The sequence below is a fragment of the Pungitius pungitius genome, chromosome 9 (genome assembly GCF_949316345.1).
Source record: "Pungitius pungitius chromosome 9, fPunPun2.1, whole genome shotgun sequence".
Lineage (NCBI taxonomy): Eukaryota > Metazoa > Chordata > Actinopteri > Perciformes > Gasterosteidae > Pungitius > Pungitius pungitius.
This window is the reverse complement of record NC_084908.1, coordinates 1,661,185-2,117,384: the sequence shown is the minus strand read 5'-3', so window position 1 is coordinate 2,117,384 and position 456,200 is coordinate 1,661,185. Positions and strand designations below refer to the sequence as shown.

The 456,200-nt window shown below is 43.3% G+C and overlaps 20 protein-coding genes and 2 non-coding genes across 29 annotated transcripts in view; 10 read left to right on the top strand and 12 right to left on the bottom strand.

Moving 5' to 3' along the window:
• Positions 1-7,976: 7,976 nt before the first annotated feature.
• LOC119217552 (E3 ubiquitin-protein ligase SMURF2-like) lies at positions 7,977-45,071 on the bottom strand. 2 transcript variants are annotated; one of them, XM_037471285.2, is made up of 20 exons: positions 44,653-45,071; positions 30,009-30,047; positions 28,082-28,190; positions 24,020-24,153; positions 21,711-21,776; positions 21,076-21,160; positions 20,638-20,721; positions 19,535-19,746; positions 17,854-17,938; positions 16,939-17,097; positions 16,748-16,801; positions 12,205-12,421; positions 10,873-10,976; positions 10,661-10,775; positions 10,057-10,235; positions 9,437-9,574; positions 9,140-9,260; positions 8,835-9,036; positions 8,327-8,402; positions 7,977-8,240 (listed from the first exon to the last, which is right to left on the bottom strand). In XM_037471285.2, the coding sequence occupies exons 1-20, from the start codon at positions 44,702-44,704 to the stop codon at positions 8,141-8,143; spliced, it is 2,331 nt and encodes a 776-aa protein (XP_037327182.1). In that variant the 5' UTR covers positions 44,705-45,071; the 3' UTR covers positions 7,977-8,140. The 2 variants fall into 2 exon arrangements, with proteins under 2 accessions (XP_037327182.1, XP_037327183.1); XM_037471286.2 differs by having other exon boundaries at positions 12,205-12,418.
• Positions 45,072-45,775: 704 nt separating this feature from the next.
• Positions 45,776-52,106, bottom strand: LOC119217554 (importin subunit alpha-1-like). 2 transcript variants are annotated; one of them, XM_037471288.2, is made up of 11 exons: positions 52,027-52,106; positions 51,608-51,721; positions 51,398-51,529; positions 50,822-50,901; positions 50,086-50,354; positions 49,674-49,768; positions 49,117-49,380; positions 48,297-48,530; positions 47,449-47,631; positions 46,479-46,628; positions 45,776-46,056 (listed from the first exon to the last, which is right to left on the bottom strand). In XM_037471288.2, exons 2-11 carry the CDS (start codon positions 51,671-51,673, stop codon positions 45,967-45,969), a joined length of 1,563 nt encoding a protein of 520 aa, XP_037327185.2. In that variant the 5' UTR covers positions 51,674-51,721; positions 52,027-52,106; the 3' UTR covers positions 45,776-45,966. The 2 variants fall into 2 exon arrangements, with proteins under 2 accessions (XP_037327185.2, XP_037327186.2); XM_037471289.2 differs by lacking the exon at positions 52,027-52,106 and having other exon boundaries at positions 51,608-52,004.
• Positions 52,107-52,382: 276 nt separating this feature from the next.
• Positions 52,383-52,455, top strand: trnar-ccg (transfer RNA arginine (anticodon CCG)). The gene has a single exon. It is a non-coding gene; the product is annotated as a tRNA-Arg (tRNA).
• A 1,278-nt stretch (positions 52,456-53,733) lies between these two features.
• Positions 53,734-57,346, top strand: LOC119217555 (UPF0450 protein C17orf58 homolog). The gene is made up of 5 exons (XM_037471290.2): positions 53,734-53,818; positions 54,478-55,143; positions 55,811-55,897; positions 56,153-56,344; positions 56,441-57,346. Exons 1-5 carry the CDS (start codon positions 53,746-53,748, stop codon positions 56,626-56,628), a joined length of 1,206 nt encoding a protein of 401 aa, XP_037327187.2. The 5' UTR covers positions 53,734-53,745; the 3' UTR covers positions 56,629-57,346.
• A 3,481-nt stretch (positions 57,347-60,827) lies between these two features.
• LOC119217551 (nucleosome-remodeling factor subunit BPTF-like) lies at positions 60,828-94,280 on the bottom strand. 4 transcript variants are annotated; one of them, XM_037471280.2, is made up of 36 exons: positions 93,485-94,280; positions 90,360-91,182; positions 86,759-86,810; positions 86,445-86,613; positions 85,039-85,257; positions 84,267-84,464; positions 83,218-83,403; positions 82,867-83,012; positions 82,490-82,666; positions 82,166-82,347; positions 81,829-81,960; positions 81,190-81,319; positions 80,329-80,464; positions 79,694-79,957; positions 77,457-79,488; positions 76,056-76,180; positions 75,468-75,596; positions 75,229-75,379; positions 74,601-74,640; positions 74,175-74,400; positions 73,865-74,008; positions 71,406-71,536; positions 71,030-71,144; positions 70,702-70,919; positions 70,213-70,453; positions 69,832-70,106; positions 69,578-69,691; positions 69,236-69,397; positions 68,791-68,873; positions 67,153-67,378; positions 66,592-66,908; positions 65,629-65,802; positions 65,184-65,376; positions 64,554-64,638; positions 63,095-63,281; positions 60,828-61,148 (listed from the first exon to the last, which is right to left on the bottom strand). In XM_037471280.2, the coding sequence occupies exons 1-36, from the start codon at positions 94,062-94,064 to the stop codon at positions 61,112-61,114; spliced, it is 8,799 nt and encodes a 2,932-aa protein (XP_037327177.2). In that variant the 5' UTR covers positions 94,065-94,280; the 3' UTR covers positions 60,828-61,111. The 4 variants fall into 4 exon arrangements, with proteins under 4 accessions (XP_037327177.2, XP_037327178.2, XP_037327180.2 ...); XM_037471281.2 differs by having other exon boundaries at positions 69,838-70,106; XM_037471282.2 differs by lacking the exon at positions 60,828-61,148 and adding an exon at positions 61,175-62,068.
• A 1,046-nt stretch (positions 94,281-95,326) lies between these two features.
• Positions 95,327-95,408, top strand: trnas-aga (transfer RNA serine (anticodon AGA)). Its single transcript has one exon. It is a non-coding gene; the product is annotated as a tRNA-Ser (tRNA).
• A 510-nt stretch (positions 95,409-95,918) lies between these two features.
• On the bottom strand, positions 95,919-102,461 carry nol11 (nucleolar protein 11). Its single transcript, XM_037471287.2, has 18 exons — positions 102,270-102,461; positions 101,763-101,876; positions 101,230-101,286; positions 100,817-100,965; positions 100,616-100,673; positions 100,299-100,440; positions 99,680-99,886; positions 99,320-99,396; positions 98,958-99,081; positions 98,705-98,796; positions 98,211-98,276; positions 97,926-98,110; positions 97,624-97,749; positions 97,268-97,498; positions 96,973-97,051; positions 96,776-96,868; positions 96,530-96,637; positions 95,919-96,157 (listed from the first exon to the last, which is right to left on the bottom strand). Exons 1-18 carry the CDS (start codon positions 102,414-102,416, stop codon positions 96,044-96,046), a joined length of 2,169 nt encoding a protein of 722 aa, XP_037327184.2. The 5' UTR covers positions 102,417-102,461; the 3' UTR covers positions 95,919-96,043.
• Positions 102,462-102,987: 526 nt separating this feature from the next.
• On the bottom strand, positions 102,988-107,017 carry LOC119217557 (beta-2-glycoprotein 1-like). Its single transcript, XM_037471293.2, has 8 exons — positions 106,413-107,017; positions 105,591-105,764; positions 105,256-105,352; positions 104,548-104,624; positions 104,110-104,298; positions 103,666-103,845; positions 103,244-103,441; positions 102,988-103,104 (listed from the first exon to the last, which is right to left on the bottom strand). The coding sequence occupies exons 1-8, from the start codon at positions 106,480-106,482 to the stop codon at positions 103,040-103,042; spliced, it is 1,050 nt and encodes a 349-aa protein (XP_037327190.2). The 5' UTR covers positions 106,483-107,017; the 3' UTR covers positions 102,988-103,039.
• Positions 107,018-107,133: 116 nt separating this feature from the next.
• On the bottom strand, positions 107,134-109,665 carry LOC119217556 (beta-2-glycoprotein 1-like). The gene is made up of 8 exons (XM_037471291.2): positions 109,510-109,665; positions 109,185-109,364; positions 108,624-108,720; positions 108,457-108,533; positions 108,074-108,259; positions 107,806-107,985; positions 107,481-107,678; positions 107,134-107,348 (listed from the first exon to the last, which is right to left on the bottom strand). The coding sequence occupies exons 1-8, from the start codon at positions 109,577-109,579 to the stop codon at positions 107,257-107,259; spliced, it is 1,080 nt and encodes a 359-aa protein (XP_037327188.2). The 5' UTR covers positions 109,580-109,665; the 3' UTR covers positions 107,134-107,256.
• A 2,750-nt stretch (positions 109,666-112,415) lies between these two features.
• prkcaa (protein kinase C, alpha, a) lies at positions 112,416-198,391 on the top strand. 2 transcript variants are annotated; one of them, XM_037473167.2, is made up of 18 exons: positions 112,416-112,834; positions 114,158-114,189; positions 147,954-148,036; positions 163,687-163,798; positions 164,986-165,114; positions 172,225-172,381; positions 172,910-173,044; positions 173,601-173,694; positions 178,015-178,158; positions 178,280-178,453; positions 180,367-180,458; positions 180,688-180,750; positions 181,040-181,178; positions 187,136-187,216; positions 187,814-187,921; positions 189,821-189,961; positions 192,535-192,555; positions 196,241-198,391. In XM_037473167.2, exons 1-18 carry the CDS (start codon positions 112,668-112,670, stop codon positions 196,403-196,405), a joined length of 2,037 nt encoding a protein of 678 aa, XP_037329064.1. In that variant the 5' UTR covers positions 112,416-112,667; the 3' UTR covers positions 196,406-198,391. The 2 variants fall into 2 exon arrangements, with proteins under 2 accessions (XP_037329064.1, XP_037329065.1); XM_037473168.2 differs by lacking the exon at positions 192,535-192,555.
• On the top strand, positions 190,143-345,881 carry tppp2 (tubulin polymerization-promoting protein family member 2). Its single transcript, XM_037472989.2, has 5 exons — positions 190,143-190,153; positions 342,768-342,832; positions 343,826-344,017; positions 344,279-344,432; positions 344,680-345,881. Exons 3-5 carry the CDS (start codon positions 343,827-343,829, stop codon positions 344,869-344,871), a joined length of 537 nt encoding a protein of 178 aa, XP_037328886.1. The 5' UTR covers positions 190,143-190,153; positions 342,768-342,832; position 343,826; the 3' UTR covers positions 344,872-345,881.
• LOC119218437 (voltage-dependent calcium channel gamma-5 subunit) lies at positions 204,872-217,857 on the top strand. 2 transcript variants are annotated; one of them, XM_037472872.2, is made up of 6 exons: positions 204,872-205,138; positions 211,456-211,650; positions 214,090-214,176; positions 214,757-214,897; positions 215,035-215,180; positions 215,553-217,857. In XM_037472872.2, the coding sequence occupies exons 2-6, from the start codon at positions 211,512-211,514 to the stop codon at positions 215,814-215,816; spliced, it is 777 nt and encodes a 258-aa protein (XP_037328769.2). In that variant the 5' UTR covers positions 204,872-205,138; positions 211,456-211,511; the 3' UTR covers positions 215,817-217,857. The 2 variants fall into 2 exon arrangements, with proteins under 2 accessions (XP_037328769.2, XP_037328767.2); XM_037472870.2 differs by having other exon boundaries at positions 211,456-211,699.
• LOC119218617 (voltage-dependent calcium channel gamma-4 subunit-like) lies at positions 221,829-228,313 on the top strand. The gene is made up of 4 exons (XM_037473184.2): positions 221,829-222,514; positions 225,326-225,409; positions 226,328-226,468; positions 226,773-228,313. Exons 1-4 carry the CDS (start codon positions 222,292-222,294, stop codon positions 227,324-227,326), a joined length of 1,002 nt encoding a protein of 333 aa, XP_037329081.2. The 5' UTR covers positions 221,829-222,291; the 3' UTR covers positions 227,327-228,313.
• LOC119217484 (voltage-dependent calcium channel gamma-1 subunit-like) lies at positions 232,880-240,150 on the top strand. The gene is made up of 4 exons (XM_037471159.2): positions 232,880-233,312; positions 237,222-237,296; positions 238,568-238,714; positions 238,840-240,150. The coding sequence occupies exons 1-4, from the start codon at positions 233,075-233,077 to the stop codon at positions 239,070-239,072; spliced, it is 693 nt and encodes a 230-aa protein (XP_037327056.2). The 5' UTR covers positions 232,880-233,074; the 3' UTR covers positions 239,073-240,150.
• helz (helicase with zinc finger) lies at positions 243,193-273,145 on the bottom strand. The gene is made up of 33 exons (XM_037471157.2): positions 273,074-273,145; positions 268,610-268,855; positions 268,133-268,169; positions 267,859-267,983; positions 266,241-266,297; positions 265,940-265,988; positions 265,625-265,700; positions 264,805-265,003; positions 264,210-264,317; positions 263,901-264,042; positions 263,615-263,764; positions 263,124-263,394; positions 261,445-261,571; positions 261,093-261,305; positions 260,449-260,579; positions 259,033-259,212; positions 257,455-257,556; positions 257,017-257,195; positions 255,463-255,581; positions 254,485-254,630; positions 253,782-253,929; positions 252,531-252,714; positions 251,999-252,227; positions 251,123-251,447; positions 249,336-249,381; positions 248,507-248,694; positions 247,836-248,040; positions 247,653-247,735; positions 247,036-247,540; positions 246,261-246,516; positions 245,373-246,063; positions 244,679-244,955; positions 243,193-244,281 (listed from the first exon to the last, which is right to left on the bottom strand). Exons 2-33 carry the CDS (start codon positions 268,835-268,837, stop codon positions 243,824-243,826), a joined length of 6,234 nt encoding a protein of 2,077 aa, XP_037327054.2. The 5' UTR covers positions 268,838-268,855; positions 273,074-273,145; the 3' UTR covers positions 243,193-243,823.
• Positions 274,704-279,580, bottom strand: psmd12 (proteasome 26S subunit, non-ATPase 12). The gene is made up of 11 exons (XM_037471186.2): positions 279,334-279,580; positions 278,889-278,948; positions 278,395-278,523; positions 277,997-278,104; positions 277,479-277,583; positions 277,093-277,242; positions 276,790-276,924; positions 276,396-276,508; positions 275,957-276,131; positions 275,237-275,314; positions 274,704-275,007 (listed from the first exon to the last, which is right to left on the bottom strand). The coding sequence occupies exons 1-11, from the start codon at positions 279,439-279,441 to the stop codon at positions 274,798-274,800; spliced, it is 1,371 nt and encodes a 456-aa protein (XP_037327083.1). The 5' UTR covers positions 279,442-279,580; the 3' UTR covers positions 274,704-274,797.
• On the top strand, positions 284,209-321,847 carry LOC119217506 (cytoplasmic phosphatidylinositol transfer protein 1-like). The gene is made up of 9 exons (XM_037471187.2): positions 284,209-284,534; positions 309,775-309,923; positions 311,359-311,447; positions 312,554-312,561; positions 313,968-314,039; positions 316,569-316,664; positions 316,893-317,048; positions 317,186-317,249; positions 318,529-321,847. The coding sequence occupies exons 1-9, from the start codon at positions 284,487-284,489 to the stop codon at positions 318,879-318,881; spliced, it is 1,035 nt and encodes a 344-aa protein (XP_037327084.1). The 5' UTR covers positions 284,209-284,486; the 3' UTR covers positions 318,882-321,847.
• Positions 322,093-328,930, bottom strand: vwa10.2 (von Willebrand factor A domain containing 10, tandem duplicate 2). Its single transcript, XM_062564240.1, has 18 exons — positions 328,796-328,930; positions 328,124-328,518; positions 327,785-327,992; positions 327,587-327,672; positions 327,383-327,476; positions 326,954-327,070; positions 326,658-326,844; positions 326,351-326,520; positions 325,998-326,110; positions 325,733-325,849; positions 325,415-325,612; positions 325,192-325,327; positions 324,898-325,050; positions 324,711-324,803; positions 324,412-324,521; positions 323,981-324,145; positions 323,233-323,547; positions 322,093-323,028 (listed from the first exon to the last, which is right to left on the bottom strand). The coding sequence occupies exons 2-18, from the start codon at positions 328,310-328,312 to the stop codon at positions 322,534-322,536; spliced, it is 2,946 nt and encodes a 981-aa protein (XP_062420224.1). The 5' UTR covers positions 328,313-328,518; positions 328,796-328,930; the 3' UTR covers positions 322,093-322,533.
• On the bottom strand, positions 336,544-339,923 carry ftr84 (finTRIM family, member 84). The gene is made up of 7 exons (XM_037471185.2): positions 339,240-339,923; positions 339,039-339,134; positions 338,695-338,928; positions 338,222-338,378; positions 338,078-338,134; positions 337,826-337,879; positions 336,544-337,440 (listed from the first exon to the last, which is right to left on the bottom strand). Exons 1-7 carry the CDS (start codon positions 339,810-339,812, stop codon positions 336,899-336,901), a joined length of 1,713 nt encoding a protein of 570 aa, XP_037327082.2. The 5' UTR covers positions 339,813-339,923; the 3' UTR covers positions 336,544-336,898.
• Positions 345,882-345,992: 111 nt separating the features above from the next.
• LOC119218496 (erythroblast NAD(P)(+)--arginine ADP-ribosyltransferase-like) lies at positions 345,993-348,956 on the bottom strand. The gene is made up of 3 exons (XM_037472988.2): positions 348,903-348,956; positions 348,714-348,811; positions 345,993-348,251 (listed from the first exon to the last, which is right to left on the bottom strand). The coding sequence occupies exons 2-3, from the start codon at positions 348,786-348,788 to the stop codon at positions 347,439-347,441; spliced, it is 888 nt and encodes a 295-aa protein (XP_037328885.2). The 5' UTR covers positions 348,789-348,811; positions 348,903-348,956; the 3' UTR covers positions 345,993-347,438.
• A 46,539-nt stretch (positions 348,957-395,495) lies between these two features.
• On the bottom strand, positions 395,496-440,161 carry tusc3 (tumor suppressor candidate 3). The gene is made up of 10 exons (XM_037472698.2): positions 440,015-440,161; positions 424,523-424,692; positions 420,161-420,278; positions 417,762-417,902; positions 415,527-415,667; positions 415,060-415,149; positions 405,500-405,563; positions 403,185-403,259; positions 397,799-397,889; positions 395,496-395,726 (listed from the first exon to the last, which is right to left on the bottom strand). The coding sequence occupies exons 1-10, from the start codon at positions 440,117-440,119 to the stop codon at positions 395,711-395,713; spliced, it is 1,011 nt and encodes a 336-aa protein (XP_037328595.1). The 5' UTR covers positions 440,120-440,161; the 3' UTR covers positions 395,496-395,710.
• Positions 440,162-443,557: 3,396 nt separating this feature from the next.
• LOC119218307 (zeta-sarcoglycan) overlaps positions 443,558-456,200 on the top strand; it is a 217,066-nt gene continuing 204,423 nt past the window's right edge. Inside the window, exon 1 of the mRNA XM_037472630.2 lies at positions 443,558-444,212. Within this exon, the coding sequence (XP_037328527.2) occupies positions 444,174-444,212 (39 nt within the window). The 5' untranslated portion in view covers positions 443,558-444,173. The remainder of the gene's footprint in view (positions 444,213-456,200) is intronic.

The window sequence follows — 456,200 nt, the reverse complement described above, 5'->3', positions numbered from 1 at the left end:
CCACGATGAACTCCGACGAGCTGAGGCGAGAAGATAAGAGGAATAAGTAGCTGCAAGCAGACCAACTGAAGAAATTCTTAGTATGTAGGTTACGTGTGAATTATAAAACAAATACCTACAATTGAATTGTCGACATTGGTATTAATCACAATGGCATACCTCCCCAAATCCACCAGGTAGCGTCCATCGCCCACACTTAGCGAGGTGATGAATTCTTCTTGAATATCTGGTCGTGGATCCATTTGGAACGATTATTATTTTACATGTTAACAATTTGCATGCGAAGTGAAGGTTGACTCACTGCTGTTTGTTGTCTTCCCCTCAGCTGGACTCTTTGGTTTCTGACAAGCAGCATCTTCAATTCCCGACTCCTTGAAAATATGAGAAACAACACGTCAGCACAACCCAAAAACGGAAAGCATATTCAAACTAAAGGTGCCCTGTGTCAAACGTGTTTATTTCTTCTGGGATTTATTCTCCACTCAGCTGAGGAGGACCCTCAGACTGGTTTAGCTCCATAGGGGAGTCGGTATGGATCCTCTCAATTCACACGCGGGCATCAGCACACATGTCGAAAAAAGTGAAATAAGGATCACAGCATAAAAGTAGTGAAATCAACTAGGGCTTTATTAGAAATGCCATTAAATGACTTTACTTGACCTGCAATTCTATTATAACGGTATGGAACGGTTGTGGATTCCAGCCTGAGAATCTATGAGAATTGAGGTTGGATTCAAAAGCATCAACAGGTGTGTGGTGGAACAGTGCAGGGAGATAGCAGGAAGGCTGAAGTGTGGAGGATCCTCAGTTCAAACCTGCTCTCTCAGAAGGAGGGTTGGGTTGCAATCAGGGCTTCAAACTGTAAACTTTGAAAGAGTTTTGAGGTTTAGTAAACAATCCCAAGGTCTAATATGAGAAACGGACACAATGAGGCATGTGCTTGAATAGCACAAGGGAACAACTGAAGGGCTGCAGGCTCCAACCTGCCGTCTGACGTTGTGGGTTCAAGCACCTTCATGCAGACATCACTTCTGCTTTGAAAGAGTTTTGAGGTTTGAGTAGCAGTCTCAAGGTTAAATACAACAAACAAAGGATTGGTTAATGTGTGGTGAATTAGCACAGTGGAAGAGCTGCTGCCACAAGCCTGCACTGCATTTCAAGGTTGTGGGTTCAAGCCCGGTCTTGGGTTTGAGCCTTTGACTTTACTTCAGGTTTGAGTAGCAATCTCAAGGTTAAATACAACAAGAAAAGGGCTGGTTAGTGTGTGGTGAATTAGCACAGTGGAAGAACTGCTGCCACAAGCCCGCACTGCATTTGAAGGTTGTGGGTTCAAGCCCAGTCTTGTGTTTGAGCCGTTTGGCTTTACTTCAGGTTTGAGTAGCAATCTCAAGGTTAAATACAACAAAAAAAGGGCTGGTTAGTGTGTGGTGAAGTAGCACAGTGGAAGAGCTGCTGACATAAGCCCCTGCACTGCACTTGAAGGTTGTGGGTTCAAGCCCAGATGTGGAAATAGCAATTAATAGAGTTTTAAAGTTTAACTCAAATGCTCAAGGTTAAATAGGAGAATCAAAGTTGCCAAAATGTGACCAGGACTGGTAGTGTAGGGGTGAGTGCAGGGTGCCAAAAGCCTCTGTGCGCACCGCCAGTGGGTTCAAATCCCACCCGCCAAGTCTTGAGCACACTACCGCGGAGGTAGTAGTGGGGGCATTGTCCCCACTGGTTGTTTCAGAGAAGTGAACCCTAGGGGTTATGCAGAAACACAAGGCGCGTTCACTTGAGTTATGATGGCATTGTCAAGAATGATGAAGAATCTTTTGAATGATGAATTGAATTTGATGTTAATTGCTTTAGCCTTTTAGCACTTATTAGCCATGCTACGTAGCCTATAGGGTTCCACCTTTTTGACGGGAGAGAAGGCCAGATGAGCAGATGTGTCTCATTCAGTGGTCACACTGACATGAAACTTATTACAGCCTCTGAGGGCATTTTTCAAGACAATCACATGTTTGTCTACTTCAGGGCATCCTGTGGACAACCTTAAACTGACAGTCTGGCACAGGGTGTAGATTTGTTTACCCCTTTTAGTGCATCCACCCTCCAATTCTCTGTTACATTGAATGTCAGTTACCCAAAACTAAAAAAGGATTTAGGAAGAGCCACCATGTGGTTGAACCCAGATAAGGTTTAAAGTACAGAAATGTGGGGCAAAATATTGTGAAAAAAGTCAAAATATGTAGGGTCAAAAAAGAAAAGATTTTTTTTAAATAATAGGTAAAAAATTATTATAAAAAAATATATGTAAGGTCAATATATATAATATATATATTATTAGTGCCGGGACTCGATTAAAAATATTAATCTAATTAATTAGAGGCTTTGTAATTAATTAATCACATTTTAATTGCATAAATATTTGACCTGAGAACAGTGAGAAGTAATTTTTTTCACATGGATTTTTATTTTTGTTCAACCAATTCCAGCAGACAAGTGTAGAAATAGCATATTTAGAAATATAGTACTTTCAGAAATTCAGGTAGCCTATAGGTAAGTAGACCTTCTGTAAACTGTTTTTTTAAGTAGACCAATACTTTCAAGTACATTTAGAACATACTGATACTTGAGGCTCGATGTGAATTCCTTGTTGCACAGCTTGCACACAACCACGCTCTTATCGACGCTTCCATCCGTGTGTTTATTATAATAAAATTTCCCATTCACGGGGCCACCCGACACGGTCTCGTCAGCTTCTTCGTTCATGTTCACTGTGGTTTGTTGTTCCGCGGTGCAAAAAATAAGTGTAAAAATGCGTAAAAAATGTTTAATGTGTTATTTTTTGTGTAATTAATAATCTTAATTCACATTGTAATTAATTAATCGTAATTAATGCGCTAAAGTCACGGCCCTAATTCAAACACTACAGCATTACAAGTTCTGATGTTTGACTTTTACATTTTTTTTATTACAGCACATCATGAATGAATATTACTGTTCAATGTAAATGTGCTTTAGGTTTTTTTGGAGACGTAGTGTAGTTGCAGACTGGAAACAGAAATAAATTAAATCAGCAACATCATGTGACACTGTGCTACAAAATATTCATGTTCGGGGGTTCACGATGATCCATAATGATAAAAAAAAAACAATGTATTAATGTGTATGTATGGCAAAAAAAACACTTATCTGGTGTGTAAAGGCTTATTTGGGACCTGCAGTAAAGATTTAAGTACAAAAAAAGCTCAAACCATAGATAGTAGGCACAGGGGCGTGGTAGTGGGGGGGGAAGTGGACCCGACTATGCAGGGCCCGGTCTAGGGAGAGGGCCCTTTGGTAACCCGCATCATACAATGGCATGTGTAGGGGGGCCACTGACATTGAGAGTATACAGGGCCCAGAATTTGGTGCTACGCCGCTGAGTTGGCATTCATCTCAGACAGACTGTTAGTGAGTAGGACACGTGCGAGTTACATTTACCTTTCCATTCTCAAAGGACTGGACAGAAGGATCCATCCGCCCAACGTGATCCGGTGAACTCATCTCAACGGACCTGTTTTCACCAAACAGACTCCAAATCAGCACGAGGATGCATTCAGTTCAACTTCCACCTTCATTTATTTCAGCAGGTTTGTGCAGGTGTTACACCGAAATCTGTGAACCATCACAAACTGTGACCGCAGAGGGCGCTGTTTCACATCTGTCTGCTCGTGCGTGCTAGACAATGGAGGGCGAAGAAGAGCGCCTACGCAAACGTAAACGTTAATACATCACGTCCACGGATGAAAACATCATATGGACCAGCACATTGGCTAAGTTGTCAGAATGTGTGACCCCACTGTAACTGCTTAATAAAGGAGTTAAACTTCAAAATATTGTTTGGGGTTGTTATTTCATCTCGTCACGTTACTCTGGACACATATTTTCTTATTTGGAGTCTTCACAGAGATGTCACCATATCTGACAAGTAGCAGCCGTCAGAATGTGTGACCACGAGGCTAAATGCGAGCAAGGTTACCTCCCCTAAATATGTAGGTCTTTCTTTTACGCCGTTTGCGTAGGCGCTCTTCTTCGCCCCCCATTGTCTAGCACGCACGAGCAGACGATGTGAAACAGCGCCCTCTGCGGTCACAGTTCCTGATGGGTCACAGATTTCGGTGTAACACATGTTGTACTGATGCTCATCGTGACGTTGTGGTCCAAAGTGACCAATTGACCAATCAATTATTGTAGAAATACTTTGCTACAAGAAAGTCCTGCATTCAAAAATGTGCTTTGGTACTGAGCATACTATAAAGTATGCTATATATACTATAAAGTATGCTCAGCGTGCAGAATCATTTATTTAACTAGTGACATGTTGTCAAATGAATGTAACGTTAATTCAATTACAGTATGAGTCACAAGAGTAAAGTAGCAAAAACAGTAAATGTGTGGGGATTGGTGCTACGGGTGAAAGCACGTGTGCAAATCCACAGCTCCTCTCACCAGCTTTAGGAGCTCCTCTCGAGGCCCGACAGGTCGATGACTGCGGCAGTTAGCTTGTAACGGGAAACGACACCGATCGCACGTTTACGTTGATAATAATTCACATTACAGTCCGTCACAGACCTGCGCTACACGTCCGGTAGGATAGAAGTCGGTTTTAATCCCGCGTTGTTTTCTTAACTTGTTGCCACTCCCTCACTTTCCTTCTCTTAAAGGAATAGTTCACGTGGGCTTTGGCCGACGGTCACTAGTTTGTATTTTATTTACCGCGACGTCACTTCCGGTGCTACAGGAACAACACGTCACCTGCAAACGGTCCTGTCTATTTTTTTCATAACATACGATGATTTTTCCTCAGAAAAAATAAAGCTTTTGAATTCTAGGTCTACATAAAATTGTTATAAATACCTCTAACACAACATTACCCAAAATAAAAGGCTAACTTTCTCATCATGCAGGACGGCACAATATTTTATGTTTATTTGTAGATTATAAAATGATTATATGGTGCTTGTCATTGAAACTGAAATTATGCAATGCAATTATGCAAATGTGTAAGATCACAAACCTTCATGTTTCTGATGAGATGAATCCATCAGGTTCTGTAGAATTCCTCCTCCCAGACGCAGAACCAAAAGTGGCATCCATCAGTCCAAACTGCATTATCTGCGTTTAGTCTTTAAGTTTTCAGTACAAAAAAAAACAGCACAGTACACTTGGTTCTATAAAACATAATGCTGTGAGGTCCAAACAGCATTGTTTTATTGCTCAGCTTTCTGCAACAGTACAAGAAGTTTATTACTTTGCTTCTTTATTGTACTTATGCACAGGTGTCAGTTACACGCTCACAGAGCAGCTGATGTGAAAAACTATGAACGAATACAGTATACTGTAATAATAAATAGAAAAACGGATAGGAAATCAAAAGAATTAAAACATGGTGCAGTTTTTTAAAAAAAAGTAATGTTTTATTGTTTTGTACTGAATTTAAGTCGCTCACCTGCAGACGCTTTGTACTAACTGTGTGGATAGTTCAACATTATACAGCTTATTTTGGTTTTTACTAATCAATCCAGCATCCAACTTAATGTGATTTAACGGGCTCTAATCAGCCTAGAAACAAATCTTTTCATATCTCTATCTTTCCACTTTTTGATAATTATGACCAATTTGTCTGCTTTACTGGGAAAAAGTGAGATTTCCCAAAAACGTTTGCACTGAAGACTGAACCAGCCAGAAAACGTGGTGCCCTAAAAAAGTTACAAAGAGCAGTGGACTGTGAGCTTGAGAACATACAAGTGTGCATATGAAGAAAACGTGTGTGTAAATATATATATATATATATGGGTGTGTATGTGTTTTTTTTAATCTTCATATAAAAAAAAATAAAAAAACTTGTATCATCCCATTAACTATTCAGTAAATAGAAGGAAGTGTCTGATTATAACTTGGAGCCCAGGTATGCATAATGTATGCAAGAAAAAAAAGTTTAATGCACTTCTTTTTTTTGCCTCCGAGTCAAACAATTAAAAGGTGAAATGAAACAAATCCTATTTAACTGTACAAACATGACATTGCATGTTGTGTTTCTTCATTTTGTCTCATGACAATAAAATGAAAAAAAATTGCAAGGTTTCAGAATCAGCTAACAAATGGTTACAAATAAATGCAGGCAGAACAAACCAATTTCTCCAATTCAAAACGATTTCAAAGTAACAATATTGCAAATAAATAGGCTTCATCTTTTATAGATAGAGGCTCTGATGATGGAGCTGCCTCTCTGGATTTTGGGGACTTTGGTTGAACATTTTTTTAGCGGCCCTCAAACTCCCAAATTGAGCAGCTCTGAGGGTTTGAAGCTGCCGACAGCAGTCAGTCCTTTACGTTTCTTTGAAAAATCCATGTTGCAACTAGACTGGTCCCGTGCCAATGAAATAGCAATTGTTGTCTGTGCCGTTTGGAATTCAGCCGCGACAGACCTCCAGAGCAGCAAATATGGCCCTCCGCGTTCCCCCATGAAGGTTTGCCGTGTTAAGTGAAAGCGATAGAAAATATTACTTTAAACTGCCAACATTTAAGCTCCATCACGGATTTAAATACACAGCCTCCAAAGTGTATTTTTCATTGCAACCAGATTTCGCCCTCCTCACACCCAATAGCCCAACGAATGTAAAACAGAAAATAAAAACTTCCCCTGAGAATGCTGAGAGGTCTGTGACAGACACCAACATGCTGAATCGAGCAGAAACAAAAAGCCACCATATACTAAAGAGCTATGCATTTGTACATATATACTCAAATTACAGGTTTATAGAAACGTTTTACTCTGTATATTTCCAATAAAGTCACGTAGCAAATTTAATGTTGTATTTCAATCTGACGGGAAGAAAGCACTCCTGCCACCACTGCTCAGTTTGTAAAGTGCTCTAAAAGGGACGAGGGCAAGAGATGGAGATACAAAGCATCTTCTGTTTGGTTGATCTTAAACCTGCACCCTTCTGGACAAATATGCCATTTAACACGATTAGATAAAAAGTAATGCTGGGTTATTTGGAGCTGGATAAAATAAATTAAGAAAAACATGCATACTTCTGTCGGAGAAAAATGTGAGAGGAAACGAAGATGAACCAAGATCAAAAAATGAGGTCCAAACATCTCTTCGGCCTTCAACTATGGGATACTACCTTCCATACATGCGAATGATTAAGCATGCAGGAACACGTTGACAAGCGCTGTGGGCACACTGCAGTGGTTATGGGAAAAAAAAAAAGAATACAATTTACACTTTTTTTTTTTTTTTTTTAACAACCCACAGTTCGACCCAAAACACTACAAAATATCAGACCCCAGATCCAAGACGGTTGGTAAGACAATATCAATATTATGGTTTTGCAGTTACAAAATAACTACCAGTATGAAAATCAGTCTAACCATCAAGCAGTTTTGTAGAAAATAAAAAATATATTTTGAATTTGAATGGAATTATCGATACATACCGTTTTGGAATGAAACCCTTCAACCATAAATTAATTAATTACACAGAGGTAGGATGAATTTGTGGCAGTATTACAAAATGAAGCACACCAACACTGCCGCCATGAGGAGTGGAAGGTGTATTGATTGAGGTCAAGATGGCTAATAAAGGGCAGGATATGGCTACCTGCAATGTTAAAGATTCAGTAGCATGACAAGGATCAATTCAATTGGTTTGAATTGCAACACAATATAGTAACTCATTACTCTCATGCCTAAGGACAGATTGGAAAACATTTATGAAGGATGTTGATCTGTAAGTTGATTAACTACTTCCTGGTTTGACAATATTTCAAGTGAGGGGCGGTGTCGTTTCTTTATCTAAATGCAAACGGAGCTGTCAAAAACAAAATGCTCACGGCTGTGGAAAAGCAACGCAGCGGCCATCACTGTGCTCCTGTTTATCACAGCCAAACAAACCCAAACAATTAAAATAATACAAATCAAGTGACTGGGGGGGGGGGGGGGGGGGGACTCTGTAGCAGTTGTTGAAACAGACATCGATAAGGGAAGAATGTGGCGTGGGGGGGAGATAAGAGGAAGACTGTGTTGCAGTGACAATAATAGTCCATCAGAGTCCTGCACAGACACACACGTTCACACACAAGCACACTCTCCAAAGGGTCTCTTATTCCACTGCGAAGCCACACGTCTCCTCGATCGCGGTCAGCAGCTTGTCGTACAGCTTGTCGTAGCTCTCGTAGGGCGGAATGTCGATTCGGTTAAAGCTGGAGAATAAAAAATAAAAAAAGAGTGAGAATGAGATCACGTGACAAGCTATGGGAGAGTGCCTGCAGGTCTACGGGACACACACCAGGTATGGGCTTTGGGCAGGTTGTTGGCGTTAGCGTCGATCTGATGAATGGTGAAGAGTCTGGGCCCTGCAGCGCCTGCAGTCCAAAAACACAGGGAGGATGCATCAGGTGTAGTTAACGCTGTTCACTTACCCATCAACATTTCAGCTAGCAAAGACCGGACACCTTTTTAATCCTGCAGCATTAGCTGCGGATGGAGCCACACGCTTTTTATTCACAAAAAAAAAGGATGTTTTCTGTGCCAACAACGTATATCATGTAATATTTTACCTTCGTTAAAAGGACAGTCTTCCAGGTTCACCAGCAAGCACAGTAAGAGATACACATTTAAAATATTCAAAGAAAATTTTATGAAGTTTTAGTTTTTCTTAATTATGAAAGAAGCAAAAGCTAAATCAGCAGTTGGGCAGGACCGCAACCTTCTTAAGTTAGGCGTGAAAAAAACAATAAAGACTGGAGATGGCCACTCAGCTGGGAGACCTGTTCCATGCACAGAGAGGTAAGTACCCTGTAGAGCCTTGAAGCCTTGCAGCGGCACTCTGGAGGAGCCAGTAACAAACTGCAGCAGCCTGGCCCTCCTCTCCTCGTCAAACGACTCCACGGCTTTCCAAAACCACTTGACGATGTTGGTGTCGGGGGTGCAGTGCTTCAGACGGGTGTTGGACTTCCAGTCAGCGATGTCAATCTTTCCCAGGCCACACACTATCAGCTGAAGGTAGGGAGCGAGACAGTAACTTGATTAAGCCCAGACAAGACAGTGCGCCTGCGGCAGCCATTCGATTTCAAAGACAATATGTTTTTGATCGGATTACCTCCAGTTCTTTTTCATCAAAGGACTTGAGCAGGTGTTGAGGAATGACCTCATTGAAGCCTTTCTGCAGAGCCAGAAACTGAGCCTCGATGCCATGCAGGAAACGCCAGTTCACATACAACCTGTGGAGGACATGATGGAGGAGTGAGTGCCAGCAAACACAGTCAGTGTGTCCGTTTATTCGATGGACTGCAAATAGAGATTCATCCCTGTGACACTGAATTCATTTTGTGAGTCTGGACAGAAGCAGAAAAACGGTATCAGTGATCTCTTGTGTTGGCTGAGACGAAGCACTTACCTAACGTACTCCTTCTTGGTGTCCTCTGACACTGGCACGCTCTTGCCATTGGGCTTGAGCTCATGTTGGATGATTTCTCCGTAGGCATTGTGCTCTACACAGAAAGTGTGGTCCAGGACGCCAGTGATGTCATTGTCCCTGAAGGAGGAGGAGGGCAGGTTAGGGAGAGAAGGTATGCAACAACATCAGCTCTCAGCTTCTGCAGAAAGGATTTCTCTTTATTGCATTCTTTTATTTGTTTGAATAAATTAGGAAACACATCTGTAATCTGCTACTCTGCCTAGTACACTAGGCCTATATAATGTGTTTTGTTGTGCTTATTCAATACAAAGGAACATACAAACCAGCAATGATGTGTATTTTTGACTTCAGATGTAATTAACTTCCCTGGCAAAGGAGGGCGCCACAGTCAGTGGACGACAGAACGCTCACACCTGTGAATGCATCTTAAGCATATGCCCCTCTGCTTTTGATGTATTTGCTGTTGCTCCTATAACTCGGCCCACTTGCAAACCACTGTTGTTTTAATGAATTTAGATATCGACAAAACATCATCACAGCAGTATCAGTAAATATGCGTTTCCTCCGACTTTGGGTTGGTTGATTCAAAGAAGTCTTACAGGATCCAGACAAGGCTGTTGTGGAGGTCCGGGTCGACGGACTCCATATCGTCCAGCGTGATCGGTTTACCCAACAACTGTTTGTAGAAGGGCAGAGTGAAGCCTCCATCGATGTAGTGGCCGTGAAACACCGCCATGCCCATGATGCGACCCACAAAGTGGAAGTACGAGAGGTGCTCCTGCACATTAAAAACAAGGCTATTGTTATGAAGACTTATCAGTCTTATCACACTATTTTTTATTATTGTACCAGATTCAGATTGTACAGGTTCAGTTTTTTTCATAATGCCAGAACCTAAGATTTACATAAAACATTTGCTCTAAAAAACAAAACAAACAGCTATGAAACTTGAATAATAATAAGAAATCTGTTTGTTGAATCCACGTGAAATTTATAGTGTCCTATTGCACATTAAAGTTGTCTGCCTTTTGCTGCTCTTTGAAGAAGACTAGGCCATTTAAACCATTTAATTTGATTTACTTTTAGTAACATCAAAACTGCTTCCATGGAGAAATAAATGCCCCGTATCTGTCTGTATCTGATGCCTGGACACACAACGTCTTACATAATAACGTCTTACATATGAGACCAAATAATTCCTACCGGGTTGACAGCAGAGTCAGGGTTAATCTGTAGAGTGTAGATGTCATCTCTGGAGTACTGGAAGAGGCCGTAGTAGGGATTCAGCATCTCGTGGGACAGCAGGTATAACCATTCCCTACCACACAAACACGGATTGACTGTAAAGAAATGTACTTCAAACAAGCATTAAAACATTCTTTGTATTAAAAAAAAAAATAAATGTTGGCGAATACCTTGCAACGCCGCCATAGTCCAGTCCCTCTTCTCCTCTGAATTTGATCATCAGTCTTTTCCAGAGATCCTTTGGACGCATTTTCATCACCTGCCGGTACGACTCCTGCATTTTGACATAAAGCAAATTAAATACATCAGAGTAGACAAAACAAGAAAAGTGCCATCTCAAAGCATGACTGCAATATCAATTTGGATTTATATGCATATCGACATGCTGTTTAAAAGTATAGTTACATTTCCATGTGCATGTTTCAGGTTTGGAAAAGATTCAAACCTAAATAAGTATTACTAACAATACATCTTACTACTAGAGGACTGATCCCAGTGCATCCTGGTTATTCCGTCATTGCCTCTCTTCATTGTAAGCCCACCCTCCCCCCGGCTACTTAAATAAATAGTTTTTATTTAGTAGTATTTCATTTTTGCCATTTCTAGGCCTGTCCTCAGGACTCAGAGTTGGGCTTTAAGATGCTTCTAAACACATGAACATTTCCAATAGTCTAAAAGTTCTGCAACATGTTGATGAGAAAAAACCCTTCTATGTGCTTAGTACAAACCATGAAAACAAACCACCATTGAATCCTTGATGGAATGTACACACAGAACAGCTTTTCACTTGTGTTGATTGAATGTAAAGTGTGGCAAAGAAGAAATCAGACTAGAAGCATTTTAAGTACACATTTGCGTGAACACTCTGAACTGCAGCACCGGGTCCTGCATGAAAACCCAAAGTGGATCTGCACGGCTGGTTTTCGCACTTAAATTTCCCTTTCCACAGCTGTCACGTTGAAGGGGGATGAAATCATATTTTTCATTGCTCAACGTGTATGAAGTTATGTCTGGCCTTGAATACTTGCCCCTGCTGCCTTTCCCCCCACCCTCCCCTTCCCCCCCCAACTCCTTAGCTGCTGAAATCATCCAGAAAGAATGCCTTGCTTTGGTAGAACAAATGATTGGAAGAGCAACAAAAAAAAAAAGAAGAGAGGCTGAGTAAGGGGAAAAAAAGTAAGAGATTTTCTTTTGTGCCGTTTTGAAGACCTCTCTGTTCTTATGAGTTGTTATGAGTGGTGGTTCTGTGCTGCCTCGGGGGCCTTTTCTGGCGCACATCGTAAATGGGGTGAAAGCATTCTGCTATTGTTTTTCATGGGCATGTTCAGTTTGCACGTCTGCATGTGATGCTGTTTTGCAAAAGCCAGATGGGAAGTTCTATGAAGCCATAGTCAACGCACCCTTTAAAAAGAATTCAAGGACTATTTAGTTTCCTTTTTTAAGTTGCCTTAATCTACTGTGTGAATATTTCCTCCTTTATTCAAGTGTGCAGTTGTTTTTACCTCAAATATCTCTTCCCGGCAGACCTCGATGCGGCAATGGCCGGCCTGGGGTTGCTGCTGAGAGAGTTCCTGCCTCAGGATCTTCAGCTTCTGCACCAGGTCTCTCTTGTACTTGGGCACAGTCAGGCACTCGGCCTCTTCAGGCAGCTGGGCCGGGGACAGTGCTGGCTGTGGCACGCAGGGACCACTCTGGTCCTTCGGCTGAGGCGGGTGACTGCTGGAAAAGAAGATCGGTTTAAGGGAACAGTCAAGGAGAGAGGGGGGGGGGGGGGGGGGGGGGGGAGATGCTGCCACTTGAGGAAACACGAATCCACGGTAAAGGCGAGAAATGTCCAGTAGGGAAATCCCCAACCTCTCCATCTCCGATGTCCTCTAACCGCAGAACTGGGATGTTTTTTAAGCACGATCCGCTCCAGCCCTCATCCTCCTCACTCCTCTAAACAGAGCCCTGAGCCCCGAGTAAATCGGATCCAGGCCTGTGAACAAGCTGGGCTTTAAAGCAGACGTTTGGTAATTATCCCCACCAGAAAAGACCAAACAAGAGAGGAAAATAAATATACAGGAGAGCGGTGTGAGAGTGGCTGGCCTCTCTGGCTAACTGGTGTTCTCTTCCAGATCAATCAATTGAACAAATCAGACTTTAGTCATTTTAATTTCTCCCTAAAACCATCTATAATGGTCAGGCATAAAAAAGCTGACCGCCAACGTTGATTAGACGTCCCTGCCCACAACTGGAACTTCCATCATCAGACCACTGGAGCTGCCACCCTTCCTCATACTGAGGTTAAGGAACTAAAAGCATTTATGGAAACTTCCAGTCCTGCTCCCGTGGATTAGCACAAACACTGAAGATGCCTTCCTATAATAACACTCTGATAAATATAGATTCCAGCCAGCCGCTGCTCTGAGTTTGTTTGCCTGCCTTGTTGTCATTTTCACAACGGGCCGAAGAACTAAACTCAAGGAACTTGACCTTTAACCCCCCCTTGTTGTCCTGCCGTTCAAGGCGTTTATATTCCAAAACGAATGAGACAACTATAAAATACAATCTTCGCCACAGGGGGCCTCGATCAATGCTCCGGTCTCCTCCAGCACTCATTGTGGTGTTGGCGGTGGGATGCCTGGGTGGGCCTCATAAAAACATAATCCCTCCCTTCAACAGGACAGCAGGCCTCATTTTTCTGTGAGCAGACGCTGAGCCAGCAGAGGATTTCGTTAAAAGAAGGCACAGTCCTCTGCTGGGAGTCGAGTGGCGAGGTTGCCGTTGGCCAAACAAAGACTGAATTGGTGTATAAAAAAGGAAGGAGAGACCTAATGTAGCAGTATATAGTCAACTACTTATTCCGACACTTGTACATTTGAGTTCTCTGGTTCAGTCGGTTGGAAACAGCCTCAACTATTTGGGCTTTCCAAACTAAACGGGTTGCAGTGTTTCGCCAGTCTATCCCTGTATAATCAAGTCTGTTGCTATTTATTTTATTGGCAGGCACTGGGCCTCCTAGCATGTCAAAGAAAGGGTAAGACTGAAACACAGCAGTCCTGAAAACCACTTTAGGAAGGAGGTTTTTAAGAAAATATGGCCTTAAAACAAAATTGAATAAGTTGCTTTTGGCTGGGAGGCTGAAGAACCATATAATAAAGCATAATTTCAGTGCCCTTTTTTCCGCTTCTGAAGGCACAGTGCAATTAAAAAAACGTTTTGACATAGTTGCTCGTCTCTGGTTTCCAAACGGGGCGAGCTGTGCATATTTGAGGGTAAATACAGAAAATACCAGCACAGCAAATCTGCCCCGAGCCAGAAGAGAAAAACGAGTCCTATTGGTTTGACAGCTTGAGTAAAATACTACTTGAGGTGAGATAATATTTGAAAATCAATACTCCAGCCAAAAGGATGTTATAATTGTTATTTCAAGGTGGAAGGAGCAGAAAGAAAAGAAGCTTGAGACAAGAAATGAAGTGAACATTTGCCAGAACTGGGTCAAATACAGAGTCGAGATAGTCCTTCATCCTCTTACTCTATTAGCAGGGGGGCAGACTGGGTGTGTGTGTGTTAGGGGAGGGAGTGCATTGCACAAGAGTGAGTGCATGTGTGTGTAAGAGAAAGTGTACTTCTTGGCCATTGCAGCTTGTACAGGTGGGCTTAAATGAGTGTTGAGTAGGTGTAGCGGCGTTAAAGTCACACCAACACACCCACTCCCACCCAGCCTAGAGAATCAAAGGGCCCTTCATGAGGATCAGCCCATTTGTACACAGAGGTTGGCACAACAGTGTTGCCAACTTTACAGAACATCAAGTCAAAATAATTTAGAATAAGTCATTAGGTTGAATAAATGATCTTGAAGTGACCTTTAAAACATTCTTCCGACATACATCACTTCCACATCGACAACTTCAAATTGGTTAAAAATAACAAATAAATAATACAGGAAGTGCAGGAAGCTAGCAGCAGGCAGACTGCAGTGATGAGACTGGCTTTTGACAAAAATATGTTGCATTTGACAACGATTAAACATTCTGGAAAGTGTCCACATTTCAGAGTCAATCTGCTGTACTTGAAACGCTAGTTAGCGTAAAGCTGTTAGCCTCGACTACACTGCGCAGTAAACTGTGCAAATAAAACATAAGAATATTTCCGTTGGCACGGATGTAAGATTTCAATTAGCCAGACCGAGGCCCTGGACTCCTATAGAGAGCCCTTTAATACAACACATGCAGACAGATTTACCCTGCTATACAAATACACCGTTTAGATTGGAATTTACTTTACCATCAAGTTGCATGTGAGGTTAGAAAAGTACAGATTACAATTTAAACATTTATCTTTCCCAGGTTACATAAAACGCAAACACATAATGTACCATGTATAATATATCATCTCTTCTAAAAACATCAATACATATGTTGATATAAAATCTTCTCAAGATTTATATCTAGGTCGGGAAAATGTCTGCCGATGCCCACTAAATCCAAATCCGGGTGCAACTAAAAATACCTTGTGCAGACACTGACGTAATCTTCCAAACATATACTATGTGCTGGTGCAAGGGCAGAAGCCAAGTATGTGAGACACAGCCGTGTCTGACTGTCTGACAACTGAAGGCCTTCATTGGTTTCAGGTCGGCAACAAGCTCGTCTGAACTGGGAGGATCAGTAGACTGAGGTGCAAACTGCAGCCTCACGATGTTGTAACGTCAAATCTGTTCCACAACGTCCATCCGGGGTTGGGGATTGAGAGACATACAGGAAAATCCCAAAGTGTTACGGTCTGTCCCCACCCGTAAACAACCTGCCTCTTCTGTAACACCGTATGTGTCAACAGGCTGCTGATCTGTCCATGCGGTCAGTGTGATTCTGCCTGCTAATGTTTTAGTTTATGGGCGTGCTCAGTGTGTCAGGTTTGCCAGTAAACAATCCTGCATTATTTCTTTGTTGTTGAGACCATTTAGCAAACCCAATGACATTTCAAAAGGCTTTTAATTGAATTTTTAGACAACAACAGCCCACTAATCCATTCTATGGCTGCTCTGGGGCATATTAGCTGTTTTCATTAGTATTTCTTTTTCTTAAAACGTGTATCATGGAAAACTGGATTACAAATTGGCTTAATTATGCCCTTTTAAAGTTCTTAAACGTTGTCTGGACTCCCTCAAACGTCTCCTAATAAGGACTCAGACAAGCAGTTAATGATGCCGACTGGATAACATAGCTGAGCTTCAACTCACAACCAGAGGGCTGTTCTGACACATATGGATACTATTTGACCAAATGTTGATTTCCCAAACATGTCTGTCGTGCCAGCTGCTGTTATTGAAAGAGGTTTTGACGAAGAATTTGCACTAAATAAGCAAATGGGAAAATCTCCACATATCTTTGCGTTCCTCTGCGCACACTGGCAGGCAAAAAGTACGTGCAGCTCACTGACAGTCACAATACACAAAGAACAATCCTAGAATTCAGTTTTCATCATATCATGGATTTAATTACTCACCTGCTCCTCACATACAAATATCACAACCGTTGTCATTTTGTCTAAACTGCTCAGTAGAAGAGCAAACACACTGGGGAGGTATCTATCCTGTTTGTGTCTGGCAAGGATATGGAAAACTGGTGCTAAGCTAACAACTGCTGTGAGAACATGCGTTTAGTATTACTTTCCAGAGTGGGGTCAGCCTCATCAGGCCTTTCCACCGGCTGAGCTGCCTGCAAGATTATCTTCAGTGGACCAACCGCCTCGAACACAGCCAGCCAGCCTGTGTGTGTGTGTGCTGTACTTGACATCTACATCAATGTCAACACTGAGGAAGGTTATGCATGTGTATATACACAGTACACATTACCCTGAGGAAAAGTATCCCGGTCAGCATATTATCTAAATGTGTGTGTGTTTCAGAGAGAAGCTTTGAGTGACCTGCTGCTGAAACGCTGAAAAGCTGCTTTATACAGACAGTGCATGAAAATGTCCATCAATCTGTGTGCATCAATGCGAACACACGTGTAAGTATGCACCAATACCTGTGCGAGTGAGTGAGTGAGAGAGAGTTACCTTAGGTTAGTGTTTTGGCTGTCCATGGCCACACGGGAACCATTTGGACTTGGGCTGCCAGGGGAAAACAATTTACATTAGTAAACTAATGCTCTATTTAGAAAGACACAGAAACCGTTTGCCGCAGTCAAGGATGTCCTTGAAAATCCTGTCCCGAGCGGCCTTAACGCAGCGATGATTTAAACCCTTACTTGAGCACACGGTGCAGGTTAGCAGATAGTCGCGGGTCCGTGAACTGTGTCGTTCGATTGTTGTGGTCGACAAAGTAGACGCGACCCGTCGCTGTGTTTCTGATCTCCCAGCCTGGAGGCAGCGGACCCAGCTCCTCACAGTTCACGTTGCTCAGGTCCCTGAACAAAGACAATGGAAAACTTTGGAAACAACGATGCACAGGTTTTTACTGACATTCCTGTCAGAAAAAAAACCTAAGGCCTGATCTGGGACGATGCTGTAGCCTGAAGAGGACCTGGGAACGTGTGTTCATGTACAAGTACTTTGTCCTTGGGCGAGGACACATCACTCGGGGACCAAAGCACATGCCTCGCTGCACTCATCACAACATAGCGGGTCATTTGAGCCAAAATGAGCCAACCCTGAGGTTGCTGCTGCTGCGGGCTGGATGTTAAATGCATTTGCCTCATCCCCAAGCAGCAGATTCACCAAGACGGTGCCAAAAATGTAACGCATAGCGGTGCCTGAAGTCTTCAGTGAATTTGCTATTTGCCATTGAGAGTAGCACTGGTGTGATCAGCTCAACCAGTGTCCGAACATTTTTCATCAAAGCCCATGTTGGGTTCAGAGCAATTTAGTTGAGGTGACTGGGACTCGAGCATAAAATATGATTTTGAAAATTATTTTTGAAAACAAGCCTGAGAAATTAAACAACAAATTTGTTGCGATCTAGACCAGTCAAGTTAGTTTTGGCTAGATCGGTCAAGCTTTACAGGATTCAGGATTTAAATACATCAACAACAGGCTGTCAGCATTGGTCATGTGTTTTAAAATGTTGAACAGATTCTAATAACATTCTTGAAAATGTGTGTATATGGTGCTTTACAAAAATGTACAAATCTGATCTATAAACCTGGAAAACAAAAAGGATTTACCTTGGCACCCGAGGGTCATGCCAGGTGCTGACTCCAGTCTGTGTGTGGAGAAAGTAGACTTGACCCTGTTGAGTTGTTCTTTGCTCTAAAACAGAGAGATTATTTGGAATTAAACTTTCAGACAGGCAAAAACAGCACTGTTGGGTCAGTTATGTATGTGGTTGAGTACAAGCATGGACAGCACATTTGTTTGTATTTTGGAGAAGCGGAATTTATAATTGATAATATATTTATAATTGTGGGGACAAATTTCTCACGGTGAGCCCCAATGTGGATCAATAGTTTCCTTTCCAGTAGGCCTCTACTGGGAGCATGGGAAGATAAAACGCAGGGAAAGACTTCCATAAGTGTTTGTCCTTCCACAGAGTTCAGTGACGCATCCTAGTTCCCACTTTTGGCCTTAAAGTGTGATGTGTGCTCCCTTCCAAATACAATCTCCAAAACCAAAGCGAAAAGAAAACGCTTCCACTACTCTGCAAACAAATGGGGGAAGAACCTCTCGTTTTATCCAACTCATGGGTGAATGGCGAGTGAGTGCTGGCACAAAGTGTGAGTGGTGCACAGGCGTGTGTGTGTGTGTGTGTGTGTGTGTGTGTGGAAATGGACCTGCTAATCCATCACTGCCCCTACTTCCTTCTGGCACAACTCATTTCCTCCCCACATCTCCCTCTCTTTCTACCCTCACACGCCCTGTCTCCCTCTCTCACCACACCCAGCCACTGGTTCAGAGGGTTTAAGCTGAAGAAGAAAGCTCATTAGCTGTTGGGCATCAATGACTCACTTTGTCCGACCTTGGCCAACCTCAGCCGACACAACAAGACATTTCAAAGAGGCCATTCAATAGTGCCATTCTAAATCACTGACAAAGTGAACTAATGTTAAAGTAATAATTTATTTTATACACTATTGTGGGCTGCACTCTGACCGCTGAAAGCACACCTGTGCTGCATTCTAATGTTGGAGAACGTAGCTGTGTTGCTTTTGAATTTATTTCCCAATGTGTTTCCTTGCCACGAGTAAAGGAATTGGACATGAAAAACTACAAATAATTTAAAAGGGACTCCTCTGAGCTAAACACAGAGCTATGAATACCCCGCTTCCTGTCTTTCTCCTCACTGTTAAATTATTAGACTGCAAATAGGGCATGCGAGGGTAGGGAAGGAGAGGAGAGAAGAGGGAAAGGAGAGGCACAAAGCAAGCGTAGATTGCAGTTGTCCTAATGTGGTGTTGAGGCTGCTAGAGAGTCTTAGTGAGCCTAAGGACAGCAGTGAGACGAAAAAAGAAACAAAATGATGAAAAGGACAGAAAAAAAGGTTCCCAGTATCACTTGCTCCAGGCTACAAAGAAGACACCACCAAAGGAGCAGCTCGCCGTGGCTTTGATTGCATATTTCTGTGGGTTAGGGCTGGGACTTCATCTCAGCTTTCCTTATTTACATCAGTCACACAGGTAATTCAAAAGTTCACCATGACTACAGAAAACACTAATGTACCAGCTCACTCAAAGCATTCACGTGTCTCTGGTGTATTTCCCTGACCCGTCACCCTGACTAACAGCAGGACGGCCCTTTGCATTGCAACGTTTTGTAATATCATGTAAAAAAAGATACCAAATATGTACAACATTGAATACATGGCGATCGGACAGCGAGGTGAGCGTGTGCTGCGGCTCGGCCTCTCACCATAACCCTCGGGCAGGTCCGGTGGGGTGTGCAGGTGCGTTCGACTCATGTAGTTGCGATGGCGCTGCGATCGAACCCGTCTCTCCTGGATCCGCTGTTCGCCCGGGGGGCAGCTGGCTTCGGCCCCGTTAACGGGCGTCATCACCGGCGTGTTCTCGTCCACCACGCAGCTCAGCGGCCGCCCTGATGGGCTGGAGTATTCCGACGCGGGCCTGAGTGAGAGTAGTGAGTGGGCGTGTTAAAGTAACAGCTGTGTAATGTTGATCTAAATATTTACAGCCGTGTTTTAAATACTGTGCATAATAGGTGTGCTACGGATTAAGTAGCTTTCGCCAGTTTATTTGTACTTGTGATGTCTAGACACACACACAATTATAGTGTAATTATTGGAAAACAGTGCGTGTCATCCTCCCTCAAGAAAATAGATGTCATGGTGACGGTCAAGATTAAAGTGATAAGAAGGCTTATGGGTTGCGTAAAAAGCACACAGTAATTTCTCACAACACTACTTGTGTGCTACTCAACTGCAGGACCTTCTCAGATTTTATATGGAATTTATTGCACCTGCTGCCAAAGGAAGTGTAAAAGAAGGAATCTGTCTGCACTTCTTAACTGTTACTCTTGTGATTACTTAACCTACACCACCATCTCTGTCTCCCCACATGACCAGCCACTGAACCCTCTCTGTCTGTCATACTGCGTTTCGCAATTCTACCTGGTGGCCACATGAGCTGTGTAGTAAGAGGGGGGAGGAGGGTGGTGTTTTTTGTTTGCTTACTCACTAACGGCTCCACTGATATGGGCCGAGTAGGAAGGCTACAGGTTTTTTGCTGGCGGGTATATTTAGATGAATGCATACATTTGTGAGAATGTGTTTTTGTGTGTGCACGTGTAGCGGGGGTTGGGGGGGTTATTCACAGCCATTAACTCATTACCAACATTCTATTATTGTTGTCAGTTAAACTAAGTAGAAGATTTCTCTTTTTTCTTTTTCTGGAATTGCTTGAAATAGACTATTGATGCTTTGTTCTAAAAGGTTACGTTTGTTGCAGTGTGTGTGTGTGTGTGTGTGTGTGTGTGTGTGTGCATGCATACAGATGTACCTGGTAGGTCTCTCCCACTGGGTGGTGCGAGTGATGTGGTTCAGGTACTGGATCCTTCCAGAAGCTGTCCTCCTCTCTTCCCAGCTGTTTCATGACAGAATAATAAAAACGTGTGAGATAAACATTGTACTTTTATTCAAGAAATACATCTTATTTGGCATTAAGAACATGTTAGTCAAACTGCACTGTAAACGATGTATTCTTCATTTCAAAAGCAGAACAAAAAAAAGCGAATCTCCTGAACCTACACAGCAAGGAGTGTACTGGAAAACATTAGAAAGAACATTTCTCCTCAAACCAGATTCAATTATAATTCGTAAATATTATGTTAACAACTAGTGTTAAATATCATTTTTCAGAACCTTTCCCCTCACGCACATATTAATTAAACTTACTAATTACTAGTTTAAATAAGTAATTAGTCTTAAAGATACTGACCCGTCGGGCAAGTCATTGTCGAACAAACGGCTGCAGTCCACCACTGGCCCTCCTGTCCCGATGCGGTCTCTGGACTGAAGACTTACTACAAAGTTAACAAAGACGAGGAAGATAACTGATCAATCTCATTTTTTCATTCATTATCTGAGCAGCATAATAATATAAATTGTGAATTATATAATAAGTAATATTTAGCATTTATCATGCATTAGTTGATGGTATGTGGTTGCCTGCTTCACTGATGCTTTGGTTGTATTTTGTGTTCTTTCTTATTCCTTTTGTCATCTGACATTAAAACAAAGGACATGATAAATAAGAAAATTAAAGGTTTTTTTAAGAAGCAATAAAACGAGTCATAGTATTGAGACAGAGGCTGCAGTCTGGGTCAATTTGTATTTTCTGTCGTTTAAATAATACAATGCACTGGCACATTCTGCTACCTCTTGCAGGACATGTTATACCGCTGAAAAAAACAGTATTATTTTGATTAAAGCGACTGAAATTCAAAGCAAGTGTTATTTAAAGACAAACTGAATGTAAACCAGAGCATCAGGAATAAGCAGTGTAGACAAATAGAAGACTGCATGTGGCTCAACTTCCTCACAATGAAGACTTTGTGTGTATTTGTGTCTTACCAACTATTTGACCTCTCACAGTATCATTGTCATTTGGGCCCAGCTTATTCATGTCCAATCTCTGATCTACAAGGGGGAGAAGAAAAAAAACGCTGAAGCACTTTGTGTGTAAACAGAATGTGTTCGCCAGACAGCACGGAAAAAACCCCGAGGAAGACTCATGAGATCCAGACAAAGATACACTCAGCCCTTACTGCACCACTCAATTTCTCAGATCTACAGAACAAACCACATAAAGCAGTGTTAATATAGGCCTGTTGACAATAATGATCAGTGTTTAATGTCATATAGCTAATGCACATTTGTATCTGTGCATGTCGGTACGTATTTAAAACCATCAACAGTAACACAAGCCAATCAGTAAATATAAAAGAAAGCTGTTAATATTACACACAAAAACATTTGGGTTTAAAATGAGGCTGACTAGCTTGGGTAGTTAGGAGTCATGTGGAACATTTGGTGGTCTGTGTGTATTTACTGAATTTGTGGGTTCAGAAGTAGGACAAAGGACTCAAAAGGTTTGTGTCTGCAATCTTGCAGGAAGTGAAGCTCAGTGACGAGCCAGGCAGACTTTTAATAAACTAGACATTCATGCCTGATTCACTTTTGGTTTGCAATGGTTTGTGTGTGTGTGTGTGTGTGTGTGTGTGTCTGTTCCTGCGCCCGCAAAAGTTGAACATGACTTCTAGGAACCAACATAATTCCAGTAAAGTATTGTTTTGTGTATTTCTATTTTTATTATTGCCTCACTGTGTGTTTGCGTGCGTGTGTGTGGCTCTTGGTCAGACCAGACTGGATGTAGTGTGTGTGTGTGTGTGTGTGTCTCTCTGCACACACGGGACAAAGACGTTTATGTGAGCGCCGGTGTCTTAGATCATAAACTGTCTCCCTGTCCACTTCTTGCGACTATGAAATGCCAGGTTGGCTGTGCAGTAAGTGGCTGGTCTGGAGCCCGACTGGAGCCTATACCGTCTGCTCCTGGAAGCTATGGGTGAATGTAAGGACGAGTCCTTTTTAGCACACAGGAGGGTAAACGCCTGGCCCCAGATGTTTGTGCCAGTCAAAGTCCCTTTTTTTGGGTGGATTATGCTGTAAACATTAAAGTATGTTCCAAGAGTGCCATTTAGGAGTAAACATAATTAATATTATGTATTCTTATGTGAATTATTTCATTTTGGGGATTCGGCAAAGGGGTCTGTTGCATTTGGGCCCAACAAATTAGAAACTGACTACATTCCTCGGAGTCTCCAAATATGCACTTTGGATTAAAAAAAAACATCCAACAAATAGCAATTACATACAGCGAGACAACTCCTTTAGTGGTTGTGGGTTGTGACTCTGTAGAATGGAGAGATGGAAATGAGAAAAATGTAACAGTGTGGTTGTTCTGGTGCATTCCGAATTTTTCTTTTTTTATTAGAACAGAAAAAAATGGAGTAAACTGCAGCAAATACAGTCAAATTAACATTCTTTTGCACATTTAAGTGTATATATGTCAGCATAAGGTTACTGGTACCTGAAGACAGAGCTAACAAGCATGTGGTCACGTGAACTGCACACAGTAAATGGCAAAATTAGTTGGAAATCATGCACAACACACACAAGAGCTTCCGTCTGAAGAAATGCAGACGTTAAAATAAACTGTTTGAGAATCCGCCTGTGCAAATTCCTTGCTGTTCCCTTGTATGCCACCCACACTACCCTTGGGTCAACACTATAGTCACACAATTATCCCGAAACACCATTCTTATTCCTTCTTCGCATTTTGTGCAAAATAGCACTAATAAGTATTTCAGCAGGAATTTGTCTCCAAGAAGAAAAGCGTTTTTCTTGACAGACAGTTGCATTTCTGTAAAAACAAATTGGGGCTGTTGATTTAGTCCCAGGTGCCAGATGTCAACATGAGGCAATATTTCTGATTTGTGTGGCCTAAAGGAGTTGAGTATTGTGTCTATAAATCTCTTCTTAATGAATAGCTCGCCCGAAAGCAGCAGCCGGGCCGCAAGATGAGGCTGGGACCGTTGAAAGAGCTACACATGTAGCAGCAGGATAGCTAGCTCTAGTTCTTGTCTGTGGATGGAGACACTAGGTCTTGCCAACATAATTATCTGACTTAGTCTGCTGAGTGCAGGATGAGAGTCCACAGATTTTTGAAGAGAAGTTAACGCGTCCGTCAACCATTCATCAATTAGTTGTGTCAGACTTGCTCCACGGTAAAGGCCATGGTAAGCATTCAGAGGGAGAATGAAGAGACCAGACAGTGGCATTAGAGTATGCAAACAACAACAACAACAACAACGGGTGCTTACAGCCGGTATCTTTGAGCCTGTTGATGGCGTTGGACAGGAGACGGACACAGCCGAGGAACCCTGCACCCTGCTTTTTGTGGATCTTCTTGTGGTTCCATACACTGATGGTTATTGAGTCTGCCTTTCCGATGTATCTAACAGAGGAAGAGAAGTGAAAGAACACAGTTGGATAAGAAAAAAAAAGAAAAAAAACAGTTAAACCCACCAGGTATGAAAAATAAAATTAACTCGTGAGGTGGAAAACTAGGGCTAATTTCCAAAATGAACAAATGAAGCAAATTTTTTTCTTTATTTATATATTTTAAACTATTTTTTGCGATCTCTTCCTACTAATTCAACCTGACAGGAAGAGAACAATGCACACCATGTATGCGGTGTAGACAGTCAGGCTGTGTAATGAGGCCGATTAGCTGATTTAAAGTTCCTTGTGTGTATGTGCTTGAGTGTTTGTGCAGATTAAGCGCAGCTGAGGCCGCTCTAGCCCTGGAACAGAGGAAGTCCCTGTGATGGGCTGCACCACTGTCTGAGACCCAGACGGCTCCCACAGTAAACACGCAGAGTTTGACACAGTCACATATAATTACAGCTTAGCAGCCAGCACCAATACCACGCTCTATATTATGCTGCGTTTCCCTAACCAGAAGTGGGGTTTCCCTACAAAACACAAGCCAAAACGTATTTTCTTAGTACATAAAGCCAAATCCTGGAATTTGGTTCATTTTGCACTGAAATGAAATTACAAGCCTTGCGAGTGGTGGATTATTTTGTGTATCCAGGGATTGAGTCTGTCGTTGCTATCTTGAATCTGATCAGGATGCGGTAGCAGGAGGTTAGCATCTTGGCACGTTCACCATTTCTCTCTTGGCCGACGCAGATGCGTCTAGGCCTGTGTTTAGATGCTTGTGAAGATCGGGATCTACTAAATGTCTAGTAAATTAAATATTAGAAGATGGTTTTCCACAACTGAACTTTCTATTTTTCTCTCAAACAAAACTAGTTACTTAGGGAATCAAAGGATTCTTTCCCAAGAAATACAGAGCATCTTTAATCTCACTGTTCGCGTCACACAGTGCAGCTGTGAGATTAACAGGTCAATGTGCTGCAAAGGTGTGGTCTGCAAGGCATTTAGGAGCAGAAAAAAAGACTGAACTGAAACAGCCAACTAGACAATGGTTGAATGTCTGAACGAAAGAACAGGTTAAACATGTTCATTCCTCACTAACAATGACTGTGGCAAAAACAGTTGAGATAACTTGTGCTCTAACATAACATTGCAGGTACGGAGAATATTATTGTAACACTGCTATCGACAGCGGATGAATACCAAACAGAGTGGGTTTAAAAGCACAGATTAGTAAATGGTCTGCAAAATACTGGATTGACTGACTCCATGTCTTCTATAGGTTGTTGGTGTTGCTCTGAAAGCCACAGTATACTTGGTATGCAGACTTTACCAAGAATGGGACCAACTGGACCTCATTTCTGAACAGACTAGCTTTCCCAGAGCTATCGTACCAGTTCTCACAGTGTGACTAACATCCCTAATGGCTGTGTCGTCAAGTTTATCACCATTAGTTGCATTCAAATGCAAAAATGTTGTCATAAAATGTCTAGGCTTGGTTTTGGAAAAAGGAATTCCTAATCTTTTTGCATGGAACATAGTAACAGAAGTGTCAACTAAAATATGCCAGCGTGCTCTGAATAATAAAAATCTTTCCAAGTAAAAATAAATAATCCCCCCCGTAGTATGAATATACCCCTGAATATTGAACCTCATGAATTAGAAATGAATAAATAGTGACATCTTCCCCTTGTGAGTGCTGCTCAGGATTCAAACAGAACAGTATGTGCAGGGTGCCTTTGTGTGCTTTTTTCTATTCGTAGTGTTAAATTATTCAATTTTCAACACTAAATCCACTTTGAAAACAACAGCAGGATCCTCTCAGTCGATGCACAACTAAATGCTGCTGGGCGAGCAAAGACAACACTTATTTAACGATCTATATCTCCAGCACTCACGCACGCACTTCATAAGGTAGTTGCAGCAAAAACAAAAAGTAAGGATTAGCCCTCCTAATCCTGCAGACAACAGCAGAGGAGGGGAAAAATTCTTGAGTCAAATCCAGATTAGCTTTCCAGGACATACTAAATCCAGACTTGCACAACTTCCCGCACTTTCTCTTGCCAACATACATTACATTGGGATATCACAGAACATTTATTCTCAGGTCGTATATATATTTCATATCAATGTTGGACAGCCTTCAGTTGTTAACATCTTTGTAAGACAAAAATAAATCAGAGTGGAGATTCTACAGTTCATCCATATCGTGTATCTTGATCTGATTTATGTAAATTGAGTTCACGCCAAAGCATTCTTCCTCGATTCCCTCGTTCCTTGCTGTTACATTGAGCCGACCATCCCATTTCACTTCTACCCCTTTAGGACACACGCTCCCACAGACTTTTCCCGTCTCTCATAACAGAAAACACTTAAGCAATAACGTCACAAAAGAAAAAAAGCTTCTGGCTGCAATTTAGGTATGTCTGGCAGTAGAGCCTCTTGAAGGTGGCTGAACCCTTGCTGTCAGTTCAAGACAGAGAAACCAAAAACCTAATAAATATCCCACAAAAACCGTACCGGTTTCCAAGAACAGAGTAAACAGCTTGCTCTCTTTTAGCATTCTCCTGTGTCAACTCATGCGTTTTACTTTGCCAACTCACAGCAGATAGGAATGAAGTCAAAAGACAAAGTCACGTATTTAGCTACGGTTTAACAAATACTGGATGACTTCGAGGAAGGATGAAATTACTGTCTCAGTGCTTAAAGCCAGATCTATTAGTGGAGACGGACCAGTATTTGTGAAGCCCTGTTGGATGACACAAATAAAGTAGCATAGTATGCACAGCTGAACATGTGCAGAATGTATTATAGAGTGGTAGAAAATAAAGGGACCCTTTTTTGCTGGGTACGATGGTGTAGTGTAGACTGGAGGATCAAAGCTTATGGTAGTATCACGTGACAAAATAGACCCCACCAACTAAAGCGGAAAGCGACTTGGCCGTCGCCCCAATCCCACACTCCCATCTGCTTTCTGTGGCATGTTAGCCATTTCCTGAGGAAGAGGCCAGGGGTCGCTGGAGGGAAACAAGCTCCTCCGAGAGGGTGGGGAGTGAGAGCGGTGGAGGGAATTATGTAAAAGAGGGGATCTGAGGTGAATGTTGACAGTGCACAGGCAGCCTTGTGAGACAGGTGGGAGTGTGTGTTCCTCCAGAAAAGCATGATGCCACAGTTTGTACAGTCCAGGGTTTGCCCTTCCATTATACTTGTTAAAAAAATCTTGATTCTTCATCTGCCAATAGACTGATAAATGAATATTGGCTGCTCTCATTGTCACATTGCTTTAGCTGCCTTTTCCGAAATGATGATATTAACAACTTTGATTACATTATTTTATCTATATCTATTTAACGTGAATGAATATTCTTCATTTTCCATGGCAATCCCCGAGCACAATTCCCTTAATGGCTCTAATTATCTACTGAAAATGTCCAGATCCTTTTCCTTCCATCTCTCCATCTCTTCGGGTTTTTGCCATGGTACTATTCATACACTATTCATGTTGGCTTATGCAAAGAAACATCTGGCTTAGAAAAGTGAACAAGGCAGAAAAATCCAACAATTTCCAAATTACAGCATATATTATTCAGAGTGCTACTAACTAACAAGTTCTATCTTCTATATATTTGACAATCAGAATGTGTGGTGTCCCAAGAAATGTTATAAGCGAATCAAATTTTGCCAGGGTGAGGCCAGAAGTATGAGGTCTATAACTTCAAAATAAAACTGCTCAGAAGCTTTAGAGACGGGTGTTTTCTGCACACAGTGAAGTGACACCTCAATCCGCATTCCTTAAACATACGTAATAGCAGAACACACTAGAGATCAAAAGCAATATGGTGATAACAACGCTTCATGCATACACACAAACACTCATTGTATTTGTCTCCAAACGAGGCACCGGTGTGTACAAAACATGTCAAAATACTGCGTTAACTTACAGATCATAGTGTTGATTCCACTTTGGGTCCAGGGTATTTCTTACAGTATCTGTAGAGTGACACTGTCCCGAGCCATCCACCACCACTTTGGCAAAAGGATCTGGCAACCCTGTAAAAACGTACAGAGGCAAGCAAAACGTTTTTTTCTCACGCAACTATACAAACCTTTTAATGAAGAAACTGTGACAACCTCCCGTTTTACTGATTTATAGGAGACGCAGTCGCATGTTTGCCCCTATTCAGCTGATCGGTAGTACAAATGTCACATTTCAGAGATAAGGCATGAAAATAATTCAGAAATAAAACATGTCTGTAAACATGTGTTGTCCCCACTGATTTTTCCTTGTTTTTCAGGTGCCTAGATGCGGTTTTGTTTCACTGACATCTCATTATCATGAAGGTTGTAAGACGCTTTTCTTAGTCATGTTTGGGCGCAGGATTAAAACCAGCCTCAGAGAACTTCCCCAAATTTCAGTTTTCAGCCACCCCCCCCCCCCCCCCCCGCCCCCTAGCTGCCATGAGAATTCCCTTAAATTATTTATTACGGCTATTTATATCCACCATAAAGCAAAGGATAACAAAGTCACCTAAAAAGTACAGCAGCAGCTAGCAGAGCATGTCCCCTGATGCATCTTTTGTTATGATGGGGGATTTTTATTGATGTTCTGCGAATAAGTCCCTTAGTTTTACAAGTTACCCGCCCTACGAGACAGGGTATTGTGTGCTGGACCTTATGGGACCATTAGGGGAGCCTGGGATTCTTATTGCAAAGCTCCTCTAATCATTATACTGCTCATTAAGTTTGGTCTCACAGACGATTCCAAAGATAGAAGAAGAAACTGAGTGCAAGGACATCCTCTGTTATTGGAGGTAGTTGTACTCCGTGCAGATTTAGATGCAGACTGTATTAGCAGAATTCAATAAAACATGTGTATGCTGTATTGATGGCCATATTAATTTGTAGTTTTATTCTTTTTTTCCATTTACTTAGTATTGAATGCTGGGACGTTGAAGCTACCAAAAGCGGCATCTTATTGAGCTCCCACCGTGTTGTGTTCTCCATGAGGCTGTCAATGAGTATGTGCATACTTTATATGTGGGTTTCGACCTCCGGGCACCAAAACTTCACACAAGTCAAACCTGTTCAGTCACTGTTATGCTTTTTTAGGGACTTTCCTCGTTGTGATAAAAAAATGAACTCGCTATTGTCTATACGCATGACCTCCAGGTTAACCCGAGCACCAAACTACTGGCTTCATACTCCACCTTGCAATTAAGCGCTTTAATCCTGGTCACAACTGGCAATTAAAGATGAGAGTCACTCACAGGTATTCTTTAGTGAGAAATGTCCTATCAGTAGAACTAAATAACACGTCCCTTCATTAAATAATACAGCGACATGTTGGCTGTCTGTCCTGATCACTTACACAGGACGTTGAGGAGACAGCCTGCAGCTAAATGTTAAATAGTAAATTAGAAGCCAGAAAGAAAAACTATCAGGAAACTATCAGCATTTAAATCTTTGGAACACAAGTTGTATCAAACATCTCCCTACAATGCTGCAGCACTGCATGATTTGACTTGTTACGTGACGTTCTTACGACAAATGTCAAAACCAGGGGATGAAATGTCTTAACTACATAGTCCACTTTGGGTTAATTCTCATTTGACTTTTTTTCTGTCCAGTTTAATTAAAGTGTTTTTGAATGAAGACTAAAGGCTCCATTTCAGTGGACCGACAACGTATTGCTAGACGTTTGGCGGGCGGAGGGTCCCGGTGTGTGAAACAGACAGACTGCTCCCGAGGGACTTCTTTTACAGCCGCGGCTTCAAAGGCCAGCGAGCTGCCACTGCTGACAAAGTCCATTTTAATGCACAAGAGGGAATGGGACAAGAATAGCAACAAATAAAAATAGGATCTACTTACGGAAGAAGTCTTTTTTTGCCAAGTTCTTTGCACACAGGACTGGAAGGGAAGAAATACAAAGACGTTAGAGTTAGGTTATAATTTGATGTGGGCAAATTACATGAAAAATAGGAGATAAAAATATATACAGTGTCACAACCTGCCTCTTAGGTTATTGCAAATACAGCACAGACAACAGTTACTTTAAGATACTTTTTATTTGCATTTCAACAAAAGAATAATTACAGCTTGTGGAGCGTGGACGTCAGTGTCAATGTCCGTGTGTATGTGTATGTGTAAGGAAGTGTAGGTGTTATCAGCCAAAAGAAAGGAAGCAAAAAGCAAAATAGCCAGCAGTAGTCAGGAATCATGCCGGGGAGAAACGCCACATCTGGAACCAGGCTGGAGCAGGGCTTTTCTGCCCCTCCCTGTTCTCGGACCAGGTGCTCTGCATCTGGCATTTCATCTTTATATTGAATATGTATTCTAAGATATCATGGTGGACATATTTTACCCAACCAGTTAAATTAAAATCTCAAAAACATTTGCACAAAACTTGACATTCTTTTTTGCAGACATATAAATTTGTCCATTCTCATTGCGCCATTAAAAGCAAGGAGACCAGTACCAAGAATTCCTCCCTGTAAAATATTGATTAAAGGAGCACTTTTTCCTTCATGAAGCCACTCCATGCGGGGGGGGGGGGGGGGGGGGGGGGGGGGTTGCATCACACATCCAATGGCTTTCAAACAGAGGCCGACAAAGTAAGAGAAAGTAAGTTTTGTCTGCAGTTTTTTTCTTTGTGTGTTGGAGGGCCCATGCTTTGTTTGCCCCCCCCCCCCCTTTTCTATATTCACTATGCTACCCAATATGCTCTTCGTTGTAATGGGCAGGACATTTCCACAGTTCAAACACATTCATTTAGGGAATAAGATACATGCACTATAAATACACAATTTTGCTTAAAAGTACAGAACTTATGCAGTTTGAGTGTTTGACCATTTCAGATGATACGAGCAGACCTTTATCCCATTAACACTGCTGTGCATCCTCATGTCCACGGTTTACACAATAGATAATGGTCGAGCATGGGAACCTGCCACGGATAAGAAACAACCACCACTTGGAAGAAAGCTATGGGCCTCAGAAACCAACCTTGCATCAAACCAGTTCCCTGACAGTGACCAGAATGACACAGCGAAGACAAAACCAGACAGAATCGGAACAGACCATCTCGACACAAACCAAATGAAAACTGACTGGGCCACCTGGATGAACCATCAACTTGTCAAGGGGAAATTACACTCCCAAAGCCGACGATATGGGCACAGGCCGCCAGAAAAGCCTCCTGTGGGTCAAAAGGGACAGTGGTGACGGCAGATAAGACAAAAACAGGAGAGACAAAGACCTGAAAGCTTCAAACTAAAAAATATATATTTAAAAAAAATGGCTCATCATGTTAGGCCATAAAGATATGAGCCTATTTTGTTCACTTGTGTTCCTGGATAATAACAGCAGAGAGTTTAGTGACAAATGGCACTTTGATGTTATTTAAAAAAGGGACCTTGTAAACACACACAAGTTATGTTCACATTTAGTGTCCCAAAAATGCAGTGTGTTTATCCATGAGGTCTAACAAGCTTAGAGAGTGAACTTCCCTTCTCGTAAAACATTTGAATTGCTGCCAAGTTTATTCTCAGGCTACTAAACTGCTCCATAAAAGTCTGTTCAGCGATTTGTAAAGTTTAGAGGAGACAATACTTGCAAGACTAAGGGGTTAACCCACACACTGCTCCGGGGTGTGTGTGTGTGTGTGTGTGTGGGGGGGGGGGGGCCTCACTCGTCATCCATGGCCGTTCAGCACTGGCAAAAACTGACTGAATAATGACAGCTGGATGGGGGGGATACGACTTTTACTCCAGGTACATGAATGACTGGTAATAAGTGCAGCAACAGGCCGTCTCACATCAGAAAAGTCAGACTAGGTATCAGCGAGATGCAGAGGAAAACATCTGGAGTTGTGCATGCAATCGTGTTTAAGAGTTCAGTGTCTTTAATGCCGGAGAGCTGCATTATGAACTTTTCATCCCTGCGAAAAAGCCTCTTCTATAAAGGGCTCCGTGGCGCTCTTTGTTCAACCTCAACAGGCAACTCTGCAGCACTGGGTCACTCTGGAAAAAGCATTGCCATCATCCACTACTAGAGCAAAGTACAAACATCAAAAGGCAGACTGAGGACTTACAGGAGTCCCACAAGGATTTAAATAAACGTGCCTAATTATGTTGATAATCTTATCTAGGCCTTTGCAGACTCTAACACTGTGGACCCTGGCATCATTAAGGACTCAAATCTCATTCAGGCGCCCTGCAAGGATCTAGCAGTTGAAAAACTGCCACGTGAGCAGGCAGGCCACGGTGGCTCAGAGCTGGCAGAGGACCAGACTCATTCAGACCCGAACACGGAAAGCTAGGTCAACTAGGATCCAGAAAAACGACCAGGAAGCTAGGGTGAAGTCCGCGGCACATCAAACCCGGCGCTAAACGTTCACTTCACCAGTGAGAGGAGAGGCGTCTGTCCTGTGAACAACCACGCGATGAGAAGACGACCATATTAACGTCACTTGGTACTCTGACACACTCCCAGAGGCCCACTGTGAGCTAAATGGGTTTAGAGTCATTTAGGACCCGTCATATGACAGCCGAGTCACCCCTTGAAGTATCACCCCCTCTCCAGCTTAAACACATTGACAATAGGCATCCTTGTAACTTTAATAAAGCCAGATGAACTGTTCTACCACATATCTGGTGTTGATGTGACATCCAGCTCACACTAAGTTCCAGTAAAGCCAAACATGCACTTTCCCAGTTTTAATCTTTAATCTCTGTTTTGTTAATATAATATACACACACACAATTTTTTAGTTAGTAAAGTTAGTAAATTTGTATTTCAGAACCCTCTTTTCCAAACGGTTTTAAGGTTTCATGACTCAACGCCTAACAAGGGTTTTTTTTTTTTTACAACTGTTTCACTGTGAAATACGCAACAGCACAAAAGCTAAAGAGGCGCCAACTTGAATTTGAATTGTTCACTAAATAATGCAGATTCAGTCATGGACCACCCAGAGTTGCACTCATCTTAAACCAAGCTGTAATAGTCGTTAACGGGTCAAAAAGGGGTTAACTCTGCACCATTGTTAACCCAAAGATTTGAAACAGCTGCTGCTGCTGCTTTGGGGCCATTTGTAGGTGAGCCACCCTATTCCACAATGTGAAACAAGCCATGAATCAAACTGTCACACTAAAACACAAGCCCATCCATCCAAGCAAGCAGCGTGCTGTGATGATGCCTTTACCACTGTCTGGTTGCTAGAGGAGATTGATCCAGACAATACATCCTCCTTTGAGGCTCCAGAGGTCAACCATAGTTTCCCATCCATAAGGGAAGCATTTAAGCCAACACCTCCATTGAGGCTTTGAGCCAGCCTCTGAAGACATTGAAAGTAGAGAAAACTATTCATGACATGTCAGTATAAAAAAAGGTTTGAGGCTTATGACTAATTGTTAAATTACATTTTTTTTAAGATGTTACAATCCGTGGCCATCACGATTACCCGATTGCCTTATTTGAACAAGGCAATATTAAGTGATGGTTGGAATACGCCACCCTCACATAATCACAATCACACCAAGCCCTGTATGGCTGGTAGTCATGACATCGGTGTCTGGGCCTCTCCCACTTTGAAGTGTTAAGAGGACAAGTACGGGCACTAGAGGCCTTGTGTTCGTAGGAGTTAGCCCGACTCCCCAGACACTGTTTATAGTGGTGGACAATCGTCTGAGCCTGATCTTTAAATTGCTTCAGTTCATATGGGCCAACCTTGTATTTTGGGCAGAAGGGAAGCCGCTCTTCCGAGGTCGCCTGTGGCCTGTCCCGTCCCAGTCAGAAGCAGCGCAATGTTGAATATGATTTAATAGCAAGTTTGGAGTATTAAATATCACTATGCAATAGGACATATACACTCCCGCACAACCAATGTAACATTAATATACATAAATAACGTGCATTATGTACAATAATGATATCATGTATTCCAAAGTGTAAAGCCCTTAGCATTCAGTACAACACAAAACATGCACAATGGGCATCAGACCACAAAGGCGAGGCAGTTGGACGGGTGCGGGCTTTGTCCGTCTGAAATACAAAGGTCAGGATAGCGGTTAGCATTAGTTCTGGCTGAGAGGTAAAAGGTCCTAAACAGTCAAAGGAAGGGGTGCCGGCTGTTTCCTCAGGGGAGTCTCCATTTGTAATGGATGCTTCACACCTCGCTCCGTGTGCTGGGAAAGGGAAGCGGTGGGAGGACAAGTCAGTTGTTCAACTCCTTTCAACCTAAAGAGGGAGTGTTCTTTGAAAAGTGCATCAGTTTGACAGATCAGGTCATTGAGCTTGATACTCGGTGCAGCATTACTGTCAAAACAAAACAGTTTAACGTGAACAAATGCGGCTGTGAACGCAAACCCAAAGCACACTTATGAAGACACCCATTTCTGGGCGGTGAGAATCATGGATGTTACTCGCCGTGGTGTTCACCCTGAATAACAGTTGAACGCGGTGAGAAGTGTGAATTTGCAGCGCAGGGGGATGTCGAATTTATATTGTATGATAAATCTTACTGTTTGTATTAATTTCAAAATGTATACTATTGAAGATAAAATGTGCGTGACAACAGTTAATGGTATTAATGCATAAAGGAGAGTAGTTCAAGTGAGGAGAACGCTTCAATCAAATGCCCTGAAGGTCATAGCGCTGTATATCCATCATACTTGAAGAAAAGGGGATGACGAGACAAAAGGACATGGGCTGTATTCAAGTTCACAACAGTGTATGATTTGCACTGGACGGCCAGTATGCCTGTAGCCTCCTACACTGCGCTGACATTATCAAACCACAGAGCCACGCCGCTCTGCCCGACACACCAAAAGGGTTTGCGGTCAGTAGCTCCAGTGGACATCGCGTGATTGCGCACTGATAACTCCACTGTCAAGGCGCCCCATTTTGTGGTCCGTTTGTTCAAGTAATTCTGTGACAGCGCTACGAGGTCGGGGAAGTAAACACGCGCTGCTGCAGCATTCAGTTGGTCTGCTTGGTCACTGATACAGTCATAAAGACAACAGTGCGATTCTATAAGCTTTTCATTTTATCTTTAGTTTAAGATGAATCTGGTTCAAAGTGGTAAGCTTTTCCTTTAAAATGTTAAATGAGATTGAGCAGATGTTTTGCCAAAAAGGATGCATACACACAACCACAGTTAGGTGCAGCTTCTCAATCTAAATAGACCTCACAATATAAACCCTAAGATAAATAAAGTTTTGATCCTGAAATTACATTATGGGATTATTTTATGCTCTGCTGGGCTTTCACCAACACAACATTACTCCATGAAGTGTTACCCAATATTAGCATGGTCGACGGTGTGGGTGCAGGCTGTTCAACACACATTAGTGCGACTTTTGCTGTGAAGGGAGTCTGAAAATGTGAGAATCACAATTAAAACCCCTCAAAAGACACCGTAAGCTTTGAGTTTTGCAGAACTGAATTTTTCTTTTGTAAAGAAAAGAATGGACTCCTCAACAGGAACTGATAATATATAATCTGCTGGAGCTGAATCAGTTATTTAGGATGTGTACTTGAAACGTCAAATGTAATTCAGGACACATATTTTACCGATCAGGTTGGGGTGATCTTTAACTATAGGTCAATAAAAAAAAAAAAAACACTTAAGACATTGAGGATGATCACAGGCATCTCTGTCCAAACTACTAGGGCATACTATTACAGAAAAACAGCCTGTTTATCCACAAGTGGGAAATTATAATAACTATGTTTCTGGCTAGAATTTTGTATTGTACCAAGATGAATTGTTTAATCCAACAGTACAAGAGAAAAATATCAATAGGCAAAACATGAGACCTTCCAGATTTTGAAGTAAAGAAAACCTTAAAGAATAAATAAAACACATGGCACACCCCCTGACTGATTAGTGTCAGTCAACCAGGTTTGAAATGCAAGGCCCACTTCCTAAGCCTTGGCTCCGGGTATGACTCTTGCTGCAGGCCCATGCCGTCTCATTCACAGCATTGTTCAACGGTCAAACAAAACACTTCCCTTTCCCGTCCTCACGCCTCCCTGGCGGGCTCGCTCCCTCACTAGAACATGTTGGAAAAATGTTTCCTACGTGGCTGACCTCATACTACGGCACTGACGTACACACGGGCAAAGGAACGGACTATTATATGACTATTATGTATGAATTAGCCGTAGGTAGGTAGGTAGGTATCCAAAACTGGACAACGTTGCCTAAATGAGGATCTAGTTTAAATTGCACTTCCTCTAGAAAGCCATCACTACATTTCCCAACATCCCGCTTTCAGCCCAGTGAATGCTCAGCATGCCAATTATGTCATTCATTCGAGAGGCCTGCCGTCTACAGCTGACACTCCCCTTCCTCTCTGCTCCCCCAGGAGACGCCAACAATCTGGAGTCTGGAGCTGAACGTAGTCACTACACGGGGGGGGGGTTGGGTTTCGAGAGGGGTGAGAAGGTAAGGACAAAATCTTCATCTGGAGGCATCTACGGTGGAATGGAGGAGGGAAGAATGTGAGGAGGGTGGAGAGGGGTCTATCCAGTGTTACAAATCTGAGGAATGCAGACAGTCGAGGAGGAAGCGAAGGAGGAGGGGGGCTACGGGATAAGAAAGAAGTTTGATGGTGATGACATCGTGGCAACAGTGGAAACACTGAGTGAGGAGTAGCAGGGATGGCGGAAAGAGATATGGGGAGACGAGGAGGGATGCGAGAATGAGCAAAGTAGACAAGACTATAGATAAGTAGAAAAAAAGTCACATTTATAGATATAGATATCTCCGTGGTTGGGTGTCTCAAAGCCTCAAAGGGATTCGTACAAATCTTTTTCAATCCCATGTGTGGTTTTCATGCTTTGCAACGTCTAGAAACATCTCATCCATCAAGATCTATGCCTTTATGAAATATAGGGGAGGCCTTTTGTCTGACTTTAACAAATGCTTCTATTACTATATAAAAAAAAGAAAAGAAATGGAGGTGAACACGGGTAATAAGCTTTCAAAAAGAGTTACGGTGAAGGTAAGCTGCCACATAATTAACAGATGGTGAACTTTGATGGTAGGAAGCAAAAAAAGAATGGTGACATGGAGCAGAGCGAAAAAGGATGGAAAGAGGGATAAGGAAATAAAAGAATTAAGGAGGAAATAAGCCGGAGGGATTCAAGCTCATCTGATGACTGAGTCACAAAGTAAATGAAATATGCATACGGGACTCTGACACTCAATGCAAAGACAGTCAGGCGTAATATGATCATCATCATTTTAAGTTTCTCATGAGGTACGCCAACATGTGGGAGATGTTTGAGCAGTCTTTTAGTCAGAATCAGCTTGGCCTATTGCCTATTGTTGTTATTAGTTTAAATCAGTTAAATACATTAAATGGAGGACAGGATAATCCCCTAAGCATCCGAGAGTCAGTGTGTGAAAGTGGGCTCGGCTCTGGATCAACAACAAAGACAAGGTGTACCTACACTAGTGCGCATTAGGCCTCGAACTGCAAACAACCACCTGCAGCTGGTTGCCTAACAAGTTCATACACTACGTGTGTGTGTGTGTGTGATGTTCAGAGGCCTATGTTGATTCCCACAGGCCGACATTGTAAAAAGATGTCAGTCTCTTGTGTATTTCAGTCCCTGCTAAACACAACACGAAGATCTGCATAAATAATCTATTTTTCAGCATCCCTCGTTTGGTCAGGGACTTCAATACGACTTATTGCCGGCATTTAATGGCGCTTCTTCAAGTTCTTTCAACTGTGAAACCTTTTTTGTTTTTTTTTTTTAAACAAACATTGTACAACCAAGTACTGCACTGTGGTGAGGACCCGCTACGGGAAGTGTGCACATCACAAGTTGAACAGTTGAAGAAAACCAAACAAATATACACCAAACTGGAGCCACACCGGCGGACTCGTCTGTCAGCTGTCTGGTCTAGATCCGGGGGTGAGTTTGGGAGGGAGCGCGAGAGAGAGAGACATGACTGAGAGATGAGAGACATCCTGTTCAAGAGAGAAAAGAGCAAGAGACTAAGAAAAGTACAGGACTCCGTCAGCAGGCAGGATGCAGCAAAGTGCAGGAGAAACACAGCAGAAAAACAAAAACAGAAAAGAAACTCACATTTTAAAACAATGACCTGCCATTTCACTTGGTATGTTCAATTTTATACAACTTGAGTATTTGGCCTCTGATTTTGTTGAGAGGCTGTGAGAGATACAATGCTTTTGTCCCGAAAAGAAAGATATTTCTTCTCCATATTCTGCAGGAAAAACCTCCCAAAGCACTTGGAAAGTTTAATGTATTCTGCATATTGAAGACCACCTTTCCAGTGTCAAGGCTGTTATGCAATAGTGAGGTGTACAGTCTTTCCATTTTCCTTCTCAGAAGTACGCTGATGACAAAGTTCAAACGTAATCTGAAAAGCAGATGAGTCTAAGAAGTTGTCAAATTATTTCTGAAGAAAAGCCACATTCATGGGATATACTATGATGTAGTAAATAGGAAACCAACATACTCCAATAGAAATGCATTCCATATACATATGCAATTGGTATTAAATTGTCTGTTGCGGTAAAGCAATAACTGACGTTTTTTCCTACGCCCAGTTTACAGTCAAATATACGCACAAACGGTTTTATTACAGCATGTAGGCTTCCTGTGTGTCGAGTGGTAAAACGCAGGTCATGAGTGGAGAACAGTAAAGCTGAGTTATGGGGCTGGCAGTGCCCTGCGACATTTCATTACTGAGTCACAACCTCTCCTCACATGCCAAGTTCTGCTGTGTGGAGCGACACAGACGCGTCCTGAGGAATGATACGCCAGATGGACTGCGGCATCTTTAGCGGTAATATTTCAAAACAAGACATATTACGGACCGATCAGATATTGAGTTGTGTCCATCTTGAGTTAAAAAGGAGGGTTGACCGGCTGCACACAGCCGACATATCTGCTCAGAGTGTCAGTGATGCTGTGGTCCTGTTAAATGGTCTAAACCTACTAAGAAAATCAACAAGTCAATGAAAAACAAATTAATCAATGAAACAAAAAGCGTATAGTTCAACCCACCAGAGACACAGGGGTTCCCCCGCTGCATGAAATATAAGCAGGGAGGCGAAACGGAGATGACCGCAAACTCTGCCGAGCTCTGTGTTCCCTTTTCACTCGCATTATGGACCAGTCGCAATGCCAAACGCCCCAAAAATAACAGCTTCATTTCAGAAGGTAATTTGAACAGGGCAAGGGGAGAAGGATTTCATATAGACCGTTTCTGTTGGTCATTTTCACTTTCAGGGTCTTTGATAATTAATTTAAAAAATATATATAGATCCTCCTCAAACCGTACCAGACCATAAATGTAAAGTGGGATTGTGGTACACCGAGATGATTGACTGGCTCATTGTCAGCAGATTATTGCAAGAAAGAAATAACTAAAAGCTGATCTTTACTACTCTGCACCAATGCATTATGTTTTACAAAGTAAAAATCAAAGGTGCCTTAACTACAAACAAACAACCATCCTCTCATTTACCAGCCACATTCCCTGAACCTGAACCCTCGGTACCATATGCAGTAGCATTCATTAGTAAAGCTGGTGAGGCCAAAAAGGTGCTCAGCAGGATGATCTGTAAACATAAAAGCAAGGAAATCAAATTTCGTACCAGTCTGCTGTGCAGATGAAGATATTTTAAGAGAAAATATAAACATTTAAGATTAACAAAGCAAGGAGAATTTTGCATGTCTCCACTACAGAATAGGCACAATGTGCAACATCATTTTGTGTGGTCCGCTGCATCTGAAAATTGTTAACCTGTGTATTTTCCTTTCAGATGTACTGATAACAGAAAGGATAAATACAGCTGCCACCACTGCATGACAACGTGAATATAAACGCTCGCATATGATGAAAAGAGCCACATGAACACTGAAAGAGTGTACAGAACCTGAGTCGTGTGCGTGTGTTTAGTCAATTGAAGAATATGTGAGTGATGCAGACTAAACAGAGCGGGAGGAAGTTTGGGTATAGAGTTGAACTACAAAACCACAACACAGTGACCCCGAACTCGAGGCAGGACCGAGCAGCCATTCAGACACAGACACAAGAGCATCTTCTCGTCCTTCCAAATATTTACACTGCAGCATAATACAGCCAGACGACTCGACCCGGTCATTAACTTGCCTTATTTCTCATCCCGCAGACCAAGCATTGTCACACAGGAGGCATGCATCCATTAAATTAAGAGTAGTTTACACTATATCTAACATTCCCTTCTGTTTGATATGTGCATAGACTAACATCCTTTAGGTATCTAAACATTTAAATGATGGCTATTATAAAACTATCGACAGTGTGATAGCAATTGCCCACCAATTAAGTCAAACACGGCGTGCTACTGTTGTTTTGCTGCTTGATAGAAACGCACATGTTTTAATTCCCTTCCCATTAATTAGTTCACAGGTAGTCCTGATAGTTGGAGTAAGCATCTCCATGATGACGGAAACACCATATCAGTAGTTTATATGTGTGTGTGTATATATATATATATATATATATATATATTCCCCACTTTTAACCCCCATGCTTCCACCCATCTTTAAACTCATTTTGGTCTGCACTCCCAACCTGTAACTAAATCTATGTGGAAGGAATATTGGAGGGGAAAAAGAATACAAGAGGACTTTAAACAAGGAGAGAAAAACATCTTACCAAAGAATACCTGATAAATGAGAATAGTATGAATACAAGATGAGGGCTGAAGTGCTGACAGCAGCATTGAGAACTCGGATAAAAGACAGAAGACATTTCTGCAGGAATAAGTATGTTTGAGTAGATGCTTATCGATTGCCTCAAACTATACTTTCTGCTGGACTCGGGGCATAGCTTGTTCCTAGATTAAGCTAGTGCCAGGGATACATAAAACAGAGCGCAACACCACAAACACATCACAGAATGAGTCACTTCCATTGCACGCGGATGAATCATAATCCCCAACTCTGGTCTCCATTCAAACTGTCAAAACTCTAATAAATTACACCAGCAGCACACGCATAGTCAAAGGCCCTTCCCTAGCAGCGGCTCACAATGGGTTGATTAAATGTGACCATCTATGTAATCAGCTTCCATTCAAATCTAACGGGGAGGCCGGCAGAAATATTATGACCAACTTAATCCATTCGAGGTGAGGATAAAGAAGTGAGTCAGATAGGAGCAGTGAGACAGTTTATTTAAAGGAAAATGTGCCAGATTAAGGCAACAGAGTGCCATTTAAAATATATATATATATATATATATATATATATATATATATATATATATAAGGCTGTATGTCAAGCCATTTTACGATAACAAAAAAGAATAAAAGGGCAGTTCATATTTAACATTTAAGAGGACAATTTCTCCCAGTGTACGTTTAATTAGTGTAGTTTAATTCAACGGGAACAAAAGACCATCCATAATGAACAATTGTTCCACAACTCCTTGTGGAAACTCTTGTCACCATGCATCATTCATTTCTCATTCTGGGAGGCTTAATTTAGCTCAATACCGCATGCTGACCGTACATCCTGTGGACGCTCAACTGTGTGTGTTGGGTCTTCTGTTTTGGGAACACACAACATCACGCTTGACTATACAAACAAGCAGACACGCTCAAGTGTACTTGGTCTTTGATAAGTTCCCTGAAATGCAGTCTGGCCCAACACTGGCCAAAGACAGAGGCTCCATCTCTATCCTGATCACCAGCCTCGTGAGCTGCTTCCAAAATGGTCAAATAAGGGAGAAATGCACACACACAAGGCAAAGAGGACAAATGTACATGTGGGTTTCCTTGCTTGGCTTTGTATCCTGCACTCACTCAACAGGACAAATCCTGGGAGGATTCTTCCAGTTGCTTGCTGCACGCCAACTGAAGGCTTGTGCAGCAGAGGAGCCATATTTGAGAAGGTGGGGGGAGAGGGGGAATCCTCCCCTTATACTTCTCATTTCCTTCACTTTGAGAAGCTCCATATTCCATTGAGTGAGGGAAAACAGAAGAAATACACCCCATTTCTGTATCAATCCAGTAGATCATACACATCAGTGCACCTGGGAATGAGGGGAAAACCAATGGTCGGTTCCCTGCAGTGTTTGGAATAACAGCTTTCGAAATCCAACATTGCTTGGTTTTACTAACTTGGCAGCAAGCTCTGGGGAGACCCGACGACGCACCGCCTACGAGCAAGGCAAGCAATGATGGGTTTTTTCATTATTAATTTAAGTATCAAAGAGTAGCGGTCTCAGATAAATGTTCCAGACACAAGGAGGCGCTGCAAAGACGCCTTTCTGAGAGGTTATACGGTGGCATTCGACTGCAGAGTGGGATGACCAAATTGGGGATGAATTCGGTGAAAACCCTGCGGTGGATGTGTAAACCCACCCTACGCAGATTAGAATCAACCAAAGGGGGTCCCAGTGAGGGTGGCAAGCTGCAAACTGCAGCACACTTTAAACTCGGCCAACTCGTATCTACAAACTTCAGTGAAGGAGAGTTTTCTAGAACAAAGTCAGTCTAACTGCACATCACAGCAAAGAACACTGCAGCATCAAAAATAATATAGGTATAGAAAGCATTTATAAATATGGTACCGCTACATAAATATTAAATACAACTAGGGTACACCTGGGGAAATTGGAAAGAAAATGCAGGAGGCACTATCAGAATGCAAATAAATAATAGTGTTGGGCTTGACTTGCTCCTGCTGGATATTGATTTAATCTTTATTAATGACAGCACGGGGATTAGCCATGGCGGTGTTTCTGGACAGACCTGTGGCTACATGAAGAAATAGAAAAGGTTGGAAAGAATCAATGGGGCTACAAACTGCATTTTTCCGACACATTGAAATTATAATCCCACAAGTCACAAACCAGCACAACGGGTACATACTTTGTATTTAATTAAATTTGAAATTTAAAAAAATGATAATCATATCAGTCTGCGCATTGTTTTCATTCTCAATGCTGAGGGTTGAAGACCGTGCGCCAATATTTAATATTACTTATCAAATAAATTGCCAGGAGCACAAGCCACAAACTCTTAAAAACCCATAAATGAAGCACAACAAGTTAAGAATCTCATCTTCAACCGCTTATCCCCTTAGATTGAACTATTGCTAATACCTTCTGTCTGGCAGAGAAGAAAGGTACATGCAAACTATAAAGGAGACTGCAGAGCAAATTAAGTAAACTGGGCTATACACACACACACACACACACACACACACTTTCCCTTTCTCTCTTGCAAAGGACAGACAGAGGCTGTGTCTATAATGGGGAAAGACTCACATTTCCTCCCTGAGGTTTCACATTCCTGGGATTCCGTCTGAGAACCACTGCAGCCCATTTAAAAACCATTCCCCATGTGGAGGAGAGGGGGGGGGGGGCCCTCGGATGGCAATCGGGGTGGTGTTTTTGAGCTTTGAGAGTTCATTTCTCTTTATGGTATTACTGTACATTTCCAGGGTAATAAACCTCTTCCCCACCATTCACATGATGACACTATCAAAAAAGAATACCCCGATGGAAAACCTGCTATTCAATGCTGAATGTGAATTAAAAATGGTTCTGCACTGTATTAGAGTATTAGAAGAATATAAAAGACTTCCAGTGATCCATGAATAAACAATCTTTGAAATAAGACAACGGGTGCTGGCTTCTGTCTTTTAGTTGAGCAGTTATACCTGGACACTTTGGATGCATCATTTGCCGTGGCTCAACAGAAGGTGATAAGGGGTGGATGCCTGGAAATCTGGCCCCTGCATACATTTATTCATGCACAAAATGCCATCTTGCACCTGGAGGACCACAGCTTCTCCATTCAGCGTGGGCATTGTTCCAAAATATGTGTAGCGAAAATAAGGAGTACGCCACGAAGTATAGCAGTAGATTTATTTTACGAGATTACGTGAATGAGAATGGGATGCGAGATAAGGTGTCGGTATTTTAAAATCATGGTCATTTGTGATTTCACATTCACTAAAGTATGAAGCCAGCTACACACAGTAGTTTTCCTACCACACAGCAGTCTGTCAATGACGATACGGACACAAACAAGTGTTAAATATATCCCTATAAATCACATTGAAGCACTAAAGTGACAGCTAGACCTAATCACAAACTTACGGGTGTCTAGTGTGTACTCGAAGATAACTTTTGAGAGAAAAAACATTAGCAAAGATGCCAAAGAACGTTAACGATTAGTCAGCCAGCTAGTTAAATGCAACATGAATAGCGTTGCTGTCACGGCTAATGTTTGCTAACGAGCCGGGCTCATTGGCTCTTTCAAGGATGGTTAAGCAGCAAATGGCGAGGTAAAGTTACGTTATGGAAGAAAACAAGTAATTAAACGCGATTAATTACCAAAAAGGCGACGAGGTGAATGTGTTGATACCACATAAGACACGTTTGGTAGTACCCTCAGCAGACGTTAGCCTGGTCGGCTAGCAGGCTAACTACCGCTTACCAACCGCGCAGGAGTTTAACGTTATATCTGCTTACCTGTCAACCGCAGCTTCACCGGACCATTTCTCCTAACTCCTTGACTAGACATTCCCCTTTGTGTTCCAGCTTGATGAAAATGTACAAAAAGCGTCTAATTCATGTGTCAGCGTACGGTACTCGAAAAGGTATTTCCAAAAACAATCTCTCTGCTAGCTGGGGCTAGCTTGTAGTATCACCATAGCCAATCACACAGACTGTGTGTGGAACATAATGGTATCATCGTTGCTGCAATACCACTCTTACTTGAGACCCTACTTCTTCAACAAAAAAAGGCAACACACTATTCCTAAATAAGTCATCTATTGTTAAGCCCACGGGTATCGATACAAATCAACTGGGCAGCTTCCCCTCCATCCAGACAGGCGTCTGTCTCTGCGCGCTGCTTTGACTGAAGTTAGTCGCGGTGCTGGTGAAGACCGAGCTAATGCAAGCAAGACGACATCCGGTACAACCTTTAAAAATAAAAGCATTACAAAACCTCTGCTTTGTCTTAATGCTAAATAGGACAAACATAAATACTATTTTATGAATACAATAGAACATACATTAAAATAGTTAATGATTTTTTATATATCTAGTTACTTTGACTTCATCTAAACATTTTACCTTAGACAGTTGCTTAGTTATAATTAGAATATTCAAATATATAAGTAGTTTTGAGTGTTCATAGACTATCCAAATTTCTTAAGATCGGAGTAACTGCTTAACAGGGAATCATTGGTCCACAGTAAAAGAAAATTATGATAAAACGATTTTTTTTTCACAAGGGTCTTCCATATTAAACCAACAACCATAATGTAATTTCTAATGGACGTAGCAACAGTCGATTCAGGTCTATACAGTGAAGAAAGTTACTTTGACTTTTAGTCTTCCAGGTCGGGTTCCCTATATAGCATAGAGTAATATTTTCAGATGGGCTAAAACATCGATTACATTCAAAAGTAATGCGTAATGTACTATAATCACGACATGCAAGATCACAAGTATAACAAATAACCACAGTGTCACCTAGTGGTGACATGGACACAGATTCAACCCTAATTCCTGAGTTCATTTAGGAATTAATGTATGAGATCTCACCCCCTCACAAATCTTGTCAGCGAAAACATTAGAGGCAATACCCTGTGCAAAGGTTGTTTATTTCTGAAACATCTATAAAGAAAAGTAACTTGTGCATGAGTAACATTTATTTACAAATACTCATTTGAAATTGGGGTATTTAGTCTTTGTACTGGGACATACAAGGATAAAATTCCGAAAGAAGAATACAAAAATATTAACAGACCTAGTGTACATAGAGTGCTGGCTATGTTAAAACTTGAAAGTGCTTTGGTCCGTGGGGAGCTGGAAGGTAAAGTTGTCTTCAGTAGCTTCAGGAACTACAGACTCATCAGCTTCATTCTGGAAGACAGGCGGACAAAAGGCATAACAGGATTTACAAAGTCTTAGCATGTTTTTAGAATAATTTAGTCTTCCACTCTTCCACTTTCATGTGAACAGCAAAGAGGAAACAAATGATCATTCTCTTCCAGTGGGGAAGCAACCATTTGTTGTTGGTGATCTTTCAGGCAGATATTGCCTGCAGAGGCAATGTGATAATCAACAACGTATAGTCACGCTTCCTCAGCTGGTCTAAATTATTTCCATTTATGCGTTGAGAGTGGATAGGAGCTCAATTAAAGCCAACGATACAAATCGACTGATATTCCTCGACAGTCTTGGCAAATTCAGCACAGACCACAACAGATCTAGAAGAAAAGTGAGTATAAACTTTAAACTGAAATTCAGCGATGATCTCTAGTTGGCCAAGTGGTAAAACCTACCTTGTCAGAGAAGAATCGGTCTATGATGTTCAGAGAGGACTTGTAGACAGCTTCGTTGTCATGGGACTGAAGTGCCTCGATCTTTTCCAAACCATCCAACTCCTCGATCATTATGCAGAGTTTTTCAGTCTCACCGGTTTTGTGTGCTCTCTGTAGAGAAAAAAAAAATCTTTAAGGCTAATAGTTCCGTTGCTGTGACAATCCATTTTAATCTGTGAATGTCAAGGATCCATCTGCATCATTCAGACTATTATGTGACAGATTAAAATTTTGTAAATCTTCCTGTTTCTTAATCTCAGAGAGCTAGTTTTAATCTCCATTTAAATCAAGAATTAAAGGAAATGTCTGCCGCCAGAAGAATATCTAAGTGTAATTTTAAAAGCATATTTCTCTTTCAGGTCTTTTGATCTTCTTCCTGCAGTTTTAGGCAGTACTCTGCCATCAACTCCTAATTCTCAACCGGCTGGTTTAAATTTTGGTGCATTTTCCTTGACTTGTCAAAACCTTTGCACAATTTGATCTAATTTACTCCGAATAAAGTACTACAGTGTGTCAATGCACATACAATCTGTGAACATGATCATTGTGAAGAACAAACTCCTGAAGATGGATCCAAAATGTGTCTTCTTGAACACCTTATCATGTTAGACATATATTTTTTATTCTAGAGATTTGCTTTTAATAGTTTTATAACGTATGTCTAGGAGTGGTTAACTATAGTTTAGCACCTTTACGGCTTAACTGTTACACAATGATCTAATTGAGAAAAATAAATGGAGATACTGTGTATAATTCTATGCATCACCAATAACTTAATCAAGTATGAATTGAGTGCATGTAACCTTTCAATAACACAGAGATGAATAATGGACAGGCTGGGCAGAGGTCAGAGGTCAGCACTCAGATTTAACTACAAGCCTGCAGTCAGAAACTACTGTGCAAACATGGCAACAGGCTCTAGGTAATATACCTGAAAAATATTGCAGATGGCATCAAGGATGACCAGGATGATTTTGCTGTCTTTGGCGTTGAGCAGGTTGAGCAGAGGCGCCAGCACCTCGCACTGGACCAGGAAGGCCACTTGCTCCACTGTTCCCCCACTGGTGTAATTGGTGACAGCCCACACAGCCTCCTTCTGAGTCTTGTAGTCTCCCTAAAAAAAATCCATCAGATGTTTAACCCGTAAAAAAACCTGAAGATATACTTAATGAAACTACAGGAATACAATTGAAAAAAAAAAACATGCGTAATCCACAGCAGTTTGGAAAGAAGGGTTGGGGAAAAGGCGAATGGGCCGTGCTGGTCAGGTCTCATTAAAGAATACATGCATAGTCTGACGCACTGTTCTGAGAACTGGAGTTGCACTGTGGCTTTCCATTTGTTCAAGGAAGTAATCACACAGGACATGTAAAACCTCCTCGCCCCGACATAAATCAATAAAAAAACAAGTTGATTTATTATTCATCAATAAATCACATGTGAACTATTGTAACAAGCAAGTAACAAGAGTGCATTTGGGTCAGCATATTCTTTAAATGGGCTTCTCTGCTAGATTACTATTGCATCTAGACTGCTAGTGAGTCCGGTTTCTGTATTCTTACCTGCAATTGTGTGAACTAGGTTTATTTTAGTGTTTTGTTTTACTCGGGTGACTTAGACTCAAAGGAGGACAAGTTAGAGTTAAAACGTGCCGTACTTAATGATCATTTGGTTTTATTCTAATTGTATTGGGGACTAAACTCTCTTTTACTCACTACCCTTTGAGGTAAATAGACTGTATATAATCGGCTTTGGCAGATCGCGATCTTGTGTGCTGACCTGATGTAAGATATCCACGAGGATTGGCATCAGGCCAGCATTGACAACCTCTTGGATCTGGGTGTCTTTGCCAGCAGTGATGTTGGACACCGTCCAGGCCGCTTCCTTCTGGATATTGGGCTTGTGGTGACGCAGCAGGCTGGGGAACATCGCCAGAGCCCCTGCATTCAGGACACACTGCGTCTGCTCGTCGGTCCCAGTCACAATGTTGCCAAGAGAGCGCAAGACTGGAGTCTGGGGAGGGCGGGGAGAGCAAGTCTGTAGCGTTCACGATTTCAGAATGATACATAGGAGAAATATTCAACTTTTATTTCCGGACACATAAGTCCATATAAAAAGCAACCAAAGAAAAACAAAAAACACAAGAAAAGACAGACATTTGTTCCAATGTTTACAAAAACAAGAAGAATACCGACGATCGCTGAGTTGGATCCGTTAAGGCCTTCACGATTGCATTCTGGTTACCTTCATTTTTTGAGTGTTAACGTCTCAATTCATATAATGACGCCCGAAAAGATGTCCGCCTTTGAAACATTAATCAGTCCTAAACTCAACAGACTCACCACAGGAGTGAAAACATGCCAGAAAAGTAATGAGAGCAGTTGGAAAACGGTTTTTTTTTTCTTCATCTTCGAGATACGAGTAAAAAATACACAATATACACAAAAAAAGGGGTTTGTGTAGCCTGTGACCAGCTTTTTGAAGAGCGATGGTATTTGTGACCGTAAAATGAGCACTACTGGATCCAACCAACTATGTTTCACGTCTGTCAAACTCCGTCATGAATTTAGAATCTTACTGTAGCAGAACAGCCACATACCACAATGGAGAGCTCCCCACAGGCCAGCAGCTGCACCAGGAGGGGCACCAAGCCGGCTTGCACCACCACTTCGATCCGCTCATTGGACCCGTCGGTCAGGTAGGACACGGCCCAGCAGACGTCCGCCACAATCTCCCCGTCGTTGTGTTGCAGGAGGCGCACCAGGGCCGGGAGCAGCTGCTGCACCGCCACCAGAGGAGGGGCCGGGTTCTTGTTCCGACACAAGTTGGACAGCGTCCAGGTGATGTTGCGCAGGTAGCAAGACTAGGAAAGTGGATTAGTAACAAAGTGTTATTTAACACCACCATGGTTGTGATAGTTGTTGGGGTAACAGGTACTGGGAATACAAGAGTTTATTAAACAACTGCTGTAAAGAGAGCCATTGCCAAATGGGGCGATAATTCAACATGCTCTTTGAAGGTAATCATTGGGTTATGAAATCAGATATCTCAATTTCACAGTGCATGATTTCTTTGTATAAATTGTCAACTGGCACACATGAACTGACATTTATCAGGAAAAAAAAGCCCCTTTAAATCATTTTGAATGAAACTCACAGGGAACATGTTGAGATCGGGGACAGACAGCAAGGATAGGAGTGGATTGAGACCGCCGTGTTTGATCACGAGGTCTCTGAAGTTGGGTCCATCACCTGGATGTGAGCGGGGATAAACCCTAGTGTTACTACAAGAGGGAGTTCAGCATCTGAACAGGTAGTTCTCCAACTACCAGAATTTGTAGAGGCGGTTTTTCATTATGATATGTTAGAAAACAACGACAACGTTATTCTGATAGACCATTGGTTCCTTCTTATCCTATTTGGCACAAACCCATTTACATTCAATTCAAAATCCCACAATATAAAGCAATCAACATCCCCTTTATAAAAAAAAAGAAAATGAATTACAGCTTCACACAATTAGAACAACTGTTACTCACATCACGCCTATCTCTACAAATAAACTGTACCTGCGATGTTACCCAGGGCCCAAATGGCCTGCTCGCTGATGTGCGGGTGGGGTGACGCCACCAGACTGATGAATGCTGGGATGGCCCCACCCTCCACTACGGCGGAGGTCTGGGCTGAGGTACCCGAGGCGATGTTGGTCAGGGCCCAAGCTGCCTCAAATTGGATGGGGGGGAACTCAGACAGAGCCAGAAAACTAACGAACCTCGGGATAAGGTTGGCAGCAATTATGCTGTCAATAGGTGGATGTGATTCTCTTGAGATGAGCCTCCTGTGCACCAGGACAAATGGAGAAGGTGGGGAGTTGACAACGGCAAAGGAACTTCAAGGGAAGGGAAAGGCAACTTTTCCCTTTGTTTAAATGTCAATTATGACTGATGGTTGCCCGTTGAACACGTTTGGGAACAAAGTGAGTTGCAACTCAATACAAACAAGAGAAACAAGCACTTCTAGATTTAGAAGGACTCTGCAAACCAGTCTGTTTGCAGTTCACATCCATATCTGTCAAAAATGACTTCATTTTATCATTTTTTCCTAATCTTTCGTCAGAAAGTGTCACGGTTAGCATTCCACAACATAGGATTGCATGACATTATATCCTTCCAGTACACACACATACAACAAAAAAACCTGTACTAAAACATTTTAAACAATAGAATTGATGCACTGCGTGCAAGCATAAAATACCTTTAATACATTGTCACGAAAAGACTTAGAGGTTCTTTGAAGGGATTTTACCTGGCTGCCTGTGTGGCCTGCAGCTGAACATCTAGGTTCTGGCTGTTTACTCCTCTTACAATCTCTTCCAGAGACCAGTGCTAGGGAGGCCGAAGAAAGAAGCCGCACGTTATCTATTTGCACACCTGGGTTATAAACAACCCGAAACACGCACTACTGGAGCATGCGTGGTACAGGCTTAGGTTACAGGATCAAGACATAGCAGTTCAAAGGTAACAAAGATTATAGACCTAATACTTGCTTGGTGGCGAATTTAAATAGGACAGTGTTGAAATAAAAAAAATGATAGAGGGTGGCTCCTCCTAAATCAACAGGCATGTATTTTGTATTGAGGGTAAAAGCTTTACACCGTCTTCATTGGCAGCCTTTGTGGTTCAAACTAACTTTTTCTCTAAATGCATCATTAGGCATGGAGGCTGCTGCATCTCATTGCACAGTCAAATGTAATAAACGGAAAACACATGGGAAGTTGTGTTGACTTAATTACTGGTGCGACCGGTGTACTCTTCCCAGCCGGGTGCAGTGCCTGGTGAACGAAAGGGGCGGTGGAGCAGAGAAAGGCGGGCTGCGGTCTACCTGCGCGTTCTCTTGGAGAGGAGAGGTGGGCCCATCCAGGAGGCTCTGGACGTTTCTCTTCTTTAGGATCTGATCGTCCTTCTTTGCTTTCCGTAACTCCACATTGGCTTCCGCTCGTCTTCGTCTTAGCTCCTGAAGAAGTCGAAACAACATTATAGTCGAATGCCCGTGATTAATGTAACACGGTCGACTGTTACTTGCGGAACTTACATTGACATCTTTCCCTTTGTTTTTGAACTGGGTGAGACGAGCGCCGTTGTCGTTGCTAGCGGACATCGCTGACCGTTGAAGAGGACGATTGATTCCAATGGAATTTTAAAGACCCTGTTAAACGATAATAACCGTTGAGAAAAGTCAACGTTTGTACCAGAATCAGAAAGGTTTTCGCTCGCCTTCCTCTGTAGTTGGCTAACGTTAGCTAGGCTAGCGTTTAACTGCTTGCGTTGAGGCCAAGCCGGTTACAAGCCATGTGGCCCGTCGCCCACGGAGTCCGCCTGGTGACGTTATAGCCCCCAAAGCCCGCCGATACAACGACAACACACCAAGATTATAAGAAACAGCTGAACGTAAATGCACAGTTAATTAGATAGAAATGAGTATGTGGCCAATAGCATGAGCGACGTCCTTACCTTAGGTTTCGTGTAAATCTTTTTTTTAAACAGACGTGACGTCATTTATATACACCCTGTTTTTCTGCGTTTTGATTGGTCTGACGCTCATAAGCTGTCCACGGTGAAAAAAAAAGACGAGACGCTTCAAACAACAAAGACGTTGTCAAAGGCAACCGCTGTCGGTATCGCGAGACAAAACACATTTGTAAAACATCGTTTTGTATTGTTTTGATTTCATCGCGGCCCATTATAGTCCTCTCCGAAATACAATTTGGACCGTATGTAACATTTACTGCAAATAGCAAAGTATACTTTGTAATCCAGAGACCTAACTGTTTTTTATATTCTTTGTTTCCCACCTCTGGTTACGTGTTGACCCAGTGGCCTAATGGATAAGGCATCAGCCTCCGGAGCTGGGGATTGTGGGTTCGAGTCCCATCTGGGTCGTATTTAACTCCTTTTCAGTGTTTGTGAATATATCCTTGTGTAATGACGAATTAAGTCGTCGTTCATCTATCCTTGTTGAAAATGAGTGACTCTACTTATTCGAACCTATAGTTATTACATTTTCTCTAACGTTTTAACTGATTAAACAAACGACATGGTGGTCTCAGAATAACCTCACTAGAGACTTTTCGTATAAAACAAGGGTGCAGCGGCAAACCGAAACTGATTCTTAATAAGATGCTTCGCATGTGTCTGACTTTCTACTCGGAAATGAATGAGAAGACTGAAAATGTGAAACTGTAGTTACTGCAGGTGAGAATATAACACGAATTCGGCATTTATTCTGGTTCGACGAAAACAATGTTGTGCTACAATCAATATAATAACCACTATAGATAGACCTGTTAAGAAAACATACATTGACAGGGAACCGTGTACTATTCCGGAGCATTTTGGAATACCGTAGTTGATTTATTGCCCCACAGTGGCCACCGCGAGGAACTGCCACCAAAACGTGAAATTCGTCCAAACGGAGTCCAAATGATAGCAAGCACTCCCACTTCCGGTAAATAATTTCGAATTAAAATTAAGATCTGAAACCCTACAGTAACTATAATAAAGGCATTCACGCCAACTTCGTCTCCTTCACAATGTCTTTGGTATTTACCTTTTGTAGGTAGTTTTTATCATTTATTTTTTGCCGTGTCCAACATATGTTCTTTTTCATGCAATAAATATAAACCCTTTACCACTTGAGAACAATGTGACTCATCTAATGGTACTTGGTCATTTTATCTGATTTAAACTTATCTATTGATGGGTCGCGGTTTCCCATTGCAGCCACTAGAGGGCGGTCGAGCCTCGTTTAAAGTTAGTCCTCAGGTGGCCTAAACCTAAGCGCTACGTCGCATCAAAGTGCGCTTAAGTTATGATCAGTCAAATTATCCCAAAGTTGACTGTGTGTCATATTTTCCAGATATTTGTCTAAAAAAAGCGAAGGAAGAAGATGTTCATTATTTGCACAGAGAAACTCAGTTCGCTTTTACATAAATCCTACTTATTGAGCTAAAGAGAGTACCTACACAGAACCGTATTTTCCCTCCCATCTGGTAAACAGCCTTCCAGAATGCATTTATGAATGAAAGGAGTGTCATGTCAACGTGTTTACTTCGGTTTTAGGGACGTCCCACCGTCTCCTTCTCCGTCCCATCGCATGTCATTCCCTAAACCGCTCGTATAAAATCTCAGGAATTCCGTCTCTGCGGCAGAAGTGCACACTGAACATCTAGGATGACGGGGATTATTCTGTTTCTCTTGTTTCTAGGCTTTCCTCTTGACAAGACGGAAGAACATGGTGTCAATGGTGAGTGTACGCACTTTTTCTTTTCTTTTTACCCAGAAATGTGTAGGGTTTTATGTGAGTTACTTTTACCCACTCGTTGTTTACCTTCTAGTGAGGTCTATTTATTCTAATAGGTCTGTTGAGATGTATTTATTTCTGTATTTACTGTTCAACACTGAGGGGATCCTTGGGTTTGGATAATACACAATGTCGCTTACATCGGTATTATTTCGAGAGAAAAAAAGAAAAGAAATGTAAACTACAAAAAATGTTTTGTTCGAATCCAATGAAGAAATCGTACGTTCCAATGCAAATATGTGATTTAGATGAATCACAAAGGGAGTAGGAGCTGGTCGCTGGTCATTACTTTGACGGATTGGGTTTCATTATAAAAACTAATATCTGATCTGTAGATCCTTATCAAGTTAGACATCTACAACGCACTTATGCTCAGATCAATCAGTGTCATACTCCAGAGCCAGTTCTCACGATCAAAGTTCGTACTTTGTACTAACTCCAAACTTGGTCCCACTTTATTAATTCATCTGAATTAATGTCCTAGTAAAATGAACCCATTATCTTATTGTAGAAGCAGCGGCTTTGATGTCACAACAACACACCACATCAAATGGAAGGGAAATGTCTTACTGAAGTACAACTTGTTGTTTGTGTTCACCCAGAGCTGTACACTCTGATAGAAAAGGGTCAACCCATCTTTGTGGATCCAGCTCCAAACAACCAGAGCTGGGGGGTGGTCAAAGAGCCCTCCCTGCCCATCAATGAGCTCCTGGAGAAGAGCAGCAAGACGAGCGAGTCCAAGTTCAGCCTGCATCCTCTTCCTTCTGCCGTCTGGCCGAAGCACAGCGACCTGGCCCCCATCCCTCGCCACCACGGCCTCCACAACAAGAGCAAAAAGGGCCCCAAGAGCGACCGCCTGGTGGAGCACAACAGCGAGAAAACCCGAGGAGAAGTTGCCTGGCTGCTCCCCAAAACCCCGCTGCCCGGAGCCACGGCCGCCGCCCCCAACCGCACCGTGCAGAGGACCAACCAGGAGACCCAGTCCAACAGCAGCCCCCCCCAGCAGGCGGAAACGGACGGACACCCCAGCTCCAGACCCAGGGGTCCGGCCCTGGCGCAGCCTCAGACTCCGCCGCACCAAGCGGCCCCTCCCCCGCGCAGGGAGAACAGCCACAACCGGCGGCTGGACCAAGAGGAGAACCGGCCGGGGAAGTCCAGGCTCTATCAGCCGGGCATCGGCGCCGCGACCCGCAACAACAGCCGCCCACCGGTCGTCCTCAACCGGCGCTCCTCCAGCCTGCTTTACCAGTTCGACATCTTGAAGCGAGGTACGGGGGGGGGTGGGGGGGGGATTCGTTGTGTCCTACTGTGTGGCCCCGCGTGTGGAGCAGCATCACTGATTGTTACTTTGTTGAGCTTGAGCTTTATTTTTCAAACTCCCCCTTTTGAGAATATTTCCAAAGATTGAGTAATCTGAGTAATCTTGAGGGGGCATTGTGCTTAGTTTATGTGCTCAGTAGATTTAGTTTGAGGGGGCACAACATTTATCTTGCCCCTGCCTAGACCCGGCCCTGAATCTGAAACGTTTTCCGTGGGCTCAACACCGATACGCCACATTTGTTGATGCATCCTGGAGGCTCGTGCAGGTTTAACAAGGTGCCCATGTCACGACGATAAGAAACACACGTTTATTTCAGCTTTGCGGGAAAGAGTGAGTCACAGCGCAATGTCATGTACACTGGAGTCCACATCATAGAGTGATGGTTTGAAACCGACCACTGTGGCAAAGCAAGTGCGACGGTCCTGACATTGAGATTGAGAATATGTGTGTCTCACACACACACACACACACACACACACAGGAATGCAATGGCCGGGTTTTGTAATGACCACCTTGTTCTTTTCTAATGACGGCGGAATGAGGTTCTGGCAGCAGACCGTCTCTTTTTATTCTCATCCCTTCATCCTGTCGCCTGCTTGTCTTCTCCTCCGCAGAGTCCGACTTTACACACGAGGCCTTCTGCATGAGCGACTGCAGGAAGGAGAAGGAGGAGAGGGAGTACTACTGCTACAGTGAGTTTGGTACGTACCCAAACAAAGACAAAGATGGTGTTTTGGTTCCAAATGCAGTAATAGCTTAACAAAGTCCATAAAGGTCCAATAATTAACAATAATTACCCCCCCCCCCCCCCCTCTAATCTTCTCATCTCACTCTGGGCATTAAAGCAAAGAATATATATTTTCCAAAGATGTCAAACAAGGCCTACGGACCTGTGCACATTCTGAACGTAGGGCCGATGTTGACGTGTCACGTTTATTTTCATGTTTCTCCAACAGCTGTTAACGGGATTGTTTACGACATCGACGTGTTGCGTAACGGGATACGCCTCATCACGCTGATGGTGAGCACCGACGGCTTCTACAAGATGAGTCGGCTCTATGTGACGCCGGACAGCTATTTCTTCAAGGTCCGCCTCCTGGTCCTGGACACCTTCAAGTGCAGCAAGCCCTGCCCTGACATCAAGCTCGGTGAGCGAATGGAAACGGCGGCACGAGCAAATGTGCACATCTGCATCTCTCGTTTCAATACTGACCCCCCCCCCCCCCCCCCCGTTTGTTCCCAAGGAACCCGATACATCATGATGGGCCAGATCTACCACCGGAGGCGCCACCTTCCCAGCGACCTCCTCAACCTACTGGGGGGCAAACTGAAGCCCGGGGACGGCCTCCTGAGAAGCAACAACTACGTCGAGAGGTTCAACAAGCGGCGGCACCAGAAAGCCCTCGAGGCCACCCGCTCCAAGTGCAGGTGAACCGGAGATAAGACCTCCGCCCCCTGCTGGAGGGGAAGAGACACTGCAGCTCGCCTCGACTGATCCCAACCAACTATTGTGCAAGACGGAAGACACTTTGCAGAAGGCTCGGATCTATTTTTTATTTTTTTTTAAACGGACTGCTATGACCTATCCAAACCCTGGTTTAATATTTTTTTTTACTCCTCTGTAAAGTTCCTGGAGCATGGACTTAGTGCTCTCTTTGAGAGAAAACACAAGCCACTTCAATTAAATGGATTTTGCAGTATGGTATTGTAATGTTTGGGGTTTCAGACAAGGGTAAATAGCAGGTCCTCCCAAAAACTCCTCATTCATTCATGGCTGGTTCATGAACCCCCACATTCAAACATCATCAAATTGACTCACTTTTACAGGGCATTTGGCTCATCTGAAGAACGTTATGCCACACAATTAGTTTGTAGAATATGTGTATTCTGTCATATTGAATCCGAGGTCACATGGGTATGTTCCTGTTTTATTCATGTATACTTAGCATGCCAACTCAGTCTGATCCCGCCTCTGTCATCCTTATCCAATCGTACACACAGTTGAACAGTTGCACAGTGCGTTTTCTGCCCGGAGCCCTGGATCAGATCCCACATTTCGGTCCTGTTGATTCCTTTGATTAAATGATCGTCCTAGATTGCAAAATGAATGCAAAATGTCGTGTAGCACCAAATACTAGTGACACTCGATCCCCTGCATGTTGTCACTGTGGTTGTTGTTGGGGGGGGGGGGGGGGGGGGGGAAGGAAATGCACTATTATTGTAACAAGGACCAAACGAACCACAGAAACAAACCGCAGTGGAGGAGGAAGGGACAGGACGGCTTATTTTTCTAACTTTAATCATTTGCTCATCTGGACTGGAACATGAGAAGGGGCCCTGCTGAATGAGGAAGGGACTGAAGCCATGCGTCTAATCGCAGGAGTCGGATCCTCTCCCCACCTGGACACACGACTCATAGAAGCGCCTCCGCGACAGCTCCCTCTTTGGGACGGCCCCGTGTGGCTCTTGCTCACACACAGACACGTCCTCCTCCAGGGGTCCCTGAACTCTAGTATTTAGACACCATGAGAGAAAAAGAAAGGCAGAAATGAATAAAGGTCATGTAACAGGGAGGGGGACTCAAGCAGGAGAGGGCATGTTGGCTCCGTGTTTCTGAAGGAGTAGCCTGTTTAATCCGAGGTTTCTCGCTTGATCGTAGTTCCGCCCTGAGCTCATGGACGGGGAAACTTGCACTGAACGTTTACACTGCGTCCATGAACCCAATAAAGAGAAAACCTGCCTTCGTTTTGTACTCAACGACCCTGTGGAGAATTTATTTGTCTCGAACCAACCCTCCACTCCCGCTATCACATACATCTGCCCACTGACCCAAACATTGTTCCCCATTATCTTCCCCAGTGATTGCATGGGAAGGAGGCCTCTCTAGTCACTCTAATTAGAGTTCAACAACCATGTTCTCTGTCTGGCCTCCGGGAAGAGAAACCAACCCCCCAGGGGGGGAACTGGGAGGCAGGCAGGGCTAAGCCTTTTCTCCCCCCCCCCCCCCCGTGTGGGTCTGTCAGTCGGTTCCCAGGCCGGAGGAAGCCTCTATCTGGGATCAGCGCCGGGGGGGAACGCATGCAGGCGGCAGGAAACAGGAGCCTGCTTCACATCTTGGCTACTGTCGCAGCGGGAGGACATTACTCCGTGGAGAGGATATAGAGGAGGAGGAGGAGGAGGGAGGTGGGAATCTCTTACTTGCTTCCTGTGTGATAGCCCCCGAGCCACAGGGGGTGGGGGGGAGTTTGGGAGAAAGACGGGGGGGGGTATTGAAACCACATCTGCGGCGCTTGCAGCATCAACACAAGCCTCTGGATTCATTTAGCGGGTTTGGGGAGTTACGAGAGGGAGGTGTGGGGGAGAGAGAGAGAGAGAGAGACAGGCCGACCTGTCACGTGTCACGTTGTTGGCAGTTTCATCACAGGAAGAGTGCGTCAGAGGTCATGACCCGTGTCCAGATAATTGGCACAAGTTAAGAAGGGGATTGGAGGCCCTAAGTGGTGGCCCCTCGGTTGCACTATTGTCGATAGTAATTCATGTATGTCTCAAACAGGCTGTATAACTACACTGTAACTTATACTGTATGTCCACGAGTCAAGGCCATGATCGAGTCATTTTTAGCTGAAGCTGACGAGAAACGGGGGACGCCTCAAAACGTCATTTCATTTTCACCTCACCATTTAATCCACATAACTACTTCAACTTCTTCTACACACAGGGTCCATCTTGAGGGGCGATGATGAGCAGAGGCAGTGAAAGAAAACACAAGTCAAGTTTGGAGAACTGGTGTCAAAAACATTACTTTATTATCTAGGATGAAATGTCCTATCAAGTACAAAAGAGAATCTCTTCAGAGTTGCAACAATCAGTTAAAAACAGAGTATTCTTTACCTGCGGTTATGTTTCCTCAAACTGAAAAATTAACATGATTCATTGATATGAATAAATAATACAAGAAATGCAAATGTCAATATAGAAGTTATGTGGAACTGGTTGGTATCTTACAAAAAAAAAGGAAACTTCGTTACAAGAGTTATCTGTGTCACTCCACCTCATTAGATACCTGTATGCTCACAATATGCAGCAGTTTAAATATGAAGGACAATTTCACCTCAAATGTAGAGTTCACTTCGATTAACGAGAAAAAGTACAGTTGAAATATACAGACGGGCTTAGTTTCTGGTTCAAAGACAGAAAAATAAAAATTCTTTCATTGCAATATATTTGAACAGCCAATAATATACAATAGAGATTAAAGACAGAGGATGAAACACATCTTCATCAGATTATAAAGTAATTTGTGTGAAAGACACAGAAGACCGTAAAGAAGACAGCAGCAGCATCATCATCTCTCAAGTCTGCGAATACACACCGTTTTAAACTGTTCAACTCAAAGACAACTGTGTCTTAGGACTGCGCCCCGGCCTATAAAACTGATAATCACAGATTACAAAAAGTTTCCCCAAATATGATAAAAATGCCGCTATATAAAATGTTCATTACAAACCCCCAACGGTACAAAGACCCCCCCCAGTCTCCACTCAAACGTCAACTCCCCCACTCGGGCCGCAGAACGCAACATAACGGAGTCGACGCCGAGTGGAACAGTCCGTTATCCAATTACTTCACCTGCTCTGAGGGCGAGTTGAGAGACACATGTGAGCCAAGCTGTCAACTTCAAGGAAATGTGCTGGAAGAATTGACTGACAGATGAGGGGAGAGCGACTTACAGAACCACAGAATCAGAGCTTTTGAGTGTGTGTGTGTGTGTGTGAGAGAGAGAATAGAACGAAGGAACGTAGGCCTAAACTTCAAACTTAGAGAACAAAGCTCGTCAACATTCTTCACCTCGTTTCAGAAAAACACAAACTGGTAAATGGTGAGAAGAAAGGCAGGATGTGGTGGGAGGGACGGCCTGTCCCGGGCGTTTCCCTTCGACCACATGGCCGACCCCTTGAATCACTGGAGTGAGTGACGTCTACAGCCGTTAATTCACCTCTTGATTATTCTATTCTTTTTTTAATTTTTTTAATTATTCTCACAGAAATCTAGCTTCTATTAAAATGGAGAATCTCAGCATCAGGACCTGGATGAGACGGTGTTTGGTATGAAGCACAGATGGGAGGACACTGCGCCGGAGATTAGCTGCACAAGGAGTATCTGAAATTGGATTTGCGTCAATGGGGGGGGGGGGGGTTACTTTTACTCTTGTGGTGGACAAAGAGGGACATTTGTTCCAAAAGCAGCAATAAAACGCTGCTTTCAGGCGTAGTCGGTAAATGGGAGATGGAGAAACTCTGAGGTGGCGTACATGCGTGTGTGACGCCACATGCGGAGGACATTTTTATTTTTTGACCTCATGAACATCTCCACGTGCGGCAGGGACTGAGCTTCAAAATGGGATGTTTGTGTCATCAAAGTGGGACAGGATGAAATGAAAGTTGCACCTCAAAGCTGACACGCTATAGGACACAGAAAAATCAAGTCATTTCAGCTACAGATATGAACACAACTCGAGATCAGTTCACTCCCAACCTATCCACTCCATCTGCGTTTCCCATCTGGATCCTTCTTCTCGTGGACTGTGTGTGTGTGTGTGTGTGTGGGGGGGGGGGGGGGGGGGGGGGGGGTGGGGGGCGGGACTTCTCTGCCGTTCTGTCCCCGTGACACTTTGGATGAAAAGGGTCTTTTCTCTCTCTCTCTCTCTCTCTCTCCAAGGAGGGGTTGGATGTTGGGCGCTTTGCCACCAGAGCGAGTTGGTTGGTTTGCAGCACGGCGCGTGCTCTCCTCTCCTGCAGAGAGGGGCTCGCAGGGGGTGTGCAGCCCGACTCGGACCACAGGGCTTATTCATTCGGAGGAAACCTCAAGGCTGGGTTTTTTTTTTTTTTTTGTACACTCGGATTTTAGGGGGAGAGCTAAGAGGCGGCTGATTGTAGTTTGTTGTTATGAGACCTACAGAGACGGGCAAAGAGAGGAGGAAGAAAACAGTTGGAAAACTTCTTGGTGTTTCCTTTTTTTTTTATTAAAAGCTTTACAATATGACAAAAATATGCACTAGGGGAAATACAAAAAAAAAAAAAAAAAACATGAATTGGATGCCAGTGGGTCAGACACTTTGACATAGACCGAGCAGCCATGTTGGTGAGATGTTATGTACGATGTGATGTCAGCCCAACAGTGTATGTACAAGGACAAGGACCTTTCCTTTGAACTGGAGACTGTCAAGCTCGCCATATTTAGAACAGGAAAGCTAAACTATATCTTTCTCCAATCCATCTTTACAGATCCTACCATTATTTCTTTTAGAAAATAAAAAAATAGTCCTTGGCAAAGCGATAATATGCACATAAAATAACATACTTGGGTAGAGCCAATAAAAATAAACTGATAAATGTTGCATGCTTTAAAATTCTTGGGTAAGAATTGAGGTAAAAGTGTCCGGCTGCAGCATGTTATGACCGATACGAATAAACAAAGATTCTGTAGAGTTAGAGATTCCTTATCTGTGTGTTTTTTTGGAAAAATATAAGAAAGAACAACAAACTTCATATTTTGTCTCTGTGTAACTCAACGATACACAAAATATCAGTCCTCTGTTGCAGGAAATGTAAGAAAATAACTTTTTTTTCTTCGAATGTTGTGTGTTACCAACATGGCTGCCATTGCTAAACAGTAGAAATGTATTTTTCATTTCCTTTGCTTGCTAAAATAAAAATGACCACACCTACAGTGTGACTTAATATTTGCCCTTTCTTGCGACGTCCTACAGGCCGTTTTAAACAAGTAAAAACAGCAACGTCCGCGGGTATAGCAAATTATTGTTTAGTCTGTCTTAAGAGTGACCCAGGCACCCAGGAGTTTGACATCACAATCTGCAAGAGAGAGAGAGAGAGAGAGGGGGGGGGGGGGAAGAGGGAATGGATGGTGTAAATACACACGGGTGAAGCACATCACAGTTTCAGGCACACAGCTGGATGAAAACCCAGAGACTCGGTGAACTAATTAGACAGAAGAGGTGAGACGCTCATAGAAACTCGGCGTGGGTCTGGATCTCACTGCCTCCAGTCACCTTCTTCTTGAATATAACCCTTCAGCGAAGCGTGCATCCACCTAACGCAACCACACCGGAGAGCAATCCGGTGAGGTGGGCTTAGAGGCACGACCAGGTTTGTGATTGGCTGCTTCCATTCTACGGGGCAGGAAGAGCGTTGACGCCATGAAGGACAGAGGTCAGATCCAAAAGGTCAAATCCTTTTGACGATCTACAGCTTTGGTCCTTATCCAGAACACGAAAGGCTGGGATTCAGCAGTGAATATACTGTTTTTGGGTTAAAAAAAAAAAAAAAAAAAGAGAGCCGACAGAAGCAGGGAAGAATTGGCTCATGTCGGGAAAATCGTGCGTCAAAAAGTCGGGCTTTGAAAAATAATCCAACATATTGAATGTTAGTGATGAGCCTGGCAGCAGGGTTTACGACACAATCAGAACCAAACCCAACTGCAAGAATGCGCCTTTGTCAAGGACTCAAACCACCAACCTTATTATTATTATTATTAAATTGGTATAATTCATAAAATATGACAGTGTATTGGTGGGAATTTAACCAGGTCAGTGTTTTATGGTTCTGGAGTGGTTCTGGAGACCGAAGAAGCTTTCTGACTGAAGCGTTCAATCATGACACGAAATGAAGAGGGGGGGAAAAAATAAACAAAAACATGATTTGATGTTAAAAAGAAAGATAGTGACCCGGGGAATGAGTCAATGACCTAAGGAAGCAGCTGACGTACATCTCATTTCTCCAAAGAGGTCAGAGGTCAGAGTCGGCTCCCCAGGAGCACAGCTGGAACTATGTATCTTACTTTGGGAAACGTTATTCTGTTATTTTCCGTTTCCATCTTACCTGCTGGCTTTGAACCCTTTGAGCTTCTGGACAAAGAAGGTCTCCAGAACCTCGGCACACTGGTAGAAGGGCGAGTCACTGGGGTTGTAGTAGCGGCAGTTGTCAAAGATTTTGGTCATGTCGGCTACAAACTCGGTCAGCTTGATGTACTCGCGCTTCTGTAACCTCTCCTCCATGGTGGAAAGGTCTAAGCAAAGGGGACACACACACACACACACACACACACACACACAACGGTAATATCACGAATGAACGTAGAAAACCGTACACATTTTAGTTGTAAATGTTTGCCGGAGACAAACATCGAAATTGGCAGCAACAGGAGATGAATATCTTGGCTTTCCTAAGCGCCTTTGTTCCTCAGGTCTTGTGTGGCATGCGTTTGACAGACATTCCAGTGTGTTTTTGTGGAAGCACAATTCATCACTTTAATACGTGACAGCAAACATCCACAAAACGTGGCCAGCTTTAAAATCCATCTAGTCGGCCTTCCAGTCCTGCCGGAGGAGATTATAGGGGTGCCGAATTAACAACCCCCCGTAGGAGGGGGTTCACTCGATCTGCTGTTGCTGCCAGTGTGTGGCTCTGCCGGGCTGCTTCTTAACCCCCCCACCCACCCACCCAGCTTGACCAGGGGCTTACTAACCTCCTGGTCAATATCAAAGACCTCATTCTTCTCGGTCTTCAGATTTCATCTCAAAAGAGTACCAACGGCAAGTTCACTGCCCCCCCCCCCCCCCCCCCCCCCCCTCTGAAAACCAACATGGACTTGGATTTCCAGCACCTGGTCAACGGGAGCAAAGTGTGAGGCCGGCCGACTCGGGGCAGCTCATTACCGGTTTGTTTGTGTGGAAGTTCAAAAAGGCCCCGCTGATGCAAGTGGCCATTTACACGGCCGGTTTGATCTGCGCTGGAGGGCTTCCTCCCCCTTCCTCCCCCTTCCCCGCCTGGCCTCCTGGCGGCTGTGTTTTAATGCTCGAGATAAAGAGACTGGGTGTTGCTTCCAGGAAAGCAATTATGAAATGAAAACAGCACCACTGAGGACATTTTATCGTCCATGGCAACCAACCCCAAGATTTGCTGATTCAAGAATTGCAATTTCAATACTTTCCTACATAACGGACCCACTAAGTGCTACTGATCCACAAAAAAAAAATGTTTTTAAGTTGGTTTTCTTTTGACAGTTACCATTAATATTTCATATATTTTTATATTCATTAGTATAGTATTTAAGGGTGCAACTTAACCAATTATAAGTAAATCTATTATAAACATTTCAGTGAAAATATCAGAAAACGTGAGAAAATGCTTTGCTTGAGCAAAAGTCCAAAATGTTAAGATACTTAAATAATTATGGTTCTTTCATTTGAGAGACTGAAACAGCAACTATTGAAAATTTGACCACGATGATTCTTTTTTTTCTTTTTTTCGTGTGCTTTCACACATCTCCTCCACTCACCCATTGGTTCCTTGATAACCCTGTAGTAGTCCGGGGCGTCGTTTGTGTCCACCGGCTCCAGGAACGGCCACGCCATTTTATGTGCCTGCAGAGGAGGGAGGGGTCGCCGTGGAGACACAGAGAGAAAGACAAAACACTTGAGAAAGCTGAAACTCGAGGAAAGAAAAAACAAACAACGCCTTGAAAATGACAGCGGAGGCAGGTGGGTCAACACAGATGTTCCTTCTTATTTCTTCCACATTTCCACCTCTTTCCCCCCGTTCCCACACACATACAGACGAGTAGAGAGAAGAGGATAAATTTATAGCCGATGGAAAAAAAGAAAGGGAAACAGGAAAAAAAAAAAAAAAAAAAGAACGCTGAGGCCAGGCAGCTGTCCAAGTAGTGCTCTGCAGAGCCAAACCCGTCAGATAAGACGGACAGTGAGGACTTCTGCTTGCTGCTTTTACACCGTAGACACCTACAGCTTACTGCCAAGTGTTCATCGACCCGTAGAGTCCTTTCTCATCGCACCATATTTACTACTTTTTTAAAATTGCATTTGGTCTTTAGAACTAAAACGAACTCAAAATGATTGAGCTGGTTCATGAATAAAACTGATGTGCGCACACACACTGGGCAGACGCTCACCTGTAAGGACCGCAGGATTCTCCGCAGGCCCTCGTAGTCCTTGTCGGTGAGCGGCGTGAAGACCGTCATGGCGTCCTCCGTCGACTGACACTGCGGGCACACGTACTGGTCGATGTGGTTGGCCTCGCTCTGCAGAATGCCCACACAGCGACCGTGGTACCAGTTCTGACAGCGGTCACAGCCGATGTAGAACCTGTGAAGCAAAGAGGAGCTTTTTACGAAACAAGCAGGTTGTGTCGGTTTGTCGATCAGATTAACTCGTAACACAACTTGGTCACAGCTGTTTTTTGAGAGACCTTTTTTGTAGACAGTTCTTTTGGTGTGTTTGGAGAAAAGCTTAAATATCTTTGCCCCCCTCCTCCCCTAAAGTTGTAAACCATGGGCAAACACTGCGATCCCACAGCGAGGCTTGTTTGGAGCGAGAGGGAGGCCCACAAACACTTACTGAGACTCGTCGTACGGCGTCTGACAGATGCAGTACAGCTCCTCCGTGCTGACCTGCTGACCCCGTTTGCATTCCACACAGATGTAGTCGTCCATCTTCTTGGCCTCCTTCTCCGTGATGCCCACACAGTCTCCATGATACCAGTTTGTACACAGGTCACAGCCAATGTAGAACCTTTATGGGGGGGGGGGGGGAAACAAAAGGTGTTGTCACTTACTAACTCGGCCTGAAACTTAAAGTATGTCAATCAATGTACAAAACTATAATGTACTTGAATAAGTCAGATTAAGTGTCTCAGTATCACATCCATGAAGATCACCTGATATAATATTGGTATCAGGGTGGATACGTTTAGCAGATTGTAAAAAGCCAATTTAAAGTAATTTAAGTTAGTAAGTTTTTTAATTGGGGGGGGGGGGGGGGGGGGGTGTCGTGCTTTAGTACATGACCACATTGATAGAACACCAAACAGCTTGGGTGTTGATTCATCATTTGAACTTGTTAGGAAGTCGGCTGCAAAAGTGACGTTGAAACATCAACTATAAACTAAATTCCACCCGTCGTCCTAATATTGACTCGACAGCCAGAGCTCGCTTACTGGGTGGAGGAATGAATGCTCTGCACTTGTTGCTGCAGTCTGGAGGTTCGTGTTTGATCAGTCAGCCAAGGTCAGGGGGTAGGGGGGGGGGGGGGGAAACTCTTGCTTTATAGTTTCTGAACTCTAGGAAATCAAAACGTCACAAGTGGGGACTTTTTGTGAGGCGGAACAAAAACTGAAAGTATACACCCCGACTGAGTTCCTGCAGGAGGAGGATTTTAAAGTGTCACCTGTCGAATGGACCAGTGGTTGTTTTGGGGGTGAATTTTAAACATTGCGTCTCCCTGATCCTCCTACTACCACGCCTACGCCGTGGGTAATGCAGTATTTAAAACTCGGGAGGACTCCAGACGTCATCGTCATACTTAGTCTCGTCGTAGGGCGTCTTGCAGACGCAGTAGAGCTTGATTTCCTTTTTGCTCTCTTTGGCGCTCGTGGTCGAGATCATCTTTTTCTTCTTGGACTTGGCTGACGTAGCGGTCTCCCGCTCCTCCTCCCGTTTCCTCTTGTGTGCGGCGGTCGGGCTCAGGTGGTGTGGGGGGGGGATGCCTTGCTTGTGTGCCGGAGGATGTTGCTGCTGGTTGTGGGCGGCGGCGGCGGCGGCCTGAGCTGCCTGTTGGGCCGCAGCCTGAGCTCTCTCCTTCTCCCTCCGCATCCGCAGCAGGTCCTTCTTTAGCTCCTCCTGCGGAGCGCCACGTCGAGACAGGACGGGGTCAAGTTGGGTGGAGGACACGTCGTTTGATTTGGTTACTCATTTAATTAGAATGTTAAAAGAAATAAAGATGTCTCCAATGCCATAAGTCCCCTCTCTTCATTTCAAACGTCATGCTTACTTTTTATGTGCCATATGGTTTTGAAATAATACACGTTGGAGAAGATTTGAATGGACACATATTTCACGCGCTCCCTCCCGCATGCCTTCATACCTGGGCTTCTAGCTGCAGCTCCTTGTCGAGGAGCGCCCGTTTCTTCAGGATCTCCATCTTGAGACTTTCTTTGTGCCGGTAAAGGAGCGACGAGAGCTTGCTGGCGTTGGCCAACCTCCTTTTTGCCTCCATCACCTCTTCCTTCTTCTTCCTCTTGGTGGCCTGCCTCTCATCCTTGTCTATCCGGTCCAGGATGTACTTCATCACCTGGTTGCATACGATCATCCTGGACAGACACAAGACAGCAATTTATTACTGACTTTTCCCTGACCTTCTAAAAGGTTGGAAGATAATGAACACCCATTGTAAAGAATAGAGAAGTACTTTATTGTGAGGATGGATAAAGTGAAAAATGTAAAACACGACTCAAAGATTAACTCTCTGAATCTGAATGAGGACTCATGTGGAAAAAGGGCTCTGCAAGTTCAAGGTATTTAATAAAAGAAGAAGCATAAAATACACTTCTGCAGAGTATTTAAATGCACGGTATATTTTGGTGCTCTAACGCCCTGCAAAACAAAATACAGGAAACATTATGTAATACTTTAAAAACTAAATAAAATTGTAACGTCAGCTTAACTGTAAATGAAAATAAATGCTGGCGCTCCGTGTTCACTCGTGTTCGCCAACATTCGCAACCAAGATCTAAAAATGTTTGGTTCACGTTTGTGTGAATAATGGACCCCTGAGGTCAAAGACGGGCCAGGGCTCCTGCACCGCGGACACTGAAGTACACACTGCGAATGTAGCACGAGAGTGGTGGACACCAACGACACTCGGTGTTGTTACCCTCTGAGCCGTGTTTTGGGGGGAAAAGCAAAGAGAGAAAACGAGGACGTGAAGAAATGGAAAAAAAAATAGGCTTAAAAAATAAGCAGAGACAGACAACAGACAGAGGTGCTGTGGTGATGTCAGGGTAGTCTGGGGAGGGTATTTCAGGTTTGTGTGAATGGGTACAGTGTTGACACACCGTCTGTGGACATAAACACATGGTTGCCAGGGTCAACTCTAGGTCAGAGTATATTCCATGTAAACCGTAGGACACTGGACTTTCTAAAACATTTATTCTACATTCACTTGTATTTCATAGATTGTGGTTTGACTTTTTGTTGTAACATTACTGTTTGTCCTATCTTTATACCAGTTTCTGATAGTATGATGTACTTAAAAGGGAAGCTGTAAAGGAAAAGAAAAATGAATATGTTGTGTAATGTAACGATTTTGTCAAAGCTAATTAAGTTTTAATACAGACAAGTGTAAACTTGCTATCCCAACTAATTGAAGCAGGGCTGGAAGGGCATTGTGTGGTTTTATTGTGCAACTTCTCCCCTTCATACATGGTTTGTCTCTGTGTTCACTCATGTTGGGTCACAGAAAGTACACGCAGCTGTTGGCGGTTACACACCCAAAAGTTCCCACGCTGTGTAGTATCTCCCAACATGGTGTTTGGACAACAGCAAAATGGAGAGATGATTTGATGGGAGGACTTACGCCCCAAGTGAGATCCATATGATAAGAACATGGACACATATGGAACCATACCACAGGTAATCAACAGGATATCTGTGCTGCTATTGTTTCTATGGAACAGAACCGTGCTTCACATTCATGGAGATTGGCGACAAGCTGCACACAAACCTTTGGTTCTCCTCTCGCTCCACAGGCGTCATGGTTTTCTTCTGCTTCAGATGCTCAATCACAGCGTTTTGTTTCATGACCACCTGAAACAGACGACACAGAAGGATGTCAGAACAAAGAACAAAAAAAGTACATGGGTAACATATTTAAACCCACGTGTGGGGAAAGAAATAATCATTTTGACTTTATGAAAACTCCTTGTCATTTTAGTGATGTCAAGTGAGTACTACAAACATCTTATGGAAACAGATTAAATCATTAAATGAGAGAAAACAAACACGCACACAGGAGTAGTGTCAGCATTGAGCCCGAAACTGTAAAACTAAACCCAGGCTTAGAAGGAGGTTGGAAGATGGGACCTGTTCATGTACTGATGGCAGGAAGACGGCGAGCCTTCAACTGGGATGGGTGACCACACGCACGCACAACGCACACATGCACGCACCTGCTTCTGAATGATGTCGCTTTGGCTGGCTGCGTTGAAGGCTTGCTCTCGCTTGGCTTCGGCGGCTTGTTTCTTCTTCTGCTGCTGCTGTTCTCTGAGCTGCTGAATCCTCTGAAGCTGTTCCTGGACAGAAGCTGCCTGGATGGTCACCACGTTCCCAATCTGTGCAAACAGCATAGTGCGATACGGTACGTCATTGATTATGGTTTGAATGTGTGGACCAGTAGCAAGAAAATATCTAAATTCTTCAGTCTTCCAACTGTACTTGGACCCAAACCCTTTAGCGAGGTCTTATGACGATAATACAAGCTGAGGTCTGGTTCTGCTGGCATGCTGCTCTACCTGTCCTCCCTGAGCTGAGGTGGTCGCAGTCTGTTGTATCTGGATAGGAAGCTGCAGCTTGATGTGCTGTGGAAGAGAGCCTCCACCCTGCTGAGCCTGCAGCTGCGCCAACACCTTCAGTCACGGCACATAAGAAACACAGAAATTGAATAAGCTCAAAACAAAACCAGGGTGGTGGACTTTAAAGTGCCCTACTGCTGGACACCATCCCAAATACAGCAGTTTTGATCATGGTGTCTCCTTGATAATCATACCTGTACCTGCTGCTGCACTCCAGACATGCCGATGATCTGAGGTGTCTGCTGCAGCTGCAGCTGGGTGGTTCCTCCTTGCGTTTTCACCTGCAGCGAGGTGGGGGACTGGATGGGCATGTGGGCCTGCGTCTGAGGGGGTAGCTGTCCCTGTGGGGTGGCCGACGAAGGGGTGCTGGTGGTGGCCAAGGGGGCTGCTCCTGCCTGGACAGGGGCGGCAGCCTGCTGAGCGGGTTGTGCTGGGGTTTTGGTGGAGGTGGAGCTGGGCACGGTGCTGGCTGGAGTGTGTGGGAAAAGCATCATCATAAAAAATAAATTCCCTTTTCAGTTATTCAATAATAACAGAATATCCGTCAAGTAAAGCATTCTCGTTTCTCATCACACCCGTGCTTGATGTGGGTGCAGCAGCGGAGGCCAATGGGGTGAAGAGGAAGCGCTGCATCTGGCCGTTGGGCAGAGCGGCCTGCATGAGCTGCTGACCGGGTCCTGGGATGACGGTGACCCCGTGAGGTATGACCTGCAGCTGACCGGTGGTCTGGCCCTGGCCCTGAACCATCACCGTCAGAGCCGGCTGGGTAGCCCCCACACCAGCCTGCCGATCCACAGCTGAGCCGGCCTGCTGCTTCTGCGAGAGGCGTAGAAGAGAGGGGAAGGTGAGTCACAGCCTACGAACCAGTCTAAACCAATATCAACTGCCTTTGGTGAAACATTGTGGATCTATCCCATACGCCAAAGCGTGAATTCATTTTAGGATTTCTCCACAAAATGTCATACCTCATTTCAAATGTATTACAGCGGATGTATTTGTTGGCTCTTGTAACACCGACAGTCATCTGAAAATCCATTGCTATTTGGTAGGTGGTGATAGCTGACCTGTGTTAGCTGGGTGAGCTGCGCCAGCGTGAGCTTCACCTGGCCTTGCCCCTGTGCCCGTGGGGTCCCAGGGGGTGTTTGGCCTGCCGCTTGCCCTGACAGGGTGGCGTTGGTCGCCCCCTGGCCTGTGACCGTGGCGACGGGGCTGGCGCCAGATAATGCCGTGGAAACCGCCTGGCCGCGAATGATCTGCGTCACCACCTGTTGTCCGCCCTGACCTGGAACAGAAAGGTGGAGAGTTTAACCAGACGTCCACACATGCAGAGGAGAGTTACAGAGAGGGCAGGCAACCGTTGCTTTGAAACCCAAAAAGAAAAGTACACATTACCTTGCTGGACCACGAGCGGCGAGCGGAGTATCGTCTTCCCCATTGGTCCCGTCTGCTGCATCGGTGTGCGGATCACTGTCATTCCTGGGCGGATCTGACCACCAGCAGCCAGAACCTAGGTGGATATTTTACATGAAGTGTTACAAATTGTTTCAAAGGCAGCGTTCTGTACAAAAGGTCAAAAAACAAAGGAGCATATCTGGAGCTGATCTTATTCTGTAAAATAAAATTATGTCACTTTCTTTAAAAAGAACCAGCAGCACAGGCAACAAATTAAGTGGTGAGACAGAGCAGAACAGAAGAAAATTTCGAGTTGTAATTAAAAGGACTCTACGGATACGTCAGAGCACGGGGAACATGGGGAGGGCAGATGTACCTGCTGCTGCGAGCCGGGAGTGTTGGGACTGATGTTGAGTGTGGTGGTGCGGGGCTGGAATGTGGTGTAGGTCTGGGCACCACCTGCCGTGCTGGAGGGGATGATACCCAACACCTTCTGTTGCACCACACCTTCAAAGAGAAACAGAAAGATACCCCAGTGAACGAATGGGAAGAATGACAAGTGAGAATCTCAAAGGAGAGGGGTTGGATGAAGAAAAGGTCTCCCGGAAAGTGACCCGTCGAAATTTAACAAAAACATAAGTGGAAAGATGAGGTACGATATTGTAAGTGATGACAAACGGCACAGGAGGAACAAGAGGTTTTAACAAGGGCAGATCTGGCACATGGTTTGAATATCAAATCGTAACTGTGTTCTTCTTTGTAATATACATGTATTTGTTGAATACCTGTCTTTTACCACATCAAACATCCACAAACATTTCTAAGTCAATTACTGGCGTGAAGCGGCAGATTAAGGAAGCAGTTGTGCAGAGGCCCTGCATTGATGCAACTCAATGCAACTCAATTATTTGTCGACTTCTCTCGCGTTTGATCACAGCAACTGTAAATATTAGTTGAGCAGGTAAACAAAATCTTCAAAAGGCTCACTGGAAAGCTTAGTTGAGTTTTCCCCAACATTCCTGAGACCGACTCCCCCCCCCCTCATAAAATATGCATGAATTGAGATGCTACGTTCTGAACTTCAATCTGACAAAGGGAGCGTTTCATATTTGTTCGCTGGGCTCTGTGCCTCAAGCAGCTCACGTGAATTCTGGTGGTCGAAAGGGTGAAACCATATCAGTGTCGCTCCCTCTCCTCGGGCTCCTGCCGCTGCATTCTCGCTGCGGTTTATTGGAACGCAAAACCGAGCAGGTAAATCTATACATCAAGGGTTTCCCTCTTCAAACACGACGGACGTTAAACCCGTTCGTGCGACCAGGGCAGTGGTTGCTCTGGTCGCACACATCAAACGCGCCTTTCTATGGGCTGGCTGTTCGGAGAGGTCGGGGAGTTGGGACTCCGGAGTTGAGAGGTACACTTTCATCCCAAAAAAAAAAAAAAAAAAAATAGGAAAATGGAATCCTGCTATAGAGGGCTACCTGTCTGGGACACAGACCTCAGGGTAAACTTGTGTTCCTGCCTAACTTCCTTAAGCCCTCCCAAAACAAACAGGGCGGCCAACACTCATGCAGAATAAATACACATGTCCATTAAACGGTTACACTCCACCTGAACTGTGTTTCCCCTTCATGGCGACTTCAAAACGGGTAAAATAAAAATTACTTTCTTTGTATTGCTGGTAGATATTATTCTCTTTATCTGGTGAACACAGGGGTTCTGAAAGAAAGTCTGTGTTTAATGTTGCCTTTATTAATTGTACCCCCTTTAAAAAATAAGATCTCTTCAGTGCTTAACATTTTTTCCTGTTAGTTACCTTGTCAGATAAAAGCGAGCCTAAACATCTCAAATGTAATCTACAAAAACGTTGATACAGCTTAGAAAAATATTTGGTCTCCAGACTAACCTTTCCTATACAACATTTGAGTTTTTTCACGGTTTAGCTTGAAATGTATATGGCATGCAGTCGGGTAATTAATGTGGTGAAAGCAGAATATGACCTATATAACCCGTATGAGTACAATATCCATCATCCAATAATTCGAGAGGACCACAGACAGCTGTGTCAATCCGCGGTGTCAATATTAACATTTAAAAATGTTTTTAAAAAAACCCACCTAACTAAAGATAGTACAATACTAAATCCGCAGTCTGGATCTAGAACTTCAGACTACACAAGTCTACCATTCAACCAAAATAACAGCTTTCAATTAGATCACCATGGCGACGGGCGCAGCCAGACATGATGTTCCACACCAAACCTGAGCAGCTGACTCATGACGTTGGCTCATGAGTTGAGGCAGTCCAGGCTGCCTCGGTAGCACAAAACACAGTGAGCGGCCGACCGCGTCTGAAAGGTCATGCCCTCTAACATTCGCTCAGCTGGAAACGGACGGAACAAAAATCTCGCTTGGAGATCAAGCATCCAGCGACTATTCATTCATTTACGGGTCATTTGTCGAGCAAGTGAGAATGTGAGCCTAAAATCCCAATCCCGGATAAATGCTGCACTTTTAAAGACCAGGAAAACTAAAGAAAAGGGAAAAAGGTTATAAGATACAGCACGTACATATCAGGTAAGGGTCAAGTCATTCTTACTAGTATAGCTAACATTGCCCGCTTTAGGAAGGTCGCTTTGAACAGCTGCTTTGCCAATACAAACTGTTTATTCGCTTAGTTTTAGTTGAAAACACCTGCCTGCTGCGTTCAAAGACACTGCTACAGGAGCTTTGTCAATGAATTCCGAGATCTGAAACGGATGCAATCGAGGACAGAGGAATGTCCAACGTGTCTAATCTGTGGACCTCGATCTGTCTGTGTGAGTGAAGCGGGCCGTACCTCCTTGGGAAGTCGGCACGTTGACTGTGACGATCTTGCTGTTGGCGGGCAGCGGCAGCTTGGTGGTCACTACCTTTCCGCCCACCGAGGTCCCCGTGATCTGGAAGGTGTGTCCACCAGACGTGGCCACGTTGGTCTCCGCTCCTAATAAAACAAACCCAGGAAACGTCATGACAGATCATGTGATTCCAATATCACCCCTACTGCCGAGGAAATTTAGAACTCGAACGACGATGCTGGAGACGCTTGAAACGCAATATCCGTGAAACAGAAAACCCACATGATTTCTAGAAGGCTCAGAGGAACGTACCTTGCGTGCTTTGACCCTGCTTGACCCAGGTGGCAAACGACTGCTGGAAGTTTTTGTTCTGCTGGAATGTGACGGGGGTGCCCATCTTGGCGGACAGTACCACCTTGGTGTTGGGGGTTCCCTGGCCTGACAGTGAGCCGACGATGACTTTGGGCGTGATGATGGGTGTGGCAGGAGTCCCGGTTGGGGTTGCCGTGACCGTCCCCGTTTTCGGGTCCAGGCGTTTCTGAGAAACAGTCGGTTGGTACTCAGACATAGGAACCCATGACAGGCATACGAAAGAAATGCCAACAAGTAGAATATCAGGCGGCCGAGAGGTAAGATAGAAGCCTCAGTTGAGTTGTTAAAAGTTTCTCTTAAAAGGGTGTGTGCCTTTGAAGGAATTGAACATTTAGTGGAAAGACAATTATACTAAAGCACACTCACCTTGGCCTGCTCTGCCGCCTGAGCTTTCTCTTTCTCCACCCTGTAAAACAAATTAATAAAAAAAACAAAAAAAAAAGTTAAAGTGAAAGAATGTGAAGGGGACAAAGCGCGCTCACTTTCAGGTTCATAGTTGTATTTTGGGTTTCAACAACAGCTAAAAAAACAACAACATGATTTTTCTCATACGGTCTGCCGTAAAACATTTTATCGCCCGTCTCTTTCCATCCTCTCAAAGATACGGCGCACCTTTGTCTGGGGACATTCCAATTGGGGGGGGGGGGGGGGGGGGTATTCTAATGAGACTGCATGTGGCTGGAAAGTAAATGGTTAATGGTCTTTTACTTGCAGAGTGCTTTTGTAGGCCTCCAAGCACTCAAAGAGCTTTAACACTACACCCATTCACACACACTGATGGCAGGGGCGAGCATGCACGGTACCACCTGCCCACCGGGACCAACAATCACACACTGTAGACATAGCTTCTACTTGGGAATACACATTTGCATTGACTAGCCGAGGTGGGGGATCGATCCGGTCGAACTGATCAGCATCCTGAATAATATCGGCCTCTCCAGCGTGACGCGCTTTTAAATGTCGGCGTGGCACGTCTGACCCTCGACCCGCTGACCTTTCTGAGAAGGCTCGGATCTCCCAGAGGTCCAGCTCCTCCTCAGCCACCCAGCTCTCAATCACCACTGGGCCCGTCTGCTTTGCCGGCTCGGGCTTCTTGGGGCGCAGAGCACTGGAGCGCAGGCCCTTCCTCTGTGGGGTGTGGGTTTCTGGAATGCCGATGGAGCAATAACAGATCAGAGTTTTAGAAATCATGTTTTCTTTTTTATCTATGTATTGAAAAACGGTGCCTCTTACCTTTGGGAGTCTCAGGCAGTCCCAGGGGGCAGATGATTTTGCGGATGCAGTACTCCGAGCGAATGCCGTGGGATCCCACGTCGCGACGCTTGATGATCTCTGTGGTGGTGATTTCAGTCTCCGAAGTCTCTGTAGCAATGAGTGGGAACAGGGTCGTCACGGAGACGTGGAGGAGAGCCCGAGAAGATGGAGGAGAAACCCTCCGACAGACGCCCACATGAGACTAAGGCCTGTGTTTTTGATCATGTAGGAACGGTCATATTCCATTAGATCGTGTACCTCTGTCAAAAGGGTAATACCTTATTTGTTTTGAATTAATTGCACACTTTAATAGATTTCAGTTTATTACCTTTGTTTAAACTTTTTTTTTTACTCCTTGGCTGGCCACAGTACTACAGTACTAATACTCCAGCTAAATCAATCAACAGCGGTAGGAATAAGAGTTGAAATACAGTTGAATATTCATTCAGGAAATCAGATCGGGGCCCTTTTTCATCTTACCAAGATACGCAAACACATACATACAAACACACAGAAGAGGGTGAGGATGGTGGGGCGGTGGACAGGGGGGGGGGAGCGAGGTCCTACCTGTCCGTATGGTGCCGACAGCAGCGGACGGTTTGACGGCCATGTCGTCCCATCTCAGACAGGCCCACAGTAGCCTCAGCATCAGGCTCACGCCAGCCAAAGACTTCACTGTTTGCAGGCGATACCTGCGACACAACCATGGGTTCAAGTACTTTAGTCACAGCTGTGCACCTGCACATAGCAACCACAAACTGCTGCACTGAAAGAAACACCTGGAAAATGGAAAGGGTGTGATGTGTAAAAGTTGACTTTTAAACAATTAATAGCGTTTCTTTGCCTGCCCCCCGCCCTGTATACAATTCATTAGTGCCCAGGGAATGGCCACAAGTGTGACAGAAAACACATTGGAGCATGATCATGGGTCAGGAACAGGATGACAGAGGTTTTTGGTGGAGTTGCTAGCCCACATGGACTGTTTTGATAGAAGATCAAATGGCTGACATGTTTAATAAATGATGTATATAATATACATTACAGTACAATACATTTTGGGTGTAACATTAGAAACATTCTTTCCGTGCATCGCTATGGCCACGATTGCAGTTATGAAACAGAACGTGGCACTAAAACATCTCCACAAGGCTGTGTCTGGGTTTGCTAGAAAATATCCCAGGGTTGCAGCGCTGGCTCACTGCACAAAATGAACAGCCTGACACTTGTCCGCCTGATGATTCATGACTGCTTCAGATCTCTGAGGTCCGGTTAAAAGAACCCGTGTGACACCAGGCTCAGAGCCACAACATCCTGCAGGGCCAAAGCCACAAAATGCAGACAGGGAGGGAGACAACAAATCAACAGGACAGGGCTCTTTGACTACACCAGGCGGCCTGAACACTAGCAGCCTTCTCCCAACGTACATTCTGAGCTGCTAAAAACGTGTTTAATTATAAGTGTAATAATTATTAGTTAGCATTTTTTTAAACCAAAGTGAAAATATACATGAGGAGAATCCTGCTCATTTAGTTTGTACCACAGCCATATATTTAAGAAAAACCACTCTTCTTGACAAAAACATGACTGAAAAGAACTCCAGGTGCACATTCTCGTTTAGACTTTTAAAAAGAAAAACAAAAGAGGGGTGTCCTCTGAGTTTTTTTCCTAAATATTTTACGTAAGATTTATAAAATAAGAGAATTGTTGAATTTCTCTTAATTAAACGTGAATTTTCAGTACAGATTTTTGGGGAGGCAGTGCACATCATGTCTGACTGTCTCTTTATTTGAGCTTATATTTCTGTTTTGGAAAGTTGGATTCGGCGTCTATGTTAATCATTGGTTTCCCGTTGCGTCTGCCTCTACCCCCTCCGACACACCAAGTGACGCACGTTCGCTATCGGACTGAATACTGCAGCAGTCGCCCTTCGACGAGATGCCCTGGTTAACAAAGCTTCAGCGTGCTTACCTCCAGGTGATGCCAAACGTGGGCCTCGGCGAAGGATAAGGCCAGATGTCCAGCGCAGGCTTCGAGTTGTAGCTGAAGATGGACACCTCGCGGAATCCGCCTCTCCTCGCCAGCACCTTCAGGTCGTCGTGGGGCAGGACGAAAATACTCTTGCGGTTGCTCTTGGTGACGAACTTGCGGTACGAAGGAAGCGCCGTGTCCGAGCGGGTCTTCTTGGTGCGGGAGAACTTGAGGAGGCGGACGCGGCCCTTCGTCGCCTCGAGGCTCACGGCGACCGACGCCGAGAAGTCCCTCGTGGACTTACTGACGCAGGCCGAGAGCGCCGTCTTCTCTTCCCGCGTCACCGTCTCGCCCTGGCTGTCCTCCGACTGAGCGTCGGGCCCGGGGGAACAGATCTTGGTCACGGTGGTTTTGGTCATGGTGGTCAGCGTGGACACCGCGCTGTTCTCCGTCAGCGACGCCTCGGCCTCGGCGACCCCTCCAGATGCGCTCCGCGGCGCTTTGGCCGTCTTCGTCTGCGTGGAAACTACAGTTGTGGTGGTTGTGGAGGTGGTGGTCACTTGGGTGACGATGGTCTTGGCCGCTTCTGTCGCCCCGGTGTTGCCGTTCTCCTCGTCGCTCAGGCTGCAGTCTTCCGCTGGAGGTACGGGAGACGGGGACATCCGGATGATCTTGAGCACAGGAGTGGGTTTCGTCTCTGCCGGCTGCAGACTGCGCTGCGGGGCGCTTTGACTATTCGCTCCGAGGGCTTCCACGTTGTTCTCCAGCCTCCTCATCTTCAGTGGGGGTTTGTAATCCTGGTCTGACATGGTTGTGTGGCTCTTCAGCTCTACCTTAGAAGCCAGGCCCGGTGGCTCGTCCCCGACCTCGCTACGGTCACTGGGAGGGGCCAAATCTCCGTTCACCAAAGGCTTCAGCTGTGGGCCGTCCTTGACGACCGGCCCTCGCTCTTCCAGTTTACCGATGCGGTTCGCCGTGGGTTGTGGACCACTGGGAAGCACACCGTTATTTGAGCTCATCACAGAATTACTCGACAAGCCATCGTTGCCGTTGACCTGAGGGAGAGCAGAAACTGGCTCGGCAGTGCCGTTGGCTTCGGGTCTACCTCGTCCAGCACCGTGCACATTTTCTCGGTTCTCCTGTTGCGCCGTGCCGTTCTCCTCTGTACATGAATGCAATGAACTCACGTGTTCTGGGTTTTGCTGGATACCTTTAGAAGGAGATGTGCTTCGACTGCTTATCTGGTTAAGCAGACACGATGTTCTCAGAGAGTCTGATGTCAAGTCGGGTACCTCAGACCCTGTATTTTCAACATGTGCAGCCGTGGTAACATTTGATGATACACTGGCTGTTTGTGGCTCTAAAGAGCTATGAACCCCCCCTGCTGCTGCAACAGGCAATGTGACACCCGCTTGCCCTGAACAGTCTCTTTTGCTCTGATCAGTTTCGTTTGACCCCATAGTCCTTTCCACCAAGTCTGCCTCCAATACCTGAGGTATGGAGGCAGTTTGGTTTTGTGTTGCCGCGCTGCAACTGTCTTTGTTAGTGGAGTCTGGAACGGGAGAAGGAAGAGGAGAGGCAGCCTCATCTGCAGTTTTAGAGAGTTCAGGCTCAATCTCCCCTTTGACTTCACCTCCGCCGAGTTTTTCTGCCGACGGAGTGTGTGTGGAAGATTTCTCCTCCACTTTCACAGCTTTGCCCAGCGCCAGCTGTGCCTGGGCAAGAGTTCCGGGCTTGAGTGGGGGCCGCGGCCGGACGGGAGTGCTCGCGGCAGGGTTTAAAATGGCCGAAACTGGCGCGAGGGTCTGACATTTGGGGGCAGACACCTGCTGCCTCTGCCTCTCCTCAATGACGTGCTGCTTCACTCGTCGCTCCAGCAGGATGTCCAGCTTGGAGGACTTGACCTTCTTCTTGTAGGCGACGCGGGTGAGGAAGCCTTGGCTGACATCCACTACGTCGTAGTTAAAGGGTCGTGTAGGGCTCCCCGTGGGCTCCTCCTTCACGGAGGCATTTGCTTGCTGAAGACTCGGCCCTGGAGAAAACATTGAGTCGGATTTGAATCTCCATTCGTACACAATTCTCTTTAAAATCGCTGTCAATCAAGTTGAAAGCGCTCGGAAAGGCCACACAATGCTAAACTGTCATTGTAATAGCGGTTTAGTTGATGAAGCACAACTATTGAGCCACGTGCAATTGATTACTGTGTGCTTAGACACCAAGTGGCCCGCTGTACTTACTTTGCATTTCCTCTGTTCGGGAGTCAGTGGGGTCCACCTCCATCTCTGCAGGCTTTTCATCCACCTCTTCTTTCTTTTCCTCTTCCATCTTCTCGTTAGACTCTTCAACAGACATCGGAGGATCCGGTGCAGACTTGGAGAGGCTAGAGAGGTCTTGATCTTTTGCCTCACCGCTTGGCATGGCAGCTTGCTGAGCTCCTGGTGCAGCCACACTGTGATGTCGACTTAAATCCAACAGGGTACATTTCTTGCCAAGTTTGGCATCTTTTGGGGACAAAATGACTGAATTACAAAACAACATCTCTATCACATTAATAACATGTTTTTGACAATGCAGTTAATCTGCTGCTTTGCAGAACAAATAGTTGGTAGCAGCTTAAAGGGTAAACGGATAAACAAGAACATAAATTATAAGTATGAATGATCAAGAATTTAAAACTATTTATGAGCTCTGTGAACCAACTCAATGGCATCCACAGAACCATCAATAGACATGCCTAATTTACAGAATAAAAGACTAAAACAAAAGACCCAAAAACACAAGATTTCTAAAAGAGAGACTAATTCACTCTTACAGTTACAGAGACAATGATAAATTATGTCAAATGATACAAAACCCCAAAAAGTCTCCAGACCTTCCAGTTCTTTGCGGTAGTTCGCGTTGGTGTTGCCGGGCAGCCGGGGGACAAACCGCTGCACGTAGGTCTTACTGATCCAACTCCAGCCGCCATAGCCCGTAACGCGATACTCCTCTCCCTTCTGCTTCCACACCTTCAAATAAGGCCACAAAATACAAGAGGAATGAGTAAAAAAAACAAAAAAAAAACTGAGAGATAAAGAAAGAAAAAGAGATGCCAGATTAAAACAGAGAAAAGTGAATTACGTAAGGCAGGAAAAAAAGGGGAGCGCAAAGGCATAAGGAGAGATTCAAAGTTCAGAGGTGATTCACTAAATTATCACTAATTGCTGCTGGAAATGATTTGCATCGTAACTCAACTGGCTGCATCAAAGAGCCCTCGATGGTCGCTCACACAACATACACCGCGTTATTCCCCAAAACAACGCCTCAGTTTTCCTGGCAGCAAGTTCTAAATCTTCAAGTAGACCAGACGGAAATAGTTTTGCTGTTATCCCAGGTTTCGTGTTGAGTTTGCAGACAACAAAAGTAGAATATTTATTGTGGGCGGTATCTCATCAAATCAACGTTCAAGATTTTGCTTTTCGATGCTCATTTACGGGATTTTTGTGCACAACCATGGTTGTAATGACAAGTAAACGTGACTGTGGCCACTAGTAAGCACAAATGCACAGTGATGGTACATGAATCCGATATATTTAGTATGTAAACATAACAGTCTTGGGTTCAAACCCATCCAAATGCTGGGTCCTTTCTGTGTGGAGTTTGCATGTTAGCCCATGCAGAGAGTAGGTTCATTGCTGGGATCGACTCCCGCACCCCCGCAACCTTCTAAAAGATGAATAAGATGACAACCTACCTGATGCTTGATGGGAAACGTGTACTTGACCCAGGTGGCCTGTTGCATTGTCTCCTCATCTTCCAGCTTCTTCTCCCGCTTCTTCACTTTCTCCTTCTCCTCGCGCTCCATGGAAGTCATGCGATTTAACCTGAAAACATTTGAGAGAATAAAGCTCAGTAACATTGATGTTCACCATTGATTCTACTTCCACAGCATCCCTTCAGCGGTTTGGAAACATATCGCATACGAAAATAAGCATTTCATTTTTTGCGGGAGTAAACAACTGGAAAGCCGGGAAAAAATAACTAAAGCACTGATAAGATATTAACAGTTTCACACGTACACAAAAACCTTGAGAAATCCTGGACAATCGGGGCTTTAAAAAGGGCGTTGCGGTGTTAAAGCAGTAGTAGATGCAGAGGTGGGTGGCAGTCTAAATATTATGCCTCACAGCTAAAGTGGGCCTTTTGATCCGATCTGCTGAACTGACCACACAACCCAAGTGTACATGGTGAACGCAGTTATCTCATTTTTAAATACTGACATCTTTCATTTCAAATCAAAGGGTAGAAGGGTAATATTTAGTTAATGTGCGTTTGATAAATTAGCACATAACAAAAGCACAGATTTATTGTACATACAGCCACGCTGTACTACCTGGTATGGCCCAGTGAGTCCTTCCAGAGAGGCAGCATGGCCACAGGTTTGATGGCACACTCCAGGATGGCCAGAGCCAGTGCAAACTCTCTGGCTTTACTGCACATCTGAACAGCTTTGATCCAATTGGTCCTACAAAACAGGCAAAGAAACATTAAAAAGCAAACACTTTTGGAGTGCTTTAATTCTGACCTTTGCACATGCATAAATAAGTGGATTTAATAAAAAGGGCACCAACGGCAACAAGACTGACAACTTAATGAGCATTTAGTGTGTTTATAATTGTAATAAATGAATCATAATTTGTTTCCCATCTCACAGTAGACCGTGCCAGTACCTGTGTGAGGCCCAGTTAGGGTGCATGAACGGCGAAGGAACGTTGTTCTCCAGCTGGATGATGGTGATTCTCAGTGTGGAGATGGTCAGCAGCTTGGAGCCATGGATAGACCCGTTCCACTTAAACTCCCCTGCTGGTGTCATGCAGAACTTGTGGGAGAGGTGCCGCCTCTTGTCGTGGTCCTGATAAAAACAAAAATCCATGTGACTTTGATGTCTTTATAATAAAGAGGGAAACCCTTGCAAAGATGTGGAGAAACCTATAACCCCAGACCGGGGGTACATCTAAACAGTAGCAAAAACAACAGGTTTTGGTTTCACTTGCCTCTCTGTGCTGGTGTTTGTTGAGGGCCACAGTGTTGGAACTGTACTGGTTATGATAGACACGGTATTTTCCCTCCTGGCCGAGCTTGAAGTATTGGCTGTGAGTCCCCTTCATCATCATCTCTTTGGCCCGTGTTGTCACACGAGTGACGTCACCTTGTGCATTTACTACTAGTACCTGTACAGGCCGGGGAACAGGAGTCATTCAGACTTATGAAAAAGTCTATTCTATTCGCTGTATGAAATGAGCATCCTCAAATTGCTTTAATGGGTAACACGTTAGTTAGGGACAAGGTTTAGAACATTGTCAGCTTTGTGTTTGGCACTATGCAGTTTTTAAAATGTTATCCTCGAAAAGAATTAAGATGCTCTTCTCACCTCTTTGAAACCCTTGTTGGCCACCTGTTGGTTCTTCATCTGGCTGAGCTTACTGTCCGGGTTCCTGAGCCGGGTCACCATGCGAGTGGCAGCAGACTTCCTGCAGCCGAGACCCGCCTCGCCGTTAGTGGAGTCTTTGCCATCTCCTGGAAACCCAATGTGAGAAAAGGCCATTTCTTCGCTTAAAGTCTATTTAAAAGGGTGTATGATGTGCCATGAACCACTGAATGCGAGAACATAAGTAAGAACCAGTGGTTGCGTAACAAATGTAACAGTCTGAATACTTATTGAAAACTCTCATGGAAGATGTTCGTCTTGGTGTACAGACTTAAGTTGTGTTTTGTTTCACACCTGTTTCATCGAGGCTGGCCATGGATGACTGGGAGGATTTGTCGGCCAGGTCTGGAGGTTCAGGTCCTTGGGGAGCGACCCGGGCTGCCGTGCTGCTGTCACTGTTCTCCTCGCTGCTCTGGGGTGGCTGGTTCAGGCTGGGGATGCCATCACCACAGACAGGGACAGAGTCCGACGGAGTGTTTTCTGTCACATAGATAGAGAATCCAAAAGAGTTAGACCGTTACATAAGCAAGATCAGCTTGGCTAGGTTGTGTGTCGTTCTTCATCCGGGTTTGCATGAGTGCTTCGGCTGACATCACTGTTCTAGAATAAGCAGTGAAGGAGGAAAAAGCAGAAACTTTAGTCCTAATGAACTTAGAGACTTTCTTGTGACAGTTCTGCAATAGGTGATGCCATAGCTCCCTCTACTGATAAGTCACAAGTAATACATGAAGCAAATAACCAGCACATTATGGAGGGACTCCAAGGGGCAACCAGTCCAGGCATGGCTCCATCAAGACTCACGCGACTAGACTGAATGTGACAGTGAATAGAGAAGCGCTGTAATTATCAAGGATGAGTATGTGCTTCTTTTTTTTAAAGCCACTACCAAAACAGAGGGATTTAATCGGAAGTATACAAGCAAGCAGCTGAGGAAAACCTTATTCATGAGGATTATTCAGGCCAGGCAATGGCAACGCGGTCCCCAGTGGACCGAGGTTCTAGTCATGCGGAGTGCGGTGACAATGCCTTCTGATTGCATATCCATCGATGCAATCAGCATTACTGCTCTTTAGAGAAACAGAGCACATGGATTTAGGAGTTCGGGAGGCGTTCCGGGGCGGACTCTAGGTCTCAAGGAATAAACATTGGACAATTGAACACAAAAGCCAGCAGATGGAATGAGAGCCACATGCAAAGAAACGGGCTGAGAAATGGCCAGCGGGAAGCCCAAAGCAACAAGTCACTGCAATGGCAATCATTCCGCTCCAGACGCACCAAAGCCAATCTCCTCAGAAGCAAAAGCTCAACGAGGGCAACTTCCCCCGTGAAATGTCCTTGAATACCTTCGGTGTGGTTAGAGACCTTCGCATGGGAACATCCCGCTATCAGAAGAGCCGAGTTCTTTGGAGCCTCGGCGGCCTGGCCATAGCCCGCGGCGGTGGGGAGGGTTTGTGCCGGAGCAGAGCCTGCCGTAAGTGTAGGTCCGTCTGAGATGCTACTGCCACTACTGCCACCTTGGCCAGTGGGCGGAGCTTCAACAGCTACAGGTGAACAGCGGCAACGTTGTGAGTGTTGTGGACATTATGGTATTGTGCATACAAAACGTGGAGACAGTGAAGAGAAGCAGCGATGATTGGGTGTGACGAAAGGAGGAGGCGGAGACCAAAAAATCCTCTTTCAACAATTGAAAGTAACCCCCCCCCCCCATTTTGACACTTTTGGCAGAGCTACTTTATACTACCTTTAGCTTTTTAAGATGAAATCGATGCAGTTGAAGAAAAAAAGCTCACTTATTGCACTGCATAATACATATCCGGCAAAGCAAATATATAAATTAAACTTTGTGTTCTGTGCGTGCCAAACTTGTCACTTGTCTTGAAAAAGAAGACAGCGTTTCTAATCGGTTCTAGAGCCAAATAACCACGTGACCCGTTCTCAATATCAGGTAATTTCCCCATAGTGATGATGTACTTTAAAAAATAAATAAATGAAATGCCGAGTACCGAGACCCAGTGAAACAGATTTCCAGAAGCTACTGTTTTTATGCTAGCATTAGCATTGTTTTGGACTACAGAGTTGTCAGAATACTTTGCGAAGGAGCAACATCACAAATACCTTCACCATCCTTCTTCTCCTCTGTGGCCTCTCCTTTAGTCTCCCCCTCCTCTGTCACATGTTTGATCTGGTCCTCCTGTTGTCCCCCGTCCCTCATCTTGGCCTCTTCGTCTTCCTTCTCCTTCTCCATCCGCGCTTTCTGCGCCTCCTCAGCAGCCCGTCTCTTCACCTCCTCCAGCTCCTCCTCCTTCTTAGCCCGCAACCGATCCAGGATCTCCTCTGGATGACAGAAGCAAACGGACGGAGGAAAGTAGATGGAGAGTGATTATCACAAAATCGTAAATCGAGGGTGTGATGAAGAACAAAGCAAGGATGAAAGTAGATAAAAATAATTATTTGGAATCTTGTAACATTTGTTTGGTGGAAACTAAAACGAAGAAAAGAAAATAAGTTGTTATCTAACAATGATGGGAAGACCACCAAGCACACAATTAAAGACATAGTCAATTGAGGAGATAGGAGTTAAGAAGAAAAGATTTTCTGTATTTGTTGTTTATTTTCATGATAATTCAAATAGAACGTAGCATGTTCCAATGAGGTGCATTAGGTAGGGAAAGTAACAGATTAACCCAAGATTCTCCTCGTTCACATTTCAGATGGTAGCACCAACAGACTGTTTACAGTACTCAAATTAAATGGCTTCATGTACAAACTTTTAAATGGGTAAATTCTTGTGGATGTTTCCCAGCAGTAATTAACATGCTGTAAAACAACAACAACGTGTGGCCAAAGAGTTTCATGCTATGATTACTGAGGTGAGAACATGTGTCGCAGCAGTGAAAGTCACTCTGAGATAAAAAAAACGATGGGTCCATGATAAACAGCAAGACTGTAAAGTCCTTCAGCAGAGAATGACTCATCCGTCGCACCGTTTATGATTCAACAAAAAGCCTCCATCTGCACTGTGCAGGACGGCATAAAGGAAGCTGGAAGACATTGGATACAAACAGACACGCGGTGACACCAGTCGACTGTTGGGCTCTCTCCTGAGCCGCGTGCCATCAATCCAGTGTGCTACGTTATGCATCCTAGCGCTTAGAAAGAAATGTGAAGCATTTTCAAGGACACAGCAGGCCAAAAATCCCCCCCACCTAAGCACAGATTTTGTCTGAAGCGAGGAACAGAGAAGCGACTAAAGGGGAGCTTGAGTGCAGGACATTGGTCAAACTGGGACCAGGGTAAGGTTACATAATAGCTGGGTTCATTCCTGCAGGCCCGGCTATCTATGACTGGAAGTCATTCATAAGCATCGGGGGGGTGGGGGGGGGGGTAAGACGGAGGCAGAAAAGGAAGAAAAGAGATTCTTCTACTACTCCATGATCACACTCCGCTCCACAAAGCATCCCAGATCTTCTGAGAATAAGTTCATGTTTTATAAACCCGAGAAGAGGTGAAGTATGTCTTACCGTTAGCGGCAGTGAGGAAACACTTATTGCTGCCGCGGGCCTTGTTGGTCAGGTCCTCGGTGATGTCCATGTGTGCGTGCACCTCGTCCCTTATCTCCTCAAGCGCTGCATACAGGTCGCCCTCCCAGTACTCCTTATCCAAACAGTTGATGAGCTCGGCCAGCTGGACCTACGAAGTGCGACACAAGATTGGTTCACAGGGGATGCATTTTGTTGATCGGGAGGAGGAGAACTAAAGAGGACTCGGAACTAAAGAAAAGTCAGTCTTTCTAAACAAAGGGATTCAGTGAGAGACAAGGACATGTGGAGTGTACCTTGGTGCTGTAGTACCAGATGGCTTTGTCCTCCTGGTCGCCATCCTCCTCGCTGTGGGGAGAGACCGGAGGGGCAGCATTAGTGTAACATTTGTTAAGGGACGTAAGTTTCGGCGTTATCATACACGCACAGAGATGGCTGCAGTCTTACAGGTCTCTTGGCAACAATTTTCCATTCACAAATTTATTTATTTTAAGAGCCTTTCTAATTACATTTTTTATATGTGTGGACAATCTTTGGCTGTCTATGGTGTTGAAGAGAATTATTGATTCATTCTTAAGCTGTTTGTTGCATTTAGAAGATTAGATAATATACAAAGAATACATTTTTACTATGTTTTTCTTCTTTTTTTATGCACTCCCCTGCAGCAAGCGCTTGCTTTATACTTCTAAATCATCTTGTATGCCTTTAGGTTGTAGAAAGTCCTCTTTATAGATGGATGTTACTTAGAATGGAGTGTTTTCCACAAAATACTTTCCAAAATAGGGTGCAATGATGAAGGGGCAGAAAAGAGGAAAAGAGCCTTGGAGCTACAGTTTAATTACAATAGCAGAAATCACCAGTCAGTCATTGGTAAAATAAACTGGAAGCTGAGCATCAAAATGTGTGCACGTGTAAACAGTAACAAGGGCCTCTAAAGGGTCAGGTTAGCATGTCGGATCACTGGATCGCAGATTATCTGATCGGCATATTACGGATTTACAGTCACAGGGTCAAAGACTTCAGAGGGTCCAACGAAAAACTGCTGCCCAAAAACAAGTTACAAGCTCTTTTGTGGTTCAATGATGACCCAGGGTCACTTCCGTTTCTCTGAACAGCAAAAAATATTTATAAATCAAACTCGGTTGGTTACAGCCGTGGTTTCGCCAAAGCCACATAAACCAGGTTATGACCACGACTTTGAGGGTTGAGAGTTAAAACAGAGACCAGAGGCCGTGTCCTCCTGCATGACAATCCACATTCATAGAAAAAATTCCCATTCCTATTCATTCGGCTCTTATGGTCATATACACTCACCGGCCACTTTATTAGGTACCCCATGCTAGTAACGGGTTGGACCCCCTTTTGCCTTCAGAACTGCCTCAATTCTTCGTGGCATAGATTCAACAAGGTGCTGGAAGCATTCCTCAGGGAGTTTGGACCATATTGACATGATGGCATCACACAGTTGCCGCAGATTTGTCGGCTGCACATCCATGATGCGAATCTCCCGTTCCACCACATCCCAAAGATGCTCTATTGGATTGAGATCTGGTGATTGTGGAGGCCATTTGAGTACAGCGAACTCATTGTCATGTTCAAGAAACCAGTCTGAGATGATTCCAGCTTTATGACATGGCGCATTATCCTGCTGAAAGTAGCCATCAGAAGTTGGGTACATTGTGGTCATAAAGGGATGGACATGGTCAGCAACAGTACTCAGGTAGGCTGTGGCGTTGCAACGATGCTCAATTGGTACCAAGGGGCCCAAAGAGTGCCAAGAAAATATTCCCCACACCATGACACCACCACCACCAGCCTGAACCGTTGATACAAGGCAGGATGGATCCATGCTTTCATGTTGTAGACGCCAAATTCTGACCCTACCATCCGAATGTCGCAGCAGAAATCGAGACTCATCAGACCAGGCAAAGTTTTTCCAATCTTCTATTGTCCAATTTTGATGAGCTTGTGCAAATTGTAGCCTCAGTTTCCTGTTCTTAGCTGAAAGGAGTGGCACCCGGTGTGGTCTTCTGCTGCTGTAGCCCATCTGCCTCAAAGTTCGACGTACTGTGCGTTCAGAGATGCTCTTATGCCCACCTTGGTTGTAACGGGTGGTTTTTTGAGTCACTGTTGCCCTTCTATCAGCTCGAACCAGTCTGGCCATTCTCCTCTGACCTCTGGCATCAACAAGGCATTTCCGCCCACAGAACTGCCGCTCACTGGATGTTTTTTCTTTTTCGGACCATTCTCTGTAAACCCTAGAGATGGTTGTGCGTGAAAATCCCAGTAGATTAGCAGTTTCTGAAATACTCAGACCAGCCCTTCTGGCACCAACAATCATGCCACGTTCAAAGTCACTCAAATCACCTTTCTTCCCCATACTGATGCTCGGTTTGAACTGCAGGAGATTGTCTTGACAATGTCTACATGCCTAAATGCACTGAGTTGCCGCCATGTGATTGGCTGCTTAGAAATTAAGTGTTAACGAGCAGTTGGACAGGTGTACCTAATAAAGTGGCCGGTGAGTGTATATTGTGTGTGTATGATGTGTAATGTGTATCACAGGTCCAAGAGAAATCTCTTCAAATTAAAAGTGATGCTGAACCAGAGACAAGTGCCTAAAGTAGGTGTCGGCGACTTTAGTCCCACCAAAATTATTTAACATGTTGCGCCCACAGATGAATAAGAATGTGGGAACAATAACATTAAATTTAGATAACTGCTAAATTGCATGTGGTCATAATTCAATTCCACTGATCATAAACAAACATAAAAAAGTGCCTGTAAATGATTTGAACAGTAAGAATTTCAATTATCTGTGAAAAGATGTACTGTATGAACTGTACTGGTTGGAACCCAGCCTACGCAAGGCACAGCACAAAAATATATATTTTTAAGATTTACTGTTTAGCACAACATTTGACAGCCTTTATCGCTGCATGGTCACAGTAGAGGCCGTGTAACAGTAGTGTCTACTCAGCACTTACACACACACACACACACACTACTTAAATGCACAAACACAGTCTCTGAAGGCAGAGAGGAGATCGGTATCACAGCACCTGCTGGGGGCCAATTAGGAAAGCAGAAAAAGGAGCCAGAGTGAAATGCGGCGCTGACAAACCAGGGGCCACCTTCCCTTCTAAAATGGTTTAATGTTCAGGTGATCAGCGCTCTTCGGTGGCTTGTGTAGCGGCCCTTCTGCCAGTGGTAACTTAATTAATAATTTACCTGGCACCAGTGCTTTACATTTGAGCCAGTGTATAACTGCAACTCAAGTCTTATTATATTGGTAAATTAGTTTATCAAGTATGGCGCAACACAAACAGACCCAGTAGATGTTATGTGGTCGATGCCGTTCCCTTGTGCTCACCTGGGACGCCGATATTAACCACCTCAGAACAATTGGCTGAGGCAAAGTAAACCGAGCCACAAACAATATGGTTACACTGTATCCGCTACAGCGTCGTACAATAAATATATTACATTAGGTGTGTGAAGAACGGATTAGTGGAAATATCTCTCGTGATCATGCAGATGGTTTGTGACCTTCATGAACACTTTCTATGACCCCGAATCACATGACAGTACGGTTATTACTCGCACCTGATCTTGGGAAAATCGGAAAACAGCGGAAGTTTGAAGTTTATTATAGTTGAGCTACTATTTTGGCGGGAACAGAACAATTTGATCTAAGTGAGCAAACATGTTGCTTAACAAACATGTTTCATACTTTCACACCCTACCCGGCAATTCACATTTCATATTTTTGGTACTTCTCCTGAATCTTTGTTTTAATTTGGTATATTATCCGCAATCAAGACTCTAACAAGATACAAGTCCCCCCCCCCACACTGACACCTGTTGAATCACAACCAAAAGCCTTTGCGGACTTACACGACGATGCGGCGGTTAAGGAACCAGTACTTCCGCTGGTGTCGATCGAAGCCGACTGGCAGCTGTCGGATGAACGGTTTGCTCCGCTGCGCTTCCGGGATGCAGTCGGCCACGCCGGGGACCTTGTGGGCCACGCACACCTCACACTGCCACTCGTCCTCCGGCACCTCCTGCAGAGGCGGCTTCACGCACTCCAGGTGGTAAACGGCCGAACACGTCTCGCAGCACAGCAGGTCGCCGAGGCGGTGGCACACCCTGCAGTGGTCGTCGTAGGCGACCACGCCTTCCGACATCAGCTCCTCGCGGGCGATGTTGGTCGCCAGGAACTGGTCCACCAAAAACTGGAGCACTTTGATTTTGCTCTCGAGCGGCTCGAACGGGTAATCCTCGCACTCCTGCAGAGGCAGAATGTGCCGGTACTCCGGGTCGCTTTCACAGTACGCCCGCACCACCTCCGGCCAGGTCATACCGTCCACAAAATACAAGGTGGAGTTCACAGAGTCCTTCACGTCTGTGGGGCCGAACGTGGTGTTCGAAGTGTCCTCCTCTCTGAGAATAGCTTTGAGCAAGGAGATGTGGGTCTCTGCCAACAGCGTGCACTGCTCCTGGCTGGCCACCGCGGCACAGAAATCCTCGAAGCGGAACGGCGAGAGCCGCAGCACCGAGCCGAAGTTGCGGAGGACCTCGTAGACGGCGGACACGTTGAGGAGCTGTGAGGTAGGAACCTGGAGGTCCTCAGATGACTTGGGAAGCTCCATGGAAGGAATGTCCTTTGCCTCAAAGATAGGAGACTGCGGTCGCAACGCCCGGCTCTTTCTCCTACCTGCAAGATGCGTGGGAGTGGGCGTGTTAGGAGTGAGACAAAGGATGGCGTAACAAAAAGGGGGAAACTTGATTGATTGTTATACTCTTGCTATGCACTAATCAGCAGAATACAATGCCCCTGGTGAGCTAGTCTAGCGCTGTCATTTATGAGACGCAAGATTTGTAGGACAGAGGATGTCACATGCGGTACAGATACATTTTATTGATTTTGATTTGTGATGTTGGGTGATATAAAACAAATTTGACTTGCCTTAACTTATAAGCCTTTTGGCATTTTAAAAGACAAACGTTATTGTAGAAGTTGCTGCATTTATTTTTCTTAAGGAGACCGTCAAGTTCATCCATACTGCATGTTCATTGAAAAGAAAGCAGTAGAGATGAGTAACTGGCGGTTTATACATTTACAAATGTATATCTGTATTAGATGTGGTAGAGGTTGAGCATTAAAGTGTAAATACATAAACAATAAATGGGATTAGGCGACAGAACTGTCACAACCGGTGACAGCTGGGGATTACCCTGTGACAGCAGTCTGGTATAAGTAAAAGTGGTATCTGTAAGGGTGAGCTGTGCATTTTGTTTTAAAAAAATCCCACAGCATATGTCATGTCCTTTCTGGGCTTGTTCTAATACCCTCACAAAATGAAACAGTAGGTCTTAATACATAGTATTAGTACCGAACGCCAAAATAACAAGAGGTCCTTTAGCCATTATCACCCACAATCCTCTGACAGATCAAATTGATTGAGCAAACGTACGGATGGATGACAGCTAGGGGCCAATTTGGAGCGTGAACACGGAGGGATGACAGTTCACTGACAGCAATTACATGTATTGAATAAATAAGTAAGTAAAAAAGTGAGTTAAACGGTTCCAAGTTCACAATGCAATGTTATGAGAAGGTATGTCCCAATTATATGCAACAGTATGAACTGTGCAAGGACAGCAACATACTGAAATGTATTTTAATAAACATTTGTGTTTTTTGGCATGACAGGGAAAGCCCCAGAATATCCAGAGCGGCGATTCCCAAAGAGGGCACCGTGAAAAGCTTTCCAATACATTCATTTAAGATATAATTCCAAATATAAAGGGGTCTTTTGGTTAAAAAAAAAAAGCTAACAAACCTGTGGTCGAGGCGACTAGTATTACGTAAAAGACCCCTGGAAATTGACTGCACAGTGCTGCCATGTTCACATGTCTTCATAAATACCATTGGAAGTGAGAGGTATGCGAGTAATCCCTGAACCACATAAATGTCATCTAAGCCTGGTCAAAGCGCAGAGTTTAATACGGTGAACAAATCAGAAAATACAATCCATGTGCACTTTCAAAAAGAGAATTTTTGTTTCAAAACAACCAATATAAATATGATGTAAACAAAATCCACAAAGCAAACTAGTCGGAATCCACCTCTCACTGTGTTTCTCATCATCGTAGAACGAATTCACGCGCATTACATCACATATAAGTTGTTGTTAATTGATTTTGGCAGGTACCACTCCATTAACACGTTTGTCCAGAAGTGTTGGCTAACCTGATAAACAGTGGGGTAACTATGGTAACGGCTATTCGCGCAATATTGTAACGCGTTGGGTGTTAAGTGCCACTAGTGAGGAAAAAAAGAGCGCCTCGCTTGTAAACAAACGCCTGTCAAACTCATCTAACGGACTTAGAAAACGAGTTGGACGTGGTATTAAAAAAGGTGTGATGATTGTGCAACAAATGCTACCTTTATTGTATTCAACGGGTAACATTTTACATTTTTGAACAAATCTGTAGAAAAAGTAGAACTGATAACTGTTAATCCGAGAGCAGTGGAAAACAATGTGTATAACTACGTCTAATGACGGATCAGTTTGACAGAATAAAGTGCACTTCCTGTTCTGTGCATAACAGTAATAAAGTAGAAATGTTGAATGAATGATAGCTGTACGTATGATAAATACGGTCCTTAAATCCTGTTTCCCCCTCCCCCCGACTACGGAAACACTTTACATATAGCGCGCTCGAATAAAAAAATAAAATAATTAAGTGTAAATTCTGCAATATTAATTGACAACAAAAAATGTGCTGATCCGACAAAAAGTCCAAAACACGAGAGCCGGTTGAAGCGTGGAGCCGATCTGCAAACCAGCGGCAAGCAGAGCACACGGTAAACAAAGGCCCGTTTCTGACTGCAAGCTCCATTTTGAACAATGCGCCTTGGTTTCCTTACTGAGCTAAAATAAAATAAAATGCACACTACAAGTGTTGCAAAGCGGTTGTGCCGAAGTGCGTGCACCTGCAAAAAAACGTACCTGGGGTGCTACCGAGCGTGCTGTGACTCCGAAAACTACTCTCGGTACAGTAGCTGGCATCATCATCATCCGGTAGTTCCTCCAGATAGTCCGATTCGTTTCCCAAGGCCTCCTCCTCTTCGAGATCGGACGAAGGGTTGTCGTTCATTAGTTCATCATCGTCTGACCTGTAGCTTAAATTATCATCCTCCTCGTCGCTGTTGTCGTCGTAGACCACTTTGGTCTGAGGCCGCCTCACTCCGCCTCTACCGCCGCGGCTGCCTCTCGACCCCCTGCCTCTCGATCTGGCTCCTCTGCTCCGCGATGCCGCCGCCGCCGCCGCTGTGGTGGTTGAGGCTCCAACTTTCTTGCGGCCCCGGGTCGAATGAAAGTTCTCTCGACCGGAGATTTCTGTATCCACTTCCGCGGAGCCAGTGCCACAAACGCCGCCACTCGCACCCCTTCCCCGGCCGCGTCCTCTGCCTCTTCCCCGCCCACGCATCCCTCTACTCCTGCTACCCCTGGAGCCGCGGACTGGCCCGGGTGATCCTTCCCGCATCGCGGCTGCTTGTTTGGGCGGCCTTCCTCGTCTCCCCCTCATTGTGGGAGAGAGTCTTTTCTGTTCCGCTTCAATCTCGGAGCTCGAGTAAGCCACGCACTCCAGAGAAAAGCGGGGGAGAAGGAGCCCAACGGATCCGGAGACGGTTCCCGACGAGTCTTCCCCAAGCCCCGGTCTCAATTTAAGGGCGGAAAGCTCAAACTGAATGGCCGGTGTCCCGCTCTGGGTCGCCTGCAGACGCCATTTTTCTTCTTAGCTCTCCCTCCGTTGAAAACACAGCAGGCCCCAGAGCTGCGTCAAGCTAACGGGGGACATCGGTGGTTGTACCGGATGTAGAGCGCATTTTCCCCCAAACTAAAATCCCAGCGAGAGTAACGACACGCATCAGTACGTAGTAGCGAGATGCAAACAGCGAAGCGTGAATATGCGACAAAGTTACAGCCATCATTCGTTTTCTATCCAGCCGTTGCACAATCTAAATATACACGTTGAACGCGTTCTTTTTAAACGTGCTCATTGCGACCGATCGGAAAGTGTGTTTATTATCTCCTAACTTGACACTAGCCAGGTCACGTGACTCACTATTCCACAAGACGCAATTGCCGTGCCAGTTCGTAGAATTAGTTAACCATGCAAACGCTTTAAGCCAATTGAACTTTTTCGCACTGACTGTTTTTGGCGGGCAGTTTTAATCACGGTCGAGCCATAAGTCGAGTGTATTTAGTGAAACAGCATCGTTCATTTTCGGCCATGTCGGTCAGCATCGTCGTCACAGCCAAGTCAGGGGAGAAGATAAGAGTATATCCGACATTTAGCTTTATAACATGAACCTGAATTCATCATCAACGTAAATAGCAGACACATCTTGTTATTTGGAATGGCATCCATATGCTAAAAGGCGGTACATTTTTTTAGACAGATGCATTTCAAATTACTTAAAAAGGACTTCGAAAAATTACCCGGTAATCTGACTCGAGCCCGTTCAGTTGACGTTGTGTTGTGGAAATTACGTTCAAATTTTATTGGAGCGATGCTAAGCTCCTGTTGACCAGACCTCCGCTATAATCATAACAGTGTTACTATTTAGCCAGTATTAACGTTTGGGTCAAAATAAAAATAGTTATACAGCTGCAATTGCATCACACTTTACTTGAGTCAACTGCTTCTGGTTTGAATTTATAAGTTTGCTAAATTAACATTAAGATTGGTTTCCCTTTTCCAATAGAGGCGACTTCAACAACTGCACAGAATGCACGGATCAATAGTTAAAATAAAATTACTGTATTTCGGGGAGGAAGTCATCAGTTGTCGTGGCCGAGTGGTTAAGGCGATGGACTAGAAATCCATTGGGGTCTCCCCGCGCAGGTTCGAATCCTGCCGACAACGTAGCAATTTTTGGTCGCTTTAATGTATTTCAGGAATCGAGCACCTTCTTCCGTGCATTAATCTTTTCTGAAAATGATAATATAATAATGAGCTTTACTAATTGCGACCACTGTACCACTTTAAAGTTCCATTGCATTGTAAGAGCAACTGCAAGCCTTATGACTGTTAATTTTCTTAAACGTTAGTATGCTTCAGTAGGGCTTCTTGAGTTTGCTCCCTTTCTTACAGCTTCTTATAAGACTCTCAGAAGAATCACATGTTTTCCCAATCAGGTGTGTTTTTCCAATAAAAAGTACGACATATGACGTTTGCATTATAAAATACCAGTAAGGGAAATCGTGCAAAGATCATGGCGATCACCTCTAATGTCAATGCATCCCACACAAAGACATTCATTGTGTTTAATGCTAGAGTCATACTATGATTATGACAACTATCTAGTTTGGCAATGAGCAGACAATTTATTTATGCAACTTCTAATTTACACCAAGAATTCATAAACAGCAAAAGTTATGTTTAAGTCTGATGACTAGCATTTATTTCCAAAAAGTACTTTTTACATATTACCATTTGGGACAACAAAGGTTGGAAAGACACAAAATGCTCAAAGATTTATTAAAAAAAGGTTACACGTTCTAAAACAGCTCAATGATTTCAATGGAGTATTGTCCGACGTCCCTCTTCGACGCCATCTTATCGAGCTCTTTGAGGCTGCCCTCGATCTTTCCAAGCTCAGAAACGAATCTCACCTGAGGACACAAGACGTCTTTTTTAGTCTTTCCCAGATATCTTTTCAGAAGTAATGTTTTCTGGTAAAACTGCAGTACTCTGTATGTTGTTGCCATGCTCAACCCAACACCTGATCCCAGGCATTTATAAAATATGACTGGACAGGAATCGCAGCCCTGTGGCACCTCATCATTTTACACACATTTGTGTAGAATTGTCAATTCCTACACATGTCCTCTAGTAACCTTGATCTTTGACCACCAAATTCTAATCAGTTGATCCTTGAGTACAGATTTATGTTTGTGCCAAAATTTTAAACATTATTTTGTAGTAATTTTTTATGTTACATGTAGCCAGTTGCAACGCATAGAACAAGGAAGATCGTTGGTTACCTGAGACTTTACAAATCGGTGGAGGGTAAGCAATAAGGCCTTGGCCTCCGGAGTCATCACCAGCACTGTGAAATGGGCGTCCAACAGCAAGCTCACCCAATCCATGACCTACAATCACACAGTCAGTCATTTCAGACAGGAGTGTCTGCATTGTACCATTCCACCTTTGATCAGCCTTAATCTGTCCGGCTGAGACAGGAGACACGAGTGGTTCTGATATGTCAAGTGTGAGACATTGACACAGACCTGAGTCAGGCTCGGGGATCTCAATCCTTGCGTTTGTGGGAAAGCGTCTTGGGAAAACTTTAGGTAAAGGAACTGAAGATACTGGAGGAAAAGCTGATTGAAAGAGAAAGAGCATTGAACGTTATAGATACGTTTTGTGAAAGCATCCACACATGGTGTTATGAAAATGTGCAATGGGTTAGATGCCGTTTACTCACAACAACGTCCTGGGAGGAGAGATCTTTTAGGTGTGGGAGCAGGAAAGAGTCAAAGTAGGCTGTCTGCAGGACCTCATTTCTATAAAGCTCGAGTTAAGATCTCATTACACAGAAAAAATAAATCCTTGCGGACAAAGTGTCTGTGTTTACGACATTTAACTGTAACCTGAAACTTATTCCTGGTAAACAACACGTGGGTGGGGGTGCCGAGTCACAGCTGGTGTATGATAAATAAACTAAATCAGACAGCATTGTACAAATAGTGGATCTGAGTGAGCGTGCACTGGCAGGATACAGTAGAACCGCTTTGTGTAATCCCACTGGACACATGTGTTCTGCTGTTGAGGCCTTCTCATTGTCTTGTTTTGCTGTGGTGGCACCTTCGGCGAGGTCCGAGCGGCCCTCGTCGGCGGGGCTGAAACCATTCCGCAAGCCGCTCGGCTCGTGCTCTTGAGCAATCAGGGCTTCCATGAAGAAGACACTGTCGGGCTCCAGGTTCACATTCGCTGCATCAACCTCGGACATGCTGAAACACCGTTCATTTTGTGTATTACACAGAGTCAGGCTAAAAACATGTCACTTTAGTAGTCGATAAAAAGGACCCTGTGGAAGATCAGCACGAGGTTGTGCACTTTGGAACAATCGTTTTACCTGATGAAGACTTTAAGGCAAGCACAGGTGACAACTTCCGGAATGTCAGGGAAGAACTGCAAGCAGAGCTGACAAAGGAAGTAGTCCTTCCTCTCCAGGGCCAGGAGCACAAGGTCAGGACACACACTGTTGAATGCAATGATTTTTCCAGCCAACAGAAATAACACTCATCAAGGTAAACCGCCACACACGCCTGCATTCAAAAAAACTATTCAGACTGAATCGTTTTAAAATTCAATTTTTATTCCACGTCTCACTAAAAGAGTGCCATGCCCCCAATTGCATTGCCATCGCTTACTGACCTGTGGCAGAGGTACCGAGTGTGCACCAGCTGAGCCAGGCTGCTGGGGGTGTAGAAGGCTGGATCGTTCAGGCTGCGGGACACCAGGGTGCACGCCAGCTGCCCGACAGAGGTCTGCAGGTCCTGGGTGTCGGTCCGTGACAGGAGGAGCTGCACCTCTCTCTGGACCTCTTCTACTGGGGCGGTCTGCATGAGTAAATTAACACATATTTATTTAGAATTTTGATTATAAAACGACACCGGTGCAGTGTTTTTCCAGAGATGCGTGAATGAATTGTGTTCTCACCTTGATTAACTCCAGGACTTGGTCATTTGTTAAACTCTGTGCAGAGTGGCTTTTACGGGTTGTTCTCTGTATGAAAGAGGATTAAAACCACAGATGATACCATTGACAGGATAATTACTAAACTATTACCAAGAAGAATCAGTGAATAGCTGGCTGATAAAAACAGTGCAAAGTGTTCTTCGGGTTCTAGTGTGCGAGCATGTTTCAGTCCGATAAGACAGACCTCTATAGATAACCCATATAGATACATCTACAAATACATTCAAATTACAGAACGGAAGCACAGTAGTGTTGCAGTAATGCATTTTCCTATTACAACAATACATGCAGCGGCTACATCCGTTTCATACAGGGTTAGTTAGCTAGCTAGCTAGTGGCTTTGAGTGCGAGAAACACTCAAAGCCACATTCAGGGTTACAGAGGGTGGGATGTGGGACGAATGCAGCAGCAGTTTAGCTAGCTGTCGGCTAGTCGGAAGTGTGAGGTCAACAAACCGTCTTCCTGGTCTCCACTGTTCTCGAGGGATGCACTTTCTCCTCATGCAGGAGGGTATTCCAAGATGGTACCGAAGTGGGAGCTTTGGACTCTGTTACAGTGAGAAAAGAACAGTGCACTGAGTGAACATGCAAATCTGAGAGTCCAATTAGTGTCGCTGAGAACACAATTTCGCAGTATTATCTAGTTATTTTCAATGATCGAGTCTGGCATCAAATGTTTTTGTAGAAGTGCATAATTGTTTTAGCTCACCCTCGGTCTTGACCTGCCTCAGTTTTCCCAGTGCAGAGGCCAGAGAAGATTTAGGGCAATCATATGGAATTACAGAGAAGGTTTTTCCATGTGGAATGAATAGCTTGTTCCAAAAACTCCACAGCTAGAAGAAAGACAAAAGAGGGGATACAAACACAAGTGAACAGTGATAATATGAACTAGCACAACGAGTCAAGATTAAGAATGTGGACTGCTTTAAAGTTGTGAGGGGGGACAGTGAGCCCATTCACGGTGGAGAGCAGACACAAGGCTCTACCAAAGTCATACAGTCCTCCATCAGCACCCAGCAGCTGGGAGGACAGGGAACCTTGGCCTGCAGCAATAATGACAGCTTGACCTACCTGGCCGTAGATTTTACCCGCCATCTCTTTTCCTGCCTGAAGGGTCTGGAAATTGGTATTCCAGATACACAGGAAGTCTGAAAAGTCAAAGACAGAAAGCTGCTCGTTTCACACGCTTGTCAGATACTGGAGTCGGTGTAAAGGAAGACTGGTGATAATTGTTGTTATCATTTAATGTCTGCATGAGCCATTACCATTGTGCATGCAAACACAACAAGCACAACTTCCTGAAAGCCTTGAAGTATATCCCAGACGGACTTACTTAAACACCCTACTTTCAGCAGAAAGCAAACCAGCTAGATGCTCATGCATCTCTTCATTTGTCTTCATTTGAGGCAGTGGGATTAAAAACGCATTTACCTTTGCCAGATCCAGCCGAGGGGTGTGGCACCCCGACAACTGCTACATGCGCTTCATCCAACGCCTGAGCCGATGCCGCCTCCAGGAGGCCCTCGCCGACGGGAAGGGCCAGCAGCAGGCTGCGAGGCAGCGGGAGAGCCTGGGCCCCCTCGTCAGGCACCGGGGCCCGCACAGAGACCACGCTCTCGTTTACATGACCGTTGGGGTCTGGATAAAAGGAGAACAATGTGGCAGGAAAGAAATATATATATTATATTATTATTAGTCATGGCGATTTTTGAGTGAAACACTGTAAAGCCAGAGTGGAAAGCATTAACAAAAACAGTACAGTGAATAAACAGACCCTGCATTAATAAGAAGAATCAGTATGCAGCAGGACAAGACTTTGTGTTTTGGAAGCGTTTGTTAGTAAACTGCAAACCTACCGGCTACCGTCTGACAATAAGTGCTTTATTGGCTTGACATTTGCTTTTCAACTGGCTACTCGTGAAACAATCCTGTCGTACACATCACCTCTCGACTCCATTCTTGCATATCAACTGTAAACAATGAGCGGTGCAAAGAAGTCAGCTAAATTAAACACTGACACTGAAACTATTTTCACAGGAAACTCACTCACAGAGATAAAGCAGGCGGATGTGTGCATCCCTGTAGGAGGCAGAGAAGCTGAGCGGGGAAAGACCGGGCTCCTCCCTCTCCAGATGGTACCTCTGTAGGGTGTTGGGACTCAGTCTTTGCAGGTACACGAAGTGATCTCCTTTCTGTGGTAGGGGATTGACAGCCAAGCAAACAGGCCGTTAGACATACCAATAACAGACAGCTGATGAACATGTCAACAAATTACTTATTGGTATAAAAAATATATATATATTAGGAGTGTACAATGAAGTATTGTCGTACAACTGCAACGGTTGCTTAATAGTGAAGAATTCTTACCTGTTCGGTTGTGAAGAGGACAAACTGCTGGGACTCTGTCACCACGTTGGTGCTCCAACTAAAGACAAAAAGGAACAATCATTGACACACTACAGGCTGCCGCACAACTTATTACTAACTGCCAATATACATTAAAATTTAAACATCACTATGAATCCAGACCATAACCCAAAGGGAGCTGTAAGGCAATGTGATACGGACCTAATGGCCTCTTCTTGAGACAGGACTTCCTCGATGGGCTGCTGGGGAGCAGAAAGTAGGGAGTCCAGGAGCCTCACAGCTCCTCTATGGAACAGGACCACAGGGTCCCCTCCGGCCACACAGTGGACCCTCCAGACATCTGACGACACCTAGGGAGAATTTTTAGACATGAGAGGGAATAAGAACCCAGACTGGATCGATGTGGATCAGGTTGAAATTACAGTGACCTCACTGTAGAACAACCGCCATGTCCAAATAGAGCAGATCCAGACGACCACCAACAAGTCATCACCGGCAATTGTACGATTCATCACTAGTCACCCCTCTCTATGACAACATGCCTCCAACATTGGATCAGGTGTCATCACTTCTGCTGTGGTCAAACAACACGTTGTACACACTAGTTTACGTACGGTTGCTTTGAAGGCCTTATCCAAGACGATGTCTTCCTCCTTCCAAATTCTGATCACCTTAATAAAAAAAATTAGAAAAAAACATTATTTTGTGAACGTGTCAGGCAGATATTTGTCAAAGGACATATGACAGGACAGCGACAGCCATAGAGTAAACAAATGACAAGGTGAATAACAATTTGGTTAATTAATCAAGGACCACATGAATTAGTCAGATAAAACCTTTCATTTAGGACCCACTGTAGTGAATAACTAATCATATGGACATTGTCAGCTGAATAAAATCTAATATATTGTACAGCTTGTACAAGTGAAGTTTGAAGTGATAAAGAATGACAATTATAATACCCGTAGTATAAGATAACTGAAAAAGCAACGTTTCATTACATGTGATCTTTTAATACAATAAAGTAACTGCCTTAGAATTGATTCCTTTACCCAGATTTCGATCAACATAGTAAGTGAGCCGTGTTCCTGTACAGACGCTGCTCAAAGCAAACAAAACGACACAACAAGAACGAATCAAAGTCTACCTTTCTGTCTGACACCGCCACATATTCCTGGGTCCGTGAGTTGTACACCGCTGGACCGGTCAGCGTGTGTCCTTGTTTCACCGTCCAGCAGCTGAGTGGCTTCTGGTCGGAAACCTGTCACAATCACGGAAACAGAACGGTTGCATTAACGAGGAGGACCAGCTGAACACGCCAGTGACTCTACACGAGGAGCGGCACGTTGGATAAACACACACTCTCTGAGCCCAGTGACGTAAGCAGTGCGCGAGCGGTGTGCGTCTTGTGGACAGCGACCCGCCAGCCAACATTCGCCCGTTTAAGAACGCCACAGTGCTGTTTGCAACACCCCTGCTCACACGGGTGCACTCGAAAGGAGTCGGTAGTGATCCAGTGAACTACTACAGAACTGTGTGTTTTCTGTTGCTTTAGTTTCCGACGTACTGCCGATGAGCATACCAACACGAGTTGAACGGGTCGCGTCTATCAGCTGGTTAGGGGAGCCCACTCAAAACAAGCGTTACACGTTACCTTGTACAGCGTGACACATCTGGTTGAGTCGGTGACAACGACATGGTCGCTATCTCTCTCCGCTTCGACGCCCTGAATACCTGAATTTGACCGATTTTGAGTTGGGGCAAGTCCGCGCAACGTGTAGCCCGCATAGAGCGCGGCCATGCTGGACGAGAAGAGAGTACAACTCGCCGGATCTCGCGAGAACACACGAACGTCTCTTTTAGAGGCCAGCGACGTTCTTTTTAGTTGCGTATGCACGCCGTGGCACCCGCACGTCGCGGGAGCGCGCACGGCGGAAAACGAAAACTAGAGGACAGCAACTCTGATTTATACCACAGTGATGTTTTAAAACGATATGATGCCATTTGTTGGTTTAATCAATAGCTATAAATTACATGAGCATGGACGATGTATTGCTATTACTAGATGTCTTTATCATAAGAGCAAACTATGTATCTTTGTTTGTAAGTGTACTATTAATCAATGATATTGTGGGAATACATGGACATGCAGGTAGAAAATCAGATAACGGGGAATGTCTAACCATTCTGATTAGAAGATTAGATTAGTAGAATAAAAAAACTATTATTAGCCATTATTTTTGTGGCTACAAGTGTTTTCTCACTGTGGGGGGTCCTAAAATCTGTTTGTGGCTTTTTATTTAAAGCCTGAACAGGCAGCACAAATAACAATAACCTAACAACGTAACAATAACCTCCACACACCAACACACATTAGATATGGAAGTAGTTTAATAATAATCAGAGATGGGAGCTCGCACTGCTTCAGCACTGTTTGATTTCTGATGGAAGTGAACTTGATGAAAACTTATAATCAATGTCGCTGGGCTCTAGAAAACACACACACAGAGAACAGTTTAGAATATACTTGCCATAACAGAGGAAGATATCCGTATCAATCAGAATGTTAAGAAATACAAAATACACAAAATGTGGCTATTGAGTGATATGTCGTGACAAATTTCTTACGTTCAAAGCATTCAGGGATGTTGAGTTTTCCATCGATGCACTGGGTTGATACTGCATGGCCACATTTCCTGACCATGTCCATACAGTAGAATGAGATAATCTCATTGTGTAAGACTCTGTTAGGATTTAGGTCTTCAATCCAGATTTTTTGTTCTTTGTACAATACCCTTGCTCTCTCTATGTCGACATGGCAAGGAGCTGTAAGTGACAAGACAAAAAAAGGCAACAAAAAAACAAAAAAGTGGGCAAAAACATATATCCAAATTCTGGAAGGGTACCTATGCCACCCTTCTCCATACAAATAACTCTCAAAAACAGCAACAAGCAAGGTCGACAGTGCTTCATCATTATCACACAAGAACTTGCTGGCTATACCCATAATTTGTATTGTACGGTAACGGCATTAAAGGTTGCAGCCTTACCTTTGCAGGATGGCTTTTGAGACCAATTCCCATCTTGATTACAAACAATCTGGAAGTTTCCATCGAGAACATAGTCACCAGCGCAGTCATATCTGACCGTTTCCTTGTAGTCGTAGTCTCTCCGTTCGTTGCTCGACATTTTTCCCATGTCAATGTTCTCCGGTGCAGGGCAGGTCACCACTGCAACAGGGGTATGAGAAGGTGTGTACAAACCTTTAACTGGTACCGTACGTTTCATGTTTTTACCAGTTGTCTGCTAATCCTCCCAGTGTGTATTAAGCATTTCCCCTGGGGATGGTGAAGACCAGATGGTGGTGCTATTGCATCGGACTTTATTAACTTCACTATTAGTGTGTTTTTTCTTCCTTAACTTCTCTTGGCTTCACCACGCTTGCTCAAGTGCCCCAATTGGTTCAAAACACATTTTCAGATAAACCTCAGTACCTCGGCATTCGGGTGTTTTGGTCCATTTGCCGCTGACAGTGCACTCTGCTCTAGCGTTGCCAAACAGTGCATACGGTGGCAGACACTTGTACGTCCCTTTCAAGCCGTAATAAGTGGTGTTCCCTCTGACCCTCTTGTCATAGATGATCTTCCCGAACTGTGGGATCGGTGCGAGACCACAGGTCACAGCTACAAAAGAAGAGACAGAAAATGTTCAATTCATATGTGTATAACGCATGCTTGCGTTGTGTTTGTTATGTAGGAATATATAATTATTTATTGTATCTGTTTGCATTTAAAGCAGGGCATATTGAGGGATAGCTTAGAGATACTAAGTCAAAATGTGTTTTCACTGGCCTTGCAAGGTCACAAAAATCTGTTTTTATGCTTTCTTATTTAATTTCCTAGCCTCGCGCAAGGAAGTTATGATTTACATACGCTTGCAGTCTGGCACTGGTGTGCTCCATTCTCCGTTCCAAAGACACGTTGCAGAGCGGTTTCCAGTCAAGGTGTACCTGTGCAGAGCGGTCAGATTATTTACTCAGTTCATACTTGGACTCCAAACGAAAACCGAAAGCACATGGGGGTTGTCTTGAAGGAACCAGTGTGTAGGATTTAGGGCCATCTAGCAGTAAAAAGGAATGATTGAACTCTAAACCAGGCTCAGGTTCTGGGCGACATGGTGGACGGATTCTTACAAAGGACCCGCTGTGTATGTAACTCTGTTTATTGTTTGTGCTGATGCTCAAATGATCAAAACTCTAACCTCAAAAGTACATGAGTTGATGTGTAAGCTTCAGGGCATAAAAGAGATAAATCTGAATTGTGCCCCACAGTGTGCAGACGAACTAAGCTCTTTACTATGTAGACCTGCCAATATTGGTAGAGAATAATTATATGAATACATATAATAACATGCTTGCACTTAAAATGCAAGGAAAACTCTACTTTTTGTTGTCAGAACTTTCAAACCTGGTAACGATTTATTGCGTTTGATCATTTGTTGATTTATCTTCACACTTCACTCGCAGGATGACGCTGGTTGCCTACACTCGCTTTAATATTGTATTTTCTACTGAATAGACCTGTTTGTTTGATTAGAAAAATCTGTTTGCATTGAAATTACACTGCATGTTTTTGTTTTACCCTTCATTACACGTATAGTTGATGTTGCTCTGGAACACAACATCCTCGTAGTACAATTCTCCATTAGGCAAAGAGTCTGGATGGGGACAGCTGTTGGCTGCAGGAAGGAAAAGAGTACAAACACACTGCCTGAAAGGAGGGTAATGCTATTCAGTTAATGATGGAAACATAGAAACACAAATACAACTAATATTACAGTACATTATATAAAATGCTTCAAATGCTTGTTCAAATTTTCCCAGAAATGTAGTAGAGTACTGAATTTTTTCTATGCCAAATCAGATGTCATAGTCAAAATTTGACCAAAAGTTCCCATTAGAATAACGAATACCTACGTAAGCACATTAAATGGATTTTCGTCCATTTTCCAGTGGCGAGGCAGACAATCTTCCGAGGGCCCGAGGGAGAGTATCCCCGTTTACAGGACAGCGCTAACTCCACACCGGGGTTAAAATACCTCTGGAGCCCGTCTGTCTCAATGTTGGCAACCGGCTCAGGCCTGAAACACACTGCAAAAACAAGTGGGTATTATGGTCATTCACACTCTCGTTATACTGGATGGAAGAACATTGCAAAAGATTAAAGTGATTCAGCTCCGAAACACAACAAGCTGATGAGCATCAACACCTCAGGAGTTAAGCATTCAGGCTGATCTTTAAAGCCATGTGTGTGTGTCTCATGCGCTGGGCATGAAATAGAAGGAATGTGTGTGTTTAGTTATATTCTGTACTCAGTTTTGTTGTTATATTATTACGATGTGGTTTTCTGTTCACAAAAAACGTATTCATTAAAGCAAGAGCAACATGGAAGTTTGATTATTCAGATAGTGTAAGTCTCTTGTGGGCTTTACTTGGTCCACTTTCCTGAAAAGTCTACAACACATTTACGTCAACCATTTAAAGAGACAGCATGACTGTTTAAACCAAAAAACTGTTTAAACTACCTTTACATTTGAAACAAACCATTGCCAACAACAGATCAAATGACATAATTGGCTTGTATGCCTCCAAAACTCAACATGTTCAGATTACTACTAAGCAAAGGATTTTACAATCTGTTTCTTCTAAAAATCAGCTAAGGCTAAAACCATGCAAGTACCAATGCGTGCGGTTTGATCCACGTAACGTTTAAGAAAGTAAGAAATAAAAACCAAATACCATTGTCTGATGTAGCGGTGGGAAAATATACGAATGGAAACAAGAGAATCAACGCCAGCGGGCCTTCCATCCTACGAAGAGATGTACAGACGCTCCTCTGTTCTTCTCTGGGGTCTCTGCTCCAAACACTGAGTCTCTGTCCCCGCGTTCACTGCTGTTTGTGCTGCTCTCAAAGTAAACAGATAAGAGCGCCGTTAAGTAACGGCTTGCCGGAATCCTTGTTTTGTCTTCTTTTCCTTTTTTTTGCTTGTTATTTTTTAAACAAAAACAGATGTAGTCCTTGTAAAATTTGCATCCAAAATGGGCGTCCAAATTTAAAAACCGGTTGAAGTAAAGTGATGAGCGTGTATGTATACTTTTTGCAAGCTTGCATCACCAAAGCTTAAGAGCCCTTCATTTCTTTGTGTTACTGAGGTGAGATGTACGAAGCCTCTAAACGCGCATGCGCACAAGCTTTATTTGTCAAAGGTGAGAAGTTAAAATTACCCACAACTTTGATGTATTCATGGCTTCAGCCTTTGTGTCATTTTGTGCCAGGCTCTTCACTTCATCAGTTATCAGATTCAAATTAGATTCATACATTAATAAAATGTTAGTTTGTATCAAACCTCCAGGGAAATAATGTCGACTTATGCACAGATGATATATTTCATTATGATATATTTCATTCTTTCATATACACAGTACTGGGTGATGATCAGTATCATTCAGAGGGTGGAACTCAGACACGACAATTATTTTATTAATAATAACTGGGCAAACAGTGACGTCGGTCTCTATAGCATTGGTCCAGTCGTTCATATTCTCTCAGTGTACATGTGGTTTCGGGTCATCTTGTTTGAAGTTATGCAGGTCTTGCAGATGTGGAGGTGGCACATACTGTGATTTCTGATGGAAGAGATTTGGCTCTCAAGGTGTACTCCACCTTGCCTGGCTCTAAATGCAAGAAAAAGAAAGATGTACGACGGCGATCATTAAGTTCATTGCTGCATGGAGGGATCATGGGCGTCACATGTCACATTGAAACATCAAGAACCTTCAAATCCAATGAAGCAGTCAAGGTCTCACCCTCAAAGCACTCCGGGATGGGAAGGGTCCCGTCGTTACAGGTGCTGGCAACACGGTAGCCACACCTCTCCTCCCTGTTCAGACAATAGAAGCCGACGTGTTCTCCATGGAGGACCCTGTTGGGTTTCAGGTCTGCGATCCAGAGCTTCTTGTCATTGTAGAAGATACGACCTCTTTTGATGCCCACCGCGCAGGGAGCTGGATGGGAAAAGCTTTAACTTTAAGTAACCAAGGGGCTTGGGACCTTCAGCCTATGCATGGATTATTGACTGGAGATTTATAAACCTAAGGTTAGTTTTCAAGGTCTGATTTCCAGGTGACTCACCTCTGCAAACTGGCTTGGCCGACCAGTTTCCTGTGTTTTGGCACCGAATCTCAACCTCTCCATCCATTGTATAATGGTCATTGCAGGCGTACTTAACCGTCTCCTTGTAGCCATGTTGTCTAATCACAGCAAAGGTGATGAAGCCATTCGGTATGCCCGTCGGGGCGCTGCAGCTCACCTCTGAGGCCACCAGAAAGGTGAGAAGGCGTTATTCGGTGGTTAAAAAAACAATGGTTAAGCCTAGAGAGCACTTTCCCGCTGTGCGTACCTCGGCACGCCGGCGGTTCGGTTGTACTCCCATCAGCCCTGCAGGATCCCCTCTCGAAACTCGGTGCCAAACGTGGGTTACACTCGTATGTCCAGCCTTGCCCATACGTGGTGGTGCTTCCAGCCACCGGGCGGTCGTAGGCGATCCTTCCATCTCTGGGTGGCTTGGGCAGAGGACAGTTCACGGCTGTAAGGAGAAAAGCCAATCACGCTGGAGCTCCGCTGTGTTTGTTCTCCCCTGAGCCTTTTTAGGGTGCAACACACGGCGTTTTGTGTTCTGCACACTTCAAAGATTAAAGAAAATACCGTGTGTGTTCTGTTTGCTCTCTGTTGAACAACGCAGAGTGCGCAACCATTTGCGCTGCTTTTGTTTTCCTCCTGTACCTTTGCAGAGAGGCGGTGGATTGCTCCACGTAGCATCATGTAGACACCTGCTCTCGTTGGCTCCCAGCATGACGTACCTGGCAAAGTTCATTCTCACATGTAATTACTGTAAACACGCTGTGAGGTGATCTTTGAATGAACTGCAAATGGGACCTCTTCAGTCTCACCCGTCATCACATGTGTAGTTGAGCACGCTCTTGAATGGAGCTTCTGTCCTCCCCTGTGCTAATGGCTGCAGAGGTCGAGGGATTGGGCACATCTTGGCTGCAGAAGAGAGAGTTTAATACAACTGCAAATGAACACATCATCAAAGCAACAAACACATCACATCAAGTCAGTCAATGGTATATTTTTTAAGGTGAGATAATCAGATTCAATCAGACTTTATTACACTGATATCCCTGTATTTTTCTAATATTTCTGTTTTTTATATTCTGAATAACTGAAAAGAGAATTGACTATCCTTCAAGAAGGATTTTTTTGTGCATTTGAAACCCGTCTTGTGTGGCGGAATCTATGTAGCTCGACATCATGAAGTGAAATGAATCTCCTGATGCGCGTTGGGATTCTTTTATTCTCAGCAATGCCCGACTAGAAAAGTCATCTTTCCTTCCCACCTTGGGACTGTTTGAGAGTTACAGCTGTTCTAGCATTGCACTGCTGCAACGCTCTACACAAGGGGACAAACACTGCATTGTTGCCACAGAGTGCAGTGAAAGTGAACTCACGGGAGCATGCCAGGTCTGACGGTGTCCACCCTCCTGTCGCGGTGCAGGTCATCCTTCGAGGGGTCGCTGTCGAGGGCAAATACCCCCTTTCACAGACGGGGGTCAGCTCCTCTCCGACCTCGTACACACGTTTCAGGGTTGACTCTTCAATGCCATCGGAGAAGAAAGGACGTCCGCATACTGGAAACAGAAACGACATTTAGCAAAACTCTGCACACTTTTGACAGAGGACAGTTATTAAAAGTCAACAGAAACGCTTGCAGCAAGACGAAAAGAGTCGATTTGTGCTCAAAGACAAAAAAAGCGATCGTCCCGTTTCATTCACCGCTCTTGGATGTCACTGTTGTGTGTAACGCCGCTTGGCAGAGGACCAGCAGAGCCAACGCCAGAGCCATCGTGTCGGGAGTGAGGTCTCCTCACTGGGGCCAGCTGGGCTGCCGAGTACACCGGCCCCTGATGGCCCGCTCCATTCTCCAATCAGAGGCACTGTGTGTGCACCTATCGATTGAGCCCAAAGGTCTTACCTCCAGCATGTTTACCCAGCACTGGTCAATAACCTTGATCTGGTCCTAAAAGCCAGCGGAAGGATATTTTAACCCATGTGGGAGAAAGACACTGGACACACACATACACACTCATAAATACCACGACTCATTGATTGATTTCAGTGAACACTATGTAGTAAGCTTATTCTAGATAAGATAGGATAAGATGGGGTTTTTTTTGCATTTGTTTAAATTAGAAACATTCAAGAGTTTAAGAAGTTTAAGAGGGCAAGGTATTCCGCTTAAAAAAGACTGACCTTCAGATCCATAACTGCTGAAATGAAGCAATACCTAAGTAGTACTAGGAAGTAGGTCAGAGGATTTGAGAGTTTAGTTTAGTGTTAGTTAATTTTTCTCATAAGTGGTGGATGTTTTCAACGAACTTGAACTTAATTTGCAAATATTTGTCTTTCGCTTTAGAGGGATTGAGATGGTTGGCTGCTCTGCTGGTCAGTGAACCACAGGGATTGGTAACATGTTAGAGATAGCAAGCAAGGCTCAAGCTCGAGCTGGCAAACTGGGAGAAATTCCTCTTAAGTGGTCGAGAGTTGCATTCCAGCCCAAACACCAACCCCCTTAAGCAGTGTGAGCATAGAATCTGCACACAAAAAAAGCATATAATTAGAGGCAACCACTGTGAGATTAAATGGGAAACTGAAACCCTTTGGTTTTCTACACAGCATTGTTTGTGAACATGTCAAATGCAGGATAAGATTTTGGCCTTAGATGTAAACATCTCTTGGACACTAGGTCTATGGTGGAAAACACCATTAGCGGACATTTTCACACTGTAAAGCAGTGATATTAAATAGGAAGAGGTTTCTAAGGCTGCGCTCCATAAATGCTGCCTTACTTAATGATCCTAGAGTCTTTAAAGGTAGGACGGGAGCCAGCTCCTTTGTTTGTGGAACCAACTTTCACTTTCAGTCCAGGGGGCAGACACGGTCAGCTCATTGAAGATGGAGCTTAAAACTTTTCTCTTTGGTACCGCTAACAGTTAGGGCTGGATCAGGGTAGCCTGGGCCAGCGCTTAGATAAGCTGCTATAGGCCTAGATTTCTTAGGACTCACTGATCTCTCTCTCTCTCTCTCTCTCTCCTGCTCGGCCCTGCACACACCTGCCGCTTCTAACACCATTATTATGAAGATTAATCACGTTACTATTACTGTCATCATAAAGCAACGTGACTCGCTTTGCTTCTTTCCTGAAGTCTTAGTGCTTTCCCACGGTGGTTGTGTCTGATGGTGGTGGTTCCTGCACTTTTCATTTTTTTTTGTGGAGTTTTCCCTGTGCCGATGTGAAGGTTTTGGGACAGACGATGTTCTATGTACAGACTGCAAAGCCCTCAGAGGCAAATATGTAATTTGCTATTTGGGGCTGTACAAAATGAAATGAATTGAATCATGAGAGAGCCCTCACACACACACACATCCAGGCGTAATATTCTGAAAGACATAAACAAAACAAAAAACACGTATTGGATCTATGTATGTCTGTGGCATAACAATAACGAACTGTGAGCTCGATAATACTAGTTTCTCTAGAGCGGTTATACTTATGCAATACGCCGTGTCTCCACATGAGGACGCTCCCCATCCAAAATTCCTAAAGGGAGCCGAGGGGCCCCTTCCCACAGCGGCCCCGCTGTGTTGCATGACATCAACCGGCTTGAAAAGGAGGAAGCGGCAAGGAGTAGCGTCAAGTTACACAAAGAAATTGGCCTACTCGGAAGACGTGAAGGAAGTCAGTCTCAGAAATAAAATGGCTAGCAGTAGGTTTTAAAGAGAGAAATCTGCTCTCTGTGGTGTTTGGATCGAGTGTTTAAAAAGGTATTGCTCCACGGCCTTGGAACTAGGATTATATGCATAAGAAATCTGCTAATTTGGGCAAGAATCAATCAATTTCCATTTCAAGAGAGATTTTATAGAAATGATACGGCAATGGCCAGATTCCTCTTTTTTTTACATGTTGCCAGTTCAATTCCACAAGGAGCTGGACATGTGAAAACAATCTAAATTTTGTGTGTTCTTTCTGTTTCAGGTTGGTGGCCGGAGCTTTCATGTATTGTTTAACTGCAAATTCATCACGCCGCCCTTTGTGAGATTAAAGGCAGCAAAGATAGAGAGCTTCGTTGAGCACACTAAGAGCTGTTTTCTACATTTTATACACTGGATTAGCAGCTTATCTGGTGGCTGATATAAATGCAACCCAAAGCCCTGTGATACCTAATCAAAAGGTTATGCTTTTCAGATGTGTTGTTTTAACTTAATGCTCTGTGCTTTGTGGTACCGTTGTGTCACGTTGCCTAATATGCACACTCAAATATTTATATCTAAACAATTTAGCATTCATTGTTTATTGCTTTTTTATTTTGCTTGATTCCTGGTTTAGACAAATTCCTGAACAAAAAGGCAAGAACGTAATGTTGATTAAGACTAACATGTTTTTGTATTGATCAAATATGTGTGTCAACAGCTGAATTAAGCCTCTGGATTCTAAATATTATGTACCAATATCATAGCTTCTGGCAACTTGGCTGTTACTTTTCAACCAACTGCAGTCATACTCGGAATATACCAGCTAGAAAATAACCGTTTAGCAGGGTTTTTGTAGAAAATTGATAAAAAAAATAAAATAAAATCAAGAGAATCCTTTTATTCTGAAGGTCCGTACCGGATGCGGCGCGTGTCCGCGGTGACAGCGTGCTGAGCTGTCAGCGGAGGCTGCAAGCAGGGAAAGCCCTCACACAGTAAGTACAGTGTCTCCGGTGAAGAGCGACGCCCCGCACTCTGCTGGCTCGACACCGAAGGCAGCGCCTCTAAACGGACTGGACAAACAATAACAACAACAACAACAGCAACAACAACAACAGCAACAGCAACACACTTCCACACAGCTGGACCGAAGCCGCAGCGTCGCTCTGTTCGCGAGGGAGGACATGGCTGATGTCAACTCAAACGATTCGTCCACCGCGGACGTGGCCAACAGGTTCGCCCGAAAAGGTGCTTTGAGGCAAAAAAACGTCCACGAAGTGAAGAACCACAAATTCACAGCCCGGTTCTTCAAGCAGCCGACTTTCTGCAGCCACTGCACCGACTTCATCTGGTAAGCCTCCCGCCTCCCGCGCCCCTCACGCCCGCTGCCGCCTGTTGCTGATCGGGCGCCTCGGTCGAGGGTCGCTCGGCGATGTGACGCAACTTGACGCTAACTTTCCCCTTCTTCATCGTGCGACCTCCTCTTCCCTTAGACCTCAAGTGGCCGGACGTGGCAGACAGAAGGTCGCCAGGGTTCGTCTTTTTTTACTGCAGGATTTACGAGGTTTCTGTGCAAGCGCTGCCATATGGGAGGAGTTATGGTGTGGTTTATGTTATTAATGCTGCACTGGCAAAAATAACTGTTTAAAGTTTTAGAACACTAATCCTCAAAGCAGCCTTTAAAGCAGCCATTTTCATCTTTGTGTGACCAAGTGATTCCCAGACCCCAGCCTCCTTAAACACCCTCCCCCCCAATAATGAACACAAACAACAACGAGCACGTCTCTGCTTAAAGCTCCAATATGTGACAAATGTCAAAGCACTCTTTCTTGTTGTTGTTGTTGTTGTTGTTGTCTTCCTCCACCAAGTTTCTGCTGGCTGTCTGCAGATGCTTCCATCCTCCGTGCCTTTGTTCATTCTTTTTTATTTTTATTTTACTGGGGTGGGAGCTCTCTGGCTGGACATTAAGGAGACGTTCTCCAGGTTTACTGGCACCGAGGGGCCACTTTGGAGAGCAACTCCAACGCCACTCCAGGGGCAGTGCTCAACACACGCACATGTGTCGTCTCCCTTCGTGCTGCAGTTCTTCTCCACTGGTGACACGGTGCATCCGGAGAGCAGGCAGTGTACGCTCCTCTGCTCTCTCGTTCCAGGGGTGTGATGACCTCCGCCCTCACGCGACAACAAACGCTCCACGCACGCACCACTCGAGAGCGGCAACCTGTTGCTTTGCGTTTCCAGATTTCCCAATGGAGCCTCGTTGTTCACGTTGTGCGTTTGATTTGTGATTGGTGCATACTTTAAGCATTTAAGTCTCCTACTTTTGAATGAGTTTGTATTCTTCCCGTCCTGACAATTTGATTAAAATCAAATCTTTCAATAAAATACACTATATGGCTAATAGTATGCATGCTCGGTAAGGCATTAACCGAACTGCGAAAGACCTGGGAGTGTCCGCATAAGTCTGGTGACAAAGTGTCGTTGAGATGAAAATGGTTTCCGAAACATTCATTTTATTGCACAGGTGACGAGAAATTCTCCCGGGAAAAAAAATCTGCAAATTGTTCCTCCCTGTACGTGGTATGAACAAATCACTGTGGGGTTTTCCTGTGTCGGCATGTGAGCGAGAACGAGACAAAACAACCATTTAATTCAGTCTTCTTTCTCTCCGCAGGGGGTTTGGGAAACAAGGATTCCAGTGCCAAGGTAAATGCAAAATTGACACCTGACTCATTCAGGTGTAATGAGACGCTGACCTTGCTTGCTTGCGTGTGTGTGTGTGTGTGTGGTTGAGAGACACGTACACGGTGTTGAGCGTAGGCATGTGGCCGCTTCGCTCACTCCTTCCTGAGATAACTCTGGCCCTATAGTGGCCCTTCGCCGCTCACTGTTGGAATGTCTGCCGCACGAACCGCCCCTGAGCCGCTATGCCGCCGACCCGCGGCGTGCAGCCTCTAGATTTGATTTTTTTCTGCAATCTTATTTGTTTATTGTGGCCACGACGTTTGTAAATCAGGTGCCCCAAAAGGAAATGGTTCTAGAGCAACGTGATTTATTTTTAGTGTTATTCAGTCAGCAGCGTAGAACTGGAGGGGGGGGGGGGTCTGCTGTCTCTCCATAGGGTCTTCTTCTTTTGAGCTTCTGGCTTGGTGCCGGCGTCCATGATAAAATGTTAATTAACACAGTGACGATTGGAATTGAATGTTCTATTTAGCGGTTCATCAATCAACAAAGGGCCTAAGTGAAGCCTTTCCTTAGTGGCAACGAGGTTAATAATGAAAGTGTGTGTGATATAAACGCCGTGACACCTCAATGTGGGATTACGGACCCGTCTGGGTCGCCACGTACCCTGACTTCCCGTCGGCCCGACGCGTCGAGCTCCAGCGTGCATCGACTCTCAGAATTCCTCATCTAATGTGGAAATGTTGGGCCTTGCCAAAGTCCGACTCCTGATGCAGAGCGCCCAGGTAACAGGCCAGACGGTGTGAGGCTGATGGTCCACTCTGAATCTTTTATGTTGTTTAAAAGTTGTTCCAAGCCTTCGGCCGTGGTCGCCTCTGATCTTGAGTTTCAGGCTTTTCCACATCCGGTTCGGACCTAACTGAGAACACACCTCGGCTGACTATACCTGGAATAGGTAGCACTTCATCAGCACTTCCGAAGGAATGCACTTATTGGAAGTCGCTTTGGATGAAAAGCGTGTAAAATGTAAACGTGCGTTTGACCAAAACAAAAGTCACATTCTAGAAACACCCTGGTTTTAATGAAACCCGACTCCCTCTTAGTTGAACATTTGATCCCTCACTTCTCCAACGCGTGGTCTCTGGCTGGCTCGGTTCAGAGAGTTCAGATGCAGTGCTGGCTCAGAAAGTGTGTCTTAAGTGTCACACATTTCCCCCGATTTAGTCAAATTGAAAGCGTCCAGGGAATCACTTGATTGGAAAACCTTTCCGGATGGATTCTTCCGAGCCCACGGTGGAGTCTCTCCCTCTGTAGGAGGCTAAAACACTGCAGGCAGCTCTCTAATATTTGGGAGAAAGCGGTCTTCGTAATGATGTTTTTCACCTTTGCCCTCTTTAACCGCTGCAGCTTTCCCTTCTTCCGCCATAAATAATGTTTAATGACTTATGCGGGCCTTATCAAGATGAAGGTAATTGGTAGTAAAGGTCATTGGTTACACTGTGGCTACTCAAAGAGAGAAAGCCCCCTCGCCCCTTTCCTCCCACACACACACACACACTTTATAATATCTGTGCAGCCATCAATTATTCAACCTAAGCTTCCAGAAAATGGGGGTCGAGGGCTCCAGCGGAGCCTGCGAGCCCCTCAGTCACTACTTGAAGTGACAAAGTAATAAAACCGGAGACTGGCATTTCACTAACAAGAGTGGCATTTCATTTTCAGCCTTGCAAATGTCTCTTTTTGTCAGGGTGGGCGGCACAGTATCAGTATATACACAAACTGGTTCCCATTGAATGAAAAAATGTGTCCAAACTTTTGACTGCTACTATAGAACAATCCCGATTACACAAAAGGAAGTGAGATTTTAGACCGTCATTGACTATAATTAATGATGGTTCATTAATTCCACGTCGAAATGCTCACATTTGAAGAAAAGTAACATCTTTGTGGTTTGGATTGTTCTTTAACAAAAATCTGTCGATTTGATTGTTTGAACGAGTCTTTTGCAGCGGCCCCACCATTCGGGCTTTTTATTGACCAAATAATAATGAATGGGGTAAGTAATGGGCTAATTCACCAATGAGAAAAAGCTGTGTGCTCCTGAATTATTTGTCGGGAGGATATTAGCATTGCACAACACATTAGGTTTATTGTGCTGAAGAGGAGTCCTTCTGATGAAAGCAGGAAATAAATCAAACTCAATCCGCTCCTAAAGTGACACTCGTAATGAAACATTAGAGCAAAGTCTATTTTGAGGAGAGTTAAACGTTGTGGAAACAAACAATCCTCCCAGCTTTTTCGATGCTATCTGCGACGTGGGCCGTGTGTGTGTGTCTTCACGTGGCCACTCTTCCTGTGGCTCCTTTTCTCCGTCCTGCTGCTCCGGGGGGCCGCCTGGCATCTCAAATTAGTTTAGTCGACGTTATAATACAGCCGGGCTACCCGCACGCATTCACTGATAACATCTGGCCGTCTTTTCATATCTCTTCTCTGGTTTTTCCCTCTCACCGGGTCCGGATGTAGCCCGAGGCTGAAGTTAATCCTGGATTTCTGCCACAGGGGTGACTCTTTTCGACACAGTACGCCGTTGGTATCATGAGGACTTTGTGCCCTGCCACCCTCGGGAGTCTTATCCTATATTAGACTTTACTGGCATGGGGTACAAACAATCCGGTGGTGCAGGACAAGGAGCTGCCACAACGTTGAAACATGCACTTTAGTGATGATGCCAGTTTCTGCTCGTGCAAAAGTGTAAAAGTGTCTGAGGTAAATTCCTCTTAGAACACACTTCACAGGCTGTTTTTCATCTTGTTATTTGGAGTGAAATAATATTATAACAGTGCCCACGTTTTAATTTTCTGCCTCATATGCTGCTCTCAACAGATTATTCTTGTCGATCGGCCCGTTTCTTGAGAAACACTTAGAGGAAGCTAATGGGTATTTCCCAGATGTACCCTCAAAGCTGATTTTTTTTTACCCCCGTTGTAGCGTGCAGGCTAAATGCCAGCCGTCCTTTGTCGTGACTCTGTTTCGTAGAGAATCCATGGACAACTAGTTAGTCATGCACAAAGCAGCCCAGGTCCTTTGATAGTTAATGCTCAAAGCCCCACTTTGACACTGATATAGAAATGATAACGATTACAACGGCTTTTGGAATCAGTCTCCTCTGGCCATGTACACAGGAGTTTGAATTATAATATTCCTACATTCCGGTGTGTGGTTGTTGTGGCGTTCGGCGCTCTGTGGGCGCCTACCCGAGGGCAGGAGCTCGCCCCCGGTGGCGTCCGGAGCGTGATGGCTCTGCACTGATGTTTTCCCTCATCCGCCAGATCCCGTCAGTAACACAGTGTCTTTGTTTAACCCGTGCTGTTCAGTGTTTGGACAGTACTGTGAGCATCCTAGTACACATCCGCCACCCTGTCGTCCCGGCAGGGCCCCCGTTGACAGGCAGTGGAAAGGTAAACTCTGCGTGGCCACGGCCTCTTTCTGGAATAAGTGCTTGTTGTTGTTTCATCTTTGCGTGTCGACTGGCTCAAACGGTACACGCGCTCTTTTTTGTCTGTTTCGTTTGAGGGCCGCGACCTGTATGTGAGAGGCCTGGTCGTAGGGTGGGACAGCGTCTTTGGTGGCCAGAAACACCAGGCACATTGTGCACGCTGCTGCTGACCGGTGACGTCGCGTTTTGATGAATGAGGACATTGAGACCTAAGCAGCAGCCGCCATCCGACGGCGCCGCAGCTACAGCTCGGCAGATATGTCGGTCCGACAGACAGTGATACATTGGTCCGCGTTTTTATTTCTCCACGGGGGGGGGGTCACTCAGCGTGTAGTAAATTCTTATAATGAGGGCTTTATTACAAATCGGCCTCAGGTGGCGTGGTTCTGCTTTCACGGTGAAAAAACTGGCATATCTCTGAGGTTTAGTAGCCAAGCAGTCTTCTGTGGATCCCAGGAAGATTAGCGGCCGCTAAGTCGTCAGCAAAAGGGACCCAGCAAATAAACGACGCTGCTTGCATCAGACAATGGAAATAGTCAAATAGGTTGATGTGCCACTCCAGGTTCTGGCCTCGCTGAAAAGGAATTTCTGTCCCACAATTTGAGGCTCTCCCAGAGATAGCTTTTTTGTTTGCACTATATGTGTTATATACATATATTGTTTATTTTCCCACACAACTTTCATTTTTTGTTACAGTTGCCTTGAAAGCCTAAAAAAAACAATTGGCTTGCTGTAATTTTGCCTGCAGGGACTGACAAGAACACATGAAAGCCTCATAAGCCCTCAACTGAAAGACAGGTCACTCTTCTGCATCTGTTGCACCCAAGATACCGACCGGCCTTGCCCTTTGTTGATGCTTTCCTCTCTGATGTAAGGCGGAGGTATAGGTAACAGTGAAACGCACGCTAACAGCTTTGGTGCAAACAGCAGATTTTGTGTTGGCAGATAATCTGCTCTTTACATTCCTCCTTCTTTCCTCTGTCTTTTTCTTGCATGCTTCTCCGTCTTTGTAATTTCTTCGGCTCACAGTAAGAAAACTGCCCTCCGTAGTGGCCTCCTACAATGGCTGGTTTCTCTGTCTTTTCGTACACACGCTCCCACATGTCCAATCCCTCCCACACACCGAGGTCAAGCAGAAGGAAATAGCCAATGTGGAATTGGTTTGATGTTCTTCTTCTTGTATATTCATCAAGATACACATTTCTATTTTGACGGGAGCAGAGAAGAGACGAGGCATCATGGCACATGTGGGGTTCTCGTTGTGTGTGTCTATGAGATGGAGAGGGAAGGGGCCAGAGTTCAACCTAGGCTATATTTAGGGTTGCTCCCCAGGGCCATGAAGAGACACACTGCTATGCATGCAGCAGGTTCTGTTTACGGATGGACACTTGCTCTGTCTTTAGATGTCCAATGTGTGCTAACAAAAGGGCTTTCTGGGGGACTCTTACAGCTGTTGTGATTTTGAGTATTTGGAGGACATAATCCATTATTCCTTTCTCTTACTATGTGCACCCATTACACACTTAACTCAATGATCGCCACTGGCAGCTATTTTTAACTGTGTCTGACGCCTTTGAATCCTGTACGGTGATCGGGACCCCGACTTGCATAGTGCTACCTGGTGCCTGAAGAGAAATGGCTTTTATTACTGAACGCTGCTCCAGCAAATCCCCAGAAGTAAAAGCTTGTGGGCCTAAAGCCTCTCCAGCTGTAAAGTGAGCGCCACCTCGGTCTATCGTAGAAAAACAACTCCCATTACTGTTAGTTCCAGTCCAAACTGCGCTGTTATTGGTGAGCACAAGAGCCTCCTTAACAGCGTCAACATGCTGTCAACGTCTGCTGTGTGCTAACTAACCTCAAGGGTTGTTGTATGTAAGACCAAACAAATAGGTCCTGCCTGTTTGAAACATCTACTGGTTTTGGCCCGTGTCTCAAATATCACCATTTCAATGTAAGGTCACTGGTTTGTGAGCGGCTGAGAGCTTGTTTCTGTCACCTGTGACCATCCTCTGTGTGAAGCCCAGTGCTTTGACACGTGTTTCCATGCCAACATACCACCTTCATCATAAGTATGGGAGGGGAATTCGAGGTGCCAGCCACCCGCTTTGTTCTGACCAGAACCGGCATTGCCGATGTAAACCGTATGACCGCCTTGATTTTCCCTGAAAGCCCTTTGGTCTCTTCCAGGTTTTTGTGGCAATTAATTCAGACCACCTGCATTAAGAGTAGCCTGATCTATCATGGCGGTCTGCATTATTTATCAGCTGAACTCCCACAATGCATTTGGGGGAAATGCCGTCCATGTCCCTGCTGTCATGCTGATGTCACATGGAATTTGAATTGTCAGGTTTTTGATGACAGTAATATGAATCATATTTAAAGTAATGATGATGGCAGCAGCAGGTGTCAGCAGAGCCATGAGCCAGGAGTCAGAACCGGGGTCCGCACGAAACTATGATCCACGGAGACCTGCTAGGCGAGAAAGCACAAAAAACACCCGGAAAGAAGCTTAATTAGTGATGTACATTAATAAAACATGGATGATTGTGGGAGGAGAGAGTGAGAGTGTGAGAGTGAAAGAGGGGCTCGGTGTGTCCTAAGAAGTCCCCCGGCAGTCTAAGCCTAAAGCAGCTTAACTAAGGGCTGGTCCAGGCTAACCTGAGCCAGCCCTAACTATAAGCAGTATCAAAGAGGAACGTTTTAAGCTTTATCTTAAATGAACTGACCGAGTCTGCCCCCCGGACTGAAAGTGGAAGCTGGTTCCACAAAAGAGGAGCTTGATAACTGAAGGCTCTGGCCCCTATCCTACTTTTTAAAACTCTAGGAACCACAAGTAGACCAGCAAGTGCCTTGTAGGTGAGGAGAAGTACCTTAAATTCTATTCTTGATTTAACAGGAAGCCAGTGCAGAGAAGTTAATACAGGAGTTATATGATCCCATTTCTTAGTTCTTGTTAATACACGTGCTGCAGCATTCTGAATCAGTTGGAGAGGTTTAAGCAATTTTCAAGAGCAGCCTGGTAAACAAAGAATTACAGTAAGCCAGTCTAGAAGTAACAAATGCATGAACTAGTTTTTCTGCATCACTTTGATTTTCGATGTATTCCGTAGATGAAAAAAGGCAGTCCTTGAAGTCTTCTTTATATGAGAGTTGAAGGACATATCCTGGTCGAAGAGAACGCCAAGATTTCTGACGGTGCTGTTGGATACCAGAGCAATTCCATCCATAGAGACTGTATCACGTGACAGCTGACTTCGAAGGCGCTCTGGGCCTATCATGATAACTTCCGTTTTTTCCGAGTTTAACATCAGGAAGTTGCAGGTCATCCAAGTTTTGATGTCTCCAAGACAATCCTGAAGTCTAACAAGTTGGTTGGCGTCTTCTGGCTTGAGCGAGAGATACAGTTGAGTATCGTCTGCATAACAATGGAAATTTATGCAGTGTTTTCTGAATAACGTCGCCGAAAGGAAGCATGTACAGGGTAAATAGAATCGGTCCAAGCACAGAACCTTGTGGGACTCCGTGACCAACATTGGTGGTCCTCGATGATTCACCGTTCACAAACACAAACTGGGATCGATCTGATAAATAAGATTTAAACCAGCTGAGTGCAGTTCCTTTGATGCCAATCAAGTGTTCCAGTCTCTGCAGCAGAATACGGTGATCGATGGTGTCAAATGCAGCACTGAGGTCCAGCAATACAAGAAAAGATACAAGTCCTTGGTCCGATGCAAGTAGAAGATCATTTGTAATTTTCACCATGTGTTAGCAACCTTTTCTCTCCATCTCTGAAACACTTGGATTACAATGTGATTACAAACCTATTATGGACTGTTTGCCCAGTGACGCCATCAAAAACAATTGCCTACTCCAGCTTTGATATAATCTTCTACATAGATACTGTATACACATTTTAATGGAAGCTATTTACTTTTTCATCTGTAATGAGTTTGCAACAAACATAAATTAAATAGCTTTTAACATTAATGTTGCATATTATGGAATGTGGTCTTCCATGTTGCTGGCCTTTACCACAAGTGTTTTGATTGTAGTGCTTAAACAGTGTCTATTCAATGACACGTGAATTCTCTATTTGAGGAATACTGTGGATTTCACGTCTTAAAAGAGAAAACTAAAACGCACGTAACTCAATCCATGACTAATAGTGGCTCGGATGTGACTCTGCGTCTAAGCCAGAATGCAACACCAACCTTTTCCTGTTCTCAAAACTAGTGTTTTACCAGCTTTTGTCTTTTCCTAAAGCAGCATCAACACAACTACAAGGTTCATATGAAGCATCCCTTATTTTATTTTCGCATGTGTTAAAATCAATCCCTGCTAATCGCCCAATGCTTAGCCTTGTAAACTAAAATAATAAAAAAAAACTAACTTTTAATGTATATGTGCTTGTGTGCATGTACCGATGAAGAAAGCGTACCCATGTAGAGTCAGGTGCAAGTAAGCGCGTCCTGCCAGCAGCGCAGTGTCTGCTCTGTCTCTGCTCGGGGAGCTTGAGCTCCTGCAGGAGGAAGCGTCTGGCAGCTGGCTCACAACATGTTGAGAGCGTGCAGATACAGCATGGTGAGCCAGAGCGGTGAGTCTCAACTCATTGAGAGTCCCCCTTTAGCTTGTCAGGAATGGTTATAGTTGATATTCATTACGGCTTGCTAGTTTTACAACACTGACACTATTCAGTGCCAGTGGCGCATTTTTCCAAGCAGAATAAACGGCTCACTGTTTTGCAACGTGGTTCAGCAATCACACACGGAGGTATCCTTCACAGGAGAGGCTGAGATACCGCTACTGTGTTGGTGCAGGCTGTACTCAACTGCATAATGCATCATAGACACAAACGCATGCCATCGCTGTGCAGTCGCCTATGGATGCAACATCCCTGTCGAGTCGATCGCGTGTGGTGGAAAGGCCTTCGGGTTGGGATTCAAGCGCAGCCAACATCTGGAGGAGGTACACAATGTTTTATGCTTTAATTGTTGTGAAGCCCATGTTGTTTTCAGAATGCGCCTACTTGTGGTAGTTTATTACTACTTGTGGTAGGTTATTCTGACCTATGAAATAACCCCAGCAGCTGTCGGAATGGTTTTTAATATTATCCTTTTAGATGATTAAAGCCCGTCTACTGTTCCATTGTAAGATCTGCTTTGAGTTGATAATCTTTTTATTTATTTATTTCTTTTGAGTAGTATCATAGTTGGTGCATAATGGGAGCTGAATGGGGCTTTTATTTGAATAAAACCCTTATTGAGTGCCTTTTTGTCTCAATAGGACCACCTGTTGTCGTCTCGTTCTCGCTCGCAGGGATTAACTTTTGGGCTTGATGCTTGCCACAGGAAACAATCCCTCCCTTCTGCCCTCAATAGATGCTGTAACATCGACAAGTCACAAATCCTGTATATGCAAAGTAGGTCTGTGGGCTGGGCGCTGTGTCCCCTAAGCTGGATTGTCCGTCTTGCCATTTAACGTAGACCTGGTTTTGACCTCCGCCGTTGGATTAAACCCTCAGTTTTAGCGCGCCGCTTTTTACGCCGACGCCTGGTGACCTTTGCAGATCCCACGCAGGTCGGCACTACAGGATTAAAACTCCTCGTAATCACGGTTGGTCTTTACCATCATTGAGGATCTGCAGCTGCAGGTTGGGTGGAATCTGCTTTAAATTGATCTTCGGCTTTTAAGCACAGGCGTTACGAAAAGAAAATCAAAGTTGGGACTACCCTCTTTAAAAATAATAACCAGCAATATGATAGGGAGTGGGGGTTTGAACCATATGGAAGAAGGAATTCCTTTCAGGAATGCTTCAGTCAACTCTCGCATACATTTACTGTGTAATAGTGAGCATAGGAACAAACTGTCTTACATTTGTGCTGATTGAATGTCGCAACCTTTTTAATAATGTCAGGTTAAATAGAACCCACATGACTGAGAACCTTGTTTGTTTTTCCCTTCTCTTGTTTGTTTGTTTACGTTGGATCTTGGCAGCTGCGGAAAAATGCAGTGGACTTTTCAACCTCCACCGTTTGGAAACCTGCTGAAATGTTTCAGGTGTATCAACAAGCGGTGTGGAATAGGAAGCTAGTGGATCGGAGCAGATTGAATATGTCACACACCCAGACACAGATTTGTAACAGAAACCTTTATTGCCACAAACCCTCGGCGAATGTGTGAAATGGGATGAACCTGGCAAACAGATGCGCTAACTTTTGATACATAGAAAAAGTGCTAGATCAGCGTCCTGAATAATCTGCTTGACGATACATGTCATGGGGCTCCATCCTCACCATCAGTAGTTATAGCTGCATATTGATTTCCTAAGCCTTTCACTTCTACAAATCCACACTCTCTTTCCAATATGATACAAAAAATCAAGTATTTGAAATTCATGCGGGAACGACTGAAGGAAAACCATCATTCGTCTGTATTTCTAGCCCCAAAAATGTATATTTTGCCTGAAGAGTAAGAATCTGTATCTCTCGTTCTCTCTTTTTCTTTTGTAAAAGAGATTGCGCAAATTTGTATTGCACACGGAAGGCAAGTTTGGCACCGAACTAGACACAAGTTTGCAGGCCGACAGCCCCCCCCATAAACCCACACCACAGTTACCAAGTGTACTTGATTTGAATTAGTCAAAATAAATAAATATTTAAAAAAACAAGCATTTTGGGATTGGGATTTTGATCAGTGCAGAGATTATCATCCTGTCAGGATTCTGTCAAACGTTAGTCCACTGTTGGAAAACTGATTCTGGCATCCCGTTTCTTGACAGAGTCCCAGTTTGAGTGTATTCATCACAATGCCATGTTGTTGGGTGTAGGTGCCACGACCCCGTTGTAACACTTCGGCCTTACGGACGGCGTGCTGCCGCGTGGCAACTGTGTTGAGCCGCTCTTCTACAAGTAGGAAACGTTGCCTGTCCATATGTTTTATGTATCTGTCATTCTGTTTATACACATAATGAGTATCGCTGTGTGTCTCAATGTTACACAAGCACGGGAATGATAACACGGTTCCATGTAGGGCTTCCAAGTGACCATACAAATAACCGTTGTATTTGTCTGTAAGGACACATCTCAAGGCGTAATGACGTCAGTCAAGAGCCAGACACTTTTTGTTATGTTTTGTCGGGGAACAGTGTCTCCATCCAAGTTTTCAAACTGCAGCTGGCACAAAATGTATAAGATGCCCAACTTTTTATAATACAACACACAGACGTCAAACAAAAAAAGTTCATTTCATAAGAGGAATACCAAGTATAGCGACGGAAAGCTCTGGACAATTTCAAGTCAATCATCCCAATCAGAATTTCCGTAACAATGACATGCAATAAAGGCTATCGAAATAATCTATCTAGTGGTTCTTCTTTTAAAAAGAGAAGCCGTGTTTGGCTAAAAGCTTAAAATCTGATTTCTGCTGGCTGCACAGTAGCAGCACATACAAGTAAGACCATTACATAAGCAGTTTGTCAGTCATATTGAGTTGTTGCAGATTGTAATATTGTATAATCTTGGAGGAAGAGGAAACAAAGTATTATTGAAAATTTGAAATTAAGCAAATGCAGCTTTTGTGTAGTGCTTACGTATTTAACATTAAGTGCACGTGCATCGAGTGCACACTGCATCTAGGAGACTGACCTGCAGTGCAATAACAATATAATCATCATATTCTTCGACATGGACAATGACTGGTTATGTGCAGTTTCCGACCAGAAATATCGTTATAATCGTGATCGTGATTAAATGTATTTCAAAAAATAAAATAAATAGGGATGGAAATGTGTTGAACTGAATTGTGCACCACTATAACCGTTGCTCATCCATTTAAGCTCTGCTTTATTCTTTCTGAACCAGAGAAGAGTTTGTGGGAGATTAAAGGCCGCAGCAGATATGTGAAAACATGTCGAAATGTTCATCTAGGGAGGAATGAACTGGTTCAACTCTGAACTGCTTGTCTGAGCGGCACGGATTCAACTTTTATGAAAGGTGTACCTTCCAGAGGTGCCGCCGCTTTGGGCTGTGGATCCGAATGCTTTTAAAACTGAGAGGGTTTGGTTAATCCATGGGGAGGTATAGCAACGGACATTGCCAGGGATTAGAGAGGGATATTACTGTCTGAATGTATTAGAGGTGTATTAGATAGCTCCGTGATGGAGCACAGGCTAATGCACCAGGCTCCGAATTACTGCGTAATCTGCATTTAATTGCCCTGAGTTTTGTTGTAGTAATGGCTTTATGTAATGGACGCGTTGTGGAAGGGTTTGTTCGAACAACAAAGGGATGATTACTCAGGTTTGCGGCCTGGTGAGATGTTTTTTTCTTTCTTTCATTGCAACAGAGATATTTTCAGTCAAAATGTCAAAAAGTGAATATGTTCCTATGGAATATATTTGAATTGTATTTTACCAATGTGGAATTGAAACCATTGTTTTAAGGCCCCTTTCCGTTGATAATGTCACGCCTTCTAGCTGTTGGCAACCCTTCCTGTCTCTCAAGGACACGCTACCAACTAATAACATTTAAAATAATAACATTAACTTGGGATCTCTATCAATAAAAACGGTGCAGACACTGAATTTTTGGTACACATGCAATTGTGGATCCCTCTCTTGGAACAGGGCTCTTGCCCCGGTATAGCAGGATAAAACATTAAATATTGATTTGCCTAGTCCCTGTCCCTTTCCTCTCTGTGTTCAGCCCTCAGCCACTGCTGACTGACATATGCAAATCTGGTCCTTCCACCTCTCTGTGTGAGTCCATGAAAATATGTGATGGATTTTTAAGGAGGTGGTATTTGCTCGGTACAAGGTGGACTGTGTGTTTAACTCACTCCAGGTGGAAAAGAGCAACCCGAATGTCACCGGCTGACGATTTCCTGAAATGCTGAGATTGTTCCAATTTAGCCTGTGACAGATCAATGCAAATATCGCTGGCTGCATTAATGAACTGAAAATATGGTAAACAGAAAATGAACAGTGTCTGCAAGTCTGCAAAAAGCCACGGGTGAACAGACTTGGAATATAACCAGAATAAAATAAAAGCTCAACTTGCACTGCCCAAAATGGCAAATTACCTCGCGCAAACACCCCAAATTAGACCTCTTTAAGCTTCACCTTAATTAAATGGCGTCCAATGTTCAATTAGTCAAGAGTTCAAGCCTGTTCAGAGTTCTGTGTTTGCTTGGTACAGGTCTTTTAGACAGCGAGCAGCATTCAGCGTGTGTCAAAACTTGCCATCTACGACCGGATCCCTCACACTGGTAGAGCAGGGCAAGTGAAATGTTGACTTGGCTGAATGAACTGTTTGTTCCCTCGGTCTCTCTGCAGATGAGGTGGTTTAGACTCACTATAAAGGTCCATCAGTTTTCACTCTACAGTTTTTTTTTAAGAACATGGGTTGGAAAGAATAGTAAATAGTGCAGTACCATACAGTAAATAATTAACACCTAAGTTAATTATCTATGCATTTATGACATTTCCTCCACTCAGGATTGATTCTTCTTACATGCATTTATTGCCAACATCTGATATGGACAATAAATCATTGGTACAAGGATAATAAATTACTTTCAACTGTGTTCCTCCTTTTTCCTCTTCAGCCATTTTGCAGTATTCAGTTGCTTTAAGCAAGTCATAAACGGAAAGGTTCAATATAAATTCCTTCCCATTTTGCGTCATAGAAATAGGTAACCCCCCCTACCCCCCCCCCACAGTTGATAGAAAAAAAACAACAATATTTTTCTAAAACAATCTTTGTTTCTTTTAATAGTAAATGCCTATCTAATCCTGACACAGATTGCAAAGTGGTTTATAATCTATTTGCTCAAAGACAACATGAGATTTAAGTGACCTTAAGCTGATATAATAGTGTATACTGAAAACGTAAGAATGTTGCTGTGTTTAAAAATAAATGTCCTGACCGTTAAAACAAAATCACACAGCAGCTCATCTTGAACTTCAGTAAAAGGGGAGAAAGGGTTTTAGGATTTTTTTCGAAGTTCTGTTCTGCTACTTCAAAAAACTAAAAGTCCAAGAATCTCTCTCTTTTGATTTTTAGCTTACTCAGCGTTTTCTGTTCAGTCCTGTGTGTTCTTTTGTTTTGCCTGCTCTGCATGTGAGGATCTTTTCTTTCTCTTTATCTCCTGTCCTGCATTGTAAAGATGCTTTGCGACATCAATGTTGTCGGGGAGCCTCCTCTTAGTCCATTACTGGCATTGGTCTTGGTCGACTACAGTTTGTTACCCTCACAAAAAGCTTTTCCTGAGCCCATCTCAGGAAACAGCAGTATTGGAAGTTCTGCTCTTTGGAATAATCTCTGTGGATACTCAGATCAATTAGTCGACTAACAATTCCCTCTGTCAAGGAAAGCCCTAAAATGCCCCTCTAATTTACGAAGTAGCTTGTCTAAACCCCAAAACCATTCTTGGTGTTGATAGGCTGTCCATACACCTGGTGGCCATTGGATGGCGGAGAATAATGCAGCATTTGCTGCTGTTTACGTGTTTACAGACTGCCAAAAGAGCCCTAAAGAGAGATGAGAGCACTTGTCGTCTGCATTCTGAGTCAACATTGGATGGTTGGCATTTAGGAATGAGTCACAGATGCTATGTGGCGTGAGGCGTTGGAGCGGTTTATTTGGCTACGAGAGGTGTCCCATGAAATGTGTGTGTTGGTGTATATACAGTATTTGTGTGTGTGTCTCTTGGGTACCTGAACAAAGTGGACCCGGTTGTCGTTGAAGCTGAGCTAACAGATTCTGCCGTCTATGTTTATTGCATTAGACCTGATGGAGTAGGCTGTTGTGTTGTGAACCCACCAGGAATGCAGTGTGTCACTAACACACATTTATTGGTGCGCATCACGGGTTGTGGTACAGCCGAGACTTTTTCTTTATTTATTTCTCTGCATCAGGTTGATAATCTGGGGTTAGGGATGATGATACGGTCCAGTTTGAGATGGTGCCTGTAATCAAAAGCAGTTAAATCCTGCCTTCTTTTACACACCAGAGCATCTGACTAAACGTTTTACTTTAAAACACCCAGACTATGAAGTTACACACCTACGATACTGACTTGTCTTATTTGCTACTGACGAGAGGCTGTGATTTCATATCAAATCACAGCAAGTGTGGTGCAATGTCCCCGATACTAAATACTTTTGTTGTTTTTAGTTTGCCTTTTTAATGTGTAGATTATGTAGTCATTTTTTCTTTCCCTTTTTGTCAAAGACATTTAGACACAGTTAAATTTTACTCGTAACCCTTGAGATTTTACTTTGGTTTGTTGCTCATGTTGGTTGTGTTTTAGCACACAGGTGTTGTGCATTGTTTTTCATGCTGTCTTGTTAAGGTTTGCAGTTCCACTAGTGGCTCTGTTGGGGAGTCGGACAGTTTATTTGTAGATCCACCACTTTGGGTCCAGACTCAAATATCTCTACCTTTGCAGTCCCCGAAAAATAAATCCAACTGATTTGGCTAATGTTTCTTCCATGAGGAGCAAAATTGAGGTTATTTTTCTGTGGGTAAGGACTAATTCCTCATCCAAATAAGAGAGGGAACAGTTTCTCTACTTTTGGATCAGCATCTTTTCAAGCCAACCTAAACATTCCAAGCTGTAGTATTAGTATAGTAGTATAGTACCTCTACTCCTCCCCGCCGCTCTCGTTGTTAGTGTTACCACGAGGAAGGAGCACAGGGAAAATAAAATCTTTAAGCTTCGCTGCTCTAATGAAAAAAAAAAAAACGATTGCAAAACTAGCCAAGCAATCCGTCATGTTTTAAAACTATATCTCACTTTTCTTGGACTTGATCTCCTTTTAGAAATAAGCATTCCTCATTTTATTTTATGGGGCCATTAGTCTGTGAAAAATCCCAGACACCATCCGGTTCCTCGGCCTAAAGGCAACCCAACGTCTACATCTAGAACATGGTCAAAGTATAGCAATGCCGTATCATCTTTGTTTCTTATGTCTTCATATCCTTGCTCTCGCTCCACTGGGGGGGGGGATTGTCACTCTTTTACTATTTAAGCCTCAAGCTTAACTATCCCCAAAGGATTGACCCCTTAAACAGAGTTAAGCTTAGGGTTTTTCTGATGATGGATATGATTCCCTTCCATGTTGTCATCTGTTTCTTGCTGTTCAGTAGGGAGTGACGGGGGGGGGGAAATACTGCTGGGAGCAACGTCGGCTCAGCAACAGGAAGTAATGGGCTGTTACAGGAAATGCCTGAAATTTGAGAAAAAACTGACATTAATAGTGTCACTGTCCCGTTGCGTCAGTGTGCTGTACTTGCACCAACGTGTCGTAATGCTGTTTCGAGTCAGCGTGAAAGGCTTTCATTGGACGGCGAAAGGCCCGGGGCTCGTTAGTGTGCTCCGTTATCGGGTAGGTAAGAAATGACAGACACGGTATCCGGTGCTCTGTCAGAAAAGCAATTGCTGGCTTGCGCGACTGAAACATCCAGGTGATGTGGCCTTTTTGCACGGTTGGAAGGTGAAGCTAAGAACATGGGAGGTCATGGGCCAATCGTATCGGAGGTGGTAATTACTACGGGAAGAGGCCGTTTGCAACACTCCCAGTGTTGAAATGAGGTGTAGATCTAAAGACGCAGCAGAGCTGTCGTCCCGACAAGCCAATCATTTGGGAACTGCAGTGTAACCAACAGATGACTGAGAGGAGTCTCCTTTGGTTGCTGCAAAGTACGGTGTGTATTTCTTCTTAAAAGAGAAACGACAACGAGGATTCATGGTACAAATTGCACGCGCTTCTTTTTTGGGTCATTTCATGCCTTTTATTTGCAAACGGAGAGAGAGACAGGAAATATAAGGAAAGAGACCAGTGGAATGAAACTTTTTGAACGGATTTCACGTCAACCAATTCAAAGCGTGGTGCCGCCCCAACCGGAGTGGTAGCCTGGTGGTCAAACAGTGGCGGCCAGAGTCCGCGGGATTGGAATAGACCTGCTGTACAGCCATCGGCTGGTTAGAGGAGTGCTCTGGGTTTAAGTCCAGGCTGTCAGAATAAGCTTTGCTTCCTCTGCTTTCAATGTAAATCCGTATTTGTTGAATGCAATTATCATTATTTTTTAAATGTAAGAAAAAAGCAAAATAAACTTTTGTCAGCTGCAATGAGAACATTAACTGACAAAGGGTTGCCGCCATGACTTTGTTGACGCTGCAGCAGCATCATGGAGGTTGAGAAGATACAGAATGGTTAGTTTGTGAGGCAGAGAAACAAGAAATTCAAAACCAGGCAAGATGAAATCTTCACGCCACCCATTATTACATCTCAGACAGCCCTAAAGCCCCTCTCGGCGTGCAGCTCACCCCACGTGTCAAAACAAATCTGTGCCTATTATTAGCCAATAGCATTGGTCCAACGCAAAGTTGAACTGCGCGCAGCAATATAAAATGCAAGTTCAGGGCTGGTTGTATTATTGTATTATTAACTCCCTAAAGCCAGAGACGAGCACCGCTCACTGCTCTCCCTCGTTCCCTCGCGCTCCTCTTCTCATCCGTCCATTTGCTCGCAGACGCTCCGACAGCTTGACGTAGCTGCCCTGTCGGCGTTTACTCTTAATGTGAACACAAATCAGACCCGCGCTTCCCCCTCTGCTAATGACCACCGGGTCTCTTTTGTAGGCTGCCTGTGCACACAATCCCGTTCACACATTGCAGGTGCTGTGAAGCCGCTATCCTTCCTGTTCTTGCACCTAAGCGCAGAGATTGAACCTGTATTTTTTTTTTGTATTTTTACTGCCTCGAGGGACAGGGATGAGTGGCACACAATAGAGGAAGGAGCAGGGAAGCAGAAAAAACAAAGTCCTAAAGGAGCTTTGGGCTTCCCAAAGGCGTCTTGGCCCGAAAGGACACCTGCTGCATTGTGAGTTTTTTTTATGGCCCCGTCTCCTTTGCAAAATGAACTTTGCTCAGGGAGGTGGTGGGGCGATAATAGTTTATAGATTGTGTGTCTTTGTGCAGTAGTGGGGGCCCTGTAAAGGTTAATGTACACGGTGACTAATACTACAGGTGGGTTCGGGGATGTTCTTCCTTATTGCCATGTGAGGACAGGACTTTTTATTTATGGGTTGTCGATCTGATTTATTCTTACCAGTTACTTTGTTCAAATGTCCACAGGAAAGCAAGTGTGTAGCCTACTGTCCATTTTTTTCTTCTGTTAATTGTTACAGCGGCCTTATAAATAACGATCTTTCAACTTAAGATGATGCTAATTACCCACAAATAAATCCGATAAAAAGCTACTTAACTGTATGCTGGAGGGATACAACCAGAGGGGGGGAAATTCTAGAAAGGAAAGAAACATAATCTTTCAAACAATAAACCTTTCAGTTCTTTTCTAGCCCGGAATCATCCAAAATGAAAGTTAATATCATCTGTTTTCAGTGTTCATTCGCCGCGTGGACGGTCTCACTCCACATGGCTCAACTCAAACAATTTGCTTTATTTTTGAGCAGGAAATGAAGCTGGAAAAGAGAAAAAACAAAAAGGGGGGAAATAATAAGGAGATAGGAGAAGATATAGACCTTTGCCAGATGAGCTGATTTCTGTGGCAAGGCGAGATGACGGCTCACATGAGGTACTGAGAACTAATTTTAGCATTATTACCCTCATCTGTCTCCTCCTCTTCCCCTTCCCCTGCTGCCCTGCACCGTCACACCTCTCAGCAACCCCGCCGCCGCATGCTTCTCTTTGCGTCAGCCCTGACCGGCTGGTGGTTACGAGGGTGAAACGCTGCACAACAGGAGAGGGAGACACGCACAAAGTGTGTGTGTGTGTGTGTGTGCGCGTGCCTGCCTGCCTTTGCATAGCATGTGCGTGAGGCATGAACGTGGGACTAGAAGGGGCCATCGTGGCTGTTTACACGCTTCACAGCGTTTGCCATGATCTTTTTAGAGAATAGTACGTTGTATCCTCTGCTGTTGTGTGTTTCTCGGCAATCTGTCAGTCGTCTGTGGATGTGAGTGAGTGACATCTTAGTGCTCTGTCGGCGAATGAATGAATCCGTTCCTTAGATGACCTCCTTTCACTCCCTTTCTAAGGTTCTGTGCTAACAGATGGTGGACCGTCTCTGTGCAGCAGCTACTTCAACAACACAGAAATTTCCTGCGGCTTGCAGACACAATTTGTTATAAGTTATAAATCAGTCGTACAAAAAAAAAACTCAATATTTTCCAGTCACAGCTTTTCAAGTTTGAGGATTTACTGACGCCTCTTTTTTCATACCTTGGGTTTAAAAGATAATCCAAACAATATATTAATCAGATTCTGATTCATTATAAACCAATTGGTGATGAAAATTATCTTTTGTTGCAAAGGTCTTGAACATTTTTCTTGATTCAAAAATGATGAGTGAGTATTGATTTTGTCTGTGGCCAAAAATGGAATGATGTACAAATTATTACTAGTCCGGTGTGAAGCCGCTTAATGGTGTCCCACATCGTCGACGTATTCCCCCATTTGATATGCCTTTATGCCAGCCACTTCTCCAGGCAACGTGGCGTTTTTGCAGCTAGCTGTTATGAAGTCAACTGGAACGCGTTACATTTCCTGACGTGTAATCAGTCACCGCTTCCTTGACACCAATTATCTCCTTCCTGCTCTCCCATTATTGGTTGTTATTTTCTACGACAGGAAGTCATAACCCGGTATGGACCGCCTCAACTGTGTGTTCCAGCGGCTTCGGATAACATCCAAACCAGCTGACACACACACACACACACACACACACACACACACACACACACACACACACACACTGCCCGGCTCATCCATCATCTGCTATACACTGACATGTCTCAGACATGCCCCACGTTGGCAGCCCTTGATGCAATCTGTTGGGCACTAAAAGTTTCTAAGTCAACAGTTTTTTTTCTCTTTTGCTTCCCATCTGCCCTCATCTGCTCCCTTTCACGTCCTCGTGATCTACATAAAAAGGGGAATTAAAATTCTGATGACAGGTGAATGTAAGTGGATGGATGCTGTATCTGGTTTCCCCAGCTGTGTTAGATATGATTAAATATTAACCGGGCTTTAAATCTGAAACTGTTACCGTTGTGGCACCTAAAATTCAAAAGCAAACCTGAGTCCGGAGCTGTTTTAACATTCGAGGCACGACCTCTGCGTGAGCTCGTCATTTGCATCGATAGAGGCGCTTTCCTTACTCCACCTCTTGTCTGCGACATGTCAGCGGCTCGCTGCGACGCGGGCCTCCCCGAAGCGGCGCTCCGCTCGCCTCCGCGGGCCAATCGGATTCCTCTAAAACCACAGAGCAACTGTCTGAGCTCCCGCTGCCTTGGCATTGGTGGCGCGCCGGTGCGACTGTCGGATTGAGAGAAGAAAAAAGAAAAGAAAAGACAATAACAAAAAAAAACGACAGAACTCCGAGAGAGTTACGCAAGTGTCAGGAAGCGTAGCGATATCTTGGAGCACTTCCAGCTCCGTGGTTGTGTACCTCCTCACACATTTCCACACGCACGTACACCCACCCACACGGGGGAGAATCATGTCCTCTCTGACTGCAGGCTGCAACAACCACAATAAGCAAGTATCCCTGCCCAGCTGACCGAAGGGACAGAGGATGCACTGTCCCCCATAAGCTGAGGCATTAGGCCAGGGAGCCATGTTCTAAATCCCTCGCTCGGTTCGTAACCCACTTTAACCACAGGGGACATGTTTCGTCCCCCTTCCCATCGGCCGTTGCTGCTTTTATATCGTTGTTTGCCAGTTTCTTTTTCCGTTTCCTTCCTCGAGCTTTGTTTTTCTTTCTTTTCACCTCCCACATACTTTACGATGTTCTCCTTTCCTTTCACAGGTCAAGGAGTGTTGTGCTCGTCCTCTCAGTTTGTTCTTTCTTTGCGCTCATGCTGCCTTTTTGTTCTCCCGCTCACCTTGGATGTTGCAGTTCACCACACCATTTCTCCGCTTCTTTAATCTTTCCAGCCATTTCCTTCCCTCTTATCTTTTATCCTCACATGCTGGCGCGGTTTCAAAGTGGCCTAGGATGCCAAAAAAAAAAACCCTGAAAAAGAAATGTTTCCTATGGGACACTTTAAGTCTGGCATTAATAAAATAACTTGCTCCGTAAATGCAAACTCAAATCGCTCGGTTGATTCGGAATCCATGGAGCTTGTGTTCACACCTGTTGACTCTCTATATCATATCTCACATTTACACTGCTCCATGTCGATCATGCCTCGGCTCCTGATCAGTATCTTGTTAGAACAGCGTAAATGCAATATATTTGATTTGATTCCCTCTGGTTATTGTTCAGGGCTCAAAAAACATCCCTCTTCACTGTAGAATACACAAAGCGCTGAAGCTGGTGTTGCTCCAACTTCCGTTTCACTGCGATTAAAGCTGTACAAATACGTCTGAGGGGATCCATGTGAAAGTCCCTGGTGGAGTCTGCATTTCCCAATAAGTTGTACTCCCTGAAGAAGAAGTACCATTTAATAATAATCCATAATGAATAAATGCTTTTGCTACGTGTTGTTTTGCAACCTGCAGTGTAACAGCGATATTGTCCTGCATAAATAAAGGGAACACGCTGATTAGGATTCGTCTCACTACCTCCCAAAACAGCATTATAGTGGAGTAATTATGGTGCGCAGCTACTGTTGCTTCATTCCTTGAATGAAGCCTATGATCAGTACAGTCATAATTTCCCATCCTTACTGTGTGATAATTACATTTGAACAAAAATGAATCTGTTCCTCCTTGTGTGAAAGATGCTCTTTAACTTTGCGGGGACCTCAGGCTGCTTGCTTCAAAGTAATCACAAAGCTTTTACCTTCATCTGGTCACGTGCAGCCCAATGCACATTGACTGCAGTGTGCAGCCACTGGTAAAGGTTGTGTCACGACTCGGGCTGTCTGCCACCACACCCAGTAATCTCCGATGGTTATTTATAGCCCCTCCGATGCTGGACCTCCTGGGAAGATGCAGAGGTTTTAAACCATTGTGTGACAGTGTGTGTGTGCGTGCATCTGCATCTTTGTGTGTGTGTGTGTGTTTCCTCCTGCGGGTCTGCTCCCATCGCGGCATGGTTTTCGGCATGGTGTGTGCATGCAGATGTCGTACGCTTCTCACGAAACAAAACTATTATTTGTGCGGCACATCGACCGGGGCTGAGCGGCGGGGGGGGGGGGGGAAACGAAACAGGCCTCCCTACGCTCAAGAGGAATCCTCTGTGATGGGAAAGGTTCCACAGCAGAGATGCAGAGTGCAGAGATCTGGCTGTAAAATACCACTTCAATGGGAGAGGTATCACCGTGTGATGGAGCCCCTTTTACATCCACTTCCAATTTTAGATGATGGTACTCATAAATGTGCTTGATCATTAACTCCAAACCCATAGGCTTTGCTTTCACGCCTGTGAATAATTCTGTCCTGGCCTCAGCTGACAGAAATGAAGTGTCTGCAGGAAACCTGGGGGCGTTGGAAGTAACAAAATCCCAAAACACTGCCAAAAAAAAAAAGAAAGAAAAAAACCCCCCAGAGTTTTGAAATGTATTAGTCTGCCCTGTCGTCCAGCGTGATTTATACCAGGAACTGCAGGGACTTTGTCACAGATCGATATATTTGGCTCCATCTGCAGCCATCAATCAGACTGTGAAGATGGAGCGAGGGCAGACGCCTCCACGCTTTGCGTCTCAGGGCTCCGTCGCTCACATCTGAGCCCTTAGATCAATACTGCAGTTACTTTCCATTACGATGCAGTGAGTAAGATGCAACTGGTTCGGTTGCTCAATTTTTACCGGGTTCGCTGTACTTTTTAGCTCATTAAGGTCATTCTTTTTTTTTTTTTAAATCTGTTGCAGTTTGATTTGGAAAACACGGCTCTTGTAAAATATGTTCCTTCAATAATAGGGTATTTTTAAAAACGGCACTCGTAGACGCTCGCATCCCTGTACGGCTCATCCGTCCGTTACTTTGCTCTCCGGTGGTTAGACCTCCGGTGCCGATGCTGAGTTGTAGTTTTCGGGTCACAGAACGTCTGTAGCACCGCATAGATGTCACTTCTCTGCACAGCAGGGCAATTAGCACATCCAGCCTTTCTATTCTCGTTGTTTTAAAAGACTTGAGTCTAATTGGGACCTCTTCTTGTCAAGTTTAATTTGGAAGCTGTGGGTGTTGATGCGATGCTTTTTTGGCTTTTCCGACCTCACAATGCGGACTGTGGTGTCCGATTTCCTCGAGGATAAAGTTTTATGTATTTTTCTAGACTGCTTACTGCTTTTGAGATCGGCCTTTTGTTGTTTTGTTGGCAGAGGAACAAGGCTGTGTTGTCTTTTCCTACCTATGACAGTAAAGTGAGCTTACTATACCGTTCCAACTCTGCTATTATTCACTTTTTACCAACTGAGTAATGAAATCCACATTGTTTTATCAAAAGTTTTTAGTAAATATTATGAACAGCATCAACGTTTAATCCTACAAATTCGGCACAATTGCCATAGCGAAGTATTTGGAAGAGATACTGTGACCACGCTGCCAAGCCCCATCTATCTCTCCCATTAGCTCATTCAAATGGCTCCCTGTCGTTTGTCCAAAAGCAGCCTGGCGGTTGCCTGTTCTTACAGCGCCATTAAGCCCCCCCCGATTAACTTGACGCTTGAATGCCGGCCGTCACTGAAAACTGTTCCTAAGCCGAAAACAAGCAGACTAATTAGATGAGGAGACAAACGAGAGCCCCGGCTCACGTCTTGTTGCTTACATCCCCTCCCCGCCCCGGCGATTTATCAACAGTAACTCCCCGCCAAAAAGTGAACGCGGCGCCTCGGAGGAAAATTCTAAATTAAAAACAGCGTGCTCGAGCACAGCAAAAGCCCGGGCCAGTGTTTTTAGCACTCGATCATATTTCACTCCTCTAGGGTTTTTGAAAAGACAATGCAGTGCGTACATCATGTATAATACACACTGCAGGGATGAAAGGATGGAGTGAATGCATACAACCCAATGAAATGAAATAGTGGTTGAAAATAACTTGTGTCAAAACAGCGTTTAAAAAGTCTCGCTGTCCTCTGCTCCAGCAGCTGAGATGTTAGCCGCAGGGTGCTTTGTCCCTGTGTGCTATTGAAGTCACAGCTTTGGCCTTTATAGGAAAATCATTGAGCGGTTTGGAGAACGAATTTCCTGGGGGTCAACCTCCAGTGCCACCTTAAGGCCGTCTTTATGACACAGAGGCGTCCCCCTGTGTCACCGCGTTAAGGTGTAACCCATTATGGGAGGGTTTAAATGTCATCGCGCAGCGGTGAATTATTGAAAGGGATAAAAATTGATCCTTTCATCATCCAACCAAGAGGAGTCTCCACAGTGGTCAACGGATGGCTGAAATAAGAAATACAGTGAGTCTTTATCTTCACATTCGTGTTTTGTGTTGCCGGGTGTGAGTTGACAAAAATGTTATCTAGAGCGTGTTTTAAAGCCAACGGTGTCCAAAAAAAGTGAAAATTAAAAAGTAAATTAAAGCAGAAATCTGTGTGTAGAAGTCTGCATGCCTGAGTTACATGCTGCCAAGAATTAACTCTCAATTATACATACTTCTTTCTCCAAAATACTACAGCAGAATTGGCTTTTGGTGAATAAACTCCTTGTTTTGTTGTGATCGTAAACACCACTTATTCTCTCCCTGGGGTGTGCTTTTCCTTCCCTGCAGAGAGCTAACTGGCTGAGTTTTCGGATTAGCCCTCCTTCGCTTCTAATCCAATTAAGACGCTACCCCTGGTATCGAAATCTCAGCCAGAGGAAGCTTCCCTCCAAGTTTACGGATTAAAGACGGAACACAGTGCACGCGTCATAGTGCTCTGTAAGCGTGTGAAGGACTGATCTGCTCCCTCCAGTTTAGTTTAGAAATAAATGTTGGTGCTGCAGTTAGTTATGAAATCATGGAAAAAAAAGTTAACAACATCTGTATACGTTTGTTTGTCATTTAAATTAGCAGCAAACAGGTGTCTGCAGCATTCATCAAGCCAGTAGACCCATGGTGAAACATAATAGGGTTGAATGATACGATCAACAGGAAAGAATTTACATATCATCAAGTGTTCTGCCTGATGGCAATAAACATTGTGCAGACCCTGTGATTCCAAAAACAAATGACAATTTGTGAGGAGATGGTTAGCATGGAGGATGTTATGGGACGGCATCATCCACGCGTCACAGCGGGTGGCCGTCAAGTATGCGTGGTGTACAGCGGACTCACCTCTGCACAAAGGTCTCCTTTCAGAGGTCAACAGCGGCCTTGTATTGTAAGGTTAGTTTCTTGATATTCTTCTCAAGAACTTTGGTCAAAACAAAAGCATCTGCATGTTTGGTACGATTTGAAAAAGCTGCCCAGATAACAGCCGTCCACTGCGTCTCCCCTCGTGCCAGCTGGAGGCCTTGAAGCCGACAGGAGGGCCCCTCCCTCTGGGCCTGCTCATATTGTCGCGGTTCACTAGGGTCAGTGTAGTGCTCAGGGTCGAGTTGGGGGTCATGCTGTTGGAGAGGGAGGTGGGAGTTGAGCCCTGTCCGTCACGCGCATGGAGTTATACTCTCCTGAATCATTGAAGGGAAAGGGGTCAGTATTTATTATCCGGATCCATCAGGCCCTTCATTTTTCATACTTTGCTTTTGTTTTTACCAGAAAAGGAAAAATACTGAGTTGAAATAGTAGTTGTAATGTCCCAAGAGCTGCTCGTGGTCCAAATTGCTTGGTGCAGTATGATTTTGCAAATAGCATTTTATTACAGCAATTACACATTGGGGACCTTGCGTTATGGACTACACCAGACATTCCTCCAGAGAAGATCTTCATACCAGTCTGGTTCAGGCCAAGTAAGATGCTGCTGCTCATGGACACACACAATGCAGCCTCTCAGACCGGGGCGCTCAATGCGGCTCTGTGAGGTGGCCTTGGAGACTACCTGATCCTGTTCTCATGCTCCGCTATGTTTAGGACCCGAAGCACTCGTAGTGTTTGTCATAGCTGGTCACTAGCAGAGTCTCCCCAGGCTCCTCTTAGCAGTTCAACCAGAAGACGTGAACTGAATCACAGATATGCTCACTGCATGACTGACTGGCAATTACACAATAACTTTGTTCAAGCAAGTAGAAATGCCAGTTCACATTCCTTCAGGGCTTACCACTTGGACTCCTTTGCTCTACTATTGTCTCTTTCAGCCAAAGCCCGGCAGGACCGTCTCCCTCCAACAACAGCTTGAGATTGCTATGCGTTTTTAGAGCCGTCCCTGAAATGTTGGCCAGGCTCAAAAGGGGTGAATTTTATCCCCTGTGAATATTTTATTAATATGCCGTTCCAGCAAGCATTTCATCATCTTTTTTTTTTTTTTTTGGGAGGCCCTGCATGATTGAGTTGCGGCGTCTCTCGGTCTCCTCTGTGATGTTCGCTGTGCACGATGTCCGTGGCTGCAGGAGCGGAGTAGGTTTTTTTGGAGAGACGCAGTGTGAGCGCTGGCTCGGGGCCAGGCCGGGGCTAATCCGTTGATGTAACTAACTTGGAAGTACTGGGTCGTTGGAGAGGGGAACAGCCTCATCCTTCCACACAGGATGACTAGAGCTGTCTTCAACGGGAGAACAAATGTTCACACGCCGATCTGACAGCTGATTTTAAACGTCTCAGGGTTCAGCGGCATGTGGTCTGTGGATGGATGACACACTTTTACCTGCCATCGTTATTGGTCAACATTGACTATTGGTACAAGCTGACTATTGGTGGTATTTAAGTTAATTTCTCATTCTCAAAGCCATCAATGCGCAGACGTTTCAAAACCTTTATTTCTCCGTGTTCTCTGGATTTAAATATTTAAACGCTTGACCCTTTCATCCCAAACAAACCCAACCAAAGGTGAAGAGAGATCAGTCAGTGGTGTTGTTCTGAGGACCCAAACGGTAAGTGAGCCACTGTCGAGAGGCAGCAACTCTGAACACTCAAGTTAACACTGCGTCAAAATGTTCCCGTCCCATCCAGTGTTTTCCTGGTCATTCGTTCCGTCACTTCATTTTAGAGGCCACTGGAGTTGCATGAATCCCAAACTTGCAGTTTTCTTATTTTTTTAAAGTTACATCCATATTTTAGGGAGAATGAAAACAACAGCCACCTCCAGGTGTTATGTCTAGGTTTCTGTGCACCAGCACAGTTTCCTTCTTTTTTTGTATGTTTTTTTTGCACGGAGGTTGTTTTGTTTGGTCCAAGAAGATCTTCATTATCTGTTAATTTGCTTCTTGGGGAGGCCATTAGTGGCTGTAGAAGCAATTTAATAAAACGCCCGTAGCACCTCGGCTTTTCAAAACAATCCAGTCGTGTGTGGAAAAAGGCTTTCTTCTCCTCAAAGGAGTCAGTCAGGCATTTATGAAGAACCTGTTAGCAGCATCTTAAGTATATACACACACACGCACACACACTCCCAAATGAGTCATAATAAACCCTCAGCATTGCAAATAATCCCACTGCATTTAAGCGTGTCTGTGTCCTCGATGAGGATCAATGAATTTAATCAAGAGGATGGATAATGAATATAAGGCCCACCCTTTGTCTGATTAGATGATTAGATTCTGTCCATCCTAAAATTGAGCAATTTCCGGATGCTCGTGGTTGATAATCATTTGCTCATTCAGAGCATATAAAACACAAACTAAATGTTTTGTTCCCTAAATGTGATCTTTATCTTTTTAATCTGCTGACATTTTGTTTGTTTTTTTAAACCACATTCAGTGCAATGGTTTGTTGCTGCGTGTAGGAGCTGATAGAGCTGATGAGATGATAAATGTGCACAGAGCACCAATCCCCTCAGCGCAGCCCCCTTTACACCTAATGCGCTTCCTGTCACGCAGACGTCTGCCATAAGGGGCCGATTCTAACTGTTGTACCTACGAGGGCTCCCCCTCCAGTGCCCGATGTGTCATTTGCGCAAAGAGCAATCCTCATCTTTCCCGTACATGCCATCCCTCTTGACCGCTCGCCCCCCCCCCCCCCCCACAAGTGGCCATTATGTGTACACAAGACCCCCTCCCACCATCCGCCAATTACCAGCAAAGAAACCGCATAATGTGTTTCTTTGTTGATTTCATTTGTACAATCACCAATCAATGTTTCCCCCTGTTGAAATTTTTTTTTTAAATCCCCGTAGTCTTCACTAAAACCAGGAGCTTTCCATAATGGTTGAAACGTGATTGTTACTTTGTATACAAAACCAACTGGACATTGATGATATATTTATATTGGTGATATATTTATTTGGGATTTGAGTATGCTGACGTTGGTTGTCTTTGGATCCTGTGTGCAAATGTTCAAAAAGAGCACGGGTAATACATGCATGGGGCAGGAAGTGAGTCTTTTTAAACGTCGGTCATAAAGACAACGGAAAAACCACGTTTGAACTTTTCCCACACACTCTTCTGTTCAACTCGGTCTGTGCAAGGTCACAGCCCACAAGCTGCGATTTTAAGATACAGATACAGTCTTAAAGAAATTCCTGTTGAAAGGAAGCCGAGCAGCTTTTGTAGTTGTTGCAAATTCACTTTTTCCCCTTGGACCTTGGTTACATAAATGTCCGTCTGGAGAATGCATTGTACAGTGATGGAAGGAGAGGAAAGGAAATCAGCCTCGGCCGACATTTAGCTCTCTGCCAGCACCGTTAGACGGTAACTTTTAATATTTAATAAGTGTTTATGGCGAGTAACCTTCTGTAATGGTGTCCAAAAGGCCAAAGCGAAACCTGAATGGCTCTCAGGTGAGGTGGTTGGGTTCAGTTTCATTGCACGGTGATTATGAACAGCGTTATTGCCGAATGCACCTCGAGCCCCGTTTCACTGAATGAATGTAGGTATGAAGGAGAACGTGATTGGACAAAGCTAGACATGCTCCCAGGGCACTGTGAAACAGGTCCTACACGTAATCACTAGGTAAGATGGGTTTGAATTTTATTACCGCTCGAGAGGGTGAATATTTCCTTGAATTCATCACCATTTATCAGTGCACATCATTAGTGCACAAACTGTAAATCATCTGACTTCTTATTTACTATTTTCATTTGTTAATAATGGGTCATTACTCAATTAAACGACCTGATTCTGTGTGTATATTTTCCTGTCTGGAAGGCGAGCCTCTTTGACTACACTAGCCTTTGGCTTTTTTTTCTCTTTCTCGCTAAGCAGACTCAGTGATCCCAAATATATTTGTGTTTTCTGATTTGTATTGTGTAACAGGCCATGTTTATGATGAGCCTTTGCCCTTCACACAGCTAAGTGGAAAGTGTGTGCGCCAGTGAGAAACTGGGCAGGTTGTGCCGTACTCAAGTTATCAGTAAACGCTGCGGTATTCAATTATTATAGTATATGACACTCCTTACATCTGCACCTGACAGTGTTATATGGTGGTGCTCACTCTTAAAGGGAGGCAGAGCTGAGGAATTGAAGTCACATGTGCTGACCACAGAACAGTGAGAGTGACGAATGTGCAGAAAAAATTCACCTATAAAAAATATGTGCTTCCATGTTTACGTTTCTCTCCTGGAGTCTTAAACTTAAACTATCCACGATCACTGGTGATTATACAGTATAAAACAACAGCAAACATGAAAAAATCACCTCGGCCTTTTGTTATTTTAGAATTGGCAAAACACAGCTGCTTAGTAGCTTAATTAAAGTGACTTTAATAAACCAAGTCACTTTACTTAATGCACTGCTATACAGACTCTGGAAGCACAGGGTTTATTGATTCATAACATCACTCTTATTTTGTATTAAATGGATATCATTATGAGAGGTTTGAAGCTGAAGTTTATTCAATGTAGAGTAGCCGTTTGTACTCTATGTCTAATAAGTATAATAATGCTTGTATTAACTTTTATTACTTTCTTTTTCTATGGTTGTGTTACGTCAGATGACGAAATGTGATGCAGTTTTGTCAGCTTTAATCTCCATTACCTGGAGTTAAGATGATAGTAAATAGAGAGTCATTATGTCTAGAAAAGGTTTCAAGGTGGTGATGATGGCGTCGCAGGCCGCTCAGAACTTCACATCACTGTAGATGCTGCTGGTTTGATTTGATTAGTTTTTACAGGATGGAGATCCTGCATTGAATTGAAATCTTTGCCGGACAACTGGATCGCCAGCAGCACTTTTAGAAAGGCACCACACAACTAATAGACCACAAAGAAAATTAAATCTATCATCACAGCAGTTTCCACACACCGTTTTTAATGGTGAGATCTACATTTTTTTGTGTTTGATGGGTTTTCTTTGTGTCATTTTTATGAATGTGGAGTTGGTGGAAATGGTTCGAGGCAACGAAGTGGACAAAAGAACCTCAGGAAATAATGAAAGTTGCCCAGTTTGAAGGAGAGGCTTTTGTCCCTGGACCCATTGGCTGCAGGGCCTCTTGATCTAAAAGCCTTCTCCACTACATTTCCTTTCTTTTAGTGAGAAATCGACATGCCTTGCTGCCTGTTGAATTAAATCAACAGGCAGCAAGTTATTTCCTGCCTGTATTCAGGAAATTACTCCTAAGAACGAACTTGTGTGACCTGTAAAAGACTTGGAAGAAATTGTTTTGCCAGAGTGGGGAGTATATGTCGTTTGGGGAAGAAAAGGATTTGTCACTCTGTTGTAGCTGGAAGGCAGCAAGTATTTGACTTGAAAACCCTCATTTTACTTTGCTGATAATTAATCCTACCCAAAGAAGAAGATCATTATTAGGTCTTCGTTCAACAAATCAAATCTGTGGAAAACACCACATCTTCTCTGCTGTTCTTTCCTCGAAGGCAAGTGAGCCGTTGTCCTAAGTCTTAACACCTCACATCAACAAAATCTACCGGATTTAACAATCAGTGCAAGAATTTTACAAGAAGTACAACATTTTCTAACAAATAAATAGACTTAAAAACACTGATTGCTGTTCAAAAAAAATGTTACAATGAAGAGTTTCAACCTCCTTCATCTTCTGTTTCTTTGATTCACTCCACCTCGTCAGCATCCTCTTTTTTTTTCTGTCATACACATAGTACTTACTGTAGTAGTGTTCCCTCATATATCCAGTTCATTCCTTTTCCCCTGCTATCAGGACATTGTAGTTGTATACATGAGCTGTGATGGCTGACACACTGTATTCATGAAAACACGTCCGATTTTAAATCATTGACTTCTTCCACCAATGTTGTTTATCAGCAATAAACTTGAAGGCAGAATAGAGCGAGGCTTCACAGAATACTAGTGTGGATAAATGTAGATGAAAGGACGACTTTGCTTGTGGGACATCACTGTGATTTTTATAGGCACCAAACTCTGGCAGTTCTTTTTATGGGAGGAATGCTGCAAAGGAAGAGCTACTAAAAATGGGCTGTCGACATAAACGCGTTAATCCATACGACAAACAACAAAATATTTTAACGTAGTTAACATACGTTTTGTTTATTTACGGTTTACTGCAGGGACAACCACAACATTCATTAATCTGGATTAATTCAGACTAATGAATGAATCAAAATGCGATTAATTAGTTAATTTTTTTTTATCTATAGACAGTCCTACTAATAAAGGAAGAGCTTGTAGTTTTTACTCCATATGGAGGCGTAAACTCCATCAACCAAGACAAGCGATTGGTTTGTGCAGGGCAGGTGTGTGTTGGTGGGAATCGAAGCTACTCGCAGTCCCATCAGCTTTTTGTCGAATGATTTACAGAGGCGGTGAATCGGTGAGATTTACAACCTGCCTGGTTTGCGGTCATTGGTCGTCCTGAACGATCGCTCCTAAGAGGAATCAGGGTGGAAGGTGTTTGAGTTATGGTGGTGCGATAACGCCTCACTGAGAATTATATTGATTTGCCTTCATACAAGTTCAAATAAATACAGAGGTGTCGGTAACCCTCACTCTTCAAAGCAGTGTTTTTTTCTTCTTGTTGCTGTAGCAGGGGTCGGCAACTATTTTGATTAGTTTTTGTCTCAAAATTCAGTGTGCCAACTCAGTATTTAACTTTGTCACAAAGTCACCATTTAGATCTATCTGACTAAATGCATGCACGGCAAAAATAAGTACATTGTAAATATGTATGAGAGCGCCATACAAAAATGCTGCCATCATTATGAAAACATCCACACATGAGTTCAAATGTTGAATCCTAGCAACCCACACACAGTGTAACAAATCAACTGTATGTCGACATCTTTTGTTTAATTGGATTACCGTATTTTCGCGACTATACGGCGCACTGAATTACAAGGCGCACCTTCAATAAATCGCCAATTTTAGAACTATTTTCATATATAGAGCGCACCGGATCACAAGGCGCATAGAAGTAACTGCAGTAAAACGTTTGACTGGGGCTGCGTTATGCATCCACTAGATCGGGCTGTGCTAAATAAAACGTTATTAAGCGTTCTGAAAACTCTTCACTCCCATGGTAACGTTGTTCAAACGTTAATGTGGATATTAACAATATCTCTGAACCTCCAACTTTCGTTCTTGGTTAATGAAAACATTCTTGGCAAATGCTTTGGTGCATCTTGCACCGAGAGGCAGCGCTGGAACAGACGGTGGCGCCTCGCGGCGGACCGTCAGCGCGATCCCGACATCCAACTACGAGCTTTAATATACTGTAGCGACTCTCGCTAATGAATCTCTGGACAATGTGCTTATCTTCTGGTTTTATTGTGGAGAAACAGGCTACTGTCGGCCGTAGCCTACGCCAAACAAAAACACACCATCGCTCTCCAAAACAACAACAATTCCCGCGTCCCCATAGGTGGCACTAAGATGAGTGACGTCACATTGTGCGCCCTTCACTGAACATCCCAAAACTCTGTAAAGTGCAACGCCGCTCCAGAACATGAAAACACAGTCCGTTACAATACGCTGTTGGAGCTGGAATTACCGCGGCTGCTGGCACCAAACTTTCCCTCCAATGGATCCTCGTTAACCAGTATGGATCAACCAATTGAGCCATATATACGGCGCTCCGGATTACAAGGCGCACGCGCCGTTTTTTTAGAAAAAAAAAGGATTTTAAGTGCGCCTTATAGTCGCGAAAATACGGTACTCGACTACCTTTCTTTATTTATATTGAGGAACAATATAGCAACGAGCAACATTAAAGAACATAGAAAGACAAGCTTTCAGAATTATTCACCAGCAGTTTCCACCTGATGCGCAGAGGCTCAGTATGTAATATAACGTTCAAATATGCATTCACCTGTATGTGCAGACTTGTGATCCAAATGCAATATGTGTGGCTCAGGCTCAGCTACCCTTTTTGTGAGAATGTGCATTTACAAAAAGAAAGAAATGATTCCCTTTTGGAAATAATTTTACCTCTCAATAATGTGTCACATGAACACAATTTATGAGCCACATTTCAGCCACATTTCAGTAAAAAAAATGCATTTAAAATATACACTATAACAATATATAGAACAAATATGCTGTGCTAATACAGTGTCAGAAATATCTGTCCTAATTTGTAATATTGGGGAATGGGCCTGACTCACTATAGGGCCTGCAAAATAATCTCCAGAATCTCAACAGCAACAATGTTCTTATTCCTCAGTTTTGGGTTTGGTGTTTAAACAATAAGTTCTTCTTCTTCTAGTCTGAAGGAGGACAGACACCTAAAGGAAGCGACACACAATGCATGAAAGGAGTATTCGTTTGCTTTATTGCAGACGATAACGTTGACAATCACAGATGGGGTTTGATTCCACTAGAACTTCACTGATGCAACACAAACCACTAATGGCGTGCGCTCGTCCCATACGGCCTGCCCATCAGTCTTGGGGAGGAAGGAAGAAGTGGTCCTTCAAAACAAAAGAGGTGCAGACGCTGCAACGCTCTTCGAACAAATCTCTGGTAAACAAATGAGGTGGAAAGGCAGACATAGAGCAGCGACAACACGTCTGGCCATCTTCCACAATTAAGCCCGGATGTGTTCGTGTGTGCCTTTTTTGAGTGTGAGTGGAGTGTGTGTGGTGCGTCTGCCTGCCTTTTAGCTCCTGTCGTGTCAGGGAGGAGGTGGCGGCATTGTACTGTGCAATAAGAGCAGTCGGCCTGCGGGCAGGAATGGCCATCTGGACACACATGGTGAGGAGCCCGGCCCGGACGTCAGTGGCTGTTCAACCTCTCTCAGCGTGATCAGATCTCCTTATCGTTCCGCTGTCTGTTTGCACATCAATCAACAGTGATGCACTGTTTTCTAGTATTCTCTCCTTTTTGTTGCCTCTGCCTCGTCTCTCTTTCCCTCATATAACGGCTTCCTCTCATCTTGTGTCCCCCCTTGCAGTTTGCTGTTTCGTGGTCCACAAGAGGTGCCATGAATTAGTCACATTCTGCTGCCCCGGGGCAGACAAGGGGCCCGACACGGACGTAAGTAACCAGAGCCCAGCTGTTGCCTGTCACCCGATTGTTTGCGAGTGGGTTTCTGTCCACCGTGCCGGACCCTTTCTTCCTCACTCTCGCTCTCCCTGTTGCAAAAACCTTCTATAGATCGTCTATTGACGTTAAATATTGATCGCGGAAAAAGAAGAGAACATTTCATTGGCAATCAAAGCAAACATTGTCGTTTTGATAGATCCAAAAAGAAGAGCTTTGGTGTTTTCCCCTGGTTGCACCCATGATTGAATCACAGCAGCAGCAGCAGCAGCAGGTGGCTGATTTAATTCATCCAATGTTAATGTTGCAGGCGAGTCACTGTGATTTAAATATTACACTTATGTGAGTCACCACTCGCAAACGCTTAAGAAGAACTTTAGATCATTTTCCACCTGTGATGATGCAACCACAGTTGTTATTCTTTCCTACATTTGGACATGCTTTTGAAAAAGTGAGTGTAATTCTTGGTGATCAGATTACTGTACTGTTTACAACGAGCAGCCAGGTCCCAGAGGCCGATGGGAAATGCAGGACTGGCTGCTAAAGGCAATACATCTCCAACGGTCTTAGCCTAGAGACACAGGTAGAAGGCTTCCAACAGCTAATTACACCCAAAAATTGTCCACAGTACGAATGCAGAATAGAGCTGAGGCATTGAGCAGGGATGATTTTCCTACAACCAAAAACTGATCAATGGGAGTGTACCTTATCCAGTAGCTTTTGAATGTGCTGTCAGCCACTGCTTACCTGCTTACTACTGTCGGTGTGTAAGCCTCAAGTGTCCTGTAACCGGAGATATGTCAGTGTGTCATTCAAGATCATCTACTCAGCCTCTTTAAATAGAGCCCTCCACGGATGACACAGAAGCTGTGACAGCAGAAAGCTCGGGGAAGTCTCGATTTGAGCGAGTACTGGAGTTCAGATTAGTGAGGGTCTGTCATGACCTTTGACTTCTATGCTTTCCCGTGTTTGCCAAGTAATATGCTGCACAGAACGTAGAAGTGTGTCTTTGAGTTCATGTACAAGGTGCTTCTCATTCTTTCCTGCTTGACACGTTAAAAAGGTTGTTTTACCTCCCAAATGGAGATGATTTTGTTGTTTCTAACAGAAACAACGCACAACTTAGTCTTTAACACGTGTCATTGCCACAAACAGAACAATGTTATAGTAGGTATTATTTGGCACTAGACGAGAAACCAATGAAATCCAATCAGACTAGTGCAGACTTCACTTAGCACGCCTGAGGCTTAAATTACTCTCTGCCTTTTGTTCATGGAGGCACTCTTGGTGGTTCTGTGGCACTTAAACAATTCACGTGACCTGATAGCAAACGCAAACAAAACATCTTTTGGATAAATATGTATCTTACCTCTTGCTGTGTTAGAATATGTGAAGCTCACTTCTTGATATACATTCTCAGCCCTGTTGCTAGGGGCAACCACACATATTACATGGCTTGCAGCCTCCCGGGCGAGCGATCCAGGAAGACAATAACTCCCATGGCCAGCAGATACCCTGAAGATATCCAGTATCTAGGCTACCTGCATTTCATGACTCATTTCTGTGTTTTATAACTCTCCTACCGTAAGAAACAAGGATGCCTACAAGAGACTTCAACTCTTTTCGACGGCGAGCTCGCCTTGAGAGGCTGACCTTCGTTTGACGGCATGAGATCAAAAAATATATATCAAAAAATATATTGCTCTTTGGGGCATATAAACACACATTGTCACATGTGCAAGTAGCTCTGCATAGTCGCTCTGGTAGTTTGACACACAGTCACAGTCAGTGGTGCGGGAAGAGACTCTGTTTGAAGGTGGCATCTTTCATCAGAGAACTAACACTTTGTCCATCTCCCGGTTTCGCAGGCAGTGGAGCGGATGTCTGTCTGCTCACAGGCTCGCTGCTCAAACCACTAGATCACTGATAGCCTTACTAATATTCCACTATTGTCGGTAGAAAAGGGGGCATATGAAATTAACGTGTGCAGAATGATGTTTATAGAACTAATCATCTGCTCTGCCTTTCATTTATTAGCATGATAATAGCATGACATTTTGTCTGGCGATCTAGTGATAATGCATAGTTATCTGTAACGGTATCACTTGTAAGCACATCCTATGCGCCAGTCACTTAGTCTGATTAAAGCACTTACTCTAACAAACTGCTTTCGCTCGACTGCCAGGTGTAAAGTTACCTACAGGTCGAGAAAATTCTGAGCTTTACAGCACAAGGCCGTGAATAATGCAGCAGCTCTCCGTTCACTACAGGTGCTCAGCAGATGAAACTAAGAGCTTGCTTTTGTGTGTGGGCGTGTGGCTGATGCATCATTGATGTCCACTTAACCAGTGCAGAACATATGACCCGAGGCATTTTCCAAATCTTTCTGCACTGATTTCCCCTCTGATTTCACACACACACACACACACACACACACAAATCACTCAGTTGAAAGGTCGCTTTCAGAAGGTGATGCATTGAGAAAACCTCCCATACAGCAACACGTGCCGCCCGCTACCCGATCCGACCATCCTGCTCGACCGGTGCTGCACATGCGCAACTCTAAACAGAGATGGGAAAGAAGAGAGGTGGCTCACCTGTTACTACTTCCATCTCATCCTCATCATCAGCCCATATGCAGATTCAGGTATATGGAATCAGAGTTTCAGGGAGAAAGGGAGTAATGCCGAATGCATCAGTAATAATTCAAATGTCAGATACGGTTTTGACTTCAGTGGGTCTGGGAGAAGTAGGTGTTCTGGGGACAAGGCCTGGGACGAACACTGTCTCATTACAAGGGCTCTTCATGGAAATTGAAAACAGGATTACTCTAGAGTGGAGCTGAATTACATCATCTCCGCCACAGGCATCTTGGGTTGTCAAAGGCAATGAGTCCTCACATTTGTATTTTTAGTCCCATTTCCTTCAAGCGAAGGTGTTGGCCATTTCTATTCTGGCACAAAAGTTCTCTATAACACCCTATCATGGTTGCACCAAATAAATGCATATCTTGACATGACAGTGAAGTTGTCCCCACAAGTCAGCCCCTCCGCCCCAAACCCCTGCGCATGCTTTTAGCACACGCCCCTCTGGAAGACTTGGCACAAGAGCTGCTTCCGAAGGGAACGTGGTCACGAGGAAACCCGATGCCACATGCATCTGCTTAGAGCCCTGATTTTATTTTGTTGTGTGAGTGGTGACATATCGTGCAAAGCCCTGCCAGGGTGCACTGTTTCCCCTAACTGAGATCCCTGTAGGCGGACACACACACACACACATAAGATTGCACTATGAAAAGTGCCGGAGAGGCTTTTTTTCTTTCCCTGGAAGTTGTAGCTGCAAAGCGGGCACATGAGAGGACGGACACACACACACACACACACACACACACACACCACAGCTACTCACTTCCTTCAACAGGGAATAAACGTCCTCTACTCTTATGACGGGTGTCTTTCTACAAGCTGTGTTCTTTTAGTGTGTAAAGCTTGTTCCTGGTGGAAGGATGAAGTCTTTTAAAGTAAAAAAAATGTGACCCATTATTTTCATTACAATCTACAGTGAGGATGAACGGGAGACTGGGAGAAGAAGATGTGGCGGGTTGAGGAAGATTGGGGGAAGTGGGAGTGGAGGGAAATGAAAAGGAGATGTGTTTTCCAGATAAAAAAGCAGTTGGGACAACATGGAGCACTGCATGAATGTCCAAAGGCCCGTTGACTGTGACACACCCTGAAACACTCACGGTACTCACGAAAACAGTATTTGCACTGAAACTGCATCTGTTGGATGATTTTGTTTTGGCTACAATATCTGATCGCTAACATATAAGAACCATTTTCCCAGAGTTCAGCTTTTCAAAGCCTGCGTATAGATATGTTAAAGTAACAGAACAGATTGCTGCTTGATGCATACACTTAACGTTTAATTAAAAAAGCAGCTTCAGACAAAAATAGATATTAAGTTAAGATATCAACTTCCCATGCTCTTTGACCCACAAACATTAGAAAGTGATTCCATAAACAGTTAATAAATTGTCTGGCAAGTGTTTATAGAGTCAGACTATGGATCTTTAGAGGTTTCTTGAACTGTCTTCCCCCAGAGATTAAAAGAAAAAAAATACATATTTACATATATACAGCAGTATATGTATTTACATATACTGTTGTATAGCTCAGAGGCATCCCTAGAAACCTGAATCATAACGGGAATGATTAAAGGCCAGTGCCTTTATGTTAATTGCTGCGCAGAGACGATGCATTTCAGCAGCTTAATTCAGTTGGGGTTAGCTGATGAGAGTCACCTTTAAATACTGTATTAATATCATTGGACCCTTTGCAGGCAGCTCACTCAAATGACATTTGAATGGTTGATCTCTAGCAAATTCTCATCTGTGCATAGGATGTACAATCAATGGCTGCCCTCCCTTACTCAGCTGTATGAGGAAAAATCTGTATCTGTAATATCTGAAAAGTACCAGTATGTGCAAAAACAATTGGTTTCCTTTAGTCTACACATAGCAGCCTTAATTCACAGGGGCCTTCAAGAAAATACTGCATGTCTCATCACATCTTTTCTTCAGAAATATATAATTCATCCCATTTATTTTCTTAATTGACCTCTAGTTGAGGGAGAGTCCCCTGGGCTGCAGGGCTGATGATATTTATATACTCTGGGATCCTAATGAACACTAACAGATCTTGAGTCTCTCTTGCTAATGGTCCGTGACATGCCTTTCTGAAATGTGGTTCGATTGAGGCTTTGCTGTGGTAGACGATGCAGAAGGCTGTAAGTGCTTACATATTGTGTGTGTGTGTGTGTGTGTTTGTGTGTGTTGGAGGATAGGGGATGGGCGTGGGCCCTGGGAGCTGCTGTATCACTTACTGGTGAAAAGCTTCCCACTGGAAAAGAGGATGCCTTTTGAAGGAAGAACTCTCCATGACCTAAAACACAATATTGACCTTTTAGGACTCGCGTAGTGCTTTACACGGGCTACCGCTTTGTTTAATCAAATCTTCTCAAAATGGGGTTTCACGACAGTGAAGGTGATCATTCGGAGGATACTGGACGCACAAATCCCTGTTTGACGATTTCATACAGTGCACAGCACAGATTGTCCTCCCGCTGATGTTTTCTTGACCGGAAGGATCCGTTCACAACCTCCCACCTGCTGTGGATCGTCTGACTGCGTGTCAAGGAGTCACCGACCTGCCATTGGTATTCTAGGCAGGCACACGGGTCGCACTGGGCTCCTCAAGACTAAACGGTCATGGTCCACTTTTTGCAGTGTGGTAGGAACCGGTATTACACGCAAAGACACAAAAATATATTACACATATACACACACACAGAGACACGCAGAAAGTTGCAGTGCACTGAAGTCACACACAATTCCGTCTCCCAAGTATAAACACACACACACAAACATTCCATCCGTCCCTCGGAGGTTTGTTTACAGCAAGTATTTTGCAGCTCCAACCAGGCTAAGTATTACTAATGACCCACGCATGGGAGAGTTGGAGCTGCTCTTGACCTCACAGTGACTCGGTGTCACGGTTGAGTTTGCCCCCCTGCAGCGCCTGCCGGCAAGCCGCGGGGGCCCTCTTCATCTCCTCCATGTCTTCATCAGGTCAAAGCCTCCATCGGCCGTCCATCTTTGAGGTTCATCAGTCACTGTGACTTTAGATAAAGTGAATCCAGATAAACCTTCTGGGATCTTACACTGTTCAAGACATTCTGACATTATCTTACCTTATTGTTGTTATTGTTATCATGTGTGTCTATCATGTGACATGTTAGCGTGGGTGGAGTGTGGTTGACACCAATAACTTCAGAGCAAACTAAAGTGTTTGTATCGGTAAGATCCAAGGCCGCGTGCTATAACGCTCAGTGTGCACAAAAGTGCTCGAGACAAAAGCTGGAGAGCATCTGGAGTCTAAACTTGAACTCGAACCTGAAGCAGAACCCCAGAAATGGAGTGATACACGTTACAAACCAGCCACCGAGCTTCTCTCCGACTCCTTCTGTATCTCAAGAGACGTAGCGTTGTCTTGTGTTTGTTATTCATTAACCGGTGTGACTAGTGTTTGACCTGCATTGACACAGGAGGACACGAGGACAAAAAGCTACTACAAAGCAAACGACAGTTGCTCACAACCTGGAAAGGTGTTTCCCAGTTGACTGAAGCAGCTCAGAAGCTCGCGAGTTGCCTGCAGTATCGAGCAAACGTTGTGCTGAAAAGGTTCGAGGAAATTCAGTCCCTCACTTTAATACAGACCAGTGAGGAGGACAACCTTACCTCTGTGATGATTGATCCAACTGATTACTGCAGATTATACCCTCCTCAATCTCATTTTTTTGTTGACCTTTGATGATTTGAAGGAAGACTGACCAACCTCATTATTCTCTAACTAGATCATCAATTACCGTCTAGTGCTTCACGTCTATTTCTGACCAACTGCTACTATTGTCTACATTGTATCTTTAGTTTTATTCTGCAAATAGAAAAAGTAGTGAGTTGGCCTATAGTATTTCTCCACTAGATCGCTGGTTATCTCTGGGGGGGTAGCGCCTCACCTCAGGTTGATATTAAATATAAATATGAGAATTCTTCTCTCTTTCCATGAAGCCGTTTGAACACCAGGCAGTACAGTATGCTCGCTCGAATTCGTGCTCATTCTTGTGTTCAGTGTTATTCCTCCAGTTCAAAATTGAATCCCCAAAAACAGGCATGGACACCAGCTAACTTTTATTGAGTTTTTCTGCAATAAAAACCACAGAGTTGAACAGCCAGGCCAACGCCCCTGTCTGCTGGCTCATTAAGGTGAAAAAGCCTAAGAAAGGCTCAAAGTCAGTTGAATTTATTGAGCATATGGCATCAAGTGTCAGCGTCTAAAAAGCCAATTTATTTATGTGACACAAATCGAATCAATGGCAGTTTTTGAGTAGCAATAGCAGGTTGTGCAGTCATCTTCTAGCCGATGTGACGGCTGTGAAGAACCCCCCCCTGGTGCTCTCCTGACCTTATGGATGTCACTCACAGCACTAATGTGCGTGGCGATGCTAATGAAGCAAATGAACTTGTCTCGTGGCGTATTCCCCTTGCTTGGAGCTCAATTTGCTCCAGCTGTGCAACGCCAAACAGGAGGTTTTGTTCTAAGAGCTTTAAAACAGAGTTCAGCTTTCCTATAAATGGTCCATTTAAGTAAACTACGGCAATGGAACGGAAATAAGCATCTTCTTGAATTCTATTTTTAAGAGCTTCGGGTTGTTGATTATCTTGTGTGTGTGTATGGCTTTCAAATGCTCTGCTGGTGACTGACAAAACTCAAACTCAATCAATCAAAACATTTGGAAATGATCACTCATACTTTAACCATCATCCTCCTCGCTGTATCTTCACATTGGGATGTGTTTGTGTGAGTCTGTATTTGCACAAATGGGTGTGATTTGCTGCGGGGGGGGGGGGGTTCACGAAGGCCGGCTCGCCACAGCGGGGGTTAAGGATGCTGCCATTAAGTGGGGGCAACATACGGAGAGTTTGCATCAGCAGCCAGGCTTACTTTTTTCTCACTTGTTAGTGGCACACTTGCTTGAGTACAACTTCAAAGACAAGAATCCTGTGTTCTTGACATTCCAACAGAGTCCACTATGCAAAATCTACTCACGTGTCATAAAGAACTCAATTGACAGCTTGTATAGATAGAGTAGACCCAGCATAGACCCTTGAGGTTCACCATACTGGATGCCTTAGTTTTACATTAATTTAGTCAGTTCAGTGCAGAAAGGTGCTCAATTAAAATTCCTAAAATAATGACAATACAACATACTGCTCGATGGGTTCATAGCTCTTAAAAACTCAATGACACAAGGTTTTTCTGCATCTGTCAGGCAAGCTCAATGGAACAGCACTTTGATGGATAGAATACATTTATACATCAGCCAAAAGGGAAACTTGGACCCTGACAATTGTAAAAAAAAAAAAAAAAAATGTCAGCTATTATCTCCATCTCGGCTTGCAGACAGATGTGTTAACGGATACAACAGGGCAAGGAAAGCCCCCTGTGAGCTGTGGTGGCAGCCTGGCCTCTCTCCCAGCACTCAGCAGCTTAGTGAAAGGCCAAGAGGAATCAGGGTGGTGATTTGTTCACTAAAAATAGTAACCTTGCCTAGCCCAACACCTCATGTCTGGATAAGTGACTCGCTCCATTTTGTTGTCTTCAAAGCCTCGCCTTACCTTAGCAACCAGAGTCCTGTAGCTGTGGTCTAAAACAAGGATAACCACAAGTAGGCAGCAGCATGATTTGTGTCTGTACCCCGGTGTCAAGGAGGGGATTAAGTGATGGCTAGATGGGGTCATTCCATCTCTATTTTGCACGCCACAATGCTTCACATCCATCAGGGACTGTAATGAGTGAGTGCAAGTTAGCACAGTTAGGTTTGACGGAAGAAGGGAATGTGATTAATATGATGTAAAATATAATTAGAAGTTGACAATTTAACAGCAGTGACGAGATTGGGTGTCACAGTGAAATAGAGGGCATGTCTGGCTCAACATACTGTCAGGGTGTCATTAGTACTTAGTGAAAGGGTTTGCACAATGACTCTTAACTTTACTTATTAACACAATATCTAACACAAGCAATAGATCCTATAAAACTGTCACGGTTTGGGTTCATGTCCCGTTTTATTTTGTAGTTTCATGTCTCTTGTGTCCCTGGGGTAACTTCACTTCCTGCCTTAGCCTGTCTACTCCTGTGATTGTCTATGTCCACGATTGTTCCCACCTGTGTCCAATCACCTGCACCTCCCCTGTGCATTTAAGCCCTGTGTGTCTTGTGCCACTTGTCGCGTCATTGCATGTTGTTGGCGTCATTGTCTGAATGTTGTCTTGAATGCATCTTGCATGAATACCCTGCCTGAGGGTCTTTGGTTTTGCTCCTGGGTGGCTTTTGGTTTTTTGATTTTTGGAGTTATTAAAGGATACCTTTCGTTTTGAAATCTGCATCCGGCCCATGCCTACACCACAGTCCTGACAAAAACAACCCTGGGGAGCATATCCAAGTTGTTGTTTAGCATGTATGTGTCTATGTGCAAAGACACGCACACACACACACACACACACACACACACACACACAGCACGCAGGTTAACCACAAGAGAGGATGAATCCCAAACTGCTACAGTGAGGAGCCATTGCCACCTTCCTTCAAATGTCAGCTCACACTGGGGGATGCTGGGTAACAGTGGGGTGACCCACATGGGAGTTTAGTTTTAGTGATGTCTGATGCTTTATATTAAGGAAATTGTTCACCTTCAAGCGTCACTGGTACAATCCTTCTCTCCGCCCTGTACTGAAGATGGACGTCAAAGAGAGGAAAAAGTTGGAATGATAACATTTCTCTCTCTCTCTGTCAGCCTGTCTCTCTCTGTCTCTCTCTCTCTCTCTCGCTCTGTCTGCTTGCCTGTCTCTCTCTCTCTCTCTCTCTCTCTCTCTCTGTCTCTCTCGCTCTCGCTCTCTCTGTCTGCCTCTCTCTCTCTCTCTCTCTCGCTCTCTCGCTCTCTCTGTCTGTCTCTCTGGCTGCAAATGTCACACCAGGTGGATCTCTTTTGACTCTGCGGGAGCCAGGCTGGTTGTATTAGCGACCAGCCTCTTTGATGATTGCTACACTTGAGTCATTCCATACAATAAAACCTCAAAATAGAGCCGTCACTTTGGTCATTTTTTTTAAGTACACTGTGGCCCTTGTCTTGTTTTTCCAAAGTGAAGTGAGAGCAGCATCTGTTGAAAGACGTCAAAGAGGCCACAGTCTTTCATGCAATTAGGTGTTTCTCCTGCCCAGAGGAAGCCAACCTCTGATCACGTACGTGTAGCTACTGTATTTGCAGGTTTCTAATTGGCTTTTCACACATGTGGTGTGAAAGTGAATCAAAAACACTTCTCATAACAAAACAGTTTCTGTGAAAGGATAGCGGCAAAATATGATGACACAGAGTGTCACGGCCTCATATTAATTCCATGCAAAGTCCCTAGGTAGAAAAGGCTTCCAAAATAAGGGCAGTGATAGATATGCAATCTGATTACTGACATGCTGCATGCTCACAGTTACATGGTAACCAGCTCACTACAGTGCAGACCAAATAGGTTGCTGCGTTACCAGAGTTCTCAGAGTAACCTGGTTTATTGTGTGCTTGTACACCTGCAGCACTAAATACATAACTTTGAAATGTACTCATCCCGAGGTTAGTTCCCGATTGGCTTTCTGGGTAATTGTATGTCATTGTAAGATGAGTGGTTGAGTGGACCAATCAGAGCGAGAACACTTGGACTGTTTTCACCTGCAATGACCCCATGTCCATAGCTCTACTTGCTCTGATCATAGGTTATTTTAAGAGAAGAGCGCAGGCTTTAATTTAAGTGCAGTTTAAGTCCCTCCGGTGACCAGAATGTTTTTCCTATTGTGCACAGGTTTGTTGTTTTTATGTTATGTGTTACACTGCATCAGCGTCACAGCCCTTATGGGACTTCCACTTCCCTACAAAATATACTTGTGAACTTTGTTAACTCAATATATGAATTAATGGTGACAGTTTTTTAGAAACTATTTAAAAAAAGCAAATACTTTAATTTGTGCAGTACTGAAAGTGACCTTTATGTAAAAGAATCTGCACATTAATGTGGTTGCAGTCTAACAATTTCCTGTTTAACTGCCCAACTTTGACCAAAACAACCGACGGCTCAACTTGGAGCCCCCCTAATGCATTCAACAGGACAACGTTGTCACTCTGCTCATCTCACTGCGACTGCAGGATGGAGGGTGCCCGTAGCCATCGTCCACCTCTGCCCTCTCCTCCCTTCTGCTGGGAAGCCCCTGCTCAGCTTCTCGCTGCCAAGCTGGTCATTAGCAAGGGCTTGTTGGCCTCCTGTTAGCTCATTAAACTGGGCTGCAGAGTCTGGCTAATTAGCCGGCATCACTGCGCTGACCCCCCCCGTGCTTCTGTTTTCATCACTATCTCCTGGTTTCCTACAATCTTTTCATCAGCCTTCTGCCTTGTGTTCGTTTTTGATCTGTGGCTACACACACACAAATCATTGTGGGATTTGTATGCAACGAAGGCTAAAATACATTCAGGGATTAGACAAAGTAAAAGCTGCTCTGCAATTATTGAAGGATAAAAGAGAAGTCTGATTAAGAGTGTTATTCATATATTTATTTTGTAATTAATTATTTAAAAGTTTGACTTGCTTGACTCTAAGATTACTGGGTGTATACTACTGTACATCTTGCAGGATGAGGAGACATTTTTCAGGGGAAAACTGCCAGTTTAAGAAAAAGGTAAGCTTAGTTTAGCTGAACAGTGTTGGGGAAATGTCTTCTCCTTCCACATACTGAAGGAAAACGTCTGTGTCCGTTTCCTCTATATTATCCTCATCAAGGTCACAGTCCACATCTATGCATCAAATCAGATTTCCCCATGTTTCTTTGTGGCAGCTGGATACACAGATCATTATTGATAGTATTCTACTCCGTTGAACAACACAATGCTAGATAGTGCCCTGTCTTCTGCATGTTCCATTTGGGCAATTACATCAGCTCTCTAATTGCCCGTAGCTGAAGGGCAGCTTCCTAGCTGCATCATCCAGTCCTCCACATGTTGCAACCGCTGGCTTTGTTTTGCCATTATGGCCTTCTTGTGTTGAGCCTAGTGATTGACGTCATTGTTGCTTCCTGCGGTTCTGCCATGGCAGAGCCGCCCCGGTCTGTCTGCTGAATGTTCCATTAGCACCGCGTTAGGCTGTAATAGGCGATGGAAGCCACGGGGGTAAACCCCCGCCGTCCCACAGCTAGCAGAAAGGACGAAGTTAATGGACAACCCAGTGTGCTCATTGATGTGAGGCACGTTCGTTTAGAGTTTTCGTTTGCCGCACATCCCAGCTTACCCCGGTGAATCTTTTAAATGGCACCTTTTGAAATCAGTCATCATATTTGCACCTGCCAGGCTGGCACCACCTCCCACAAAGTATTTTGTGGTCCGGGGGAGCCTGTAAAACCGTTGATTTTACAGCTTTTGTAATGTAATTCGTATACACCTGATACGCCACACATGCATCCTGGCAAAAATCTCAAGACCATACAGACATGCTGTCATTCAGGAGGCCAACACGGATCAAGCAGCTCAAAGGATTCCTTTTGCAGATCTACCACCATCACCCTGTCTGGCCTGTTCACCTTGCCTCATTGTGAGCGTATTTGCCATTATCTGGGAACATTTAAGTCATGTTTCAGCCATCGAAAGCTGATTAGATAAAAATACATTATCCATCTGGCGCTGAATGTGGCTCCTAGTCGCCATTGTTCATTCATCTAAACAAAGCCTTGAGGGGGGGGGGGGGGGTGGTTGCAAGAAGATAATCCTTCAGGATCAGCTGTGTGTGGGTGGACATGAGTAAGTGCTGCTGGCACAGACCATCTTTCCCTCGCTGTCTGTCCGTCCGTCTGTCCGTCTGTCTACCTGTCTTGTTCTCTCGCGTCCTTGACACACTGGTTGACTGCTGGCCCGCGCTTCACGGCTGCTAATTGGACAAAGTGCACTCAACACAAGAGAATGTGTGTTTTCCCATATCTCTCCGCGAATATGATCAGTTCCCATAATCCTGATCATGGTTTTGGATGTGCATCGTGTTTCTGCAGACCGCCCCGAGCTGGGAGGTTTTACTGCGTACACTGTGTGGTCACACTGTCACATGCGATGGAGGAGTTCAAAGTCACTTCTGATGACGGATATCTCAGACGAGCCGACTATCTGCTTCAAAGTGCAGAACACCATTACATCAGAATGCTTTTGCTTGGCAGTCAGAGAGATGTTGTTGTGAGATTCTTAAGAATAACATTCTCAAGGGAAGAAAACGTCCTCTGAGATCGTGATTTAACATGAAACACACTGAAAGGCATATATTGCTCGATATGCACGGTCACTCACTCTTGGGTCCTGAGTGTCACTTGAGGAAGTTCACATTAACCATCAAGGCCATATTTGCTGACCCCTGCTCCGCTGGCAGATTGCATTCCCGTTCCTTGACATATTTGCTTTGAATATACGGCATTCAAATGCCATATTCAGGTATCATTTAATATCACAACTTGAGGTACCTATCACAAGAAGCAGCGTGAAAGATGGACAAAGGAAGCGTTTCTCTTTGTCCTATGGCGATGTGAACTCACAGGCGGTGAAATGGCAGACTGCAAGCAAGATCCGAGGAGCCAGCTCTGCTGCACTGGAACAGAGGCCAGACTCTCACCGACACGCATGCCGTGCTGCTCCCTTTACTGATGATTCCTTTCTCCCGGGTCAAGCTCTTCTCATTCATTACTGAGTTGACACCGTGTTCAATCAAGATGAAGGAAATGAATGTTCCGTCTGAAGAATGAAACTCTTACAAATAGGTGCAGCGAAAGTAGAAAAGAACGACTACCTGAAATCATTTTTTCAATGCAAATCTACTTTTTACGGATTCCAAATTTGAAGAGGAGAGAGAGATTTTCTGGGCAGCACACTGCGAAAATGAGCAGGACGGCAAATTGTTCAGTCCTCCAGATTTCAGAGGAGAGTGAGATGAATGAATGTGTGCTTGCATGTGCATGTGAATGTAAGCGCTGCCATAGTGTTGTATTTAATGTGTTTTATAACACTTAGCTGACACCGTAATACATTACCAGTCACATTGCCGTACGGGTCCTTTCTCTAGGAGTACATATGTATGGTGCTGTATGTTTGCAGATCCTTCCACTCACACTTTTTTTCATTTTCTGCTCAGTGTACGGCAGACTGAAAACGGGTTTTTGCTTGTTCAATAAATCATATAAAAAATCTTCCCGTTTCACTAAACACCCACAAATATTTACTCTGAGTTTGCTCCTAGTGCCATCTGTTTACTCTGACACTATGCTACTGAATTATAAATGTTCCCTATAGACATACAAGGGGGCAAATAGATGTTTTATATACTATTTAGAAGTGCTAGAGCAGTAAAAACCAGGCTACCGGTGCATGTCAGCTGAGGTGAATACTGTTTCAACTCTCTGCCTGTTTTGACTTCATAAAAATATGACTTCCCCATTATTTGAGTATCCGTGCTATCCAAATTGTGAGTGGATGCTTGCCTGGTGGCCGGTGATGATGAGCAACTGATAAAACAATGGGCTCTGAGATCATTTGAAGGAATGAAGCTTTCCATGCAAATTCCTGGGAAATAACAAAATGCAGACAAACCACCAGAGATGGACTGTTCTCTTTGGGGCTGTAATAGACTGAAGCCCAGTAAACAATACAGTGTCACTATAGCAGTTGTGATTATTTAGGTAATGCTGTGATAGGATGCTGTACTGTAAAAGATGAGACATACCTATACATATGTGGGGTAGCTGACAATTTGATATTTACTCATTACGTCTTGCACATTCATTGGTTGCTACCTGCAACTCCACCATAGTTATAATTATGGTAGAAAGCCATTCAGTTAGCATACTATTGTTAAATAGTGGTTTATGGTCTATGCATTTTTTGGGGATATTGTAACCCTCTCAAATTGCAATGTATATTACACCTGAATAATTGTCATTATCCTTAGAAGAACAAGTGTCCTCAAGTTTAGTAAAATAGGCAAAGTTGACCAATAACTCCACCGCGCTACGTTCTCCTATTTGTGTGATTACTGCCGTGTTGAATGTGTGTTGTTGCTTAATGAATGACCTTCTGACACGTTAATTAACATAGACTTGCTCTCGAGGTTGGCAAAATGGATCTTACATTCTGCCCCACATGATGGAAAACAGGAGTAGCAGAAGACTTCTTATCAGGACAAAGACACGATTCAGCCTCTAACAGTTCCTTTACTACCCAGTGGCACACACACACACACACACACACACACACACACACACACACGCACACAAGTAGTCCACGTTGAATTAAGCCCTAATGCTATTCACACTGATTAATATTGTATTTAATGGGGAGCCTGGAGCAATGGCCTGCGATAATAGGAGGCCAATGATGAATGAAGAGCTTTGATAGTTGTGACTATTTATACCTATGTCCACAAACCATTCTTGAATTCAAAAGCACATCAATCTATTGAATAGGCAGCGCCGCTATTATTTGCTTAATACACAAGTTCTTTCATAACAGTTTCAAGCACTGAAATCAAATCAAGAAGCTAAAGTCTTTTCCACAACACTGGGTTGAGTCAATACAATCATGTAATAATTCAATATCTACTTTTGGTGCTCTTGTGTTTCATGCAAGATAAACCTCAACGCTCACTCACTGGTGTGAGTCAGTGAAGATGGAAAGACAAAACAACTTGTCAATAAAAGGCAGTTACTAGATTGATTGGCTCACGATTTGACTTTTATAAGAAAAGTTAAAGAAGAAGCAGTGATTGCAGTTAGTATTAAAGCGAAGATTTGTCTGCTGACTGACTTTTATTTCTGTGACACCCAATGAGGTGCAGTGCTGCAAGAGGTTTATTTCCTCTTCAATTTTCCTTCAGTGCCATGTGAAATTATGAAGTCAATTGATTAATAAATGATGGTCATTTCATAATTTCACGTTTTTTTGAATAGTTTGTCTTTTGATCTTTTCAGGATCCCAGAACGAAGCACAAGTTCAAGATCCACACTTATGGGAGCCCCACGTTCTGTGACCACTGTGGCTCTCTCCTTTATGGCCTCATCCACCAGGGCATGAAGTGTGACTGTGAGTACTTCATTTAGTATCTGCAAACGGAGCAGTGGAGGATCTATTGTCCTTCTTCCTAAGCGTTAACTTTTGGAGCCTCCACCACTTGTTACGCAAAATAGGCGAAGCGATACTACTTCATGTCGTGTTTGCCTGAGAGGTGGCTCGGCACAACGTATGTTCTGTTTCAAAGGAGTTTCATCAGCCTCATGGAATTGCTGGATCTCACTGAATACCACGTGTGTGTTTCCCCTCCTCCTTGACTTCTGCTCATTAAGATTACGCCTCGTCTGTTTTCAGTGGGCCGCTATGCTCCCCGCACCCAGAAATGGCCGTCTTTATTAATACCACTTCCTCCCTCGTCTTTACTTTAATCTTGTGTTCATGGATTAGTCTGAATGCCTTAATGTGTCCCTAAATACATTATCCTCCACCTGCTACAGACCACCAGATATGCCTAATTATTGCTCCAGGGTGGACATAAATAGAGACGAGGAGCGGTGAATTATTTTGGCAGATCAATCACACCACTAAAAGATGGCACGGTGTTATTCTCAAGCGCTGGTGAGCGGTGTGCCTCACAGAATCACACACACACACACACACACACACACAACAGTTGTCATTAAGAACAAGGCAACAGCGCAGCGAGGCTTTAATCAATCATTTACCTGCTAACTTGGTGGCTCGATGACGTAACCGTTAATGTTCCCCAATCCACGGCGCGGTGCTTTAGCTGGCTGACAGGGCTGAATCTGGGTCATAACCTTGTTATCTCCTCCTTCACACAGCTTTCGAAAAAAAAAAAAAAAACCCTGCTTTGATATTGTGCCCAATATTTATGATACATGGGATGAAAATTGAAATGTTTCCCGATATACAGTAGACAAAGACAGACCTTTTAAAGCAGCTTACTGCCTTTGAACATTAAGCCATACGAGGCTGCACGCACTACGTTCATCATATGATGTTTTAGTGAACACAGATATTTTTAACATTCTGAATCGACATCATAACTGAAAGAGATACGTTGGATGCATGAACACCGTATTTTAAAAAAAGTCATAGGCATGTTCCTTACAACAGCCTCCCTATTTCAGTCAATTGTGAGAAGGCCCCGAGCCTTTACAGTTTACATCAAGCTGTTTATCTGTTTGAGAATCCTCCTCGCTAACGTTTCCCATCTCCTCTCTCCGTCCATTCAGCCTGCGACATGAACGTCCACAATCAGTGTGTCATGAACGTTCCCAGCCTGTGTGGAACGGATTACACCGAACGGAGGGGGCGTCTTTTCCTCAAATGTGAGGTCGCCGTGGACAAGCTGCTGGTCACAGGTAGGCCTCGGTAACCGCCGCCCTCTGGCAGCGCTCACGTTGAACCCGAATGGGGCTTGAAAACAATGTCATTCTATTTACGTGTGTTACATCTGATCCCGTCGTCAAAAGTGAGCTCAACTCCAGTGGCCAGCTCTCAGCATGCTGCAAAGGCTTTTCCCTTTTAGTGCTCAGGTCAATAGGGTGTCCCCTGCTAAACATTATCCTCTGAGAGAAAAAAACAAAAAAAAACACCATTCACACCTACGACCCCCCCCCCCCCCCCCCCCCCCCCCCCAATCCAAATATGTGGTCTCGCCGCGGCGTTTTGGTCTGCTGGGCCTCGTCTTTTTGCCCTCGTTAAACGACCACAACTTGCTCCGCGTTGGGTCGAGTTTCTGATGTAACTCAATTGTCTCGGCAGAAGCCCATTGATAACGTTCATTTTAAGTCTCATCAGGATCACACAAAGACACGATCTGAGCGCTCGCGCTTGTGAGCGGGGTCGTGCTCTACAATCATCGGTCTTCACCATTATTCATCAGAAGGCTTTTTCCGCATGATCCGCGCCAGCCTCTTTAATTGCCAATGCATTCAGTTTCAAAGACACACCTGTCTTTGCCTATTGAGCCGAGAAAAGGATACAATGAGTTACTCTTCATGGCGTTTACTTTATGCGTTGTAATCAATGGTGATGTCATTTAAAATTTTAATTTTAAACCAAAAAGAGATCCTGTGCAATCTGTACGTTTCATGTACAACTCTCTGCTCCTCCCATCCTTTTCTCTCATTATTTTTTACCCATTATCCTATTTCAAAGCATTTAAAAACATGTCGATTTAAGTACTTCAATTTATGATTCACAAATGATTTGACAATTCAGAACAGTTGGCTCTGCAGAGGGTGTTGAATAATCCTCTGAGAGCAAATGACGGCAGACCATGCAGCTGTGGTTAAGAGAGATTGAGATAATGTCATGCATAATCTGTCAAATGCATCTGCTGTGACATTATGAGTCCTGGCCAAAAGTGGCACAAAATATGAACAGCGTCTGTGGGATGCTGCTGTGAGGGCCGAGTTGTCTCTTTTAAACACGCAAGGAGGGCTTCCAGGAACTGTGTGGTGCTCCAATGCTACTACAGCAGGGTGCTGCATTGCTGGTGCAACCCTGTTATGAATAGTGACTTCACTAGTTTATACTATTTTGAAGCAATAGTGCTCAAAGTTTGTGCAGTTTTCACATGAAACAGCAGCAGCAAATACTTGATAATAACAAAATAAAAGTAGTAATAGCTGTAATATGCACAAATTACATATCGTGGTTTTGAATTATTTACGCAAACTGTGTGGTTCATCAGTGTGTTTTTGTACGAGGGCGCACTTGTTTTCTAGGCATGCTGTACAGTAAATCCCCAGGCTGCAGCGGTGCATCAGCTCTTCTGCAGAAACAATGACTGACGGCAAGGAGCTTCAATTCGTTCAATTAGCTGGCAAACGGAGGTCAGAGGATCGCCGGACCCTTGTTCTGGACTCCGCTGACTTATTTACTTATCGAATTATCACCAGAAGGACCATAGTGAAGATGTGGGCCGGGCAGTGGTGCATGAGCAACACAACAAAAACATTAGAAAATTAAAAATAGGTCTAACAGGGGTTGAGAGTTATGTAGCCTCCAAAATGCATTTTATGGCCGCGTTGAAATACCTAAACAGTGATAATAGTTAAAACACAGTTAAAGTGAAGACATATTGAGTAGGTGAAATAATGCACAAATATTTATTGAAGAAGTTAGGCTGAGACCATGTATTTCCCTGCTCCATCTGGTTGTACCTTGCAACATGAATTACTCTCTCAGGCCAGTTATCCGCTTGATTTAAATCAGAGTAGAACAAAAACATTTTCTTAATAAAACACAGGTCCAAGTTTATTCTGAAGCACGCAAAATACATACCGGTGAGAAAGAGAAACTATATTCTGCTGTCAACTCACCTCTTTCCACTTGGATCTGGATAACATGACCATATTAGCACTGACCCTCTTCTCACAGTCACAGGCTGTAAACAGTTTAGTCCAATATTGCTTTCATTTTTAGCTGAACCTCAGACTGCAAACAATTTCAATATGATCTAATTTCTAAAACCAGAGCGTTCACCCCCTGCTGGCTGTTAAAGGAATTTCAGTTTAAGGCACACATCACTTTACAGACGTGGAGGTTGCAGTCTGTTTATCAAGTATTTTGTTTAAGTTTCCTCATCACTGATATTTTCTGATGGACACAAGTAAATCTCTAGTACTCACTCCTCTGTAGAGCCGTCCGAGCCCACTGAAAAACAAATGGCAAAAAAAAGTTTAGGAGCAAAGTGCCAATACCTAACATCTGGTCTTGAAAGTGGTTTCCTTCTTTGAATTATTCTGTACTGTTATTGGCTAATAATGCTGTAAGTACTGACAAACCCAATGTCTTGAATTTCCTGACAATTTTACAGAAGCACGCACATATAACATTTTTCATCCAAATCAGTAACTCTGTTAAGAATGATCTCACTCTGAATGAAACATTGATTCAGTCATTGTTGTAGCCTTTTTAATATGAATTTTATTTTAAAGTAATTGCCAATTAATCCGAGCTAATTTATGATATAACAGGAAATCTGGGCCGTTTTGAAACCCTTGTTATAGGTGATGCAACGTGGTTCTTAAGTAAACGTGGGAAGCTGCAAAATGATCAAACTCATTGACACCTGTCGGTTGTCAATTCACCGATGTCCAGAGCCAATCGTGGAACAGGGAGGGACTTGTCGGGCCACGGGAAGCAGCTGTCCTTTGTACCCATACATGGACCCACACATGAACTGCTCTCAGACCAACCGGCTCTCTGGCAACAACACTGAGGTGGCTCCACGAAATAATGAGTCACACAGAAACATATTTTTGTGAATAAAGGGTTTGCAAAAAAAAACAAGTCCAATTTGTTAAAAAGTGCTGCACACGGTTGAACCATTGAGAGGGCAGACGGAGACATGATCACGCAGAGCATTCAGGAGCAAATTGTAGCAGTGGGGACTATAAATAGGTCTTAATCATTTATTTCTTACATTTTGATTGTAAATGAGACATTTGGTGTCTTATTATTTCCTCGCATTGAGGGAAATAACGTGTGTGTGTGTGTGCGTGCGTGTGTGTTTGTCTTGTGGGAGAGACGTTAGTAATAATTACATTATGGTTGTGTTCCCTCGTTGACTCACCCAGTTCGGGAGAAAAGCCTAATTTAACAAGCCTTCTGCTCCTCGTCTCACCTCAGCTTCAGCCTTCTCCGTCTTCTTTCTCTCCCCTCTCAATAGCCGAAGGTTTTTGTGTGTGTTTCTATGTAGGTGCAGTGTAGGTGTGAGCAGGTCAGATTGGTGCACAGAGTAGATAGGAGATGTAGGTGGATCAGGGAAGCTACATTTTACTTTTGAACCTTCTGGAGGAGTAGTGGCATTTACAGTAAAGGGCTGCTATAAATCCACCCTTCCTCATGATCATTGATGCTCCACGAGGTGAGATCTTGCATGGAGCACCAGATCACTAACTTTTACTTTAACGGTAACTCCTGGTGCTTTAGACTCTCTGGAATACATCTTTGAAAGAGTACATTTACTATGTTTGCTCTTTGGGTTTTTAAACAGCTTTCCGGGAACTGCAGATCAACTGAACAGTTACTTTCTCCCACAAAGAAGCTTAATTAGGTGTTACAACACGTCCTGTGCACAGTATCTTGTGTTGCAACCCTGTACAGTAGTTATAAATGTTTGTCCCCGCCTTCAACCCTTGTATCTCTGGCAATCAACTCACTTTAAGGCTATTTTAGGGTGCTCACTGTGGGCAGAGTATCAGCTGTTAACCGTGGCTCGATCCTCCATCCTCTCCCTCCTTCCAGTTGAGCCAAATATTCTATTCAGAGCTGGTAAATTACAGAAGGTTTGCCAACTTTGTTTAATTCTGTACTTCTTCAAATTATTGTACAACCAATGTCTTTATTTGCTGCTTGCAGATCTGAGCGTGTTACCAGTACATTTCTCATCATCATCATCATCATCATCATCATTCAAACACCAAATGAGATTGCGTCTTTTTTGCTTTCGGCTCCCTGAATCCAAGGAAAGCTCAAGGTTCAGTCTGGAGTTTAGTCGTAGCCTAAGGGTTGCCAATCGATAATTGCTGCCCGATGCTCTGGATGCTGTTGGTTTATTGCCACCGCTTCCTCTCTCCAGCCTTTTCTCACTCATTTCCTGTGCTTTCTCGCTTCTGAGTCATCGCGTGGAAAAGCTAAGAGGTTCTCGCCAAGAGAGAATCTAGTTAAAATCATTTTCCCCATGAATCAGAGTTAAGACAGCACTTGTGTCGGTACGGACACCAGCCTCTTTCAAAAGTGTGTCACGTCCTAATCTTCTGTAGAGAGCTTCCGGTCTAGATAACAGCAACAATAATGCAACAAAATGTGTCTTTTTTTTATATTGTAATGTGATATTTTAATCTGTAAACTCCATCACAGCTCACTTTCAGCAGACAGTATGTTTCCAAGTTAAAGGAATGCATCCCTTTTTGCTGAGGGTATGCCTTCTTGAGGTATGCTTGTCCCTCCACTCGCTTCATGCTGATGTAATACTGCATTGAAAGGGGCCTGCTGTTCAGAAAAGCCTTTTTCCAGGAGTGGGCTGTCAAAGGAGTTTTTCAGGCGGCGTTTACACAGGGAGGTGAAGAACAAATACGGCTCACCTCCTATTTTTTTTTAGATAGGATCATGTGGTGTGAGCTGAAGACAAGGTGTTTGGTTGCGGTTCTTGGTATGACTTTTTGCCTCCATCATAGTGTTCAGGCTCTCCTTCTTTCGGCGTTCCTGTCGCTGTGGGATTTTCGCTGCCAGACACCCCGAAGTCATGTCATTGGTATTCCTGGTCTGTCGCCTCTGCCGCACCAGGGGACCCCTCTTCTCAGCATGCCGCACACTGTCATCAAAGAAATGCCTCCTTGCTTCCTGTGCAATGGTCGACCTGTGGAAATCAACAATGAAATCTCCACAGCCCAGATGTGTGCAACGTGCACGAGAGACGAGGCAGCTCCTTTTCCACAACAAAAAGGTGTACAACTTTATACAGTTTGCAGAATTATAGAGGACCTCTATATCTCGATCAGCCTGGATTCCTTTGTCCTAGAGTTTGTCCGCGTGTGTTTTTGCATACGCGTGTTTCTGAACTCATTTGCACACAGATTAGAGGAATCATCCATTTTCCATTACTAAAACTACAAATTAGTTTTTTCATTGACCAAAGATAATTTGACCTTTTTTACCAGACATTTTCAGCGGCACAGATAACTTTGTGGTTACTGTATGTCTCTGCAGTACATCTGAAATGGATTAGAACTGCACCCACATCTGGGTTGGTTTATAATGCCACACAGTTATATGGAAGGAGAAGCTATGTGCCAGCCGTGCTGAATCAGAGGGTCTAGGATGCCCCCCTTTGGTCATGACTGGAAGTAGTAGACCTCTCACCACTCACTTTGTCGGTCTGTTTGTAGGCTTTTTGGGGCTTTGTGATTTGGGTGCGCCCGGCTTTGCATACAGCATGTAGGAAATATTCAAATCATGACCTTTTACACCGGGTTAAAAGCTGAAGAAGAAATCGTTTGAAGCACAAATAGAATGTTACATGGATCTGCAATTAAATATAACATATTTCACAACACAGTCTTTGTAGATTGTTATTAATGCAGGTCGAAGCCTGTGTGGGTGAGAGCAATCCGTCTGATGGAAGTATTGATCATTAAAAAGCTGAAAGGTGCTCCATGAATCATTTAGTTATTCTTCAGATACACATAGGGGTACACATATAAAGCAGCAGCCAGCTGTTTTTTCAGCAATAGAAAGAATCAACATAATAACTGCAATAATATTCATACATTTAAAACGTTTATGAGAGGCACTCAAGGCCCCTTTAAACGGGTTATAAAAACAAACATTTGATTTAAAGGTTGTTTCTTTAACAGTATTAAAGTAAATGTATTGCATTTCAGTCTAACCTTCTCTGTGGAACAAGCACAAGTAGAGCCAGTTGTTCTTTGGAGCCTGCAGACTGCCTTTGCACTGTTCTATTAGATTTCTCAAGGTAGCCAGCTCCAGTTCGCTCGATACCATCCCACACCTCCAGTTGCTTCTATAAGCTGCTGTCTCAGTGTGTGTGTGTGTGTGTACTTTACTGCAGCTCGCATCGATCTCCGCCGCCACAGGTCCTGGGAATAAAAGCAAACATTGGGGAAGGTATTTGCTCTTGGCTCATTAAATAGCTTTTTGGTGGAGCCACAGAGAGAATAAAACCACTCTGCGTTGTCACGAGGTGTTGCACCTGTGGCTCCAGGAATGTGATAGCATCTTAATATGAATAGCATACTCTACTAGATAAGTTTTTTTGCATCCTAGGAGGGAAATAATGATACCGCGGTGTTGTTCTCTTTAGCCTCTGTAACAGTTCACGCAGTGGTGACAATCCCACATTGACACTGTTCCTAATCCCATCAATACTGCATCTCATTGAGAGGATTCAAGCTAACCCAGTGGGTTAGTGTGTGCGTGTGTGTGTGTGTGTGTGCGCACACTGTGCTGTCGCTCAGGTCAGGCACTTCTCCAGTGCTCGGGGCTAATAGAGAGCTAATGTCCCTGGTGTGCCATGGTTTACGGAACAGCTAAATACCGGAGGGCGAGGAGGAAGCCTTGGCCTACTTAAGCATGTCACAGCCTGCAATTTGGAATCTCCGCTGTCATAACACTTCCTCTGCTTGCTTCCTATGAGGCTCGGAGCCGTAAGCAATCCTCAAAGGCGGGCACTCGCCGTTTGATCTCGAGCACCTGTGATTTGTTCTACTGATGTTCACCTGCTGCTTAAAAGAAAGCGTCCTTTTTTCCGCCCAACAGGCTTTGAATGAAGATAACATGTTCATTGAGCTGTTCATCCAGCAGGTATCAGGACGGCCACCATGTCTGAGTATGAGAGAGGGTGAATACATTAAAACAAGTCTTTAGTTAAAAGGATATAGTTAATCTCTGCCTCTGAAGAATAATACCTTCTTTATCCCCCCCCCCCCTCCCCTCAGTGACTGAGGGCAAAAACCTGATCCCCATGGACCCCAATGGCCTCTCTGATCCATACGTCAAGCTCAAGCTCGTACCAGACCCCAAAAATGAGACCAAGCAGAAGACCAAAACCATTCGCTCCAACCTCAACCCCAAATGGAACGAGACCTTTAACTTGTGAGTAAATTGCCTGTTGTCACCTCTTTCTCTGTGTCACATGGTAAGGCATATTACAACATGGTATATTAAAATAGTGGCTGAAGCAGCTACTTATGCGGAAAAATATTCTTTATGCTACTACAGGAGTTACTACAGAACTACTGTCCAATCCAAATATGCCAAGACTTATTCATCAAGCCTTTTTTATAATAGCGTTTGTTATTCTTTGGCTGTATTTTTCATTTAATTTTAATGCTGTGTCAGTTCTCAAATATTGAAGCTATTACCAGTATTGTTGAGTAACATCTATATATATTATTTTTCCTTTAAAATAATAAAAATAAATAATTTATAGTAATTAATCATCCTACTAGCTCTGACTAGCGCTGTCACGACTGGTTTTCTCTTTCACCACAAATGATAACGTACAACAGTCGAGTGCAGGGTTTTAGATCATCACTTATAAATATACTTGTATATTTGAAATGTAGCCGTTAAACGTGACTCAACATAACAATCACGTGTAACCGCGTCTGTGCTGCACAGCAAGCTGAAGCCGACTGACAAGGACCGCAGGCTGTCGGTGGAGGTGTGGGACTGGGACCGGACCACCAGGAATGACTTCATGGGGGCCCTCTCCTTCGGCGTATCAGAGCTGATGAAGGCCCCAGTCTGTGGCTGGTAACGCTCGCTTCCACCTCGTTTTGAATTACAACGTGTGTTTCAGTTTGAAGCCCCACCATTCCCTGCTATGAAACATATTATTGAACACTTCCAGGCTTCATAGAAGTTTAAACAGTTATTCGCCCCAAAGGTTTGAGTTTCACCTCCTTGGGAATTCCACATTTTTTCAATTATGTCAATACATCATTCAAGTAATTTACAATTGAATGATATATCAAAAATGTAACGTATGACTGTCAGATTTTGGTCGTACCTTCCGTATAAGCAGCAATAGATACACCTGTCAGCAATATTACCTGCACAAGCTTTATAAAGAAACTGATTTAACAGTGAAGGTGTACAGAACCCACCCTGTTTGTGCAGTTCTGTACCAATGGAGAGCCACACCTTCACTCCGTTTGCCCCTAAGTTAAACCTATTTTTTCATTTCAAGTGTAAGCTCCTTTACCATATTTTACCATATTTAAACTGAACTAAGTAATTTATCTTAAAATGTTTTCCTGTATGTGTCACCCATCCCCCCCCCCTCCTTCTGGGCGCCCCTCTCTTTCAGGTATAAACTGTTGTGCCAGGAGGAAGGGGAGTACTACAATGTTCCTATCTCGGAGGAGGATGACGGGAATGAAGAGCTCAGGGAGAAATTTGAGGTGAGGATTGTTTTTTTCGCTTGTTGACTTGAATTTTTTTTTTCTTTTACAACATTAAAACGGTACATCAGCAGGTACATCCGCCGACCTGGTTCAGTGTTGCCCATAATGTGGTAACTCTGTCTTACAGTAGCTACGGCCTCCTATCGTCTTTCCATTAGTCAATTTCACCTTGCCAAATCAAATTCCTTGTCCTCGATTCATTATAAAGCGGTGAGAACGTGGCCGGTCCAGCCATTTTAGGATCTAAAACAAGCACGTGTATGAGAACTTGAAATGAACCAAACGGTCACTCCTCCTACAGCTGTTGGATGTAAATGACATTGTCGCAGCTGCAGCTTTCAAAGACCTCCTCCGCTCTCGGCCTTTTGTGAGTTGTGTGTTTTTTTACTGATAAGGATGGCGCTTTGTTCCTCCATCAGAGAGATTTGTGTTTAGGGTCGAATCATAGCAGCCCACCAACAGCCTAGGATGTTTTTCTCAGCAACAATCTCCAGAGATATTTTCTATTATAAAGACTTATTATTTAATGCCTGAAAGCCCAATATGGTCTGATCCCACCACTTGTTTTTCAATTTTCTTTAAGGAGTTTGCATAAATAGTTAGTTTGTAATTAACCTAATTGCCTGGGCAGCTGTTACAAAGTATTCATCATTATTTTATTCTTTATTTAATAGTAAAGCTTTATTGCAAGCCGTCATATATAAAGATGTGTGTAGTAATTGTCAGAATCTTTAATAAAATGAAACCCACCCACAGTATACATTTATGCCTATATATATATATATATATATATGTATGTATATATACATTTATACGAAGAAATATTCTCTTTTCTAAACACTCGTAAGAAACGTAGATTAAAGTTGCTTTGTAATAATGTAAAGTAGTAATGTACATAAATGACAAATGTAGTACTTCAGATTTAGTATACATGTTAACTGTTTTTTCATCGATATGTGATCAATTCATATTTTTCCATTAATTAGAAGTGTTTCCTCTTAATTAGAAACCGCTCAGTGATGGTCCAACATGACTCATATTAAATTATTGATTGTGATGTTCAGTGATGATCATCATCCTAACAACTTTCAAATAATAATATGAAAGGAAAATTGCAATAACAGCACTTGAGTGTCCATAACTATAAGTAAATCACACATTTGCCTTTGTCAGACACTCTTGCCTTTTCCTCCATTCAACTTTCTGCATTGCTGCGACTGAGGCGGCTCTCTTCTATCTAATCGGAGGCGCTCCTCTGATTGTCTGACTCTCAGGCGTCTGCAAGAGGCCTTTTACACGTCATTAAAGCAGAGTGGAGAGTCGTCAGAAAGAAAGCAGAGTGGCTGAATTACTGAAAGGTCACGGTCATCTGATGGAAACCATCAACGTTGTCAACTGCAGCACTCATTGAGTTAGTTTGGAGTGCAAATTTGCCATTTGTGAGAATGGGGGAACCTTCTATTCCAGCTCACTAACACAAGCAAGTGAGGACTAATGCTAATAGATCTGATCTTCATACTGTACGTGAGAGGTCCATGCAATGACAGAGGAGTACAGTTAAGTTAAGAATAGGCGTGTTGATAATGTCAGGGAAGCGCCGACCTTCTATCACCTCCCTGAATTCGGTTGTCATAGCAACAGATCCACAAATACATAATATTTACCAAATAGGAGGTATCGTGAGTGGTTTGTGTGTCAGAGTTCAACAGCTGCTCTTATAACGTGCTCACACACACTCGTGCGTGTCTTAGGTGTTGCTACAGCAAAGGTCGCTTTTGACTTAAATAAAAATAAAAAATCATCCTTCATGAATTAAAGTTTGAGTAAAAAATACAAATAGTTACGCAAAATTACATATATTCGTTAAGATACCAAGTATGTTATTTTTTACGGTTTTCTCTGGAAAATGTAGACAGTAACAAAGACAAAATCATTACTTAATTACATCAATGGTTTCTTTTGAAAAATCTCTTTCTGGTCATTAGTTATAATTATTTTTCAAGATAACACAGTGTTCTCTTTAAAGCATCTGATGAAAATAGTTATTTGGTTTTTAATGTTGAACTGTTTCATCCAATAGACTTCCTTTTATTCTCTCTGGACTCTGTGGTATTGAGAAGTACCAGTTCCAACTCTCTATTTTTAGATTTACTGGAATTAAGGACTAGAAGAAAATTTCACACCAACATTTGACTTAAAATAAAAAACTCTTGAAACCACTAGATGTCAGTATTGGATTTATAAATAATACCGTGTGTGTTTGTGTTTGTGTGTGTGTGTGGGGGGGTGTGTGTGTGTGTGTGTGTGTGTGTTTGTGTGTGTGTTTGTGTGTGTGTGTGTGTGTGTGGGGGGGGGGGGGGGGTGTTGTGCCTTCATCAGTGTATCGGAAACGAAACATCTCATTTTTTAACATCCCTGAAATTGGGAAGTCATTGACCTGTTGGAGAACAGGTCTTCTTTTAAGGCCATGTTGCTCCGCAGTGTTTCTAAAGTAGTCCAGAAAGGAAAAACCAATCACTGGCTCCACACAGCCATTTATCTTCTAGGTTACCTGAAGGCAGCCATAATTCTCTGACACACTTGTACAGCGAGGGGGAAGAAGGTGTTTAGTTTGATGAATCTGCCGCCTCACAACTTAATTTCACACTGGCCCATTAAATTCTCTTAATTATCACCCACATTTGTAATTTCTCCTTTACCTGTGTACTCTTCATACCATTTCTTTGGCGGAGTATAGGTTTGGTTTTCACTTAGAATAATGCACATGGGGTTGAATAGAATTATCCATTGTTTGTGGTACCGTTGAGCTTGGCATCAGGTTTAATTTCTAAGCTTCAAATGTCTGCTACAATTGTATCAAATAATTATTCTAGCTTCTCCTGATACAGATTTCTGCATTCATAGAAGTTAACAAAAACCTCAAATGGGCCCACTTGGACTTGTGAAGGAAAATTATAGCAGAAACACAAACTCAGGAAATACTGAGTTACGTTGTAATATAGTTTAAATCGACCTTTGACTCTTTTGAAAATGGTCGAGCGCCTTTTGTGTTTAAATATGATCACCGCATCTTTGTATATCTGTGTGTTTGATCAGCCCTCAACTATCAGCGTGCAAAAAACACCCAAACTCAGTGAGTCGGCCCTTCGGGCTTGGTTCCCCCTGTGGTTACAGGACCAAAGGATAATGGAAGCCTCTGATCAGGTGTGTCTGAGGGAGAGGAAGTAAGGCTGCTGCTCGCTCGGCTTGGCCAGGTTCTCGGTCTGCTGTGCTTTGCATTTCTCTGATTTAAGAGTGGACCTGGGGTAGACGCCATCAACCCGAACTGAAGCTGCCCAAGTGAAATGTCTTTTGATTCGGAATAGTGTGGAGTGGTCTGAATTTGGGCTTGTAATGAACTCTCCTTTATGATGCAACCCCGAAACTTGTTCTTTTCCACAAGCTCCCTGCAGCACGTGGGTGTCGATTACACCCGTGGTGTCGATGGAGCCGCATGAGTTTGGATCTGTGTTTGGCCTTGGCTGATCGTGAATATCGATGACGTGGCAGTCTCGGTAGTGTTCCTGTGTAGAGAGGTTCAAAATATTTGATTGCTGTTTAGCATCGTGTCTGCTCTTTAACGTCTCTTTAACGTTACTCACAGCCAGTTTTCCAAAGGAAAATACGTGCAGTAGTTATGCTTGATGTTAAAGATTGGAATCTCTTTTTATACTTTACCTTCACATGTAATCACAACCTAAAAACTCCCCTTAAACATAAATGTATTGCTGTATTGATGTTTTAATATTTTAAGACTTAAGAGTGAGACTGCAGGTCTTTAATTAAAATCATCAAAAAGATTATGTCGCTTTCATTTGGTGTTCAGTTTGTCATGGTTCACCCTGTTCCTCCATTAAACCAATAATGACCATCAGTACAGGCATTACAATTGATTTAAATGACTTGTAATACATTTTAAGATGCTTTAGTCACAGCTTATGTTTTTAATTAGTCGATAAAGGAACAATATGGGAGAAAAAGGTCAATTTATCCTCTCGTTTGCCACCATTCAGATACAAATTGTATCTGTTTGTATGGAGCCATTATTTTGAGTGTACATTCTCCACAGTGGCACCACAGGCTCATTTCATTCCATTCATTTTGACCTCTGCTTATCAGTAAGTGTATTAGTGAGCAAATGAGAAGTGTGAGTGTGTAAAACAAAACGTTATTTTATGTGATTTTTCATGAGGAACCCCCCCCCCCCCCCCCCCCCCCAAAAGAAGCTTGATCCAAGTTCACTTCTCTTACACACCTCCCTTTGTCCCCTGAGTGCAGAAGGCCAAGCTGGGCCCAGGTAAGAAGGGGCACACGGAGGCGGACGGCAGTCAATCCATCCAGCCGCCCTTCGTCAGCCTGAACGAAGTCAAACTCAGCGACTTCTCCTTCCTGGCTGTGCTCGGGAAAGGGAGCTTCGGCAAGGTGAGGCCACTGGGGTCCGCGCTAAAATATAAAACACTCTCATGGACACGAAGCAATGCGGAAGCAGCGTGAAACAGTTGGTTGAGTTTAGCTGGGATCTTCTCCTACTGCCTCTCTGAAGGTCATGCTGGCGGAGATGAAGGCCACAGAAGAGCTGTACGCGATAAAGATCCTGAAGAAGGACGTGGTGATCCAGGACGATGACGTGGAATGTACCATGGTGGAGAAGAGAGTCTTGGCCCAACAGGACAAGCCCCCCTTCCTCACACAACTGCACTCGTGCTTCCAGACCGTGGTAGGTGAAATGCTCCCTGACACATATCAGAAAAATGCAATTTGGGTCAGGTCAGGTCCAATTACATTATGAAGGGGCTTTTAGCTTAACGGCTTAGTCACAAAGGTTGTAGAGAGCAGCAGAGGGCGGGTACGACAAGTACAGTGTAAACAAACAGACCCCAATTAGACGGCTGTGCTTTGTGTGTGTGTGTGTGTGTGTGTGTGTGTGTGTGTGGTGTGTGAGTCATCCCCAAACCAGACTACACAACCTCAGAGCACGTACTGTATGAGTGAGGAAACGTGTAATTGTACCGTCATATGTGTATTTCCAGCACACACATACATACACACGTGTATGAGAACAGTTACAAGAAAAAATAAACCAAGAAACCACAACAAATAAATTAATACAAATAAATAAAACAAGTAAAAATTACAAATTAAATACAGTTTAAGTGTAATGCACCTTTTAATCCTTAGAAATAATGAAGACAAAACCCCCCAAATTTGTAATTTCCTTTAATGTAACTTGATATCATCCTTCAAAAGACTTTACGTTCCTCCCTAAAATGCAATGTCACCCAGCGCAAGCTTAGATAACCTTTATGACATCATCAGGGTCATTCCTCAGATAGGACAGGAGGACTCCCATTCTTAGTAAACAGACCTCCTTTTGTAAAATTGGTGCAGTGCTGCCTTAACAACAACTGGGTGAGTGTTGGTAGCAGTTTTTATATTATCATTTGCAGCCCTAGTGTGAACTTTGCTGGAGCTGAAGACAAAGAAAGATTGATTAGGTTGAGGGTCAATCCTGAAAAGTCATTAACCTCTCAAGGGTTTTTGCACATTTGGAGGCAATCTGGTGCTCTCAGAAAAAAATCAAGGAAAACAAAAGGCAATGTCTGTTGCTTGGAATGGGTTGATGTAGAAGTTTGATGAAAATGTTTTAACCCAGTCATCGCAATCGTTGGTTTTGTACCGGGTGCCAGATGAATGTATGAATAGCAGTTTGATTTTCCACAGAGGCCGAGCTGACCTATGAGAGGGGATTAGAGGTGTAGTACCAGCAGGCAGACACTCATTGGTATCGATCGTGGGATACGCTTGAACACACACACACACACACACACACACACGGTTTACACTCCATTCGCTCACGTACAAAGGCACACTTACTTTCACAACAGCTCCAGTGATTCCACATTTCTTAAAAAATTAGTTTTGAAAGCCAAATGATCTTGCCGGTGCTTTTGTATTAAGATGATGTAGTTGGAATAGTTTTTGACCAAAGAGAGAATTTAAAAGATAATTATGTGTGAAACCTACCACATGCAACACTAAAAGAACGTGTTGCTACATGGCACCACAGCATGCCAACATCAAATGTGTGTCCGTAATATACATGAACTTCATTGTTGTAACACGCTACAAAAAGGTACTTTTAGCCACAGTCAGAAGGTCTTGCACATAAGTCACTACTTGGCATAAATTAAAGTGTTTGTAGTGTTAGAGCCTCAAATGTCCAAAATCAGAGCAGCTTTGTCAAAGCGGACCTTCCGTCAGCACAGGTCTGTTGCTGTCTGAGGTGTTTTGTTTGTGTGGGACTGTCGAGGCCAAACTTGTCACGGGCACTAAAGGACCAGCAGTAGCAGACAAAGAGAATGCCCCTTGACAGATGTCTGTGTTGAGTGTTTTCTTTCTCTATGAAGCTCTTTGTTGTAGGTCACCTTGTCACAGATTGTGTGTTAGGAACGATAGAATGACTGCGACAGCGCGATCAGACGGGCTGCATCACCGAGTTTTATATTATTTCTGTTTGAAGCACAGGCAGTGAATACAAACCGTTTGTAATTTCACAGCTTATTTTATAATCACTGCCCATACTGCACTCCTTAAACTCCCTCTCTTCTTTTCCCGTGTGTTTGAACGCAGGACCGTCTGTACTTTGTCATGGAGTATGTGAACGGCGGCGACCTCATGTACCACATCCAACAAGTCGGCAAGTTCAAGGAGCCGCAGGCAGTGTAAGACTATTCAGGGAATCATTTTCCACTGCCACGTAGACTTCCTGTGTTTGAGATAACGATACCTTTTGGTTTTTGAAAACCCTTGTAAGGTAAATAATAAAATTGCATGCTGCGTTGTTACTGCGGCAAGTAGCTTCAACCGCTCTGTTAAAAAGCCTGAGGCGGCTGAAGTAATTCTTTAAAGTAAATTGCCTTGCGTTTAAAGTCTGTGGTTTGTGTTTTGCAGGTTCTATGCCGCAGAGATCGCTGCTGGTCTCTTCTTCCTGCACATTAAAGGAGTCATCTACAGGTGGGTGATAATTAGTTCATGCATCAATCAATTCAGGCGCTGCGTTTAAACTAATAATCCGTTGATACAGAATATGCAAATTTGAAAAACAGACATACTGCATCCTCCTGTGAAAGCCCTTGCATTTGTTTTTGAGCCTCAATCTTGTTATCAGCTCTTTCTTGAAGTACTGTTTAGTGTAAAAAATTTTAGTATTTCGGATTGGGATTGAGAGCCACCCGCTGAAACAAATTTGCAAAGAATTGTCAACATCTTCAAGGATATTTAGTCTCTTTGTGGGCCTCCCCAGGGATCTGAAGTTGGACAACGTGATGCTGGACTCGGAGGGACACATTAAAATCGCTGACTTTGGCATGTGTAAAGAGAACATGGCCGAGGGAGTGACCACACGCACCTTCTGCGGCACTCCCGACTACATAGCCCCGGAGGTAAGGCTGAGCGCTCAGATGTGTGTGTGTGTGTGTGTGTGTGTGTGTGCCCGTTTGTTCCTCATGCATGAGGTCGCCTCGGTCACTGGTGCGGTCTGAGCCCGTGACACCCTTGTGCTCCGGATTAAGGTTACTGCCTCAGGACAGACACACACACACTCACACGAGCTCTCTCGCATGACATAAGCAACCAGTGTGACAGACGTCTAGTGTGTCCGCTGGCAAGTTCAAACACAACCGTACGAGCTGGAGTCTCGGTGTTTCTCAGTGGCTTTCCTCCCAAGCAAGTTCAATCCAATTTGATGAGACGGATAGCACACCTGCTGGCTTTTGTTTTATTAGTGACTGGTAACTACGGGCAACCTCAACTATTAAGTTAATTTCATCAACAAATCTTTAATGAGTTTTTCCAGAAATAATTTCATAATATCACCACTTAAAATGTGTTGTGCTCATACATTCAGAATAAAAAAAACAATACAACTTACAACTTATTGACTTTTTTACTTACTACTTACTTCGGAGCCACAATGGCATTATCCAAGGCAGTTTACACATGTTACCGTTCTGCTTTTAAAAATCCTCTCACAGCAATAGGATTTTTTTGGGGGATTGAATTTTTGATCTTGTTGAATGTATTTTTCTATCAAAATAGCTGAAAAGGTTGGTCCCAAGGTGAATTTGATAGTATAAATCCTCTATATTACACAATGCATGCCCAGTGTGCTCAGTGTGAATTTGGATCCAGGGTCATTCTGCACCTCCTTCATTAATAACACCTGAGGCGTCCGTAATAGAGAGCTGCAGCGATGACGGATATTTGTAGGCCGATTGGGGAAGTTGGCATCACAATGCTTCCCGAGATAAAGAGTCACAGGAATTTTTCCATTGAGTCGTGTGATGACATTTAGATGTCTCATTTGACGTGTGTTTTATTTACTGATGTATTTCATCTAGTAGAGCAAAACATCTCTTGAACCCATTCGAAGACCCAATTACTTTGAGACAAGGCTACTGCAGAGCAGCACTTTATGGTGGTGCTCAGCAGTCTGGAAACTGGAGGCTGGATTCAAATAATCCAAAAAAAAATTTCTTCCCTAACCAGTGACCCGTAACGGACAGCCCTGACATTTGGTCACTGCATTCAAATGTCCTAAAGGCCAATGGCAAAACTCAATACCATAATGACTCCTGGTCCTTCTCTAACACACAATTTGAGGAGCACTTCCCTTCATCTCTAAAAATGTCTCCACTGTCAGAAAATTGTTAAGGTCAGCAACTCTCTGAATGTGTGCTCAAGTGTGTGAATGCATGTGCACAGATGTGGATGCAGAAACTTTTAAATCATGTGATGCTGCCATGCATGTGACTGTGTGTGTGTGTGTGTGTGTGTGTGTGTGTGTGTGTTTGTGGGATCTGTTCACATTGCTATGGATACAGAAGCTGCTCCCACCCCCTGCTGTGTCATCCCTGGCTGACACATTAGTGTCAGTCTGAATGTGAACAGTCACAGCAGGTTCACCCTGAGTCTGTTGGGCAGAATTAACCTCGCAGTCTGTCAGACTATTCTTTTACAGAGAATCAATAACACAATCCACCATTAAATAGAAGCAACTAACGGATAACAACTAGAGAGTTGGAAAAAAACAAATCAGTAAATGTAACTGTAAACCGGCTGTACCATGCAATGTTTCCTGGGGCTGTATTGGGGGAAATTAAGTGAGACAAATGAATAGATCGGCAGCACTGTTTATAGATGCTTAGCAGCATTTCAATATTTCAAGGTTTTTGTTTGCTAACTAACTGGGGAATAGCACTTTCCTCTTGGAGGTGGTTTATTTGTGTAGGTGCTTGCTCCAACGGATTGTTGGTTGTGGTGATTATAAACATGCAGTAGATAAAACAAGCCTACCCATAGATCACTACATGCAGTATGTTATTGTGTGTTTATAAGTATTGCACAAAATCAGTTGAGCCTGTTTTAACAAACTCCGTTTTGATTCTCTGCTTTTCTTGGCAGAACCTGCTCTGTATGACATGTTTAGAACTCAAATCTGTAGGAATTCTGACTTCACTTCGGACTTGTGGGCACATGAGTCTCACTTAGGACCCCCTACCCCGAATGAGGAAAAACAGAAGCAATACTCTGTTCTTATATGAGCTGTTATATTGAGGTCACTTCTACTAAATAGAAATGTGTTTGTTGGTTTTTATCTCACCACGTGTGATAAAGCTGTGAGATGGGAAATATTATTTCACACTTCCATCTCTTACAGACATACAGACACAAACACACACACACACACACCTGCCCAAATGCTCATAACTCTATAAAAGACACATGTCTATGTAGCAGCTGGTCCCCTGGCTGTCAGCATGTACGCCACACAATGCAAAAGTGTTCCTGCTTCTGGTAACACATGAACACACACACTTTACTCTGCTCCTGTTTGGGAGGAAGGCTTAAACTAACGCGAGTTTACACCTTAATGACTAATGACACCGAGAGGGACGGAGAGGGGCAGGAACGCAGGAAGGAGGCATTAACTGTTAGGGGGAAAAAAGCAGAAGTTGACAAGAGTAGTCCGATATTGAGGACAGGATCTGGTTCGGCTGTCTGATTTCCCGCTACGCCCACGTTGGTTAGCGTTGGCATCAGGAGGCATCGGAGTCCACCTCCCTGCTCACTCACTGTGTGTCACTGAAATGGTGTACGGTGTGTTTGTAAGGTCAGGATCACAAGAATTGCTGCTACTGAGATGCTCGTGCTGTCGCTGAGCTGCTGTTTCTTCTCAAAAGTGTTAACGTGTTAGAAGCGCTGCAGGAGCAGAGTTGGGGGTTTTCGGACTGTTTATAAGAAGGGGATGTCGTCACCGAGACTTAACCCAGCTGATGTTTTATATGTACAGTATTTGCTGAAAAATAATCGTAGCAGATCCTTGTTATTTTAAAAGTTTGAGGGCTAGGAATAGCAACCCTGAGTCACAACAGGGAGTTGAAGTCTTTCAACGTGTTTCCAGATCAGCGCTATTAGCAATCCTACACAATCACGTCCTTGCTTGTTGGGAACGGGAATGTGATGTGAGAAACTGTCAGGGCTGAAAAGGGAGGTGAAAAAAAGAGGAAGTGAAAAGGAAACTGCAAATTAGGCAGAAACACGTAGAGATGAATAGATGCCAGATCATTAACACTAAAAGATTCCGTAATGAGTTGTATGCTATTCTTTCTCACATCTTTTGTGTTGAGCTTCCCTCTCCTTCCTGCCTTTGGGCTCTGAATGCTTTATCTTTTCTCTGATACACTTTAGACATTATACTACATGTGCATGGCACTCTGCTGTGTTTTTCATTTTTGGTTATTTTCATTTACCACCAAAATTAACTGATGTCAGAGAAAGAAACATCTTTGAGAATGCATCATATGCTGCTGCGGTTCAGTTGTGTTTTGTTATGTGTAATTTTATATATTATACGCTGCTCCACATAGAACTATAAAATGTTAATACATTGCTTACTACCCTACTTTGTTGAGAAAATGACCATTTTATAAATAAATATCATAATTGAATGAAACCAACGCCAATGAAGCGTAGCCTGGTCAGCCTGAATCAGCTCCGCGGCACACACAATCATTTTGAATAATAACAACAAAGAGGCAAATAATCACGTCGAAGCAGAGGCGGTCCCGTAGAGAGCATCCTTGAAAGGCTAACCATCTGACCCACAACTGTCATGTAGCATTAGGCCAAATTGGGAGAAACGTCTTCAGCAATGCAAACACGCATGCTCAAACACAGGCTGTTCAAGCACACAACACACAACAGACGCACACGGATACTCGGGCAGGCGGAACAAAAAGCTTCTATCTATACAGAATCACATGTGTTCCATGGCGATTTACGTACACAGTTAGCCGAGCCGCATTAAACTGCCCGTGACTCATAGCAGCTCTAAAGGCCACAGGCTTTTATTCAAAAGAGTAAAATAGGGGGAGAGAATGCCAGGAACAGGTCACGTGACGGGGCAGAAGGAGAGCGAGACCTCCATAGATGGATCAGCCTCATGCATGCAGCGTGGCAAAGCATGTTCGTAGTGACTGAGGGGAAAGCCGGAAGGCACAAAGGCCAACGTGCCTGAAACTGTAAATGTCCGCCAGCGTCGCTGCAGAGATGCTGTTGGCAAGGGGCGTGACGTCACCGCGGCATCATGTGACACGCCGCCGTAACTCATTTTAACATTCTTCTTTTTTTCCCCGCTGAACTCCAATTGTTCTCTTAGTTTCTTCACTTTCACTGACCCTGAATCCAACTTTGTCGCCATCTTCACACTTTTATGTTTCTCTCTGACGGGTAAAAAAGTCAAGCAATTTATTTTTCAATATTTTGGATTCCTAGCTTTTTTTTAAATTTGTGTGGCTATGTGCTTGTAGAAGTCAAATTCACCTTCCTAATATAGAGATGTGACATGCAAAACCGCAGTGGCTGACTATATATAATTAATAATAGTAAACAATTTAAACATATATATATGTGGTTATATATATTATACCATCGAACACCCCCATTTCCTCCTCTCTCTCTCCTTCCCTCTGCCCTTCCCATCTCTCCTCTCTGCTTTCATTTGCATGACACATGAACCGCCATAGGGTTGCAGATCTCCTTGCTGCATTGACCTCGTGTCTCTGCATGCTTCCCATGCTTAAGTCCTCGTTGGGTGTCTTTGCGCAGAGACTGTGAGGTCAAATCTCAGTGACACATCTGCCTCGTTAGGTCCTTGATGACGAGCTGTCTAACTTTGTGCCTACTTCACGGTAAAAGCATGTCCTCTTAGACAACCAGTGGTGTCAGCTGACTGGGCTCTCCCTCTTTGGGCACATGTTCTATTTGCGTCGGAGGTGACTAGAGAGAACCAGAGCAGGCAAGTATTTTTGTTTTTTCCGGGAAGGTCAGTATCCTTTCCGTTAAACAGGACAGTTGTCCCTTCTCACACGGAGCGAAGTCATTCACAGTGTACAATCGTATGTGAAAAACACTCTTCAGAAGGTGTAGCTGTATTCATTTGCTGCTGTCATGTCTGGCTGAAGGTTGCCCTGAATCCAGCTGCAAGCGGGATTTGAACAGACAAGCTTGACATTTCGGGCCAGAGGTTTGCCTCTCTTTGACTCTCAAGCTCATTAGAAAGCTTTCAGGCAAGATAACAACAATTTTCCTTCTACATCTTCTATCTTCTATCCGACCAAAGGACCGAGGATTACGGCTCAGCACCTCCCGCCTTCTTGAGGCACAGTGGTTAGTTTATTTATGGAAAGGGAGTGCCGCCCATTTCTTTACTGTGCTATCAGTCAGAGTCTCATTCGTCTGAAACGCCTGTTTCATGTGTAGATCTTTAGGAGCTCGTACACATCAGCAGATGGATCCATTTGTGAGGCGGACATTAATATATATATTTAATATATATATATATATTTGTTTTCTGGCTTTTTGTTGAACTGTAACACTACTTGAGAAAAACATAATGGTGGAAAACGTGACACATTGACAAACCGCTCCACAGCCAGTGACATTAAACTCTATACCTTATTTCACAGTATGGTGACATTCAAACGCACATCCGTGTGCATCACCTCATGCACATGCTTGCCTTTGCTCAAAAGGGTAAATGCGTGGATGTCCTGCATGTTTAACCCTCAGGACGGCGCCGTGACAGTGGAGTGCAGAGCGACGGGGTGTTTGCCCCGCGTGTGTGTGTGTGTGTGTGTGTTTGTATGTTCGTTGTCTCCAATTGACAGGCAGGGTTAGAATCAAAGACGTTCGATATCTTTAACATCTTTATATTATATTTTTCTAGTCTCACACTTAGATATTGGGTTTACGGTAGTACAATGAACTTCACACACCTTTGACCCGACTGCAGTGGTTTGAGTAATGCTAAACCTCTTTCCTCTCCCTTCCTCCACAGATCATTGCATATCAGCCATACGGCCTCTCTGTAGACTGGTGGGCGTACGGAGTTCTGCTCTACGAAATGCTGGCCGGACAGGTGAGTGGTGCACGCACGTACACATCGTACTGCTTATGCAGAACGACTGCTCCCTGTTACACTGGCAGCTTTGCCCGGACACAACTTTCCTCACAGACGCGCACTCACCCGCATTGTCCCACATTCGTCTTCCCTAGCAGCCAGGCTCTTAATTCAGATGTCCCCTTGCTCCATTCCTTCCTGCCTTGTGCAAAAGCAAAGGAGAGGCCATTGGAGTGGAAATGAAGGATAAGTCACTTTATGGACTGTCAAAACACTCACATTATGGTTACTGATGATAACCACCCAGTGAGCAGGGGGGGGGGGGGGGAGGAAAGCTGGGTCATATCCTCAAAAAACTACACTATATTTTTCTTCCTTGGCACCCTATTTGGTCCAACCTGTGTCCTGTTTTTCTGCCCTCCTTATCGCCATTCATTATAGAAAACCATTTTTCCCACTTTTTCTGGTCACTTTACCTGTCAAGTGGAGGGTGCACAGAGAAGGAATGTACCAGTGCTGGATACATGCAGTGATACCCATCACATTCATCTGAAAAGTGTGTGATGATGGATGTAGAGCTCAGCCACTCTCAGTGTTTTCTCCTTCCTTCCCCAGCCTCCATTTGATGGCGAGGATGAAGATGAGCTGTTCCAGTCCATTATGGAGCACAACGTGTCCTACCCAAAGTCCATGTCCAAAGAAGCTGTCTCCATCTGCAAAGGGGTAAGTGGATGTTCTTTGCGATCAGTGGATACATATCTTACCTTTTTTATAAACCCGTTTTTAAAATCCAAAGACAAGAAGATCGATGAGATTCATCAACATTTAACATTGTACCTGCTGTCATTGACATAATGCATTTAAACTGATAACCCGTTGAACTGTTACTCTTTGCCCCTGAAACTTTTCCCAACTAGGTCAAAAATGTTTTAAATCAGCATTTTTAGCATCTATGTCTTTCGCGCTCTTTGCTGAAGCCAAAAATAATTCTTCTTGCCAGTTCAAAACTGACAGGCTTTATAACACATTGCTTTGTGGTCTTTACAACATATGTGCAGCTCTATTTCCTATCAGAATGAAGTGTGGGCTTTTTTAAAATATCACCTAGAAACTCATCAACAAGTTCACTCTTTCCTCTTGGATCTCTTGTCAGTGGCATTTTTAAAGCATTGAAGGCGAACCCATCAAGTTGTGCATCTATAAAGTAGCTCAACAGTGGTTTAATAAACAGTGTTGTACAACATTCCAGCACCACAGTAAACATGTTTTATTTTATTGATGTGATATTGATCATACCATACTGGTCAAATAGAAAAGATGGATAGCTAAAAGGAAAGTTTAACAATCATCACATGATGAAATAACTAAAAGGTCATAACAAACGTACTCTTTTTCCATCCCACGCTTCCTTTAACTCAGTGTGTATTGCATACATACCCCACGCCTCTTTTATGTATCAGTATGACTAACTCCTAGCTGCAGTCTCACGACCAATCGAACGCAGCAAGAGCCTAAAAAACAATCAATACTTAGCAACTGGATGAGCTGCCTTTTATCAGATCAGTTTCTGGACTAAAGATCCCACTTTTTTATGGTAGGGTTCTACAGGGTTCTAAGAGACACATTCCACACGTTTTGGTGGTGCACTCATCTCAGTTTATGCATCGTTTATCCCGAAACCCAGTCTGACGAGGATTAAGCCTCTGCAAGTACGAGCCAGTATAACGGGACACCCGGGGTTAGCCTGTATTAGTGCCTACAAGAAATGCCAACACCCCCCATTTGACCATTATCACAGTAGTATTATTAGTTTTTTAAGTTTCAAAACAAGTGTTTGATTGGGAGGGTAAGGGCATTTCACTTTGTGAGCTGTGTCATTTTAATGGCTACAGCCTCGTGTTCGCAGCAGGATGCCTCCTCACAGCCGCTGACAGTCGTGCGAACGGACAGAAATCTGCAAATGACTTTCTCTTCCTCGGCAACAGCTGTCTGATGTACTCTGCCAGTTGGATGCACTCTGCTAGTTCAGATGTAGCCCTGGATGTCCAAGGGGCTTGCCCCAGGAAAGCTGGCCTGCAAAAATCCTGCAAGAAGAATATACAACACTGAAATTACATTTTGGAATAGTAGGCATGGATTCAACAAAAGAAGCAGCATATTGTGCAATCAGATATAATACAAGCATAGATGTGGCTTCGATACAGCCAAAGTACATTTTACAGAGTGAGCATGATGCCAGAGCCCGGTGGCAGGAATGATTGACAGCATGATGTTTCCCATATTTCTTCTGTGCGATTGATAAGTTACTATAGGGGGAGCAGCTTTTGATCTCCTCAGCTGCCCAAAGTTCCTTTTAAAAACACACAATACAGCCATGTTAGTGACGCAGGAGTGTCTGTCTGTTTTTACCCTACATACACTCATCTATGTCATCACAAAGGAAATATTTTGTATATATATTATTGCTTGTACATATACTACATGTGCTCATGCACATTGTAAAAACATGAGTTACACACAATCCTAGAGCACGGAAGCCAACCTTATTTAAGCACTTACACTAGCTTGGTCAAACAAAACCGTGGCCCTACCTAAGAGGACCCCCCTGCTTACTGTGTGCAGCTTATGACCAAACACCCATCCAAGCGTCTGGGCTGCGGCCCTGAGGGCGAGAGGGACATCAGAGAACACGCCTTCTTCAGACGCATCGACTGGGACCGCCTCCAGAACAGGGAGATACAGCCGCCCTTCAAGCCCAAAGTGGTGAGTACTCTGCAGGAGGACTTGTACTGCAGGCCAGCAACTTTCTTCGGTTTCATTTACACCACAATGAAGTGTGGTACCTTTATACTTGGAATGTTGATAGTTTAAGCTCTTTTTTCATATGCATGGCAGAAAGTGCAAGTATATGAGTGAGATTTGAACTCAACCTTCACTTGAGAAATGAAAAATAGACTTTGATATTGGCGTGGGCCAAAGAAGAGACTGGAAAGTTCCTCAAATGAATACACAAAACTAACCGCATTGCCACCAGTATTGCATTTGTTCTCTTTGGCTTTACTGAGGTTGTGTTTTTTCTTGTGCTTGAAGAAAGGAACAATATTCAATGTATACTTGAATTCAACACAAGCTTAAAAGCTTTTCTTAAAAATAATATCAGATGTCTGCAGGAATTCCATTTCATTTCATATGGATGAAGGGATGACTAATATATGTGACATTGACTTTAATGCATCAACACAATAAGGATAACAAAGACATGCATTCAATAAACTAATTCAATTTTTGTGAACCGCATGCCTCTGAACAAACAAGTACTGATGTGCTTATCACTACAAGACAGATCTGATCATGGCGAGACATGGTATGACCCCTCTTGGAGTATTGGTTCTTCACGGTTTGTTTACAAATTGGAGCAGCACACCCGCCTTCAGTCTTATTTGTCATTAAAGGTTATCAGTCAATAGAGTTAGTGTTTTTACCTTTTAGTGCTGGATTTAATTACCTTTACATTTAGAGGACGGCAAGCCTTGACTACAGTGTTAAAGTATACTAATAGATCTTGAATCTGCTTTGTGTGACTTGACAGTGTCTAAATATATTTCAACAGGTGGTGCATGAATCAGTAATCCAGACAAATCTATAATGTCTTAAACACAAACTTTTTGGAATATCAATGATTTGGTTAAAATTACATTTGCACCGTTGTTTGTAATCAATGGATTTGGTTGAACTCTAATGGCTTGGAAAGCTTGTGCCTGAAACTGAGGTAAACACACACACACACACACGCAATGATCTACATATGGCCCATTTTATGACGTGTCTCTCAAGGTTATCCTCAACTTTTCATCCAATCTCCTTTATTGTACTTAAAGTTCACTTCATCAGTCCTTCAAAATCCTTCATCATAATATTCGCAATCTTGCCACGAAATGGTCATGTGTCTGTGTTTTCCACTTCTCTCTGTCTTTACTCCGACACAAACTTGCAGTTTCCTCCCACACACACACCCACAATCACACAACACGTTCCCCGAATGTGTTGGTGAAGATGTGTACAAGCTAGAAAGGGTGAAAAAGAAGACAAAAGACCAACCATGGCATGTAACCTCGCTGTGAAAGTTTTGAATTAGTCATCTTTATTATCATAGAGGTACGTGGGGGGACATCTCTTTTGTAATTTATGGGATTCCTTCAGCAAATTATTATGTTAATTATATTAGTGTTTCATGGAAACGCATTGTTGCTTCTGCTGGTTTATCGATCTTGGATTTGCTGTAAGTACATACACAAACATTTTGGCTACAGTTTATTGTTGACTTTGATGCCTGACAAGCATCCCTTCATTAATTTCCTATTCTGTAATGGATCCTCCAGTGATCGGGTCAAGAGGCGGTACACATCAGGAACGGTTTGCTGTACAGTAGCTTATCTGGGACTTTAATTCCACCGTTATTGCGAAGGCATCACACCAGCATCACACATCTCGCAGCACATATGTCCTAGACAAGCGCTTACATATTTACCAGACCTGCAATATTTCATCACAGTAGGCCTCATGGAATGAAGGCGACTGTGTTACAATGGATACTATTCACATTGTGTAGAAATAGCTGATGTACTCTGACCAGTCCTTTACAACACTCCCATTAAAATTTGCTGACAGTGTTTGTAAAGAATGTAAAACACAAGGAGGAAGTTCTACCTTTAGTGTTCTGAGTCTGAAGTGATTCCACAGAGGCAGAACTGCGTCAAGATCTTGTACAATCTGTGTTTAATAATTACATAAATTGGGGGCTTTACTCAATAAAAAGAGAGGTTACATTCCATATAACCTGATGTGTAATAGTGCCTTGCCATGACAGTCTTTTGTAGAGTCAAAACACAGCTGCAGGCGTAGGCTCCTGATGGCATGTGTTAAATAGGCCAAATGTCATTTCAAAGCCTCTCATCAGAATTCATCCTTAATGTCACACAAAAGCTTATCTAATCATTCACTTTCCTATATTTATATATAGATAGATGCACACACCATACATGTACTGTATATGTGTAGTTCCAGTCAACATTTTGGACACACTTTCTCACGATGCCAAACTGGTACTGTATACATATGCATAAATAAATATATACATATAAATGTGTACACACACATGCACAGAATCATGCAAAGTTAATGTAGAGTGTATTTCTTTAAAGCCCGAAACAGGTGGCAAAAGAGATAAAGTAGATCACAAAGTGTGTGTGTGTGTGTGGGGGGGGGGGGGGGGAGGTGTCCTTTGCACATTCAGTTTAAATATTGTAGTTCTTTTCTGTTTCAACCCTCAACTCAAGGGCTCCAGTTCCTCTAATAAGGTGAATCTTGACCTCTTTGTCCGTGTAGTCTCTCGCTGGTCGGACGCGCTGCGCGTCCTGGAAATGCTGACTGTGCTTTTGTGTACATGTGTGAGCAAAAGTATGTGTGTGTGTGTGTGGGAAGGTTCAAGAAGGTGAGGGATTACAGAGATTGAGAAAAGCAAAAGAGGAATATCTCCCTGCATGCATACCTCGTCACTGTGTCTATTTTGGGGGGGGGGGGGGGGTTGAGGGGCTGAAGTTGAGGGGAGGTGGATGCATGAAAACGCGCATGTCCTTTTAAAGCGCATGCTTGCATGGGGCTGGTTTCCAGTGAAAGACGAGTGAGGTTGAGAGAGAGTAAGAAAAACATTGTTGAGAGCTCTCTGTTACCATCATGTCCATCTCACTATGCCACGTGATACAGGGCTGTTTCTGAGGTCGTTACCATCCAATGGCTGTCTCTCTATACCTCCTCTCACCCATCACTAGGTCCAACCCAGCCACTCAAATCCACTTTTCCCTTCTCCCATCCCCGCTCGATCTCCCTTCATTCGTCTGTGACAGCTGTCGAATTCCAATTAATAAGCTGACTGCACCCAGCTGAGCCATTCAAACCAGCATCTAAAGGACCAGGCCTCCAGGAGGAGGATGCAGATGTGTGTATGGGTTAGAATGAGTGTCAGGGCAGCCAGAGTTATTGTTGATCTATGAGGAGTGTATTTATTTTTTCTATTTATTTAAAGTGTGAGTCATGATAGTCATTTTCCTAAAATGAGTAGTTCATTTCTTAACCGAGGCAGATTTATGTGTGAAAGACCCAATTTGTACTTGCTTTGAGGTTTACATCTCGTCTCATTACAAATCAATCAATCATCTTTTGTGGTCTGTGTGGATGTGCAGGACTTCATCGTTGTGTACTTGGGTTAAAACAAGTTGCGCGTAAAGTTGTGTTTACGGTAGCCAAATAAGTGGTATTATTGATGAGATTATGAGGAGAACTTATTCTGATGCCAGTGACTTTAGGCAGAAAGAGAGGAAGAGGCACTACTCTGATCAGATCAATTAGCATCCTTAGCAGCTAACTGGACTTCTCATATGCTTGGGTACAGAAGAAGAGAGTAAGAGAGGTTAAAGATGTGGGAAAGTAGGTCAAAAGAGACTCAGTCTCCAGGAGGATGGATCATAGTGGCATAATAGCTCTGGTCTCTGAAACTTAGAGTAAGGAATCAGAGATGTGAAACCAGTTCTGAGCTTCTGCAAAAGGCTCCTTGAAATTACAGCGGTGGTGCAGATTTCATGTCCATGGTTCCCTATCAAATTGTTTCATTTTCCTCTTTATTGAGCTGATCTTTTTTTTAGCTTAATTTAGTTATATTATTTGAGAGCAGCTCTAAAACAAGGTCCTGTATTTGTGATCCAAAGGTCCTTCACAAACAAATATTTAGAACATTTCTTTTAAGAGAAAAATATTAATTAAATTAAGATAAATTAGGCATGTTGTCAAATATTTTCAAAAGCTCAGCACTGTTAGATGAACTGCTTTTAACGCTGTGGGGAGTGAGATCTTGAGATCAGATGCATGGTGTCACAGGGAAGAACTGTTGAGTGATGCAAAAAAGGCACATCCTGGTGCCGGCAATCCTCAACGTGGAGCTCTGCGTGAAAAATGTGCTGCTTGAGCGATGGATGGTCACTGATGGATAGAGGAAGACGAGGATACGGAACGATGCAGAAGTTGAGGGATGCTGGTGATCACCAATGCAAAATACAGGACGAAATACAGCAGCAGAAGTTAGTCAGTACATGTCAGGAGGATTTTACATAAAGCAGTGAAAGGTTAGATCTACCACAAGGCTTAACTGATAAACGATACATCTGTCTTGTCAGGAATATGTTGAACATACTTTAGTTTGGCATCATCAGTCTTGTCAGACATCTAAGCTTTGTTTCCTCGAGTGGCCGTGATGCAAACTAGACTAAAAGCTGCTTCTTCAGTATGTTACTATTTAAACCTTTATGCTGTATATTTATAGTACCTGCAACTGTGATGTAATGCTTGGTGTAATTAGGCCTTTGCAGTCCCAACAGCCCTTTTGAGTTAAATGCACCACTGTGTCAAAGGTGCCATGGTCTCCATCTAGATTTCATTCTTTTGAAGCCCAGTGACAATTGGCTTCAGTCTTTTTTTTTGTTAGATCCAGCTCCCAAGGGAATGTGGAAGCTCATTATATTGTGCACCGGGTCGTAGCCTTTTAGTATTTGGTTAGGTGTGTGATTGTGTGTGCGTGCTTCCTTCTAGTTAAGCCCGGTGTGTAGGAGGACTAACTGATGAGGATGGATGAGGATGTTATGTACAGCCTCTCTATTTATTGCTCGCTCCCTCCTCCTCTTGTACGCTGTCTCATTTGTTCTCCAGTAACGACAGGAGAATTTGTTAGAAGCGACCAAGTGATCCATTTTCTCTCGACGTTTCCTAATGACTGGTAACAGCGGAGCATCGCTCGCCTTATAATCCTCTTTGTAGGTTCGCCCGAGTCTGCATTCAACACACCACATGGAGAGGACATGGAAAGAGGCATCGCTATGTCCAAACTTGGAGATGGACGGACTGGTGACAGCTGCGTGTGTTCGGGGGGGGGGAAAGAACTCAGCCCGGGGTGGGTGGGGGGTGGGTGGGGGGCGCTGCTGATGGTTCCGGGGGGGCTGAGACATGCTTTCCCAGCATCCCGTGCTGTTTCATGTCAGAGGGGAGGTCTGTTATCCACTCGCAGGTGGAGTCGGGCACGTGCAGCTGAGAGAGCAGTAGCTTCCTTCTCTCCTCAGGTGGACATTATTCCACTCTACCAATATACGTCATGATGCTATGTTAACGCTCTGAAACTGCTATAATGCGCCTTTAAAGCGCATAGTAAGTGTCATTTATTCATTTGATTATTTTTCCAGTCAAGGGGCAAAATGAGATGCACACGACCCCCGAGCAAAATAATGACCTCCCCTCGCTGAGAAATTATTTCAAGCGCTGATTCATCCACCGAGTGACGGGATCCATCTCCATGTCTTTGATTTAACGTGATTAACTTCTCCTCGCTCAAACACGAACACGCCTGTGATGTCTCCTGTTGCAAACAGACCGCTTGCCTCACACAGGACCTCATCAACCCTTTGATCATCTTGTTGCAACTTGATGCTCTAGCATTTTTTTAAAAAAAATTTTGAGGGTCAAATGCGCGAAAAAGATGTCTGCATGTATCACGCGTGGGCCGAGATAAAGGAACATCACAACATGTTTTGAGATCCTGAGCTACCTTGCTGCAGAGGGCCCTGATTTGTTGAATCCAATCTGGACCAGCGTAATTAGTGCATGTAGAGCATAGCATGTTAACCTCCTGCATGCAGCAGTGGGAAAGGTGGGGGATCAGGTATGACATATTCTTCATTTTTTAGGAAAGCGTAATTAGTTGACATTTGATGTGGGAGAGACACAGACACGTCTTGCTCGTTGTACGTTGTGCAGCGGCCCAGTCCAGTGTCATTGTATCCCGCTAGGGGGGATTGCTTATGGTTGATGATCTGTGAAAGGTTCCAAGAAGTACAAATGACCATGTGCACTCGTCCCGTCCCTCGTCGGCCAGCTTGCATTCTTCATGTTGTCTTACGCACCTTGTGTCTGAACGTCTCCTCCATCTGTGTCTCTTTTCTACAGTGCGGCAAAGGAGCGGAGAACTTCGACAAGTTCTTCACGCGCACTCAGCCGCAGCTCACACCGCCCGATGAGCTGGTTATCGCCAACATCGACCAGGCCGAGTTTGCAGGGTTCTCTTTCATCAACCCCCAGTTTGTGAACCCGGTGCTCGTTAACAGCCTATGAGAAGGATGGGGAAACCCCCCCCCCCCCCTGAAAAACCTCCCTCCTCTCTGCCGCCCACTTAGAGCATCTGCCAACCTCATCCTTCCACAACTTGATCTAGGACCGCTAGGAGTCTTTATGTATTGGTTTTATTTTAAGCAGCATTCTAGGGACTGCATATTATAGAGTATTTTGATTCTAACAGGTTTCTCTTGTGTAATAATGAGCAGGATGTCTTCCTTATCGCTGCCATTCGTATCGAAGGTTTGCCACGACTAAAGGCACTAAGGCAGTCGGATGAGAAGCTTTATTTATCCATGCCACAGCATGATGAAAATTTAGAGATTAAATTAATCCATGCCTATATATGGTGCGAAAAAGATACTATTAAAAGGGGCATTCAGCTACAGTTCCATTGTAGGCATGGATTAAGTGATTCTGGAAAAGAGATTCATACCTACAAATCTCAACGGATAAACATTACGTTCTACCCGTCACAGTTTGTTTCCATAATCATACCAGTGCATACGTTGTGTGGTGACCTGAAAAACACTGGCCAAATATGAAGGACAGGTGGTGCAGGCGTTGAAAACAGCACCTCGTGAGTCAATGTTTCCTGCATCATGTTTACAGTTTTTTTTTTCCCCCTTTGATTTTATGGTGACGCTATGAAATGAGTACAATTTGATCTCCGCTAGTATCAAATCAACTAAAAGAAAAAGACAGGTAATCCGATGATGATCTGCCTGTAACAATAACAATGCTAATATGTGAGGCACTTGAAAGTGTATCAGGGGGGCTTCGGATTCTTAGCTTGTAGTAACAATTCACATCTATTTTCTAGCCCTTAATCAAGCTGCAGATGATACACTATAATTTTGTGGGCACTATGTGAACACACAGTAATCATTTTAGTATGTGGGCAGTGGCAGATCATTATTATATCGACTGTAAGAAAAATATAAAAGCTAAAACGTTTACAGTTTGTAATGTTTTAACCAATGTCTCTTTACTATGCTATGCTTATGATTTCAATTGGTCACATATGTCTCAACAGAAGCAGTAAAGACAATTTGATCAAGTTATTATATTAATTTTTTAATATTATGATATAATTGTGTATTAAACATTCAATGTTATCTTTCATACAGTATCATGTGAAGATGGAACACATTTCTTCATTTTCTTAGTTACTTAAACTGAAAATCAGAAGGAGCGTTTCTTCTGAAAATGCTTCGTTGTCCTGGAAACAAACTCATCCTTCATTACGAGTGGGTCAGCAAAATCCTCATGAGTGAAATCATCCGTTTGCATCTGTTTCTTTCAATGTCATTGGAAATAGATTAGGTTTTAACTGCCATCCTTTTTGGTTTCATATGTTTTCCATTAGATCAGATAGTCATTGTGTGTATCTCAACCACTAAGATAATCATGAATTATTTAAAGAGTATAGCAAGTTACCGTTTTTATACCAACACCTGAATGTGCTTTTATTACATTCATTCTATAAACCAATATTTGTATGTGCAAAGACAAATGAAACAACTAAGAAATGAACCCAGTACCGATCAACTTTGTAACAGCTGGAAGTCCTTAACGGGGTTCAGGTTTAGAAAGTTGTGGGATCTGTTTGACCTTTTTTGGCAGATTTATCAATGATTTTGACTGCAATTTGTGTGTTAGTTGAATGTGTGTCTGGCTGTTGACTGTCCCTCTGTATCTGCATGCTGTCGGTAGACATAATTCGTGCACGTGATCGGCTTAAGACTGCATGCTACAAAGTTAAAAAAAAGCCTTTTTCGGGAAGGTATGAAGTGTCAAAGGGAAGCACAACGTTCGGTCTAGATTGAATGTGGCCAACACAAAGACTGGCTCAGTGACTTAAGAGTGCTGATGTGCTGATGCGGATGTGGTAACTACCAATCAAAAATCCACTGTTGATCACGCGCTACGCAACAGTATTGAAACACAAAAATCCCACCAAAAATGTGTAAAAAAAAAAAACAACAGCCATTTTTCCCAAATAAAACAGATTGCTTATGAACATAAGAGTTTATTAATCTCAAGCGATACTAATACCAACGCTACTTTTCAAAACCCGTTTCTGTGACGAGGTCCATGGTTCCAGCAGTCTTTTCTGTGGAAGCTTGACCTGTGTACACGTTATGGCCCTCAGTCCCCGGTTCCAACACTGAATCCAAATCGGTGTCGAGTTGTGACAGCCGGAGACCAGCGGCACCACGCACTCTTTTGTGTTTTGTGTCTTTTGTTGTAATAACCATGTTCTGTTGTAAACTCTTTTTTGTTTGTTTTTGTTTGCTTTTGCCGTTTGTTGTCGCAGTCGATGTTGTTGGTTTTATTTCTCCAGCTTCTGCTTAGAAACTGATACAGATAGGAACTTTCAAAATGTTTGTACATTTTTTTCTTTCCATGTGTTTCTAAGAGTGGATCTCTCCTGTAGTACATATAAGCCCTTGCATGTGCCAAACCTGGAGATTGCCAGAACCCGACAAACAGCGGCGTTGCACTAGCTGTGGGTCCCTTGGATGACGTCTTTGCAGACCCTTGTGCAGGCCGAGGCCCGCCCGAAGCTACACCTGCTGTGCACTGTGTCGGACACGTAACATATAGCATGCTGCCATGAGTAAACCAATGCACAATGTGTCAGTGCGCTTTACAACTCCAGTCAGTTTAATAAACGACTCATCGTGCACGGTACTAGATTTTCCTGCCTCTCTAGCCTTGGGCAGGATTGTGTCTGAAAAATACATTGCATCCAGTGGAATATTGGATTTTAACACCACGGTGAATATCACAGAGAAATATTTCATGTAGATCCTCAACGGTCTTGCACCTGTGTATGTGCCGACCGAATAGACCCATCCCTTCAATAGAATGTCTTACTCTTCCCTTGTGTGCCTTTCCCAACTTGAACAGATATACCTTGCGTTCGTCTTAATCTGCATTGTCCTTGCTCTGATCGAAACTCTCTACCTAATGTTTACGCCATACCTTTTCCCCACTTACTATATGGCCTAAAAACAGCATATCTCACAAATGAATGAGAATAGAAGTGAAAAATGTACGCTCTGTTCAAACCAATGCTCCATCTAAAAAACTGAATTTCAAGCCCACTTTGTTGACTGACGCAAATAACCTTTAGAGCCATAAAACTACAGCTTGACTCATCCCCCCGGTGTGCGTGCTTTACCTTTACCTCCCTGTGCCTATTAATGACCGATGAAGTGAGCTATTGAATATACATGTTTCAACAATATCAAAGGATGATCTTTGGGGACCAAAGGAACAATGGGCAGGTGACGGATCGGATTTAGTTCAAAATGAGCTAAAGGATGGATGGTGGTGGCTTGTTCGAAAGGATGACCCCCCGTGCCTCATCGCGCTGAACTGCCCCTCCTCCCGTCTTCTTTTGACCTGGTGTAATCCACCTGTTCCTCTATTCCTCAGTGCCTGGGCCCAGTCAATCCATCATTTTAGTCGACTGCGTCCTCCTCTTCTCACCCTTTAAATACCATCAGGTCGGGAAAACAGTTGACTATTTTGAGCTATTACATCCACCCAGTTGACATCAATTCCCCCCTTTCCTCCTCTCCGATTGTTCCCCAAATGCACCCTGAGGAAGGAGTTGGCCAAATGTATTTGGGCTTTTAATTTGTTTACATTCTATTTGATGCCCTCACCTTTGTGTTATTAACTTCATTGATTAGGATGGCCAGAAGATAATGAATTCACTTGTTAAATGTTTTAATTGGAGGTCTGGTATGATTTGTTTTTGTGTTTTTTTTTCAATTGGCGTTTCTTACAAGTCTCCTTTTAGGTTCCCGATTGCTTTTGATGAGGCACGTATAACGTTTTTCTTCTTTTTGTAGTTAGTCATCACTCTCCGCTGTGCTGTGTGTGCTGTGAAATGAATGAGTTGAGGTGAGCTGCCATCTTTTGGGCCGTACAGAGCACAGGATCAACGATGTGCGGGAATGCCTTATCCCTCAACCCATACAGCAACATGGTGTCCAACTCTCCCGTCTAGCTCATTTATTATCTCAGCATCCCTGTCCTTGTACATAAACGACTTACAATACATACCTTCCTAGACTGTAAAACAAAGAATATATTGTATTTTGCAAATGTTGTATGTTTGTTTTCTCCCTGTGTCAGCCTAAAACCTTTAAAACCAGTCTGAGCTAATTACCTTGTAATTGATTGTGTCATTTGTACCTAATGTATGATAATGCAAATAAATAAAGAAAGGAACATTAGAATCATTCTTCTGGAAGTGAGATTTTTTTTTTATTTTTTTTGATGCCATTTGTGAATTTAAAAGGAATCATGCCATTACCTTGTTGTGGCTTCCCTTCCTCACATTTTGATCCGTTTTCAGAGATGACACCTTAGGCGCTACAGTGACATCTGAATTCAAAGGTTACCACAAAATAACTGAATAAATTAAAATAATACACTCTAAAATGTGTCTTCTTTGATTATTTTGTAAAAATATGCCAACCATTGCTTTCGCAGAATCCTTTGTATCGATTAAATGGATAAATATTTTTTTGTTAAACACAAAACTCGAACAAAGAGAGCTGAACCTCTCTTAACTTACTATTGAGTTGCACAATGCTCACTGGTGGACACGATTTGGAGTTTAACTCATTCCAGTTCATCTAGTTTAGCTTTTTAGAGGCATCGTTCGGATCGTGCGGTGCATGGAGGCATGTGAGAGTGTTTGCAGAGCTGGGAGTTTGCGTGGGGGCCGGTCGATGGATTCCGCGTATGTTCCAGGCTTCTTCGTTAGCCGGGAGGTTGAGCTTCAGTCGTGCTCGAGACAATAGTGTACCACAACAAGAAGGAGCACGACAGCCCGTTTGCCTGACTAACAGCACCTGATTGCTTTTGGCACACCAGCATCTTTCCTTTTTGAGCCCATTCAATGTCCATGCGGAACTTTGACGGGATTAATCCCATCATCACCTGATTATGTGTCACAACACATGGGCGATGCGGTGGTTTTTAACAAACAAACACATATTGGTATTTTCATGAAGCACAATTTGCAGCTGGGAGCAATAGATATAATGTAAACATCTGTTTTTCATTTTTTTTCTTATAATCAGCCTTTACAGAATAGGACTTAAATTGAAAAAAAAGGACAACAATGATGCTGAAAGAAAAGAAGAAAGCAGTTCATACCGCTGTTTTTCAAATCAATTGTATTGATTTGCCACTAATTGCCCGCATACATTACCTCAGACACAACATACGTGATAGCTTCCATCTATCATACTGATCAACCCCCCCCCATAATTAGTGCTCCTTGCTGACACGCAGCCAATGTCCTAAACCGTGGCAGCGAAGAGGGTTGTAAGGCTTTTCAACAGATTGTGCTGTTTCGTGGCGGTTTTAGTTTTTAATTCTCGCTCTTCAAGTGGGAAAAGTCCGATATCCCCGAGGGTCCATGTGTACTAAGAGCAGCATTAAGGGGGGGGGGTCTATCGGCAGATCGCTCCGCTGGCCTTTTTTATACAGAGCTACAGCTACATAGCTGACCGAGACGTAAAGTCTTAAGTTCAACATTTTGGCTGTCGCCATCCTGTATTTAGAGATCTTACAGGAGGTGCCGCTACGTACAAAAACAAATATTGAATGAGACGTTTTTTTAGACGACCAAAAAAAGCGTACGAAAAACTTCTATGGAGTGAAAACCCACTGTGAGACGGTTAAAGTCGTGACAGAGAGATCTCCGAGGGCGATGTAGTATGCCAAATCAAGTACACAGATCATACATTCATTTCAAGTAGATGTCCAAACCAAGTTCCCAACTAGATGGAAATAAATAATCAAGCCCTGAAGGCCAAAGCAGAGGAAGAAGGAGAGTGAGCCCTCTATATCTACATAAGGAGCGGGTCCTTTTTCCCTAGATGGCTTCCATTTTTCTAAAGAAGGCCAGAACGGAAAACTAAGCACTGGCTCTAGAAAGGGTCATTTTGCAACACTTCAGTTGTCTGAGGTTTCAGTTTGTTGCAATAAGCAACCTGGCAAAAAAGGTGCTGCTCAAATAAGAAAGTATTCATCAGAAACAACGTGAGTCCAATTGCATTTAATTGAAACCACTTTTTGTAAATAAGGTTCAAACCTGGATTTCTTTACATATTACACAAAATGACTGCAAAAAAGAAACCAACGTGCGCTGGTATGTGGCCATATATGTTTCAGGCCACTGGCTTCTCTCATTCTGCCTCTACTACACAGACACAGCCCTTAAATGCACAAACAGATAAATACACAAACATTTTCAGCGTTTGAGCGAAGCCACATACGACCATATGGTCTCGTTGTGAGAGCTGGTCCTTCCTGAAGTAAGCACTGGAGTTAAAAGCAGAAGAGAGAATATGTTAGCAGTATTTAATGAAATGTTTGAAACAAAAGTTGATTGGGAGAGGTGACCTAATGCAAAATGGGATGACAAAGGTCCTGATTACGGTGGCCTGTGAGGCCAATGAGAGGCAGCCTCTTCATTCGCTTCTCGGGGAACAGAATGTGGTGTTTAGTCATACAGTTCACACTGCATTGGATTCACCAGATGCTACTAAATGACTGAATGAATGACCATATGGCCACAGATGGTTTGTGTGGTATGTAGTCTGACAGCAGCTCAGACTCTATAAATGTGGGACTAATTATCTAATAGGTAGACTACAGCTCTTATGTTTTATTACAGAGGGCTTCTGACCCCATGTGCAAGTATGTGAGGGACTAAGGACATCTGTTTTCCAAGTTTCATCCAGATATTACAATCAAGAGAAACGGGAACCAAAGGCCCTGGATGAATTTGTTGAATGCTCCCTTTATTTGGCAGACTAATCCTTTAGGTTTTTGAAGATAGAACATCCAAAATCCAAATGAGACCACCGCTTGTGTCTCAATGTGGAAGCCAATTCAATGGGGCAGAAAATAAAGAGAAGCAGAGTTTACACTCATTATTTTGCATCTTTCCACCATATTTCATTAGAAACAACCACACCCATCTTTGCCGGGTTTAACTTTTTTACTATAGGAATTAAAAGGTGGCTTCATGTTGTGTTGTCAGAATACAATTTTGCAGAGAGAAGAGAAAAGAGAATCTGGGTGCTGCTTCAACAGCTCAAAAGCTCATTTAAAAATCAGTTAGGTTGTTTTAGGCCAGTGATTCTCAGGTCCCGGGCCTTTGCATAGGAAAATAAAAATTAGAATTAAAAAAAAAAACACAAAAAAAATCATCCTGTGATTTTATTTTGAAGAGACTTTGTCTGTCCTTGTTTTCAGCAGCGTGTGCCAGGTTGGGTCAAACCATTCTGATAAGGGGGAGACATTTGGGTTTTAGGATAATTAAACATCCTGAATATAAAATATAAAATTCAGCTTATGAACTTGATTTTGAATACATTTGAGAAGTTGGGATTTGGGTCGCGGCTAGTCATTAAGGGGTGATGGTGGGAACCACTGTTTTAGGGTTGTGTCAACTGGGGATCCGCTGTAATTAATTAAAACATTTGCTTCAGTCATTAACGTCTTTGTTTTATTGTTTTGTAATGGCCTTGATTTGGGTACAGGATAGTTGTGTGTAGATGAAAGCTCAACCGAGGCCTGGTAATGAGGACTGAACCATGTGGGACCCTGTGGGCGGAAGCAATGGGGTTTCTTTGACTATTTTCTTTCTTATGTGACCAAATGGACACTGAAATACTTTGAGCAATATCAAGATGTGACAACGCCACTCTGTTTGAGGGGAGAGACCCTGAATTCGATTACTTTACGCTTATGGCTATGCGAGGTACACCATAGACGGACAGAGGCTTCTGCGTGTACAGTCCAATATCACTTTTATTTAGACAACACATGAAAAGAATTTATGCCAACAGTGATTGACCAGGGGCAACAATAATCACAAATAATATGAAGGATCCTGGGTAGTATGCACAGCACACACAAACTAAAATTGGGAAGAAACGGTCATAAAAAGGCACAATATAAGTGGGTTACTCTTAGAGATAGAGGACAAGATGGAGGCACTAGAGCATGGTACCAAAAAGAGCAGTGGCTGCCCCGCTGACCACTGTGTCACCAGTTCAGCCTGCAATATGCAAAACAGAAATGACTGAGCACCCATCATCCTCATCACACAGTACATAATGTGCTGGAAAGCCCAACTTCCTACCTCCTAGGCCCAAGGCACCTGTGCACCAGCAAGTAGGACTCTGGGCTCACCAGGTCTGGGTCAGATCTAGGGTTGCCAACTCTCCCAACCCCAAATCAGGGACACTGACAGGGGGGGGGGGGGTCATTTTCTTAGTCACGGCCTGACTGCATTGTAACGACATGTAAAAAGCACCTTACTTTAAACAATATGGATTCGGTCACGTAGACGTAAAAACAGCGCGGTGTCTGATCTTGAAAAACTTGCACCCCACCCCGCGCCTTCCCCTTTGTTTCTAACCGGTGCCCTGGTTGCGCACGCAGCATCTCTCCGCCGTCCACGCACACCTGGTGTTTATAGGAGGTGTTCAGTTGGAACCCACGTGCAGTGCTGTTGGTATCGCCTCGCATAGTAGTGCGTCGCGTGAGCCTTCACAGCCACGCACGGGCTTACCACGCGCCAAACCTGGTGAGAGGAGAGGAGACACGCACAGATTGCGCGGCGAGGGACCCGAGGAGACTCAAAGGAGAGGAAGAACGGTGCGACGAGTCTTCTTCGTGAAGGTAAAATAAGGTTTATTCCGTAAGTGCGTTTTCGTCCCATCGGCATTTTGTGCAAAACATACACTGTTGTAGTTTCTCACAAACCAAGGAATGTTCTGTTTGTCGTGCCTCGGACGTGTTTGTGTTATGCACATTGAACCGAGGCTTGTTTGCACGTTTCCTTTGCACTCTTGGTCAGAAGTTGAAGCTTCCGTTAACTCTCACGTATTCACTTCGACCTCACTCGGATCTATAAACGGGGTAACGTTACGTGGGGAACGCTAACCGTTCATTAATGCTCTTTAGTTTGAAGAAATAAAAAAGTGTCGTGACACAACTACACCTTTTTATGATGGGAGAAAATGGAGAGAGAAATACAATTAGCTGCAAGGAGTTAAGATTTCTATTTACTTTGGATTTTTCTGCAACAACGTAAAGCAGTGAAAACGGGCTTTAAGTGAATTTGCGCCTCTTGTGTTCTTGCGTAAAAACACGCACAATGGACCGAGCTCATATTGTCTCAGTCTTCCGGTATCCAGCGCCTCAGCACCGCGGACAGCGACTTGAGCTCGAGAATGGTGAAACAAAGGGCTCGCGCTCACACCTACGATGACGCATCGAAGCTATTGAACATAATTACTTGAATACTCAGAATATAATATTCACATATATGTATTGTATAATCCATATATGGGATTTTTTTTACTATATATATGTTATATTTTGTTAGTTTAGGATGTTGCACTACACTGCAATATTTTAATGTTAATATGTTTCATATTTTTCTTTCCTTTTCTCACTGCAACACAATATGAAAAGTCATCTAGAGCTAAACATTAGAAAAAGGTTTCCCACAGGCCTTCTGTCTACATCACCTCCACAAACACATACTGTTCTACCATATATTTAGACAGAGATGGTTGCAATTGAATAATTCAAAAGGTGCGTCCGTGCTGTCCTAGTTAGAAGTTGTTCTTTACTGTTGTTCATGCTGACTCCTATGTTCTTCTGGTCCTGTCGTTTCAGTAACGCGTCCTCCCTCAGCATTTCCCCCCCCACCCTTTGCCTGGTAAACCCAGGCAAAACTGGGTTTTGTAAACATAAACATATGTAAACATATGTGCTGGACTGATGCATTAGGGCATACTTTGCATTAACAGCACTACAATAGGCCATTTGGCGTTATGGACACATTATTAGCCAGCTAAAACTATTTGTTGGATACCACTTAATGGTAAATAGTTAATTCTGTTTTTTTGGGGGTTCATGTAAAGATTTTACAAAAATATGTATTCATTACCAAGGAAAATGTCCTCTCAATATTAGTACTGTATTCAGTTTTGTTTTCCTTTCTTAACCTTTGGTCACGTCACTCGCTGTGTTTAGGGTGTATATAAAGCATGCTGATGAATAAAACAACATTTAAGCACCGTAAACAAAAGATTGCCTGTAGCCTCAGCCCACTCTCATGGCCTCGCTGCCTTCAGTGATCCCTCCGTCTCACAGGAACATCCAAATGGAAATATCCTCCAATCGTAAACACAGTGATCCTCTTTTTAGTTGTAATTTAGATTGGACACCGTGGGGCCACACAGACCTGTTATTCTGGGGGTCTAACAGGGATTTTTTGTGGAATGGTGTGTTCCTGTGAGTTTTTTTCTGTCTCAATCTTTTTCCTGTTTCCTCTGCTCCAGCATTAAAAATGCACTAGCAAGTAGGACGCCTTGTTTTGGGAAAAGCTCTTCGGTCCATTCATGCTAATTTTGCAGGCCTTTCTGTATACTGTTGCCAGGCGACACGGCAAATCGAACACAGAGACTTAAATTTAAAAAAAAATAGTGCTGTTGGTTGTAAGTTATTTTTGTGCCAGAGTGAATCTTTTGCACGTAATGCACGCAATGAACTATTGCTGATTCCTAGTATATAACAACACAAAGTTTTCATAAAGCAAAAAGTATTTATTTAGTATTTTGTTTTAATGCAGTCTGTCTTGCAGGCGAGGGAATGGAGCTCTTTCTGCACGGGGTCACACATGAGCTGCTTCAAGTGTTATCCCAGGGGTGACATTTACCAGCAAAGTCGACTGATTGTTGTGACCTAATTGCCATGATTTTGACAGCTCACACCATCACCACCACCACCTCTCTCTGCTGTTGATACCGGATGATACGTTGCTAGTTTCAGCGAAGATTTGTTTTCTGGCGGCTGATGCGTCTCAAAATTAGACCACTGAGAAATCATTTTGGCTTGTTAGCTCTCTTCTTGGAGACCAGCAGAGCTTAAATTTGACAGCTGATGTGTAAGAGCATATGAGAAAATGTCCTCTGGGATATAATGCATTTTAACAATATATCACATATTTGGCCCCACGAAAAAACAATAATGGCTTCTTTAATTTGATTGAAATAGTTCTTTAAGATTGTTTTGTGAGACAGTGTTAGTTACTGACACTGTTTCTTTGAAAATTATAGTAGCACGCTATTTATTTTCTTCTAGTTTTGCTTTTAACACTGTAAAATATTAACAGGGCCAAAATACAGCAAAAAGACATTCACATGCTCCCTTTGTTATACTCATTTACCGTTAAGTGAAGACAACAGTGTCAGTGGACAGTTTGTGGGTCATTGAAATGCACTTTAATGTGTGAGGATGATTCAAATTTGTTTTAGATGTCGTCCAACTACGATGCAACACATACAACGTCATGCAAACATAAGGGACATAGATTATTACAATGAAGCTGATGTTTGTGTATTTACTGAAGAAATCCAGTTCAGGTCTGTCCTGACGCTGAAAACATGTGTACATGTAGAAGGTCTAGGGGTATGTATGATGTGTTTTGCTTTCCTCTTGGTACGCCTGCTTAAACTGCACATGCACATGGGGCTTGATGGTGTCCCCTCCCCTGCATCAGACTGCACTTTTATTTAAGTTTGTTCCTCCTGCAGACTACTTTGCCCGGAGTGTATACGGCGTGAAGATATCATCAAAAAATAATAGTTGTTTCTGCCATTTTAGAATTAATCCTATAAATGATGTATCTCCACGTGGCTCTCAGTCCCTTTTAGAGAGGTCTCATTTTGTATATTACTATACTGTGAAAGTTGTGGTGAAATGCTGATGTTTGTTTCTAATTTTACAAAATACATATCGCCATCTCTTAGCATTATTGTCCCTGTGATTTTTGCAGTTGCTCTATCATTAATAACAAAGCAAAGTCCTTATATTCAGATTTATATTTCAGCATCTTAAGCGCTGCTGTGTCTAACAAACAGTGTCTTCAAATCATCTCGTCTAAGTCTGGTTTTCTTAAGCCATCGATTGCAATTTACAAGCCTTTTAATTCGATATTAATTTAGCCAAAATCTGCACTGCCTTAACGGATTATAGATAAGAAGTGTCCCGGATGTCTTGTGTCTCATCACACTCGTCTACTCTGTGGAAAGGTGAAAAGTGCTGGAGACATCGGTGGTGTCTTTGGGAGTTGATCTGTTTAGATTAACGTTGACAGGAGCTTAGGTCCATGCTCTACTTTTACTGATGTGACGGTGGCCTTAACTCAGTGATGTGCCTCCGCCCTGCTTGATGCCAGCATGGCTTCCAAACCCCTCATCCAAACATGTTTAAAGGAAATGTTGACGTTGTTTTCGTTGGTTGCAGTGTCTTTGAACATTTAATGAGAAAGATTATATAAGATAATAAAATATTTTTTTCTCAAATGAGGTTAAGTTAATCATTTAAAATCCTTTAGTCACCAGAAGAATGGGGATAATTATTAATATTTATTAATATTGAAGCCAACTGTGGCTTCACATGCTACAGACACATGCATGTGAGGTTTGACAGCAGCTTTGTAAATCCTATTTTGGGAATTAATATCTCACAGATTATGCCTCTTGACACAGTTTGACCCGGACAAATAAGACAAACTATATCTACGCCAAAGACGGATGACGCCCTTTTTTTTAAAAACTGCTGCGAAACCCTGTGCCAGAAGAAGATGCGAAGCTAGAAGTGTCTGACAAGAAGCTAGATAACAAAAAATAGTCTCAGTTACGTATGACGCAAGCGCGTAAGTGCGAGCCCCAAATCCTCATTGGAAATGCATTGAAGGCTCGATTTTCGAAGAAAAAAAAGTTTTAACATGAGAGTCAACGGGAGAATGCTTGGGCAATTTTCCACGTCAATGAATTCGGGACTCGCGGCGACCATTTGAAAGGTGACCTGGATCTGACGAATCTGATTGGACAATGACTCTTTCTCCCAGTTGGCCCCTATACACCATCCGCCCCTGTTCAAATCCTATCACACAACATCTGTTGCACCTGCTCCTAAAGTATAGCTACAACTGCGAAAAGTTCTAATATATCTGGATTTTATAAATTTAAAAGATACATACATGTTAATGATGACCAGATTGTATATTATAAGTACATTAAGTGTTAACATCGTTACAAAGTCCATGGTTGTTTTTGTCAGCGGCTTGAAACATCAACAATACACCACAATTGCTCCTCTTTTTTCTATTTCAGTGTTAACACCCCATTAATGGAAGCCCACTATTAAGATGCAATCAGCATTTTAATGTGCTTTTTTTGCCGTTCTAAACTAAAAACCGCCCTCCGGTCGAGGGCCCTGACCTCCAGATGTAGAATCTAAATGAGGGTAAATCGAGGCATACACAATGTAAATGAATAGGCTGTGATTGCACCCTAACAAAAATAGCTGAGGTTAAATGATGCTGCTTTGTCATTAATGCTTTGTGCTTAAGTGTACTCTGATTGCTTATACATCCCAACTCCTCAGCATCAAGAGACAGAAAGAGACGCTTCATCAGTCAAGAGACAGGAGAAAATAATTGAGAGTTTGTTTGTTATGTCTCATTAATCATTGAAATCTTAAATCATGCCTGTTACGGCCAAATGCCACTGTGAATATCTTTCTGTCAAATATGCCTCAACATGTTAACTAAAAGTTATTTTAAGATCTGCAATAATGTCTTAAAACATGTGTGATCAAGCCCATATATCATACATATACACATCCAGAATAAACAAGTCACATCTCCACAGGTGGAGAAACAAAACATTGTCCAATTTTAAGCCATACATTTCTATATCTGAAGAAAAGGGTTCTACCTAACTGGGACAATTTTTTTTTTTTAAAGGGTAAAAAAATAAATAAATGATCCGATATAACAAGCTGTGTGCCTGTGAAGATGGAACCACTTGTATTAATGGTGTGTTGGACCTGCAGCGATAGGGTTCTGAGATTTATTATCCTTTGTATCAGAGAAGTGGGGCAGATGGCTTCACATTCATTAGGAGGAAGGTCTGAAGCCTGCTCAGATTTTGTCGCCTTACAGATAACATCAGAGGACATATTTGTCTCCCCATCACATTGATTTCATACTTGTCTGGCGGGGCCACACCTGATCCGTTGTACATCTGACCGCTCTCTCTGGCAGATGCGTGCAGATCTCTGGACTTTCTCCACACTTAGGCTCCACATCCACTCACCCGACGTCGGTCTTTAAGGAGAAAAAAAAAAAAAAAAACGGGACACATTCACTTCATGGCTCCAGTCTCCCAGTGAGTGCTGAATACGGCAGCCCACTGAGAAGTCGTTTTGTAAAATCAAATCCCTTTTGACACATATCCTATGCCAAGCTTCACAGCGCTCCAGCTTCCGCCAAATGTTGGCATCAGCTAGCATGCGAACAGATCCATCGCTTTATGCGCATTCATCCGCTGTGCACCATCTGCACCGCAGCTTCTGCATGACTAGACGCAACAGAGCGGACGTGGATTCATGTGAGGTACGAGCTGCGTGTGATTGCTGCAGAAGGAGCAGTCTCACAATTCTCCTTTGAACATTATCGGTGCATGTTTTTGGCCTGCAGGCAGCATGAGGCCGGTCAAATGAGAAAACTTACGTAACCTTTTGGCAGACATGCCCCACTAAGTCTTTCAAACTCTAATGAGAGATTTGAAAGACAGGGGACAGTTCCCATATTCCTTTCTCAGCAAAGAGGGAGAAAGTCCCTTTGTTAAGGATATTTATTCATATCACATTGTCAATTTTTACTTTCCACTGACATCCAACTCATCTCTGACTAGAGTTTCATTCTAAGTTGAATTTAGATTAGACATTAACACTCCATCCAGTATCCCACCTCACACTCACATGCATAAATCATATCTAGTCTATTATTATTTTCTGACAGTTGTCTGTGTTTTAATAAAAAGTGGAACGCTGCATTCCATCTATTTATTTTTGCCATTCTCTCAATATACACCATGTTCAAGCCATCCCTGTGTTCCTTTCCCCTCTCCCAGCTCCTCTTTCTGCCGGCGGCGCCCCCCCCTTGCTGTTGAGGCCGTGGTATGAGCCTATGTGGCAGGAAGACGCTGACTTTGCTGAGCAGCGTGTTCGCTGTCTGCGCCCTGGGTCTGTTGGGGATCGCTGTGAGCACCGACCACTGGCTCTACCTGGAGGAGGGCGTCATCCTTCCCCTCAACCAGAGCACCGAGGTACGCATGTCCCTCCACTCTGGCCTCTGGAGGGTTTGCTTCTTGGCTGGTGAGTCAGTATGAGCTCTGAAACGAGATGAAATGATGCGATCCTTCACTGTTTGAGTCGGAGTAAACCAGTATGTATCTCATTTCTGTCCGATTCTGCCCTGAGGTGGAGATTTGTGACCTTTGGGGTAGTTATTCATTTGAATCTATTCAGTGGTAAGTACTGAACTTTAGCATACGATTTCAGTTTAGTTGTCCATGCAGTAAGCATCACAATCAACTATTGAATTCAAATTTTTAGTATAATATTTAGGTCAAAATTCACACAGGGTCCTTTTCAAGGGTAGTTTGCTCTTCTCAGTGAGTGACAGACATGTTAAAGGGAAATGTGTGCCAGCGCGTGGTTCAGTCAGTCAGACAGGAGAGACCAACAGGGTAGTGGAAGATGGAGAGAGCTTTGTGCATTGGAAGTATTTACATTTTATTTCTTTCTTTTTTCCCTTTTTGGGGGGGCCGAATGAGGGGTGACACCCCATTGCCCTCTATTGGCCTAATGCTCGAGACATGTGTTGCCCAAGAGTAAAAATAGGTTTCAACTTGTGCTTTTATTTGGTAATGACAACAGTCACTAAATCTGCTCTGGTTTATTACCCTCAATTGGGCTTCTTAGAAAGCAGGAAAATCTAGCAAATATCCTTATTAGATGATTTACCCGGTGCTATTATTCACTTACTGTTCCATGATGTGCTGCCCTGTGCTGCCCTGTTTCATGATCCATCATTCAGTCAGCCGATAGATATATGCCACTTCAGTTGTAATTGGGTGTTTTTCTGCCACTGCTGCAGTATAAATGCACTAATGGTCCAGTTTGTGTGTTTTAGGGGCGATTGAGTGACCTCATTGCTTGCGTAACTGTTTGAATTAGACCCAGAAACAATTACTGCACACTATCCTAGTATGTCGTCATGCAGGAGACATTGAACAACGTTGCACACCCCGATAAACCCAAGACCAACATCGCTATCAGCTACAACACCGGTGGTTGACATTGACGTTGGTTCGATTCCCCCACGAGTCCATGTTTGGGATGTTTGGACCTTCAGTCCATCACCGATCGTGTTCAATAAAGCCCACTGAATTGCTTATGGATGGTAGACGTCTAACAGGAAGAGCAGCCATGGTATTGTGTAAATTAGTTGAGTTCAGATTGTTTATTTAACCGCCCTTGAAAAGATTTGGTTGGGTGCGTTCCCACTTATGCAATTGTGTTATTAATACGTCTAGCCTTGCCTGACAACTATTTTTAATTTGCATGAATCTCACTTATTTTTCATTACAAGATTGGAATAGCGGTGTTAATTGAGTCCTGAGATCAACATTTGCCATTTTTTCTATGTAAATACATAATAATAAAAAAAAAAAAACATGCAGCTGTATCAGAAAGCGATGATTTTAAAACCCAGGAAAAAGGAAACTGTAGGGACCTTCTATTAAGTGTATTCAGTCACATTAAATGCTGACTAAATGCGTAAAGCAACTGGTAGGACAAACCTTGATACACACTGAGATTTTATTTTTTAATCTCGGAGCCGCTACGAGCTAAAGGGGCCGGTTGCAATACAAAAGCAACATTGTTTCACCAATCATTAGGTAGCAGCCGTTAGCCAACACACATGCTTCATCTAATGAACACAGGTTGACCTCCTCTAGAACTCCACAAACTGGCAACACTTGTTAACCGTTGTTACACCATTTCATGTGTGTAATACTGTGCATTATTAGAATGAACTTTAACCATTGCAGCAACATAATGCTTAAAGGTGTAAGTAGGATGAATGCAGCGTATATACTTATATTTTGTTCTTCCCTGACCCAAGCCCTCATCGTGCACCGTTGTAGTTCACATGATGACACGTGACAATCCTCCTGAAAGCTGATTACACGCTGAACCACAAAATCAAACTTAATCCAGACCCCCCCATAGTGTTTGAGGAGAACTAAGTGACTGTGCATGTGTGTGTCAGTGTTTTTCTCTTGCAAGACTTTGTACTATATTTGTCAAAGTGATAAAGGGAAAGGTGCAATATTCTAAAGCTTTGTGTTCCTCTAGAAAATAAAGACATTAGAAATGATGTACTGAATGAAACGAGCTGTTGATTCCATGTTTGATTGCAAAGCGCTGTGAGTTATTAGGAAATGAGGTGAAATTAGAACACAGCAATTGCACACGTTTACTCATTCCTGCAAATATATAGTACTAAAAAATATATAATATACCGCCATTACTTTTCACCATGATAGATATTATCATCATACAAAAAGAAGTATCTGTATGAATTACTGCTGCATGTTTCTGTGTTGGACTTTCTGTGTCACAGTGGCTAAATAACAGATTAATAAGTTGAGTCGAGGGCTCAGGATGAATATTTCTTTCCCTGTGCTTTGATCCAGGGGAGGATAAAGGCCGGTGTTTCACCATCGAGTATGTGATGCCCACGACCCTCCAGCTGACCTCTGAGTCCACGGTCAGTGTCCTGAGTAAGTAGCGCGTTATATGGCCAATGCTGCAAAACTCTTCAGGTCCTGTGTGTGTTTAGTGAGAAACGTTTGGCTGTGATCTAGAGGCAACTAGGGAGACCGTGGTTGGGCAACAAGGGCTGTATTCAGCGCGTTGGTCCATGTGCTGCACGCTCGCAGTCGCCTGTGACCCTCACAGGTTTCTAGCCAGGCTTTGGAATGATGTTAAAGATCTGACAACTCCAGAATTGGTAGGTTCATGTTATCTGAAGTAGAAGCACTTTACCAAACTGATTGACTAAACAGTTCCTTGAAGGTTTTGGCCTTAAACATCTGGTCCACTCAGCTGGAAGGTTAACATTTTGTGTAATGCAGAACACATCGGGGGGGTGTGGGGAGGATATTTTCTTCCAGGAGGTACCACGCCATCTGCACACAGAAGGGAGGTGCAGCTTCATCTTGATATGAATAATGAAGCGTGTCCTAAACCCATGAGATGCTGCCTCGAGGAGTAGGACTAGTCTCAGAAGCAAGGACTTTGCAGCAGGACAGCTGAATCACATCTCTGAAAGTGTTTCACTCCTTTCCTGTCCTCTTCCAGAGATGATCCGTTCTGCTACACCCTTCCCCCTGGTTAGCCTCTTCTTCATGTTCATCGGTTTTGTGCTGAGTAACATCGGACACATCCGACCCCATCGCACCATCCTGGCCTTCGTTTCTGGTATTTTCTTCATCCTGTCAGGTACTTGGTTTGGCTTTTACTCTCGACCTCCCCGCATCAATGAGTCATCAGACATTCACGTGTGAGGAAGTGGACTTGTGCTGAAATATAGCAAGTGCGAGAGGATTTTTAATAATCACAGTCCCTGCCTCCTTCAGGTCTCTCTCTGGTGGTCGGCCTGGTGTTGTACATCTCCAACATCAATGACGAAATGTTGAACAGAACCAGAACTAATGAGGCCTACTTCAGCTACAAGTACGGCTGGTCATTTGCCTTTGCTGCCATCTCCTTCCTGCTCACTGAGGTAACTGCACAAATCAAAGTGTGGATTTAACTGAACCCTTCTGACAGTTTTTTTTTAAATATGTTTAATTGTCACGGTTTGGTTCTGCTTCCTGTTTTATTTTGTAGTTTCATGTCTCTTGTGCCCCTGGGTTAGCTTCACTTCCTGCCTTGTCCTGTGATGGCCTGATTGTTTCCACCTGTGTCCAATCACCTGCACCTCCCTAGTGTATTTAAGACACAGGGATTTTGAATGATGGTCTGGAGGAGGAAACAATTTCTCATCAGAAAAAACAACAACAACAATTCTCTAGTTATTTTTGTGGTTTACTTAAAGTGACCTGGATATAACACACATTGTTTTTGGAGAATAAATAGTCTCTTTGGCCCCCAGGCTGCAGGCGTCATGTCCGTGTACCTGTTCATGAAGCGCTACACAGCAGAGGAGATGTACCGGCCCCACCAGGGCTTCTACCAGCCTCGCCTGAGCAACTGCTCGGACTACTCCGGCCAGTTCCTCCACCCTGACGCCTGGGCCGGGCGGGGTCGCAGCGCCTCCGCCATCTCCTCGGAGGCCTCCCTCCAGATGAACTCCTCCAACTACCCAGCCCTCCTCAAGTGTCCAGAGTATGAACAAATGTCTTCCTCACCGTGCTGAAGCAGAGGTTATTCGACTAGTTGTCTTAGCACTGTGGGGGTCCCACTCATCCACCTGGATTTTGGAGTAATATTGTCAGATAATTTAATACTATCCAGCTTGAATCGCTCCCTTTTTCGAGTGTCCTGACTACGACCTGCTGCAGATTTCTTATTCATAATTATTTCTGCTCCTGTTTGAAACCAAAACTTAAGTTGTGGGTTAGCTAGTTCACTTTATTCCGAGTCTCGTTCTCGGAGAGAGAGAGGAAAGGGTTTAACCAGCCTGGTGTTTTTCTCTAGTTTTAAACCGTCAACCTACTGAAATAGTAGTAGTGCAACGTCGTTTGAAAGGAGTAGATGGAGCAGCCCGGAGCCGGAGAGAGCGTGTCTAGTATTTGCTTGTTTGTGGTGTTCCCACAATCCTGACAGGCGCACACACACCACACAACTACACATGAGGAGCATTTACCACTGGAGAGATACTTTGTGCAATGGATGCCAAGTCTGCACGTTTCAGTCAGAGAGCTGAACGCCGTGAGTGAAATCACCTTAAAGACGAGACGATATGTTTAGAATGTTGAATCTCGGAGTCACTAAAACATTTGATCACTGGACCAATAGTGCAGACTTTTTAGTTTTGGATTGAGTTTGGAAGGAAAATGTTAAAGTCACATCTGCGTTGTCTCTCCTCAGTTGGTGCAGAAAACGGCACTGGTCATATCTTACTGGGTTCTCAGACACATGACTGCTGCCTCAGACTTCTTGAGCCAGAGTTTATGAAACGAATGATGAATGTGACTTCAAACCATTCAAGCAGATCATTCCGATGCCAGATTTGCAGTCGGGGATATCTGAACCTTTCTAAGATGCTACAAAAGCTTTTTTTCCATTTACAAACACCATATGGGGGTTGAAATTCTTCTTGTGAAATTCTTTATTGCTGCTAGTGCTAGTATTAATGTATATTCTTGTTACTTCATGGAAACCCGTAAAAAAATACATTTCTCATAACCCATTATTTAGAAATAACACATGACAATACAGATGTGAGTAAACCTTGTGTATCCTTAGCGAACCCATATACAGTGTTTTAAGTGAAACAGTTTTTAATTCAACAAGTGTATTTAACCACAATGTTGCAGCACTGTATATGTGTTGATCACATTGCATGAATGTGGGAACTATAAGACATTTATTATTTGGTAAATAACAGGAGGCCAAAGGGAGAATATGGAACTTGGTGTTGACGGTTTTGATGGAGAATGTTTTATTACGGAGCCATTGTAAGTGTAAAAGAGGCTGTAGCAAAAACTGTAGATTGAGATATATTTTGCAAAATTCCTAATCGTATTACCCAAATTTATCAACGCATATCTTTCTAACCCTCTTATTTCTGAGTATTCTTAGATGCTTGTTTGACAAATCTACTGCAGTCCTTGATGTGCCATGGAAGAAGTTGTATCCAGGTTAAGAGGCTTCCCGTTAAGTATTGAACATGAGTTTTATGCAGATTTCCATAAGTAAATACTGAGGATTTTGTCTGGTGCAGTATTCTTATTTTATTTTTTACTAAAAGTAAAATGGTCAGAATATATTGTTGCATGGTGTGAACTCCACATATAATTAATGGAAGGCAACATTTCGTCAGTGGATCTTGGGGCATTCTGGGTATTCCACCTGCAGTACGTCAAACCAACAAACAACAACTACAACAACTAATAAAGGCTCGCCCTATTTTGGCACATGTACAGCTTTTATTTAGTTTATTTTAAAAGATGTAAATAAGAAATCACTACTGCAGGTGTATACATTAATTATTGCATCATTGGAAGTACCTGTAAAATGTTTTTTGTTGTTTAGTAGATTAATCTGCAACTACTGCTTTGCCTCGTATATCAAAAAAAGTGAGCTTTTGCATAATGTTAAACCTAAACGTATTTAAATGGTGTCATTGTCAAACATCAAATTTACATTTCTTTGTAATTTTTCAATCAGTTAATTTCATGATAAATGTGCAATATAATAAATATGGATACTCAATAAAATAAAGTTTAATGGGATTTAATAAACAATATGCGTGTTTCTACTTTTACCTATAAAATGCATGATATATATATATATATATTATGTATATATACATGAACTGTATACATTATACAAGCTACCCATAAGCATGAATGAACGATGATCACTGAACATCTTTGAAAGAATGTATTATTTCACAAATTCTATGTTTATGTAAACTAAATTATTATTATATTGTTGTCATTTGGTAAAACAACTACAGAATTAACCATGAGGAGAGAGAGCCCCCCCCAACATTCAAACTGTGTGTTTCTAAAGCACTCTGTTGGTGATAAATGATACACAGACATCAAGAGTTAAACTATACTGTATGTCCCTGTTCTGCTTCATTCCCTCTTTAGAAAGGGTCTTTCTGATGAGCTTTTGACATCAGCGCCATCTAGTGTTACTCCTATGGAGACACACAGCTTCCCACGAGTAATCATTACGGAGTTATGATAAATTATGAATCTCTTATATATAGATGGTATCTCAAATTAAAAGGATGTTGTGGATTATCTCCTTCAGTTTAAAAGTGTTCTACATTTATTAGTCTATAGAGCTTTTCATACTGAAAAAAACACAAAGTAATGCTGTTCAAACAGTGATCCTCTATCTGCAGACTGACAATGTTCTTTTCTAGTTCAAACTTTACCTCTGTGTTATTTTTTAAGAGTTTTAAGTGTTGTTTCAGTACTCTCAAAACCCAGAGGACTCGTAAGCAGCTGTGGTACCTCTGAACCACATGGCACTGTGCAATGTTCATTCCAAGAAACATACACAAATGTATGTAATAATAGTAATGATGAATGTTATTCTTATAGAATATAGAATAAATACTCATTTCAATATACACAGAACACAAAGAGAAGGCAATTGACTTTAAGCTAAAAACTAAACACACAGAAACAGGGAGAGTAAATGTCATGAAAAACAAACACAACCAAAAACAAAAGCAATTTTAAAAAGTGTGTTTTAATTTAATTTAATTTAAAGTTTACAGCCCTGATATCCGATGTGTCCTCCCATAGAGCCCTGACTGCATCTAAAAACGTGTACCAGGGAACATCAGTGTATCTGAAGGTGATGGAAGGGACAGAAGTCAACAAGGACGCAAGGACCTGTGACATGTGGCCGTGTGTATGTATGTAAGTAAACAAACAAAAACTGGATAGCTATGTCAATATTGAGTTCATTCTGCTCCTTGTGCACATTTTGTGGGTCAATTTCAGGAAAAGTGTCAACACTTTTTGGTCCTTTGCTCTTCTTTCGCCTGGAAGATTGGGCTCTAAAACATATAACTTCATGAAATGTGACTTCTGATGTGGGGTTTTTAAAAAATCCCAAATACAATTAGTGTCATTAGGAGAGGAGCAGGTAGACAACAACAAGGTACTGATGGATGTAGCTCAAATTGATTTTGTAGCTGTAACTTGAACACATTTAAGGACAAACCAGCAGGGATCCTTGATGTATGTTGATAACAAGCACTCAAAAACACACATCTTGTTCATTTGGACCATGATTGTTTGCGTCCGCCTCTTCCATTTTTAGCTGATTGCTGGTAAATTAAAGAAAAGGGTCGTGTGATTGGTTCTGTCTGCCGTAAACTGTGGAGTAAATTATTAAAGCTCAAGGAATATAGATAGAATAAAGAGAAGCAAACGTGTACAGCTTTACTGTTAAATGTTCAGAATACATGTGGAAGATCACAGATAATATGATAATGTTTTTTTATGATGAGAAAAAAACAGTATTTGAAGAAGAAGAAGGACATTGGAATAATATTCTGTAATAATACTATTTCCCCAAACAATGCAATCCACTCTGTGTGCCTGGTTCATATTGGTACAGTGTGTGTTCACACCCATTAACACCTAACCTAGTTGTATATGTAATGTGGAATTTAAATGAGATTCAACAGTAATGGAAGTAGCGTTAGAAGTAGTAATAGCGGTGTTTTGTTTTTTTAAACTTTCAGTTGTAGTTTGGTTAGGTTTAGCCAAAGAGCTACTTGCTTTTAGCGTTGGTTGCTGCAGACACCCGGGAGCTTCTCTCTGCCCCGCTGAATGCACCCTGTTGTAAACGGCCACAATGGCTTCTCCACTCAGATGACTTATATTATTTCTGCCTTAGACACCTGGGCGTAACAAGCCTCTGCTACAAGCTGAGCTGTATGTGCAGACCGCTCTGAATGCAGCAGGGCAGTTAGCAGCGTGACATCTACCCATCATTCTTAGTACATTGTTGTAACTAAGAGAATTAAAAGCAATTAAGACTTAAAGTTTCAAACAACCTTTCCTTTTTTTTCCTATCCCCATCTCACGTCCTTTATCTATTACTAATTTGCCTTTCAAACACTCAAAGGCTTCTTCCTTCCTTCTATAATTTTGCCAAACCCGGCCTGAAATTTGACCAAATCCTTTCAAAAAAGAAATAACCAATTATTTCCATGATTGGGCCTCTGATTCCCGAATAGCCTTGGCACATTGGCACATTGGCACGTTGGCACATTGGCACTTCACTGTATGCTGTACACCAGGCGACCGTGCAGCATTCCCGGTCCGCTGGATAGTCCGGACTGTGTCAGCTACAGAGGAAGACAAGTCACAAAAGCCACACTTAGCAAAAACATAAACTGCCCTAATTATAAAAAACAAGTTGAGTAAGGTCACGGACAAGACAATGTTGCAACTGGCCAAAAACCTGAAGAAAAAAACCATCATGAGAAAGGAGGAAGCTGCCAGAGGAGACTTCAATTACCAGAGTGAAATGGAAAGCTGTGCCGAAAGCGCTCTCTCAACTTAAGCATTGCGAGTGGAGACGGGAAGGGAGAATGTGCGCTCTCATTACTGCTGACACTTCACACGGGCCAGAGAAGCCAACATGTGCACAGAGATGGTTCAGGCACACCTTGCCAGGATGCAAAACCAGCCCGTGGGACTAGTCAGCCGGTATCTGTGGAGTGGAGAATCACAGATGAGATCTTGATAATGTGACGGGTCCCTTGTATCGCCTCAAGTGAAATCAAGCAACTTGAAGAAAGTTTCACTAAAGGACTCCTTTAGAATCCTTATTTTATTAAAAGTTTTTGGGGGATTTAAAATACTAGTCTTATACTAAATGCTACTAAGGCTGAGTCAAGAGGAGTGTTGTGTTACACTAAACTCAACGCTGCTAATGATGGGGGAAGGTCTCTAGGTCCCGATGCTGATATTTGATTTCATATGGATAGGTTTAAGAATGTATCTTTTGGTATTTATTTGAATCAAAAGTGGCAAAAGCATTTTCTTTGCCTTTGATAACAATAAAAGTTGGGGTTTGGGACTGTCTGGGTCTCATTTAATATAATATTTTGCAAATATTCATAGACCAGATACATAATAATTAAAAGATTATTTGAGCTAGGTCTTTATTATTCTAACATGCTTTATAAGTAGTGAGCTCAGAGCCTGACACACACTCTGTGCTCTGCTTGCAGAGACAGGAAAGTGACTCAGGGACAGTCGGCCCCCTGGTAGCCTCTCTCTCTTTGTGTGTCAGTGAAGAGTTGACACAGAAAGAGACCCCCAATGCCGGGGGTTAAAGGGACAGCCCTTAGCCTGAACAGATACCACCCACATCCCTTTGGGAACGTAAGATTTCTGTCTTACTTTTCCACTTTTTGAAGTGATTTTGATGGATTTATTTAGATACATATTTAATTACTGGTGATGCTTATAACTTCTGTTAAGTTTCTGCTACAGTAGTTCTGCCACAAGTCTCTCTAATCGCCCCCCTGCTGCCAGTTGTGGTGTTTTCATCTTACTTGCTTGGTTGATTTGGAAAAACATTTGGCTCCCAGTTTCATGGTTTTCATGTTAATGTGCGTCTGCTCTGGGTTCTTCGTTTTAATTCATCATGTTTTAACAGTGGGAAAGGCCAACTGTGTCGTAAGTGTGATATTTATTCTTCAAGCCTCCCTTCCCCATTGGCTCGGGCTTCATCCGGGGTAGGTGTGGTCTGGATGAACGAGCGTGCATCCTTTGTTAAACCGTGCACTTTCATATTTAAAAAGGTAAAGAGTCCTAGTCGTGTGGTATTAAATAGGCATTGTGAATTCCCTTTTAATTAAAGTGCACCTCTACAATGCAATTTCCTCTTTCTCAAACCTGTATGAGGAGGCATTGCACACGTCCAGTCAGCGCAAAGGAATTCAACGAAAAGTGTCACCGTGTCAAACTCGGAATCTTGGATTGAACTCTCGCTTGTTCTTGTTTTTGAGAAAGAGAAGCTCCAAATCGAGCAGTTGATGCTCGGCATTTTGCCTGATTGGCGGAGAGCCGCGGAGACGGGAGCGCTTCCTCCCACCATGCCCATCGGCCCCGCGCGCTCCTCCTCGCCCAGTGCGTAAAACCGCCGTGGAGGGTCCCCCCACCTTATCGGACGACATGGCATGGTGTGACCGACGGATTCAGACTTTGCTGGCCATCGTGGGCGCCTTCGCCGCCTTCAGTCTCATGACCATCGCCATTGGCACCGACTACTGGCTTTACTCGCGCGCGTACATCTGCAACGCCACCAATGCGACCTCGGACGACTCCCAGATGCAGACCAAAAAGGTCAGAGGCGACCTGACGCACTCCGGGCTGTGGAGGATCTGCTGCATCGAAGGTAAAACATAGTTTAATTAGTTAGTAACTGTTGCAATGTGGTTTGTCCAATGGCGACCTGCTTCTTTTACAGCGAGGAGGAGACATAACAATTTAAATGGGTTACAATGTTAGAATCGGGAACGTTTTATTGCAATACAATCTGCCAACGGGTGAATCATCATTATCAGTTTTTTTTCTTTTTGAACTACTTTTCAATATGTTGAATAGCTTTAAAAAGTTGTGCATGATGTTAAATAGGGAGGGGAAGGGCTGCTTGTTGCGCGCAAATGATGTAGTAAGTCATCATTATGAGGTAGGGTCTATTGTTGTACTCTTACCTTTTGTTAGAAATGTTGCAAGAAATGTGGCCTGCTAGTAATAATATAAGGATTTATACTAATTGCAACTTGATACGGTTGCTTGGCAACTAGTTCCGTACCTTAGTACCTTAGACTTGATGAAATGAAACGGACTTGTTTCACGAAATCCTGGCGACATTTCGAATTTCGATTTCCAATCGACATACCCAACACACGCCGTTTTTTGGGGTTGTTTTTCACTGTTGAGCAACTAGTTGTTGTTTGGGCACGTGTGCGCACTATTGCACGCGGCTCCTTTGTTGGAGAGAAGCCAGATCAATGACATCAATCATTTGATCCGTGGACATCTATTCGGACTCCTTTGCTCAGCTCCAGCTTAATGTGTGACTTTCTGGTTCAAACCTCCAATCGGAATGTTTTCTTCTTTTGTTGAGCTAAATCACTTGGCTAAATAAAGAATATCAATTGCATTGCTAACCTCACACAAGCAATTTGTTACAGTAAGTGATTTGTGCATTTTAGACACAAATGCCAAACAATACATATGACGTCACACTGCTTGCACTTTCTCTGCACGATGTTATACTGCACCTGCAGATTTATGTACAGTTTTACAATGGATGGATTTCCTGTGAAGGATCAAACGACACATTCTATTTCTCCCATCTCCAACCCTTCAGGATATCATAAGAAGCAAAATGAGGGTCTTTGCTGTCCTTAAACATGTCCTTCCTCCATTTTTTTCACCAAATGTAACAGGCCTCTGGTGATGACACATGTGTAGCAACTAGTGCTGGATGAGCAAAATGAATTTCCAGGACATTGGCTATTTAATGACACCCAATCAGATAATTACCTTTAAAACCATGACTTCTATGTATTCAATCAGGTTCATGACAAAATGTTCCTGCCTTCCTCGTGGTCGGTGGTTGTTCTAAATAAGGGACAGAGAGTTTTCCACTAATTTCACTGACCTTTTTTTAGAAAACCTCTTCCACGAACAAAGAACAAGATGGACTAGTTCAAACGAGCGGGATAAATAATGGGAACACTCGGCTAACCTTGTAGGAGAAATGACATGAGTGTCCCTGTTACGTGCCAAACAGATAAGTGTATGAGTGGTGTGGCTTGTAGTACAAGGAGCAGGTTCACTGAAGGCGAGCGATGGTGTTAAATGAGCCTTTAAAGGAAACAAACGGGACGTCTTGTTCTGCAGTCGCTGATGCTGAAATATAACAAGAACTCTCACTTAAGCCATTCAACCCTGATCGCCGAACATGCCGGAGAGGAACCCAAAGACCTGATGTGTGTTATATATGCTGCGAGCCACCATCTCGCCATGTTTCTTAATGCGATTACTTTGCATTCATGGGTCAAGAAAACTGCTTTCTGCTTTTCTTGGCTGTGCAAGTGTGGTTGTTTCTGTGGAGTGTCCATGTTTGTGTATGCATGTGTGTGTGTGTGTGTGTTAGTCTGATGAATGCACCAGTAAGATGTCAAAGGGAGGAAATGGGGGGGTGGTTGCCATGGTGAAGCTATGCTGAGTAATAAAAGATGGGCTCGGTTGTAGCAGACAGATGGGCTCGGGGAGTTACCTCCCCTCTCCTTTTCTCACCCTCATTCCTCCGGCTATTAACACACCTGCCTTCTGTCTGTTTTCCATCAATAACATTCATTAACTTTTAACTGCATCATTGATTCTACACAATAGCCTCTTTCTTTACCCTTGCACCTGTCGCTGCTCTTTCCTAAACTTATGTATGCCACAATCAGGAGAACACATCCAATGACACCGAATCTTATCGATATAAAATACATGCGAGGTACACGTCCACTGTGAGATTAACTATATCACTGAGTGATTGCGCTTCAAGTGACGGATGAAAAGGAAGCCGCGAGAGTTGAAGTGGAAAACATTTCAGGGACACGGCTGGGATAGAGGCGGGTAACTGAGACACGAGAGAGTGGTCTAGAAGACGAGAGTTTAAAGATGAAGACGATGAGAGTTTAAAGATGGAATAGAGAGTGGAGTTGGTGAAGATCAACCGGCTCTGGGCTCTTGAGGATGTTTCAGACATTAACAGGGGTACATTTAGGAGATAAATGTGACATTAAAAAGGATTTGGTGGAATTGAGTCATTTAAACATCCACTGTTCAACATCTCTCATTCCAAGCATCATTATGGCTTAACAAATAGGTCAGATGCATGATGTAAATCATTTCCACTATTTATCTAAGGTTTTATTCTCTTTAAAAGTGGAGAGAAGATTTTCTCGATAAAAGGTGCCTGAGGGCTTAAGAACTTAAAACCCCGGATCCACAGCATCAGTCCAGCACCAGCTCAAAAAGCTGCACGCCCATTCAGTGGATGGTCATTATGTAGTTTCCTTTAGACCATCTATCTTTATTGGACAATCTCATGCTGTTCGCCGGTACAAGGCGCAGTGTTTTCCTTACTTTCATCAGTCATCTGAATCACACTCTGGGTGCTCTCTTTGCTTCTCAACAGGGATCAACAAAGGAAGCTGTTTTTGGATCAATCATTTTCCAGGCGATAACGACTACGATACAGACAGCGCCGAGTACATCTTACGTAAGTCATTGAAAACGCTTCATCTTCTAAACACCTAAACCGCCGTTAATCCTCTGGCCCTTTTCTCTCCGAGTGGCGACGGAGGAATCGTAAGGGTGCTTAACGTGTCATGGCGCCTCTCTCCTAACCTCCTGTGGAGGCTTAATGTCATGGCGGTACCCGGGAGCTTCAGAGAGGATGGAGTGTGCTGTGTTCTGACGAGTGAAATGTTTAAAAATGGGACTTTACTTGCACTGGGGGGAGGAGGAGATCAAAATATCTCACATATGACCATCGTGATGGAGACATGTCGCCCTGTGTGGTTACAAGGGAGACTGTCTAAACACTGTGGGTGCTCTTATTGCAGTTCGATCCATATATCTGCCTGGGATTTTGGATCAGCTTAACTCTGCATATTGCATTTGGCTTCTAGTTTTATGCTGTTTTTACACCCGGTGGAATAACACCACTGAAAGGAATGTTTCTTTCAGGTCAAATTCACTTTGACAACACAATTTCTACTAAAACCTAATCAGTTTCTCCTTTTGAAGTTATTCCCTCGGGGTGTAAAATAGCTGCTGCCCAGTGCTATTAGAGCTCCAAAACCCCTCAGGGAACCTTTAGTACCTTTAATTATTCAAGATTTTTTTTGTATTAACAATGGATTAAATGACTATGTAATATGTGAGAGGTGTTTTTCATACAACAATTCATTCCCCTCAGCCACAGAGCATGTTACTATCTTTGAGCTATAGGCACACTGGCCTTTTGCCAGTGCCACAGAAATGTTGCCACACTGGAAGCATTGCAATACCTCACCTGATCAATTGGCACCATTGTAATTGTAAATGAATCACATGCCAGTCACCCTTCATGTTCATATATTGGAGCCGTGTGTGTCTTCGTCTGACGGGTTGTCTCTGTGTCCCGTATGAACAGGTGTAGTGCGTGCATCCAGCCTGTTTCCCATCCTCAGCACCGTTCTGCTGATGTTGGGCGGCCTGTGTGTCGGAGTCGGACGCATCTACAACAACAAAAACAACATCCTTCTCACTTCTGGCATCCTGTTTGTGGCTGCAGGTAGCACGAGACTGACTGAGCGCGCTTTAGATAAACGAACAGATAGATATGTGTGCACCAGGGGGACAGAGGGAGAAGGACATGAGAGAGGACAGACGCATGCAGGTCTTTATTTGTCTTGGCGTCCTTCTTTTAAATTTACCGTAGCTATTCCTGCATTTCAACAAAACAGTTTACTTCGTAGGCTGAAAGATATCGAGTGTCTCCGCAATCTTCAGGGCGCATCGTCCATTTGTACTTGATCGATCTTCTTCATTCTCTTCATCGCTCTCCATCTTGTCTCACCTCCCCCTCTTGTATTTAGGCCTGAGCAACATCATTGGCATCATCGTCTACATCTCCAGCAACGCCGGGGATCCCAGTGACAAGAAAGACGAAGACAAGAAGAACCACTACAACTACGGCTGGTCCTTCTACTTCGGGGCCCTCTCCTTCATCGTGGCGGAATCAGTGGGCGTCCTTGCCGTCAACATATTTATCGAGAAGAACAAAGACACGCGCTTCCGAGCCCGACGCGACTTCATCAAAACCACCTCCTCCTCCTCGCCGTACTCCCGCATCCCGAGTTACCGCTACCGGCGGAGGTGCTCGCGCTCCAGCTCGAGGTCGAGCGACCCGTCCCGCGAGCCCTCCCCGGCCGGGGCGAGGATTGCTGGAGGGAGCGGGGGAGGAGGGTTGAGGATGGGCTTTCCAATGGGGGACGTGTCTCTGTACGCCCTCACCGGGGAGCCCCCGAATCGCCCGAGGGCGAGCGCGGGGCCGTACAGTCCAGAGAGGGACTCTGGGTTTTTACAAGTCCACAACTGCTTCGAGAGAGATGTGAAAGACGGAGTGAACAGGAGGACCACGCCAGTGTGATGCTGTGTGGAACCGTACATATTGTGCAGTTGATGAGAAGGGACAATTGCCTCTTCGGTGCTGAAAGGTCAGAGCTCAAAATAGGTCTTTGTTGGGTTCTTCTTGGATAGAAATAAAACGCCAATATACCAGAAAATGTGGCATTACGAATAACATTTTACAATTTGATTGACATTTTGCAGCAACAGGAGTTGTTTAATTCTACAACGTGAAATCCACCATTAGTGAGGGGCTTAGGAAAAACTGCAGATTGTCGTTCTTGTTCTTGACAATTGCCTGTAATTCATGTTATTGTTTGAGTTCTATTGTATTTGCAAACGTAACATAACTGGTGCTAATTTAATTTGTACACCTTTGATAGTCTTAAGCCTTTTCAACTGCCATTTAAATACTTCCGCTCTATCTCAAAAGCCTGTGTGTGAGTCAGCTAATACATTTGCTCGATACAGAGTGTGAAGTTTGCCACAATATGACATATAGCAACACATTCTCATTGAAGCTTGTGAAATAGTTTGGGTTTTTTGTACTGATACACAAATTGTCCGTATTTTCTTGTGTCTTCAAAAACATTTTTTTCCTAACGTTAGAAACCAAAGTTTAGGCAACAAAATAACTTGGTTAGGTTTTGCAACAACGTTATTGTTCAGATATACATGATCTAAAATGACCGGGCACAGACAGTACATTTCAGTATCCTGTGCCACGTATCAGTGCAAACCTTATTTGTACAGATTGTGTAGTTTGCTCAGGGAACAAATGGTTATTACCATTAAAGATCTGGAGCTTGTCATGAGAGAGAACACACACGTTTTATTTACCAACTGAGCAACAGGATGGTGTTAGACACAGATTATTCTGCTGGGATGGGTAGTTCAGAGTGTTGTATCACATAATGTGTGGAGAGGCTAACAGAGATTGTCATGATGCTGAGGCTGAGTACCTGGAATAGCTTCAGTGACCTTTGACCAGAAGCGTTGGTCACAACCAGAAGGCATGGAAATATTCACCTGTTGCACGTGGACAGTCGGCCTTTGAAATCATGAGAGGATTCCATATGGAACATTTTGTGAGTCATGTGTGTGATCTCTATGGAGGGCTTTTATTGGATCGATTGGCTTCTAGAATTGCGAGTCTCGGAAAAGAAGTTTAGTCAAATATTGTAACTCTTTTCCTCACAATGAAAGAACATTGATCCTCAATAGCTATGGGGAGACTCACCTTAGTAATTACAGTTAACTTCACTTTGATACCTGCTTGTGGTTTAAGTATTTTTCTTATGACACAGGGCTCAACATCAGCCAATTTAATGCTCAATCGAACTAACAGGCTCCCAAATTGTCTTTGAACAACATATGAAGAAAACTGAGCGAAGGGTTAGTAAGTTAAAATGACATTACTTGTTCAGTGACGTGAGTCTCTGCTCTGTCGGATGTAGTTTTCATATCAAGCCTTGAATTAAAATGGACTTCTTTTCATTCTGCGTTGATGTGATGCATCGATGGATGTGAGGCCAAACCACTCTGACACCTTGTTTCTTGTTCCAGGCCTGAACTCAAGGGGCTTCTTCACCCCCTCCCCTCTGTCCGTCACCCGGCTGTTAAGCCCTGTGAATTTCAATGTCGCTGAGCCTCACTGACATTTTCATCCACAATAAAGCTGCACCCTCACTCACTCGCAGTGAACTTTCCCCTCCGGTAATCTATAGGAAAACGGCAGGGTCAAAACAGTGCTTGTTCGCACTGATACCTTGCTGTGGAGGAAGGATAAAAATACTGCTTATTAACTCTATTATACTCAGGTTCTGGCTTTCTATCTTGATTTGTTAGCATGACAAATAATTTAGCAAGTTAACAGTTATCTTCATAATAACACACCCAATGTCATATGTATTTTAACTCTAATACATTAGTATGATGTAACTTTCTTTCATGTCAGCTTACTTGTAAAAGTCCTAATTGTTAGATTGGTGTAAAGAGATTTCTATTGTAAATTATTTTAAAGGTACAGTGTGTAGCATCTTGGGAAATCATTGTTATATAATCACCTAAAATGATTGTGTTTTTGTAGAGCTTTTATATCTAGATAGGAGTCTGCAGTGTTGCACCGTCATGTTTCTACAGCATCCTGCAACAGACAAAGCTGACTCCAGCCAACTAGAGCCTCGGTACAGTAGTGTAAATATAGCAAGCATGGCCTTTGAGTGAGGCAAACAGCACTCGGCGGCTGGTGTTACGGGTGGAGTAACGGAGGGGTATGTAGTCGATGACAATCTGTAACCACGCCACCAGAAGCCACCCGATTCTACACACTGTGCCTTTTAAGTTCCCTCAATGGTCTGCTTGCAATTCTTACATGATCCGTTTCGGCTGAGGACTTGAATGTTTGGTGAAATAAATCAATAGTATATCTTTATGGTACTATTGTGTCTGTAAATACCAAGTGTCTTTAAATATATCCATGGGAGGTTTGTAATGTATGTTTTACTGATAAATTACTCTGAAATTAAAAAAAAAATTAACAAAATGAAAACATCTGTTTGACATTCTTCTCATACATTTGACCCTTTAAGATTTATATATATATAATTTTATATATATAATATAAAATATTCCAGCCTGAGAATCTATGAGAATTGAGGTTGGATTCAAAAGCATCAACAGGTGTGTGGTGGAACAGTGCAGGGAGATAGCAGGAAGGCTGAAGTGTGGAGGATCCTCAGTTCAAACCTGCTCTCTCAGAAGGAGGGTTGGGTTGCAGTCAGGGCTTCAAACTGTAAACTTTGAAACAGTTTTGAGGTTTAGTAAACAATCCCAAGGTCTAATATGAGAAACGGACACAATGAGGCATGTGCTTGAATAGCACAAGGGAACAGCTGAAGGGCTCCAGGCTCCAACCTGGTGTCTGAGGTTGAGGGTTCAAGCCCCTTCATGCAGACATCACTTCTGCTTTGGAAGAGTTTTGAGGTTTGAGTAGCAGTCTCAAGGTTAAATACGAGAAACACAATTTTAATTGGTGCATGGTGAGGTAGTGCAGCACAAGAGCTGAGGAGCTACTGTCCTTACTCTATAGGTTGTGGGTTCAAGCCCAGTCTTGGGTTTGAGCCGTTGGCTTTACTTCAGTTTTGAGTAGCAATCTCAAGGTTAAATACAACAAACAAAGAGTTGGTTAGTGTGTGGTGAAGTAGCACAGTGGAAGAGCTGCTGGCACAAGCCTGCACTGCATTTGAAGGTTGTGGGTTTGAGCCTTTGGCTTTACTTCAGTTTTGAGTAGCAATCTCAAGGTTAAATACAACAAACAAAGAGTTGGTTAGTGTGTGGTGAAGTAGCACAGTGGAAGAGCTGCTGACATAAGCCCCTGCACTGCACTTGAAGGTTGTGGGTTCAAGCCCAGATGTGGAAATTCCAATTAAAAGATTTTTAAAGTTTAACTCACATGCTCAAGGTTAAATAGGAGAATCAAAGTTGCTAAAATGTGACCAGGACTGGTAGTGTAGGGGTGAGTGCAGGGTGCCAAAAGCCTCTGTGCGCACCGCCAGTGGGTTCAAATCCCACCCGCCAAGTCTTGAGCGCACTACCGCGGAGGTAGTAGTGGGGGCATTGTCCCCACTGGTTGTTTCAGAGAAGTGAACCCTGGGGGTTATGCAGAAACACAAGGCGCGTTCACTTGAGTTATGATGGCATTGTCAAGAATGATGAAGAATCTTTTGCTAATGAATTGAATTTGATGTTAATTGCTTTGCTTTAGCCCTTTAGCACTTATTAGCCATGCTACGTAGCCTATAGGGTTCCACCTTTTTGACGGGAGAGAAGGCCGGATGAGTCAGTAAAGATGAGCAGATGTGTCTCATTCAGTGGTCACACTGACATGAAACTTATTACAGCCTCTGAGGGCATTTTTCAAGACAATCACATGTTTGTCTACTTCAGGGCATCCTGTGGACAACCTTAAACTGACAGTCTGGCACAGGGTGTAGATTGGTTTACCCTTTTTAGTGCATCCACCCTCCAATTCTCTGTTACATTCATATTCAACTCACTTGTGCCTTTACCAATGCAGGAAGGATGAATAGCATGGTTGATCCTCCAAGATGCACCAATTCGTCTCTGGGGCAATATCCCATTATGATTTTTTATAAATGTCAGTTACCCAAAACTAAAAAAGGATTTAGGAAGAGCCACCATGTCCCTTGAGGGTTGAACACAGATAAGGTTTAAAGTACAGAAATTTGGGGCATTTGGCATTAGTGACAGGGACGTGTAGGTTGCTCCATCTAAGATCATTCCAGTCATGTCATGGGGAAAAAAATATTGTGAAAAAAGTCAAAATATGTAGGGTCAAAAAAGAAAAGATTTTTTTTAAATAATAGGTAAAAAATTATTATAAAAAATATATATGTAAGGTCAATATATATATTATTAGGGCCGGGACTCGATTTAAAATATGAATCTAATTAGAGGCTTTGTAATTAATTAATCGAAATTAAGCGCATTTTAATTGCATAAATATTTGACCTGAGAACAGTGAGAAGTAATTTTTTTCACATAGATTTTTATTTTTGTTCAACCAATTCCAGCAGACAAGTGTAGAAATAGCATATTTAGAAATATAGTACTTTCAGAAATTCAGGTAGCCTATAGGTAAGTAGACCTTCTGTAAACTGTTTTTTTAAGTAGACAAATACTTTCAAGTACATTCACAACATTGGTTATTTTTTCAGACGTGGACTTAGTTACCCTGGTCCTTAAAGGACATCTGGTGCAGTGTGGGTTGGGTGTGGGTCCTTGAGTCGGGCTAACGTCCACGCTAGCTGCTAATTGTGTTGCGTTGAGGTGATACTTGAGGCTCGATGCGGATTGCTTGAAGCACAGCTTGCACACAACCACGCTCTTATCGACGCTTCCATCCGTGTGTTTATTATAATAAGATTTCCCATTCACGGGGCCACCCGACACGGTCTCGTCAGCTTCTTCGTTCATGTTCACTGTGGTTTGTTGTTGTCTGAAGTCATGAACGCTAGTTGGTGCTCCAGTATAATCGGTCCCCCCCGAAACTCATCCAGTGAGAAACGTTCCGCCGTGCAAAAAATAAGTGTAAAAATGCGTAAAAAATGTTTAATGTGTTATTTTTTGTGTAATTAATTAATTTTAATTCACATTGCTCCTAATTCCACATCCTTTTAAAATAATCCCAAAATGTCCATGTTGAAAGTTGGGTGCACGCATGGATAACAGACACTGTTTATCTGAGTCCACTTCTTATGGCACGCTACACACACTGCAACTGGATACACACACAGCCTGACAGCTTGACTCACAAGTCACATTTATCCCCCCCCCCCCCCCCCTTTAACACCTACCAACACATGCAACATTGTCTACGCCCATCGCCCACATTGGCAGTTGGTTTGGTCATCAACTTTCTTGATCTGCTTCAACAGCTGTAAGTCTAAACTGTGCAGCAGCCCACAGTGAGTCGGGAACTTTGTATCTAGCACAGAGAGCGGTCTGGCTTCTTTCCCTTTCGAACCAGAGGCACCACAGATCAGCGACGGGGGGGGGGGGGGGGGGGGATGAGGAGACGCTAGTTTTAGGTGGCAAGAGAAAAAGGAGAAGAGACTTTGTGGGAAGGAAGCCTGCCGCAGTCGCTGAGGAAAGAAGCCCCCTGGGACACAGGCCAGTGTGGTCAATATTGTTTTTTTCATATCAGGCGAAGAAGATTCAGTGAAGAGAAAAATCCCCACCTGGAAACATGCACAAGCGCACCAAGATAAAGATTGCAATCTTTGTGCTGCTAGTGGGTATGGCGTGCATGCTCACCGCGGTGGTAACGGACCACTGGGCCGTGCTCAGCCCGGAGGTGGATAAAGTCAATCAGACCTGTGAGGCGGCCCACTTTGGCCTGTGGAGGCTGTGCAAGAAGTACATCTACATCAGCTCGGAGAACTACGTGCAGGGGCACGGCTGCGGACCCATCAGTCTGCCTGGAGGTGAGAAAAAAAAGAAAACACGTCTGCCTCTGGAAGATAAAATGACAATACTTAATCAATAATGTTTTTCTGTTACTGTGAGGTGTCTCCATGAAACCCAGCCCACGGCTCTGAGGTTGGGAACTTCTAAGAATAGAGGTTCTACTGCGAGATCGCTTAATGTGACACATGCGTTTACTGATTGGTGTCTGCTCTCTGTTTAAAGACATTAATTGATAAAAAAAAACAGCATGCCAGTGTGTCAAACAACATGGAAGCCATTACCAGACCTATACAGCCACCACTCTAATGTAACATCTTCGGGAAATAGGTTATTAAAATAGTTTGAAGGCACTCTATCTAAATTCACTTGAGGTACTTGTACCTTAAGTCAGAATTTCCATAGGTAACATTTGATTGTACAGGTCTCACTCCTCGCAAAAATAATAAATAATAAATACTGGGTGCCGAGTCAGAATCCTGTTTCTATTTTCTATTTAAAGTCTAGAATGACATAGATCTTTCAATTGTATACTCCTTCATGGCTTTACTCCAGACACTTTAAGTATTGTGGATTACTCTGTACATTTAAAGTGTAAATTAATTAAAAAAGGGCACTGAAAAGGGCCAGTGGACAATAATACTGGGATAGAATTATTTTATGTAGGTTGTGGAGTTCAAGTAAATAACGTAAGTACCTATTCTCTCCCTTTGTATGGTGATTTAATTGTGGTAAACAGTGTCAGTTGCTGACTCCTCATTAATCAAAGTCACTCATCTACTGAAAATACATTATCTGACTTTTGCTCGTCAGCTGACTCCGTGTGTCACTTTATTTAAATCGGCCTGGAACTTACACCCAAATTTGTTCACGTCACGGGGGCCGCGAGAAACTCCAAAAATATGTCCCCACTGATTGCAGCTGTTGGGCTTTTGGGAATCCCAGACTCGGTCTGCACCGGGGGGCCATTCCAGAAGCGGATGAGATGTCCGAGGGTGGTTTATTGGGGCAGATATGGCCGGCACGTGCCTAATATACTAAACCAGCTCAACCCCACACGTGGGGAAGGTATCAGATGCTGCTATGATCCGAACATACGTACTGTACATGCGCACTGACAGTGGTGATCTTTAACTATTTCGATGTGTGACGGCCACAATAGGTGAGTGAATCCATCCGCCTCCGGGGCTTTCTCCCGCCCCACCAGCTGTATTTGGACAGGAACATTATTGTTTATCATGTGAGCCTCTGATCCAAAGCAAGGGGCAGTATGCCAGGAGGTCCCCACTGCGAGACACTCATCTGGAAAATATGGGCTGAGTGGTTGTTCAGGTCTACTGATGACAAAGCCCAGATGGCGAGATGATCTGTGAAAAACGCTCATGGGTATAAGGCACAGGTACCTCCCGCTGTGCGCTCTTTCAGCTTAAAGAACGAGCCAGAATATACCCGGGGAAACTTCAGTTTCAGAAGCTACTTGGTGGTTTTGGTGTTCTAAGCAGAGTCGCAAATAAGAATCATCCGATTATGCTCTTTCTTGTCACGGCATACGGAGACAGGGCAGTTATTGTAATGTTTCTATACACCAGAACTCGAGTAAGAGAAAGAAAAGGGATTTTTTTTTTTTTAGCTGCTGTGCAAGCAGTCGTGGTTATAAATATGAGCCGCGTAAATACCCAGCTGTCTTGGGTGGAGGCCACCAGGGTAAAGTGTTCACGCCGAGTTCAGCAGCCTTGTGAGTGACAGGGCCGCATGGCGGGCTCAGGCATAGCTTCCTGCCGGCCCACCAAACTGTTACCACAGGACCCTCTCGCAGCTCCGCGCAGTCACAGCCACTCATATTCAAAAAGAAAATGGCATTGCCGGTATTTCAGCTGTTGGGGCACAGGGATCGGCTTCATATATATATATATAGAGCTGGGGGAACCGCCAGAGACGTCTTAAACACTTATTTCGACAAGCATCCCTTAAGTCTCTAGCTTTATAGAAGAATCAAAGCTCTAGTTCGCTGGAGTGGGGTCATATTAACAGAGCGGGTATCTTTTTAATACAGGTCTGAATACACACATTTTCCCATGACATTTACACTTACGTTCATCCGACAACATTTACTTACGTTGTCAACACTTGACTGTTCTGATAGACCTCAGCATGTGAAAGGGAACGCCACCCGAAACAGAGCCGACAAAAAAACCATCACGAGGGATCAGAGGTAACATGGATCGCTTCCACCGCCGACTCAATGAATAAACAGTTCACCCCAAAGCCGTGTCAAACGTGATGTGTGTCACGCAGAGATGTTGCTAATCCAATGTCCTCAGCCGATAAAAGAATACACTATTAGAAACACAAGAGGCTTTACAGCACTTGAAGTAAAATGACCAGCCACAAGTGGTGCAACAGTGCGCGTCAGTCTGTGTGCAAACATGCGCACACGCGCGCGCACACACACACACACACTAGTCCCAATGGCCGCTCTTCCACTTTTCAACAGTGGACCTCTCATCTCATCTCACATTCAGATGAGACTGAATGTTTCATCCCTTTGAAATGATTGCCTGGTGATGAATTATAGAGGGAAGTGGATTTGCATTTTGTTCAAAACATCACTATTTTTGGGGTAATTAGTAAAGTTCTAAGATATTTTTCACCCTCCTTTTTCAATAGTGGATCTAGCTCAGAAACACAGTCAAGCCTCTGTCACACCAACTTTCATTTAAGGTAAAAACAGCGGAGCTTGTTGCTTAGTAACAACCCGTGTTTTTATGGCCAGCCACTCATACATAGAAATAGGTTTTATATGTGTGTTCTGTGTGGTTTTGGTGTGCAGCATTAAAAGCTTTGTAATTTCAAAAGGAGGTTTCAAAATAAGACCCCTTTTACCCTGTTACATGATATTACTGCGCTATTTCTTTCTGTCATGCGACATCCCATTTAGCTTGGTTGTATGTACCTTGTCAACCATTTTCCTGGTTGACAAGGTACATAGGAAAACGAGCTAGCATCGCAGCACGGGTCGTCAAGCTCCATGATGCAGCACCGCGCGGCACTGCATCATTTCCATGACAGTATTTCCCAGATGTGCTATGGCGACGCCGCCTGTAAAAAAGGGGATCTGGAGACCTCGTGGCACGAGTGAGATATTATGTGCATTTGACTTTGCATGAGAGTAGATGTGACAGAGTCATCCAGGTGAAACGTACTACACTTAACAGTCCTCCTGCACACGTGGTCATCCCAACACACGCTCCTCAGCCTTCAGAAACACGCATTACGTGACGTTAAGCCTCGGATCTTCCCATCCACTTGGACAAGAGCTTTTAGAACCACAGGAAGTATGTGGCGTGAGATGAGGAGGATTTCACTGGGAACTTTCTTGTTTTTATGACTTGGTTAAACATGTTAGAATGTTTAATCTACTAAACCAGTCTCTGACCAAATTAGGCCACCTGGCTTTATTTTCTTTGCAAATTGCCAGGGTTTAACACCTCATCTGCTCAAGAAGAAATGATTGGGATGTTTGTTGAAAAGGCTTAACTCCTTCAATAAAATCCACCAAAGAACAGTTCAATCTAATCTCGTGTTATTAGGAAGTAATGCAGCCTGCATTGTGAGAGGTTCATGGTGATAAAACCACAGTGGATATGGTAACGTTTTTAGCATATTAGCCATTTTCAGGTTATTGTTTTGTTTTTAAGGTGTTTTTTAAGTTTCTCTCCCTGTCCTCATACATTACTTTACCACAAATGTGATTCCAAATGATGAGAAACGTCTTCTGTGTAAAACATAAGAATTCCAGGTGGTGATAATAAATATAATGTATATATTATCGTTGTTTTTACACCTTGTTGTACTGCCTCCAAAAGGGAAAATAATCACTCGACGTAGATGTAAATTAGATCTTAATCCTGTTTTCTTTCTTTTCACAGAGGAAAACTGCACTTACTTCAGACACTTCACCCCAGGGCTGGATGCCGAGATATTTGAATACAAAACACAAAAAGGTAGGAGTCTGTTGTTGTTGTTGTTGTTACCCTTTGTCGTGGTTCCCTTTAATGCCACCCTGTCCAAACACGGGGAGAAATTCACTCTGCAATATGGTCCCTGGAACATTAGGACTTCTCCAGTCTGTGTGACGGTGAAGATGAAACTCGTCACGTATTCCCAACGGAGCTCCGCTCTCGGGTTTCACTCCTGAACCTCGGAGCAATTACTGCTGTCACAGCAGGTGTTTTTGATCAAGCCGTCAATGAAAAAACTCTTCATTGGACATGCTGAAGTTCCCCTTTATAGGTTTCCCCCTCGGTCCGACAGTCTAAAAGCCTTCATAACTGGCAAAACTTCAACTTATCTCTTTATGCCAGATCTGATCTGTGTAAACGATGCACTAGCACTAATGCATGTGATATTTGTAGGTGCGTATATTTATTTCTACAGTGTGCCTCAGACCTTTTTATTAAGGAGTATATATGTATAGACTCATATACATATAAACAGTTCCACTTTTAGTTATTAATGACAATCATATTGGTGAGGGTTAGCATATGTCAGATCTCGTCAAAAAAGTGAACCAACACAAATCTGTAATCCTTGAAATATTGAATATATTATTTATTTTCAAATCCCTCCAACGGACACGACGAAAAGCCACACATGCACTGACATTTTTCACAGATTGATAATCCCACAAACAGACAAAAATTTCAGGGAACATTGTGAGTTCAGGGTGAGGCTCATCCTCCCGCAGATGAAGACTCTCTCGCCCAAAGGGGACCCCCCCCCCCAAAGGGGACCCCCCCCCCCCCAAACAGGCAGCAGATCAAAGGCCTCCAAATAACAAGACAGCTGCTGTTCCTGTTACACACCTCTCTCTACAGATACCAATCATATAGTATATTTGCATGTTGAATGAAACATTATTGCTTTAATAAATTCCATTTATTTTTGTTTAAGTCAACAAATTCCACAAAAAGGCTCAAACCAACAACATTGCCTGCGTAGCTGAAGCCTTTCTTTGACCCATAAGAACTCCACGTCGATGTCACGCGCCGTCGCCCCGGGTTACATGTTCCATCATTACCATCAATGGGGCCTCCGTAGTTTACTCTGACTCCATCCCACGGAGCATGTGAGGGAAATAGCGTCGGCTTCATGAAGCAGCTTCTGCAGAAAATGTGTCTCTAACACACAAACCTTGGATGACATGACAATAATGATCTTAACATGTGAAAGACACTTTTTCTCTCTCTCTCTCTCTCTCTCTCTCTCTCTCCAGAGTACAACATCTCGGCCGCAGCCATCTCCATCTTCAGTCTGGCCTTCATGATCCTGGGCTCTCTGTGCTTGGTCGGATCCTGCACCGGTAAAGGCAAAGGAAGAGACTACCTCCTCAAACCTGCCGGCATGTTTTTTGCATTTGCAGGTGAGTCCAGTTTACCAAACAGATTCTTACTGGAAATGCAACAAAAAAAAAAACACACCTCGCTCTGCCTTTGCGGTCACATCGTCAGTCGGGTTCACGTGTGTCTCCCCCGCTCCCCGTCACAGGTCTCTGCGCCTTCATCTCACTGGAAGTGATGCGGCAGTCGGTCAAACGCATGATCGAGAGCGAGGAGACCATCTGGATCGAGTACCACTACGCCTGGTCCTTCGCCTGTGCCTGCACCGCCTTTGTCCTCCTCTTTCTCACCGGCATCGCCCTCCTGCTCCTCTCCATGCCCCACATGCCCAGGAACCCATGGGAGACTTGCATGGATGCCGAGCCGGATCAAGTCGAGTGACAGCTGGACAGACGAGACGAATGCAGGACGAGAATGACTACGTCTTTTGTTTTGGGGACAGATTTGAGTGTAGATTCGTTTCAGGGACAGGAGCTGGAAATGAGAGCATAAAGGTATGGTGACGGATACTGGTTCGGATGTGGATGGACCACAGCCAGGATGGGAAAATGACCTCCCTGCGATTACATATTTAGAAAGTTTGTCTTTCTCCTTTATGACCAACCCGAGGGGAAGAAAAATCAGTTCTCTTCGCACATTCTCTGCTATGGTTTGTGTTGGAGATCAGAGGTCAAATCAGTTAGAGCCAGCAACAGCTCTCCTACTGGTTTCTTCTTGGGCGGAAATCAATATTTTATAAAATGTCACTGCTGTGTGACACGCTCTGATTTAGTCTCCCGTGTTAAGTTTGATTCATGCACATTTTGCCAATATAGTTCATACAGCTTTTTTTTTTTTTTTTTTTTTACAATTTATTTACCGCAGTATGTTTGGTATCTTGTAATATATCATATATTTTACCCATTCAACTATGGATTTTTGTGTGCTTTCTTAAACTTAGGAATTCTTGACTTAAACTTAATCTAGACATACTCATTCGAATGTGCGTCTTGTATTTCTAAGGAACGTTTAAAGAGTGATTTCAGGCAAAGCTGCAGCACAGAGGCGGCTGCTGAATGCTGAACACCCCCTCGCTCTGCGCGCTGGAAAAGGTTCAGCTCGAGCAGGTGCACACGCGCGGCCTTTTGCTTTCTGCTGACGGCTTCCAAACCAAACGGACACAAATAATTCTCTGTTTTCATCAGTCATAATGGTCCGTACGGTCTTGAAGTTCAGTTGTACTGAAGCTGTGGGCATTCAGAGACACTCTCCACCACACATTTGTTTTCCTTAGTGCAGAGTCACTCACAGCTGATGTCGATTTGAACCTTTTGTCTTTTAGTAGTCCAATATACTTTGGTCTGTTTCTCTGAACGAATGCTTTTTTTCAAATGCAGTTTATTCCGTGTAGGTGTGTTGGAAATGCCACATATCTTTATAACCAAAAATTAAATATTGATAAAGGTTTGGAAAACTTTTGTATGAGACTACTGTTTTGTTTTCACATAAGGATGTTAATGGAAGGAGTGTCCACTTTAACGTCCTGGCCAGCGGGCTCCATCAGTGAAACTGCTGCGCCTTTTACACTACTGAGCTTCAGGTCAATACTTTTTGTAGTAATATATTTCTTTCCAAACCCAGTGCATGATTTCTTCCTGATAAAACTGTGCATATACCATGTTTTGTCACATACGACAAACATTTCCAACCGCCGTGCTGGTATTCAATATAGTACATCACATATTGTACTACAGAATAATGCAGCAAATGGGGGGGGGAAGAAAAAAATAAAATGAGAACTCGAGCAGTTTCAATAAAAACACTTTAATAGAGAAACAAATTTAAAAAGAAATTAAACTTTTGAAACACAGTCTAAATCCTTTATTATAACCACCACCAATTGAAATTAAGAAGAGTAAAACAGATCTATTCATTATTTTGTACCCACGAGGAAGGAACCAATGGGGGCGGGAGGCCGGGGGAGCAGGTGTGCCATTGATTCACTGCAGCGAGGGAAGAACAGAGGACAGCAAACGGATAACAGGAAGAGACGTGGCGTCTACAGGAGGCTGAACACAGTGCCCTCTACTGGCCGGGCAGAAGGTTGCTCCCTTCTCATGTGGTTTTCTACAAGACAACACACATTTGTTCAAAAGAAATAATTCATGTGATGATGCAATATTAAAATGTGGAACCTCATTATATAGTTTCATAGCAAAGATCCTGTCGAAAAAATAAATGGGCAATGGAAAGAAGATCCCTGTCTGTCTCAATCTCTACTGCCTCAGAAAAAATAAATAGAAGTGAAGCAGCAGTGAAATGTTAGTATTGCACAACTTCAGAGATTAGCCAACGCTTTGGGGAGATGATTTCCCCCAAACAAAACACGCCCAAAGCTTCGGCAAAACCACACAGACACAAGGGAGCAACCTCAGCTTTCACCCAGCTACGTAAATGCAAAAAGAAAAAAAACAATTACATATTTGATTGCCATGTTAGTAAAACATTATAAAAGTGTTGTTGATAATGTCACAAGTTATTGTAATGATAAAAACAGGGATAAAAACCAGCCAGGACATCTCAACATGCACTAAAATAAAAAAAGTTCACATTAAAAAAAAAAACCATGTCGATTGTTGTACAATCCAGCAACATATACCTAAAAATATGTATTGTACAGTGAAATAAGTTCTCTTATAACAGCTGCAACAGAAATTCAAATCAGCAACATCTTAGGTATGAATAAAAAAAAAAAAACTAAAAAGTTGTTAACAAGATGAGGCAACTGCCAAATAGGTTGCTGTTGTCCATCTTCAGAATTATTTTTTTTGTGAATTTGCATAATTAAAAAGGGCATACCTCTTCTTTGAACAGCTTCTACAAAATTGAGGCGATCCCAAAGTCCTTGTTTGTAAATACCTAGAAAATGCATATTTACAAGTATGTGTTGTCCTCCACCAAGTCAGAACACCTGGACCATTGTGTTACGTCAAAACCGCACAACTAAAACCACGAAGCTCTCCGCTGACTGCTGAAAACACATCGAGGATATTCAACGTGGGGAAGAGATGTTTCAAGAGATTTAACGGGGAGCGACTGCCACGTCACCGGGCCCAGCACTGCCTTCATTAAAGAGGATAAAACGAGGCAGATCTAGTATTTTTAACATTTTTTTTATCCAAGGTACTTTCCTACGTCACCAGTGAACTCCACCTGCATCAAAGCTCCGTGGCGAGTTGGTACATCGGCCAATAAGGAACTCGCTGACTGGACCTCAGACATGAATGGTCATGCGTTGCGCTCATCAGGTCACCGTGTGGCCACAGTAATGTTGATGCCGCAATTATGAAGCAGTCTCGGCTTTTTTCAGTTCAATCAAAAGGCGATCAATCGAACACTTGAATGTATCGATCAGATCAGACGGGGAAAAGTTGAAAGTGATGAAATCTTGTGGACGACAAACAACCAACCTGCCTTTGTTATTAACGAGTTGTTCTGATTTGAAACACAACAGACACATTAACAGTCATTCGTCTTTGAACAGCTTATAGAATTTTTGGGGTTAAATCTCAAGCAGTGTTGAAAAGAGATGAGGAATCTGTTTGAAAACAAGTTATCCTGGAAATGATTTTGACTTATTCTTGTATGGTAAAAAAAAAAATCAATGCCAACATCACCAACTAATGATACAGTTCATAAAATTCAGACATTAGCAAGAATGTCTACCTGACAAAAGGGTGAATGGTATTTGGGTAATCTGGTTTAGAGCGTAGACATAATCGCTGATCCAATTAGTACAGTATGACACTTGTGATCCACACCGCCTCCAACCAAATGAAAGGCCACAAACACTAGTGTATTACCGATGTGTATTTACTGTGAATCTACAGTTTCAATATACTTCAGATTTAACCAAAAAAAAGGCTTGTTCAAAAATGACTGACAGGCAGCGTTGATCTCCCCCTCAGTTTCAACTTACCATGACACACCACTGACCTCACCCCTCTCGCTTCACTTTCACAAACCTTCAGAGTACGGCAACCTTTTTAAAAAACAAAAACAAAAGCCCAACATCATTTCGTGACAAAATCCTCAACAGTCATTGAAAAAAAAAAAAAATCTGCGTTGAAGAGTTCTGCTGACACAAAGACACAAAGAAAACGGATACAATAAAACAAAATAAATTTCTGAGCCACAAGCAAAGCAGTTTGGGAAAATCTTATCATTGACAGTGGTGTCTGGTGTTCTCTGATCCTTAAAACCAAACAAAAGAGGAATGACAGGGCTGCTGCAAATCTGACATTTTCACACTCATTTTTGTTGCTGATGAGAAATTGGTAAAAAGTAAAACACGCAACCAATAGTTCTATTGTAATTTAGTTAAAAAGTAAATAATCACATTTACTACTTAATCACTGAAGAGAATTCCCAGGATGTCTAAGAATTAAGGATCAGACGCCAATAAACAGAAAATAATTCATAATGCAAAAACTAGCATGATACAGGAATTTAAGGACATGTCTGTGGCATACAATTCAGTCTTTTATTTTCTTCATATTTACAGATTAGAGGAAATTTGATCTACTTCTATACACTTTTCCATGTAGTTTGTGTCGGTTGACCACTTAGCTTTTGTCCGTTACAACTACAGTAGAATGAAAAATCAAGACGTAACGTCCACTCATAAGGAATACAAAATGATAAAATAGTCAACATACTTATTTAGTAACCGACAAAACCAACTTCAATTAGGAAAAATATGCAGGTAGCTTAGTGGTCAACCAAACTCTTTTTTTTAATTTGTTTATTCTTTTATTTTTTTTTATAACTTTTGTTTTAGCATTACGTACATATACAAGTGTAGATTATATAAGTATATATTCATATATACATAATATGTATGTATATATACCAGTAATGCATTTATTATATATATACTTATTTTCGTCACAGATATGTGAAACAGGAAAAAAGATGACTGCAACAAATAAAAAGTTAAAATGAAACAAAAGGCAGAAAAAACTACTATAGAAACAATTTGTAAATGCACTTTGCACCATTTTTTTTTGTGGAGTTTTTAGAAAGTTTTACCTTTTTTTTGTTTGTTTAGTTTTATATTTCATTACTTACTTAATATTTGGGAGGGGTGACACTCATTTAAAGTAGGAATAGTACCCATTGCTACCGTTTGAACTTCCTATACTCAGCTCTTGTAAGAGGGAGAGAGGGTCGCTGTTCTTCTTGACCTGTTCAGGGCGAACAGCTCGGGGTTTGGGTGGAGCACGGAGGGCGCTGGCATAGGACATGGTTGGTGGCTTGCTTAAATTTGGAGCCCCCTGGCTAGCCTCCGTGGGAGCCTGCGGCGGGGGGGGTGGGGGTGGCGGCGGGGGAGGTGGTGGTTGTTGTTGTTGTTGTTGTTGTTGTTGCTGCTGTTGCTGTTGTTGTTGTTGCTGCTGCTGCTGTTGTTGCTGCTGCTGCTGCTTGTTTTTGGGCTTGAGAGGAGGAAACTGTCCAAGATGCTGAAGGGAGTTGAGGGAGTGTGGGTGAGTCTGCTGTGCGGCTGTGACCTCAGCCTTCACCTGCTCCTCCGACTGACGTAGGGCCTTTGGAGCTGAAACAGAACAGAAGGAATAGTTTTCTAAACCACTCTGATGATTCGGCTTTAGCTCTCTCACCCCCCCCCCCCCCCCCCCAAACCAGAATTGAAAAGCCTGCTTTAAATAGTCTCCAGAACCAAAGCTTTAATCGTAGCCAGGCATGTCATATGGTCCTTGAACACATCAACTTCCGTCAGAAAAACTCTTGTGATATTTCATCAAAAACATTTTACTGTACATGTCTCATTAAAAATGTTTCCTAAAAGACACATTTGAAGTAAAGATATCGTGTAAAAAGCATGAAATTCTGAACACAATTAGGAAGCCATGATTGAGACTGCAGAGACCAGCAGTCATGTAACAAAGCTCTGCTTTGCTTGGGGGCTGAACATTACATTGGGAGGTGCTTACCCAGAAGGTCCCGGTGCTGACTGAGTGTACCGGCTCCGTTACATGGAATGTTCTGGAACGAGCCGGGACCCCCACCGTTGCTGGGCCAGAGGTCGTGTGAGGGGTAACCGTAGGGGGCATGTGGGTGCTGTATGTGCTGATGGGGGTGGTCCTGGATGTCTGACGTACAGGGCTGTTGCTGTTGGGCATTATGGGCGTTGACCAGAGACGGTTCATCTGGGTAGCTAGAAGAGATGCGACGCTGATAGAGAGGCCGGCCTGGACCTCTGGGTTCATACTGCACAGACAGAAACAATGGATGAGGGAGAAAAAAGGGTGAGGATGAGATAATAAGTCAGAGGGGCGAGAAATGACTTTCACATTATAAAACCCAGCTTTTGTGTAAAGGACCAAAACATTAATAAACCTAGTTTAGTGCAGTTCTTACTCATTTGTTTATCATAATTGACACAAATAAACTTAAGCCAAGCATATAAAACGGTCCAGGTTGACTTATGCAGTGAATTTTAAAATTTTAAACATTGCAACATTGGTGGCCGAACAAGTTGCCCACATTAAGGCAGGCAAAAGGCGTGAACTTGAGTCATTGAGTAAAAAAAACAACACTAAACTAGGATGTTATGAGAAGCCTGTCCCCTCAAGCATACAATGTAACGACAGTTCCTTTTCAAATGGATTAAGCCTGTGACATTACCTCATCTACATTGTGAAGGGCTGTGGCTGCTGATGTTCGGGGGGGAAGTGGGTGGTAGCTCTCATGGTCTGGAACTTGACTTTGTTGTTGTGGATGCAGTGGTGGTGGTTGTTGTTGTTGTTGTTGGTGGTGTTGGTGGTGCTGCTGTTGTTGTTGTTGTTGCTGTTGCTGCTGCTGGTGCTGATGGTGAAGTTGCATCAGGTGGACCTGCTCCTGCCTGCTGGGATGAGGCATGATGGGCAGTCCATAAGGAAGGCTGTGGCCCTGGTTTCCCAACAGGTGGTTCTGCTGCGGTGGGCTCACTGACGCAGCTCCAACATGAGGCCACTGGGCTTCCTGCAGCAGGTATTTGACCTGGGATGAAGGGTTGCCAGCAGAGTGGGTTGGTTGCTGATGTGGGTAGCTACCAGTATTATACAGAGGGTTTCCCGGATGCTGCTGCTGCAGAGCTGGGTTGTTGAGAGGGTTGTCGTTAAGGAGATCGCGGCCTGCATCATGGGAGTAGGGTCCTGATGGGAATGAACTAGCGTGATTCGGGGTGGGGGCTAAAGAGGATGAAGGGTCACCTGAGGCACGGGACTGGGACTGACGGTACTGAAGGAGACGGGATTGAGGTGGGGGCTGCATCTCAGTTGCATCCCTAGGTTCATTTTGTTCATGTGGGGGAAGCTCTCTCAAAAGGCCGGGGTACCTGGAAATGGATAATAAAAAGGTCTCATGGAAAAGAACGCTATTCAGCAAAAACAATTACAAGGTTTAACAATAGAAGGACCAAGAACGTAGCAGATATTACTCAATTTCAACTTTACAAAACATTCACAGAACAACTGTAAAACAATTTAATACAACTTCTTAATACACTTAATACAAACTCTTTTTATGTCCTACCTGGTGAAAGGTGGTCCAGTGGAAGCAGAAGGGACAGCTTCATCCTCGATATTGGCACTCAGGCCCCAACTGGCTGGCCGGAGCAGCTGAGGGGGGAAGCGAGCCATGCCAGGTTGACCAAGGTGGGCAAGCTGCTGGGGAAGAGGGAAAGGAACGCTTCCCTGGAGAAAAGGGCCTGCCGCCTCCCCCCACTGGCCCAGTCTGGCTGCCTGCTGCTGCTGGCTGAGGGCCTCCAAAGCCAGGGGGCCCTGCAGGTCTGAAAGGGGAACCGTGTGATTAGTTGCAGTCAGTTGACAGCATTTATTTTCTATAGAAGAAGGGAAAAAATAATCATAGGATTGTGTGCCATCAGAAAAAATGCAGACAAAATGTGTATTGCAATTCAGCTTTCAGTATTTATTTTTGTTTCTATCATTAAATTAATCTTATGTGCAATCCGATCTACTAACATTCTCATTAAAAAAAAGAAATGATTTTCTGGGAGGGACACATTGCTTGCTCACTTTAATGAACACTGGATGTCTACTCATAGTCCAACCACCAAGTAATAAAGTTTTAAAGCGGACAAAAGCTACTACTATTTAGTCTCTCTTATGGAAAATAAGTGAGATTATTTTTTTTATTCTTGGTTACTTTAGAAAGGTTTAGAATAAAAAGCCACTTGACATCTTCTGTATCAATTCAAATTAACTAACAATAACAAACAAATAATCATTTCACATTCTAGCTATATGGGTTTGCCTAATAGAGAAAATAAATATGATGCTCAACTTACCCAAACCATCTCCAAGGCCTCCATCCTGTCCGTCCTCCGCAAAGCTGTTGACGCGGTTATGCTGTGACAGGCCAGGGTGATGACCCCCCGGGTGGCCCATTGGAGTCCGAATGGAGCCACTCATGTCTTCCACCCCTGCAGGCTCGGGCCCATCCAAAGTGGGAGATTGGACAGCCCTGTGAGAAGGCATGGGGCCAATGAAGAAGGAAGCGTTGTGGCTGCCTCCGGTGTAGGCAGGGCTGAGCTGTTGCTGACTCGGTGGCGCCATCCCCGGGTGTTGAGGCTGGCCGACACGATAAGGAAGCCTAGAGACCGGATACTGTGGGGGGAAGGCCCGCCCACTGGCAGGGTGAGGAGGGAAAGCTGGGTTGGGTGGTGCCAGGTGATAGTTGAGAGGTCTTTGAGCAGCTGGGGGATCTTTTCGATGGAGCAGCGAATTGGGAAAGCCAACGAGTCCGTCTGGCTGAGCATCTAGACTTCGGCTCTGGCCTGAGTCCAAATCTCCCTGGAGCCCAAAATAAAAAATAAAAACAAGGAATAAGGAAAGACTTGTGGCTCTACATCAAAATAAGACAAGATGATTAAGGTCAAAGAAGAGCATTATGTCAACAACTTGCCTGCTTTTCCTTCATGTCGGTGCTTTTCCTCTCTGGTGTCTGAAGACGACTCTGTTCTGACTTTGGACATCCTTCTAATTTACCTAAAAAGTTAAAACACCCCAAAACAAAATATTCAATTCTTTCATTATATTTTATGCAATACAATTACAGCAACTTGTGATTTGGCTGGTTAATGCATACCATTTCTGATGGGGTCCGCCTGCAGCTCCTTGTCAGGGCTGGGCTGGCCCATTCCTAGATGAGAGGAGTGGGTCATCCCACTGTACGGGATGGGGGAGCCTCGATTTTGGGCCTGCAACAGATTGAAGTTGTAGGCCATGGCCGCCGGGTGGTTCATAATGCGAGGGTCTACAGGGAATCGATTCTGGTAACCTGGCCAAGGCAACTAAGAAAATAAAAACACAGATTTTTGATTTAGACGCCGTGACAGAAGGGAGGGAGGTAAACACAAACTGGACTACAGATAGCACTTGATCAATTAATGTGGCAGATGAAACTAAACTCAAATATGTAGTCTATTTCTTACAAATGAGCAATGTAATAGCAGACAGCTAATACATTGTATGTGTTATACGAGTAAAGGAGATATTATATTACACTAGATGACAAATATAGAACTCAATTCCCACAAATACAGTACACCAATCAACAGTACATTGGATGATTATATATTTATTAACCTTGGTTGTCACATTTGCATCAGCAAAATAATATATTCTTTTGTTAAACAACTATATCCGTTGCTAAAATATGAACATATTTTACAATGATTTCATAGATTTATTTTCTTTAAAAAAAACAATTTGATAAAATTCTTTGAGACTTGATATGCAACATTGTTGGAAACTTACAGTCAGGGGCATAGACATGACCATGTTGCCACCGTACACAGCGGGGACGTAGAGGATGCTGGCGCCTGTATGAGGATCTATCCTCTGAACAGGACTGGGTGACTTGCCCATGGCAGCTGGTGGGCCACCCAAGGGTGGTGTGAATGCCCTAATAGGGTTTCCCATTAACACAGCTGGGTTGGGTTGCGCTGCAACGAGAGAAGATGGAATGGCAATACAAGTAGATGCAAATTATTATTAAAATAAGGGGGAGACACATTGACAGTAACCAACACACAGGCCTGAGGCTTTTTCGTATATGTGGAAATATTGCACAATAACCAAAATGACTTCCTATGAATGCCCGAGGCCCAAACTGCATTAAAAGGAAGAATTGAACCCTGAAAATGTAATTTGATTTTTTTTCCCCAGTTGGCATTAGTTTATCCTGCAGCAGGTGAAACAAATCAATCGTCTTCCCGTAGCAAACGTCTTATTAACAACTCCTTGCTGTGTTGTTCTGCTTCGCACAGATGCCTTTGACAGCCTCAGGCCTTCGTCCACCCATCTGCGTTGCTGCATTAGACTCGCTCATTTCGTGCTGATGTGTACACATTTGCGTTGAGGGTTTAGAGGGAATATAAAGATGAAATGAATACCTGACGATAATAAAAACATTTAGTAAAACGGAGCTATGCTATGTTGGTGGGGTTTATTTCCAATAGTAGAGGTAGAAGAACTTTGACTCTTTGATGCAGCATTTATTAATTGCATCAGATCAGGGATAAGTCTCACATTTTGCCTGCATTTTTTTTTTTTAAATATTTATATAATTAACAGGAAAACTCACCATATCCTTCAGGCGGAAGATGTTCTGTGTGGTTTGCATGTTTACCCTGTAAACGAGAAAGAAAAACCCTTAGAAAGTCATGATGCAACACTTAATATGGGGGCATGCACACATTTGCAAACCACTGGGCTCATTGAGATCTCTACATAACTGAGTGTAGGTGGACCACACCTCATCGATTAGTGATCATTAAAATGCAAGAATACTCTGAGCCGTGTCAGTGGCTGGTCTTGTGGTACACAGCCGCTCACAGTTTACCGTGGTGTTAACAGATTGAATGTGCTTCCTCTTAGTGGGGGACTTTAATGACAATACTCAATTCCGTGAGACCCACTCTACTGCAAGGCTGATATTGTATGAAGCCGCTACCTTTTGCATTCGGGTAAGGGAAAGCTAGCCATAATAACAGGAATCATTATGAAGCCCATAATGTCTTTATAGTATTTATGTTACTACGGATACCAGCGTTCTTTGGCACGGACAACACATTTGCATGGATTTTAGCGAGCAATTATGAACAAAGGGTTTTCTGGGGATTCTGCCAACTAAAAATAAATATAAAACTGAATACAATATTTCTAGTATCAAATCTACCAACTAAAAAGGTCAGTAAATAAAGTTAAATCTAGTTGGTTGGTTAACCATGTTAAAATATTTCAATTCTTATGGTATTTAGCATTTCTGGTGACAGTGTCAATGTTGTATAGTTTATAGAAGTCTGAATAAATTATTACCTAATTGCAATTTTATGTTCAGTCCTTTTAATATAGTATGCGATATATGTAATATTCCAGCCCTTTAATACCAAGTTATGAATGATTATCGCGTTTAACAACAATGATCAACTGTCTACAAATTGATTTATTAGGCAATTATTTTATTCTGCCGTTTACACTGTAAACACTAAAATAGTTTGGACAAATGAGCCTAATTTTTTGGAATTGGATAATACTTACAATGTATGGTATTAGTGTAATGTTGACCAGCAGCGGCATATATAAAAAGATAGAAGCACCTCCATTGAGCCGTATAACACAGGTTTGAATAAAAACTATGGCAGGACACTTTTAAAAGTGAAATAATTATCAAAATACATTTGCTTGGATTATTTTTGCTGTACATCTCAGCAGGTGCTTCTGCCTTGTAAGAATGGTCAAGAATGGGTTGACCTTTAAATAAGCAACATGCTGGATGTGCTGAAGGAAACAATATATTGTATGTAAGACGGGCTGGTGCTGCGGAGCTGAGGCTCATCAGGCCCAGTGGGAGATGGCAGCAGGTTGACAGCTGTGTGGATTTCGTTAACCTTTACCACACGAGGAAAGACCAACTCGCAGAGACATTTTAAGCTAAACAATCAAACACCACATCTGAACCGGCAATGCTGAATTTATCTCAGTATTGTTTTTATGGGGCCAACATGTTGGCGCACTAGGTAATTACTGTGGAGTATATATCAAACAAGCAATTTAATAGATATGTGCTTTAAGTATGCAACATGCAGCGCTTTTACCATTTTTCAGCTCTATATGCCAAACGCACTCAAACTTCTCTGAATAATTTGTTTACTACTTTAAGTAAAACCAACAGGTGGTTACCAAACACATTACATGAACATCGGAAAACCTGCAACATCTGGGCTGGCCAAAAATCATCAAGTGCAAACTCTGTACTTGAAGAAAAGCCGCAGAAGTGTATCCAGCAACAAATAATATTGGTGTCTGGATTTTAAATGCCCAGATTGTCTATGCACATAATAGAAGAGGTGGATGGGAACACTGCATCACCTTAGGTGGGGACTGCTGCTGTTGTTGTTGTTGTTGCTGCTGCTGCTGCTGTTGTTGCTGCTGCTGGAGCTGCGGACCCTGCTTGTTAGAGGGGGCCTGAGCATGCTGAGGATGTGGATGATGGTGGGGGTGGAGGGCCTGCGATGAAGAGTGGTGGCCTTGCTGCGGCCTGAGGGCACGAGGGATGAACTCTGGGGCCAATGGATTGAGGACGTAGGTCTTCTTGAGTTCCAGGGCCTCCAGCTGAGACTTGATCTGCTCAAAGGTGATGCCATGGAGACTTGCGTTTTCGTGGCAGATGGAGATAAAGTGCTCCCAGAATTTTCTAGAAAGGCGCAAAAAAGAGGAAACAGATGGTAATTTGTTGAATTTATTTTTGTTACGGTTGGCAGCTCTATCGGGCGGCTGAATATAACAAATACATCTGTTGAAACAAATGCACAATTAAAGCAGTGTTTAGTGAAGAAGGAATATGTGGATAAGGAAAATGATGCTGCAACACAGGGAAAGAAAATGAAAAAAGGAGGGGCAGGAACACAAGTATAGGAAGTATACTGTCAAACAATAAGTAGTCCACATTGACGACTATAATCATGAGAACAAAAACTCAGAAAAAGGGTCATGTTATTAAAAAGAATAATTGATCTTTTCCAACATGTTAGCAGAGGCAAAACAGAAAGTTGCTAGGGAGATCGGGGGTGGACAAGGGGTCAGAGAGTGAATTGATATTAAAATAGAGAAAAGACGTGACTACATATAAAACCATGGTCCTATAGATTTACAACATCACAATAATTGATATTCCCCAACTATCACACACAAACTTGTTATGTTACAGTCCTAAAAGGCCGAAGGAAGAAAAGGGCCATTATTTACCTGCAGCGCCCAACAGAACAGAGCGCAATGGGGTCCCCCACAACTGCAACCAGGGACTGCGCTCTGGTGATGGCCGTGTTGAGCAGCTTGTAGTTGGAGAGGAATCCATAGTCGAGGTCCTCTGTCGAGTCCTCGACTAGCTGCTCTTTACGTTTGATGGCCGTCTGCTTGTGTTTGCAGGTGTGCCGCGTCCGCACCGTGCTGAGGAACAGCACCCGAAACTGTTTGCCTAAATAAAAGATAGATGGCTTAAAAAACTGTAGGCAATCGTTAGCTGCTGCAATGGGGAGTCATCAATAGTAAAAATAAACTATTTCAATCGGCTCAGGCACCCAGAGGAAGCACGGAAATCTGCGTTGCGTTTGGTAGGTTCCGGTCGTATAGGAAAACATCAGTTTTTGGTAACAGCAACAAGGCCAATTAAATGTCAAATTAGTCATGAAGAGATACATTGATGTGGCACAAGTTTCACGGTTTGAGCCGGTAACTACACACACGCCGACATGCATGATGCTTAATACTTCCTCCTCACCTTGGACATTCAGCACTCTTTCCACACTAATCTCATGCATTCTCTTCTTTCGGAGCTCAGCACGAATGCGGAACACCTGGTCGGCGTAAGGTGACACGACTCCAATGCTGCTGTCGTCCAGTTTACCCCAGGACACTGGCCACTTCTTGCGCAACTCTTCCACCCGCTCAACAATTTCGAATACCTGTGGAGATGGGTGAAAAGGGGAAAAAAAGGCTTTAAGCTTTCTGGGAGAATAAGACTTTTCAAACTAAAACTATTGTACCACCAAGCGTTGCAAAAATTACCACAATGTATAACATGTCTGGATTTAATTCCTAAGATTATTGATCATTTTTAAACATAAGCTTCACTGCACAGATTACGATGATTTCATTTTAAATTCCATACATTGCGTATTAGTTTTATTACACAGACAGTATGGATTTGCTTGGTTTCTTTTTCAAAGCAAGAGTTGTTGCCTTTTTTATGAGCTGCTTTTGAATGGGTCATTCTCGCAGAGGCTTTGAACTGACGTGGAGATATTTTCTTCCACTTGAAGCCCATCCCAGACATTTACACAAGAATATCAAATAGACATGCGTACCACATTTTGATTTAGCAAGATTAGGATAAAGCTGTCGCTGGTTTGACACGGATGGTGTATCGGGGAGACTGAAGGTAATTAATTTGGCATTGCGGACAGTTTGGGAGCAGAGTGAAGAAGCAGCCGTGGATTAATTGGTTGGAACTCGTCAATAAAGGGTCAAAGGTGAGACCTTGTCAATGAACACAAATGACTCTGGAGGCAAACCTAACCAAGGCGAGCACGGTCAGTAAATCATGCATCCTGGGTGACCACTGTAGCTCCTAATAGACTTCATGGGTTTCATCTTCAATTATCAAAGTCAGGGGGTGTGATGAGGAGAAATAAACGGTGCTGTCCATTCCGCTTTGACCAGTCAACTTAATAATCTAAATCAAATGGCATGTCATAATAGCCAAATCACAACATTATTTGTAACAATATTGTATATTGATAATTTTAACGTATTTAGGAATCATCATCACGTTTATGCACGGAGACAAAGGGCAATGTACCGACTACAATGCATCGTGAATACAACACGTTCTCAGGTATTTTATATTAGGAATTCTCACAGCCCAAAGAGTAAAGCTTTTTTTGATTAACGTTGCATTGGTCGTGTTTAAACTTTTCCCTACCCAAAGGAAGGGAGCAGAGCCATTTGGTCTGACAACTAACTTTCATACCTCTGCATTGTTGTAATAGGCAGTACTGTTCTTCTCCTGGACATCTTCTCCTCTGGCTGTGAAGAAGGTCAGAGGGTAGAAGTCCTTGTGGGAGGGCTGCTTCCCACTTGCCATCAACTTCCCATCATAAAATAATTCTGACGTGTAACTGTCGGAGGAGACGGGTGGGAGGAAGAGAAGCAAAAAGAGATTGAATATTAGTATGTAGGTGCAAGGCTACCGGAGCTTAATAAGAATCAAAGATTCAAGTTCTGCATAATTTCCTGTAGCACTAGCTGGGGTATTTGACAATTTTGGGAATGACACACACATGTTCAATAACAGACAAATTAAAGAAACATTGTCTATATTAACACAGCTTAATAACCCTGAATAAAATAATTATCTAAACCCTAAAAACTTCAATGTGCTACAGATGCAGTGTATTTTAGCGTGTGTATGCGCCGTTGGGCCCAGCTGTTTCAACCACACTGATTAATGAAGGATAGTCTTTGAGGTTAGAAAATGGCGCATGAAGCTCCAACAGTCAGAACACATTTAATCAATGTCTCCCCTTATCAGGACGACCAACGTCTGTGAATACTTCACCTGTGTTTCCTCCTGACCCAGTCCACCCAGTCCTCCCACCCCCACTTTTTCTCGAGTGTTTCAGCCTCTCCGCCCACTGTTCTGACATCAGACAGTGTGGAGGGCGCACACATACCTGATGATAGCTTCGTGAGAGCGGTAGTTCTCGCAGAGGAGGATGCGACAAGGGTATTCGGGGGGGTAGTGCTCATACAGCCGGTCCAGCAGTGACACATGCAGGTTACGCTCACGCGCAAATTCGCTGTACACAAACGGACTGAGCTGAAGAGAACAGGGAGAAACAAAGTTAAGTTAGTTTTAAAGCATGACAAAAGCTTTCTCCTTTCTTTGAATCGACACAAAACATTCCAAGTCTGACAAAGCTGTGTCGAAACCATGGGCCACACAAGCCTTAGGCTTTTTTCCTCTAAACACACATTGATTTTTTACCTCTGGTTAAGCTGACCTAATCACATGAGGTTGTGCTTGACGTGGATCAAGTCATTCATGGAATATGAAGTGGCTTGATGAGTTAGCTCTACCAAAAGATGTTTTTTTTCTAAACCATTGTTCCATAAGATCCAATGAAATTATATACATACATACATACACATGCGGTCTTGTTCTTTTTAATTTGGCTTAGGCAAACAGTCTAAACCAGTGTTTCTCAACTGGTGGGTCGCGACCCGTTTGTAGTGGGTCCCCCCCCCCCCCGGCGACACCGCTAGCGAACGCGGAAGCCAGACCAGTTGAGAACCACTGGTCTAAACAAGGGTTTTTCAACCTTTTTTGCCTCACGAACTGTTTTCATGCCAGACAATGTTTTGCGGACCGCTTTGAGGTGTGGCAGATAAACGCGACAAAATAACCAGCCAGAAATGTATTTCTGTGGTGCGGCCCGGTACCAATTGGCCCACGGTCTGTGGCCCGGTGGTTGGAGACCCTTAGTCTAGGCCACGGCAAAAAACAAAATGAGTCACTACCTCCTACTTGTTGTCTCAGCGATCATCTGCGCAGGCAATGCAACCCTTCTTAATACTAATTTATTGTAAAATACAAAATCTAGTAAAATGGGAATAAGCAAAGAAATGCGGTTTGTTTTTATTGTCGTTACCTGCATATGGTCTCCAGCCAGCACGATGCGGGTGTGCTTGCTAGCTAGAGCAAAAGGCATGATGGTTTCACACTCCATGGCCTGGGCCGCTTCATCCAAGAGGATATGAGAGAACAGCCCTGCAAAACAGAGGACACGCCAACATCACATTAGTACTTCACGTTTGTTGATGCTGAACATTAACAGTAAGGGACGCACACTTGTCTTACGCCTGAGAATTAAGAAAAAAGGGTCCTGTGTGTGTGTGTGTGTGTGCGCGTCAGAGACCAGACACTGTGAAGACAAAACTTCCTTTCAAGTTGTACCCATTATAGGAATGTATTGTACATACCTATAATGGGTACAATTAATTAAATAAAACAATCAAAGCACACAGAAGATGAACATTTGTTTCATTCTCAGTTACTTTTCCTTCCGTTTTTTTTTTACCGTGAGAACCAAAGGCAGAGGTTTTGTGGACGTTGGAAAGGGATTCAAAAGCAGCACTACTCTGATTTAAAAAGCTCAAGCGGTGGCCTGCGTCATGAGGGGAGGGTATGAAACGGCATGGCAAATGAGTGGTGGAGCAGGGAAGAGAGGCTGAATAACAACCAGCAAACCGCCTCTGAAGCCCGAGCTATTTCTACAAGACAGATATGAAATGTGACCGTGGACAACAGAAACAAGCTCGAAAGGAAGCAGGTGGAGCCAAATCAATTTCAAACATTCACTCTTTTATTTTAATCAGTCTTTGAAAAAACGCTTGCAAAATTGATTTGTAAAGCCGCTGCTCCCTCTGAACTGTGTGCACCTCTTTGAAGGAGATGCTAACATTGTTCCCTCCTGTGGTACTAATGGGCCAAACCTATGTAGAATATTTATCAGACGAAAAACCATTGGAATTGGAACAGTGATTACATAAAATAATGCACGAGTAACCTCTAGATAATACGCACACACTTAAACTAATGTGTTTGAATTGGGTCAAAGATCATTTTGTGGCTCGAAGTTGCAGAGTGTCTTGACCATTTTTATAAGCGCAGAGATGAGACGCAGGGAGGAGGGCCAATGATGGACTATACATTAGAAACAGGCAGATGGTGTTTCCAAGCAACAGGCAAAACCCCCCTGCTGACACATTAGAGTCAGCTGTTACCCTGCAATGACAAACTGGTTATTTCACCTTTGCATAAGTGATTTCCGTTTCTCTAAGGTCGGCTCCTGCCAACATATGAGAGAAGCTTGGAGGTGACCAAATAACAGGGGAGCGAATTGAATTTACACATTTATATTGAGAAACTATATTTTCACATTGCAGTGCATCTCAGACCAGTATCAAAACTAGCTCAGTTAAAAATTGTTCAGTGTTTGACTATTTTTTTCTGTGCCGATTGTATTGTACGGTCGCTTATGAGGGCAATCCTTTTGTTTCACTGAATTATATCAAGGAATTGTAATATTTTGTCGACCTGTTAGCCTCTGCTAATGGCGTTTGCCAGTTACCCAGAAACCCTCAGGAACAGATTTAGACTGCCACTACACTTGAGAGGACCACATATCAAGCAAATGACTCACCGGGCTCCAAGTCAAGCTGGCAGAGGTATTGAGAGGTGCTGAGTGTGACTACCACCACGCGGTGCCTGAGGACGTCCTCCCTTGTGGGCATCTTGAAATTGATGTGTGTGTTGGAGATGAGACAGTACTGCTGGACCACCGGGTGAACCGTCTTCACCCAGCGGTTCCTGAAGTATACCCTTGAGAGAGAGAGACACACACAAAATGAAAGTGAGTAACTACAAAACATTAGGTATTTTTATTTTGCACAACTGTACAATTATAACATGCAGTATTCTTCCCTTTAGGGTGGGAAGAGGAAAAAATGCAATGTAAATGGCTCACGTTGGACAAGCTTGGACTGCAGATTTGATTAAAACATTATTTTTGTTAACATTATGTCTGTGCACAATCTACCTTTAGCTCTCAAGTCTTTATAAAGCAGGTGTGCTTCTATACCTGAGAGGTCTGGCATGCGCGTTGCCTGCTTCGACGTAAGGATGAAGGTAGTCCTTAATGTAAAGGTCGGCTGCACTGTTGGAGTGTGTGCAGATCAGCACCCTGTGGAGACAAGATGACAAACGGCATCAGAGGCAAAGCGAGTGACCCTCAGTGGAGGAAATATCAGAACCATGGCATATTAAGCCAAAACTATCTGCTTAATTGGATACCACATTAATATTTGTGTTCTTACTCGGGGAGAAAGAATAACAGGTTGCCTTTCATTAGTATGTATACAAAACTGATCTTTGGCTATTTAATCAAAGGAGATACGTCTTCATGCAAGGTAAGTCCGTTATCCCATTAATGCTATTTATATGGTTAAAAGCTGTGAATCAGATGATCTGACAACAGATTGAAAACAAAAACTTCACACAAAAATGCCTTGTGCCGTGTAGATTTAAAGCTTGTACCTTTAAGCTCACGGTTTGTTTAAATTGAGCAAAACACTTTGTGTTGCCCATTCAAACAGTGATAAAACATCCCAATGAGGCGACAGCTATGCAAAGAACTCTGAGCATTCAACATGTCCAATAATACACATTAGGTCCAGCTGACTACGAGCCATACAAAACCTTCATCATTTTAACAGTACAAAGAGCAGGTCCAGAGGGGTCCCTTTTCCTGTCTTGACTTTTAAAATATCTATAATTCATCCTGAAGATAGAATATTAAATGCGTTCAAAGTGAAATGAGGAATGAATATTACATTTCTACACACTAGTCTTCCTTTTACGTTACATATATACAAGCCTGGTCGGTTCAGGGGACACTGTCAGAGGTCTTTCATTTATTTTTCATTAAGACCTTACATTTTCTTTGCTATAGTGCTTCAAAACACTAAACGGCAGACTTTTTAGTGGAGATCTGTACACAGTGAGAGCGAACTAATGATGAAAAATGATAATCAAAGGAAGTATCAGGATTTTATATTGTTACAACAGTGTTGGCCCTTGAAGTGATATAACGCGATTGATCGGAAAATGCATTCAGGGCACTGGAAAGATGATCAAATTAACCATGTGCACCGAACACGGATGATAAACATTCATCCCCACGGCTGCAGCCTTTGTCCTCGAGTGATGACATATGCATGACACCAAGTATATACGCCAACACAAGTCAAAACACACGCAGCTCGTCACTGAAAGAGAGGTCACCACACGGTCAAGCACTCCTCCCCCCCCCCCCCTCTTTTCGCATCCTCGGACTGACCTCCCCAGCCACCTGACTGATGCTTATTTCGTGACACAAACACACACCTGCTCATATCTACAGTCACCTTTCTGTCCCGAAAAACACTCAATAGCAACCGTTCGGCAACTGATAGCATTCTGCTAGTTCAAAGTGACATCCGGGTATTGAAGGTGCGTCTTATAATCCAGTGCACATTATAGTCGCGAAAATACGGTATATATGATGGAAGAATTGAGAGAATAGGGGTTCAAAGAGGCTAAATCGTTTTAAAAAGGTGGGGAAAATATTCAACTAATGGCCATCACAGGTAAACAAATGATGCAACAAACGTGAACAAACCTGCTGGTGTCCTGGCGCAGGATGTGCTTGACAGCCTGCGCCAGCGTGAAGGTCTTGCCGGTGCCGTAGGGCCCGATGATGAGGATCGGGGGCAGGGGGATAGAGACGGGCGTGGTGATGGCCAGGATGGCCTCTTTCTGCTTGGCATTCAGACGGGGATCCAGCTGCTCGTCCCACTGCCTGAGGGCACACGGGGACGGCGTGTCAATATTCAGGGGAAAATATGAGTTTCCAATCCAAGTCGAGGAAAACACATTTCTTACCTCGCAATCTCATTGATTATTAAATAGATGACACTATTACAACTATAGTATACAAAAAAAATCTTTGGCTCCTTAAGACTACATTTAGCAGAAAGGGATGCACATACATGCGTTGATGCAGATACTAGAGGATCACGCATGTAGGACACGTGTGCGTGTACACGTCTGAATCCTAGCAGCACTGTCCTCGATACGAAGAGTCTGCATCCTCTGAAGTTGTGAATCTATTAAAAGCCATTGATTGGACTTCAAGTGAGACATAGTTGGCGGGCCGAGAGATACCTCAATGTCTAAAGTAAGAGTGTGTGTGTTTCCAATAGAGGTGAATGGATGAGATCCAGGGGTATATATATACACTTTCTCCACAAATGCAGGACAGGGTAAGGTATCTAAATCTTCATTGTCAGGACTCAAACCACACAACGAGGGTTATTTTATTTACTATCTCACTTTGAGTGCACAAGTGTTTATTAATATTAAAGGGCCAAAACCACACTGGGCCTCTTTCTTTTGCTTTCTGCACATTGTTATAACAATGATAACAACCCCCATCATTAATCATGTTTTGGAGGCCAGATAAGTGGCAGCCTTGAAAATCACAGAGGATTTCATTTGGCCGTTCTTGAATATTACGGCCTCGCTCTCATCACCTGTCTCTCCACGGAAAGAGACATCCAATGCTGCTTAGAGCTGCCAGCATTTCAGAATGACTGCCGAGTTAGCAAGGCGAGGGATATCCTGTCAACCTCTAAATTGTCGTCAGTCCCTTTTGTCAGGGTTGTTGTCAAGCTTTGCGATGTGTCAGTATCAAAAGCAATTTCCTCTATAATATTCATTTCCTATGCATTTATATGTTCCCTCATTTTTAAAATATAACTGAAAATTAGGTTAAGTCCACACTGCTCATTGGCAACATGAAAGAAGGATTCCCTTTACATGTCATGTCATTTAGCTGCCGCTTCCATACAGCAGCATCAAACCATCAGGCAGTAACGTATGGATGATTTACCATTGAGTCAATGGAGTTAGACAGGAGGTGAAAACCATTATCTGAATAAAAAGTTGATGGTTCCCTTCAACGTAAATCTTGCTTCTAAACGAGCGTGTGTGTGTGTGTGCGCGAGAGAGAATGTGTGCATGCCGGAATACAGACCGGTTGGGGCTCCAGGGGATGGTGGGGACCAGTCCAATGTCAGGGAAAAGGATGCCATTATCTTTGATGCGATCCAGAGCGTAATGCATCTCACAGAGTGGCAGTCTGTTCAGCTGGAACTGGAGCTCCACCTGGCACAGGAACAATACCGAGAGATTACTAAGCAGTCCATGCAACCCTGCTTTACCTATAGATTTGATATCAATCTAGGTCAAGGATACTGTAATAAGCAATACAATGGAATTCAATCAAATATAAAAGGCCAAATTTAAGGTTTCATTTCATTTGGAATAAGATGGGGATCATTTCTTTTTGGTTGAACTTGAGCTCAGGAGACTTGTCCTTACATTGAAACATAATAAATGCAAATATATGCATTACATCTGCAATGTTAAAGTACGACTATGTACACGCTTGAATAATAATTTGAAGATTTCTCTGAACTTCAGGAAGTCCACACCCATTAAAAAGACATACAAGGATCCATGAATCAGTCTCACATGAATCAGAATCTACAAAAAAAGAATAACATCATGCAAACTGAAACGCTTAGTATAGAAGGCTTTTTTGGTATAGTTGTACTCACATCTATTATTCTGTGAAAAGAACAGATGTGTCTGTTGATCCCTTGGTGTGATTCATACCTGTAGTTCCCTGTCGGGCAGAAGCCCTAGCTCATCACAGCAGTTCTTGCAGATCCTCAGGAAGATGTAGTCCTTCGTCTTCTCCTCAATTACAGCCTCGTAAACACGCTCTTTGACCCCGGGAGGCGGATGATTGCTGACCCCTTCACGGCCAAATGGCAGCACTAGGACTGAATTCACCTTGGTCATCACTAGCCGTCCAGCCAATGTGTCCTGAAGTAAAAAAGAAAAAGAAAAAAATGAGTAAATAAGAGGTAGCGAGCAGACGCATTTGGGCTGCGCGTGCCACTAATGAGTAGTTAGACTACTAAAGGAGTGTAAAGGCTTTATAAGATTCAACCGGTCCAGTTACCTCAGACAGTGTTTCAGTGAGTTTGAAGCGTGCAAAGAGCTGTCCGTTCTGGGCATACTTGGCTCCGACAGAGATGCCTGTCAACATGAAGCTGGTGACGAGCTGGAGATTCACTTTGATGTTAAACCTGGGGGGGAAAGCATGGACATTTGGTTAGGCTTTTTTAGCCCAATAACTTATTAATGTAAAGGATGAGTCACAATAATGTTTTTTGGTACGTTACTGACTATTACGACTAGGGCTGGGTACCGAAAACCGGTTGTTATAAGACCGATGATGAAACAGGAAGCAACATTGGTGCTAACTCTCATGGAAGATTGACATAGACAGACATGTCAACACGTCATGCATGTTACACAACCAACGGATCTTTGGAGACGTTTTAAGTCACACAATGCACACAAGGCATTGGAACCTGCCAGGACACGAGCCGTTTAAAAAGGCAGAGATAATTCATATGAACATTGGGAATGCGACTGATTTTATAATGTAGAGATATCCAAGTGAAATGACAATGTGAATCAAGAGACAAGACCTTATTAAGAGCAAAGATGAAAGCTGAGGACTACTGTGTCTCTGAAAGTGGAATTAAGCATACACTGTTTTTAGCATATCATTAAGTTATACCAGCGGGTAATGCATCTAAGAAGTATTCATTGTAGGAAGACAACACTGTTCCGCCACCAATATCAGCGAAATCCCTTCGACACGTTTTTAAATGGCTCTGCGAATCAAGCTAAGTGAGATATACACCATCTCACACACACACACACACTTTACAATGAAGGTCAAGTCTGACACCTTGTGGTGGTGGATATCTTGTAACACAAAAGATTCATACCACTCAGATCTATATTGGTTGATTAATTTTAACAGTGACCGTTTATTTCAAGTACTCCAATCATAAATAACCAATAAATGAATCATGTTAATTCAATGTATATTTATTAAAACAAAATCATTATCAAAGGATCATTAGTGGGCGTGTGGAGTAAATTTAAACACACCATGCAGTCGTTTTGACTTTATTAATATTATTTTTAGCCACATTTCTGACAAGACAAGGGGACCATTATGGAGACGGGGCTGACTAGAGAAGATGTTATTAACGATGCACAATTGCATTCCAACTATGAAAACTCCTGGAAAAGCTGGTAATCAGAACTCGTGTTCCTGAAAAACTTCTGTCAATTTCTCTTTTGTTTTTCAAGCTTTATACCACCGAAAGGTGATCGTTTCTGCACTCGGTCACTTCAGAAAGGTAATTTTTTCACAGCAACTAATAGCAATCTGCGTTCAAAGTGACATCCAGGTATTTGACCGCATCTAAAATGTGTCAGTTTAATTGATACATTGCAAACAGCCTGCAAATGTCTATGCCTTGAATTATTTAAATCTTTTGTAACAGTTAGACCGATGTTCGAATTGTTCAACTGTTTTATCCATTTCTAAATCATTGTCTTTTAATTATTTATGATATTGATCATGAATTCTGACTTTATACACCTACACTATTTAATAAGTACTTACATTTCATGTTATCATTTTGCTTCTATATTGTTGAAGATGTTTAAGACCTCAAATGTCAATCCCCATTATTCAGGCAGTATTACGTAGAGTTATGAAAAATCAATTTGACAATCCCAGTAATAACAAACCGCAGGAACATTTTTACTCACTTGCTAACTTCCTTGTATTGAGCAATCTCTTCTATGTAGAGCAGGTCATGTAGCCGGGCCTGGTAGTTGTCTTTGGTCAGAGTCTTGTCCAGGACTGACTGAGTAAAAAGCTGATCTGCCGACAGAGGGATCTGATAGCGAGAAAGGAGGCTGCGCTCCAGGTCAGCCATTGTTTCATTTGGACAGAATTCCACGATGGTCTTGCAGGAAGGGTCCCAGCGCTTTGCGGTGATCAAGAGTTGCTGCCTGGCTGCCATCAGGTGTTCCAAGTCTGGGAACAAAGGATTGTTTACTGGGCATCCACACAACTACAAGTTTTCACACTAGAAAGAGCAAGAGGGCGGTCGACAGCATTTACCACAACACATGCTTATTTAACCAAATGTAGAAACATTTTCCTATCCGATATAAATTGTAGTTAAAGCTGTGGAACCCCTTTACATAGCTGCATATACATTGACAACGGTCCTCTACATAACCTTCTAGCATACCTTCAATGGAGGCCGCATCCACCATGATCCGCTTCATCAGCACAGGCTCCGAGCCAAAGTCAAAAACAACGGTCTGTCGGAAGGTCCCAAATATTTCCGTGCTGAAGCCCACGGCTACGTTGTACACACAGTGGTCAAGGCCGTTGTCTGCTGCCATTGTCGGAACAGAAAGTTTTGGTGTAAATTAAACAGAGATTTAACTTCAATAATGAAGATGTAAGGAAGCTAAGGTCAAATTGCTTTACTTGCATGCGAGTATAACATGATTTAAGTGAAAAGGACGTACCTGCGGTCTCCTCTCCTGGAGTCCACTCTTGGCAACCGTTGGGGAGAGCTTGCAGTCGCTCCCCGGGTGACACACCTGTGATGAAGAAGTGGGGTCGGTGCGCATCATAGAGCAGGGCGATGCGGAACAGCTTTCTAGGCGGCTGGAGAGAGAGTTACAGTCAGAACACTCACACATTAGGAGGATTAGGACCAACCAGCTGCAGCAGGTGTGCCGTGCAGCATTTTTATTTTACAGCGGTGTACCAATAAAGTTTCCGGTATGAAGATTTTATTTTGTACATGGTTAGTATTAAACATTTCATCCTACCTTGCACAAGAAGGAGAAGGTCCACGAGTGTGCAGATTTTTTGGTGGTGACCGTCACAGAGAGGCTGGAGCTGGTTTCTACATTCACTCCTTCTAAATAGTCACTTAGCTACAAAAAGTAAAACACACATAGTTAGAGTGTACCACAGCCACAGCTTTCTTTTACTGGACATAGTCTGCCTATAGAAACGTTCATCTGTATCACATAATGTATGATCGATAAATTGTCTGGTCATTGTCTGCCTCGAGTATTTTACGCTGAAAATGTGGAGTAAGAATTTGCTGTGTCAATAATCATAAGTTATTAGATGCCAATATGCAAAGAGCATGAACAGCCTTTCTTACTAGAAAATATAAACTAACTCAGTCTGGGTGGTCAATGTTTGTGTAAATACTAAAAGCTTTGCCGATTTGCTGGGTGGAACAAAGTGGAAGTGGCTTCCCCTCGATTCACAGAGTGACGGTGTGCTCAGTGTTTGCAGAGGCTTTTGATCAAATCCCAACACACCACCAGACACCCCTTTGTGTTTGGGTTGCGTTTCTGGGAATTGAGCCCTCACCTATAAGTATGCCATTTTGAAGTTGCATGCGCTCACCACTTTCTCTGGGGAGAGGGAGTTCATCCACTTCTCTATCAGGGTCTCCATGTAGCTCTCGGTGAAGTGTTTGCTCTCCTGCTGCTGTTTGAGGCGGATGAGGCGTGACGCGTAGCGCTTCTGCCACTCCATCAGCTCCTCCTGAGAATGGGCCGACGTACACTGGGCCCCGTACCGACACAGACCTTGTTCCAAGTACCTGCAGCGCAGAAAACCGGATGAGCTCAACTGCCACCAACATAAACATTAAGCAATTAATCAACTAAAAATCTGTGTCTTTTGCTTCATATTAAATAAATTAAGAAACTATTTTAGCAGATGTACATAAATCTGCTAAAATAGTTACAAAATTAGAAAACTAGTAGAAATTCAATTTTTTGGGACAGGAAAGCATTTTTCATGCGTTTTTAATTTAATAAAAGTTGGGTTCATCATTGGCCAAAAACTTTTTAACCTTCAGCAGTACAATTACAAAAAATGTTTTGTCTTTTTAGACAAACAAAGCCGATTGATCGATTTGATAAAAAGGCAAATACAAGCTTGAATTAGCAGCAGGCCAAAATAACCAATATTGATCCGTTACACCACTGAATACAAGTGTCGATCCTATGCAGCAGTAAATTACACTAGTGATGCTGCTCTGGGATGTTTACAGGAGCCAAGAGCGACAAAGGTTCAGACAGGTTTACAAGACTAAGTTTAAGACTTCACATGCATGCGTGTCATTCTATACACACAGATTCAGGATGTGTGCACATGAGCGTGAAGAGAGATCCAATTAAAAATTCCTCACACTTGTATGGCAATAGAGTTTGCATACCTTTTACAGAGGGTGTACTCCTCACTGCTGGTGACGCCTCGGGGGGGAGGACGGAATTGCCAGCCATCTTGGAACTCTAGAATACACACAGCCATGTGGTCAATGTGACACTAAACCCAAAAAAAGGTCCGAAAAATGAGCTTAGACAAGTCCTTTAACAAGTGCTGTCCATCTGCCAACTGATGGATCCTAAACATAAATTATATCGACTACACATCAATATATTGACATTTTTGGACTGGGCACATTGGCATTCTGTATGTGTAAATACATTTTTCCCCAATTAGGTAAAAGTGTTTACAGTGAGACGCTCACCTTCCTCCTGTTCTTCTGTGTATTCAGGTGCCATCTCCCTATTTATCGACTGACAGGAGGAAAAGGTGGGCGAGAGTGGAGACAGAAAAAACATTTATTATGAGAAAGACCAACACAGCCACACCACCACTGGACTTATTACATAGAATTGAGTAATAACTCCAGACTAGCTAAAAAGTAAGCAGAGCAGCACAAAACTACTTGCGAGCCTTAACCCAACACCTGTTAAACCAGCAAGAGGAATGAACGTGAAAGAACGCAGAGCAGGAAGGTTTACAGCCCTGCAACCAAAGGCACTTACCTCGATCTCCGAGAAGAGCATTTTTAATCTGGTGAGGTCTTTTGCGACAATGCCATTCTGTGAAAGGAGGAAGGACAGGATCTTCATTACAAAAGTACTGGAATCAGGGCTTTGAATACACAATCACTGTAAACCCCAATCCTCTGGAACAAGCTGGTAGATGGTGCTCGGGGTAATCATATGCATCATGCCATTTCTAGATCTATAGGAAACTCATCACCATCCCAATGCTTAAAGGATGCAATTCATGTGGGAATGTTTGCAGGACCAAACGGCAGCGAGAAATGTCATGAAAAGTCACCCGGTTGTAAGTGCTATCAAACAATGCCGTAGAGACAAGTGATAAAACTTCAAACCTCATGAATTATTTCAGCTCAAATCTTACTCTTTTAAATTTCATTTGGGGGTGGATTTCCTGCCACCAACTGCCCCGACAGCTGAATCTAGCTAAACATTGTGACTCTGGAGGGTCCCAGAGGTGTTGACAAGTAAGGAATTTTCTTTTTCTGATAATAAAAAGACACCGGCTTTGGAAAACAAAAAGCAGAATAAAGCAATTTATTTTTCTTGTAACTATTCTGAAGGAGCAGTCAAATATGGGTAAGCATGTAAAAAAACTGCCTGGCTGGCTGTTCTAGATGTGATTTGGGCTTATTTGTCATTTACAGGTACCGGTATGAAAAATAAGGGCAGTCTAATGAGAAAAGTTAAACTGCCCAAGCTGTGTCAGAATAATGTTGGGATGCCTGGGAGAGACAAGTGAGATAGAGATCTTCCTAGCAAACAGGTTTGTCCCAACTTGCATAAAATGCTGGACGACCTTGGGGAAAGGCTCAACCTTTGAATACCTCGTTGTGTGCCGTATTGGGCAGAAAGTGGTTGCAAAGAGTGAGGAGGCACCGTGGCAGCAAAATGCATATTTAAGCGAGGGCATAGTCAGACAGGACAAAACGTTGACCCTCTGCCTGTTTTAGATAGGGCACTACACCTCACCTTCATGTTGCCCTTTATCATTGTGGGAGTAAACCGGTTAGTCACTCCAACATTGCATTGGAACAATACTAATTTACTTTTACAAAAACACTGAAAATGCACAATCATTAAGCACACCATATCTGATATTACTACAGCATCTCAGATAACAAGTCAGATTTAAATTGTGTGTTAACTTTTAAAACTTTGCACTTTCTCTTTACTTTTAAATGCATATTTGCACTTACATTTTGTATTACTATTCAATGTATTTATTATGATGATTACATTTGTATTAACGTGTTACTCAAATACATTTGAGTTTCAAAATCCAAAGTTATTAAATGGAAATAAACGGCCACACGTTGTAGCCAAAAGGAATACTTGCCTCTTTGTTTGTTTCTACACTATGGTAAATAATCGTTAAGATTAGTCGACTAATCAAAAAAATTGCTGATAGATAAGTCAATTATAAAAATAAACATTAGTTGCAGCCCTACTCCACTCCACCTTTCGTCCGACTACTCCCCCCTCCCCCAAAGTTGTAAACCTAGGGGAAACACTGCTACAGGATAATCTCAGTGAATGTGTTGGCTTTCTGAGCGCATGCAGTGTATACAATGTATAGATAGTCCATCAATTGTACCATTGGCTCCCCATACAGGGCTTTAGAGAGGATGCTGGCCACCTCCTGCAGGCTGCCATCCAACAGCATGAAGCGCAAGCTGGCCTGTAGCGACCCATCACCTCTGGCAATCTCCTCCGCAAGGACTAGAACCGGATGGAGAACACCCAGAGAACAGGTGGGGACAGATTAATAGGAGGGTTTCTTTATGAAATATACAATATGATGTTTTAAAGTCTGCCTTCTACAACATTGTGATAATTATTTAGCATGATTCCTTGAGCTTTCTACTCACCATGTTTGCAGTCTTCATCTGCTTCGTCATAGTTTTTCTGTTGGGAGAAGGAGAAAAAAAAATGAACAATGACAAAAGGGAAACTGAAAATGGCTCTATTGCCTCACAGCTAACAAAGCCTGAAGTAGTTTCCATAATCTTGGGGCTTAAATAACAGATCCAGTGCTATGAGAAGATAATATAACAGTACCATGAATTTATAACATTCTTTGCATGCTCGTTTACCAAAGCATTAGAAGCAATAGTGGCTTTGAGGCACAATAATCTGCAGACCTAATTTTGTTGAAATAACTATTTTGAATAGGAAAAAATAAATATTTGATGATACGACAACTCAGAGATTTTGAATTGTTGTTCACTGTTATATATAAATAATTCCTGGGCCACAAAGCAAAATGGGAAAAAGCCAAAAAGTGATAACAAGAGGCCATGGGTTGGATGCTCGCTGCGGCAGCAGCAGTACTCCACAGTCCTCACCAGCTGCAAGAAGGCAGAAATTCGATAGAGCAGGGCTCGGCTGCGAAGGGGTCCGGCAGCAGCGCCGAGGGACGGGGAGCTCGGTGGGACGGGGGCACCGGAGGGTGGGGCTTGCGGCGCAAGGACCACCAGGGCGTCCGTGCTGTGGCTGACTGCCGCCTCGTACTCCCGCCTGGCTAACGATCTGCTGGCTTCTTCACATGACTTCTCCGCTCTCCTGTCCGCCATGACTCAGGGACAAAACGTCTAGTCAGAAAAAAAGAGGACAAGAAGAGGGGCATAGTATGAACTGGTTTTCTGCAGCAGGGTTGGACAATATGAATAAAATGAAGAGGAATCTACACGTTTACCATTCAGCCACTGCCACACTATCAAAGTAACTAAAGTGTACTACCACCCGATAATAATCCCTTTAAATGATTGTTGTAACAAACGGAAAAACTAAATGCGTATCCACACTTAGACACGGCTTATATGGCTGTATTAAAAAAAACGTAATGTGCTGTGCTCTAATTATAGTACGGGTTCAGCAACATTTTGCAGGTGCTGCGTACGTATAACCGTTGAATAACAAAAAATGTTTTCTTCACATATTTAAAGAATGAAGAGTCCCCCAAAACAGTTGAGGACTGGCACGCTTCTCACAATGGGAGCAACGTAAAATGAAAGAACTCTGAACTAAAGCAAATATCACAACAACCACTTGGTCTCTTCACCACAGGTAATGAAATAACCGCCAACATGGGATATATCAATCGAACTGTGGGACATTTATGCCTTTTCTCACGCCTTTCCTTTCTCTGCATGGCGCTGCAGAGCATTGCACACGTCACTGAGAAAGACCGTTTGTTTCTTGTTGCCTTTAGCATGCTCACTAGCTGTATGTTGGGTTCTAGTCAAACAGAAGACATGCAAATAGGTCAGACCATTCTGACTATTTGAAAACATACGTTATACAATCTGTGAAAATGAAACCTAACTATTTGTGTTCTCTACTTCATTTTCCAAATCAAGGTTAACCATTTCTGCATGTGACTGAAACGAATTGAACCACATTGCATATTTTAAGAACTTTAGACTACTGGACAACACATGGGTCAGATGATTTTCTCACCTTGTGTAACAAGAAAACTCAAAACCTTCCAGAAATGCTTAAAGATGGAATTTACGGTAAACTAACGTATAGTAGCTAGATTGTTCCTCAGCGTGGAGTGAAATGTGACACACACACAAAATGTGTCCAAACTTTTTACTTTTACTGTACATATATTACAAGTGTGGGTTTAGTATCTGACTGTTTTAATATCATACATGAACCTGATTTGGTCTCATAGTAAGGGTCACACTTTGAAATTCGAACGATAAACGTTAATTCTCCAGCTTCACTTGCACCGTTGCTAAGAGCGCAACCTGAGAGAGACTTTGCGGAGTGAGAATCCTCTCTCCAGTGATGGCTGGCCCTCGTTGAGCGGGTTTTCCCAGTGGGCACAGCGACCTGCTCTAGCTGATCTGTTTGCAAAGGCCTGGGGGTAAGCTATCTCGTGCTTTGTGTCACTCCTCGCCTGGACCTGTGCTTGCTGCTGGGGGGGGGGGGGGGTAGTCAGGATGAAATGATAATTGTTCCAATGTATTGAAAAGCTAAGTGTAAAATAAAATAATCCTAGTCCCACAGCAGATAAATGTACAGTTAATACAAGTATGCCCCAAAGGGTTAAATAAGTTGCATCCTCATGTGTTTGTTTCGCCAAAGACTGTAGCCCACTAAGTATGGCCCTATGATCTCTAGGTCAGTAGGGAAATACTCAAGAAACCCGTATTCAACCCTTACAAACTTCCCCTTCCAATCACTGTGTAGCTAATATGAAATCTTGGTTGGAAGAAGGCTCACTGAGCCTGAGCAGATAGCATTTGTTCACCCAAAAGTTGGTTACGCCCAGGCCGGTGGTTTGATCTGAAAGGAATTGCTTTCCCCTTTCTTAAATACTGCGTTTGAAAATGGGTTAACCTAGTGCTGATCTAAGACAACTATCAAAGCCTTATCCATCCTGAGTCTCTGTGGGTCCACCTACATTACTTGGATGCAGCGCATCAAAGAATCTAAACCTCTCTGTGAGATTACACAAAGCAGCATTCCCTCTGTCACACCATCCAGCCCAGATCTGGATAGGTCCACAGTGACCTGCTGGGGGAAAACTAGGGGCAACAAATCCTCAACCTTTATACTTTAGTAACTTTTACTACTATTTCCACCATGCTGATTTAACCATTGGCATTGCAGCTTATTTCAGGCACGCACATAAACAGCCATCATAACAAAACAGCAGCTTTGAAAGCCCCATTCTAGTTAGTATTTGCCAAGATGGCAGGCAAAGCAAACTTTTGGTTGCAAATTTAAATTCCACAACAATTACCTGATGCTGGATTTCCATCCTGCTATTCACCACAGTATAAATTTCTACTCTCGCAGAAAATGTGTGGCCTGTGGCCCAGTAGTTTGGGGTATATTTGTGGCAGATTCCTTTGAAAGCGAGACAGCTACTGGGGCGATACGTTAAGATGCATTATCAGTATAAAGAAAACACTAAATACAGGTAGTACATCCCAGAGAAACGGCTTTCCATAAATTAATACGCAAAGGACATTTCCTATAATTCAATTTGCTGTGCGAGAGGAGCTAGAAGTAACTTTTTTTTTTTAGATGGATACTCTTTGAATTCCCCACGACGGACAGCTATGCTTGGTGCTCTAGCCCAAATGGGGGTGCCTTCCAGATAGCCGTTACCTTCCCATAGGACCATAAAATAGAAATATTCTCAAGCTGATGTACAGCACAAGACAGAGACGAAGCTAAAGTTAATGTTTATGAATACCATTAATTTAATCTGTTTTTCTCCAAAAAAGGAAAGAGGCTAACAAAGTAAACATACAACATTTGCAATGTGCTATATTTTTCCTCCTAAAATAGTGTCTCTGAAGACAACACACCCTATTCCATCTACTTTGGTGTCTCATGTATGTGTGTCACAACACTTTACAGCTCTCACCACGATCTCATTTTCTCCAAAAGAAAAAAGTGAACTGTTGCAGACTTCACTTCCCCTAAAAAAAATTCTAGATTCAGATAAGGAACAATTACATGTTAGGAAATATCTGTATGATAATCTACGCTTATATACATATACTATTGCACATATATGGCAACCCACACTATAATAACAAACCCAGCATGAGCATGTTAAACAAAAGCCACTGGTCAAAAACCCTGTCCCTGGAAGACAAGCAAAAAGATACATAATACTTGATCAAACAAATACTCCACACGAAGAGGCAATGATTAAGTCATCTTATGGCAATAGTGACCACTAAGTCATACCCATATTTCACAACACCATCATTAGAATTTAATTAGCACTTTTTGTACACAGTGTGAGGCCTGCAAAATGTGAGTTGAACGTTGCTTGGGCCAGCACACCAGGGTCCGTTGCTTGGATGGAAAATAGAGTCAAAGATGAAACCAAACATGTGACTGATCTTAACACAGTAGCTTCTCCCAACTATGATCGGTTATTTTGAAACGCATGCTTGTTTTAACGTGGCTAATTTGAACAGTCAAAATAGCATTCACCTCATGTTAGTGCTTACAAGCCAGCCACACCGTAGGGGCGAAAACACCTAGTTTGGCGGGATACAGTGGGTGGTCACCTGCCTTGTTTTTTGTGTCCAGTCGCAGAATTCTACTACAGAGGCTAAAGATGAAGCGAATTGTACAGCTGAGGATAGTTGTAAAAGAGCATCGATTGCTTTAATCATGACACAACACTGGTTTGACTGTACCGTTAGCAGCAACGTGCAGCGACAGACGGCTATGAAACGTGCACATTGCCCCAAGTGCGACTGGTAATTTAAATTGCGAGTGCGAGCACACCAACGAGTCACAAACGTTGAAAATGACCCGTTTTGTCTTTCAGGGGGTTACCGATAGAGTTGTAACGTATGCGATGTGTCTACTGAACAAAACGTGACTGCTGCAAGTCAGAGCGATGACGGCAGCGTTACAAAGCCCCGGAAAATGTCCCCGAAGGTTGGTTAACTTGCAGTCCGCGTTAGCCCAGTGTAAACAGCCTAGCCAGTAAACACTATGCGAAGCTAACAGTTAGCCTGCTAGCCAAAACACGGCCTTTCTCGGCACCAAACTGGCGAGCTCATAACAAGAATAGCTTGCCTGGTTTGTTAATGCTAGTGAGCTAGCTAGCGTGCTAGCTTCGCCGAAACAAAACGGGTTCGGGCCTGTAATTTTGCCACGGTGTTAAGGCGAATATAGTTGATATGACACCATGTTGCTATCCTTGCATGAACTCTAAGCATTCATCGTTATCCTAATGGTTTGTGGAGGGAGGGGTATGTCGGGGGCTTTGCGAAGAAAAGGACAACCGAAAGGGCTGAAAATGGGAAGTCAACACTTACCTAGCTTTACTTTCTACGCCATCTTGGATCCACTTGTCAGACCATCGCAAAGCATAGTGGGATGTACTGATCTGAAGGTTGAGAGGACTGTGTTGTTAGTGCGCGCGCGCGCGTGCGTGGGTGTGTGTGTGTGTGCGTGTGTGGCCTCTGATGGCAGGGATTTTCCTTGTCGAAAAGATGTTTCTGATAGAATTCCTTTGAAAAATACAACTTGTGGTTGCTGTCCATTCCAATAAAATTAAATGTGGCCTTTTTTAATTCCCCCATAATGAGAAGAATAAAAAAGCCCCTTAGTCGAGCCTAAGTTGTATATTTGTATAACGGCATAAAAAACACAAACCTGAGACATTTGGCTCTGAACAATGGCACAGGAACTGAAAGCAGCAACATAAAGTGAGGCCAAACCTCAAACCTGATTTAAAACGCAGCTGACAATCTATGCTTTTCGGGAATTTTCATCCACTCAGTCTCCATCAGGCTTATGAAACTCCACATGGGAGGCCATCGGCTATGAGTTTGTATTGAAGCACAACTGGAGAGTTTCTGGAGCTGAGGCTGGCATACGAATGGTCAATGCAATTCAAGATTCCTCACTAATTTGCAATAGTAAGACAATATTTTGGATTAAAGAACTCAATAAACATGAATATTATGATTATGATGTGTGTAAGGGACATATGTGCAGGCTTAAACCACATGAGGAATCATCAATGTTCCAAACAATAAAGATTATGGCAAGCGGCATAATGTACACACCTGAAAAAAAGAGACATCTAAGAAATAGACGCGACATGGTACGGGCATTCCTGGTTAGTCTCGAACTAGGGACACTGTTTACTAGTTCCGCCCGTTAAGAGCCTCAGAAGTGTTGTTCTATTTGGGGTCACAGCTATTCCGATGATGCAGCGTGTGCCTAACAGGGTCCCGGCCCACCCGCCAGGGCGTATTTAATGTTATAATTACACCTGCACTTGCTTTGCAATGACAACTCAAAAACGGCCTATTGGTCTGTCCGAAGATGTGCAAACACAGTAGGAGAAAAATAAATAAATGTAATTTAAGATTACATGCGTTGTAACTGGGTTATTCATTCTAGATTCATTCTTGCATTGAACTGTATTGGATTACAAATCGCAAACACCTTGCTTTACCATCACAAGAGTCTTTAAATATATTTGAGCAAAACAAATAAAAACTTTTCTTTTTCTTTTTCTCACATAACAATATTTTAACACATCATTGGTTGTAATTGTCCCAATACCGTAGTTCCACCTGTTCTTTAATAATTGTTAATACAGAAAATATGTTATTTATAAGAAGCACCTAATGTGCTGAATCAGTTTGTATGCCGGTCAGGTTAAATACTGTGTAAAACCTGCTACTGTGTGACAGTTACAGTTTACATTGCTATGCATACAGTTCAAAGAGTTTTATGCATTGTTCTTGTACAGAAATTAATTTTGAAACCACAATTTATGATTCATCAAAAGAAAATAGACATTTAGGATCCAGTCACTGACAAGGGTGCACAGAAGGGAAGTGCTCATGTGTTGGTCAGGGTTCTACTGGACGATAGAACATAATCGATTCATCTTCAATTATATGACATTGTAATAATGCTGCGTTCACACACCGCTTATGTACTGTTTATTCAAAAAACATTCCTACAGAAGGAAAAAAACAAATATGAACCGACACATAAAATAACGCACTTTGTTATTGTTTCACTGCAGATTGTGGATCATCTCCTCCTTGGCAATAAGATGTGTGGTCTTGGTGACCAGAGACATGAGGGAGTTGAGTTTGTGCGACCAGTCGTTGAGCAGGTCGTTGGGGTCTTTAGGCCTCTGAAAGTTGATGATGCCGGCCAGCCTGTCCACCTTGGCATAGATGGTCTTGTTTACAACTAGGCTGGAGAGGAACTCCTCGGATTCCTGGTGAAACATTTGAGAGGACACACTGCATGTGAAGACTTTCCGTGATACAAAACACCCTGAGGTCAAATGTTTATCTTTTCTTAATTATCTGATCCATAGCTGCTATACACCAGTGCAGTTTACTCTAGATTCCATTTGTACTAGACACGTGTATATGTGGACTGTACGTAAAGTGAAAGTCACGTTCACTCAATTATAGACAACTAATTAGTCAAACTCAGCTTACGTCAATGGAGAGGTCAAGGAGTCCAGCCATTCTCTTCATTGTGATTCTGGTGTAATATTTGGCCATTATCCTGATGTTCTGGGGAAAACATGGGAGAATCTCATTAACAAGCATTTCTGCTGCAGAATACGGGTCACCATGAGGTTAGAACAGAGGCATGTTAGGGTCACATTAACACATACAGCTGAAAAAATAAAAACATTCACGAGGGTAATCGAGCCATCCAGTACTAATCCAATTTGAGAAAACTTTTAATATTGCACAAACAGTTGCCCAGTTCAGCAATATAAAAATCATAATTTTACCATTTGGTCTGTTCAACGAGATGACTGACAACACATAAGACTTTCCTGAGGAACAAACTGATATCCACACCAGTCCACTCCGCAGCATATTTAGTCCGATTTAAAGTGCATTTCAAATCACCTCCAAATGTGGTTTGGATCTTGCAAGTTTTTATGTTGTGAACACTTTCTAAAATCAACTGGGATACGAAATACTGCTTCGTAACATATACAGTATCTACCAATATGTTTTGCCATTGCTAATAATGTGGTTCTTCATTATCATGGTTTGAATGTTCTAGTCAAGTTTGTGATAACATGGCAGTTGAAATACTCTATGAAGACCTATTTGATTAGACGATTTCCTGCTTCTAAATCTGACTGTGGACGCATCAGTTCTAGCTGTGAGGAGCCTCCATTTGGCCATGGCACTTACATGCTCCACAACTCTGTTCTTCAGGTCCTTCCACCTATTCTCCCCCTCTTCTAAATTAGAGAAGACGACTGTGGCGGGGCTCTCAGTGGAGCCCTCTCTCAGCTCCTTCCCATAGTCCTCTACCAGGGCGGCCCAGCGCATCAGCTCCATGGTGGTGAACTGTTTGAGAAGTTCCCTGGGAACGACATGGGAACATCATGAATACTCTTTCATTCGTGTCAGGAAAACTCAGCTGTTGGACACATTTCGACATCTGCAGACAAAGTGAGTGGTACGTTGTACAGTTGATTAAATCTCTGCCCAATCATAGTGGATGAAGTGGTGTAACGGCGTAAATAGAGGAGGGAGTAACTGAGACCCGCACCACATTAATTCTGAGGGCCTTTTGTTTGTCTTCATGGTTGAGACGACCGGGAGGAGAGCAAAAAGTAAGACTTACTTGTATTTGGGAATTTCCTCCAGTTTCTTGTCCTCGCTGATTCTGTGCACAAGGTCGGACTGCTCGTTGTCGTAAGGGGAAAGGATCACGTACAGCACCACACTCTTCAGGGCCTGAAATACAAATGCATTCATGCATTCGTTTTTTGGAACAAACCAGTAGCGACCAACAAAGGGAAGTTTAGAGTCTGTGGGTTTTTAATTGTTATTTTTGCAAACCACGTTGGTTACACTAAGCATTTCTTTTAAAAGAGGGAATATTAGCAAATCATTGGAAACACAATTAAAAACTAAAAGGTAAATGAATTAATCATTGACAACAGAAAAAGATAATCTAAAAGTATAAATTCATTTCTATACAATAATATACTGCAGCCAGAGAGAAAGCCTTTCACCTGTTGCCACTTGCTGCTGTCCTCCAAGATGCAAGGGGTGTCATAGATGGCCCGGTAGTGTTTGCAGATAGACAGGTAGGAGCCCTCGTGCTGATCTACATGAATCATCAGGTTGTAGTACTTCAGCTTGGACTCCTGGGTTGTTTATTAGACAAAATAGAAAAATGAGCATTTCGGTTTGAGATCCGACTAAAATAACAGTTTTGTAGAACCAAACCCACTTCACCAAATTTGGTTTATCACAAGTGATCTTCAAGCCAACAACACATTTCAGGATGTTATTTGCTGCCCTCCTTCGCTTACCTGATTGCCCTCCTCCTGGAAAAATTTGGTGTTGATCTTCTTGCTGATGATCTGGGTGCGAACGTAATCCTTGACTGCAATGCAAAGCCTCATCTGCTCCAAGATGAACTCAACCTTCTCCTTTTTCTCCATTGAGCCATATGTCTCCACCTGTGACAAAAAAACAATTGTTTTCTAAGGACAATCCGAATCACAAGCCATAAAACTTCCTCTTCACTTACTTTGTGTACCTTTCCCATATATGAGTATTATGAAAATATATGAAAGATGTCCAAAATTATTTTAAACCACCTAAATTCCACATGTGCCTCCATTTGTATACACAACGACTGCTGTTGACTGTGAAGCGCTCTTTCTCCTAGAGTCTGTGGTCACCAGTCTCTTACCTGCAGCTCCTGAAGAATGGCAGCTGCCTCTTTGACCTCGCCGCTTTGCTCCTTGATATTTGCCAAGGTCTTTGTCAGCCTGGCACGCTCAATCTCTACATAGATCTACGAGGAGAACATGATACATGTATTAGAGAAGAGGAGATGGCTCAGGTCTTGAGTGGAATGGTCATGTAGGAACTCCACAAACTGCACTTTATATACCTGAGCACATTTGCATCTGCTACTGAAAAGAAGAGAATTGTCATGTACATCATGACCTCAAAAGTTGCATAAACCTTAGTTATATGCCATGTGTACTTCACTCTGAAGATTCCTTGGATAGAAACAAACTAAACTTCCAGGCCGGTGCGCCTGATAACACACACGTCAGGATGCCTCAGTGATAGATACCTTGTCACTTTCAAGCTTCCCAATTGGTGTGTAGTACTTCATTTGACAGCAGCTTGAATCTAGACAACTTTTCCCTTGTCTCTAGTATAGAACTCTTTTTGAACACACATAAAAACATTCCGGACCTTGCCAGCAGTCACTGTACGCAGTGTGTCGATGAGTCTCAGCTTGATGGGCTGATCAGTCACCGTATCCACATACTTGTAGCATTCTTGCACCATCTTAGCGACAGCCTGAAAAGAGAGGACAAAACAGCCTTAGAGAATGACAGAATGGGAAAGTATGCACCCCTTGCAGCCAAAGAGTTTATTTTCCATTCAAAAGAGATGATTTCTAAACAGGAACCAAGACGTCAATACTATGGTGTAAACATGCAAGTAAACAATAAACTAGTAAGTATTGAGGCTAGCAGGGTAACTTTTGATTGCAAGCAAACATTTATTTTGAGACTATTGGACTTCTAAGAATAGGTTTCGAGACAACACATAGAAAAGAGCGATTGGGACAAAGAAAAGTAGCTGACCTGTTTTAGCTGACTCCTTCTTTTAGTGAGCAACATGATGTTTTCATTCAGTGCATCCCAATCCTTGGCTTCGTAACACATCTGGACCACTGCCACAAGGATTCTGGAAGTGGACAACATGTCTGATGCCTGAACAGTGGTTCAAGACACAAAAACAACACAAAAATAAATGAGTTAGTCATAACATTTCACCTTGGCATACGTTTAATGCTGAGGACCCATTAAGGTTAATTGATTAATTGTTTTCTACGACATTTTGGTACTTATTTCATGGCAGGAAAGAATAACTGGTATTCCTACCACAAGCAAGAACATGTTGATTTTCTAACTTAAGACCACTTACACTGCTTAGAAACCACAGAAAACAAAGTTGAGCCTGTCATGAATTGGACAGTATCACTAAATATATATATAAAATAAACAAAATACAGTTGTCGAATGTGTTATAATGAATTTATGACATTCATATTTGGACTGTGTAACTTACAACATACCGTTCTGGTTTGCTTCTCTAATGACAACAAGCTCTCAATAGCCTCCTGCAGCTTGCCCTCCTGGAAAGGAAAAACGCGTACCCTTAGCGTTAGCAACACAAGAAAGATGTTAAATGTTAATTTGTGTTTTAGCAATAACACAGAATTAAAGGGACTTTGTCAGGCTAACAGGTTAGCTTAGGATGTTGACGATGACTTGAGTGCTAAATCTAATAGCATGCTAGCAAGCCAATGAGCAAACACATACCACGTTAGTTAGCTAATTGTACTGGACGATATAGGGGTAGCAGAAATCAGTTATGGTTAAAAAATAAAATATGTAGGAGTAATTTTGGTTATAGGAGCTTTCCGGGCAGTGCTACCAAATGTCAATGTTAGCTTAGATGCTAACGCACAGACACTGATGCACCATGACTCAGCCGGCGGTGGCCTCTTTCAGACTTACTTTAGCCATTTTTTCGCATTCCGGGAGACGTTGGTCTACAGTCGAACTGTAGTCAACCTCCATCTTCACAATCTTTCCATCGGATCTTTCAGTTCGTTCCTCGGACATCTTTGTGATGTTCAGGTTAGGGTACTGTACGGTGCTTTTCTTCGCTTGTGAAGTTAGCCTAGCACTATTTTGCTTCTCGAAAGGAACGAAACGGTGGACGCCCAATCAGGGGAGAGTTCCAAACTGCTGTCAAAGGCGCCTGAAGGACCTATTGAGGACCCCACCCTCAGGTGTTTTTAGGCAGGCGTTATAAACGCCAACTTCCAGCTGAGGCCGTAATTGAATGCTCTTCTCCGCCGGTCAGTCTATTTATTATGTAATATGTTAATAATATAAATTATAATAAATCGTAATAATAAATTACGTATGTAGTTACACAAGCAAAACTCCAGAAGACGTTGAATAAGTGTTGTTCTTTGTTAGCTGTATGTGGACATTACTCAATAGAATATTTAAAGACATAAATTAACTAAAGTTTAATCCTATTCTGAACTGAATCGTAATATAAGAACAATGTAGAAATAATATAGGTTTTTCAATTGAACTTAAATTTCTTCCATTTTCATGTTGTTAAATCTGTTTATAACATAGTTATGACACTCTGTTACATGTATAAGTAATGCCCTTTAATTACGACACATACTGTATACATATTTTTAGATTGTTTTTAGGTTTTCTTTAGGTTGTCACAACCTCCTCTAAGGAGATACTTGAATTCTTCAACTCAGGTAAATCATTTTAATTTGGAGCAGGTGCTATTTTAAAGTCTATATTTAGCTGAAAATAACTAGGATACCTTTAAATTGTTTCTGAAAATTCTCTTTCACAAAATTCTTATATCTGCAAGTATAACAAAGTGACGGAAAAATACAAAAAATTGTCCCACAAAAGATTCTGTGCTCGCACTAACACAAGGAGCTGCAGTAGGCCGAAGGGGGTTCAGTTATTTTGAGAGACTGTCAGAGAATACTTCTTCCTGCCTATACAACAGAAACACAAACACATTGGGGAATACTGACACTTTCATATTTCAATTTTATCTAATTGATGACTGAGGTGTTAATAATGAAAAAAACAAAGGATGGTATCCTTATCATTGGGTGTATGCTTTATTTCATAAAAATGACTACATTGGATAAAAAAGTCACTTATATTGGCAATAATAATAGTGTTGTTGATGGCAAAAAGTAGAATGAATAATGAAGTAACACAAACATCATTTGGAACTGGTCAAATGGTCAGTGTAATTGAAGAGCTTTGCGAGTGGACACGATCATATGAATGGACACTTGTCCAATGACAACAGTGCACCACTAGGTGTCCCTTTAATGACTACAATGGGCATTCCTCTCATCACACAGTCCACTGCTTCGAAAGGCTTCAATTCTACCTTCAGTGATTCGGGTCAGTGATTTTCCTGCTGAACCCTGACCCCGAATCAGTTTAATGATGGGGATTGGCCATCTTCCGCCGAAAACTCAAGACACACCTCTTTAGACTCCACCTTGACTAAAACACTAACAAATGGTAGCACTTAAATTGTACTTATAATGGCACTTTTCTTTAACATGTTTTGAAACTACTTATTTGATGAAAATTGTACTTTCTTGTTACTTGTTCTTCTGAGTTTGTATCTCTATGTGGAAATGCACTTATTGTAAGTCGCTTTGGATAAAAGCGTCAGCTAAATGACATGTAATGAAATGTTATGTAATGGTCAGGTCAGTGAGGGATTTCAGTTCTGGCCATCAGGTGGAGCCAGGTGGGAAGGTCATAAAATGCCTGGAGGCAGAGACCACCGTGGGAGGAGCTATGTTTGAATGTGCAGCCAATCACATGCAGCTGTAAAATGATGGACACCTCCTGCGAGTTTTGAAAAGCTCTGCTGCAGAAGAGGCAGACAGAAGCCTCCTGGGATCCACTACTAATGGTCATACTGGAGAAGAAGGATTCCCTATTCCGTGGAATATTACACCATTCATAACCCTGCAGGTTTTGACCCAATAACGGCCAGCTGGTTCGGAGACACCACTCACATGACAGACTGTCCCAGTCCCATGGCCCTTAAGGTTGAAGGTTTTATATAACTATTAACAAAGACTGTCAGAAACAAAATACAAGCCTGGCATTTTCTAAAGAGACCTTCATTGTGTTATGCATCAGATTAAACTGAATGAACAAAGCCTTCATCGTGCCATGACATATCCCAGGGCACCAGAGGAACATTTTATTGATCGAAAAACATGTTTATAAAATAAGTTAATTTCATGACCTAACTGATGTGAAAGAGCTTCTCGTCGTTTGTGGTTTTTCTATTTCTTTTTTTAAGGCATTACAAACGTCAGTGAACTCACGTAGTGTGCATAAAAAAAGCCTTTATTGTACAATTAAATGATTGGCTGTAGTCTAGTGATCTGACATGAGATAACTCAATTAATTGCATATTGAACCTGCTGGCCAAGTCATCACTTTTAGTATTTGAGACCATGCTAACTGTTGTGATGCCTAACAAGTGCATACATTTGGGTGAAGGAGCATTTATTTTCTGTTAGATGCAGCTCTTCAGTGAAATTTTTTTTCAAAGCTTTCTCAGATCTACAATATACTTGATTATTAAATTATCAATATGGCTGGTTTAATTCACAATGCCCACTTAAGATGAATCCAATCTCATTAAGAGTGATGAGCAGTTAATGAGACTAACCAATCACAACAGTTTTGACCTGAGGAAAATGACTGTATCTTTGTTTGAAACACACAGAGAACAACTGATCCAACTCATCTTCCTCATAATGTGCACTCGCACATTAGTCATACAAAGTTCTTATTCCGTATGTGAATCCACACTAGTATTACAAACACCTATGTGGAGAGATGTTTAATCCCTGTTGCATCTATTTATTTAATTACTCTGTAAACCATGGATGCACGTACATGTATCCCAGAGTGCCAACATGTTGGTGACCCCGACATGTTGGCACTCTGCTGCTCACACAGCAGTTGGGGGATTGAGTGGCGAGTTAACATTCAAATGTCGTTGCTGAGGGGTTGCCACCCTGCATAAATGTATTTCTTGGGGAAACGCTGAATACGTGTTTAATACTTGTTTGTCAGCATCTCTAATTTTGCTGAGTACAGGCGCAAATAAATCACAGGCGTCGATGAAGTCGGCAATGCATCCCGTCCCTTCAATAAAGGGGAGGGCTTAATGTGTTTCTTGTTTTTATCAAGATCAAGACACAGATCCCTTCTGACTAATTTGGAGGGTTTTCATCACAGATACAGGCTTACCTCACTCGTCACTCAGCTGTCCTTTGACCTACCAGCCATTCAAGGGCATTTGCCAAAACAATTCAGCAGACTCCATCTTCCATTTGTCATCTGGAGGAGTGTAGCTACTTGATCATAACCGCGTCATCTTTCTTGCTTTTCGCTTCAGAGCCTTTTTTTTATCTTCTTGGATCTTCAGCATTAGTCAGGTGACTGATTTGGCAAGTTACAAAATATTTCACAATTCGATCATAACAACAACAACACAAGTGTTGTATGGGGGAGGCCCATCAAACGCGGAACGTGTGAACGCGCACATTTTCTTTCCGTAGACATCTTCAATGTTCTTTCCATTTAAACTTTCACAGCTCCGACAAGTACCACGCGTGTGTGCAGCTTCCACGTGAGGCGGAGAGGAAGGGTGAGACAGATGTGGTGTGGTGTGTGTGTGTGTGTGGGGGGGGGGGGGGGGTACTGGGGCGTCTCTTAACCGCTTACATTTTCCGATGCGTGTGCAAGCCGCTTCGAGCAGTAGGAGAGGGAACCGGATGAAGCCTCTTGTTTTGTCAGGTCAACTTTGTGGACAATGGCCGTGATGTGTGAAGTTATTGAGCAGGAGGAGACTCCGCACCAGCGGATTGGACGTGTGTTCGTAGCGGTGCGTGAAAGGAAAGAAAACAAAAATCGACCCTAGTGTTTAGCTCCCCAGCATATGGCAGTGTCACATCCGGTCAAACATTTTTCAAAATATTGGTCTTGTTCTATGAGAAAGAATGAATGTGTTGAGAGCTAGAGAGGAAGAAGGTTATCATATAAGCACTAATACAGGAAATGCTGTCTAAGCATTAAACGTTCATTTGTTGACCTGTTTTTTGATATATTTCAAACCAAACGGGAAATAGAACTTCAGAGTACGTCTGACGAAACACAAATCTCTGTATGCTTGGTTAAATTGATCACACCCGACAAGTTACCATTTAGAAATGTATTAGAAATCCATTGAGCTACTGGATATGCCTAAGTCAAATAACTATAATAGACCATCTACTCTACTAAAAAACAAACATTGACTAGACAGAAATGTATTGTTGCAATCCAGACTGGGATTCAGGCTACAATTTGGTGAAATAAACAATAATCATTGACATACATTTATTTACAACTGTTAGAATAGAACTTTTATTGTCCCCTGGGGGAAATTTGTTATGGACTCAAAAGTCCTTAGTGCCATCGTTGCAATTACAGACAATAAAATACACATAGAAAATAGAGAAAATACACAAAACTACATATACACAAATATAAATAGCTAAAGATAAAAATAATAAAATACAGCATCCAGGGTTAATGCACATACCTCAGGATTTGTGTCTCATACAAATCATCATACAACTTCTAATTTTGATTTAAAATTTTGATGGAAACTGGTACAAAGGAGTATTTAAACCGGTTGTTAAGTATAAGGCATTTTCTTCTTTTAAACACGACAATGCCCACACCTTTATTTTGAAGCTATGCATCCTCCATGTTCCGGTCCGTTTCCTCCACCTTGACTCCTCGCCGTGATAAGAGCGGGGCCGATCCCAGACCGAGCTCATTAGCGCCCAATCATCCCCAGCCGGTGAACAGGGTCCGCCGGTTCCTCATGAAAGAACTCTGCCGTTACTCGGGGTGCAATCTGTTGACCCGGGCCGACCACCCCCGCCACATGCGCTGACACGTCTCCAGACATTACACACACCCCGGCGGCTCCGCGGACGGATCACTCACTCGGCTGCCCCGCTGACACATCGTGAGACCATTGGAGAGAGACGCGCCGCGCACGGGGAGGGAAGATGTTGCTGAAGGAGTACAGGATATGCATGCCTCTCACAGTGGAGGAGGTGAGTGGGGTTTTTTTTTTTTGGGGGGGGGTTGTTTATGTCATCTTCGCTGTGGTTCAGAGGCGCCTGGCAGCTGAACCTTGTTGGGGGGGCTCTCTCGTCCCGGGGCATGTGGCAGCGGGCCTCGCGGAGCGCAGGAGAAATGCCACCGACGCAATTCGGACGAACGTTGAAGCGCTTTATCGGAGCCTCGACTTCTCCCCCCCCCCGCCCCCCCCACGCCCGCTCCAACCACTCCGCACCCCTAAGCGACTACTTGTATGTACTACGTCACTTCAAGAAGAACAACTTCGAACCTCCGAAGCATAGTAAACGCACACATGGCTCCTGCCACTCTTCCCCCCCCGATGCTTGGATCGTACCTGGCGTACTTGTGACTGCTCAATGGGACTGCTGATCGGCACCGTAGGAGCCCCACTGTGAGACCTAACGTGACCGTCGCTCCTCCCGACTGCATAGCACTACATCCACGCGGCCCCATTGGCCACGCATGGTTGCACCAACACACACACACACACACACACACACGCGCGCGCAGAGCGGCCGTGTGCGCGCGCCGCGGAGTGTTTACACGACCTGTGCGCGCGGGTGGACAGACTGGGGCATTGTCTGCATCCAGCTTATTTGTTTGTTTGTTTGGACTCCCGTCTAAAATTAGAAGGTGACGATGATCGCTCTCTCGTAGTGGCTTGCATGCAATGCTGCACGGCGTTGTGTGTAACCCCATTCCTTTTGTCACCAATGTCATCGTTGCCCGTCGCCACTGCGTGCGGTGTTTGGGTAGCTGCTGGGTTTCCTCTCAGCAGAGGGCTTGTGGTCTCCACTGACATGTTTTGGGTTCAGATGCGGAGATGAAAACGCAAGTAACGTTCCATTCTGTGGCGTCTGATCAAGTGCTTCCATGGCCAAATAATCATGGAGTTTTCTCTTCAAAAGTAGTTATTTTTAGGAAGCAAATGGAACTATGTTCCCCTTCAATGAGAACCTGTGGGCCAAAGGGAAACTCCATCTTCTGATTCTTGTGTCTTGGTCTCTGTGGGCGTTTGCCTGGCATTCTTTTAACCTGAACTGAAAGAAAGCGGCGTCCGACACCTAAAATAAGATGAGCCATTTCAGCCCTTCCATCTCGCTGTACGCATGCCACTTCCTGTTACCATATACTGTGACTGACTAACACTTCCTGCACCACGCCGGTCCTAGTTGGCCATAGTTCCTGCAACACAGGCCTCTGCACTTTGTTTTGTCTTTTCGCAGACTCCTTTTGCGGGAGAGGGTGTGAATCCTTGAAAGCAAGAGTCATTGTTTGTTGCGGGGGGGGGGGGGGGGGGAGCAGAGGAGCTGCTGCTGGATTGTTTCTATTTTTATGTTTTTCTTATCATGGCTGTGCACATTTTGAGCGTAGTCTTTAAAAGTTTCCTGTGTGTCCAAAGGGAGAGGGATCAGATGGATGCGAGTAAGGATAAACTACAGGGGATGGAGAGACCAGAGGTTGGGGGGCGAATCTGGAAACTTGGGCGGTGTTCCTTCTTTGAAATTCGACTGGGTCACTACACTAATTGCGTGTTTTTTGTGAGTCTGTCTGTCTGGAGTCGTGGGGCCGTGCAATGTCCCATCTCATCCGTCTGCTGCAGATGTTACAGATGCATGGCTGTCCACGCGGCGTTTGCATCAGTTTCACAAACGGCGTACACACACACACACACACAGGAAATTACTCAGCAAAGTTCTGTGTTTTTGAGCCTCTGCGCCCGGTCACAGTGACTCATCTCCAGCCTGTCTGGGTGTGTGCCTGGCACGTCACTGCTGCCTTTCCCCGGACTTTCTTCATTTATATGTCCAACAAAAAATTCATAGCTGGAAGACTGGGATTAAGGTTAGAAAATAACTAAATTATCCAATGGTAAAAAGAACTTGTAAAAAAAATCCTGCAGTGTAATATTCTTATTAGACATTAACAGTCTGTGTAATAAGGGCCTTGATGACTCAGTGTAAGCAATTCAAGAAAATCCGGTCTGGATAGGTTCTGTAACGTCGGAGGAGCTGCCTTCCAGTATGGCTTCTGCGTTTTGAACATTGGTTCCATCTCATAAGATTGAGTTGTAACTCTAACCGGAGCCACTTAACGAAGAAGTAATCTTTTTTTTTTTTGTCCTTTGGAGATAGCGGCTGTGAGCGGGTCCATTTATCAGCCTACCTTTTTGTTTCCCCTTGGGAAGGACAGAGCGGCGATCCATCCCAGGAGACTCTGATAGATGTGTTCCTTCTCCCACTGTGTGTCCACCGTCATGTCCTCTCTGTTGCAGTAGCTCTCACTTGCACCTCTCTGTCTTTGGCTGACATGACCCCCCCCCCCCCGTGCTGACACCGTCCAACCTCTGGCTGACCCGAGTCCCAGCGGAACGCCGGCCGCATTGACTGTTGCAGCAAGATGTCGGCGACTAAAAGTGTAGCTGTGGATGACTTGACCTTATTTCACTGCTGGACCCTGAGCCCGACCTAAAATGACTCCCATTGAAAGCTTAATTAACTCAATAAGTCAATAAGAAAATAAATATCTTTGCCAAACCTGGAGGATTATGGCAGTATCTCATAGTCTGAAAGACTAAAATCTAGACTAAAAAAAGTTGCAATTCCAAAGGTGAAACTGCACAGAACAGACGACCGTTTTGCTGGAAAGTGCAGTCTGGAACCAATTTGACCCACGAAGTACCGTAATCGGATTGGAACCGCTTTGGCACTCTCACATTGTGCTTTCACCCACGACGGATGATCTGCCACAGATGTACACGGACGTGTCCATGTTGCAGAGACCTCGCCCTCGAGCATCAGTGACCATTTTGTGCACCGCTCCCTTCAATGGCTTGAGGCATAATAAGTGGACGTTATTTAAGCCAGATGTTCACAAAAGGCCGATTTCATCAGTGCTGGCAGCAGGGTACTTTCCCTCCCTGGTTTACTCCATTCATTTTACCCCCCCCCTCCCCCCTTTCGTAGTAATTTCTCTTCCTAAATCTTTCTCATCCAAGCAGGTGAAATTACATCCCATCTTATTTTCCATTTGTGCAGTTGTACAATGAAAAAATGTAGTTCTCTCCACATTGTAAGACCTCTGTAATCCGATCCGGGGTTTGTCTAGGAAATGGGCACGCTGTTAGGCGTTGTTTGTTTCTTTGGTGTCATGGTAAGGTGCAAGGCCTTTATTTTTTTTGGCCATCTGGTCTACATGACATTGTGGTGATTCAATCAACATCCCATTTACTCTTCTCGAGGAAACCATCATGGGTTGTGATGGACCATTATCCACGGATAGGGCTTGTTCTCATTTCCTAGATGGCTGTGTGTGTGTGTGCGCGTGCGCGCATAATGCATCACAAGACGGGCTGTTTTCAGAAGAGCGCCATGAGATCGTTGCGCCTTTCCCTGCAACATATTCTTCATTTCTACACACACGTGTGTGTGTGGTGATTAACAGTAATGTATACATGCACATAGAGGGGACATGCCATCACCTCTATCCTGAAAGTTGTTTTGCCCTGCACCTTTAAATTATTATAATTTTTTTTTATCTGCAGCAAAGTGCAGTTAGAGCAGTGGGGTGGGGTGGGGTGGGGTGGGGGGTGCTGGCGGTGTTGTCGGGGGGTGCTTTTGCGTTGTAATTGCCGCGCTGACTGAAAACATGGACGGACGAGCCGGAAAATAAACAGACACTCCGCTGTCCCTTCAAAATAAAAGCACAGGATGACAGTTTTAGTTATTTAAAAAAAAAAAAAAATGTTCCCATGCAAAGGCCCGCAACCCACTACAAACGGGTCCCCCCCAGTTGAGAAACACTGCGTTAGAGGACCCCCGCAGCCAATCTGCAAACTGGGTTCTCCGGCTACTGTGGCATATCAAACTAATTTACAAAAACGTATTCCTGCCTGAAACACTTGCTGCAGAACAGTAAGTATCGCGCAACACGCCCTGCAGCTTTTAGTGTCCTTTGCATCAACCCACTAATGAGCATCCAATGGGATTGTTTGATCACATACAATCATAAGTTATCCTGGTTTAAGTGGTTGAGTTAATACAAATGTCTTTTCACAAACTTGACTGCTTCATTTGCCTTACATAAACATTTGTTCTATCTAGTCTTGAATATACTTCTGCGTGTGGGGATTGTTCCACAAATATGGTGAAAGGCCAAACTGAAGAGCGTGGCTCGTTGATGGAATTACCTGAGCGACAAATTGTCCCAGCCTCTTCAAAGCGCTTGACATTACAGACATTCATTTGCGGCACTCGGCCAAACCTCCTACAAGTGGACTCGAGCGCATGTCTTTGTTCATCATGGCAGATTTCACAGGCTTCGGTCAGGCACAGCGGACGCCACGAAGGACATGGAACCGTTTGTTTCTCCTGCTTGTGGCACGCGTGGTCATCGTGGGAGAACATTACACAAAGGTCCACCTAAAAAAAACATTGTGTTGCACAAATGTAATTTAGGCTTGTAATAGCGGTGTTACTTTAGCAAATGTCACACCGATAAAGCAATCACTCGAGCTTGAAAATAGCATTGAAGTGGCTTTGTTTCATATCAGCGACCGGCCATGCAGAGCGCGTGCTCTGCCGCTGATTAGGGCTTAGACCGTATTAACGGTTTGTCTCCGTTTCTGATTAGCTTGTAGCACTTGAGGCTACGGAGGGCGAGTTGTCAACTGATCAAATGTCATTTTAATGTTCCTTTCTCACCGCTGTGGTTTAACTTTTGGTAGTGTTAGTCGATGTTTTCACCGGCGCGCGCGCGCGCGCGCGCGCGCACACAGCCAATGCTTTGTAAAATGTGTATAAAAGCTGTGCTTGTGCAGTAGCTGATGGTCCCTGCTTTAACTCCGTACAAAGACTTTGAGCTGCAACAAGGGCGGCACAAGAGGAGACGCAGCGACACAAAGATTATACTCGTCTTCCTTTTTAGTTTTTTTTCTCAATTAGTGCGGATGGATTGAGAAGGAAGGATTTGGCTATAGCAGGATGAGGGCAGCCAGATAGTTGGAACGATACTTGGCAGATTCTTTTCTCGCAAGGTCACTGGCTCTACGTTTTATACAAACAGTAGGCCGACGGAGCTGGTGAGGCGTCACATTAAATATGAAGGAGATGAAGCTGGGTTGAGAGGGAAGTCCTCTATGGTTAAATGCACCCAGTGTTTCCCCAGGTTTCTGAGCAGCTTTTATTTTGAGGCATTAAACGCATTAAAACGGTACTGCTGGTTGCCGCTGTAATGTGTACAAAGCACTTTTAACTAAACGGCCCAAGTCGTTAGCTGGGTCGAGGCTTTCATGTCCGCACCAATGGAATTTAATGCTTTATTATGTAATGTGTTTTGAACGTGCTGTGAGAGTTTCAAAAGTTTTGCTTCCACTGCTGCTGCTGGTGGATTCTTTGCACTCAGGATAATAATACACTGGCGCACACTGGTCATCATGCTGTTCTGCTGTGCCTTCAGCCCACACACAGGTGCAACGAGTCTTTGGAAGAACTATCAGCTCAGCCCACATATCCCCACACACACACACACACACAAATTAGACTGGCTATACATAGCTATATGCTGAATCACTTCATTGTCGTGGTGTGTCTCTATGGAAACCAGTGCGATCCATCCCTCCCATTACTCCCATGGTGGAGTGGATTATAGTGATTATAGTGTCAGACGATCCCGAGGATAACTGTCAAATAATGAGGCAGATGATGGGGTTTTACCTTCCCATAAGCATCGGATATAGTAACGAGCGACGCTAAACAGTGCTGTCGTTCCAGGTTAACAGGACTAGTAACTCTGTTGCTCAGAGGTTGATTGCGTGGGTCTATTCTTTCATATTACAGTTTAAATTGGGTTTAAAATGCAGAGGAAAGGGATATGACCAAATTAGAATGTGCCATGCCGATAAATGTCGTTTTTAAAAAAAAAAATTTACATCAGCAATATAAGTTTGTTTTCCTTTTTGAATCCGGATAAGACTTCGGCACAGATGTCTTGGCTATTTAGCTTGGCCTGATAACAAGGAGCCAACAATTCCTTCATGCTTTAACAGATATATTTACCATGTTTAGCATTAGCTTGTGAACATGCTAACATTTTATAGTACTCCAAACAACCCTAGGTGGCACTAGAGGAGGTCAACTGTCCACCAGATGTTCTGCTGATCCATCCAGTTGATATTTACGTATTTGACAGGATGGTGATGCCAAATCCCAAAAACCAGAATGATGAATCCCAACAGCAAAGTTTCCCCAACAATGCAACAAACAGCTGTGGAGATGTGGTCCGATGCAGGAAACGGACATTGTTTTGAAAATGTTATTAATTAGCCCTCTCGTGTATATAATCCATATTTCAGACATTTAAAAAATAACTTTTAGATGCAGAACTACAGACATTTCTGCATGTCTACATTAGTTGTAGTCTGTTTATTTCCTGAGTAACTAGGAAAAATGTCCAACCCACTGTGCAGCACTTGGCCTTCCAGCTGCAAATATACACTCACCGGCCACTTTATTAGGTACACCAGTCCAACTGCTCGTTAACACTTAATTTCTAAGCAGCCAATCACATGGCGGCAACTCGGTGCATTTAGGCATGTAGACATTGTCAAGACAATCTCCTGCAGTTCAAACCGAGCATCAGTATGGGGAAGAAAGGTGATTTGAGTGACTTTGAACGTGGCATGATTGTTGGTGCCAGAAGGGCTGGTCTGAGTATTTCAGAAACTGCTAATCTACTGGGATTTTCACGCACAACCATCTCTAGGGTTTACAGAGAATGGTCCGAAAAAGAAAAAACATCCAGTGAGCGGCAGTTCTGTGGGCGGAAATGCCTTGTTGATGCCAGAGGTCAGAGGAGAATGGCCAGACTGGTTCGAGCTGATAGAAGGGCAACAGTGACTCAAATAACCACCCGTTACAACCAAGGTGGGCATAAGAGCATCTCTGAACGCACAGTACGTCGAACTTTGAGGCAGATGGGCTACAGCAGCAGAAGACCACACCGGGTGCCACTCCTTTCAGCTAAGAACAGGAAACTGAGGCTACAATTTGCACAAGCTCATCGAAATTGGACAATAGAAGATTGGAAAAACGTTGCCTGGTCTGATGAGTCTCGATTTCTGCTGCGACATTCGGATGGTAGGGTCAGAATTTGGCGTCTACAACATGAAAGCATGGATCCATCCTGCCTTGTATCAACGGTTCAGGCTGGTGGTGGTGGTGTCATGGTGTGGGGAATATTTTCTTGGCACTCTTTGGGCCCCTTGGTACCAATTGAGCATCGTTGCAACGCCACAGCCTACCTGAGTATTGTTGCTGACCATGTCCATCCCTTTATGACCACAATGTACCCAACTTCTGATGGCTACTTTCAGCAGGATAATGCGCCATGTCATAAAGCTGGAATCATCTCAGACTGGTTTCTTGAACATGACAATGAGTTCGCTGTACTCAAATGGCCTCCACAATCACCAGATCTCAATCCAATAGAGCATCTTTGGGATGTGGTGGAACGGGAGATTCGCATCATGGATGTGCAGCCGACAAATCTGCGGCAACTGTGTGATGCCATCATGTCAATATGGACCAAACTCCCTGAGGAATGCTTCCAGCACCTTGTTGAATCTATGCCATGAAGAATTGAGGCAGTTCTGAAGGCCAAAGGGGGTCCAACCCGTTACTAGCATGGGGTATCTAATAAAGTGGCCGGTGAGTGTATTTAAGAACACGGACGCCAAAAAGCGACACATCTTTCAAGGCATTTAAACAAGTTTAATACCTCACATTTCTGCTGGATGTCATTTTGTTCTGTTATAATCAAAATGGCAAAAATCAACCGCATCCCATCAAAAAGGCGACAGTATGAACTTTTCAGTCAGTGATTACTGAAGTACCATTTAGGGTACTAGTACATCCTGTGTTTTGTGTGTGGTAACTGCTCGAAGTGCCTTCCCTTTTCCCAGGTCAAACCTTTTAACGCACAAACGCTAAATAACTCACAACGGCCATTCTGGGCCAGTTGAACGGATTCAGCTCGCTCGCGTCCGCCGTGAAATGAGCCCGTTTGTCTCGGTTCCCAGTAGGTCGAGATCCTCAATGTAACGCTGCCTTCAATCCTGGGGAAAAAAAAGCGAGGCGAGGTGTTTCCTCGCACACCTCCACACAAAGGAATTGTGATTGAGGAAACGCAGAGAGAGACACTAATGGACTTCACGCCTTTTATCTTGATGGCGTCACAGTGACGGTTTATGCTCCGTGAGTGTCGGTCGGCGGCGGCAGTAGAGCGATGGGACGAGAGTTTGTGAAGCCGGGAACGTCTTTGGGTCTCCTTCATTCTGTGTGTTTGTGTCCCCTGAGACGGGCCTGACCATGGCTGTAGTGCAATTTGGAGCATTAAGGAACAAAGTTGCAAGATGTAACGACTGGAACTGTGCGCATGGTGGAAAGAAGTTATAGACTAGTGTTGGGTTTTTGTAGTGGTAAAATCCCCCGACTGAGCGTGCATGACAAAACGGGGTCCCCTACCCCTTTATTTAATTAATCTTTTGTTTTACTTAATATGTCCCCATTTGATGCACGATACCAGCCAATAGCAACATCAGTCATAATGCTCAGTTTTACTCTGGAACTTTTATTAAATAGATTTTTAATTAGATTGTAATGTGCAGCCTTTCCTCCCCTCTGGGCTAGTTATTGCACACTCATTGACCTCTGGAAGGCAAAGGCCTGTCTACGAGATAAATATTCTTGAGCATCAGTATTCATTTCTGAATTGGATGCTGTACTGACTTGGGGATAAAAATCACTTTTTAACATAAAATGTCTACCAGTGGGGTGGGTTGCTTTTAACTTGTGTTTTCAAGGTCACCAGATTTCCAACGCATGCTATTTGACATACAAAAATGGCATAACACAGATTTTCCATAACAACTGTGTAATGTTTCTCTAGAGGCGAGCAGCACTTATGGAGGTTGAATTGTGTCTCTATAATTCCCAGTGTGTTCATTTTGAAGTCCTTGATGCAAACAAAGTGTGTATCTCATAAAGCGTGTCATCACGGCTCACCGTCCTTTCACTTTCCAGGTTTTACAGCCCCTGGAAAGGCAAACAGGGGGCAGATGTTCCGGCTCTTTAAATAGCCCTAAAGAGGTCTTAACCGGCAGCCCGCTCCGTTCAAGTCTGGCACGGCCTGAGAAATTCCAGAATTCTCATATAATCGTATTCTAACATATTCTGGGGTTTATTTACTCTTCACATGAGGGTATTTCTGTTTTTCGTCCACTGGAGAACTGCTGTTGCCATTTACTATGGAAATATTTTCACGAGAGGACTGGCGGTGCAGGATACTAACCAGACTCTGCTCATCCACACCAACCAACACGGGCTGTATTTATTAATCACATCCCCCAAACAGACTAATTATTATCATACTAATTCAATAATTGCATACAGGTCCTTTTTGTTTCTGTGTGTGTGTGTGGTTGTGTGCAGCCACCAATGAGATTTTTACATGTTTTTTTTTTTTTGTATACTCGTGCTGGTTGTGTTCTGTCTGCTTGGTGCTCACACCTTGCTGATCGCTTCCTACACACATACTTTTTCTGGGTACGTATGCTTGCGTGTTTTTACGTGCGCATTAATCACTTTCATCCCACTTCCTTCTCTCTCCTGAGGACGACCCCTTTTTTTTTTTTTAAAAGCCGTGTGCTACAATCACAGAATTAACCGGGTGAGGGAGCGGAGCTGTAATAAAACCTTTTCCTGGTGTGCAACGATGCCTTTTTTTCATGAAATGTTTTGTAAAGAAACTAGTCGGTACTGTGTGAGACGCACACTCAAATTCAGGTAGTACAGTATCCATTTACAGAAGCACATGCAGAGTGTTGTAATTTAGGGGCGAGTTGAGTCAAATCTCACCTTAGTGGCTGTGACCTGAGGGTCAGAAGTATCCATCAGGGTTGCGCAACGGTTGAAAATTTGAATCTCATGAATCTGAGATTAATCGGCAAAATTAAATGATAAGTAGTATATTGTGCACTTCTATTTCTGCAAACACATTTTACATGTACAGAGTAGCAGTTAAAATATTTACTGTAAATGTTTGAACTTGATTAAACGTTCTAGCAAATCAAATTACTGTAATACTAAACCGAGGCCATTCGCCACAGCCAGGGCATTATATTCTATAAAAAGCATAAGCGTTTTATCTAGTTTAGATATTTCCCCTCCACGGTCATAAACGTACAATCAAGTTATCATTTCTAAATCCGTATAAAAAGAATCCATCTGGCTACTACTGCTTAATTATGAGTCATGAAAGAGTGATCCACTCCCTGGTGTCTTTGGTTTTTAGGAGGAAGTTCTGAGTCATTTTTTCCAAGGCCCTTTACCTTGATCCATCCAGGAAATGCAGCTTCCTCTATTTTATTTTTTTGCCTCCAATGCAATTTACCTCGCGCTTTGCGGTTACCCCTGCAGTCAGTTTCATGCCGAGCCTGACCCCGGGAACAATGTTAATGTCACGCGCTGCATAGGCTGCTAGTTAATCCAAGTGTTTTATGGCAATCCCGCTGATGTTTATAAATGAAATGGCTGGGGTTAGACTAACCTGTAAGCAGCAGTCTCCATTCACTTGACGGAGCAATGGAAAGAACAAATGAGGCGGTGGTGAAACGGAGCCAAGCCGGCGTTAACCCTTACTCCGGGGGGGGGGGGGGGGGGGCGGGGGTAATTAATAAGATATGTCTCAGTCTCGTCTCTGTCTCTCCCCAAACATTTTCTCCTTCCAGCTTTCTTCCCCTCTGCACCCTAGTGATGTCATCACAGAAAGCTACGCACACAAACCCGCAAGCTGGCCAAGGATCAACAGTGGAGATATTTTGGAAAGGAAAGCTGGATTTCCTCGAAAAGTAGGGGAGGAGAGAGGCTGCGCTGCTGGGCTGATTTGGCCTTAATAGGGCTTTGACGTCAGAGGGAGGGAAACTGGACCCGGCTGCATATTTCTGAAAGCCTCACTCCAGTGTCCTTAATAGAGGGCCTTTCGCATTCTGTTACTGTGAAGTTGGTCACTCGGGACCCCATCTGGAGCCGTTTTTTGACAGCTTTTTACCTGACAAATATTGTTCTTCTTACAGTACGTAACAAGAAAAAGATTTACTATTTTAAATGTACCCTATTTATAGATTACTTTCATATGCCAGTTTCCATTAACACACTGATGTTGAATACATTACTTAATCGTACACTGATTTGCATGCCTAGATAACATCACATAGTTGGCTAGATGGACTCGTATTGACCTTAGGCTTGTCATTGTAGATTAACCTACCATATCGGTCTGGGAATGACCCTACTCATTGGGAGGGGGGGGCGGTGTGTGTGTGTGTGTGTGTGAAATGCTCATTTGCGGTTTGCAGATGGATGACGCAAACCGTGTGCTTGGGCAGAACGTCAAGTTCCCAACACCGTTTGTTACCCCCCCCCCCCCCCCCCCCCCCTCCATTCCCTTCTTTTCACTGCCGTCAGTGAAGACATGTGGAGAATGAAAGGAAATGAGGAGAAAGAACTTCAGGAGTAGGCAGAAAGAGAGCGAGAGAAGTGGGAGTGGTGACAAAGTTGTGACAAAGTTGACGGCTCAGTGGAAGTAATTTCTTAAAAGCAGAGGCTGTGCCAAAAAGAAAGTTGGCCTAAAGTATGGTGTATGACGCAGTACACATGGAGTACACTTCCCCTCTAGTATGTCTGCATGTACAGCTGAACCAAGCCCAAGAAAAGAAGAAAATTGAAATGCAGGCCTCGTAATGTTTGAGGTTCTGTCCAAATGTCATAATGTCTTGTGCATCACACAAGAAGCAAATGAGGAAAGATGCACAACTTCAGCCAACCTTGTTGAAGTACTCCTTGTTCTTTTCCCATGACTATGGGGCTTCGGTTGTCTGTAATAGATCCATGTTGATGAAGCCACAGATTGTCTGGGTGTCATGAAAATGCAATTATGGGAGGGAGGGAGCTCCAGTTTTTAAACATTTGCACTTGATCAACTATAAATAGGACAAATGACTTTAAACAGCCTCTAAAGGCAGAGCTCCTGATGACGTCACTGCATATTCTGGCACGCAGTACGTTCTTCTTTGGTGCCAAACTGCTACAGTTGCATCTCCTGCAAAACCCTTTTTGCCTGTGCCACAGTAAATCTCACAGTGAAACGTGTATACACGGCAGAGTCTTGGACCCCTTTTAAGGTTGTTTACTCTCGCTAAGAAAGTTGAGGGGAAATTGCCCTATCACATCACTTTTATGGGGGCTGAAACAACAGGCGGATGAGGCATGCTGTGCCTGTATTTTGGAGGGTATTCTTACTAGTTTTATGTGCGAGTAGCTGAAATTGGTCTGTGTCCGTGGATTTGCTGTGAACATCACCAAGCACGTAGAAAACTGCACTCATTCATGCCCAATGAGAAGCAAAGTTCACTGATGCGTGTTTGCCTCAACGTGTCCGTATTCCAAATGTTCAGTCTAGTCCATCTCCCGTTAACATCATTCCGTCTGCTCACCTGTCTGTGTCTCGTTTCTGCCGTGTGTTTGGCCTTGGATCAATGGTCCCTGTTGGCAACCGTGTTATGGAAACACTGTTAGTTTTCCATTAGCTACAGAAACACTCGCAGACAGAAGGACATTCGGGCCAAAACCTTTTCAGCCAATCAGCGATTTGACATTTCGGCGGCTGAAGAGTGCGCTTCTAATGCTTGTTGACCAAACAAAGGGGAAACAGCTGGAGTTTTTTTTTAAAGACTATTATTTTCATTGGCCCTTAATGAGGGAAACGCGTCTACTTCTTCAACCAGTCACCAGAGCTCAGTATCTACTATTCAAAGCCTTAATAGTTTGAAAAAAATCCATCAATAAATTAAAAAGCAACATGTGCCAGTGCACATGTACGTTATCATAACTACTCATTGCTTATCCACGATGGTCCAATGGTTTAGCGTCTGCTTTCTCTGCCTTTAGTTGAGCCGCTTTTGTCCAAAAATCAGGAGAGGGATTATTTTCCTCTTTCCTTGGTTCGCTTAAACAGTGTTTCTTTTTGTAGAAGTGTTGCTGGACTACCGCGGTCTTTTAAACAGAGCCAGCCACTAAGTAGTAAATGTCTCCAGTTATTTACAAGGACTAAAATGTTTCTTCTTGGCTGCCTCTCTGTCTCACCTAAATGGTCCTACGCACCATTTGTACCCTCACTTAAACGACCTCTCAAGGCCACATTATACCAGGACGGTGGGTTCTTCCTACTCTTAAGAGATGAAATGTCCCTTTGGTCGGCTACACCACAGCATACGAGTGCCCTTAGTTGGAACAAAGTGGTCCTGCAGTGGCGGACGTATGGCAGCAAATCATCAGCACGCGCTACAGTCTCAGTGGCTCATTAAGTTCCTGTGGCTCACACTAAAAGCCAGCAGTTGCCATTCTGCTGTTTTCGCGAATGCAGAAGTACTTGATCTCGGGGTGGAGGGCGCATGTCTCCTGTCATCTGTAGTTCAACAAATGTCCGGGTGACATCTCTTTTTTTTTTTTTCGCTTCCCCCTGTTATTTAAAGAACGTAAATTGTGATTATTTTGGCAAATCGGCAGCAGACAAGTAAAACGGTTAGTATTCAACTTCTTTCATACAGTCTCTGGTCAGGCTTTTGGCCAGGCAGTGATTTAATTTAATTCAAACCCAATGGCAAGAGGGGGGGGGAAAAAAGGTCAAAATAATTGGAATTACTCTGAGGTTCCTATTGCATCAGTTTTCATTCCAAGGCAGCTTGGAGAAATGTGTTCAAAACCGAAGCCCACGCACAAGCTCTCTGGCCTATTCTCGCTCACAGTGCTCTCCCCTCAGGTAGCCGCTGTAATGGACACTAAATAAAGAGGGCTCTATTGATCTACCTGCAGGTGGCGGGGTAAAGGAGAGCCTGTTGCTGCTTTAAAAACACGCCTCCCTTTGCGTCCTCATGCTACAGTCTTTCCGGGGCACACAATAGCATGTGACTGACAGACGCGGTGTCTAAACCCACAGTCACCTAAGTCACTGCTTTAAAATGACATATTATAATATACAATGGATACAATGAGCTGCCATGGAAGGGATCACTATATATATATACACACACATGGTAACTAGCCAAATTCTAAAAGCTTTTTTTTTTTTTCTAATGCTGCTTCACAAATCCGATTTTCCAACGACATTACAAATGGCAGTGGTTTCAAGGAAATGCACTGCGTGCGAGTCGAAGCCACTGTCTTCTATAAAAAGTTTCTATAATGCTAATGGATGAGAGAAAAAACACTGAAAGAGGTTGGCAGGTTCATTCATTCCTTTTTTATAATTTCTCCTCTGAGCTATTTTCAGCAGAATTCTTTATTAACTCTTGAACTGAATGAACGCAGTGTTTTCTCTGGGTTTATAACTAGTGAGCCGGGTGAACACTTCGGGTGACTGGAGTGGTGGGGTTGTCGTTGGTCTGCTGGTGCCGCTACCACGTGCGCGCATACACCGACATGGTCGCACACGTGTGGGGTGGGGTGGGGGGGGGAAACAACAAATACTTTTTACAGCGCCATATGTCGAACATTAGAATTTGCCAACGAGGCCGGCACAGTCAGGTGGGAGAGTTTGGTTTCAAATAACCATGGATGGATGGATGGTGTTGAACGCAGAGTTTAAGTCAACAAACAGAACCCTTGCATATGTCCCTCGGGAGTAGAGGCGCTGTTAATTGCATCATCCACTGACCGGTTTCCCCCTGGTAGGCAAACTGCAGGACGTCCGTCAGGGGGCCCCGTGATGTTCTTCAGGTGGGTCAGCAGTGACGCAATCCTAACCTACTGAAGACTTACTGACAGGCATTAGTTTGGTCAGTGGAGAGGCACGTGTACATGCCTGTGTACAGTGGTGTGCATACTGTGATTACTGCTCCAGTTGAGAATGACTTTGGGGAATTTTCATTTAGCTCCAGAACGGCTCTATTTTTTTTTATTTGTGATTTTAGTTAATAAGCTGTTCCCCTTGGTGAATATAATAACCTCAGGTTGAGTATTTTAATAATGCAGTGCTGGGATGACACTGTCTGCGGTAATAGTTGTGCATTAAATCCATTAGAATGTCCTCAGGTTAGTGAGGATTAGGGAAGACCTTTTGTGATTAGATAATCTGTGCTTTTAGACTAAATGTATGAATCCTCATCATAAATGTATACAGTGTCCTGCTGTGAGTTACTTTCAGTCGGAACATTTATTCAACCCACCAGAGACCACACCTCTACTTTTTTTTTTTTTTTTTTTCAATGCATAAGAGCTTGGCTGAAGACTGATAGCATGACATAAGGCCCTGTTTTAAACGCCATCCTTCTCTTTACTCACTAAGGCGACTCTGTACCCACTAATAAAATATGCAATGCAAACAAATTGTGACTTCACATTCCTTGTTTGGTCAAACCAACAAATACATTTTTTTTTTCTCACGCTGCAGAAGGATCTTCATTACACGTCTTCAACTTGTTAACTTGGGAGGGCTCTTTACAAGCGAGAGCACCATTAGTCTCGTGGCTCCACCGCATTCTGCTCTCTTGAGGACACTGGCAATCGATAGGGAAAGTTATCCATTAAGGCACGTCTCGTATTTACCCGTCTAAAAGCGCTCCTTCAAACTGCATAATTGCCCCCCAGCCAGCATATGTGCAATCAGTGCAGCCCGAGGATTCACGCTTCCACCATTTCTTCGTTTTTAGCTGGTAGCTGTTTCGTTTGACTCTGCGGCCGTCAGAGAATGCAGGCTTGAGTCAATTTCCAAAGTTTGTGGTGTGAATCTAAAGCGCACATAGCATGAGAAATGGACAGACGGATTGGTTTGGAATGGTGAGAACGGTGGTTCCTACACAGGTACAAAGTTAATGCCAACACACCTTGTGAATGAATGCACCCACTTTCCCGCTGTGAGAACTGTATCTGTCCAGGGTGCTGAAATGTGTCGACAGCCCAGGTGGTTGAAACCCCGACTGATGGAAGTCGCAACGCGCCTCCAGCTAACGGCCTGTGTCATGTGAAGTGCGGCTTTCCCTTTTTTATCTACTGATTCTTCCAGATATCGCTGCAGAACGCTCACTGAGGATAGTTGACCGCTGCAGGGGGAGAGAGAGAGAGAGAGAGAGAGAGAGAGAGAGAGAGAGAGAGAGAGAGGGCACAGTGAGCGGAAAAGTCCGGATCGTAGGTGCCGCACAGCCGGAGCCGGTAGCGTTTGTGCCTGCGGCTCCGCTCGCCGATGCTAAAACCAAGCCGCTCCGTCGTAAACTACATGTGCGATGGCAAATAAGATTACGGTGGGCTACCAGTGGATTTAATCGATAGACACTGAGTGCGGTTAGTTTGGCAGGATTCTCTTTTTGCTTCTACATTGCCTGTGCTGGATTTATAGATTTTATAGTTGCCTCAAATTCAGGCTAGAAACGGGTTCAAGTTGGCCTTCTTACCAAGGTGAGCGACTAGCGCTGAATTGCAAACAGGCCGCGTGTATACTGCTTTAAGGATATTTTGTCTTTAATATCCGGCTCTATGGTGTGGTTTTTCAGTGAGCGTGCTGTTCAGGCTTTAAAGGGTGAAGAAGGTCGTCTTAAGATAGATGGCATAGGCTAAAGTTAATAAATACCCAGTAATTTGTGAATCCAGGGATTTAGATTTGTGAGATTAGGCAATGACAGGCGGAGAGAATAAAAGGCAGTTGAATAAAATGACTATATATGTGTATCCGTCTGTGTATATGTATATGTGTATATATATATATATAATATATATATATATATATATATATAAAAATGTTCATCCTTTACAAGGCCAAGTGCAGGACTTTGAAGCTAAAAAACATCCCTTTTTTTTTTAAGAAGGGAATAGCTTAATTCTCAATTAGGTCCTTGCTTTCGACTGGCTCTCCATCCCTTTTCTTCCCTTCAGACTGAATCAGTGAGCAATAGGATTGTTAGCGCAGCACCCAAGGAAATGCTCGTGTGACGTCAACAGCAGAAGCCCAATTATTAACATATTTTTCTGAAGGCACAGTTTGTTCTGTCAAACCGGTTTAATGCGTGTTGTACATCCTCCATATTTTTGCACTCGGAAATTGTCAAAGACCTTTTTGTTTTAAATCATATGATCATTTGCCAATGTAGGATGGCACCACATTACATGCCTTTTTATTATTTACAATTTTCAGAAAAACGTCGATGCTGCTTACATCACAGAAGCCTGATGGTCTGTTGAAGAACTCCAGTTCTGGTTGAGGGATTCGTTTCAATATTCTCTCCAATTATCAGCACGTGTCCCACTTGTACAGATGTCAGGGCCAAAACGGCATCGGGTGAATCTGGATTGTTACGAACGGGTGGAACTGGATGTACTCGTTTGTTCGCAAGTACAATCATTTAAAGTGTCCCGACCCAACCCACACACCTCCTAGATGGCATCCGATTGAGCATGTGTGATTTGCGTTGAGACCAAACCCCTAAAGACGTGGATTCAGTGAACATTCCTTGAAGGTAACTTGCCCCGCTGCTCACGGTTTGTCCGTATGAGCGTGATCAGCTGCTGTGTTTTGGTTGCATCACATATGCCTTGTGATTGTGCCATTTTTTTAAATTTTTTTTTAAAAGACTTAACGGCTAACTTGAAACCTGCACAGATCATCAGGAACTCGTTTAGATTTACAAGCATAAGGTGTCGAGGTCTTTTCTCGGACTACCTCACATTGCTGATTTGAACAAGCGTGTAAAAACAAAATTAGATTACATCGGTCCACTTGGAAACGCTTCCTGTAAAGCCGTATCAGCGTAACCTTTGTGGCAGTTAATTTGAACTCTTAGTTGGTGGGATTGGAACAGTGGTGCTTAAGGATGGCAACAAAGCAAATTCAAAAGCACAAACCGCAGCCAGCAGATCAACAGCCCAATAAAAATAAGTGTAAACTTCACTGAAGTGTAGTGATTAGTTTGTAGCTGGTGCCAACACCAAATTAAAATATTGACGAGAGACCAGACGGTTGAGATTAGTTGAAGTTGGAATCTGGAGGCAGATTGTTTTGATGCCAACAGGGAGAGAAGTTGCGTGTAGTGTGACTATAAAATTAATCAAAATTACAAAAAAGTTCCATTAGTAGTCCAGGACAAATACACAGTTGGTTAGATGTTGGTTTGAGGCGCTTTTACTCTTTACCAAAAACTAAACTCCTACCAAACTTTTTTTTTTTTTTTTTTAAATTGACTAATAATGTAGGATTTGAGAGCTCCTGAAAACGGTTTGAAATGAAGCAAACCTTTTTGGTAGTTAAGCAGTTTCCACTTCCCCCACAGGGTTCTAGCTCCCTTAAGATCTTTCTCTGGGACTCGCACACATACTTGCAGCACAAATAACCAAGCACACCGCCTATTCAAATGTTGTACATGTACAGTGCAATAATGCATGCATTGAGGGTTGGTTAAAGTGCATTATAAAATGTAATGATGTGGTTGATCCGCCTCCCAACACTAATGACGTACCGGTTTGGCCGGTTGACGTTGACAATGGAGAGGAAGGCCTTGAATGGAGAGATGAAAACAAATGATCCTCCAGAAGCCAACAAATGATCTAATAATACACCTGGCCCTCTGTCATCTATTCTCAGAGTGTTGGTGGCAACGATTCAGTTGCTTCTTGCTCTATCCAGTCTATTTTGGAATTGGATTTCTATCTCAACTTGCACGTTGGTGACTGAGGATGCGTCTCGGCCCCCCTTGCAAAGCGGATTAGTAGAGGTGACCGTTTCAGCACACACGGTTCGAGGCTCTGGCTTTTTTGGCCAACAGGTGATTATGCTGTATGGACAGTATCCCAGGTGGGTACATTGACTGTTAAAATGTCAGGATGTTTACAGGCTGATTGGATGATGGATGGATAGCGATTTAAACTAAACCGTAATCATTATTCCATTCAAATAATGGTCTTTGGGTGATCAATATTTAACCTCAGTGGCACAGTTCAATTTGTATTGATTTTTTTTTTTTTTTTTAAACGCAAACATTTATCCTTCTCTTCCCCACTGCCATAGCTGTCTCTAGTGGCAGTCCTTGTTGAGGTGCATATGAAAACGTGAATGTTTTTGTTCCACGCTTTGCATTAATGAGGTGGCTACTGTCCCAGTGACACACAATGGATTCCTCTCAGCTTGTCATTATGAACAAAGTTTTTTCACACCGGGGTTTCAGTCTCACAAGGTCGAACAAATCCTTTCCATATTGATGAATGTCCATGCAGCAATGCTGCTCTGCATCCAACCATCCAGGTGGTGTCTTGAATCTAGGATTTTACACTTTTTTTTCCCATGATCTTATTTTTAACAAATAATGTGGCAGGAACAATTGTGAGCTCTGCTGTTCAGACACTGGCCTCAGCTGACTGGTGCACGTTTCGAGTTACACCACGTGGGCCATAACCGTATCAGAGCTGTCATTATGCAATAGCCCAGCGTGCCGCTTACACGTACATCGCTTTGGTTCTACATCCCAATGAGAGGGTGTCGTAAACGTCAATGGATGATAAGAGTGACAGAAATGGGAAGGGGAGGGTAGAAACATGGCAAAACTTGGAGGGAGGAGAGTCCAGCAGTCCATATCCGGTGGCAACCTTATAGCTAACTGTACATGAATGCCATAGTTTCCAAAGGGATGGACAGTTGATTTTCACATCACTGGGGGGCGGGGGGGGGAAGACTGTTGGATGCCACTGTAGTCCCAAAATAAGCTCGACCTGCCAGTGTTTGCACAGCTGGTCCAATTAGACACTGCACATGATGTCTCAAACTGCTAACAGACACACCTAAATCAAACTCATTAGATTAATGTGAGCTCCGCTGGGCGCAATACAGGAATGTGGTTGTAAATACAGCTATTGATTCTACACAATTGAATTGATAGGGTATCCGACCAGTAGTATCCCCAGGTTCACTGTGTAGTCTCGAGTGAACGTGTCATGATATTGTTTCCTGACCGCCAGCAGCGACGTGGATGAAGGCGAGAGGAAAGGGGAGGAGCAAAGGAAAATGACCGTCCATGGTCCCTGACGTTGAAGTCTTAACTTCAACCGGCAAGGCTATAAATAGCACAGTAGTGGCCCGGCTGCCACATGCGCCCCCTCACCCCTCCCCGCACACACACACTCCCAGTAGGGATTCCCATCAAAGCTGCCTTCACCCATCCTGACCTTTTTTCATTTGAATGATGTTCCCACAGCATCTCTGTGTGGTGTAAAGCGTTCACCTGCACCTCTGCACTGACTGAGCCTCTATTATCGCCTCGTCCCACACACATTCAGTCTTGTTACACAGAACCTTTTATACCAGTTGTGATTTACGTAGGTGCTCTTTGAGAATTTATTTTACTGTAATGTCCTCAGCAACCCCATTTCAATGACTCGACTATCTGCTGTTAATCCAGTCATTAATATGGAGATGGAATCACTCTTCACAAACATGCAATTCACGAAGAGACAAAACTTTACAGGCAAGATCAAAAGAGAGATCGACTTAAGAGCTTTTTACACCTAGTCCCATTTTTTTTAATCCAATTTTGAGCTATTTAATTGCCCATTATGTACATTTTAATACATGTACTGTACTTGATGTGTGCGCAGTGGGTTTATTATGCAGGCAGTATTCATTCTAGAGTGGGTATTTGCTGACTTGTTGTCAAACCACAGCATTGTAAAATATGAAACTTCCTGGAGAGGAAGTTATGGGAGAATTAAGTATTAATTAAATAATTGTTAAATACAAGATAATTAAGTGAGAGCTATTTGGAGCAGTGAAAAGCACACTAATACAGATGTAACGGCAAGTCATAGTGACAGTCTCTCATTTGACATTTGCAGTTTCCTGCATGCAGTACTCACTCACTCACTCAGAGAGAGAGGAGACCACGCGCTTCGACGACTACAGACTTTAATCCCGACTTCCAAGTAGTTTCCTTCTCGAGCTGTATGGGGAAATGAAATTACTCCACGATCTCACCCACTAAAAAGCTGCGGTCACGGTGACAATGGGAAGAGAGAAGGTAGCAAGTTTTTCATCATTTCAAAGAACCAAAAAAAGTGTGACATTGGAAGACAAATTGAAAGTCTTAAGTGCCCTGGAGTACGACATGGAGGTGAAAGGAAAATTGCCATATGAGAGCAGGCAAAATTGAGAGGACAAAGTAAAGGAGGGAATGAAGTGACAGGAGACTGATGACACGAGGCCGGAGAATGAGGCTTTTTAGTACAAGACTGATAGAACGCAACAAAATGTGGTTTTGTGTAAAAAGCACAAAAAGCCTTCAGCCCTCTCAACACAGTGGATACTTTTTATTAGTCACCGCCTCGTATCCTTCACCAGGCTTCATGGCCGTTCGGTGGGTTCGCTGTCCACTCCTTGCCAGTGGCGCTGCCCTCTGGGAAATCACAGGTTTCGGTAGTGCGGTATGGTGGGTGGAATGCCATTGGCTTTATGCACGAGCATGCACAAGAGACCGGTTTATGTAATCTCCATATATCTTATCGGGGGGGGGGGGGGGGGGTTGCACACTGGTTTTGCATACCAAGGTGAGCACATCTGCACATTCACACCTGTCTGCATGTGTTGCATGTGCAATTCTTCTTGCGTCTGTGTGCGTGCTTGTGCCCTTGTATGTGGGCTGCTTTTCCCTCCAGCAGACCAGGGCTAATGGTTTGTTTACATGTTCTCACGTTTCCCGGGGATTTACAGTCCTCTTCCTCCTTCTTGGTTCGCGTCACATGATCCCCTTCATGCCTATTCAATATCTGACTTTCTGTAACCCTCCTTGTCTAGACTCTCATCCTTTGCTGCTCGAATATCGTTTGAGTGTTTTTGTGTGTGGAATAGAACAGAATCGATTAGTATTAAGCATCTTGGGGCTGGCAGTTTTATAACTTTTTAAAGATATAAAACGATCCAGTCCACTGAAATAAAATCAATAGAAATCAGAACACGGCACTCTACCAAATTACTGAAATTTCCGTCATCTGTATATTTCAGGTGTGGTGAAACTGTTGATAAGGGATATATTTTTTTGTCATGAATTTGGAAGCAACTGTCAGCTGGATAGGATTTCTCAAAATCTTTTTTTTACGATTTTCTCATTTTTAAACTGAAACACAAATTTCCACCTGCGGATCTCCTTCCTCCTCCCCTCCTCTTTATCTGCTGATTCACCAGTTTGACCATCCAATTTTTGTAAAGGGATGAAGCTTGAGGGCTTTGAGAGATCACAGTGAGTTAGCCACGTGCTCCTCGCTGGCAAAGCACATGATGGCTACACTTAAGGTGGGGAAAAAATGGGATGACTTTATATTATGTAAGATAAAAGACTGGGAGTATCTTCTCTTGGAGAGTCACGCTTGCTGCAAATTGTAAATTATTGTTTGACAGCCGTCCGCTATTTAAAACCGGTGTCGTTTTCTTCATCTGGAATGCTAACGACGCCACACGTGAACCAACAGGCAGGGAGAGACGGCAAAGTGGACTCCTACCACGTGGAAAGTCTAGTATGTAAACCACAAAAGATGTCTATGTAGTCGAGGAAACTGAAATCCAGTGAATTCCTTTCAAGTCCTAAAGGCCTAATTGTTTTTACATGGTGGTTTTAAAAATGTCTGTCATCACACTCCCGAGCAGGACACACGGTTGTATTGGGCGATTTCACACGGATCATAAGACGGCAGTGGATTTTTTTGGGTGTCACAGGTTTAGGCCGGGACCCCGTAACATGGGGCCGTGGTGACGACTCGCTCATTAATCAACGACAATAAACTAGAGTAACTACAAGCCAGAGTGCCGCGTCATCAGAGCAAGCGAAAAGGCAGACGAGGCACTGGCCGCTGCGTGCAGACTGCGTGCAGCCGAGCGATCGATGAAGAGACCGTTGGAGCTACTTCAGCGTTGTTGTCTGCAGTGAAGCCCGTTTGTATTTGCTGTTGTGAAAGCCGTTCCTAATGTTAACGTCGAGCGCGTTCATCAGTGTCCTCAAACCCTTTTGAAATAATCTCACCGGCCACCGTGAGAGATGATGATGTATGCACGCCCTTGATATTTAGCTACAGCTTATGGGTGACTAAACGAATAGAAAAGGACATTTCTTCTCCAAACTGACTTTTTATTAGACTGATGTCACACTTTCCTGCCGCTGTAGTCGTGTATCAACCCTTTATGCCTCGCTGTCAGTCTGCACCTCTCCCTCATGTTCACTCTGTCCACTGAAAAATCCTCCTCCTGCTTTAATTTCCCTGCAAGACTCGCACTCTCCACAGCGCTTCACTAGAAACTTTTGCTTTTGAGACATTTCAACTAAAAAAATCAACTTGTAGATTAATGGCGGGGCTGCTGTTTATTTGACGGAGGCTGAATCTAGAGAAGCAGATGTTGAAAGAACCATTTGCATGATTTCTTCTGGCCGATACTCTGCCCGTTAATGTGCTCATTTATTAATTCCGCATACACGAGGTGTAGCTATTAAAACATCCCTCCTGCACTTTGCTTTTTTTAACACTGAAGGAAATTGACTGAGCACATTACTGGCCGGCTGTGTTCGTGATGAGACTGCATTCTCACTGGTTTTAATACAGTATCCTTATTGGATGATGTTTGCTCCTTAAAGTTGCTCAACCTGGTTTTGAGAAACCTTTATAACATCAGTGTTTCTCAAACTTTTTTCGCTGCAGTACTTTGAATCTATAAATCGTGGAGCTAGAGCTAATTATTGCATTTTAAGGTTAAGAATTCAAGAAAGTATTTGACGGGTCAGCCATTTGTTCTGCAAAAAAACGAATCACCATGGAAATAGATGGTTAATTTACTGTTGATTTAACGCGCCAAAGAACACTTTGGATATTTATCCTTGGTACTGTGGGTCGTCTGTGTGTAAACAATGCACAGGAGGAAACGCCTTCAAAGCAGACTGCACAGTGGAAAAAGCTTGGCCTCCCACCCCCCTTCCTTCTAACCTTTTTTTTTTTTTTTACAACACATTCCTCACATTGATAAAGGTCAGCCCAACAGTGCGTGTTGGTCTCCAGTCCCAACCTGCTGCTGCGGATGGCTTTCTGGTCAAGGAATGTTGTTTTTCAGACCACCTTCTTGTGTGTGTGTGTGTGAGTGTCCTTTTTTGACGGCACAATCTTGCGCGAATACGTAAAGGGATCCAGTGAGTTGTGCGCTGAGGCCTGTTGCTGCCCATTCAGAAACCGGGTCTGCAGTACGAAGCCAAGGTGCTGCGGCTTAGAAGGCAGAAGCCTTGTTATGTCATGTGCAGAATGCATGTTGTTTTGAATAAAAAGCACCACTGACACTTATTCATCCACTGAATTGTCATAATTTATTTAATTTCTTCTTGCATTGTTCTTGCTTTGTTTTATTTGGAAAGTAGCTTTTATCTTTGACTTTTTCATTTCTTTATTTGCCTACCTATTACATTTAATAAAGCTGGGGCTGACTCTTCTCATTAAAACCACTAATGCTGCCCCCCTTTTGATGCTCCTCAGTAGGCAGCCTTTTCTCTTTGAAATCCTTAACGTTTCCACATCCTTCCCTTCTGCGTTTCTTGGTCTATTGTCAGGAACAGAAGCTGTGGATTTACAAGTTTAAAGATCAAAAGCAGAAAGCAGTGCTAGTCAACCCAGTGTTTAGGGCTTGAATAAAGTGATGGTGATGAAGGGTAGCTCAGCTGTTTATTGCGTGGTCAGAGCAGTTAATTTACTGAACACGTCATGCAAACAGGAAGTCTGGCCTCTCATTGAAGAAGCATTATTGGTGCAAAAGTTAATTACTGACAAATTACTTTTTTGTTTTCTGACCTGACCTTTTTTTCCCTTTTTAAGTCTGGAATATAAACCAGTAAATAAAGAATGAGGGTTGACTGTGGGCCAAAAAAAGACAATTCATAGTCAAACTCATCCGGTCATTGGCTTTTTAAATTGCAGATTAGTACGGTTTACCTCATGATTGACGGAATTATTTGTATCCTCAAATAGTGAGGTTCTCAAAAACATGAAAATGAGTTTCGTAATATTTTTGGATTTAATTCGACGTGACACACAAGTTTCACTTAAATGCTTTCGGACTGCGAGCCCATTTATCATCATCAATGTTTGCATCCTTTTTATCCTGCAGTATCGGGTTGGGCAGCTGTACATGATCAGCAAACACAGCCACGAGCAGAGCGATCGAGGGGAAGGAGTGGAGGTTGTCCAGAACGAACCGTTTGACGACCCGGCTCACGGCCAAGGACAGTTCACGGAGAAACGGGTCTACCTCAACAGGTCAGTGGAGCGTTTCATTTCTACCCCAATCCATCGTTGCTTTGCATTCTGCTGTTGATACTGACTAGTAGATGACTGAACGGTCCCAGACAGCCTGTGCTACGAATCAAAAGTTCCCACAGACCAGAAGTAAATGCCTAATGATGAGATTGGATTCCCCCCCCCCACCCCATCTGACTTATTCCCCATCAGAGAAGTCCATCTGGACTCATTTTGTCATGCTTTAATCGCCCTATTTGCCCTCACAATCTGCCTTGCGCCGTGCTTCACTATTTGGCCTCTTCCCATCCGACTTGAGCATCGATTCACAGCTTGTTCTGTCAGTAATCTGCAATTAGGAATCAGGAGGCTTGATTTTAGGGTTGAAGTGTTGTCTCTCCGTTGGATGTGTTCAACTAAAGAAAAAAACATTGGCATGAAAACGCAGCCTCCCACCACTCGTGCACGCACGGCAGCGCCGCCCCCCCCCCTTCCAATTAGCTGTTGGCAGAGATCCTTTTTTAAAGAATGGGGATGGAATGGGAGAAATCAACAGATGGTGTCAGTCTTTTTCATCGGGGGCGGCCATTGATGGCGGTATATATTCCCAGCCGCCATGATGCCGTAGGAGTCTTCTTGGTCCTCAAAGAAATTGTTTAACCCGCCAAAGGGAGCACCGATGATGGGCAGGCCACAATAACGCATGTACACCGCGTCACACGTCTCATAAATAAGTTCTCAATGCAGCTCAAGACCCGAGGGTGTCAAGCATGATGCACGCCATCGTCTACTATGAACACACCCTAGATGGGTGCCAAAAGTCTAATTAAAGAGAATAGTTCAACATTTTGCGGATTTAGCTTGTTTGGCCTTCATGCCGAGAGGATTAATACATCGGTCATGTCGGCATGGAAAATATGTAAAAGCCAGCATGCAGCTAGTTAATTTAACATAAAGACCAAAAACAAAGGCCGGGCTCTTTCCAAAGGAAACTAAATCAGCCAACAACACTGACACAATACAGCCTGTAGTCTCATCCAAAGGACACTCCAGGAAGTTGGTATCCAGCCAAGGAATGGTCCAATACAGCCCCCCCCCCCCCTCTCCATTACACACATGCGCACACACCGTATGGTTGGCTGAGCTTTAGATTCCAAGTAGGTTCAAAAGGCCCTAAAAGCAATTATTTTGAGCAATATGGGTTTGGTCTCCAGTAGCACATTCCTCTGAATCAAAGCGTTCTTTTCACACCAGCCCTCGGTCTCTATTTTTACACTGTGAACAGATTTTCCTTTCACAAGTGGAACACGTTTTGCGCGATTGCAGCGACAGCGGAAGCAATTTCGGCCCCCGTACTCCCTCACCCCTATGATTCGCCGCCACATGGCGCTCCTCCTCCTCCTCCTCCTCCTCCTCCTCCTCCTCATCAGTGTGTCGGTCTCGTGTGTCTCTGCAGTAAATTACCCACCTGGGCTCAAGCAGTGGTTCCCAAAATCTTCTACGTGACAGAGAAAGCGTGGAACTACTACCCGTACACCAAAACAGGTGAGCATACGTAGTAAATGTATTTCTCAGACTCTGGTAATTTTACATTTTTCTTTTTCTTATTGTCTATTGTGTAGCCGACAAGTAGTTCAGTAGTTAGGAAAAATGCACAATACCTCCTCCTTGGTTTTCAGAAAGCCAAAAGTTTTTTGCCAAAACCATGTGTCCACTCTTTGTACTAATCACTTTTACAGAATTCTTAAATGGAGTTGGACTTGCGTGGGAAAAGAGCATGAGTTATTAAGACGCATTAAAGAGTCATTTCTAGCACACCATCCAAAGCTGCTAATCTCCACTGCATATTTCAGCACGAGAGGAAAGAGCTTTTCTACCAAAGTAACTTTAGAATGTAGTTTAGAATTCTGCAAACTCTGATCCTCACTTTTCAGCCACATCTGGTTTCTGTGAGAAACCGAAATATTATTCTATCGCCATGCATCCTTGGGCCGCATGCAGCGACATTGGAAATGCACGGTTGCATTCCAAGCAAGATGTAAATTGGATATCAGTGACCCCTCCCTGAACACCCGACGTATGACCCGAAACTCTAAAACGCTGATCGTATTGCCTTAAGACGGTGGCTCTAGACCTGTAGATTCTGAAGGGGCCGTCATGCTGATGCTCTGAACCCTGGTGAGCTGCACCTTTGCGGTGGGAGGGAGTACGCATGCACATAGAATTGCCGCAGCTGACGGGAAGCAAATGCTTTTTCACCGCGCCGAGTGCAGCATCAGCGTTGCTTCGTAAATCCCCCCCCCCCCTCCCCCCCCGACACGCCAAGCGACCGGTAGTCTGAGTGCAATGATCGTGGCAGCAGTGCTCAGCACAGATTTCTGTGATGCGTTAATGATCCGGATAATTAGGGAGAAATGTTGCATGCTGAGGAGTACAGATGAAGGGGAACTTTGGTTTTGGTTAGAGCGAATAAGAAAAGGTTGAAGGCCACTTTTCAGCCTCCGTAAGTCTTCCATATGTGTTTTTTTTTTTTTTTTTTTCCTCACGTCATTGCCCTCTCTCATTATGCTGTTGACAATGTAACGGGGTCACCTTACTAACTGTTCTGTCTCTTCCCTGACCCCTGATGGCTGTGTCACTCCGCTCCATAGAATATACAGTAAGTATCCTGTGTGTAACCCTGTGTGTCTTTTAAGAATGAGTTACGTTGCACCACTGGCAACAGTGTGTGGATGAAAACAGCAAAGAGGAAAAGCAAAATGTCACTGCTGCATATGTTCTTGGTCAGAAGCCATCAGTATAGTTTCTTCTAATGGAAGATTTTTTTTTTTCTACTTTGTGAAAATTTAAAGACATTTACACAGGATTTAGTAGCTAAGTTTAGTGCCATGGATGTGTTTGCCCAGTTTATTGCAATATTAATTAACATTGATTTAATTATAACAGGGAAGTTGCAGTCCATAAAATATAATCCAAATGAAAAAAAGAGACTGATTAGTTTGGTTGTCGCTGTATGACGTCCCAATTCAAAAACATCAATTAGTAAGGACCAAATAGGTCTTTCATCCGGCTTGTTGTTGCTGAGGTCTTTTTTTTAGCTTTTTACAGCTAGATTTTAGGGTTTTAACTATAGGAAATAGACATCTCACAAACTTGTCCTCAATCAGAAGCAGTCAGTTCCTTCAGACTAAAGACAATATGAACATCTAAACATCTGCATACACAGGCATTTGTGATGAACTCTACGACAGTTATGTGTGTCGCTCTCTACTGACGGCCCACTATCTTGCAGAATTCTTTTAACAAGGGGATGTTGGGTGTTTCAGGTTAGCCTGCATCTTGTCCAACACGTACAGAGCTAATGGGCGGAGCTATTGATGTGACGTGCAATTAACTCCTCGATCACATGACACGCTGGCAGAATAAACTGACATTTTTCAAGTCCCACAGGCATACAATGAGGCTTAGCTTTAAGTGACGCATGTCAACAGCGTGAGTCACGACACTTTAGGGGGCAAAGACGCGAGAGGAAGGACAACAACGTTGATGCGACAGAGTCCTTGACATTGTCTCCGTTAATGTGTGGGGGCGTTTCATGTCCAGGGTGCGTTTTATGTCCAGGCATGAGTCAGTCTAGCTACACCAAGGCAGAGATTAGCTGTGAGCCAAAAGATTTACAAAAGTCTTTGCTTGTCAGGCCTTTTGTTTGATTTTGACAGGAAAATATAAATTGACAAAGAATGCTAAAGCGGCCTTTATTTCTTTTGTTTTGCACAATGCAGTGAGGAGGAACATTTGAAAGAGACAGAAAGTTCCAACAGCTGCTTTAGCAGTCAGTGTCACTACTGCAGAAGTGGTTTAAAAGTTTGCTTTTGAAGGAAGTTACAGGAGAGCATATTACTGAGTGGGCCATTTTAACAGGTTTATGCATGAATCAAAACTTGCTACACTGTCCATGTTCACCACTTCATATCGACCCTTCAAATGATTTAAAAGGTATGATCAAAGCAACAATGGGGCCTATGATTTTATTTTGGGGTTTAACATCTGTGCTTTTATCCACAGTGCTCATTCTTGCCCAAGTTCTCCATCCACATAGAGACAAAATATGAGGACAACAAAGGAAGCAACGACAATGTGAGTCTAGTGTGTGTGTGTCAGATGAGAACAGTAGGAGTTCTGTGTGTTCTGGTTTCTCATTAAAACACCTGTATATAGTTTATACAGAGTACACTTGACGCTGCACTCTTTATCTACAATGATGTCCTTGCTGTAAGCTTGTGGCCCTCAGGCCGAATCAATGTAACTCTCTCCGCTTAATACACATCTGCTGCTCTTCTCTGCAAAGGCTGCATGACTGAAACCATTTGGGCAAATTTGGCAACTCACAGAGCCTCACTGGCAATTGTGTTGTACCATAATTCCAACCATATAACGGTCCATGAGAGTCTGCCAAGAACTGCTCCACTTGTTGGACAGCTAATTCAATTTGTGCCGTTAGCCTCCTCACTTTCCTTCTCTCGATTATTTTCCTCCACTCTAGTTTATAGGAGCATCAGTCATCAAATGAAAGGCTGTCATTGCCTGGACATTGAGGAAGAACAACAGCGCAGTGTAGTGTGCAACAAACAAATTTCTTGATATAAATAAAATATAAGGAGGAATTGCTCCCAATTTCACTGAAAGTTCTTTTCCACTGTGCACCACTCACAAAGGACCGAGGGAGATAGAAATGGACAGACTGTCACCAAACATCACACTTGGATAGTGACGTTTTAGATTGATGCTTTTTTTTGGTTTGACAAGGCGAGAAATCAAAGGCTTTTTAAAGATGAAATCCAACGGGAGTGGCCTACGGCAGTGGCACTTGAGATGCCTGAAAGTTTGAGAAATGTGCCTAATAGAGCTGAAGATGAAAGGGCACCGTCTACCGTCTTCACGCACACTGAATGATTCAATGACACCGCTGAAAGAATATGTCTGCGTTTTGGATAGAGTTCTCTCTGGGTCATGTGATTACTCTGTACAGCTGTGCACTTGGGGAGCGTCTTAAAGAACATCTGGAACAGCGAGGATTTGCCGAGTGGAAAGCATTCAAAGATGGAGGCGTGAAAAGGAAGGAGTAGGGCAAGTGAGGAGGGGGATCGTTGATGTGGACAGGAAACGAGTGGGTGTGCGAGTGGACATCGTGCCCCGTTTGAACGGAGGCTACCGTCACTGTACATGTTACGCAGACCCACACGCGTTAAGCCTTAGCATGTGTCCTGAGGCCCGTGGTCTCTTGTAATCTCTCAAAGGACTGAACCACACAGCGGCCAGAATGACAACACTTTTTTTTGTTCTTGTTTTTTTTTTTATGTTGGTCACATTCACACTTTATGTGGCTTTGCACATTCATTTCTAACCGAAATGGAAGGAGTCTGTCTGTCCTTTTGATTTTTCTCAATCACTGTACATCCAATCGACTTCACACTCAACCCTTGCTTGGTGTTTGCTTGAGGGGCCGCGGTGTGCATTGTGAGGTTGCTTGTATGTACTGGAGGACTAGCAATAAGCTCAAGTTCCAATCGGCACTGCAGTAGTTTGATTCATTGAAATAAATGACTGCATTCTCGGCATGTAACGGGTAATATGCTGAATCCCTCCTGTTCCAACATCCAGTCATGGAGGGTGGTGAAAAAAATTCTCTACCCCATTTCATTCAGTTAATGATAATCTCTTTGGAATGCCCTGCGTGAGATTAGTCTGTTAAATTTGGATTATCCCTTTGAGGCTTTTGTATTGCGGCCCGTTCAATTTTTTTTTTTTGATTGAAGTAGTAAACCTGAGTATTTTACACATACACGTAACAAATGTCCCATCCGAACTTGCATGTTGCTGATTGCCAATCAAACCAAGACACCACATTTGTCCTTTTTTTTATTGTTTCCATTTGTCCTGCCATCCACCTCTTCCTCTCTCCCTCTCCTGGCTCATCCAGCTGCTATTCCTGTGGCTTGGCTGCACTCATCCATGCTGACACATAACCCTTATTGTGCTCGTATGAACTCTAAATGACAGGATGCACCCTGGGAAGGAAGTAGGAGAGAGGCAAGGGAGGGGAAGGAGTGCACCGGGAAAGTCTCAAGGAAGATGTGAAGGAATTTACAGACTGATCTACTCAATAGTAAAAATGGAAGCTGTTTGAGCGAAGATGTTTAAATTAAATGGTTTTATTTAAAATGGAAAACTATCATTCAGATGTAAAACTGATTATTGGGATTTTATAGTGATGATCCCGACATTAACAGTTACTGTAGCAATAGAAATCTGAAGCAGTTTTCTCTTTACCTTACTTTTTGAATCAGTTGAAATTATATGTAATTGTGTGGGTGTAGTAAATAAAAAATGTCTTCATGACCATGAATGGATTTAATTTTTAAAAACATTGTATAATGTCTTCATATCAACATATGATGCAGCAATTGCAATCAGCACTGTCATTTGGCTCAGGCACAACTTTAAGACATGGGCACTGAGCACCACCTAGTGGTTAAATAAGAAAGTACAACGTGTGTCAGCCACCCGCATGATAATCTAACATTAAAAAACACCTATTTGGAGGGTGGATTCTCGTTTTTCTTGTAAGTATCCTAGTGTTTGTAAACCCATCTGTTCTGCTTTCAGATCTTTGACGACGAGCTGAAGGAGCAGGAGAGGGAGGTGTGCTTCGTCGACATCGCCTACGATGAGATCCCCGAGCGCTACTACAAGGAGTCTGAGGTGAGCTTGTGGAGGCGCGCGCGTGTGTGTGTGTGTGTGTGTGTGTGTGTGTGTGTAGACCTTAATGAATGATGGGAGTTGAGGCTGATCTCAGTCTGTGATGTTGTAAACTTAATCAAATGGTTTTCTGTATCTAACTTTTTGAAGTCATGCGAGTTCATTTAAGGCTCTCCTTTGAACACCAATGTGTGCAGAAAATACCTGTGTGTTCCTTTGTACCACATGCAGGACTTGCGCTATTTCAAGTCCGATAAGACATCGCGGGGGATTCTTCAGGAGGGCTGGAGAGACACCCAGGATCCCATCATGTGCTCATACAAACTGGTCACCGTCAAGTTTGAGGTGTGGGGTTTGCAGACCCGTGTGGAGCAGTTTGTACACAAGGTGAGGGGTTCCCTATGGTGTCGTGGTTTTAAGTCTTAAGTTACTACTCCTTAGGTCTACGTCCCCAAAGTATTTGTACATTAATTTTCCAAAAATGATACTGCGTGATATCAAATGTTGTTAACGTTGTTTTACAGGTGGTTCGGGATGTGTTGCTGCTGGGACACAGACAGGCATTTGCTTGGGTGGATGAGTGGATTGGTGGGTCTATCATCTCTTCACAGTCATTCATGTGTTCTGCAGTTCATTTACAGCTATTGGCACATTTCATTGTTTTTTCTCAACTATTTTCTCACATTAGTTAAAACTCATGATTAATTCAGTTGCATTATACCTGTTTATTAACTAGTAGGCATCTAACTGTCCTACAGCATGGATCCTCGTCTGGTGTCTCTTTACTAACCTACTGTAATAATGTTTTAATAATTCAATCAGTATTTGACAAACATGCCTGCTGCCTTCTGTGCAACCAACGTGGAGAAGATAACAAGCCTATAATACTCTATAAGCACTAACCTTCATACCACAACTCCACACCAGCCTGGATGCGTGAAATACTTCCCGAAATTCTTTCACCTATTGAATGATTTTTCTCTGAGAATAGGTTTGGCATACTTATGCATCCAGTCATTCAACCTCCTCTTTGGGTGTAGCTTGTCCTTTTTTTAAATATTGTTTTTATTCGGTGACAACGTCCTTGACCTTCCTTTCCTTTTTTCTCCCTTTCCTTGCGTGGCTCTGATTTTGTTCTGTCTCCTTTAAACTCTCTGGGTGATGAGAAGCTACCCCTTTACCTCCTGAAGCTTTCACTTATAACAGCTGGAATCAGCCGGTAAACCTGCTTCACTGACCCATAGAACGGGCCTCTGCCCTCCTCTCCTCTCCTTCCCTTCCTCGTTTGTCAACTGGAGCCCAATTATAGAAGAGCTATATCCAATCCACCCCTCCCCCTTCTTTCAGATATGACATTGGATGACGTGCGGAATTACGAGAAACAAATGTATGAGAAAACCAACATTAAAGTATGCAATGAGCAGCCACAGCCTTCCACCCCAAAACCACCTTCACTGGATGACACAGAGATCCCTGACAAAGCAAGCGTATGTGTGGTTTTATATTCTTCTTCTTCTTCCTCCATTGCCCCCAAGCTCTGTCTCATTCCTGACTCGTCGGACAAATGTCCCCAGACCTCCACTCATCCGCTCCCTCAAACGAGGCATACATGAAGCGTTCGAAGGGTGCAATCATTGGATTCTTTCAAAAAACGTGTTGAGGAAACGATGCAAATCAACACATGACCATGTTGGTAATTCACATAACACAAAATTATATTTGTTTTTGCATATGGGGATTTTTTTTTTTTTTTTTAAAGCATTGTTCTGACAGTGATTTTGATGACTAGCTGCAGTGTCGGCCTTTTGGTGCGTTCATTGACAGTTCTTCCTCTCATTCGGTCTCCATTGATCTTTTTCCATTCCAGACATGACAATGGATGAGGTGAGAGAGTTTGAGCGCACCATCCAGGAGGCCACCAACCAGAAGATAGGGATTTTTCCTCCGTCGATCTCCATCAGCGAGACGCCGCTGTCCTCCTGTTCCCTCACCGGTCCTGCCAGCGCGCCCACCACCCCGATGTGCACGGATGCGCCCGAGTCCCTCTCTGTCTCCAAGGACCGACCCCGCAAGAAGTCCGCCCCGGAGGCCCTCACCCTTCCTGACCCTGCCACAAGCGGCGATCCCCAAGGCTCTGCCACGAGCCCAGTACCCATTTCAAACCACCTCCAATCACCCACCCCACCCGCCGCCGACAAGGATGTTGCTGAGACGGACTAGCAGGGACCTCGGGGATGTCCTCCCTCACCCCCCCCCCGTGCTTTACTTATTCCCCAAGCCCCATTGTCTCGGTAGCCCAACGAGACTAGCCTAACCTCCAAACGTTATCTAGTCGTATCTAATGATTTCACGCTCACCGTTGACCTCTACATCGGGGGTCACTGATGCCCTCCAGGCCGCTTGCGGGCCGCTTGCAGGCGTGGCGACCTCGCTGCGGTTGGCCGGTCGGTCCAGCCACACGTCTCGTCTTTTAACAACTACTTGTGACATCTAAAGGAAACAAAGTGCATCTTTAGTCATTTTTTTTTGTTGAGCACCATATGAATAAATAGTTTTGAGTGTTTCCTTACGTTTTCTTCAATCAGACAAGCCGATTGCTTTCAGGTTGTTGAGCTAAGTAGTTGCCTTAGCACCACAGAGCCAGTGGTGTTCATACGTTTTGACAATGTTTGCGAATGAATGCCTGACATTTATTAAATTACAAATCAATGACACAAACAGAAGCAGCACAGTAGAAACGAATACGTGAGTGTAAAACACAGATGGACGTCCAAGTACCTTCTGAACAGAAGCCCTTAGTAAACGCTTTCCTGCTGAATAGGTCTGTGGATCAGATTGCGCTCATCTTTTCATTCCTAAACTCCAATTATACAACAGATGCAAGTTCAGTACGGTCAGAGTTTACACCTCAGGTCTCCCAGACTCTAAAGGCAGGGATATTGCTAGAACTTTCTCTCTCTGCTTATTGCCAAACAGCCACATTTTATACCTCCACGGATGTTGCACAACAGCAACCAGTGTATGTACTGTAGCAGTCTACTTAACCCTTGGAATGTTTACACATCAGAGACCTTGGATCATTTGCATAACTGCAGTCATGTTTTACTTAAAGCTGTTATCTATCTGCATCTAGCATGACAATGGTGGTTTATTGACTCTAAGGTAGAATGTGAGGCGTTTTCTTGCATGGATCCTATTCAAGTGGACTGAGAGGTCAGTACAACAACTCAGAAGGAAAGTGTTGACAATTTGATCAAATCCAATTATTGTCACAGGTAGAGGAACAAGGCCATTTGCGTAGTTTAAAAAAATATATTTTCTGATCTTTATGCACATGGAGATAATGACAACCCCAAGCATGATTTAAGGAGAGGAGCACATGCATCAAGCTGACTTGAGAATGTGCTTTGTCAGCTGCAAAGCTTGGGCTTTTGTGGGCGTGAACCTTTATTTGGAAAAGAGGGAAACCCTTAAACAGCAACTTGTACTTAGACCCCCCCCCCCCCCCCCCCCCGCAATGCTATTACTTAATGGGTTTTATATGCTGCATGGAATGCTCACATTATGTGAAGTATATACTGTAAGTGAATGGATTGGTACAGTGCATTTGGTGAGGCAACTGTGTGGAGCGGAGTGAGAACTTTGTAAGCTGTATACTGATTTTGTACAATAGAAAAGGGCGTTTTCTGAGTGAAACGTTGGCATGCCCAGAGAATATAGGCCTAAAACTCTTTTTAACGCAGTGCCTCAGCATGCAAATATTTTATCATCTCCTACAAGTGAGTAAACCAAAAACGTATTGACAGAAGAACAACATTTCATTGCTTTAGTTTGCCTGTTTTCTATCTCAAATGTTTCATTTAACCAATTATTGAAAAATAGCATTAGCTCCATTCATTGGCGTAACTAGAAAATAATAAAAATCAAACTATCAGGGTTAACCTTTGCGGTTTTTGCCATCTCTTCCATTACAACATTTTTTGCTCCCCGGTGCATAAACAAGTTGCAGCTTGACATTCAGTGGCAATTCATTGATACCTTATTTGGCAGTGAAGAAATGTGTTGTTCAAATCTGTTATTCAGCATAATGACTTTTAAGAGGTTCCAGAAGAAAGTCGTTAATGGTCTTGCCATGAAAAATGTTAATATGCACAGATTCTCAATTGCCTTAGTTAGTGGCTCCTATATTGAATAATTTATAAATCGTACATCTCTGGCATTGGCCATCTCTCTTGTTCAGGACAGCTTGTGCAGATATCGAGGGGCATGTTTGATGGAACATTGACTAGTAGTAATAATAATGCACATAATATCTAATTATGTAACATTAAGCTCTGCTCTGTTTAAAAGAGTAACATTGGGTATTGTAAATACTATTAATGACTGATACGGTTTCCTACCCTGAAACGTTCAAGTTGCATTGCTGATGTGCTCAAAGAGTTCAAATAGAGAAGGATAGTCTTAAGTGTTGGTAAGGATCACGTCTTCAAAGTTTGATTAAATGTATGAAGTCATCTATTGATAATACTGAATATCACCTCATTCATTCATTCTTCATAGAGTATCAGGAATCCTCAGTGGTGCACTTTTAATGGTCCAGTTGCTTTTTGGTGGCAAAATGATTTGTACACGTAAAACTGAATGAAGCTTTTTTTTATTTTTTCGGTGGCGTAGCTGCTTTCTCATTTCTTGCAGAGGTGATCGACCCGTTTTGTTTTGTTGTAGTAAACCTGCTGTACTTTAAATCTGTGGTTGCTGTATTGTTTGAAATCATTTCTTTAGATTTAAGGACCAAGTTTTTTGCTCCCTCTTCCATCCCTTTGTTGCAGATTTTGCCTTCGTCCAGGCGGTTTTTCTGTTCCCCTGATAACTGGGACTTGTCTGACCAACCAGTGTCAATGAGTCTGCTCCACTGCTGTGACTGAAACCAGTAACAGCCCAGTGTGTTTCACTCGGTGTTGTAGATCAGGTGGCGTTTTTTCTTTTGCAGCTTTCTACTTTGATTCTAAACTGGTCCTAAATGGGCCATTTGTGTTCGGGAAGTCACTTCTTCCACTCTATCTATTGTGTTTGTTTTATTTTTACTTCTATTTGAGGTTGATTTTGTTCTTTATTGTAATTGTTTACTTTCTCAGAAACAGAAAAATAAACTTGACTAGCTATTACAAAACTGTTAATTGTTTCGTCCATCTTCAAAGCCGCTCATCCTTCATGCAGAGTCGTGACCAAGAGACTCACATCAGCGCACTTTGGAGTCACCGCGTACTCTTACGAAACACAACATTGGTTTAAAATCGTCATGTGACTGTATTATAACATTTTTATCAGTAGATATTTGGGTAAATTTAAAAGTGAACTGGCGCAAACAGTCAAACGAATGGACCCTCAGGAGGAGGCACGAAATGAGCAAGTGTGTTCAAGTAACTTTTTTTTGAAAGTCAGACGAAGGCCTTTGTAGCGAAGTTTATTGATTACAAATATCTCTCAAAACCATTCAACAGTATTTCTCCAATTTGACACCCATATTTAATAAATGATTAACTCCGGAAACCCCCAAAACACATGTTTAGCCAATTGAGAATCTAGCAGCCATTATTAGAGCAGAATCGGGTATTTTTTACATTAGCATCACACACACCATAAGGAACATTGATTCTTTCAGTAACTTCAATTGATTTAACTTATTGATTTTATTTTGATATAAAAATATATTTCTTATTCAAGTTATGTCAAGAAACACATTTTTTTTTTCAAAGAAATATGCCCATCACCATTTTACTCAAGCTTTGGAAAATAATATCTGAAAAAGCTTAAAATAATGAATTCCTGTGCTTATTCTGCACATTTACCGTGTAATTTCCATGTATCTTATTTACTTCCAAAGGACAGAAAAAGCAACACCCAAATAGATGAAGTACGATAAGCTCTCTGTGTGCCTTCCAGCGGATGTTGTGTTAAGTGCAGTTGTATTCACGGGGGCAGCAGTGGACACGGGGGCAGTTGTATTCACGGGGGCAGTTGTATTCACGGGGGCAGCAGTGGACACATTCGTGGTAGATTCTCTCGCCTGTCCCACACATGTCCCCACATTACCCACCCTGTCCACAGCAGCCAGCACTACATTCTGTGAACAGCAGGAGGCGCTGTAGGAAGCCACTGTAATGTTCTCCCCAGCCACCCCAGCCGCGGTGCTGGTATTGAGGGTACCGTTGCCTTGGCGGACGGTCAAGCTCTCAATGCCAGTACCGTTGATGCCATCGGTGAGATTAGCAACGAATTCCCATTGGGAGGTGGTACAGAGCGCTGGGGAGGAGGGACAATCGGTGGAACTGACTACCTGGCACACTGGGCGGGAAATATCTGTCACCTGGAGAAACAAAATAGACGAGAGTGTCATGTCTTTGTACCAAAATGAACCTGGAAAAGAAACTGAGTCATTTCAACAACCCTTTGACCAATTGGTTGAAACACATGAATGTATTTTGCATTTGACCATTACTCAATACAGGTGTTTTACCCTGTGATATGCTTATGTTGGAAAATGTTACCCGTACTGCTCGCCTCCTCTTACCCTGGCAACAACAAACAACCTGAGGACGGCGTAGTTGATGTCGCTGGCAGCTGTGTTTTCTGCCTCGATGGTAAGGGTCACCTCTGTTCCTGACGCAGCACTGGCTGGTGCTGTTAAGGTGACGGTGCCGTTGGCTACGCCCGCTGCTGTGGTAACCTCGCTGGGTGCAGTTAAAGAATAACCGCGGTCATTGTTCGTGCGAACTGTGAAAGTCTCGGTTGCAGAATCATTAACAACTCCGTTGACCGTTGTGGCAACTGTGAAAGGGACTGAGATGGTGGAGCCTGGTTCGATGTTGGTGGTGTTGGCTTGAGCCTGAAGTGATGGAGAAAAGCAGAAAGAGGGAGGGGTGAAAGCAGTTATGCACATAGTGTTCTGATGTATGGAATGACCGTATGTGCTGTTCGTCTGTATTATGGTAGCCTTGAGAGGAAAGAAGCAAAAAGGAGACGGTGCTTGTGATTTCCTACTTCTATGTTGGACCTTGTTATAATGAGGATAGAGACATGATAGCAGGCCCAAAGAAACTTGAGTCATTACATAATTGCAAAAACCTGTGTTAGGTCAAATTCATCTGAAAATTCCAAGATTTTTCTATTTCCTAAGTATTGGATGGATGAGCAACCCGTATCATAAGGACATTTTAGGTCCCATGAGGATGAGGACTATTAACTAAGGTGACTTTTTCCTTTAGCGCCACAACAAGGAAGACACTTTTGTCAAAACATGAGAATGTGATTGAGCTTACATTAACGGAGATGCTGGATGTGGAGATCTGTGTTGAGGCTTGTCTCTGGAAGCTTCTCTGTGTTGACCTGGACGTGGAGCTGTTGTCCTCTCCTCTCAGGAGAACCACGAAGTCACCTGCCGGGATTCCACTGAATGTGACCAGGAAGGTACCCTTTCCCACAGACTGTGTAGGACACATAGAGAACGTAAGAGCATGACATGGTCACAATGACTACTAACTTCTGCTAAGTTGAATATCTGGACTCCAGAGGAAGTCTGTCTATTGCAGGCTTGTAAGTTAGACAGTGGCAACAGTCGGGGCGACTAGTATTCAAGATGAGGTGAGGATCAGCTACCAGAAAGTAACTACAAATACTCCAAAGCAAGTATAGACTCATAAACTACTCTGTATCGCTCCTTTTAAGTTCATCAAGTGAATATGCGACATGCCTGCAGTGATCCGTTGACTTCTGTTGTCCCTGAGCTGTCCAACATGGTGACCTCTGTGACCTTTACTGTGTCACTTTCTGTCACAGAGATCAAGAGACTGGCATTGCCACCTAAAGGGTTAAGGCAAGAGAGAAAGGAAAACCAGATTAGTGTGACTGCTAGATTATTGACTAAACAGTGTTGGTACCCAACTAAGTGATATACGTATAAATACACACACAAACCCGCATACAGACACAAACCCACGCAGACAGTTCAAAGTCTAAAACTAATGAGAATAATTATAAATATGTTCTGACCTGAAGGAGGACGTCCCTCCTTCACACTGAAGTCCCCTCGGCCTCCCTCATCAGCTTCCACAAGGTTGAAAATGAAGTTCAAAGTGCTTTGACCTGATGAACATATAGACATCACAAGTAATACAATCACTGCTGTAGACAAAGATTCTCTCACAGGATAAAAAGTCATCACCATCCTGCTGCTGACCTGTGACCTTGACAGAGTAGGGGTCCGTTGAGTTAACTCTCATCTCCCATAATCCGGTTTGATTGTCAGTGTTGATGATTAAACGGTGCAGGTTTCCTACTGTGGAGAAAGACCCCAGAGGACCACTGGACTGACTGGAACTCTGAGTAACACCTAGAGCAGAAAAAAACCCATAACACTTTAGTCTACCTGCAAAATCTCAACATTTTCTTATGACAGTCGTGGGAAGGAGTTAAAGGGAAATGAAACAACTAAAACCAGATGTCATTTGAAGCACAATAGCAATCACATAACCTGTTGAGCTGGTTAGATCAAAAGTGAGGGAGGATGTTCCTGTGATGTAGGCAGTCACGTTCCTTAGTGATCCATCAACAGTGAACGTGAAACGATCAGGCCGTCCTGGATTTCTCACTACCTGAAAAACTGTCACCTGGAAGAAGAAGTGATGTAAACAGCGGTTTTATGCACTGTTTAGTAGCGTCTTAATCGGGTGTGACTTCCTTGTCTAATTACTTACCACAGCAGTGGCTAATGAATCCTGTATCACCTGAGTAGCAAAAGAGAGGTCCGCCTTGCGGACCTGAATGGCCTGACCTCCAGAGGCTTGGGCTAAGTCACTGTACAGCTGGTCATCACTTCGGCTCATTGCACGTGAAACCACACCCTGAGAACTTCTGCGGCGCCGAGCAAACACATTTGTCATGAAGAAAGTGACCTAAAAAAATGGATGGATAAAGAAAAAAATACTTTTAGGCCAAAACTGTGTGCATAATATTAATCAATTTTTAATCATGTAATCATAGTAAGCAGCAATGGTAAAAAGGTAACCTCTTACCATAGACTTGGAGCTCTGTATAAGGGCCAGGATGGTGTTTTTTAGGTAAGCATCTTTAGCTGGAGCGTCAGTGAAGAGAAAGATCTCAGAGGAGGGGGGAGCAGCAGTCAGAGCAAGCTGCCCCGGAAAAAAGATCATTTTTTAAAATGTTTTAAAAAAAAATACTTTATTGATTCACCAAAAACTTGAAACAACATGAAAAAGTTGATTTAAATGAATAGTAACATTAGGTTTATCTCGCATTCCAAGTAAGGCTAGGCAACACCTGCAGTCCAGACAAGGACAACTCTGGGGTGTCTCCTCCTCCAATCGCAGTCAGCCTGTTTATTCTGTCTTTGATGACGTCTGCATTGGTTGTCATGAACAGAGGTCCAAAATCTGGATATAGACGAGATTAATGTCATCTACTTTCTGTCCCTCACTTACCTACACAATTCATTTTGACCCTTGCTGAAGCACACACGCAACGTTTACAACAGCATTTAAGATAATGATCAGTTTTACGTCACTTTTTCTTGATCTCAGTAAAGCATCATCCTTACTTTATTTAGGAGTAGTAGGAGCTAATAAGTTCTACTTAAACATCCCACATCTCTAATGGATTCCAGATGTCTGTACCTGGGTCGTTGAAGGGTACCAGTATGTAGGCAGCGGGCTCTTGCGGGGTTCCCCTCTTACTGTCAATGATGTTGAAGGAAAAGCTCTTGACCGTTGCTATGTCATCGCTCATACTGCCTGTTGTGTCAATGACAAAACACAGCACGGGCGCCTGGGAGAGGCCCATCAATCTGTGGGAAAACAACAGAGACTAATCATGATTCCTGCTTTAATTTGATGTTACGGCCCCCTCCTCCTTCAGCGGCCGGATATTGATTTTGCCGTTGTGTAGATCTCTAAATGTCTGATTGGTGTGATTGGCCCATACTGCAGGAAGTCCTTGTCTCCAACGGCTAGTCTGATGTCCTCCAGTAGCTCCAGAGTGGCACCCACAGCCAGATCAGCAGCTTTCTGGTGAAGTGAGCCATGACTGGACTCGACGGTATCCTTATTAATGCCTCCCACTGGGTCATGTGTGCTCGTCTGGTCTAATCTTCCACCATGGCTGCATTTACCTTCCAACAGAGACAATATGTTTGTTACGTTGCGTTCATAACTCTCTCCATATACATATACAGTTCCAGTGGGACAGAAAGGAAAAAATGGATTGTTGCTTCAAACCACCTGCAGGTTTGTCTGGGCTGAAGAGGCTGAAGTACCCCGAGGTGAGAAGCCCCTGCGGCAGCAGGTTCGTCGCACAGCTCCCACCGCTACAGTTTCTACATGTTGGTGTACTAAGATCTGCAGACAATGCAAGGGGAAAAAAAAGCCGCTTATACTCATTAAAACATATTCAAAACAGTTTAACAAATATATCCCTTTGTTACTTTAGATAAATACGCCTATTTATTGTAATGATTGTATTCAAATCTGTTCTGTTCTACAATAGTCGACTTTATTGAAGACGTTTGTGTTTAATTGAACAGAATTCGGTTAAATCTGGGTTTGATTTGTTTCGACAGCTGATGTAATGTGTTCATCAAACAGTAACCAGGCAACATTTTTGTGCGCCGCGGTTGTTGACCCTCAGTTATATTAAGCCGCCTTTCCTACCTGCCAGGTTCTGGAGCGGTTGGTCTGGTGTGATCAGAGGGCTGTAAGGGGCCATGTTCCCCAGCTCCACCCAGTTACTGTGACTGTAGAAGTCCTTAACATACAGAATCAGAAACGTCACTCACCACATCACTATTGCCTGATGGCTTGATCAAGTTTATCACCTAAAACGGAACACAACAAAAGAATTATCTTAAATCTCACTTGAAGGGTGTGCAAGACCCTTCCAAGAGTCGACCTCCCTGCGACAAAGTTCTCCAGCTTCACACTAGCCTTCACAGCAGCCACGCCTCAGCAGCACAATGGAAAACAGGGAGCGTTAGCTGACGAATGGACCTAAGAAGCTACTTTCACATTTGTTTCATGGAAGTCTCGAGTGAGAAAGCGATGTTCGGTGCGCACCTGTTGCTATGACATCACGTCCTCCACGGAAGCTCTCATCATCAAAATGGTGCTTCTCACTCAGCGCAAAAGCAACGTCCACTATTGCGTTGCTCAAGATCATATTGAGGATGGAAGTTACGAATATGACAGTCGACTGGAGGGAAGTGGAAGAGCCCGTCGGGGAACAGGCCCTTTGCACCTCGAGAAACGACACGCTGTCATCGATCTGGAGTGAAAAGCACGACTGAGTGCACTTTATAAAACACATGTATCATCTAATAGAAAAGAATAAAACGTGTAATACATCATCTGGACATTTGAATGCACAACAGGACTTCTATTGGCTCTCCGACTCACGGTCAAGAGGAATTCCCGCCCTTTCGAGGCAGCAATATCTCGGCAGACCTCGGCCGTCTTTCTGAGGACGGCTCGCCGCGTGATGTCACGGTGAGTGGTGGACTTTCCATCAAAGGAGATAAGTGGATTGAAGCTATAAACGAGGCCTGGCAGGGAGACCACCAGGGCCATCATGAATAAGGCTGTCATGATGGCCGACGTAGCTGGAGAGGAGGAAATCTGAATTGTGCTTTCTCAGAACCTTCTCAATCGTACCGACTCCTCCCTCTAGCTTTTTTCTTTACTTTACGCCTTTGCTTAAAACAAATACAGACTGAGCAATAGTAGGATGAAATCTCCACTGTATGCAGTGACTCCTCAAGGTTTTTTTTTTTTTTTACTGGCAGTGAAACCACCTGAGGGAGGAACACAGTATGAAAGTGAGGAGGGAAAGAAGGAAAAGAAAACTACTTTAAAAAAGTTTAAAAAACATTCATAAGACATCATTTATTAAACATCATAATATCCACTTTTAAAGTTTCAACCCCTTGTAAAATGTTTTGAGCAAATCTAAAAGACAGCAATTTTACAATACTACTATTAAGTAAAAAAACATATTTGTACATTTTTTTAAACATACTACCAATCAACTACACACAATAAAGTAGTTAAGTATTGTTCATGCATTCTTACCCTCGAGCAGCTCAGCCTTGTTCAAACGTGGCACCTCTTCAGTCTTCCTTTGTCAGTATTACCTGTTTACACTCAGATAGTATCGTGTAAACTGCTGAACCTATTTGTTGCCTGTATTTATATGCTAATGTGAGTGGGTGTGAATGTGCAATGCTCCACAGCTGGTGAAAGTAAAAGCGGAGTTCAGTTTAACAGATATCGTAAAGTCAGTCATGTAGAGCTACATGTGAGAATCAAACTGTGGTAAAAAAAACTAATCTTAATTTCTACCCCAGCGTTTAAACTACATTTAAAAACAATATTTGGAGTCCACTTTGTTTCAATCCATTCAAAGTTAATAATGAAAAAATACGATAAAATGAAAACATAACGTAGGCCTAGAAAATGCCCAAAATGTGGGTACTGAAGGATGTAGGTTCGTGTGCAGGTCACTAATCTGACTGATGATGGCAGTCTGGGCTGCAGTGTTAATGACATGTGGAGTCTGCACAGGATTTCCAAAGGTAGTGTAAAAACTGGATAGTGGCCCCGCTTTGGTGTGACTGTTTTGTGCTGCCATTTGTAGCTAAGAGTATATTAGAGTCATACTTTCATTACAGAGCTCTGCAGAACCCGAGTTAAAAGGTCAAGTTCCCTTGGAGTCGACAGCTACTTTAGCCAAGATGTTCTCGACAAGGTGATGCGCTTTGGCTCCTTCACATGCACCTCAACGGGTCGGTACCCCAGCGCTGAAAGATTTGGAGACAAGTCGTGCTTTGAGGTTGCCACGTGCTCTGGAGCAGATATCTCTCTGTATTCTAAACAGAATGCAAAGCAATTAGTAGTTTTTTCATTTCATGAATAACATTTAAAAGGCCAAACAGTCAGAGTCAAAGTAATTCTGAAAACAATTAGAACTTTATTGTATTACATGTTTGTTCTGATGTGTTTATGTCATTTGCACTAAATACAATCTACCATAGAAGATGGTTGTAAAATCCTGTTGAATATAATCAAATGCAATTTTCACAAATACTAAATGTTTTTTGTCTAATGTTTTACACTGAATGACCAAGGAAGAATGATTTGAATGCGTCAAGCAGCTCGTGACCGACCTGAGCCGACGTCAATGGATTCATGCCAACAACTCAATGTCAACAATATAGCAGATGCAAACATAGATCCGGAATGTCAATCAATCCATGTGTCAATCTGTTGCGAGGATCACGCTTAACCATGACAAAAAATGTAGACAGACCTGCTTCCTGAGACAAGGCTCCCTTGTGGATTGTTCACCTAACCACCAAAGAAAGGATCTGTGTGCAAACAGGGTAGGTTTGGAAAACACATTCATTGCATGATTCAAATCCCAACAGTTATTGTTGAGCCTAAATCTGACTTTTCAGTTACAGGACATGCAAATTGGGTTTCTGATGCCACCATGAGGACATTTAAATTTAAGCTAATTCACACAATTATTGTCCATGCCATTACAGTATTTAAAGTATAGTAACAGAGGTCTGGATTAACATTTTTGCCTTTAAAATGCACTATGGAATTTCCTACCAAGAAAGATCATTTGGTTGTGAAATAAGATATCCTGACCTCAAATGACAGCCATGCTTTATCCAGATTCCAATCTTAACTGCACTGTACATACTGTGCCTGTTTTGCATCATAGTCTGTTTCGACAGGCCTGATGGTGTCATTGTTTTGATCATTTGTCGATGAGGCGTTCCAGAAATGAAAACAGTTGAGCGTTCATCTAGGCGTGGTGTCATTGTCCCGAAACATTTATTCAAGAAGAAAAAAAGCACTTCGTCAACAAAAGTCCACGTCCTCCTTCTTGTGAAAAATGCAGTAAGTCAAGTGTTCATGTTGCATGAGGTTTTGTGGGTGTGACGTCACAAATCTACTGAGCCAGGAGACACCGTTCTCTGGACCCAAACAACTGTGTGTGAACATACGCGTTCAAACACATTGATCATTGTACATTTTTGAAGATGTCAACACTTCTGCTCCGTATATACATTTTATAAATACATGTATTATTATTAAATACATCTTTAAATGACAACACTAGCTGGGTAGTTAGATCCGTTATGGCTAACGCTGTTCATGTTGCTCCTCAGTCTCTCTTCTTTTTTTCTGAAAAATATGTCTTTTTCACTTTAGTTTTACCCCTCTATGTGCCCGCACCCGCATGAATGATAACAAAAATAAATAAATGTACAAGTCGAAACAGACTATTGTATATTCCACTGAATAAATCCTGCCTGCTATAAAATGTGAATAGAGTCTAAATATTTAACGACCTTTCCTATCCAAACCTCCTCCACCAAAGGCAGTGCTGTTAAAATGGCCAACGTCTCCATTGTAAATACTGACAAGATGGTCTGATGTTCTCCTTTTGACCTCATAGAGCATAGAAGGAATGGGGATAGCAAAACTGGTTGTAACTATCTATTTCCATCTGTTCCAAGCCGGTGTTGCAGTTACATACTCTGCCTCCTATTCCCATCATGTAGTCAACAACCCTTTCTTGCAAACCATGTGACAGGCCATCTCCACCTAAAAAAAACACACCCATCGTGTGAACATTTGTTTGTGCTCATAGCTGTTGAGCTGGCAGCTTGTGGAACAGTGCGGAGTGTGGTGAAAGAAGACATCTATAAATCAAATATTCTTCTTCGCTTTCATTCCACCTTTTTGTTATTATACATAGAACCCTTCGTTTGTCAATGTGAAGCATGACTGCAGAATACTGTTTTGTACATTTCAGTATATTTGGTCTGTTTTGGGATGACACTGATTGCAAACCCTTTGAATTTCTCTTAGGGTAGAAAAGTTACTTAACTTAAATATAACAATGCATGTTTCTGTAATACATTACTCATCGTTGCTTTAAAGTATTCTCATTTTATGATTCCCTGATACACAGACCATTTTAAATCCATTACAATCAAAGGGGAAAGGATTTGGCCTTGTAGTCCTTGCCCTAATTGTTAGTTTAACATAACTTAAAGTCACCGATGTAGAGCTACATGTGAGAATCAAACTGTGGTAAGTGGGGAAAAAACAAATCTTAATTTCTACCCCAGTGGTAAAGCTAGATTTAAAAACAATATTTGGAGTCCACTTTATTTCAATCCGTGCAAAGTTAATAATCCAAAAATACCATACAGGAAAATGGAATGATGCTGAACCTATTTGTTTCCTGTATTTATATGCTATTTATATAAGTCCAGTCTGTCCAGTCCAAAGCATCTTTTTATATTCATGTATGGGTGTGCTTTTATCTTGAATGTGACAGATTTAATTATCATGCATCATCAGATTTCGATCCGGAATGTCAATCCACCCATGTGTCAATCTGTTGGGAGGATCACACTTAATAACCATGACTAAAAATGTAGACAAACCTGCTTCCTGAGACACGGCTCCCTGGATTGTTCACCCAACCACCAAAGAAAGGATCTGTGTGCAAACAGGGTAGGTTTGGAAAACACATTCATTGCATGATTGTTGAGGGAAGCATAAATCTGACTTTTTCAGTAACGGACCTTTCTGATGCCACCTTGAGGACATTTAAATTTAACAGCAGGGCCAAGTTTGTGTGCGGTTTGAGACAATAATACTACAATTTTACAACTAAGCTAATTCCCACAATCATTGGCCATGCCATTACAGTATTTAAAGTATAGTAACAGAGGTTTGGATTAACATTAACGTTGCCTTTAAAATGCACTATGGAATTTCCTACCAGGAAAGATCATTTGTTTGTGAAGTAAGATGTCTAGACCTCAAATGACAGCCATGCTTTATCCAGATTCCAAACTTAACTGTACTGTACACTGTACTGTTTGCCTGTTTTGTGCCATAGTCTGTTTCAACAGGCCATTGTTTTGATCATTTGTTAATGAGGCTTTCCAGAAATGAAGTGGGGATAAAACAAATCTTAATTTCGACCCCAGTGGTTAAGCTAGCTTTAAAAACAATATCTGGAGTCCACTTCATTTCAATCCATCCAAAGTTAATAATCAAAAAATATGATGAATGAAAATGGAATGATGTAACATAGGTAACATATACTCTAAGAGTATATTAGAGTCATACTTTTATTTCAGAGCTCTGCAGAACCCGAGTTAAAAGGTCAAGTTCCCTTGGAGTCGACAGCTACTTTAGCCAAGATGTTCTCGACAAGGTGATGCGATTTGGCTCCTTCACATGCACCTCAACGGGTCGGTACCCCAGCGCTGAAAGATTTGGAGACAAGTCGTGCTTTGAGATTGTCACGAGCTCTGGAGCAGATATCTCTCTGTATTCTAAACAGAATGCAAAGCAATTAGTAGTTTTTTCATTTCATGAATAACATTTAAAAGGCCAAACAGTCAGAGTCAAAGTCGTTTTTTTTTCTAATGTTTTACACGCATATCGTATGATTAATGACCAAGTAAGAATGATTTGAATGCGTCAAGCAGTGTTATGAAAAGCCTGCAGCTCGTGACCGACCTGAGCCAACGTCAATGGATGCAAGCCAACAACTCAATGTCAACAATAAAGCAGGTACAAGCATTCCTGTTGCAGCTTTTTGGTTGACTGCCTCCAACACGTATGTTTGCATAGAGCGACACAGCTGGTACAACAAGTAAAGCTGTTGGATTATTTATCTTGTAAATCAAGCAAGATACAAGTGAGTCGCTGAAAGATCTACACCAACGTCACGGCGCAGAAGGCGCCATGCAAGATTTGAACATTTTCAGAAAACAAAAATCTAGTTAGATTCTTTAACAGTTTCTATTACATTGTTAATCTTATTTACTTATGATTCATTCTATGATTATCAAAATTCATGAGAGGGAGCAATACAAGTTCAATATAAAAAGAAACAATGAATACTGTGTAAACAGAATGTGTAATACTTAAAGACCAGTGTTTTTTCCTGCAAACATTAAAACATTAAGGCCTCGTTTTCCGATAATTTTAGGAAAGATTACGAAAATATGTCAGACTTTGAAGGAATTTGATCCGCCGGTTGGCGCATAACAGCAGTTTGACAACAAGACAACATGACAACATAGTGTAAGAAGAATATAATATAATACAATTTATTGCTATGGTTTAGTATATACGGCTATGGGTAAGTTTAAAAATAAGGGAATAAAAGTTTAAAGGTTAAAAAAATAAAAATAAAGTGCACCAGCGAACAGAAAGTGACAAGTGTAAGGAAATAGTTATGATAAAATGTGTCAATGCATACAATGCACCACCTTTCCATGGTTGCTGCATGCAGGTCTGTGCATTTTAATCTCTGCTTTCCACAAGAGCTGAACACCAAACCCAGTTTAGTCAAATTGTTTACACACATATACAGGTTTTGCATGGCAGCACATTACTCTTGGGCCTTATTTGGTTAGTGATCATCAGGGGAAAACAGGTGTTTTCTGGCTGATGTGATTGAAGCTGGACCTCCCGATGAACATTCAGAAACATACCGGAACAAATTTGGGGAAAGACAAGGTGGGTGCTTTCAACTTTCTTGACTATCTTTACATTTATAATGGCCAATTAAATTAATTAATTAATTGTATCCGGCCATATTTTGTTTTCATTTCGTGAATTATGTATTTCATGAATAATCCCTCATGAGCACTTTAAAGCTTTAATATAAATTAGATTCAGAAGAAAATGTTGTTATGCACACAGAATCAAATTCATGGACATTTTTGGCTCTTCTCAAGCTTTTCTTGAGTTGAACTTGTGTAAAACACATTAAATCAAGAGAACTGTTCCCCTCTCAAAAGTCCATTGGTGTGTCAGTTAATATACGTTCATTTCATGCATGTCAGTGACATATCTCACACTTTGTTCCCCTTAAAAACTAGATTAAATAACTTTTATCCTATTTTAGTAATTGAGCTGAGTGAGTTGTAGAATATGTACACCTCCACTCTCCATTTCACAGTAGTGTGTTTTCTTTTCTTTATCACTTTGCAGAAAACATGCAAAACCTCACGGCAGAAGGACAGAACCTGACGGATTGGCAGTGTGAGCTCTGTTCGCATTCTTTTGTCTATTACTTAACGATTCCTCCTTATTTCTTGGTCTCCCTGCCTACAAATGGCTGGGTGCTCTGGCGGATGATGTCCTCTTCAGTCTTCTGGACGGACAAGATGGAAGTGTGTGAGTTCCACTTGGTCCTCACAGAGATGCTTTTAGGACTCCTCGGGCCACCTCTATTGACCTTAAATTTTTTTGTCCAAAAAGGAGTTGAAAAGGCGGTGTTCAAACTCATCAACGTGATGTTCATAGCGAGGGTTCAGTTCCAGAACTCTATCAGCATAGAGCGCTACGTTGCGGTCCTCCGCCCAGTGCTGTACCGCAGGTATAAACCCCTTCGGTACAGGATGAGCTTCTGCTGTGTTATGTGGCTGGCAATCTTTCTGGCTGGTGTGCCCCAGATGATCATTTGCGATGGTGATCTGAGATCACTGGTTATGTACAGAATCTATTTTTTCCTTGTCTTTTTTTTTAACCTATTCTGCTGCTCATCACTTCTCAGGGCTCTGAAACAGCCCTCCCCAGGGGGGGGGGAGAGGCAGGGATCCAACGTGATCAAGAAAAGGGCTTTCAAAATAGTGCTGATCTTCCAAGTGACTGCGTTTGTGGGCTACCTGCCTCTGGCCACAGTGTACTCCATGGTTCAGGACATAGACAGGAACACACTGTGTATTTGGCAGTCAGTGGCTTACTCTGTAATGGTTTGGCTCGGGGTTATCCATCCACTCCTCTATCTCCGCAGGGCCGCCTAACATCGGGTGGTACATGACGTGTGTATAGCTATAGCTACAATTGTAATCATTTAGAATACTTGAGCTTGGAATTGTATTGTTAGGCAACACCTTGCGTCCATGTTTATTTCCAGTCAGCTGACGGAAACAAACAGGGACACGTTTGGAAGCTTTGGACACTCTTTTTGCTTTTCATCAAAGAACCTTCAAAAGGACGTAGAGGGCAGTAGAAAGTCACATTTCAAGATGGCATTACAGCTGTGTGTATATGGTTTCATGTAAAAGTAGCTGTAACTGTGTGTATCGCCACACAGTAGTTTTCAAAAAAGTTAAATATGTGTCTTAAGTGAAGTTGTACTTTTTGTTTTTTCATCCCTGTTAACATTTTGTTGCATGGCAGTTTGTATTTAAATGTCACATAATGTATCTGCTTTGACTCCAGGTTTTGTACCATTGATCTGTCCATGTGTAAAAGATTTTGAGAAAAACTAGAAACACCTGTACAATTTGATATTCAATATAACCAAAACTCTGCAATAAATAAAACATAAAAGATTTGAAAATGAGTTACTGTGTAGATCAGTTTTTTGTGTTTTGACTGAAGGTTTGGTGGTTGTAAACAATGGTATATATGGGCCACATTATCTCCAGTCTCAAAATAGGACTCACTGCCTATAAATGATAGCAGTCTTTAACCTGAAAGTCACGGAGAGTGTTGAGGTTACTACGACGAGCTTTTCACTGGTTATGAAAACTTCTCAATTTCATGTTGACGCGTCAGGAAGCACGGGACGGGAGATCCAAATCCAGGGCAATGTGATCCTGATCAAGGCAGACTGCCTGAACCAGCAATATAGAAGGTTTTCTAAAAAAGACCCAGGAACTTTAGAAACAGTACTGTTTTGACCACAGGGAGCGCCAAAATCCTCACAAAATGACTGTTCAACACAACAGTGTGAGTTTGCATTTGCATTTTTAGTTTTAGTTCGTACACAAGCATGCATGAGATACATAAAACACACACACATATTGTCTGACATTTATCTGCTGGTTGTTTCAAACACAGAATGCTCCTCCCAGTTGAAAGCAGGCCCTCTGTTATTAGAAGTTTGTGGTCTTCACCCAGGTACTATACCATTTTCTTCCCAGCAGGAACTTGCATGAAACAAAAACTGAACTTTCAGAACTTCCTCACAGGAACGCGCACAATGTGGTCAGAAATGCATGCATAGGAAGGGTATACATTCTACTTTGTTGCACACACTTGCGTCACATGGCGCTGTTGGCTCGTATTGAACAGCACCTGTGAGATCATCGCTCATCACAGTAACCCTCAGTAAGTTGTGGTATTTTGCTTTAGTGGGCAAAGGGTGACAGAGGAGCCCACACCAAAGCCAGCATACAAAGGCTCACTGAACTGAGCTTTAAACCTGTGGATAAGCTCCATAGTCTCTGATATGGCGTAGTAGGCCACCGTGTTGCCTGCGCAATCCAGGTACACGCCGATTCGTGTGGCCCTGGGACCTCCGGGAAGGTCTTTGTCCACTTTATTGTGCCAGGCAGAGTATCCCGAGTCGGAGCAGAGAAGACTCCACGACTTGTCGTTGTAGCCCAGCAGGCTGTGCGAGTTCTTCCCCTTGCGGCTGATGCTCTTGTAGGCCACTCCGATGGAAAACTCCCCGCTCCACTCTGCCTCCCAGTAAAACCTGAAACCAGTCAGGGGCTCTTTGCACAGCACCTGGGAGAAGCCATCAAAGCGCTCGGGGTGATCTGGGTGAAACTGGACGGCTTTCCTCCGCGTGACCCGCTGGTTCCCGTCTGACAAGGCCAGCTCTTTGTAAACTGTGTTCGGATCCAAGGACAACTTGCAGGCGTCTGGGCAAAGACGGTCATACACGTGTTTTATGGAGCCTCATAAGGATCGTTCACTTCACATGATCACTCATCCCTCCCTTTGTCTGTTTTTCACCTAGTTGGTAAGTTACCTTTCTGAATTTCAGGAGCGGGTCAATTCCTCAACCCTACCAATTCCTGCATTAACACACACATATATATATATATATATATATATATATATATATATAACCCTGAACTGCATCTAATTCCCTGCAGAAGCTGCCACAAGCTATGCAAAGTTAAAGCCTCTCATCTCAAAAAGGTTTTTCTTTAATACATTGGTAAAAGCTTCTTTGTGTGTCCAAGTAGTTTCTTTAATTTTGTAAAAAACTGAATAAACTGAACCAAAAAACACTCAACTCACATCTTAAGAAGTCTGTCCTGGTTTTGGGCTCCTGAAAATCAACTCTCGAAGGAACTGTTTGAAATTAAAAAAGAAATGAAGTGGACAAACATTATTTTATCAAACATATATTTTATGTATAAATGTATCTATGTGTAATTAGATGCCGTTTTAACTTTCTCCCCTTAATTTGGTTATATAATACGTTATCATTCTCTGATATTAATTCTAATGAATTAATTTTCAAAGTTGTACAGGTTTGCACACATTTACCTCTCAGTCGTTTGTCTCCATTCCTCGGTAGAAGTATGTAGACGGGCGTTTCACTCACTGCGAGGATGATACAGCATTGGGTCAGCTTTACAGTTTTCATTGTGTGTGTGCATATTTTGCCAATTTCATCTGCTATTTACAAACCTGACTTGGAGATTTCACTCAATTCCTTCTTACAGAGGATGTCCAGATGTTCCTTCATCCCGGTGGCCGTCTTGCTCATCTCCCCAAAGGCGAACTGGGGGTTGATGAGCACTTTGGGAACCATGGCCTCAGGAGCAACGCACAGGGTCGGAAAGTTCTATTGGAATGGAAATCCAAAGTCAGGTCAAAAACACAAACAGTGCCCTTGGCTGACCAAAACAATACAACAGTTCCTGTTTCATTCAAAACATGGCATGGAGCAGGCAAAACATCAATACATAAATACATTTACCACCTTCAAAGTAGTGCCAGTATACTGTCATATTGAGTGAGGGAAGTACTTTTTAGTTTTAGTATGTTTGTTTGTAAAATGTTGGCCTCAAGATACATTAAGATGTTTGAGTGTGTGTGTGTGTGTGTGTTAAGACACAAATCGTCATATTTCTTCACATATACATTTATCTTTCAAGGACCTGCAGAAAGTGAATGTTGTCCTCTGTTTCCAGAATCTGCCGTAGCTCTGCATCTCTGCGCTGGAGCTCCAGGATCTCCTGCTCCAGGCGCTCCAGGTAGCCCTCGGCCTGCGACATCGCCGACTGCATGTTGGCCGTTATCATCTGGTGGATTTCGGCCTTCCAGCGCTCCACCGCCTGCAGCATTTCGTGGAAGGTCTTGTCGCTTTCTGCCTGCGCTCGCTGGGCAGCGCTCTGAAGGGGAGAACCAGTTGGTCGAGAGGTTTAGGAGGGGGGTGATATTTGCATTGGATGACAATCACTATGTTTGGAATTATGTTTGATTAGGAAACGTCTGATCCTACTTTGAGCACATCCACGTTGTGTTTGAGGTCCTGCAGCTCCTTCATCCTCTCCTGAATGATGTGCTGGACCTCAGTCTGGGTGACCACCAGGACCTTCTGATGTAAAAACAGGCTCATGTCAGGCGCTGCGATTTCTTAAATCAAACCCCCGACCCCCCGACCGTTGTCCTCTGTCCAAATATCCGTCACGTCGGGACTCACTTGTTTCTCGACGCGCTCCTCCTCCGCCGAGGTGATGTTGTGGCCGCGGTGCTCCCTGACGGTGCACAGCACGCACACGCACATCTGGTCCGTGCGGCAGAACAGCTCCAGGCCTTTCTCGTGCTGCGGGCAGATCTTCCGGTCCAGGTGGCCCGTCTCGTCCACCAGCTTGTGCCTCTTGAAGGTGGACGACTCGTAGTGCGGCTTGACGTGCGCTTCGCAGTAGTAGGCCAGGCACATGAGGCACGACTTCACGGCCTTGCTGCGGCGGCCCACGCAGAAGTCGCACAAGGACTCCCGCTGCATGTGCGGGAAGGGGGTGAGCGCCGGGAGCTGGCGCCGGGGCTCGTGGTTGACGTCGGGCACGTTGCGCCTCAGCACGGGCCGCGGCGTGAAGCTGGAGCGGCACTGCGGGCAGCTGTACACGCCCATGTGGTCGAACTGGTCCCAGTAGATCTTGATGCACTCCAGGCAGTAGGTGTCACCGCAGGGGATGGTGACCGGGTCTATGGGCACATCCGCGCACAGAGGACAGTATTCCTCCGGGGGGAAAGGGAAACTGGATTCGGCCATGATGATGAATATTTAAAAATCAAATATGAGTTTGAATGATGGTATGTCCAGGTCTGTGAAGAGAATCCTACTTCCTTTTATCCTCCAACCCGTTTTTCAAACAAGGCACAATGCCGCTGTCCCGTGATATTTAACCAAAAGGCTTTGTTTGTACTTTAAACAAACAGTGACGTCTTCCCATATCACCTGTGTAGCAGCAGGTGCCACCGCGATGGAACGGCCTGACGAGCAGGAATTACAGGGAAACACCCACAGTGAGGTTGAGCTGTCACAGGGGTAAAAACCTTCCATCATTTGTATTGGTGTTGAACTGTAATGCTTGTTGACCACGGGATCTTTTTTTGGTTCACGTGAGCTGCTGTTGCGCTGCTTGCAAAGCGCAGGGTCCCTTTCAAGTAGGAGGTTCAACAAACTCTGAGTTGATTCACCCTGAGATGGAAAACTGAGTCTGGGGGTTCAGAACAGATGTTTAGAGTTGGTTCAGAACAGATGTTTAGAGTTGGTTCAGAACAGATGTTTAGAGTTGGTTCAGAACAGATGTTTAGAGTTGGTTCAATCAACTGGGAGTAGGTGGAGTCAGAGTTGAAGGCAGCATGAATGGAGCCACGATACAACGATTTACCATGGCAACAACCACAAACAATCGGTCGGCATACGTCGTCCCTGTTGAGCTGGATGTATTGATGCAGGCGTACGGCGAATGTCAACCGTCATCGGAACCAAAGCAACACGCTACTGCAGCAAAAGACAGAGAAACGTGGGAGAAAACTGCTGCTCGGGTCAAAGTGTAAGTTCCAATATAGTGTTGTATATTAATATTTAATGTACACTCTAATCATAAGTTTTACTAATTCCCAGTGGAGAAATTACATTTTACACTGCGCTACACACAGGCTTGAAATACACACCATGCTCATATTTAATCACAAGAATAATGTCGCTAGTAAAAACTGGTATAATGGTATTGAACCTATAATGTATTTTCCTGTGGAACTCCTTTTTAATGTCTCTCACTTGTTTGTGTCCAGGGAACAAACACGTTTAAAAGACGTTTCACGCTTTTCTGTGAAGAAAAACTATACCACTCAACCAATTAGTTATCTAGAAATTAAAATATGTTTCATTGGGGCCTCAATATTCTCTCGACATTTAACACCCTGCGAAGTAAAACCGCTTCTTCGTCAACAGGATTGTCCAGAAAAAGACTTTAACGTAACAGAGGTCATAAACAATCTTATTTTGTTCACATGTGGAAACTGGGGTAAAATACGCCTGATACAGAGTGACTGAATGAATGAGGAAATGAAAGAGCGCTGTGTCATTGGCTGGCTGCTGTCAGAGGGAGAAGACCAGGTTAGGTTCACAGTCTCAGTTACCATAGTGACTGACCCTGAGGTTTAGTTACCTCCCTTTCTGTAAGAGACAAACCATGAGTTTCCCTCATCTCAGGGTTGACAAACTTCACTTAAACCCGCTTCTTGAAACGGACCCCTGAGATCTTAGTCACCAGTCAGTGATTTGTTCAGGGATGAGTGTAAATAGATTACTTTCAATTTCCCCCCAAAACAGCATTCATCATGGGACAAGACGTTGCTGCACTTGCTGGTATTTACAATTAGATGGAGGGGATTACTTTCCATTTGACTGAGAACAAAGTGGTTTCATGATGGTGCATGATGTCAAAACAACTTGTTGTGTTTATCCTGTGAACAAAGCAAAGAGCATCAGTCAGTCAGTCAGTCAGTCAGTCAGTGGGCCTATGCGGGTTCCCACGCTGACAAACCTGAGAAATAATCCTGCTCTGATAGCAGGTAGACCCCTAGTGGTGTTTTGATATCTGACGGGGCATTTATTTGAGTTCTTGTGAGAATATTGCCCCAACATGCTCACAAGCTCCGCCCCCCCCCCCCCCCTCCTCCTCCTCCTCCTGGTGCTCGTGCTGAGCGAGAGAGGGAGAGAGATACAGGCAGGCAGACAGGCAGAGAATTTAAAGTGAGTTTTACTGTTCTACAAATTAGACAAGTTCACTAGTTTTGTTTAATCACAGTCTGGTGATGCATGTTGTGGTACATTATTGGTGTAGTGTTGCTTATGCTTCAACTCTGACAGAAAACAGTTTAAAAAAATATGTGTGTTTTCATCGTTATAGAGATTGTGTAAGTCACTCTTAATTATTATGCACAGCATTGATTTATCTCATTTAAATTTGCAGCATGTTGCCAAGAAAAGAGAAACTCCAAAAGCAGAAAGACAGGGAAAATGTCCTGTGTTTTTACTTAATTCATTTTATTATTAGTATTTTTAATTTCATGAATATTTTTGGCGATGGGTGCCCTTTTGTTTTGGTTTGAGCCCCCCCCCCCCCCTAAAATGTCTGCGCATGGGCCTGTGCTGAAAGACGGATAATCTTTTTCTGCACAGTGTCAGCTTTTGTCCTGTGAAGAGCCGCTCTTTGTCTAGACAAGAGGACTCTTGTAACAATGACAGTAAGAGAGAGAAAAAAAAGGAGAGATGACATGAACGAGGGGGGGGGGGGGGGGGGGAGTGCATTGGAGGGATGACAGATAGCTGTGAGCTGAGGTTATTCTTATAGCGGGAGAATGGAGGAAATGCTAATCTTTTGGGATGCTGCAGCTGCCCTAAAAACATGGACAACGGAATGATGATATGTGGCACAAATGGAAAGAGTTAAAAATGAACAGAGGTTGAGAAATCCTTCCGCAGAAGCAACTCTGTGCAGAGAGGAGCTGATGAGAGTGAATAGACACACAAGAGAGGCTAAGTGCCGATGATGTCATTGGCTGTGCTGGTCGGTACTCTCTCCCTCCTCACTCCCCCTCCCTCCCTCCCTCCCTCTCTCCTCCTGCGTCTCTGTGTCCCTCCATCGCTGTCGTCATTGTGAGACTGGGAGTGGCAGGAAGAAGGAGAGGCAGAGATAGAAAAATAGGAAGAGAAAAGAGATCAAGCACATCAAGATCATCCTGAATATTTTCAAAGCATCCTTTCATTTACGGCAGCAGGTAGGCCTAACGCTTTTATTTTCATGTATGTTACACGCAGTAGCAAGCAATCCCATAAACTGGCTGTGGAAAAAGCAGCAGCAAGAAGCCATGTAGGTATTTAACTGTTGAGCTAACAGGATGTATTGTTTATGTGCACATTTTCTGATGCTACAGTTTATTTCAATGTTGGATCTTATTAAGAAATAGTGTCTGTATCATAAGTGCTTGTAGCCAGACAGAAATGCAACTCTGCATTTATCTAAATCACGTTTTTTAAGGTTTAATGCCTCATTATTTTTATCTAAATGGCCAACAATGAAATATCTAACTCAGAAATATTTGATTGGTACCATGAAAAGGGCAATTCTGCCCTTTTCAGTGTTCTTTTCAAATATTTTCATTGTTTTATTCTACTTCGAATCAGGTTTTTATGTCACTGTTAATTACCAATGTTTACTAAATACACCTCCTTACTTGTTAACACACAGCAGCATCAAGTTATGGACAAGTGTGTGTGTTTCTGTGTGGACCAGGAGGAGACAGAGAGGAGAGGGAGCACGTTTGTTTATACACCATTAGACTGAAGAGCAGAGTAGCCGCTGATTGAATTAGATGGGCCTGACTGCAGCTTTAGTGTAAGAGGGACATAATGATGGATGTGAAAGTGTGTGTGTGTGTGTGTGTGTGTGTGTGTGTGTGTGTGTGTGTGTGTGTGCGTGTGTGTGTACAAGTGAGCTAGCGAGAGTAAAAACATTTACTTAGACGGAACATAATGGCAGCGCTCTCCTGGCAGTCCAACTATCAATCAGCTAATTGTGTCATCATGACGTTCTCTCATTTTACTAAACGTCCTCCCAAGGAGATAAAGTTAATGAACCACCAAAGTGAAAGTGTGGTTGCTTTTTTAAAAAAGGGCCTTTTGAAGGAAAGGACATTGAAACTGTGTTCATTGATTATTCTGTTGTGTTGACCACCTTCAGCCTGACACTTTGTTCTCTGTGCATTTGTCAGCATGGCGGAGGGATCAGTATCCGCAGCAGAAGTGGAAACCTCCTTCCAGAAGTTTGCAGTTCATGGAGACACAAAAGCCAGAGGGAAGGAGATGAACGGCAAGAACTTTGCTAAGATCTGCAAGGACTGCGCCATAATAGACGGCAAGAACGTCACCACGACAGACGTGGACATAGTTTTCAGCAAAGTCAAGTAAGATTTCGTTCATGTGTTTACAACAAAAACTTTAGGATTACAAACATACTTTCATCCTATGGACACCATGAATATGTAGATCAAATTGAATGGAAATCCATTTCTTGAAAAACTTTAATTGTTAAGCTTATTGAGGACAATTTAGGCCAACGTCAGTAGGAACATTTGTTATTATAAATTATTTGTAAAAAAAAAAAAAAAATCTGAATTGAGTTACTTGCCTCAGAGGACATTTGGCAGCACTGTGTGTTTCCTCAGGGCGAAGTCCGCTCGTGTGATCACGTTTGAGCAGTTCAACCAGGCCCTGACAGAGTTGGCTCCCAAACGTTTCAAAGGCAAAAGCAAAGAGGAGTCTCTCCAGCAGCTGTACGGCCTCATCGTTGGTAAGGAGCCTGCCAACGTCGGCGTCACTGTGAGTATTATGTCATTTCACCCGTCTCCGGCAGGCATCATTAAATAACGCTGAACTGCTTCCTCAACAACTTAATGCTGCGATTGGTTCCTCCAGAAACATCACATTGAACACATCATGGCTTACAAAGATCATTTATAAAGGTGCTGGAAAAATATCAAAGAAATGAGAGAGAGTGAGTGGAAAATAAGGTCAGCAGGTGGATGGGTATAAAATGTGTGTGTGTGTGTGTGTGTTTTTTTTTTAGAAAGTGGCAAAGGCAGCAGCAGTGGACAGACTGACTGACACCACCAAGTACACCGGAGCGCACAAGGAGCGGTTTGACGAGTCAGGCAAAGGAAAAGGAAAAGTGGGGCGGGAGGACGTCCCGGACGGCAGTGGCTACGTGGGCGCTTACAAGGGCAGCGGCACTTATGAGGAAAAGGTCAAAGAGGCATAATTCTGCAAACTTTATTCAACAGGTAGAATTAGCACTGTTAAATATTCAAAGAATCTGAAATGAATTTTTAATACAAAACAAATTAACTGTGGATGTTTGTTGCCCTGGCAATATTAACTAAATCTATTTAATATGCAATTAGAGGAAAGAAAACTACAAGTAAGTGAAGACCGGCTTGCATATTTTAAGGAAACTATTTCTAAAAATAAAATCCAGAGATGATGGACAACCGATGTCTAATCTGTTGTACGGGAGCATGAAAGATGATGCCGAATATTTTCAATGATTCTTCAAGGACCAAAAAAATAAAAACTGTACTTACAGCCAAGCATGCTTTAAATAAGCTTTAAATAACACTGTGCCTTAGTATCGATGTAGCCACTAGAGTGAATGCTATGATATACAGTAATGTGTTGGTAAACTCACTTATCTTGATGCAATGGACGACGGCAGGTTTCAGGAAATGAAGCTGCGTCAGCAGTTAGTCTTTTACTCGCTCGGCTCATCACTCAAAGCTCAATGGCTTTTGCAACTTAAACCACTCAGTGGCCGGAATACGTCTTGTTATGGCATGTGAATCAAATCATGAATGAAAATGTATATTTACGAGCAGTGAAGAACAGAGAATGATCCCTTGTTGATGAAGCAACGACACAAGGCAGCCTACATCTGTATTTCTCATCCTTAAAAGACAAAAACATTATGCTGTAACTGTTAAGCTCAGATAGTGTAAGCTGATTCATTTTTTTTTTCCAAGGTTAAATCAAATAAGATTATTGCTTTCTTCACCCTGAATTTGAGGCTGGAAAAGATATTTTAAGAGAAGTGAATGTAATAGTGCAACATCATATTGATTATATATATATACACGTGTCTTCTACCTGGACCCTCCTTGTATTGTGAGACCTATGGCATTTATGGAGGATTAATTACCAATGGATGTACTTATATTTAAAGGTTAGATTACCTCATCCATGTCTCATATTAAAGGCCAATACAGTGAAGCAACATCTGGATTTCGTGTGTGTGGTGTCATTGAATTCCATAATGCATGTATTCTCTGCATTCCTGCATTTATGATCAGTCAAAGTATTTCTTTTTAAACATTTCCTTTGCAGGTGTGCACCATAGATATGTCAGACCATCTGAAACCGGCACCTGGGTGGCTCTGATGACAGCCTTAAAAGAAGTAAAGGGAGCTTTTGTTCTGCAATTTTTCTAGTTCATTGTAATTTCAGTTAAAGAAAATAGTGAGTTTTAATTAATACAATTTAATTGTAGCCTGTATATGAAAGCCAATCAATGGCAAATGGCAAAAAAAACAGTCACTTTTTTATTTTCTGACTGAAATAGGAAAACAGTCAGGTACAAGCCTCATAAAGTACTTTCTATTTAAGTATTGCATTCGAGTATATAGTCTAAATACTGCCACTGCACTAAACTTTAATATAGGCTTTTAAATCAACTATATTACAAGGTTGAATTTTGTCCTTTATCCACTTTTGGAAGAAAAAAATGTAGAATCAAGTTTTATAGAAAAGAATGTGTTTATGAAATATGTTGTACTAAGGATTTAACTGAACAAGAAGTTAATGAGGCAAATAAATCAGCAACCAAATGTGTGAAACTTAGTTACAGCTGTGATCACAAGTAATCTCTCAGACACAAAGTGGAAAAATGTGAGCATTTCCTGCAGTTATTAAATTACAACGACATTAAAAAGGTTAATTAATAAGTGAAAACCGTGGCCCTCCTCACAATGACACACCTTATTTACGCCTTGTTACCACCTTTCAACTGTGAGCATGGAACTAAAAAACACACACACACACACACACACACGAACAAACACAGCGATGTCTCATGCCTTTGTGTTGACTTTCATCTCCTAAAGAGTTCCCTTATCTATAAACTCAATAGCTATCAGCCTAATTCTAATCCTAACCTTAAACCCTCTCTTAACCCCAACATGTAATGATTTGCATAGTGGAGACGGCCCTGTTTCAGAAAGCAGTTTAAACAAAGGCTGAGATTAACCCTGAACTCTGAGTTTGTCTTTGCAGGACAACTGATGAAAGTTTGTTTCATTAACTGTGAGTTCATTCACTCTGAGTCAGGCTCCTGCGTGGCAAATGAAAGAAGAAGCCGTCATCAATACATCTCCACCGTCACAGACCCAGCGTTAAGGGTTACCTGGGAAGTCAATGTGTGAATGTTCATTATCTTGACAGCATCTAGTGGTCATATCTAGTATTACACTATAGTAGAAAGACGCTGTCTGGTCCAGGGTAAAAACTATTATCCTCAGTAGTTGATTGATTGGGTAAAATACACTGCTGCATTGTCTTTTTTTATACTAGAATGGTTTTCATATTCCTTCACCTATACTTATTTACTTATTATTATTAATAATCAACTTAGAAAACAAAAGACAACACATGTTTGCTAAGCAATATGTTTTATTGATGTCATGAAGAAAATGTCTACATAATCATCATTTTGTTGTATAGCCTTTTCAATGTAAAAAACAACACCGAGTTTGAGAAAAAGTTGCGTAGCCATGGGGTCTAAGAAGCATCAAATGCAGTTTGCTTTACACGATCAAAACATTTTCCCTTCGCCCCCCCCAGTTGAACGGGGTTCTTGTAGGCGGCTTTGCAGTTCAGATTGCTATGAATACCTGCGCTCTCCAGGACATAAACAACCTTACAGTCCTCCAGACCTGTAACCTTTTGTTTGTTTGTTACCTCAGTTATGTTGAAGGTCTCGTAAGGAGGGATGAGCACCTCTTGCTCTCTATCTTTAAGTTCAGGATACTTTTTTAGCTTTGCACCTGAACAGGTTCTGATTTTAAAGCAGGCCTTGTTCCCGAAATGGGTCAGTGTTGTGATCATAGAGCTGGAGGTAAAGGCGCCAAAGCGCATTATTTGGTTGACTTTGCCAATGAACTTAGTATTACTTCGGCGGTAAGAAATGTGACAGTCCGGCTGACCTTTTCTGAGGATCTGTACAGCAGATGTCAGCCAGAAATGTAAGGAGTGATATGGAAATAAAGTGTAGTTGCACCTGCCCGTTAAGACTTTTTCATTGAACGTTTTGTAAAACCCACCATAACCAGATGTATAAACACATATTGCTTGCATGTGATCTTTAGTCAGAGCCTCGTCCCCTTTATCTATATTGTTGAGTCCACGCTTTACACATTTTTGTGCATTTCTACAGACATTTGAAAATGTTTTAGTCTTCTCTTCTTCAAAGTATTTGTCCTTGATCCTTTTTGTCATTGGTTCGTTGCAGCCAAAGTACATGTCATCAACAGCCCCCTCAGCCATGTTTAGCTGGACCGCCTCGTCCTTCGGTCGATGGACCTTAAAGCTGATCTAGAGGAGAGATGTAGAAGAACTAAATGCATTGACAGATCTTTTGTTTTTACATAATATACACTCAATGGTCCTCAAGGATCACTCTGGTGCTCTCTGCTCCCCCCGCTGCTGCAAGCGCCACGTGGACTTATTGGCAAAATATTACTGTCAGTGTGGAACTACCGTGCATGGAAAAATAACAACAACCAAAAGAAATATAACTTTTTTTTTTTCTTCAGAAGAATTGTAGAATTACAATTAGGGGGAGTAATTTCTGTTATAAATGTAGGGGAAACGCTGTTGAGTATCAGTACTGAAGATACTTCTTTGGGGGCCTCGGGGGGGCTCGCCAGATTACTTAAAGCAGTGAATGTGCTCGATCAATAATTGATGCACAGATGTACACGCTGTTAACGTTTGTACATTTTAAAGATTTCAATCAAATGGTTTAGATATAAGTGTGCGCGATGTGCCACTCACCTTCATGGAGCCCACAGGCAGCATCCAGCAAAGGAGCAGACGTGTTGCAGTGAAAACCAGCATGTTACCTTTCATCTCTGCAGGTCAACCAGCAGCCTCTGGATTCACACACAAAAGATAAGAACAATGAGGTTTAAGGGTATGTTCCAAACAGACTTTAATAGGTGGTTTTAAAATACTGTAACTCACCAGTCTTTTTAACAGAAGAATAAATTCAGCGTCTTTCAGCCAAAAGGTTTTGATCAAACACGGGGTTATGAGGGAGGGAGGGAGGGTTGTATATAAGGCCTGTCTGGTTCCAGAAAGGTCACCTCAGACCACATTCGCACAAACGCCCACATTGATTAATTGTGTGTGTGTGAGTGTGTTACGTGCCGTGTTTTGTTGTGCTGTGTGGTGTGTGTGGTGTGTGTGGTGTTTGCACAGTTCAGTGAAGCCAATTCACTCTGAGCCAAAAAAAAAGAAAAAAGAATTACACATTATAATTTATGTTTATGTATAACTTTTATAGTTAATAGCTAGAATGTGATCAGCAGTTTGCCTACATTTTACCAGTGCTCCTACCAATTTCCTCGAAATGCATCACATGTTCATTTATTCTATGCAGTACACAAAGAAACCATGTCACAATGGAAGAGCGGTTGGAAGGTTATGCTGCACAGATAAAATAATAAAAATCTAAAGTACAGAAAGAGACAGAAGCGTTTAACCTTTTGCACGATAGTTAACTTGAATTTGACAAGTTACATCGTTTTTTCTAACCTCCTGTGTGCAGCACAATGTGAAAGTAGGCCAACACGGCATGTCTAAGTTTTGTTGTTAACCTCAATTTCCTGTAAGCAGCATACTGATGTGTGGAAAATCCACGTGTAAAAAGTGTGGTCTCACACATTGACATTTTTCCCCCACAATACATGATTAAAATATGGTAACAGTTAAGATCTTCAGGCTCCAGGCCATGCATTGACTGTAAAGGAAAGTAGCACAGGTCCTGTAACTAATATACTTATTTAGCCTCTTGTAAGAGGGGCCACTGGGCCACAGTGTTGAATACACATCATTTTTTTTTCTTTTAGTAGGGCCGGGGTCTTCCTGAATGCATTAACCGCCGTGTTTGTGTCTGCACACATGCATGCAGCGGGTGAGATGAGTATTGAACACGTCACCATTTTTCTCAGTGAATATATTTCCAAAAGAGCTATTGACATGACATTTTCACCAGATGTTGGTAACAACCCAAGTAATACATACAAAGAAACCAAAGCAAAGAAGTTCAGAAATAAAGAGTCAAAATATAGAGTCGAAAACTCAAGACACACCTCTTTAGACTCTACCTTGACTAAAACACTCGCAAACCGTAGCACTAACAAATGGTAGCACTTAAATTGTACTTATAATGGCACTTTTCTATAACATGTTTTGAAACTGCTTATTTGATGAAAAATGTACTTTCTTGTTACTTTGTTTTGCTGTGTGGTGTGTGTGTGTGTGTGTGTGTGTGTGTGTGTGTGTGAGAGTGTGAGATTCTCCTCAGGTGTGATGGTGACGTCACTCCTGCAGCTGCAGCTGATCAGCTGATCAGCAAAGGATATGTGGCGGTGCCAAGCCAGAGTTCAGGGTGCTTGTGGCAGTGGAGGCCAGAGTGAGCAGAGAGGTGGTGGATTGAGTTGCAGACCAGTTGCAGACCAGTTGCAGACCAAAGAAGCCAAGCTCGTCTTCCTTTTGAAGATTGTTTTCAGTTGCTTTTTGTTGAGTCTTTTCCATTAAATAATTGTCTGTTAAGACCTCCCGGGTTTATTATTTTACATTGTTTCTCTGAAAAGGGCAGATGAACAGATATGTCTCCCACACTATGTAAGTCAGCTGCTGAATCAACCGGCTTCCTGAACTAGACCGGCTCTTGCACTTTAAAAAAACAATATACGCTGTCTGTACATGTTGTATTGCCTTAGTAACGTTGTTAACACATTTAAGCCTTCTGTGTATTTTTATCATTTATATTGTTTGCATTAATGGCAATAAGAACCTCTTTATCGCTTCTCTTCATGCATGTTTGATGGTTTTCCAGCAGATGGCAGCATTGTTTGACTATTTTGACTCTTCTTGACCCGCTCGATTCTCAATGTTCTGTTTGCGTGTTCAGGTATGTGCGTCGTGTGGCTTTGCCTCAAAACCTTCTGATTGTTTTTCTATTTAATCCTCTATCGAGGCAACACCGTGGGAGAGATACGGGAGGAACAAAGGGAGGGAGAGCAGATGGCAAAGGTGGGTTGGAGAGGGACAGTTGATCGGGAGAGGTCCAGCGGAAAGGAGCAGAGTGAAAGACACGCACAGCCAGATGTGGAGGTCGTGAAAAACAGCCAGGTCGTTACTGATGAAGAGAGAGGAAGAGGTGATTCAAGGAAAGTGACAGAAGAACGTAAAGGCCGGGGTGAAGAAGTGAAAGAAGCGTGTGGCCATCCATGGAGGAAGCTTTTGGTGAGTCCCAGAGAGAGAGAAGGAAGACCCTCTCAAGAGCAGGAACACAGGAGCAAGGAGGGGAAGGAAGTCATCACGTGTGGATGGGGAGAGGAAGCTGAGACACGTGCCCTCCTTCTCTGGAAAGAGTAGAAGGTTAAAAGAAAGAGGGATTAGGGAGGACGTAAAGGATTTCAGGAGAAAAGTTAAAGGGGCTGAATACAAAATTGTGAAAAATTCTATTGCTTCTCAACAAAGAGCGCAGGGTGGGAGAGGCAGGCATGCATATGGAGGCGTAGAGAGATGGTGGTTCAGTTTAGATCCTGAATGGGTTTAACCACAGACAAAATGTGTTTAACTATAAATGAATGGAAAACCTGGAAATTTCAGCCACTTTCCACAAGCACACTCGCTTGTAAGAGACACAACAAAAAACTAAAAGGAGACATGAAATGAACGGATGTTTGGATGGTCGGCGATGTGGGGACAAAATCGGACAAAAATCAGTGGAAAGAGATGTTTTACTTCAGTGAATCACGTCTGGCAGATCCAGGGAAAACAGAGGGATGAGGAGGAGTAAGTGCAAAATGGAGGTGAGACGCAACGAAAAGGGGGAGGGAAAGGAGGCGTTTGGCTAATATGTTCCAGTGAGTTAGACGCAGTAGAAGGAATCCTCTTCAAGTGGGTCACAGAGGCTGCAAAAAGACATTTATCATACATGACAGCACCGCATTGTGCATGTGTGTGTTGGTGTGTGTATTTCCCTCCATTGTGGGTCTGTCTGTGTACATGTGTATGCAAATCGTTGTGAGTCAAGCTTCTTTGATACGGCACAGATGCTGAGCCAGGTGAGGGGAGACACTTTCTTCTCCCTCTCTCATGCTCCCTTCTCTTCCATTTCTGTCTTTTTTCTATAAATGATTATTATCTCCTGACCTTTCTGATCTAATGTTAACAATTTGTTTCATCTCCTTATTTTATTTTTCATCTTTCTTCTCTTCTTCTTTCCTTCACACCCACACTCTTGTCATGTCTATTTCAATATGACCTTTCATTTTTTCACGTTAACGTGTTTTCTTCTAGGAGAAGCACACATTTCATTTGTTATCATACTCAAAATACCTGTTGACAGTATGTCTTAAAGCATTTAAGCAGATTATCAGATCTTACGGCCCAAATTGTTTCATAGTACTACATATATAAACCCTAATCCTAAAGTATATTTAATTTGAAACAAAGCTAACAGTGCATTTATTTTCTGTGGGAAAACGATCTATATGTTATGCTAAAATATGATAATAAGCTTGGTTCTGCGTTGTTTGTAATTGTGTGTTTGTTTGTTTTTACCCTTTGCATAATTGGAGAGCCATTCTTTTTGATCTACCTCACACTTCAGGGGTGTACTTCTTTGGGGGGGGGGCTCTAGAGCTCTGGGGTCTCAGGGGGCAGCAGCCGATTGACCACAGTCCGTTTTTGCTGCTGGATGCTGGGTAAACTAAGTCACGCTCCTCTTTACTCCTCTGGGGTACCGTGAGGTACAAGCCGGTTGCTATGGCAATGTCCACTACTGCTATTTACCTGCTGAACTTTTGGATTCATGGATGACCCTGAAAGATTTTCAAATATCACTCTGCGCACCCTTGCACACAGTTACTGTGTATATTGTCAGCAATGTTGAGTTTCAAACTTTTTTATTGCCTTTTTCCCCACAAAGTTTTCTATTTTTATTTCTGACAAGTTGAACAATCATTTGAATAAATACATGAGAAGGTCAGAAACATAACCTTCAAGTGGGAGTAGAAGTTGTTATTTTCTTCCCTCAAGAAATATTGTATCCACTGGTTTCTGAATTGTATTTTTCTCTTAGAGGTATACTTAACTATTATTGTAATCTCTAATCCCCATGAAGGTTACAAACAACAGAGGAGGCCATGATGTTCCTCAATAAACATGGACTTTGAAGTACAATAACACAACTTTTCTTTTTCATTTTTCATTTTTTAAATGTATTTTATTCAAATGAGTACTTGATGGGCTTTCTTATGCAGTGAATAAAACAGTGACCCTGCAACATCTTTGTTTCATGAAATACATTACTGAGGATTTTGAGACTTGCTGTCACAATTGCCTGGTTGAGTAAAGTGTAACTGTTTACACCTTTGGTTTCACATCAGGAAAGTGAAAACAACCATCAACAATCATCTAGTAATAGACGTCAGGTGGGTAATAAATAGGAGGAATTGGTGTGAAGTACAGTGACTTTTTGAATGATAAAGAAAGGAAATGTGACTACAGACCAGGCAGAAGGGGAGAGGTCTCTATATAGAAGAAAGATTTTAACAATTAGTAGCTAGACGTGTGTTTTCATGGCATGTAATGGATGAATCAGCATTAGTACACAATCATATTTTTATGTTATTAGTAGGGCTGTCAAAAATAGCGTGTTAACGACATTAATTAGTTGTTTGTTGTTAATTACGTCAATTTTTTAAACACATTTCACGCATGCGCAGTGTGACAAATTATTCAGATCAGGAAAGTACCTCTTCCTCTAGGGAATGCACTTCATCCTATACAACACATTACTGCCACCTGGAGGCATATGTCAGGCCGTCAGGTTCAGCAAGTTGTTTGCGCCAGTCCACGCTGAATGTTTGCAGCCATTAACAAAATCAACCTCAACCTCTCAATTCACACGCGGGCATCAGCACACATGTCGAAAAAAGTGAAATAAGGATCACAGCATAAAAGTAGTGAAATCAACTAGGGCTTTATTAGAAATGCCATTATATGACTTTACTTGACCTGCAATTCTATTATAACGGTATGGAACGGTTGTGGATTCCAGCCTGAGAATCTATGAGAATAGAGGTTGGATTCAAAAGCATCAACAGGTGTGTGGTGGAACAGTGCAGGGAGATAGCTGGAAGGCTGAAGTGTGGAGGATCCTCAGTTCAAACCTGCTCTCTCAGAAGGAGGGCTTGGTTGCAGTCAGGGCTTCAAACTGTAAACTTTGAAACAGTTTTGAGGTTTAGTAAACAATCCCAAGGTCTAATATGAGAAACGGACACAGTGAGGCATGTGCTTGAATAGCACAAGGGAACAACTGAAGGGCTGCAGGCTCAAACCTGCTGTCTGAGGTTGTGGGTTCATGCCCCTTCATGCAGACATCACTTCTGCTTTGAAAGAGTTTTGAGGTTTGAGTAGCAGTCTCAAGGTTAAATACGAGAAACGAAATTTTAATTGGTGCATGGCGAGGTAGTGCAGCACAAGAGCTGAGGAGCTACTGTCCTTACTCTATAGGTTGTGGGTTCAAGCCCAGTCTTGGGTTTGAGCCTTTGGCTTTACTTCAGGTTTGAGTAGCAATCTCAAGGTTAAATACAACAAACAAAGGGCTGGTTAGTATGTGGTGAAGTAGCACAGCGGAAGTGCTGCTGACATAAGCACCTGCACTGCACTTGAAGGTTGTGGGTTCAAGCCCAGATGTGGAAATAGCATTTAAAAAGAGTTTTGAGTAGCAGTCTCAAGGTTAGATACGAGAAACAACAATTTAATTTGTGCATGGTGAGGTAGTGCAGCACAAGAGCTGAGGAGCTACTGTCCTTACTCTATAGGTTGAGGGTTCAAGCCCAGTCTTGGGTTTGAGCCTTTGGCTTTACTTCAGGTTTGAGTAGCAATCTCAAGGTTAAATACAATAAACAAAGGGCTGGTTAGTGTGTGGTGAAGTAGCACAGTGGAAGAGCTGCTGACATAAGTCCCTGCACTGCTCTTGAAGGTTGTTGGTTCAAGCCCAGAAGTGGAAATAGCATTTAAAAAGAGTTTTGAGGTTTGAGTAGCAGTCTCAAGGTTAAATACGAGAAACAAAATTTTGATTGGTGCATGGTGAGGTAGTGCAGCACAAGAGCTGAGGAGCTACTGTCCTTACCTTGTAGGTTGTGTGTTCAAGCCCAGTCTTGGGTTTGAGCCTTTGGCTTTACTTCAGGTTTGAGTAGCAATCTCAAGGTTAAATACAACAAAAAAAGGGCTGGTTAGTGTGTGGTGAAGTAGCACAGTGGAAGAGCTGCTGACATAAGCCCCTGCACTGCACTTGAAGGTTGTGGGTTCAAGCCCAGATGTGGAAATAGCAATTAATAGAGTTTTAAAGTTTAACTCAAATGCTCAAGGTTAAATAGGAGAATCAAAGTTGCCAAAATGTGACCAGGACTGGTAGTGTAGGGGTGAGTGCAGGGTGCCAAAAGCCTCTGTGCGCACCGCCAGTGGGTTCAAATCCCACCCGCCAAGTCTTGAGCGCACTACTGCGGAGGTAGTAGTGGGGGCATTGTCCCCACTGGTTGTTTCAGAGAAGTGAACCCTAGGGGTTATGCAGAAACACATGGCGCGTTCACTTGAGTTATGATGGCATTGTCAAGAATGATGAAGAATCTTTTGAATGATGAATTGAATTTGATGTTAATTGCTTTGCTTTAGCCATGCTACGTAGCCTATAGGGTTCCACCTTTTTGACGGGAGAGAAGGCCGGATGAGTCAGTAAAGATGAGCAGATGTGTCTCATTCAGTGGTCACACTGACATGAAACTTATTACAGCCTCTGAGGGCATTTTTCAAGACAATCACATTATGATTTTTTTTAAATGTCAGTTACCCAAAACTAAAAAAGGATTTAGGAAGAGCCACCATGTCCCTTGAGGGTTGAACCCAGATAAGGTTTAAAGTACAGAAATTTGGGGCATTTGGCATTACTGAAAGGGACGTGTAGGTTGCGCCATCTAAGATCATTCCAGTCATGTCATGGGAAAAAAAATATTGTGAAAAAAGTCAAAATATGTAGGGTCAAAAAAGAAAATATTTTATTTAAATAATAGGTACAAAATTATTATAAAAAAATGTATGTCAGGTCAATATATATATAATATAATATATAATATATATATATATATTATTAGGGCCGGGACTCGATTAAAAATATTAATCTAATTAATTAGAGGCTTTGTAATTAATTAATCGAAATTAATCGCATTTTAATTGCATAAATATTTGACCTGAGAACAGTGAGAAGTAATTTTTTTCACATGGATTTTTCTTTTTGTTCAACCAATTCCAGCAGACAAGTGTAGCAATAGCATATTTAGAAATATAGTACTTTCAGAAATTCAGGTAGCCTATAGGTAAGTAGACCTTCTGTAAACTATGCTTTTTTTCAAGTACATTCAGAACATTGGTTATTTTTTCAGACGTGGACTTAGTTACCCTGGTCCTTAAACCAGTCATCTGGTGCAGTGTGGGTTGGGTGTGGGTCCTTGTACGTCCACGCTAGCTGCTAATTGTTTTGCGTTGAGGTGATACTTGAGGCTCGATGTGAATTCCTTGTTGCACAGCTTGCACACAACCACGCTCTTATCGACGCTTCCATCCGTGTGTTTATTATAATAAGATTTCCCATTCACGGGGCCACCCGACACGGTCTCGTCAGCTTCTTTGTTCATGTTCACTGTGGTTTGTTGTTGTCTGAAGTCATGAACGCTAGTTGGTGCTCCAGTATAATCGGTCCGCCGAAACTCATCCAGTGAGAAACGTTCCGCGGTGCAAAATATAAGTGTAAAAATGCGTAAAAAATGTTTGTGTAATTAATTAATCTTAATTCACACGCTAAAGTCCCGGCCCTAATAATTATGTATCTGTGTCCTGTTATTTATCTTTGGTATGCATTTCAGAAAGAAAAAATGTTTAGGATTCAGGTAATTGCAAATGGTGATTAATCCTGATTAATCCACTGAAAATTCTGATTCTGATCAATTTGATTACATTTTTTAATCATTTGACATCCCTAGTTATTAGTTATTAATTAGTTAAGGGTTTATAGTTACTAGTCCTTCAGTGAGATTTTCATTACAGTAATTTCCTGGCGTCTTCTCTCCTTGCCTGACTGCCACTCACAATCATGGGTTTGTTCTCCCCTTTCAGGATTGTCAAATTATATAAACCCACCTCAGCATTATGAGCCTTCAGTACTGGGTTAGTTTTGTCAGTTTTTCCTATTTCAATTCATACAGTTTATACATTTTGCATGACATAACTGAGAAGGGCTGCCCAAGTGGGGCCAGAGGGCTGATAGCAATATGCTTTGGTTCCCTCAGTATTTAGATGACACTGAGAGCTTTAAGCAGATGTGTCATATAAAAGAAAAGAAATTCCAACAGCCTCTTTGATCCAATCCATTGGAGCCAAGCCTGAATGCTACCAGGATGGTGTGTTTGATGTTGGAAAATGACCACTAACATTTGGACTGTGCCAGGGCATTAGCATTCAGCATACAAGTGGTCTGGATGGTCTTCAGGGATTAAGAGATAAAAGTGCAGATTCTCAACTTTATATTGTGCACACCACATAGTCTGATCCAGTAACACGGATGGATGCCAAAACTATGCAAAGTCAACTGAAATAAGTTCTTCACACACCGAAACTGTCATAATCATCCTCATCATCATTTACTGACTGACATGCCAGTTGACTGCACAGCTCTGTAACCTGTTTGCTGACTGCTGCAGAAATGAGCGTCAGAGCCTCGTTTGGCTAAATTGACAACACATTTCTGTAAGTAATATTTAAATGTGTCAATTTATTATGCACAGTTAATTTCAAGAGAGAGTGAAATGAAAACATCCTGGTAGGTTTGGAATGTAAAACCAGTCTCATGGGTATTTCCTGCAAAATTCTCTTCCTCAAATTAAGATGTTCTAAAAAGACATTTGAAGGCAGCACATTATGCTGATGCCTTTAGTGACAGGTAGCACAGTACACAGTATGCAGAACTCATTTAAAAAATCAGGTCAATGTGCCAGTTTTAGATCAGCAGTCCAGTTGCTTGTATTCAAAATGTTTTTATGTAGTAGAAGGATTATGATACAATGCAACTAGAGCTGTCAAAATGAACGCGTTAATCTATGCGATTAATGTGGCAGAGATTAATGCGATGAAATATTTTAACGCGGTTAACTTTGTTTGACTTTCGCTATGCGTTGACTTTTGGGAACAAAACCGCCGCATGCTGCAGCCAGTAAGATCGGAGCAACAGAGACGGTCGTCGAAGATGCAGAATGCTCTTTGCATTTGAAGTAAAGCAAAAAGACAGCAGTCCATATTTTACACTGGATCCAATGCTACATGGGGTTGCTGGGTTTTGTGTTGCCGTCTTTTGGCATGCATCCGCCACACCGAGAGATTCTACCGGGAGAAAGGGATCCAAAAGCAGTTGTCATGGTAAGCAGACCACTGCATTCACTGCAGTATGCAGGGAGAGTTGGGTGGGGCCCTGTTTATTACTACTATTGGGATTATGTAGTGTTTGCGCTGAAATATATTCCGAATTTGTGGAGGTAAAAAAGGACTAGTGATGGCCTCTGCTTGTGGTAATCATGGAGGATGTGTAGTGGCAAATGAGTCAGTATGTCTAGGATTATTTATTGAAAGGGACAGACACTCTGCTCACCATACCAATTGTGCACATTTGCATTTTGTGTCGCTGTGACCACCTCATCTGTTCATATAAAGGAAAGCAAACACACGTAGCGTATGCACACATGACTATGAACACACACAGACCCAATTTCCCTAGTTGGAAAACAAATAAGCTAAGTAAAGATCAGGATGAAGACATTTCAATGAGGAGATGGAAGAAATACTATTACTACTCCAACTAAACACACACATACTGTACAGTACAGTGACATGCACAGAGGTTCGTGGGAGGCACTGACTCTTTCAAAGTCAGATTCACAAATACATGAATTCAACAGAGTAGCATAAATTCACCATTCAACTGGCTGCATGCACATTGAGATATATATATATATATATATACACTCACCGGCCACTTTATTAGGTACCCCATGCTAGTAACGGGTTGGACCCCCTTTTGCCTTCAGAACTGCCTCAATTCTTCGTGGCATAGATTCAGCAAGGTGCTGGAAGCATTCCTCAGGGAGTTTGGTCCATATTGACATGATGGCATCACACAGTTGCCGCAGATTTGTCGGCTGCACATCCATGATGCGAATCTCCCATTCCACCACATCCCAAAGATGCTCTATTGGATTGAGATCTGGTGATTGTGGAGGCCATTTGAGTACAGCGAACTCATTGTCATGTTCAAGAAACCAGTCTGAGATGATTCCAGCTTTATGACATGGCGCATTATCCTGCTGAAAGTAGCCATCAGAAGTTGGGTACATTGTGGTCATAAAGGGATGGACATGGTCAGCAACAATACTCAGGTAGGCTGTGGCGTTGCAACGATGCTCAATTGGTACCAAGGGGCCCAAAGAGTGCCAAGAAAATATTCCCCACACCATGACACCACCACCACCAGCCTGAACCGTTGATACAAGGCAGGATGGATCCATGCTTTCATGTTGTAGACGCCAAATTCTGACCCTACCATCCGAATGTCGCAGCAGAAATCGAGACTCATCAGACCAGGCAACGTTTTTCCAATCTTCTATTGTCCAATTTCGATGAGCTTGTGCAAATTGTAGCCTCAGTTTCCTGTTCTTAGCTGAAAGGAGTGGCACCCGGTGTGGTCTTCTGCTGCTGTAGCCCATCTGCCTCAAAGTTGGACGTACTGTGCGTTCAGAGATGCTCTTATGCCCACCTTGGTTGTAACGGGTGGTTATTTGAGTCACTGTTGCCCTTCTATCCGCTCGAACCAGTCTGGCCATTCTCCTCTGACCTCTGGCATCAACAAGGCATTTCCGCCCACAGAACTGCCATTAAAATGACCCCCAGTATAGGGCACAGTAACAGTTGTTTATGTAGGACAAAACAAAAAGACACTAACCGGGAAAGAAAACAAATTAACAATTCATAATCAAAAATACTATATAAACCAGGTAACCATATATAATCTATTTTAAACAAAAGGACAAAAACAGCACTGACCAGGCTCAGCGTTGCACCACCTGATCACTTCCTGTACAAAAGAAAAAAAGGTAAATACCTCCAATAAACATTTCACTGCTAAAAGAGCATATTAAAACATGAAACAGAAAACCCCTGACATACCTTTAGACTTTGCTCAAACCCATCCGCACATGGCGAGTGCTGCACCGATGCCGTGGGAGCCCTACAGCAAGCCCCCCTCTAGCTCTACTGGGGCAAACACTTACATTTAAAGGGCACCTGGTCACACCTGTTAGACATCACCAATTAAGGTGGTGTGGCCAAACAGGCAGGGGGGGGGGAGGGAGAGCTCTACCCATCACATATACATATTTTTTTCTGGTCTGGTGCAGTCTCAATGGCGCAACTTCTCTCCCTCCTCCCCGTATGTGAACAGAAAAATACACAAATTCAGCAATATTGTCGATAAAAATCAATGGATTTATTGTAATGTAATAATGAAATTTCTATCACAGATGGACAAATAAATGTATATATATATATCATTATTTGCTTTTTACATTTCATGATGACACAGGGGAGGCAAAATCTTCACTGAAGCATGTCATCGATGAGGATGAGGATGTCTTCTGGGTCAGCACATAAAATAAAATGAAACGATAACGTGCACAAGGCGGTGACTCTTAAAACTGAACCCAGGACCTTCTCGCTGTGAGGCGTCAGGTACAAGTGCAATTACGGGGGAGCCCACTTATTTCCCCCCCTCCCTGTTGCTCACCACATTCAAATGTACCGTCTCCCTCCGTCTGCCTAACCGTCTCATTTGTGGATGATTAGTTAGTCAGCGGCCCTGCTGGCCGTTGGTTCGAGCCTCGTTGGATCGCAGGAGGTGATGTGACAGGTAGAGTGAAGCTGTCCTTCTGCATCTTCATGTGTGTCCTGTGAACTATTTGTGCATGAGAGTGGGCAGACAGCCACAGTGTGAGACCTGCTGCTGGTAATGAAAGCCGTAAGACCAGGGAAAAGGTGGAGAGGAGGTCAAGTAGACCACAGTGAAACACACATACACAGATGGACATACCACAGCAAGATACTGCAAAGTGAATCTGCATAGTAGAGTGTCGCAGTCTCACATACACACCCCCATTCACTCATCACGCACACCAACACACCTTTATTGCACCACCCTGCTGACTTAGAGGACGATGTTAATTCAGCCAGGGATGAGTAATCACTTTGCAGACACACACGTTTGTGGGCACACACAATCACATTCTCTTGCACACATTAGACGTTTCTAGTTTAACTTCATATCTGGCTTATAATAAGCAACATAAAAATTGCATTACTGCGTATGCACAAAGGCCCAGATGCTTAAATTCCCCAAAATGCTAATGCTGTTTTAGGGCCATGCATTAATGCACAGCCATGTTCTTTAAAAAGCAGAATACCAAAAGGGCATGTAAAACATAAACATAGTTAGGAATGTTTCCTTCTCATCTCACAGTGTCCTAATCGGTCTTCTGAACCCTCTGTGTATGGATAGCGTATTCAATGGCACAGAAAATTAAGTGTCCAGATTGTGGGAGAAATTTGTCAATGAAAGAACAATTCCACCCGACCCTCCTGGTTGAGACTACCTACAGTCTACAGACTACTACAGTCTACAGACTACTACAGTCTAGAAGCTTTCTCCTCACCGGGGAGTTTACACAGGCAGTGTTTGCTCAGGTTGATCGTGGTTTGAGTAGATTCAAGTATTTACAAAGCTTTGATCTTTCAGCTAATAGCAAGTATCCTTAAACACGAAGCATATTTATCCTATGGAGACGTTGGAAACATTGAGACTGAAAACGTATGAGATGTGTTGAGATTGGCAACGTGTGCAACGCATGAGTGAAAAATTAAGTTTCCAGTCGCTGGAGAAAAATTCAAAAACAATGTGGCTTGTTAAAGAACCCATGAAATGAAGATTGGAGCTGACTTCGTGGACCCGATAAAGAGGAAATAGGCAGAGGTTTTGCAAGCTGATTAGCAGCAGAGCATATCACATTAAAACTTCACAGTACATTTACCATCCAGCTGTAAAAAAGGATTCTGTTTTTTTTTTTTTTAATGCAAATTTCAAACAGGTTAACTTTTTGCAAAACTTTCAGTCAGCATCATCTCTTCGGAGAACCTTTAGAGCGAGGTGCATTGCTGCACACCAACAGAAGCCATTTTTCACTTCATGGGCTCTTTACTAGTCAATGCTCATCACATTATAATAACATTAGAGGTGCCTGTTTTCTCTGCCCCAGATTTGGCTGTGTGGGTGTAAGGGACCTGGAGGGAATTTTGTGCCGGAGTGAAAAGTGCAATCTTCTCATGTACATGATGATGCACCTGTCCATTAAAGGCAAATGAGAAAATTAAATCATATAACACTTGAGCACACGTAAATAGTACACTTACTCACACATTCTCATTTAAAATGCTCATCTAGCCATCCCTGGTTCCTTCTCCTCCCCTCAGCTCTTTTTTTAAATTGTGGATTCATCACACCTGGTTCAGTCAAAAGAGAGACCCTTTGTAAATTATGAATAAATGTAGCTCAGCATTTATGACTTTTTGCCATAGTTCTTTATCCATTTATTATTTCCCAGGAGCCCATGTTTTTAATTATTTCACCTCCTCTTGATGAATTGAGGTTTTAAATAAAAAAAACTACGTCAGCAAGTCTGATTGAATTTGACATTAGCACACATTCATTATCATATCATTTAATTGGGATTCATAGTTATTAAGGCTGCTATGGTAACACAGAGTTGATTAGTGCTTAATTGTGAAGGTACTTGAGTAGTTCAAAAATGAGGCGATGATTAAGAAACTAAAGTGTAATTACACAATAACATCTATGTTGTGACCAGTGCACATCACAGCTCTAGGTTTACAGGATGCAGTGTGTGAGTGTGTGAGTGTGCGGCCATACCTGCCCGGTTTTCTGCTCGGCTGTACTGTGAGTTAATGAGAGCGACTGCTGAGTGACTCCAACATTGTGGACACCTGCCCTTCCTTCTCTTCTTCTGGCTCCATCTTTGTCTCCATCATCCTCCCCCTTTAACTATTGTTTATCCCTGTGGGCAAGCTCTGTGTTGTTGAATGTGGGTGAGAGGTCTGAGTAAAACACAGAACTGCCTTGATTCCTTTTCATGCAACCTTCATCCGTTCTTACGGTTGCTGCTGGGAACCTCTGAACAATATCTTTTTTATTCTTATTAAGAAGTTTAGAGGGTCATACATGTATCACTTAAGCTTCGCACTCCACACCACCATCGAAACAACGCTATGGTTGGTAGTTCAAAGCCAGATTAGGATCGCACTCATGGTTGATGGTGCCAACACTCATCACACAGCCTCAAACTTTGGTCAGTTTGGTCTCCAGGGAATATATATATATATTAATGATGTACATGCAGAATATCTCTCTCTCTCCATCCTTGATTCTTAAAATCATTACAGCTACATCCTCTCAACTTGCAAACCTACTCCTGAAATGTATATCAATTAAATTAAGGGAGACATAATATGCTTATTTTAAGGCTCATACTTTTATTTAAGGATTTCCCCGTAACACGTTCACACGCTTTGATGTTAAAAAAGGATGTCATTTAGCTTGTATTGTGTGAATATCCCTGTATTCATTCATCTTCTGGGGACTCCCTCTGGGTCTGATGACGTCAGCAAACCCTGTCACATCCAAACAGGTTTTTTGATTAGTTTTATTCATTACAGGAATCATAACAAAACATGCTGTTTTTTCCCCCAGTGGTTTGGGGTTGGTAGACATGCTAGAAAGCACTATCAATGTGGAAGGTTCATAATACGTTCCCTTTGACTAATTGGTTGTTAAAGGGGAACCTATTTTGTAATCCTACCATGCTCATGTAGCTCATATAACCGTCTGGCATGTTTCTGACCTTGACATGGCTTCCATGTGCTATCTTGGTGTCCAGCCCAAAAGCGCCGTGGATCAATGGTGGGAGGCAAGGCACTCAAGGTGGGAGTTTCAGACAAATGGGGCAGAGCATAGAGATTCGTTGGTGATGGCTCGCTCTCAGACGATGTGCCGAGAAGAGGCGAGATATTATCAACAACAGCAAACTTAACTCTCAAGGGCAAATGCGCAGCAGCAATGGAACGGTGCTTGAAATGCAAATAAATTATTCTAATCAATCACTCTGGAACGAGAAGCTGCAATTCAATCTGTATCCACAATAACTTGGTTGGATGTGATTTAAGTACGGGATCTGTCTGCACTGATCTCCTCGGGGATTAGAGGTGATTCTTCACAGTAGCTGTTATCTTCAGTGCTTTATACAGTATGAAGACAGCAGGGCAGAAATGTTGACAGGTCTCCAGCCTACAATTTGATAGTAATGGTACTGCCAGGGCAGTTAAGCACGGCTGTCCCCCGTTTCTCCCTTGATTAAATTACACACAAATGGCACCTCACAGATATCGCTGCTGGTGATGGTTTATAGGTACGTGTGATGAATTACAATAATACTGGTGCTTCTCATAGCCACATCCGACTGCTACGGTCTCATAGGACTTCTTCTGCATTATTGGAGGACGTTGCCAATGTGACACAGCTCTGTGAAACTGTCCTTTTTCTTCTCCTTTGCTGTCTGGTTGAGATAAAAAGGTGTTAAAATACATACCTGTAGTGAATCTAATTTAAAGGCTTTATAGTTTTTATCGGAAAACAATATTATTCTTAAAAATCATTATGTTATGCTCTAATGACAGAAATTCACGGAGATTAAAGTAAGATGGTGTGCTTTTTCTTCCTCCTCTCTCTTGGCACACATACTGTTCTATAATGCAGTGCTTGAATCCATATTTGTGAGGTGCAACTACTGTCAGTCAAGCTGTCCAAGGTGACAGTCATCACAGAGATGTGAGGATGCCTCACACTAATACTCAGGCCCCTGCATGTATTCAAGATCCCATCCACGGGTAAATGACAAGGAGGCTTGCTCAGCAGGGATGTATTCACTGCTCTCTCTCTCTCACACACACACACACACACAGCAGAGGGCATAGTGGTCATAATAGAGAACCACACCTATTTACGGTTGGTGCTTTCATGATAGAGGCACACATTACACTAACAGCAAGGTGGTTTGTTGGACCAGTGAATGGCTCACAGTAGTGAAAAATATTTTAAAATGACACCAGTGATTTTTTTATTGTGTTTCAAAAATCTAATTTCCCCAAACTGTTGACAATTGTGCAAAGAAATGTTTGCTTTTTTATAGCACAAGGTAATGGGGGAAGAGCTTGCATAGGATTGTCAGTGTAATGGTAAAATATGTTATAACATAGTCTTAGGCTAAAAGTGCTTTTTGTCTGTATTGAACTGACGTGCAAAGCAGGGTGATTCAAAAGTTTCCTTTTGCGGCCGAGTACGAAGAAACGAGGGCAGTCAAACAGGCTTTCACACAAATACTCCAACAAAGGAGCTCTGTTACCCCGTCTTAACCTTGGCTCATTTCTCACTTGGTTTGTACGTTTTCATATCTGCTATCTCACAGGTGGTTTAGTGTTTAGGGTTCGGCGCCTCTCATGGCCACCTGCCACTCGAAATGACCTTCACATGGGTGTATAAAAGCTCAGCCTTTTGACCGCTCGGAAACGCCATCTCCACAGAGCGCCGTAATACGTGCTTCTGTATTTGACCTTCTGCTTGCCTGCGATAAATTGACTTTTGCAACTTTGATCATTCATCAAGATGAACCTAGAAACAAATCATTCTCTCCTCCTGAACTTTTATTGAAATATTCCACAACATCAGTAATTACAAGGTATTAATAAGGTATATTCTGCTGAATCTGAGAGGAAATCGGTCGCCAAATAAAGATGAGACTTAATGCGAGATGGGAAAAGCCTATTAGCCACATTGGACCATAAAGTTGTAGCATCAGCACCAGGATTATGGAGCACTTATTAAACTGGAACCTGTGTGCCTTGAGGTTTATCGCACAGCAGGAGTCGTTATGGACATAAATATTTTGAGGGAATTATGAGATAATAAATCATGTCCTCTTACAGTGTGGACAATCCCTTTGCTACCGCAGTCCAGTTTGCCCACAGGTCTATTTACCACGGAAAAAGGAATGTGCTGAGCTGAATATTGCAACTGAAGGAATGGAAGCACAGTAAACCACCAGATCCTTATCTCTCTCGTCCTACCTTGACGGCCGCACCTACAGGGTAAACTCGAGAGGATCTGTGTGGGAAACCATGTCCTTTCTCTACAGGAGTTCCTCAGGGCTCCGTCCTGGGTCCCCTTCTCTTCTCTCTCTACACCAACTCTCTCGGCTCTTTCATTCACTCGCATGGCTTCTCCTACCACAGCTCTGCCGATGACATCCAACTAATTCTCTCCTTCCCTCACTCGGACATTGAGGTGGCGGCACGGATCTCTGCCTGTCTGACTGACATCTCTCGGTGGACGTCCGCTCACCATCTAAAAATCTGAAAATGGATGGGGTTCAGTCTACATCCAGGACATGGTCAAACCCTACATCCCAACCCGCACACTAGCTCTGCATCTGCCAAACTGCTTGTTTCTCCCTCACTGCGAGCAAAACACTCGACAAGATCGAAAGAGCTCTCCGATGACATCAGGACCGCAGAGACGCTTTACATCATCCGCTGCACACTAAAGACACACCTCTTCAGACTACACCTTGACAAAAAACGCTAACAAATTGTAGCACTTTAATTGTAGCACTTTAATTGTACTTATAATGGTTCTTATCTATAGCAAGTTGTAAATCAGCTTATTTAATGAAATTGCACTTTCTTGTTTCTTGCTCTTTTGAGTTTGTATCCTTATGGTTGAAATGCACTTATTGTAAGTCGCTTTGGATAAAAGCGTCAGCTAAATGACATGTGATGTAATGAAGCAAGTCTTTTGGCCTTTTTTAATGTTATTTAGCATAACACAGTGGTTGCCTGGAGGTTACCTGAGTATTTCTGTGTGTCAATGACACATGGGCTCTGGTATTAAACACTTGGTAACAAACCAACCTTTCATTCTCTATCCTGACGCGTGGTGACGTTCAGCTAAATCGGCCATAGACAGATTGTGACTAGAGCCAGGATAGCAAGGGTGGAGACAAACAATGCAGAATTTAAGTTCTTTGTTTTTAGAATTATTATTGCAGCACTATAGGGCATTATTACTTAGCAATAATGGGACTCATCATAAGGTGCAAATTGGTTGAGCAACTGGCCCATGCATTATTCAGTGGTTTGATCAACAAAGAACTGGAATAAAAAAGTCCAGAAAATCTAGATGTAGTACGGGCGTGTTATATGACTCTGTCTTAGCTTATAGAGACTGTAAAAGTCTGCTGAGATTATTTTCCTTAAGTTCGATGATAGATCTTGATGATCTACCAATATGCTATTGTTCCCGTTATGGCCTAAACGGCCATTCACACATCTCACAAACAGTAACAGAGAGACACACAGCAGCTGACATTACATATAATGTGCCGACCTGCGCACAGGCTCACTCGCTCTCTAATTGACTTTGAGATGACTCTGCCACTCTGTGCTCAAATCTCTGGGAGGATGAATGATGATTATGAGGCTGCAGAGCATCACTTTTGAAAAACAACACTCACACGAGTGCATATGCACTGCAAACGCCCTTTCATACTCACCTACACCTACGCACAAACTTATTTTCATAGAGCCTCCAAGCCTGCTCACACAAATATGACATATTTGGCAGGTGGAATGTGGATTCTTTCAGCTATTTGCTGATGCCGGTTTTGAAAACTTAAAATATTGTGAAGTGATAATATACAGAGCAGCAAACAGCTTTTCTCGCTTAGTAAAACTGGTTAATCTATTTATTTTAGGGAACAGCTGTTTTTTACCCTCACAGAGAATGTGACATTTGATTATTAAACAATGACTACATCCAGGTTTTGACATTTGTATGGTATAAAACTTTTTTTCTCAGCCTTTGCACCAAAGAGGAATATAGATTAGTATCAATACGGTAAATATAATTAGAACACATATGGCATTTAGTTCAAATGGAGAAAGTGATGTGTCCAGTTGTGAATCATCAGCCTCATTCTGGTGGATTTTGACACTTTTTTAAACTTCTAACATAATCATGAACCGGTAGCGTATTTGTTTGTGTTGGTGTGTGTACTTGTGCTGATGAATGTCATTACCTGCTACATTTGTTCCTTCTCAGCATCCTCTCCCCTGAGTGTCAGCCTTATATAATCATGTACAGGTTTCACACACACACACACACACACACACACACACACACACACACACACACACACACACACACACACACACACACACACACACACACACACACACACACACACAAACATGAAATACAGCAGTTGTCCTTCTGCTGACGTTGCACTGATCAGAGGTTTCCTCCCCTTTTTGCCCTCCTTCATTCTTTCTTATTTTTTGTTACTGTCTGCCTTCTATTCCAGCTGAGCTCAATGCAGTTTTAAAAGTGCAAAAGTGCAAGTGATTCATAAAGCATTGTTATCACCTTGCTTCTAACTAATCATTTCTGAGTTCAAAAATTGAAGAAGAAATGACGAATTTGCTAAATACTTTACAACTATCTTTCATTAATTAGAGGAATAACTTTTCTGAGATTACAAATTAATAAATGACCATGTTCATGACAAATTGTGTGGAAATTGTCATACAAATTGCAATGCGGTCTGCTTGACTTGGAATACATTTGTCTCCTATCCCGGAGAAAGTCTGGGATTTTGAATCTCCTTTGGTCCTTGATCAATTCATTTCATATGCATTACATTTTCTTTGTCAAGTCTTCATCAAATGGATACAATTCTTGCTAATCTCTCGCAGTTAGGAGAAATCATATTGGCCTTGCGATTATTTTTCAAAAGTTGTCCACTGAATATACGTGAATAGCGTGTGTTTTCTTCGACCGACGTGCGATAAGGGTGGATAGCAAACCATTGTCAACACATTTTGAGAAACGGCTTTAGATATAAAGTTAAGTTTCATTTAGCACTGAAGCGAGTTGTGTGAGTCTCGCCAGCTCTGCAGTTACCTCAGTGTGAAGCATTCCTGTATAAATCACTACGGCTCTGGGACTTCACAACCCTCAAAAGACAGAAAAGAAGATCCTGGATTCTGTGCTTTATTAGGAGCCTGTGGAGCTTTTGAAGCACTGGGCTGATCTGATTGGCCGGGAGTAGGTGAGTAGCTTAGTTAGTTTGTGTAGGATTTTGCTGGATGTGTCGCTCCGAATGCTCAAGACATGGAGCAAAGAAGGCTTGGATGAGTGTTTTTTTCGGATGAAAAGACGGAGGAGGGGCAGAGCGGGACAGCGTTTTTAAGAAGAGAGAAGTATTTATAAAGTGTTTTACATAGAGTTCAAAGTAGAGGGTTTGATGCACCAAAATGTGAGGTACTTTGGAGCTGCCATTCAGGAGGAGAAATCATGGCAGGATGTGTTGAAGGATCCGTGCGTGGTAACGGTGCATGTGGGATAGGATTTTAACCAGGAGATGGCAGTGCCCCTGATACCGAGGGAGGTGGAAAAAGAATACTACATGTATACAGTATGAAAGTCACAATGCATTTCATAATACGCACGTACCAGATCAAAACATACTGCACAGGTTACGGCACCTCTTAAATTCCGGCAGCGGCTTTCACAAAGCTGCCAAGCAGAGTAGTTGTTATAGCACATCTCATTTTAAAGGTTAAGGCTAAGTGCCTCTATAAAAGAATTGCACTTTGTGTATGCATTTATTCAACGCGTTACACGTTTAGTGAGAAGGGCGGCTATGCGTTCGTCTGAGGAGCCTCTGGAGGTCTCTGAAAATACAACGCGCGATGCAAACAACAGGCCTCAAGGTAACGACCATGTGTTCCTCCTGCGGACGTCCATGCATGTATTCATAACTCCGCCAGCGCTTGTTGGTGCGACTGGAAATGCATTCGGCATCCTGCTCACGATGACAGAGAAGTGCGCGCACACCTGCTCTGGTGTGCTCCTTGTTTTTAACCATCTGTTTGGTGAAAGAAACATCATTTTCGAGGAAGTCACATCTCATTACGCTGGAAGCTTTTCTCTTTCTCTCTCTCTTTCTCTCTCTCTCTCTCTCTCTCTCTCTCTCGCTCATCCTCTCTGGCAGCTTGGCTCTAAGACGGGTGATAAGCTTCTTCCTCGAGAGAGAGTCTCAGCACAGCCCTGCCAAGGCACTTTTGTTTTCCCAGCCCATCTCGATGAAAGGCCTTTTCAAGGTCCTCAACTCCGTAATGAGCTGACTGAGTTTGTCCACTTTGCTGTTCATCCCACTGCTCGCCCGGGTTGTTTGTGTTGTACATTAAAGACAATAGTTGCCATCCATATAATCGAATTATTAATTGTAATTAATTGTCATTACATTTCATTAAGAACTTGCAATATAGATGATGCTGTAAAATTGATCAAATACATTAAACCTTTAAACCTGATACACATCTAAGTGTTTTTCTTCATGAGGGAATTACTTACTACTTATTAGTTTTATTATTAAAAATATATACTTTTAAAATCATGATCAGAGTGGTAATTTTTACATCTACATTGATTTACTGTACATTTACATCAACAAACACTTAGAGAGTTGGATTTGGCAGAATAGGCATTGATACCGACAGGAATCCAAGTTTTATGTGAAGATCAGCGGGGAGCATCACAAAGACCCCCCCAGGAGGAGAGAGGACTGAAAACAGTCGGCACTTCAATGAAATATGGAGTATACAAAAAGCAAAGCATGCCTTCAAGTATGTGATTAATAAGAAGCTGCAACTATGGATGCTGTGATTCTGGGGGGAGGGGTGAAATAGTTCTGCACGTGGGGAAAGTAAAAATCACTTCACTGACTTGGTTTCAGCATAATTTGAGCGGTCAAGAGTCAGCTGATCCCGCTGAGAAGATGGTGTGGAAATGTGGTGCGCCGTATGTGGTATTCATTGATTAATGGAAAAACCCCTGTGTGAGGCAAGGGTATAGGTCACCTGCAGTTAATGTGTGTGTGTGTGTGTGTGTGTGTGGTTTGAATGTAAACTATTTACTCTGTGATGTGAGAGCGAAAAAAGGCTTCTAACCACAGATGTGGGTTTGTGAGGGCGGTTATTCTTTGTGGTGTTAGAGTGTACTGTATGTTAATTATATTAATCAACTTTCAATATAGCAGCACATGCAGCGCAGGAACAGACACACACACACACACGCATGCACGTGTACACAAACACACATCATGGGGTTTGCTACACATTTAAATCAGAGAAAGTATTAACACCCTGCAGAGTAATGAATCGAAGTGGGAAATTATGTTTGCATATTTTTGTGCGATGGTTTGTGAGTGTGTTCCTATGCGAGAACATGGCATGTACTTAGCCTGCCTCCACATTCTGCACAGGGGAACTTTTCCCAGCAGCAGTTAGCATGCCTAGGAGGCTGCCAAAGATTCATCAAAGTCCAGACAACTCACTGGTTATGCAGAACTACTTGAGAGAAGAGGCAGCTGTGGAGATCAAACTGGAAGGAGAGAGAGAGAGAGAGAGAGAGAGAGAGAGAGAGAGAGAGTGAGAGAGAGAGAGAGATCCAAAGTAATAGATCTACCTGAATCAATGACAGACATGAAATGAAACGTTTCATCTCCTTTGAAAGAAAAAGAATAATACTGAGAAAGCGAGGGAATGTGATTCTGCTCGGGAACACCCACTAAGTCCAAATAGCGCTGGTGGATTCAGGGCAGGGGGGGGGGGGGGGGGGGGTTGTTCTGTCTACCTGTTTGCATCATGCCACCGTCTCCCGCGTGGCTCAATTACATCTTTTTCAGCATGTTGGTGTTGTGCGTGTGCGTGTCCGTGTGTGTGCGTGCGTGTTACCAGTAAAGGGGTAAGGCGGGCTGCGCGCCATATGCCAGGCCATATGGGTCTGCGGGGGTTCGGCTCTGTCTGCCTGGGGGAAAGCAAACATGTCTGAAACACACACAAACACATGGTGCCAGGGTGCCACTGTCGATGACAACATTTGATAAATTCTCTCCACCCACCCCCCCTCCCCCCCCCCCCCTCCAGAGGCATTCAAGGTTGAAATTGCCAGAGGCTAACAATGAATTGCCTTTGCAATTACAAGTATGCTTTGCCACAGTTTATAAACAACGAACCATGCACAAAGGCACCTAAAAGTACACATCATTTACATTTAGAGATAGAATCAATAGTACAGCAAGGTGAACGCAGATTCCATCCTGAGACCAAATTTGGAAAAAAACAGAATAGGATTAACTATCATAGAATGAATCAAGGGCTGACCCAAACATTTTCATTATCATGCACCTCAGTATGCCTTATTCAGCCTTTCCATCCACCGAGATAAGAGAAAAACAAAGCAAAACACAGCTACCGCCTCATGAAAGAGCGAATTTGGTTTTGTTTGACATTTTAATAAAAATATAAGATTTGTACGATAATCATATTTAGAATTTCGGCCACTTAGGGGGAGAGTAAGTGCAAGTAACTGTTAGTTTAATATAATATCGTTGAGTTCTTAAAGGTTGTGCAGCAAAAGTGTTGGCCAAACGTTGCCTGTATCCTTCAGGGACACGGTGACATTAACATTTATTTACGGCTGTGTTTGGACGCCACAAGGCAAATCGAATGCTAATATTTTTTTAAATATCTGTCTCTTTAGCTGTTTAAAACCTCATTATGTTCACCAACATGTTATGTGTGAAAAACAACACAGGAATCGGGAGACTGTAACGTTTCAGTTGTTTACTTCAACTCATCTTGACTTCGCGCCAACCGGAAACACGTCATCGTCATAACAAACGTAAAGGCATGATATCCACGTACGGCATGCTGTAAAACGCTGTCGTGGAGACATAACATTTTCCCCCCTCTCCAGGAGAGATCTAACTTGCATCCCTGAGCGAAATGTAAAACAAATAACACATTACATGAATGAGGAATCCCTATTAGGTATCGTTCAGAATACCTTGTTAATGACTTCAGTCCAGCCCGAACCTATCATTACGGGACTATTTTCGACTTAAAGTGCCTCAGAACCTTGGACTGAAATAACTGGAACGTGTTTGAAACTTGCAAAATATAATGCCATGGTCAGCGTATGGCTGACCTCTAATCTGTAACATAGTCCCTGAGGTAGCTCGGTTTGGTGCGGGCGCGGACTGGTCGTGCTGCAGGATTTACTGAGCCCCCAGAGTCCGGATCAGGGTCTCGGCTGGCCTCCAGGTCCTCCGCGGTAGGTGGGCCCACTTTGCGCAGGCGGCGTGCATGCCACCGCGTTCCATCGGACAGGCGAAAGGTGGCAGGTCCCAGTTGCTCAGTCACCTGAAGAGGCGCTGACCAGAACGATAAGAGCTTATGGCCCCGTGTGGGCCTCCGGACCCTGACCCAGTCTAGAACGGTGCAAGCTGGGTGTTTGGCCCTGTGGGACCGGTCAAAGCGCTGTTTAGTTGCCTGCTGTCGTGCTGCGACTCGGTCGCGTAGCTGATCTGTTGTTTCTCGCTGGGCCCCCTGTGACGTCAGGTGAGCGGGAACACGCAGGCGGTCCAGGGGTAGTGACAGCTCGCGCCCCAACATCAGAAGGGCTGGTGAGCGGTCTGTTGTGGTGTGTTGAGCAGCTCGGTAGTGCAGCAGGGTCCGCCTGAGTGCTGCTGAGAATTGAAACCCCTCTGCCAAGTGGGCTCTGAGACCATTTTTCAGCGTCTGGTTCATGCGTTCCACACCCCCATTCGCTTGAGGGTTATAGAAGGCTGTGCGTATGTGTCTGATTCCCCGCTCACTCAGAAAAGTTGTGAACTCCCCAGAGATGAATTGCGGCCCATTATCTGTGGTGATCGTCGTGGGCATGCCCCAACGAGCAAAAAGCGCCTCCAGAAAGTCGATGACCGCCTGTGTGGTGACCGACCCTGTAGAGACTGCCTCGGGCCACTTAGAGTGCAGGTCGTAGGCCACGATGAGGAATCGTTGGTGATGCGGGACGCCACGGAGCTCACCACAAATGTCCATTTGGATGTGCTCCCAAGGCCCAGCTGGCCACTGCAGTGGCTGAAGGGGAGGAGCTGGAGAGGGGCCAGTCTTTCCACTCACCAGGCAGGCTGTGCAGTCTCTCACCATAGCCTCCACATCTCCATCTATTCCTGGCCACCAGACCGCTTCCCGGCAGCGCTGCTTGACCTTGACAATGCCCAGGTGACCTTCATGAGCCATGGACAGGACACGTGCCTGTAAGGCGGGGGGTATGACTGTGCGATGGCCCCTTGCAACGCAATGGCCGTTCCAGCAAAAAAGTTCATCTTTAAACCGGTGGAAAGGCACCAGACTGTCTGGTAGGCCAGAGGCTGGAGGCCACCCAGAGTGGATGAATGTGCGAAGCTGTGAGAGCACTGGGTCCTGTTCGGAGGCCTGTTGCAGTTCCTGAAGGGACACTATTGCCTCAAGGGGGGAGTGGAGGAGCTGAATGAGGTCCAGGTCGGTGTAGTCTGGAGTTGGGTCCCCAGCTAACGGTGGCGTGGAGCGTGACAGTAAGTCCGCCACCACATTCTCTCGTCCCGGTGTGAACTGCAGAGTGAAGTTGTACTGGTGAAGTCTCTCATACCACCGGTGGATGCGCAGAGGCCTGTGCCCGGAACCAGATGTGGCGAGCAGCGCTGTAAGCGCTTGGTGGTCTGTGCGTAATGTGAATGAACGGCCGTACACATACATATGCCACCGCTCACACGCCCAGACACAGGCCAGGGCCTCCCTCTCCCCTACGGAGTACTTCTGTTCAGCTGTATTAAGGGCTCGGGAGGCAAAAGCAATAGGTCGCTCTGTGCCGTTGTGGAGCTGAGACAGCACAGCCCCCACTGCGTAGTTGGAGGCATCACAGGTGAGAAGCGTTGGGCTGAGTGGGTCGAAGTGGGCGAGTACTGGTGGCGCGATGAGCTGGGCCTTCAGCTGCACGACCGCATCTTCGCAGGCAGGGGTCCATGCCCATTGGGCGTCTTTTTTGAGGAGCAGCCTGAGAGGGGCAGTGGTGGAGGAATACTGGGGAAGAAAACGCAAGTAATAGGCGGTCATACCCAGAAAGGAGGCAATTTGGGCTGGGCTGGAGGGCATGGGGAGCCGTTGAATAGCCTCCACGTTAGAATGAAGTGGACTGAGGCCTTCCGGGGTCAGACGAAACCCCACAAACTCCACCTCGGACGCAGAGAAAATACATTTCTCCCCATTCAGTGTGAGGGCATGGGAGGCCAGTGTGTCAAGCACCCGTGTGAGCCGTTGGTCGTGGATGGCCGGCGTTGATCCGTGCACCACTATGTCGTCCAGGAATATCACCACCCCCGGTATGCCCGCGAAGATGGTGGACATTATTTTCTGGAAGCAGCTAGGGGCGGAGCATAGACCAAACGGTACCCTGGTGTAGCGGAAGACGAAAGCAGTGAGGTTACGGCTTTCTGGGTGCAGAGGTACCTGCAGGTAACCTTGGCGGAGGTCGAGCTTGGAAAAGACCTTGGAGCCGTAAAACTGAGAAGTCAGTTCCTCTGCCGTGGGCAGCGGGTATTTGTCGGGCACCACAGCCTTGTTCACCGCCCTCAGGTCCACACACACCCGCAAACCACCTGACTTCTTCTTCGCAATGACCAAATTAGAGATCCAGGGCGAGGCGTTGACTGGTTCAATGATGCCGATTTCCAACAGCTTTGTCAGCTCTGCTGTAACGTCATCACGTAGTGCCAGGGGAATGCGGCGGAGAGGTTGTATGACCGGGTGGACGTCCTTGTGAAGGAGAGGTTGATGTGTGAAAGTTGAGATGCAGCCTAGGCCCGAAAAGAGTGCTGGCCATTGCTGTTCCCATGATGAGCTGACGTGGAGAATCGTTGCTCCACAGCTGTCCATGAACGTGAAACCCAAGCTGGTGATGAGGTCCAGCCCCATGAGGTTAGCTCCATGCCGCGCCACTTGAAAGGTGAAGGTAGCCATGGATTTGTTGCCATGGCGCACCGAACAGCTGAGGGAGGCCACTAAGTCGATCTTTGAATGACCATATCCATGGAGAACAGCCGAAGGCGCCTGCAGCGCGATGTGGGGCAGGAAGCGCTTGACTGTGGACCAGTTGAGAAGAGATAACGCCGCTCCAGTATCCAGCAGTAATGGTACACAGACCCCATCTAGATCCACTGTGCACGTCTTGAAGGACACACGTGCAGAGCTGACCGAGTGTATGGGGGTTGGAGCTGACGAGCTTGCACCAGCCTGTCGTGGGCCTGTCCGTGGGCCGACCGCAGCCGGTGCAGAGCGACAGACTTTAGCGAAGTGGTTGTCTTTCCCGCAGCACTGGCATACTTGTCCCCTGGCCGGGCATGTTGGGGCTCTGCTCATATGTGTAGAGGAGCCACAGTTGCCACACCTTTGACGTGGCTGGCCACGTGTGCGTGCTGTGTAGTTAATTCCTGGTTCCGTGTCGCATGATGCAGGGCTAGGTGCGCGCTCGGAATCTTCCACATGCTGTGTTAAGGCGGGCTGAGAGAAACCGCGGGGAGCTAGTTGTGACGTCAGTTCGGTAGCTTTTTCGATCTGTAAGGCTATTTCCAGCGCCGTTTTAAGAGTCAAATCATCCGGTGACATAATCAACTTCTCGCGAATTTTGGGGTGGGTTGCATGTTCTGCAAGCTGGTCGCGTATCATTTCCTGCTCCATATCACCGAACTTACAGAAGACAGCTAAGCTGCGGAGGTCGGCTATATAGTGCTGGACTGACTCACCCGCTTTTTGCTTGCGCTGCCGGAAGACTATCCGACGGAGAATCACAGTCTGTGGAGCTGCAAAGTGTGCTTCGAGTAGTTTCGTAGCTTCCTTATACTTTTTCGCTTGTCCCAGGGTTCTGAATATGCGCTGTCCTTCGGTACCGAGGCAATGAACGAGGAGTGCTCTCCGTCGCGGGTCGCTAGCTTCCTCCAGTCCGAGGGCTGCGAGATATGTTTCGAACGACTCCAGCCAACGGATCCAAGGTACCGGAGGCTCGCCTGGTAGTGAAAGGAAAGGTGTAGGTGGTGGGAGTGAAAACTCCATCCTCGTCGCCAATGTTATGTGTGAAAAACAACACAGGAATCGGGAGACTGTAACGTTTCAGTTGTTTACTTCAACTCATCTTGACTTCGCGCCAACCGGAAACACGTCATCGTCATAACAAACGTAAAGGCATGATATCCACGTACGGCATGCTGTAAAACGCTGTCGTGGAGACATAACACAACAATTAGCCAACTTTGTCTTTTTGCTAAAGAGTATCATCAGAGGCTTTTGGCTTAAATGTGTTGCCAGCAGTGAGACTGAACCGAAGTGGCTAAAAGATGCCAAAAGCTAATTTAGTCTGTGTTCAACAACATCCTTTTAACGGTACAAAGGGATACACGACTTCACAGAGAGGCTCCTTCACCTGGTTTAATTACCCCTTTGCCCGGGGTGGTCCCGTGTTTCTGCCGAGTCGAGTGGTTTTTATCCAGGGACCTGGGTTACTTACCACATTTCCGTCAGGGCACAACGAGCCGCGGATTCCTACATGGCTGTTCGATGTTGTGCTGCTCGGGCCAGCTGACATCTGTTGCTTGGAACATTCTGTGCCAGTTGTTCCTTCTGCCTCTTTCATTAGTGGGCTGGTCCCTGTCTTTGGCATGTAAATGTCTTCTGGGGGGGGGTGAATGATTTGTATAAAAAGCATTCAGCTCTTGTCCCGCTCCAACCCCTTTTGCCAATATACAATAACTTGACGCCAGACCTCCCCATAGGTGACAATGATCTGGCAGTGCTTAAAGAGAGTGGCTGATGGCTGTTACGTGGAGGCTCAACTCGATAAATGCAACCAATCGGAGCCTTCCGCTCATTCACCATGCGGTTGTGTCATGGAGACTGGCGTGCCACAATGTGGGGATTGATTAAAAATGGGTATGCAGAATGTTTTTTCCGTGTTTCTGGTGTGCTTGGATTTGCATGGATACAGACACGCCATCTTTATGTGATATGGGACTTTAAACAGAGGCTCTAGGCTTTGGCTCAGTCTTCCACTGGGCTCTCCAAGCCGTCGTACGCGAGTGTGGAGTCCCACGTGGTGGGGCTTTTGGGGAAAAATGTGTGTATGTAATAAGTGTTTAAATTGTTTGCCTGCAGTCCTTTCCCGCCCCGAACAGCTATACAAGAACATCTGGGTGCTCTGCTTACTTTAATACACACACACAGCAGGAAGGTAGTATCAAGACACAATCATTGTCTTCACTGCTCATCATGTATCACCAACCAGACGCTTCTCGTGCTCACGTCTCGTGCTCAGGTCCCCCCCACGACTCATCTATTGTCCTTCAGCGTTGTTTCAACCCTCCCCAATGTACTCTCTGCTTACAGGAGATACGTTCTGCATTCTACTCAGTGATATTACAGATTTACACTTGCACATATTTTAGCCTTTTTGTGCATAAAAGATCAAAGTAAAAAAGCACATAAAATAAAGTTTTAACTCTGTTATGGTCTCCTCCAACTTTGAAAGGGAAGTATAATGTTTCTTTTGTGTAGTCCACTAGCAATTAGCGCAGTGCAGGTTGTGTACAATTCATCAAAGCAATTCTATCAAATACGGCCCCCTGCTGTGGATGAAAACAAGATCAGTGTTCGCATTGAAGATGAACCCCAAACATCGTAGGGTTAGGAGATCATTTCTGACATCTTTGCGCAAACATTGCTTTGCCGTAAGAAACCTGCAATAATAAATGATCATGCTGAGTGAAGATAAATATCCTGCACGGTTCAATTCTAAGCTACAGAATCCTTTCCATCGTTAAGATAAATGGCTCCAATTAACTATCAAACACCCGCTTTTTCCTAATCAGCCATAAATATTGTGAATCTTTAAACCTGTCTATATCGTGCAGAGAACAAGACAGGGTTGCTTTGCTGATTAAGGCACTTAAGGTTTAACCAGGACATTTTTAATAAATAAAAATGCATTCTCAACTACTTCATCTCAAAAAGGTTGAGGTCAGCACCGCTGCCGAGGCTGGATTCCATTTCAGCCTGCAGCGTGAATTCAACTTTGAGCTCCACCTGAACAATGAAACCCAACCACTGGCCCTCGGTGACATTCCAAACAGGTTGCGTCACACTGTTTGCTTTCAGTCCCACGGCTTTGAAAGGAGTTACGGTCGTCTCTGTGTGTATTTGACCCTTTATGAGCATCGGTCTGAACGCCAAGAAATGGCGTCTAATCAGTGATGGTGCACTTATAAAAATTGCTTCTACAGGGTTGAGATTCCAGGCAGGCAACACTGATGAACGATGAGGAAACTGTGCTCAATGTCTGCCTCAAACCCCACGTCTTGATAATTCAGGGTGACGATAAGCCCGAGACATCAGGGTTTTTGGTATGTCATGGTACGCCTGGTTTAATCCATTTTTTTTTGGTCAGGTCATCGGTGGAAGTGAGGCTGAGAATCAGTGTGTGTGAGGAGAGAGAAAGGCCGTCTCAGGTGAACAGTGGATATTTTAAGCATGTGCAAATCTGCTCTGCTCCATCCTTTTCAGAGGACGTGGAATGTCCCGTGCTCCCGGGGGTCCAGCCTCCGCCTGCGCCGTATTTTCTGCAGTCATTAGCACCAATCACATTAACAACTGTGTTATTTAAAGATCCACGCTCGGTCACACAGGACAGTTTGGGCACCCTCGAGGGATTTGTCCCAATCACATAAAAGGACGAAGAGGCAGTGAAATTGGAACTTGGAACAAAATACGTTATTAATTTATGTTCGAGGTTCTCATCCATGTGGGGAGAGATACAACACCAACGGGGCAAATCAGGGAGGTGAATAAAATCCTTTGTAATACTTTATCTCGTAGCGGAGGTAACTGTCGGTCTTGGCTTGACTGTGTTGACAAAGCGGGGGTTACGTTGGCCTTGACTGTATTTGGTGAAAAGGTCTGTGAGTGGCTGCTCTTTTATTCTAGAAGTCAGTATGAAACCTCTAATGTCAGAGAAGAGGAGATAGCGCTGAGCAGCAGCGACAGCAGTTTCGACGGGTTAACTACAGCGTGCGCAAAATCTGCACATGCTTTCACTCATGTGAGAAGAACAAGGCATGCTACCAACAAGCAAATTAAAAAAAATGATGGGTTTGGTGGAGAAGACTGGGTTATATAATATTTAATATATTAGTATTTAATCACGTGGGGAGGCACAGTGGTGAAGAAGGCCTTGGATTCGTCTCCACCCAGCAGCCTTTCTGTGTAGAGTCTCCATGTTCTATTAAATGAATGTTAAACGTTAAAATAGCAAACTATTACGTATTTGAAATATACAGTGAAGTCATGTATACTAGAGTCAAGCATGAAGTTGTTCTCCCGCAGGTAAACACTGTGCCGTTGTTACCGTTCGCAACGTTAGCTGTGTGCTAACAGCTAGCAACCTTTACAATAAATGGAGAAGACGCAATCATTTGACAGAATATTAGTGCAAATTATTTATTGTTAAAATCCTTTGTTTTAGGGCCCTTTAAAAACTCATATCCAGTGATATCTAACCTTCCTATTTGTTACGACTTTTCTATTCACCCACGAATCTATTTGAGAAGTAAATGGCCAGAATGACCCAAGCACACTGCACAGCTTTTTAGACAATTTTGCATATTACTTTTAAACCGTTTACTTCTATTGCTCTGCAAACATGAGTAAACCTCTTGCTCCCTTGTGAATTGGGTGTTTTTTTTTTCCCGACCCCTAGCATGAAGAAAGGAGAGTTTAGTCACAGAGCGACTGATTGAGTGGAACGCTCAGGCAGAGATGGAGACAGAGACTTCTACAGCTCGTGAAAGATGCTTCTCATGTAACTCCGTGTCCACGTCTCTGTTGCTCTGTTTATGTGCCCCATGTTTGGGAGAAACAAAGAGAACAAATGAAAACTTTATTTCTTACCAACATTTTGCCCATGTGATTACCCTTTGGAACTCCAGTAAAAAGAGAGCAAAAAAAGAGGTAACTTGTTCCCAGCTCCTTGCTGTGATTGCACCTCGTAAGAGTGGCTTAAAATCAATGCAATCCTGTTAAGTCCCTCACCGTGAAGCTTTGGAGGTAAAAGGCTGTTCTTCTCCGAGGCTTTCCACATTCTCTCAGACTCACATCTCTCTTATACCCTTTTGCTGGGTAAGAGCTTGGTGTTTTTCCCTTTCTTGATGAATTAAAAGGTTATGTGGACCTCTCGGAGTGAAAGGGCTTTGGGTGCGATTTTACAACCCCCGGGAGCCTTATGACGCCCACTCCAAAATGATGTCATTGCTTCTTTTTCTCTCTATTAGTTATTGTAGATTTCAATTTTCAACAGAGTTCCTTTTCCATATTTACCTGCGTCTTGTATCTTCCGCACCTGCTTCTACAACCTCATGGATACTTCTTGCTGAAAAACGAATGGGAGAAAAACAAAAAAAACGTAAACATATTATTTGCATTTAACGGGAGACTGGGATACCATTCAACCAGCACATTTAAAGAACAACCCCCTAATTCAGCATGCCTTTAGAAGATATTCATCAGGCTCGCCCCAATGATCTCCACTGATAAATAAAAGCTTTATGGACATTCAGTTATGCTCACTTAAGGTCATTATGCTTAAAAGGCCATTATGTAGCCCTGAGTGCACTGGCTAGGCCTCAATGTGATACACATCCCATTAAGGATATAATAGTGGCTGGCTTCTTAAGACAATGTGGATTTTGACAAAAACAGTAGCCCTAATGTTAATACCCTACTAGTAACTACATAGTGCTCAATCTATGAATCTGTGTTTGGGGTTGGGTGTGTGTGTGTGTCATGGGTGATTACGGTATTTGGTAAATTCCAAGATGAGATCAAGATTACTTTTCCATTGAAGTGTGGAACAGTGTTCATTTTGGCAGCTATTTTTAGTCTTAGTCTTATCATGTGGCATGTTAGCATAGATTTAGTCATAGTTTTTATCTCGTCTTACCCTCGTCTTAGTCATGGGAAAAAGGTCGTTTTGTCATAGTTTTTGGTAACGAAACTAACACTGGTGTGGAGGAAGAAGACAGGAACACACTGGTGTGAAATGAACTGGTTAGAGGATGTAAGGGAAATACATCAATTCAAATGCCAATGTCCACCTCCTAATGTCCCCATGAATATAAGGCAGTGGGCTCAAGGCATCCACACACAGTGTATAAATCAGTGCTTAACGAACCCTAACGAGCCTTAACGATCCTATGAGCCCTTGATTAGAGTTTGATTTTCAGGACTTTGGGCCAATGCAAATGGCTCTTTACCACTGGCCTTTAGCTTTTTTAGTAGAGTCAAGAGAGCACATTGGATTTTGGCTGTGTTGTTAGTTGTTGTTTTTGGCAACCCCCCCCCCACACACTAAGAAGGGCTTGTTTGCCTTATCTGAGATTATGGTTACTTATATATATTATATACATTCATTGTTTTATTTAAATGCATCCCCAAATATTCAAGCATTTCCACTGGCAAGGCATTCAATTCAGCTCTGTGAAAAAAAGGCAAACGTTTTGAAGTTGCATTTAAATTGAACATCAATTTTAAGTCTCTCATTCAACTTAAACGTAAACAATTAATGGCACATCATTCAGGTCAAACAGGTTAAGATAAAGATTCCCCTTTAAAGCCAAACAATAGGAGTGCCGATAAGAGCGCTGACGAAGGATATAGATAGATTTTAATAAGCAATTAAAGTCCAATAAGTAGAGGCAGTGGTGGTGAAGTTGCTTAAAATGTCCACGTCGGAGCTAATAGCTTCATGCTGTGAGTCATATTTCCCACAGAATTATCATCTTCTTCAGTTATTTACGTGTTACCGTTTTCACTTTACTATGTAAAAAACAGCAGCGGCTGGTGGAAAATGCTCCAGGTTAGGGCAATCGAATCATTTTTCATTTAATGCAAAACAATAATGATATCAAAAACACTTTTCTTCTTTGCCGTTAAATATTTATTCCAAAAATGAAAAAAAAAAAGAGCAGTAAATTTCACTTTGAGCCTGTTATTTTAGTCATCCTCACAGGCAACTCAGTATAACTGGATGCATTCCATATTTCTAAAAATATATATTTACATTTGTTATGAATAATATTCTAATATATTTCTTGGGGTTTTTTGGGGATCACGGAGGGGCGCTCTAGGTCTGGCGACGGCGTGTTGCCCTCTATTGGCCAGCCACCGCTGACCTCCAATCCAGCCATCGAGTCCCGACGTGGACAGGCTCAAATGCTACGCCACTAAGGATCAAACCGTGCATTTCACTTCCGTAAAAGTCATTTCACATTAAATGAATACTTTAAGGTGTGTGCCAATTTATTGTGAGGGCATTGAGCCACTTTAATCCCACAGCTTGCATCTCCACTTGCAAATATTCCTCCCAAAAACATTTCGCAAAGGCACCGTGGCTGCATCCTGAGCTTTAGAGCCGCCCGGGACGCTTGTGAAATACAAATAACCCACAGCTTCTGTTTTCTCTTGGTGTGGAATTATGATGGATTCAGCCTTAGGTCTGGCTAGTGCAGATATACCAAAACCTGATCCAGGTGCTGCTACTGCCGACGGACTGCCATCGCGACCTGTGTAAAAAAAAAACACCATAAGCCCACCACACGCTTATTAAAAGCTTACAGGTTCAATGTGTTCCGTAAGCTACTATTTTACTGCGTAAATCCTGAAACAAGACCATGTTTCCTCGGCTTGATTGCGATTGGCTCAATAAGTTCATAACGCAACTTAGTCTGTCCATGGATTTTCTGCAATTATCAAAAGCTGGACTGAATCACCTCGACGTGGTATTTTGGATCTGAATGAACGGAGAGCGTGTCACAATGTCACAAATGAAGTCCAGCTGCACGATTAATCCCGTTAGCACTGACATTTCGCGCAATAAACAGAGCATGATTTGGCTCCACCGACGTGCACCTCTTTCCTTGCATCTTTTAATTTAACTTAAGTGTAACCCGTGTGTTGGAAAGTGGTCCGGAGGGAAATGCAATTACATTTTTGATTATTCTATGGCAAAAGAAGGATTGGCTCTAATCCCACTTCTGTAATGTGTGTGTGCGCGCTACATGTGCTTATATGTGTGTGTGTGTGTGTGCAACAAAGAGGGTGAGAATGGACAGAGGGGGGGGGGGGGGGGGGGGGGGGGCATGGAGAGACACATGAAAAGAATTCTGATTGATTTACTGATGATTCAGTTTGTCTTACTTCTGTAATCCTCTCCACAACTTGACTTGCAACTTTCTTGCAAACTCCTTTGAGGCTTTTTGGTCTCAGTTTGGTAAAATCTCTCCTCTCACATTGACCTTTTAATCCACTTGACGGTTGTACAACTCTGGAACAAACACTATAAGTCATTTGGCTATCTAGTTTTCACAGCATCCCGTTGCAGATCTCCTGTTGCTTATTCAAAAGCGCTCATTAAATGTTATGTTTGTTTGCAGCTGGGCTGAAGGACGGAGAAAGTATCGACCCGACTGCCATCGCGGTCACTTTTGATAATCCGAGCCCCGGGAGAATGTTTGCCAATGAGTTTGGTGATCGGTCTGAGCATTTCTCTAAGGTCAAAGTAGGGGCGAAACGGTTTCACGTTGGCAAGGCACAATGTCCGAAAAAATCCACCTCCATGAAATCAATTCTCTTGTGTACCAATACGAATGAACAAGGTGTGTATGAGATGTATGTAGATAGCCTGCGTTCACGGCCCCAAGAGGATTAACCCCCGTCGATGGTTACTCTGGTCAAAATATCAACTCCACTCTACAGACGAAGCGTGAATCTCTCTGTATGTTGTTTGTCCCGTTGAACCCTTCCAAAAGATTTCCGCCTGTGACCACACGCTGGGTTTAGTCTGCTTCCTCCTGCTTTGATGTCTGTTTTGTGGCTCGTTGCAGCGAACCGACTCACATATTGTCAGCGATGTCTCTTCAACGCCAACAACTTCCCTCCCCAGTCCACGGTGGAAATAATACACTGATGAATGCAATCGGTGGTCAAGCCGCCCCATTAAAATGTTTTCTTCGTGATGAGATATCAGATCCACGCTATTGGCTGAGCATTTACGTCGTGAAGAGCCGTGCGTCAAAAAGACTGAGAACACAACTCATATTATCAGCGTATTGCTTTTTTATAAAAATGTAATTAATTGCAAATGCATTAATCCCAACTATCCACTCTGCTGAAAGAGAATACACTGTGTTGTAGGTGAGACCAAGAAGCCACAGTTCCTGCCCCGCCCCATTAAGCATCATCACATTGTTGTTTGTTTTGAATGGACAAGCACTGCTGCACCCCCTTCCCCCTCAGGATTGAACGACACGTCTCTCCGTCCCAATCGGGCGTCGAGGACGGCTCCTCCTGCGCCGATCTGTTATTCTAATTTAACCCCCGGCTGCTGAAAAAATGCTCCTTAATGAAATGCAGAAATGGAGCTTTCTGCCATTGGTGATACGAAGGGAACTTACCTACTGAGGAATGACACCTCTTTTCTTAAGGGCCTTAACTGACAGATTCACATAAGAAAATGGACCAATGCAGTCTGATAAATCACTCACACGCATTAGCAGGCTGTGTGTGTGTGTGTACTCACACACACACACACACACAAGCACTTTGCATCAGCCCGATATGGCACCGTGAGTATTGGAAATAATGCTTTGGTAACACTGCCTCGCCACCTTTAAACACATATAAAGACTAAGGAGAATGATGTGTCACTCCCAACAGAGCAGGAAGCCGTGGCTTCGCGTTTGTGTTGCCAAAGCAGTTATTGCAAGATGGCAGTGTTTGTGTATGTGTAATGGTGACAGCTTTCGCGTCTATCTCAGTGGTGGTGAGGCTGTGCGTGCGTGTGTGTGTGTGTGTGTGTGTGTGTGTGTAAGTGGCTGGGTGTGTATGTGAAAGTCTGAACAATCAATGTCTCCTATAGTTCAAGTAACTAAGACTGGAAAAGTTGCTGACAGAAAGAAAAAGAAGATGTATAAAAAGTTGTTGTGCTTCAAAAAGCCGTCCCCTCCTCCTCCTCCTCCTCCTCCTCCTCCTCCTCCTCGTCCTCCTCCTCCTCCATTCCTCCAACCCTCCCTCGTTTTAACTTTAGTTTTTTTACCCATTAGATTCTTCTCTCCATCTCCTCCCCCTCCATCTTCCCACTTTACAAAATAAATGAGGGAAAACAAGCACATTTAGTGGTTATTGTCTTTCTCACTCTCCCTGTTCTAGCAATCCAATGGGCTGGTGGCAAGACACGCGCACACACACACACACACACACACACACACACACACACACACACACACACACACAGATCAGCACATACATTTTTACATCTACGCACACACTCACAGCCACAAACGCAGATGGCGCCATGAACACATTGATAAAACCATTTCTATAATAAGCTGTGTTTGTCAAAGTGTCATCCCGTGGCCCTGCAGCCATTATCACTGCTTCAACATTTTTAGTGGCTCTTTAAATAAACGGCCCGGGCTCCCACTGCCTGCAGCGACGCCCGTCCCAGCGCCACTCACACACTCACACGCACGGTTCTCTCTTCCCACTACATCTCAGACAGCAGACTCCATGGGAATCTCCTCTTTGACTGAGGATTGCTTCTGTGTTTTCGCTCTTTATTTTGTTAAGTAGCCCTAATTGACTGACACTCAATTTCTCAAAAGGTGCTCCTTGAAAAGAACAACAACAACAACAACAACCGAAATAGGAGCACAGAAAAAATGTTATTTTTTAATTAATGATTATTTTCCATGTCCACTTGTGGCACTGCATTGACTGATATTTCTTGATCGACATTGGATCCAACGATCATTTCTAATACAAAAGGTTTCAGAATAATTAGGCGGATGATATTTGCACCCAGATTTGTCAACAATAATATTTGGCCCTTCACAGTGCATTCACCATAGCATTAAAATTGGGCTGTTGGCATGTTTACACTGGTGGAGCTGGACGGGGGCCACTGACCAAACTGTGCTGCTTGACAACCAGAGAGGGAGATCACATCTGAACGAATAGATCCACTGATTGAATCCCTCACGCTTTAGTGGGCGTTATGGAGACTTTTTACATGTAAGTCACGGTTACCTAGCAACACCACACTCTCACAATTGGGAGCCGTCAGTAATTACCATACCCATGCCGGTCATTTCTTGCAACATCTCCCAACACCAAACGTGTCCAACCACACACACACACACACACACACACAATTCATCAATTCTAATTGACTGTAGCCTTTCGTGACCCGCCGCCCCCCCCACCCCCCCACTCACTACGCACATGCAGTATGCTTGTGTACATGTTTGCAGTGCATGCACGTTGTGTATGCCTCAACAATTGTTTTATTACGGGCCTACTTTACAACTTTATGAGGGCATTAATGGTTCCTCCCAGTCAAAATGAGGTCTTTGAGAGGCCCGCCCCAAGGTCAAACCTGACGGGATCCTCAGAATATGAACAAAAAGAGTCCGCTGTGAGGCCGACTGAGAGGTGAGAAAGACTAAAAGGAAGAAAAGGGGAATGTGTGAGAAAGGATTGGAAAGAAGGGAAGCTTAGAGAACAACTCAATTTAAAAAATAGAAGTTTAGGTAATACCCTGGAGCCGGTGGGGGAGCCATCACATTGAACTGAGCAGAGTGGAATATGTAAATATCAAAACAACAATTGCATTGTTAAAAAGAAAATATTCTTTTTTTCAAAATCAGTTACCTAAATTTGTTTCAGGAGAAACATGTGGTTAATGCCTCCCTCTTTGTTTAACAATGCAGATGCTGCTATTAGCTGGATGTGATGGAAAGTGGTAGCTGTGTCTATTATGCTGTTTCTATTCAGTTGTTCATTTTAAAGTTACTATTACAAATCAAAAATAGTTGCTGGTGGAAGTGTGGGGGGGGGGGGGGGGGGGAGACCAAGGAGGCCCTTGGACCCCCCCCCCCCCCCCCCCGCCCCCCCTGGGAATCCGCTTGGATAGCCTTTAAATAATAGAGCCCGCACATGAAAAGATGATGATGAATAAAGAGTAATGGTTTTAACGTCACACTAAACGTTTTATCAGAGATAACTTATTTATGCTTAGACAGGTCATAAATAGTAAGTATTATTGGATTGGTTCAGCTCATGAGCCGATATGATGCCTTATCAGTTAGAAACGCTTTGATGTATGACTTTTAAAGTGCATAACGCAATAGTTCTCTCGGCATCAGTAACTGGACCATTTTGTACATAGTCCTTCCATGAATTCAAAGAGCAATGTGTCTGAACAGATGATACTGAAATGATTTCTCACCTGCTGTGTTCCGTTATTCTGTTCTATTGCGTCTTTAGGACGATATCTGGAATGTTCTGTGATGAAAAAGACACACTAAAACAGAGAAATCATCAGGGAGTTGTTGAAAGGCACTTAACCCACTTGGTGGGGTGCTTTATCACACACATGAACATCTGGAAGCAAAATCAATGTAATTAAGGGCAAAAAGAAAAGTCACTCCTCAATCTTTTGTTTTAAATAAATGTAAACTGCAAGGAATGAAAGGCCATTGAACTTCCTCAGCTCAGGGAATGATCATATAAATGTAACGATGAAGAATCCCTTCTACTATAAAGAAAGTCATCTCTATATTACTCTGGGTGTATTGATTAATTAAACGTTTACCTCTGAAATTCATGATGTGGTTTGATCTACTATAGCAGATCATAATATCAAAATATTCTCATTTAATCATCTTTTAAAACCAAATGTAAAAAAGAAAAAGAAAATATGCCCCGCCCCCGTAGGACACCTCGCTCAGTTGAAGTTTTTCTTCTTTCTATTTACTTATTTATCATCTTTCCTCATCAATTTACTAAACTTGTATTGTTTTTAAACCTTTTTCAACATGCTTTACGACTTGCTTCATTCAAGAATGAATTCTATGATTAAAGGTTAAAGGGTTACTTTTTTATTTCTATACGACTCATCCACCATAGTATCCAGTATGACTGAACACTGCTGAGATTCAAGGCCCAAATTGTAAGATAAGTTCAGCAAGCGTCCAGACCCTCCCTGCCGTCCTTGTCCAGCAATGGACACCAAAAAGGTGTTAAAATCAACAGCTGGCTCCATTTTCTCCGTCTCCGTCTCCCTCCTGAGGCCCATCCAGCCTTTTCTTCCTCGCTTCCCACTCATCTGACATTCACCTCCTTCCTACATCCTCCATTACCATTCTGTTCACTGTACTGGTATTTGAACTAATGAGAATGATATAAAGATGAAGACAAGGGAGCATTCACTGTGTAATGAGTCTGCATATATACGCCTGTGTGTGAAATGTGTGCACTGTGTGGGTTTAGTACATGTCTCAGAGAGTACATTTAAGGTTTGTCAGGATCACCATTTCTAGTGTTTGCTTTTCTTTTTAATTGTATTTATTTGTATATGTTTTAATTGTGTAGGTGTATGAACATCATGCAGAGTAGGAGATGGGGTCTCTTGTGGTTTCCTTATTTCTTATTCTCTGGTTTTCATGTGGTTGTTTCTTCAGTTGTAGCTTCTCATTTTGAGGAGAAACGGCAGCGTGGTTAGCTTCCATTGGGTTTGTTCTAATCCTAAATGACAATAAAACCTTTGAAAGGGATGGTAATTTATTTGAGTGAGGTGGGCTGCATGAACAACGAGCTCCTACACACACACACACACACACACACACACACACACACAAGATACCGGTAGTCCTAAAACCTCGGATTACTCCCCGGCTGCCACCTAAGGAAGTAACGAAGTTCCTTTAATGTAAATTCTCATGCATAGAACAGAATTTGAAGGGAAACCGTTGACATGTTGGTCACGTCAAAGACGGTAAAAATAACTGCATCAAGCCTTTAGTGCATGTGGCTAGTTTTGGCAGAGTGAGACTGGCGTGCGTGCGTGCGGGCGGATACACTTTGGTGTCACTAGATCTTCTCCACCTTGTTAGTGAATCTGGCAAGTGTGGAAGGAGAGAGGTGGCGGGCGGTGACAAGAGATACAGCCTGTTGATATAATTATAAAACTGATTTTGAGGGTTATTGCTTTTTCACATGATTTAATCGAAACGTGGCTGGTTGCTGCTGAGGGAGAAAAAAAAAACGAGAAAATATATAAAGAGGGAAAAAAAAGAGGCATGACAACAGCCACTGAGAGTCTCCGTGTTTAAATGTTTAAAATTAACCCCCCCCCACCCCTTTGAAGGGCTCATTCCTCAACACCCAAACCAAAAACGCACTGCTCTTTACAGTCAGAACGCAGACGATGATCTCAGAGCCCTCCGGTCGCCGTATGTATAAAAACGTTTGTTTGTGAGAGAAAATCAGCCAGCGGCCCCCCAGCAGGACGGCCACCATCCGATCGGGGGTGGGGGGGGGGGGGGGGGGGGGGAAAGCGTTTGTTTGTGTTTGGGGAGGTGGAGGATGCGCGATCAGGTCTGTTTGGTTTCTTAAATCAATGTGTTAATTAGCCACACTTATTTCATTCATTAGGGCCTGATGGTGATTTGAGATGAGTTTGGAGTGTTGTCTCCTTCAGAATGCTCAAAGGGGAAGCAGGAGGAGGAGGGAGGAAGAGTGACAATGACTCCGTATTAAAGAGTGCACCCCATCTGTGTTCAGCGAGGCTCTGTGGTCATTACCTGCATTCGGGGGGATTACATGAAGCCGTGCAGCAGCCTGACAAGTTGCAAAGGTCGTCATTGTAACCCGGTGTGACGGTAGGAGTCCGTACTTTTACCTGGTTGCATGTGCGTTACTAAGTGCAAGTTGTTTCAACAATTCAAACAAAGGGAAACCCTGTCGACACACAGCATAATTAAAAGCTGTAAAAGTCATATTTGGCAAAGATGAGAAGAAAATGCAAATGGTGTTTTGGCTGGTGAGCTTGCGTAACAACCTTGTTTATCCGCCGACTGTCTCCCTGCATCTCACAGACACATCGCATCAGGTCCGAGGGTACTCGTTGCCATGGAGACCGCGTGGTGGTGGTGGTGGTGGCGGCGGCGGTTCAGAGTGGAAGCCCTCGACTGACAGCCGCTCTTCAGGCCTGTGGGAGAGAGCACCTTTCACCGGTTCAGGAGTGAAGGAGCAGCTGGTGCAGGGTGGCAGCAGCGAATCAAGAGAACGACACGCTTGCAAACTCCGGTGTCTTTAAACCAGATGGGCTTCATGCGTAGTGGGAAGGGTGCAACATTTGGAATATCAAATTAAAAGGCCTGCAAAAAGAAAACTGTTTACCTCGGGCTACGGCACGTAATTGAATTATTTCCAATACACTTAAGCTTTTAATTAAATTGGCACAGTTGAGAATTATTTTCTACAACTGCATGCCAGACAATTCAATAGCAACATTCAACACACTCACCGAGTTGCAGCTCGTTAAAAGTCAAACATGCACACTAGCCGCCAGCTCTCCTCCTGCTTGTTTGGACTCCCCTCAGCGCCGGCTGCCATTTCTTTGCATATCTAACGCGCCAAAACTCTCAGACAACATGTACATATTTCCCATTTAACATGCTTCTTTCTTCACCTGTTCCCATCCAAGCAGATATCATAGAATGCAATAGCTTTGTTATTTAACCAGGTATTGTAAACGGATGTTCTCAGCAGGGGTGAGGTTATGAGTTTCAAGCATTCACATACTCTGCAACGTAAAAGCACCTGTACCTTCTATTTCACACCCACAGGTACAGTTGCAGATCATTTCTAAAGACTTTTTTTCTCACTGTTTGTGAATATGTATTTTTCAGAAACGGTACGTGGTGGATGGAGCTTCTTGCACTTCTCAAGCGCCACGGCATTCACGCAGTGTTATCAGTAAACGGATCTTTTTTTGTCCACGCCCTTTCTGTTCCCTTAACGTGCTCTGCATCCCCCCCCCCCCCCCCTCTCCCTCTCCAGTCATGCTGCTGTGACTGCTGTAAATCTTAGTTATTACCTTTCAGGGCGCACAGCGGCTTATCTGCGGGCTGGATCGTGGTGATTGTCGCTGGGCTCGGGGGGGCTGGGGGGGGGGGGGGGGTGGAATCATGGAAATGCTTTGCTGAATTATCCTTCCTGCAATGAGTTTCCTGAAGTACCCTCTCTCATCAGCGGCGTGATTATTGAACGGAAGTTGTAGACGGCTTTGTCCGGCCCTGGAAAATGTTTCGCAGATTGGTTCAAATAAAAGCAGATGAGTTTTCGAGCACACAAGAGGAATGGTGTTGTGCACGGCACGGTGCCCTCGTGAGTTACCTCAAAGCCTCGCCAGCAGCACGGTGGTTTACGACTAATATTTTGACCCAAAGTATATATGACTTAATTGCATGCAACATTGATTAAAAGTGTTGATTGGGAGTTCATTACGGCATTAAAAAAAAACAAAAAACGTGAAAGAGGATCATCAACCATCAAAATGGCGTAGACGTAATGTAAGTGGCGTTGGATGGGCCGGCCCTTATGGCTCTGCATCGTGTTGTGTCCACAAGAGGGCCCTTTAGAGGACACTCCACACCCCTGCATTACCTTTTTAGAATATCAAGGGAAGCCGTAGGTGCACAGCGTCACGCCGGACGAGCTCCCTCGAGGTGCCTTACGTCACATTTCCTTTCACGTCGTGCTCCCCGAAGACGGCAGCCCGTAGAGAAGCCCGCTTCCATCTTACATCACGCTTTTCCTCTAAAATCACACGTACACAACTAATAAAAACAACCCTGCATGCTCTTGTGGACACATGCACACACTTTGATTCACAAGCACGAGGGCACGCACACACGCGCACACACACACACACACACACACACAGGCGCATACAGACAATGATGCAACAAAACAGCAACAACCCAGGCAGCGCTGTGATGCTATTGTAGCTGAGCAGTGGGCCCCTGGGGGAAAGTGTTTGCCGAGCGCAGATGAGAGGGAGATTTGGTCCACGGCGAGGTGGCCTCGTGACCCCGAACACGGTTCTCTCCTTGGTAGGCAGGACCGGAACATCAGACCCTGCAGGCGAATCAGACCCAGACGTCTGCAGGTTGCAGCACAACCGCCGAGAAGCACCGCACCAGTGGATGGGAGTCATTCACGATGAGCCATGAGAAATCAAGTTGGAAAGGCTGAATGGGAGTTTTCAAAGGTTTCATTATAAGGTGACGGAGTCGGAGCATTTGCCAAGGTTGCTAAATGCCCAAACGCACACGCCGACATATACCGCAGATTACCGGGATGAAGATGAAGTGAATCAGCGCTGAGGCGCCGCAAAGCGACTTCAGCGCCAATACTAAGAGCAGAACTGAGATGCGAGAATATAAGCAACAGCAAAGAGCCAAAGAGGAAAGAAGCCTTTGTGAGTCGGGGGCTTGTAACTCAGGCCGAGGACGAGAAGTTTTTCAACCTGATTACAGACACGACAAAGAGGTTCCAGCAGAAGTTGTGTCTGTAAATACGTCCACGATGACCCCCGCAAATGCCAAATGTGCTTTTTAAAATAGTTTTTTCCTCAGATAGAAGCATGGAAATAAACATTAACATTTACTAAAGAGTAACAACTTGACACGCTGTACTAAAGTATTTTTCAAAGGTTATTCCTCCTATGAATGTATTCCACTGTTTTTACGCAAGCCGATTTACTATTATGTAAGCCGGCTGATGGGGGGGGGGGGGGGACAGGAAATGCATTTTTTACACCCAAATTGTAAAAAGTGTATCATAGATTTTTAACCCCAAACACGAGTTGTTGAAATCCTCTAAGCATTGAGTCATGACATTGCAAAGCTTTTAGAAAACGCTAAGCGCCATAGTTCCTTACCGTGTAAGAAAATACTCTTCCTTCCTATCTGGCCACACACAAACACACGGGGGGGTCGGGCACAGGTTATCATAATGCAACTTGAAAGCTATTAACCAACTAAAAAGGGTAAACCTAATTGTTGTGACAACGTGTCTATTTCAAAGCTTTTTGAAGCAGTGTAGAGATGATTATTTATGTCATTATGTCTGCTGTACTACAGCTGTCCTCTATTTAATACACTAATCGATTCTGCTTTATTTTGCAATACTTATCCCCCCCTGAAGGTGCCATTAGTTCAGCTTGCTTCCTCCACACCATAAAGGTCAACAGTTCAGGGGGAATAGATCGGGATGATGCAACACAGCTCGGCCCCTGTGCACTGAATAAAATCTTACCCGGGGCCAGTCGATAAACTCAAGTTGCTTATTGCTGTGACTTGTAGAAAGTTTGTTATTTACATAAGGGCAGATGGTTGTGTTGCAATCATCACCTCTCATCCCTCACTCATGCCGTTATACTTTCAGTAACACTAGCAGGAAAGTGAGTTCTTTGCAACGTGGCGTTCCAGCAGGTGACCCTAGAAGGCGACAGCCATCCGAGGCAACGATATTAGGTGCGTTCGGCGAATCCGCTTCGAGTGTTCAGCTCCCCCAGCGGCTCGGGCTTTGCTGAGCTTGCGCACAACGGGTCGGCCGTCCGACTGTTAAGTAAAGACAAGAAAGGGATGTCTGAGAGGGAATGTTTTTATTACAATTGCCCAAAACTGGTCTTTGTGCGGCATGCACCATTCCTCTGTCTACACACGCGTGGAAGGGTTACATAAATGGTTTCAATGCTCCAGCCCACTCACCGCTTAAGCCGGCAGTCCACAAGTGAAACAATTAGAAATGTATGTATTCTCAAAGTGACCTCTGCTCCTCACATTCAGCGAGGAAAGTTACAGCACTCGCATCCGGCCTTCTACAAAACTCCTGTGCTACTCTCTTGCATTAGATTTAAGACATAAGAGAAGTTAATGTTCACGTGAACGCAAAGCTCCCGCTCTACGGTCTCGTTATTAAGTCCAAAGGGTGTGAATAAGCATTCTCAGAGAGAAAGGCAGAGACCTGCGTTACCTTGATTGGATCACTGTTAGTCATATTTTTAGACTCATCAACCCCAAAAACGGGTCCAACCGTGAAACCCGAGTCTGACTGAGCTCCAAACCTGCAGGAGGAATTCACCAGCTGGGGTTCAGCATCTTTGAAAGCTGGATTAACGTTGTCCCCGTTAGAGACAGCGGCGTGAGAAGCACGTTGGAGGAGATTTTACACTGTGCGTTTCCTACTAACTACTGAATAAAATCACGTCTGCCTCTGGGTTCAAGTGACGCCATGTGAACCATGATCCTACCTCCCTTTAAATGAAATACAGCACATGGGTCTAAAACAGCACAGTCACAGGTATTTCTAACCACACAGAATATCTAATCATCAAAAGGGGGCCTTAGAAAAATGAGAAGATACAGAAACATGCCAAACACTTTTATTTTCCAGTGTAGGAAGGAATAATTTATTCTCTATTCAACTAGCAGTTTGGGATAAGAATCGATTAAAAAAAAAAAACACACACAAAAAGAAAGCCCACCGTGCACGCTACACTCAATGTTCAAGTGTCTTGTTTACTTCTTGTGACCTCACATCGCTTTGTTGCTGTCCACATCCATCCTCTTCTGTCTTTTTTGTCACTTAATAAGGAAGCTGAGAAACAGAAGGGGATTAAAGGGAGCGGGAGAGAGAGAGAGACGAGAGAGAAACAAAGAAAATGGCAGTGAGGGAAGACCACAGCGGATAAAACCAGTCTGAGAAGGTACCGATTGCCTCCTCGTTGCGCTTTGTTTTTCTTTATTAGGTCAAACTGTTTCTATGTTTTATATTAAACGACAAACACTACTGGCCCTGATCTGCAGTAATTGATCATGCATCAACCATTTCTTCTATATTCTGCCTTTTGTAGGATTAAATTGAACAATGCACAGCAGGGAATGACATACTTCTTCTCAGGAAACAGACTTTCAAATTAGGAAAATAATCGAGAACTTGGCACCTGTCAATTAGAACATCAACAGAACTAAAAAACTTTCCGTGATAGTCGCTAGGCAACACCCATCGGACGTGGAGCCCCGCCACAGAGCCGGCACAATGCGCCGGCCACAGACCCCCCCCCCCCCCCGCGAGTAATCGTGCCCCTGACCCCACCAATCCCACTGCAGATCCACAGGGTGAGTTAACAGCCGCTCCAGAAGGGACGGACTGGACACAGACTGGGAGGACACGCAGAGTGTTTTCCGTCACACATTAAATGGGTTTTATGTAGCGGGCGACCTTTAGCTCCAAGTGGGACCAAATTGCTGCTGTTCTAGCTCACTAAGCCCCGAAGGGCTCGAGTGTCCAAACACATTCACTGTACCTACAGGAAAAAACAAAAAGACAACCGTGGCATTCCGTGGATCCTAGTCAGCAGGTTAAGGACCGACAACTTTTGTGTGGACGCATTGGGTCTTTTGTAATGTAAATTCCTGCTGAAGGTTCCGCCGGCGGAGAAAGAACCTTGGCGCCGTGGGTTGTCCATTTTGAAGGGAGTGTTTCCAATCGACACAGCTGTCTTATGGGATCAATGGAATAATGGGAATGGATGGATCCTGCGGTGGCCTGGATTTTATCACTGTGTCTGCAATAACTTTGTAGCGATTTTATGTAGGGCTGTCAAAAATAGCCGCGTTAACGGCGTTAATTAGCTGTTTGTTGTTAATTACGTCAATTTTTTTGACGCATTTCACGCATGCGCAGTGTGACAAATTATTCAGGTCCGGAAAGAACCTCTTCTTCTAGGGAATGCACTTCATCCTATACAACACATTACTGCCACCTGCAGGCATATGTCAGGCCGTCAGGTTCAGCAAGTTGTTTGCGCCAGAGACCCGCTCCCCCCCCCCCCCCCCCCCCCCCCCCCCCCGTTCTCGCGCAGCAGAACAGAGAAGAAGAAAAGCTCCGCCCAGCAGAGCAAGAGCAGCGCTGTTCTGAACATGCGGAGGAAGAGAAACCAATGCGATCTAAATCCTCCCAGGTATGGGGATATTTCACACTGAAATGGGGGTGGTAGCGGATTTCTTTGCAGCGCCAGTCGTTCTAATCGCCGCGCTCGACTTCAAGGTGTAACCTTTATTATTGTTCGGTCTGAAACGGCGCGCCCAGTGACGGGTGGTGCAGCAATATTGTTGTTCGGGTGGAAATCGGGAGAAAGGTCGGTCCGGGAGATTTTCGGGGGGGCTTTGATACATCGGGAGGGTTGACATGTCTGGTCATGTCTGTCATCGCAGGAGCACAAACTCGCAGCAGAGTGGGATAAACTGCAGAGGCTCGAGACCCTTCTAGAGCCATGCAGGGAAATCAGTCTAACTTATCAAATAACATTGATTTGATTATTTTCTGGAATGAATTAAAAAATCAAATATCAATAACATATATTTATGTAAAAAATAATAATTATGATAATAATAATGATAATTATGTATCTGTGTCCTGTTATTTATCTTTAGTATGCATTTCAGAAAGAAAAAATGGTTAGGATTCAGGTGTGATTAATCATGATTAATCCACTGAAAATTCTGATTAATTTGATTAAAATTTTAATCATTTGACACCCCTAATTTTATGTCAACTTCAGGGATTTTAAGATTCATTGTGTATTGTGTTTGAATAACTGTTGAGTAAGTTGGATGAATCTTGCCTTAGTGTCTGTACACTGATGACGTTACAGTTGCTATAGTTACCTGTAGGGGTATCCATGGTACTTGGACCGGAAAATGGAAAGCAGGAAGCTGAAGAAAAACACCACGAGGCCAAGGCCAACCAGGCAGATGACTGGGAAGACACACACACACGTCATGTCATTAAGTTAGAAATCTATAAAACATTTCTAACATATAAGCTGTTACATTTGAGGCTTTTGAGTTTCCATATTTTCCAAACTTTAAAAAAATACTGTAAATACCGTGCGCATAATAATTATTGCACAATGACCCGATTCCCGGCTCAAGGCAAACATTTAAATCAGTTCACGCACTTTATAATTGATGCAACTTCCTGTTTGATCTTTGTTCAGGGTTTAGCCGTGGTACCCACTTAAAGCATCACACAAACACACACGTAAACACTAACACAGACCTACATACACACAATGACAAGAATATGAATATTTGACATCAGCTATAATGCTGATGGAAATGACCTGTGAAACATTACTCTGGCTTTTAATCATGCCAAAACAAATAATTACTTTATTTAGATAATCCACTACATGTATGTATGTGCAACTGCATCCATCAACCCTGCTGTGCTGCAGGAAATTGTGTTTACAATCATCTTGTTTCCTCAGTGGCTATTCTAAGCGAAACATACACAAGCATGATCTTTAATCTTCAGAGGACGTCTGAGTGTCTGCGTGTGTGGGTGTTTGAGTGTGTGCACACACACACACACACACACACACACACACACACACACACCCTCATGTAGCAGCTAATCCTCGAGAGGGACTGTGTTAAATTAAACTGTCACCAGTGTCTGATATTGTTAATCAGGGATTAGGATGAGGACCTCTCCTGGAGACTAAACAGTGAGATATGTGCTCCTTCTCGCTGTGTGTGTGTGTGTGTGTGTGTGTGAGAACAAAAGATTTGGCTTGGAAGTCCATCACAGATTTTCAGTTTAAATTTGCATCTCTGCTTGTAAGACTACATTTGCTGTCCCTGATCACAGTCGATTCCCCACATGACTGTTTTACTTCCTTTCTCTCACTTCTTATGCAACTTTATGACTTTAACACAAACGCACATCATGGACCTCAGCGGCTGTATTGTGCCGTTTGTTTGTCAGCAGTGGATGTTACATCCAAGTTCTAATGCATCTAAAGGCTCCACTATTCAGGAGGCTCCCTCAGCATATCGGCGCATGAGTGCACACTTCCTTCTCTTCCTATTCTTGTGAGGATCAAAAGCCCCTCAGCCAAGCGGCTAAATAGTTAAAAATCTCCTTCGAATTACATTTCTTGAGGGGGTAGAGGGGGGGCCGACCTGGGGTTAAAGAGAGGTGACACTGATGACTTATTTAAGAAAATATCCTGACAAGTATTGTAGGAGAAACCTGGTGTGTGCATGTGTGTGACATTTAAGTCCCTTTAATGTGAGCACTGCGTATTTAGAGTGCGTCTCCTGGGAGAGCCCCCCCCGGGTCCCCCCCCCCCCACACACGCCCCCTGCCCCCCCCCCCCCCCGGGCCGCGCAACATCCACACACGTGCCCGCGAGGACGCGAGCGAGGGGACATCGGTGTGTATCTTCATTAGCTGGAGCGGGAAGTATTTCCCGTAGCTCATCAGTTATGACTGAGGTATCCTAGTAGGCTTCCATGATGACACTCGGATACACACGCGCGCTCAGCATGCTAATGAAAGTAATTTATGACCTCTGCCAAATGACAAGTTGCTTAAGCTGAATGATTTCCCTCAGTGACGAAGGTGGAAATCCGTCTTTTGACTGTGTGCTTTGGATCAATTCAAATCGTGAAATGTCGGCATGGCAGGGATAAATGCACTTTTCCTCGCCAATAAACATTATGGGTTAAGCCTACCTTATTAGAAGGACAAATATAAATAGATATTAGGACGCTAAATGGTTCTTTGTTTAGCAACTGGCTTCAAGAGACTCTGGAGACGACCACCCACTAATTTTTTCATTATCGTTACGGCACGCTGCGACAGAAGAGCCAGCTGCCTCTAAGGCCAAACTACACCATTACAAGCAAACCACGGCTTCAGGAGAAATGCCTAATGGACTCATCTTGGACGACCCCCGCCCCTTTGGCTCACCCTGTTAGAATAAAACAAAAGGAAGAAATGTACCGTTTGGCCAAGCAGAAGCTAGCGTTACTAGCGCTCCAGTTGATTTCTTCATACAGCAGTATTTGTTCCACAGGCCCTTCTCACTTCTTCCTGACTTCCATTCCTCCTTCCCGTTGCCTGCTCCTTCTATTCACTTTCCCCATCCTTGAGTCCATCACAGCCCCCCCCCCCCCCCCCCCCCCCCATCCACTGACAGAACATAGGCAGTGATTTTGCGACTCCATTTACTAGTTCAGTGATTGCTGAGAAGCCAAGTGTTCACTGTCATTTCTTGGACAGATGCCCATGGAAGCGGCAGATAACTTCCTGTAGCTGCCATCAGCAGTGCGGCAGCTACTGTACATGCCACGGATTTAAACACCCACATTCAGTAGATTAAACTACAATTCAATTCTAATCCTCTCTGTTACTGACAGCCGACTACTGCTTCATAAAGCACTCATTTCATTCATGTGTCCTCATGTGCTCGTGTCACCTCATTGACAGCGTTGTGTGGGATTTACAACCGTTTATTTGACTCAGGATCCTGTCGGGATATTTGGCGATATTATGAAGCAATTATACACTCGCTGAGCAGTAAATGTGATCTGTGTGGCGTCTTTTCTTAATGGTGTTTAAGGTTGCAGGTAGAAGTCACACAAAAGGGGCTGAATTAAAGTAGCTCATGCAAAACAAGTTCAACACATTCCCAAGGCTGGATGAGGAAGGAATGACGGGGCAAGTGAAAGAGAAGGAGGCGACGGAGCAAACACGAGAGTTCTCTTTGACGGACACTCGACACGTCGGCCTCACGCAGGTGAGAAGCATGCGAGCGCTTCTGCACGCACGTCGAGGTATCCGTTCCGTTTGGTTTTATTTTTCGGCCTGATACTGAGAAACAAGCCCGCAGGTTGTTATGAAGTAATTATCTTTTTAATTGCCCTGCTTTAACATCTCAAGGAGAATTCTTGGTTAAAGTAGAACAAAAAGTTTATGATCTTGCCTTCAGATTTGTGCGAGTGTGTGTGTGTGTGTGTGTGAGTGTGCATGGGTTTGTGGACTCACAGATGCATTGAAAGGCTTCTGGATTTTCTTTTTTATCACGACCACTCTAATTAAAATTCACTTGTGTGTAACACGGTCTCTCTGTTTGAGATAATTATCAGTACGGACCATCTAATATCTAAAACCCCGTCTCATAATGTAGAGATTATACAGAATCTGTGCTTGGGCGGCGAAGAAAAACCGTTGATATGAAGAACACCAAAGCCATTAGTGCGGTTAAATGTGTCGAATTCACACATTTGTATGTCCTCTTCTTACATAAAACGACAGCACACGTCAACGTCAGTCATCTTCAAGCCGCTTATCCTTCGTAGAAATACAAATCCACCTCTAACATTGCATCACGCTGGACTAACTATGCCCGTGCAAGGGGGTCCGGTTACATACAAAAGAGCAGAAAACGATGGCTGCCAAAGTCCTCTGCTGCACTGCGCAGTGTAGTAACAGTCAAAGAAATAAGCACTTCATGGTTCAGCTGAAGAGCATCCTAAGTCTAAGCCATGGATTTAGGAACCTCTTTCCAATAATATGAAGAAGACTTATAAAATGTGAGGTATGACTCATATTTGAGGCATTGATTTCAGATTGGGCTAACAGTGCCTTTGAGTTATCTGTGAATGGTCAGTGACTGCATTGTTGGATGCAAATCAGATGTTGTGAATGAGATATTTGTGATATCTACTAACTAATCTAATAACTATTTTGATCATCAGAGCAACACGGAAGGATTTCAGTCAGTTTGAGAGTGTTCAAAAACAGCATTAGAATTAATTTATCACTTATGCCACATAAACGTGCCACTGTGGTTGTGTATTCGGTGGCAGTCGTATTTATAGAACTGCTCAAGCTAATTGACAGCTATGCAAATGCACTTCATACTAATGAAGTTACTGCCGTGATGGTTTGTGTAAACGTATACGAGTGTGTGTGAGAATACGTGTGCAATGTTATTTTCCTGTAAATCAAGAATGGAAGGAAATAAAATGATAATGAAGTCGCAGAGTGCGAGTCCGATCTCAAAGGGGAGGAAGGGTCTCAGTACAGACGAGATACTGAGAGGGAGTGTCGTTCCTCCGAGGTCCACGCCACAGTCGGACGATGCCCCCCTTCCTAACGGGTCAACCAGGCCAAACCGTGAACAGCAGCCAGGAGAATTCCAGGTCAATATTTGGACTTGTGGTTTATTTTTGAACTATGTGTGTGTTTTTTTTAATCTAGTCTTTTAAAATGTTGCCTTGTGTTTTTCTTGGGTTTGTCCCTTGAGTTGTGGAGAACATGTTTGAACGAGCAAAAGACATCGCCGGACCCCATCAATGATACCTTCATGCTTATTACAGCTATTGAGATCTTTTAAAGGGCTTTCATATTGATTTCACCAGTAACATAGAAAGTAACATTTCATTGTCACACATCAGAACACTCGCAGGGGTTCCCTTTTAGAAAGAAATGAATAGTTACACATCCTTTATCGTGGTATGCCATTTTTGGAGCAGAGGTCAAAAAACAGCCTCAGAGTGAAACAGGTTCCTCCATTAAATAGCAAGCTGATGTTTTTTCTACCCGACAAATGTGTCAGAAACTGGCCACGCTTGATAGCAGTAAATTGCAAGAGAACGTCTGCAAACCAATTTTCACACTTAGTGGAAGCACCACCTACTGGAAACCATCAAGGAAATTGATGGTTTTGAAATGTATTTTGCACTTTGACTGAACGAGGCTTGGTTCTTGTCATTTTTATGTTTGTTAGTGGAAATACAAAATATGCCTTTCCAGCTTTGAAATCTTTTAAAAACTTTAATGGTGCCATACATTTTAAATTGAATAGTATTTGAATTCAAATATATTCCTTTAATTCAACATTAATTCCATAATATCACATTCAGTTTTTCATTAATAGCGTCATGAGAAGAACAAAAGAGATTAATCACGATCTATCATATAAGGTTATTTTTGACAAATAGATGACAATAGAATTAGAAGAATGAATGCTTTACAGTATGTGTGATTATTATAAGATATAAGTCAACCACTCAAACACCAGTGCTACCTCTTGAAACATTGATGTTAATGCATACAAATCCACAATGGGTTAAATCACCTACCTGTTAGTTATAAGGTGGTAATAACATCAATGACACACACACACACACACACACACTGAGAATTGAGAATTGCTTCACTCACAACATAAGGAAGGTAAAAAGAAGTACTCACTTCTCCTCTTGCCAACATCTCCCTTGGAGGTGGCAGCCTCATTTAGCAGCACCATCCCCATGGTGATTGCAGCATCTGGGACAAGGTTGTCAAGGAAACAGCTCACTTGCATACCGGAGCGGGAGAAGCTGGAAGTAGACACTGACCCAGGAAGAAGTGCTGGACATACATATGCACTTAGAGATACAAGTTTATCTCAACGGTTTGGAAACAATTATGTGAAACCCAAAATAAAGAAATCACATTCGATACAATAAAAACTTTTCAATTAAAGCTAGGAACCATCATGTTCATTAAACTATGAATCAACTCTACCAGACCTTTGGCTCTTAGTGTTTTCCCCTGTTAGGTTGGACTAGCTTGGTTTAGATATTTCATCGTACCAAACACAGAAGTATTTAGCTATTGTTTAAACTATAGAAACCTTTGAAAGTGTGATGAAAGCCCGATGTGTTCAGTGTTCAGACTTTTTGCAAACACTCCTTCTCTTACAGAAGCGAGCGGTTATCAACACTTCATCGCCTTTCTCTACAATCACTGCAAAGCACAGCCTCAGGTGGCTTATAATTACAGGTTCCTCTCTTTAGCGCGCGCTGCATACCAATCAGGACGGAAGAAAACCTAAAGGGGAGCACAAACAAAGGCCGCCACATGGGGAGATGCAGAGAGGTAAAAACACCTCAAGCACGGGATGACATGTGAAAGACATGACGTGCTGCTGTGACACAAACACAAGAGCTGTTCCCCCACATGCAAGTGAACCGTGGAAGGCGTCAGACGGGGCGGTGGCATCATTTATGACATTAAATGGATACGTATCAGTGTATGGAGTCATTTTGAAGGGAGCTATTTTAGTTCCGCCACCTGTAGTTATTTTATCTGTCATAATGCAATCCAATCACTACATCCACACGCCTCACCACACCCCGAGAGGCTGCTTGATATTAAAGTCGGACTGGAATATTCATGATTGCTTGTGTGCACGTGACCAAAACAATACGATTTAAAAGCTTTGAGTTTTCCTTGTTACCAAAATTCCAACCAATTGCTTCCATTCCACTTCATTGAAACTAATCCAAGTTAGAGACATCATCAAAATACCAAATTACCACAAATAAAAAAGGATGTGTACGTAATTATATCCTAGTTTGTTAAAAACAAATGACACCAATGCCCAAGAAATCATTTAGTTATATTCTGCTTTTAAGCTAAAATTGATGTTCTTACATTGATACATTTGTCCAAGACAGACAGCTTATTTTGAGACATTAACAACCGCGGGTTTTAACAAGGTTTATCAGGTGACTTTATCATATCCATAAATAATATGTTGTCATGTGAGCTGGTAACATGTATTATTTGGTTATTTGACGTAAACGTTATCCGAGTTTGAATACTTCCACTGTGAAGACATTTAAATGAAAATAGTACTTTAACTTTATGGCAAGAGGCTGATAGGAACATGTTCTTGAGTGTCTTCACCTAATCAGTACCTCGGTTTTCAGCCTCAACTGTGATCACGTACGATACAATTCAACGAGCCTGTCCCATCGGATTATTGTGAAACATTCATTAGATCATTTCAATAAGGGGGGGGGGGGGGGGGGTTTATGTTAGCAATACTCAAGTGTACTTGTCAGAACGAGAGGAATACATTTACCTGCTTCCGTTTCATCCTAAAATGACATAGATATGCAACTTCAAGTGGTGCTTTATAATGTGTGCGTGCGTCTGTATATTCCTATTTACAAGGATTATACAGGGTTACATCCATAGGGAAACTGCATCCAAGACAGCCCTAAAATGTGTTTAAACAACCTGCACAGACACCAGGTGTGAATGTGTGTTTCATTTAGATGTTATCAGGTGGGCCAAAAAGAAATAAAAAAATAAAACCGCGTTAGCGTGGACAAACAAATACTGCTCCGGAGCAGGTGCGACCTTGGACCTGCTATTTCCCACGGGGGACAAACACAGCGCCTAGGAATGAACGGTATCATTACCCACACAGACACACAAAAGCAGCAGTGAGAGAACGCACGGGGACACAGGCAGACAGAGAAGAAGACAAACCGAGAACGAAAACATTCATCCTGCCGTTGGAGCGCACACGCACACGCACACACACACACACACACACACACACACACAATACAAACGAGGACAATCTCCGGTATTTGTGGGGTACGTTTGTCCAGCAGGCAGTCTCCCTATAGGGAATGCACACGGATGACAAAGCAATCGTAGACACATATCTCAGACACATATCAGGCGGCCCTCCTAGCTGTTCCAGCAAGGCATTGGTGAAAGGATACTCAGAAGAAGGATGATGTGAGACTCGGCCACAAACTGAGCCTGGCTGCTGCCGTGAATGTAACTCTGGGGAGGAGAGAAAGAGAGACGGGCATATTGGATTAACGGTGTTCACTTCAATTGAAAAAAGGTCACAGTAGGTTACACCCTTTGTGAAACAATCCAATAAAAGGAAACGTAGAGTCGAGTTAGGCCAGGTGGAGAACGGTATTGTGCAGTGGGCAACGTCTAATAGGAATGTAGGAAACAGTGAGGAGGGAAAGGGATTAGGAAAATGTTAAGGAAAGAGCAACATGCACTTCTAGTGACTCATCAACGTGGCCTAAAACATTGCCCTCACTGGACTTGGTTGTAGCCAAAACAACGTCCCGTTGCTGGGATCTTTTTTGCTTTGTCGTATATACTAAAGATCCGGAGGGGCCACTACTTTTTCCCCTCCAAGGACACGTCGTATATTCAGCGCCGCAAGTCTCTCATGTGCTCGCGTGTTTGTGAGAGTTTAATGTTTGACGGAACCACATGTGTTTTTCCGCTGATGCTTCAACACCTCACTCGTGTTGCAAAGAGTTTCCCTCTGAAGTACGCAGGTGAGGTAGAGGTGCCGTCTAACAGCAGCGTGGCTTCAAAGGAAGACAAAAGAGACCTCATGACTTCTGCTTTTTTAAGACTAATAGCGTGAAACAGATGTCTGTTCATATGCAGTCATATTTACAGGTATTTATTGGGCCATTTTTGATCGGTTGTTAAGTAATATGAGCCAAACTGAGGGTGGACACCGAGGAAGCAAAAAGTGGAGGAAGTAAGGAGGAGAGTGGAGTGCTGCGTATGGGGTCAACCATTATTTTTAAGCCTGTGAAGGGAAACGGGCCACAAGAAAAAAAAAAAAAGTGCTCACAGACAGAAACAACATATTTTATTTTGTACTTTCCAACGTCCTTTAAAGTCTTTTCAGTCCTAAGAACCAACATATTCAGTTATATTTAGCACCTTTATCACTGTGTTTCCAACACAGTATCTCACCTATTTCTATTTACTACTCCATAGCTCTTTCTGATAATTGTAATAACATTTAGAAGCGGGGATGGTCGTCACTACCGGTCTGCGAGCCAGAATCACCTCGAGGTTAATGGCTTTTTGGAAAGGGAGCTCATTTTAGTCACAGCTACTTCTTTTGAGAGTTGAAAACTTGGAAAGGATTCAAAATAGAATTTAATATTCAGGTGCACTTTGGAGGGGGGGGGGGGGGGGGGGCTTCAATTTAGTCTTCTTAAATCTTTACATCAGCCCTCGATATTCGACTTCGATAATGTAAATATAATCCAACCGGTGCGACGCGTCGTGTCGACCTGTCCATTTGCGGTGTATGGATCTGCAACCATTGGCTCAACCTTTTGAGGAAAGTCTCACACACGCACACACACACACACATCGGCTGAAGCTCAAACCCTGCTCGAACCAGACGTCAACGGCCCCATTTAACTGGCACCCGTTTGTGTGCGATGGGAGAAAAGTAGAGCGACAGACAAAGCGGGACAGAGCGGAAGTCTTGTGGAAACGAGATAAATATGGGGGCGAGAGGAAGGAAGTCGTTGGGTGTGTTTCACATTGTTGAATCCCTGCAGAGTGTCAGCGTCTAGGTTTACGGGCACATCGAGGGCCTGTTTTTCCACTTGACTGCCCCAGTGTTCATTTCTTTCCCTATCAGACAGGACTAAGGACGGAGAGATGAATAGAAGATGACAAAGGAGGCGGGGGTAAAGGGTGGACGGCTTATTCTTGCTTCGGTGGAGATAAACAGAGAATTTGTGCACTTGAAAGCAGACATAAGGATGACAAAGGAACAGATCCCTTTGTCTTCAACACAAAACTGTTGCTCTGCTTTATGGGGACTTTGAATCGTTATCAGCCCGCTTTCATTATTGACTGGCAAACCAAGGCTCCTGTAGTGACACCATGAAAAAAAAACTTTTGTTTCCTTTTGCGTTGGACTTTTCTGAAGTTGTTCAGAGAGCTTTTTGCATTCGTCGCCACGACATGAAAAAAACGAAAGTACAACTGCACGTGTTGCTTGAAGCGCCTTCAATACATCACAAAGGTAAGCAATCCGAGGTTTTTAGTTCACAATGTCGCTGCTGATCAAATTCAAGTCCCTTATGGCACATGAATCCAACCGTCTGCTATGTGTACGCACGGAGAGGATTATTCAAGCTTAGATCCATGAACTATAAATAACAGCATGAGCAGATACGTTACATTTTATTTGATGTCGCTGATCAAGAGATTTTGATGGAAAGCCTGAATGTGTTTAGTCAATTGGCGACTACAGATCGATTTTTCTTCAAGAACCCAGAGGGACCCTTGTAATGGTCTACAGGGTTACAAGTTCTCTGGAGCCAATTTAGATTTTAGTTTTTATTAGGGCTGTCAATAGATAAAAAATAAGTAAAGACTAATTAAGCGCACATTTTGAAATGAATTAATTGTGAAGTTTCGGTCTAACTGACCGCAGCATGCGGGATTAAACATTTTATTGCGTTAAGTTCACATAAAAAGTGTGCAGTGTGATAAAAGTTCATCTGCTGTGGAAAATGCAGGTAGAACAATATACGCTGACAATTCCATTTTCTAATGCAGCAATTACATGGAATCCATTTTTGTACAGCGAGCAGAATTGAGTACACTTCTGGATTACAGTCTGGAAACAAGACAACCCGTCTCGTTTAACACGGGCAATCTTTTGCTGCGTCATCACCATTTAAATCAAGCCACGAGTAAATGATTCAGTAGAGCAGAGGAGAAGGCTACTCCGCTGCAACCCAAAAATCCTGCATTGAAAAGATACTTTTGCATGAACACCAACGTACTACCATCAAAAGGACCAACCACTAAAAGCACCACATTAAAAGCAAATATAATCTTTGTAAAAACATAGAACTGCTTCAGAATTCTTTTCGTTGCTTGAATCGAACAAACATAACTTCAGACTATTTTTACAAGACCCTTTCTACGTGTAATACAAACGGTAGCTGCAGAGAGGAGGTGCGAGTACCAGCCGTGCTGGGGGCATAAAAGATTCCTCAACCCATGGCCAGGCACTTCCAATTAATCTGATGGATTAGAATGCAGGAGCTCTATTCATTAGTGTGATGCGCTGAGAGTGTGTGTGTGTGTGTGCTTTGGAGACTATTTAGGGGGAATTTGTCTTTGTGAAAAGGTGCGTGCTCATAAGAAAGTTGTAAGACATCACGGTGGTCTGGAGGTAAAAGCAGCCACGGCTTGTTAAGCTCATGCGGAGAGGAATGGAAGCTAACGTCATGGTCCCACAGGTTCCCCACACAGACCAACGTAGACACTTGAGAAGAGCCGGTGTGGTCTTTGATATGGGCGTTGGGGCTAAATAAAGTCACAGCTTTATGTGTTCCTTACTCACTTAAGTTGACATTGAGCAGAATGCAGATGTTGTGTCTTTTGAACTCTCACTACTAATGTGTCCCCGTTTTCAACACAGAATGCAGACATATTTCTTTCCATTTTTAAACGGCCTCACTAAGGCTCACCTTCATAAATTCAGGCAAATTCATGCTGTGGAGCTGTCTTGTACAACTTTAATTTTCTACCACTCCACTTAATCTGATGGATTAGTGTTTTAAAGAGACCCATGTCTTTGAATAAGAATTAGAACACCAAGTATATTGTCTATAAAAAAAAACAAAAGAAAATGAAGGTCCTTTAAAACCAAAAGCTAAATATAAAGTGTTCTCTTCATCAATTCAAGTGTGCAGGTATATACTCTGTATAATATATAGCCATAACCTTAAGGTATGTTCAAGGCATTAATGGAAATAGTTAGCATTCTACTCTTTTTATTCAACACACCCTTGGGGAAAATACATAGAATGCACTGAATAACTTAATACAAAAATTCTATCAAAATGCAAAATCACTCATGAGATTATTTCTCCAGAGGGTGTCAAGAAAATAAATGGTAAAAGGTTAGCTCAATCAAAAGTCTAAATATCAACGTTACAACTAAAATATGTCCAGACCTTTAGCAAAAACCTGCCCTCAGGATAATTGACTGTAGTATGTGTTTCATTAGTATGCCCCAAGTTCAAGAACTCTGCTTATTTCCTTTCCAATACAAGAACAAATATGTGAACGGCACTGGTTGTGTTCATGCACACATTTGAATACATTGACATTAAAAACCTTTGTTTATACAAGACCTGCATGAAACAGACCATTTGTCAGACTTTGAAGCGAATTAAGTGTCCGCACCGATGCAGGCGCGTAATGAGCATTTATATGTACACATGCACACACACACACAGAGAGGAAGGCCATGGGCAGCGGACTTATTTATTACTCTATTCAAATGAGGTTGAGGAACGGGCTGTTACAATGAATCCCTTAATGACCCCCACATCCTTGTGTGTCACAGAAAACTAATGTGACAAATACTCTAAGTAGCAGTAAAAATGTAATAGTTGGGATTAATTGGCAAGTTATGTTGACACTGATGAGGCTTAGTATTTGAGCAATGACCATAGCGTGTCCCTCCTGGTCTCCTGTTGACTTGACCATAGTCTCTCTAAAACCAAACTGCCGTAATGCTAGCTGTAAAGATATGTGGGGTAGATAACCTTTAGAAATGGCTGTATTCATCCTTTTTCATCCTGTATCATGCACAAGTGTGTGTGTGTCTGTGTGTGTGTGTGTGTACGGATGTGTGCTTTGTTTGGTAAAGGTCAGGAGGCACTTAGACAGGAAGAGGGATAAATGAAAAGTCAACAAAGCAGAAAGAACAGAGGAGAAAGAGTAAGTAAGAGAGAGGATGAGAGATGGAGTGGACACATGTGCTTCGTTTCTACAAAACAAACGATAGGTGGGACCGCGTGTGTTGGTCAAAATGATCCGGGAATTGAACCTTGCAAGGTACTCTGGGCAAGAGTGCAGGCTAAATACCTTCAATATAGAATGAGAGCAAGATTGTGAAAGCAAATCAAAGACGAGTTGTTTGAGTTGTGTGCAGGATGGTACAGCGAGGACAAGTCAGACCTGAAACTACACACAACACCAAAACTGGTGCACAACAGGACTGCGTTGTGAGTTAACAGAAAAGAATGAGGTGTAGATCATTAAAGAGTGGACGAAAATCCTTATTTAGAATTGATGGCTGGTATTCTGTATTGGAATGTAAATATCTCTCTGTGGAAAGAGAAATAAGCAGCAGCGCAGCAATGATTAAATGTCTAACTAAGCAGACCTGAGAGCATATTGGGAGGGATTCATCCGGTACAGCAAAGGGAATGTGGGCAGGTTCACTGAACCCTTCATTTGAACAAATATGGTAAGTCTATTTTAAGAATTCAGGTGAAGCTTTAAAATCTCATTACAAACTCACTGTTTATGCAGTTTGCATAGTCCATAGAGAGCCCAGTTTGATCACTCAGGAGTCAATTAAAACCATTTAAAACCTGTTTTCTCTTCTTTAAAAACAAATACAAAAGAACAATTCAGTGGAACAGAAGTGGATTCGCTCTTGAGGGGGAAAAGTAAATCTCACCATAATTATACAAGCGACACAAAAATGTCTACAACAACATCACCAGGTGACTATACAGTCCCATACAAGCTGGTGCTTTAAACAAATCCATAACAACAACATGTCCTTTAGTCATAACATGGGTTGTGCAATTTCAGGAAAACTTTTCAAGGGAAGTCAGTTTTGCACAATTTCGTGATAGAAATGGAGGTAGAAATAGACATTTAAAGCTTTACTGGGGTTTTATGTTAAAAGTAAACCAATTTCATTGAATTGTAACCACTGCTTTCAGCAGATGGAATTAAAAGTGATTCAATCTGTGCAGAACTTAACCTTGAACATTTTCAAGAGCTAAACACCTACTTAGACAGCTGCAGCAGGTGACACTAGATAACCATCTGGCAGATCCAACAGTCTGCAGGTCCAGGACATATTTGGTAACGTATGGAGTATATGTATACATGGTTAGACCATTTTTAATCACAGGTTTCCTGCTAATAACAATGGTTCCCACCATTACACGTGAGGCTGTGTGTTTGTGAGAGATGGAAAGGTCAATGTCGACAGGTCTGAAGGAATATCCAGCCTGAAGGACCATTAAGGTCTCTGCTTCAGTAAACTGTTCAGTTCTCTCAATACGGCCACAAAACACCTGGATGAAAACATACTCAATCAAATCTCTCTCACACACACCCACACCCAAACACACCCACACACACACAGCAAAATAATTGAAAACTTTAATCATGAAAACCTCCTCCCTTTTACTTTTCTCCCCGGACTTCCTTTTCTCTTCAAACCTCCTCTCCCTTTTTGACAGCTTTTCAGTTGTGTGTGTGTGTGTGTGTGTGTGTGACCATTAAATTGTGTTTGTAGTGGGTTGAATGGGTTTACCACATGTACGGGTTTGGCTCAGTTTGGTGTGCACGTATGTCCCATTTTCCGCGCGTGAAAGTCTCTCAGCAAAGATGGACCAACAGTATTTTCTTGCACAGTGAGATGCGCCCTACAATTTAATCTGCTTCGTCTTGCCATTCATCAGTTGACAAATCCTTTCAATGCAGTCTACCTGGCCTCGCTCGCTCATCGTTTTAAAGGAATTACAACGTCTGGGGAGAGATGGAGGGAGGGGAGGAGAGTGGCAGATGAGAGAACGAGGTGAGGGGAAGTAACGCAGAAACAGGATGGAAGTAGAACAGCATAGATACGACTCGTATGATTCAATATTATCAAGCTATTCGCTGTTGGAGGACGGGGATAAAGGGATTCAAAGCATAGGAGGGAGGCCGAATGGGGGGAAAAGGTGTGGAGGTAGAGCGCGAGGGACACGGTCAACGGTCATTTACACAACATCTAAAGGGGGCTATCAGCCCAGCCACTTTGGTTGAGTGGCTACAAAATAGCAATCCGGCGGGGAAAATGAGGAAAATGTGGTTGGGTTTAAGCATGTAATTGACTGGGGTTATCAATGAGGCTACAAGTGCTGGAATGATGAAGGTTAGGCTATAAGGCCTAGGCTGTAAGGCCTCAAAGGATGGATTGTAAGGGGGCTTAACAGGAAGGGAAAGCGTAATGAAGCCAGCCTCAATGGGTATGCATATTATCATTTCCATTATAGGGTCATTGGTGGTTATGTACAGAAGAACAATCTACTGCAATCCAATACGGCACCGCTGCCGTCACATCTATCTTCACAAACTCCTAATGTGCAGCTCTTGGTGCCATTTTCGGATACGTACGGATGCATTTAGTTGCATTAAACTGTACACACACTGGGGCGTACGTCTTATAATCAATGGTAAAAAGAGATGTACGATTTAGAAATATGCACACATTTAAAATCGAATATGCTTCCCTCTTAGTTTAATATATTACAAATAAAATATTGTTTAGATCTCTGCACCTATTGGCTTCTGCTTATCCAAGGCCCGAGTGTTCTACACTTTTTTTTACATGTCATTTAGCTGACGCTTTTATCCGACGTACAATAAGTGCATTTCCACATATACACAAACTCAGAAAACAAGTAACAAGAAAGTACATTTTTAAAGCAGTTACAAAACATGTTATAGAAAAGTGCCATTATAAGTACAATTTAAGTGCTATCATTTGTTAGTGCTACGGTTTGCTAGTGTTTTAGTCGCCACTCTCCCCACTCCCCAACGCTTTGCTGCTCCTCCTGGGGAGCCCCGAGGCGTTCCTATGGCCCGCCAGATATGTCATCTCTACGAGGTGTTACTGGCTCTTGTAAAATCTGTGACAAAGAGAGAACCCTGGCTACAGTGAACACACACACTGACATATCTGCTTAACTGCTGAACACAGGCAACTCCGGTACCCCTTTTCTTAAAACCCAAGCTGAAGTGTCTGGTGTTTGAGCCTGGATCTACACTTAAATTTCTCTTTCATCAAACAAGTCCAAAGCGAGACATGTAAAGAGTTTATTCAGATCACCCCCCCCACTATAAGTGGCACTTCCACTGATGTACTGAGGAAAGATTACGCAGGTAGAAGATCTCCATCGCAGTTTATAACATCTTTTCATCTCAAACAAAAAAGGTTGTGCATTAAATCAAAAGCTTACACAACATAGTCTTGTGTTGAAAGTTGATAAAGCGGAGACTAATGTCTTCATTAGTGAGACAAATTTAGATTTTATAGGTTTTGTACGGCACCCACCCCCCTCGTTGGTTCAAAAGAAAGCGCTTTTACTTTTTAACTAAACAATAAAAGCTCAACTTTTTGGGTAGACGAGTCGTCTGGAACCAATGACACCAATGGCCCCTCTGCCAGCTCGTCCTTTCTACTCCTAACTGGTGTAATTTGTTTTCTGCCTGCTCACTGATGAATCTTTTATGATCACTGCTCACCTTTGCGTTTGAATCGAATGCCTGCGGCTATTGCTCCTCGCAGTTCAGGAATTCATTTTCCGTCTTTATCTAAAGTGCTGTTTCGGCACTTCACCGTGTCAAAAGCTTTAAAACGCGCTCTGATCAACTCATGAAAAGTCACAAAAAGAAGAGAGGAAGAGAGACCAGCGGCGTAGAAAAGTGGCTGACTGCAGTTCCTTCTAATGAAGACTAAGGCGTAATGAAGACAGAGGTGTGAAAGGGAGAGGAAGCACAGAGAAGGGGAAGCAGTGCAGATTGAAGTCTGTGCATTAAATCATCGTTTCTTTCTTTCTCCAACAACACCAGCATCTCTGATTTTCCTGGCAGAGTAAACGTGAGATGGGGAAGTAACAGGGGATGAGAGAGATGGGGGAGGGGGTCTCCAGAAGATGGGGTTTTAACCTATTTATTGTCAAGACAGGCTGAAAAATGACAGGGAGCCCACCGAGCGTGACAAATAGAGTGCCCTGTTCATGGAAAAAGAGGGAGAGACCGATAGAAGAAGGGACAAGGCGCTGTTGTGGGGCTTCTTTTGTTCCTTTCTTTTGACTCCGTTGTGTGTTTGTGTTGTGCCGTCTCCAGGGAATACCAATCCTTTTCGGGTCTGTGCATGAGCCGAGTTGACTTTTCCTGCAGCCCATGCATTACTCGGTGTGGACGGGTTTCGTTGTGTGTGTGTGTGTGTGTGTGTGTGTGTGTGTGCCAATGCACACGTTGCGAATGAAGCAGCATGATATTGGAGAGGCATAATCACGTTTCTCTTTGGCAAAAAACTCCCCTCCTCTCTATCCCTCTCACACTTATCCCTTCCCCTTCTCTCCATCCTCCCTCATCTTCTTTGTCTTTCACATATTGTTATTTCAATTTCACACGTGAGTGAGCCGATCTAAATGACCAGCAGAAAGAGGGAGACAAACAGACGGAAAGAAGGGCAGAATAAAAGGACTCGGTTCATGACTCACATACGTTGATATTAACACACAATCACCACTCCCAGCTGGCCATCAACACACACACAGAAAGCAAAAGAGAAGAGAGGTGGACAGCAACGTAACATTCAAGGTAAGAAAGGAAGAAGAATATGTAAACAACAGGAGACGTGGGGGGGGGGGGATTGAAGTCTCACCACTTGTCCATTCTGGGGATTTTTGTGGGCGTAGGGAGGACCTCTGATGTGATTCCACATCTGACCAGACGTCATCGCAAAAACGACACACTACACCAGGGAGAGAGAGGGAGAATTAAAGAAATCACTCAATTCTCTTGATTTTTAACTGAATTTATGAAATTCATTATTTTCAACTGATGACTTGAGACATGACATTACATGTCATTTAGCTGACGCTTTTATCCAAAGCGACTTACAATAAGTGCATTTCAAGCATAACATGACAATGGAAGTGTTACAAGTAGAAAAGTAGGAAATTCTATTAACGAGCGCAGATTCCTCCACTCATTTGGTCTCCAGAGCTGTTTCACTTGACTTACAGGATGTCTCTGACTAGTAAAGGTTGAGGCTTTTGGAAGAGCACACACAGTATTTAACGTGTGTGTGTGTGTGTGTGTGTGTGTGTGTGTGTGTGTGTGTCATACCAGTGCAGCCATAGCCCATCCAGTCTTGTTGTATATGAATTCCAAGTTGTTCCTCCTCAGATACAACAGACCTCCAACGAGGGACACCAGCAGAGCCAAAGCAATGGTGCCTGAATAATTAGGAGGGCGGAAGACACGGATCTGGAGGGATGAAGATGAGGATGATATCAAATTGACATGTCATTAATAACTGTATATGTTTGATTGCATAAATATCCTTTGTTTTTCCGTGGCTTGATGGCATAAATTGTTTTCAAAATCAAAAACCATAGTGTAAAACTGGAATGCTTGATGTTTATTCAGTATTAAGACATTTAGAGAAAACACAGACAAATAAATGTAAAAAATGGCATAATTGTGTTAACTAAAACATCCGTAGGTAGCTTTTTTTTTTTATTACTTTCTCCCTCTAAGTCTGTCTGTGTGAGGCCACAAAGCCGAACTGACAACATGCTGTGTTTGCTATGAACAGATGTGAGGGTAAGAGGCTCCGGCAGACAGTACACATGTGTGTCACCGACACCGATCGGGTCGCCAATGAAAATGCCTCCACCATCTGCTGCTGTGTGCTATTGAGTAAAATCGTCAAAAAAAGGCAGAACTTCGGAGGAAAACGGGAAAGGGAAGGAGGTTTGTTGAAAGGCTCTGGGGCACAGTGTACGAGTCAGCAGCCCCGCCCGACACCAGCAAATGCAAAATGCTGTGATCGACCACCCCGGCAGCCGCCGGCACGCCTCAAAAAGCAGCGCGCAGCTGGAAGGAAACATTGTAAGAATAGTTCTTTGAAGGTTAAAGCTCGTTTCCATTGATGTACAATTTAGAGTTGAAATCTTTCAATTCCCTAATAGCTAGTACATGTAAGCACTAACTTCTCTAAACGACTTTCTATGGGCTCCTCCATCACAAGAGTCCATTGGTCATCGGTCCTTTTGCCTCTTCGGTTCTGTTCTTGTTTCATGGGGTCAAGGCGCATCGAAGTGCCAGAATGCTGGCCCTTTGTGCGAGTGACCCCCATCGCCTTCTCTGGAGAGCAGCCTTTTGAATCCAGATCCATCGGCCCGGATGAGAGCAGGATTCCTGGACTCCTTTCCGAAGGTTCTCGGCTGAAGACGAAACCGTGGCCTGACGTTCAAAGGTCACCAAACACTTAAGCTCCTAACGGCTTCGTTTCCAAAGGATTTGCTTGTTTGGAGAGGTTTAAAAAAACAGCACTCCACAGATTCAGCGTTGCACCCCGCGGACACGCAGCAGCAGACCCCGCGGCCTGCGAAGCCGCTTTGATGTTTAAACTTGGTGGAATTACCTTTGAAGGGACGCGTGACGGCTGTCCATCAAACGGTGGTCCCGCCTACCCAACCCTGCCATCGCCACCTTACAAGGTGCGTCCCCGACCAGCTGCGAGCCGTCGGACACAGTTCATTGGAGGAGAAAAGAGCCGAGCAACCCCCGTGACAAAGACTTCATCATTGTGACCTCATCATTAAAGTTCATTTTAAAGTCAGGGGAACTGTAAAGGATCAATGTTATAAGTGATTTGTAAAAGCAGTGTATATATATTTATACAGATGTCAGATCAACACCTCAAAATGCACTATTTCACAAGAAAACACAACAATTGAAATGTTTCGTTTTCATTTTGGAGCTTAACTATTTAATATAGTATTAGGTTTGCTTCTTGTATAAATTTTCAGTTTGACAAACGATCTTTAAAAGAAAGCTGAGTGGGAGTCAGCACGTCGGCGGTGGAAACCCGGCGGATGTTCTTGTGATCAACTTTTTTGCACTACTTAAGCCGAAGAGATATCATCAATTAGCAATACAGCAGTCTATAAAAGTAATAGAGCAACACAATGAGTGTATGAGGACCGGTCAATAAGACTTAACAATAATATACAGACCCGAAAAAAGCACACAGTCTAGTCTATAATGGGTGCAAATGAAAATGCATGCCACATACATCCAGAAATACACACATATTGATTATACACCCACACACAGCTCAACAGCAAACTGAGAAAAAAGAGCCGAGAGAGATGGAGTCTCATTCTTGAGACATGATGAAACTTTGTGGCCTCTGCCCCCGGGACACCTACAGGGCCTCTATGGCAGCCATGGAGTGTCTTCGTGCTTCACGTTGAACCCTGCTATTCTTCGGAAAACAAGCTCACTAATATATCAAAAATAGCTCAAGCTACATTGGGCTTGTGTGCACCAACCAGAGATGTTTTGCCGTACCTGAACATCCGTGCGGTCGGCGATCCACTTGGCCAGCTGCTCTGAAGCAAAGCCGATCCTTTGCAGGTCAAAGGTATCGGCTCTCTTGGGCTTTCCCTTGGCCGGGAAATGCATGAAGGTCGGAGCACTGTTCATGTTCAACTAGAGAGGAAGAGGAGGTTTGAGGCATGTTGAACACACATCCAAAGATAAAGACACACCATTGCTCATCATGGGATAACCAACGAGTGATGCAGGTTCAACTCTTGGCTGGTTAGCATCATGTGTCTCAAAGTGTTCAGCCTTTTCTTTTTTATTCTCACTTTTCTTTAACGTTTCTTTGATTTACTCCAACAATTATGCAGGCTGCTATTTAGACAAAAGAAGATGAATGATGAAAAAAGTCTTTAAGCTAGGAATACATTCTATTTATATAAGCAAGTAGAACCTGTCTGTAAGAATTTCATTTTCATCTAGATTATGTGTTTACATTCCAATCACCACATTAAAAAACTGTTTTCATACAGGAAACTACATATTAATAACAGTTATATATGCATTTTTTATAACTTCTCAAAGAATTCAGCAGGCACTAAGTATCCAATAAATACAATTGTTTCTCAGTTTTGCAAAGCATATTTTGTTATGCAGAGTTATTGGTGGGCGACTGTGGGTGAGGGGGGAGCGCGGCCGTCCTCCAATCAGAGGGTTGTTGGTCTTACTGATGGGCAGGTGCCACTGTGTATGGTAGGTCCTGTCATCAGTGTATGAATGGGTGTGAATGGGTGAATGATGTCATGTCGTGTTAAAGCGCTTTGAGTGCTTGGAAGACTAGAAAAGTGTTGTTCAAGTACTAAGCTGTGTTTTTTTTTAGGAAAATATAGTATTGGGCACCGGTAGAAAAAATAAACTGTCAGAGTACTGCTATGGATTAGATTCCTGCCTGCACGCAAACATATGCATATAATGTGATAACATGTAAGCATACATTTTAACACTGAAAGTAGGTCACTTTTTTGTCGAACGACATAACTGAAGTGGACAGAATTTTAACAAAAGCGAAATTGTTTGTTGTCCAATGCGTTAATGCTGCCTTCAATGGTCTAAAATGAATCAAGATAAAAGTAAAATATGCAAAAGAAGGCTATTTCCAACTGAGTAGATCTATTTAAAGTTCTAAGAGGATAAAGTGTAGGATGAAAAGGACACCAGTATTTTGTAGCTTTTTTCAGTGCTTGCAGACAGCATCCACTTGTCTCTATATGAAGTTCGGTTAACTTATCGAACATTTATGATATCATAAAAGCAACACCAGAGAAAGAAAATGAGGAAGTTTTGTAGTTACGAAAATATATCTAAAGGGAATAATACGCACAACAATTAGACATACCAGTCAAAGGTTTGGACACATTTTCTTAAACCTGTAGAAGGATTCTAAATAAAGAAATTATATAAAAAAAAAAAAATGATGGGATATTGTCATGTGGTTGTGGAATGGAAGCAGCTCCCTTCATAACAAAACAAGCCCCCCCCCCCCCCCCCCTTAAAGAGCATTTAATTAGCTTTTTGGTTGTGCTTGTTTGTCCTTCTGCGCAGTTGTTCCCATGTCTGTGTGTCATTATCACACTGGGGTATTTCATTGTGTATACGTGCTCTCTGTGTATGTCCTTGTATGCTTTTGCCCTTTGTAGGAGGTTTTGGTTCATTGCGTCTTTCTGTTCTTTTTGTATAAGGTTTGTGTGAGGTTTTATTCTGAAGAATCCACCAATTAACAGGAATAAGCTAGTGGGTATATTAAAAAAGGAACTGTGGGCCACATGTGAGTTTTCTGTTCTCATTTTCTTTCTTCATCCACTGCACCAACATATGAACTTTTAATATCTACTGTTTGCAGTTTACCTTCAGCATTCGGGGTTAAATGAATGATGAAAATAATCCCACACTGACAGCAATTAGCCTTTGGGGTCAAAATATATTTTTTTGTCTTGTAGCTTTGTTATATAAAACACAAAAATAACAAGCCAGCACTTATTGAACCACAAGCAACCAGGGACAGTGGAGTTTTGAGTGGTGTGTAAATGTGTTTCATTAAAACCGTGGCTTTGGTGATTATGAGGGACCAACATAATGTTTTGTAACGTTATGAAGAGAGAAGAGCGATGAGATGAGGAGGAAATAAAGACGACCTCATGGCTATAATAAGCTGCCAATTGCAGTGGGGTTGAGTAAATAGTAAAGCTGTCAAATAAAATAATTGAATGCAGTTAAAGTGATATTATTTATTAATTCAATTATTATTATTATTAAAAATCATGATTAATGAATTTAAAAATGTGCGATTAATTAGACATTAATTAGACAAAAAAATCTATCGACAGCCCTGTGCATTTGAAAGGAGTAAATAGGAGTAAATCGCTTACCTGTTGGAAAACATCAGCTCCCTCATCGTAGTCCACTACGGTGAAGAAGAGCTTGTTGGAGAATGCCGATGAGTAACGCCACGAGTTGGCCAGGACCTGGTACTCCTCGTTCGCCTGCCTGGAAGAGAGGAAGCCGGAGAGAAGGAATGAGAAATAAAAGAACTGAGACTAAGAGACAGAGAATGTGCACCAGATCCTTCTGTCTCCACCCGACCGTGGCTAACATGACTTTCTATGATACATTTTTATCACTCCTCCTAAGTCTCATTTTTTTTCTATCAAGTTCAAACGCAGGATATTTGAGGCGTTATTTTTACCTGCCACAGTCAGTCCAGTCCATGCCCTTCTCCTCCTACATGACAAGATAAAGACCAAGATCTTCTATCATCGCTCTCCCTCGTCTCGGACATTAGCTATACGTCCCTTTCCATCTGCTAAAGTTCTCTTTGACATAGTGTCCTATGTCAACTGGCTCTAATTGTTTAGGAAATTGTCTGTCGGGATGCGTTATGTGCGGCGGTGTTACATTGTTATCTCTGCAGCTAATGTAACGTCTACTTGAAGTGTCTTCCGTTTCAAACAGTCAGCGGAGATGGAGTTAAAAATCAGGCCAGTAGTGGGTACAGTGGAGCTCATCCGTGTTCCCCATCTCATCTGTAAACTCATCTGTAGAATTCAGCTACTGTAGCTCTCCCGTCATGATGCACGCCACTTGACTTACTTTCCTTAATCTGTATCTAATGATACAGTAATACATTTTGCCTTTTCTCCAACAACTGGTTGAGTTTGTGTTGAATGGGATGTTAAATGTCTTAAATGACAGTGTAGTGACATTATTTTTCTGTCTGTTAAGTTGAGTCTTATTAATGTGAGCATGACAACCAACCATTTAAATTAAAAAACTGGACCGGGGGTGAACACACCGTCTCTGCACCAGCAAAGAAGACTCAGTTTAATGCAAATTTGAAATAAATTGACTGATTAAACAAGCAAAGGGAGAAGTCAGGAGTGTTTTCTTTCACTAGGCTTTCAAAAAGCCCCCCTGCTGTGGTCACATGACCATTTCAACGTGTGTAAAAATACTGGCAATCGATATGCTGACAAATTGCCAATGCTGACAAATTGCCGAGCTAGAATAACTACGTACTGTGGACCTAGGGGCAAAGCTGAAGAGTGATGTGGTTCTGAGGACCTCAGTGATTAGCTGTCTTTTCAATGCCGGATTGTCTTCTTAACGCAGTGACTCGGGTCACCACCTAACATTCATCCGTTACTCCAACTCCTCGTGTGCTCACTTCTTCTAACGGCCGCAAACAATCAAACTTAAAATGGCATCGGCAGAGAAATTAAAGAGACACTGACCGTGTTTAACTACTGTTAAACATGTTTATATATAACATATGAACTGGATTTATGGCCGCTTGTGCCAAATTTGTAGAAATCTGCTCAAGGCGTCCTAGAGACGTCACGACCAAAAGAATGGCCTGGACGTACCGACTCAAGGACACAACGCCACTGGCCATGGTATAAAAAGTGAGAGAGCGAGAGACACAGCCGCACACCCACACAGAGGCACAAATGGGGGGCGGGTTGTTGACATGAGTGATGACGTATCTAATCAAGTGGCTGATGAAGTGGAAGTGCGACTGATTTGAAGGTCGATGTTGATTTCATCAGCTGGCTGGACGTGTCCTGTGAGACGGGGACACGGGTCAGCTCCCTGGTTTATACAGCAGACAATAGATGGTGAAGACTCAGCACACAACATCAAGCACTCACTATAACTCCTCCAGACCAGACCGTTTAGATCCTTTATACCGATGTGATAAACGCTGATTTTTGATAAAGGAATAAACAACAAACATAAGATATCATAATATGCAAAGCGATGAAAATAATAATTGAGTGGTTTGTGGGAAAATACAAGCAATCACTTCAGATCACAAACCGTCTTTAGTTGCAACTCTGTCTGTCCATTCACAGTAAAAGCAGTGCACCAGGACATGAATATGATTACGAAAAAGACATCAAGAGCAAGAATGCAGTGAAAAGCAATCAAAGCATGCGAAAAACATACAAATCAAGGACAACGCTGACTGCGATTGACACTACCCAGAGAGAAGGTTTACAAAAATAACAACTTTGTTTTCCCTCTGCGTACCTGGTGTGTGTAACCCCAATACGAGCTTCCGCACATTTCCCCTCTTGTATGAGGTACAGTGTGCTGCGCCTATTTTGTCTCCAACAAATACCCAAGTACATCTAAATAACAACTCTATATTCACCCCTATGTTTACCACGGATCAGAGTGCAGCAGTGGTTTTGGATCATATTTGACCAGAGAGAAAACCTGTGTGTTATTGGCATGAAATGCACCAATGGAGAGACAGTGATCTTAGAAAAGCTGCATACCAAGAACTGGTTCTCATGGCTGTGCGATGCAAAGGAGCTCACAGGACCAGTTGGTGCAGAGCTGTCCGTGGTCCTGAAATACTAGGATTCTCTGGGAGTTTGAAAGCTAAACTAAAGAGACATGTTGTTTTAGCATTTTGGGCTTGGTTGCTAGTTCACTGCAAATATGAGGCGGATCTGGTTTTGTAAATAGAAATCCTATATAAAGCTTCCTCTTGGGATAAAAAAAAAAAAAGTATCCTCATGCATTAAATGCTTTGAGTTCTCAATCAGGTAAGTAGGTCTTGTTCTGTTGAATTTATTCATTCCCTTTGGTAATACAGCCAGCTGGGGTCCCTTTGATCCAAATGTCAACGTGACCCAAAGGTTTTTATTATGCAATGCGGTTTTCTGTGTCTCCCAAGGTGTACAATTCTATATGCGTAGGTGGAAAAAGGGTCCATGAATTACCAGATGAGTTCTAGAACATTTCATGCTTGTTTGGCCGTGTTTGCACAAACTTCAGTGCACTTAGAAACCGAAGTGAAGGTAGGATGATGATGACCCCTACAATCTGCAGGACGACCTAAATGTTTTATACTGCAGCTTCGATCAGCCTATTTTCACACCACTCCATCATCAAACAATCCCCTACACCCCCTGCTTCTATCTCATCTCTCCTAGCCGACCCCCCACCTGCACTGAGGATTCGCGAAGTGGATGCGAGTGGGCTCTTTCACGCACTAAACATCAGGAAGGCTCCGGGCCCAGACGCTGTGTCGCCTTCCTTCCTGAAAGTCTGTGCTGACCAGCTGGACACCAATGTCACGCTGATCTTTAACCGATCACTGGAGCTGTCCCCTCGTGCTTCAAACGCTCCATCATCCCGGGAAATAATCCTCCATCACAGGATTTAATGACTACAGGCCTGTGGCCCTGACATATGTGGTCCTGAAATCCTTTGAGAAGCTGGTGTTGACCCACCTGGAGAACATCACAGGGCCCCCTGATGGACGTCTTGCAGTTTGCCTACCGGGCAAACAGGTCAGTGGATGATGCAATTAAAATCACCTCTACTGCCGAGGGACACATGCAAGGGTTCCGTTTGTTGACTTAAACTCTGTGTTCAACACCATTCATCACAGGTTACTTGAAAGCAAACTGTCCCACCTAACATTGTGACCGGTGAGGAAGGGAAACATCACCTCCATCACAGGACTATCAGCAAACTGTGCTCTCCCCACTGCTCTTCTCCCTCTTCACCAGGGGTATTGAACTAAAATGTGAAGAGGTCCAGTTAGAGAAAATGTTTTGAAGCAAAGGTTTGTAAGATGATAATGTGACTATTTAGTGTGATTAAATAGCATTTAATCAATACCCAACTATCAAATCAAATGAATACAGTATGATTCTAAAATGACAATATTTATTGTCCAGTAACAATGAACTGAACATATGTGTTTGAATTCTCTCAATTACCTACATAAAAGTAGGGCTGCATTTAAAAAAATAAAAACGGAAAATGTTCAACTAAAGCGCTTCAATTCAGATTATTGAGCAGTGTGGCGATGATATCATCATCCTTCCTGGAATGCAAAGACTCGATTGCTCGAGTAGCATCACGCGGGACGGTTTAACTCGAATGCCATTGGCCTGTGCACAAAGTGTCACAAAGTCACAAAGTGCGCTGTCACGTTTAAATCACAACCGTCTATTTTTAGCTTTTGGTCCGAGTGCGGATGGGACGGCTTCTGGGTCCGCCAGTTAGTGACCTCTGACCTGACACAACGGTCATCGGCCTCTTGTCAGGGACGGGTCTGTCCACAGACGGGTCTGCTGTGGAGACCACCAGGGCCAATAAAGTTGATTCTAATGATTATAGATTGTATATGGTAGATCATGGCCTGTGGAATCTGCATCGGGTCTGGAGTGTGTGTGTGTGTGTGTGTGTGTGTGTGCGTGCACGCCTACCTGCAGACCGAACACTGCCTCTGAGGCTGCAGGGCGGTGAACATGACGATGACGGAGTAGTTCCTGGGTGGGGCCTTGACGAAGCGACGGAATTTGTCCCCGTTCATCCGGACGACCGAACGCCGAGAGGACCACTCCATCATCTGGTCAACCTTCTCTGACAGCATGTTCTGAGGACACAGACAAGGAAAAGGGCGACATTGCATCTTGTTAGGATAGTCACCAATGCTGAGCAGCAGCACATCTTAAAAAAAATAAAAAATAAATGTAATGGTTTCAATTTTAACCTCAAGCACTGCACTTTGGAGCTACTTTCATGAGAATTCCACTTTATACTTAACTGTAAGTAGATGAAATGACCTATTTGTACCGCCAAAAATGTCACCTTGGTTTAAAACGGGCTCTTCAGACTGCGACATTGAAGACATCCCATGACCGTATCTCCTGGCTGCTCTGAAAGTCCCAGCGTGATACACAGGGAGGTGTGGCTTTATGCACGTTACAGAATCACTAACAGCTTTGAGTCTGGCCCGTTTTGAATAACAGCATCCTAACAAAGAATCTCGAAAGCAACAAAGCCAACCGTTATTAACGGGGGAAAAAAGGAGACCTGACGTGTGAGAGAGTGCGAGTGTTCTCGGTTGCGTTTGTGTGTGAATTGTACTGATTAGATCCAGTCGGGCTTAGCCGAAAGGTCACGACGGACTCGGTGTCGCAACACGGCGCCGAAAGCTGCCACGGCGGTAATACAACACCAACACAGAGCAGATGGTGCCATCTCAAGATCCTGAAGCAGAAATGCTTAGGAGAGCAAACAGATAAGGTGGGGGACAGTCCTGTGTGTGTGTGTGTGTGTGCACTCCTTTAAACAGGCTCTATGGTTGGGTCAGCCTGGGCACTAAAGCAGGACGCTGCTTGGTACCCACCGGCATCGTCTTTCCCGGACTCAAGCTCTGAACTCACGACTGTGGAGAAACGTAAGACACTGCTGATGAGGCGCTCTGAGCTTTCATTCTGCTGATCGAGCTGCTACTAATCACCTCTGTATGAGAGGCATATTTTATCATTTGAGCACAAAAGGTTCCGTGAGCTAGACAGAGGTACATTTATCTCACATTAGGACTTGTCCGTCATCTCCGCGGCAGCTGTTTCTGAAACCATTTGATTAAAAAATAAATAAATACAAAAGAAATGCCTTATTTTAGTTCAGTCTAGTTGTGTTGCTCTTTTCGTTTTTACTCAAAGAGCACTGCAGTCGGATATCAATTTCATGCTTTGAGCAGAATGATTTTCTTCAAACCCATCGTATTAGTAGTTATAATTGACTTCTGTCTGATGGATCTGCTCAAAGCAGCTTGTCCCACCCAATCAGAAAAGCAGTTTGTCTTGGAAAAGACGACATGTATTAACAACCCACGGCTAAAGCAGAACGAATGAAGCATGAATACCTGCCTTCAACAGCCAATTCATTAGCTAATGCCATATGAATCGGCTAAAATGTCAAAACAGATTGAGTGTGTTTTACATGTTTTTGAGGGGAAAAAAAGCACTTGAAACCAGAAAAAAAGCCCCTGTGCCACTCTCCAAACAGCAGTGAGTCTACGCAGATGGGGTCCATCAAGGTGGCAGCGTCCAAGGCCACACACTTCCTCTCATCCCCCTTCCTACTCAGCAGTTCGCTAGTGTTGGCTCAAGAAAGCAGAAGCTAAATAATTTAGAACTGCATCTCACTCCTTCTGCTAATCAGACACATCTCGCTCGCTCGCGCTCTCTCACACACACACACACACACAGCACAGCTGTAGACTCTCTCAAGTAAACTATCTGGAGAGTAGATTGACAAAGACAAACAGAAATGAATATGTGGAAATGAGCAAAAGGGAGAGACTCGCTATAGTGTGTAATGTGCTCCTTCCGTACTGCTTGTTCACTTCAGACAACGCAATACACCAACCGGCGTTAATGAGCCCGGTATAACGAGAGAGGTGAGATTTACTATGAGAAACAACACAAAGCAAAACAACACACAGATGTGCACGTCCAGGGGAGGTTCGCACACTTTTTAAACTTATCTATTGCGAGCTTTTGCTCGTGTGCATTCGGGCCTGAAAAGGAGAGCTGTCAGTCCTGGATGCCAATCATACTAGCAATAATGATGCACTTCCTTACTCATGTTCCACAAGCACGCAAGCAGAGGGGGGGGGGGGGGGGGGGGGGGGTCTTACATTTTCACATTTTCTATATCTTCTGCTCAAACTGCACAAGGGTAGTAATAATAACCATTAATGTCATTGATACTTATTAAATTGCCGTTTGATCTTAGGTCAACATTTTTGTTCTCCTTTGAACCAACGTTTCACACTATGCAGAGTGAAGATGAAAAACATGTTGAATTGAAGAGTCAGAATAAAACCTCTCAATAAAATCCAACCTCGTCAAACAGAGGGAAGGAGCTCACTCTTTGTTTGAGGTCAAAGGAGCCTATCGGAGAGTCCACATCCATAATTAGTCACAAAATAATTCCTGTGAACTGCCAAGCAGCTGTTATGGCATCCTACTTGATGTGAGCCACACACACACACACACACACACACACACACACACACACACAGGAAACGGTCTAGGAGCATTAAAAATATTTATTTTCTACCCCACTAAGCAGAGAGGTCACTTATATGAATCCCATGTAGGCTGTGTGTGTGTGTCTGAATGAAATACCAAAATGGAGTGCAGATCTTCTAATTTAATCAGATTTTCTGTTACTCACTCTCATAACCTGACTCACACACACACACACTATAGGGCATGGGTTTGCAGCAGACTGCATCTGTTCTTAATGAGAATAACAGGCTGAACAAATGGAGAGAAAATGACTTTTTGAGAAAAAACACAGAGAAGGAGGTGATGAGATCCTCAGAAGTCGAGGAGAGCAAAACAGACCAAGAGTTGAATGGAAAACTAGAAAACTGTGCGAGGGATACCAGCAGGGTGAGGAAAAGAGTAAAAGAATATGAGCCGTGGAGATGACACATGGGTTGTGAAGCGGGGCTGACTCATGCACTGATGACCACGCGGCGAGCGGTTACGCGCGGCTAGCTCGTCAGGCAGCCGCTGCACCCGAGAGCGCTCCACCCAGCACCTCCTCGGGCCGGTCAGCTGACCGCGCAGTCAGCCAGTCGGTCTACGACGACTACTAGGGAGCCTAGTCAAGCCGTTAATTTAATCAGCTGACCACTGGGTCCATGTTTTCAGAGGATGACCAGAGCCCACGCGCACACGGGTAGAAGGAACTCGGCTGTATCGTTACTATAGCAAATACAGCGATGGTGCTCCGCATCCTGTGTATGAATATATAGGGTGGGTGGGGGGGGGGGCGGAGATAGAGGTTTGGACCTCGCGGACCCTCCACATGACAAGCCAACAGCATTTGTTAGAAGCACAATCCCCGGCTCAGCGCGCTCTAAACAGAGGTCTTTAGTCAGTGAATGAGCTTCGGCTTGAGCCATCAAGCTCCTAAACTTCCTCCAATTCTCCATTGAAAGAGGGTGGGGGGGGCATTAGGGGAAATTGGCTCGGTATGACAAGGAACAAAGCCTCATCTCTCAACCTCGCTCTCTCTCTCTCAAGGCCGCACACACAGTCAAATGAAAGAGTCTGTTTGACGCCACTGTGACTAACTGCAAATAAAAAAAAATATGCATCAAAATGACCTTCAGAAGTTATTTAAATTGCAAAAACTGAACTGAAAGCCTCGCTGCATAAAAAATGATCAGAAAATAGAACACGTTATTTTCTGTTCGCACTCGACTGACGTGTAGATGCCGTTAACATCATATGAATTAAAGTTGTCGGTCACTATGGCGATGTTACTGTAATGTTATTTCCTCTCTCTCTGTGTGTGTGTGTGTGTTGTTTGAGTCAAGGCAACAAAAAAAAAAAGTTTCTAATTCTAAATCTGTAAAACAGGTAAAATAGATACATAGCATCATCAAATCAATCAATCAAATGGATCCACACACACAGGATGAGCTGAGGAAGCACAATGAAACTGACGAACAGAGGAAACACTGAAGAAGTGGAAGAGACGGAGCTACGGAGGCAAAACCGTACAAAAAATCCGTACACTAATACCCGATACGTTGTATGAAGGGCCGATACAATGTGATGTAAGCACGCGTACCATCATGTGTCTGTCTGAGTCACTTTGCCTGTCAGAGAGATTGTTTTTTATCTCTCACTTCCATCCAATCAGACCGGCATGCTTTCATATTGCCAGCTCCACATTTGTCAGCCCGTAACCTGCGGTTTCCAGAAATATCATCACTTGTCGGAGGAGGGGTTTGAGGCTGGGGATTTGTCAGCTTATCTACCCAATAACAATTATTGGAAATAAATGCATTTTCCTCACTGCCTTTGTGCACGCGTCCTCCCATCTGTCACCCTCTGGTGATTTTATTTTATTTTTTATCTTTCCCCCCCATTAGCGCCAGAGGTTGTTGCATCTCGCTCTGTGATGCTTATAGAATATCTTAAGATTATTCTGCCTGGTTTTTCCTACATATTTCGGCTCCTCTCTAAACCCCTCCCGGCACGTGACATTTGAAATCTTGTGTCATTTCCACTGCCTCGGGGGGCTTGTTAAGTATTTATCATTGTTGGTTCGGGGTGTCTGCGCGTGTCATCAGGTTTGCCTTTTTTTAGCCGGTTTAAAATACCATGTAGGCAGAGTAAGCAGATGTTAAAGCTGTGAAAATGATTTTAAAAAACAATAGGGTCTGATTGTGGGTGGCAAGGTCAAATTGCCGCATTCATCACATTATTAGACAATTTAATCAAGACTAAGCTAAATGAAGCAGAGATCACTCGGAGCTCTACGTTAAGAAAACCCCTTTTAGCAGAAAATTACAGATTTTTTCTATAAAAAAAAAAAAAACATTTATTACTTTTATATGTGTGAGGCCTGGTGTGGAGGAAGGGAAGAGCTTTGCTCGTTCACCCTCCCCAGAGAATCATTTCCAACAAACACTGTATAAAGTGGTCCAACTACATCCCACTCATTTAAACCATCTCCAAACGAGTGAGTGCGATCGATTCGACTTGCATTCCTTCAGTCCCCAAGTAGAAGTATAAAAGGCGAGCGGATTGTTTATTCGCTCGGCTCGACCTCCTCTCGCACCTTCTCTCCCCCCTTCATTTTTTTTTTTTTTGTTTCCCCCGTATTTTGCAGACATCATCTCTCCGGGGAGGCACAGAGCTTCAATTGGGTTTACGGAGCATCAGTGCAATTTGATTTTGTTATAAAGGCATCCTAATAAAACCTGGGGGTGGACACACAGGGTGAGGGGCCATTGCTACTGTAAATAAGACTCCAGCAGTCAGGGAGCATATGGTCACTGTAGTCAAAATGAAGCCCAGAGATGGAAGGATGGCGGGAGGAGGAGGAGAAGAAAGAAATTGCGGGGACAACGGATGGTGAGGGATGATAAATAAAGAGGACCATCAGGGGCAAATCGTGAAGCTGAAACCAAAAGGGTGATGAACAATAGACAATAGGAGATGGAAAATGAAGCGATATTAAAACACAACAACATACCGCACAGCGTTCAGCGCCACTAAACCCGTACGCCACTAAACATGGTCCCGGATCAAAGTTGGACAAACAAAAAGCGTCAACCAACCAAGTTGATGACCACGTTTTCACCTTAGAGCAACTTCACTTACTAAGATCTCTCCGGACAAAACCACAAGTTTCAACGCTTTGTTTCTGCCGACAACCGGAGAAGCATCAGTTCTGTAATGATCCCAGAAAGCAAACAAAGCAGATTTGTTTCCCCCCCCCCATTTCTCTTTTTAAGTAGCCATAAGCATGTGATAAACGGAGCGTGCGATAATCTGGCAAAATGCAGGACAGAACAATTCTGTGTGTAAATTAGGTTGGTCGAGGTTTTACATTCGTTGGGGGGGGGATTTTGGAAAGGCTTACTGTCAGCGCGAGGTGAAACTTTGATTAAAAAAAATAACATCACAGGATTTAGAACAAAAAAACTGATTAAAAAAAGATAATATAAAATTCCCTGAGGTACAATCTAGGGAGTTGCTTTATGAGAGCCATACTTCTCAACAGTGAAGTCGCTGTTGTCCTTGAGCAGGGCACCGGGCAGGCAGGAGGTATGGGAACCATTTGGTAAACACACTCATGTGATTTACTGTCTTTATGCCCAGAAAGTTATATTTCAAGTAAAAACCAAAATAATCTTACTATAGAAAGCAACAACGTTAAACTCCTCTGCCTTTTGGTAAAAAGAAAAACAACAAAAAGCCAACTTCAGATAGGAATGAAATAATTTCCCTGCTGAAAACCAGTGGGAATGTTAAAAAAAAACAAAAACAAAGAGTAGAGGTAACAAACAAAGCCCTAGAGTTGTGTTGGTTGCAGCACAGTGAGTCTCTTGAATTTGAAAAGAACACAAAGCCAATACGTGAGCTCCTCCATCTCCCGTCACGACGCCCTCAGGTCTCCCTGGGCCTTATTGTCTTCACTTCAACTTAATCCAACTCCGCAAAAAGACTTTCCTCCACTTGCTACTCAGTGTGCTACGGGTGCATCGTGTGTGTGTGTGAATTATGTGATCAATGGATTCAGGCATAAAGACGCCACGTTTTATCTTCGGCTTGCTTAGTGGATGTGATAGCGTGGGTCAGCTGCGGGAGGTCTTAAGTTTTAATTAAGCTCTGCAGAGAAAAGAGGGAAGAGGCACAGCTTGATGTGCCGCCACGGACTTTCTAAACTACCGCGGAGCAAATTAGGAAGAAAAACACACAAACCGTTCAGTCAAGGATGTTGGGGGTTTGTTTTTGTGTGTGTGTGTGTGTGAAGAGTTTTTTAACGATTAAAAGGGTATTATGACCATTCGGAGACGATCGGGAAGAAAGTACGTCGCAAAAACAAGTTCTGTAGCCCAATTAGAATGAGAGTGGTGAGGTAATACTTGAACGTTAGCTCAATACTGGAGCAATGTGACACACACACACACACTAAGCTCATTACAGTGATAATCTTATAGCACTTTATAACCAAGCAGCAACTGAAAATATCGTAATTCCTCTGGACGCTTCACAAGCTTTTATTGTGGGGATTTTATTGTGAAAACACAACATTTACAGTGCTCTTACTTCTATGCTGTTACATCCCATCAGAGCTGTTGCCAAAGGTTATGCAGCAACAATAATTGAGGTTAGAAAAAAAGGGACATTGGAGATGAGAAAAGACGGCCAGACCAAAGGATGGCGACTCCTGCGTGACGCGTAGAGCAAAACATGAAAACACTCTGGGTTCACAGAAGGTCACGGCGCTGTGGGCCGGTCTGAGAACCGGATCCGTTTCCCTTACAGTCTGCTCCGCTTCCCAGGTGTAAAGCGTGACCCTGACGTGCACCGCTAACTCTCCACGTGTGCTCCGGCTTCATGCACCTGCAGACTGTGCCGATCCGCCTGCCCTACAGTTCATTGTTAATGGTCAAAGTCAGGGTCAGGTGAACAATGCCCATACAAGCATGTTAGAAATACAAGTCTAATTGGCCTACTATGCAACCCCATTAGGCTCTGGAAGTAGCATTAGTGGTATAGTGCCTAATAACTGAGCTTAATGTGTTCCTAATTAGTCTTATATACCGGACTTTATTGTGCAGTGGAAACACTATAATACACTACACAAAGGATACACCAGTACCATTCTTCTCACAGTCCAACCACAATTGGTTATATTTAGATACTTGCCAAAATCAGCACTTCACAGTGCCAGATCAGTGCCAACATGGATGTCAAGTATCCGTCAACCGACAGAATTTTGAATGAATAATGTATTATTTGATATAATAAAGGGGAAATATAGAGAACAGCTCGTGAAATCGGGTTATGAAGTGCAAATGGAGGAGCAGTATAACTCATTGGGGAGAAGCTGTTCCTGTGTCTGGTGGTTTTGGGGTCCAGTGCTCTGTAGCGCCTCCCACAGGGGAGCAGAGGGAATAGTTTCTTCTTCCTGATGGTGTCGACGGAGGCCCACTTCAGGTCCAAGGAGATTGTGGATCACGGCAAACCCGAAGGTCTCTAAAGCAGACCCAGTGCTGATTTGTATGGTGATGGGAGGGCAGTGATCTGCAGGTTGTTCTGACCCCCCCCCCAGAGGAACAGCTGGTCAGCATCCCATCTGTACGGTGTTGAGCGCAGAGCACATGTCCCTGGGGAGGTGATGCAGCATGTGGTGCACTCCCATGTTGACTATTAATCAAGCATCTTTCCCAAAGAGTAAAAACCACCTCGACAAAGAGAGAAAAAGACTGGGAGAGAAGTTGAGAAATTGAGAAGGAAAGAGAAAGAGACAAGGTGAAATGGAATTTAGCATTCATCCTGACGACAGCTTTATGCTAAACCGCTTCAGTTCATCACGTTGTATTACCTTTTCCCTGCCTGTGTGTGTGTGTGTGTTTTTAATAACTTATTTTTGGGGCGCATAAATAACCAGTCAGTTGGACAGACAAGCTCAGGCAGAGTTGCAACTCGTAATAAATCTCAATGCAATCCAGCAGAGGAGAGAAGGGAGCACTTCTCTATCTTTTTTCAAGGTTTTCGACCTTGGTACTCGAAGGAGCCTCGTGGTTAAAGATGCCAGCTGTTCACCACCGTAGTCTTCAGTGGGACTGTGGTGACAGTGACTCTACCATACAGAGAACGCACACACACACACACACACACACACCAGCGTGTTAACAGGCTTTCTGCCAGTGAAGCAGAAAGACTAAGAGTTTAATAAAGACGCAATCATCAGATATCCGTGACAGGGAACATGTACACACGGATCCACTGTGTGCCTTTCAATCCAACCACATGGCGCACAGTGAAGACGGCGTGCAAGTGTACGTGCTCATGTATTGACGTGTGCACTCGTGTGTCTGCGAGCGGGCCTTTGTGCAGCCGTGAGTGCGTCCCGCGGACCGTCACAGCGACACAGGTCTGTCTGGGAGGATAAGAGTTAGGTGTCTTATCAGCCATAAGCCACACACACACACACACACACACACACGCATAGCGGTATTATATACCACCTCATACCAGCTATACAACAGGGTCTCTCAGTGTGTGGGGAAGGGGAGAAAGGAGTGGAGGTGAACAAAGATGGAGGGTAAGGGATAAATAAAGAAAATGGAAAATGAAATGGGATTAGAAGTGAAATGACAAAAAAGAAAAAATATGGGGGAAGGATGGAGTGGGGGGGAGGGCAAATGAGAGATTACAGCATTTCCCAATGGAGATCAGGAGGGATGGACAAGAAGACAGGGATGGATATGATCAGACAAGAGGCATATTAGTAATTTACTGTTTGACAGGAGGTCCAGGAGCCAAGAGGTCTGACTACCTCACTACTAGACCTCCATATGCGGAGACAACACATGTCTCAGTGGAAGTCAACGGCGAAAGTTCAAGACGCCGGCGTGCACCTGCAAGGGGTCACGCTGACCGACGACCCGGTTGCGATGCATTCAAATGCAGTTGGTGGAGAATTGTTGAGTATTTCAAATCGTTTACAGGTGACTCATCCGCAAATTGAGTCGTGAGGCCGGTGAAGATTCCCGCCTCCATTGTGGACGGTGACTAGCATATGCGTGAATGTGGAACCAAGAGTACACGACTGACTGCATGCAAAGTTGAAGGGCTTATTGAGTAGGTTAATTGACTACCTGATTGAGAAAATGGTCTCAATGGCTCACCAAGCAAAAGACATAAAGACATTTGAGAAAGAGCAAGTGCCCATACCTCTGATGAATGGCTCGGAGAACTTAATGTTCACGACAACAAGGAAAGGCGCCACTTTTGGCTGGTATTTAAATGGGGCCAGGCCAGCAAATTAGCCTCAGAAATGTCAGGAAAATGGCAAAGAGTTAGCGGGTAGGGCGCAACGCGAAGGAGGGACAAAAAACGAGAGCCAGGGACGCACCTAATGGAGGAGAGAAATTAGAGAAGAAGGTAAAAGAGAGAAATCATTTTGTGGAAGTCCGTGATTGTGGAAATGTCAAATGGGAGAGAAAAGAAAGATATTAGAAAGAAGAAAAAATTAAAAAATAAAGAATTCGGGGAAGAGACGCGGGAGAGGAAAGGGCTGGACATGGGGATCGAGAGCGGGGGATGGAAAACCTTTCGGCACTCATATAAATGTGTTATTAAAGTGCTGGAAAAGAGAGGAGAAAGAGGGAGGGAAGAATAACAGCGGAGGAAACAGGACTTGGGAAGGCAGGCCATCATTCACGGGGGAAAGCAGACCCGACAGCCTCGCATCAATAATTCAGACGACTACGGCTAATGAGCGAGATCCAAACAAATCGCCCCGCCCCGAAATACCGCGCGACAACATTTGTGGTGTGGATCAAACGCAGCACGGTGTCTGCCGTTGGACGAAGGGCAAGGACTGCGTGAGCTCGATGTTTTATACTCTCCGATGAACGGGTCGCGCAGAAAAAAAAACAACAAAAAAAACAAGAGTCAATAATGCTTACACAGTTTTTAGCTTAATAAGCCCCAGTCTCACCTCAGAAGAGACTCGGGTCATGCCCTGAAGGGCCTAGCCGGTAGTTTTATTGCGCCGCGGTGTGCAGAGGTAGGCTCTTATTATTCCGATCCACTTATTAGACTGCTCCCTGGGTGCTGTAGCAAGCCCACCACTTTCAAATCTCTATCTCTCTGCAGACAAATAACTCTCCAGATATATAGTTCTCTTTGCCTCAGACCTGCTGCCCTGGACTTTTTTTTTTTTTTTCTATCTTTACCTCCCCTGACTCCATGGGTCTGGGTACAGGAAGTGCTTACATTGGTTCTTTCTTTGTGCTGTAGTCAGCCTTAAGACAGAAACACAACACAAGCTAGATATAATATCTAGCAGGGTCGGGGTGATGAACGAGGGAGTATTGAAGGGATATAAATATCTTTTCTCTCTACACTTCTTAAAGGGGCGGATAGCAGGATTCTAAAGGGGCAGAGTTAAAACACTGTATTCTTTTAATTTTCCCTTTTTTATTTTCTTTAAATAAATGTATTGCTTCAAGTTATTTCACAATATGGCTCAATTAAACTATCTTATTACCTTCTCAATTCCATTTTTTTTTAAACTCTCTTCAACAATTAACCTGTGCAACTAACGTCACTTGGGAAAAAAATGAAAATGTACCTCTTAAACATGTGTTGTCCATGACCCCCCCCCTCCCCACCCCCCCATTGTGACCCAAGGTGATCCTGTTTGACAGACAGCTAGAAGATGGACAAATGGATCGATCAGGAACACAGTTGTGGAAACAGTGTCATTGTGACGCAGTTTCAGTCCCGAATAGAGGTCACAGAGTTCATGGGAGAGGTCACAGAGCCTATGTGAGATTTGACTTCTTACCTATTTTTTTCCCCTGTGCTTTGCGGTGACAGCAAAATGAAAAACCGCAGGGCTTTCACTTTGAAACGGAAACAAGAAGCTAAAAATAAAAATAAAAATGCAGATAATTCAGACTGTATATTTTGACTGAGAACCCTGCATGTCATCTGGAGGCCACACTTCTAATGTAAGATGTGCCCCTGTGTAATTTGGTTAGCAACAAAGAAGTAGTGAACCTGCATTGTGTAATTACTCCTTTTCAGCCATACTGTGAAAGAACTGTAACCCCTCAATAACCGGAGGGCTTTTCCCGTGAAACTCATGAAGGCATTGATAAATTAGCCACCAAGGGCCGGCTCCCTATTTCACTGGATGTTTCATCTCGTTTAAGCCACAACAACTAACAAGAAAACCAAATGAGAGGAAATCACTTCAGGACAAACCAAAAAACAAACTTTTAACCTTCAGCCTACAGTCTCACATCGTGGAGGTAAAGTTTGAGGTGGGCAGGGCGAGACGAAGGGCGGCGAGGGAGTGCAGAAGTTGGTGAGACGAATACAAAAATGCTGCTTCACAGTTTGGGCCGTTTACAGCTAAATAAGATCACCCTCCGCCTCCTCATCTGCCATGGCCCCAGGCAGGCAACCGGGAAAGAACATTTGTCACATTATAACCCCTCAATATTTCTCCTGTTGCTCGTCAAAACTAAAGGACGGTGTGTGTGTGTGCATCAGAACGTGTGGCTGGCTCCTGTCTGCTACTCGGTAAGGAGTCACACAGGACGGACCAAAGTTAAAGGTCGGTGGGAAAAGCATGCAAAGATGGTGGCAATGTCGACAGTCGGCAGAGGAGCGACCTACCAACAGCTGGATATGTTTCAGCGAGGGGAGTGATTAGGAAAAGCTCTCTGTCACTAATTAGAAAATACAGAGGTGTCCTTGAGCCGGTCCGTGCGGAAGAGCAGACTGCGGCTATAGAGAGAAGCGCCCGGGTGGCATTTTGTGAATGTGAAGCAAGGCATTGCTGGAAAGAAGAACCGGCCTCCGCAGACTGTCAGCTCAGTAAAAATATTTTAAAAACAAGGAATTTATTTAAAGTTATTCAAGTTTTAAACAAAACCGCAATTGCTGAAAATTGTAGAATTTGGTTTCGTTCATCCACAGAACACTGGAGAATATTTACATGTGTATCTTTTTTTTTTCCTCTCCCTCAAAGCTGTGATGGATTTCTTTCGACAATAACACAATGGCGGTTGAACTATAAACAGATATTCCAATACATAACCTTCTTTAAGTACTTTCTACGGCTTGTAAAGTAATTCAATTTGTTCCAAGTTTATATCTTTGCGTTCAACCAATGGGATGATTGTGCATCAACGTAGTTTTCAGCCTCTGAAGCTCTCGTACACAGAGGGAAGAAAATCACCATGGCTGAGAATATCCCGATATTTTGACTGAAAGTTAGCTGAAAGCAAAAAGTCAACACTACGAGTTCTTTAGATGGGAGAGACACGCACTTATTTTTGCATAGCTACATTGGTTGTGACACATCCATTACACATTTATAGATTACGAAAGCCATCAAGATTAGTGACAGAAAAAAATGAGGTGTTTACATCATCTGGAGGGCAAATGTGTCGGCCTCAATTATTTATTCAATCCCTCTCTTATTCACAATGCTTTTCCCGTGGTTAGTCTGTTTCATTCATCGTTTTTTTTTCTTCCACTCAGCCCTTTCTTCATCCCTTTGTGGACATGTACAATTATTTGTACATTAATTCAAATATTTGTTTACTTGTCATGTATTTATAGGAGCATCCCATAGTTCCCGCTCCATCAATGCCCTTTTCTTATGCAAAGTCAGCAGCAAAAAGGTGCAGCTGAGATGGTGCAAAAGTAAATATACCACAGCATTGCGACACTGTTATCAGAAGAAAATAAGACTTACTAAAGGACGTGCCTATTGTAATGATTTGGGCCCCAAATTAAAACGGTTGAAGCAGAATAAATCTACCACCAAGGTGACTATTTGTCTCCGGCTCACAAAACAAAAGAGACAACAATGAAAAAAAGCAGAACCAACATACACAGTATAACAGCATGGCGGGGTACAATGATGAACAAATATATACAGCTTTATGTCCAGATGATCGCACTATCCTGGCCAACAAAAATAGCGACTGTGGATATTTTCCAAATGGTTATGACTATACGCTAAAACCTTTAAAATGGCACTAAAACATCCTTGAATGAAGGATATAGTTTGACAAAAAAAACTAACCCTAACCCGGTTGAAAACTTGCTTGACTGTTTACTATTAATGTTAAAGTCGATAACAAAAATTTATGTTTATGGTATTTTGGCATCATTCAGTATTAGGTAGGTATAAAAACTGCATCAATAACAATATGCAGTATTTTTTAATAGGAAAAAATATCTCTAGCTAACAAAAAGCAGGAAAAAGCAGCAGATAGCTAATTAAATGTGATCCTACATTATAAACTATACTTTGCCACTGGGAATGCCAGTTTCCTGTTGGGTGGCCAGAGTGTTGCTGGACCCACAGCAGTGTGGGGAAATCCCCATTTCTTTGATCGGGTAAATATGTTTCTATGTTGATGTTTCATATATACTGGTTGCATATTTTAAACGTACTTTGCATTTTTTGTTTGTCATCTGGTCACTTCGCCTGCATTCTCTGTACTTTCTGCAGTGCTCTGGGAAGACAACAGGATCTTGGGTGAACTAAAGAGTGGGTTGGTTTTGCCATGATTTGCCGTGTACACAGGTGTTCAGTGCTGTGCGAGTTAAGCTTGTTTGGCCGCAGTGTGGTGTATGGATCGTTCAGGTGTCACTCAGAGCTTGCAAGGGTTTATGTGGATTTGTATTTAATAAATATTGTTAAACTTTATTTAAGCTAACACAATGACACCTGATGTGGAATCTTTTATCATTAACCATAAACCCTTTTACTCCCCCGTGAGTTGGCTTCATTCTTCCTGGTCGGTGCTCACATGCCGCCGGCAGGGACCAACCCGGACTCTTTGGTTATTGTCCTTCGGGACTTTAACAAAGGAAACTCGGCCATGAACTTCTTAAGTACAGACAATTTATTAAATGTCCAACTAGAGAGGAGAACACGCTGGATCACCGTTACACCATACCTGCCCACACCAGCCCAATGCCCGCTATAAAAAAACAATTATGGGGAAGGATATTCATTTGGACCCCCCCCCCCCCCCCCCATGTCTAAAACCATGGTTACGCCCTTGCCGTCATAGTACAAATATGTGTGCGATAACTGGAGGGCTTATGGTGGATTAATGTAAATCTATTCGACAGCAGGTAAACAGAGACAGATCGAGCGAACAAGCGACGACAGCTTCCGTTTCGCTTGTAATTAAGTAATTAAACATTAAACTAAACCAGAACGGGCTACAGACGTGGCCTCAACTAGCGTGCAGCCATCCTCGAGGCTGATAAGGGATCCTCGCCAGCATCATCTTAAATCTCCATATTAACCTCCCGTGAAGGCAAACACAGCACTTCCTGCAGATACACATTTCAGAATAAAACCCCCGTTGGCGACAATCATCAGTGCTTTGTGATCACGTCCGTGAAGCTAAGACATTATAAACGTGTCGATGTAAACACGCAGCGTGTTACTGTAACGTAACGTAGCGTGTAACGTTACTGCACTCCGACGGCATATTGTTTTTTTAAAGAATAACGTTGATGCACTAAACATTAGCTAGAAACGTTAGCATGCTAACGTGATGACAAGCCATTAATATGAGCGTTATGTTACGCGCAAAGCTAGCAAGGCCAACTACACAGGAAGATATCCTTCACATAACGTTAACAGATCATATTGCATGTAGTGCTACGTCACTGGCGAGGCGTTTAATTTGACCTAAAGATAATTCATAATTATTAAAACGTCTGCCCGTCAAAAACGTTCTGTCTATCGGGACTAAAGGTCGCTAGGTTAACACGCAGCAGCACATTCCACCTGCACAACCAGTACATTGAACACCAGCACAATGGTCTCTGAAATGCTCGTTTAAGTGGTCGGGGCATTACCTCCTTCTTCTTTTGTCCTCCCCCGGGTGGCAGACATATCAGCAAGAGGACGAAAACAGACAGGGCCGGCAGGTTATAGAGGGATTTAGCCCAAACAGACGCCATAGCGGAAGGATGCTCTGACTGAAAGACACGTCTCTGCCAAGTCATTGGACACCGCGTCCACCAATCAACGGGCAGAGAAGAGCAGGCTCCTCTGGGTTTTGTAGTTTTCATGCACACAGCCATTAAATGGCACAGTATGCTTTGTGTTCTCATTTAGAGGTCATTCTTTTTTGTTTAAACTTTGGAGGTAGTATCTATTATGAATTATTGAAACTATTACATTTTTTCCAGACTCTTAACAATAAGTTATTGCATTTCAATAGAGTGCACAGATTAATACTGATCTTAGAAAACACTTAACATGGCATCCTGACCTCAACAGTGCAGCCTACCGAGGAAGTCGTGCTGGCTTTAAATTGGATTTCTACAGCAAAGAAAAATGACAAACAAACCAAAAAGAAAAGGCTTTGGACAGTTATGGAGGAGCCCGTATTATTAGTTTTTCTATTCTGAGATAGTGGGGAAATTGTAGCAGACACTCAATGGAGTTAATTGAGTGGGAAAGATGATTTATGTGAAATCATCCTGGGATGACATGTCTCTCTGTCTCACCATGAAATTACAGCTCAGCACTTTGTGAGTTCATTAGCCCTCCAATAAACATTACTATTACCTTTGTAAAACTGTCGTTGCATTGATGACTTTTTGGTTTGCATGTTGCATGTTGGAATATAAAAGCCAATGCACCGTGAAACAAAAAGTACGTGTTGCAGTCTTGCTCCGCCACAATTCATTTGGTCTGTAGTCAGTCCTTCATAGAAACATTTACACTTTGGTCAAAGATTCCCTCGGAATTGTCATGCACAGTGAATATGTTACTGATGTTGCTCATTTATTTAATGCAAAGATCACATAAGTTAATAAGCTGTATTAAGGGAACATTTTGTTTTCGGGGCGGCTGTTTAGACAGTGTCTTCTGAATGAACTGTTTCAATATTTGAGCAAACACTAGTTATCACTGAAAATGATTGTTCTGTCCAAAAACCGATGACATATCTTTTCAAAATGATAACTGCTGTGGGAATTCTGCCGACTCGCAGAGATACCACAGACGTCTGCATTGATGTAGACTAAAACAAAGGCTTTGTATTGTGCCCTTCATCAGACCACAACTCAATCAAACACATGTGGCGCATGAAATAGCAAGCAAAGACATCACTTCCGTCCCCTCCATTTTCACATGCATCCCTATACGTTACCTCTCTTTTGCCAGCCAACTAACTAATTTGCAAAGCAAGCTGTCAAACTTTGTGCCACATGGCAACAAAATGTGACCATCCCAGAGGCTTTTTTCTCTCTGTGCAGCCAGCAAAGCAAAAAGCTGCCCTTTGCATTTAAGCAGAAGAATAATGCTCACAGCCTAGAAGAGTGTCAAATGAGAGACAGAGAAGTCTGTGAAAGTCAGTCGCTGTCTCTGCATTGCTGCATGATGGGTTCTGAGTGGTTGGGCGGGTAAAATGAAACTTCAGGAAAGCATCATTGAGAAATAAGGAGAGATGCAAAACTAACGTAGAGCCATTATATTAAAAAAAACACACATTATTATATATTCTTGTAAGAGGAAAGGACTGTTTACACTGTATTACATGTAACACACAGGTTAAAGGCAGGGGGAGAGGGTGATGGGGGATGTCATATCCACCTGGCACAAGACTGGGTGCCCGTATCTGATGTCAGCCCCTACCTTATATAAAATAACGAGTCCTCGGGAAAATGATTAATTGCCCGACAGCGCAAAGTTTATAGAAAAGAAAGAAAGGGGGTGTTGGGGAGGCGGAGGTGGTGCGTGTCCCTGAGTTACGTATAGGAGCAGAAAATAGCAAAAGAGCACAAGGGAAAGAGAGAGAGAGACAGGGGGGGAGAGGCTGGGAGGGTGTCACGTTCAAGGAGAAAGCCAAGAGAGCGAGGCCGGAGATGTTTGAGGAGAGAAGGATCGGATTGGAGGGGAAGTGAGCCAGCAAAGAGGAGAAAACGAGTGAGGCATTCATTAACATGATGTGCGTTATCTCTGACCGACTCCCTTAACAAATGTCCCTCTGTGTTCATGAGCCATTCAATGGACCCATCTATTTGTGTGTGTGTGTGACCTCTCTCATACAGACAAGTCACACTGAACCCAAGCCTGAACGTGATGTTAAGTGAGTACAAAAGTAAGTAAGTACAAAAACACCAAATAAATACTTAAAATGTGACTCGAAAACTGTAAAGTGTGTAAATCAGACACACGTCCATTCCCTTCTCCATTAGCCGACACATGATTTTCCTTTCAGTTCAAGCACTATTTGAAAATAAACGATATGTATTGGTGCTGCAGCTGTTTGCAGATGCACAGTTTATTGATAAATTATCAAAGGGATGCTAATCCTTACGGTTTTAATCCTTAGCAGAATGGAAAAGGTTGGGTTATTAGTCAGCTAAATGCATTCGATTGAATGGCAACTCTTGGGCAGACGTCTGCATATTTTTCCCCAGCAGCTGCACATCATGTTCTTTCTTCAAATGTTTTCTTGTGTTCGCGGGATATTTGGGGGATAAATTTAGGCATCTTGAAGAGAACAATCTGCCACAAACTAAGGCGATAATAAATTCTAGATCAATTGTGCCTCTCTCTCCTCCTCTCCCGGGACCTCCTCTTTTCCTTCGCTCTCCTTTCCTCCTTTGGTATCGTTGCACCTCATCTGCCCCCCTCCTCTCCACTGCTCTCCTTTCCTCTGCTCCTCTCCTCCCTCCGAGGGTGTGTTACAAAAGCCCTTGTGGTCGGCAGGCGGCGACACCTTGTAATGTACAGGAGAGTGAAGGCAATTTGAATGCAATTTGCACCATATCAAAGAGAGAAAGGGTGGAAATGTGTGCAGTGGGCTGAACCAGGGGAAGTTCTGGTCTGCTTCATCTTTTTATCTATTTTTGCAAGTCTAATTTCAGTCACAATATGATTATTTTTCATATTCATTTGGAGTCATACTGTATCAGTTCAGTACACACACACACACACACACACACACACACACACACACACACACACACACACACACACACACACGCACACACACACGCACACACAGAGGCAGTAGCAGACTCTGCAACAACCTGCACATTTAAATCTCTTTCTTGTCTTCAGCAGCCTTTTCGATTCATCTACTTCATTAGAACGAGCCTTTAGTCTCCCTCTCACTCTCTCTTTCACTGTCACGGGCGTGCACGTGCACGTGCACACACACACGCACATACACACATACACGCACATAAAACCAATGCGTTAGTTATTGGAATAATGTACAGCATAAACCTCCCTTCCTTCTCTGCTCTCGTCTCAACTCTCACAGCTTTCCTCATCGGCTCTTCGGTTTTTCTCCCACCAGCCCCCCCCCGCCCCCCACCCCCCTCTCTCTCTCTCTCTCTCTCTCTCTCTCCCCCCCTCTCTCTTTCCTTTTTCTTTCTGTGAGAGCTGATATCTCTGGCGGGTTGCCGCATGGAAGTCGCCCAGGCAAGACAGAATATCAGCTGTCAGATCCGGACTCCTTCTCTCCGGTTTCCGAGCCCTGCACGAGCAGACACACCACCGTCCTCCTCCCACTTACCGGGATCCAACGGGCTATAACGGCATTCATCCGTCTACACCCCGGCTTCATTCCGGCACTGGGGGGGAAGGTTTCTTACACAGATGTAACAACAACAACAACAACACCAAAAGACACATCGGATCGTCTTCATTACGCACAGCTATTTCTATTCTATTTCTATTTTTCTTCTTCTTCTATTCTCTCCATCCCCTGCACGGACAAACCGGGGACCGGAGGAGGGGGGGGGGTGATATCCACGGTATGGAGTCCTGGTTTTACCAATCGACCCACCGGGAGGAATGAAACTGAGGCGGAATATTAATAACCTAATCCTAACAGCAACCCAGGGGATGTTGCGGCAGAGTTTGGGACTCTAGAGAGCATAACAACTTTTTTTTTTCTTCTCGTGGTGTGTCTTCTCCGCTGTCATCGTCCTTGCCAGTGGGACTTGGATTTCTCGTGACTGATTGGCAGCGCTACTTCACTTCACTAACATGGACCGGTCGACGTCTTTGGATATAGAGGCGCTCAAGGTAAGGCGCGCACTTGTTCCGCGGGAGGGGGGGGGGGGTTGCGATCCTGCGCCGGGTGGGTGGATTTAGCGGGGTGGCCCGTCGGGTGTGATGGGTTCAAAGTGTTATCACTGGGAGGGAGGCTGGATTGATCCGCAGCAGAGTATAGCTGATGGTGACGGGTAAATGCGGCGGCTGGACGTGGCCTGACGGGTGACCGGGTAGCTGAATCGGGCTGGCAGGGTGACCCAATGGAGATGCTAGGGGGGCAGCTGGGTGGTGAACTTCTCGGGGTGCGGTGAATGGACGCGGGTTGTCTCAGTCAGAGACACGCTGTGTGTCTCTACTCCTCCACCGCACACATGCACAAACCCACACTCTTTCTATGTTGGTTTGGGAATACAGAGAGAGCGGGATAGAGGGAAAAGGGGGGGGGGGGGGCAGAGAGAGGGAGAGAGACTTTGCATATCTCTGTAGCGTGGGATGAATTTCAATGCGCCTCTCCTTGCGCACAGAGTGGCTGCAGAGGGCGGTTGTGTGCGTCGTTGGGACGCTCGACGGACGGGACGGATTTTCCAGACGGGGAGGCATCCTTGTGGTCATGGCTAATCAAACTAATGAGGGGCGGGGAGCATGAAGGCAATAGCGCAGGGTGAAGGAAGAAATGTCGAAAAGCCTTCTTAAAAGTCTGTTTCTAGCTGACATGAATCATAACTCGACCTGGCTGCGCGTGTGCCCGTCGTCCATTGCCCGTGTGCGTTTTCCGGATCTCTCCCTCTCCCTCTCTCTCTCTCCCTCTCTCTCTCTCTCTCTCTCTCTCTCTCTCTCTCTCTATGTGTGATAGAGTTTTGCCCCCACGGCTTAACCCCCCCTCCATCACATGGATGTAATGTCGATGGAGAGAGGAGTAGGCAGGTTGAGCGCACAGGTTTCTGCTGGTCACTTCACTTCGATTCCACCTTAATGGGGGGACAAATGACGGCCAGGTAGAGCTACGCAGTGTGTGAAATACATGGGTTATATTGCACAAGCACTCTAAAAATCCTTGGGTTGTCTTCTGTAGGGAACATTCAACACCTGCTGCAATTGTCCCAAGAGTTTGGAAACATATGTGAATAATTATTTCCCCTTCATCGCTCCACTCAAACTGTATTTGCAGATTGAATCTGCATAAAAGTGGCCAGGACATTCTTGTGTTCAACTGCGGTGATATTTAAGTGCACATTTATATTTACACAAATTAAAAAAATATATATATATATATAATATATATGGGTGGAAATGGCCATTTTCTAAAATACTGCTACTATTGTCACTGATAAGCAGCGATTGACTAAATCAGCAAATCAATGCCATTCCCCAGAGGTTTGACATTTCAAATAGCATGGGATCATATTTATGAGAAGGATACGGGCACAATGTGCTCCAAATTGATTTAGACTCTGCTGCCTGGTTGCAGTTTCCATAAATGGAAAAGGACATTCTGCTTAAAACAAGGGGCCCTTAACTGTTGGCTAACAAGCTTGACCTGCAGAACTGTGGGAGTATTGAGGTTATTGTGAGCTGTTTGGTCCATTTGGATGTCATGCTTTAGGTGATTGAAATTATAACTGTAGCATATTGTATGTTAGAGAGTAACACATCCAGATATAAGAGCATGCAGAAGGTAAATATCTTGTATTTCAACATAAGTTATCTTCTGATATCTGATATCATGAGCTTCGAGTTGCAATCTCAAAGATCTGTATTCCGTTCTACAAAGTGTGATTTCCTCTGTTACTTGTCAGAGATCCGAACAATGTGCTGATTCACAGGAATGCCGCCTCAGACAAGACACACAGTTGATGAAACTACAAACGCGAGGGCTCTCGGTGGGCCATTGGCTCAATAACCACTGTGCTACCTGAATTGGCAAAGGAAAGTGACTTAACAGAAATGTGTTAAAATCAATGTTTTGGGGATTTTTACTTCTACTTGAGGCATTGTCTGACTTTCTTTTATTTCAAAGCTGTGTTACTTACACTTGTGTCCTTTTGGGAAGGGATTCGTGCTTGTGTAGTGTAATTCAAAAGAACCTTGGCAGGTTGAATATTTGAAAAATAATTGTAGTTAAAACGAAAATGACTGTCGTTGGAAATCTCAGAACTAAAAGAACACGTTCAAGGTGCCAAAGTCCACATTTAGAGCCTCAACGTAGGAGCACGCAACTATTTTCATTGTCAACACAATGTAGTAGAGATAATGCCTCCTCGAGCAGAATGTGTAATGTGCAATCACAGCTTGTTCCCTGAGTTCTGTCTATCCGGTTGGGCCACACGTGCGCGGCTGACCTGCCGTGCGTGCACCCCACTGGCCACCTAATACCTAATTGCTGCTACGCTGCACCGCGCTTATGCAGCTGTTACTGCTGATAACGGGCGAAGCAGAGAATTGGGCTAAAGTTTTGGATGTAGGCCTTGAGAGCTGCTTGTTACCCGGCAGGTGACAGGATTGGCTGCTCAGCAATCAAACTTCATCCCCATAACACTGTTATTCCAATCAGTTTGAGGGAAATGGTCCTGGTGGATTTTTGCAGAGCTAGTGTCATATTTTTGGCAGTGCTAGGGTGGTGGTGTTTGGCAATCGAACATACATTCCCACACACACACACACACACACAGAGATATGACAAGAATGCCTACAATACCCTGCAGGCTTCTCAATTGGTTGTGTAAGTAGCAAATGTGCGTTTGTTCATATAGGTTTAGCCATGTTCATCCATACTCGGGAGGATACATCCTTTCACAACCGTAATCACACCACCTTAGTGGGGGATTTATTTGGGAGTAAATTAAATCAATGCAGTTGCTCGGGGGCACGTATAGCGACAGTGTGCGACTGAGCGCCCACGGGGGTTGCAGGCCAGCTGGCCTTTCAAACATTCAAAGTAAACGGAAGACCAAAAAAACACAGCAATCCAATCTGATGAAAAGCCAGATTTTTTTGTTGCAGTCAGTTAAGTGTTGGCGTGCGCCTTCAAAGATGCAATCGCAGGAAGTGAACAGCAAACAGGACAGCAGTAGTAATCACTACATTGTATCAAATAGGGGTACGTGTGTGTTTGTTTCTCTGGACCTATGTGCTTTTAAATCAGCTCAGGTTTCAATATCAATGGAGTGCTTTAAGTGCTATTGATCTTTAGTAATAGCTGCACCATGAATTATATGCAGTATAATGAAGGCAGTCAGATTGAATTTGAACCTCCAGACCAAGGGCTCTCAACTTGTCACTGGATCAGCTATTCGAGCCCAGAAGCAGTTCAATTTTCATAGTGCTGGATCAAAGGTGTAATTTAACCCTGATGTACCAGTCATGGACAAACAAGAGAAGTCCATGTGGAACGGCATCACTGTGTCATAGCGGGACACCATGTTGTTAACACCAACGGGTCATTGTGACAGTTTCTCACAACCTATTAAAGCCGATTCATTTATTTTTTCTTCACCAAGCTAGACTTAAAGTCATAGAATAAGAGTGTGACATCTAAATCATAGTAGGCGTGCTGATACTGGGTACCAGTCCAGACATATTTATCACTTCTACTTCTACTTGATCAATAGCCAACTACATCGCTACAACTACAGTAGTGCAGAACCTCCAATTGCTGGTTAGTTACCTTCCCGAAGTGACTGGCAGTAGTAAACCAACTCATGGTACAAGCGTCAGCCAGAATGAACCAACATTTGCATGGTGGCCACTTCCTCTGCCGTTTTTTACTCTTTCACTTCTTCCACCCAGTGCAGCCACAGTTTTGCATTTCTGGCCACCGAGCAGCTCAATTGGAGCAATTGTGGGGTTCAGTGCCCGTACCAAGGGCACTTCAATAGTAGCTGCTGAGGGATGGGAGAACATTACTCATTCATTTACGCCAGCCAGCCATCTCTAACCTTCAGGCAAGCCAATTCCTCATCCGCGTATTAGCAAGTACCAGTTAAACTAAACCATCTAACAAGCACAAACATAAACCACGCATGAGCTCATGACTTAACGTGCTGCTGTAGTGTGAAATTCATTATATTTTTGGTGACAGTTATGTTTGTAGAAGCTTCCAGCATGGCAGCTGCACTAATTGAAAAGTGCGCCGGCCAAACAGACTATTTAGTCATTACTGGAGCCTTCACAATCATCTGCATCTGGGAATCCATAGCAGATAGGGCATGAGGTATTTAAGTTCGTTCGCATCAATAATAAAGCCTGCAGGGTGCCAAATGATTAAATAGCACGGTATTGATAGGTAGATCTTTGTAAATTATTGTTCAGCAAAGGAATACATTGAACAGGTCATAGACTAGCAATATATTTATGAATCATATGCAGGTCCCAAAGAATGCATGCCATGTGCAGACTAATGCCAACTTCAGAACTAAATATGCAGTATTTGGACTTAGTAAGTCAACCAGATCCTTATGTCATCCATTGACTTGTGCTGACATGACATCTTTCCAGATCAATCTGAGGATCAGTGCTCAGTGCAATGTCAGCATCCGATAATTAAGTTCCTGCAAGGTTTTTGTTACAGATAACAACATTATTGCAGCTAAGGTGCAATTATGGTGGAGGAGCTGCAGTTAGTAGCCAGCGAGAGTTTGGAGCTAATGGCTAATAGCATTTCAAGTGTATTACAACTGTAACAGGTATCCTCAATGATGTAAACATGCTTCACTTAACTTTCAGCTGATACCGTCTTTGTTAAAAGAATAAAGTCATTCAAATCTTTGGGTTGCTATTTTTTCTGAATTAAAGCTTAATAAACTAAACATATTCCCAAGTGTGCGGATGCAATAGTTGTTACCGCCACAGGTGGCTTTCTTATGGGGACTAGTGGCCGGCATGTGAGAGCTAATCCGTGGATAGTTGTCATGCAGAAGTGCATCTTTGTCCAGATCCCTAGACAGAACAAATGTAAATCAATCATTCCAGGGGTTTACCAGGATTAAGGAGCAGTGCGAGGAAAAACGGAGAGCTTTTGATCTTGTTAATCACACCCCCTTGACAGCTGCAGAACAGCCTGAACTTGCGTCTGGAGTAAAAGGACAGTCTCTACAGTAGCGACACTTTCAGTTGAAGTGGACAAAGCAAACGTCTTGAACTTGCGAGCTCTTCCTTTCATCTCGGCTTTCTTTCTTCTGCTTCATTCCATTCCCTCTATTTTCACACATCCATCCATTCGACCCGTTTCTCGCACACGCATATTCATGTCCGATAACAGTTTTGTAGTGTTTGCTGATCAACGGAGTGAAGTAATTGACACTGTTGATCCTCTCCACTGCATTGCTTACAGGTGTGTCTTAATGTGTGTGTGTGTGTGTGTGTGTGTGTGTGTGAGTGTGTGTTCATTGCAGTCTGAGAGAGAGCATGACACTACTCCACATAATGAAGCAGCTGAAGATAAACTCAACCAGCTCCGCTGCACTATATCTAAAGAATAAATAGCTACATTCTGAAAAGTATTCACGGGAAATAGATGGGAAGTTTGAGCTCAGCATTTCTTCTCAGCAGTAACACATTTAGTTCTTTCCAAAGAACCCTGTGGTAATAAGTCAACGTGCCTCAATGGGCATTATTGTTGTGAGTGCATTAGATGTTTCTAATGACGAACAGCAGAGAGTCCTCGTGACGTTATGGAGCATCTCAGAAGTCTCGTCTTGTGATGTCTCCAGATTTGCTTTGTAATAAAACCGGCGTGAATCTTTGAGATGTATTTCTTTTTTTTTTTGGTGAGCTAACCAGATGCATCATGTAACAACGACCTGTGGCTTTCCTCTTTGGTTGGAAGCGATTTTTTACCCCATTTCGAACTCCGCTTAAGAAACATTGGCTGGACCACATGCACATGTGCACACATCTGTTCTCCCGACTCTTGATGAAGCAGAACGCTGCCCTGTGACAGACACAAATGAACGAAAAGACACGAACTTCACACAAAAGCCACAAGTCTTTCTTCACTTTTTAAAGCACCGTATATGTAAATCAATTATTTTAATTATTGCAATTATTGACAGACTGATGCTATTCTTTTTCCATATTTCTGTCAACACATTGCAAACTAGTGCAAGCTCTTTCAATAACTTCTTTTTCCATTTACAACCACTGCATTCATCTCCATGGTTACCCCCCAGCTAACAAAATGTTTTTAATGTGCGCCCGAGAGAGTGCATGTTTGATCTGAACCGAATGTTATATTTATGGTATCCATATTGTATTGTGTTTCCACCGCAACTCACTTTGTTTAGCGTTTCATTAGTTTAGCTACTATTTGCTCCAGAACACAATGTTGATGTTGGGAGACTGACATCCAGCTGTTATCTGCAAAGGGTAAATTGAACTCTGAATTATGTTCTCATCCAGATTTTGATTAACATCACTGGCTTTGTAAAGGGTAGGGGCGGCGGCGGTGGTGGTGGTTGGCTGGCATTTTGTAACTGATTACACGAACCAGGTGCCCGAAGAACGAGATGGGAAATCATGTTGTTGTCGGGGGTTGGAGAGGCAACGGCTTGCTTGACTCAACCCACCACACAGAACAGATGCTCAATGTTGCATCAGCGCGTTAAGACATTAAAACACCAGCAACAGCATGTGTCCTCTCATCAAACGGCACGGAGAGGTCTGAATACGTTTGGTGAAATTTGACAGGCAGGGTCACGCCATGCATTCCCAGCTGACTTAGTCAAACGGATCGGGGACCAGGTGGGTGTGGTGAGGGCCGAGGAAGGTGGAAAGTGCAGAGGGATACAAGTGCAGACCACTAACCTACACGCCATCTATTAACATCCAAAAGACCGTGGGCTGTCAAGGCGAAGGTTAATGAGCAGAATTTTATTTTTAGTATAAGCTGGCACTACCGGGCCGATGTTTCACAGAGACCACAGAGTGCTGCCATTTGAGCCGTGTGATCTGCCAGTAAATGGTCTTGTAAGCTAAACAGACTTTGCATGGAATTACACGTAAAGCACCGACTGCATTCAAGTGGAGTTCACTCCAGCAACCGGGATGTTTTTAGGGACACGGGCAGCCTCCTCTGAGACACAATTACTGCTATAGAGGCATTTACCATTGAATTATAGATCGGGAAGGTGTCTGTGTGTGTGTGTGTGGCGTTAGGATGCACTGGCATTAGCACTTGTGGACCAGGGGAATTAGAGGAAGAGTGGACTGCAGAGGTGTTCTGTAAGCGGAGGGAAAACATCAGGGTGGTGAACTTGGCCCTCGGGAAGCTCCGGGGTCCACATCACTACACAGTGGTTACACACACACACACACATAGCCCCGTACTTAATGCTGATAATGCCTTCTTGGGAGAAGTGGGTGTGGAAGCATCAAAATAAATCCCACTGCATTCACATACAGTTGCAGAAACCAACACACACTTGCCCGAGGCGTCCTACTCTGCACCTTGGCCCCGTGACCACCACTCATGGCGGTAATCACACATACGCACACTTATACACACACACACGCGCGCGCCCACATTAACAGTGACAAATGCTTCACCTCACCAGCTGCCACTCAGCTTTTCCGCTGTAAGCCTCTGGGTGTGTGAGTGTTTCCATGCATGTGCTCCTTTCATTTCCCTCGTTAGCCAACCTTGACTTGAGGAAGTGCTTTGTCCGCTCTGTACGTACTGTCGCGGCTACATAGTCCCGCTTGCACTGCAGTCACTTTTGACGCTCTGACATGCGTGCCTATTTGTGCGGCAAATGTGTGCGTTCCCACCCCGAACGCAGGATTGCGTCTCTGCGTATGTACAGTCATTCAACTGCAAACCACAGAGCGCTGCATCTTGTCTGCAGCACATCCGTGCTTATGTAATGTATGCAGTCTAACAGTGCGTTCCTGTCATATTTCTACGTGATGATTGTTCTGCTTGTTATCTGCACAATCCTTGTTTTGGCTTCCACTGATGTCAATCGCTCTGCGTTTTTTTGTCAGCTCAGACAGTGTGTGTGGTGTGTGTTTATGTGGGCGGGCTCAGCATCATCCCTTTAAGTGGCATCTCTTTACGCCCAGTCCAGGCAAAAGCAATATTTCTACAAATGCACTAATGATAAACTGGTTTGCACACTGGTTACATCAGCATGCAGTATTTTGATATACCATTACAGCATCCTTGCTCGCCTTAATCCCTCCATCGTGCTGCAGCAGAGAATGGCTGTATGCATAAAACGTTTAGAATAGGCATACAAGCACTCCAAAAGGAGAAAGCTCTTACCGTGTTTCATCCAATAGTTGGTGGATTCAAATATTGTGCTGGAGCCAAACTCAAGGGATCACCAAAATCACCAAATTCCATTTATTAGATGTTAGAAATAATAACATTGAGAAAAAGAAAAGGTCAGGTGATCGTCCCCAAGTCATTTAGATTTGTCCCACTGGGACCCTGAACCCTCTACTAACTTCCATGTCAATCTTTCCAGTTGTTGGTATTTCCGTCAGGCCCAAAGCTGCCCCACTAAAAGTGAACCTTCACTTCCTCACAATGAGTGTAGCTGTGTGTGGAGATTTCTACGACGCGGTGATATTGAAGAGATGCTAAAGGTGTTGTTTACAAGATTGGGAGCTGCTTTTGTCTCCTCTCTCCGGCTCTCCACGTGGAACCGGAGGAGAGGTGCTGTGCTTTGGTGATGACTCGCAGTGTGAGCGCAGTGCACCGCGGCGGCTGTGAGCGAGCTAGAGGGAAAAATGTCCCATGCGGGAACTTACACTACAACACACACACACACACAGAGGGAGGGACTTTATTCTCCACTCATGGAGACCTTACTCCATCTTGACACAGCAGAGTTGTTTCGTGCTATAACAATGCTCTAAATACCGTGTATTTCACCTTGAAGTAATATATAGTAATATACTGTATTATGATCAAGGCCGATGGCAACAGTCACCCTTGGTACGTCAAGTTGATTGAGTAACAATCAGCTGATGTAACACCAGTACGATCTGAAGCTCTGGTACTGGTTTTCACGGTGATTATATACAGGTGGCCTGCCAGTGACGGGCTGCCAACTCATAATTCTCATAATTCAAGCTACAGAATATATATAATATTATAATATTTTCATTACAAGTCAATAGCTTCTATGTGAAACATCAACTTTCTGACAGTTTCCACTTTGTGCTTTCCTCCTCCCCTTAAAGGTAATGATTGTGTCCATGTCTGTACGATGGAAGTAATTCTCTCTTCAATTTGCAGCCAGATTACCTGCCTCTGCCACAAACCTGTTCACTACATATGGAATATTAGATTTCAATACGAGGTGTATCTCACCATGGAGGGACATTGCAGCGTCCCCCTGTCCAGCAATAACAAGTTAATAGGCTGCTTTGCCCCGGGGCTAAACACGGACTTACATCCATTATTAATCTCTGTCATTTTCTCCGCGATCGTTTGGAGATTAATGCAACGCGACTCAATTTGTCAACAACATTATAAATTGTATTATGCTACAATTACAAGGTAATCAAGATCTGGTGATTATTACTTGCAATGACAGGCTAATGATCACCTGTGATGTGTCACTAACACAAATCAATGCCTCTTTATGATTGCTCCATTGCAAACACAGGCTGATTTTTACGGAGATTTTGAATAAAAGTGAATGTTTTTAGCTGCGTGGGCAAATGTTCCTTCCTGGTCTTTATTGTGTATTGACCTTAAAATAATCTTTTAGTATTAAATTGGATGAACTGTTATTTCAAGGAAATTATGGTGGTTTTCTTTTATATACAAAATGCATTTCTATACAAATAGCTTGAAGAACATTGCCAAATGGATTTTTGTTTTTGTAATATGAAAGTGGAGAAGGTTCTTGTCGCACCATTATTACGCCCCGTCTCCTCAACGTCTAAAACACACATGTGGCATGTTATTTCCCGATACACTTACTTTGCCATATCCCTGCAACAAAGCCTGCTGTCATGTGCCCCGGACTGGCTATCATTTACAGAGACTGTGGAAGCGACACTGGACTGACAGGTTAGTATTTGTCTTTTCAGCGGCCATCTTGTCCTGTCTGTCACCTTCACACCACAGCCTCTCTGAACTCAGCTCAAGATCACAGTCAACGGAAACATCGGGGCTTTTCTTTTTCTTTTTCTTTTTTGCCTCCATGATGATGAACCACATTCACTGACAAAGACAAAGACAAAGACAAGCCGGTCCGGGCCAGTTTGGCTTAGTTGCATCATGGTTTTGGAACAGAACCTCCCTGCAGCCGGAATACAGATGGATTCACTCCAGACATGTTCGAGTCGAGCCTCACCCATGTTTAATGTTACTAACTTCGATCTCTGTTTGTAGGTCGACGTAATAAACTAGACCGGTTTAGTTTTATTTGACATTGAGCAATGAGTACTTTAACCCAAGCCCCGTACAACGTGATCTCTTAGGAGTGTGTACCTCTCCAGTGAAATACAGAGTGGTTTCAATCAACCACGTGCCCCACAGTTCAATCTGCATCCCTGGTCCTTGTACTGTATGTGCACCCAGGCGTCGCTACATTATCCAAGCAGCAGCCTGCCCCGTCCCTCAGATCCCTGACAAGTCAATCATCTCTTCTCCTGCTGTGACAGCACATTCCTGATTTCCGTCTCTTCCACAGGCCAGAGTGGGCCACACACACACACACAGCTGAACGTACCCTACAGGAACACACACACACACACACAGCAGGACCAGGCAATGACATTACACCCACGCCGGCGTCCGCACACTCCAACACTTTTTTTTGTCAGAGGGGATTCTCTCCCACTCAAGGGCAGAGCAGTGACACCTCATCATGAGCCAAATGAAGCCAGAGTGGCGAGGAGTGGATGAAGAGCAGGGGAGAGACGGAGGGACGGATGGAGCGGAACGGCGGAGCGATATGGAGGTGGACGAGTGGAGGTTTGTGCCAAGGAGGCGAAGGGGCGCCAGATTTCAGGGGCACGAAAAGGGCTCCGGGACACACCAAGAACGAGAGCTTTACACTGACAAAAAGTATGTTCATTGGGATAATCTAGGCAGTGAACAAAACCTTTTACTATTTCAAAAGTGTTGCATCAAGACCAAATCTATTGTTAGGCTGGGAAAACGGAGTGCGATGCGATGCGTGTGCTTCAGCAAACAGTAACTGATCAAATGAGCTGCTTGTGTGACATTTCGTGAAACGTTTGGTTTTGTAAGCGATACCGCCAAGGCTGCTGTGTGTCTGCGTCAATCCGCTGTTATCTGTTTCTATCCTTGCTTTTGTAGTAATGTCAGTGGATTCCATGCAGAGCAACTGTAATTGACTTTAATCAAGAGAGAGGAAGGGTGAAAAAAAAGCAGAAAAGGGGGGGGGGGGGGGGGAGGGGGTTACAATCATTTCATAAGAGCAGCGGCTCCGACAGCCGCACTCTGAGGAAGCGAGAAGCCAGAACCAGAGAGATTAATCTCTCTTTCCATCTCACATTAACATGTTTTCCACACCCTGCTTCATCTGTAATTCACTTGGATTGCTTTCACACATGACATTAAAATATGCACATGTCACTTATTTCAAAATGTTGCCATCCTGCAACATAACTGTCAACACTTCTCATTCTGCTCGTGCATGTGCAGATATCCTGACATTCCGTTTTGACATCTGCAGCCTGATGCCTCTCGGAGTTGTGATCTACACATTTTGCCCACAGTCCGTGCTCAAGCTTGTTTTTGCAATGTGGGCAAATGCACCTGGGACTGCTCCCTGGTGTCGATTGATGCATATTTACACGCCTCTGTGGTGATTACACTCATGTTTGGGTGGACTCCATCTCCAAGGGAAACAAAGCGGCGGAAGAACGAAAAATATAAGAAAATGTCTCAAAAAGAACACAAACTAATTCCCTGAAAAGGTGCAAAGTGGAGAACGAAAGCGCAAAGCGACAAGGTGCTTGTGAACGCTTGTCCCCGTCATTCAGAAGTGGAGAGAGTGAAGGATGGACAGAGACGGAGTGATGGAGCTGTGT

Bases quoted from the DNA above. Each gene is read 5' to 3' on its own strand.
- LOC119217556 (XM_037471291.2), bottom strand. From the start codon at position 109,579: ATGGCTCTGGCGTTGGCTCTGCTGGTCCTCTGCCAAGCGGCGTTACAC. The intron at 108,721-109,184 runs GTGAGTTCACTT...TCTCTTCTGCAG, and splicing joins GTCAGACCTGGCATGCTCCC to CCAAGATGTGCCCAATCCCT. The intron at 108,260-108,456 runs GTACAGGAGGAA...TTCTCCTTACAG, and splicing joins TCCACCGCCTCTCTGCAAAG to CCGTGAACTGTCCTCTGCCC.
- LOC119217557 (XM_037471293.2), bottom strand. From the start codon at position 106,482: ATGGAAGGCCCGCTGGCGTTGATTCTCTTGTTTCCATTCGTATATTTT. The intron at 105,353-105,590 runs GTAGGTATTCGT...TCCTTCCTGCAG, and splicing joins AATCCATTTAATGTGCTTAC to CCAACAGCTGTCCCCATCCA. The intron at 103,105-103,243 runs GTAAGAAATTTG...TGTGTTTTCTAG, and splicing joins CATCCCTGAATGCTTTGAAC to AGCCCAGCGACATTGATTAT.
- prkcaa (XM_037473167.2), top strand. From the start codon at position 112,668: ATGGCTGATGTCAACTCAAACGATTCGTCCACCGCGGACGTGGCCAAC. The intron at 163,799-164,985 runs GTGAGTACTTCA...CCGTCCATTCAG, and splicing joins CCAGGGCATGAAGTGTGACT to CCTGCGACATGAACGTCCAC. The intron at 178,454-180,366 runs GTAGGTGAAATG...GTTTGAACGCAG, and splicing joins ACTCGTGCTTCCAGACCGTG to GACCGTCTGTACTTTGTCAT.
- vwa10.2 (XM_062564240.1), bottom strand. From the start codon at position 328,312: ATGACAGCCTTATTCATGATGGCCCTGGTGGTCTCCCTGCCAGGCCTC. The intron at 326,845-326,953 runs GTGGTTTGAAGC...CTCTGTTGGAAG, and splicing joins CAGCCCAGACAAACCTGCAG to GTAAATGCAGCCATGGTGGA. The intron at 326,521-326,657 runs GTATGGGCCAAT...GTTTTCCCACAG, and splicing joins GGAGACAAGGACTTCCTGCA to ATTGATGGGCCTCTCCCAGG.
- LOC119217484 (XM_037471159.2), top strand. From the start codon at position 233,075: ATGCACAAGCGCACCAAGATAAAGATTGCAATCTTTGTGCTGCTAGTG. The intron at 237,297-238,567 runs GTAGGAGTCTGT...CTCTCTCTCCAG, and splicing joins TGAATACAAAACACAAAAAG to AGTACAACATCTCGGCCGCA. The intron at 238,715-238,839 runs GTGAGTCCAGTT...TCCCCGTCACAG, and splicing joins CATGTTTTTTGCATTTGCAG to GTCTCTGCGCCTTCATCTCA.
- LOC119217554 (XM_037471288.2), bottom strand. From the start codon at position 51,673: ATGTCCGCTAGCAACGACAACGGCGCTCGTCTCACCCAGTTCAAAAAC. The intron at 50,902-51,397 runs GTAGACCGCAGC...CGGCCTCCCTAG, and splicing joins CTCTCCAAGAGAACGCGCAG to CACTGGTCTCTGGAAGAGAT. The intron at 49,769-50,085 runs GTACAGTTTATT...GCTCACATCCAG, and splicing joins GGCCCTGGGTAACATCGCAG to GTGATGGACCCAACTTCAGA.
- ftr84 (XM_037471185.2), bottom strand. From the start codon at position 339,812: ATGGCCGAATCCAGTTTCCCTTTCCCCCCGGAGGAATACTGTCCTCTG. The intron at 339,135-339,239 runs GTGAGTCCCGAC...TTTTTACATCAG, and splicing joins AGGAGCGCGTCGAGAAACAA to AAGGTCCTGGTGGTCACCCA. The intron at 338,135-338,221 runs GTTTGTAAATAG...TCATCCTCGCAG, and splicing joins GAGTGAAATCTCCAAGTCAG to TGAGTGAAACGCCCGTCTAC.
- nol11 (XM_037471287.2), bottom strand. From the start codon at position 102,416: ATGGCCGCGCTCTATGCGGGCTACACGTTGCGCGGACTTGCCCCAACT. The intron at 101,877-102,269 runs GTAACGTGTAAC...TGATTGTGACAG, and splicing joins GATGTGTCACGCTGTACAAG to GTTTCCGACCAGAAGCCACT. The intron at 99,082-99,319 runs GTAGGTCAAGCT...TCTTTCTTCTAG, and splicing joins CGGGTAAAATCTACGGCCAG to CTGTGGAGTTTTTGGAACAA.
- tusc3 (XM_037472698.2), bottom strand. From the start codon at position 440,119: ATGGCGTCTGTTTGGGCTAAATCCCTCTATAACCTGCCGGCCCTGTCT. The intron at 420,279-424,522 runs GTAGGCGTGCAC...CCTCTCTTCCAG, and splicing joins AGGCAGTGTTCGGTCTGCAG to GCAGGCGAACGAGGAGTACC. The intron at 403,260-405,499 runs GTATCCTTTCAC...ACCTTGTCCCAG, and splicing joins TCACATCATCCTTCTTCTGA to ATGCTGCAATCACCATGGGG.
- LOC119218437 (XM_037472870.2), top strand. From the start codon at position 211,504: ATGAGCCTATGTGGCAGGAAGACGCTGACTTTGCTGAGCAGCGTGTTC. The intron at 214,177-214,756 runs GTAAGTAGCGCG...GTCCTCTTCCAG, and splicing joins GTCCACGGTCAGTGTCCTGA to AGATGATCCGTTCTGCTACA. The intron at 215,181-215,552 runs GTAACTGCACAA...TTTGGCCCCCAG, and splicing joins TCTCCTTCCTGCTCACTGAG to GCTGCAGGCGTCATGTCCGT.
- LOC119218496 (XM_037472988.2), bottom strand. From the start codon at position 348,788: ATGAAAGGTAACATGCTGGTTTTCACTGCAACACGTCTGCTCCTTTGC. The intron at 348,252-348,713 runs GTGAGTGGCACA...TCTCTCCTCTAG, and splicing joins TGCCTGTGGGCTCCATGAAG to ATCAGCTTTAAGGTCCATCG.
- LOC119217506 (XM_037471187.2), top strand. From the start codon at position 284,487: ATGTTGCTGAAGGAGTACAGGATATGCATGCCTCTCACAGTGGAGGAG. The intron at 314,040-316,568 runs GTGAGTCTAGTG...TTCTGCTTTCAG, and splicing joins ACAAAGGAAGCAACGACAAT to ATCTTTGACGACGAGCTGAA. The intron at 317,250-318,528 runs GTGGGTCTATCA...TTTCCATTCCAG, and splicing joins TTGGGTGGATGAGTGGATTG to ACATGACAATGGATGAGGTG.
- LOC119217552 (XM_037471285.2), bottom strand. From the start codon at position 44,704: ATGTCTAGTCAAGGAGTTAGGAGAAATGGTCCGGTGAAGCTGCGGTTG. The intron at 21,777-24,019 runs GTAAGCACCCGT...TCCCCCTTGTAG, and splicing joins CAGGCTCAAAGATACCGGCT to ATCAGAGATTGGACATGAAT. The intron at 16,802-16,938 runs GTAAGGGTTTAA...TTCCCCTGGCAG, and splicing joins AACCTGCACCGTGTGCTCAA to CCCAAGTCCAAATGGTTCCC.
- LOC119217551 (XM_037471280.2), bottom strand. From the start codon at position 94,064: ATGAGGGGGAGACGAGGAAGGCCGCCCAAACAAGCAGCCGCGATGCGG. The intron at 84,465-85,038 runs GTATTTGTGATG...GTTCACCTGTAG, and splicing joins GGAGAAGAAGGATGGTGAAG to CTGTTGAAGCTCCGCCCACT. The intron at 74,009-74,174 runs GTACGTTCCTCT...TTGTTTTATTAG, and splicing joins GCAGGGTCAAAGCACGCAAG to GAGCGGAGACCAACGTGGCC.
- psmd12 (XM_037471186.2), bottom strand. From the start codon at position 279,441: ATGTCCGAGGAACGAACTGAAAGATCCGATGGAAAGATTGTGAAGATG. The intron at 276,925-277,092 runs GTAAGCGAAGGA...TAAACAACCCAG, and splicing joins TCCAGGAGGAGGGCAATCAG to GAGTCCAAGCTGAAGTACTA. The intron at 276,132-276,395 runs GTAAGTCTTACT...TGTCGTTCCCAG, and splicing joins GAGGAAATTCCCAAATACAA to GGAACTTCTCAAACAGTTCA.
- LOC119218617 (XM_037473184.2), top strand. From the start codon at position 222,292: ATGGCATGGTGTGACCGACGGATTCAGACTTTGCTGGCCATCGTGGGC. The intron at 222,515-225,325 runs GTAAAACATAGT...GCTTCTCAACAG, and splicing joins GAGGATCTGCTGCATCGAAG to GGATCAACAAAGGAAGCTGT. The intron at 226,469-226,772 runs GTAGCACGAGAC...TCTTGTATTTAG, and splicing joins CATCCTGTTTGTGGCTGCAG to GCCTGAGCAACATCATTGGC.
- helz (XM_037471157.2), bottom strand. From the start codon at position 268,837: ATGGCGGACAGGAGAGCGGAGAAGTCATGTGAAGAAGCCAGCAGATCG. The intron at 261,572-263,123 runs GTGAGTAAAAAT...TTTCCCCCCCAG, and splicing joins CAATACAAGGAAGTTAGCAA to GTTTAACATCAAAGTGAATC. The intron at 252,228-252,530 runs GTGAGGAGGAAG...TCTTTTATTTAG, and splicing joins AAGAGTGCTGAATGTCCAAG to GCAAACAGTTTCGGGTGCTG.
- tppp2 (XM_037472989.2), top strand. From the start codon at position 343,827: ATGGCGGAGGGATCAGTATCCGCAGCAGAAGTGGAAACCTCCTTCCAG. The intron at 344,018-344,278 runs GTAAGATTTCGT...GTGTTTCCTCAG, and splicing joins ATAGTTTTCAGCAAAGTCAA to GGCGAAGTCCGCTCGTGTGA. The intron at 344,433-344,679 runs GTGAGTATTATG...TTTTTTTTTTAG, and splicing joins CTGCCAACGTCGGCGTCACT to AAAGTGGCAAAGGCAGCAGC.
- LOC119217555 (XM_037471290.2), top strand. From the start codon at position 53,746: ATGACGGGGATTATTCTGTTTCTCTTGTTTCTAGGCTTTCCTCTTGAC. The intron at 55,144-55,810 runs GTACGGGGGGGG...TCTCCTCCGCAG, and splicing joins GTTCGACATCTTGAAGCGAG to AGTCCGACTTTACACACGAG. The intron at 56,345-56,440 runs GTGAGCGAATGG...TTTGTTCCCAAG, and splicing joins CTGCCCTGACATCAAGCTCG to GAACCCGATACATCATGATG.